General features: G+C 41.4%; 2 protein-coding genes across 2 annotated transcripts; both read right to left on the reverse strand.

The window, feature by feature from the left end:
- Positions 1–153,872: 153,872 nt before the first annotated feature.
- Positions 153,873–388,270, reverse strand: LOC135519548 (low-density lipoprotein receptor-related protein 1B-like). Its single transcript, XM_064944782.1, has 88 exons — positions 388,210–388,270; positions 387,270–387,432; positions 373,504–373,726; positions 364,908–365,097; positions 364,514–364,657; positions 362,976–363,212; positions 361,965–362,145; positions 353,734–353,953; positions 353,310–353,499; positions 338,318–338,440; positions 337,969–338,109; positions 337,291–337,416; positions 335,364–335,480; positions 330,606–330,686; positions 330,064–330,216; positions 328,265–328,276; positions 325,369–325,551; positions 319,598–319,798; positions 317,681–317,926; positions 313,292–313,489; positions 312,106–312,310; positions 310,288–310,452; positions 303,605–303,849; positions 295,020–295,151; positions 294,534–294,761; positions 293,564–293,738; positions 293,094–293,188; positions 290,900–291,049; positions 272,762–272,902; positions 272,447–272,572; positions 271,902–272,033; positions 267,588–267,722; positions 267,253–267,382; positions 266,482–266,608; positions 266,144–266,295; positions 265,724–265,848; positions 261,552–261,926; positions 254,762–254,951; positions 252,808–253,012; positions 248,196–248,388; positions 242,761–242,886; positions 241,724–241,852; positions 239,465–239,584; positions 238,172–238,285; positions 237,721–237,896; positions 236,231–236,327; positions 233,561–233,680; positions 232,709–232,837; positions 228,625–228,747; positions 228,259–228,399; positions 224,234–224,421; positions 222,612–222,795; positions 222,277–222,362; positions 216,463–216,585; positions 202,087–202,268; positions 199,728–199,927; positions 199,302–199,490; positions 198,984–199,132; positions 198,602–198,695; positions 198,100–198,216; positions 197,333–197,452; positions 196,044–196,163; positions 186,835–186,951; positions 183,303–183,409; positions 182,160–182,292; positions 181,026–181,132; positions 180,213–180,345; positions 179,438–179,560; positions 179,039–179,161; positions 178,601–178,741; positions 178,183–178,317; positions 177,674–177,793; positions 176,480–176,721; positions 175,413–175,636; positions 173,435–173,541; positions 172,580–172,696; positions 172,087–172,260; positions 170,976–171,101; positions 170,461–170,625; positions 168,531–168,692; positions 167,052–167,226; positions 166,673–166,777; positions 164,980–165,093; positions 163,940–164,016; positions 159,203–159,293; positions 158,808–158,958; positions 157,843–157,917; positions 153,873–155,208 (listed from the first exon to the last, which is right to left on the reverse strand). The coding sequence occupies exons 1-88, from the start codon at positions 388,268–388,270 to the stop codon at positions 155,068–155,070; spliced, it is 13,128 nt and encodes a 4,375-aa protein (XP_064800854.1). The 3' UTR covers positions 153,873–155,067.
- Positions 388,271–391,839: 3,569 nt separating this feature from the next.
- LOC135519549 (low-density lipoprotein receptor-related protein 1B-like) lies at positions 391,840–474,729 on the reverse strand. The gene is made up of 6 exons (XM_064944783.1): positions 474,636–474,729; positions 471,173–471,295; positions 426,893–427,030; positions 392,748–392,867; positions 392,055–392,183; positions 391,840–391,886 (listed from the first exon to the last, which is right to left on the reverse strand). Exons 1-6 carry the CDS (start codon positions 474,727–474,729, stop codon positions 391,840–391,842), a joined length of 651 nt encoding a protein of 216 aa, XP_064800855.1.
- Positions 474,730–576,716: the final 101,987 nt, after the last annotated feature.

Raw genomic sequence — 576,716 nt, forward strand, 5'->3', positions numbered from 1 at the left:
TGCTTCACTGTGGGGATAGGGTTCTCGGGGTGATGAGAGGTGTTGGGTTTGCACCAGCCATAGCTTTTTCCTTGATAGCCAAAAAGCTAAATTTTAGTCTCATCTAACCAGAGTACCTTCTTCCATATGTTTGGTGTGTCTCCCACATGCCTTTTGGCGAACACCAAACATGTTTGCTTATTTTTTTCTTTGAGCAATGGCTTTTTTCTGGCTACTCTTCAGTAAAGCCCAGCTCTGTTGAGTGTACGGCTTAAAGTGGTCCCATGAACAGATACTCCAATCTGGAGGCGGCAGGGTAGCCTAGTGGTTAGAGTGTTGAACTTGTAACTGGAAGGTTGCAAGTTTCAACCCTCGAGTTAACAAGGTACAAATCTGTCGTTCTGCCCCTGAACATGCAGTTAACCCACTGTTCCTAGGCCGTCATTGAAAATAAGAATTTGTTCTTAACTGACTTGCCTAGTTAAATAAAGGTTAAAAAAAATCTCCGCTTTGCAGCTCCTTCAGGGTTATTGTTGCCTCTCTGATTAATGCCCTCCTTGCCTGGTCCGTGAGTTTTGGTGGGTGGCCCTCTCTTGGCAGGTTTGTTGTGGTGCCATATTCATTCCATGTTTTAATAATGGATTCAATGGTGCTCTGTGGGATGTTCAAAGTTTCAGATATTTTTTATAACCCAACCCTGATCTGTACTTCTCCACAACCCTGTCCCTGACCTGTTTGGAGAGCTCCTTGGTCTTTGTGGTGTCGCTTGCTTGGTGGTGCCCCTTGCTTAGTGGTGTTGCAGGCTCTGGGGCCTTTCAGAACAGGTGTATATATACTGAGATCATGTAACAGATCATGTGACACTTAGATTGCACACAGGTGGACTTTATTTAACTAATTATATGACTTCTGAAGGTAATTGGTTGCACCAGATCTTATTTGGGGTTTCATAGCAAAGTGCCTGAATACATATGCACCTTTCAGTTTTTATTTTTTTTATTTTTTTCACTTCACCAATTTGGACAATTTTGTGTATGTCCATTACATGAAATCCCCCCAAATCAATTTAAGTTACAGGTTGTAATGCAACAATATAGGAAAAACTCCAAGAGGGATGAATACTTTTGCAAGGCACTGTATATACAGTACCAGTCAAAGGTTTGGACACACCTACTCATTACAGTTATTTCCTTTATTTTTACTATTTTATTCATTGTAGAATGATAGTAAAGACATCAAACTATGAAATAACACATATGGAATCATCTAGTAACCAAAAAAATGTTAAACAAATCAAAATATATTTTATATTTGCGATTCTTCAAAGTAGCCACCCCTTTGCTTTGATGACACCATTGCAACTGCCTGATGTTACTGCTGTTCCTAAAACCATTGATATATGTTAGCATACTGTAATCACACAGAGAGAGAGAGAGGGTGTGTGTGTGTGTGTGTGTGTGTGTGTGTGTGTGTGTGTGTGTGTGTGTGTGTGTGTGTGTGTGTGTGTGTGTGTGTGTGTGTGTGTGTGTGTGTGTGTGTGTGTGTGTGTGTGTGTTGGTTGGGCAATTGTGTACAAGCCTACATCGCCCGATTGCGACCCATAGCAATCTTCGATAGTCGATCGCTATGGGCTGGCGGGTCTTGAGAGTTGAGAGTTACTTGTGACTTGTAAAACAATGACTTGGTCCGACCTCTGGTATCAATACACCCAGTCGCTACAAAGATACAGGCTCCTTCCTAACTCAGTTGCCGGAGAAGAAGCAAACCACTCAGGGATTTCAGCATGAGGCCAAAGGCTACTTTAAAACAGTTACAGAGTTTAATGGCTGTGATAGGAGAAAACTAAGCATGGATGTCACATGTGCTCGCTCTCCGGCCTCTAGGTCACTAGGCTGCTTGTTATGGTGCACACCTGTCAACATCAGGTGTGTGCACCTGCACGTCATCATACTCACCTGGACTCCATCACTTCCCTGATTACCTTCCCTATATATGTCACTCCCTTTGGTTCCTTCCCTAGGCGTCATTGTTTCTGTTTCAGTTTCATGTCTGTGTGCTGTTAGTGTTTCGTGTTTTGCATTATGTTCTGTTTATTTTATTAATATACTCACTCCCTGAACCTGCTTCCCGACTCTCAGCGCATATTGTTACAGAATGACGCCTCACCTAAGGGAAGCATCAGGGAGTGTTTTTTTGTTTTTTGTTTTGTTGGGAATGATGACGGGTCCGAGAGCCACTACAGGCTTTTATGCCTCAGACAGATCACCAAGCTCCCCTGCCTCCGCCGATTCGTCAAGCTCTCATGCCTCATCCAGATTGCCAGGCTCCCCTGCTACAGCCGGCTCATCAGGCTTTCATGCCTTCTCCTGATCGCCAGGCTCCCCCTGCTTCCACTGGCTCGTCAGGCTCTCATGCCTCAGCCGGATTGCCAGGCTCCCCTGCCTCAGCTGGACTATCAGGTTCCTGCACATCAGCAGAGCTGACCAGTCCGCTCCTGATCCCCAGGATCATCCCTTTGGTTGGCGTCCTGTGGCTGGAGCCCGAACGCCCCGGGGAGGGGGTACTGTCATGTATGCTCTCTCCGGCGCTCTTGATCGCCCTGCTCCCGTGCCTCAGCTGGACTGACAGGTTGCCCGCGCCTCAGCAGAGGTAATCGGCCTGCTCCTGATTCCCGGGATCATCATTTTGGTTTGCATCCTGCGCGTAGAGGAGGGGGTACTATCATGTGTGCTCTCTCTCCGGCCTCTAGGTCACCAGGCTGCTCGTTATGGCGCACAACTGTCATCAGACTCACCTGGACTCCATCACTGATTAACTTCCCAATATATGTCACTCCCTTTGGTTCCTTCCGCAGGCGTTATTGTTTCAGCTTCATGTCTGTGTGCTGTTAGTGTTTCTTGTTTTGCATTATGTTCCGTTTATTTATTAAAATGCTCACTCCCTGAACCTGCTTCCCGACTCTCAGCGCATATCGTTACAATGGATCAACAACATTGTAGTTACTTCACAATACTAACCTAAATGGCAGAGTGAAAAGAAGAAAGCCTGTACAGAATAAAAATAAAACAAAACATACATGTTTGCAAAGAGGAGCAAAAGTAAAACTGCAAAAAATGTGGCAAACAAATTAACTTTGTCCTGACTACAAAGAGTTATTTTGGGGGGGAAACACAACACTTTATATTTTCAAGCATGGTGGTGGATGTATCATGTTATCGGTATGCTTGTCATTGGCAAAGACTAGGGACATTTTTGTGATAAAAAGAAACAGAATAGAGCTAAGCACAGGCAAAATCCTAGAGGAAAACTTGGTTCAGTCTGCTTTCCAACAGACACTGGGAGACAAATTCACCGTTCAGTAGGACAATAACCTAAAACAGAAATATACACTGGAGTTGCTTCCCAAGATGACATTGAATGTTCCTAAGTGGCCTAGTTACAGTTTTGACTTAAATTGGCTTGATAATTTATGGCAAGACTTGAAAATGGCTGTCTAGCGATGATCAACAATCAACTTGACAGAGCATGAAGAATTTTTAAAAGAATAATGTGCAAATATTGTACAATCCAGGTGTGCAAAGATGTTAGACATACCCATATCCACATCGCTGCCAAAGGTGATTATAACATGTATTGACTCAGGAGTGTGAATACTTATGTAAGATGGATATTTCTGTATTTCATTTTCGGTTAACTTGCAAAATTGTTAAAAATTATATTTTTTATATAATTATATAATAGTTTGTCATTATGGGGTATTGTGTGTAGATGGGTGAAGAAAAAAATGATTAAATCCATAACACAACAAATGGTGGAATAAGTCAAGGGGCATGAATACTTTCTGAAGGCACTTTCTGAAGGTATAGGCTAACAAGTCCAACAACACAAGAAAAACAAGATTATTCCAGGATCTTCCAGTTTTTGTTGGCATGTATTTGATATGAAGTAATAATGTTGGGAAATTTGCGGTGGCTTACGAGACAATACAGCACTAGAAAAACTATCCCAGTGTAATGGCCGTCGAAAGGATGAGACCAAGGAGCAGCGTTCTTTGAGTTCCACATAATCTATTAACGAAGTGAAACTTTAGAAAAGACAAAACAATAAAGAATACAACGACCAAACAGCTTCGTTGTGCAAACTACCTGCACACAAACAAAGAACAAGATCCCACACAGGGAAAAGGGCTGCGGAAGTATGATCCCCAATCAGAGACAACGATAGACAGCTGCCTCTGATTGGGAACCACACTCGGCCAGAAACAAAGAAATAAAGAACATAGAATGCCCACACAAATCACACCCTGACCAAACCAAATAGAGACATAAAAAGGCTCTCTAAGGTCAGGGTGTGACACCCAGGGTCTTCTACCAGTTATCCTCTTTCAGAGAACAGTATGTTCCTAAGAATGGGCAGTGGATCAGTGAATCGCAATTGAGCACTAAACAAAATATTGATGGACATTTACTGTGATTACAAGGATCCTTTATCAGTTTAATCAGAAGATGGCCTGCTGCAATAATAACACTTTTTATAGTTCTGCTGCTTGATGGACAGGCAGCAAAATATAGACCTGGCTGCCGATAACTGTGTGTGTGTGTGTGTGTCACTGTATGTGTGTGTATCCCAATAAAATATAAGCTTGACCTCTTATCACAGAGGGCAATATTGAATTAAAGTGGATCTTCTGTTCACTAGCCATTATTGCTTCAGGCTCAGGCTGTAAAGGCCACAGTGCTAGTTCATCATGGACTCTATCTCTGTGAAGTTATTTCTACAGTATAAAGTATGACCACCACCAGTAGCAAAACACATAGGCTATAATATTGCTGCGGATCAGATAATGAGAATTTGCCTATTAGTATGTTAACTGATTTTTCCCTGGGTTGAATATTTTTTGTTCAACATAATGTTGCTTTTGTTTATTTAATAGTGATTGTTACATGAATATACCTTACATTACATTATTTGTTGAACCATCAACTGAAAAAACAAGATTTGGTATCCATGGAATACAGTTCTAAGCTCATGAGGCATTTATACATTATGTTCTTTAAGAATCAATGGCTATATATTATTAATTCACAAGTCCAAAACTGGATGTATCAATCCCAGATTGCCCCTTTAAACTCCATTCCTACAAATGTAGGATCTTAATATGATCATTCTTTTGTTGCTGAGAAATTTCCCGCACAGCAAAATTTCAGACTTGATTTGCCCTAAATGAAAAATGCATCGACCCCTACAAAAATGTTGATTATTCATAACCCACATAAATAATTGACATATCCTGTTGCTGCAGGATTATTTTTCTGCTGTAGCAAATTGGCTCAAATTAAGATCCTACATCTGTACATCCCTTCAGTAACTACATGACTTCAGTATCTTCTCGGATGGTAGATAGGTCCAGGTGGAACAACCTATGTCGAGACTCTGAGGCTGCATCAATATGTTTATCCTTCAAATATCGAATTTCAAACTACTTTGCCCTATTTTGTCCATAGAGATACTTGGAGCATGTGGATCCCAGGGACCTTCAGTGCTCTGACCATTTATGAGTGTGACTGTGACCTCCATCCTTTTACTGTGGATATTGACGGCCAAGATCAGTCCGAAAGCAAAGCCAGGATAATTACTCCTCCAGCTTTCACCATTTCTCATATCTGCCTACTGAAATTATGCTGCACCTCCCGTGAGCTTGAAACTGAATTCATAATGATTAGAGTCAAGAGGCAGCCAGTGTCTCATTCTCCCAGAAATCATCTTGGTGTGACTATGTTCAGGTATGGAATCTGAAAGGATATTTACTTTCCGTTGTTGAGGTTGGCTTTTTTTTTTAAACTATCTAACTAATACTTTTTTAGTCCTCATCAAATATGTATTTATGCCCCACCCTGTGTGTGTGTGTGTTGTGATTATCAAAGTTCTGAATCTTCCTCCTTGTAGCAGTGTATTTCTGAGTGATGTCTTTCCCAATGGAGACCCCAGGGGGAAATTGTAGTGCAGACTTCCCTGTTTAGGACATATAGTGTGTCTTGTCTTTTCTAATAAGGAACAATTTTTTCTTGATGAGTGAAAACATTCTCTAGCACTCAGAAGTCATATCATTATCCATCTGCTTGCTTTCCACTAGACCCAATTTATTACACATGTAGTTATTTCTGGAGCCGCACTCCCATTATCCATTTGTGTTCTATGATGATGTCAGCAGCAGTTCAGGCGCCTAATTGTTTTCATATAACACAATAACACAACACATCACCACACATTCCTGAGAGAAACCCAGGCATACCAAATGGATACAATCATGCCTATTGTTCAAGAAGACAACAATCTAGCCCTCCTAATCTCTAAAGTATTTGATTACCCTGGTCTTATTTTGCTCAGGAGTAAACACATTTATCTTTCTCTGCTATATTAGCTTTCTGTCTTCAAGGTATTGGACATCAAGGCCATTTCGGTTCCAGTACTTCCCCTCTGGAAGTATATTCTGTAAACACTGAATATTACCCAGAATAAGTCAAAACCTTCTTATATGATTGGATGCTATTGAAAGAAATAGGGACATTAGTAAATATTGAATTGACATGACACACAGAGCAGCAAAATGAAAGAACATCACTGGCTTGAAATTCTTTGGATGAGTTCAGAGTTGTTTAAAATTTTCAATTTGAGTTGGAATTCCCTATTGATTTCCTGTAAGAACTCACCTTTTCTGAGACTTCAGGAGGGAGGAGAGGAAACAGTATTGATGCTGCCGCTCCTCAATGAAGCGCAGAATGAGGAGTGGAGGAGTGAGGGAGTCGGGCGAGCACATATAGACACTGATGGAGAGCAGAACCAGCTCATGATAGCTTATCAAAGTGGGAGATTCCTGCCGGCCAAGAATGATCTGGGGAATTATATTTTTCCTTAGGGATTTCTTCCCAGAGAAACTGTTATGTTGGGATCCAGCCTCCTAATCCCACCTACAGTATATAAACGAATGACCTTTTGACACGTGTCTGTCAGAGGGAAATAACAGCGACTGCATGGCAGGCCTACTGATAGTATTCAGCTCAGGGAATAAAGTGGAACAGCCATGTTGTGTCCCCATTGAGGTTTCATCTGTACATGTGAGGATGTTGTGTATCGTAACTAGCTGATCTCTGTGTGCACACTATATATGAATTCACTTTGTTCTGACAAGACATATAGAAACTCCCATCTCGTACACAGTGTGGTTCTAAAAGATCATTACTCATTCACTTAATTCTGTCACATACAGTTCCTTCAGAAAGTATTCATGTCCCTTGAATTATTCAACATTTTGTTGAATACCTGGCTTGTACAATATTTACATATTATTATTTTAAGAAATCTTCAAGCTCAGTCAAGTTGGTTGTTGATCATTGCTCGACAGTCTTTTTCAAGTCTTGCCATAGATCTTAAGGCAATTTTAAGTCGAAACTAACTAGGCCACTCAGGAACATGTAATGTTGTCTTGGTAAGCAACTCCAGTGTATATTTGGCCTTGCGTTTTAGGTTATTGTCCTGCTGATTTGTCTCCCAGTGTCTGTTGGAAAGCAGACAGCCAAGTTTTCGTCTAGGATTTTGCCTGTGTTTTGCTATATTCTATTTATTTTGATCCTAAAACAACTCCCTAGTCCTTAACAATTACAAGCATACACACAACATGATGCATCCACCACCATGCTTGAAAATATGAAGAGAGTTACTCAGTGATGTGTTGTTGGATTTGCCCCAAACACAATGTTTTGTATTAAGGACAAAGTCATTTTTTTGTCCATATTTTTTCTAATTTTACTTTAATGCCTTATTGCCAGCAGGATTCATGTTTTGGAAGAGTTGTATTCTGTACAGGCTTCCTTCTTTTCACTCTGTCATCTAGGTTAGTATTGTGGAGTAACTACAATGTTGTTGTTCCATACCCTACTCAGTTTTCTCCTATCACATCCTCCCTGCTGTTTTAAAGTCACCATTGGCCTCATGTTGAAATCCCTGAGTGGTTTCCTTCCTCTCTGGGTTAGGAAGGATGCCTGTGTCTTTGTAGTGACTGGGTGTATTGACACACCATCCAAAGTGTAGTGAATAACTTCACCATGCTCAAAGGGATGTTCAATGTTTGCTTTTTTTAACCCATCAAACAATATGTGCCCTTCTCTGCGAGGCATTGGAAACCCTCCCTGGTCTTAATGGTTGAATCTGTGTTTGAAATTCACTGCTCAACTGAGGAACCTTACAGATAATTGTATGTGTGGGGTAAACACTACTATTGCACACAGAGTGTGTCCATTTAACTTATGTGACTTGTTAAGTATATTTTTACTCCTGAACTTAATTAGGCTTTCCATAACAAAGTTTTTGAATACTTATTGACTCAAGACATTTCAGGTTTTCATTTTTTATTAATTAGAAAACAATTATAAGAATCATGCTTCCACTTTGACATTATTGGGTTTTATGTGTAGGCCAGTGACACATGATCTCAATTGAATCCATTTCAAATTCAGGCTGTAACACAACAAAATGTGGAAAAAGTCAAGGGGTGTGAATACTTTCTGAAGGCACTGTATATAACCCAAAGGACCAAGAAGACATATTAAAAATGTGCTGTCATTACAGAGGTTGTTTAGTGTGAAGTTAGCAGGAGGATGTTGGTTTTAAGTGATGGAGCATCACCCTCAACACCCTCAGTGCTAAACACTTAGCTGTGATTAATTGGTGGTAGAAAACTTTACCTCAGAAAGGTACCATAAGGCTTCCATGCAGACATCTGCTACAATATATAATGTTGTTTCAGATCCCTGTTACCTATAAGCACTCAGAATGACAGAATCCTCCAATGCCTATTGTGGCCTGTGAATTACAAATCAGGGACTGTCCTCTCCTGTCATTCAGTAATATAATAGTAGTAATATAATAATAATTAAATAATAATAATAATAATTCAGGCCCATTAAATATTGAGGGACAGCATTGAGTAGATTTAGGGGCAAAAGTATTTTCACTTAGTCATGCAATGATGTCACCGGGAGACTAAGTGATAATTTGACTTAAGTGGAAGTTAGTGTTCACCCCTGATAGTCCTCCTGGTGCAAGTTGCAGATTTCTATGACTGGGCTGTGTGATGAATATCTGAGATGTGCTCTCTCTACACTGCTTTTAGGAGTTGGTGCAATTAATATCCATTTGAAATTATTCTCTCCCTTCCTCCAATGTACCCATTACCTTTCTCCCAACTACATAATGTGCCAAGGGTTCACTTCAAAACCTATAAGCATAATGTGGTTTGAAGATCTTACAATTTTTTACTGCTGAAAAAACAGTTGTCAATTCGGTATTGGACTGACTACTGTGAACTTTGTGTCCTTAAATTCTTAATCACAGTAATTACGTGAAATTAGATGGGGATCTTAAAATATGCATGCAGCACTTAACTATGCCTTTGCCTTTCTCCCCTATCAATCACACACATAGCTACTTAGTGGATGCTGAGTAGCATTAATATTGTCTTGTAAAGGCTTTTTCCTTATATTCCTCTTATTACCTAAATCATTTCAGTGTCTCACTGAGCTGCCTGACGAGAGTGCTCCGAAACAGTTGTTGCAGTGACGTTCTATTGAAATGGATAATTGCATAGTTGGGTCTCATGTTTTACTATGCGATACAATGATTACCTACACAAACTGACCATCTCATATAGACAGAAGTGTGCTATATTGGCAGACCAATCCAAACTCATCTCTCAAGCATGTCCAGCCCACTCATTATCTCAGCCAATCATGGGTAGCGGGAAGGTTCCTGTCTTTTTCTGTGGCTGAAACCAACTAGGCTGGAAATTAATCATTTTATTCATATTTACAGATGGCATACACGTTTGTTATTAAGGCACATGAAAGTTCATATGTTCGAGAAGGCATTTCTGCAACAACAACAAAAAGATTTTGATTAAAAAAAACATTTACGTTCAAAAGGCTCTGTGAAGTAGTGAGTCTCGACATATGCCTAATTTCCTGAAATGGGTCACATATGTTGTCTTATGTATGTATGCGTATAGCAGATTGAGCACCATTAATGTAGGGATTGTCCCTTTTTGAAAGGATGTGTATCTCAATATGGTATGAGGTTTCAAAATAATGTTATTAGTGCTATAATCAAAGGACAATGAAAGCCATCTAACTCCTCTATTGCCAGTGATGCTGCTTGGTGCCAATGGTTCAGTATGCTGTCCCTCCTGCAAGGCATAGGCCCAGTGCTCTATTCACATGAATGGTAGGGTGGATGGCCATCTGACACTTTTGGCTCTAACACCCTGCCCAAATGGCACCCTATTCCATATAGTGCACTACTTTTGGCCAGGGCTTGTCGGTGCCCACTATGTAGGGAATAGGGTACCATTTGGGATGTAGCCACAGTCTCCTCTGCATTACCCAGTGCAACTCTCCTGACATGGAGCCACAATGGAGAGATCTGTTAATAGTGCTGTCCTCGTATTGTAATGCCATCTGCTCCTCGCCATGCTGTCCAGGGAACACCATCAATTTGACCGTGCAGATTGAATTTTCACGCTTTCTCTTGTCCTGTTCTTCAGCCCACTCTCTTCAGCCCCACTGACTCTCACTACTGTGAAGCTGTGGGGAGAACAGGACTTGAGATCCCACCATAGTGGGCAGATTATTTCCAGTGAGACTGGTACGTTTTGATGCATATTGCTTGTTTTTTTGGATTCATATGCCATGAATGTAGTATTGGTATGATTGCACAGTATGTGCTGGAATTATTAGAAGCATGTCACTGATTCCACCCTTTCTTGTCCCCTCAGCTCCAACATTGACAATCCTGTCATAATTATATTTGTGCAACCGGAAGCTGAATTGCAAGGCATTTACATTTTAGTAATTTAGCAGACGCTCTTATCCTGAGCGACTTACAGTTAGTGCATTCATCTTAAGACAGCTAGGTGGGACAACCACATATCACAGTCATAGTAAGTACATTTTTACTCAATAAAGTAGCTATCAGCAGTCAGAGCTGGTAAGGGGGAAAAGAGTCAAGTGCGAGTGTTAGTTCATGAAAGCCTTTCTTTGGGGATGGGGGGGGGGGTAATTTAAGATACTCTTTGCTTTGAAGAGGTAGGGCTTCAGATGTTTTCGGGGGATATTCAGGGGTGGGGGGGCCACGAGACCAGAGGTGGTAGAATGGAGTACTTGGGCTGTATGGTTTGAGCAGAGCCTGAAGGTAGGGAGGGGCAATACTTTCTTTCCTCTGTTGGCCTTCCATTGGGTTACATCATGCATTATAAATGTTTGATGAATACACTGCATTTTGTCTAACGATGGAACGTGCAATGCAAGGTCATTCCAAGCACATTAATGCAATATTTCTTAAGATTAATGCCTGTGTATAAGCTCTAATATGGGTCACTAAATGGGTATTATTGTACTGAACGAACCAAAGCTCTACTTTTGTTATAGAATACAAAGCAATAGATTGTTTTCCACACACAAGCCTAATCCAAAAAACATCATTTCTCACCAAGAACGAGAAACAATGTGCTTAAACAGCTCTGGATAAGAGCGTCTGCTAAATGACTTAAATGTAAATGTAAATGTAAACACACACACTTATATTGCATGCACTGCTTGCTACAGTTATTAAATTACATTTTGAATGAATTTCAAAGTTCTTGTTCATCACCTTACATGTAAAAATACATATCTCATTACTTAATTACTGTGTAAGTACACAGTTACAGTAGCCAATATCTAGATTGCAACCAAACATAACAGGCATAGAAATAGAATAGGAGTTTCCAAATTCTCTTGGTTGAAAATCTGTATTTTTCTTAGATATCTTAGGTTTAGGTGTATGGGTGTCTCTCTGCGACTGGATGACTGGCCTCCCTAATTCCTAATTTAGATGAGCAGGAAGAGGAGCTGCTGCCTGCCTGGAGGAATGAATCTGAACAGCAATGAAACTAAAGCCCAGACTGTCAGATGTGCTGTATCTCAGACAGACTAGTGAGGGATGACAGATTCATTTTCACCACTGGCTGAGTCCTAAATGGCACCTTATTCCCTATATGGAATAGGGCGCCTTTTGGTACATATCTTACATCTCTCTGGGAAATGGCCCAAGACGTTTTGGAAATGGGTTGATCTAGGGTTTTGACTTCCTGGAAAATGGACAGATGGATATCTAAACTCTTGAGATTGAGTATTATGATTTATGATTGATTATAATGTAACAGGATCATGAAATGTCTCAGAACAGCGTAATTGAGCTCACAATGTTTACATTTGAAACTCAAATGAGACATATCACGGGTCATTCTATTTCTATGATCAGCTCAGTTTCTTTGTGCTTGTATTAGGGTTATGGTTATAGGCCTATCAATAATTTGTATTGCAACCTCAATAGTTCTCTCAAAGTACTTTTATCTTTATTCTCTCTGAATCAACAACAGTTTTTACTTCTAAGCTTACTGTTAATGTCTCAACTGTAAAAGCACCTCCAATTGCTTTCAATAGCTACATTTTCCTGTTCTGCATTTTGACGTCAACTCATTACCTCAGAACAATGACAAAGCATGAGTCATGAGTTGTGCAAATTGTATGATGTGATTCTGTGTTCTCTATCTCCGCATAATTATATATAACACTGCATGAGAAAAGTGTCTCTTGATTGTGAACATTAATCATACCGTCTCATGGGGTCTCTCTCTCTCTGTGTGTGTGCGTGTGTGTGCATGTGTGTGTGCGTGCGTGTGTAGGGATGGGTGGGTTGGTTGGTTCTTCAATCCTTGTGGGAACCTAAAATCCCCAAAGGTCCCCACAAGGATAGTAAAGCAAGGAAAATTCTCCCCCGTGAGGACATTTCTCACGTCCTCATGAGGTCAAAGGCTATATGAAGCTTCGGGGTAAGGTTTCGGGTTACATTTAGGGTTAGGGTTACAACTATGGTTAGGGTAAGGGGTTAGTGGTTAGGGGTTAGGGTTACGGGTTAAGGTTAGGGTTTTGGTAAAGGTGAGGGTTAGGGTTAGATTTAATGTTAGAGGTTGTGGAAAATATGATTTTGAATCTCCCCACAAGGGTAGAAGAAAGTAAGACGTGTGTATACGTGTGCATGTGTACTTGTGTGTATCGGGAATGTCTGTGTGTATGGGGAGGGAGATATTGAGAGTGGGGGCAATGGACTGTGTCATTTTAATGCACCATTTCAGCTTGAGCTCAGACCTCCTGCTAACCATATCAATTGCTTATTCACTGTCTGCCATGCTGTTGTGATGAGTCATGTCAGGTTGCAGGCAGAGAGAGGCAGGAGGAAGAGCCAGGTTGACTCTCATTCAGATGGAGGCCTCCACTTGAGTTGAACACAGTCCAGAAGGTCTTTAACTGGAAGGTGGTGGCACAGCAGGTGGCTTTGTACTATTTAACCATCATTCTTCACATTATGGCCTTTCGTTGACCTTTCCTGTGTTGCATCAGTTGGATGTTTGTCAGTTGTAATCTCTAGTGTTGTCTAGCTGATTGTCTGGCTGATTGATAGGATGATAGAATTGATAGGATGAGGAGGGAGGTATGCTATCATCCCTCCTCCCTATTACACCTATAGGAGTGATTTTTACCACATAATGAAAGCTACTCCTGTAGGAATGGGACTTTAAAAATTAAACCAGACAATGCCAAAAAAATAAAAATGAAAAAATAAAAATGAATAACATTCAGGCTTTGCCAATTTACACATTACACTATTTTACAATAGTTATAGTCATAGTTACAAACTCTTTATAGCACCAACTTCAGGAGTACACTATATATGCAAAGTATGTTGACACCCCATCAAATTAGTGGATTTGGTTATTTAAGCCACACTCGTTGCTGACAGGTGTATAAATCGAGCACACATCCATGCAATCTCCATAGACAAACATTGGCAGTAGAATGACCTTACTGAAGAGCTCAGTGGCTATCAACGTAGCACTGTCATAGGATGCCACCATTCCAACAAGTTATTTAGTCAAATTTCTGCCCTGCTAGAGCAGCCCTGTTCAACTGTAAGGGCTGTTATTAATGAAATATAAACATTTAGGAGCAAGGATGCCTCAGCCACAAAGTGGTAGGCCACAGTGGTGGAAAAAGTACCCAATTACAATACTTGAGTTAAAGTAAAGATACTTCAATAGAAAATGACTCAATTAAAAGTGAAAGTCACCCAGTAAAATACTACTTCAATAAAAGTCTAAAAGTATTTAATTTGAAATATACTTAAGTATCAAGAGTAAATGTAATTACTAAAATATACTTAAGTATTAAAATAAAAAGTATAAATCATTTAAATATCCTTATTAGGCAGATGGATAGTCAGGGGCACACTCCAACACTCAGACATTGACAAATGACAGTTTGGAGAAGGCCCTTTCCTTGTTTCAGCATGACAATTCCCCCTACCGCGAGTCCCCGATAACGCTGGCAATCAGGATCGACAACTGCCTTAGAGAACGCGTGAGACAGTATCTTTGTGACACCACTCCATTATCCGGGTTTCCTGAGCACCCCAAGCCCCCCGAACCCAGCATTGAGGAGCCCATGCAGCTGGGACGCACACATCTGAGTCCACAGGAGCGTGTCAGGTGCATGCACGAAGGCTGCTACCTCTATTGCGGCGGTCTCGGCCATCTTTGAGCTACATGCCCAGAGCTGACGGGAAACGCCAGGGCTTGCCAGGACAAGGGGAGACCCTGACGAGCTGTGTAGTTACCCCACGGCTACTCTATCACCATCTGTCACTACCCGCAACCCTACACTGAGACAACCGTCAGCACCAGATTCAAGCCTTCGTGGACTCCGGTGCCACAGAAAATCTCATTAATCAAGACTTCGCCAGAGAATTACAAATACGCAAGGATATGTTGAATATGTCTCTAACGAGGAGAGGGACTCTGAGACCATCATCCCCAGCTCCCGCATTGTGGCCCCTGTTATATGGAGTATTGAGACCAAGGTACGACAAGACCAGACCCGAGAGCCTGACCCTGGCAGGGGTCCCACTGAAATTCTGGTGGCCCAACATGATTGAGATTGTGAGATCCTTTGTTGCGGCCTGTTCCACCTGTGCCCAAAGCAAGTCCTCACGACAGCGACCGGTTGGATTGCTCCAACCTCTGCCCATCCCCAGCCGCCCGGGTCCCACATGTCCGTACACTTTATCATAAGGTTACCTCCATCCCAAGGACTTACCACTATCCTGGTGGCCATTGATCTGTTCTCCAAGGCAGCCCATTTCATTGCCTTACCCAAGTTGTCCTTGGCGAAGGAGACCGCTGATATCATGATTACCCATGCCTTTTGACTACACAGGTTTCCCCAGGATATTGTCTCAGATCATGGGCCCCAGTTCATCACATGGTATTTTATGCCCTTCTGCTTCCTGTTGGGGGCATCGGTGAGTCTCTCCTTTGTGTTCCAACCACAGTCTTATGGGCAAACCAGTAACCGCTGTTTCATCTTTACTAGCCGCTCCTCAGAAGGGCTAGCAACTGAAGCAAGTACCTCGTCTGGGAGGAGTATGCTCGTAACACACTGCCGAACTCATCCACTGGACTGTTGCCGTTTGAGTGTCAGTCCCCCCCTATTTCCTGAACAAGAGGCGGGGGTGCCATCAGCCGAGGCATTCATGCAACGATGTCACCGCACCTGGATCAGAGTAAGATCGTCCTTGCTCCGCTCCTCTGCCCGACACCAACACCAGGCAAACCGCCACCGAAGGCCTCTTTGGCTCCTCCGACCAGGTCAACGGGTGTGACTCTCCCTTAAAGGTGGTCTCGTAGAAGCTCGCTCCACGCTACATAGGACCATTTAAGATCCTGAGTCGCATCAACCCGGTCACCTATCGTCTCCAGCTTCCCAGGTCTATGAGGGTCTGTCCATCCCTCCATGTCTCCCATCTCAAGATGGTAAGGACCAGTTCCGCCCCCCCTCTGCCCCCTCGACTTGTGGATGGCCGCCTAGCCTACACTGTCCGGCATCTGTTGGAGGCTCGTCAAGTCCGAGGCACCCTGCAGTACCTGGTGGACTGGGAGGTCTATGGTCCCGAGGAGCGGGCGTGGGTGCTTGCCCAGGACATTCTGGATCCGGGACTTGTTCGGGACTTCAACCAACTACGTTTGGTCGCCCTGGCTCAGGTGGCTGTAGCCTCTCCTAGAAGGGGGTACTGTCATGGTTCAACCTGCCACCAGAGGGCGAGAGAGACCGCCCTTGAGACATTAGTGACACTCAGGTGTGTCCTATTACTCATTTTGATTCCCTGTTAAAGGATGTGTGTTTTCTGGTTTCCTTTGCAGAAGCTTGAATTGTTTGCCGTGTGCGTGTTTCCTGAGTGAGTTTTTGAGACATAGTGTTTGTTGTTTTTTCCAGTGTACTGTGATGCTGCGTCTACTGTTTATCAGTAAAGTATTTGTCTATTCTTAACCACTGATTCCTTGTCTTGTCTCTTCTCTGCACCTGGGTCCAACCTCACCATGTCACAAAAGGTTTGGGGAAGGCCCTTTCCAGTTTCAGCATGACAATGTCCCCAGTGCACAAAGCGAGGTCCATACAGAAATGGTTTGTCGAGATTGGTGTGGAAGAACTTGACTGGCCTGCACAGAGCCCTGACCTCAAGCCCATTGAACACCTTTGGGATGAATTGGAACACTGACTGTGAGCCAGGCCTAATCGCTCTAAATCAGTGCCCGACTTCACTAAAGCTCTAATGGCTGAATGAAAGCAAGAACCCGAAGAAATGTTCCAACATCTCGTGGAAAGAGTTCCCAGAAGAGTGGAGGCTGTTATAGCAGCAAAGGGGGGACCAATTCCATATTAATGCCCATGATTTTGGAATGAGACGTTCGATGAGCAGGTGCCTACATACTTTTTTGTCATGTAGTGTACTTTGAGAGAGCATTACAGAGCTACTGTAGGGATTACGTCTTCTGTTTTGTACTTGGAACTCCTAATTTACCTCAATTATGATGCTAATGAGGTTAATAAGGTTGAAACTTTGAGGCACATTAGACCAATCATGTACCCCTAATTTTCTAATGAAATTAAACTAATCAGATCCTCCAAAGCTGACTTCTTGCTGTTTGACTGCCTGAGTTCATTGATTAATAAAGTATAGACTTTATATCTCACAAGACCAAGTGCATCTCAATTAGAGGTATTTGATAGCACGCTGTGCAAAGATTGTGTGACTGCGGGCGTGTATGTGTTTGAAGGTTACCAAATTCAACCACTGTTATCAACTAAGATCATCACATTGTTTTGTTAGACATTATTTTATCTTCAACATTGGCGAACATCCATGGCAACATAATAACATTTCCAGTTTCCTAGGTAACAACAGGTGTTGTATTACTGCACAGTTTATTCACAGTACAAATATGCCCAACCTCCACATAACAAATATAATAAAAATATTAGAAACGCTTCATTTTACAGCATCAGTATTCTGCCACATACTGTATCAAAGAGATTACACACTGTTACCTGCATTCTAATTAGCTGCAAGAGAGGCTGCAGCCACTGCAGCAAATCCTGAATCAGAATTGGACATATCTGAGGTCAAAAAATCTGTCAGGGAGGAATTGCTTGTTGGTGAGGTACATAGACAAAGAGCACTGAGTGACAGACAACAGAGGACAAGATAACAAGACCATAAAGATAACCAAAACGATAGATATAGGGTTGTGGAATTCACTTATTTGAACATAAATGATGTCAAGAAATGCAGAGTGGAGGATTTTAGTTATGATGAGTCTGTTTTCTGTAAACTGCAAGGTTGACCAACATCAGTTCAAGTTATGATCGGTCAAAGGGTACCTTGTACTTGGTTGGATTTTTAACACATGGATCACAAGCTACGATATGAAGATATCTATAATGTGTAATACCTGCAGTTGAAGTCGGAAGTTAACATACACCTTAGCCAAATACATTTAAACTTAGTTTTTCACAATTCCTGACATTTAATCTTAGCAAAAATTCCCTGTCTTGGGTCAATTAGGATCACAACTTTATTTTAAGAATGTGAAATGTCAGAATAATAGTAAAGAGAAGGATTTATTTAAACTTTTCTTTCTTTCATCACATTCCCAGGGGGTCAAAAGTTTACATACACTCAATTAGTATTTGGTAGCATTGCCTTTAAATTGTTTAACTTGGGTCAAACGGTTCGAGGAGCCTTTCACAAGCTTCCCCAATAAATGTTGGCCCATTCCCCCTAACAGAGCTGGTGTAACTGAGTCAGGTTTGTAGGCCTCCTTGCTCGCCATGCTTTTTCAGTTCTGCCCACAAATGTTCTATAGGTTTGAGGTCAGGGCTTTGTGATGGCCACTCCAATACCTTGACTTTGTTGTCCTTAAGCCATTTTGCCACAACTTTGGAAGTATGCTTGGGGTCATTGTCCATTTGGAAGACCCATTTGCAACCAAGCATTAACTTGGTCGCAAATTCAATATATCCACATCATTTTCCTTTCCTCATGATGCCATCTATTTTGTGAAGTGCACCAGTCCCTCCTGCAGCAAAGCACCCCCACAACATGATGCTGCCACCCCCGTGCTTCACGGTTGGGATGGTGTTCTTCGGCTTGAAAGCCTCCCCCTTTTTCCTCCAAACATAACGATGGTTATTATGGCCAAGCAGTTCTATTTTTGTTTCATCAGACGAGAGGACATTTCTCCAAAAAGTATGATCTTTGTCCCCATGTGCAGTTGCAAACCATAGTCTGGCTTTTTAATGGTGGTTTTGGAGCAGTGGCTTCTTCCTTGCTGAGCGGCCTATCAGGTCATGTCGATATAGGACTCGTTTTACTGTGGATATAGATACTTTTGTACCTATTTCCTCCAGCATCTTCACAAGGTCCTTTGCTGTTGTTCTGGGATTGATTTGCACTTTTCGCACCAAAGTACGTTCATCTCTAGGAGACAGAACACGTCTCCTTCCTGAGCGGTATAACAGCTGCGTGGTCCCATGGTGTTTATACTAGCGTGCTATTGTTTGCACAGATGAACGTGGTACCTTCAGGTGTTTGGAAATTGCTCCCAAGGATGAACCAGACTTGTTGAGGTCTACAATTATTTTTCTGAGGTCTTGGCTGATTTCTTTTGATTTTCCAATGATGTCACTCAAAGAGGCACTGAGTTTGAAGGTAAGCCTTGAAATACAACCACAGGTACACCTCCAATTGACTCAAATGATGTTAATTAGCCTATCAGAAGCTTCTAAAGCCATGTAATAATTTTCTGGAATTTTCCAAGCTGTTTAAAGGCACAGTCAACCTAGTGTATTTAAACTTCTGACCCACTGGAATTGTGATACAGTGAATTATAAGTGAAATAATCTGTCTGTAAACAATTGTTGGAAAAATGACTTGTGTCATGCACAAAGTAGATGTCCTAACCGACTTGCCAAACTATAGTTTGTGAACCAGAAATGTGTGGAGTGGTTGAGAAATGAGTTTTAATGACTCCAACCTAAGTGTATATACATTTCCAACTTCAACTGTACATACCAGCTTTGGCTACTCACACTTATGGAGAAGAGTCTTAGGGGAAGACTCTTCTTGATGGCCTGTCAATGTGTGAAGAAGAAATATGTGATTGGAAGCAGAGGTTCCCCACCTCTAGTGATGTGTATTGAGAGAAACTGCTCTAGGGTAGGAGGCCAAAGAACATGAATTATCTTCATTCGCTCAGTTGCATTTAACCTGACTTCCCACTCATCCACTCCAATGGCTCAGTAATACCGGACAGCAGGTTTGTGTCAAAGACTCAGCTTTGTAACACAAAACTGCTTTTACTGCTCTGGTACCTCCAATGGAGGAGGAGCAGATACAGAGAGAGAGAGAGAGGTACAGGAATGGAACTTAAGGATTTTGCTTACTGGCCCAGCTAGCTCTGACAGCCTCAGAAATAGACAATCACCGATGTTTCTCGAACGTCAAATGGTCAAATGTAAAGTGTTTAAGGTTACATTTAGACATTAACTCCAAATTATTAAGACTAGGGTTAAGGTTTGGCATGAACTCCGAAATCCTAAGGTTTTAACTGAATGGTTATGGTAAGGTTTAAGGTTTGGGAGAGGCTTAAAACAACTTTCTATCACTGGATTTGAATATGTAACCTTTGGCTTACACCCATGCGCCACACCCGTCCACAATGCAGTTGCAAAACCGAAATCTACTTGTAGGTAACAGCGCTCACTGTTGCCCCCAATGGCTGCTTTCCACATCATTTCCTGATGTCCTCAGACATGGATGGACGTTGAATACTTACTTGTATCACATGTGACATGTCTGGTCAGCCAAGCTAGTAAACTGCAATGTTAACTAGCCCGGGTCCAAAATTTGTGCCAATTTGTGCCAATTTCAATAGCCAGCGGCTAGTTGGGCACATTTTCTACTAGCCCGGGATGAAATGTACTAGCATGGGAGCTACCTTTATTTCCATCCATGGGTGTACACACACACACACACACACACACACACACACACACACACCAACGAAGAGCGAGGTGTCAAATCTTTAGTAAAGAATATGCCATTCTGCTGACTAATGACTGATTCAGTGTCTCTCATGCCCGCTGGCAGGAAGAGGTGTCAACGTGCTGTCTGTGATACCTGTCTGGGAAGAAAAGTATTTTAGCTACTGGCGCTGGTATGTTTGCATCCAAGAGGATTATACCCCGTGTAGTGGTGCACAGCACATCCCACTGAGTAAGTATATCATTATATCGATGAAAGCGAGTTGACTGCGTCTGCATCTTCTTTGTTGAATGTTGCATGTTCGAATAAGAGCCATGTGTGTCCATATTATTCACCCTGTGGGGAACTTGGAAAAGCTCATCACCATTGATTATCCAATTTGACAGCCAAAATAATTTGAGAAACTGTCGCTTTGCTTTTAATGTAATTATAACCTTTAATTGTAAACTGAGTGTACAAAACATGCTCTTTCTATGACGTAAAATAACCAGGTGAATCCAGGTGAAAGCTATGATCCCTTATTGATTTCATCTGTTCAATCCACTTCAAATCAGTGAAGATGAAGGGGAGGAGACAGGTTGAAAGAAGGATTTTTATGCCTTTAGACATTTGAGACATGGTGTATGTGTACCATTCAGCGGGTGAATGGGCAAGACTAAAGACTTAAGTGCCTTCGAACTGGGTATGGTCGTATGTGCTAGACACACCGATTTTGTGTGTCAAGAACTGCAACACCGCTGGGTTTTTCACACTCAACAGTTTCCTGTGTGTATCAAGAATGGTCCACCACCCAAAGGACATCCAGCCAATAGCCAACATTTGTGGGAAACATTGGATTCAACATGGGCCAGCATCCCTGTGGAACACTTTCGACACCTTGTAGAGTCCATGCCCCAACGAATTGAGTCTGTACGGAGGGAAAAACCGGGTGAAACTCAATATTATGACGATGTTCCTAATGTTTTATACACTCAGTGTTATTCATGATCTGCTTCATTCATACTTATGAGGTAAACATATAGTATGTTTATGTATCATTCTCTGTGTGTGCTGAATGCAGTTATGAGGACCTACCCTAGAGGTATTTCAGTTCTATTGTAATACAATCAACAGTAGCCTATCAAACTAATTCACCTTTTCTGTTAATGTTGCAGATTGTGTTAATGAAATTAGCATAATTCAACATATAGTCGTGGCAGTGGATCTCGTGGCTTTTAAAAAATATATAATAATTTGGTTGGAAATATTGCTATTCTTCAGGAGATTTGGCCTGTACAGGAAGGAAGTTTGGGAGGGCAATGTAGCGTTGCATCCGTTACTGGGTTGAGGGACAGACACTCAGACCTTTTTCATTTTCATGTCACTAACTCTGAAAGCTTGGCATTGAAAAGCCAACTGACATTTACTCCTGAGGTGCTGACCTGTTTCACCCTCTACAACCACTGTGATGATTATTATTATTTGACCCTGCTGGTCATCTATGAACATTTGAACATCTTGGCCATGTACTGTTATAACCTCAACCCGGCACAGCCAGAAGAGGACTGGCCACCCCTCTCTAGGTTTCTTCCTAGGTTCATGCCTGTGTAGGGAGCTTTTCCTAGCCACCGTGATTCAACATCTGCATTGCTTGCTGTTTGGAGTTTCAGGCTGGGTTTCTATATAGCACTTTGTGATGCCGGCTGATGTAAAGAGGGCTTTATAATGAAATGTGATTGATTGATTGGATAGTCTATGTAATTCACCTCTGGTACCTTGTAGGAGTCCATTTGATGTACAGATGTAGGATCTTCATTTGATCACCCTGTTGCAGGAGAACTTTCCGGCATTTAAAGAAATGTCAAACTTGTAGTGTAATTTGAGGTTCTGAAGTCTGTAATTTCCACTTTAAAATTTCAGATTTCGTTTTCCCTTCCGAAAAATGTATCAACCCTTACAAAAATTTCCATTAATTGTAATCCACATAATAATTAAAATTTCCTGTTGCTGCTGGATTATTATCCTGCTGTAGCAATCTGGCTCAAATTAAGATTCTACATCTGTACAGTAGTCCATATGTACCTTAGGTTCAGTGACTCTATGCAATATGACTACCAACTCAAATGTTTCTATTATGAGCCCAGCATATTCCTCTGTTGTATATGCATGATTCAGGTGTCATACCATCTATGGTTTAGAGGTTTAAAACCCTTCTCTATATCATAAAATAAAGTTACAGCAAGTAGCTTGACATCAGTTAGGTATCGCAATGTAACTAAACACTGCTTATACCCAATTACCTGTTGGTTTACATAATAAGGATTTATTTATCTGTTTTGCTCTCTGTCTTCTGTTATTCACTTTGCTTCAATATAATCTCTCATCAATCTCTCAATCTCTCATCCATCCAGAGTGAATGGTTGTGTTGTGAGGCAGAGGGCTTTGGAAATCAGCCTTTTTAGTGGAAGACTCTCCCCGTTTGGAGCAGGGCTCATATACTTCCTGAGGCTGCTGCCATCTGCTTATGGGGAGCACAGAAACAGACGCACCAACAATGAGGTTTTTCAAAACAGTGTGTGTGTGTGTGTGTGTGTGTGTAAAGCTTGGGAGGTGCGTGTTCGGCTAACTTTGCCCAAGGTTGACACTTCCAATATAGTATAAACAACTTGCTGACATCTTGCATTACTCATATGCATTACTCATATGTATATACTGTATTCTATACTATTCTACCATATCTTAGTCCGTTCCGCTCTGACATTGCTCGTCCATATGTATATAGTCTTAATTCATTCCTACTTAGATTTGTGTGTATTGGGTATACGTTGTGTCATTTGTTATATATTACTTGTTAGATATTACTGCACTGTCGAAACTAGAAGCATGAGCATTTTGCTATACACACGATAATATCTGCTAATCACGTGTATATGACCAATAAAATTTGATTTGTAGTACATCCACTATGCTTGACTCGTTATAAGTGGCTCGTTGTCCGCATCTTAACTACCTCAATCAGTGTATACTGTATATTTGTTCCCAGTGTAATTGACAGCCAAGCATGAATACCAATATCCTCTGACCTACAAACAAATAATGATTTGCAGAATAGTCAAGGTTTTGCCTCTCTCATGTGAAAATGTATTTATAAATGACACTTTAATGCATTGCATGAATATTAAACTGTCCCCAGACGATGGCAAAGGAACAATTGCATTATGGAAAACCTCACAATATATTTAAATACCTATTGAAACACAATCAGATCACTGACATTGGCATATTCATGACATTATTTGGTTTCAGTAAACTATACATAACTGGAAAACAGAGTTGTATTTTGAGAGAGGGGACAGGGTGCACTAAAATCTCTATATATCTATTTAGGATTGATGTCAGCAGGGACATATCAACGGATCATTAAGCAATATGCTGAGTGTGATGGATGGTTTTGGGGTGTTGCATAATAGATTTTTTTTTATGTTGTAAATTGCATTAGATAATAAAACTGGAAGCTATTACAATGCAAATGTAGTTGTTTTTGCCTCAAAATACAGTGCCTTCAGAAAGTATTCATACCCCTTAACTTATTTCACATTTTGTTGTGTTACAGCCTGAATTCAACATTTCTCACCCATCAACACATAATACCCCATAATGAAAAAGTGAAAACATTGTTCCACACCTGGATTATGCTAAATATGGATTATGCTACATTTGTCCAATATTCTTTTCACCTCTGTCAAATTGGTTATTCATCATTGCTAGACAACAATTTTCATGTGTTTCTGTAGATTTTCAAGTAGATTTAAGTAAAAACTGTAACTCGGCCATTCAGGAACATTTACTGTCTTCTTGGTAAGCAAATCGAGCGTAGATTTGGCCTTGTGTTTTAGGTTATTGTCCTGCTGAAAGGTGAATTAATCTCCCAGTGTCTGGTGGAAAGCAGATTGAACCAGGTTTTCCTCTAGGATTTTGCCTGTGCTTAGCTCCATTCCGTTTATTTTTTATCCTGAAAAACTCCCCCGTCCTAAACGATTACAAACATACCGATAACAAGATGCAGCCACCACTATGCTTGTGAAGTGAAACAAAAAGTGAATTGCTTTGCCACTTTTTTTTGTTGCAATATACCTTTAGTGCCTCGTTGCAAACAAGATGCATGTTTTGGAAAACTTGTATTTGTGTTAGGCTTCCTTCTTTTCACTCCGTCAATTAGGTTATTGTTGTGGAGTAACTACAATGTTGTTTTTCCTATCACATCCATCAAACTCTGTAATTGTTTTTAAGTCACCATTATCCTCATAGTGAAATCCCTAAGTGGATTCCTTCCTCTTCTGCAACTGAGTAAGGAAGGACGCCTGTATGTTTGTAGTGACTGTGTATTGACACACCATCCAAAGTGTAATTAATAACTTCACCATGCTCAAAGGGATATTAAATATCTGCTTTTAAAATCTTTACCCATCTAACAATAGGTGCCCTTCTTTTTGAGGCATTGGAAACCCTCCCTAGTCTTTGTGGTTGAATCTGTGTTTGAAATTCACTGCTTGACTGACTGACCTTACAGATAATTGTATGTGTAGGTGCAGATACAATCATGTTAAACACTATTACTGAACACAGAGGGAGTCTATGCATCTTATTATGTCAAGATTATTTTTTATTCCTGAACTTATTTAGGGTTGCCATAACAAAGGGGTTGAATACTTATTGACTAAAGACATTTCAGCTTTGAATTATTAATTAATTTGTAAATATTTCTAAAAACTTAATTCCACTTTGACATTATGAGGTATTGTGTCTAGGCCAGTGAAAAAACAAATTCAGGCTATAACAACGAAATGTGATAAAAGTCAAGGGGTGTGAATACTTTCTGAAGGCACTACACTACCCCTTCACTATACAGACAGTGTTTGTGTGCAGTATTTGTAGTTCAACAAAAACTTGTGCGGTGTCTCACACACACACACACACACACACACACACACACACACACACACACACACACACACACACACACACACACACACACACACACACACACACACTTGCGCTGTTGAGAACAGAATACAGCTCTTTAAATGCACTAGGATCAACAACAAACTTTAACAAGAAAATGAACAGAATGTACAACAAACCATTTTGTTACTATAAAATTTAAGGGAGGCTTATCTTACACAATTTCCCAAAACATTAACTATTTTGAACCTAAAAGGTTTTGTCCCACCTGTCATACCCCTCTGTTTGGTATAGCTATCTGGGGGAATCATCTAAAAAGGAGCAAAGAAAATATTCTGAGAAAACACGGTGGTTGGCAACCATAAAATGGAACCCTAGGTCTTGTATGTCATCAGAACAATTTTCATTTTCTGTCCAAGCCAGAGCTTCCTCCTGGTTTACAGTAATATTTCACAGAAAAATAACAAAGGATCCCAAAGGATCACACGGGTCACTATGGCGGAATTTGTCATAGTTCACAAACATCTTTTCTCCAAAACTAAGACGAATATAAAACAAAGAAAGGTAGCAATAACACCAAGATGTGTGACTGTAATAACTGAATTACAACATAATGAGCCCAACTGGATAGACACACACTCCATTCATCCAACCATTTTACTGGATATTTCCTCTTTTTCTCCTCTCTATACTTTATATTGTTTCATAATTATTTTTTTATCTAGAGGATCTATCAGAACTGGTGGAACCTGGTTGGGGGTGTAGATGATGTAAAGGGTGATTTATCATTTTCTCTCAGCTGGAGAGAGACCATCTGTTTTTCTCCTGCATGGTGCATTGAAATCACTGAATATTCATACTTTTTCCCCTGAATCCCCACAGAATTCTGCTTGAACTCTGGTCTTAGATAGGACATACAGGGCAAATAGGATATGATAAATTACTTATTAGTTAGTAAGAAACATGGGGTTTCTAGTTATTTATGTGGTTAAAATTGGGCCACTAAAGTAATGTGTCACAATGTTGGCCTTTCCATCACACTAAATACAAAGTAAAAAGGCAACTACAAAGTAAACTTCAAATGTATAAAATTCCTTTACTTGTATGGGTTTTTGTAAGTATAAGCACCGTATAACTAAGCATGTCTGATGAAAGGCATATGGAAAGGAGGATACCTAGTTAGTTGCACAACATGAGACAGGAGAGCAGAGTACCCACCTTTATCTCTTTATCCCAGTCCACAGGCTGATCTCCTCTTGCCTCTTCTCTCCCAGCCAATAATACAGTTGATTGATGACCAGGGGTTGAGGAGGTCAAGGTAAGGAGAGCTCTTTAGTCAATGGCAATATTTTCCATGTATGTAGATTGATTTCTAATTCTAGCACATTAGGTCTCCATGGGTTCAACTCAGAGTAACGTTTTACTGCTGATAAGTGCCAATGCCTGATGTATGTGTAATGCTTGTAACGGCAAATTGCCATTTGAGTCATTACGTTACTGTACCTAAAGGTTTTATTGACCAGCAGCACAAAACCCTGCCAGGGAGAGAGGATATATGCTTTTGTACAGTAATGACTGCTTGTTAAAATGGATTCTATTTGCAATGACACAGCTCTATACACATTAGATTATACCAAATATTTTGGTGAAGGAAAGAACAATTCTGTAAGCCTCAGGTTTGTTTTCATATTATTACATTAAGGAGTCATTGTGCATATCTAAACGACATTATGTTTGCAGGAGCTGACAACTCCCCCATGACACGGAACTAGTCAATGGGCTTAAAAGCTAATTAAACGGCTGGCTTTCATACAGTATTTGTGCCAACTTTATTTTCTTAACTTTTCTTTTTTACCTTTTCTTTTCTTTTTTGAAATATGGCTTCGACCCCTGTTTTCATACAAACACACATAAGAAATGTAAAAATTGCAGGAAAGGAGCTTTAAAACAGAAAAAAAATGAATTGCAGGAAATTAGATTTAAAACATTTCTCTCCGCCAACAAGAGGAGGGTGAACAGTTTGCGATCACATGGGTTGTGAGGAGGGGGTTTGTTATTATGCCGATAAATGACAATATCATCCGGACCTTTGCCACCTGAAAATTTGTGTGACCAGACCTCAAATAGTAGTGGAGTACCCCTGCTATATTCAGTATATTAAATGTTTACTACACTGACTTTTACTGTTTCCCTCAAATAACTATTTGGCAGGTTAAGATTAATTAAGAAATGTTCAAGGTCAAGGGGACTTTTAATCAAATGGCAAAATGGCTTTGAAAATTACAGTCGAAGTATAGCAAGTCTCATAATCACAAGTGTCGATAGTATCACAATATGTTCAATCAGGCTTAATTATATGCCCAGACTACTTGAACACATTATCAACTATATTTTCACATTATTATTTTACATAATTTACATCAAGACTTTAGTAACAGTTCAAAAATGGTTAATACACCACTCCAAAGTGCTTGTAACAACCATTACTACAGTAACCAACAACATCAAGATCCAGTTCCACATCACACAACACCAGGTACACAGAGAGCTGGAATTTCAAAGTACTGTCCACTCAGATACAGCTAAAATCTCAGGTGTTTAGCTATGCAACCACTTTACCTCTCTGAGCATGTCTAGTTTATAAAGCAAGCCTGGCTTTATCATAAGAAATTGAATATGACTTGTGAAATAGCAGCACCAAATGGCCTTAAGCCTCACCATGATAAAGTGTCTATGCTCTCAGAACCCCACTGTTCTGTTGAGGCTCTCTCCATTTGCCTGCTAATAGCCCACAGAAACATGAAGCCGGCAGAGAAAGTTCAGGGATAATTTGTTGCTCTCTTATCAGAGGTGCAAAGATGTGCCGGAGACAGTTCTGTTGACGCAGCAGCATGGCCAGTGCTTGGCCCACTCATAATCATCTCTAATTTGAAAATGGCTGAGTCATAGGCTAGGTGACAGAGAGTGATGTTAGGAAGACACACTCATGGAAGTACCAAGTCTTTTATAAAGTAAACATGAAGTAGCAAACTGGAAAACATTCAAACCTTGATATCGAGGCAAACCTTAGTACCTGATATGAAGCAAAGAATGATGTGTATTTGCTACTCCTGTATAGAAAAATCAAAGAAAGGCTATTTATTTAACTTAACAACGCAACATTATCGGCGAAGCCACAAAACAAAGGATGACACATGCTGGCTATTATTCCCCTGCCTCTGAGTAATTTTCAATTAACTTACTTTATTAAGTTAACCAGCGTTGTCAAGGTGGTGTGGGGGTTTTCTGTTAGATTTTTTTTTGTCATTTCATTTTAAAACAAAATCTATTGTAGCAACCTGTTTTACCCTTACTTGAGTTGTGAGATAAAGACTAAAAGCTGGATTGGGGGCTGTGCTTTGGCATAGTGGGTGGGGTTATATCCTTCCTGTTTGGCCCTGTCCGGGGGTGTCCTCGGGTGGGGCCACAGTGTCTCCTGACCCCTCCTGTCTCAGCCTTCAGTATTTATGCTGCAGTAGTTTATGTGTCTGGGGGCTGGGGTCAGTTTGTTATATCTGGAGTACTTCTCCTGTCCAATTCGGTGTCCTGTGTGAATCTAAGTGTGCGTTCTCTAATTCTCTCCTTCTCTCTCTCGGAGGACCTGAGCCCTAGGACCATGCCCCAGGACTACCTGACATGATGACTCCTTGCTGTCCCCAGTCCACCTGGCCTTGCTGCTGCTCCAGTTTCAACTGAACCGCGGCCCTAGGACCATGCCCCAGGACTACTTGACATGATGACTCCTTGCTGTCCCCAGTCCACCTGGCCGTGCTGCTGCTCCAGTTTCAACTGTTCTGCCTTATTATTATTCGACCATGCTGGTCATTTATGAACATTTGAACATCTTGGCCATGTTCTGTTATAATCTCTACCCGGCACAGCCAGAAGAGGACTGGCCACCCCACATAGCCTGGTTCCTCTCTAGGTTTCTTCCTAGGTTTTGGCTTTTCTAGGGAGTTTTTCCTAGCCACCGTGCTTCTACACCTGCATTGCTTGCTGTTTGGGGTTTTAGGCTGGGTTTCTGTACAGCACTTTGAGATATCAGCTGATGTACGAAGGGCTATATAAATAAATTTGATTTGATTTGATTAAACACAAACGACACACCTCTATATACATCAGTGGTGATCAGTGCCGTTTAAGATGAGGGAGGATCATTATTTTTTTATGAGCATGCCCTTATTTCTATTACAGCATATTGGATGACTGTCATTCATATTCCATTCACCCAGCTCAAAGTAACATTGATAGGTTTAGGCTAACTATTTTCTTTCTCTTTGAGTCAAGTACTCGCCACATTATATACACTACAGTGCTAGCTTGCCGTAGCTTATGGTTTCAGGACTAGATTCATTCTCTGATCTTCTGATTGGGTGTACAACATGTCAGGTCATGCTAAAAGAGCTCTGATAGGCTGGAGGACATCCTACGGAAGTTGTCATAATTACTGTGTAAGTCTATGGAAGGGGGTGAGAACATTGAGCCTCCTAGGTTTTGTATTGAAGTCAATGTACCCAGGAGCTAGCTGTCCTCCAGCTACACCATGGTGCTAACCTGCCATAGTGCTGCTGAGGCTACTGTAGACCGTCATTGCAAAACAGTGTGTTTAAATCAATTATTTGGTGACGTGAATATATTTAGTATAGTTTTATTTAAAAAGGATACTTTAATGTTTCACTATTTTTATTTGATTAAATTCTCTGAGAAAGATGGTCCTCCCCTTCTTCCTCTGAGGAGCCTCCACTGATATATGTCTTGTGTTTTTCTTAAATCATTGACACCCTGACAAGACGTGTATTTATACAGTATATCTTGTTTTATACTGTATTATAATGAGATGTTTGTGACATAGCCTGTAACACATGTCAATAAAAGTGAACTGCCTTAAAGTGCTATATAGTAAATGTCATATTATCTTAAATACTACACATTACTCTGTGAAATTGAGGCTGTAAATGTGCCTTCGTGCTATTGTGCCTTTCGATGTTATGCTCTAGACATACAAAATCTGAGCACAGTTCAATCAAAAAACAACACTATCCTGCTTGATTATTTGTGTTCTCTTACAGAAGGATTCCATGCACTGTAAAAAGTACAATGACACTTGTTTATTTGAAGTGCTTTTTCTGATTGGTATGATCCAAAATTACACCTTGGTTCATTCAACCTATTTTATTAAATTTGTCTGAAATCAAATAACGAATTTGACAGATCAATGTGATTTAGTTTCATTGAATGGAAGATTCTAAATAGCTTTCAGGACCTCATGCGCATTCACATCAGAAGAGTTGCGAGGCGTGGCCTATTGGGGTGTAACTTTAAGTTTGTTATTTTTTCCCACCTTTGACAGTGTTTGTCATTGGTTCCGTTCTTTTTTTAATGATTACATGTTCACTGCCAGCACTGTATCTTAAATGGTATATACATAAGTACTATGATACTACAGAGCCTTGAAAGTTTTCTATTGATGAGATGGTCACCATTAGGTTACAATATTGTTGTTAATGAGAAAGTCATATGTAACGAAAGTGTCTGGAGTCATTATGTTATGGAACCAACTTAATATCTTGATTAACAGGAACTTGATTTTATTGCTTGTAATCTAATTAAATAATATAGGATAGGTAATTCCAAAGTGAAAAATCTACTTGGTACAACATGAAATAATTTGCCTTCAGAAATTATTCACACCCCTTGACCTTTTCCACATTTGTTGTGTTCCAAAGTTGGATTCAAATGGATTTAAAAAAAAGGTAATAGATCAACACAAAATAATCTGTAATGTCAAAGTAGAATAAAAAATTCAAACATTAATTTTTTTTATGGAAAATGAAACACTAATGTACCTTGATTAGATATGTATTCAATCATCTGAATCAATACATGTTAGTCACCTTTGTCAGTGATTACAGCTGTGAGTCTTTCTGGGTAGTCTCTAAGAGCTTTGCATACTTGGATTGAACAATATTTGCACATTATTCTTTAAAAAATTCTTAAAGCTCTGTCAAGTTGGTTATTGATCCTTGTTAGGCAGCCATTTTCAAGTCTTGCCATAGATTATCAAGCCAATTTAAGTCAAAACTGTAACTAGGCCACTCAGGAACATTCAATGCCATCTTGGTAAGCAACTCCATTGTATATTTGGCCTTCTGTTTTAGATAATTGTCTTGCTGAAAGGTAAATTTGTCTCCCAGTGCATGTTTGAAAGCAGACTGAACCAAGTTTTCCTTTAAGATTTTGCCTGTGCTCCCTTGTCCTTGTCGATGACAACATGATGACAACATAACATGATGCGGTCACCACAATGCTTGAAAATATGAAGAGTGGTACTCAGTGATGTGCTTTGTTGGATTTGCCCCTAACATAACACTTTGTATTCAGGACAAAGAGAAAATGTCTTTGCCATATGTTTTGCAGTATTACTTTAGTGCCTTATTGCATACAGGATTTCAGGTTTTGGACTATTTGTATTTTGTACAAGCCTACTTATTTTCAGTCTTTCATTTAGGTTAGTATTGTGGAGTAACTACAATGTTGTTGATCCATCCTCAGTTATCTCCTATCACAGCCTTTAAACTCTGAAACTGTTTTAAAATCTCCATTATCCTCATAGTGAAATCCCTAAGAGGATTCCTTCCTCTTCTGCAACTGAGTTAGGAAGGACACCTGTATCTTTGTAGTGACTGGGTGTATTGATACACCATCCAAACTGTAAATAATAACTGCGCCATGCTCAACGGGATATTCAATGTCTGCTTTTCACCCATCTAACAATAGGTGCCATTCTTTGCGAACCATTTGAAAACCTCCCTGGTCTTTGTGGTAGAATCTATGCTTGAAATTCACTGTTGTAATGAGGGACCTTGCCTATAAATTGTGTGTGGTGTACAGAGATGGAGTAGTCATTCAAAAATTATGTTAAACACTATTATTGCACACAGAGTGAGTCTATGCAATATATTATCTGACCTGTTAAACACATTTTTACTGCTGAACATATTTAGGCTTGTCATAACAAAGGGGTTGAATACTTATTGACTCAAGACATCTCAGCCTTTTCATTTTTTATTGATTTGTAAACATTTCTAAAAACATAATTCCACTTTGACATTATGGGGTATTGTGTGTAGATCAGTGACACAAATTCTTAATTTAATCAATTTTAAATTCAGGCTTTAACACATCAAAATGTGTAAAAAGTCAAGGGGTGTGAATACTTTAAAGGTACTGTATACATTAGTTTGGATTTATGTAATTTATTAAGTGTCACCAAAGGGGAAAAGTAAGTTGAGTGTTAAAAGGAATAGGTTGCAACTTGAAATATAGGTTTGTTAATAATCAAATACAACAGTTGGTAATGAATCATAGTCCTGTGTGGCTCAGTTGGGGACCCTGATGCTTGCAATGCCAGAGTTATGGGTTTGGTTCCCACAGGGGAACAGTGCAATAATGTATGCACTCTACTGTTAGTTGCTCTGTATACGAGTGACTGCTAAATGACTACAATGTTAACAAATGTAATTTAAAAAAATTGAAATCTAATTAAATTGTAATCAGTTCACAGAATTGTTTTAGGTTGAGCCAAAGAGTCTTTAATTTTTTTAGTGTGTGCAGACTGTGAGGGGAAGATACCAGGTTGCATGGAACATGGCCTTGGAGGAAGTGTAATTTGTTCTCTTCCATTATGATTTATCCATTGAAAGCTGAAGAGTTCATGTCGAGGAAAAAAAACACACAGTATTCTTGAATTACTGTGTGGAAAGATTGAAAACTATAAGTTAATTCAGCTTTTCCACAAGTCGTGTACCCCAATTCACACAATAAGAGTCATTGAATTTAAAACAGATGATGCCAGTCGACTTCTTTAGGACCATACAGGTGTTGTCTCTGTTCACTGTTGTAATTTGAGACCTTGCCTATAAATTGTGTGTGGTGTACAGAAATGGAGTAGTCATTCAAAAATTATGTTAAACACTATTATTGCATATTTATTTTTGCCTTGGTAGCTACTCAGTTCTTCTTTAGCGTTGTCTGAAATGCTCCGAAACACAGTTCATCACTCATACAGTAGAGGAGATTTTAGAGTTATTGGATTCATTTTTTCGACAGGTAGACAAGTCAGATAAAACATATACTGTATGTCAAGGTAGTAATATTTCACTCCAATGGATAGTTCACCCAATAGCTTCGTTCATCACTACAATGGATTACACAGCTTCGTAAATGACTTTGTTCAACTTCAGGTTCAAGAGGTGATAGCAATATCCTAAACAGGTGTTCATTTTTTAAATAATCATTTCAGAGATACAACAACATCCTCCTGCTATCTGTCACCTGTCGTTCAGTATTGGGTCCAATATTGTGAGGAATGATTTATAGGTTCCTCCCGGTTTCATTTTTCAGAATGTGTATTTTTGGTTATCCTGTGGCACACGAAGATGAAGTGGCCTGTTTGATAAATGGCAGATGCAATATACAAGCTGTCCGGGTGGTTTTAGGAATCTAATGCTGCCTCTGATAATGCCCCCAACATCTCTTATAGTAACCCAAGATTTTAATAGCATTTGTCTTTGTGTCAGAACCAACTGGTGGTCTTATTTATATATACAAAAAAGAGGGATTCTATGTGGACTGTCAGAGGAGAAAAACGATCACACCAGGAGCCATAGTGATGATGACGTCAGACCATGTTCCATGATCAATTTATATATATATTTGCATCCACAACTCTAAATTGTACGGTGTGTAGTCATTTTTGTAGTACTAAAGGTTGCTCGGGATTGACAACGAATATGTAGGGAGGACCAGCAAACGAGAGCATGCAGGTCACAGTGGTGGGTAGTATATAGGGCTTTGGTGGCAAAACGGATGGCACTGTGATAGACTGCATCCAATTTGCTGAGTAGAGTGTTGGGGGCTATTTTGTAAATGACATCACTGAAGTCAAGGATCGGTAGGATAGTCAGTTTTACAAGGGTATGTTTGGCAACATGAGTGAAGGAGGCTTTGTTGCGGAATTGGAAGCCGATTCTAGATTTAACTTTGGATTGGAGATGCTTAATGTGAGTCTGGAAGGAGAGTTTACAGTCTAGCCAGACACCTAGGTATTTATAGTTGTCCACACATTCTAAGTCAGAACCGTCCAGAGTAGTGATGCTAGTTTCTGGGATAATGGTGTTGATGTGAGCCATGACCAGCCTTTCAAAGCACTTCATGGCTACAGACATGAGTGCTACGGGTTGGCAGTCATTTAGGCAGGTTACCTTAGTGTTCTTGGGCATAGGGACTATGGTGGTCTGCTTGAAACATGTTGATATTACAGACTCAGACAAGGAGAGGGTAAAAATGTCAGTGAAGACACTTGCCTGTCGGTCAGTGCATGCTCGGAGTACACGTCCTGGTAATCCGTCTGGCCCTGCGGCCTTGTGAATGTTGACCTATTTAAAGGTCTTACTCACATAGGCTTCGGAGAGCGTGATCACACAGTCGTCCAGAACAGCTGATGCTATCATGCATGCCTCAGCCTTACTTGCCTCGAAGCAAGCATAGAAGTAATTTAGCTTGTCTGGTATGCTCGTGTCACTGGGCAGCTCTCGGCTTTGCTTCCCTTTGTTGTCTGTAATAGTTTGCAAGCCCTGCCACATCCGACAAGCGTCGGAGCTGGTGTAGTATGATTCGAACTTTGTCCTGTATTGACGCTTTGCATGTTTGATGGCTTGTTGGAGGGAATAGCAGGATTTCTTATCAGCTTCCAGGTTAAAGTCCCGCTCCTTGAAAGCAGCAGCTCTACCATTTAGCTCAGTGCGGATGTTGCCTGTAATCTAAGGCTTGCACTTATTGATGAAGCCAGTGACTGATGTGGTGTACTCCTTAATGCCATCGGAAGAATCATGGAACATATTCCAATTTGTGCTAGCAAAACAGTTTCTGTAGCCTACCATCTGCTTCATCTGACCACTTTTTTATTGACCAAGTCACTGATGCTCCCTGCTTTCATTTTTGCTTGGAAGCAGGAATCAGGAGGATAGAATTATGGTCAGATTTGCCAAATGGAGGGTGAGGGAGAGTTTTATACGAGTCTCTGTGTGTGGAGTAAAGGTGGTCTAGAGTTTTTTCCCTCTGGTTGCACATTTAACATGCTGGTAGAAATGAGGTAAAACAGATTTAAGTTTCCCTGCATCAAAGTCCCCAGCCACTAGGAGCGCCGCCTCTGGATGAGTGTTTTCCTGTTTGCTTATGGCTGTATACAGCTCATTGAGTCCGGTCTTTGTGACTGCATTGGTTTGTGATGGTAAATAGACAGCTACAGAGTATATAGACGAAAACTCTCTAGGTAGATAGTGTGGTCTACAGCTTATCATGATATTGTGAACTGTTGTTTACAAATATACATAGACCGCCACCTCTTGTCTTACTAGAGGCTGCTGTTCTATCCTGCCGATACAGTGTTTAACCCGCCAGCTGTATGTTATTCATGTAGTCGTTCAGCCACAACTCGTGAAAGACAAGATATTACAGTTTGTCCCTTTGGTAGGATATACGTGCTTGTAGTTTGTCCACTTTATTAGCCAGCGATTGTACATTGGCTAATAGTACCGATGGCAAAGGCAGATTAGTCACTCGTCACCGAATCCTCACAAGGCACCCCGATCTCTTTCAGTGATACCTCTGTCTCCTTCTCCTATAAATGACAAGGATGAGGGCCTCTTCTGGTGTCAGGAGTAAATCCTTCTCGTCCAACTCTAGCTAAAGGTGAGTAATCTCTGTTCTGATGTCCAGAAGCTCTTTTCGGTAATAAGAGACGGTAGCAGCAACATTATGTAGAAAATAAGTTACAAGCAATGCATAAAAAATAGCACGGTTGGCTAAAAGCCCATAAAATGGCAGCCATCCCATCCAGCACCATCATCTCATCTCCATCACTCCCAACAAACACAAGTAAAAACGCTTACCTTAATGTATCAGCCTATACACCTAAATATTTGAGATCTGACATACTGTATTGCATGGAAACAAGACTATGTTTCAGTCTGATCAACTGTAGACTACTAACAGCAGTTGCATAGTCTAGCCTTCTGGCTACGGTCAACAACCGTTAACATTGTGTATTTGTAAGAAAATGTGAATTGGAGGAAATTTGGTTAATATTTTCAACTTGCCTAGGTTACCTAGACTTTTTCAATCCACAATTATTAACTGTAATTAAATCAACACAGTAGCTGTTATAGTTTGTGAGCTATTGTTATCTTATGGTATTATTGTAAATAAGAATTTGTTCTTAACTGACTTGCCTAGTTAAAAATGAAATATTGTAAATTAACTCATGCTCCAAATGCATTTGTAGATAACAGCAATGGAAGAGGGAGAAAGGATTTTCTGCTCCAGCTGTCAGAAAAGAGAGTAGGTGTACTAGTTAGATAGGGCAGGTTGTGGGATGACATTATGAAAATATTTTCCAGTTTTAGTCCCTAGAGAAGAAAACTATGAAGACAGACAGAGAGATAGTCAGGCTGTCTAATTGTAATAAAATGAAGCCTGTTTCTTTGTGATGTCTGTGAAAGCCTGTCTGCAGTTGAGAGGTCCCAGTGAATGTCCCAAGACACTGCTTGCTCATCCTTGTATGCAATGGGTTGTATGTGCACTTATGTTAGCAATGTTTACAACAATACAGTTAAAAGTCGCACACTGTAGGCTACAAACGTATTACAACTGTAGCAGGCCAATCCTTCTGCTGGAGGTATGCTGGGTGTGCAGGCTTCTGTATCAACCCACCATTAACACACCTGACTCAACTTTTCAACTTATCAAAACAAATGAGTTGATAATAATGTGTATTATTGCTGGGCTGGAATAGAAGTCTGCTCACCCAGTTAGATCAGGGCAAGGTTGACCACCTCTGGTATGGACTTTTTTGTTTACCCGTAATTATGCTTTAGTAATTATAGCCTTCAATCAATGTTGATTAATTTAAGTGAAGCGCTTAAACTTGTTGTAATTGTTAACTTAAAAACATTACTCAAGGTGAACTAGTGTCAATGTTCATTCATCACAGAGCACAATTCTGCAATAAAGAGGTGTGAAGGGGATCTGTCTCTAATTTGTCTGTTTCTGTGTTGCTTTCTCAAAATGACATCACATATGTCTAGTTGTGAGCTCTATAATCATTTTTATTTGATTGTCACCGTTACAAATCCCTTTTGGCCCGACAGTCTAGGGGAGATGGTAACGAGACCCGTAACATAACTCATGCAATTTATAATAGTGACAAAGTAAAAGTGAGAACGAAATAACCACGACTACTGAAATCTACCGTCAAACTCAGGGTTTATTAGTAAACACACGGTAATGGGGGAGCAGGAAAAGGGGCAGAGCTGGTACCAAGGAAAGAAACGATAAGCATCCAAAAACACCCCTAAGCTAGACTAGCCTATTTTAACAACAGCTAACTAACTAACCAAAAATACAGTGGGTGGTCCGCCCAGTTCTAACTAGGGTATTTAACAAAGTTTACCTACGGGTAGTGTATGCCCATGGGCGACTTGTCTTGGTTCCCCCTTTTCCCACCAGCAAACAAACACCATAACCAAAAACAATACTCACAGGTGAGGACAAAGTGATATGGAGGTGCTCAAATTAAAGATAGCTCAATACATAAGAGATAGAGATATAGTAGGAGAGGGTGAAAAAGAGCGCTCTACAGACATATGGCATTTACAGAGAGATTGAGCTCTAGAGCAAACTGACAGGGTTTTTAAACCAAGGGAAAGGAACTGTGATTGGGTAGGAAACAGGAGGAGGTGTGTCTTCTGATTGATGATTGATTGGTGACTGATTGGAGAGTGATGATTTTCACCTGTGAGGGGAGAAGGAGAGAAGAGAACACAGGATACATACACACACACCCACAGGATACCTGTATCCGTAACAGTGACCGTCTCAGGATATCAGCCATGTGAACCCATTTTGCAGCTTATCATAATAGCATGCATCACCAATTCAGCCATAGGCCTACAGTATGATAGTATAACTGGCCTAATGGGCATGTACAATCAACGTGCCCTTGTCATTGTACATCTGAAGCAGAGAATAGCTAAACTCACACAACATTTGCATATAGATGAGCTAGCTAGCTATATGTTCTCATTTTAAAATTATACATATGGATAATGGATATGAGGCTAACCACAAGACAGATTTTCTACATTATTTTTCTGACATAAAATTGTTTAGTGCAAATCCAACCCTTGCATTCTAGGTACAGTACTGCACATAAAATAAGGAGCAATTTGTGGACTAATTAAAATGTCAAAAAGGGTATGTAATATGTCAAAAAGGGTATGTAATGTGTCCTGGGGAGCGTTGTAATTGTACCTCATTTATTTGCTGAGAATGATTTTCAAATACAGAGACAAAATCATAAGGTCAATGGCATGGAGGAGGATTGCAGAGATGTTGTTTTTGATGGTGGGTAAAGAGAGATTTGCACAACAATGTTTGCAAGTCAAAGCCACAATTTCCTTTACCCAAAGTACCCATTCATGTGCATGTACTGTAGGCCTCTGTATTTTACAGGAAGAGTGGTACGGTATGATCATCAATGTCACGACACAAGTATAATGAAAGAGCCATAAGCTATAATATATGAGAATCATAATGTTAAAATACCAAAATCCAATTGGTAGCATATTATGTGGAAAATGTAGGCTTAGTGTGGGGCGGCAGGTTGCCTAGAGCGTTGAACTAGTAACAAGTTCGAATCCCCGAACTGACAAGGTACAAATCTGTCGTTCTGCCCCTGAACAGGCAGTTAACCCATTGTTCCTAGGCCGTCATTGAAAATAAGAATTTGTTCTTAACTGACTTGCCTCGTAAAATAAAGGTAAATAAAAAGAAGTGTATAACTTAAAATGTTATAATACATGTTACTGAAGATTTCTATCATTTGGTGGACAAATGTCACGACTTAATTTACTCAACACATTCACAAATGGTGACTTTTATCACAGTTCTGAAGTTCAGGTTGCTTGAGGCTCATAGCTAGCTAGCAGCACAAGCAAACATTGTTGTGCAAATCTCTCTAAACCCACCATCAACAACAATTTCTGCAATCCTCCTCCATGCCATTGACCTTATGATTTGTATCTGTATTCTTGCAAAGCTATAGAATTGGAAAACCAGACACAGCGATGATTGGCTTTCCTCTATCTCTTTTGGCTGTGCTTGCCCGGAACTAATGACAGGCGGAACTATGTTTTATGAACAGAGGATTTTCAAGCAAACATCTGCTCCTCAACTGATTGGTTAACGGTAGCGGTGGCCGTGTACAAATTGCATAAAGAAGAGCAGAGCTGCACATTTTCTATCGCTCAGCTAGCAGGGTTCGCACTAATCACCATCCCACAATCCCCTGTGCATTGCTTAGCATGCTCCCGTTGAAAATGAATGGGGGCGGAACTTCATCTGCCGAATTCGGAAGTGATGGAAAACTTATGTTAGGCCTACAGTTGCAAACCTGCATAAAGCAAGCTTAGTGCTGTAAGTTGTATTGTCCAATCATGTTGCTTTCTCTGTCTGTGTATAGGAAACGCCCCTAGTCCTTCTTTAAAATATAATTAATATGAACAAGTACAAGGTTGCTGCAGTTTGAGAGGGTTTTCAACCTCTCCAAGGCCAGGAATGTTTCCAGGAGTTTTTGAAAACTATGTGACGTGGCCCATAGCCCATATTAAACTTTTTATTTTTTATATTTTTTTAACAATAGATCAATCATGGTCATATCGTATAATATTCAGAGTTTTAACTGGTTAGGTTACCAGATCAGGAAAAACTACAGGGTCCAGATTTTATTCGCCACACCACTCTGGGACCTGTGGGGCAACCTCTGCTGGACCAAAGTTAAACTGTCAACTTCAAAGGGCCAGGTGTTGAGGGGCCTATACACTCCTGCTCTTCAGAGGGGTGCTGTTTTTGTCCCTTGTATGCTTCTGTGAGATTGATGCGCTGCCGCTGCACACATTCTACTATTTGTTTAAAATAAAGTGGTAAATATGTTTTACACCTCTCAAACCATTTATTTATATTTCTATATGGCTGCACTGTCAATCCATAGTGCTCCTTTACTGCGAAACATAATGAAATGTTACTCAGGCAGTGCATAATGAAATGTTACATAGGCAGTGCATAATGAAATGTTACATAGGCAGTGCATAATGAAATGTGATATTGGTAGAAAGCTTAAATTATTGTTAATCTAACTGCACTGTCCAATTTACAGTAGCTATTACAGTGAAATAATACCATGCTATTGTTTGAGGAGAGTGCACAGTTTTGAACATGAAAAGTTATTAATAAACAAATTAAGCACATTTGGGCAGTCTTGGTACAAATTTTTAACAGAAATGCAGTGGTTCATTGGGTCACACTTAAAGGGTGCACATACACTGCTGCCATCTAGTGCCAATATCTAAATTGCACCTGGGCTGGAATAATACATTATGGTCTTTCTCTTGCATTTCAAAGATGATTGTACAAAAAAATACATTTTTTTTTCTTTGTATTATCTTTTACCAGATCGAATGTGTTATATTCTTCTACATTCCTTTCACATTTCCACACACTTCAAAGTGTTTCCTTTTAAATGGTACCAAGAACATGCATATCTTTGCTTCAGGGCCTGAGCTACAGACAGTTAGATTAGGGTATGTCATTTTAGGCGAAAATTGATCTGATCCTTAAGAGGAAATGTAAAAAAACAAATGCATTGTAAGTATAGGGAGCATTACTTTTTCACGAGCAATCAGAGTTTGAAACCTGGCCTCAGAGTATTTTGTATTATTCTGACACTCCATTTAATATGATATGTTACATTGCGTATGGTATGTATTAATTTGTGGATGTCCATAATCCATTTCATGTGATATGTTACGAATGACAATTAATATGATATGAATTTGCAAAATGTACAAAATGTTACGATTTTTGCAAAACGTATCATATGTTACAAATACCAATTTGTTATGGCTAACATTGGCTAAGTGGCTAATGCTAACATTAGATAGCTGGCTAACGTTAGCTAGGCGAGGGGTTAAGGTTAGGGTTAAGGTTAGGAGTTAACGGTTCAGGTTAAAGGGGTTAGGGTTAGGGGAGGGTTTAGTGGGGAGGGGGAAAGGATTAAGGTTAGGGTTATGGAAAGGGTTAGCAAACATGGTAAGTATTTGCAAAGTAGCTAAAAAGTAGTAAGAAGTTGAAAAGTTGCTAATTAGCTAAAGTTGTCCGTGATGAGATTCAAACATGCAACCTTTAGGTAGACATTCACATTATACACCCACTCATCCACCCTCCTTCTGTCTTATGTAACCATACCTAACATAGCATATAGTAATGTTTACTATGTTATGAATAGTCTATGAGACCAGGCTGGAGTTTACCCACCTATTTCTTTTTTTACACTACATCACTGGCTACCTGCAGGCCTATTTGAAGTTCATGGTAATACACATTGCAGCCTCGTCTAGTAAGTTAACCATGTGTTAAGGTGGCCAACCCGTTTTTCCCAGGACAGTTTCAGCCCCATTCCAGGTGACCTGACTTTTCAGGCTACTAGAAAGGTCAAATTATTTGTCCCATAAAAATAATTTGGCACGTGCACTCAAGACAGCAGGGGTTCCCAAACTCAGGCCTGGGGCCCCCTCTGGGTGCACATTTGGGCTTTTGCCTTAGCACTACACAGTTGATTCAAATAACCAACTCAAATAACCAAATAACCAACTTTGATTATTTGAATCAGCTGTGCAGTGCTAGGGCAAAAACCAAAACGTGCACCCAGGGGGCAGGACCGACTTTGGGAAACCCTTCAATACAGGGACCCCCGAATGTCATGGTATAATTTGCACTCTGGGCGCACATCTCGTTCAAATTATCAATATTTAAAGACACCCCAAAGTTTATCTTTTGATGCCTTTAGCGCCCCCTGGCTACCCCATAATTTGCAATCTGTTTCTAAGCATACTAAACACTGAGTGGATAAAACATTAGGAACACCTGCTCTTTCCATGACTTAGACTGACCAGGAGAATCCAGGTGAAAAGGAATATAGTAGCATGTGCCAAGATCACCTGTTTGAGTGTGTCAAGAACTGCAATGCTGATGGGTTTTTCATGGTCAACAGTTTCCCGTTTGTGTCAAGAATCGTCCACCACCCAAATGACGTCAAGCCAACTTGACACAATTGTGGGAAGCATTGGAGTCAACATGGGTCAGCATCCCTGTTTGAACATGTTCGACACCTTGTAGAGTCCATGCTCCGATGATTTGAGGCTGTTCTGAGGGCAAAACTGAGTGCAACTCAATATCAGGAAGGTGTTCCTAATGTTTTGTGCACTCTGTGTATAGTTAATGTGATTATGGACAGGTATTATATAGTGTATAAAGTCATATTGTATTTGAATGCAATCCATTAACTGCCTCAGCAGCCCTTTAATGAGGTTCTCTGTTTATCATTGTGTGTTCCTGCAACTTATTAAACTGTAACACAAGCATTTGGAATCAAGCACAGTAAAATCAATTGGGGCGAAAATACATCTTTGCAGCTTTTAACAAATGCAACTAGTTTCCTATCAAGAACATCAGGAGTAAACTGTATATGATTACCCATAAACCTAGCTGAATTCCATGCTTATTCACATTCAAATTAATCTTGCAGAGAACTCTTTCTTATTAACTCATTTACTTCCTGGTGATGTGAGGCCAAAACTCCATCCCACCAAAACAGGCAAAAAATGTAGGCACCCTTTTCATCATTTTCGCACTTTCATAGTGTCATTCCAACCTCATAAAGGGCCTTTAAGCACTACATACAGTTGAAGTCGGAAGTTTACATGCACCTTAGCCAAATACATTTAAACTCAATTTTTTCACAATTCCTGACATTTAATCCTACTAAAAATTCCCTGTTTTAAATTGCTTCCAAGGATGAACCAGACTTGGAGGTCTTGACTGATTTCTTTTGATTTTCCCATGATGTCAAGCAAAGAGGCACTGAGTTTGAAGGTAGGCCTTGAAATACATCCACAGGTACACCTCCAATTGACTCAAATGATGTCAAGTAGCCTATCAGAAGCTTCTAAAAGCCATGACATAATTTTCTGGAATTTTCCAAGCTGTTTAAAGGCACAGTCAACTTAGTGTATGTAAACTTCTGACCCACTGGAGTTCTGACACAGTGAATTATATGTTAAATAATCTGTCTGTAAACAATTGTCAGAAAAATGACTTGTGTCATGCACAAAGTAGATGTTCTAACTGACTTGCCAACTATAGTTTGTTAACAAGATATTTGTGGAGTGGTTGAAAAACTAGTTTTAATGACTCCAGCCTAAGTGTATGTAAACTTCCGACTTCAACTGAAGATGCTGTTTAATTTGGATCATGAGAACATTGTCTTCAGCGTTGAACTTTTCCCCTCCCATTAGATATGTTCTGATGTGCTAATTACAGTAAGCAATAATACATGAGAGGCCATGTGTTATCAGAGCTGCTAACGCTCCCACACCTCTTTTTTTCTGATTATGTGTGTTAACTTTTCAACTGTGCCTCAAAAAAAAAAAAGCTAATTCACAAGCATTGTAGGATAATAATGTATATTCAGCATTTTTTTTAAAACCATTGTAATTCAATGTTCCCCAGCTAGCATGCTCTTAATTTCATTCCCAAATAGTCGCAAAGACACTTAAAACCAAGTTGGTAAGTTTGAGTGTATATTCAACTTGAAAAGAATCCTGATTACACCTGACCTGTGATTTTTTTATTTTATTTTTTTACTCCATCCTGGTCATGGGCCTAAACCATGTCAAAATACGAAGAATTGCAGGAAATGAGCTTTGAAACCTATTCGGTGAGAGGGGGTTGCTATGGAGGCTCTTTCCCCCTTGCTAGCTAGCCGACTACAAAGCGAACACAATCACATCATGACTTAAGTTGGAAAGACAGCAAACGAGGGGCATTTCGTTTCGTTTAACCTGTTTTTCTATTGACATTTCTTTGTAAATATCCATAAAAATGATGCTGGTTCATATTTATGATTGACTGAGAAAGCTGCATGTCTGTCTCATCCCAAATCCCAACATGTTCATTATTATGGGACACAGTATTTCAGAGATAATGTCTAGATGCTTTTTGCAGTGGAGATCAAGTTTAGAAATTGCATGGCTGGGCAGATGAGACAGTGGATCTGTAAAAGTAGTAGTAGTAGTAGTAGTAGTAGTAGTAGTAGTGTGTTGCAGGTAATGACATAAATGATGACTATACTGCCCATGTGTACGTTGTCTAGTATATAATGGAGAGGATAGACTATCAATGGGAATTCCAAACCACCCTTTGTATAATTAAGCAGTAAGTCCCGACGGGGTGTGGTATATGACCAATATACCACGGCTAAGGTCTGTACTTACGCATGACGCAGTGCGGAGTGTCTGGACACAACCCTTAGCCGTGATGCATTGGCCATATATAACAAACCCTCGAGGTGCCTTATGGCTATTTTAAATTATTTTCCAACCTAATTAGAACAGTAAATTAAATGTTTTGTCGAACCCGTGGTATATGGTCTGATATACCACGGCTGTCAGCCAATCAGCATTCAGGGCTCATACCACCCAGTTTATAATGGGGGATATCTTACTATTATTGGATAATTCATTCTAAAGCATTTGAAGGTCAGCAGAGAGAAAAAGAGAAGATTCTAAACATTGCAGCGTTGTCTTTTTAAAAATCCCAATATAACATACTGTAACCAAACCTCCCTGTGTTAGCCATTTGAGTGATGCAGTCTGCACCTTCTGAAATACATTAACATTGGATTCTGCGAGAGCACCAAGTAGAAACAAAACAAAGGTTTTCCACGGGGGGGACGTGTTGATTTATGACTGGGTTTAGAATGCAGCCCCCTGAGTTAAACCATGGTAGGAGAGAAGAATAAATCTAACACTGATCGTGGTCAACCCCTAGCCTGAAATATAACAGTCCGTTTGGCCCCCGAACTCACCTCTGTTGGCCTTGAACCACTTCTAGTAGTAAATCGTTAGCTCTCTGCCTAAAGGGGAGGTAACGTGTGGGCATGGCTAGCTGAGCATGTACACCGTACACTCTCACCTGACGTGCTTCAACACTGTGTCGTCATCTCCATAGTGAAGCCGCATCCAGTTATTTATTTAAGAGAACTCCTACAAACACCTTTCCTACAGTACATATAGCAATGTATAGGAAGGTCCTATAAAAGGTTTGCTTTGCTCCTTTTCAGTTCGGGCGCAATGTTGAACATGCACGAATAAAGCTACACTTGAGATTCAGAACCCTGTAATGACTGTGCCCTCTGAGACCTTTGGAGTTTTAGGTTCCGTTGCATATTAAGCATACAGTAGGTTTACACTGCTGTAGCTATAGACTTGCTCTGAAATGATCCAGCCTGTTAGTAGGATTCTCACAGTATGGACTGTTGTCAATGACAACCTAATGTAATGTCAAGTTGCTTTGTGTCAATGTGATTAATCATGATTCACATGCCACTGTTGTTTATCAAATAATTTCCCCACTGAGAGATGGCCCAAGGTCCAAATACAACAGCCTTTGACATTCCCCTTTGACCTCCAACATTCAAAAGATATAATTTACTCATGACCCATTTGCTTTGACGCTTCTTCACCATGGTGATGCAACTGTCACCATGAAACAGCCCATAATTGATTGTATTAACAGAGATATCAGCATGACTTTGAAGTAATTTTCTAATTGGCATTTCCTTTTGAAATGGATGCTACAAATGTGGCTTAACTATGATAAATGAAATTCTCACCTTAGATTCTGCTGCAGTCGTTTCATCTTTTAGACTAATAGCAATATCTGTGTTTATCTCCTAACCTCACTCTACTTGAAAGGCCAGTGCTGGTGCTTTCATGTTATGCCCCCTCTGACTTTTATATCATGTTCCAATATGATATTATTACGCATATTTAGCCAGAGTTTTCATATGGATTTTGCCAGGTGTGGGTGGGAGTGTATGTCTGACCATAAGTGATGGGTAATAAGTGCAACAGGTCATTTATTTCAAAAGTTTAGGACCCTTGAGATATGTGTGTGTGTGTGTTCGTGTGTGTGCGTATGAATGTGTGCGAATGTGTGTGTGTGTGTGAGGGGGTGGTTGTGGAACGGGACTTGAACAGTGATTAAGATGGGCAGCGTGTGTGTGTGTGTGTGTATGTGTGTGTGTGGTTGTAGAACGGGACTTGAAGAGTGATTAAGATGGGCAGTGTGTGTGTGTGTGTGTGTGTGATCTAAATCCCATTTAAAAGGCATGATGAGTTATCTCCAGGCTTGTTTACAACAGAAAGGCAGAAGGATAACTTGCTCCAGCTTTATCTAACTGAATGTCAGAGATGGCCTTAAGCATTATTCCCACACATAAAGATTTTCTCATCAAGACCCTGTCAAGGACAAAATACTATCTGCGTTGTGGGATCAGACCTAAAAAGCTAATCTGGAAAGTTTTCCTTGTCTATTATAATGTGTGAGTAATACAAGAGGTTGTATAACAATTAGATATAACGTAAAAAAAATTATACAAAAAAATGCCGTAGGATTTCATAAATCATATTGTGTAAGATCGTTAATGCACCATATACTTTTTGAATCATAGCCACGGATGTCAAATTTGTACATTGTTAGGAAATAGATACAGCTGCAGTAAGGACTATTTATTAAACGATTTACAAATAATTTTGTTTAATGTATTGTACTTTCACGTTTGATGCCAATGAATGACAAAATTCAACTTGTATTGGCTTCTTTCTGGTTGGTTATGTTTGAATCAGTATGATGTGATGCTAAAGCGATCTGCGTTTCCATGCTCCTCTGTTTAAGACATAGTTTATATTTTTAAAGGCCCAGTCTTCGTACCAGTGTTGCTAATCATGCTTGTGTATTTATTCTGTAAATTACCATCCCATTCAGGATATACATAAAAATGACTAACATCCTGAAAGAGCCCCCCAAGGAGAGAATGGAGGCCTGATTATGGAGTCCTCAGCAGCTAAAAGGGCTTCTGTGTTGTAATATTCCCAAGGAGAAGGAACCCAGGAGCTCAACAGAGAGTCAGCCCCATTATATTCATGAGGTTACAAGGACAGGCAGTGGGCATGGATTCCGGGCAGCTTTTTAATGAGAATCCTTTCTCTGAGAGATGCTGTATCGTAGCACCAGGGCTCTTAGCAGAGCAAAGACCATTCACAGTGCAAACAATATCAGATTTTGAAAAGAAAAGGTTGTTTTGATGTCACATTATGCAATTATTTGGCGGTATAATTACACTTTAAATTACCTTTGTAGCTTCCATAATGTGAGTCATCAATAAAGTAAAGATTCTATACTGTTAAGCCTCCATTGCAATATACAGTAACATAAGATACAATACAAGGAAAAACATTCACTTTCAGTGTTGTATTTTCACTATCAGTGTCTATCTCCATTCTCAGAAATGTTAAATGCACATATGCATGAACATATCAGGTATAGCACAAAAATGGATTGATGTTGAAACTTGATGGAGTCTTTATCATAGCCGACAGAGAAGAAGATGGGAAACGTTGATATCTGCAATATGAAGGAATCACTGTCTCTTCCAGTAGGCACGTCCTCAGTCAGGGATCTAAAATGGAATATGGAAGCAATTTCACACACACTTGTTGCTTGTCATCCATTTAATTGTGAAAATCATAAAACCTTTTCCTTTTTTGCGATATAGATACGTAATTTATGTCTTGTCAGGGTGGGGATTACTGGGATCCATGACTTCACATAATGTACAAAATATTGATGTCTCTCTCATCACAGGTCCTTACCATAAGAAACAAGTTGATCGTTCACAGGCATGGCACCATGTTTGAAAGTCAATATGTTTAACATTTGCACAACTAGGAGGACATTTCCAGTCTTGTACAATTATTGGTATTTAAGTGAACAAAAAAACTGTAACAACTGTAACACAGAGAGATCAGGAGCAAGCATTTTTCTGGGCTCCTCTCCCTCTTATTAGTGAGAGTTGGCTGGCTACAGCTGTTGCTGGTGAGAGAGCGAGCAGAGGGTCTGCCAGCCCGTTGCAGTAGAGTGAAAACAAAAATAAATTGGGGAGGTTGGTGATAGCAGCACAGCATGAGGTGCAATGTTTATGGAATATTTTCTGACACCACTCTCCATTTTATTTTGAGTTCTTCTTTCTCTCAGCTTCAATACTTTTAGGACAAACAGTGTACATTTGTGCCTTACATGGGGCAAAGTGGGTCAAAGGAAAACTATATATTGAAAACTTTTCCCTGGCTTGTGTACATTATTAGCGGTATGGTGATCCATTGTAAACCTGATAAATTAGCTTCAGATCCATTATATACTTCAACTGTGATTAGAAGGATGAATTATGAGTCGAATTTGTGGCAGTCAAAATAACATAAAAAACATTACTGGTCTAGTGCTCATCAGTCACCAATTAGTGCTCCCAATACGTTATCTGTACTGTAGGTGGTGTTATCTGTACATTGGACTATTTAATTGTTGGCGTAGTCTGCAGATCAGTCATTACACTATAACCTAAAGCCATGTGGATGTGCACCTGTTTGGGGAGTTGAGTTTCTTGCTGACGGAGACTATTTTCCAGGCCGGCTACGCTAAGGGTTCAAAGGCCATCCTGTCCCCTGACTTGACTTGCATGGATTAAGCAGACTCCTGCTCTTTGACTGTCTCCTCATCAACAGAATATGCTGTGTTTGCACTTGCACATAGTGTAGTAACTAATATGCACTACTACAGCAACAAATAAATGTCACAAGAGCCCAAGCCCCACACAGTAACATTTTGCAAGTGGTTAAATGTCTACTGGTTAAATGTCTGCTTAAATGTCTGCTTAGCCTATGTGGATACACACATTTGGTATATCCCTTGCCTCCCTCCCTCTCTTACTATCATATAATATATACAACTTTAAATCCATACTGGAGTAACTTCTGAACTGTAAAATATAATAGGACAAATATGAGGAACCAGCATGAAACCATTATTTGCTGGCATGCAGTGCATAGGTGTTTGGCAGTGACCCTGTATACTAGTGTTCCTGTTGTTGAACAGTAGCTGGACCCTTAAGGAACCCTAAATTGGTTCCCCTTGGTGAATGTATCATCCATTGATTTAATTTGATTCCAGGCTTTTGCCCCCTGGTCCAATCTAAAGTCATGCTCCATGGAGTGGTATTGTGAGGCAGTTAGCGTGCTGAGGTGGTTGGTAAGTAGGAGAGGCTAGGAGAGTAGGAGGGCCGTAGGTGGAAAGAAGTGCTCTTCTGAGTGCACCTAAGATAAATAAGAAAGTGTATGTAATTACTCCTATGTGTGCTGTTGTATAAGTGTGATTTCTAAAATAAAATCCATTTCACAGAATGTTGGCCAATGATGCTACTTTACAATCCAAGCAGCACACTCAACACTTATACCATTCTCCATTAAGCTTAAATTATATTTTTTATAACAACAAGACACCTACAGATGATGACATGATCAATTAAGATACTAATACTAGACATACAGTTTATCTTTGTTGACGTTTGTAAACACCAATTGATGACACTAAGAATTCTGAAACATATATTTTTTGACATCACAGCACACCAGCGAGCGGCACCTCATGCACTTCATGGCAATGTTTCATTTCAAGCAGGAAGCAGCAACATGTTCACAAAGTTTGCCCTCAGAGAATGATAAATTGAAGTAATGCATGTGTGAACCAGAATCTCCAGGGTAGGTACCTGGATGGGAGTGTGGATACAACCTCTCTAACCCTTCTCTCCTGGGGGAGGGCTAGGGAGGCTGGGATGGTACCGTAGGCTTGGCTAGGCCTTTGGGAGGACATTACCGCCCACCTACCAATCCCCACGAGCCTTACCGCTCTGTGTCATTACCACCGCTTGGGCCTCAGAGTAATATGTTTGTGTTTGGTTTCAACCATGTGTCTTTCTCTGCTGTGGAGCTCAGCGAGGCTCTTTATGCAGGGGTGCAGTTTTCACTATCAATTGATTGAACCAGTCAGTTCAAGAGTATGTGTACTGTACAGCACTGCAGCTAGCTAGGTACTGACTCTGCTTACACAGTCTAAGAGGTTGCCTATGTGGGCAGGTTTATCTCCTAAAATTTCTCACCAGTGTCGCATAATTTGCTGTACATTAGTACTTTAAATGAAATGGAAAATAAACATACAGCACACAACACAACATCAGGAAAAAGGTTACTAAGTCCTTCATTTAGGCAGCAGGGATTTCCTTCCATACAATGGGGTTTAAATCAAAGCCTTGTTATTGAGGTGCATTGATTCACTGCCATCATAATCTCACCTCGCCAGAAAGCGGAAAGCTCAGCTCCCATTACAATACATTTACAGGCATTTGTTTGCCTAACGCTCAGTCTTCTGGGTATTTGGATGGATAAACATTGAGCGGATCATATATAAATACACTAAAAGTATGTGGACAAATTCAAATTAGTGGATTTGGTTATTTCATCCACACCCGTTGCTGACAGGTGTATAAAATCGAGTACACAGCCATGCAATATCCATAGACAAACATTGGTTACATTTATGCCCTGGTAGAGTAAGTAGGTGCTGTTATAGTGAAGTAGAAACGTCTAGGAGCAACAACGGCTCAGCCGCAAAGTGGTAGGCCACACAAGCTCCGAGAACGGGACCGCCGAGTACTGAAGCGTGCAGCGCGTCTGTCCTCGGTTGCAACACTCACTACCGAGTTCTAAACTGCTTCTGGAAGCAACGTCAGCACAAGAACCGCTCATCAGGAGCTTCATGAAATGGGTTTCCATGGCCCATGCAGCCGCACACAAGCCTAAGATTACCATACGCAAAGCCAAGAGCTTTACACCACTGGACTCTGGAGCAGTGGAAACGCATTCTCTGGAGTGATTAATCACGTATCACCATCTGGCAGTCCAACGGACGAATCTGGGTTTGGCAGATGCCAGGAGAACACTACCTGCCCCATTGCATAATGCCAACTGTAAAGTTTTGTGGAGGAGGAATAATGGTCTGGAGTTGTTTTTCATGGTTCAGGCTCGACCCTTAGTTCCAGTGAAGGGAAATCTACAGCAGACAATGACATTCTAGACAATTGGGCTATATGGAATCTCATCAGCCTTTGAACAGGGTATGGTAGTAGGTGCCAGGCGCACCGGTTTGAGTGTGTCAAGAACTGAAACACTTCTGGGTTTTTCACACTCAACAGTTTCCTGTGTGTATCAAGAATGGTCCACCACCCAAAGGACATCACGCCAACTTGAGAACTGTGGGAAACATTGGAGTCAATGAAGAATGCTTTCGACACCTTGTAGTCCAAGCCCTGACAAATTGTCGCTGTTCAGAGGGCAAAAAGGGTCCCAACTCCCCTCTTCTTACACATCCATACAAAAGGCATTGTGATCTCTATCAGCCTCAGTGAATGGGATTCCCCTGGGTGAAATATGTACCTCTGTCACATGGTGTCATCCTTTACCTCACTACGCCCCCTTCCCCCTCCTCTCCTCCTCTTCCCTCATCCCCTGGTTTGTCACATCATATCTGTCTCAACATGATAAGACACTAGATTAACTTCCATCATCCTGACCTCACTGTGATTTTGGTGTTGTCCAGGGCAGCACATTGGGGGTTAACTGCAGCGGTAGAGCAGCAGCGAGCGGCGAGCCAGCGTTGGTTATCTCCACTTCTCTTCTGCATGGTGATGCGATGCAGCCTGAATGCATAGAGACAACAGGCCTAGCTCCATTACCCCCACTGTCACATTGTGTTTTATGTATCACCCTCGAAGTGAGCCCAGGCTCCTTGTTTGGCTAACAGACATGTAGGATTATACACTCACTGAAGAAGGACAAATAGACCAGACAGATCCGTTATGCTTGGTTATCAGGGGGTTCAATCCTGTCAAAACATTGCCCCGCTAGAGGATAATAGCAGTATAGACACTGCTAGCAATAGTTTGCAATAGCCTAATTCTTTAAATTACAATACAAATAGCCAGAACTGCATCTCAGGTTATTACATTGAGATTAGTAGTCTAAGTCAATGTTTGTATATAGTGTTCCTTATCTTGTTCAAATGCAGATTCCCCTCTCTGATTAGGATAGTCCCTCTGGGTGGGGAGGCTTTTTCTCTCTCAAATCCAATTAGTTATCTTCAATTAGAGCTTTTGTAGCCACTTAGTACAGGGACATAGACCTTAGGGCCTAATGGTATCTATTGTATTACTGTAAGTACCTTAATATGATTAATCACATCATTCATATTTGACCCTATTTAATTTACTACTTAAGTTATAAATCCACATTATGACATTGAAAGTACTTGGAGGTCATTATCTGAACTAGTATCATATCTAGACTAAGCTGTATTCTAGGTTAAATAAAGACAAATAAGGGCTGCTAGACAAGGGACATTTTCAGCCTTCATCGAAATGTCATCTAAGTTTTCAGCGTTTTGTCTACAAGCAGTTAAAGCGATACAAATTGGCATTGAAATACTAAGACTGCCTGGAGATAGTACCACACTGTTGCTGTCTGAGATTGACCCACACACCTCAATGATTTAGGTTGGAAGCATCTAACTGCAGCTGCAAGAGAAAACCCCTGAATGGAAGTGTGAGTATTACCATGTGTTCAATACAGTCATCTAGAATGCAGACAGAGTTGTTCAGAACATCACCTGTGGGAGAGGAGAGATCGGTTTGTTGGACTGTTGATTCATCTGGCTTTTCATTGTATTCCCTAATTTATTAAGGTTAGAATTCAATGACAACTGAATTGTTGGTATGTTTCCACATTGAGGGGATAATGTGAGAATGCACAATGTGTTGTGATTGAATTCCAGTCTAGTCTAAACTGACAGTGTTAACTGTTGTTCCTCATGGCACAGAGAGCTCCTGCTATTCTGTAGAGTATTTTCAAAGTAGCATATCCCTGTTCAAAACTACCCCTGTGTGGAGCAGTGAGAGAAATGGTTACTGTCACCCATTTTCAGAAACACCAGTCAAAGATCTGGGGAGGACAGTGTGGTTTTTTACTGGACACAGGGGAGGGCTGTGTGGTTTTTTACTGGACACAGGGGAGGGCTGTGTGTTTTTTTACTGGACACAGGGGAGGGTTATGTGTTTTTTTACTGGACACAGGGGAGGGCTGTGTGGTTATTTACTGGACACAGGGGAGGGCTGTGTGGTTTTTTACTGGACACAGGGGAGGGCTGTGTGGTTATTTACTGGACACAGGGGAGGGCTGTGTGTTTTTTTACTGGACACAGGGGAGGGCTGTGTGGTTTTACTGGACACAGGGGAGGGCTGTGTGGTTATTTACTGGACACAGGGGAGGGCTGTGTGGTTTTTTACTGGACACAGGGGAGGGCTGTGTGGTTATTTACTAGACACAGGGGAGGGCTGTGTGGTTTTTTACTGGACACTGGGGAGGGCTGTGTGTTTTTTTACTGGACACAGGGGAGGGCTGCGTGTTTTTTTACTGGACACAGGGGAGGGCTGTGTGGTTTTTTACTGGACACAGGGGAGGGCTGTGTGTTTTTTTACTGGACACAGGGGAGGGCTGTGTGGTTTTTTACTGGACACAGGGGAGGGCTGTGTGGTTATTTACTTCGGAGGGCTGTGTGGTTTTTACTGGACAGGGGAGGGCTGTGTGGTTTTTTACTGGACACAGGGGAGGGCTGTATGTTTTTTACTGGACACAGGGGAGGGCTGTGTGGTTTTTTACTGGACACAGGGGAGGGCTGTGTGGTTATTTACTGGACACAGGGGAGGGCTGTGTGTTTTTTTACTGGACACAGGGGAGGGCTGTGTGGTTTTTTACTGGACACAGGGGAGGGCTGTGTGTTTTTTTACTGGACACAGGGGAGGGCTGTGTGGTTTTTTACTGGACACAGCGGAGGGCTGTGTGGTTTTTTACTGGACACAGGGGAGGGCTGTGTGGTTTTTTACTGGACACAGGGGAGGGCTGTGTGGTTTTTACTGGACACAGGGGAGGGCTGTGTTTTTTTGCCTGGTTTACATTTGCTATTTTTCAGGTTTTACTATAACATTTCTTCCATCAGAGCCAAATGTCCGTATCTGATTGCATGTGCCTCCTCTTTATCAAGGTGTTTTGGTGCTTTCCTTATGGACTACGCCTTTCTATGTGCTAATTTTTACTATACCACAGGTTGGTATAATCTACCAGTCCAACTGTCTATCCTGCCCTCTATCCACCATTCATAGTGACAATAGTGGTAGGTGGATTGTTTGTCCAGATCTGCATTAGTCTAACTAGCAATCATACCATACATAAAAACATTCAAAGCTGCATACATTTTTTATATGAATCGACAAGAACAAATAGGAATAGTTGATAGGCAGTGGAGAGGCCAGGTGCATCATTGCTCATGAAAGAACAATGCGGCAGGTAGCCTAGTGGTTAGAGCGTTGGACTAATAACCGAAAGGTTGCAAGATTGAATCCCCGAGCTGACATTCTGCCCTGAACAAGGCAGTTAACCTGGTGTTCCTAGGCTGTCATTGAAAATAAGAATTTGTTCTTAACGTACTTGTCTAGTTAAATATATGGCAAAAAAAAGGCATGAGACCGACAGCTCAAAAAGCTCTATTGATCTTGTTTAGGGACAATACAATTATCCTACCTAGACAAGCCTACGACACCATAATGCAATGAATAGTTGCTTTATTGTTTTCAAGTGAGTACAACATTCTAGCCTACTCTAGGCTGCAGTGAAAATGTCCTTTGAATAATGGCACAAAACCCCTGCGATTTGAATGTTTCATTTGATTTGGATCAGTTGTGGGTCTACGCTCAACAGTTTATAACGTCTAGAAATGCACAGTAGCAGGCCAGTCTGGCTTTATTTTTACTTCTGACACTGAATTCGCTGTCTGTTGCAGATCATCATTCACCTAAGTCGTCCTATAATAATGTGGTCACATATGCTCCCGGCAGGTCCAGTTATTCAGGAAAGTTTAACACATGCTTTGCCTCCTCTCCAATACAAGCGGCTATTCCTCATGCACCTAGAACCTAATGCTTCAATATAGCCTAAATATTTATCATTTTACTTTTGAAATGTATTAGCCTTATATGTGGTATAAACACAACCAGTCACAACGTTTTAATCTGATTAGGCTACTTCAAAAGTCTTCTGTAGGCATGCACAAGTTCATCCAAAATATATTTCCAGCATCCTCAAAATGGCTTGACATTAACCAGGTTTCCATCCAAACATTTTATGCGAGTAAAGTAGTATATGTCGTGATGTGACTACCTTTAATGCGATGATAGCTATTCATTGAATAATTACATACCACGTTCAATTAATACGCCATTCAATTAATCATATAACAATTAAGTAGTAATCTGGGGCACCACGGAAAAAAGTTACAGTTTCCCGATTTAACTCAAGAATATCAGAATATCTCAATATACTATCAGTCATCCATCAATTATTTGCTCCTATTTCAATCTCATTCTGAACGTCGTAATATCCTATAAATCTGCACGAAACCTCGTCTCCATGATGAATCAGCTCACACAAATTGGCTTAATTATTTATTTACTAACTAATGAAATAAACACACAGAAATACAGAAATACACACACAGTATAGTATTGAATATTAACATAATGCAATGAAAAGTCCCTAGTGGTCTAACCCGATATGACAGCTGGTTACACAAGAAAAGGGGCGGGGGAATGAAAGTGGAGAAGGAGACAAAGGAATTCAACTATTGTACATACAGTTGAATAATACGCTCATCGTAAATATGGATATTTAGCACCCCAACAACCGCTCATTCGGATTTAGAAATGCAATGTACATATTTATGTTTGAATGTCTTTGTTGTCTCACTCTTTTGAAATCTCCCGATCAGTCTGTGACGAATAGTTCGACAGAAAGTATGGTTGTGTAAGTCTCTGGTTGTCCACCAGAGGTCACCATGACCTTAGTCTAGTTGTATTAGGTTTCCTTTGTTCTGGAAGTGTCTGTTAGAATGGATACATCAGACGTACCAATGGTTGTTTGATAGCGAAATGTTCTTCCCCTCTCGTCTTTGTTCGACAGCATCTTTCAAAAGGGTACACACGGCCAACATCCTCTTCACTGCTAACGTTGAGACTGGAGTTTTGCGGGTACTATTATGCGGGTACTATAATGAAGCTGCAAGTTGAGGACTTGTGAGGCGTCTGTTTCTCAAACTAGACACTCTAATGTACTTGTCTTCTTGCTCAGTTGTGCACCAGGGCCTCCCACTCCTCTTTCCATTCTGGTTAGAGGCAGTTTGCGCTGTTCTGTGAAGGGAATAGTACACAGTGTTGTACAAGATCTTCAGTTTCTTGACAATTTCTCGCATGGAATAGCCTTCATTTCTCAGAACAAGAATAGACTGACAAGTTTCAGAAGGAAGTTATTTGTTTCTGTCCCTTTTGAGCCTGTAATCGAACCCACAGTATTGATGCTCAATACTCAACTAGTCTAAAGAAGCCCAGTTTTATTGCTTCTTTAATCAGCAGAACAGTTTTCAGGTGTGCTAACATGATTGCAAAAGGGTTTTCTAATGATCAATTAACCTTTTAAAATTATAAACTTGGATTAGCTAACACAACGTGCCATTGGAATACAGGAGTGATGGTTGCTGATAATGAGCCTCTGTACACCTATGTAGATATTCTTTAAAAAATCTGCCATTTCCAGCTACAATAGTCATTTACAACATTAACCTCTCTCCGCACGGAACCCACTAGCGGGCTGAAATTCCACAACATACGGTGATCGCTACATAAATAGTCATATTAAACATTCATGAAAATACAAGTGTCTCACATGTATCGAAAGCCTAGAATCTTGCTAATCCAACTGCGTTGTCAGATTTAAAAAAGGATTTACTGCGAAAGAATACGATGCGATTATCTGAGCATAGAGCCCCATAAAAAATTTAACCAGCACAGGCGTAACAATCACAAACTGCATTAAAATAAATTGTTTTCCTTTGACGATCTTTGTCTGTTTGCAATTCCAATGCTCATTGTTACACAATGAATGATCTTTTGTTTGATAAAATCCGTTTTTATAGCCTAACACAAAACATTTTGTGAACCGCTTGTGTCGTGAATTCCGTCTCATTCCATTTTCGAACAAATTCCAGGTAATTCACCCCACAGAACATGACTTTTCCAGTCATGTTTGGTTTCACTGCAATCAACAGGTTTGTTTGTAACACAATCAAACCTGATGGGCCATTTTGCGGGACATATTGACTGAAAGAAACCGTTTTGAAGACAACAAGTCATGACATCATTGTGCACCAATGATTTGCCCGCTGTTTCGTTGATTGACTGTCTTTTAACCCAATGACCACTGATCGTCTTGAAATCTAGCTGGGTCAATAGCCAATGAGCTGAGCTAAACGGCAATACGCCATGTTTATGTGTTGCAAGACCAACCCATGTAGTAAGCTCAGGCGTAAAGTGAGTCATTCGCTATTGATGTTTCATACCGGAAGGAGAAGCACATATTACACACTGCATTGTTTGGTAAACGCGCAGATTCAGCTGTTTGTATATCAACCATTATGGCAACTAAGTCAGGGAAAGCTAAATCTAAGTCTAGATTTACAGATGTACACACAATTTTAGAATAAATTGATTGGGAAGGTGAGACAGAGATTGTTGTAGGACGCTTCATTTAGCGATTATGGAGGAATATTTTTTGAACGGGACAGGACATCGTTTTGGACTGGTAAGTTCTTATCATGCTCATGCCCTTGTTTGAAATTAATAATATAAAATATTATTTGTGATTTTTTTTTTACATTTTAGAAGCAATGTATAAACATGTAATGTCATGAAATGTGAGATGCGTGTGTCTGCCACCCCACCCCAACCCACATGAAATAGCCTATTTGAGGCTGTTGAGGAGAGGGCAGGACCACATCAATGGCCAAAGTGTAATGGAGACAGTAGATACAGCTGGTCTGTTGTAATATAATAAAGACAGTAGATCTAGCTGGTCTGTCATAATATAATAGAGACATATCTAGCTGAAATGTCATAATATCAAAGAGACAGTAGATCTAGCAGGTAATAATAATAAAATAATATATTCAACCTAATATATTCAACCTTCAACTCTCTTTATATATCTGTTTATTATACCTGTTGATACAGGGCTCATATGTGAAACTATTCTAACTGAACATTTTCTGTCACAGTGACACTGACTCCGAATGGGAGTCTTATCCGGTGTCCTGTGTGAATTTAAGTATGCTCTCTCTAATTCTCTCTTTCTCTCTCTCGGAGGACCTGAGCCCTAGGACCATGCGTCAGGACTACCTGGCATGATGACTCCTTGCTGTCCCCAGTCCACCTGGTCTTGCCGCTGTTCCAGTTTCAACTGTTCTGCCTGCGGCTATGGAACCCTAAACTGTTCATTTTTACTCGAGGTGCTGTCCTGTTGCACCATCTACAACCACTGTGATCTCCACCCGGCACAGCCAGAAGAGGACTGGCCACCCCTCATAGCCTGCTTCCTCTCTAGGTTTCTTCCTAGGTTTTTGCCTTTCTAGGGAGTTTTTCCTAGCCACCGTGCTTCTACACCTGCATTGCTTGCTGTTTGGGGTTTCAGGCTGGGGCTATATAAATTGATTTGATAGAGGACTGAGGGTCTTCCAAATAATTAAAGTTTGTAAATAGTTACCCATGTTATTTTGTAAATATATATATATATATATATATATATATATTTATATTTTTCATATATTTTTTCATATATTTTTTTCTCCATTTTTTGGGGGCGTGTGTTAGAATACCATTTTGGGATTTTGTATATGGTTATTTGTTTCAAAATGTATACCTTTACCAATTTGGCCACTTGGGTACATTTGGGCTACTTGTGTGGGACACCTGGGTGACTTCATGATAAATGTCATGTAGCCCACTCATTTTGGAAGTTATCATTCTGAAACTTTGCACAAGTACTGTTGCCCTCTTATATGTTTCAGGCATGTTGCCCTCTTATATGTCCCCTTCATCCTATCTGAATGTTTGTTTTACCTTGTTCATTTTAAAGATGATGATACAAAAATAAAAATCTTGTGTTTTTTTTCATTGTCTTATCTAAACCAGATCTATTGTGTTATATTCTCCTACATTCAATTCACATGTACAAACTTCAGAGCGGAAATTGCACAAAGTAGGGGGGAGCTGTAAGAGGTTATTAACAATGTCTACACTGTACTACTGATCAATTTGATGTTATTTTAATAGACAAAAAAATATGTGCTTTTCTTTAAAAAACAAGGACATTTCTAAGTGACCCAAAACTACTGAACGGTAGTGTACGTCTGTTAAAAAATCCCACTACACCATGGGGAAGCATGCAGTTTATTAGGCTACAGATTAAATTAATTATGATGAACTTCACAGGGTGCTGAAGGTGCACGGTGATGAACTTGATGCTCCTTTCAAATGTATAGAGGGTGTTTTTCTGGTGTCATGGTGATGGATGCCTGGCTGACGTTTGACAAATAAAAATATCATTTTGTCCATAATCTCATCATCTCATCATGCCAGTACCAGAGTGGGCACTACCTACGCAACATTTTGTGACAAAACCATCAGTACGCCTAGATCTGAAAATACGATGGAAATCCATTTCAATGTTTTATTCGGAACATGGAAATTTAACCTCAAAAAGTAGTTTTAATGTGCAATGCATATTTACACACAAACTTTTATCTGCAACAAGTCAATTTTATGGAAACACAACTCCGATGGAGAAATTCTCTAGGGTTTCCCTTAGCTTGTAATTTCCGGCATTTGGAAAATAGAACAATTTTAAGCCAATAAATACAATTGTCGCAGGCCAAATTCTCCAGGAGAAGCTGTCTATCATAGCCTACACCCCAATGTCGCATGTGAGCCTGCTGCTGAAGAGAGAGAGAGAGAGAGAGCAACAGAGGAGCCTTGGACTAGGCCACTGTTGATTGAGAAGATGAAGGCCTTTTTCATTTCAGTAAAAAATAAAGTTAAAGGATAAAGAATATGCCTGTAGCGAAAAGAGTACGTTTTAATATTGTAGTGGACTAAGATTAGAAGAATGCAGGCTACTGTTCAACTCCCTATTCAGGTAGGATGCAATTTATGAACTTACATTTGTTTATAATAATTTGTTTTATCATTACTATTAGTGTATATTATTGTTATTATTTTAAGCCTATTTATTAATCAAAACCAGTTTTATTTAAATATGCAAAACCTGTTTTAATTCTGTTCAGACATTTTCATTGGCTAAATCATTTTAATTGTGTGCTCAGTATTTAGTTGATAGGTTATAAGTAGGTCTGTTGTAAAATGAATATAATTAGCCTATTTCTGTCATTTGTTGTGTATGGTAGGCACTTGCTTTTGTTGGTAATTGCTGCAATAGCAATATAGTCTGTTCAAAACTTCTGTGTTTTATTTCATTCTGTTGAGACATTTTCTTTGGCCAAATTAAGTTTGACTCTACTAAGCCTTTTCCTAGCTCATTTGTGAGAATCAGTTATAGCCTTCAGTCCTAGTTTTGATTCACCTGCCTGTTTGCCTACCTGTGTATGACCATTGCCTGCCTGTGACCATGATTTCTGCCTTCTGTGAAGGCTTAATAAACACCTGCCGTGCTCTGTGCATTAATCTACACCTTTTTCTCCCTGAGTATTCATTAGTTGTACTGACAAAGTCAATCAATCATTCAATCCAAACTGTGCAGAGGCAATTTGATGAATGGAAATAGACATATGTTACAAAAGACCAAAACGTTTAATGACATTCAGAGATTGTCAAACCAAGATTTCGATACTGGGTAAGCCTACAAGGTAGAGAGGATGTGTTTTCTGTTTGTCGAGATTGACATAGTCTATTCATTGTGATGTTGAAAACAGAAACCATGTCGGTATGTTTTGTTTATTGGTTGTGTGGTGCATTGCCACTGAAACCTGTTGGTGGAAAATTCATTGCATATATTTGATATAATTGTAAATATGGCATCAAAATGTTGAGTATCAGATTCCCCTAGCTGATGATTGTCTGCAACCAGCTCTGATCGTGAAGTAATGAATCAGGCAGGGAGAGTAAACTCGTCTGTGGTGGTCGGGGAACCCTCAACCTTCTGGCCCGTAGCCCTGCGTGGCATCGACTGTGCCATAAAATCAAAGTAGATATCCACATTTATAAACACAGGTATTGTTATTTGTTGTCTTAACCATTATGTTGAGTTCATTCTGTGAGGAGGGAGGGTGTTCAATTGTTTTATAGTACAAGGGGATGGTCATCCCCATACAAGTTGGACCAGCATTCTTTCTCTAAGCAGGAGTAAAAACAAATAGCAGAGTGAAAGGATTCCAATCCACAATCCAGCCCTGGAAGAGACACTCTCGCCAGCTTTGATACTTTGAGGCAGAAGACATGTTGGTGTACCAGTTTGTATGTCAGCACATAGATATTATGCACTAAGCCTTGGGAAATCCTTCAGTAAAAATCTATCAGTATTTTCAGCTGCTGAAATCTTTTCACATGGGTGTTGTCCATGTTTTGACAATACATTCCTATTAATAGATCAATGAAATTAGAAGAAAACTCAACAAATATTATATTGTGTAAAGCAAAATGAGAAAACACAAGACAATACACCTCAAAGATTGCTTCTGGCAGCAGGGAACGTCATGGTTTGTGAGCATGAGATGAGAGGGGAAAGCAGTGGGGTATCTTTCCTGTCATCTCAGCATGCCACCAGAAGTTAACCAGGCCATTCCTACAAAGCTCATGTCACCAAAGAGATGAATTGGCTCTGCTGTCCTCGGAGTATTACTGATTGGCTCTCAAAAAACAGAAGCCTTTATTTATCTCATTGGCTCAGGTGCCGCCTTTGGTGATTTCAAAGGCTGAGACCTCTGAAGTCCAACTTAACAACTGACAGCCTTTTCACAAGTGCACTTTATCTTTTGTCCCTTTGGTGTGCTTGCCCCTGCGCACTGATAGATGACCGTTGTATAAAAAAAGAATACAAAATATATGTTGTGAATCTCCATAATTCATGTCTGCACTATATATATATATAATATCCCCAGCTGGTACGCTCATATAGTTCTCCCCTTTAACCCATTCCATATTTTTAAATTAATAATGTGTTAGAGAAACTATATTTTATATCTTTTAAATGTACAAATGGGTAAATCTGAGATCTGAGTGACCTACAATTTTGAAGTGCATGCACTCCTGCAGAGCTGTTACAGTATGCTGTATATAAATAGAAATGACCTCTGCACTAAGGACCATTAAGCAGTGTTTATTAGTCATGTGCTGTATTATGGATAAATACTCTTCAAAGACTATAATATCATTCAAACTCTTAGTAGAAATCTCATTAGATTAATGTCAAATGAAATTATACAATTTGCTAGTAGCCTACTGTATATAATTTTCGCACACCTTTTTTTTGCCCTGAAAGTGAATTGTCCAATTATACATGTCATCTGTAATGAAATTTGTGTAACATTTTATTTACTACTTATGGCTGAAATTTACATTTGCTAGATGAATGATTTTTTTTCTTCATAAGAACAAAAGGCATGATCACACTGAAACTTTTTATCATTGCGTCCACGCTATATTAAACATCTTTCTCTACAAGCTAGTCAATACGTTCAAGTGGATGCCTGTTGGTTCCTTGGATTGCAGGTATTAAGGAAAGATCGCCTAAATTACAAATAGATTACATGAATTATCTTGTTCAGTGAGTGTCTAGAGTTAAACTAATGCATACAGAAAAAGGCACTTTCTTCAGGAATCCTTCAAAAACCATCACTGTGAGAAGGGCATGTCCTTGTTGTCCATAACTTATTCACAGGGCACACGACCGCCAGAGGCCAAGATTATTTCAACCAATGGTGACTGGTAGGACAGATCATGACACGTTTAGATAAACCTCTCCAACAAGACCTCTCTCACTAGGCACAGACGTCAATTCAATGTCTATTCTACGTTGGTTCAACATCATTTCAAGGTTTATGTACACGTACGCTACGATCCCAATACACAGGCCTCTATTGTCCGTAGAATTTGTAAGGAAACAGCTGGAGGCAGGGCTTTCTCCTATAGAGCTCATCTCCCCAGTACTGTAGGTCCTATGATTGAATGTGGTCTGGCGCAGAGGTGCGAAGGTGAATGGCAAGGCACTGGAGTGACGAACCGCCCTGGCTGTCTCTGCCTGGCCAGCTACCCTCTCTACATCGGGATTCTCTGCCTCTGACCCTATTACGGGAGCTGGTCTACTAGTGGTCTTTCATGCCATCCCTAGGAGGGTGCGTCACTGGAGTTGATTGAGTCACTGATGTGATGTTTCTGTCCAGTTTTGCTCCCCCTCGGGCTCGTGCGGTGGAGGAGATCTTAATGGGCTATACTCAGCCTTGTCTCAGGGTAGTAAGTTGGTGGTCTGTTGATATCCCTCTAGTGGTGTGGTGGCTGTGCTTTGGAAAAGTGGATGGGGTTAGATCCTGCCTGGTTGGTCCTGTCTGGAGGTATTGTTAGACGGGGACACAGTGTCCCCCGGCACCCCTGTCTCAGCCTTCAGCATCTATGCTGCAATAGTCTATATGCCGGTCTGTTACACATTTTGTTATGTTACAGTCTTATTCTTATATTGATGAAATAGTTTTTTTTCTTCATCAATCTATACACAATAACCCATAAATAAAAAGCAAAAACAGGTTTTTGAAATGTTTGCAAATTTATATAAAAAACAACAACTGAAATATCATATTTACATAATTATTCAGACCCTTTACTCAGTAATTTGTTGAAGCACCTTTGGTAGAGACTACAGCCTCAAGTCTCAACTACAAGCTTGGCACACCTGTATTTGGGGAGTTTCTCCCATTCTTCTCTGTAGATCCTCACAAGCTCTGTCGGGTTGCATGGGGAGCGTTGCTGCAAAGCTATTTTCAGGTCTCTCCAGAGATGTTCGATCGGGTTCAAGTTCGGGCTTTTGCTGGGCCACTCAAGGACATTCAGAGACTTGTCCCGAAGCCACTCCTGTGTTGTCTTGGCTGTGTGCTTAGGGTAGTTGTCCTATTGGAAGGTGAACCTTTGCCCTAATCTGAGGTTCTGAGCGCTCTGGAGCAGGTTTTCATCAAGGATCTCTGTACTTTGTTGCGTTCATCTTTCACTCGATCCTGTCTAGTCTGCCAGTCCCTGCCGCTGAAAAACATCCCCACGGCATGATGCCACCACCATGCTTCTATAGAGATGGTGCCATGTTTCCTCCAGAAGTGACGCTTGGCATTCAGGTCAAAGAGGTCAATCATGATTTCATCAGACCAGAGAATCTTGTTTCTCATGGTCGGAGAGTCGTTCAGGTGCCTTTTGACAAACTCCAAGCAGGCTGTAATCTGCCTTTTACTGAGGAGCGGGTCCCGTCTGACCACTCCACCATAAAGGCCTGATTGTTGGAGTGCTGAAGAGATGATTGTCTTTCTGGAACGTTATCCTATCTCCACAGAGGAACTCTGGAGCTCTGTCAGAGTGACTATCGGGTTCTTGGCCACCTCCGTAGGCCAAGGCCCTTTTCCTCCGATTGCTCAGTTTGGCCAGGCGGCCAGCTCTAGGAAGAGTCTCAGGGGTTTCAAACTTCTTCCATTTAAGAATGATGGAGGCTACTGTGTCCTTGGGGACCTTCAGTGCTGCAGACAGTTTTTGGTACTCTTCCCCAGATCTGTGCCTTGACACAATCCTGTCTCGGAGCTCAACAGACAATTCCACCGACCTCATGGCTTGGTTTTTGCTTTGACATGCAGTGTCAACAGTGGGACCTTATTTAGACTGGTGTGTGCATTTCCAAATCATGTCTAATCAGTTGAATTAACCACAGGTGGCCTCCAATTGTAGAAACATCTCAAGGATGTTTAATGGAAACAGGATGCACTTGAGCTCAATTTTGAGTCTCATAGCAAAGGGTCTGAATAATTACGTAAGGTATTTTATTTTATTTTTTATAAATTTGCAAAAACTTCTACAAACCTGTTATCTCTTTGTCATTATGGTGTATTGTGTTTAGAATGATGATAATTGTATTTATTTATCCAATTTTAAACAAGGCTGTAACGTAACAAAATGTGCAAAAAGGGAAGGGAACTGAATACTTCCCGAATACTTCCCAAATACTTCCTGTTTTATTTGGTGTCCTGTATGAATTTAAGTATGCTCCCTCAAATTCTCTCCTCCCTCCCCTCCCAGAAGACCTTAGCCCTAGGACCACACCTCAGGACTACATGGCCTGGCTGTCCCCACCTGGTCACGCTGCTGCTCCAGTTTCAACTGTTCTGCCTGCGGCTATGGAACCCTGATCTGTTCACCGGACATGCTACCTTGTCCAGGACCTGCTGTTTTCTCCTCTCCCCTGTTCTCCCTCTCCCTTTCTCCACCTTTTCTACATCTGCATTGCTTGCCGTTTGGGGTTTTAGGCTGGGTTTCCGAATAAGCACTTTGTGACATCTGGTGATGTAAAAAGGGCTTTTTTAAATCAATTTGATTGATTGATTTCATTGAAATGACGTTGAAACGACATTGATTCAACCAGTGTGTACCCAGTTGGATTGTCTTCTGTTGTGGAATATTGTAGGGGTATTTGCTGCTGACATTACATTAACACACACTCGTCTGTAGTTTAGATAATTACATATAGATACATAGAGACTTTTTATAAACTCATACATTTATACAACATTAATGACAGACCATGGATGCATCTTATTGCATATCAAAAATCACGCCGATCACACCAGAGACACAGGTGTTCAATATCAAAGATGAAAAACATTGACAGTTTGTTATCTCCGATCACTTCTAACTTGCATCTCAAAGACTAAATCTGATCCAATCTTTGATTCCACAATGTCAGTTATTTTAAATTGACACCTGGTCATCATTGATAGTCAATGTGCTGAGGCCTAAACAGTTGCAATCACCCTGGACTCTCAGGGAAGCATGTCACCGCTAATGTGTTGCATTTGATTTTCTCTGTTTACTCATCTCATTTGAAAACAAACTCCGATTGTCAACAAACAGGTGCCGTAGTATTTTGTTGTGAGGTTTGGCGGGTGTTTGTACACAAAAGCAGGAGAACATGTGCACATCCAGGTACTTTTTGCAGGTGCTGGAGTTCTAGGTGAATGAATGAATAATGAAAAGGAAAGCGCAGCACAATGCTGCTCATAATCCCAGGTGATTTTATTTGAACAACATTTGTAGACACCACATGGTTTTTAGTGTTCTCTCTTTGCTTTCCATAGCAACATATTTTGCCTCTTTAATGTCCACAGTGAGTATTAAAGTTGATGCATTTCAGCCAACTGTCTAAGAGGTGTTTTAAGACTGTTCGAAGATTATTATTTTTTTTATTGATATTTGTTTTGGAGTTCACAAAGGATGATATTTGATTCAAAATCGTTCACATTCTCAAAATCCTACATATTGTCTCTGAAGGATAATGGTGCAAGAGGCTGATGTTTTACGGGCTCCTAACCAACTGTGCTATTTAAAAAAACATCTGCATTGCTTGTAACTAATTTTGTACATAATGTTGGTGCTACCTTCTCTTATGACCAAAAAGAGCTTCTGGACATCAAACAGTGATTACTCACCTCGAACTGGGCAAATATTCTTTATTTTTTTGAGTCCGACGCGAAGGATATACTGCTTTGTTGAGAGAAGGCCGAGAAATGTACAGTACATTATATGAAAATGCTCACAAACAACTTGCTTTAAAGAATGTATTTTTAAAAAGTTTATATGTATTCTTATCAAAGTTTGAGTTTAACATGAATAGTTTTATGTGTTTGGGAAATCCGTAAAAGAAAAGTTGTAATGACTGTAGAACGCTCCCTCCAAACCTAATCATGACAAGCATACTCTACATTTCTGACAGTTTTACAATAGTTCTGAATTTGAAATGACAGTTGTAAATTAGCCATGTCTTAATCACTTGACATGTCTAATCTAATCTCAGGCTATGATGACTGTTCCCCTCTGGATTGGAGTTCTAATCTTTTGTAATTACAGCAGATAGCAGGGTCTGCTATTGAGTTCCTCTCTAACCAGCTTGTCAGGCAGATGAGGAAGCAATAAATCAAATGTGTTCTCATGCAGATTCCTGTGTCAAGAGTTAGTCCACCGTGACTGTCTGAGCCCACTGTCGCCATCCCAGCAAAACACGCAACCTGGCCCAAACCTCCATGCTGCTCACTGGAATATCCCAACAAGCCACAACACAATATGGGTGCTTGATTGTGAGATGATTTAATATTAAGGGAGATGATAGATCTTACTTTGCCTTCTCTATCAGTCATTAAGATGTTTGAATCTCTAGCTGTTAGAAAGATACGGGGAAATTGCTATCATGGGAAGCAGAAGATATTCAGTAAGTAATGTTTTCCCTGCCTGAGGCCACGGCTCGGCTCCGAGTGTCGACCTCCACATTGTGAATGTCATGATCTGCAGGGCAGGAGCGAGATAACAGCATACTTTAAATTGAAATGTCAACCCTTGCCATCAGAGCTAGACAATAACCATAATGGAAACTTTGTAACTACAGCTATTAAATGTTCATTAAGTGCCAGAAGCCTGTTGAAATCCCCCAGCTCACAGAGGAAGAGCTCTGATAAGAGCCTCTCTTTTACGGTCCATTATTAATGATTAAGCCTCTGGATGAGACTCATCATCTTCACCATCTGACCAAGATCCTCCTCGACAAGAGAGATGGAGAAACATACAGAGGACATGGGTTCAACTCCAGATTTTTGGAGATATAATTACAAACTGCTGTCTTGGTATTACTGAAATGCTATTTATGTGAAGATTGCACCATCAGTGTTTAGTACGCCATGAATTCTGCATGCTTTCCATGCTTGCTCTTGTGATTAAATCTTACTTTAAAAAAATAATTAACCTTTATTTAACTAGGCAAGACAGTTAAGAACAAATTCTTATTTACATTGACGGCCTACCAAAAGGCAAAAGGCCTCCTGCGGAGACGGGGGTTTAAAAATAATATATATATATATACAGTTGGAGTCAGAAGTTTACATACACTTAGGTTGGAGTCATTAAAACTCATTTTTCAACCACTCCACAAATATCTTGTTATCAAACTATAGTTTTGGCAGGTCGGTTAGGACATCTACTTTGTGCATGACACAAGTCATTCTTCCAACAATTGTTTACAGACAGATTATTTCACTTATAATTCACTGTATCACAATTCCAGTGGGTCAGGCACTTCTGATAGGGTAATTGATATCATTTGAGTCAATTGAAGGTGTACCTGTGGATGTATTTCAAACTCAGGGCCTCTTTGCTTGACATCATGGGAAAATCAAAAGAAATCAGCCAAGACCATTTTTTTTGTAGACCACCACAAGTCTGGTTCATCCTTGGGAGCAATTTCCAAACACCTAAAGGTACCACGTTCATCTGTACAAACAATAGTACAGAAGTATAAACAGCATGGGACATTGCAGCCATCATATCGCTCAGGAAGGAGACGCGTTCTGTCTCCTAGAGTTGAACGTACTTTGGTGCGAAAAGTACAAATCAATCCCAGAACAACAGCAAAGGACCTTGTGAAGATGCTGGAGGAAACAGGTTCAAAAGTATCTATATCCACAGTAAAACAGGTCCTATATTGACATAACCTGAATGGCCGCTCAGCAAAGATGAAGCCACTGTTCCAAAACCGGCATAAAAAAGCCAGACTACGATTTGCAACTGCACATGGGGACAAAGATCATACTTTTTGGAGAAATGTCCTCTGGTCTGATGAAACAAAAATAGAACTGTTTAGCTATAATGACCATCTTTATGTTTGGAGGAAAAAGGTGGAAGCTTGCAAGTCGAAGAACACCATCCCAACCGTGAAGCACAGTGGTGGCAGCATCATGTTGTGGGGTGCTTTGCTGCAGGAGGGACTGGTGCACTTCACAAAATAGATGACAAGGAGGCCTACAAACCTGACTCAGTTACACCAGCTCTGTCTGGAGGAATGAGCCAAAATTCACCCAACTTATTGTGGGAAGCTTGTGGAAGGCTACCCAAAACATTTTACCCAAGTTAAACAACTTAAAGGCAATGCTACCAATACTAATTGAGTGTATGTAAACTTCTGACCCACTGGGAATGTGATGAAAAAAATAAAAGCTGAAATAAATCATTCTCTCTACTATTATTCTGACATTTCACAATCTGAAAATAAAGTGGTGATCCTAACTGACCTAAAACAGGGATTTTTACTAGGATTAAATGTCAGGTTTTGTGAAAAACTGAGTTTAAATGTATTTGGCTAAGATGTATGTAAACTTCTGACTTCAACTCTATATCTAAATATAGGACAACACACACATCACGACAAGAGAGACAACATAACACTACATAAAGAGAGACCTAAGACAACAACATAGCAAGGCAGCACATGACAACACAGCATGGTAGCAACACAACATGACAAAAGCTTGGTAGCAACACAATATGGCAGCAGCACAAAACATAGTACAAACATTATTGGGCACAGACAACAGTACAAAGGGCAAATAGGTAGATACAACAATACATCATGCAAAGCAGCTACAGCTGTCAATGATTGATTCTTTGAATGAAGATATTGAGATAAAACTGTCCAGTTTGAGTGTTTGTTGCAGCTCGTTCCAGTCGCTATCTGCAGCGACCTGAAAAGATGAGCGACCCAGGGATGTGTGTGCTTTGGGGACCTTTAACAGAGTGTGACTGGCAGAATGGGTGTTCGATATGGAGGATGATACTTAATGATACTGTATGGTAAAACTCAGACTTGTGTAAATCATTAATTGACATAATTGGGAGACATACTGTAAGTGTGCAGATCCCAAGTCAGAATACATTCCTAGTAGCGTTAATTATTGTAAAGTTCCAGTAGTTTCCCTGAGAGATAAACCTGACTCGTTGTCATTCACATCAGGGGGAGAATTGGAGATTGCCCTCTACCCCTTTGTTACTGCGATCAGCTGTGTCAGAATGGAAGAAATCCTGCAGGAGCCAGCTAGTATTTTTCCAACCAGCAATCTCACAGAAAGCTCTATACATTTACAATAAAAGGGTGACAGAAAGGGTGACACTGCTCTCATTTGGAGTGGAGTGGTTTATAGGGAGAAACTAGCGGTTGTCATTGGTTGCCTTGTTTCATATTCTGTCTTGGTCCACCCAATTTCCTAAATGCCTCTGTAGAGTTTATGCAAAGAATAGTGGATATATGCTCTGGTTGTTGTAAAATGCTGACTTACTTTGTAGCTGATGGCGTCATGGTGCCACTTCAACATTGGATCAACATTTCATCATGTTTCAAGAAACAGAGTCAGATTTGAATTAGGATATGTGTCCGGAATAATAAGCTTAGTGGTGAAACTGAGACTTTAACCAGTTTAACAGTAGATTGCACTGGATGTCTTGAAAAGACAGTGACAGTTACAACCCAGCAGCCATTTTGCCTTCTGTTGGATCAGGTTGATTTAATCTCTGACTGCTGCTTGATTTTGTCTGACTGTTTCCTCAGGCAAAATGTAAGCAAATGTAAACATTTAAGTGAATTGAAAGTTATGTGGGATGTCTAAATTCAGTTTAGTGAGACAGAACCCACAACAGTTTACTTTTCTGATTCATGCCCAATTTATCATCCTACACAGACCTGTTGCCTTCAGTGTCATTCGGTTTGACAGTCAGTCAAATGCAATTTTCCCATTCATTTCAGTTTTACATTAATATGACTCACTGTTGCCCTGGCAACAAAGGAATAGGCCCTACCCATGATGCTATTTAAATTCAGAGATTTCATCAGGCTAACCAATCAATCAAAACCCCTCAGGAAGAGTGCAACATTGAAAGGTATTATTTTACCTGACCTTGAGGATAATTATAATCTACTTTTCTTTGTTTTCTAGATGACATTACACAGCTCATAAATATGATTTAGTATTAACATGCACCATGTGTTAATTATCATAGGCACATCACAGGATGTTCTGAAATTATTTAGATCACCTTTGATTTCAAAGTGAGGACAACAAAATATAACTACTACTCATCTAAGAACTGCCTGTCAGGCAATCATTTCAATTACTTAGTCTAACACTCTAGGTAGTGTCCCCTTTTAGGGGCGGAGTCTAGGAATATCCAATCACAGAACATCTGTCATAGACAGATAGGTGTAGCGGCTAATAGTGGACCACTCTCTATAAGGGGCCGTAGTCTGATCCCATCTTCACTTCTTTCATCTTCCTCACAGATTCGATTAAGATCAAACAGGTCCCCAGTCCACCTGGCCGTGCTGCTGCTCCAGTTTCAACTGTTTTGCCTTATTATTATTCGACCATGCTGGTCATTTATGAACATTTGAACATCTTGGCCATGTTCTGTTATAATCTCCACCCGGCACAGCCCAAAGAGGACTGGCCACCCCACATATGCTCTCTCTAATTCTCTTTCTTTCTCTCTCTCGGAAGACCTGAGCCCTAGGACCATGCCCCAGGACTACCTGACATGATGACTCCTTGCTGTCCCCAGTCCACCTGGCCGTGCTGCTGCTCCAGTTTCAACTGTTCTGCCTTATTATTATTCGACCATGCTGGTCATTTATGAACATTTGAACATCTTGGCTATGTTCTGTTATAATCTCCACCCTGCACAGCCGGAAGAGGACTGGCCACCCCACATATGCTCTCTCTAATTCTCTTTCTTTCTCTCTCTCGGAGGACCTGAGCCCTAGGACCATGCCCCAGGACTACCTGACATGATGACTCCTTGCTGTCCCCAGTCCACCTTGCCGTGCAACTGCTCCAGTTTCAACTGTTCTGTTTCTTATGGGGCCGACCATGCTGGTCATTTATGAACATTTGAACATCTTGGCCATGTTCTGTTATAATCTCCACCCGGCACAGCCGGAAGAGGACTTTGGCCACCCCACATATGCTCTCTGCTAATGGGATATTATTTATTTATATTTATTTATATGACTCCTTGCTGTCCCCAGTCCACCTGGCCGTGCTGCTGCTCCAGTTTCAACTGTTCTGCCTTATTATTATTCGACCATGCTGGTCATTTATGAACATTTGAACATCTTGGCCATGTTCTGTTATAATCTATACCCGGCACAGCCAGAAGAGGACTGGCCACCCCACATAGCCTGGTTCCTCTCTAGGTTTCTTCCTAGGTTTTGGCCTTTCTAGGGAGTTTTTCCTAACCACCGTGCTTCTACACCTGCATTGCTTGCTGTTTGGGGCTTTAGGCTGGGTTTCTGTACAGCACTTTGAGATATCAGCTAATGTACGAAGGGCTATATAAATACATTTGATTTGATTTGATTTGATTTGAAATTAAAATCAAATCAAATTTATTTATAAAGCCCTTCTTACATCAGCTGATATCTCAAAGTGCTGTACAGAAACGCAGCCTAAAACCCCAAACAGCAAGTAATGCAGGTGTAGAAGCATGGTGGCTCGGAACAACTCCCTAGAAAGGCCGGAGAGGAAACAGGCTATGAGGGCTGGCCAGTCCTCTACTGGCTGTGCCGGATCCTCTACTCTCCTCAGCTATCGACTTGGACTTCTGCTTTCCTGCTTACCTGTGGGCTGTCAATGACTCCACTTTCAAGCATAGGTCAGCAGCTTCTTGTTGAGAGAATTGAGCTCCCTACAAAAGCTATTTCTCAGTCTCTGGCTCAGCTAGCGCCACACAGCTAGCTCTCGCCGTACCAGCCCCCTTTGCTCCCTGCTTGGTGCTGCTTATTCCCTCCAGGGTGGAAGAAAGAAACTACTTGTTGTGTGTATGTACTGACATGTACTGTATGTGTAACTGATAGATGCACACACACACACACACACACACACACACACACACACACACACACACACACACACACACACACACACACACACACACACACACACACACACACACACACACACACACACACTACATGTTAATCTTTTTAAATGTAATGTCTTTTTCATTTGTGTTGGACCCCAGTAAAACTAGCTGTCGCCATTGGCGTTGGCTATTGGGGATCCTAATAAATCAAATCAAAAATCAAATCACAAGGAAAGACGCTTTTGAGATTTGTTTAACCTCTTACACTTATGGTGGCGCTATTTCATTTTTGGAAGAAAAACGTTCCCGTTTTAAAAAAGATATTTTGTCACAAAAAGATGCTCGACTATGCATATAATTGCTACTGTTCGAAAGAAAACACTCTGACGTGTCCAGAAATACAAATATCTTCTCTGTGCGTGCCCTTTAACGTGAGCTTCAGGCAAAACCAAGATGACTTGGCATCCAGGAAATGACAAGGATTTTTGAGGCTCTGTCTTTCATGATCTCCTTATATGGCTGTGAACGCAAGAGGAATGAGTCTGCCCTTTCTGTCGTTTCCCCAAGGTGTCTGCAGCATTGTGACGTATTTGTAGGCAGATCGTTGGAAGATTGACCATAAGAGACCACATTTACCACGTGTCCGCCCGGTGTCCTGCGCCGAAATTGGTGCGCAAAAGTCACCTGCCAGTATTTTTCCATGGGGCACAGAGAGAGAAGCAAGCTTCCACGAACTGCATGTCAATGAAGAGATATGTGAAAAAACACCTTGAGGATTGATTCCAAACAACGTTTGCCATGTTTCGGTCGATATTATGTAGTTAATCCGGAAAAAGTTTCACGTTGTAGGTGACTGCATTTTCGGTTCGTTTCGGTAGCCAGGCGCAATGTAGAAAACGGAACGATTTCTCCTACACACAGACGCTTTCAGGAAACACTGCGCATTTGGTATGTGGCTGGGAGTCTCCTCATTGAAAACATCAGAAGCTCTTCAAAGGTAAATGAATTTATTTATTTGGTTATCTGGCTTTTGTGAAAATGTTGCGTGCTACATGCTACACAAAATGCTATGCTAGCTTTGCATACTCTTACACAAATTAGTCAATTTCTATGGTTCAAAAGCATATTTTGAAAATCTGAGATGACAGTGTTGTTAAGAAAAGGCTAAGCTTGAGAGCAAACGCATTATTTTAATTTTATTTGCGATTTTCAGAAATCGTTAACGTTGCGTTATGCTAATGAGCCTGAGGCTTAGTCACAATCCCGGATCCGGGATGGGGAGTTTCAAGAGGTTAAACACACTAAGTCAGTGGTATTCAAAGTCCAGGGGAACTGCAATGGGGTCACCAAAATGTTTTTAAAAAATGTGAACAAAATGTAAGAGTACAGATTATTGTATGGGACAATATACAAATGTTTTTCAGAAAGATAAGTTGAAAATACAATTTATTGAGAAAATGTATTCATTGGTTTATTTTCATTTTTATAAGAGATACAGAAAATGTAATGAATTGAAAGTTACTTGTTGATGTAAAAATGAAAAATTACCGACCTTAAGGTTGTGTCATTAGATTTGGGGTGGGGCGGGGTCGCGAGAAATACAAAAAAAAATGGGTTCCCCTCTGAATTATTTTTTAATTCCACTTCTCTAAGTTAACCGAGCTAGCTAAAAAAGAGTGCATATTCTCTTCAGCTAGCAGTGCGCTTGCTATAGCTAGGCTACTAACCCTCAAAATGAATGCTAGCTAGATAAATGTGGGGACTAGCTGGCTACACAGCTAAGCATTGGCAAAACACACGACTAGAACTAGCTCCTTGGCTAACTCTCTCTACTTACACGGTAGGATTTCTCTCTCACCCACCAGAGCCCTCGCTATCTTACCAGAGCGCTCGCTAGCTGGTCTTAAGGGCCCTCTAGCCTGTAGAGCAACTTCACCTTGTGGTGCTCTCCGGCTTACTGCTTGCCATTTACGACAGGCCCATGGCTATCGCTTCCCCTTGCCAGGTGACCCATGCCAGGCACCCGAGCCCCATGTCTGCCCCTGCGGCTCTCGCATCTCAGAGAAAGATTCCCATCCTCTCTGCTTTGCCTGTTTGGGACAAGAGCATGTTCGAGAGGCAGTCAATTACCCTGAGTCTTGTCTGCCCTGCAGCACACTGTCTAGGGTTAGCCTGAGAACAAAAAGACATCTCCTGCTTTCCATAATCCCCCACCGGTGGAGCCCCCTCATGTTAACTATCTTAACACCTAACATAGTGCACCCATTCGGTCAGAGCACTTAACGTGTCCACCTTACTTACAGCTTATCAAGCTGAGCTGCTGAAAGACATGGCAAGTCAATGCACAGCTGACCCTGCTATGTGGGAGGAAAACTGTCATCAAAGATCTCAACCTCAATGCCTCTCCGGATGCCATACTGAGTTGTGGCAGTACCATGTGCCTTGCGGTAGTAGGAGAAAGGGCCTTTTGGCTGGACTCGGCCAGCCTTACAGTCAGGGAAGAATCTGGACTCTTGGATGTCCTTATTACCATCAGTGGGTTGTGTGGGCCATCTGTCACTGCCATCCATCAGAAATGCAATTTGTGGTCCTCCCGAGTGTCGCAGTGGTCTAAGGCACTGCATCGCAGTGCTATAAGCATCGCTACAGACCCGGGTACGATCCCAGGCTGTGTCACAGCCCGTCGTGACCTGGAGACTCATGATGCTCTCTGCGCTTTTAATGGACCTCTGAGACTATCACAGTGCAGGTGCATTTATACGGAGACTTGATTACACACAGGTGGATTGTATTTATCATCATTAGTCATTTAGGTCAACATTGGATCATTCAGAGATCCTCACTGAACTTCTGGAGAGAGTTTGCTGCACTGAAAGTAAAGGGGCTGAATAATTTTGCACGGCCAATTTTTCAGTTTTTGATTTGTTAAAAAAGTTTGAAATATCCAATAAATGTCGTTCCACTTCATGATTGTGTCCCACTTGTTGTTGATTGTTCACAAAAAATACAGTTTTATATCTTTATGTTTGAAGCCTGAAATGTGGCAAAAGGTCGCAAAGTTCAAGGGGGCCGAATACTTTCGCAAGGCACTGTATGTCAATCTACTATCCCCCATAGTATAAAAGTCGACCTATTATATTCTGTGTGAGAAATAAACAAACATAGTCTGGGAAATTTTGGGATGCAATAGATCCCAAATGAATACAACCACTAGCATAAAAAAACTGTTTTAAGCAATGTGGCTAAAGCAACAGATAAGAACATTTCACTTAAAATGTTGATAAACTATAAGGCTATTTCTTCACAGTATAAGCTCGATTGTTCCATCAGCGGGAAAACATAATTATCAAAAGTGACCGCAAATGTGATTATGCATGGATGCTTTTTTTTATAAAGGTGCATTATTATGGTGAAAATGATCTTCCACAAACTTGAAACTCATGTGCTGCTTATGTATGCCAGTTAGCCTCTAAACCCCTTGGAAAGTGGATGAATGCTTCATTTTTTGGGCCACTTTAGTTGTGATAGAAACCTTATCAAAACATATAGGCCTATGGGCTAGGCTATGTGCGACTATGATTTGAAAAAGTCACACAAAAGGCAGTTTCTTATACTGGGCATCATTAACAAGTGATAATTTATAATTCACAAGTGATAGGCTAATATTGTCATCCATCAGACTATTCTTGATTTAATCTTGTCTTTGCATATATTAAATAATATATGTGTGAAATGTGTTTTGATTTAGAATGGACCATTATCATGCACCGGTCTCGAAACAGCACTTAAATAGCGAATGGAGGATGCTTTTCCAGTGGTTAATTTTCATGTCGGCCAGGTAGGCTATACTTCTGTTGTAAAGATAATTAATGTGCATAATAATAGGAAAGTGGAGAAATAAATATAGTAGACCTAGCCTATAGAAAGCTGATGGGAACCTCCTGTTTTTGGTAGAGGCCATCACTCTGTTTTCTCGGCAATTGCATAGTGTCGTGTCTTTGGCTATGCCGGATTAAGTGATATGCTATTCTATAAAATAATTTCTCCGTAATTACTATTACCTGATTGAGCTAATCATGTAAAGGTAATTATGTAAAGGCACCACAAAATCATATTTATAGAGCTGTTATCTTCCGAATAAACTCTTAAAGACCTAGTAATGTTTTACATCAATAGCAGTCAATAATAATCGTCATCTTAATTCAGACTCATCTGAAAGTTGTAAATTCTTGGTTATCTGCACGAACCCTGGCTAACAATTTGAATCAGCAATACAAAATTGGGTTTAATTATGTATTTACTAAATACCTAACTAATCACACAGAATTACACTTACACATAATTAAATCATAACTTGATTACAAATTACGTCATAAAGGAAAACGTCCCTAGGGGTGGAACAGATATGACAGCTTGTTACACAAAGAAAAGGGCTGGGTTTGAGTGAAAGAGCGGGGAAGACTGAGGGACAAAGGGAGAAGCTGTGCTGTCGTAAATACAGTATCCTATGCATTCTAAATTACCGCCCATTTGGAAAAGGAAATGCAATAAATATTTACTCTGAGCTGCACTTCGGTAGGTTGGTGGTAGATGGAAGGCCGTGTTGCCAAACCGAGTCCTTTGAAGAACGTCTCTGGTTGTCAATTGAATACGTTGTAGTAACGTTGATGGGTGAAAGACGGGATACTCTGTCTGTTCCTTCCTGACCCTCATTGCATCTGCTGTTGCTAACTCAACGGCTAGGAGGTATCACTTCTGTAGTGAATAAGAGTTCAAAATTCATACCATTCGCAACCAAAGCTCACGCTGATGTTGGCTTCATTCTGTAGTTATTATCTGAACCATTCTGACATAGGACTATCGTCCTACAACCTCGGAACAGGAAGTTATATTGTCGTTAAGGGCTTATATAGGAAGGGAGGGGAGGGTGTGTTTGAAAACTTCTATAGCCCATGTCCCTTCACAGGGGCGGGCCACTGCTTGAGCAGAGCCATATCGTATGAAAACCCAAATCTCACATTTTTGAAGCTAAAATCACATTTCATCCCATCACGAATAATTTCATATTCAAACATTTAGATAGAACATCAATTCCATGTGAATCCGATAACTCTGATGTGTTGACTTTCCACTTTGTCATCTTATCATTGATGAGAATGTTTCAGATGACAACCAAACTGACATAATATTCATTAAGTACCACCGCATATGTTCAATTGTTCGGATTACCAGAATATAGTTCCCTCACCTCACCTACATTTCCCCTCACCTACTGATGTTCCCAGATTCTCTATGTTAACCAAGGGTTTTGCAAATGGAGAAAAAGGGGTAAAAGTTAAAAAATATTTTTAAAACGTGAATTCGTTGGACGGAGGATGAAGTTTGACTTCTGTATACGCCACAGACCAGGGCCCCTTGGAGCCTCTTTTGGTCCTGCACTAAAACTCCTAGTGGGGGTGTTTGGAAGGGCACAAACAATCCTTAGCTGCAATGTCAGTTAAATTCCCGCCCATCAAGCCCCCTGGTGGCCTGAAGGACCAGAAAGTCTAGGAGTCACTCCCTAGCCTATGAGAAAGGCAGCGCACACAGCACTCAGTGGTCCCTGCCTTACCCTCTCTCCAGTTCGAAGAAGACATCTTTCCCCACCCGTTGATACAGAATAATTTCTCTATGTCAGTTCTACCTATCCAATATACAGCAGCTCATATTTTTGACCATGCTACACAGAGGTAAGGCTGGGAGAAGCCCTCACGCTCATAGCTCTCCCCCCGAATACCTTATTCCAGCCTGAAGACATGTTCAATCTCCCTTGGCAGAGGACGGCAGAACATCAGTTGCCCTTGAAGCACTACCTCTCATAAAACTTTTCCAGGCATCCCGCCTTAGGCTCAGAGCACGTCATTACATTTTAATAGACAACTCCTCACTTCGCCACTACAGGACATTCTTGCCTCAGGCATTTGAGAGTCTCAGCACCTGCCGCGCATGCGCAGTCTCCCCATGAATGGTATACTTGGTTGCTTCGGGAACATAGGCTTCAGCCCGAGACCCTAACGGGCTCCTGTGTTTTTGGTTCTTGGGGACTTTCAGCAACGCGAAAGGCTCCATTGCTAAAGGATTTGCACTGCCTCTCTTATTACAGTGGTTCTCCTCGGGGACCCCCAGACGGTTCACAATTTTGCTTTAGCCCTTAACTAGCTCACTTGATCATCTAATCAAGGGCTAGATATTTATTTGACAAGTTGAATTAGGTGGACTAGCTCCAAAATAGTTCAACTTCTGCAGTGTATCCTTAGGTGGTTTAGGTGCTTCCTTCCCTCCTTCAAGGAGGCTATATGGGCACTCCAAGAATGTGACCCAGAGGAACTTGGCTGTCTGGGTCGTCTGGAGGGCCTGTCCATAGCTTCAGGTTTACTTGGCTGTTTCATTTGGGGTGCTTGGAGAAGTGGGCAAATCAAAAGTAATGTGTCACATGCTTCATAAACACTGCCTAGCGAAATTTAAAAAAATGTGTTCCACACAAGTAGATTCCCAAGATTATGGGTCCTGTCTGTCTCTCTGCTACAATTTTCTGCTACAAGTTAGCCGACACCCTGGCAGCTACCGTTACACAGGGATCGGTGACCCAAACAAATGGAGAGATCTTCCATTTTTGTATTGCAACAGATCTACCTCTGAAAGTTGTGCAGACTATTCAGAGAGCGAGAGCCCCTGTCACATGTTCACTATATGGCAATAAATTGCGTGTGTTTGGTACAGTGAGGAAACGGACCCTGATCTGTTGTTTTCTGCATGGCGCCCAAAGCCGTTCCATGTATTTGAACTACAGTACAATACATGGACAGCTAGTCCCATCCTGGGATTTGTCTACTATGCTTGAGGCCTTTTCACAACCACTGTTCGAGCCACTGCAAAACATGGGAATAAGATCTCTAATATAAAACCACTTTACTACTCCACGGAGGAAGAGCCTCTCTACCATTTGTGTCCAGTGCGTGAATTGTGCATCTATAGTTGAAGTCGAAAGTTCAACATTTATGTTGGAGTCATTAAAACTCGTTTTTCAACCATTCCACAAATGTCTTGTTAACAAACTATAGATTTGGCAAGTCGGTTAGGACATCTACTTTGTGCATGACACAAGTCATTTTTCCAACAATTGTTTACAGGCAGATAATTTCACTTATAATTCACTGTATCACAATTTCAGTCGGTCAAAGGTTAACATAAACAAAGTTGACTGTACCTTTTAACAGCTTGGAAAATTCCAGAAAATGATGTCATGGCTTTAGACGCTCCTGATAGGCTAATTGAAATAATTTGAGTCAATTGGTGTACCTGTGGATGTATTTCATAGCCTACTTTCAAACTCAGTGCCTCTTTGCTTGACATCATGGTAAAATCAAAAGAAATCAGCCAAGACCTCTGAATTTGTTTTTGTAGACCTCCACAAGTCTGGTTCATCCTTGGGAGCAAGTTCCAAATGTCTGAAGGTACCAGGTTCATCTGTACGAACAATAGTATGCAAGTATAAACACCATGGGACCACGCAGCCATCGTACCGCTCAGGAATGAGACGCGTTCTGTCTCCTTGAGATGAATGTACTTTGGTGCAAATCAATCGTAGAATAACAGCAAAGGAACTTGTGATGCTGGAGGAAACAGGTACAAAAGTATCTATATCCACAGTAAAACAAGTCCTATATTGACATAACCTGAAAGGCCCCTCGGTAAGGAAGAAGCCACTGCTCCAAAACCGTCATAAAAAAGCCAGACTACGGTTTGCAACTGCAAATGGGGCCAAAAAAGGGGGAGGTTTGCAAGCCGAAGAACACCATCCCAACCGTGAAGCACAGGGTGGCAGTATCACGTTGTGGGGGTGCTTTTCTGCAGGAGGGACTGGTGCACTTCACAAAATTGATGGCTTCATGAGGAGGGAAAATTATGTGGATTTATTGAAGCAACATCTCAAGACATCCGTCAGGAAGTTAAAGCATGGTCGCAAATGGGTCTTCCAAATGGACAATGACCCCAAGCACACTTCCAAAGTTGTGGCAAAATGGCTTAAGGACAACAAAGTCAAGGTATTAGAGTGAACATCACAAAGCCCTGACCTTAATCCTATAGAACACAGAACTGAAAAAGCGTGTGCGAGCAAGGAGGCCTACAAACCTAACTCAGGTAAACCAGCTCTGTCAGGAGGAATAGGCCAAACTTCACCCAACTTATTGTGGGATGCTTGTAGATTGCTACCCGGAACGTTTGACCCAAGTTAAACAATTTAAAGGCAATGCTACCAAATACTAATAAATAAATCATTCTCTCTACTATTATTCTGACATTTCACATTCTTAAAATAAAGTTGTGATCCTAACTGACCTAAGACAGGGCATTTTTACTAGGATTAAATGTCAGGAATTGTGAAAAACTGAGTTTAAATGTATTTTGCTAAGGTGTCTGTAAACTTCCAACGTAAACTGTAGATGGACAGGATGAAAGCCCTACTAGATGGATCAGATCTTGGTCTTTTGTGCACCTACCCACACAGGGAGGCCCTTTCCCGCCAGCGTTTGTCCTAATGGATAGTGGAGGCTGTTATAATGGCATATCAGAGCAATGGTTTAACGTCTCCGACGTGCTTAAGGGCTCACTCCACCAGAGGTATGACTACATCCTGGACTTTTTTCAAGGCATCTCTGTTCAAGAGATTTGTACTGCGGCATATTTGGGTATCCCTCTTCATGAGGGTCTACCGACAATGTCACTGTGCCCTTGTTAGCGCATATGGTGCTTAGAGTTGGGGCTTCTGAGGGTTTATTCTGTCTAGACTTGACTTCTTAGAGTATATGAGCACTACAGGTGTTGGCTACTTTATAATTGAAATAGAACAATGATGGCAAACTTTGGCTCTGGTAGGGACAGCTCAGGGCTTCATGCCCTCTTCTATCCCTCTTCTCTGTTTCCAGTTGAGGTTTTGGATTTGGGTAAGGGAAAAGGTTGGGGGGAATTGTACAAACATTGTGGTTATGGTTGTTGTAATGAGCTTTGTTTAACAGGTGCGGGCAGAGAAGATTACAGAAAGGTCAGGTCCTTTCACAGTTACAGTGCCTTCAAAAAATATTCATGCCCCTAGACCTTTTATACATTTTGTTTTGTTACAGCCTGCATTTTTGTCACTGGCCTACAGATAATACCCCATAATGTCAAAGTGGAATTATGTTTTTCAAAAAATTATATTTAATTCTTAAATTAAAAGCTGAAATGTCTTGATTCAAAAAGTATTCAAAACCCCTTGGTAATGGCAAGCCTACATACATTCAGGAGTAAAAATGTGCTTATAAGTCATGGACTCACTCTGTATGTCACAATAGTTAACAATTATTTTTGAATGACTACCTCATCTCTGTACCCTACACTTACAGATAATTGTAAGGTCCCTCAGCCGAGCTGTGAATTTCAAACAGATTCAACCACAAAGAAAAGGGAGGTGTTCCAATGCCTCACAAATAAGAGCAACTATTGGTATATTTAGGTAAAAATTAAAAAGCAGACATTGAATATCCCTTTGAGCAAGGTGAAGTTATTACACTTTGGATGGAGTATCAATACACCCAGTCACTACAAAAATACAGGAATCCTTCCTAACTCAGTTGCCAGAAAGGAAGGAAACCGTTCAGGGATTTCACCATGAGTCACCAATAGTGACTTTTAAACAGTTACAATGGCTGTGATAGGAGAAGACTGAGGATGGATCAACAACATTGTAGTTACTCCACAATACTAATCCAATTGACAGAGTGAAAAGACGGAAAAATGTACATAATACAAATATTCCAAAACATGCATCCTGTCTGCAACAAGGCACTAAATTAATACTGCAAATTCACTTTTTGACCCGTATTGAAATGGTTGTTTGGGGGCAAATCCAATCCAATACAACACATTACTGAGTACCACTCTCCATATTTCCAAGCATGGTGGTGGCAGCATCATGTTATTGGTATGCTTTCAATCTTTAAGGATGAGAGTTTTCCAGGATAAAAAAAAAGAGAATCCAGCAAAATCCTAAAGGAAAACCTGGTTCAGTCTGCTTTCTACCAGACACTGGGAGATTAATTCACTTTTCAGCAAAACAACCTAAACACAAGACCAAATCTACACTGGAGTTGCTTACCAAGAAGGCAGTACATGTTCCTGAGTGACCTAGTTACAGTTTTGACTTAAATATGCTTGATAATCTATGGCAAGTCTTGAAAATGGGTGTCTAGCAGGGATTATCAAACAATTTGACAGAGCTTGAAGGATTTTAAAAATAATATTGGGCAAATATTGTAAAATCCAGGTGTGCTAAGCTCTTTGAGACTTACTCAGAAAGACACACAGTTGTAGTTGCTGCCAAAGGTGTTTCTAACAGGTATTGACTCAGGTATGTGAATACTTATGTAAATTAGATATTTCTGTGTTTCTTGTTCAGTACATTTGCTAACATTTCTAAAAACATGTTTTCACTTTGTGAAGATAGGTGACATTATTTAAATGGTTTTATCCATTTTGAATTCAGGCTGTGACAACAAAATGTGAAATAAGTCAAGCAATATGAATAATTTCTGAAGGCACTGTAATGATTGGTTGAGGTTTTCAAAAGGCCTTCCAGGTAAGTATATGTTTTTAAAGCCATTCTTATTTTTTAAAGTTCATTGCAGGAAAGTATACATGATTAAATGGCAAGCATGTCTTTAAAAAGCCATTCCGGGTAGGTATATGGTAAGTGTAACTGTTTTTATAAAGATTTGTTAGGAGTTAAGAAAGGGTGTGTTCATTTCCATTTAAAATGTGCTAATAACAGCCTCAGGCATACTGCTCCTCCATAAATAGCATATGGGCAAGTAAAGTGTCAATCTCCAGCGCATAAAAAACATATGGTTAAAATGTCATTTTTCAGTACATTTAAATTAATGTGAATGGTTAAAAACGGTGGCCTGCAGTGCAGTGTCTCAGGGGCCATAACAAGTGAGTTTAAAAGTTGTAAATGGTTTTAGAATGATTTGGGGGTGAAACCCATGTGTTAAAATCTGTATCAGCAGAATTAATAGTGGATCAAATCTGGTTAAAGTACAACATACATCAAATTTTAAATGATTGAAATAGCCGTTAGTCATAAAACTGTCAATATTTAAGAAGCACAGAAGGGGGCGGGGGGGCTGGCCAGGTTCTGAATGACTGGCAGTTTGACATAAGACTTCCCCGCGTTACACCAGTCTGGTGTCACATGCTCAAAGAGTGGCCAGATGTAGCTCTGGTACACTGGATGGCTGTTCCTGGGGAGCCTCCTCCTTTTCCTCTGCAGTGTATCCTTAGGTGGTTTAGGTGCTTCCTTCCCTCCTTCAAGGAGGCTATATGGGCACTCCAAGAATGTGACCCAGAGGAACTTGGCTGTCTGGGTCGTCTGGAGGGCCTGTCCATAGCTTCAGGTTCACTTGGCTGTTTCATTTGGGGTGCTTGGAGAAGTGGGCAAATCAAAAGTAATGTGTCACATGCTTCATAAACAGATGTAGACAAACAGTGCAATGCTTACTTATGTGCCCTTCCCAACAACGCAGAGAGAAAAAATAGAAAAATAGATGCACTGGATTTTCAGGGGATTTAGTGTCACCCGACACAGATTGGCCCAGTTCTAGATCACTGTTGTGTTCTCTAGCTTTTTTCCAGCTTGGGCAAAGTTCTTGGAGGCCCAATAACAGAGATTGTCTGCGAACTGGGATACTTGTCCCTCTCTTGGATAGAGGTAATAAATATCACATATGTACTACTCCTGCCTCTGGGGAGAACCTGCATGATGTGGCTTCTCCCACCCTCTCCCGCTAATTTAAAACACTGTTTTAAAGCCATATCTTATCGAATGCCTTCTCGATGTCGAAAAATACTGCTTTTGTTGAATCCCCTTTGTACATCGTCGGCCTGGTGTACTCTGAGGGCTTCTGTGTGGTCGAAGTGCCTCTGGAGTTGGTCGGCCAAGACTCTTTCCAACAGCTTCATCAAGTTGATCAGTAGGCTGATGGGCCTATAGTTGACTGGCTGGTGAGGGTCCCCGTACCTGGCTTGGGGATCATTGTGATAGACTTTCAATGGTGTCCTTTCCTGGTGCCTTGATTTTCAGTTTCTTGATGTGTTCCTGCAGCTCTGTGACGGTGACGGAAGTGATGACTGGGTGACTGGTGTCAAGAGTGGGGCTGATGGGTAGAGATACCAACCTGACGGTTAACAGTGGTCTTCCACTTAGGGTTAATTAAACAAGGTGTCATGTCAGGACTGGAATGGACGTTTTTAAGATGATCTTTAACTATTTGATGCATACAAATACAGAGGTGTGACCATTCTACAGTGGTCCCTGCAGCATACGCTCAAAGCTGTGTGATCAGAACACTTCATTAGAATGTCTAGTTACGATTGACACAACAGTTAGCATTTGAGATGGCCACAGTGTTTTCACTGAAAGATTTTGCCAAACAGTCTTTAGAATGTTAGGTCCTCAATGTGAGCAGTACATTTTATTTTACTTTTATTTTTTATTTTTTATATTTTATGCAATGTTCAGACATTCACATTGTCATCCAAATTGGAAAATGTAGACTATATTATTCCAAGCACTAACTGAGGAAAGAGGGAGCTAACACAAGCATTCATATTTGCCAACTCTCTGTCACGCCCTGGTCGAAGTATATTGTGTTTGTCAGCATTTATTTGGTCAGGCCAGGGTGTGACATGGGTTTTTTGTGGTGTGTTTTGTCTTGGGGGTGTATAGCATAGTCTATGGCTGCCTGAGGCAGTTCTCAATCAGAGTCAGGTGATTATTGTTGTCTCTGATTGGGAACCATATTTAGGCAGCCATACTCTTTGAGTATTTTGTGGGTGATTGTTCCTCTCTCTGTGTTTGTTGTCACCAGATAGGCTGTATAGGTTTTCACGTTCCGTTTGTTGTTTTTGTATATTTTAGTTATTTCATGTCTAGTTCATTTTCATTAAAGAACATGAGTAACCACCACGCTGCATTTTGGTCCGCTTCTCCTTCAACAAACGAACGCCCTTACACTCTCGGCTGATAGGAACTTTAACATAAATGAGCTAAAAGCAATGACTGTTTACAAGTCATCACATCATGGGTGAAATAATTGAGTAAAACACTTTATAAAAGTCTAAAGTAAACCGACGGTGGGTAGAATTTGTGTGCACGGACATATTGTTTTTCCACGTCAACCAAAGAAAAGGTGACAAGATGAGTTGTCTGTTTGTAGTATGCATGTTGAAGAGGGTGTGTTGTTTACCATCATTCACTTCCAGAGGTTTTCTCTAAAGACGATTTGTTGTGTCTGACATACATTTACGTGACACCCAGAATGCATTGTATGATGTCAACAAACATGGCACCACAGATAGATGGCTATTAGCTTAGCATTATCTCATCATAATCAGTACAACCTAAAAAAAGTAGTTTACACACATCATAGTTGTCCATTACAATCATGCAAGAATCAGAATGCATGATTTGTCACCAGTACTTGAAAATGTGAATAACAGTAAACAAATTGTTACCACACAAACCATTTTCAGAAAATGATTTATTGATACATGTGGAGCGTGCCGGCAGTCAATCACATAACCTATGACACTCACTCGGAGCAATTCAATGTTATGGTTTATGTATGTAGCTAGTGGGCTAAGCTGTAGCATTAGCATTACCTTTCAAAAGGAGACAACTCACAACCTCTCCACTGTCCATACAGCAACCATGTCAGCCAAAGGGAAGGTGGACCACCTGACGGGAGAGAAAAATATCAAACCAGATTTTGTGCTTGATTATAACCTCAAAATGGGGGCAGTGGATACGGCGGACATGATAAACAGCTTTGTGGAACACGCTGGGAAAACTACCAAGTGGTATAGGAAGATATTTTTTCCATCTGATCAACACTGCTGTCCTCAATGGCCATTGTTCACTGCCAGCTAACAGGTGAGATGATTATTGTAATTGGACATAGAGTTAACATACAAATCACATACAGTTCCATTATGCAATTATAATGACAATATCTCACCCCCTCCCCACTCCCTTATCCTCCCCACAGAGGAGATGATTACTTACCAAAAGTACAGCGAGAACCTCATGAGAGAACCCCATAGAGAACCCCTTTTCTGTCTGAAGTCCCTCAAACTGCTGCTCAAGGCAGTCGCACACAGAGGCACTGCAAAGTCTGCCAGTCCGGCACCAGGAAGAAGGAAGCAGAGGCTGACAAAGTACATGTGTTTAGCTTGTGACACACCCCTGTGTTGCACAATGCTTTGGGGAGTAGTGTACTCTCAGCACTATTGAGCACATCTGGAGCAATTATTGACTGATGGACTGACTGACTTGACAGGTGCCCTGCCATGATACCATGTATTTTTTTCTCTAGTTAACTAGTTTTGGTTGTTGTTGTTCAACTACTACTTCAATAAAATAGACAGCAATTACATATAGGCATATGTCTTTTCTTGTAGTTTTTTCCTCCAGCAAAACTGTAAAGGAGTGTACATTCAAACAGTATGTTGCTAGCATACTAAAACTGGCCTAAATCGTCGCCTAGAAAGATGTGCAGTCCAAGTTATGATGTCGGCAAATAATGTTAAATTCTGTTTGTGTGTGTGTGGTTTCTGAAAGCATAGAATGAAGAGGAATTATTAGTAATTTGAATACAATATCATGATATAGCAATAAAACAATATTACAATGAACATAACAACACTGCTATAAAAGTTACACTGACAATTGAATGATATTCATTAGCAACAGTAAGAAACAGTAACTGAAGAGCTCCACAAGTGGGCAGCGCAGAAGTGATGGGACGTTCGGGCTCTTTTTTCTGACTCTAATCTTTGTCTCATTCAGTCCAAAAAACAAATATTTCGTCTAATTTTGTTCATTTGAGACAGTAATGTCCAGAAAACGCAGGACCCCCTACCGGTGAACAATGAACTGAAAACTCAAAATAGTCATGATTCTACAAACATCTCGTTCACAATAAGGGGCTTATTGGAGCTGTCATTTGTGCCCAAGACATGTAAAAGCCTGCAGCTGTACTCTGGACGTAAACTGGGGCCAATCCACCACTGCTCTCACCTACCCAGTGTCCATCTGTACGCTCTCTGCAGCAATGATGTAATCCAGAAAGGGTATGGTGGCTCAATAGAATTTGCACTTTCCTGATTTTACAAAAAGCCAGGAGACGTTGGAGAACCTGTCGGACATGGAGCATGTGTTCTTGGATGGAGCAGGAGAAGATGAGGATGTCATCGAGGTAGACAAAGACTAACCGGTTCAACATGTTGCAGAGAACATCATTAACCAGAGCCCTGTACACAGCAGGGGCGTTGGTGAGACCAGCTACTCGTAGTGACCGCTGGCCGTGTTGAAGGCAGTTTTCCACTCGTTCCCTTCCCATATCTGCACCAGGTACTAGGCGTTCCATAGGTCCAGCTTGAAGAACATGGTGGCCCCCTGGAGCGGCTCGAAGACTGAGCAGATGAGGTAGCAGGTAGCGGTTCTTCACCGTGATGTTGTTGAGACCTCGATAGTCGATGCATGGGCACAGGGTTTTGTCCTTCTCCATAAAGAAGAACCCTGCGCCGGCATGGGAGGCAAAAGGACGGATGAACCCAGCCGCTAGGGAGTCCTCAATGTAGGTCTCCATAGCCTTGGTCCGGAGAAAATGAGAGTACAGTCGTCCCCCAGGAGGAAAGGTTCCTTGGAGAAGATCAATCACACAGTCATATGGTTGATGTGGTGGCAGCAAAGTGGCACGGGCCTTACTGAACACCTCATGAAGGTGCTGGTACTCCACGGGAATGGTGGAGAGGTCCGGGGCAGCTTCTGAGCTCCCAGGAAAATGTCCCGGGTCAGGCTGTGCTGATTTTGTGGCAATGGTCATGGCAGAACGGGCTCCAGCCCATGATGGCACCGGCAGACCAGTCAATGAGGGGAATGTTTCGCTGGAGCCAGGAGATTCCCAATACCACAGGAACCTGAGGAGACTTAATGAGCAGGAACTGTATCGTCTCGCTGTGGTTCCCTGACACACGTAGGTTGATGGGGGCAGTATTGTGGGTGACCTGGCCAATAGAGTGCCCGTCCAGTGCACTAACGTCCATGGGAATAAAGAGGGGCTGAGTGGGGATATCCAGCTCGTAAGCCAGGGTAGCGTCCATAAAGCTTTCATCAGACCCAGAGGCAATGAGTACCCGGAGAATGTTTGACTGGTTCCCCCATAGCAACATGGCATGCAAAGGAATGTGAGTAAGGTGAGAGGAAAAGTTATCCATATGGCACACCAGGGTACTCGCTCCTACCAGTGTGCCTGGTCTTTTAGTGGACAGGTGGAGACAAAATGACCAGTAGTCCTGCAATACATTAACTCTTAGTGTGAAGCTTGTATAGCCGTTCAGCTGGAGACAGCCTAGCTCTGCCTAGTTGCATGGGCCATCTTCGGATGCTCTCATGGGAACTCGGGTAGCCTCTGGGTTCTCTCTGCAACTGAGCCGTCGGGGACTTGCTGGGATTAAGGAGCATTGGAAGAGAAAAGCCGGACAGGATCCGAAATCTCTTATCGTAGCGCTCGTGAGGAGGTAAGCGGGGTTCTCGGGACACTGGGGAGTCGGCGCTGCTATTAGCCGAGTTACTGAGGGGCTGGGAGGTTATTGTCGTGGTAGGCTGCCTAACAGACAAGCCGTGGAATTGCTCCAGCAATGTGTTCAACACATGGTAATGACGTTCGACCAAGGTCTGGAAACCTTCCATAAGACCGCGAAGCAACTTCTCATGCCTTACAATGGTGGCTACTTGGGAGGAGATGGCTTTGTGGAGCTGATCCAAGACTGCTGGGTCAGTCATGGCCAGTTCGTACTATCACGTTTCAGGTATGAAACAGATGTGGACAGCGTCGAAGAAACAAAAGTTTATTTCTCAAACAGGGGCAGGCAAACAACACGTCAAAGGCAGGCAGGGGTCAATAATCCAGGGAGGGAGCAAAGGGTCCAGAACGGCAGGCAGTCTCAGAGTCAGGGCAGGCAGGGGTCAATAATCCAGTAAGGTGGGGTAAGGTACAAAACGGCAGGCAGGCTCTGGGCAGGCAGAATGATCAAAACTGGGAAGGACTAGAAAACAGGAGCAAAGAAACAGGCTGGATCAGGGGAACAAAGGCTGGTAGGTTTCAGAAACAAAACAAACTGGCAACAGACAAACAGAAAACACAGGTATAAATACACAGGGGATAACTGGCAACACCTGGAGGGGGTGGAGACAATCACAGAGACAGGTGAAACAGATCAGGGTGTGACAACTATGAAGATAGGAGTTGACTACGGCCTTTATATAGGAAGTGGAGTGGTCCAATTATAGCCGTTGCTCCTGTCTGTCTACAACAGATGTGTGATTGGATCTTCCTAGACACCACCCCTAAAATGGGACACTACCCATACTGAGAGACCTCACTCATAATATCATAGAACCGGGGTTACATTAGGTGACCTTAAATAATATCATAGAACCGAGGTTACATTAGGTGACCTTAAAATGTTGGAATATCAGCTTTGATGTACAGTACCAGTCAAAAGTTTGGACACACCTATTCATTCAAGGATTTTTCTTTATTTCCAGTATTTTCTACATTGTAGAATTATAATGAAGACATCAAAACAATGAAATAACACATATGAAATCATGTAGTAACAAAAAGTGTATTTTTCAAAATATATTTTAGATTAAAAGCATCCCCCAAACCATCACACCACCACCATGCTTGACAGTTGGTATAAGATTCTTACTGTGGAATGTGGTGTTTGATTTTCGCCAGGCAAAATGGGACCCATGTCATCCAAAAAGTTATACTTTTGACTACATAGATCATTCTTCCAAGAGTCTTGGTGATCACCCAGGTGCATCCAGGTGCATTTTTGGCAAACTTGAGTCAACTTTTTGGATGAGATGGTTTCCATTATGTCTGCCAAAAACCTAACACTGTATTCATCAGTAAGAACCTCATACCAACGGTCAAGCGTTGTGGTGGTAGTGTGATGGTTCAGTATCAAACATATCGAAAAGTAGAGAAGATTAGAGAGGAGGCAATACTTTTTCATAGGACTGTATAGAGTATCTTACTCTATGTTTCAATCTTGATTAAATGATTTGTTTTTTTACAGAAAAAAATGCACTTTAGACAATATTGCAAGAGGGCAACGGTGAGCAGTTAAGGTGTAATTCCCTATTGTATTGGTTGATCATGTTTTGTTACTGAAATTTAGAGAGTGGATATTGAATCATCTGCTGCATGTTTTTTTTAGGTGAGTATAGGCCTATCATGTGTTGAATAGTACAATTACAGATTCTGTTGGATTCTATTGTTATGTTGTAGTCTACAATTCCAAATCAGGCTTAGGAGTTCTGATGGTTTTTATGTATAGAACCTTGATTGTGTAGGATTGTGCCCCTGCCTGTCAAAACACAATAGATGACAGATAGACAGCCATTACATGTAACTTTTATGTTGCCTTGGTAGGAACTATAGAATATAGTCTGTATGATTATTTGATGATGGAGTACACTGTGTAACTCTTCACGAGAACATCTAATCATCCCCTACCGCTACAGTGTGTTGCTTTTAGCTTCAGAGATTTTACACATGCCTGCCCTATTCCCTATATGGTGCACTACTTTTGACCAAGGCCCATAGAGCTTTGGTCAGAAGTAGGTTACTACAATACAGTATGTAGGGAAAAGGGCACAATTTGAGACACAGACCATGTTTCACACATAATCATAGGTAAGACAGGCTGGATACTGATGTGTTCATTCTCAATCTAATTACTTTAATTCACTCAGAAGACAAGGTTATTGATTTCATGGTTAGGCCCAGTGAGTAGGCATATTGATCAAGTCAAGGACATTTCTCCCCAAAACACAATTTCATGGTGGTTAGTGAATAGATTATGTTCCGGCAGCACGTTTTTCTCAACTGAGGCAAACCAATGCTTTCAGATAATTATCTTCGATGTCAATGAGCTAAGAAATTACAGCATTATATTAATGAGAGGGAGAGAGAGAATGATAGGAGATAATACTAGAGGGATATAGCTTCTGGATGCTGTTAAGTTAGGAAATACAACATTGGTTATCCTACATCTCAATAGTCGCCTACCGTATCCAGGTCCTGGTATATATGTTGTTACTGTACCATACATTTCAGAATTCCACAATGTTTTGAATTACCAATGCATCTCCCTCCATTAGTGCTATACAATAACCATAATTATGTCATTGTTGCTACTCAAAGCAATGACTCCAATTCTAACCATTTTACAGCTTCTTCTTCCTGCATCATCGGTTCATGACAGTTCTGTAGAGATACACTATATACAATAGCTTGACAAAATATTCACCCCCTTGGCATTTTTCCTATTTTGTTGCCTTACAACCTGGAATTACGATGTATTTTTAGGGGGTTTGTATTATTTGATTTACACAGCATGCCCTACCACTTTGAATATGCAACATTTTTTTATTGTGAAACAAACAAGAAATAAGACAAAGAAACTGAAAACTTGAGCATGCATAACTATTCACCCCACCAAAGTCAATACTATGTACAGCCACCTTTTGCAGCAATTACAGCTGCAAGTCTCTTGGGGTATGTCTCTATAAGCTTGGCACATCTAGCCACTGGGATTTTTGCCCATTCTTCAAGGCAAAACTGCTCCAGCTCCTTCAAGTTGGATGGGTTCCGCTGGTGTACAGCAATCTTTAAGTCATACCACAGATTCTCAATTGGATTGAAGTCTGGGCATTGACTAGGCCATTCCAAGACATTTAAATGTTTCCCCTTAAACCACTCAAGTGTTTATTTAGCCGTGTTCTTGGGGCCATTGTCCTGCTGGAAGGCGAACCTCTGTCCCAATCTCAAATCTCTGGAAGACTGAAACAGGTTTCCCTCAAGACTTTCCCTGTATCTAGAGCCATCCATCGTTCCTTCAATTCTGACCAGTTTCCTAGTCCCTGCCAATGAAAAACATCCCCACAGCATGATGCTGCCACCACCATGCTTCACTGTGGGGATGATGTTCTCGGGGTGATGAGAGGTGTTGGGTTTGCGCCAGACAGTGTTTTCCTTGATGGCCAAAAAGCTCAATTTTAGTCTCATCTGACCAGAGGACCTTCTTTCATATGTTTGAGGTGTCTCCCACATGCCTTTTGCGAACACCAAACCTGTTTTCTTATTTTTCTCTGGACAATCTTCTGTAAAGCCCAGCTCTGTGGAGTGTATGGCTTGAAGTGGTCCTATGGACAGATACTCCAATCTCCGCTGTGGAGCTTTGCAGCTCCTTCAGGATTATCTTTGGTCTCTTTGTTGCCCTCTCTTGGCAGGTTTATTGTGGTTCCATATTCTTTCAATTTTTTAATAATGGATTTAATGGTGCTCGGCGGGATGTTCAAAGTAAAAAAAAAGAAAATGATAACCCAACCCTGATCTGTACTTCTCCACAATTTTGACCCTGACCTGTTTGGAGAGCCCCTTGGTCTTCATAGCGCTGCTTGTTTGGTGTTGCCCCTTACTTATTGGTGTTGCAGACTCTGGGGCCTATCAGAACAGGTGTATATATACTGAGATCATGTGACACTTAAATAAAATCCACCTGTGTGCAATCCAACTAATTATGTGACCTCTAAAGGTAATTTGTTGCGCCAGATCTTATTTAGGGGCTTCATAGCAAAGGGAGTGAATACATATGCACGCACCACTTTTCCATTTTGTATTTTCTTTATTTTTTTCTTTACCAGTTTGGACTATTTTGCGTATGTCCATTACATGAAATCCAAATGAAAATGTATTTAAATTACAGGTTGTAATGCAACAAAATAGGAAAAACACCAAGGGAGGTGAATACTTTTGCAAGGCTCTTTATACAAAGTATGTGGACACCCATCAAATTAGTAAATTTGGCTATTTCAGCCACACCAATTGCTTACAGGTGTATTAAATTGAGCACACAGCCATGCAATATCCATAGACAAACATTGGCAGTAGAATGCCTTACTGAAGAGCTCAGTGACTCAACGTGGCACTGTCATAGGATGCCACATTTGCAACAAGTCAGTTCATCAAATTTCTGCCCTGCTAGAGCTGCAACGGTCAAATGTCAGTGCTGATATTGTGAAGTGAAAATATCTAGGAGCCACAAAGTGGTAGGCCACACAAGCTCACAGAACAGGATTGGCGAGTGCTGAAGTGCTAGCGCATAAAATTCACCATTGGACTCTGGAGAAGTGGAAATCCGTTCTTTGGAGTGATGAATTACGCTTCACCATCTGGCAGTCCGACGGACGAATCTGGATTTGGCGGATGCCAGGAGAACGCTACCTGCCCCCATGCATAGTGCCTACTGTAAAAATTTAGTGGAGTAGGAATAATGGTCTGGAGCTGTTTTTCATGATACAGGCTAGACCCCTTACTTCCAGTGAAGGGAAATCTTAACGCTACAGCATACAATGACAATCTAGACGATTCTGTGCTTCCAACTTTGTGGCAACAGTTTGGGGAAGGTAATTTCCTGTTTCAGCATGATAATGCCCCCGTGCACGAAGTCAGGTCCATACATAAATGGTTTGTCAAGATCGGTGTTGAAGAACTTAACTGGCCATACATAAATGGTTTGTCAAGATCAGTGTGGAAGAACTTAACTGGCCTGCACAGAGCCCTGAACTCAACCCCATCAAACACCTTGAGATCCGGGCTCTTCTCTGGCCATGGCAGAACACTGACATTCCTGTCTTGCAGGAAATCATGCACCGAACGAGCAGTATGGCTGGTGGCACTGTCATGCTGGAAGGTCATGTCAGGATGAGCCTGCAGGAAGGGTACCACATGAGGGAGGAGGATGTCTTCCCTGTAACGCACAGTGTTGAGATTGCCTTGCAATGACAACTAGTTCAGTCCGATGATGCTGTGACACACCACCCCAGACAATGACGGACCCTCTACCTCCAAATCGTTCAGAGTACAGGCTCATTCCTTTGACAATAAACGCGAATCCGACCATCACCCCTGCTGAGACAAAACCATGACACCTCAGTGAAGAGCACTTTTTGCCAGGCCTGTCTGGTCCAGCGACGGTGGGTTTGTGCCAATAGGCGACGTTGTTGCCGGTGATGTCTGGTGAGGACCTGCCTTACAACAGGCCTAAAAGCCCTCAGTCCAGCCTCTCTCAGCCTATTGCGGACAGTCTGAGCACTGATGGAGGGATTGTGCGTTCCTGATGTAACTTGGGCAGTTGTTATTGCCATCCTATACCTGACCCGCAGGTGTGATGTTCGGATATACCGATCCTGTATTGTTACACGTGGTCTGTCACTGCGAGGACGATCAGCTGTCCGTCCTGTCTCCCTATAACGCTCTCTTTGGCGTCTCACAGTATGGACATTGCAATTTATTGCCCTGGCCACATCTGTAGTCCTCATTACTCCTTACAGCATGCCTAAGGCATGTTCACGCAGGGACTCTGGGCATCTTTCTTTTGGTGTTTTTCAGTCAGTAGAAATGCCTCTTTATAGTGCCCTAAGGTTTCATAACTGTGACATTAATTGCCTAAAGTCTGTAAGCTGTTAGGTGCATGTTCATTATTGTTTATGATTCATTGAACAAGCATGGGAAACAGTGTTTAAACCCTTTACAATGAAGATATGTGAAGTTATTTAGATTTCTACAAATTTTCTTTGAAAGCCAGGGTCCTGAAAAAGGGATGTTTATACTCCCAGTTTCTAAAACTACATCCAGAATATGCTGCTGTGCAAATCAAAAACACTTCTGGAAGCACAGCACAGAAAATAATTATCTGCAATGATTTCAACAATTACAGTGCCTTCAGAAAGTATTCACGCCAGTTCACTTTTTCCACATTTTGTTGTGTTACAGCCTAAATTTAAAATTGATTAAATTAAAATGTTGTGTCACTGGCCTACGCACAATACCCCATAATAAAAAATGAAAAGCTGAAATGTCTTGAGTAAATAAGTATTCAACCCCTTTGTTATTGCAAGCCTAAATATGTTCAGGAGTAAAAAAGTAACTTAAGTTTTGTGGACTCATTCTGTGTGCAATAAGTGTTTTTATGTGATTGTTGAATGACTACCTCACCTCTACCCCACTTATACACTTCAACCACAAAGACCAGGGAGGTGTTCCAATTCCTTGCGAAGAAGGGCACCTATTGGTAGATGGGTAAAGAATTTTAAAAAGCAGGCACTGAATATCCCTTTGAGCATGGTGACATTGTTAATTACACTTTGGATCGTGTATCATTACCCCCAGTCACAAAGAGAGCAAGTAAACCATTCAGGGTTTAATAGCTGTGATAGGAGAAAGCTGTGGATAGAACAACAACATTGTAGACATTCCACAATATTAACCTAATTGACAGAGTGAAAGGAAGGAAGCCTTTATAGAATAAAATATTCCAAAGCATGCATCCTGTTTGCAACTTTTTGTCCTGAATACAATGTGTTATGTTTGGGGACAAATACAATACAACAATCTCCATATTTTCAAGCAAAGTGGTGGCTGCATCATGTTATGGGTATGCTTGTAATTGTTAAGGGAGTTTCAGGATTAAAAAAAATGAACAGACTGGAGCTAAGCACAGGCAAAGTCCTAGGAAAACCTGGTTCGGTCTGCTTTCCACCAGACACTGGGAAATGAATTTACCTTTCAGCAGGACAATAACCTAAAACACATGGCCAAATATACACTGGAGTTGCTTATCTAGTTACATTTTTGACTTAAAGTGGAACTGACAGCATTTTAACAACATTAAATATTATACAAATCTGTCATATACACCCCCAGGATGAATGTGACTATAAGGACACAAGGCGAGACCCAGATGCAGACACAGGAGGCAGATGGTTAGAGTCCAAGATGTTTATTAACAATCCAAAAGTGTGAGGCAAGAGAATAGTCGTGGACAGGCAAAAGATCAAACCCAGTTCAGACTTCCAGAGGTACAGAATGGGAGACAGGCTCGAGGTCAGGGCAGGCAGAATGGTCAGGCAGGCAGGAATGGAGTCTAGAAAAACAGGCAACGGTCAAAACCAGGAGGACTAGTAAAAGAGAATAGAAAAGCAGGGGCACGGGAAAAACATGCTGGTTGACTTGAACATACAAGATGAACTTGCACAGGGAGACAGGAAACACAGGGATAAATACATCAGGGAAAATAGCGACACCTGGAGGGGGGGAGACAATCACAAGGACAGGTGAAACAGATCAGGGCGTGACAGTGACACCTTTGTTTCAGACAAAAAAAGCATTTAGATATGGTCATTTTCACATTTTCATACATTCATAGAATTTTGGGGAATTATGTAGAGAAAGGCATTTGTGAAAATCCTATAGCAATTGTTACAAACCGGCTCATAGCCGTAACAAAGAGAAAGACAACCCGGAGATAGAGAAACAACAAACATTTTTTTTATTTTTTTATTTTTGTAAATATTTTTAACCCCTTTTCTCCCCAATTTTGTGGTATCCAATTATTAGTAGTTACTATCTTGTCTCATCGCTACAACTCCCATACGGGCTCGGGAGAGACGAAGGTCGAAAGCCATGCGTCCTCCGAAACACAACACAACCCAACCAAGCTGCACTGCTTCTTAACACAGCGCGCATCCAACCCGGAAGCCAGCCGCACCAATGTGTTGGAGGAAACACCGTGCACCTGGCGACCTGGTTAGCGTGCACTGCGCCCAGCCCGCCACAGGAGTCACTAGTGCACGATGAGACAAGGATATCCCTACCGGCCAAACCCTCCCTAACCCGGACGACGCTAGCCAATTGTGCGTCGCCCCACGGACCTCCCTTTCGCAGACGGCTACGACAGAGCCTGGGCGCGAACCCAGAGTCTCTGGTGGCACAGCTAGCATTGCGATGCAGTGCCCCAGTGGATGGATGCGGGTGTTGAGGGTGTTGAGAGGCACCAAAACAAATTACCCCAAAAAGCCCCAAAATGCCACAACCAAAACCAACAGAGTGGAGAGAGTCTCCTCAAAGTATGGGTGAAAGATGTATTTATTCCCCGAGCCCAGGTGTGTCCCATTTCGACCAGGTGTGTCCCATTTCACTGACCACCCTCCTAGTTCAGTCCACCGACATCCTAGTAAGGAAAACAAGAGCAAAGATTAAGAATTTGGCAAACAGAGTGGGAGGGTCGTCACACAATATATAGTGGCAAAGCAGCCGTACGTTTGGACAATTAATAGACACTGCAGCAAATAAAACCTAATACAAACATCTGTCTTGTCCAGGACCAGAGTCTACACAGACCGGTGCGCCATAGCCAATCAGAGCTACAGTAGCAGTAGGTGCCCTTCTATATGCAAATAAGCCATTTGCCACACAGGTTTGCCATCATTCACTTTGAACTGGATTGTGTGTTTACAGGCAGTAGCAACCGCGCTTCTTTACATCATTAGAAAACATTCGCCGAAAGCCACAAAATACACCTGAATGGATTTCTTACAGTTCTCTTACATGTGGGAACATTAGAGTCCTATTGATTTAAAAAAAACATGAAAAGGTGAGCTCTCTCCCCCTCAGTTGTCTATGCACATCATCAACAACAAGATCAACAACTAACGTTAGCCAGAGCAAGATGATCTAATATCTAATGAGGGAACAGTAGATAAACCCTCTCAAACTTTTTCAACTGTAGTTGGCTGCTAAAATTGCACTGATCAATGATGGGGAATAGTAGCCTTCTCGCCCTTCTGCATTTTGATAACTGAATGGGAACTTGCCTGCCTGCCCACCCATTTGATCGATGCCAAATAGACTTGATTGACGACTAAGAGATATACTAACTGTGGATAACAGTCGTTCAAGTTCAGCATAGCTAGTTAGCAAATGGATTCACATATCTTGTTAGCTAACTAATGGCACCTGTATCTCTAGCTGTAGCCACAACAAAAACAATATGGTGGGAAGTAGTCGGCCACTCGTCCAATGATAACATCCTCCCAGCAGCTAGCTAGCTTTCTAACATTAGGCTCTGTGTTTCTAGCTTGGTAAATAAACAGCTACGTAAATAGATAAGCTAGCCTACTAGCCACTTTTTGATTGACTTGTGATAATTGCACTTGCTAGTTTGATTGTATTGACATTCCCAGCTTTAGTTACATTTATCAGTTTTTGTCCAAATTCTTGAGTAATTGAAACTGAAAGAGTGCATCCCGAATGGAGGACGCAAACAATCTACCAGGTCAGCTGTGATTTACAACCTGATACCAATATTTGTTGGATTACCAAGATCATTTATTGCTGTATTATTTTAATCATGCAACTGCATCCATCTATTTTGCCAACAATGCCATACTCTATGTCATATAATTTTAAGTAAGATAAAACATATTTTAAAAACTCTTATAATGTAGATTTTGTAGCACAAACTGGGAATTCAATATTTTTGACTGATATTATGATTGTCTGTTTGTTTCATATCTGCAAAGTAGTTCAAATGCTGTCAGTTCCACTTTAAATTGGCTTGAACATCTATGACAGTACTTGAATATTGGCTGTCTAGCGATAATCAACAACCAACCTTTTAAAGGATTTTTAAAAGAATATTGTGCAAATATTGTACAACCCAGGTATGCAAAGATCTTAGAGACTTACCCAGAAAGACTCCCAGCTATAGTCGTTGCCAAAGGTGATTCTAACATGTATTGACTCAAGGGGGTGAATACTTACAGTTGAAGTCAGAAGTTTACATAAACTTAGGTTGGAGTCATTAAAACTCATTTTTCAACCACTCCAACCAATATCTTGTTAACAAACTATAGTTTTGGCAAGTCGGTTAGGACATCTACTTTGTGAATGACACAAGTCATTTTTCCAGCAATCTGTTTACAGACAGATTATTTCACTTATAATTTACTGTATCGATTGTGCCTTTATACAGTTTGGAAAATTTCAGGAAATTATGTCATGGCTTTAGAAGCTTCTGTCTCCTAGAGATGAACGTTCTGTCTCCTAGAGATGAACGTACTTTGGTGCGAAAAGTGCAAATCAATCCCAGAACAACAGCAAAGGAGCTTGTGAAGATGCTGGAGGAAACAGGTACAAAAGTATCTATATCCATAGTAAAAACGAGTCCTATATTGACCTGACCTGAAAGGCCGCTCAGCACGGAAGAAGCCATTGCTCCAAAACCTCCATAAAGAAACCAGACTACAATTTGCAACTGCACATTGGGCCAAAGATCATACTTTTTGGAGAAATGTCCTCTGTTTTGATGAAACAAACCTAGAACTGTTTGGCCATAATGACCATCGTTATGTTTGGAGGAAAAGGGGGGAAACTTGCAAGCCGAAGAACACCATCCCAATCGTGAAGCACGGGGGTGGCAGTATCATCTTGTGGGGGTGCTTTGCTGCAAGAGGGTGCACTCACAAACTAGATGGCATTATGAGGAAAGGAAAATTATGTGGATATATTGAAGCAACATCTCAAGACATCAGTCAGGAAGTTAATGCTTGGTCGCAAATGGGTCTTCCAAATGGACAATGACCCCAAGCATACTTCCGAAGTTGTGGCAAAATGGCTTTGGGACAACAAAGTCAAGGAATTTGAGTGGCCATCACAAAGCCCTGACCTCAATCCTATAGAAAATGTGTGGGCAGAATTGAAAAAGCGTGTGCAAGCAAGGAGGCCTACAAACCTGACTCAGTTACACCAGCTCTGTCAGGAGGAATGGGACAACATTCACCCAACTTATTGTGGGAAACTTGTGGAAGGCTACCCTAAATGTTTGACCCAAGTTAAACAATTTAAAGACAATGCTACCAAATACTAATTGAGAGTATGTAAACTTCGGAACCACTGGGAATGTGATGAAAGAAATCATTCTCTCTACTATTATTCTGACATAACACGTTCTTAGAACAAAGTGGTGATCCTAACTGACCTAAGACAGGGAATTTTTACTAGGATTATATGTCAGGAATTGTGAAAAACTGAGTTTAAATGTATTTGGTTTAGGTGTATGTAAACTTCTGACTTCAACTGTATGTAAATGACATATTTCTGTATTTAATTTTGTATACATTTGCAACAATTTCTAAATAATGTTTTTCTTTTGTCATCATTGGGTATTGTGTGTAGATGGTTGAGAGGAAAAAAAATATTGAATCCATATTGAATACAGGCTGTAACACAACAAAATGTGGAATAAGTCAAGGGGTATGAATTCTTTCTGAAAGCACTGTAAATCCTGTCCGAGATTCTACAACAATTGCATTCTGGCATGTAACAATGCGCACCTTACTGTCATTACACTGTACCTGTCTATTTCACTGCTATTCAAATACAAAGGTGGTAGGAGGGACTTTAATTGTAAAATGGAACCCCACAATATATCCATAGTCCCTACTGGTGACAAAGAACATGCACATTTCTGGATTGGATAGACCACAGATACATTTAACCTACCTTGTCGTACTTTACCTGACACAAAGATTTCCTTGCTGTGAAGTGGAGACATAAGCAGTAATGATTATACATTGTTTGGTTTTAAATGGGGCCCTTATCCTACTGGCAGACTCTGAGAGTTCTTGATTTTGGAGGAAGATGATTGATTTTCCATCTTTTCTAATGCCTGCCAAAATGCCCTACCCATCGCTAAAGATAGTAGAGGGAAATAAAGAGGCACTCACATTGAGAGATAACAGAGTGCTGCTCTGATTGCCCCAGCAGATAGTGGCAGGTGACTTCCTTGTGCATGTTGAACCATACACACAGTCAGCCATGCATAGATATTAGGTCATTGATGAGCAGAAAAGAAAACAGAAAAAATAATGAGGGAAATGTTAATCAAAGTGTATTCACATAAAAGCAAATGTTTATACATTCTGACAACTATCAGAATATAAATATGATAATCATAATATACGTATGAATAAGACTATCAAGTGGGTACTTAGTATTTCTCAGTGTTTCTTGAATCATTTCTATTTTCTAACTGTTCTTTTACACCGAGGCACAACGCTAGGACCTAAATTTGCATGATTCAAGGAGTGACAATTTAATTTGCATAAATTTAATGAGCTTTTCTGAAAAATGTGGACACCTGCAGAAAAAAGCTGACATTGTTCAAAGGCTTTTTTACAACTCACAATAATGGCCTTGGCTTCCAGACAAAGCCCAGTTACACAGCTAATCAGTGGATTTGACATCTCTGTCACTGGGAGGTTGTTTTCTTTGGAGGGAAAATGTGCATGGGAGATGAGATTTCAACACTGCTAAATGGATGACATAGACAGTTAGTCTGATACAGGGATGAAGACTTGTTTTGGAGGAGAAGTGGTGCACATTGCACTATAGGGCGGCTGTGCTGTGTTGCTGGTTGCTGCGGTACTACGCCAGCCTCAGTCTGTGGTATGTTGATGAAAGCGGTTCAATTGTCAGCAGCCAAATGGGCAAACTAATTACCAGTGCAGGCTGATTTCCTGGTTCAAGCTCTCCACAGGAGTGCTTCTGCCCAAGCACAGGGGGTGATTGTTAACCTAAGAAAAGGCTGCATGTTCTGGGTACATACACCAGAGACTGGCAAAATGAATAGAATAGGGTAGGAGGGAATTGAAGTAACTGTATCTTGGTGGTTGGTTGCGTGGCTGCATGAATTCCAATGTGAAGAAAACTGTCCCGATATGGCATTGACAGACAGTAAAATAACTGACAGTAAAATAAGGATGTTTTAAATCTTCTCTCTCTTCAACCTTTTAATGTAGATCTATGTTACAGGGGACAACACCAGTCAGATCTACTGTCTTCTTGTTTTTGGCTGTTACGGGTTTCTTGAGTTGAAGGAGAGGCGGACCAAAATGCAGCGTGGTTTCTATTCATGGTTCTTTAATAAAGAAAACTATACATGAATAGACTAACAAAACAATAAACACTAGAAAACCTAAACAGCCCTATCTGGTGCAAACACATAGACAGGAACAATCACCCACAAACACACAGTGAAACCCAGGCTACCAAAGTATGATTCTCAATCAGAGACAACTAATGACACCTGCCTCTAATTGAGAACCATACTAGGCCGAAACATAGAAATACCCAAATCATAGAAAAACAAACATAGACTGCCCACCCCAACTCACGCCCTGACCATACTAAATAATGACAAAACAAAGGAAATAAAGGTCAGAACGTGACATTGGCAGATAAGACAAACATCTAGTTGTTTCATTGTGAGGTCTCTTCTTTCATTTAGAAGTTGTTCTTTGTGAGGATATATTTCACATGTTTGATAGCTTATTTACTAATTTATGTGTAACTTCACTTGGCAGCTTTAGTTATAATTAGTTATAATTTTTGCATATGATTCAGCCCCTTAATATTCCAGTTGTTGAGCTCTGATGAACAGGTACGCTAACCATTGCAATGCAAAATATCTCTTTTGGTTGAGCTTTAACTTTATTGATGAGCCAACCATGTCTCAGGGTCAGGGGGTTGGAGGTTGTTGATTGTATCGCACCAAAGGCGTCATCCTGTCGTAAATTGACTGAGATCGAGATCTAACATGTCTTTGACCTGGATCTCTCCGTCTGACCCCCTTTCCCCTCCCCCTACAAACCCGACAAGCAGATGGGGAACATTGATGAAGGGATTTATCCAGAGGAGGCTGGAGGACATGTTATCTTTAGCCATGCCATCAGCTCCATTAGCCCCCATGCTGTCTGGGAGATAAAAAATAACAGTGGCCTGGCGTGCCGCCTCAAGTTATTGCTCAGAGAAAGAGATGAACAGCACATCAAAGTCTTCAATAATTCATTTCTTCCTGTAGATGTGTTGGTGTAAACAGCCCTTTGATTGAGTCTCAAGTGCTGTTATGTTTGAATGTTGTACTGTCCTTTTTTGTCACATTTGTCATACACTTCCACCAATACCATTACCATTACAAGCCATATTTCTTATATTGATTGTCTTACTTCTATATAGCTTCCATTTTCTTTCAACCCCATTGTGCTAACAGTGTTTCTCATTCACCTGCAGTATTCCTTTGGACAGAATTCAGTAGTCCACTTCTAAGTTGTCCTCTTATGCCTTTATAGGTTAACTAAGGGGAAAAAAATGTTTTTGCCTAGTATCGAAAGTAGAAGTGTGACATTGGCAGTCGGTCACACAACAGTGGGTTGTGAATGCATCACGTCCATGGTCTGGCCATGGGTGTCAACCACATCTGAGTGTCCAGAGAGCAGGTCCCTTGGTTGGGCAGAGGGGTTCAATTCTGTTTGGTCTCACCTCACAAGCTCCCAGCAGCAATGGTAACATGGACTGACTGGCCAGCTCCCCACTGTTACCAGGAACACAGTGCAGAGAGGAATCTCTTTCCATTTTAACAATACTTTATATTCCACAGTTGTCTCGTCTTACCTTGTGTTTGTCTACTGTACTGAACACTCATCATTAGTTAGAATCCTAACAGGACTGCAATGCCTATGAAAATGAGAGTAGTGAACCATACTGCCCGTTGAACCACCTTAACCCTAAACGCATTTAACACGTGTAGGACGAGAGAGAAAAAGAGAAAGCTCCTTACACACATTCTGTGCTAATAACTATGTAGTTGCAACTTATATTTCAATGTTGACATGGATCCAAATTTCATGTTCAAGTGTATTACCTTATTAAGAGGATTGAGGTCAATTATTAATTGATTTGCGAATTGCTCTTTAATTACAATTCAATTCTTGAATTTGAACTGGCCACACTCCACGGGAAGCAGAATTTGAATTGAATTAGAATTAAAGGAAGTATAATTTAATTAAATCAAATGTAATTTAATTAAAATGGCTTATTCTACACATCACCATATACATTTTTATTTTGACATCATACATGGTTACCAATAGGTTGAAACATTTCATTTTTATAACTCCCTCACCTAAAACAATTTTAAGTAATTACAGTGGTCTGGAAATATTCTAACTAAGATCATGTTGTGGGTTATCTACAATAATTAATAATTCCCGTAACGTTTTTAAATATGAGAAGAAGAAAAAAAATCCCAGAATGCATTTGATCAATCACTGTAGTATGGAAGCGGACAATCTAACATCTCATAACAAAGAAAAATACTGTTTGAGTTATAATCAAAGTAAGATTTGAAATGGTGTGTGTTGTATTCTTTGCATTAATAAGTGGCATATCCTTTAAATAAAATATTTCTCAAACGAATGAGACTTTCATGACTCAGTTGAATCGGTTTAAATCGTTTAGACTTAAATTCTACTTCCTTTAATTCAACTTCAATTCAAATTCTGCTTCCAGTGGGGTGTGGCCAATCCAAATTCATAGTTTGAATTTAATTACATTCAGAAATTCCGAATTGACCCCAACCCTGCTTATTACAGAGATTATGATTAGACAGTCTGGCCTGAGGGAAAATGTTCTGTGTCTACTGTAACATATTCATGAGGAGGAATATCCTTTTGGGTACGACATAGCTTATTAGCATGCTTGAGACTGTTGTGAAACCATAATGTATGCACAAGATGACAGGGGAGGACTGTGCCTCTGTAAGTTGGATATATCATTGAGGTTATGTACAAAGCCCGTTTGTTTGAGATTAATCATCTGCCTTTTCCCATGTATTAGCCAAGTACACACCTACAGAACAGTAAGTCATGGATGGTGTTAGAAAATACTGATGATGGTTTCCACTGTGATTATTTTAATGAGAGTGAATGCTTTAGCTGAATGTGTTTTCATCATATTATTGTAGTCAGTGTGTGATTATTCTCCCATAGGTCCCCTGTTCTGTTCTCCAGCTGGGCTGTAGAATCCTCAGCATCATCCTCCCCACAGAGACGCATCAAACTGAATGAGCCCTGATTAAAAAGCCTGCTTGAAACTTCACTGAATATTTTCAAGTGTTTAACCTGGGAGGAAGATAATAAATTGTCCAACCTTTCCTTTCCTCTGCTGTAATTGTTCACACCAGGGGGAAATGACTTTAGGTAATGGTAACATAGGACACAAACCAAGGGGCCCATTCAACCAAAACTAGTCACCACGTTTCTGGGTATAAATAAATAATTTCCTCTAGGACTACTACTCTTTATAATATCAAAGCATGTTTTTAATTTGAGAATATATGTGTGTTAGTTTCATCTAGTTAATACACTCACCTATCACTACAAGTATGGAAGCTTTATAATGACATCTGAGGCAGATGAAAAATAGCCTACCAACACTTGTTAATCAACACCTGACAGAGCATAGCATATATCCCCTTATAAAAGTCAGTGAAAGTGAGTGAGAGGTTAATTGACAGATGGACAGCGCACCTCCTATAATTCCCCCTTTCCCTCCCTCTCTACCTCACTCTCTCCCTCTCCTCTAAGCATCATCCCCCCATCCTTACATGGTTCTCCCAGTGCTACAGTTCTCTCTCTTGGCAACAGGTGAGTAGAGGCAACCTGAGCAACTGATTACACAAGCAGCAGCATGTACTGTAATTTCCATGTTTTTATGAGTGAGGCCAGCAGAGAATAAAGCAGATGAAAGCCTTCCAGCTGGATCCTGTCACATGTGAGAGAACGGTTAATATAGTCTGAATGCACACACTAACAAGTGGTGAATAAACACTGAAACTCAAAGCATGGAGGAACTCTACTGTATTTCAATGAGTACGTTTACAGTTTTGGGCGACCCAACCAATTTCAATGTAAGCTATAGATCTGTCGGTCTAAGAAGCTGCACATCTGTTCTATGTGTGCTATTTATATGCTTCCCGTTCTTAAGTTTAGTTTTTGCGTCTCTTATTTTCGGTTTTGTTTCAAACAGCTGAAAATACAATATTTTTGCTCATGGAAAAAAAAAATTCACACCGGTTTAGATGGTACAAGGAGTACAGTTATGGACTGGACACAATAATGCGATTATTGTGGATAGTCAAATTAACATGATAACATAGTTTGATTCAAAATGTTTACATGCTTTGCAAGAAGAACATTTTCCCTAATAATCCTTTTTACATGGACACATCTGAAATCAGAACTCTGATAATGTAGAAAATCACCAATCAAAATAAACGTTCTACCACACCGACCATGTTAGTTTTGGGAAGCATATTTGATTCTGAGTTCAGACATATAACGTTTGCATGTGAAAACTACTTATAAGACTCATACATTGTTGTTCCGAACTCACTTCACTCACACTAAATAGGGAGGCTCACTTGGCTGGTGCTGACCCATGTGCAGATCAAATACACTGCTGGAACGCCGATTAAGGTGTTACATGTCCTAATAATTCGAAAGACTGCTCAGGAAACCAGGTGTTTAATCGGTGTATGCTTACTTAGATTTTGATCTTACAGGCATTTAGATAAGCAGAGTAAGGTGTTTACATGAATATTGCCATAATCAGTTCAATATGATATTATTACACAATGACTGCTTGTTTTGTCACATAAACTGAAATTCGGGGAACTATTCACATTTTTGCAACCAGGAAATGGCAGAGCATCTTCTGCATTTTGCACCTTGAAACTGATTACGGCAGTAGGCTGAGTATGGAAACAGTCATGTAAAGTTTTCAAGTACAAATGTTAAATGTCCAAACTCAGAATCAAATAGGCTTCGCAAAAATACGATTGTCACTGTGGTAGAACGTTTATTTTCAATGGTGATTTACCATCAGGTAGCCTGATTTCAGATGTGTCCATGTAAACAGGATTATTAGGGAAATTGTTCTTCTTGAAAAGCATGTCATATAGTCCGTATTAACCGTATTAATCGGACTATTCACAATAATTGTATTATTGTGTGCATGTAACCGTGCTCAATGAGTTGTTGTATGCCATAATTCACACACGTAAGGTATAATTTACAGAACCTACTGTGTACATGTCAGTATATTCTTATTTGTTCTAGTCCTTATGATAAATTACACAAACAACCTTTTCAGTCCCATCTGAATTGGTGTCTTACTGAGTCTGAGAGATTACATACTGTATACAATTCAGTGCCTTTTGCCTTATTCTCATTCGACAAGATCCTTCCAATAAACAACAACAGTGGAGGAGCTTTAAGGTCTTTGAATACGGAGAAAAACATAAAATCAAGATGAAGATATTTTGGCATGAGGCACTGTCTTGTTAGTGCATCTGAAAAGTTGTTTTGTGTCAGTAATAGATCTGAAGCAACCTGTTTTCTGGAGAGGGGAGAAACTCAAACCACCTTTCTCTTTTCAACCCCATCAATAGGTTTTCTATTTGTAAGAGTTTTGTGGGCTGCACTTAGAGATACAATGTGTGTAGGCCTACTCAAGATGAGGAGAGTATGACAAGGAGTGCTTGGTAATTTCAGGTTTACTTTGACCATACCTCTATTTCCAGTTTGTCTATATTTTAAGCACACTTTTCACCATATCTATTCATAAAAATAAGGCTTTGAATTTGTACTAACTTCTACCCTTTAAAACTTGTTTACTAAACTGTGATTCATTTAGCATGTCTCTCTTGGTCCATATTAATGTATCATTGCACTCAAGCACATTTACATACGGCCTGGAGTTAGACAGCCTCTATACACAAAATAACTGCAGTGAGATTCAGGGTTGTCAATGTGTCGCGCATAATCTAAATGAGGTTAGGTTGGTTTTCAAAGGGTTATGGCACCACTCTTCTTGCTGTATATAACATGTATACTAAAACTACTCTCAAAGTACTTCAAATATAGACACAATTAGTTCTGTTGTGACTAGGGTTGCAAAGGGAGGGAATATATGGAATTTTATCAGTACCTTTTTGGGTAATTCAGATTATCACAGGTGTCTATAATTATCTCTTTCCCTCTATGTGGACCTTTGATCACACTCTGATAAGGTTGATCAATTCAAACAATAATGTTATCGAAGAGAAATTTCATGGAGTTTAAACACTGTCTTCTGCCACTTCAACTAGGTAGTGTTACTATAATGTGGTCTGATGAAACACAGGACCTAATATGTTTCCAACTGTTCCAAGATTCAATATTCTATAACTGCCACACAACTACAGTTGGTAGTTTGCTTTCAGTACAGCAGCATACTCTTACAGAACTCAAACAGAGATTCCTTTGTCATAACCTGGGAAGCGAATACCCTTGCCTTCATATTAAGAACAATCCGTTCAAAGTACCTTAAATAGCACCATTATTGAAGTCCCATTCTTTGTAGGTTTATATTTAGGATAATGTTTGACAGCTTTGTCATTCTATTTTTATTTGAACATCGTCTAATAAGACGCTTTGTATGTATAAATGAAGCCATTAAATTCCAAGAAATCTACATGCATCCTGACTAATTGGTGGCAATTTCCTACCTACAGAGCATAAAAAGATGGTGAAGACATTTGTTATTACATGAACACATATAGCAGTTATGTCACGGATAGCTAGGAGTGGTGGGTGTGGAGTCAGGCACAGAGAGCAATGCTTCCAATGCATATGTTTATTAGCTGGGTCGAGCCAACAAACAGGCAAAAATACCAATAAACAGGTATGTCCCCAACTCCAGGGAAAATAACAGACAGCAAAATGTAAACACAACAATCTCACCACTGATAGTGTAGTGAGAATAAGCCCGCACAAAAGCAGGCGGGACATTGAAGTTTAAATAAGCCAATAATTAACAACAAATAAGTAACAGGTGAAACAATCAAGACAAAACTAACAGAAAAGAAAAAGGAATCTTATTTATATAAATCTTATTTTTTTTAAATATTTTCAGTGGTATTGTTAACAAACACGCCCCCATAAAGAAAATGAGAATTAAAAACAGGTTCAGCCCCTGGTTCGACAGTGATCTTGCAGTTACTCCACCTCAAGAATTGCATTTGGCAAAAGGCTTGGCACACGCATACTCAGGCTGACTGGCTATCGTTCAGGCAAATGAGAAATAAGTGCACACAGGCTATCCGGAAGGCCAAAGATAGTTACTTTAAGGAGCAACTCTCTCTCTGTGGGTCTAACCCCAAGAAGTTCTGGAAAATGGTTAAAGACCTAGAGAATAAACCCTCCTCCTCATAGCTGTCCATGTCCCTTCATTGGGGTGGCAGTGTAGTCTAGTTCAAACCCCCGAGCTGATAAGGTACAAATCTGTCGTTCTGCCCTTGAACAGGCAGTTAACCCATTGTTCCCAGGCAGTCATTGAAAATAAGAATGTGTTCTTAACTGACTTGCCTGGTTAAATAAAGGTAAAATAAAAAAAATGTTTATGATGTGGTGGTTACTGACAAGAAGCACATGGCGTCTTTAATCACCACTTCATTAAGTCAGGATTCATATTTGACTCAGCCATGCCTCCTTGCCTGTCCAACATTGCCTCATCTCACCTCCCTTCTAATGTGACTATCCCCAATGTTTCTCCCTCTTTTTCCCCTGCCCCTCTACAAAGTTTCTCCCTGCAGGCAGTCACCAAGTCTGAGGTATTGAAGGAGCTCCTTAAACCTGACCCCAAAAAAACATCTGGGTCAGATGGTATAGACCCTTTCTTCTGTAAGGTTGCTGCCCCTATCATCGCCAAGCATATCTCCAACCTTTTTAACTTGTCTCTCCTTTCTGGGGAGGTTCCCATTGCTTGGTTGGCAGCCATGGTTCGTCCTTTATTTAAAGGCGGAGATCAAACTGATACTGACTGTTATAGGCCTATTTCTTTTTTGCCCTGTTTATCAAAACTTGTCGATAAATCAACTGACTGGCTTTCTTGATGTCTATAATACACTCCCGGGCATGCAATCTGGTCTCCGCTCAGGTTATGGATTTGTCACTACAATCTTAAAGATCCTCAATGATATCACCATTGCCCTTGATTCTAAGCAATATTGTGCTGCTATTTTTTATTGACTTGACCAAAGCTTTTGATATGGTAGACTATTCCATTCTTGTGGGTCAGCTAAGGAGTATTGATGTCTCTGAGGGGTCTTTGGCCTGGTTTGCTAACTACCTCGCTCAAAGAGTGCAGTGTATAAAGCCAGAACATCTGCTGTCTCAGTCACTGCCTGTCACCAAGGGAGTACCCCAAGGCTCAATCCTAGGCCCCACGCTCTTCTCAATTTACATCAACAACATAGCTTAGGCAGTTTGAAGCTCTTTCATCCATTTATATGCAGATTATACAGTTTTATACTCTGCTGGCCCCTCCCCGGATTTTGGGTTAAATGCTCTACAACAAAGCTTTCTTAGTGTAAAGCAAGCTTTCTCTTTTCTCTAACCTTGTTCTGAACACCTCCAAAACAAAGATCATGCGGTTTGGTAAGAAGAATGACCCTCTTCCCACAGGTGTTATTACTACCTCTGGGGGTTTAGAGCTTGAGGTGGTCACCTTATACGAGTACTTGGGAGTACGGCTAGATGGTGCACTGTCCTTCTCTTAGAACATATCAAAGCTGCAGGCTAAAGTAAAATCTAGACGTTGTTTCCTCTCACGTAATCACTCCTCTTTCACCCCATCTGCCAAACTAACCCTGATTCAGATGACCATATGCTAGATCACGGAGACATCATTTATAGATCGGCAGGTAAGGGTGCTCTCGAGCGGCTAGATGTTCTTTGCCATTCGGCCATCAGATTTGCCACCAATGCTCCTTAAAGGACACATTACTGCACTCTATACTCCTCTGTAAACTGGTTATCTCTGTATATGTATGGGCCGGCAGGGTAGCCTAGTGGTAAGAGCATTGGACTAGTAACCGGAAGGTTGCAAGTTCAAACCCTTGAGCTGACAAGGTACAAATCAGTTAACCCACTGTTCCTAGGCCGTCATTGAAAATAAGAATTCGTTCTTAATTAACTGACTTGCCTAGTAAAATATAAACATTTAAAAAATACTCATCACAAGACCCACTGGTTATTGCTTATTTATAAAGCCCTCTTAGACTTCACTCCCCCCTATCTAAGATATCTACTGCAGCCCTCATCCTCCACATACAACACCTGTTCTGCCAGTCACATTCTGTTAAAGGTCCCCAAAGCACACACATCCCTGGGTCGCTCCTCTTTTCAGTTTGCCGCAGCTTTGTGTGATGTAGTCTTGCTTTGTGCTGTTGTCTGTGCCCAATAATGTTTGTACCATGTTTTGTGTTTCTACCATGTTGTTGTTATGCTGTGATGCTACCATGCTGTGTTGTCATGTGCTGCTGCCTTGTTATGTTGTTGTCTTAGGTCTCTCTTTATGTTGTGTTGTCTCTTTTATTGTGATGTGTGTATTGTGCTATATTTATTTGGTATTTTTTATCCCAGGCCCACGTCCCCACAGGAGGCCTTTTGGTATGCCGTCATTGTAAATAAGAATTTGTTCTTAACTGACTTTTGCCTAGTTAAATAAAATAAATATAGAATGTGTGGCTTTCCAGATTTGGTCCAATCAATTCAATTTACTACAGGTCGACTAAAATCAAGTTGTAGACTTATCTCAAGGATGATGCAATGGAAACAGGATGCACCTGAGCTCAATTTTGAGTCTCATAGCAAAGGGTCTGAATTCTTATCTAAATAAGGTATTTTTTATTATTTGTATTAAATTAGCTAACCTTTCTAAAAAAACAATTTTGTTTCTTTGTCATTATGGGGTATTGTGTTTAGATTGATGAGGAAAACAATTCATTTATAACATTTTAGAATAAGTGGAACATAAGTGTAACGGTTTTCTTCTGGGGAAAGAGAGGCGGACCAAAATGCAGCGTGGTTAGTTTTGTTCATCTTTAATAAAGATGTAAATACAACAATCTACAAAACAAGAAACGTGAAAAAACCGAAACAGTCCTATCTGGTGCCACAAACACAGGAACAATCACCCACAAAACCCAACAGGCTACCTAAATATGGTTCCCAATCAGAGACAATGACTAACACCTGCTTCTGATTGAGAACCATATCAGGCCAAACATAGATATAGACAAACCAGACACACAACAGAATGCCCACCCAGCTCACGTCCAGACCAACACTAAAACAAGGAAAACACACACGAACGATGGTCAGAACGTGACAGTACACCCCCCCCCCCCAAGGTGCGGACTCCGAACGCACAACCTAAACCTATAGGGGAGGGTCTGGGTGGGCATCTGTCCGCGGTGGCGGCTCCGGCGCTGGACGTGGACCCCACTCCATAATTGTCTTAGTCCACCTCCTTAGCGTCCCTTGAGCGGCGACCCTCGCCGCTAACTTTGGCCTAGGAACCCTAACAACGGGCCCCACTGAACTGAGGGGCAGCTCCGGACTGAGGGGCAGCTTGGGACTGAGGGGAAGCTCGGGCAGGTTGATGGATCTAGCAGATCCTGACTGGCTGGCGGTTCTGGCAGATCCTGGCTGACTGGCGGTTCCGGCAGATCCTGGCTGACTGGCGGTTCCGGCAGATCCTGGCTGACTGGCGGCTCCTGGCAGACTGGCGGATCCTGGCTGACTGACAGTTCTGGCAGATCCTGGCTGACTGACAGTTCTGGCAGATCCTGGCTGACTGGCGGATCCTGGCTGAATGGCGGATCTAACTGATCCTGGCAGACTGGCGGCTCTGGCAAATCCTGGCTGACTGGCGGCACTGGCGGCTCCTGGCTGACTGGCGGCTCCTTGCAGACTGGCGGCACTGGGCAGACGGGTGGCTCAGGCGGCGCCGGGCAGACTGGCGACTCTGATGGCGCTGGGCAGACGGGTAGCTGAGGCGGCGCTGGGCAGACTGGCGACACTGGCGGCTCCTGGCTGACTGGCGGCACTGGCGGCTCCGGGCAGACTGGCGGCACTGGCGGCTCCGGGCAGACTGGCGGCACTGGCGGCTCCGGGCAGACTGGCGGCACTGGCGGCTCCGGGCAGACTGGCGGCACTGGCGGCTCCGGGCAGACTGGCGGCTCCGGGCAGACTGGCGGCTCCGGGCAGACTGGCGGCTCCGGGCAGACTGGCGGCTCCGGGCAGACTGGCGGCTCCGGGCAGACTGGCGGCTCCGGGCAGACTGGCGGCGCTGGCGGCTCCGGGCAGACTGGCGGCGCTGGCGGCGCCGGGCAGACTGGCGGTGCTGGGCAGACTGGCGGCACTGGCGGCGCTGGGCAGACTGGCGGCACTGGCGGCGCTGGGCAGACGGGCAGCTCAGGCGGCGCTGGGCAGACGGGCAGCTCAGGCGGCGCTGGGCAGACGGGCAGCTCAGGCGGCGCTGGGCAGACGGGCAGCTCAGGCGGCGCTGGGCAGACGGGCGACTGATGGCGCTGGACAGACGGGAAGCTCCGGTAACGCTGGAGAGGAAGGCTCTGGCAGCGCTGGAATGAGGGGCTCTGGCGCCTCTGGAATGAGGGGCTCTGGTGCCTCTGGAATGAGGGGCTCTGGTGCCTCTGGAATGAGGGGCTCTGGCGCCTCTGGAATGAGGGGCAGAAACTCTGGTAGCGCCAGACAGGCGGGTGCACCTGTGTTGATGGGACGGAGAGACAGCCTGGGGCGAATGCCTTGCATACTACGCCAAATCAACTGCTCTCTTTCTTCACACTCCCCCAATTCTATTAACACCTCCTCAAGTAACTCCTCATCTCCCATCCGTTCACTCTCCTCCATTCTGTCCAATAACTCCTCAACCCTCTCAGACTCAGCTTCGATAACATCCATGGCTCCTTACGGTAAACAGGGGGAGTTGGCTCAGGTCTGGCTCCTGACTCTGCCACACTCTCCCTGTGCCGCCCCCCAAGAAATGTTTGGGGCTGCCTCTCGGGCTTCCAGCCGCTCTGCCGTGCTAGCTCCTCATAATGCCGCCTCTCTGCTTTCGCTGCCTCCAGCTCGGCTTTGGGGCGGCAATATTCCCCTGGCTCTGCCCAGGGTCCTTTCCCGTCAAGGATCTCCTCCCAAGTCCATTTCTCCAAATAGTGCAGCCTCTCCCACTGCTGCTGCTGCTGCTGCCTCTGTTGCTTCTCCTGCTGCTGATTTTGCTGCTGCTGCTGCTGTTGCTCCTGCTGCACCTGTCGCTTCACCTGCTGCTGCTGTTGCTGCTGCCTCTGTTTACCACGCCGCTTGGTCCTTGGTTGGTGGGTGATTCTGTAACGGTTTTCTTCTGGGGAAAGAGAGGCGGACCAAAATGCAGCGTGGTTAGTTTTGTCCATCTTTAATAAAGATGAAAATACAACCATCTACAAAACAAGAACCGTGAAAAAACCGAAACAGTCCTATTTGGTGCCACAAACACAAAGACAGGAACAATCACCCACAAAACGCAACACAAAACAGGCTACCTAAATATGGTTCCCAATCAGAGACAATGACTAACACCTGCCTCTGATTGAGATCCATATCAGGCCAAACATAGAAATAGACAAACCAGACACACAACATAGAATGCCCACCCAGCTCACGTCCTGACCAACACTAAAACAAGGAAAACACACACGAAGGATGGTCAGAACGTGACAATAAGGCTGTAACATAACAAAATATGGAAAAAGTGAACAAAATGTGGAAAAAGTGAACGGTTCTGAATATTTTCTGAATGCACAGTATACTTCCTTTCATTTTTTATACTGGTACTGGGGACCTTTAGATGAGTCTTGTGATGCTTGTGTGCATGCTATTGCGGGTGTAGAAAAATGCTTGTGTTCCTAGCTCCAACAGTGAAGTAGTATCTAACAGTTCAGTAGGATCTAAAAACGATTCACAACAATACACACCAATCTAAAAGTAAAAGAATGGAATTAAGAAAGAAAGAAATATTAGCTCGAGCAATGTCGGAGGTGGCATTGACTAAAATACAGTTGAATAGAATACAGTGTATACTTATGAGATGAGTAAAGCAGTATGTAAACATGATTTAAACATTATTAATGTGACTAGTCTTCCATTATTAAAGTGGCCAGTGACTCCAAGTCTATGTAGGGCAGCAGCCTCTAAGGTGCAGGCTTGCTTAACCAGGTGGAAGCTGGCTAGTGATGACTATTTAACAGTCTGATGGCCTTAAGATAGAAGCAAATTTTCAGTCTCTCGGTCTAAGCTTTGATGCACCTTTAATGACCTCGCCTTCTGGATGATAGCGGGGTGAATAGACATTGGCTCAGGTGGTTGATGTCCTTGATGATTTTTTTTGCCTTCCTGTGACATCAGATGCTGTAGGTGTCCTGGAGGGCAGGTAGTTTGCCCCCTGGGGATGCTTTGGGCAGACCACACCACCCTCTGGAGAGCCCTGAGGTTGCGGGCGGTGCAGTTGCCATTCCAGGTGGCGATTCAGCCCGACCATCCTAGAGCAAAAAGGAGAACACCATCGTGTTCATGAGTCTCATCTTTCAAAAGGGTGGTAATATTAATATTTGTAGGCCAAACCATCTGGACGCTAGAGACGTTTTGGTGAGAAATCCGATTTAAGGGATGTCTCATGGTCTGACAAACATGGTTCTAGCTCTGGCACCTTTCGGCGGATGCGGTTCATTGAGATGCAGCCCATGGAAAATATCAGTTATCTCTATCTTAAAGTGATTTTGATGGGGATTTGTTTATTATGTTAAATAGATTTCTGCAGGGCTGCAAAAATTGTAGGCTATGGGTTTTTCAAGTATAAATGACCAAAATTACCACAGATTGCCATAGACTACCTATTAATTTCCAAAATTACAGAAGATTATGGTAACTTTGTAAATTACCGGTAGCTTTGGAACCATAGCTGTGACTAAGTTGTTGCATGGCCATAAAAAGAAGACACAACATTTTTTAAATAACTTTTACTCCACTTTTAAAAACATACATTTTCAGCAAGCATATAGTGACAGTTCGTTGATGCTTTACTACAGTAGGCTCCCTGCACATGGAAATGAAGAAAAGTATATACATGTATTTTGTGTTCCTAAATGGCACCCATTTGTCAGTCAACAGGGGACACTTAAGATACTGTACTTTTTTTGGGGGGGGGGATTTGACCCCCTTTTTCTCCCCAATTTCGTGGTATCCAATTGTTAGTAGCTACTATCTTGTCTCATCGCTACAACTCCCGTACGGGCTCGGGAGAGACGAAGGTCATGTGTCCTCCGAAACACAACCCAACCAAGCCACAGTGCTTCTTATCACAGCACGCATCCAACCCGGAAGCCAGCCGCAACAATGTGTCAGAGGAAACACCGTGCACCTGGCGACCTTGGTTAGATCTCACTGCACCCGGCCTACCACAGGAGTCGCTGGTGCGCGATGAGACAAGGACACCCCTACCGGCCAAACAAACCCTCCCTAACCCAGACGACGCTAGGCCAATTGTGCGTTGCCCCAGAGTCTCTGGTGGCACAGCTTGCGCTGCAGTACAGCGCCCTTCACCACTGCGCCACCCGGGAGGCCGATACTGTACCTTTTGAGTGAATTAAAATATATCCATTTCCACTCTATTGTCAACTCTTGAGAAAAATGAATAACAGTGCATTCTTACAAAAGTATTGTCCTTTTCCGAGGTTGTCATTTAATGTATACCATTATAGAAGTATGCATGTATTTAGTCTATACAATTTAACCAAATGATAGTTATACTGTACAGTATATTATGTATATTACATTTCTGTAAATTTGTTTTAGCTGTGTCAGTATCAATTAATATGTACGAATGTGTATTTTTCTTATTTTTTAACAAATTAAACATTTGAGAGTTTAACATCTAGCGCACTATCTGTAAAAATTGTATCACTTAAAAAAAGATCCTGCCACATATTTGATTTAACATGAACTGAAGTCCTCAACCATCCTCTTAATTAGCAGCATTATGGACAGGGCATGTTGAGCCAACTCACAAGAAGTGTGATTAGCAGTAGGACTTGATATTCCGTGGATGGGCTCACCTCGGGTTCAAGATGAAACAGACTCTGATTGGACTAAATTAAACCTCCCACCCCTGAGAGTGTTTCCCAGGGCAGTAATTTGGAACATTTTCAAATGGGCCTCAGATGCCTTGAGTTAATTAAAAATTAACCAGAAATGATTAATCGACATCCTTTATCAGAGTTACATTAACAGACTTTTATTAGCTTGACTAACAAATGGGCATTTGCTATCAAATTACTGTGGTCAGAAAGTGGCATCAATCAAAAAGCAGTATGTAGTTTACTTGAACTTCTCTTTGTTCAAGGTTGACATTGTGGTTTGTACATGACTGCAGCATGTTGAGGCATAGCCTATCACCTTACATTTATCACGTTTCAGGAGAAGACTAAGATTCAGAAAGTGTCGAAGTAACAAAAGTTTATTACTAGAACAGGGTGCAGACAAAATGACAGGTCAAGGGCATGCAGAGGTCAGTTATTCAAATCAGAGTCCATAAAGTACAGAACGGCAGGCAGGCAGTCTCGGGGTCAGGGCAGGCAGAAGTCAATAACCCAGGGTGGTGTGACAAGGTACAGAACGGCAAGGAGTCTCTGGGTCAGGGCAGGCAGAAAGGTCCAAATTGGGAAAACTAGAAAACAGGATGAACAAAACGAACTGGCAACAGACAAACAGAGAACACAGGTAAAAATACATTGGTGATAATTGGGAAGATGGGCGACACCTGGATGGGGGTGGAGACAAGCACAAGGCAGGTGAAACACATCAGGGTGTGACATATTTTGCCAAAAGCATATTGTCAATGGATCCTTTTTATACAAAAAAAATCTTCAATTTTTGGGGTTACATTTGAAATTATTGAACACTTTTCCTTCACATGCTGACAGAAACCAACTTATCAGGTCAGTAATGTATTTCATATTTTCATTTAGAGAAGCCAATTGGACAGTGTTTCACAACACAAGCAGCAAATTAAGACAATGATTGATTCACTCCCTTGGTGCTTCTAACAAGGATCTGTGCTATCTGGGATATTTGGATGTCCCTACCCAATTGAATTTGACATTTAAAATGGTTAACGTAGGGGTTAAGGTTAAGGTTAGGTAAGGGTTATGGTTAAAGTCAGGGTTAGGATAAGGGTTAGGGTTACGGTTAGGGTTTAGGGTAGTGATGTCGCAAGGATCCCGGATAATACTAACCTTAAGTCCTAATTTCTATGTCACTGTTATTCAAAAACTTTAATTGTGCGGCTGTATACACTAATTGAAATGATTTCAGAGGATACACATCAATGCCTACAGTTGCCTTAGCCTGGGTTGCTATCTTACTCACTAAGCAAATTAATGAACTGCATTGTCAAACCTTATTTAGGGAGCTTTATTCTCTGTTGCAGTTAAGTTCTTAAGTGGCCTAGCTACTCCTATGCATTCGAAAGGTTTATACAGGAACTTTAAGTAACACTTTAAAACCTGCAGGTATTTTGCATGATGGGGTTGTTATGGCATTGTAATACTGGTCATAAGCATTTTAACCCCATTTAATGTCGAATTATCATCTCAAAATAATTCTGACAAATTACCAGCCATTTTAAATCAGTTTAAATGTTGGTTCCTTAGAGAGACATAACACATTATAACCCTTATTATAATGCTTGTAAAGAGTTATAAAGCATTATACCTGTAATATTTAAGTATTAGAGAAGATTTATTTGAAAGTACTGTTAAAGTACATAAGCCACCAACAAGGTTTTGTCTCCTGTAATAGCCTAAATCTTCAAAATACGATCAGAAAAACATTTCATACCCGTCAATATTTCCATCCAAAGCCCATCTGGTGATCTTTCTGCTTCTCTTTCCAGTTGTTCCTGGCGACACACGCTGGGCTCCTTCAATCAACACCGGTCCTATTAATCCCTGTATGGCAGCAGGGTTAATGTGATGATGGTTACGAGCATGTCCCACTAATGACTGAGACTAAAGAGCTGCAGGAACGCCTGCCTGGTGGCCCCAATATAGAGTGAAACTCCCAAAAGGAGACGTCTGTCGGATGTATTTCTGCCTCCCTCTCCATGACACTGTGATTCTGTCAGTCACACAGCAACAACATCTGGAACGCTGAGTTTAATAGGCCACCATCAGTCCCATCTCATTTGGGTTACTAATCAAACAATTGAATTAAAAACTATGATGAATAAGTATTCAAAGACAGAAACGTAGTTAAAAAGCAACGCTAGAATTCAATATGGATTTGATTATTTGTCACTTTGTTGATAAAAGTGAGGCAATTGTGGTGGACTAACTCACAAATCAACACAAGTGACTGCTTCCTAAATACTGTATAAAGGAAATGAAACAACTGAAACACCCAGGGTAAGTAGTTCAGTGTTCCTCATCCTGTCTGTCCTTCCTGATCCTCCCATCCCTCTGAGGCCAACTTGGACCTGGGGCCCTAGGAGCTCTTCCAGAGGCCTGCTGATTCATGCGCCCCCTTTTTTAACTTTTTTATCTAGTTTTAGCCGTTCAAGGCCTGGAGTGTTTAAAAATAATAATAATTTGCTCTCTAGCAACTTGGGAAGGCTTGCTGTTATCATGAATTGCCCTGGAACAGTGATCAGATTCCACCCGTCATCTGCCATTGTTCAGAGTAGCGTATTTTGACGTAGACATAATTTCATAGGCAGAGGAGAGTGAGAGGAGAGTGAGCCTACCACTGGACAGAGTATCTTGGGATAGATGTTTCATAATGGTAGGTCAGTGCTACAGGGAAAGTTCATAAACTTCAGTTGTACTGGTACAGTAATTACATTACCTGTCTCATAGAAGCACCTGTTCTTTTCATCTAAGGACTACACCATTTACTAAATATTCATTATTAATTCCAATTTACATAAATGTTACCAAGTTTCAGATTCCAGGTGCTTTACATGCAAAGAGAGAAGTCATCTCTTTTCTGCCTTTTGGTGAAGATCAGGTGTAGTATATGTTCTTATCAACAAAAAAAACTAAAAAGAGGTAGAGAAGGCACTGAACTGCTTTAATAACTTGTAGTAATTTCAAGGTCATATCAGAGTAAGATCCCTGTGGAAGGATGGTACCATCCGATAATATTGAGTGCACACAATCACATGCAGCCTTTGCCCTGATTAAATTATCCCCCAGTCAGCATGTTCAGTACATGGGCCCGGATGGCTTCGTCAAATAAATTAAATCATTAAGTAGCAGGGGTCCTATAGATGTGGCCTTTTGCAAATTATGCTGCACACGCTGTTCAGAGAAAAGGTTTCCAGCTGTGCAACTTTATATGAATAACTCTGGAAATTCAGCCTCTGCTTAATTTAGCAGAACCACCCCACCTCCTTCATTTCGTTGTGCATGTGGGTTGTAAATGTAATTATAAAAATGCAATTTTCACCACTTCTTCACTTGATTATATCAACTTGTTGAGATTTTTCCATCTGAATTAATCAATAAATAAATACATACATTGGGTACCCTCTGTATTGTTACTCAGAACAACATAACAACTCATCGTTACAGGCTTTCTTAAATTACACAGTAATTCATATTTATTAGGTCTGTTGTTTTCTGTTGTGTGTCTGCACGAACCAGAACTGTTTTCGGTCGTTTCTCTTTGTTTTTTTTTGTTATTTCCGTGTTCATTTTAATAAATATGGACACATACCACGCTGCACCTTGGTCCTCACCTTCTTCCACCAACATCGGCCATTACACTGGGAGACAAATTCAGCAGGACAATAACCTAAAACATAAGGCCATAATGGTACTGGAGTTGCTTATCAAGACGACATTGAATGTTCATGAGTTGACTAGTCACAGTTTTGTCTTAAATCGGCTTGAAAATCTATGGCAATACTTGAAAATGGCTGTCTAGCAATGATCAACAACCACTTGACAGACGTTGAAAAATAAAAAAAATAATGATATATATATATATTATAAATATTTGATAAACTCTTTACCCAGATAGACTCACAGCTGTAATCCCTGTCAAAGGTCATTCTATTGACTCAGAGGTGTGAATACTTATGTAAATTAGATATTTCAATATTTCATTGTCAAATAATTTTCCAGAACTTTCTAAAATTGTGTTTTCACTTTGCCATTATGGGATATTGTGTGTAGATGGGTGAGATCTATTTATTTCTTTAATCAATTTTGAATTCAGGCTGTAACACAAAAAAAATGTGAAATAAGTCAAGCGGTATGACTATTTTCTGAAGGCAATGTGCATCTCATTATGCCCTACATGACTCCATATATAAAACAGGGAATTGACATTACCGTCTTTAACAAACCACAGTTTATGTAAACAATTCAGTATAAAAACCTCTATAATTTCAACGCAATACATGGGCCTACCGTCTATGACTACCCACTGTATACATTAACAATTTGTGTCAAAAAAACACAAGCATTTCAATTCAATACATGCCTACACAATATGGCACTCTCTATGGCTAAATTATCAAATTCCCAATCATTAAATGTAATCACCTTTTACGATAGTGAAATATAAATATAAATACGATAATACATCTAGTGAAACAGTTTAGGAGATAGTTTCATTGGACTTCCCAGGTCTTCCCCTCAGGTGATAGTACAAACAGCAGAATCCCACACTGCTGCCCCTGCTCAGGTCCATGCTGTCCAGACCAACTGATGAGCCTGACTTTGCCCTGAGTGAGAGAGGGAGAGAGAGTCCCTATAGACCCTTTAGCCTCTGTTTTGAAGTCTTGGTGATCTAAATGAGGATGTCAAGCCTGGGTCCTGCTTTCATCTGTACAAAGCTATGCTGGCTCAATGAAAGTACTCTGCAGTGATTAGCCACTGACTGGTTTTCTCCAAACACAGTGTGGTTTCACATGAGATGGTTGTTGAGGTAGATTGCCCGTTTGGTTGATTGCATTTAGCTAAATACAATTGGTGGTATTTCAAGTAATGCTTGTGGTATTGTTTGTTGTGTGAGAAATTACATTTATTGTAGATGATACAAATGTATTTTAACATCTGACAACTTGCAATCTTACTTATGGCAAATGTTTCTATTACTAAAAGCAACATTTTCAGTTGCTTTCATATCTTTACTGAAGGGTCTTCACCTCTGCAAATCTTTTTTCCATATCTGTTGTTGCTGAAACAATTTCCATTCTGCTGTTGTGATTGCTAGACTTCCTCTCTCACGTCACCATTTAATACCAATCTCAAAAGCATCTCTTCCCTCTATTGCTCCACCTCTGCTGACAAAAAAAGGGGTTTACACTCAAACATGTTTTCTCTTTCTAATGTTTCCTTGAACTCCTTGAGCCACAATGTCTCTCTTGAATGTGTATTGCTTTTACGGTGCATTTACACTGATACATACAGTACATTGTATTTGCCAACAACAAAACACCAAATCTACATATTTGCTCTAAGTATTATTTACCATTCAGGGCACCATAATGTATGACATACTCCTAAGGTAAGGCTTAAACAGGTGTGCTGGCGCCTGGAAATTTGATTTCGCTGCATTGCCTGCTGGGATGTCTTGTTCCCTGTCCTCCTTGTTAGCGGTCTATGCTCATCACTACTAAGCTTCTAGATGGTGATAGTGGAGCTCGCTCAGCTTCACACATCCGTTTTCACATTCTACACACACATACATGCAGGCCCACACAGACACACACACATACACAAACACACACAGGGTGTTAGGTTCTGATTGACTTGTCAAGACCTAGGTGTGATCATGGGCTAAGAGGGCAGGTGTTAACCTAATCTGGTAGAGGAGAGGAACTGGGTCACAAAACCAGACAAATCCAGGGGCAAGGAGGACCCATTGTCCTTCTAACCTCAGGTGTTTCATTGCATAATTTAATATCAGAAAGGCCAATATGTTAGAGTATTTTACTGTGATCTATTTTGTAAAGAGTAAATTGCACACAATTCAACAATACCATAATATGGTGAAGAGTGTAGGACTATTACGTTGATTATAATTGTTTGTTCATTAACCTTTTCATTCATAATGTGCACACACTGTTATTCAACTATGTCCATACATTGAGTTAAATGTTGCAATTATCAGTGTTGTAGTACTCTAGACCGGTCTCGGTCTTGAGTCCAGTCTCGAGACCTTCCATTCAGTCAGAGCATAAAACTGCTTCTTGAGGCCAAATATATAAACTCCTTTCTTAAAACATGAATATCTTAACTATCTTATAGACATATAGACAAAACCAATTCACCTTGGTGATGTGCAGACTGGTTTTATATTATTCTTAACGATTTCGCACAAACCAGAAAAAAATGCAACAATATGTTTGTGAAACTATATATTCACAGTATTATGAATGAATTGTGGTTTATTTGTTAGCATTTCGCAGTGTGATTGATTTGACTAATTGCATTAGTACTGTACTAGGTTAGAGGTGCGCTATTTGATAGATTCCCCCGCTCCCTCTACCCCGGGCTTCCAGTGGGGAGAACTGAGGTCAACCTACCCCCGCCTCCCTCCCCATCTCGTTCTTCTGAGTGGGAGGCCTTCCCAGGCAGTAGCCTGCCTAGCTCACAAACTAGAATCAGGGCACTCACTACCACTAGGCTAATTGACCCACAGTCCCACACGGTGACATGATATCATTGACGTGACTTGCAAATGAGCAATAGAAATCCGATCGCACAAATGTCACCATTCAAAAAAACTTGTGCCGCCCCCGGCAAGATGCCGCCTGGGGTGGCTGCCCATGTCACGTATACCTTAATCAGCCACTGGGTACATATCAAAGTAGTGTAGTGGAGGTATATGATTTATCAATTATGTAGTACAATAGAGAAATCATGCACAAAGTAGCCTACACATTCGCAAAGGCCATGAAATACACTGCTCAAAAAAATAAAGGGAACATTAAAATAACACATCCTAGATCTGAATTAATGGAATATTCTTATTAAATACTTTTTCTTTACATAGTTGAATGTGCTGACAACAAAATCACACAAATATTATCAATGGAAATAAAATGTATCAACCCATGGAGGTCTGGATTTGGAGTCACACTCAAAATTAAAGTGGAAAACCACACTACAGGCTGATCCAACTTTGATGTAATGTCCTTAAAACAAGTCAAAATGACTTAGTGTGTGGCCAGTAGTGTGTGTGGCCTCCATGTGCCTGTATGACCTTCCTACAACGCCTGGGCATGCTCCTGATGAGGTGGTGGATGGTCCCCTGAGGGATCTCCTCCCAGACCTGGACTAAAGCATCCGCCAACTCCTGGACAGTCTGTGGTGCAACGTGGCGTTGGTGGATGGAGCGAGACATGATGTCCCAGATGTGCTCAATTGGATTCAGGTCTGGGGAACGGGCGGGCCAGTCCATAGCATCAATGCCTTCGTCTTGCAGGAACTGCTGACACACTCCAGCCGCATGAGGTCTAGCATTGTCTTGCATTAGGAGGAAGCCATGGCCAACCGCACCAGCATATGGTCTCACAAGGGGTCTGAGGATCTCATCTCGGTACCTATTGGCAGTCAGGCTACCTCTGGCGAGCACATGGAGGACTGTGCGGGACCCAAATAAATGCTACCCCACACCATGACTGCCCACTGCCAAACCGGTCATGCTGGAGGATGTTGCAGGCAGCAGAACGTTCTCCACTGCGTCTCCAGACTCTGTCACGTCTGTCAGATGTGCTCAGTGTGAACCTGCTTTCATCTGTGAAGAGCACAGGGCGCCAGTGGCGAATTTGCCAATCTTGGTGTTCTCTGGCAAATGCCAAATGTCCTGCACAGTGTTGTGCTGTAAGCACAAGCCCCACCTGTGGACGTCGGGCCCTCATACCACCCTCATGGAGTCTGGTCACTTTGCAGGGCTCTAGCAGTGCTCCTAGCAGTGCTCCTCCTGCTCCTCCTTGCAGAAAGGCAGAGGTAAGGGTCCTGCTGCTGGGTTGTTGCCCTCCTACGGCCTCCTCCACGTCTCCTGATGTACTGGCCTGTCTCCTGGTAGTGCCTCCATGCTCTGGACACTACGCTGACAGACACAGCAAACCTTCTTGCCACAGCTCGCATTGATGTGCCACCCTGGATGAGCTGCACTACGTGAGCCACTTGTGTGGGTTGTAGACTCCGTCTCATGCTACCACTAGAGTGAAAGCACCGCCAGCATTCAAAAGTGACCAAGACATCAGCCAGGAAGCATAGGAACTGAGAAGTGGTCTGTGGTCACCACCTACAGAACCACTCCTTTATTGGGGGTGTCTTGCTAATTGCCTATAATTTCCACCTGTTGTCTATAGATGCACTATTGTAAAGTGGCTGTTCCACTGATGTCAGAAGGTGAATTCACCAATTTGTAAGTCGCTCTGGATAAGAGCGTCTGCTAAATGACTTAAATGTAATGTAAATGTATTCCATTTGCACAACAGCATGTGAAATGTATTGTCAATCTGAGTTGCTTCCTAAGTGAACAGTTTGATTTCACAGAAGTGTGATTGACTTGGAGTCACATTGTGTTCTTTAAGTGTTCCCTTTATTTTTTTGAGCAGTGTATATTCACATGCGCACCGCACACATAGCTTAGGTTCAGCGGAATATCATCTGAAAGGCAGCAAGTGTGCAGCTCTCAACTGGTTTCGGTATGGAGCAGCTCACAGAAGAATGACATCGGTAGCCAGTAGGATAGGAAAAACGTTTCAATTTATGATATCTACCAGTAAATGCTAACTAAGGCAACAATGGTTATGCAAACCAGGTATTGAAAGGTTTAGTCCAAAGTGATGCGCAAACGTCATCATGCAATGTTTGCATTAGGGGCATAGATATGGATGGACCTGGGTAGACACAGGCCCACCCACTGGGGAGCGAGTCCCTGACAGGCCCACCCAATCAGATTGATGTGGTAGCTCGATAGCTAACTAGCTAGCTGCTAGGAGGATGTCATGCCATTGGAGGAATGGGTGAGTGACTGACTTTTTCCCCTCATATTGTTTTTTTGGTGTCTATACAAAGCTAGAGATGCAGATGTCATTCGGTTAGCTAGAAAGAACTTGAATGACTGTTGTCCAGTTAGCATATCTCTTGCATTCGCAAATTCAGTCTGGCTATCTACTCTGATTTCAGAGCACTCTCATCTGAGTGTGCCAGAGTGCAGAGTAACTGAATACCCGCTGAATATGACCAGTGTCAGTAAATGTAGGCAAAAATAGTAATAGTTAGTCAAGAACACGACAGATAACATGTATATAGCCTAACCAGCTCTGCTACAGTGAGTGAAATGGTCAGAGTTCGGTGTTCTCTCATTTATGTCTGGAAGAAGTGAGCGTGGGTGTTCACTTCTAGCCAGTGAGCGTGGGTGCTTGGTTGGCACAAGAATGCATTGGCAGTCAAGGTGCAGAAGGACAAGGAGGCTACAAATCCCCATTGTTTATCAGTGAAGTTTTCATCTTGCTTTGATTAGCATTTGTTGTTGATCTTGTTTTTGTTGATGTGCATAACTGAGGGAGAGAGCAGGGTGGTAGGTAGCCTAGTGGTTAGAGCATTGGACTTGTAACTGAAAGATCGCAAGATCAAAACCCTGAGCTGACAAGGTAAAAATGTGTTGTTCTGCCCCTGAACAAGGCAGTTAACCCACTGTTCCTAGACCATCATTGAAAATAAGAATTTGTTCATAACTGACTTGCCTAGTAAAATTTAAAAAAGAGCCTTCCTTTTCATAGCTGTTTGAGCAATAGGACTGTAAAGTTCCCAAATGTAAGAGGACTCCCGTGGTGTTTACATATTTGCAGAAATCCATTCAGGTGTATTTTGTGACTTTTGGCGAATACATTCTAATGATCTAAAGTCGCATTGTTGCAACTGCCTGTAAACACACAGTCCAGTTCCAAGTGAATGATGGCAGTGTTGCAAATCATTTTGGGGCATAAAGGAATACTGTAGCTCTGATGGCTATAGCGCACTGGTCTGTGTAAACTCCGGTCCTGGACAAGACAGATGTTTTTATTCTGTTTTTTTCCTGCAGTGTCTATTAATTGTGCAAGCGCTCGGCCACATTCCCACTGTATATTACTATAAAAATAAATCTTCACTATTCTGAATGTCTAAAGATTACATAAATACTGGACGTTTTGAACTCTTATTGTGATTTGATAAAATGACAATCACTGTTTTTAATTGGACTCACATTTTTCTGGTCTCGTTCTTGACTCAGTCTTGCCCCCTCTAGTTTTGGTCTTGACTCAGACTCGATTTGCTCCGGTCTTGGTCTTGATTCGGTCTCGCTATAGGTGGTCTCGAACACATCACTGGTAATTATCATGCAATGCCAATCATCATATGCTGTAATGCAATGGAAGCGCAAGCTTCCATGAGGTAAAATCAATGTAATGATTAGTCCCAAATTAATATGAATGTGATTAATGTTGTAGATTATGTACAATAGTACCACCCTAAAAACTCAAACAGTTTAGCAGCATACTCTGTACTCTGTGGAACATATTAAAACAAAATCCTGTTGTGGGAAGTTGAATGTGCAGCAGTAGCTCATTGCTATGCAGATATTCACACATTCTCTCCCAGCAACATTGCTAATTGGTTTCATGTTGATTTAAGTGCTTCCAGCCAAAGGCTATGCGACTATGAGGGATTTAAAGATGAATGTAGATGAGTATAGTAGCACAGGGTAGTAGGAGCTACCTCTCCTTCTCTGACAGGTAGTAGAGGCCAACTGAGTATCACAAGGCACCCAAGGAGACGAAAGTGGCACCTTATCGGAAAACACTACTTGGCCAACAATTGTCTGACAATCAGATTGGAGGCGACAGAACAACCACAACATAAATAATCAATGTTTACACAATTGTCTGTTTTCACAGGGGTGGATTTTGCAATAGCTTGTTTTCATATCTCTTACAGGCACTCAGGACTACCTGCACTATCATTCATGAATATCTTTGTAAAACCAAATGGGGATGCACAGAAAAGCTTGGGAGTTAAAAGTTTGCATAGAATTCATGTTCCTTTTCTGGGTAGAATAATCTTTGTTAAATATTAAAAAACATCTTTCATTCAGAAGATTGGTTAGCAATGTAAAGAATTCAAACCAACTTTGAAAGAACACGTGTTTTCAAATAGTGTTTTCAAAGAGCAACAGAAAATGGCTCTGTAATAATGTTATGGATTTTTTTAATGTACTGTACGTGTGGCAGAGTCTGGGTAGAGCCATGAACCACAATTTAAACAGGGGCACATCTAGAGGCTCAGGATGTAAGGTTTAGGTCCACAATAAAGACTTGATTAGAAATGTCTCTGATTAGCATACAGTACATCACAGTGATATACATTACCATCGTATGCACAATGCATAAAAAGGTTCAGAAGTCAGATAAAATACTTCTTAAATACTCTTAAATCTGAGCACAGCAATGTACCATGTACCATATCTAGTGCTTTCAAAGATGCAGTAGTTTAAACTGTTCATAGTTTTTGTTAGTTACATGATTTGCATTTCAGATAATACTGTATATAGTATTTATAGTATTAGTATTTTGACAAGGTAAAAATACCTTGTTATAATATATAGTATTTTGACAGGGTAAATATCTGTCGTTCTGCCTCTGAACAAGGCAAGTAACCCACTGCTCCAGCCCATCATTGAAAATAAGAATTTTTCTTAACTGACTTTCCTAGTTAAATAAAGGTACTTTAAAAATAAGTATTTATCAAGGCTTAAGATTTCCTGATAGTCTCTCTTTCATAGAGCAATAAAACATTTGACCTCTGATGTTTTGCCTTTGATTATTTTTATTTTTTGCACGTTGTCAGAGTAAAACCTTTGTATTTCTACTGTAAAAGTATGAACTGTAATTCACTTCTATTTTTGTTCTTTCTCCAAAACAGTAGAACTGTACTGAATGAAATTTGCAGTGACTGTATCTTGTGAAAATCAGTTGTGTATGCTCATACTATTCAGAAATTGTATATTTTCTTCCATTACTCTTTATTTCCATCCCTGTAGTGCATGGCCTAGTTATATGTTGTATACCATTTCTCAAGTGACTCTCCAGGCTTTATAATCTTATCAGACATTTCCATGAGGCCCATGCTATCTGTCATTGAATAAAAAGTAGCCTTGAAATAGCATCTGTAGGTATTTTGGGCCTGGGAGCATACAAAACAAGTAGCATCATGACACATAGTCCAATAAACCTATCTTCCCATTGTCAAGGCATTGTGATTGACAGAGCCATCCCTCAAAAGGTGCACATACTCAAGACCTAATAGGCTATAGAAGAATCAGCCTACTGTTGGACTGAATCCCCTGGGACAGGTGTTTCATGATGTGTTACTAATCAAGTGATCTCTGAACCTATTGAAGAACCTTTTGAAATAGACAAATCCCAGCCCAGGTGGAATGAAGGATTCAAACAGTAAAATAATGACTCTCTGCTACATGGTGGGTATATATAGGATGATATGAGGAAAAATCAAATTTTTCCTTCAACACCACTCACTTACTTTCTCAATACATAATTTGTCTAAAAAAAAGTTGGAAGCCATGAGTTTCATTGTAAATGCAATTATATTAGCGCTTTTTACCACTGCCACACTGTGGGTCTGTATTATTAAGCCCAGTCGTTTTTTATTGATGTATTAAGGGAAGGGAGAGGGAAGTGTCTAAATCAACGCCTTTCCTTTTTTAGGTGTAAAATTGGACTCTCCACTCTAATCGAGGGCCAGATTGATCTGATGAGAGCAATTCCATTATTTTGGTTATTCCATTTTTGATAAAGGATGATGTTATTGCCTGGTCGGTCTGTGCAATCTGAAAGCTATAATGGGTTTTTCTGAATACCCATAGAATATTTGATTGCACTTTATTTGAAGGGGGTACACCTGGCAACCAATAATAATATAAGGACTAATACTATACAAAGCAGATTACATGAATGTGTCATGACACTTCTTACAACTGAGTGTTTTGCTAACATCCATAACAACATTTGCAACACATTTATTCAACATCAGTGGAGAGATTTGTCAAAATATAAGTGTATTTCTATTACAGTACAGCGTTTTAAAGAGTAAGATATATATATAATATTGTGTTGTTTTGACTGCAATCATATACAAAGCGAAAAGTTAAATTACAACACAAGATTGGCACCGTCATAGGATGCCACCTTTCCAACAAGTCAGTTCTTCAAATTTATGCCCTGCTAGAGCTGCCCAGGTCAACTGCAAGTGGTGTTATTGTGAAGTGGAAATGGCTATGAACAACAACGGCTCAGCCCGCGAAGTGTTAGGCCACACAAGCTCACAGAACAGGACTGTCGAGTGCTGAAGCGCGTAGCTCGTAAAAATGGTTTGTCCTCGGTTGCAACACTCACTACCGAGTTCCAAACTGCCTCTAGAAGCAACGTCAGCACAGCTGTTCGTTGGGAGGTTCATGAAATGGGATTCCATGGCTGAGCAGTCGCACACAAGCTTAAGATCACTATGCGCAATGCCAAGAATCGAATGGAACATTGTAAGCTCGCCGCCATTGGACTCTGGAGCAGTGGAAACGTGTTCTCTGGAGTGATGAATCATGCTTCACCATCTGGCAGTCCGACATACGAATCTGGGTTTGGGAGAAGCCAGGATGCATAGTACCAACTGTAAAGTTTGGTGGGGGAGGAATAAAGTTCTGGGGCTGTTATTCATAGTTCGGGCTAGGCCCGTTAATTCCAGTGAAGGGAAATCTTAATGCTACAGCATACAATGACATTCCAGACGATTCTGTGCTTCCAATTTTGTGGCAACAGTTTGGGGAAGGCTCTTTCCTGTTTCAGCATGACATTGCCCACGTGCACAGTGAGAGGTCCATAAAGAAATGGTTTGTCGAGATCGGTGTGGAAGAAGTTGACTGGCCTGCACAGAGCCCTGACCTCAACTCCATCGAACGCCTTTGAGATTAATTGGAATGCCGACTGCGAGCCAGGCCTAATCTCCAGCAATGTTACAACATCTAGTAGAAAACTTGCCCAGAAGAGTGGCGAATGTTATGAACAACAAACAATCTCTGACAAAGACATGGAGGGAAACAGAGGGTTAAATACATAACAGGTAATTTATGGGATTGAAACCAGCTGTGTCGGAAGACAAGACAAAATCAATGGAAAAAGAAAAATGGATCAATGACTAGAAGACCAGTGACGTCGACCGCCGAGCACCGCCCGAACAAGGAAAGGCATCGACATCGGCAGAAGTCGTGACAGCTGGAGCTAGGAACACAAGCATTTCGCTACACCCGCAGTAACATCTGCTAAATATGTGACCAATACAATTTGATTTGGTATATATATACAGTATATTTGCCATAAACAGCTTACAAGTTGATTTAACAACTTTAGAGAGCAAATCAAGGCGATCATTACACTTTTACTTAATTCATGGTAATTATTTGAATTGCTGAGTGCTTTTATAATTGCAAAACTACTGCTTGCAAATGATTTACAGACACACTTTGATCACTGCAATTAAAGCTGCTAGTTCTGACACTTATCACATATTTACTTCATCTGTTGTTTGATGAGTGAAACTGCTGTAATGCTGATTGTTTAATGCAATTATTTGCCATGGCCGAAAGCTCTCTCTTGAGTCTGCGCTGCAGCCTCGCTGCGTTTGTGAATGGAATAATATGTGTCTAAACACTTCTACAATAATGTGGATGCTAGAAGTATTTAGAAACATATATAAATATTATACTTTGACTACGTTAATACACAAGGGAATTTGTCCCAATACTTTTGGTCGCCTAAAATGGGGGAACTATGTACAAAAAGTGCTGTCATTTCTAAATGGTTCACCTGATATGCCCTCAAATGAAAGCCAAAGTCTGCCCTTTAACCTCATAGTCATTTAAAAAAATTTTTTATTTAACTAAGCAAGTCAGATAAGAACAAATTCTTATTTACAATGACTGCCCACCCCGGCCAAACCCTAACCCGGATGCCGCTGGGCCAATTGTGAGCCGCCTTATGGGACTCCCAATCACGGCCAGTTGTGATACAGCCTGGAATCAAACCAGGGTCTGTAGTGACACCTCTAGCACTGAGATGCAGTGCCTTAGACCGCTGCGCCACTCGGGAGCATTGTATCATTTCAAATCCAAAGTGTTGGAGTACAGAGCTAAAACAGGAAAAACATTTGTTACTGTCCCAATCATTTTGGAGCTCAATCAGATTGACATCCGCATAGCGTTATTGTGGCGGTGTCGGAGGTAGAACTGCTTTAGAGCTGTCAAATCCACAAGCAGCTTGTTGCGTTACCTTATCGTGGACACTACCATTGGTGACACTCAACTATAATCTGACAAATACTATGCACCCACGTTACAAGTTCAAACACTCGAATTAGACTGATAGGCATAAACGCTCCATCCAAATGAACACGAAAACATGCGTTAGCCTAACATCAATGGTTTGGTATTTGAGAGTCATTATTTCTAACATGGATAGAGCCTACACTTTCTATTGTCGTTTTGAACTTCTAATGCAGTAGGGATAATAAGGAAGGGAGTGGTTTGTGACACACAAGAGCAGCCACACTCACCTATATGTTAGCTCATACATCAGTTACACCTCTAACACCGCCAAAAGATCAGCTATGTGAATGTCGGGCAGCGCTAGTTAAAACTGGTTAACGCTCGATCTGATTGAATCCAGGCTTACATTTAAAACGTTTGCATACAAATTAAAAGTATGTATTTCCAAGTTCTAGATTCAATGGATTTCCGTGGAAGTTACGATTGAAGTCAATAACTGGATGGCACTGAATTCCCAGGTAGACTGTTCAAATAAATTAAATATAGACATCATCTGAGATCCGCTTTAGCCCTTCATGTTCTCAAGCCTTCCAATAGATACATTGTATAATGTATTACACCACCATAATGTCACATTTTTCTCAGTCATAATCTTGATTGACATTATGTATAGCTATAGTTTGGTTCAGGCTCACTGTTACTCATTTTACACTATATTCAGATGTCATGTTATGAATAAAAACCAGCCAACTGCAATATTAAATAAATGACAGACATCCTTTGATGTCATCATTACTGGGGCTTTTATCTCTTGAAAGATGTGTCGGAGTAAATTGCCATCATTTTTCTAACTCTTCTAATATGAGTCGGGATGTGTAACTAGTGATCCTCAAAGGGTGCTGGGATAGGATGAGATTGATCTATTTTACCTATAATTATATTTTCAGAGTTATTGGCAGATAACATTATGATCCGACTGATTCACTTCAGTGTCTTCAGTTTGGTCTGCTCCATATCGCCTATTATCACCACCCATGCATGCGTACTCTGTGCTTCGTCCTCTGAGCTCTGTCCTTGATGGATAAGTTAGCCTCAGACTCCCATCTCCCAGTTCAAGGTGGGCACACCTCACTATTACCAAAGGATTTTGGGATAGCTCAGAAATAATCAACTGGGTTCACTGATTACATGTGATATATGGGTTATTTGGAAAATTACCTTGTTGTATGTCAGAGGGCCTTTTTTATGATTATTCCTTTTGACACAAATTACTTTTTGATTTGCTTGATTTGCTCATTTGGGTAGATCCATCCTGTTCACATGGCCTGGGAACCTCTATTGAGGAGTTTTACTCTCTGACACAATCTTGAAGACACGGCTTTCCACTTTCACCACTTATCTTCCTATTAGTTAAAAAATCTGTACTCACTCTGTAACCAAACCGCTTTCTAGTCTAGTACAGAGCTAATTAACCGTTCTCCATAGATTCATTTAGGCAGACCTCTGGTGTTGAAATACCATGAGAAAAATCTGGCTTCAGCATATCTGTCCGGTGAGTTTTGATTGGACGTCTTCAACAAACTATTAAAATAAATACTTTTCTCCATACACACTAAGCAGGTGACTCTCTAGCCCACACAGTTTTATGCCAAACTTGTATCATGGTCAGTTAAGCTCCGTAGGAGTGTTTTTAGGGATAGTGCAGCCATGCATGCAGAGAGAGCAGGAACATTGACTGCCAGAGAGATGGTAAAAGGGAAGGATGCTGCTAAATGTGCTTATTGGCCTATCTATAGAGAGTATTATGTAATACACTCACCTCACGGTTTAGTGCCTCTACATCTCAGCTTCCTAATTCCCCTGATCAAACTAGTGCATATTTTATAACCTGTCATCTCCATGACTTCATACTGTATATAGAAGTGGCATCATGATTTGGCTATATTTATAATGAAACATACAAAGTGAAACCCTCCATTATTCCTCACCTACATTACAGAGAAAATATGCTAGATATGCATTAATCAGTTTAAGGGAATCAGTTTAATGGAATCTAAACCCTTGTTTCGTTCCCACACTTAGGCACGCCCACATGCCCACATCCCTTATTTTGACCCAGAGGAAATTAGGAGATGTGTGAGCTGAGCTTTATCCTGAAGATGGGATTGTCTCAGTCACCATTCATGATGCAACAATATGTCATTAACAGGATTAGTTTGAATGAACCATAGCAAAGATGTCCTACTGAGAGAGGATTTAACGTCTTAGATGCAATACCGCCCATCAGTGAGATACGGTGATTATTGTGTTGCTTTGTGGAATGCTTTTTGGCCATGTTTAAGGAAGTTGTCATATAAAACAGTAGGATATACTGTAAAAGTAAACACAGGGTATAGATCAATGTTCAATGTTAAGACCCATCAATTCATTCCGTCAAAATGTTTGGTTTAAAAAAAAAATGTATGTATTTGGCACATTTGACAATGTTTTTTCTTGCTCTTCTCACAGACTTTATATACGTTGTCATTTCCAGACTTTATATTCTTTCAAATAGTTTTTTTCAGACTTCATCATGCCCTAGTTTCACCCGAGTTCCAGTTGGGTCAAAATGAACCTTCTCTTTATTTGTTTGGAGGAAAGAACATCAGGGTATACTAAATGTATTGACTTTCCAGTTTGGGTTTAGGTGTCAATGACCTGCACTGGTCACGACGGAATTAATTGTATGTCAATAGGCCTGACTGTCGCTCTGGCTTCATGTACATTAGGGCAAAATTAGCATAACATTAACAAACACTGTGCAAGGTCAGATGAACATGGAATAGATCAAACAATTATGGTGGGTAACAATCAATTACTCATAAAATGGGATGTGATTAAATGTATGAGGGTATTCACACTCACAGGCCTGTGTCAGCAGTTATATATGCCTACAATGTTACATTATGTGATTAAAATACAATCTACTAGACAGGCAAATCTGCTGCGGCTATAGATGCAGTATTTCCAGGCGTGGTGATTATGGCGCTTTACAGCGAGTGGGAAATTAGAGGTAAAAGGCTTTTGTTTGATTTATTTATGTCCCCGCAGCATTTTATGTTTCATATTTCACAGCGAAATAAAAGCGGGGTTAGATGTGGGTCCAATCCCTTGATGCTTCCAACCAAAATGAGACAGTAAAAGGAAAAGTAGCATACTGAAAATGTCCAAACGCAAAACTTAAATATTTAAAAGACGGATCCATCCTGTTTTTTGATTCTCTCAAGGCGTATAAGAAAGAGGAAGAACATCTGAGAGTCCATATGGTACACACAGTGAGATGTTATGCTTGTGTCACTTTCCCAAATGAGGAGAAAAATTGTTTTTGCCAGCCACATTCCTTAGTTGATTCTACTGCCACAATTCTCATCATCTGTTTAAGTCTCTGATATGGTCCCATGGGTGGTCTCATGGTATTGATACAGGGCCTTAAAATGAGTGGAAGTCAGCCATAATGGTGTGTGTGTGGGGGGGGGGGGGCATCATTAGTTTCAATAAAAGTATTGGATGCATGTCAATCTGGTGGTGTGTCAATCCGCTGTGTTTAAGGGGGTGGTAAATTAGCTTTCATCCTGATTGATTACAGAGCAGAGGGCTGGGCTCAGCAGGAAATCCTCTCTAGGAAAATGTAATTTTCTCCCAACAGGATGTGTTAGGATCACTAAATGCACTACACCCCATCACCATACATTTCACCCAACATATGCATTTGTTATGGTGGCCCTAAGGGACAAAGTAGCTAGGATCACTAAAGGTGGAACATAGTCAACAGATGTGTTAAGATCACTGAAAGCACAATCCCCCATCACACCTTCAGATCAGTGTCTCTCTCACCATACCTGGCTCAATCATGCTAGACTAATAGACTGATCCACAGGTTATATAGCTCAGAGGCTAATGTGTACAATGTGAAAGAATACACTGTACAGCAAAGATCCCATGATTTGACATCAGCTGTAACGTTTCCTAATATATGCATTTAAATAACAGGCACCAAGAACAATACCTGAAGACAAGCCATATCTATCTTCAATTGTCCTTTCTCTCAGTTTGCTTCTCATCTCAACCTGTATTTTATAACTCTCTGTGACAGCATCATAGTTTGCTTCTGTGGACAGTGGGTTCCATGACCCTCTGTACCTATTCGTTTTTCTTCCTGGACACAATAAATGGGTTGTGAAAGAGAAGATGACAGCTGAGGCACTGAGTGTTGTGGCAAGCTTTTAGCCTCTCTCTGCCCAGACCAGAGCCCCACAGTCTAGGAGTGCTTTATGACCTACCTTTCTCTCCTCCCCCTCCTCCCTCTCTGCAGGTCCTTCCACTCCTTGCTCTCAGAACAATTTTGCTGCTTGAAAGTGGAGAGAGAGAGAGAGAAATTCTGCAGTGGAGTGACTGGCACATATTGCAGAGGTTCCTGATTACTGAGCAAGGACATAGAAAGCCTCAGGCTGGAGTATAATGTTCCTTTGAACATCCAGGAACAAGAAAACAAATGTTTTTGGTGTACTTTCTGATATTAGACTATATTAGACTAAATGATCGATATACTATATGTGGACAATAAACCATTGGGTACATCTGATCATCATGTCATGATGACCATGGACAGCATGTACAAATGTTAAGATTCTGTCTCTTATTGAGTAAATCAATATGCAATTGCTTGTAAATCAACACAAAGACAGGAAGGATACATATTATAACAGCTGTATTCAAGTTCATTTCAAGACAACATTTCCTGAAATAATTTTTATTCTCGGTAAGGTTTGATAAATCTTTGTTAGAGATATCATACCTTTCTTTATGTCTAATAAACTGTATGTTTCAACAGGGCTGAGAGCAATGCCACAGGATTCCAAGTAAAGCAAGTATTCTTCATTCAACAGTCTAATTTAGACCAAAAAGTATTGATATTTTGATCCGTGGTTATATTAGCCCTTAAATAATGGATGTGAAAGGCCATGTTCCATTTTTAAAAACTCCAAAGAATTAGTAGTGCATATATGTATCAATCTGATGTCACTTCTTTTCCAATCCGACATTGTATCAATGTAGCACTAAAAACAACATAAGGTAGAACAAAAACACATGATAAATAAAAATAAGAAGAACACAATTAAGTAAGAAGCTGTATACAGGGTCAGTTCCAATACCATATCTACAATGTGCAGGGATACTGGAGTGTGTAGAGTCCTTTGAGTGTGCATAGATAATAAAATAAAATAATATACAAGGGTCAACTCAGATAGTTTGTGTAGCCATTCTGTTAGCTATTTAGCAGTATTATGGCTAGGGGATAGAAGCTGTTTAGGAGCCTGTTGGTTGTCATCATCAGGGTGAAGACAGCTTGCCTGTCGAAATGTTGGCTCTTAGAGTGTGCTGCTCTCCTTTATTTCAAAGTTTTCCACTTCGCTAGCCAGCACATCGCCTAGGTGTGCGTTTCTTTTTCCTCTAGGTGCCTGTTGGTGTCAGACTTCCGCTTGCCGTGCAGAAGCAGAGAGAACAGTCTATGACTTGGGTAGCTGGAGTCTTTAATGATTTTCCAGGCCTAGCTTTCACACCGCCTGATATAGAGGTCTTGAATGACAGGGAGCTCGGCCCCAGTGATGTACTGGGTTGTCTGCACCACCCTCTGTAGCGCCATGTGATCAATGGTGGTGCTGTTGCCATACAAAGCAGTGATGCAGCCAGTCAAGATGTTTTTAATGGTGCAGCTGTAGAATTTTTTGAGGATTTGAGGGCCCATGCCAAACCTTTTCAACTTCCTGAGGGGAAAGAGATGCGCAGTCTGTGAGCGAGTGAGTGGAACATTTTAAGTCCTTAGTGATCTCGACCCGCTCCATTGCAGCTCCATCAATGTGGATGAGGGTGTGCTCGCCCCACCATTTCCTGTAGTCCACAATCAACTCCTTCATCTTACTGACGTTGAGGGAGAGGTTGCTGTCCTGGCACCACACTGCCAGGTCACTGACTTCCTCCCTGTAGGCTGGTTCATCGTCGCAGGTAATCAATTGATGATGGTGTTGAAGTCGTGCGCGGCCATGCAGCTGTGTGTGAACAGGGAGTACAGGAGGGGACTAAGCACACACCCCTGCGTTGCCCCCGTATTGAGGGTCAGCGTGGAGGAGGTGGTGCTGCCTACCCTCACCACCTGGGGTTGGCCCGTCAGGAAGTTCAGGATCCAATTGCAGAAGGGAGGTGATGAGCTTTGAAGGAACAATGGTGTTGAATGCTGAGCTGTAGAAAATGAACAGCACTCTCACATAGGTATTCCTCTTATCTAGGTGAGTGAGGGCAGTGTGGAGTGCGATTGAGATTGTGTTGTCTATGTATGGAGTTTTCTAGGGTGTTTGGGATGATGGAGTTACAGATGTGAGTTCTACAGGGCGGTAGTCATTGTGGCATGAAGCCTTAGAGTTCTTGGGAACAGAAATTATGGTAGTCATCGTAAAACATGTGGGGATTACAGACTGGGACAAGGAGAGGTTGAAAATGATTGCAAATATGCCAACTGATCTGCACATGCTCTGAGAATACGCCCTGGAATACCGTCCAGCCGCACGGCCTTGCGAGTGTTTAATCAGTTCAAGACGTTACTCACTTTTGGCCTCGGAAAGCGTGATCACCAAGTCCTCTTGGTTGGTGGGGGCCCTCACGTTTTCATGCAGAAAATGCATTCAATTAATCTGGAAAAGAGGCATCGTTGGGCAGATCACTTCTGGGTCTTCCTTTGTAATCCGTAATGGACTGTAAGCCCCTGCACTATAGATATAATCTAATTTATACTGCTGGACTGCACACAGCTAGCTGCATTTTAATGAACTAAGCCGAAATGTTTATAAACCTACCTAGCTATGGTAGCTAAATATCTGTCAGGTGTAAAGCAAGCAGGATCGTGGCATCTGTCAGAAACAATGCATGTAAGCTGGCTATCTCATGTTAGCTAGATCACATTAGCTAGCGCTAGCTAATGCCTATAGATGTTTCATGGAAGTGAAGCCCACTTTCTTAATTAAGCAATAGACTAGATACTTCTACAATCATGCCTTTTACCCCAAAAATCATGTATACATATAAAAGAGACAATTACATTCGGGCCGATAATTGTGTTTTTATTCTAGTACTTCAGGCCGAGGAGTAATAGCTACAGTACTTGTTTGTAGAACTGGTTTCTTCTCCAGATGATGTCTCCAGTCAGCTCCAGAGTCTTCTCCTGGTGCAACATCAAATGCAAAGTCCTGGCCTCCGACACTTGAGGAGGCGTTGCTTACGAGTGCATGTGCTTCACACATTTCGTAGGGAGAATAAATTTTATTTTTGGGGCATTGCCATCTACAAGGGGTGGGTATTCTATTTTATATTGGAAAATGTCACTTGCAAGATGGGCTTTAAGTACTTCTAGTGGATCCTCTCACTCACATACACCACTGCTTGAAGATAATAACCCATATTAACACAGCATGTGTTGTCCCCTACGCATGTGTGTTGTTTTACACAGGCATCAGAGTGCCCATGTCAAACGGGGATAATAGGTTGGTTTATATGATGTTTTCAGGGATATATTGACAAAGTTTTAAACAACAGTCCACATCAGATATTTGACCCATGAGAGTATGAATAAGCAATGTAATTCAATCCATTAACCAGGACGCAGGCAGCTAGCAATTCAGTTAATGTTCTCTTTCACACGAGAGCTTGCCAACAGTTCACAAGCCCAAACTATAGAAGAAATAAAATCAGTGGTAAGGACAAACCCTTTTCATCCAATCGAGCCTCAGACACATTGGCCAAATCACAGTCACAGTCACATAACCATTTACCAGCTGCATCCCCTAAAACAATGCCGCCAGCTACATACAACTCAGCAATTAGATAATGACACACACGTGAAGGGATGTTTTAAATCAATTAGCTGTGCTTTGACATCCGAGCATGAATCTGTTGCGGTAGGTGGTATTGTGGGATGAGATGCATTTGTGCCTATTGAATATCCATAAATAGGGATATGCACCGTGTATTTTTACATCAGTATTCATTATAAAGGTATAGGCAAAAAGGAAACATGCACCTGACAGGATGGACCTGAAGAGATCCATAAGAATTAAAATATACTTCCTCTGTCCATCAAAGGTTTGACCCCTCACATCCTTGTTGGCCAAGCAGGTGCCTTGATGTTCAGAGCGTCAGTAATACACAACATGGATGGGAAAGAGTCTACAGAAACCTCACTTATCATTTCTTCGACATCTGCTGCCGCAGCAGGTCACTGCCTCAATTGGAGCTGGGAGCTGGCAGGAGCCTCCATGTCTGACAGAAGATTTAGACCAACAGTGTGATTATAGCTGCAGCCAGCGACCAGCGTGCCAGTGGTGGCAAGGCCATACAGAGCCATTTACTGCAGACTTTCTCTATCACCCAGATGCTGCAGCAGCAGAGGGAGGAATCCACATGTCCTCCCAGTCTCTCGTTTTTACAGGGAGAAATGCCATTCAACAAGCCCCTAGAGGGCCTGGACGATGGACCAACAACACTGTAAATGGCAGATTCAGATTAGCATGGAGAAGTAGAGAGATAATACTGAGCTTGGGTGGAACTGCTGTGGAGTACAAAGAGCTGTTGGATTGTGGTATGGATGGAGGATTATGTTAACAGAGAACACAAGCGAACCTGTCTGTCTGGCAAGCAGTACACAGGCTGTGTATGTACCATGACTAATGGTGCATGGAAATGGCCAGTGCATGACTGATGAGTCAGATGTGTCCACAGATTCCATTGCAAGCACATTCAGTGCCCCTCCAACCATGCATGCATGAGCACATCTGAACAAACAAGTTCCATCAACCTCTCTCACCTCTCCCTGGGTGGCTATCAGATGGAATATTGTTGACAAGGGCAAGATTTTCATTGGGCTGGGGACTCATTTGGTTAGAATTTATTGACCGGAACTGTTACCCACTCTGCTCAGGATCAGAATAACAAGGCTAGAGACAGCCTTTGTGTGGTGATCAAGGAAAGGGACTGAGGGACAAACATATCTAATGAAAGAAGGACCACTGATAAAAATGAGTCCTGGAGGATTCACTTATCAAGCGTTGCAGGGCCCAGCCTTTATCCTGCTGGATTACCATTCAGTCTCTCACATCTGCTCTGTCACTTCAGTAAAGGTATGTGCTAGAACTGCACCAAATAGCAACCATTAACTCCTTGAGCCAGATTCTGCATGTCAATGTGATATGTTACAACTAAAGTTTTAATCAAAGGAGATATGTCTATACAGGGAAGAAGACATTTAATTCATTAGATAGCCTACATATGTCTTATGGCTTTTTCATGTGTAGTGCATTACAGCTCTTTCTAGGGACAGGGCCCAGGCTTTACAAAGTGCTTATAATAAAACAGATTGATGAACCTTGTCAATGCTGTAATTTGTTACCCATGATTTCCAGGTCAGTTTAAAACCCCTCTGACAATAGCCAGATATAAGACTGGAGCTGAATAGCAAATAATTCTCACCCATGGTTTCCATTAAGTATGATAAAACGCAATCCACATTGGATTATAAAATAAGTGCCGATGGCCATGTGTCAGGAAGCAGTTTGAATACTTAGAGTGTTAATGAAGACTGACCATATAGTTCCCATAATTTCCTATTTAATTATCATCTTGTCCATATCTATCCTATCCATCTCATCATTTCACTGGGACAATGTCACAAAATCAGGAGAAAGGTGCTTGACAAGTGTCACGTCCTGACCTCAGTTCCTTTTTTATGTCTCTATTTTGCTTTGGTCTGTGCGTAAGTTGGGGAGGGCATTCTATGTTTTGTACTTCTATGTGTTTGGCCTGGTATGGTTCCCAATCAGAGGCAGCTGGCAATCGTTGTCTCTGATTGAGAACCATGCTTAGGTAGCCTGTTCCCACCTGTGTTGTGGGTAGTTGTTTTCTGTCTCTGTGTCCTGCACCAGACAGAACTGTTTCGTGTTGGTCTATTTTTGTAATTTTGTCTTAGTGTTCTGAGTTAAAATAAATATTAACATGGACACTTACCACGCTGCGTTTTGGTCTGATCTTGACTACTCTTCATCAGACAACAAGGGACAGAAAGCAACAAACAACCTAGTTTCATCCATGACATCTATTGGCACTGATTTTCACTTCAATAGACCAATGCACTATAATATTATTCTACATACATTACATGGGAGGTTGCCATATGGCCAAAAGAAAAGTCATCAAAAAACATTTATTTTAAAATATAAGTAAAAAACATATAGTTACAATTAGGGCTGTGGCAGTCGGTGATTGTCAAGCAAATAACTGTAGGTCTCACGGTAATTAACCATTAATTAATTAATTAACGTAAATACATTTAGCATCAAATCAAATCAAATCAAATCAAATTTATTTATATAGCCCTTCGTACATCAGCTGATATCTCAAAGTGCTGTACAGAAACCCAGCCTAAAACCCCAAACAGCAAGCAATGCAGGTGTAGAAGCACGGTGGCTAGGAAAAACTCCCTAGAAAAGCCAAAACCTAGGAAGAAACCTAGAGAGGAACCAGGCTATGTGGGGTGGCCAGTCCTCTTCTGGCTGTGCCGGGTAGAGATTATAACAGAACATGGCCAAGATGTTCAAATGTTCATAAATGACCAGCATGGTCGAATAATAATAAGGCAGAACAGTTGAAACTGGAGCAGCAGCACGGCCAGGTGGACTGGGGACAGCAAGGAGTCATCATGTCAAGTAGTCCTGGGGCATGGTCCTAGGGCTCAGGTCAGTTGAAACTGGAGCAGCAGCACGGCCAGGTGGACTGGGGACAGCAAGGAGTCATCATGTCAGGTAGTCCTGGGGCATGGTCCTAGGGCTCAGGTCCTCCGAGAGAGAGAAGGAGAGAATTAGAGAACGCACACTTAGATTCACACAGGACACCGAATTGGACAGGAGAAGTACTCCAGATATAACAAACTGACCCCAGCCCCCGACACATAAACTACTGCAGCATAAATACTGAAGGCTGAGACAGGAGGGGTCAGGAGACACTGTGGCCCCACCCGAGGACACCCCCGGACAGGGCCAAACAGGAAGGATATAACCCCACCCACTATGCCAAAGCACAGCCCCCACACCACTGGAGGGATATCTTCAACCACCAACTTACCATCCTGAGACAAAGCTGAGTATAGCCCGCAAAGATCTCCGCCACGGCACAACCCAAGGGGGGCGCCAACCCAGACAGGATGACCACATCAGTGAATCAACCCACTCAGGTGACGCACCCCCTCAGGGACGGCATGAGAGAGCCCCAGCAAGCCAGTGACTCAGCCCCTGTAATAGGGTTAGAGGCAGAGAATCCCAGTGGAAAGAGGGGAACCGGCCAGGCAGAGACAGCAAGGGTGGTTCGTTGCTCCAGAGCCTTTCCGTTCACCTTCCCACTCCTGGGCCAGACTACACTCAATCATATGACCCACTGAAGAGATGAGTCTTCAGTAAAGACTTAAAGGTTGAGACCGAGTTTGCGTCTCTGACATGGGTAGGCAGACCGTTCCATAAAAATGGAGCTCTATAGGAGAAAGCCCTGCCTCCAGCTGTTTGCTTAGCTTCCACCTGGCTTCCACACATAGCCAACAAAGCCATTTTAAAAAGTTTAATAAATCCATGTAATATAGCCCACACTTTCACAATAAATCCATTATTTATTTTAGACAGGTCTAAAGAAGCATGATATGAAGAAAATGTATTCTATTTCAGAAGAAAAGAATAGCATACTCTGAGTTGTCTTTATGTAGGTTCTGATGTGGCTGTGCCAAATGGCTGTGGGCTACACTAATTCATTTAGCAGACAACATTTGCTTATATTTCCGTGGCATTATTTTATAGTATGAAGAATACAATTGAACATAGCTGAATAAAATATAAATATTTTCTCCAAACAATTTGATGGAGTGTGTTCTTGCTATTCTGTGTTGAGCAGTTAACAAAGAAATTGATTCTTCAAAGTAGCCACCCTTTGCCTTGATGACAGCTTTGCACACTCTTGGCATTCTCTCAACCAGCTTCACCTGGAATGATTTTTCAGTAGTCTTGAAGGAGTTGCCACATATGCTGAGCGCTTGTTGGCTGCTTTTCCTTCACTTTGTGGTCCAACTCATCCCAAACCATCTCAATTGGGCTGAGGTCGGGTGATTGTGGAGTCCAGGTCTTCTGATGCAGCACTCCATCACACTCCTCCTTGGTCAAATAGCCCTTTCCACTGGTCTAATGTCCATTGCTCGTGTTTCTTGGCACAAGCAAGTCTCTTCTTCTTATTGGTGTCCTTAAAGAGTGGTTTCTTTGCAGCAATTCGACCATGAAGGCCTGATTCACACAGTCTCATCTGAGCAGGTGATGTTGAGATGCGTCTGTTACTTGAGCTCTGTGAAGCATTTATTTGGGCTGTAATTTATTTGGGCTGGTAATTGTATTGAACTTGTTTTCTGCGGCAGAGGTAACTCTGGGTCATCCTTCCTGTTGCGGTCCTCATGAGAGCCAGTTTCAACATAGCGCTTAATGGTTTTTGCGACTGCACTAGAAGAAATGTTCAAAGTTCTTGAACTTATACGCATTGACCGACCATCAGGTTTTGAAGTAATGATCGACTGTCATTTCTCTGTGCTTATTTGAGCTCTTCTTGCCATAATGTGGACGAATACCCATACTAACATACTGTTTTCCTAATGTTTTGTACACTCAGTGTAAGTACATGTCAATTGTATGTAGATGAAGTGGGTTACTTTACACGACACCCATTGAGAAGGAAGACAACTGTTGAATGTTTCGTTACAAACGGTTGAATATTCAGCAACAAACTGTCAAAACATGTCTGTATTTTGAAAATGTGTGTGAGGATTTATGCGACCTATTCATGATGTTAGCGGCAAAGGATGTCAGAACTCCGAAGGTTTGTGCTAGCTTACTACTGTGTGTGCTTGTTTATGCTGGAAGGGCTGGCTGGAACCGGAAGGGTGTCACCTTGAAGTCTGAGGGCACATCCCCTTCATTATCGGCGCTTCGTGCTGACACATTAAAGCAGCTATTCTAGACTCTCAATTCAGTGACGTAGAGAGGCTGGTGTTAGCAAGACTAGTAATGGAATACTTTGACACCTTTTGCATGCTTTTTATATTAAGCCCAAAATATATATATATATTCTATATATATATGTGATGGGATGTATAGACATTATGGACGGTATATGAATAGAATATGTAGTATATCTGTCAAATATATAGGATAGAATAGTATATGTACAGCAATAGTTGAATAGGATGGCCTTGACTAGAATACAGTATTATACATATGAAATGAGTAAAACAGTATGTAAACATTATTAAAGTGAACAGTGTTCCATTATTAAAGTGACCAGCATTCCATGTCTATGTACATAGGGCAGGGTTGAGTAACCAGGTGGTAACCAGGTGGTAGTGACTAACTTCAGGGCAGGGTACTGGGTGGAGGCCGGCTTGTGATGGCTATTTAACAGTCTGATAGCCTCCTGAGTGGCGCAGCGATCTAAGACACTGCATCTCAGTGTTGAGGCGTCACTACAGACACCCTGGTTCCAATCCAGTCTGTATCACAACCAGCTGTGATTGGGAGTCCCATAGGGCGGCGCACAATTGGCCCAGTGTCGTCCGGGTTTGGCCGGTGAAGTCTGTGAGGGTCTTAGGGGCAAAGCTTAATTTCTTCAGCCTCCTGAGGTTGAAGAGGCGCTGTTGAGCCTTCTTCATCACTCTGCGTGGGAGGACCATTTTAGATTGTCAGTGATGTGTACGCTGAGGAACTTGAAGCTTTTCACGTTCATCAACATCAACGGGCCCGAGGTGGAGGAGGCATGCTCCCTCTGCGGTCTCCTGAAGTCCACGATCAGCTCCAACATTTTGTTGACGTTGAGGGAGAAATTACTTTCCTGGCGTCACTCCGCCAGGGCCCTTCCGTCTCTGCAGGCTGTCTCGTCCTTGTTGGTAATCAGGCCTACCAATGTTGTGTCGTCTGTAAACTTCATAATTGAGTTGGAGACATACGTGGCCCGCAGTCATGGTACAGTAGGGGACTGAGCACGCTCCCTTGTGGGGGCCCCTGTGTTGAGGGTCAGCGTAGTGGAAGTGTTGTTTCCTACCTTCACCACCTGGGGGGTAGCCCATCAGGACATCCAGGACCCAGGGCTCCGAGCTTAATGATGAGCTTGGAGGGTACTATGGTGTTGAAGGTTGAGCTGTAGTCAATGAACAGCATTCTTACATAGGTATTCCTCTTGTCCAGATGGGATAGGGCAGTTTGCAGTGCGATGACGATTGCATCATCTGTGGACGTATTAGGGCATCCTAGGCCTATGTTGTTGTATAGGTGGAGTTATGGGCAATTTTCATATATTAACTTTTATTCCTCTGAGCACACGTGGAAGTGCATAAAAATCGTTTTCATTTCTGTATCAAACCGTTTAGAAAAGGTTTATCACAACTTCACCCATTATTTATAGAAAACCCATTTGCATTCAATGTATAGTTCAACATGAATAACATATTGCTACAGTTCCGTCAAGTTGCAACATCATGGTTATTATACACATGGGTTCATGCTTCCGATAGGGAGATGCCTATTCTATCCCAGGCCTAAAACCTTTCCCTATGAAGAGATGAGCAGCCTTCAGTGAGACTGATGGAGACAGGCTGTGCTGTGCTTGCCTACAATATGCGTATGCAGGGCCTGTTGTTTATAATGTGAATAAGACTCCTGCTCTTATTGATTCTGTCCAGGAGATGACTCCTCTGGGTTTATTTGATGTTTATGCAGGAGTATGAGGATGCTTGCTAAATGGAAAAGAGACAACAAATCGATATCCAAGGTGAGGGGAGGGGGATACGATCCTGTGAGCTCTGGGTTTGTTGTTGTGTTTTTCTCTCTTTCCTTTGATGCACTCTATAGGCCAACCGAGTGGGACGGTGAGATATTTCTCCTCAGATGTATTTCCACTGCACGAGTACATCATACTCCTGCTGAGTTTGGTATAATTGTAGACAGTAGACCTTTGTTCATACAGCATCTCTGTGTTTCTTTCAGTAACACAGGAGATAGGCCTACAAATCACTTCAGAGGCCGTGTTCCAAGCGGTGTTAAACTACTCTCCTCTATTCTCATCACAAATCCGATAGAGAGTAGCCAGACATGGGGGGGACAATCCACTGTCCAAGTAAATAACTCTAAGTAGCACTACTTCTCATCAACTCTATTTCCTCCTCAAGGGGTGTTCAATTCCACAATGAGGATTAGACACGAATGAGATATAGTGAAGGTAATTGCTCATCAGAATGAGCTAGATAAGATGGCTAGACTCACAGTAGTATAATCAGTTTGGTTTCATCAAACACCCAGCTGCATAAATCAATGGATCACTCAGACACACTCATCACCATCACACCATTCATAAGGATATCACCATTCACCCTCAAGGTCACAAACACAGACACACAAACACACAACTGTTTTGACAGTTTGTTGCTGAACATTCAATAGTTTGTAACTAAACATTCAACAGTCTTCTTTATAAAGAAGTGCATTGGAGATATTGTGCCCACTGTGACTATTAAAACCTCCCTTAACCAGAAACCGTGGATAGATCGCGCCTGAACGCCTGAACCCCCACATTCAACCATGGAAAGATGACTGGGAATATGGCCAAATATAAACGGTGTAGTTATTCCCTCCGCAAGGCAATCAAACAAGTGAAATGTCGGTATAGGGACAAAGTGGAGACGCAATTCAATGGCTCAGTATGTGGCAGGGTCTACAGGCAATTACGGACTACAAAAAGAAAACCAGCCACATCCCATATCAAATCAAATCAAATCAAATTTATTTATATAGCCCTTCGTACATCAGCTGATATCTCAAAGTGCTGTACAGAAACCCAGCCTAAAACCCCAAACAGCAAGCAATGCAGGTGTAGAAGCACGGTGGCTAGGAAAAACTCCCTAGAAAAGCCAAAACCTAGGAAGAAACCTAGAGAGGAACCAGGCTATGTGGGGTGGCCAGTCCTCTTCTGGCTGTGCCGGGTAGAGATTATAACAGAACATGGCCAAGATGTTCAAATGTTCATAAATGACCAGCATGGTCGAATAATAATAAGGCAGAACAGTTGAAACTGGAGCAGCAGCACGGCCAGGTGGACTGGGGACAGCAAGGAGTCATCATGTCAAGTAGTCCTGGGGCATGGTCCTAGGGCTCAGGTCAGTTGAAACTGGAGCAGCAGCACGGCCAGGCCATACACTGACGTCTTGCTTCCAGACAAACTAAACACCTTTGAGAATGATACAGTGCCACCGATGTGGCCCGCTACCAAGGACTGCATGCCCCCCTCCTCCTTCTTTGTGGCCAACGTAAGACATTTAAACGTGTTAACCCTCACAAGGCTGCTGGCCTAGACGGCATCCCTAGCCGCGTCCTCAGAGCATGCGCAGACCAGCTGGCTGGTGGGTTTACGGGCATATTCAATCGCTCCCTATCCCAGTATGCTGTCCCCATATGCTTCAAGATGGCCACCATTGTTCCTGTGCCTAAGAAGGCAAAGACAACTGAACTAAATGACTATCGTACCCGTAGCACTCACTTCTGTCATCATGAAGTGCTTTTAGAGACTAGTTAAGGATCATATAACCTCCACATTACCTGCCACCCTAGACCCACTTCAGTTTGCATACCGCCCAAACAGGTCCACAGACAATGCAATCGCCATCACATTACACACTACTCTATCCCATCTGGACAAGACTACAGCTCAGCATTCAACACCATTCAACTGAGTACAGCTCAGCATTCAACAACCTCTCACTCAATGTCAACAAAACAAAGGAGATGATCGTATCCACATCGATGGGACAGTAGTGGAGAAGGTGGACAGTTAAGTTCCTCTGCGAACACATTACGGACAAACTGAAATGGTCCACCCACACAGACATTGTGGTGAAGAAGGCGCAACAGCGCTTCTTCAACCTCAGGAGGCTGAAGAAATTTGACTTGTCACCGAAAACACTCAGACTTTTACAGATGCACATTTGAGAGCATCCTGTCAGCTACATACAATTGACATGTACTTACTCTGAGTGTACAAAACATTAGGAACACCTACTCTTTCCATGGCATAGACTGACCAGATGAATCCAGGTGAAAGCTATGATCCCTTACTGATGTAACTTGTTAAAATCCACGTCAATCAGTGTAGATGAAGGCGAGGAAACAGGTTAAAGAATGATTTTTAAGCCTTGAGACTTGGATTGTGTACGTGTGCCGTTCAGAAGGTGAATGGGCAAGACAAACATTTTGAGTGCCTTTGAATGGGGTGTGGTAGTAGGTGCCAAGTGCACCAGTTTGAGTGTGTCAAGAACTGCAGCGCTGTTGGATTTTCACACTCAACAGTTTCCAGTGTGTATCCAGAGCGGTCCACCACCGAAAGGACATCCTGCCAGCTTGACACAACTGTGCGAAGCATTGGAGTCAACATGGGCCAGCTTCCCTGTGGAACGCTTTCGACATCTTGCAGAGTCCATGCCCTGACAAACTGAGGCTGTTCGGAGGGGAAAAGGGGGTGCAATTCAATATTAAGAAGATGTTCCTAATGTTTTATACACTCAGTTTACATCTGCAATGTCAGAAATATAGTAATGTTTTAACAGTTTATTGTTTTTGTAGTAAAACACTTACAAACCATTTTCTTTCCTCTCACAGTAGGTAACTGTAATGCAACCCACTTCACCAACATTCAATATTCAACTTAATCCTCAAGGTTAACGCAACATTTTGCCATGTTTGACAGTTTGGTAGCTAAACATTCAACAGTTGGTTTCTCAAAGTGTGACATGAACACCTCATCACCAATATGCAATTAGCAGATAATCACATCTTCAAGGGCAAAAATATACTACATGTATTAATAAAAAGTATTGACAGTTCTCTAAAGCATTCAACTGTTGTCAACACACACTCTCAGTGCATCTAATTTAAACCACATCACAAACATACTGTTGACAGGTATCACTACATGGCTCTTGGAATAAATTAACTCATAAGACTACATCCTTGATGTGGCTAATTCAATTAAAATAAATGCAGTCCTAATGACAGCAGTGAGTACTGTTACATGCACACAGTAAAACAATTATTGTGGATAGTCAGATTAATATAATAGTTTAAAACGTTTACATGCTTTGCAAGAACAACAAGTTCCCTAATAATCCTGTTTACATGGACACATCTGAAGTCTGGTTACCTTACTAATGTCACATACACTGGATAGATGCAGTGAAATGTGTTGTTTTACCAGGTCAGCCACGGTAGTACTGCACCCCCAGAGCAAATTAGGGTTAAATGCCTTGCTCAAGAACACATTGACAGACTTTTCACCTTAACAGAGAATGTATTCAAACCAGCAACCTTTCAGTTACTGGCCACACGCTCTAACTGCTAGGCTACCAGGGACTGAAGTAAATGCAGAATATCGCCAATCAAAATGAAAAATGTTCCACCAAAGTGACCACGTTATTTTTGCGAAGCCTATGTGATTCTGAGTTTGGACATATAAAGTCTGTATATGGGGCGGCAGGTGGCCTAGTGGTAAGAGCATTGTGCCAGTAACAGAAATGTTGCCACAGTAGATCGAATCCCCGAGCTGACAAGGTAAAAATCGTTCTGCCCCTGAACAAGGCAGTTAACCCACTGTTCCTAGGCCGTCGCTGTAAATAAGAATTTCTCTTAACTGGCTTGCCTAGTTAAAGGTTAAATAAAAATATATATTATATTGAAAACTATTTCTAAAATGCATACTTTCAGTTTTTCCGAACTCACTTCACTCGCGCATAACGTGGAGGCTTGTGCTACTGGTGCTGGCACATTCCAGATCAAATACACAGCTGGAATACCGATTAAGCTGTTTACGTGTCCTAATAATTTCAAAGATTGCTTAGAAAAGCAGGTGTTTAAATAGATTTTTTTTATCTTACACCGATTAAGGTTAGCAGAGTAGTGTTTACATGATTATTGCCATACCCGGCCTACTGCCACAATCAGTTTAATATATAATTACCAATGTGCATGTAAACATACTCAGTGAGACTCAAAACCTGGTACGAATTTGAGATCATATCAGAGCTACACCACATCAAATAGCAGCACTTTCGCCTCCCAAATAGCAGCACTTCAGCTGCTCAGATTTATGTTGATAGCAGAGGAGGAAAATACCAGTGGATGGAGCAGGGAGCAGCACTCTGGACAAAGTGCAATCAGTCAGTCTGTCCTCCCTCGTTGTACGGTTGTCATGGTGACAGAGCAGGTGAAACACTGAGGGGTGCAGATGATCGGCCATTGTGTTCTAAAACTCTCATGGACTGAACTTCCATTTGGTGTGCTGTGTGGTGGGCGTTGTTGGCGTGTTCATCGTCGGAGGTAATTAATGCACTTGGCCTTCATACACACACTTCAAACAAGCACACACACCGATACGCACACTGGTAACACAGTAATCCTCCTGTCCTCTTAGCCTGTTCCATACAACAGATAAGATGTGTCAGCTGTTGACTGACGTGTTAGGTCAGGGACCATACAAACCCTGGAAATATGACAGCTATACCACTTAAAGCTAGAACCCTTAGTCACTAATCCATTTTTGGACTTATAAATGAATGATATATACCCATTGATTCTTGAAAAATATAACTTATAAATGCCTTATAAATCAGAACCCAAAATATAAGCTTTTTTAAAGCCAATATTTGTAAACAACGTAAATGTAATTTAAACACTGCCTCGAACACCACAATTTCTATGTCATCAACTGTTAGTCCTTGCATCCATAACTCTGTCTGTGAACTTGAGAGTAGTTACATTTCTCCAAAACAGAGGCGGGATGCCTGCTTTGTTATTGTTTCAACTGCGGATTATAGCTTTAAATCCCTTCATGTGAGGTATTGTTCCAACAGGTGTCTTGCTGGAAAAAATGCCACATGCTCATATCATCACTCGCATGGGGTAACATTTTATGTGAATTAACTTGCGATGTAGCATCATGTTGAAGTCTGATGTTAGCGCCATTATCAAGCAAAGATCTAAAAAAACAAAATATTTATTTTGAAATGGAAATAAGCCCCCTTTATTTTATATTGATTTACATTTATATAAAAGTACTTACATTTAATACATTTCTTCAAAATACAAGCAGCCAAACATACAAATAAAATACAAAATTATAAAATGTGTTATATCTATCGTCTTTCCCTTTCTGAAAGTAACAGAAAGTATTTTTATAATTCTCTAAAGTCACATTGTAGCCGTAAAGTTGTGTTAAATCCTTTTCCGTGTTTAAATCCTTATGCCGTAACGTAGATACAGATACTTTTTTGGAACAAGAGACCTAAAAAAATATGGACGTCTATATCTGTGACTATTCTCAGAACATTCATGTTGAGCTTCAATCATCTCTGTGATCCAAACAGAACTGCGTAGATGGAGTACACATTTCAGACACCTCAGTAAAATATCTTCCATTTGAAGCAGAGCAAATATATGTTTGAAATTATTACATGAACGTGATGCTATAACACTGTAGAATACTGAATTAGATGGTCAACGGAAAAGGACTATCTTAAAACTAACCTGTGTATTCATCATGGCTGAAACAAATGATACAAACACAAAGACAGAAAACAAGCTTCACTACTCAGGTATGAAGCCATGAAATGATAACATGTTATTGCGAAGATAAACAGCTTTTGTTCCGAGAAAAGTAATGACAGTGGAAACCATAGCAATCATAACTTGACCAACCTCGAACTACTATTGTTTTTAAAAGATGAGATATTTGTTCAGAAAAGAAAAATTGAGACCTGCGTTAGTACTGTATACTGCACCAGAATAACAATTTGTTGGTTCCACTTTAACAAGAGAGAGACATGTACAGGTACAGAAATAAGTATTGTATCGATCTTAACGTTTCTTTACAACAGAAGAGTTCCGGTGTTAATAAGGTATTTTGTAAATCAGCAGCTTTACTTCAGTGTCTTACAGTATATACTATATAGTGCTGTATAACAATTGTTCGAGAAACATAAAGCAAACAACAGAAACTAAACAAATTGAAATAAAAGTGTTCAGCACACAAATGAGGAGGTAATGCTGATGCTAAAAACCAACAAACCTAACCATGAGGACCGGAGCCTGATAGGAAATAGAAAATTCTTATTTTCCTCTTGTTTTTATACATTTGTACACTGTCTTATAAAAGGAGTAGAAAGTGTAAAGTCAGGCTATGCGGCAGTTTCGCGAATTGTCCCCTCTAGTTTCTTTGGGAGTAGCTCTCTCCTCTCGTCTATATTGATGACCGGTTTCCGACAGTTCTGTCCGTCAAGGTAGATCTTTGCATACACTGGGTTGGAGTAGTTCATGGGCTGCATTAAGGGAGTAAAAATGCTGTTATATATATGACAAAGACACATCAGCACAGCTGTCAACAATGCATAAGAAAATACCCTATGTAATTTGGTGCCCCGAATGAAGATGCCCTTAAACATCAGTGCTTTGTTTTCTCTTGATACAGAGGCAACACACAACTTTTTTATGTTAAAGTTAATCAAGAAGGGTAAAGATAAACGTATCAGCTAAAAGTTATTGCAAGGTAGCAGGAAAGAAAGAAGATAGCTCATGCACATTAGTCAAAGATACGGTATTAAACATGCATGTTTACTCCTTATATAATCTCAGCAAAAAAGAAATGTCTCTTTTTCAGGACCCTGTCTTTCAAAGATAATACGTAAAAATCCAAATAACTTCACAGACCTTCATTGTAAAGGGTTTAAACACTGTTTTCCATACTTGTTCAACAAACCATAAACAATTACTGAACATGCATCTGTGGAACGGTCGTTAAGACACTAACAGCTTACAGATGGTAGGCAATTGAGGTCACAGTTATGAAAACTTAGGACACTAAAGAGGCCTTTCAACTGATTGAAAAACACCAAAGGAAAGATGCCCAGGGTCCCTGCTCATTTGCGTGAACGTGACTTAGGCATGCTGCAAGGAGGAATGAGGACTGCAGATGTGGCCAGGGCAATAAATTGCAATGTCTGTACTGTGAGACGCCTAAGACAGTGCTACAGGGAGACAGGACTGACAGCTGATCGTCCTCACAGTGGCAGACCACATGTAACAACACCTGCACAGGATGGGTACATCCAATCATCACACACGCGGGACAGGTACAGGATGGCCACAACAACTGCCTGAGTTACAACAGGAATGCACAATCCCTCCATCAGTGCTCAGTCTGTCCGCAATAGGCTGAGAGAAGCTGGACTGAGGGCTTATAGGCCTGTTGTAAGGAAGGTCCTCACCAGACATCACCCGCAACAACGTCACCTATGGGGACAAACCCACTGTCGCTGTCATGGTCTGGGGCGGTGTGTTACAACATCGTCGGACTGTGCTTGTTGTCATTGTAGGCAATCTCAACACTATGCGTTACAGGGAAGACATCCTCCTCCCTCATGTGGTACCCTTCCTGCAGGCTCATCCTGACATGACCCTCCAGCATGACAATGCCACCAGTCTTACTGCTCGTTCTGTGCATGATTTCCTGCAAGACGGGAATGTCAGTGTTCTGCCACGGCCAGCGAAGAGCCCAGATCTCAATTCCATTGAGCATGTCTGGAACCTGTTGGATCGGAGGGTGAGAGCTAGGGCCATTTCCCTCAGAAATGTCCAGGAACTTGCAGGTGCCTAGGTGGAAGTGTGGGGTAACATCTCACAGCAAGAACTGGCAAATCTGGTGCAGTCCATGAGGAGGAGATGCACTGCAGTACTTAATGCAGCTGGTGGCCACACCAGATACTGACCGTTACTTTTGATTTTGACCCCCCCTTTGTTCATGGATGCATTATTCCATTTCTGTTTGTCACATGTCTGTGGAACTTGTTCAGGTCTCAGTTGTTGAATCTTGTTAGGTTCATACAAATATTTACACGTGTTAAGCTGGCTGAAAATAAACACAGTTGACAGTGAGATGACGTTTCTTTTTTGCTGAGTTTACATATCAAATTAGCAAGACTGAGCTTTTCCAATGGGATGTTAGTTCCCAAATCGGCGGTAGCATATATTCCGAAGTCTCTTTTACTAGTGCAACAATACTTTCCCTTAAAGTATTAAATACTTCAAGATGAATTGAATCATACCTAAATCACTAAAATGCACTACAACTGCCTGCAGGCTTCCTGCAAAAAGGAGATTTACTAATGTTCTCACATCTTTTCCTTTTTTTCTCCCCAATTTCGTGGTATCCAATTGGTAGTTACAGTATTGTCCCATCGCTGCAACTCCCGTACAGACCCGGGAGAGGTAAAGGTCGAGAGCCGTGCATCCTCCGAAACACAACCCAGCCAAGCTGCACTGCTTCTTGACACAATGCCCGCTTAACCCTGAAGCCAGCCGCACCCATGTGTCAGAGGAAACAACGTACACCTAGCGATCGTGTCAGCGTGCATTGCAGCCAGCCCACCACAGAAGTAAGCTAGAGCGCGATGGGACAAGAACATCCCTGCCGGCCAAACCCTCCCCTAACCCAGACGACACTGGGTCAATTGCGCGCCACCCATGGGTCTCCCGGTCACGGCTGGCTGCGACAGAACCTGGACTCGAACCAGGATCTCTAGTGGCACAGCTAGCACTGCAGTGCAGTGCCTTAGACCACTGCGCCACTCGGGAGGCACATCTGTTCCTTTTATAGTGAATGGCAAGACATTATGGCTCCCTCTGTATGAGATGGTGATGGTTCTCAACTGGTTTTGCCTTGACACCCAAATTGAACCAGGTTGTTTCAGTAGCGATCCAATATTTCTGTTGTTGTTGCCATAATGCAATCTGGAGAACTATTTTTAATGCAATAGTGATAGTAAATGTAACAATTATATGACAAGGGAACAACAGTCCCACCTTTTTCATTGTCAATAATTTCAATTTGCCCATATTCCTGACACACCAGTTGAGAATCGCTGGTCTAAACTAAAGGGAAGGATGGGAGAATTCACCTGTCCAGGTATCACCTCCTTGGGCACAGTATGTATGCCCAGGGTGCGAGGGTCACTGGACTTCACACACCAGCCCTGCAACACACAAGTTCTGCCGTGTTCACCATGCCACAAGGCCAAGCTGTTGTCAACCAACAAACGCTGTGTATATGAATAAAATCCAACTGAAAATCCATGATATATCAACATCAGTGAGGAACTAAAAATTATGTGATGACTAGAAAATGAGATCATCGATTGTCAATCCATTTTTGGTTTTGGAACTTGCAAAAACCATTGCAACTTTCACCTACAGCATCCACTGATAGAGGAGTGAGCTAGATGTGATTCAGTCTGCCTCTACCTTTCTAATGAAAAGGGATCCAGGTGGGACTGACAATAGCAGATGTCAAAGTTGGCATGGCGAGAACTAAACGCATTAAGCTTGAAGTGGTAGCAGGCAAGTTAGCTAACAAGATAGATCAGTAAAGCTGTTATGATTTATTTGATATTCATAGTGTTAGTGCAGTGCTGAGACCTAAGAAGAAAGTGAATCAACAGCAGATAAAATGTTCACTTGGTACAGAGCACCTTAATAATGTTTCTCTCCACATACCTGAGGTTTATGCTCCATCTGCCAATATAACTACACATCTATTTTAAAACAAACCGTGGATAGACAGTCTGGTATGCCACAAGAGGAGCTTCTTAAGCCTCATTTTGCTATCACACTACTGATTACATGACTAGGATACCAAAAATGGATAGATACCAAAAATGCATACTGATGTATTAACAGATGAGACTACAATGTTATGTCTCTGTAAATTATATTATCCCAATGAAATATTGAAACATGAACAACAGTTTTCCTCAGCAATCCACACTTACAATATTCTACTAATCTGAGTGTTTTTGCATTCACACAACATGTTATTACACGCAAAATTAATGGCTGATTTTGTACATAGTCTGACAATACAAACCTTATGAGGGTCCAGTGTAAAGTTTGGTCGCAGAAGGCTGCCAGCATCTGCATGGTTGTCGTGGTCGACCTCATACATGTTGTAGGAAGGGTTTCCTATCTCCACGTTTATCCCTCCATTCGTCATGGGCTGCCTAGTCACCCGCTTCCCCCTGGGAGAAGGAGGACAACCAGAACTCATTATCAGGAGATAATATATGGTATGTTGTACCTGAGATCACCAACCACACCACAATTGAAATTGAATTGAATACTTAATTGTCCTATATGGAAATCTGTCTGGCAACAATACAGGCATTCCTGGCATACACATAAAAACCAAATTACAAGACATTCAACACATATCACAGGACATAACAGCCAACATGGTTACTTATTAGGCTTAACCTATTGTACCTCTGCCTTCGTTTACAGATGAAAATGCCTGCCACCACTGTTGTGATCAAGATCACCAGCAGGACCAGAGGCACGATGATGGCTATGCTCCCTGAAACAGAGAAAAGATAAAGGATGGAATTGCATTAAAATGTAGGCTTACTGTTACTGTTACCACAAGTAGGGATGCACGATATATCGGTAAGCATATCGGAATCAGACGATATTAGCTAAAAATTCCAACATTGGCATCAGCCCGTTGTCTAGTTTAATGCCAATGTCCAAAACCGATGTCAAAGCTGATGTGCATACCTATATAACGTAGGTAGATGACGGAATGACGCCACGAAAAATACAGCGCTACATGTGCAACACAGCATTCCTAACCTGGCCCACAAAGTCTGCTGTGTGGATCTATCCTGAAGTTTCAAAGGAAGATAACAAAAAGGCCATATGCAACGTTTGTGCTGCTATTATTTCCTGAGGAGAGGAGAAAGTGAAATCTTTCAATACCAAAAACCTAATTACTAATTTGAAAGTGCATCGCCCCCAGACGTTCAGCGACTACCTAGAACAAAAGCAGAAAAAAACTAAGCGCACACTTCCAACAACTAAACAAGTTCAAGTCGAGCAGTCATTTGAAAGAGTATTTCAGCGAGACAACTCAAAGGCAAAATCCATTAACGCCAAGATAATGGAATTCATTGCCCTTGACAGTCAACCATTCTCTGACGTGGATGATGTTGGCGTTCGCCGACTGGTCGAGCACCTCGAGCCACTGTACATACTACCAAGTAGGCGTTATTTTTCAGATGTTTCCCTACCAGAGTTACACAGTATTGCTGAAACGCACATCCATGAGCTACTTGCTACAGTAATAGCGTCACTGACATTTAGACCAGCGATGTCAGCCCCATGAGCATGCTGAGTCTGACAGCACAGTGGGTCGACGAGGATTTCCTACTGGAAAGCCGTATTGCTCAAGAATGTGCTGGTTCTCATACCGCTGCTGCCATTTCAATGGCATTTGAGATGATTGAAACATGAACACAATCCTAGCTCCATTCGGACAACTGACTCGAGAAATAAGCTTACCAACAGAGTCTGCGGCAGACGTGATACCCTCTGTCATGGCATTGAAACGCTTGCTCAACAAAACTGCCGACACAGACCGTGGTGTTAAAACTTGCAAAAGCACTCTACTTGAGGCTGTGAACAAGCGATTTGGTGGCATTCTCACTGAGCCTCTTTACTGTGTCGCCACCATGCTCGATGCTAGATACAAGGACCGCTACTTCGATGCAGACAAGAAACAGGGTTTATGTGAAATGTCACAGACACAGCTGGACAAGATGGAACCGGACACAGTGACAGTGCACGCCGAGGACAGACAGAGCTGTAACTTCACTGCTTGACATGTATGATGAAATCCTGGATGAGAATGAAACGACTGAACAATGAAACAGCACAGCAAGTAAGTGAAATAAATAGGTTTTGATTATGTTTTACTGGTAATGTGGACGTTATGTAAATGCCCAAAAAATAACTTTTCGGTCAGTGTGTGTGTGTGCGTGTGTGTGTTTCAACTATTTAACTGTACTAGAATTCTTAAAAGGCCGCTACAATTCTAAATATCAGTTAATAAGTATCAGGTTTTTTTGGCAAGGAAAATATCAGGTAAAGGCCAAAAATGTCATGTCGGTACATCCCTAATCCCAAGATATGTTTCCATTAAATTGTCCAGTGATTCTTTGTCGACATTTTGAAAGTTTGCATAGAAAATAAATGCGACAATTGCCTGCTGCGGTGTTCCATTTAACTAACTTGTGTCGATAAAAACAGTTGGACGTAATGACATCACACCTAGATAAAAATGAAGCGGTTACAGTGTTTCCATTACCCATTTAGGCAAAATGCGCATTAATAAAATTGCCGACAGCCTGTATGCCCTTCCACCTATCTGCTTCATGTCTCAGGGAGCTCGACAAAGCCAGCATGGCCAGAATGCAATAATTGACTTATTCTAATCATTTTCATGTGCCAACGTATCACCACGTTTCATGCTATGATGAATCTTGTACTCCTGTCGATAATTGGATGGTGAAACTTGCATCCAGCCAACCAGAAAAGCAAGGTGAAGCAATTCAGATATTATTGAAAGTTCAGGAAAAGGAGGACCGAGCACGCCCCCTTTCTCATTGACAGGACTATAGTGGAGCAGGTTGAGAGCATCAAGTTCCTTGGTGTCCACATCACCAACAAACTATCATGGTTAAGGCGATACAGAGGCTAGTGCGTACAGCTCAGTACATCACTGGGGCCAAGCTTCTTGCCATCCAGGACCTCTATACCAGGCTGTGTCAGTGGAAGGCCCTAAGAATTGCCAAAGACTCCAGTCACTCTTTCATAGACTGTTCTCTCTGCTACAACACAGCAAGAGGTACCGGAGTGCCAAGTCTAGGTCCAAAATGCAACTTAACAGCTTCTAACCCCAAGCCATAAGACTGCTGAAAAGCTCATCAAATGGCAACCCAGACTATTTGCATCGACGCCCCCTTTTTTTACGCGGCTGCTGTTCGCTGTATATTATCTATGCATAGTCATTTTACCCCTACTGTATATATTACCTCGACTAACCTGTACCCCGCACATATTAACTCGACTAACCTGTACCCCGGCACATTGACTCGGTACCGGTACCGGCTGTATATAGCCTCGTTATTGTTATTTTATTGTAACTTTTTTTTTTACTTTAGTTTATTTAGTAAATCATTTCTTAACTCTTTATTTTCTTAAAACTGCATTGTTGATTAGGGCTTGTAAGTAAGCATTTCACGGTAAGGTCTACTACACCTGTACTACACCTGTATTCACACCTGTGACAAATAAAATTTGATTTGAAGTCAGGACAATCTGTGTCCTGCAAAGATTTTTTTTTTGTAGTTGAAAAAAATGTATTTTGAAAGCAGTAGGGCATTTAGAATGAAATGTGGAGTTGAGCTGTATAGCAGGGATACTGTATATAATGACGAGATGGTCTCGTCTCCACCCAAAAATGGTAGTTGTTCCATTGTTGGGAAGGCAAGCGGTCTGCAATTGTTGCAACCCTTATTACTAGCCTGTTCAACCTATCTTTCGTATCGCCTGAGGTCCCCAAAGATTGGAAAGCTGCCGCGGTCATCCCCCTCTTCAAAGGGGGAGACACTCTAGACAAAAACTGTTACAGACCTTTATCTATTCTACCCTGCCTTTCTAAGGTCTTCAAAAGCCAAGTTAACAAACAGATCACCGATCATTTCGAATCCCACCGTACTTTCTCCTCTATGCAATCTGGTTTCTGGTCATGGGTGCACCTCAGCCATGCTCAAGGTCCTAAACAAGATCAAAACCGCCATCAATAAAAGACAATACTGTACAGCCGTATTCATCGACCTGGCCAAGGCTTTAGACTCTGTCAATCACCACATTCTTATCAGCAGACTCAACAGCCTTGGATTCTCAAATGACTGCCTCGCCTGGTTGACCAACTACTTCTCAGACAGAGATCAGTGTGTCAAATCGGAGGGCCTGTTGTCTGGACCTCTGGCAGTCTCTAGGGGGGTGCGACAGGGTTTGATATTTGGGCCGACTCTTTTCTCTGTATACATCAATGATGTCGCTCTTGCTGCTGGTGATTCTCTGATCCACCTCTACGCAGACAACACAATTCTGTATACTTCTGGCCCTTCTTTGGACATTGTGTTAACTAACCTCCAGACAAGCTTCAATGCCATACAACTCTCCTTCCGTGGCCTCCAACTGCTCTTAAATGCAAGTAAAACTAAATGGATGCTCTTCAACCGATCGCTGCCCGCACCTGCTCACACGTCTAGCATCACTACTCTGGACAGTTCTGACTTGGACATCTACAAATACCTAGGTGTCTGGTTACTGATCCGTAACTTCGGCGATGTCATAATAGCCTCCAACACTCGACTCAGCAAATTGGATGCAGTCTATCACAGTGCCATCCGTTTTGTCACCAAAGCCCAATATACTATACACCACTGCAACCTGAATGCTCTCGTTGGCTGGCCCTCGCTTCATATTCGTCGCCAAACCCACTGGCTTTAGGTCATCTATGAGTCTTAGCTAGGTAAAGCCTCGCCTTAGCTCACTGGTCACCATAGCAGCACCCACCCGTAGCACGTGCTCCAGCAGGTATATTTCACTGGTCATCCCCAAAGCCAATTCCTACTTTGTCCTCCTTTCCTTCCAGTTCTCTGCTGCCAATAACTGGAACGAATTGCAAAAATCACTGAAGCTGGAGACTCATATCTCCCTCACAAACTTTAAGCATCAGCTGTCAGAGCAGCTTACAGATCATTGCACCTGTACATAGCCCACCTGTAAAAAGCCCATCCAACTACCACATCCCCATATTGTAATATTTTTTTTGCTCCTTTGCACCCCAGTATCTCACTGCTTTGCTTTATATTGGCTAGATCACAGTTGTAAATGACAACTTGTTCTCAACTGGCCTACCTGGATAAATAAAGGTGAAAATTAAAAAAAATAAAATCTGTCTGCTTATTGGTCTGCTTATCGGTGTATTTCCGCTTGGACAGATTTTGATGGGAGTGGACCATCTCACTTAGCCTCTTGCTCTCAGTTTATAGTTAGGCACACGTGTTGACAATCCACCTAACGATAGCCATCCTCTGGTTAGTCTTTTGGTTATTTATGACACTGGGTCAGTAATGTGACTCCTGAACTCACTTCCACTGGTGTTGTCCGATCTGCTGCTTTTTGGGGCGGGCCTTTCACACTGTGTCCCTGCCCAATTGGCTGAGCACCTGGAACAGACCAATCAGAGATGAGAAAATCAACCATAGTCCTCAGCGCTCTCTACCTTAATCCCCACATAGAAAGATCACTATAGGAACAAAGGAGACAATAAACCATGGATAAAAATATTACAGATTTAGTCCAGTAGATTAGATACAAAGAACACAGAAGACATCTACATTTAGTGAGGAGTAGATAACATACTGATTAACATGATAAATATTCAGCAAAAAACTATGAGAAAACAAGGAGTCATCTGGTTTGCTGTTTGGATGGTATCCAATGGGAGTGATGAATGACCCTAGTTAAAGGAGATGATTTCCAATTTGACATGATTGACGCTGATGTGTCTGTAAAGCATGAGTGATCTGACGGCTGCAACTGGATGGTGACGGAAGGTATGAAATTATACTAAATTACATGCACTCCATGAATCAGGAATAAGAATGAGAATAGCATCACACACATACAAACAATGAATCATTCCCCCATAGAAAGAATGTCACAGCATGGACAATCCTGAATTTTAAAGGGAAAAAGATCAAATACAATGTTGTTAGGGGAAATACTAGGTAAAATGGTTTGTTATCTAATCTACAACACAACCATTGACATGCTGTTGAATGTACTTATTTCACAACTAAATACTATGCAACTCAATGTTAAAGGTCCACATTTTCTTGTCTCCAAATTCACATTGCAAAATTAGTCATCATACATGCAGGTCATAACAGGTCCCCTATATTCACATGTCACGTCACATCATCACTTTAATGTTACTCGAAGGGCATGTCAGCTCGGGCTGAATGAGATGTGGATGGTTAGCAGTGAGTTAAAGAGGGAGTAGGTACTGTATTATAGTGGGAAAAGTGTTATATAGACCATCACACTGGCTGAAATGGAACTGAATGACGAGAGGGCGGGGTGGTGAGACCTCTGGAACAGCCACAGGAAGTGAGGAAGGGACCTACTTGCAGCGTGGTTTGTTAAGGGCAGTGATAGTGCACATCCCCTCATTCTGACAGAAGTAATCACATGGGTTGGCCAGCTCATCACAACGTTGGTTCTTGAACCCTGACGTGCAGCTGTAAAACAGTGTGGTGGTGTGATTTTGATAAAAATGACCAACCCTTCAGCATGGCAACAAACAAAATACGACAGATTTGTTCCAAAATATTTTAATAGATTCGTCCCTTGGTAAACTTTCATGTTTCTATCATTCATGCAAAAAATGTTTTACTAAAACTAAACGAGAAACGTTATGGTTAGCTAAACTAAAGACAACCACATCCATTGAGGCAAAAAATATGTTTTTTCAGTTTTTTCAATTCACACTATGCTTATTTACAGTATTTCTAAAAAATGAACAGAACATTTTTAATACAGAAAAATAAACAGAAATAAGCAAATGCAGATTATTTATGACCATGTTGATCTTGATAAACAGTCTGTGCCCTGTGAATTCATCAAAACGATTATTAAGCCCACTTTATGTTTATATACACTGATTATATTTACTTGCGATACACATTGATGACTTTTGAAAATCCCTTAGACCTTTAAGACAGTTATCTGAAAATTACCATCTCAATGAGGATTCTTCTGCCTGTGGAGTTTCTTGGGTGGCTTGGATAAGATATTAATTTACTCTGTTATAGTTTAAGGTCAAACATTATGATTTCTTGACACAGACGTATCCATCATCTAACCTAATCTCTATGCCTCGCAGCCAATGAATAAACCACATTATCAAGATCTGTTAACCTCGTGGAAAATGAGATGGGATCATTTGCATAGAAATTGATTCTATCCCTTGAATCTTGCCAGTCATGGCCACAAATTTCATTTTAACTACAATGGACAATGGGGGCAGTAAAATAGATCGTTCAAGCAACAAGGTTTCCCTTTTCAGAGGGATTTCCAATCATCTCCGTGGGGAGGTCTTTAACATTGAACCACACCTGATTATAACAGAGCTGAAATTAATCTTTGTGGATCACCAGAACTGCAGAGTATCCATTCTCTTGGATGATTCCCACAGGTCTCTGGAGCCAACCTATTGTCCTCTACCAATCATTGCCACGGAGTTTCTGCTGCTCATTACTTGTATAACCCACTCCTTATCATTGAAGATCAAAATAGTGTATACGCTTTCTCCTGAAGCCTACCACAGAGTGGAGACACAATTACAAATGAACAGTGTGATACGTTCTGAACAGTAACGTTTCAGTAGTTTAAGTTTGTGGTTACTTTCTGTAGCTGTACCCCATGCAGAGCTTCCTTTCTTCTACACTGCCATAGAGGGTTAGCTTTTTAAAGATCTATACCCACATCAAAGCCCCTCATGTAGAGGCAGGTGTGACTCATTATCTTATTGAGCCATATCATCCTGTCTCTTGCTGTGACATGGCCTGCACCCACTGGTGTCAAACACTCTCTCTACTTAGGATCTTAGCCCTGTAAAAAAATAAAGAAAACTCCCCTACTCCACCACCACCTTCAAAAATCAATAATTTGAATAAAAGCCCAAGGAGATGTGGTTCCACTTCAGGCCGCACTGTTTGGCATAACTGAATGGCAATGAAGATTAAAGTAAGAATAGAGAAGACTTTCCTAGGCTATTGTTATTCCAGGCTATTGCTAGTAGGTAGTTACTGTACTTACTGACAGAAGGGCAGATTGGTGTCAGGGTCCAGGTGACAGGTACCTCCGTTGTAACAGTAGCCGTCACATAGCTGACAGCTGGGTGCCATCCTGCCATTAGTACAGCTGAAGGAAAACAGTGGAAAGCTGCTGTCACGGAGTGGCCCACAATTTCTGTCTTTTCTTTCATTGTTTGAGTTTGCAAGACTACTGATTGATAACCTATTTTCTGTATAAACGGTATTGAAAAATGTGAAGCTGTGGAATGTTAATGCATTATAACCATAGAAAATACAATACATGGAAGACTTTCAACTACAGTACATCAAGTATGAGCTCTAAGGAGTTAATTAACCCAACATAGAATATAAAGTAATGTTGTGAGATGCTAACAACTTACTTGCAGACCACATCTCCTGTGTCATCGTTGACGAGGCAAGGTGCTCCATGGCACCTCAGGCACTTGTCCACCTCACACTTGTTGCCCTCGTATTTGGCTGGACACACGCACTCTACATGGCCACTACTGGACAATGTACAGGCCTTGGAGTTTACACAGTAGTGGTGGCAGATGTCTGTCAGAGGAGAGAGAGACCAGAAAAAGAGATAGAGGAGAGAGAGGTGCATTTCATATTAAGGAAAGGGGAGCATAGTTTTAGTTGATTTGATAACATTTTTACAGGCCTTTAATGAGAATTAATTATCTGTATCAAATGGCATCTCGTTCATAGATGAAAACGTATCACCCCTTGGGCAAGTTACAGTAGAAACTCAGTAATGGCGTCAGTTGAAATTGTTTTCCCCACAATTTATAATGACAAAGCCAACATAAAGGAGGGAAATATTTTATCAGTGCAGCACAGAAACCCCCAAAGGTTGTTTAGAGTGGCATTTAGAATTACTCTCTCGCCCCCACATGGTATTTGTAGCTATGAAATGCCCTTTCTGGAATAAACCCCCCCAAAAACAATTCATTGTTTGATTTAGTATTTATTGTTGTCATTGGAACCTTAAATATGCAAAACTAAAAAGATATCAGATTTCTAGAGAGTGTGACTGAATATAAATGGTCAGCTATTGTTGTTTATTCATGTTCTTTAGTGATCTTGGGGAATGCTACAGGGTAGGTTGATACGGATTGTGTTAAGGTCAGATGCTGCCTACACACTGACACTGACTCAACTCCAGCCACTTTAATAATGGGAATTGATGGGAAATGTTGTAAATATATCACTAGCCACTTTAAACAATGCTACCTTATATAATGTTACTTACCCTACATTATTCATCTCATATGCATACGTATATACTGTACTCTATATCATCGACTGCATCCTTATGTAATACATGTATCACTAGCCACTTTAACTATGCCACTTTGTTTACATACTCATCTCATATGTATATACTGTACTCGATACCATCTACTGTATCTTGCCTATGCTGCTCTGTATCATCACTCATTCATATATCCTTATGTACATATTCCTTATCCCCTTACACTGTGTATAAGACAGTAGATTAGGAATTGTTAGTTAGATTACTTGTTGGTTATTACTGCATTGTCGGAACTAGAAGCACAAGCATTTCGCTACACTCGCATTAACATCTGCTAACCATGTGTATGTGACAAATAAAATTTGATTTGATTTGATGTTTATGTGTAGTTTGTTGCTATTGCTGGTGGATTGGCCTATGGTCGGAAATACATGACATGATTTTAAGCAGGGGCCTGTGGTCCTCGTAACAAATCAGTGGCTCTCAATGGGACTTGAAATATATATTTGGGACCAACCAAAAAATATATTTGACCTCAGGCACCCTCAAGGGACATTAGGCACCCCCAAGAGTCCATACGTAATTGGATTCCTTTACTCACGGTAAAGACAGCGGTCTCCAGTATACTCTGCCATGCAGCGGCACACCGGCTGGTTCCCTAGGCTGACATCACAGGTACCACCATTCAGACAGTAGTAATCACACACCCGCTTCTCACAGAACGGACCTGTAAACCCTACAGGGCACCGACATGTTGGCTTCCCTGGAGGGATGGACGGAGGAGAGGATTGAGAGTTTGGCTAACAATTCCGTTTACATTGTTTATTACAAAGATACTATAACTCAAGTGTTGAGGATGTGTGTGTTTGTTCCCAAAGTTGACTATCAAGTATCTGAAAAACCCAAGATAAAAGGTCCTTAATAACACAAGGTCCCTGGAGGTCAGAGAGAAATATTTCCAGTCCTTTAATTGATTACAGTGGGTGCCTCCAGCGAGACCTGTTCTCTTCCATCACCAAACTGGGGTTCTTGAGGAAAGACATTAACAATAAGCTCTCCAAAGCTCTGCTTCCATCGCTCATTTTGAACAATGCTCCCCAAGCCTGGGGATGTGTGCTCAACACAGCGAAACCTCTTACTTTATGAAAAAACTCTCAGTCTTCTAGCATGGATGAACAGCACACAGAATAGTCAGTGACTGTATGCCCAGCAGCGGAACAAATGTCCCATCACTTTGTTTCACTCCTCTCCGACTGCATTGGCCATAAATGAGGGTACCATTCGTCATACAATACAGATCATATAATACTGACTGGGCTGGTGAACCAAACAAGATTGAGAAACCCTGCCTCCAACTCTCCAACTCATTTAAAATCCTGCTGTGATACTCACTTCGTTTCAATCACATATTTGTCTCTTAAAAACAGAATGTTATTACATATCACTGACACATATCAGGCATCTGTCTAGCTCATTAGCCAAATGCTGCTGTCATAATACAAAGGCTGACAGCTTGAAGTCAATTGACTGAGGACACCAACATGTTCTCAACATATTATTCCCAAACTATCAAATTCCCCCTGGGCAGGATGACACATTTATTACGAGAAGAGATGAGAAAATATATGTTTTAAGGGCAAACATTTCACTTCCCAGACTAAACGATTCAAATCAAAAGTTGTAGGCCAGTCTCTGAATACCTTATCTACCCCCAGTAATGATAGGAGCATTAAAACTACTCTGACTGTTCAATTACAGTTTTTATGCATGTGTTAGCATTCAACACTCAGCTACTATATTTAGCACACTCTCTAAAATTGACTTTTATCATTTTCAAGGTTTACAAAACCATGAAGCGATTTCACATTTTCACGAATCTTCAAAAATAATTGTAACAGTCAGGAAAACCACAGCAATCCAAATGTATCTATCTCTATGGGTAATTGCTCTTGTGAGTCCACACAGTCCATCATTTCTAAGAGACTGATATGTTGTGAGTAATTGCCCTCTTGCATGCATTATGTAATCGATGGACTGGTTTTTAGCAGGGAGACGTGAAGTAAAACTCAAGTGCTCTGCACTATTTTAGTTTAACGATGTTAGTCAGTGGCAAACTAACAATGAGACAAATTGTCAAATGTGTGTATAAATACATGTAACGACGAAAGACAAAGCTGGAAAACAAAGTTTATTTTTGTCCTCTGAAGAGGGGAGAAGAACAGGCCAATGATAATAAATATATGAATAATAATAACAATAATATGAGACATGATCGGTTCAGTTATTAACACGTCTTGTCTCTATTATGCTTCATACTTATTCTACCTATATCAATCAATCAATGTTGTAAGACTGTTCGTAGCACAAGCGCCTTTAGATACTGACCAGTCACAACAACCCAGAGAGTTCTTAACGACTTAACTACTTTTGAGTAAAGACCTGTGGGCACATAACGCCTTATGTCAATCCTGCTCTGATCAATCCATACATTTTTATACCAATCAATATATGGATTTTAACAGCAGACTCACCCAGGGGTGAGCCCATGCAGGTGCCTCCGTTGAAGCAGTAGTCGGTGCAGTGGTTGACCTCACAGCGTTCTCCAGAGAAGTCAGGCCAGCAGTAGCAGCGCCAGTCCCCCTTCTCATTGGCCAGGCAACGCCCGCCGTTCTCACACGGTGGCCGGCACAGCTCGCCTACAATACAACACCAATGCACAGCATGTTCATTATGCTGAACTTGTGGACAGGTTTTCTGAAGTACCTTCTAAACTATGAATCATCATCAGTGTCATTTAGCTGGACCAGGAGAAAGAGCATGATACAGGACAAGCATGTCATCTTATGTTATTATTTCAAAACATGCACTTCCACATTCAAGTCTTATTTTGAAGTACACAAAATGCTGAGCGATTCAGAGAGATTTGACTTCATTCATTTGCATTGGCCATGTGCCATCTCAGCTGGATTGTCTACTGTAGCAGTTTTAGAGGTGATATTACGTTGGCAGGCAGTAAGTGAAGTTTAGGCAGGGGTCTTGAATATACCTGAGATGTTGACATCACTGCAGGAGCCGTTGATCAGTACCTTCCCTTCTGGACAAGTGCAGGTGGCACCCATTGGGTTCAGCAGACACATGAAGTCACAGTTCATTCTCAGGCATGGGTTGACCACTGCAACAAGACAAGAGGCAAACGGTAGCCGAAGCTTCAATACAACCGTCAAACAAAACACATTCATGTCTTTACTATTCTTCGATTAAACATTTTTAAAATTGTATATTTGACAACATAGAGAGGGAAGAGGCTAAACCTTATGAATTAGTTCATACTATCCACAAATGTATTGCTATTCAAAATCAACAAGAGACATGATCCACATTCCACTCAATGCCTAGTCCTAGAGGATTACTATGCCCTGTTAGCAAACACTACTTCGATATGCACAAAATCAGCAGTATGCTGCCATTTTGCTACAATAAGTCAATTGAAGTGTTTGGGTATTCAATGAAACAGAAAAAAAAAACAATTACACAGATTTGTTGTGTTCGGGTTACAGGAATCATTGTAAATCAAAGCAAGCGAAAGAAGAGGGTGTCCGTGTGTTTCGCTGAAGACTACAAACCAACACTCATGGTCTTTCTGTTCTGCAAGATGTGCAGTAAATGTAAAAGAGTAGGCTACATGGCTGGACTAATGAGTCTTTGGAGAACGGTTCAGCTGCCCTTTACTGAAGAAAACCCCAAGCCAAGACGAATATGTCCGACGCTCCATAAACATTAACAATACACATAAGTAAATAGCAACCAAGTAGAGAAGCAGAGAACGTGAAATATATTGGTCCTATCATGGGAAATGAGATGACTCTCATGTCCCACACTTGAGAAAATTAAAAACTAGCTCAAGACCACGATACGCTCTTCTATTCAGGAGTAAGACCCACATAACCATCTAGAATATCAATGCTACATTGTCGTCTTGTTTGTTACTGTAATATCATGTTTGTTACACTGGCATCTACACTAGAAGTCCGTTCAGCTGCTATTATCAATATCCACATTACTCAACCCTGATCATTTCCCTATATTACCCATGACCCTCATTAGCACGTGTATTCATTAAAATACCCACTGAAAATCAGTAGACTTGATTTATTTACCATCTTGCTGTTTGTATCGGTGGGAGATCATGACATTGGTCGTTTTCTCGAGACCCAAGTGGAGAAACTCCACAGGCTGTTTTCCATACTTGTGAACTTTGAAGACCTCGTGTTTTAGCCCAGTCCCGTAGATGTAGTCTTCAAATATGTCAATTCTGTATGGCTGGGATATTCCTGGAAACACAGCCGTGGAAACAGAATAAAGGCAGGGTGGAAAGAAGCATATGACCATGAACACTGTGTTGTAGTTTTAATGAGGGTTTGTAAATCCCAGGACAGTACTAGTAGTCAGTAGGAAACCTGATCTGTGTGTAGTACTATACTACACCGATTGTTTAACAGCTTGCAATAGCCACACACACGCACACACACAAACACTATTATTGTAGCAATCTTTTGATAAAATGTAGAGGAAATTAAACAAATGATCACATCAGTAGCTAGTATGTGCTTGGATAGTCAATCTTTGTTTTGTTCTCAGTGGTGGTGTTACCGTGTCTGTCCCTGATTGCCACCAGAGGGTCCGACCCATCCAATCTCACACTGCCTATCTCGGAGAGCTCAGGATCAGCCCAGTACAAACGTTGGTTAAAGTAATCGATGGCCAGACCTGGGGAGGATGAGAGGAAGAGATTTATTTTGCTTATGAATTGTGTAAAGATCAATATGGACGCCTTCATTCCAACAGCCCTCAGGTTCTAAACAGCGTTAGGCTGTGGATAGACTGCATAAATAGACAGTTATTTTATTTATCTCCGTAAGGTATCTCACTTTCTACGCATTTGTCAGAAAGTCATTAACGTTGAATCATACTACAGGACATATACAGTATACCAGTATATTTGTATTTTCTTTTGATGACAGTCTTTTGGTGTTATGCCCTACATTTCCCTTTTTATAAAATGATTTTCTATCATGTGTTTGACTGGATAAATGACCCAAGTTGTCATGGCGATTAAATGGGTGTGTGTTTTTCCACAGATGATAAATTCCCTCTACCTTGGCAGAGACAGTGCATGGGTCCCTTGCATTAAAGGAGGCCAAACCATCTTTTAAAAAGTAGATCAGCACTAAGTGTCTCCCCCAGGACCATCACAACAGGTTTGGTGTGTCAGACACATTCATTTACTTTTTTTCCATGGCCTTATTTTCAAACATATCTATCCTCTAGTCTACAACTAGCCTGGTCCCAGATCGGTTTGTACTGCCTTGCCAACTCCTATGTTCGTTGCCATTGCCAAGACTGCACAAACAGATCTGGGTCTAGGCTAGTCTACAACATCCCACCTCAATGAAAAGATAAGTATGGTCTTGCAGATTAATATGATAGTGTCCTGTAGATAGATACCTGTTGGTCTCCTGAGGTTCTTCTCCATGAGGATCCTACGCATGGACCCATCCATAGCCGACTCCTCAATATGAGAATGATCACCTATTACTGTCCAGTACATCATCCTGTAGAAGATACAAAGATAAGCATTTCCTGTTAGATGTCCATAACATAGTTTTTCTTAATTTTTACTATTCTCTAAATTGTAGAATAATAGTGAAGGCATCAAAACTATGAAATAACACATATGGAATAATGTAGTAACCCAAAAAGTGTTAAACAAATCCAAATATATTTTATATTTCAGATTTTTCAAAGTAGCCACCCTTTGCCTTGATGACAGCTTTGCACTCTCCTAACCAGCTTCACCTGGAATGCTTTTCCAACAGTCCTAAAAAAGTTCTCACATATGCTGAGCCCTTGTTGGCTGCTTTTCTATCACTCTGCGGTCCAACTCATCCCGAACCATCTCAATTGGGTTACTACATGATTCCATATGTGTTATTTCATAGTTTTGATGTCTTCACTATTATTCTACAACACCAAAAAGAATAAAAATAAAGAAAAGCCCTTGAATGAGAAGGCGTGTCCAAACATTTGACTGGTACTGTACATATTTAATTGATGAATCAGAGACATATTATATTTGTGTGGCCGTGATTGAGCGCTGCCTGGAAAATGCCCTCCATTCACCTTTAATGGTACTAAAAATGCCCTCCCTCATTTGCTGTAAAATTTGGAGATGTTGAACTAGGCCATGATAATTCCTAAAAGAAAGCGCAATTATGACATTTCTGTTTGGGCAGAATGCTGCAGTGACTTTTCCAAACTAAAAATGCATGCTGCCTAGTAAGTGCCAAACACTGGCTGCACATTCTGGAAGATTGATTGTCCTTTAGAACAATTTAAGAGCTACAGCCCACAATTCCATGCAAAAGACACGATGTTCAATATTTTGTTTATCAATACATGATTGTGTCTCTATCTTCTGCCTTGGTATAGGCTCTGAAATTAAATAGGTTAGGCTATGATGTTACGCTCCTAATCGCACAGCAATACTGGAGCCAACCCATACTGTCACATAGGATTATGTCTACTGTCAAGGCTACCGGTCTATTTACTTTCCAGCATGCTTGGCTATTGAATGAGCGATTGATAAATGGTGGCCTACTATTTGTTGTGTAGTGGGAATAATTTAAACCAATTATGTCAGAAAAGGAGAGAGACATGTCCTGCAATGTGATTATGAATTAGGCCTATTTAATAAAAGTGAAATAAAATATATTAGACAACATGCTGCTATGCAATCTCCATAGCAATGGCAAATGCATCTGTTTAATCATTAAGCCTATATTTTTTTATTATAATTCCTGTGCATCAAACACCTCCCATTTCCCCCACCGAACAATAAGCATATTTGCTTGCAATACAGTTGATCAACCTTCTAGAAGTTGTGCATACACATTGTCAGTGTTGGGGAAGCTACTCTTTACTAAAGTTACTTTTAAAAAGCATCTCACTACATCCAAACTACTATGTGAAAAAATATTATATCTAAATCTGAAATGTCATAGACTACAAATTGCAAGAACAGATCATTCTGGAGTCAAATGTTAACAGAATGTGCAATTTAGCCTGTTAAACACAACTATTTTTCAAGTGAAAATTAGGTGGGTCTGCTGCTGGAAAAGAAAGAAAATTCTTGCCAATTTTTGCAGGATAAAAAGCACCTTTGATAATGAGGCCCCTGGTCTTCATGGATAACGGGATTAAACACATCCCTGTCTATACTTAAAGAATCCCTGGAATCCTTGTCTATACTTAAAGCTTGAAAAAATCAGTCAGAAAACAAATCTTGGATACAATCTTGGATGAATCTTTAAAAATTGCACTGCTGTCTTCCTCCGGCAGAGTACCAAAATAATGACAAAGCAAAAAAGTATAAAGTGAAAACATAATGATGAAATTTGACATGGTCTGAAAAGAATGCCCTTACCCTCGGGCTGGGTTGACAGCAATGGCGTACGGCTCTCCTGCAATGTCAGTTATCAGACGGGTGCAATTTGGCCCTCTGAGCTGGCCCACATTTATAGAGTATCTGAGCTTAGTCCAGTGGGCTGTGTAATAGCTGAACCAGTGCATCCGAGAGTGGTCTGTCCAATAGATATTTCCTGTAATCCAGTCAGCAGACACATCCCTTGGTCTACGGAAGTCTGAACACTGCAAGGAAAATGAGAGCTTGTAAACATGAAATCGTGAAAATGACGAAGACTTCCAAGGTATTTGTATTACACATGGCAAATGAATTTGAAACTTCTAACATTCAGATGTGAAGAATTTTCTTAAAACTGTTGTCATTGGTTTATTTAGATGTACTCACTATTCTGACCACTATCAAACGTGATACAGGTATGTCTAATGCAATACTTGATTCTAGTAAAGGTTTAGTAGTCTATGCTAAATGTGCAAGAAGTCTTACGTGTGATCCCATAATACTTTATGCCATATTCCCAATGTGACAACAATGACTCAAACTTTAGAACAATGTACATCATGGTTTTAGAATAAGAGTATCTTCAAATGACATTGAAAGATGTGTGTAATTTATTTAAAAACATTGTGCTCGCTTTCTCCGACTTTGTCAGTAGGCATATCTACATCCGAGACATTCATTACATCCGAGACATTCCTTACTTTAGGTCAAACAATAACTGGAAAAAGCGTGGCACCTTGCTAATGTTCTGTTCTCTTGCTCACACACATTAATAAGATATGTGACTGTATGAGTTATACATTTAATCTTCAAGCGCTCACTGCTGTGTTCAAGCTCTCATTGCTATAATCATTCTATAATTCATTGTCCTCAAATGCAATAACCAAGACATAATGTAGCTTCAATGGCTTTAGAAAAGAAAGAATCATGCATATCTTGTAATGGGCTACTTAATACTGTAGATACCCTGTCAATATCAGCATATGGATATTTAATGTACAAGTCGTACTTCCAATAACACATTAAAAAAGTAAAGTAGACTTTCCAACCACACCTTTGGAGATACTTACTATGTTTCCGACATTAGTTTTACTTTGACTCTTGTCTAGGATTTCTTTGTAAAAAAGTCCACCAGGGTTAAACTGTGTAGCCCAGATAAACTTTTGTTGGTGTAACAGAGCATCCATCCCAATAATGCGGGCATTGTCCTCGATGCGAGTGAGGAATTTGTGTCCATGGCTCTGGTTAAATGGATACACAAAACTTCGGATTTCAGTGTCATTAGCTATGTAGAGCACTCGATCTTCTGGTCCTGCCCGTTGTTGAGTTATTAATATGCAAAGAAAATGAAAAGTGGCTCAATTCCATTTGGGGTTTTAAACAACAATTTTACAGCATAATTCCATTTACAGAAGCAAAGTATCCTCTAATATATGTAATCAAGTCATCATTCATATATAAACATTATGGGGTAGTTTCCTGGACACAGATTAAGCCTAGTCCTGGACTAAAGGCAAGTCCAATAGAGAATCTCCATTGAAAGTGCTTTTTATTCCAGAACTAGGCTTAATCTGTGTCCAGGAAACCGACATGTTCCTTTATTATCAGGATAATAATACATAATCACATAGCAACAAGACCAGTCATTTATTATTACTACTACCCATGGTGCCAATCAGTAGGAATAGTGGGATAGATGAATATGTATCACAACGCAGTGTATCACAGTGGGGTATACACCCGTAACATTAACACTTTAGTAGAAAGTTGTGGAATAGCTTTTTGTGAATATTGGCAATCATTATTAATCCATTATTAATATAATCCTTATTGGTCACATCAGAAACAGATGCAGACTCAGTTATTATACTCCTTAAATGTTTAAATGGCTGGTTTTGTATACATTCAGTGTTACTTAAACAATCCTGCCATCTTGATGTAAAGTTCTTCCTAATAAAATACCAAAAATACCAAATCTATATTTACAAGAGTGCTAAGGGTACAGTACTGTATGGGAGTACAGTGTTACCTTAATAGCTATTGAATAAAACTATTCAATTCAAATAAAGGGTATACAATATTCAATAAAATGTTACATTTTATAGAAATACATACTATACTTAGTTTATACTAAAGTTTTAATTAATTTAGCAACAAATAACATCTCTATTGAAACAATCATAGTATAAGATACACATCAAGGTCTTTGATAGTTCAATTGTCTTCAGTTAGCACATACAGTACAGTAATAAAATGGTCCATACCTTTTACTATACAGTTTCCATTGATTTCCTTAAAATTCCTGTCACAAGTACACTTGTAGGATCCTTTAGTGTTTGTACAATAGTGAGCACACATGTCAAACCCAAGACACTCATTGATTTCTGAGGAGAAAAAAGAAACATCAGTCAGTTACCAAGCTGCCATACCTCTCAAATAAGAAATGGTTGATATAGTCCCAACCTATCGATGTGCGGATATCTATTGTATATTCTAGTTGGGTAAAAACAATATATACATTTGAAGATTGGTGGCATATGGTAGAGAAATGAACATTCAATTATCTGGCAACAGCACTGGTGGACATTCCTGCAGTCAGCTACTATTAACACTATAAACACCTACTTGGAAAGCCATGTTATGTATATTGTTCATCATCCACAGCTGCATTATGTACATGATATCTAACCACATTAGTTACATTTTATAATTCCATTATTACATTAAACATTCTGTCCAATTGAACAGTGAGGAGAAAGAGGTCATACGGTACCTTCACACTGGCCAGTCTTTAGATTTCTCCTAAAGCCAGATTTACAATGACATATTGAACTTGTGTTTGTCTGATTGCAAATTGCATCCTCCCCACATGGGTTCGACTTCTTTCCACATACGTCTCCATGGGAAACTACAATTGAAAACAACACTTTGATTGCACATGAAAACACATTCCTAAACATTGTACATGCTTGCAAAAGTTGCTTCATTGATGTGTGGAAGCCAAGAGAACAATTTTCACCGGACAGAAACACACACAGCAAATATGTTACTACCATAAATATTCTGACATCATTTAACCCTTGGATCTAGCAGAAGAGCCCTAGATTATCTCACACATTCAGTTCCTTCCTAGTGACATTTATTACTTCCATCTAAACAGCAGGATATGGATCTGTGTGACACACACGCACAGGCCTTGCAGTCCTGCTCGTCCGAGCCCCCGTCCCCACAGTCATTGAAGAGGTCACACTGCAGCTGGGCTGGGATGCAGCGCTGGGAACTGCAGGTGAACTCTGCCTTCCCACACGGCCTGGGTCGGCCAGACACCACCTCTGTTTTGGGACACACACAGGACCCAAACACACATCGGATAGAAAGACCGCATCGGCAACAGAGAATAAATTAATTTGCATGAAAGCACGGTTGGTGTTTTGAGATAGCTTTATAAAAATGGTAGTAGCCAAGATTCGAAGAATGATGTGGCTTTGAGTTTCTAGGGATATTAAAGGAACTTGACTAATACACCGTTTTTAATGCAATTAGGAATAAAGTTAGATTGGAAAATCAACCTCCTTAGTTCAACATGCTTGATGAAGAAAAATGTAATGTTTGAACTGGTATAAACGCACCACATTCCTTCTCGTCCGAGTTATCCCCACAGTCATCCACCTTGTTACACACTTGGTCAGGGCGCAGACACACACGGTCATTTCTACATCGGTGTGGCCGTGTAGGAGGACAAGGAAGTTTGGCTGGAGGGGAGAAGAAACACACAAGTATTCCAGACAGTCAAATACACATTAGTTAATTCAACACAGTCCACTCTACTCCATTCAACAAATTCCATTCTAGTCCATTCATCAGAGTTTAATCAACTCCTTCACAAAAAAGACATTCATTTTCTTTAAGAAACTCACCATTTCAAACATGAATATTACCTTACATGAAATATGTAAGTTATAGCTAATAAAATATCCATCAAACACCTTTGAGAAAACATCTAAGTGAGAGACGTTATTTCAACCCACCACACATCTCTGTGTCCTCGTCTGAGTTGTCTCCACAGTCGTCCTTGCCATCACACACCCATGCGTGGAGCTTGCACAAGGTGTTGTTGCAAATGAACTCATCGGGACGGCAGAAGAAGATGCCTGCAATTACAGACTGAAGGTGAGCAGCACTGCCCGTGGGCTTTCTTTCTTTCACAAGGTCGTCTTTTCCATTTCCTTCAAAACTTCATATTCAACAGCATTGTGCTAGCAGTATAGTGTCTGAATGAAAGAATGTTCTTGTTAGAGAAATGACCTTTGCTTGACCAAAATAGGACTATTGTGTTGTACACCTTTCACAACAAACACATGGCTAGAGCGGTGGTTGCTACGCTACTAGCCATGTGTGAGTTCGAACCCCCCACTGATCGTGACATTCATTGCACTGTGAAAACTAGGCGGGCTGCAATTGATTCTACCTAAGCTAAGAAGGAAGAACATATAATGTGTGTACCATATTGGCAGGCATGTGTTCTGTGTTAGTGTGTTCCAGTGAATATGCTCAACTCTGTCCCCATTTGCAATTTAATATTTGTTACATTTCTTATACAGGTAACATGTCTTGCTAGAACATTCAGTGGCTGCATATGTTTCAGCTTGTGCCTTCCACATTGTGTGTGTGTGTGTGTGTGTGTCTCTACTGTAGTAGGACATGTTGCCTGTGTATTAAGAAAATTAAGATGGACCTGTATAGAAAACCAATAGTTTTCTAGCACACTGGCATGTTTAGTGAGTATGTCCAGCCCTGTTGTACCTTGACTGCAGTTCTCCTCGTCGCTATGGTCCACACAGTCAAAGATGTCGTCACAGCGCCATCTCCGTGGGATACAGTGGGCATGGTTCAGACACAGGAACTCGTCTTCCTTGCACTCCTTCACGCAGCCCGCCTGGCAACACATAACAGCATTATTAGATTATTGACATTAGATGTCAAACACAGACGAGACCTTATACTAGACACCAAAATATGTAGGGACCATCATTACAAATAGGTATATATAATCTTTGCCGTATTAAAGGTCCAATGCAGTAATTTGTATCTCAATATCAACTAATTTGTGATTAACAATTAAGTACCTTACTGTGATTGTTTTCAATTAAAATAGTTAAAAAGAAACAAAAATGTATTCTTAGCAAAGAGCAATTTCTCAAGCAAGAATTTTGCTATGACTGTCTGGGAGTGGTCTGAGTGGGGAAGGGAAAATTGAAACGAGCTCTTATTGGCAGATAGAGCGTTCTAAACCTTTCTTATTGGTCTATTAACTAATGTACCGCCTGCTGATGTCACCATCCAGGCCAAAACTCTATCCCACTAAAACAGGATGAACTTTCAGTTGGCCTTTTCGTAATGGTCTTACACTAAAAGGGCATTATAATTATTTTCACAATTTCACAGCATTATTCCAACCTCATAGTGTGGAAATATATATATTACACAAGAAACTCACTTTTTTTTACTGCACTGGGCATTACTTACTGTAACATTTTTTGTAAATAAACAAAAAGTGTGCAGTAAGTAAGTACAGATTGATTGATATAGATGAGTACCAAGCAGAGTCACACTCACCTCATCTGACCCATCCAGACAGTTGTCCTGTCCATCACATCTCAAACTGGCCGACACACACCCTCCACTGGCACACACATACTCATTTAAGGAGCAGGCGGGGAGCACTGGAAATACAAAGATCAGAGACGTAGAGCTTTATGAGTGTACGTACACACTCTACCAAATAATAATACAACAGCCATCATTCACAGCATAAGTGGGGCTGGTTTGTACCTGCTCTGTACACTCATAAAGAACGTTGCATGCTCCATGTTAGCCTAGTGTAAGTGCTAAAAAACCCAGCTACAACCCTTTCTTTCCAAACCAGCAGTGCTGGACATTGGACAGATACTAGGTCTAAATATGATGTCTTCCCTCAGGCAGGGCATGCTGTGTGCTGCCTGCTGCTGAATTAAGTGGTCTGAAACACACCCACACAATCATCACCACTGGGGCTCTGGATGAGGTTACACTGGCTAGCTACTGTACTGTAGTGGCTGCACTTCAGTAGAATACAAGGCATTTTCTGTTGGAATGGGAATGAGCCAATATCAATCCACTTACTTTCGGTAAAACACATGGCGTACTGATGCAGTAGCTACCTGGGGTGGCAGGTAGCCTAGTGGTTAGAGTGTTGGGCCAGTAACCGAAAGATTGATGGATCGAATCCCCAAGCTGACAAGGTAAAAATCAGTCATTCTGCCCCTGAACAAGGCAGTTAACCCACTGTTCCTAGGCCATCATTGTAAATAAGAATTTGCTCTTAACTGACTTGCCTAGTTAAAGAAAGGTCAAATAAAAATAAATAAATACAAAATGTATTAATTGGTTACAGAATTGGAATAGTATTTCATTACATGTCACATAGAAAGTAGCCTTGGCATTTCTCCTGCTAGTACCTTGTCACTATCGTAAAGGGTCAAGCAACCCCCTCCACACCAACATTTCCTCATCTTACTCTACACCTCATTAAAAAGTCCAGAAAAACAATCTTTGTTCTGTTTTTTTAACCAAATAATATAAACTACAACACTCCATGTTACAGGAGCTCTGCAGTGATTCTCAGCTTTTAAACAACTACTTCAATTTCACATTAAGCGAGTTTTGGAGAAACGTTCCCTTTCGACCTCTAGTCTTTCTCGTATACTGTACCTGTTCCCTGGCAGTTTCTCTCGTCCTCTCCTGTCTTGCAGTCCTCCTGGCCATCACAGAGCCACTTGAGGGAGATGCAGAGGTTATTGAGACACTGAAACTGGTCCTCGGCACACCGAGCCTCACAGCCCTTCTATAGAGAGATATACAGAACCAGAAGCTGACATTTACATAAGGCTCATAAGAACACCACAGATGTTCTTATTCTTATACAGTAGGAACATCAGGTAATACTTTATTTGAAGGGTACCAGTAACACAGTACATAAGGACTTCATAGCACATTCATTACCCATACATAACACATTCATAGACTATGTTAACTCTTTACAGCGAGTGTTCATTGCCAGTTTATTAGGTTTCTGGTAAGAAATGCGGGGGGAGGCAAGAAAAGTAGTTGTTTACAAGAGAAACCATGCATCGCTGACAAATGTTTACTTACTCTGTGAACTAAATATACAGTTTGACCCAGAAAGACATCATTGGGACCACACACACAAGAATGGATTAACAGAGGTTGCACATAGAGGGGGTTATTCATACTATATACTGTAATTGCTGTGGAGGTATTTAACAGAGCAATAAATTAAAAGGCATAATAAATGGGTAATTCCATGCCTTTCACATTGAATTAGCCATACCACAATGGAGATATGAATATTTTCTAAGGATCGTCTCATTTTTCATGAATAGCTCACACGTGAAAAAAAATTCACATTCTGCAAAACAGGTCCACAACTCCTATGCAAGGCTAGTTAAAGCAGTATTTTGAGTTAGTGAACCAGTTTGCATAATTATTTATACATTTGCATAAGAGCAGAAACATAAAATGTCTCTCTATTAGGACATTGTCAGCCTTAGTAGGCAATTCTCTCATGCGTTCCAATAAATTTAATATTTAACCATTTGGATTTCATAATGCTATTAAATCATCAAGCCCGTTCAATAATCATGCCTTTCAGAAAAAACTAAAACATACATTGATGTTTAGCCCTCAAAAATAAAGAAATAAACATGGGGGTAGGGTCAATTCACTCAAATCAGATTATTCAAGAATGGACAGACACGAGGTTGTGATTCACAGTTTACAGGCTATAACATGCTATTTAAAGGCTGCTGTTAAATGACAACAGGGATCACCGACCTCGTCTGAATTATCATGGCAATCATAGTCTCCATCGCAGCGGAATCGAGCCGAGATGCAGTCCCCGTTAGCACAGGCAAAGTCCTTGTGGTTACAGGTCAATGGCTCTGAGTCAAGGGGAGAACAAGGACATTACCACACTTGAAATAGAAATGAAGTAGGAGCCGCAATAGAAATGAAGTAGGAGTTGGCCCCAAAAAACGATACGCTCTACCACCTACCAATAATTAGAATTGTTAAATGTTACCTGGATCTCTATCATTTTTTACAAGGCTCTAGCACTCCCTAGCAAGTGATGTTTTTTTATAGACTATTTATAGTAATAGACTAGGTTATATACACTTTTATACATATACAATGGTCTTGGAAAAGCAACCAACCTCTAAGAAAACACACACATGGGTCTTTATAAGATGTGTCATAAGAGAAGAGAATCCCCTAGACCCCTTTTACAGGAGATATCTCTTTAGCATTGCATGCTAATCATCTGGCAGTAGGCCTACTGTATAAACCATCTGGTGGCTTGTCAGACGTTTGTTGGACTTGATAGTTGGCATGCCAGTGGCTTTCAAGATGTTAATACATTCATAGCTATAGTGACAGCTTAGGGAGACAGTATACTCCTGAGACCTACTATCTGGCAACCTCCACTCTGCACATTAAGGTACACTGTATGTCTAGGTCTCTGAGGACAACATTATGCCATATTTAAGCAGCATCAAATTCCAGTGCTGGGGTTTTTCCCCTTATCCCCTTGTTATCGTGGACTGTTAACTGACTGTAGGGAGTGAAGGTAGTTGTGTTTATGAGCTGATCTGTTATCATGGACTGTTAACAGACTATAGGGAGTGTTATGAGCTGCAGTTAGAGGAAAGGTCCCAGCAGAGCCTGCAGTCTGCAGCAGATTGTGATTTGCAGCCTCTCTCTCTCTGCTGTCTGCTAGCCTAGCTGGCACACCTGCTTAATTCTTTACCATCCAACACTCGACTGGACTTTATTTGCATTTTAAGTGACATCAATAGGTAAGGGGAATAAGCATATAATAAATCAAATGAACGATGCATACTCAGCATAAAATGCAAATACACACATGGATGCTTGTGTGCACGCACACGTACATAGTGCAGAGATGAGATATGGACTAACTGGGTTAACAAAGACCTTTCATAAGTAAACATAAACTTTATTCCAGCAGTTGGTGATGAATATGTAAACAAAAAAAAGTGAGCTTGGGAAAATTACAGAGGAGAGACGGTATCAAAGCGGAGGATTCTCTGGAGCGCTGACTTTCTTTCAGATCCAAAGAGGTTGGAGCGGGAACATGCTCAGAGGGCAGAGCCAAGTTATAAACAGCTAGGTACAGCGCTCCACTGAGCTGCCAGCTGCTTAACTTTGATTGTGGGAACACTTTACAAAGTTTAGCAGAGGAATGGTACAGTATACAAAGACACAAAGCAAGAGGGAAAAACAGTAACACAGTTCATCCTTAAACAGTCCCAAAATACCAATGGAGCTGCGCAGGTGCATACGCAGAGTAAATACACATGACTTCTCCATGACTTTTAACCATATTTCCATGACCAACAATTGGTGGCGTCTCTATGTACGTATACAAAAATAAGCGCAATGTGGTATCGACACTGGTAGGTCAACTCTCAGTCTGGAGAGCTACTGGGTGTGCAGGCTTTTGATCAAGCCCTGGTCAAACACAGAGCCAGTTAATCATGGTCCGGTTGAGCAGCTCATTTCTAAAATGTGGTTTGTTACATGACGAATGGAATAAAGGCCTGCACACTCATTAGCTCTCCTGGATGACGGTTGACCACCCTTGATGTACTGTATAACATTGTAACCAAATACGTGTTATGCCTTTTGAAATAATTAGCAAATTTTTTAACTTGAATATCCGAAACATACAATATACTTGCAGTGAAGCCGCTCAACAACTACACCAATAATTAGCTCACTATCAAAGATCAAATGGCTTTGATAGACTACAAATCTCTTCATTCAGCTAAAGCGAGCCCACAAATCGTCTTCAGGAAATGTACCGTTTCTAGTTTAGCCATATTTATCTTAGCTAGCTACCTTAGAAGAGTTTACTTTTCACGCTGACTAGAATCTATTGAGTTGCAATGTCCCATACATTGGATGCCTAAATCAACTGGAAGTATCTACAAAACCAATGTTGAAGACACATAATCCAAAAGAAAGGCTATATCAAAAAAATTATCCTAAAATTACTGTTTGCGATTCACAAATTGATTCACCACGTTTGAACTGATTCCCCACTAATACAATGACAAAGTGAATCGTTTGTTTCATCCAAAATATTTGTTTAAATTAATCATATGAATAATTTAAAAAAGGCTTATACAGTTGAAGTTGGAAGTTTACATACACTTAGGTTGGAGTCATTAAAACTTGTTTTTCAACCACTCCACAAATTTCTTGTTAACAGACTATAGTTTTGGCAAGTCGGTTAGGACATCTACTTTGTGCATGACACAAGTCATTTTCCCAACAATTGTTTACAGACAGATTATTTCACTTATAATTCACTGTATTACAATTCCAGTGGGTCAGAAGTTTACATACACTAATTTGACTGTGCCTTTAAACAGCTTGTAAAATTCCAGAAAATGATGTCATGGCTTTAGAAGCTTCTGATAGGCTAATTGACATCATTTGAGTCAATTGGAGGTGTACCTGTGGATGCATTTCAAGGCCTACCTTCAAACTCGGTGCCTCTTTGCTTGACATCATGGGAAAATCTAAGTCTGGTTCATCCTTGGGAGCAATTTCCAAACGCCTGAAGGTACCACGTTCATCGGTACAAACAATGGTACGCAATAGTAACTGACCTAAAACAGGGCATTTGTACTAGGATTAAATGTCAGGAATTGTGAAAATCTGAGTTTAAATGTATTTGGCTAAGGCGTATGTAAACTTCCGACTTCAATTGTATGTATGGCCTTATTCGCGAGTGTCTATGGAGAAAGTTTTTTGGGACGTAACAAAAACATGAATACATGCTAACAATAGCTAGTTAACTAGAGGGTACAAGATATGTTTTGAATTGGCTACCTAGTTATTAGTCTGTTCTCTATCATATTTGATAGGCTAGGCCTACTTGCTGCTGCAATGTCCAACTGTCTCTCTGTCCTTTAGCAACGGCCCACTTGTCTTGCACACATGCAGGTGACGCACGCAAACAGAACCGCGCAAGAGTGTCATTCAGATCCTGGCTGATTGATAAAACTTTTTTATTTATAACTGTGGCTAAATAAATTACAATAACAGAAATTATAAAAGGAATTTTCATAAAATCCCTCAAATTTGGTAAAATTGATCATTTTCCCAAAACTTTTCCAGGCCTGGAAAATACTATTTGAAAATACTATACTACTTTTCCATGATTTTCATGACCGTACAAACCCCAGTTGGCCTGTACGACGTCAAGAGCATATTTAAGTTGCTAAAAGCTAGGAGGGAGCTAAGAAAGTAGAGCAGCAGACATAGGTGTACTCACTGCAGTTCTGCTCATCTGAGTTGTCTCCACAGTCGTTCTGGCTGTCACACCTCCAGTGGTCCGGGATGCAGTTGTTATTCTCACATCGGAATTCATGAGGTCCGCAGGTCTTTTCATCTTTTTTACATCAGGAAACAAACAAACAGACAGATGCAAATGTCTTCAAAGAGCATGAATATTAATGGTGGAGCTATCATATTTCTATGTGTAATCATCATTTCCTCAGGGTTTCCTCATAGTGCAAGGCTGACACCAAGTTCAAAACATCCCTCGTACTCGAGAGACACTAACACAGTGTAAGATGAAATACCTGACTGTGCTGCCAATGGCTTAGATCTCCTAACAGAATCTATGACAACAACTTTGCAATATTAAACACCTTTTCTTAAGACCCCACAAAATATTTGCAATTTTTTTGTTGATAAAATGATGTCTTCCTAAGATTGGTGATAGAGTTAGTGTTACCTCCCTTCCCTGTGAGACTAAGGCAAAAACTAAAATATGTGTCACATCCTGACCTTAGTTATCTTTGTTTTCTTTATTGCTTTGGTTAGGTCAGTCTGTGACGAGGGTGGAATGTGTGTTTCTGTATTGTCTAGGGTTTTTGTGCATCTAGGTGGTTTTGGTATGTCTAGGTTAATGTAGGTCTATGGTGGCCTGAATTGGTTCACAATCAGAGGCAGCTGTTTATCATTGTCTCTGATTGGGGTTCCTATTTAGGTTGCCATTTTCCAGTTTGGTTTTGTGGGTTATTGTCTATGTGTAGTTGCATGTCAGCACTCTTGTGTTACATAGCTTCACATTCGTTTTGTTATTTTGTTTAGTGATCTTAGTTTAATAAAGAAGAATGTATTCATATCACGCTGCGCCTTGGTCTCCTCGTTATGACGAAAGGTAATTTTTGATTATGTCATCCAATAGCTCACTGACCTGATGATGAAAATAATCATGGCCTCTAATCCTTCAAGCTGCATACCCTATTCCAACTAAACTACTGAAAGAGCTGCTTCCTGTGCTTGGCCCTCCTATGTTGAACATAATAAACGGCTCTCTATCTACCGGATGTGTACCAAACTCACTCAAAGTGGCAGTAATAAAGCCTCTCTTGAAAAACCAAACCTTGACCCAGAAATATTAAAAAACTATCAGCCTATATTGAATCCTCCATTCCTCTCAAAAATGTAGAAAAAGCTGTTGCGCAGCAACTCACTGAAGACAAACAATGTATATGAAATGCTTCAGTCTGGTTTTAGATCCCATCATAGCACTGAGACTGCACTTGTGAAGGTGGTAAATGACCTTTTAATGGCGTCAGACCGAGGCTCTGCATCTGTCCTCGTGCTCTTAGACCTTAGTGCTGCTTTTGATACCATCGATCAGCACATTCTTTTGGAGAGATTGGAAACCCAAATTGGTCTACACGGACAAGTTCTGGCCTGGTTTAGATCTTATCTGTCGGAAAGATATCAGTTTGTCTCTGTGAATGTTTTGTCCTCTGACAAATCAACTCTCAATTTCAGTGTTCCTCAAGGTTCTGTTTTAGGACCATTATTGTTTTCACTATATATTTTACCTCTTGGGGATGTCATTCGAAAACAAAATGTTAACTTTCACTGCTATGCAGATGACACACATCTGTACATTTCAATGAAGCCCCAAAATTGCCCTTTTTTCCATATACGTAACATTGCAAAAACCAGAAACTTTCTGTCCAAAAATGATGCAGAAAAATACATTTGTTACTTCTAGGTTAGACTACTGCAATGCTCTACTTTCCGGCTACCCGGATAGATCACTAAATAAACTTCGGTTAGTGTTAAATACAGCTGCGAGAATCCTGACTAGAACCAAAATATTTGACCATATTACTCCAGTGCTAGCCTCCCTACACTGGCATCCTGTTAAGGCAAGGGCTGATTTCAAGGTTTTACTGCTAACCTGCAAAGCATTACATGGGCTTGCTCCTACCTATCTTTCTGATTTGGTCCTGCCGTACATACCTACACGTACGCTACGGTCACAAGACGCAGGCCTCCTAATTGTCCCTAGAATTTCTAAGCAAACAGCTGGAGGCAAGGCCTTCTCCTATAGAGCTCCATTTTTATGGAATGGTCTACCTACCCATGTGAGAGACGCAGACTCGGTCTCAACCTTTAAGTCTTTACTGAAGACTCATCTCTTCAGTGGATCATATGACTTGAGTTTAGCCTGGCCCAGGAGTGTGAAGGTGAACGAAAAGGCTCTGGAGCAACGAACCACCCTTGCTGTCTCTGCCTGGCCGGTTGCCCTCTCTCCACTAGGATTCTCTGCCTCTAACCCTATTACAGGGGCTGAGTCACTGGCTTACTGGTGCTATTTCATGCGGTCCCTAGGAGGGGTGCGTCACCTGAATGGGTTGAGTCACTGACGTGATCTTCCTGTCTGGGTTGGCGCCCTCCCTTGGGTTGTGCCATGGCGGAGATCTTTGTGGGCTATACTCTGCCTTGTTTCAGGATGGTAAGTTGGTGGTTGAAGATATCCCTCTAGTGGTGTGGGGGCTGTGCTTTGGCAAAGTGGGTGGGGTTATATCCTTCCTGTTTGGCCCTGTCCGGGGGTATCATCAGATGGGGCCACAGTGTCTCCCCCTCCTGTCTCAGCCTCGAGTATTTATGCTGCAGTAGTTTGTGTCGGGGGCTAGGGTCAGTTTGTTATCTGGAGTACTTCTCCTGTCTTATCTGGTGTCCTGTGTGAATTTAAGTATGCTCGCTCTAATTCTCTCTTTCTTTCTCTCTCTCGGAAGACCTGGGCCCTAGGAACATGCCTCAGGACTACCTAGGAACGAGAAGCGAGGCGAGGTGCCATCTCTGTCGGAAGGGTATAATACCTGGCATTATGACTCCTTGCTGTCCCCAGTACACCTGGCCATGCTGCTGCTCCAGTTTCAACTGTTCTGCCTGCGGCTATGGAACCCTGACCTGTTCACCGGCCGTGCTACCTGTCCCAGACCTGCTGTTTTCAATTTTCTAGAGACAGCAGGAGCGGTAGAGATACTCTGAATGATCGGCTATGAAAAGCCAACTGACATTTACTCCTGAGGTGCTGACTTGTTGCACCCTCGACAACTACTGTGATTATTATTATTTGACCATGCTGGTCATTTATGAACATTTGAACATCTTGGCCATGTTCTGTTAAAATCTCCACCTGGCACAGCCAGAAGAGAACTGGCCACCCCTCATAGCCTGGTTCCTCTCTAGGTTTCTTCCTAGGTTTTGGCCTTTCTAGTGAGTTTTTCCTAGCCACCGTGCTTCTACACCTGCATTGCTTGCTGTTTGGGGTTTTAGGCTGGGTTTCTGTACAGCACTTTGAGATATCAGCTGATGTAAGAAGGGCTATATAAATGCATTTGATTTGATCTTAATTGCCTACATTTTTTGCTATGTTATAAATATACATTTAATGTATTCATCTCAAAAGTTTGATACAGAGTGTTCTGTTTCCTAAAACCAGGAGACAAAAAAACCTTTCAAACTTATATGTATATAAAAAAATATGTACATCTAAATTCCACGTAATGGCTTTCAAAGTCACAGCCAAGTCTCTTTTTTAACTACATTTATACATAAGTAGTTAGGGAAAATGACCAGAGTATAACAGTACTCACGTAGAGGGTTAGGTATCAGAAGGAGATGGTGACAGGTGTGGCAGGATGCTGTCAGTCTTTATATGATATACAGCACGAGTCAAAAGTTTGGACACACCTACTCATTCAGGGGTTTTTCTTTATTTTATTTTTTACTATTTTCCACATTGTAGAACAATAGTGAATACATCAAAAGTATAAAATAACACATATGGAATCATGCAGCAACCAAAAAAGTGTTAACCAAATCAAAATATACTTTGTATTTGAGATTCTTCAAAGTAGCCACCCTTTGCCTTGATCACAGTTTTGCACACTCTTGGCACTCTCAACCAGCTTCATGTGGTAGTCGCCTGGAATGCATTACAATTAACAGGTGTTCTTTGTTAAAGGATAATTTGTGTAATTTCCTTCACAGGAAAAGAAGACCAAGAGTTACCTTTGTTGCAGAGGATAAGTTCATTAGAGTTACCAGTCTCCGAAATTGCAGCCCAAATTTATTTAGAATTCAAGGCACACTTAACCAGCATGGATACCACAGTATTTTGCATTGATACGCCATCCAATCTGGTTTGCGCTTAGTGAGGCTATTATTGCAGAGGATAAGTTCATTAGAGTTACCAGTCTCCGAAATTGCAGCCCAAATTTATTTAGAATTCAAGGCACACTTAACCAGCATGGATACCACAGTATTTTGCATTGATACGCCATCCCATCTGGTTTGCGCTTAGTGAGGCTATTATTTGTTTTCAACAGAACAATGACCAAACACACCTCCAGGCTGTGTAAGGGCTATTTGACCAAGAAGGAGAGTGATGGAGTGCTGCATCAGATGACCTGGCCTCCACAATCACCCAATGTCAACCCAATTGAGATGGTTTGGGATGAGTTGAACCACAGACTGAAGGAAATGCAGCCAACAAGTGCTCAGCATATGTGGAACCTCCTTCAAAAGTGTTGGAAAAGCATTCCAGGTGAAGCTGGTGGAGAGAATGTCATCAAGGCAAAGGGTGGCTACTTTTAAGAATCTCAAATATAGAATATATTTTGATTTGTTTCACACTTTTTTGGTTACTATGTGATTCCATATAGTATGTGTTATTTCATAGTTTTGATGTCTTCACTATTATTCTACAATGTAGGAAATAGTAAAAAGAAAGAAACACCCTGGAATGAGTAGGTGTGTCCAAACTTTTGACTGGTACTGTATATATTGTATTATTATTATTTTAGTGTCATACTCAAATTGGTGCCCAGCCCACATTATAAGAAACAATTTCTTAGTTGCTGTTCCAATGTGACAACAGGGGCAGGAGGGGGGAGCGCACACACACACACACACACACACACACACACACACACACGAAGGAAACCTCATTAGGAACCAGCCACGAACAAGATATAAAATAAATACTGACACAGCACTATAGATGATATATAAGAATATCTACTTTATATCTTACTTAGCTCATTAGAGCTTCACTTTTAAAATCAGATGTCAGTTCAAATATATCATCATCTTTGAAAATGTATGACTATTTTGAGTAGTATACCTATTTTTTATTTACTTTTGAGCACTTTTTCAACTTTGGCACAGGATCGATTTGTGTCTGAGTGTACTGAAATATCTTGTAAAAAATGCCACTCAGAAGCATAGATAACAATCACAGGGAAATCAATGTAAGGAGGGAGCTGCAGGGAAGTGACATGCCATTATAAAACATCCTGATGATAGCTTTTTCAGATGTCACTCAAATGAATTTCTGTTGAGATTGGCATGCTGATAACACCCACCACACACGCCAGGCTTTCACGGCTAACGGATGAATTAAAAGACAATAAATACAATTGTAGCTGGCCAAATTGTCTGGGGCTACATATCATACATCCTGATTTCGTGCTACAGCATCATTCTCTCACTCCTTGGCCTTATGCGCCTGATACTGAGGAGAGAGAGAGAGCGAGAGAGAGAGAGAGAGAGCGAGAGAGCGAGGGTGTGAGAGAGAGAGAAGCCTTGGGATACTGTTGATAGCGAAGATGGAGGCCTATTTCATTGAAGTAAAATGAAAGTTAGAAAGTATGCCTATAGTGAAACGCCCACCAGGAGAATGTCCTCCACATGGACAAGTTTTTAATATTGTAGCGGACGTAAATGGGAAGAATGTTGGCGCGTCCAAATGCAGGCTACTGTGCAACTCGCTATTCAGGTTGGAGGCAACTTTGGAACTGTTTTTTTTTATTTTTCTCGTATTTATAATAATTTTATCATAATTATTACTGTATATCATTGTTATTACTGTAGGCATATTTATTAATCCAAACCAGTTCTTTAAATATGCTAAACGTGTTTTGGTTTATTCTGTTGAGACATTTTCGGCGGCTAAATTAAGTTTGATCTCTCTCTTTAATAGTGTGCTCCATATTTAGTGTAAGATATAAGTAGGTTAAATCAAATCAAAGTTGATTTGTCACATGCGCCGAATACAACAGGTTTCAAAGATGATGATGTTACAGTGAAATGCTTACTTACAGGCTCTAACCAATGGTGCGGGAAAAAAAGGTATGTGTGTGTGTGTGTGTAGGTAAGTAAAGAAATAAAACAGTAAAAATACATTTGAAAAAAAAGAGTAGCAAAGCTATATACAGACACCGGTTAGTCAGGCTTATTGAGGTAGTATGTACTTGTAGGTATCGTTAAAGTGACTATGCATATATGATGAAGAGAGTAGCAGAAGCGTAAAAAAGGGGTTGGGGGGGCACACAATGCAAATTGTCCGGGTAACCATTTGGTTACCTGTTCAGGAGTCTTATGGCTTGGGGTTAAAAACTGTTGAGAAGCCTTTTTGTTCTAGACTTGGCACTCCGGTACTGCTTGCCATGCGGTAGTAGAGAGAACAGTCTATGACTGGGGTGGCTGGGGTATTTGACAATTTTTAGGGCCTTCCTCTAACACTGCCTGATATAGAGGTCCTGGATCGCAGGCAGCTTTGGCCCAGTGATGTACTGGGTCGTACGCACTACCCTCTGAAGTGCCTTGCGGTCAGAGGCCGAGCAATTGCCGTACCAGGCAGTGATGCAACCAGTCAGGATGCTCTCGATGTTGCAGCTGTAGAACCTTTTGAGGATCTCAGGACCCATGCCAAATCTTTTTAGTTTCCTGAGGGGGAATAGACTTTGTCGTGCCCTCTTCACGACTGTCTTGGTGTGTTTGGACCATTCTAGTTTGTTGTTGATGTGGACATCAAGGAATTTGAAGCTCTCAACCTGCTCCACTACAGCCCCATCGATGAGAATAGGGCCGTGCTCGGTGTTCCTTTTCCTGTAGTCCACAATCATCTCCTTAGTCTTGGTTACGTTGAGGGATAGGTTGTTATGTTGGCACCACCCGGCCAGGTCTCTGACCTCCTCCCTATAGGCTGTCTCGTCGTTGTCGGTGATCAGGCCTACCACTGTTGTGTCGTCAGCAAACTTAATTATGGTGTTGGAGTTGTGCCTGGCCATGCAGTCGTGGGTGAACAGGGAGTACAGGAGGGGACTGAGCACGCACCCCTGGGAAGCTCCAGTGTTGAGGATCAGCGTGACGGATGTGTTGCTACCTACCCTTACCACCTGGGGGCGGCCTGTCAGGCAGATTAGGCCTGTTGTAAAATACTGTACATATCATTAGCCTATTGCTGTATATTTGTTGGGTATGGTAGGCACCAACCTTTTCTTAGTTATTGCTGCAATACAGCCTGTTCAAAACGTTTGTTCTCAAGTGTTTTGTTTCATTCTGAGCCATTTTCTTTGACCAAATTAAGTTCCAACTGTATTGTCGTTTTAGCCGCAATATAATATCCTACTCATATTTTCTCTATAAATAATGGCTTAACTTACTTTTGATATTAGCCTAATTAAAGTTTAGAAACTTTTGTGGTTTGGTGTGGTGTAGTTATTAGCCCATTATACTGCAGGCCTATGGTACGAAGGTGCTCCAACTGACTTCGACAGATAAACTTGAAGTGATGCTTGTCTTCATAAAAAATATTCTTATTGAAAATGAATGAATAAACCTCCTCCTGTAAGCCTATATCTGTATAGCAGAGGCAGTAGGCTAGCCTATCTGACAAGGATAATGAAATATACGTTGGTGTAGTAGCATGTCGTTGACCATATAGGCCTCTCTCTCTCTCTGGGACTATGCCTAAGCTTCTCTTCAATTATATATATATATATATTTTATATTAATATCATACAGTGGATGCCTAAGCCAACAGTATAGACCTATGCATGCAATGCCCTGATGCATTTAGTGCTCAATTCGCCGACAGCTGAACCATGAGGTGGACAATTATTCTTTTAGGAAAGCAAAAACCAATAAAACAATAGGCTATAAAGTTTTCTAATGCTACACATCGAAACACAAGTAGCAGTGTTTTTGTAATTTGTTCTAGGCTATTTTTAAGGACACGTAAATGTCCCTCATTTTTTGATAGCACTGGCTGCATGGGTGAATGCCCTAATGGGTTATGCACCCAATGCATATGGATGACCGGTACATTTCTTAAAATGCCCGATAAATTAAAGTCTTCCCGGTCATTTGACCTGACGGAAACCCTGACACACACACACACTCGATCAAAACCATTGAAGTTATTTTGTCTCAGATTGTCTAATTGAGTCAATTGGTTGAGCCAATTAACAAACAGGTAAAGAGAACTAGTAATGGAAGAATAAGATTTAAAAACATCTCTAGGACAATGGTTTAGGAGTATGATTTCACTATCCTAATTACCCTCCATATCGCACTCAATTGTTTACTGAACAGCATTTAGGAAACGTTCATTAAAATGTTACAACTTCTAAAAGAGATCTATTTAGTTAGCGGCAATTATTAGCTTTTAGCTTGTTTTGAACATCAGAAGAGTTAGTATCAAACAAAACAACCAATACTTTGAGTGAAGAAACAATTGATCTTGAGCTGATCGATTTTCCCAAAGATTATGGCAGCCTATCTATCCACTCAAATAACCATTGGACTGAGATGAAGATGAAAACAGCCTTAAAAGACAGAACACTTTCTAACACTGCACAAAGGCCCAAGAAGGAAATTCATGTGGAACCTTTATCTCTTTCTTCTAGATGTGAGCAGAGCTAAAAATCATTGAAAGCCTAATCCAGAGGAAGAAGTTGACTTAAAAGTAGAACAACTCAGCTCAGTGACTTCCTAGCTTCACAGTTTCAAGTCATGACCGGTGGGAAAGATAGTTGCATGAGGTTGGAAAGTATCTCTACCACTAAAAATACCCTGAAAATAATATTCTAAACTATTTGTGGGGGTCAAAACACTAAAGAAGAAGGGACCATATAATGCGCTAACTATCCAATGTGATGTCTGCTGTTTTGGTGCCATACACACTACTGAAAAGTCTGACATCCAGTGCTGATAAACTACCAGTCTTTATGGCTGCTTCAACTCAATCAGTAGAGAGCAGATTAGAATGAACCCATGCGTACAATTAATTCATTTCCTAATCACAATTTCAACCAAGGAGCAATAAAACTATAGGACTGGTTTGATTTATGATTTTAACGCTCCCCCACTCACCACAATTAGCCTCGTCTGACCCGTCTGTGCAGTCCGGGTCCTCATCACACACCCACAGCTTGGAGATGCAGTGCATGGAGGCCCTGCACTGGAACTGATCTGGGGAACAGGTGCTCTCCGCTGTGGAGAGGAGGGGGTCCAGGTTTACACCAGGCCAAATCAAATCAAATTTTATATAACTGCTGTAGACTTTACCGTGAAATGCTTGTGGGGAAGGGAGAGCAATAGGGGATGGGAGAGTGATAGAGAGAGAGATAAGGGGGAGAGAGAGATAGGGAGATGGAGAGAGGACAGACGTAAGGAGTAAGAGGTGAGCAAACAGCCCAAAAGCCTTGAACACATGGATTAATAACTATAATTTAGAGGCAGGAACATGCTGTGTTAATAACATGTATTACTATACCTTACAGATGGAATCATCAGCCTCTGATTTAGAAATAACTGACTTGCAAACAGGTTAACACAATAAACAGATCAACCCAAATATCTGCAGTCTAGAAACACCCAAGTCAGTTTAAAACTCAGATAACCATCCATGTCAATGGTTTCCATGTGTTTGATGCCATTCCATTCTCACTGTTCCAGACATTATCATGAGCTGTGCTACCCTTCGCAGCCTCCTGTGATTGGCACAGTGTTCCTGATAAGATCTACTACATTTACATCTACAGTCTGATTAAGAGTGAGAATGCCTATGAGTCCTACAGTGTATTGCGATGGCTGAAGTAATTATACAGCTCTCCTTAATAAAAGCTTTTAAAAAAAATTGGGGGCTGATTTTCACTCCATAGTGACTCTCACTCCATCTTGAAATCACAGGCAAGCAAAACAAATGTAGCAACCCACAGACATTTTGTCAGAGGTATAACCTTACTGCTGATAGCTAGAGTTACCATTAAATAATATAAATACCTATCTCTGTTCTCTCTTTCACTTTCTAATTCAATCATAGCTAATCCTCTCACACAGGGAAAGGGCTAAACAAGCATGCCTTTGGAATACCTAATCACTATCTGACTCCCTATTATTTAAGGCAGCACATAAGGGTAGGCTGTCTGAGCTTCGCTATAAATTCACCGGTAAGGACCTTTAGGATTATATGTCTCAAACTGTCAGATACCACCTTTACACCTTCACAAAATAATTTCTCATTCTTGTTGAACTGCTGGCAAAAAAAAGAAAAAAAAAAAGAAAATAATCCCATAGAAGTAGTCTAGTTTAAATTAAAAAGTAATCCTCAAGATTCCTAAAACAATCCCTCTGCTAGTAATTTAGAAGGTTCTTCTTACGACAGTCTGTCTCATCCTCTCCGTCTCCACAGTCGTCCTGTCCATTGCAGCGGAGGTTTAGAGGGATACACTTCTGTTTCCGGGTGCATTTGAACTGCCCTGACAGACATATGTACGTCTCTGAAAGATAAAATAGAGGAGAAGAGGTATAACCAAGCGTCCACTTAGGATGAAAATCATCCATCAACGAAAACATGTAGGACAAAAGGCTGCATCACCTTAATATAAAGTGAAGTTGTTGGCTTAGCAAAGAACCTAATAAAAAAAGAACAATGCTTTGAAATCAAAGCACATCTACACATGGGCTTGTTATTGTGACATAAATCCATACTTGTTCTTTTTTTGTATTGCCGCAACATGTCTTGAAAAGGTATCAATCGGTAAGAAAGGTATGAAGCTGCTGGCTAACGTATTGTTTGATTTTCCATTTGAACATCAACAGGTTCAGTGTGAAAGTCAGTAACAACTACAGTCTTCTTTAATGGACATGTTATTGTGGCCAGATACCAGACGTATGTTTTTGTGTTGAAGCAAGATGTATTGAAAGGCATCATTAAAGGTATAAAGCTGCTTGAAGACATATTGTTTATCTGCTATTCCCCCCCCGAACATCAACGGATAACAGACATCTACAGATAGACTCAGTGTGAAGGACAGTAACAACAATAGAAATATTATTCCTAGAACTGGGAATCCCCTTAGACCATGGCAATTTGACTTCACCAATCTACGTGAATGGGGATGCATGTTCCAGTCTTCCTCCTTACCACAGTTAGCCTCATCTGAGTTGTCTCCACAGTCGTTCTCACCATCACAGATGAAGGGAGGAAGAGCACAGAGGCCAGTGCCACACTGGAACCGACCAGGCTGACATTTGAATTCAGCTGCATGAAAATTAGCAATGTTATCTCAGAGAATGCAAAGCCAGCCAATTAAAGTACTGGTACGCTGAACATTATGTATGCTCACGTATTATGATAAGCTACACATTCGTAATAAAACATATACTTAATGACAATGTAAAACAGTTCTTGCATTTCTGAAAATCATGTGTAAACATGCATTTAATACACGTTCTAAAGTTCACTTCAAAACGCAGAATATTATTTCAAATATTCTCAGGTCACAGTAAAAGATGACAGCAAAAATGTTTAATAATAAAAAAAAGTAGTTTCCAAGGCTGACTGATTGACTTTGGCCTATCATACCAGGATCCCCAGTAAGTCCAGTAATGCATAGTTTGTATAAATTGGAAAACATGGTACTCACGACAGTCAGCAGGCTCGTCTGAGCCATCACCACAGTCATCCACAGTGTCACACTTCCACCAGAAAGGAATACACTCGTCGGTCCCGCAGCGAAACTACAGAACACACAAATTAATCAGACAGAATTCTAACTCAACACAAAAAATGGATTCTAGCTTTCCATTCGAGTTGTTCAAAGCATAACAAAGCAACACTACTATTTTCATGGGACTTAAGCTATAGAAGGAAGGCAGGAAAGAAGAGAGAGTGTGATATAAACAAAGAGAAAAAGCATGAAACAACAGATCTGCCTTAGGGAAAACCCAGAATATAATAACAAACTGGAAAAGAGTTAACATATTATCTACAAGTGCCGAGGAGAGTGTGAGGGACTAGGCACTGACCTGACTTGCAGTGCAGTTGGAGAGGCAGGTTTTATTATCAGCGGCGAGGTAGAAATTAGTTGGACAAGCACACTTGTGTTCCCCGCTGGGGGAGAGGAGACACAAGTGGCTACATCCTCCATTGGCCACCTGACACTGGTGCTTGGGCACTGCAGAGGGAGGAGGGAAGGGGGGGGCAACACCAAAAGTACAACATCATTAAACTGAACAGTAGCCACATTCTTAATATCATACCCTATATAATTACATCCTATATAATAATAGCATAACCATGGGCTGGCAGATGAGGGGACTGCTTGGCTGGGTGGGTTACTCTACCTTCAGGTTGGCGTAGTGAATGGTAAATCTTAACAGACTTGATGGCTTGCCAGGAGTTAAGCAGCTCTATCCCCTGGGCCCCAGTTGTTTTATGTGCCCTTCGGAGTGATTTGGATTTCCCATCCGTCCAGTAGACAAAGTCCTCAAACAGTGTCAGACCCATCACACCTTGGATGTGGTCGTAGGACACTGGGAAGAGACACAATACAGGCAAAAGAGAATCGCCATTAGTGGATGAGCATGCAGCATGACAGCAGATCTGTCAACAAATGATCAGCAGTGTGTTGTAACCAGACCTGTGTTTAAACATATTAGTTTTCTTTCAAATACTTTCAATACTTCAAATACTTCCATTATTCTCCAATTTGTTTTGAGGAGGTGAGGAGAGAGGATGCAAGGAAATGTACCCATTGTATTCTGCCTCACCTTTGTGTCTCTGGGAGCCCTCCATGTTGGCAAACAGAATATGGTTGTCGTCAGCCCAGTACAGCCTCTTGTTGGTGTAATCTATAGTGAGGGCAGTTGGGCTGTAGATCTCCTTGTCGATGATAACGACCTGCCCACGGCCATCCATGCCCACACGACCAATATAAGGGGACTCACAGCAGTCCACCCAAAACACATACCTACACAGGGAGGAATGTGGCGAGGTCTTAGATGTCACTAACAGAACATTTTAAAAACAGTAGGTTAAATGTTACCAAAAGTTAGTTGCATTAGGACCTAGGATCAAGGGAGACACTCAAGTTTTATAATACTAAATCTCTTGACACATTGATGAAAATAGTCATGGCCTCTAAACCTTCAAGCTGCATACTGGACCCTATTCCAACTAAACTACTGAAAGAGCTGCTTCCTGTGATTGGTCCTCCTATGCTGGACATAATAAACGGCTTCCTATCCACCGGATGTGTACCAAACTCACTCAAAGTGTCAGTAATAAAGCCTCTCTTGAAAAAGCCAAACCTTGACCCAGAAAATATAAAAAACTATCGGCCTATATTGAATCTCCCATTCCTCTCAATTGTTTTGGGGAAAAAGCTGCAACTCACTGCCTTCCTAAAGACAAACAATGTATACGAAACACTTCAGTCTGGTTTTAGACTGAGACTGCACTTGTGAAGGTGTAAATGGCATCAGACCAAGGCTCTGCATATGTTCTCATGCTCTTAGACCTTAGTGCTGCTTTTGATACCATCGATCACCACATTCTTTGAGAGATTGGAAACACAAATTGGTCTGCACCGACAAGTTATGGCCTGGTTTAGATCTTATCTGTGTGAAAGATATCAGTTTGTTTCTGTGGATGGTTTGTCCTCTGACAAATCAACTGTTAATGTCAGTGTTCCTCAAGGCTCCGTTTTAGGACCACTATTGTTTTCACTATATATTTTACCTCTTGGTGATGTCATTCGGAAACATGATGTTAACTTTCACTGCCATGCGGACGACACACACCTGTACATTTCGATGAAACATGGTGAAGCTCCAAAATTGCCCTCCCTGGAAGCCTGTGTTTCAGACATAAGAAGTGGATGGCGGCAAATGTTCTACTTTTAAACTCGGACAAAACAGAGATGCTAGTTCTAGGTCCCAAGAAACAAAGAGATATTCTGTTGAATCTAACAATTAATCTTGATTGTTGTACAGTCATCTCAAATAAAACTGTGAAGGACCTCGGCATTACCCTGATCTCTCTTTTGACAAACATATCAAGACTGTTTCAAGGACAGCTTTTTTCCATCTACGTAACATTGCAAAAATCAGAAACTTTCTGTCCAAAAATGATGGAGAAAAATGTATCCATGTTTTTGTCACTACTGCAATGCTCTACTTTCCGGCTACCCAGATAAAGCACTAAATAAACTTCAGTTAGTGCTAAACATGGCTGCTAGAATCTTGACTAGAACCCCCCAAAATTATCATATTACTCCAGAGCTAGCCTCTCTACACTGGCTTCCTGTTAAGGCTTGGGCTGATTTCAAGGTTTACTGCTAACCTACAAAGCATTACATGGGCTTGCTCCTACTTATCTTTCCGATTTGGTCCTGCCGTACATACCTACATGTACGATACGGTCACAAGGCGCAGGCCTCCTTACTGTCCCTAGAATTTCTAAGCAAACAGCTGGAGGTAGAGCTTTCTCCTATAGAGCTCCATTTTTATGGAATAGTCTACTTATCCATGTGAGAGACGCAGACTCGGTCTCGACCTTTAAGTCTTTATTGAAGACTCATCTCTTCAGTGGGCCCTATGATTGAGTGTAGTCTGGTCCAGGAGTGTGAAGGTGAATGGAAAGGTACTGGAGCAACGAACCGCCCTTGCTGTCTCTGCCTGACCGGTTCCCATCTCTTCACTGGGATTTTCTGCCTCAAACCCTATTACAGGGCTGAGTCACTGGCTTACTGGTGCACTTCCATGCCGTCCCTAGGAGGGGTGCGTCACTTGAGTGGGTTGAGTCACTGACGTGATCTCCCTGTCTGGGTTGCCCCCCCCCCCCGGCCTTGTCTCAGGGTGGTAAGTTGGTGGTTGAAGATATCCCTCTAGTGGTGTGGGGGCTGTGCTTTGGCAAAGTGGGTGGGATTATCGTCAGACGGGGCCACAGTGTCTCCCGAACCCTCCACTATTTATGTTGCAATAGTCTCTCTCGCTCGCTCTCTGTCTCTCTCGCTCTCTCTCTCTCCTGTTCTGCCTGCGGCTGTACCCTGACTGTGGATCCAGGGCCAGGTCAGTGGGGTTAGGGTAAGAGGTCAGAGGATAGAGGTCAAAGTGTCTGATAGAGTACCCTGACTGTGGATCCAGGGCCAGGTCAGTGGGGTTCCTGATACCAGTGCTGACCAGGACAGAGGGGTACAGGCCGTTAGCTTTAGACACCTCCAGGCTCTTCCTCTCGATGTCACACCAGTACAGGTTCTTCCCTATCCAGTCCAGGGCCAGCGCACTGGGGACGGCTGTACGATGGACTATCTGGTGAAAAGGAGAGGGGGGTATAAACAACTAGCAGAGACAATGACAACAACAAACTAAACACTCATTATATGATTAATGCCTGAAACAAGTGAAAAAACTAATCTTAATGATGGTAGAATCCTACAGTAACTCAGTCAATGTCTCTCATTTCAGGCAGCTTTTGAATTAGCAAACCAGTTGTTTTGAATAAACAATGATAGTGCCAGCTGGCACATGAAACTGGTACTTTGAAACACTATTTAAAACCCAAGAACACCCATGCAATCTGCCATTAAAGGACATGATGCACTTTGAGGTCTGCTTTATCATCATTTACAAGAGAAATATAGCCTTGCCAAGGCGACTAGTCTGTACCCTAAGCAGTAATTTAGACTAAACTGGAGCTTTAAATAGTCTCCAAAATGTAACAGATTTCGTTTTCCATCAGAAAAAGGCGCTCCGAAGAAGGTAAAAAGACAGAGGGAGAAAGTGGTTAATATTCAACACATTAAGTAGAGCCTGTGATATTCTGCTAGCCCCTCTATTCTTGTTGCATTGATTTAAAAGGTCATCAACTGTCAAAATAATGTTTTTCATGAAATTGGATGATATTTAAATGAAACCAGATCAAAGGATGATGACCAAAGTCTGAAAAATGAATGTTACTTCTACATTGATAAAGTTTGATCATAAAGTTAGTCGTCCCCTCCCCATGTCAAACACTTTGATTTATGATTAAGGGAACAAGGTAACATAACTTTAACTCTCATTTTAATACACCAATGGCAACAAGATATTCTCTAACCTGATTTAATTAAGTTCCGCCTTGTAACCAACACCGGTGAAGGAGTGTTTGCAGAGAGGGCGTGGTTTATATAGCTATTCTACTGGTGCCAATATTTGACTGTAGGGTGTCAGCAAATATAATGAAAAGTTTACCTCATTCATCTATGGCAAAGATACTTATACGGTATGTTTCCCCTTTCATATGTGTCTGGTGTTAGCTAGTTACTGGCTAGCTAGGTCTTCAGCCAGCATAGAACAAAAGGGGGTGAAGGGTCGTTCAAAACTCAGACACATTTGTCAAGTCAACACATCCGTCAGTGCTGCTGTGAGCCGGATTACAAGAGACATGCCAAACAGGAGATTTATATATAACAAAATCAATTTTTGATGCAATTCTATTATAAAGACAGTTGTGGCTTTACCAACTTGAACCAGCCCTGAAATTTGAGCAGTGAGGTTAATTTCTCACCACCTTGTCTCAGCTTGTTCCAGGTTGAAGGAAATCCCAGCATGACATTGTGCATATGTAAAGAATTTGTTGTGAACCTTCCATCCAACAGAATAATCAAGGAATACCTAGGATAGGATAAAGTAATCCTTCTCACCCCCCCCTTAAATGATTTAGATGCACTATTGTAAAGTGGCTGTTCCACTGATGTCAGAAGGTGAATTCACCAATTTGTAAGTCGCTCTGGATAAGAGCGTCTGCTAAATGACTTAAATGTAAATGTAAATAATCACTATATTCTAGGACATTATTCAGGAGTGTGCAACATTTCAATGTTAGATAGACATAGATTAACCCATGTTGTAGTTTATCATGCAGATTTGTCAGGACATCGTAATTTATGAAGCTCATTCTGAAATACAGACGTAATTTCTGACCCAGGGGATTGCACTGTGTGCAAGTCTTAAAATTTAGACCCCAATTATTTGAATTAGGTGTTAGCAAAACCTGTAAACTCCTGCGTATAAGAAAACTGTGGCTGTCATGACTACATTTGCTCTCATGTACTGAACAAGATTCTGAATGTTGAAGGTTAATCTCCTTGAGTTGCCCCTCAAGTGGGAATTACTTATTTTGTACAATTTTGTACAAAGGACTCATGCACAGATACAGAACCCCCCCCCCCCAAAATAAATTAAAAAAATAAAATGTTTTAACATATATTCAAAAAGTGTTGACATGTTTATTGTTGTGAGGCTTGGACATCTGGTAACTGCAGATCATCTATCCAATGCCTTGCAAAGGGCGCGGAATGCATCAATACATGTACAATGCTGTATTCATTTTATTTACTTTATACAGTGCATTCGGAAACTTCACTTCTCCCACATTTTGCTACGTTACAGCCTTACTCTAAAATGGATTCAATTACATTTTCCCTCATCAATCCACACACAATACCCCATAATGACAAAGCAAAAACAGTTTAGAAATTTTAGCAAATTAATGCAACATTTTTAACAGAAATATCTAATTTACATAAGTATACAGATCCTTTGCTATGAGACTCGAAATTCATCCTTGAGATGTGTCTACAACTTCATTGGAGTCTAGCTGTGGTAAATTGATTGGACATGATTGGACATGAAAAGGCACACACCTGTCTATATAAGGTCATACAGTTGACAGAGCATTCCAGAGCCAAAACCAAGCCATGAGGTTGAAGGAATTGTCTATAGAGCTCTGAGATAGGACTGTGTCAAGGCACAGACATGGGGAAGAGTACCAAAAAATATCTGCAGCATTGAAGGTCCCTAAGGACACAGTGGCCTCCATCATTCTTAAATGGAACTTTGGAACCACCAAGACTAAGGACTATCAGACCATGAGAAACACATCTGGAGGAAACCAGGCACCGCTCAACATCTGGCAAATACCATCCCTACGGTCAAACATGGTGATGGCAGCATCATGCTGTGGGGATGTTTTTCAGCGGCAGGAAATGGGAAACTAGTCAGGATCGAGGGAAAGTTGAACTCAGCAAAGTAAAGAGACATCCTTGATGAAAACCTGCTCCAGAGCGCACAGGACCTCAGAATGGGGCAAAGGTTCACCTTCCAACAGGACAACAACCCTAAGCACATGGCCAAGACCATGCAGGAGTGGCTTCGGGAAAAGTCTCTGAATGTCCTTGAGCGATCAAACATCTCTGAAGAGACCTAAAAATAACTGTGCAGCGACAATCCCCATCCAACCTGACAGAGCTTGAGAGGATCTAAAGAGAAGAATAGGAGTAACTGTTTTGCTTTGTCATTATGGGCTATTGTGTGTAGATTGATGAGGGGATAAAACTATTTAATCAATTTAAAAAAGGCTGTATGTAACGTAACAAAATGTGGAAAAAGTGAAGGGGTCTGGATACTTTCTGAATGCACTGTATATAAAAACATACATACATACACATATAAAAACATACATACACACACATATATATATATATATATACATACATATATATATACATATATATACCTATATACATATATACATATATACATATATATACATATATACATATATATACATATACATATACATATATATACATATACATATACATATATATACATATACATATACATATATATAAATATACATATATACATATATATATATACATACATATATATATATACATACATATATACATACATATATACATACATATATATACATACATATATATATACATACACACACACACACACACACACACACACACACACACACACACATATATATATATCATTGATGCAATTTCAATGTTGTTTGAGTAACTTTGTGTGTCACCAAATTAGCTTGAGATGATTTTACTGCAACATTGGTCACTGCATCCAAGTTGCTTGACAGAGGCATTTCAAAGAGCTGTCAGTCAAGGCGAGCTCATGAATATAAGCTCCCCGCCCACTCAGTCTGTCTTTTCAAACTTCCTGGTAGTTAGAGATGAGAGAAAAAGTACTTTTCAGAATGACTGTTCAGGACGTTTAACAGACTGCTTCGTGTGAAAATGAAGGTTAACTCATGTGAAATGTCAAGAAAACGCACTAATCTGATGAATCCACACAACATATTTGATCACCTTTAATCCTGGAAACACTTTACCTCCCCGCCCTGTGCAACTGGGTACTGGACTTCCTGACGGGCCGCCCCCAGGTGGTGAGGGTAGGCAACAACATCTCCACCCCGCTGATCCTCAACACTGGGGCCCCACAAGGGTGCGTTCTGAGCCCTCTCCTGTACTCTCTGTTCACCCGCGGCAACGCACGCCTCCAACTCAATCATCAAGTTTGCGGACGACACAACAGTGGTAGGCTTGATTACCAACAACGACGAGACGGCCTACAGGGAGGAGGTGAGGGCCCTCGGAGTGTGGTGTCAGGACAATAACCTCACACTCAAAGTCAACAAAACTAAGGAGATGATTGTGGACTTCAGGAAACAGCAGAGGGAACACCCCCCTATCCACATCAACGGAACAGTAGTGGAGAGGGTAGTAAGTTTTAAGTTCCTCGGCATACACATCACAGACAAACTGAATTGGTCCACTCACACAGACAGCATCGTGAAGAAGGCGCAGCAGCGCCTCTTCAACCTCAGGAGGCTGAAGAAATTCGGCTTGTCACCAAAAGCACTCACAAACTTCTACAGATGCACAATCGAGAGCATCCTGGCGGGCTGTATCACCGCCTGGTACGGCAACTGCTCCGCCCACAACTGTAAGGCTCTCCAGTGGGTAGTGAGGTCTGCACAACGTATCACCGGGGGCAAACTACCTGCCCTCCAGGACACCTACACCACCCGATGTTACAGGAAGGCCATAAAGATCATCAAGGACAACAACCACCCGAGCCACTGCCTGTTCACCCCGCTATCATCCAGAAGGCGAGGTCAGTACAGGTGCATCAAAGCTGGGACCGAGAGACTGAAAAACAGCTTCTATCTCAAGGCCATCAGACTGTTAAACAGCAACCACTAACATTGAGTGGCTGCTGCCAACACACTGACTCAACTCCAGCCACTTCAATAATGGGAATTGATGGGAAAGGATGTAAAATATATCACTAGCCACTTTAAACAATGCTACCTAATATGTTTACATACCCTACATTATTCATCTCATATGTATACGTATATACTGTACTCTATCATCTACTGCATCCTTATGTAATACATGTATCACTAGCCAATTTAACTATGCCACTTTGTTTACATACTCATCTCATATGTATATACTGTACTCAATACCATCTACTGTATCTTGCCTATGCTGCTCTGCACCATCACTCATTCATATCTTTATGTACATATTCTTTATCCCCTTACACTGTGTATAAGAAATTAGTTTTGGAATTGTTAGTTAGATTACTTGTTGGTTATTACTGCATTGTCAGAACTGGAAGCACAAGCATTTCGCTACACTCGCATTAACATCTGCTAACCATGTGTATGTGACAAATAAAATTTGATTTGATTTGAGAAAGTGTTGTTTGTGCTTGTTTACCATTTTGAAAGTACACCACAACATGGATGCCTCTGATGGTTCTTTAATGGCATAGAATTGCCTTCATGTGAAACACCCTTTCTCCTCTGAATGGTCTTCAGAGAGAGGTTTCTCAGTATTTCAACCACCCACAGATGAATCAATTCACACCTGCTGACTACAGACAATGAGCATAGAACTATAATCACCATCAAGATAAAAGATGTAAAGTATTTCAAACATAACTGAGCCAACATAATGGTGTTCTCTGTCTTACATTTAGGTGGGCTGGCTCCATTATTATGTGGATCTCACTGGAGGCGCTGCCTTTGGCTCTGACATGTATTCTGACTACAAATCACCTCGTGCCTCCGATTACCTTTAATTATGCTTTAACATCCTGTTGGAACAGAGTCAACGACCACAGGAGCACACGCTGGAGGCTTGCTAAGGGCTTGGAAAGGTAGGTAAGATCTTGGAAAGGTAGGCTTGGAAAGGTAGGTACCTTGGAAAGGTAGGTAAGATCTAGGATGTTCTGTCAGCACAATGTAATTAAAAACAAAAACATGTTTTAAGTGAGAAGTAGGCATTGGTCTGACGCCGAGAAAAGAAAGGAAATGGCCAGAGCAATGTTTAAAACAAGACAGAGAAAGTTGGTTGTTTAACCTAACAGAAAGGTCAGAACAAATATTACAACAAATATTATGGTTAAACTCAAATATACTAATTGATAAAAAAAAAAACAATATTCCAAAACAATGTTTTTTTAAATTAATTAGTATGTTTGAGTTTAACCATATTTGTTGTAATATTTTTTCTGTCTTTTCTGGTAGGTTAAACTACTAACTTCCTCTGTCTTGTTTTAAAAAGTCATATTTTGGAGATGATTTCATTTTCAAATAACCCGAAAAACGGTAGAGTCTTTGTATAGTCTTGAACACGAGGTGAGATATTCTTACCAATCTGCTAGAGAACCAGTTTGGATAGATTTGTTTTTATTGTGATAAGACACTCAAATGGTCAGACTTTTACAGATCAGTTTATCAAAATATTGTATTTTCATGGAATTATTTAAAAACACTATTCACATGTATGACAGATGCATATTTTGCATATATTTACAGATAAAATGACACTTAAAATCAAAACGACACAAGATATAAAAAAAAGCCTCTAAAAGTCTGACTATAAGACCTATGAACCTGTGTGTGGAATAATGTGAATGTACGTCCTTGGAAGACTGAGAAAAATTAATTGGTGCTTTGAGTGTCATTTTGAGAAAATGGCCGATAAAGATAGGCTAATGCAATTAAAATGTACTTTCCATAAATATGACCATGTATGTCACCTTAATTCAACTCTTATTCCTATATCACTTCTAAACTGACAAACGTAAAATATACCTTTTACAAATCCATTTGTACATTTAATACATTTGTTTCAAGCAATAAAGCATATGCTTTGAATACTGGTCTGTTGGGCAAATATACAGTTTTGAGCAAATTCTCATATCACTTTGCTCACCTTGTCACTTACAAGGATTTTGTATGGCTGTTGAAATGTACAGAGCATTAATCAGTTATGCCTGCCCCATATGTAAGGCCATTCATTTGCATTCTGGGATCCTCCGTGCTGCATTCTTTTGAGAAGGTTATCAGTTGACATCCTATGATATAGAAGTACCATTTTCTGTGCAACTTCTCTATTCAGAAAAGTATGGCCTCCATAGTTTTTGTGACTGGGTGGATCTTCACCATTTTCTAGGGTTCGCTGGTACCAGCACCAAGATGATGAGCATCTACCACGAATAGGGATTTTGTCTGTTGACATGGAATGGACAAGACCAGCCCAGATAGCATTCTTCATGCCCTCTCCATCACCCTGGTAATAAAGAATCTAACCCCTGTAATAGTTTTGTAGACTCTTACACTTTTGTGCAGTGAGTTTCCCTACAACTCTCCCACCGAGGTGTTTCTCTGAACTAAGTTTACGAAGCGCTGTTCCCATCCTCTTGTGGGCATTATTGATGCATTCTAGTTTCCCTATCTCAATGCCTGTGTAGGGATCTAATTTGACATCTGTCTTGTATGCAGTACTGTCACCATCTGAGAGAATCTGGATGTTACGAACGTGGTGGCGACTGACTGATCTGGCCCACATGCGTTTAGCTGCTTCCTGCTCCATTGCTTTGCTCGAACCTGAGACATTTTGAGCACAGTCATCTGCATGTGAATCCTTCCATTCCCTGAACTCCTCACTAATTCCACTTTTCCTTTTCATCACACATGCATGGCAGTATGAAGACAACACCTCATAGTCTATCACTAGACCTGTTACAATGTCTATGCACACACCTATCCTGTAGTTGAAAGTGAATCCTCTCTTGTGTCAAGTGCCATCAAAGGAAACATGAATGTCTATGATGGCATTCTCATCCTCCTTCAGCAAATCTGCTATGTCTGGGTCTATATCTGCATATGCTCTTCTAATTAACTTTGTAGCACTCTCCATTGACTGTGGCCCTCTCTGAGTCTCTGCAACTAAAGTATTCATTATGACATCTGTCGACATTAGTCATAACTGCATTACTAAATGTCAGCATGTTACCCTATGTAAATATTAGCATATCAATATGTATTTTCTTAATGTGAATTTCTCAGTAATCACTGTAGGCTACAGCCATATGACACTGTAGGCCTATGCGATGTCTCATTGTATAGTTATGTTTTCCTATTACTCTGTTTATTCACGTTGAATACGTTTGCTGGAGCAAGGAAATCTGTACACAGCAAGTCACCTGACAATAATGTGCTACTCTCGCCTTTTATTTACCTGTCACTCTCCTGTTATGTCTCCGATATGAGCTGAGATGCAAGGAAGAAATCCCTAGAACTTTGCTTATTTTCTTAAGTACAGCATAACCAAGTCCAAGTTCGTGGGCTAGAAGAACCATCCTCACATTTATGTCAAATGCCACATCTCCCCTTGAGCATTCCTGCAGCCTGGAGGAAGTGTAAACACTCCTCCTAAATGCATCACAATCACCTTCACAGTGTGCACATTCTATCATGACAGAATTACACAATCCCTGGTTGGTGGGGTCTATAGTGATTTTCAGTCCAGTGTGTAGAAACGTAGGGCAAATTAAATCATGTACAAGTTGGTTTATTTGTGACATGTGGAATAAAAGCCACTGTTGGCTGGCTGGCTAGTTGATCGCTGCTAGCTGTCATCTTTGTCTAAACAAATTTCTGTCTCGACTTGCTGCTGCCGGCTACCTCCTTTTCCTCATCTACCTGTACTGCCACTGCCTGTGTATAGTACACATCACAATTTGGTTGTAATCCAGCGAGGTTGGAAACATTATCTAGATCTTCTATGAGGCTGTGGAGGGATCCAAATTGTGGATTTAAAAGAAAACATGAATCATCAGCGTACCATGACGCCTTTCTTTTTAAGCCCTGGGATTTCTAGCCCCTTAATATTATTGTTGGATTTGATTTTAATAGCTAACATAACGATGGCCATAATAAATAGATATGCCGATAGTGGACAACCTTGTTTTACTTCTCTTAACAGTTTAATACTTTCTGAGAAGTAGCCATTATTTACTACTTTACACCTGGGGTAAGGATACACAACTTTAACCCATTGAATCAGAGATTCCCCAACATGTAAATATTCCAGGCATTCATATATCAATTCATATACCAGTCATACTTATTCAAAAGCCTTTTCAAAGTCAGCTATGAAAACCAGGTCTGGTTTCCCAGATTTGTCATAGTGTTCTATTGTTTCCAGTACTTGTCCTTATTTTATCTCCAATGTATTGTTCATGTAAAAAAACCTGTCTGATTAGGATGAATAATATCCGACAATACCTGTTTACTACTATGCGCTATGCATTTTGCATCACAACACTGAAGTGTAAAGGGCCTCAATTTTTTTTTAATGGGCTAGATCTTTATATTTACTACTTGTGTCCTGTTTCAGTAATAATGAAATCAGACCTTGTTGATGATCTGATAATCTACAATTATTATAGGAGTGGTTAAAACATGCTAATACCGGTCCTCTGAGTACATTAAACAACAGTTTGATGTACCTTAACTGGTATGCCATCAAGCCCTGGAGTTTCCCCCGACTTACAGCTTTAATTGCATCAAGAAATTCATCCCCAAAATTATTTTTGGTAGAATTTCTATGTTGAATATTAAAAAGGAATTTGATGCACTTTTCCCTATAGTCCATACAGTTTGCTATATTTTTACAATATAATAATCTTTCTTAAATAAGTTCCTCCATTTCTTTTAGTTTTTCCTCTAACATATTCTATGCCTCTATTGTACAGTTTTTATTGCTATCCACTGTACTGTTGGTCCCTCTATTTCCTTTGTTAATATGAATTATTTTGACCTAAATTGCTTTTGTTTTAAAAGATCAGTATTGAATTGCATAGCACATTTAAAAGTGTCCAACACAATAAGGGGATCTGCTGTAAAAACGGTATATTATATTGGAAAAAGCTATAAATGATTTTGTCCTGGTTAAAATTAAGCTGTCAGCCAATAGGCTTCGATTAAATGTACAAATCTGTTTATGGTCCAATAACTTATTTAAAATAATCCATCTACCTTGCAGATCTGTTTGTACAATTTGCTAATTTGGATCAAAATGATTGTTAATTAATGTCATCACCCCTTTTGAGTTTCTTTAACCATGGAAGAAGTATATTTTGCCCACCTCAAACCTTATTCCACAAAACCTGATCTAAAATTGTACAATTACAACTTGCTATACTTATTTCACCATTTACCATAATGAGATACAAGTGTCAATTCTATTTATCATAAAATATGTTTGTAAACGTACCATAACAAATTACCATACTGATTGAGTGTCCATATACTGTAGCGGTACCATAGTATTTGCATTGCTACTGAGTAAACCTCCAATTGTTCTCCACTATTCCAGCCGATAAAACCTCCCTCCATCCAAAGTTGGATTGTCTGGCAGACCATCCCTGTCCACCTCTATCTTAGGGCCTTTGGGATATTGGGACCCATCCTTTATTGGGACCCATCCCACACAACAGAAGCAGATAAACTGACAAAAGCATTTCCAACACCCTCACCTCAATTGTAAACAGTTATTTTAAAAATCTATACAGTACCAGTCAAGTTTGGACACACCTACTCATTCAAGGGTTTTTCTTTATGTTTTGCTATTTTCTACATTGCAGAATAATAGTGAAGACATCAAAACTATGAAATTACACAAATGGAATCATGTAGTAACAAAAAAAGTGTTAAACAAATCAAAGTAGCCACCTTGATGACAGGTTTGCACACTCTTGGCATTCTCTCAACCAGCTTCATGAGGTAGTCACCTGGAAGACATATAAATTAAAAGGTGTGCCTCGTTAAAAGTTAATTTGTGGAATTTCTTTCCTTCTTAATGCGTTTCATCCAATCAGTGTTGTTGTGACAAGATAGGGGTGGTATACAGAAGATAGCCCTATTTGGTAAAAGGCCAAGTCCATATTATGGCAAGAACAGCTCAAATAAGCAAAGAGAAACAACAGTCCATCATTACTTTAAGACATGGAGGTCAGTCAATGAGGAAAATTTCAAAAACTTGAAAGTTTCTTCAAGTGCAGTTGCAAAAACCATCAAGCGCTATGATGAAACTGGCTCTCATGAGGACTACCACAGGAAAGGAAGACTCAGAGTTACCTCTGCTGCAGAGGATAAGTTCATTACAGTTACCAGCCTCAGAAATTGAAGCCCAAATAAATGCTTCACAGAGTTCAAATAAGGGACATCTCAAAATCAACTGTTCAGAGGAGACTGCGTGAATCAGCCCTCCATTGTCATGGTTCCACCGGTCACCAGAGGGCAGAAGAGACATGAACAAAACTCAGGTGTGTCCTATTTACTCATTATGATTTCCCTGTTAAAAGAGGTGTGTTTTCTGTTGTCCTTTGCAGGAGCTTGAATTTTTTACCGTGTGTGGTCATTTCCTGAGTGAGTTTTCGAGATTTAGTGTTTGTTGTTTTTTAAGTGTACTGTGATCCTGCGAGTAAAGTATTATGTTTATCCTTAACCACTGACTCCTCGTCTGGTCTCTTCTCTGATCCAGGGTCCACCTCACCATGTCACATTCATGGTCGATTAGCTGCAAAGTAACCACTCCTAAAGGACACCAATAAGAAGAGACTTGCTTGGACATTGGACCGGTGGAAATCTGTCCTTTGGTCTGATGAATACAAATTTGAGATTTTTGGTTTCAGCCACCGTGTCTTTGTGAGACACAGAGTAGGTGGATGGATGATATCTGAATGTGTGGTTCCCACCCTGAAGCACGGAGGAGGAGTTGTGATGGTGTGGGGGTGCTTCACTGGTGACACTGTGATTTACTTAGAATTCAAGTCAGACTTAAACAGCAGGGCTACCACAGCATTCTGCAGCGATACGCCATCCCATCAATGTTGTAAATGACTATTGTAGCTGGAAACGGCAGATTTAAAAAGAAAAATGAAATATCTACATAGGCGTACAGAGGCCCATTATCAGCAGCCATCACTCCTGTGTTCCAATGGCATGATGTTAGCTAATCCAAGTTTATCATTTTAAAAGGCTAATTGATCATTAGAAAACTAGCCTTCTTTAGACTAGGTAAGTATCTGGAGCATTGGCATTTGAGGGTTCGATTACAAGCTCAAAATGGCCAGAAACAAAGAGCTTTCTATTCTTGTTCTGCGAAATGAAGCCTATTCCATGCGAGAAATTGCCAAGAAACTAAAGATCTCGTACAATGCTGTGTACTACTCTCTTCACAGAACAGCGCAAACTGGCTCTAACCAGAATAGAAAGAGTGGGAGGCCCCGGTGCACAACTGAGCCAGAGGACAAGTACATTAGAGTATCTAGTTTGAGAAACAGACACCTCACAAGTCCTCAACAGGCAGCTTCATTAAATAGTACCTGCAAAACACCAGTCTCAACGATAAGAGGTGACTCCGGGATGCTCTTATGTCCAGTGCCTGTGTTCTTTTGCCCTTCTTAATCTTTTCTTTTTATTGGCCAGTCTGAGATATGGCTTTATCTTTGCAACTCTGCCTAGAAGGCCAGCATCCCGGAGTCGCCTCTTCACTGTTGACATTTAGACTGGTGTTTTGCGGGTACTATTTAATGAAGCTGCCAGCTATTGGGCTCTGAATGGTGCAGTGGTCTACGGCACTGCATCTCAGTGCAAGAGGCGTCACTGCAGTCCCTGGTTTGAATTCAGGCAGCATCACATCCTGCCGTGATTGGGAGTCCCATAGGGCGGAGCACAATTGGCCCAGCATCGTCTGGGTTTGGCATTGTAATTAGGATATGTTCTTAACTGACTTGCCTGACTTAATGGGATGACATAATCAAAAACGACCTCACTCTTATTTAAGTCTCTGACAAACTTTTGACTGGTACTGTATATAGAACAAAACATCTTGCATATCTTAATTTATTTCCACAATTAACAAATAATATGTGTAATAATGGAGGCAGTTCATACGAAGTATTGTTACCTATAACTAGGATAATTACCTATTTGGCAAGCAATTATTATTTTGGCAAACAATTATTGGGATTCATCCTGTATTGTCCCTATCATTACCCCATAGCAACAGATGTACCTACTTCTTAATTAAGATGTTAGGTTAGGGTTAGTTATAACATTACCTATAACCCAGGGGTATATTTATAACATAATTGTCTAAATTGCATTGTCAAACAATGCCAAAGAAAAAACATGAATATACGTAGAAAAACCGTCAACCTTTCCTGTGAGTCTAAATATGGTACTGCTATATCTAAAAAAAAAAAAAAAAAATCACAATTTTCCATGCCTGAAAAGAGAAGAAACATATGCTCTTCATTTAACGGGGATTAACTTGACTTGTAGTACATAAGCACAAATCCCCAGCTTTGCCTTCTCCCTGTCTTTGCCATAAAATAAGTCATATTGTTAGGCTATTGCTAGACTATCAACCACATTAGTCACTGTTCTCTTAATTAACCCCCATGTTAAAACTACAGATCTATCGCAAACCCTTTAGCTGTGGCAGGCTGGCATGGTGGTGTTGACAGTGTGGAAAACAAGGACTACTGGGTCAGTATCCAAAATGGCACCCTTTTGACCAGAGCCCTATCAGTCCTGGTCAAAAGCAGTGTACTACATAGGGAACAAGAGTATCATTTGGGACACAGACTGGGTGTAATTGAGCTGAATGAGCCCTCCTGCCCCCCACACACTAATTCTAATGAGTTGAGAGAACGGGGAGCGACGGGGCAGCCACCAGGTGTTCCTGTGACGTCTGCGTGTTCTGGGCTCCAATCCCATGACCTGAACGGACCTCCATGATTAAGCCAGAGAAAAGCTGTTATGTTACAAACCTGTTGCGTTCAGCTAATTGTTGTATTGTTAATAGGCATTGATTACAGTGTTCCCTCACTGTTTACTGTCTCAATGAATGATACAAGTCCATTATGATGTCTGCCTATAAACAGGATGAAATTAATCAATTATCAACTGGGAGCAATGACATTTACAACCTCTAAATCCATTGAATGATGCATCCCAAATGACACTCTATTCCTTTTATCGTGCAGTACTTTTGACCAGGGCCCATCATTTTGACCAGTGTACTATATAAGGTATAGGGTACCATTGGGACACAACTGAAGAGTAATCTAAGTTCATTCACACCGCAGTGTGCACTGCAGGATGATCCTCATCGACATAAAAGAAGCCAGCTGGGCATGAGAGGATGGTGAGAGGGAAATGGGGCATGGGGCATGGGGCATGGGAGCAAGCTCTCAGGGGTAAAATGGCATAAGGTAGGTAGCATATGGTAGGGGCATTCAGGGGCATTGACGAACCCCCTAGCAGCAGTACCTTAAGGTCACTCCCATTAAGTCTCATTCTGTTGATCCTCCGTCCACTGGGTCTGGAAGAGTCTATCCAGTAGATGAACTCCTTCTTGTAGTCAAAGTCTATGTGGATGATATTGTTCAGGCCCTGTAGATACAAGAGAGAAATTATTAGATTCAATTGACATTTATTGTCCTAAAAAAGGAAAATCTTAATGCAGTTCAGACATTACATATACAAGCCACATAGAAACATATGCAGGAAACAAACAGTAAATAGTCAGACATGAACAATTCCCCCATGAACCAAATCTACATATACAAGAAGCTACATGAAATTGTACATAAAGGGTAAATGCTACCTGAAGCACTCTTTTCACAAGTTAAATAGATTTATGAATTGTAATTGAGTGTAATTCAGAATATAAGCAAGAAAGCAGAAGAAAGAGTAAGTAAAAGCTGTGATTAAGTGGTACGTCATCATGAAATTGCTTCAGTAATGCAAAGAACAGTAAGAAAGTAGAGTGCATTCGGAAAGTATTCAGATGCCTTGATTTTTTCCCACATGTTGTTATGTTATTCTAAAATGATTAAATAAATAAAAACCTCAATGTACACAACTAGCCATAATGGCAAGCGAAAACAGTCTTTTAAAACGTTTTTGCAAATGTATAATTAAAAAAACAGAAATACTTTATTAACATAAATATTCAGACCCTTTGCTATGAGACTCGAAATTGAGCTCAGATGCATCCTGTTTCCATTTATCATCTTTGAGATGTTTCGGCAACTTGATTGGAGTACACCTGTGATAAATTCAATTGATTGGACATAATTTTGAAGGGCACACACCAGTCTAAATAAGCTCCCACAGTTGACAGTGCATATCAGTGCAAAAACTAAGCCATGAGGTTGAAGGAATTGTTCTAGAACTCTGAGACAGGATTGTGTCGAGGCACAGATCTGGGAAAGAGTACCAAAACATTTCTGCAGCATTGAAGGTCCCCAAGAACACAGTGGCCTCCATCATTCTTAAATGAAAGAAGTTAGGAGCAAGAAGTTGAGCAATCGGCGGGGGAAGGGACTTGGTTAGGGAGGTGACCAGGAACCTGATGGTCACTGTGACAGAGCTCCTGAGTTCTTCTGTGGAGATGGGAGAACCTACCAGAAGGACAACCATCTCTGCAGCACTCCACCAATCAGGTGTTTATGGTAGAGTGGCCAGACGGATGCCACTCCTCAGGAAAAAGCACATGACAGACCACTTGGAGTTTGCCAAAAGGCACCTAAAGGACTCTCAGACCATAAGAAACAAGATTCTCTGCTCTGATGAAACCAAGATTGAACATTTTGGCCTGAATGCCAAGCGTCACGTCTGGAGGAAACATGGCACCATCCCTACGGTGAAGCATGGTGGTGGCAGCATCATGCTGTGGGGATGTTTTTCAGCGGCAGGGACTGGGAGACTAGTCAGGGTCGAGGGAAAGATGAACAGAGCAAAGTACAGAGAGACCCTTGATTAAAACCTGCTCCAGAGCGCTCAGACTGGGGCGAAAGTTCACCTTCCAACAGGACAACGACACGAAGCACACAGCCAAGACAACGCAGTAGTGGCTTTGGGACAAGTCTCTGAATGTCCTTAAGTGGCCCAACCAGAGCCCGGATTTGAACCCAATCGAACATCTCTGGAGAGACCAGAAAATAGCTGAGCAGCAACGCTCCCCATCCAACCCAACAGAGCTTGAGAGAATCTGCAAAGAAGAATGGGAGAAACTCCCCAAATAGAGATGTGCCAATCTTGTAGCGTCATACCCAAGATGACTCAAGGCTATAATTGCTGCCAAAGGTGCTTCAACAAAGTACTGAGTTAAGGGTCTAAATACTTACAATATGTGATATTTCAGTAAAAAAAAACAATTATGCATTTACACAATTTTCTAAAAACCTGTTTTTGCTTTGTCATTATAGTTTTTTTGTGTGTAGATTGAGGGGTAAAAAACAATTTAATCTATTTTAGAATAAGGCTGTAACATAACAAAATGTGGAAAAAGTCAAAGGGTGTGAATACTTTCCCGAAAGCATTATATGTATACTGTAAGTGAGGGCATATTCTTCAGTGAGACACTGGAAGTGGATGATTCACAAACGTAAGTAATCCATACATACAGGCCGGTCAACACATTTAGATTTAGCTAGGGTTTCAAGCAGCAAAGCTGGTTGACACCCTACTGTATTTGTTGATGTTCATTATTCCGGTTCTCCAAAGATTTGGTGAAATATACAAATTGCTGTGAGATGGCATAGGAGGGTGCAAATTGGCATGATGGTAAAGGCCCATGAATCACACGCTCTCATGCAATGGCATGCCCCATTTGACCTAGAGTCAAATAGGTACATAGGTCTCTCTACTCATAAGGAACACATTTGCCTCAAAGACGGCATTTAGAATTTTGTGGGGGAAAAAAACACTTAAAACGTTACTCTGCTGGCACCGAGTGACTGATCTGCACAAAACTTCATATACAGCATATTTGGCCCAAGGTCTCTCAATGCAATATTTTACAAGCTAGCATCTCACACAACATGGTCTCTACTCTATCAATAAACATTCACCTGGTTGTGGTCTGGCACATAAATGCATATAAATCACACACAAGATATTCATATTGTAACAACTTGATACACATGTTCCAAAACAATGTCAAGACTAAACCAATGCAAGGACATTGTGATCAACCACACAGTGGCGCTATAATGGGCACATGTTTATATTTCTTGATCTGTTTGACTGGGAGTAATGAAATATGACACACACGCTTGGGGATAGGAGTCTAGCTAACCTGTAGAATATAGTTCAGTTGGGTCACACGGTGACACTGTTGGACAGGAAAATGAGCAAAGAAAATAAATGCTGAAATATTTACTTCACAACAAACAAGATTAAAATACAAAACAATGAAACTAAGTAAACAACTAAAAAGCACCGCAAGGAAAAGCAATGCTAAAAATGTGTTTTAAGATCTCTTTAAAATATGTCCACAGTTAAGGCCCTCTTCAGATTCTCTGACAGGCTATTCCAGAGGCTGGGGGCATAACATCTAAAGACTGCCTCTCCATGCCTCTTGTTCCTAGGCTTTGGGATAGTTAAGAGGGCAGTGCCAGATGACCTGAGGGACCTACTGGTTAAATAACTTAAAAGCATTTCTGACATGTATTGGGGTGCACAATCGTGTATTGATTTAAAAAACAAAATAATCTAAACATGAATTCTAAAACTCACAGGCAGCCAGTGCAGAGACTTTAAAACCTGTGTACTGTGTGCTCTCCATCTGATCTTGGTCAGTATCCGTGCTGCAGCATTCTGTATGTTTTGCAGTTGACCAATAGCCTTCTTGGGTAGACCAGACAGGAGAGCATTACAGTAGTCAAGCCTGCTTGTAATAAAAGCATGCATGAGTCTCCTGTGAAATGCAGTGACTGCCTTCAGCTATTTTCTTAACCCAGTGAAAACTGAAGCACTACCAAGAGAAGCCCTATCCTATCAAAGACATAAGAGTGAGGTACATCTCTTGCTGTCATGTTCAGAAGACCCCCTGTTAGTCAGATAGGAAACACTCCCTTAACAATTGCACCTCCTCTGCTGGGCTGCACGGCAGGTGCCATGATAAGGTGTCGGAGAATCTGACAGGCTGTACCAGACATCTTCATCAGATCATCAACACCCTCAAAGACAGCCTGCGCCAGTATCCTTAGGGACCTCTCTAGGTTGAGCCCTCTCTTTCCTCTCTCTCTCTCAGACAGAGCAGCTCTTAAGGCCAAACAGCTCAGTGGAGGAAAGGACTGCATATGGGTGGACTCAATCTCTTACATTTAATAATACAAAAGGGGAGAAAGACAGAGGTCCAAAGTAGGCCTATCATCAGGCATAATAACATATATTTTAGGCCTAATTGTATGAAAAGTATGGATATGGTAAGATGACTCAACTGCATTTGTAGTGTGATTAAGTCCAGATACATTCCATCTGATGAAAAGGGTTAATAACTGTAACATGCTGATTGGATCATCATCTCAGATTTACATAAAATCATTAGTGGCATGACTTAAATTGAACATGTAATGGTTTGATACACTGACACGAGGTCAGTGGAGTGTCAGCCAGACGGTAATGCAGCAGCGCTACTTAGTAGAGATGGTCATATGCAGATCTCCCCACTTCAGCTTCCATTAATGCTAACATAGTGATTAAAGTGAATGATTGCTGCTGAGGCTAGCCAGGCCACTCAACAGAGTCAGGAGGAAGAGATGATTCTCAATAGGCCCCTATAGAATTCCCCCAGGTTAAACTCTATTCTCAGAGTGTGTGATTCATAAAATGAACCTGGGATTCAAGTGGCTAACATGACAGTGGTGATGAGGCCTAACCGTGATTGAAATAGATTCTCCGTAGGGACCTCACTAACACTATTTCCCACTGTCAATCAACACGAGCAGGTCGACTCCCCCACAGGGAGGGCGAGTGAAGAATCACATTGAAATTGGAAGGTTGACAAGCTGGAGAATGACAAAATGATGTAATGTAATGCCTAAACGTAGATGGTACACAGGGTATATACTGTAATACAGAGCTCTCTCTGTAAGAAGCAAGCAGCTGTGGCTTTTCTGACACAACAGCACAAATATCATCTCCTCTTCATAACAAGGTCAGGCTAGGCAACCTAGACCCCACGTATATCCCTGCTAAAAATGCTTCTGATATTTCCTATGAAATAGGAATGAGAAGTACTGTAGTCATAGTGAACATTTTGCTGTAAGAAAGTCCATTATCTCTCCAAATAACTATACCTGTATCTAAGTAACCTGGAGCACTTTGAAATTAATATAAATAAAATACAAACAAGATACCGTACATGATTCAATTGGCTTAGGCAGTGACCCATGAAAAGGTGTCAGTATTTTGTACAAAGACATTAAATGCAATATACCATACATTTATCAGTGTCCATCTTAGTAAATTAGCAGATTCTTTCATCAAGAGCAGTTAGAGTTAAGTGCTACTCGCTCAAGGGCACATCGGCAGATTATTCACCTAGTTGACTCTGGGATTTGAACCAGCGACCTTTCAGTTACTGGCCCAACTCTCTTTACCGCTAGGCTACCTGCTAGGCAATGATATACAAAAAAGTGTCAGTACTTAGTACAAAGAAGACACTAAATAGACTACATTTAACTGATTTACATAATGACTCACTTTGCAGGCAGAGAGTATTAATAGGGCTAAATGAGGGTGTTTTCAACGGGCCAGTATTGTGGGCCACTTGTTATAACAGATGTGTCACTATACAGATCTTAATTGTTGCACCATTAAGGTTTCACGGTTCCATTTCATGATCCGGTTTTAATCTCTCTCTCTCTCTCTCTCTCTCTCTCCCCCTCTCTCTCATTAACAGTCAAAGTCAGCAGATGAATCAGAGACATGTGAAACACAAGACAAGGTCAACTATGAATGCACTAATTGTAAGTTTCTCTGGATAAAAGCATCTGCTAAATGACTCAAATGTAAAATCTTAACTAAATGCAACATGGTAGGGTAGTAGCAAGGTAATCTTACTGACAGGGATAAATATATGCAAACCAGATACGGTTACAGATCTAATTGTGTGCACTTGATCTTCCGGTTTCTGTCATTTTACCCTGAGACGGTCTTATCTTTCCAAAACAGAGTAACAGACAGACTGAGATCCGTATGCATATTTTGGCATCAGTTTAAAACAAATATTTTCACTTGTGTAGATATATGTTTTCTATAATATCTTGTAGATATATGGTTTCCTCTTACCTGTTTCAAAATGGTGTAGTTTGATCCATCCACACTCAGTTTCCTGATTTCATGATGATCTGCTAGTATGAGAAACGGTTCCTCCACTGAAAGGAAGAGAACAAACAAATGTCCTTTAGAATAAGGTAAACAAAAACAAAAAACACTGGGATCCAATGTGTCACTGGAACCATTCCATCAGACTGCAGTACAGTACTGGTATTCTACAGTACTACGCTTGGCATTTCTGAAAATAGCTAAACATCCTTTAGAACAGCTCTTGTGAAATACTGTACATCACTAGAGAACCATTCTGACGGACAGCAGGTTAATTACCAAGACGTGAATATCCTTACCTGAGAGAGCCTTGCAGGTGTTGGGGCTGCGCTCCAGGGCTTCGTAGCCGTCCACACACAGACACTTGAAGGATCCATAGGTGTTGATGCAACGCTGGCTGCAGGGCAGGCTGGAGGAACATTCATCAACGTCCACACACGTTTTCCCGTCATCCTTCAGCCGGAATCCAGGCCAACATTTGCACTGATCATCACACAAACAGAGAAGTAATGGAGCATATTTTAGTCTAGACAAATTTAACAAATTGTAGTCTATTTACTCAAGATATTGCAGCAGCTGGTTGATACAGTAAATGCTTTGCAGAGACAGAGGGACATTCAGCTCCAAATTGAAATTGTAACAACACTCACTTAAATCTAACTTCTCAATTTGCCAGTACATCTACTCACAAAACAACACAAGACCAATAAAAAACACTGGCATCAGTATGATGACATACATGTCATGGCAGAAGAACAATACAAAATAAATGAAAACTGCTGCCATTCAGCAAATCCAGCCCAAAATAACTGTATCAGCTGTTACTGGCCACTGCTTAAATTCCTCTCTGATCTACAGTTCTAACCTTCCAGGCCTTTCTGCTGATATATCTGTTCAGGCCAGATGGATGAGTTAGGGGTCTCAGTTGATGTGCTCTCTGGTCATCCAGCTCTGTTATGCTTCAGTCTCTAGACAGCCAGGTCAGGGAACACTTTTTTACTCTATCCTTGTTGGTCACTTTGTAATGCAGAGAGCAGGGGGCAAGGAGGGGGCAAGAGGGGGGCAAGGAGGGGGCAAGGGGAGAACCCAGAGTGAGGGTCAGAGTGTGTTATTCTGACATCTCTGATGGCTGTGGGGTCACCTCGGAGCGACAACCGTGCCCTGGATCCAGGCCAGACAGCAGAATAGCACAGTCACCCCTCAGAACACTCAGCAGAACTGTCCTCTCTGGCTGTGGCTCAAATGGCACCATATTCCCTAGCTAGGGCCCATTGGACTTTGGTAAAAAAGTAGTACACTAGGGAATAGGGTGTCATTTGAGACACCGCCTTTCTCTTTGACCAGCAAACAAACATGCTCCTGGACAGCTGGCACGGAAGCCTTCCCAAAACCATTTACTCATATTTCATCACTTGTATACATAGCATAGGTGTGTATACAATATCATGACAGGATCCTACCGTACTGTGTGTATAACCTTACTCTGTGATGGATTGACTGTGCTTGCTTGACTGTGTTTGTGTGTTTTTAGCTTGTGTGGGTAAGCCTAATATAGTCTCAGGCACAACATAATCAATCATTTAAATCATGAAATTAAGGAGATAATAATGTTGGCACTTTACCAGTGCTGTGTTACAGTCTTCCGCATACAAAATATTTCAGAAACAATACCGTTTCCTTGATTAAACTCAGGTTCTGTACTTATTTAAAACGTTTCTATTGTTTTGGCTACATTATTATTGGTAATACCTGCAAACCCTCCAGCGTGTTACAGCTGTCCACCTATCAATCTGTCTCTGACAGAACTGAGGATTGGATATCTAGAGCTTATAAAACCTGAGGAAAGGAAAACTAACCTTGATTAGGATTCTGAGTATACTGGCCCGAGCGTGTATCAAGGCCCGATCGTGATGATTCCTACCTTGTATCCAACAGGAAGTTCCTGACAGTTCTGTGTACAGCCACTGACTCTGCGATTCAGACACTCGTTCACGTTGCAGTTCTTCTCATCGGACCTGTCTCCACAGTCGTCTTTCTTGTCACACAGACTCCCTTCAGAGATGCAGCGTCCATTGGAACACATGAAGAATGAACCGTTGCACAGACTCCCTGGAAGGTAATTTAGAACTCAATGGCGAAGCAAAAAGTATTTCCGATAGTTATTTTTTATACTCCATTTTGGTAAATCAGATTAACTTTATTCAAGATGAATGCTATTTGGAAAGTTTTACTCGTACAGTCTTCATATCTTTGGTTTCTATCCTCTATTAGTTAGACTGCTGACAGTAATGGATAGATTGGTACTGTAGAGAGAACCAAACAGCAGCAGACAGTACCTGTATCTAAGCAAACAGCAGTAGACTATACCAGCTGCAGCCAGAAAGTACTAACAGCAGTAGACTGTACCAGCTGCAGCCAGAAAGTACTAACAGCAGTAGACTATACCAGCTGCAGCCAGAAAGTACTAACAGCAGTAGACTATACCAGCTGCAGCCAGAAAGTACTAACAGCAGTAGACTATACCAGCTGCAGCCAGAAAGTACTAACAGCAGTAGACTATACCAGCTGCAGCCAGAAAGTACTAACAGCAGTAGACTATACCAGCTGCAGCCAGAAAGTACTAACAGCAGTAGACTATACCAGCTACAGCCAGAAAGTACTAACAGCAGTAGACTGTACCAGCTGCAGCCAGAAAGTACTAACAGCAGTAGACTATACCAGCTGCAGCCAGAAAGTACTAACAGCAGTAGACTATACCAGCTGCAGCCAGAAAGTACTAACAGCAGTAGACTGTACCAGCTGCAGCCAGAAAGTACTACCAGCAGTAGACTATACCAGCTGCAGCCAGAAAGTACTAACAGCAGTAGACTATACCAGCTGCAGCCAGAAAGTACTAACAGCAGTAGACTGTACCAGCTGCAGCCAGAAAGTACTAACAGCAGTAGACTGTACCAGCTGCAGCCAGAAAGTACTAACAGCAGTAGACTATACCAGCTGCAGCCAGAAAGTACTAACAGCAGTAGACTGTACCAGCTGCAGCCAGAAAGTACTAACAGCAGTAGACTATACCAGCTGCAGCCAGAAAGTACTAACAGCAGTAGACTATACCAGCTGCAGCCAGAAAGTACTAACAGCAGTAGACTGTACCAGCTGCAGCCAGAAAGTACTAACAGCAGTAGACTATACCAGCTGCAGCCAGAAAGTACTAACAGCAGTAGACTGTACCAGCTGCAGTCAGAAAGTACTAACAGCAGTAGACTGTACCAGCTGCAGCCAGAAAGTACTAACAGCAGTAGACTGTACCAGCTGCAGCCAGAAAGTACTAACAGCAGTAGACTGTACCAGCTGCAGCCAGAAAGTACTAACAGCAGTAGACTGTACCAGCTGCAGCCAGAAAGTACTAACAGCAGTAGACTGTACCAGCTGCAGCCAGAAAGTACTAACAGCGGTAGACTATACCAGCTGCAGCCAGAAAGTACTAACAGCGGTAGACTATACAAGCTGCAGCCAGAAAGTACTAACAGCAGTAGACTGTACCAGCTGCAGCCAGAAAGTACTAACAGCAGTAGACTGTACCAGCTGCAGCCAGAAAGTACTAACAGCAGTAGACTATACCAGCTGCAGCCAGAAAGTACTAACAGCAGTAGACTGTACCAGCTGCAGCCAGAAAGTACTAACAGCAGTAGACTGTACCATCTGCAGCCAGAAAGTACTAACAGCAGTAGACTGTACCATCTGCAGCCAGAAAGCTAACAGCAGTAGACTGTACCATCTGCAGCCAGAAAGTACTAACAGCAGTAGACTGTACCAGCTGCAGCCAGAAAGTACTAACAGCAGTAGACTGTACCAGCTGCAGCCAGAAAGTACTAACAGCAGTAGACTGTACCAGCTGCAGCCAGAAAGTACTAACAGCAGTAGACTATACCAGCTGCAGCCAGAAAGTACTAACAGCAGTAGACTATACCAGCTGCAGCCAGAAAGACTAGACTGTACCAGCTGCAGCCAGAAAGTACTAACAGCAGTAGACTGTACCAGCTGCAGCCAGAAAGTACTAACAGCAGTAGACTGTACCAGCTGCAGCCAGAAAGTACTAACAGCAGTAGACTGTACCAGCTGCAGCCAGAAAGTACTAACAGCGGTAGACTATACCAGCTGCAGCCAGAAAGTACTAACAGCGGTAGACTATACAAGCTGCAGCCAGAAAGTACTAACAGCAGTAGACTGTACCAGCTGCAGCCAGAAAGTACTAACAGCAGTAGACTGTACCAGCTGCAGCCAGAAAGTACTAACAGCAGTAGACTATACCAGCTGCAGCCAGAAAGTACTAACAGCAGTAGACTGTACCAGCTGCAGCCAGAAAGTACTAACAGCAGTAGACTGTACCATCTGCAGCCAGAAAGTACTAACAGCAGTAGACTGTACCATCTGCAGCCAGAAAGTACTAACAGCAGTAGACTGTACCAGCTACAGCCAGAAAGTACTAACAGCAGTAGACTGTACCAGCTGCAGCCAGAAAGTACTAACAGCAGTAGACTGTACCAGCTGCAGCCAGAAAGTACTAACAGCAGTAGACTATACCAGCTGCAGCCAGAAAGTACTAACAGCAGTAGACTATACCAGCTGCAGCCAGAAAGTACTAACAGCAGTAGACTGTACCAGCTGCAGCCAGAAAGTACTAACAGCAGTAGACTATACCAGCTGCAGCCAGAAAGTACTAACAGCAGTAGACTGTACCAGCTGCAGTCAGAAAGTACTAACAGCAGTAGACTGTACCAGCTGCAGCCAGAAAGTACTAACAGCAGTAGACTGTACCAGCTGCAGCCAGAAAGTACTAACAGCAGTAGACTGTACCAGCTGCAGCCAGAAAGTACTAACAGCAGTAGACTGTACCAGCTGCAGCCAGAAAGTACTAACAGCAGTAGACTGTACCAGCTGCAGCCAGAAAGTACTAACAGCGGTAGACTATACCAGCTGCAGCCAGAAAGTACTAACAGCGGTAGACTATACAAGCTGCAGCCAGAAAGTACTAACAGCAGTAGACTGTACCAGCTGCAGCCAGAAAGTACTAACAGCAGTAGACTGTACCAGCTGCAGCCAGAAAGTACTAACAGCAGTAGACTATACCAGCTGCAGCCAGAAAGTACTAACAGCAGTAGACTGTACCAGCTGCAGCCAGAAAGTACTAACAGCAGTAGACTGTACCATCTGCAGCCAGAAAGTACTAACAGCAGTAGACTGTACCATCTGCAGCCAGAAAGTACTAACAGCAGTAGACTGTACCAGCTACAGCCAGAAAGTACTAACAGCAGTAGACTGTACCAGCTGCAGCCAGAAAGTACTAACAGCAGTAGACTATACCAGCTGCAGCCAGAAAGTACTAACAGCAGTAGACTGTACCAGCTACAGCCAGAAAGTACTACCAGCAGTAGACTGTACCAGCTGCAGCCAGAAAGTACTAACAGCAGTAGACTGTACCAGCTGGAGCCAGAAAGTACTAACAGCAGTAGACTGTACCAGCTGCAGCCAGAAAGTACTAACAGCAGTAGACTATACCAGCTGCAGCCAGAAAGTACTAACAGCAGTAGACTATACCAGCTGCAGCCAGAAAGTACTAACAGCAGTAGACTATACCAGCTGCAGCCAGAAAGTACTAACAGCAGTAGACTGTACCAGCTGCAGCCAGAAAGTACTAACAGCAGTAGACTGTACCAGCTGCAGCCAGAAAGTACTACCAGCAGTAGACTATACCAGCTGCAGCCAGAAAGTACTAACAGCAGTAGACTGTACCAGCTGCAGCCAGAAAGTACTAACAGCAGTAGACTGTACCAGCTGCAGCCAGAAAGTACTACCAGCAGTAGACTATACCAGCTGCAGCCAGAAAGTACTACCAACAGTAGACTATACCAGCTGCAGCCAGAAAGTACTACCAACAGTAGACTACATTACCTGCAGCCAGGCATTTGAGGTTCAGGGGCAGCTCGTCAGATCCGTCAGGACAGTCCGGGTAGGCGTCACACTCCCACTGAGCACTCAGCAGGCAGCGGCCGTCCCCACAGCGAAACTCCTCAGGTCCACAGGACCGGTACTCTGCAGTGACAGAGATACAAAGAGAGCGCTGCAGCCTCACTAACTGACACTCACACAGGCCAACACATCATCGCAGTTCCGAGTTACTGTAAAGGCATTCTACTTCCAACTAATTTTCTGTTACAGTAAGGTCTTAATGAGTTTTAACTCTGTTATAATGTAATACAATGTTATTACTCAGTTATTACTCTGTGGTAATGAAGAGAAAGCAACAAATCTACTTGCCACATTCAAGTGACTCGTCAGATCCATCCCCACAGTCATCGTCATGATCACAGACAAAACGCAGGGGGATGCAGGCTTTGTTGTGGCAACGGAAGGAGTTGTCATCACATGTGTTGTTGGGTGCTGGGGGTGGGGTGAGAAACAATGTTGAAGGGTTACATTATGAGTCAACATCACTCTAGAGATGTGGGATCACAATGCATATGCTCAACAATATGGAGTCAGCACTGCAGGGAGTGGGGTGGAGGTGGAGGAGGTATTTTCTTATTACTTTCATTTTTATTACTGGTGAACTCTAAAAAAACAAAAACACATTAAACATTTTGTTAACCTTTTTTGTCCACTATTTAGTGACTGACATTGTATGTTTGCACATGCAAAAGAAGGAAAACAAGACGCCAGAGGAACGCCAGGTAGTGACATCACACTGACCTCTCACACTCTCTCTAGTGAATAATGTGGAAATCCTAGTTAGTAAAACATACTAACACAGAGTAGTAAAGCTAACTAAAATAGTTATTCCATTGATTCTGATATGGGGAATTGAATTTGAATGGTTTGTCAAATCCATTAAAGATAAGTCCAACTGAAAAATGTTCTCCTGTCTCCTTATCGTCTCCTGGTTAGCCTATTGTTTGCAAAGGTTGTTACATTGTAACTACAAATTAATTTAAAAAAATGTCACTTCACTTTACATTAAAGCTGCAATATGTAACTTTTTGGGCAACCACACCAAATGCACATAGAAATGTGAGTTACATATCTGTCATTCTCATTGAAAGCAAGTCTAAAATATGTGCGCAATTTCTATGCTTCCCGGTCTTTACTTTCACTTTTGCATCTTTTACTTTCGGTTTAGTACACCAGCTTCAAACAGAGATTGTAACAATAGAAATAAACTCTTTGAAAATGACCAGCAGTTAATGACATGGTGTGCCTTGTTACAATTGTTTGTTTTAATTGTATTTTATTTCACCTTTATTTAACCAGGTAGGCCAGTTGAGAACAAGTTCTCATTTACAACTGCGACCTGGCCAAGATAAAGCAAAGCAGTGCGACAAAAACAACAACACAGAGTTACACATAAACAAACGTATGGTCAATAACACAAAAGAAAAGAAAAATAGAAAGATCTATGTACAGTGTGTGCAAATGTAGAAGAGTAGGCAGGTAAGGCAATAAATAGGCCATTGAGGCGAAAATAATTACAATTTAGCATTAATACTGGAGTGATAGATATGCAGATGATGATGTGCAAGTAGAGATACTGGGGTGCAAAAAATAGTAAAAGGGTAAGTAATAATATGGGTGTGCTATTTACAGATTGGCTGTGTACAGGTACAGTGATCGGTAAGCTGCTCTGACAGCTGATGCAGAAAGTTAGAGAGGGAGATATAAGACTCCAGCTTCAGAGATTTTTGCAATTCGTTCCAGTCATTGGCAGCAGAGAACTGGAAGGAAAGGCGGGCAAATTAAGTATTGGCTTTGGGGATGACCAGTGCAATATAAAGTTGAAGTCGGAAGTTTACATACACCTTAGCCAAATACATTTAAACTCAGTTTTTCACAATTCCTGATATCTAATCCTAGTAAAAATTCCCTGTCTTAGGTCAGTTAGGATCACCACTTTATTTTAAGAATGTGAAATGTCAGAATAATAGTAGAGAGAATGATTTATTTCAGATTTGATTTCTTTCATCACATTCTCAGTGGGTCAGAAGTTTACATACACTCAATTAGTATTTGGTAGCATTGCCTTTAAATTGTTTAACTTGGGTCAAACATTTTGGGCAGCCTTCCACATGCTTTCCACAATAAATTGGCTGAATTTTGGCCAATTCCTCCTGACAGAGCTGGTGTAACTGAGTCATGTTTGTAGGCGTCCTTGCTCGCACACGCTTTTTCAGTTCTGCCCACAAATGTTCTATAGGATTGAGGTCAGGGCTTTGCGATGGCCACTCTAATACGTTGACTTTGTTGTCCTTAAGCCATTTTTCCACAACTTTGGAAGTATGCTTGCAAGCCTCCCCTTTTTTCCTCCAAACATAACAATGGTCATTATGGCCAAACAGTTCTATTTTTGTTTCATCAGACCAGAGGACATTTCTCCAAAAAGTACAATCTTTGTGACCATGTGCAGTTGCAAATCGTAGTCTGGCTTTTTTATGGCGGTTTTGGAGCGGTGGTTTATTCCTTGCTGAGTGGCCTTTCAGGTTATGTCAATATAGGCTCATTTTACTGTGGATATGGATAATTTTGTACCTGTTTCCTCCAGCATCTTCACAAGGTCCTTTGCTGTTGTTCTGGGATTGATTTGCACTTTTCACACCAAAGTACGTTCATCTCTAGGAGACAGAACGCATCTCCTTTCTGAGCGGTATGACGGCTGCGTGGTCCAATGGCATTTATATTTGCGTACTATTGTTTGTACCGATGAACGTGGTACCTTCAGGCATTTGGAAATTGCTCCCAAGGATGAACCAGACTTGTGGAGGTCTACAATTTTATTTCTGAGGTCTTGGCTGATTTTGTTTGATTTTCCCATGATGTCAAGCAAAGAGGCAGTGAGTTTGAAGGTAGGCCTTGAAACACATCCACAGGTACACCTCCAATTGACTCAAATTATGTCAATTAGCCTATCAGAAGCTTCTAAAGCCATGGCATCATTTTCTGGAATTTTCCAAGCTGTTTAAAGGCACAGTCAACTTAGTGTATGTACACTTCTGACCCACTGGAATTGTGATACAGTGAATTATAAGTGAAATAATCTATAAACAATTGTTGAAAAAATTACTTGTGTCCTGCACAAAGTAGATGTCCTAATCGACTTGCCAAAACTATAGTTTGTTAACAAGAAATTTGTTGAGTGGTTGAAAAACGAGTTTTAATGACTCCAACCTAAGTGTATGTAAACTTCCGACTTCAACTGTACCTGCTGGAGCGCGTGCTACGGGTGGGTGTTGCTATGGTGACCAGTGAGCTGAGATAAGGTGGGGAATTACCTAGCAAAGACTTATAGATGACCTGGAGCCAGTGGGTTTGGCGACGGATATGTAGTGAGGGCCAGCCAACGAGAGCATATAGGTTGCAGTGGTGGGTAGTATATGGGGCTTTGGTGATAAAGCGGATGGCACTGTGATAGACCACATCCAGTTTGCTGAGTGTTGGGGGCTATTTTGTAAATGACATCACCGAAGTAAAAGATCGATAGGACAGTCAGTTTTACGAGGGTATGTTTGGCGGCATGAGTAAAGGCGGCTTTTTTGCGAAATAGGAAGCCGATTCTAGATTTAATTTTGGATTGGAGATGCTTAATGTGAGTCTGGAAGGAGAGTTTACAGTCTAACCAGACACCTAGGTATTTGTAGTTGTCCACATATTCCAGGTCAGAACCGTCCAGAGCAGTGATGCTAGTCGGGTGGGAGGGTGTGGGCAGCAATTGGTTGAAGAGCATGCATTTAGTTTTACTAGCATTTAAAAGCAGTTGGAGGCCATGGAAGGAGTGTTGTATGGTGTTGAAGCTCGTTTGGAGGTTTGTTATCACAGTGTCCAAAGAAGGTCCAGATGTATACAAAATGGTGTTACCAGGTCCTAGCCTATTTATTAATCCTGATATTACATGTGGATTTGATGGTATTGGCACCTTGTAGTTACATTTAACAAGGACAGATTTTGGGTTGAGTTATTAACATGGTATTCGCACGTGACTTTGAAATGTGTTATTACAAAACATTACTTACATAGTGGAACAAGTATATATGTAATGACATCAGTAATTAAACATGTGGAAAAACCTTCAGCAAGTGGATGTGTAATTACACATTCCTTGTTCCAATTGTGTAATAACTGATTGTGCTACAACCTTATTAACATGTAATTACACACAATTACCCATTTAACTACTATGCTTTTACTACAGTTATTACTGTGTAGCTATAGTACATAGTAATAGGGAAAACAATGTCAAGTGTTACCCAATCAACATTGACATGGAGTGATCTTTTGTTGTCATCGAACAGATAGTTAAGATAGTGTTGTCTGTAGCTCTATCTAAAATTAATATGGGGGGCCATTGCAAACTTACCACATCCAGCTGCAGCCAGTTCGTCACTGCCATCAGGACAGTCTCTCTCCCCGTCACAGAGCCAGTGTTTGGGGACACAGGCATAGGACCCAGGGCAGCTGAATAACCCTGGAGCACACGTCACCAAACCTGAGGGGGCAAATAGGGGGAAAGAGGGGAAAGGTCAAGGAAACTGCATAATGTACTAAGCTGAACTATATCCTAAGACAACGGTGAGTTAAAAAAGTAGAATGGATATATTATAATATCCATTCCCTTCTTGCCACTTACATTCAAGCATAGGCCTATATCGTATAAGATCTGTTACGTTTTATGTGGCCTCAGAGACAATACAAAGCAATTAATGAAAATCCTCATTCTGTGAAAATAAACTGAAGTACATTTGCTCAATAATGCTTGTCTGGTTAAAATGTACTTTCTTTCTTTCGATTGCAATAGTGTAGGGAAAGGTTTAGGGCTATTTCATTAATATTGCCTTGACATTTCTATTACAATCCAATTATACCACTGTTCCCAGCAAACATTTTCTATTTATTGTTGTATGATTATTTCTGTTTATGGAGAAATTAATTATTGTAACATCTCATTTATGCTGTGAAATTGCTCTGCCTCTTGGCCATAATGATGAAAAATCAATTTTCCCTCACCACATCGTCAAAGTATTTTTAATCTCTTTAATTTCATTTCTGTGCATAATTTCAATAGCCTAGTCTAAAACTCAAAGGTCTACAACTGGTCTCAAAATAATGTTCTACAATGTTGCAATCAGGTTGTCAGACTGGTCTCAAACCGCATGTTTGAGATACATGTTGCCTTCACACAAAGTATTGCCACATGACCGTGGGTACTTACCACAGATCTGCACACTCTCATCCAGTCCGTCCTCACAGTCGTTCTCTCCATCACACAGCCACTGCTTGGCGATGCACTTGTTCTTAGAGCAGGCAAACTGGTTCCACAGGCAAGAGGAGTCTAGGGGAGAAACAGCACATTCCCAACACCATAAATCTAAACACTTAAGTGAAAGAAAAAAAAAGACAAAAACAACACACTGTAGTAGAAGTCGCCTAGTTCTTTTCAATCAAAGCACACTTTTCTCATTTGCCCCTTAGCCTTTCTATTTTCAGAGAGGGTTATTGGCCTTGGAGCCAATTAGAAGACGTTGTGCTTTCTCTTCTTCAGTTTTTAGTATAAAACATCTGTAGGGGTTTTAAGGAGAGCCGACTGGTTACAAATGTGAAAAGAAAAAACCCCATTTACATTTATGTTTTTATTTTCTAAATGAAATGGCTGGAGGTTTGCATAATGCAAAAATGTGAAGAATAACAAATATTGCCAAAAGGGTCTATGATTTGAGAATGTACTCCCTACTGAAATAATGACATTTTAGTAATTTATCCAGAACAAAATCGTAACAAGTGTGTAACAAATTCGTAACATACAAATTGCACACAAATTCTTTGAAAAGACAAGTAGTTGAATATTGCGATGTATTTGGAAATACACTTGGAAAGTATTGGCATGTATTTGAAAATACTAAAATACATAGAAAAATACAATTATTTCAATACTCCATGCATTTGAACCTAGGTCCGTTCGGTCCTAGAGGTATATTAAATAATGTATTGTGAAATAAGTTGCTGATTTGCCACATTATTTGAAAATAAGTATATATGCATGTCATGAACCCAAGTCTGGTGTCTATTCATAGATCATATATGCTTTTCCAATCAAGGTCACACTGATTTACATGCTGTAAATCAAAAATAAGTCTTATACTGTTGAACAGGATAATCACAGATGGAGATACAGATAGGAACAAATATCTTCATATCGGGGCATTTAAAGAACCACCCTCCTTGGGGGCCTACATCCAGTGCCTCCGTCTCTCCCAGTCTCGCAAAGGTCCATTCAATTTAGAAGAGATGCTAATATTTCATATCTTAGGCTTCCATGGTATTTCACTGTACTGGGAAAGCTCATCAGTAGTTTTACAATGATAAGTATTTCATCTAATCAGTTGTGAGATTTTGGATTACCAGTGAAAATTACATTTTCTTCAAACTGTTTTCCTTTACTGTAATTTATCTATATCATTGGCTTTTTATATGGTAATTAACTTAGCGAAATTGGAATATCTTCTATTTGCCCTGGGAACGCCAAATCTAAACATCGAACAGACTGAATGCCATTCAGACAGCAGCATCATTCTGCTCAGCTTTGAAAGGAGCTACGGTACATTTTTGATTCTCGATACCAAATAAATTCAAACAATAATGAAGCACTTAACTAAATGAATGGGACCATGTTCTTCGCTCCTTTGATGGTACACAGAATCAGATGAAATGGTATCCTATAAGTCACCCAGTTAACATGTAATTCATTAAATACGATTACCAATCCCTATTCTTCCCTTGATTTAGACAATTTACTGTCATTTATTTCACTTCAACAAACAAGCATGATCTTACTCTTCAAGACAGTTAACACATATGACAGTGTTATTTGTGTGGGCCATTGTATCAAAATGAATGAATTCCTCAGTAGTTCAGTGCATTTATTAATCTGAAGCCTAACTCTGACAGAGGTGAGTTGAGCATATGTATTAACACCTCAGTGGCACTCAAACGCTCTTGGAAGATCCTTTTTCTTCACTTTGATGACAGAAGCAATGACATGTTTGGTGTACATGAATAAGTCATTGGTTTGATAGCATATTTACCCAGACCATGACTCAGTTATGCTCCAGCTATCTAATTGGAAAGTCCTTTACCTTGTCATGGTAAGTTATTCATTCATTAAAGATGATCATGGAGGTGGGCTAGAAGTGTTCTTGTCTTCCCTGGTGAGAGTTGGTCAAAAGGGTTCCATGTGGAAAGGAACATTCCATGTTATCCTTTCAGATATCAGTCACTTTTCAGTGAACGCACATGTTTCCATCTCTGATAACAACTCCTAACGACTGATGGCTAATGAATTAATAGTTACACACAAAAGGTAGACTATGCTAATTCAAAGCCAGGAAAGAAAAACACACTGTGTCCTTTTTAAGTGGCTATATTTGAATATCGAGGCTGGAGATAAACTCTCTACAACACCCAGTAGGTTAGCAGACAGTAGGGTAGCAGCTTGGAAATGCAATTAAACACACAATGAGGATGCACAATAGAATGTGTCGAAGAGACATGGCTCTGTGACGTACTGTACAATTAACTCTAATCATTACTGATTTGTCATGACTAACACTGGATTTGTGGCTTCCTGTGGTTGTCTAGAAGTCACTCAGACAAGCACAATAATAAATGGTCTCTTTGTAGTGGAATGTAATGTCGCTGCCCACATGGTCTTATAAACATAGCAAGCCCTTACTAAACTAAACTTCATCGGCCAAGTCAGCACAGTCTTTCTGTCCATATTAATACACTGGATTTGTGGCTTCAATAGCTGTCTTTAAGTCATTCAGACAAGCTGTCTTAGAAACTCTTTGTAATGTAATGGACCATCAACATAGCAAAGCCTTACCACACTGAAATTCATCTGCCCCATCCTCACAGTCCTTCTGTCCATCACACAGCCACACACTGGAGATACAGTTACCGCTTGGGCAGGCGAAATGGCCCTCTTCACATTTCTGCCCATGGGAAACTAGGGCAGACAACAATGGAAGGGAATAGTCATCTGGGTGTTAGCGGTGATTCAGTGGTGATTCAGTAATGATTCAGGTCATTATCTTTTCCCTAAGCTCTCTGCGAATCCCTAATTCTGTCTCGCCTAATCACTTCAGGAAATCATATTTATGTTTTATGATTTTCTCTAACTCTTCTCTAATTGAAGCGGACTTCCTCAATCTGTCTTCACCAAGCAGAGAGCATGGAGAGAGGAGGAGAGATGAGAAGAGAGGAGAGGACACGAGATGAGAGAGGTGATGAGAGGAGACGTGACGAGAGGAGAGAAGAGGAGAGATGAGAAGAGAGGACCAAGTGAGAGAGCATGGAGAGAGGAGGAGAGATGAGAAGAGAGGAGAGGACACACGAGAGGTGAGAGAGGTGATGAGAGAGAGGACGATGACGAGAGGAGAGAAGAGGAGAGATGAGGAAGAGAGGAGAGGACACGAGACGAGAGAGGTGATGAGAGGAGACGTGACGAGAGGAGAGAGGAGGAGAGATGAGAAGAGAGGACACGAGACGAGAGAGGTGATGAGAGGAGACGTGACGAGAGGAGAGAGGAGGAGAGATGAGAAGAGAGGAGAGGACACGAGACGAGAGAGGTGATGAGAGGAGACGTGACGAGAGGAGAGAGGAGGAGAGATGAGAAGAGAGGAGAGGACACGAGACGAGAGAGAGGTGATGAGAGGAGACGTGACGAGAGGAGAGAGGAGGAGAGATGAGAAGAGAGGAGAGGACACGAGATGAGAAAGAGAGGAGAGGACGAGAGAGGTGATGAGAGATGAGAAGAGAGGAGAGGACAGACGTGATGAGAGGAGACGTGAGAGGAGGAGAGGAGGAGAGATGAGAAGAGAGGTGATGAGGACGAGAGGAGAGAGGAGGAGAGATAAGAAGAGAGGAGAGGAGACGAGAGAGGTGATGAGAGGAGAGAGAGAGGAGAGAGGAGGAGAGAGATGAGAAGAGAGGAGAGGACACGAGACGAGAGAGGTGATGAGAGGAGACGTGACGAGAGGGAGAGGAGGAGAGATGAGAAGAGAGAGGACACGAGACGAGAGAGGTGATGAGAGGAGACGTGAGGGAGAGAGGAGGAGAGAGAAGAGAGGAGAGGACGAGATGAGAGAGGTGATGAGAAGAGAGGAGAGGACACGAGACGAGAGAGGTGATGAGAGGAGACGTGACGAGAGGAGGAGGAGGAGAGATGAGAAGAGAGGAGAGGACACGAGACGAGAGGTGATGAGAGGAGGTGAGAGAGAGGAGGACGAGAGAAGAGAGAGGGAGAGAGGTGATGGAGAGATGAGAAGAGAGGAGAGGACACGAGACGAGAGAGGTGATGAGAGGAGACGTGACGAGAGGAGAGAAGAGGAGAGACTCACCCTGGCAGTTGGTCTCATCTGCGTAATCTCCACAGTCGTTGGCTCCATCACAGATCCAGGAGGGGTGGATACACAGTGAGGTGGAGTTACAGCTAATGAAGACTCTCTCTTTTACCCCCAGTTTGTAGAAGTCAGAGCAGTCTGTGTGGTCTACACAAAAACATTAGCTAGCTAAACATTAGCTACTACAAATCCGCAAACAGTCGCTAACACTTTGGATGGATAAGGTATAAACAGGTAAAGTCAAGTTAACACTGTACATTAAGTTGCTCTTTTACCTGTGTAATAAGACTGTAAATATAGTCTGGATTATGCTGGATGACTGAACCCAAGTGATCCATCAATGGTGATAGCAGGCTACCGTGTTTGCAAACTAACACTTTTTTGGATCATCACACACCACACCTTGACAAGGTTTAACTTACTGCAGTTCTTTTCATCTGAGGCATCAGCACAGTCAATGACCTGGTTACACCAGGCTGAGCCGGTGATACAGCTCCCATCTTGGCAGGATGATTCAGACGACACGCACGTGACATCTGAGAGGATAGTGGGAAAGGGAAATTAACACTTCAAAAAGGCCCGATGCTAAATCATCAGGGAGGTAGAGAGCACTTAATAGTGTGAACCAGGTAGATGGCTCAATAGTGTTTATCATCAGGTTCAGGGAGAATATCTAGGATAGGGAGGATGTCAGGGGTATATATATATATGTGTGTGTGTGTGTGTGTGTGTGTGTGTGTGTGTGTGTGTGTGTGTGTGTGTGTGTGTGTGTGTGTGTGTGTGTGTGTGTGTGTGTGTGCGTGCGAGAGAGAGTGTGCGCACGAATGAGTTCAAAGCAAAAAAAAAAAAACACGAGTCATCTAAAAACATGATAATTTCAGGATTTATTTATGATCATTTTGTTTATGGGAAAGCCATTCATGGTCTGTTATTATGAGCCTTACTAATTAACCACTGCGCATTAGATACTAAGACATTATCTTTGATAGATCTAGTGAAGAGAAGGGGTTTTCTTGCTCAATTTACTTTGGTCTATTCATTTAGATGCATATAATTACATGTTTTAACAGGGGTATTGTTGATTATTTACCATTAATAATTGAACCGACTGCATGCGTTGAGACACATTACAGCTAGATGTGCCTGATTTCACAGTCCTGGAAAGCTTCATCCATCTTTAGAGAACTGCTGCCTCACAGACTCGCTTAATTGTCTTGTTTCAGGTTTAAAGAACATTAAGTACCTGCTAAACAGTGCTAGGTTTGTTTTCCTCTGGGCCAACTGCTGAATCACAGCCCCAGAAACAAAAAAAAACAAAAATAGCAAACATAATAGCTAATTGGATTTTGAATACCACTTGATTTGAATAGCAATTATAAATATTGGAGATTAGGGGCCATCTTTGCATGATTACTTATCATTTTGTAGAAAATGATGACGAAAATGACAACACGAAGAGTGAGCCACTTTAATGATAATTTTCTGAACATGTTGTGCCTAACATCCTCCCCTTCTGTCTCTAAGGAGTGGTATGTATGTGGTATGTGGTATCCTTGGTATGTGATGTTGGGGCTCATTAAAGAGATGGGCTTAGCCCAGTGTGGAGCCTGCAGTGCTGCACACACACACACACACCCACCCACGTAAGCAGAGAGGGACCTGCCTTCTGAGGTATCAGGCTTGACTGGGAGATTAAGCAGTCTATCCATACTCACTGTTACAGAAGGCCTCGTCTGAGTTATCCCCACAGTCATCGACCCCATCGCAAAAACGACTGTTGGCCACACAGCGCTGGTTGTAGCATGCCCTGAAGCCTCTCCTACAAATCCTGTTGTCTGGCGAAATGACAAAACAAAATATGTTCACTTTGAAAGGAAATGCTAATGGTAGTCCTTGGGCTACTGTCACTTTCTTCACATGACGTCCTCTAGACTACAACTGGCAGAGTCCCACACTGTATGTGCTCTAGCCAATTCTTCTACACTCTTAGAAAAAAAGAGGGTCTATCTAGAACCTATAATGGTTCTTCTGCTGTCCCCATAGGATAACCCTTTAAAGAACCCTTTTTGGTTCCAGGTAGAATCATTTTGTTTCCAGGTAGAATACATTTGGGTTCCATGTAGGAACCTTTCCACTGCCGGTTCAAAATGCACCCAAAATAGTTCTCCCTGGAACCAAAACATTTTTGCCTATGAGGACAGACGAAGAACCCTTTTGGAACCCTTTTTTCTAGCTGTAATTGGCTAGCAAGCAAGCAAGGGATAAGAACGGTCAGCCAGTATAGCAATAGAACATTTAGAACGAACGACTGGGTCGCGTCCATAGATACAGAACAGAAAGACTCAATGACTGGGTCACGTCACCGGCAACCGAACCGATGGAACGAACGACCAGTCAACTTGGGTAGCAACCCTAGATTTGTGTTGGGACTATATCTTGTGGAAGGATGAAATTGTATGAATAAATTAATCAAAATAAAAAACAATTCTAAGAGTGTATGGTTGTCATAACAACAACCATAAATCATAACGACAACCATTTTATTTGTCACATGCGCCGAATACAACAGCTGTAGACCTTACCGTGAAATGCTTACTTACAAGCCCTTAACCAACAATGCAGTTCAAGAAATAGAGTTAAGAAAACATTTACTAAATAAGCTAAAGTAAAATATTGAATAAAAACACAATAAAATTACATAACAATAATGAGGCTATATGCAGGGGGACCGGTACGGAGTCAATGGTTGGTGGTACAGGTTAGTCGAGGTCATTTGTACATGTACTGTAGGTCGAGGTAAAGTGGCTATTCATAGATAATAAACAGCGAGTAGGGGGTGGGGGGGTCAATGTAAATAGTTTGGTTGGTCATTTGATTAACTGTTCAGCAGTCTTATAGCTTGGGGGTAGAAGCTGTTAAGGAACCTTTTGGACCGAGACTTGACGCTCCGGTAACACTTGTCGTGTGGTAGCAGAGAGAAGAGTCTATGACTTGGGTCATGGATTGTAGGAAGCTCTGCCCCAGGGATGCATTGGGCCGTACATAGCTATGATCCATCTGTAGCGCCTTAAGGGCGGATGCCGAGCAGTTGCCATACCAGGCAGTGATGCAACCGTTCAGGATGCCCTCGATGGTGCAGCTGTATAACATTTTGAGGATCTGGGGACCCATGCCAAGTCTCCTGAGGAGGAAAACCTGTTCACCGGACGTGCTGCCTGTCCCAGACCTATTATTTAACCATGCTGGTCATTTATGAACATTTGAACATCTTGGCCATGTTATGTTATAATCTCCACCCGGCACAGCCAGAACAGGACTGGCCACCCCACATTGCCTGGTTCCTCTCTAGGTTTCGGCCTTTCTAGGGAGTTTTTCCTAGCCAACGTGCTTCAACACCTGCATTGCTTGCTGTTTGGGGTTTTAGGCTGGGTTTCTGTACAGCACTTTGAGATATCAGCTGATGTACGAAGGGCTATATAAATACATTTGATTTGAAAAGGTGTTGTTCTGCCCTCTTCACAACTGTCTTGGTGTGTTTGGACCATGATAGCTCCTTAGTGATGTTGACACCGAGGAACTTGAAACTCTCGACCCACTCCACTACAGCCCCATCGATGTTAATGAGCGCCTGTTCGGCTCTCCTTTTCCTGTAGTCCAAGATCATCTCCTTTGTCTTGCTCGCTTTGAGGGAGAGGTTGTTGTCCTGGCACCACACTGCCAGGTCTCTGACCTCCTCCCTATAGGCTGTCTCATCGGTGTCAGTGGTCAGGCCATGTTGTAGCCAACCCTGCTATTGTTGTCATGCCATATGGATGGTTACAGCACATAGTATTTGACCAGGCTATCTTGTTAGCATGTAGTTAAGTGATAATGCACGAGAAGCCTGTGTTTGGAGGATATATTGGCACAGGTTTTGCTAGGCCTAAGACAAAGTCGAGGGCATATTACAATATATAGTAAGATCAATTGCTTACCACAATATTGCATTTTCTCATCTGACTTGTCTTTGCAGTGAGCTACTCCATCACACGTGAACTGATAGTTGATGCACTCGCCGTTTCCGCATTCAAACTCTGTGTGGATGTTGCAGGAGGAATTCTCTGCTGTAAAAGTAGATAACTTGTTTAATTAGCTTAGTCAAGTCAAATGTTGATTTATTCTCTCACCATAATGGTTTTAGCTGTGGTCTCAAAGTTTTCAGAAGCTGCACTAAGCTTAGCTGTAAAAGTACAAATATGACATTGATGTCAAAAGTACATACACTGTACACTGAGTATACAAAACATGACAGACTGACCAGGTGAATCCAGGTGAAAGCTATGATCCCTTATTGATGCCACTTGTTAAATCCACATCAATCAGCGTAGAGGAAGGGGAGGAGATAGGTTAAATAAGGATTTCTAAGCTTGGAGACAATTGAGGCATGGATTGTGTATGTGTGCCATTCAGAGGGTGAATGGGGAAGACAAAATATTTATGTGCTTTTGAACGGGGTATGGTAGTAGGTTCCAGGCCCACCGGTTTTTGTCAAGAACTGCAACTCTGCAATTTCCCATGTGTACTCAGAATGGTCCACCACCCAAAGGAGATCCAGTCAACTTGACACAACTGTGGGAAGCATTGGAGTCAACATGGGCCAGCATCCCTGTGGAACACTTTCGCCATCTTTTAGACTACATGCCCCGACAAATTGAGGCTGTTCTGAGGGCAAAGGTGTGGGGCGGTGCAACTCAATATTAGGAAGGTGTTCCTAATGTTTGATATAGTCAGTGTATATTCTCCACCTAACGTAAGTTATTCAGTTGTTAAAGTAGTACAACTGCCTAAAACGGCATGTCCTTGCCAGTGAATAAAAGTGTATAGACAATAACTAAAGAGGGAACATTTCTCTCAGAATTTTTTTTTTTGTCAATCTGAAAATCTAGAGCAATGAACTACATTATATTTGTTGTGAGAATTGCAAGGTTATTGAATGTATGACTGTTTAAAAAGGCAAAACGTCATGGCTTACAAATGCATTTGTTGTCATCTAATAAGACACGTGCTCCCCGACAACTACAGTTGACTCTTCCATCTGGGGTCAACAGACACAGGTCACCACAGCCACCGTTATTGACTCTACATGGGGACAGCTCACCTGCAAAACACACAGCCAACCAGAGATATTATAGACATAACAAGAGACCAACAACAGATGCTATAGACATAACAGAAGACAAAAAGACAAAGTGAGGTTGTAATTATTACAGTATATTGTAACGTCAAAGCCATTCCGAATGTTGAATATCAACTGTTTATAGGAACCTTTAATAATGCTGAGAGACCAATAAACTAAACGTCACCAGTTTATTAAGGGCTAAATCTCAAATAGCATAGAGTTTATTTCAACGCCAACGGTCACAACCCCCAGCTCCCACCAGCCCACCATAAAAGATGCATTAGCTCAGTCAGTGTGACAGGAACAAGCAGGTATGGTCTCATCCTCCCTGATAAAGAAAGAGCAAGGGATGCAGAGAGAAGGGAAACGATAAAGTGCCAGCATCACAAGCGCTCACCGGAGAGATACATGACAAATGAACCATAGCTTTCCTTCCCTTTCCTCAAACCCATTCACGCATCAATGTCTGTGTAAGGGATGTGTTTGTGTGTGTGTGTGTGTGTGTGTGTGTGTGTGTGTGTGTGTGTGTGTGTGTGTGTGTGTGTGTGTGTGTGTGTGTGTGTGTGTGTGTGTGTGTGTGTGTGTGTGTGTGTGATGACTCAGCAAGCCCCTGGAAGTGCTCCTAGAGCCCCCAGGTTCAGGTTGGAGTCATCTGATTACAGAGGGACAAGAAAGACAGACAGACAGGAAGACTAATGAAGATAAGGAGACATTGGAAGAATTTCAATTGCATACACCTTGCGTCCTCTCTCCTCACCTCCTTCTCAAAACCATTGGATGAGAAAGCCAGGGGTCCCTCCCCCAGAATGGTTTTTGAGTAGGAGGCAAGGAGAGAGGATGCGAGGAGTATGCGATTGAGATTCTACCATTTAATTCACATTTCACAACCAGGAAGTGAAAACTATGGTGAGAACAACAGGGGTCAGTTGGTACATGTGAGAGTGTGACAGTAGCAATCGTGTAGGAACAATCCACGCAGGGATCCCATACATGTACAACAAATGTATGCATTAACTGTACTGTAAGTCACTTTGGATAAAAGTATCTGCTAAGTGGCATTTGAAATAAAGAGCAGTATTCTTTCCTTTAACGTTGCAAGGTGTTACTCATCCCTTTGGCAAGACGAAGAGGTCAGAGGGTGATGTCTGCGATCATTTGTGATTATGAAAAAAATGAGAAGGAAAAGTCCCTCTCAGCATCCTCACAAAGGGAGTCAAGCCGTTGGGACGCCCTTAAGTCCTTTTCCCAATGTCCTAGTTCTTACATATGCAACACTTCAGAGCCCTCCTCTTCATCTCAAGGATATGTTTTTATTCATTAAGTTGCCAGGTTTAGTTTCTTCCCAGCTAAATAAGACCATCGTAATTTAAAAGGAGCCCTGGTAGATAAATACACTGCTGTGACTTGTTTAAGTGGAGAACTATAGCAAAGAGAAGACACCCAAACTAAATTAATCAGACAAATGCAAGCAAATCTATCGAGTCCACATATATATCAATGACAGCTAAAAACCACCAACAAACATTGTTCACACTAATAGATATATTCTTATCTCCCACATGTCCTATTATTCAGCAATTACAGTGCCTTCGGAAAGTATTCAGACCCGATGACTTCTTCCACATTTTATTACATTACAGCCTTATTCTAAAATGGATTAAATAAAACAAATCCTCAGCAATCTACACACAATACCCTATAATGGCAAAGCGAAAACAGCTTTTTAGAAATTTTAGCTAATGTATATAAAAAAGAAAAAACGTATTTACATAAGTATTCGGCCCCTTTGCTATGAGACTCGAAATTGAGCTCCGGTTCATCCTGTTTCCATTGATCATCCTTGAGATGTTTCTACAAATTGATTGGAGTTCACCTGTGGAAAGTTCAATTGATTGGACATGATTTGGAAAGGCACACACCTGTCTATATAATGATCATCCTTGAGATGTTTCTACAAATTGATTGGAGTTCACCTGTGGAAAGTTCAATTGATTGGACATGATTTGGAAAGGCACAAACCTGTCTATATATGATCATCCTTGAGATGTTTCTCAATTGATTGGAGTTCAGTGCATGATTGGACAAAGCACAAACCTGTCTATATAAGGTCAGTTGACAGTGCATGTCAAAGCAAAAACCAAGCCATGAGGTCAAAGGAATTGTCCAGAGAGGACCGAGACAGTATTGTGTCAAGGCACAGATCTTGGGAAGGTTACAAAAACATTTCGGGAGCATTGAAGGTCCCCAAGAACACACTTGCCTCCATCATTCTTAAATGGAAGAAGTTTGGACCCACCAAGACTCTTCCAAGAGCTGGTCGCTCAGCCAAACTGAGCAATCAGGGGAGAAGGGCCTTGGTCAGGTAGGTGACCCAGAACCTGATGGTCACTCTGACAGAACTCCATAGTTCCTCTGTAGAGATGGGAGAACTTTCCAGAAGGACAACCATCTCTGTAGCACTACACCAATCAGACCTTTATGGTAGAGTGGCCAGACGGAAGCCACTCCTCAGTAAAAGTCACATGACAGCCCTCTTGGAGTTTGCCAAAATGCACCTAAAGACACTCAGACCATGAGAAACAAGATTCTCTGGTCTGACAAAACCAAGATTGAACTTTGGAGGAGCGTCTGGAGGAAACCTGGCACCAGTGGCGGTCAGTGCTGTTTCAGATGAGGGAGGACGATTATTTTTCAAGAAGATGGCCTTATTTATTTTACAGCATATTGGATGACTGTCATTCACATTCTATTCACCCAGATAAATGTAACAGCGATAGGTTTAGGTTGCTACGTAATACTCAAATTTTCCATATACCCATCATGAGGTTGCTATAACCTAGCCTATGAAGGAAAGTTTACAATGTAGGTGCACACAGGTCAAGAGACAAATTTGATGTGACAGACAGTGACACATGGACAGACAGACATTCAATAGCGCCTTGCACACTCTTGCCTGCATTTAGCTGATAGTGGGTTTAATCATTAGTTGCAAACAAGATATATCGTACAAATTGAGGTATGTCTATCCCCGTTTTTTTACATTTGCTTCCGTTTAAGAAATGTTTTTTAACAAAATCAATAGAATGAATAGACCTGTAAAGACAGTTCACAGTTTCATAGCAGCCACGTTGTATTCCTTCTCGCATCTCCATTATGCACTCCCCACCTTTGACCTCTTCCCTTGCTTGTGGACTTCAATGCACAACATATCAGCTGTATGTGACCAGGCGAAAAAACCTTTCTAAACCAAACCGCTACACACAGCCTACATCGTTGTCACCATATTATCTAAAGTAACATCATAGTCAGCATAGCTAATAGTATTAACGGGTTAGTAAACACGCTACTATCATGCAGTAACGTTGCAGTGTACGCAGTTACTCCGGCGGGCCCCGGTGGCAATAAATTAGTAAAACCAAAAGCTTACCTTGACATGGAAGAGTTTCAGTGTTCGATAGCCATAGTCAGCTAGCTAATATAGCATCCCTCTATTTGAGCAGGGTGTTTCAGTAGGCTAAACTAGCTAGCTGCATTTGCTAGCTAAGTAAGTGAAATGGAAAAAAAATAATATGACAAAATCTCTCTCTTTCTCTCTTGCTTCTCCTTCATTTAGGAAGAAATTAATTTGCTCAAAACGGTTAAACTTTTTTCTTTCTCTCTCTTTGAGTCAACTACTCACCATGTTTTGCACTGTAGTGCTAGCTAGCTATAGATTATTCTTTCAGTACTAGATCCATTCTCTGATCATTTGATTGGGTGGACAACATGTCAGCTCATGCTGCAAGAGCTCTGATAGGTTGGAGAACTTCCGGAGGATGTCCTCCAACCTTTCATAATTACTTTGCAAGTCTATGGAAAGGGCCTCCCGAGTGGCGCAGTGGTCTAAAGCACTGCATCGCAGTGCTAGCTGTGCCACTAGAGAACCTGGTTTGAATACAGTACACTTTTGCAGCCATCCACGACTGGGAGACCAATGGGGAGGTGCACTATTGGCCCAACATTGTCCGGGTTAGGGCAGGGTTTGGCTGGCAGGGATTTTCCTGTCCCATTGCACACTAGCGACTCCAGTGGTGGGCCGGGCGCAATGCACACTGACACGGTCGCTAAGTGTACGGTGCTTCCTCCAACACATTGGTACAGCTGGCTTCCAGGTTAAGCGGGTGTTGTGTCAAAAAGCAGTGTGGCTTGGCTGGGTTGTGTTTCGGAGGATGCACGGCTCTCGACCTTCGCCTCTCCTGAGTCTGTACGGCAGTTTCAGAGATGGGACAGGACTGTAACTATCAATTGGATACGGACGGAAGCTAGCTGTCCTCTGGCTACACCATGATGCTACCCTACTGTGCTGTTGAGGATACTGACCTTCTTTGCAAAATAGTGTGTTTTAATAAATTATTTGGTGACGTGATTATATTTAGTATAGTTTTATCTAAAAAGGATAACTTTTAAATGTTTTAAAATTTATAAAATTGTGAAACTCACTGAGGATGGTCCTCCTCTGAGGACGAGCCTCCACTTCCTCACACCATCACTACGTTGAGGAATGGTGGTGGCAGCATCATGCTGTGGGGATGTTTTTCAGTGGCAGGGACTAGGAGACGAGTCAGGATCGAGGCAAAGATGAACAGAGAAAAGTCGAGAGAGAACCTTGATGAAAACCTGCTCCAGAGCACTCAGGACCTCAGACTGGACAAAGGTTCACCTTCCAACAGGACAACAACCCTAAGCACACAGCCAAGACAAAACAGGATTGGCTTCGGGACAAGTTTCTGAAGGTTCTTGAACCCAATCTAACATATCTGGAGAGACCTGAAAATAGCTGTGCAGCAACACTCCCCATCCAACTGACAGAGATTGAGAGGATATACAGAGAAGAATGGGAGAAACTCCCCAAATACAGGTATGCCAAGCTTGTAGCGTCATACCCATGAAGACTCGATGCCAAAGGTGCTTCAACCAAGGACTGACTAAAGGGTCTGAATACTAATCTAAATGTGCGATTTCAGTTTTATATTTTTTTTAATCAACTACCAAAAATTTCTAAAAACCTGTTTTTGCTTTGTCATTAAGGGATATTGTGTGTAGATTGGTGAGAAAAAAACCAATTGAATTTTAAAATAGGCTGTAACGTAACAAAATGCAAAAAAAGTCAAGGGTTCTGAACACTTTCCAAAGGCACTGTATATACGTGTATGCAGAGCACAGGCTTTCACACACTCACACAAACAAATAAAACATTCACAAACAGTCTCTTTCTCTTTGAGAGAAGTCATTCCAGGGAGAATACTCACAGCTGTTGGTGTCGTTTGCTACAGCAATGATTCCCATGGGCTGGTGGGGGATGTCTGATCGCAGTACCTTTGTTTCTCCACCTGTGTACTTGTTGGATCTCAGCACGGCCCTGCGAGCCCAGTCTGACCAAAAGATAAACTCCCCATAAATAGCCAGGCCAAAGAACGTTCCTGGTCCTGACTTCACAATGACCTGTAAGTTACAAAGCAGTTACATCAGTTAAAGCATTCAGAACTTGGCAGCCATCAAATGCTATGCTATATGTCTACAGTGCCAATATAAAGCCATAGCTAAACCCTCTACCTCCTTGTAGTCTACTTCAACACATTATATGATTTTCAAAGACTTCATATCTGTTACTTCTAAACATCAAATGCTTTTGTTTGATTTTGTTTGAAAAACAGATTGCACTAGGAAATTAATCACTGCATCATCAACCCCTGTACAGAAAAGCACACACACACCCCTCCCTGAGGTTAGTGCTTAACCCAGATGTTGGCATAGTAAATGACAGTCTCGTGGAGAGGGAGGCAGCATACATCAGACAGACGGCTCCCTTCGGGAGTCTCACTCTGCTTTCCTACAGCTCTGTAGTCTCAGCCATTAGTGGGACACGATTGTAACCATCACATTAGCCCTGCTACCATACAGGGATTAATAGGACAGGTGTTGATTAAAGGAGCCCAACGTGTTACAGGGAAAACAACTGGCCATCAGGAGAGTGAGAGAGAAACGACCGAGAAGGATTTTGATAGAACTTATTGACAATAAATTAAATTAGAGAGGACGCTAGTTTTGTACACAAGGTCTAAATACTACTGTGTTCCAAATCTCTTAGAATCTAATTAAAGTACAGTACCAGTCAAAAGTTGAAACACCTACTCATTCAAGGGTTTTTCTTTATTTTTTTACTATTTTCTACATTGTAGAATAATAGTGAAGATGTCAAAACTATGAAATAACAGGCCTCCCGGGTGGGGCAGTGGTCTTGGGCACTGCATCGCAGGGCTAGCTGTGCCACCAGAGACTCTGGGTTCACGCCCAGGCCCTGTTGCAGCCCAGCCGCACCGCACAATTGGCCTAGCGTGCATTCTCTCAACCAGCTTCATGAAGTAGTCATCTGGAATGCATTTCAATGAACATGTGTGCTTTGTTAAAAGTACATTTGTGGAATTTCTTTCCTTCTTAATACGTTTGAGACAATCAGTTGTGACCAAATCCATATTATGGAAAGATCACCTAAGCAAAGAGAAATGACAGTCCATCATTACTTTAAGACATGAAGATCAGTCAATACGGAACATTTTCATCAAGTGTTATTGCAAAAACCATCAAGCGCTATGATGAAACTGGCTCTCATGAAGACCGACACAGGAAAGGAATTACCTCTGGTGCAGAGGATAAGTTCATTAGAGTTAATTGCACCTCAGATTGCAGCCCAAATAAATGCATCACAGAGTTCAAGTAACAGACACATCTCAAAATAAACTGTTCAAAGGAAACAACGTGAGTCAGGCCTTCATGGTCGAATTGAAGCAAAGAAACCACTACTAAAGGACACGAATTAGAAGAAGAGACTTGCGCCAAAAAACACGAGACGCCCGGTGTCACGCCCTGACCTTAGAGAGCCTTTTTATTTCTCTATTTGGATAGGTCAGGGTGTGCTTAGGCTGGGCATTCTAGTTTTTCGTTTTCTATGTTGGCCTGGCATGGCTCCCAATCAGAGGCAGCTGTCCCACCTGTTAGGCAGCCTTTTCCCACCTGTTGTTTGTGGGATCTTGTTTTTGTGTAGCTGCCTGTGAGCAGCATAGAACGTCACGTTTAGTTTTTCTTCTGTTTTGTTTGGTGAATTTCTTATTTATTAAACATGTGGAATTCTACGCACGCTGCGCCTTGGTCCAATCATTCAAAAGATCGTGACACATGGACATTAGACTGTGGAAATCTGTCCTATGGTCTGATGAGACAAATCTGAGATTTTTGTTTCCAACCGCTGTGTCTTTGTGAGACACAAAGACACAGTAGGTGAACGAATGATTTCTGCATGTGTGGTTCCCACCATGATGCATGGTGGAGGAGTTGTGATGGTGTGGGGGGTGCATTGCTGGTAACATGGTCTGTGATGTATTTAGAATTCAAGGCACACTTTAGCAGTATGACAACAGCAGTTTGCCCTTAGTGGGACTATCATTTGTTTTTCAAAAGGACGATGACCGAGCACACCGCCAGGCTGTGTAAGGGCTATTTGATTAAGGAGAGTAATGGAGTGCTGCATCAGATGATCGGGCCTCCACAATCACCCAACCTCAACCCAATTGAGATGGTTTGGGATGAGTTGAATCACAGAGTGAAGGAAAAGCAGCAAAACACGTGCTCAGCATATGTAGGAACTCCTTCAAAACTGCTGGAAAATCTGGAATCTGTTTGAGGGAATGCCAATAGTGTGCAAACTGTCATCAAGGCAAAGGGTGGCTGCTTTAAAATATATTTTGATTTGTTTAACATTTTTTTGGTTACTACATGATTCCATATGTGTTATTTCATAGTTTTGATGTCTTCACATTATTATACAATGTAGAAAATAGTAAAAAAAACACTTGAATGACTAGTTGTGTCCAAACTTTTGACGGGTACTGTATATGTATGTTCTGAGTATATTGAACATAACAGCATAAGTACTATATTACTTGCAAACTCATATATCTAAGCTCTCAATAATGTTTATAAGTATGTCAATTTATATGAAACGTCAAACAATTTAGTAATGTCTGATTAAATTCATGTTTGGGGGGGCAGGTAGCCTAGTGGTTAGAGCATTGGGCCAGTAACCAAAAGGTTGCTGGATTGAATCCCCAGGCTGCCAAGGTAAACATCTGTCATTCTGCCCATGAACAAGGCAGTTAGCCCACTGTTATCCAGTACGCCGTCATTGCAAATAAGAATTTCTTCTTAACTGACTTGCCTAATTAAAAAAAGGTTACATTTTAAATTGAAACATCACATTCTTCAAAAGCAATTCAATTCAGAAAATTGTCATTATTTTGGGATTTGGGATGGTCATAAATCTTGAAAATCATATTCAGTGATCATATAGCCACATGCTTACCACCCTTGACTACCAGTTCTTAATTAGTATTCAGTCTCTTCACACCTCAAAGGTTGTCTTTTCACTGCCTGAATGTGTTAACATCTTATCCCCATCACATACTCAAGCGGGCTCTCTAGGCTTTCGTCAGCATGGGTAATGACACAACAACTCCACTTAAAATGCCACAGTGGAGTGTGGAGGGCAAGTGGGCCTTTAGAGCTCACTGCTGTACTCTGTGTTCATCTCATGTCTGTCAGAGCAGAAGGGGGGAAAGGGGTGTCACACAGTCGCAGTGTTAGGCTGTCAGGCTGTAATGACACTCCCAGATGCCTGGGCTGGAGGAGCCATACAGTACAACTCTGCACCACCCTGCCCCCATACCGCCCCGCATTGCCTCCACACCATCACACATAATGGCAGGAAGCTCTCCCTCTCCCTCCCTCCCACCACTGCTCTGTTGATAATCCGTTAGCTCTGCTTAATTTGCACATTCTAATTGGGACAGTGACGGGCACTCCCCCACAGGGCTCTTCTGTGTGAGCTTTCATTAGCAGGAGAAAGACTGCAGGCGGGGAACGCGGGAACCCAAAGGATGTGACTTTTGTGATGCACAACCCTGCTTTTGCAAACATATGGGTAACAAATTGAGATGGGTCAAGGTCCTCAGTCACATAGATCGTGTCAAGCACACATTTAAACCGTCGGCAAAGAGGAGAGCCAAATTATAATGTAATCCCTTACATGCTGGGGATACATATCCTGGATGTTCACCACTATGAATATATATTATGCATGGCACCTCTCACGGATAAATTTAGACCGACCCTCTTTCTGAGCTCCTTTACTTTTGAAGGGAAATGACTTCTATAATTAAGTAAACGATTCACTCTGTCTTTTGAGATATAATATATGAAAAGAATGCTGAGAGATATTACAGAAGCTGTCCATTTGTATTATGGCTAAAATGCCATCAGGCTCAACAGGAATGGGAGATAATGTAACGGGTATAAAATTAGTCCCATCTCAGTTTAAGGGGACATAATACTTTGACATTTCAGCAGAGAATCATTGCCTTTGTGTCTACCATGTTTCAAATATAATTTCCCTCCTCCATAGAAAGCTACGGCCCATGACAACGTCCGAACACATGTTGGTTCAACAAGAAGTAATTGCCTTTTTGAACTGCCTATACTTTTGGTCCTTAGTGAGATTCAATCAATACGTCTAAATTCTGTGGTCTTTTCTACAGACCAAGTCAAACAAGCTGCAGCAAGTCATGCATGATAAGAGGGGACATTCATTAGAATGTGTTAATAAAATGCCACGATGTCATTCATTGTATGACTTAAGTTCAGCACTTACGGCTGCTTTCCAGGACACAGATTAAACCTAGTCCTGGACTAAAAAGCATGCTTAATCTCCATTAAAAGTGCATTGTAATCCAGCCCATGGTGTAACATAGTGTAACTGTGATAGCATTAAGAGCGGCATACATATGGAATCCTCATGTTGGTCATACTCACATATCTGTGTGAGCCGTCGTAATCACACCTCTCTATCGTCCCCAGACTTCCATCAGAGAAGTAAATCTTCTCAGCTTTGTGGTCGATGGTGAGTCCGTTAGGAGTGAGAATGTCTGTGCTGACGATCACCTTCATGTTGTTTCCAGCCAGGGTGGACCTCATAATACTGGGACGCTGCTCGTTCCAGTTAGTCCAGAACATCAGGCTGAAATAATCATAAACCTACTATTACCTACTGAAATAATCAAAAACCTACTATTAACTAGATGGACATTTGAGAAACCACCTCAAAGAAGTCAGTTGACTGAGAACCCGGAAAGATGGATAGTAAAAGTATGTTTTTTTTCTTCTATTACTAGTCTTTTATCTCAAGTCTAAAAGCAATTTCCACCTTCACTGCAAACAGATGTAACCCAGATCCGATATCTCTTTATGCACATTTTCCCTCAGACATATTTACACCCCCTCAGTGAGGAGGACAAAACAAATGTTCTCTGAAATTGAATCAGGGGAGTGTATGATGGCTTAAATAGGACTGCAATTGTAACTTGTCAAGCTCCTTGCCTTTCTTTGTAGGGTAAAATAAACACTAATCACTGTAAGAATTATTCATAGGCAGCCGTTCTATATTGCCTGTTGCTCTATCTGGTTGTGTCACTCCTGTTATCTAGTGATCCCATAACTCACGATGGCCTGCATGACCTGTCATCTGCTCCTTAGTTTGTGTTGGCTGTGTTAGCATCGCCTTGCAGGAGCTACTGCAGCTCCCGTCTCTGATAAGGCGCTGCCTCAGTTTCAGTTTTGCTACTAAATAAATGCTAGACAGAATGTGTATTTACATTTCTTTGAGCTGACTACTAAGAATATTACAAATTACAATGTGTGGGAGTGTAAATAAATGGAATATCTATCTGAAGTAGGTTTTGATAAATAAAAGGAATCTGTGAATTGTATTGCAGTGTACAACAGTTATAGATACGATACTGAGCACTGAAAGTAGAGGGCTTATATCCTCATTCAAACTACAAGAGATTGTTTCAAAGTTAAACAATCAATACTTTTGAAGTTCTTAGCAAAGGTTGAACTTGGAGATAGGCCTCGATATGGTTATCCTGGATCCTCCCTACAGTAGAATATGTTTACAACATTGAAAGTCTGTATTGATTCATAAGGGCTAGTAAGAATATGTCAGAGAGTGCTAATTTATTATAGCAGATGAAATTCAAATTAGCAGCATTCTGGAGTTTGTTTGAAAACTTACCAAATTAAGAACTAAACGCATACACACTAAGATCAAGAGTTTAATTAGTTAGTGAACTCTGGGTCAGCATTCCGCGATAACCTTCTTGACGTTTAATTACCGTAGATTGAGACGTGCTTTTATTTCTTAATGGATATAACAGGAACATTTGTTAGTTATTGTGAAAGCACTGCCGGCAGTATTTCTTGAAATGGGAGTGTGTCAAACCAATTAGATGTCTCTCCTTCACTACACCGTTGAGATACAGTCTTCTCTAAAGAACTGAATACATACTGTATGGGTCATGTACAATTATACTGATTGCTCTAACAAAAAGTCCACTGAGGTCTGTTTAAGAAATTAACTTTGTTAGATGGAATTGTCTTAAGACAGCAATACATTTCTCTATGTCCAAGGAGGCATGTCTTGTGTTGTAATGCACCCAATATGATTGTGAGCTTATATATCTGTTGAGCAAAGGCATACAACCATAGCCTCAGGCATAGAAGGACATACTGCATCTGAAGTAGTAGCTACGGAACTACAGTTGGGTGGTATACAAATTCAGATATAATTTAGCAACAAACTATTAAAAAGACCAGCCTGGTCCCAGATGTGGTTGTGCTGTCTTGCCAACTCCTATGTTGTGACAATGACCATGGCAGTTGGCAAGACCAGGTTATTGGGAAACTGAGTAGAACCAGAACCACATACTTTTGGCACTCATTCAGGGCGAGGACATGGGGGTGGTCGTCTTCAGAGAGTGTGACCACAGCCTCTCTGCTAAAGGAACCGGGCCGACTTTGGTCCACGCTGTGCCTGGTGATGCTGGAGGTGGTTGAGCTGGTCCAGTACAGAGTGTCCCAGGCACGGTGGTACGCCAACCCCTCCACTGAACCCACATCTGGGGGGACACAGACATGAGCGTCACCATGATCATCCAACCATCCAGCCTCCACTAATTCATTGTAAATTCTAACATGTAATGGACTTGGCATTAATCAACTGGTAATACATGAAGTACATTTGACTCTACTGATAAAGTTGGACAGAACTGAAGCCACTTCAGGGTGAACAAAGCCAATGATTTGTTTTGATGAAATGTTGACTTGCACATACCATCATGCTTCTTTCATTTGCAGTGTTTCCCTACTCTGGTCCTCGAGTACCCCCAACAGCACACAATTTTGTTGCAGCCTCGGACAAGCACACCTGATCAACCCTTAATGAGTTGAATCATGTGAGTTTGTCTGGGGCTACAACAAAAATGTGTGTTGTTGGGGGTACTTAAGGACTGAAGTTGGAAAACACTGGTGTAGGGAATTACAGCCACAAAGTTGAATTCATTGTAACTCCTGCACACACGCAATATAAACTCTGCACATTGTGTAATATAATGACAAATCCACCAATGTCACATTCACCTGTTCATTGGAAATACTTAAACCTGCAATGTGTAACTTTTTGGCCGACCCAACCAGATTCACATCGAAATGGAGTTATAGATCTGTAATTTGCAATGAAAGCAAGTCTAAGACACTGTACATCTGTTCTATGTGCGCTATTTCAATGCTCCCTTTAAGTTTTGTTTTTGCGTCTTTAACTTGAGTTTTTTTACACAAGCTTCAAACAGCTGAAAATACAATATTTTTGGTTCCTGAAAATATATTTCACAGCAGTTTAGATGGTACAATTATTCTCTAAGTGCTTGTTTTGTCACATAAACTGAAATTAGGCGAACTATTCGAATTTTAGCAACCAGGAACCGGCTGATCGATTTCTGCATATTGCACCTTTAAATGGAATATACGAGGCATTAATCAACCCGTAATACACGCAGTGCATCTGATGCCACTGGCACAGCTGATAGACATTGACATGTCCAAACAAACATAATTCCAGGAAAATACAAAGTAAACTGAAATCCATATATCCATGCAGGGCATTGGGAAGTCTGCCAAAAACCGATGTTATTCATACATCAACTGAAAAAATATTGAGTTGACATATTCCAGGTGTCTCATTCATTGATTTAATTTCTACTGTTATCTTAGTGAGCAGGGATATTTGAATGGCAATTCAATAGTGACCAAAAATACCAAATTAAATCAAATAGATACAGCTAACTGTATGCGCTTGGCATGAAAATAGGGTTGCGTCAGAGTACTAGGACATTTTTGTCCTAACAGGACAAAGCACACATTTCTGTCCTTGCTTTGCACTAAAACATCTGGCATTTTTACTGAACCATTGGTAAGGTGCTTGGATAAAACATGAACACCTTAATTCTATCCTATAACTCCAACTCAATGGCACATGTACTCTACAATCTCCTCTGGATGGAGTGCTTAATTGGTCTTAATGGTGAACATATGATCAATTCTGGAGATACGGGCTGAATCCAGTGCTTTCTAGAAGCCATAAACCACACATACAGAATACTCAAGGCACTATCTGAGTCAGCTCGATTGCTAATTAATTGTTTGCAATAAAAGGCGACTGACAGCTTGGTTTTCTGGAAATCGTTGGGAATGGCCAGGGAGTAATTAATGGAGGACGTGGAGTTTCATTAAGGAAATATGAATGATTAACATCTTCACCCTTCTTCAATGACAGGGTAAGCAGTACAACTTTGTGGAGAAGAAGGAGAGAAGGGGGAGAAGAGGGATAGGAGACAGAGGTAGAGAAGACAGTAAAGGAGATGGAGAGGGTGGAGAGGATGGAGAGTCTGAATTTGATAATTGTTTAGACGAATAACCAGAGTCCTGAATCCAACCAACAATGATGACCAGTGAGTAAAAAAAATATAGCTAAGTTAAAATAAACGCAATGGATGTTTTAGTGCTAAATTAATCACGCCAACTCTACACCTGAACAGGCTAGGCATGGATAGAGGACAACCAATTACACAAAGAGGTGCAGAGAAGGATATCAAACACATAGACCAACTTGACATTTGCCAGCCACATAACTTTCTTTATTCAGCACTTCTTTTAAAAATGACAATAGCTCCTCTTGGTCAAAGCCAAAATAAAAAATCTCTCTTCAGTCACTCTGTCTGTCTGTCTGTCTGTCTGTCTGTCTGTCTGTCTGTCTGTCTGTCTGTCTGTCTGTCTGTCTGTCTGTCTGTCTGTCTGTCTGTCTGTCTGTCTGTCTTTTGCCAACACTAGAACATGGTGGGGACATGGATCAGTGGACTCCCACTGTTCTCCCAGAATATGAGGGGTGAGTGAGTGACTTGAGCTCCCATCTCAGAGGAGACTTTAGAGAGAGGCAGAAGATGCTAAGCGTGCAGAACAGAGGCTTTCCCTGCTCATCTGCCTCCACTCAGCCTTATCTAGCCTAGATTGAGTGGGTTAGAGAGGGAGAGAGACAATGGCTCTGCTGCCTCTTCTCCTGCCATCTAGAATGATTGACTGACTGGCAGGCTAAAAAAAGGTCCATGTGTTATGAATTGCATTATTTCGCATTCTATATGAATTTATTTATTCAAGCCAAATAAAGATATTTTGAATTTATCTGTGGAAGATGCCATTTTCACAAGCCCCCATGTGTCCTATAAATGCACTTAATCCCCAAATATAATCCCCAAAACATAAATACCCTAAATACTCAGGTTTATTTTATGCAGCCGCTGTTTCTTGCAATACTGCTAACCTTAGCCAGCTAATCCTGTAGTGAAAGCTGCAAATGCTGCTCTGCTGGCCAGAGTGGTCAATATACCTTGTATCACTCTCTGTGGCCACTTATTTATATTTTGGTTTAAATGTGGTGAAAATGAGAGCAGGGTAATTTTCTCTATCAATAGTAAGACCTAAAAAACATCCCCCATTGTAACCATCTTATTTGACAGTTAAATGGGACCCATTTAGGACAAGAAGAATAGAGGTGGCCATTACAATACTCTATACTTGATGGAGTATGCATTGAAGCCACACAATACATCAAGGGCACGGCCACTTTATTCTCCATAAATGGCTTTTCACAAATGGCTGCTGAGATGCAAGCTGCAGACCCTGATTTCACATCATACAGTAGGACCTTCATTTCACATCCTTGACTTAGAACCCTGCCCAGCAAACAAGGAACATTCCCAGAATGTTCTAGATAGTGTTTTATGTAACATTAGAATGATAACATCCCAAAAACATTCAAAAAATGTTTTTAATAACACATTTTTTTTATGTTTGAAATTAAATATCCTTGGAATGTTCTCCTAAAATTCCCCAAAATGCACAACATCTGCAAAAACCACCAAAGAACATTCCCCAAAAGTTCTCATTAGATTTCCAGGTAATGCAATTACACAATGTACAGTTGCAGCAATGTTTTCCCAGCAAACCACATTTTGTTCTGTGCAAGTTCCCAGAACATTCGTTAGGTTGTGGCAAATGTTTTCAGAACACAAAAACTGTCCAGTCGTGCTGATGATTATACGTTTGCATAAAACATTTGCCTATTATTGCAAGAATGTCCCCACAACACATTTTATCTGTTCTTTAGCGGTTCACAGAATGCTTCATTAGGTTGTGGGAACAATCTGGTGGGAACATTGTGGGTACAAAACACAAAAAACTGTCCAGTTGTGCGGATGATTATACAATGTTTCTTTAAGGGTGCAAAAAACATTCACCTGACGTTACAAGAACATTCCCAAAACAAAACATGTTATGTTCTTTAAAAGTTCCTAAAACATTTAATTATGGGGATATAACAGGAGATAGGTTCCCAAAACACTAAAACTTTCCAGTTGTGCTGACATTCAAATAACGTGCACAAAACACTCCTTTGATGTTGCAAGAATGTTGACAGAACAGCCTTTGAGTTCTTTAAAGGTTCCCAAAACATTAGATTAGGTTGTGGTAACAGTGTGGGTACATTACAAGAGATGTCTGGGATGTTGGAAGACTATTCTTGTGATATTCATGAAAGTTGCACAGAACATTCACACAATGTCCAAATAAGCCAGTTTTTATGATGTTCATAGCACATTTGTTTTAGGTTTAACATAATATTCCATTGACATACACACAATATACAGTACATTTGACCTTGTCTTGAAAGTCCTCAGAACATTTAAAGAATTTGGATTTTAGGACTGACTACAAAGTGATAGAGACACACATGGCATTTACATTTAATTCATAGGACATTTGAACAGAATTTAAAATCATACACAAACATCCATATGTTTAACACTTTATTTATCCATATTTTGTTGTGTTACAGCCTGAATTCAAAATGGAATTATTTTCTCACCCATCTACACACAACACCTCATAATGACAAGTGACAAACATGTTTAGACATTTTTGCACTTTTATTGTAAATGGAATACAGAAATCTAATTTACATAAGTTTCACACCCCTGAGTCAATACTATGTAGAACTACCTTCAGCAGTGATTACAGTCTTTCTGGTTAAGTCTCTTAAGAGCATTCCACACCTGGATTTGCAACATTTGCCAAATATTATTTTCAAAATTTTAAACCATTTTAAACCACTTTCAGGCCTTGCCATAGATTTTCAAGTAGATTTGGCCTTGTGTTGTAGGTTTTGTCCTCCCGAAAGGTGAATTATTATCCCATTGTCTGGTGGAAAGCAGACTGAACCAGGTTTTTCCTCCAGGATTTTGCCTGTGTTTAGCTCCATTACGTTTATTTTTTATCCTGAAACACTCCCCAGTCCTTAACAATTACAAGCATGCCCATAACATGATGCAGCCACCACTATGCTTGAAAATATGGAGAGTGGTACTCAGTAATGAGTTGTATTGGATCTTCTTTATTTATGTTTACCCATCTACCATTAGGTGACATTCTTTGTGAGTCATTGGAAAACCTCGCTAGTCTTTGTGGATTCATCTGTGTTTCAAATCCACTGCTCGACTGAGGGACCTAATTGTATGTGTGGGGTACACCAATGAGGTAGTCATTCAAAATTCATGCAGCTTACTATGTGACATGTTAAGTACATTTTTACTCCTGAACTTATTTATAGGCTCAAGACATTTCAGCTTTTAACTTAATTAATTTGTAAACATTTTGAAAAACATACTTCCACTTTGACATTATGGGGTATTGTGTGTAGGCCACTGACAAAACATCTCAATTTAATGTATTTAAAATTCAGGCTGTAACACAACATGTGGAAAGTCAAGAGGTGTAAATACTTTCTGAAGGCACTGTAGCCATGGCAGTATGGTCAATCAGGAATGCCATGATTCCTTCTTTGCCTTCATAGACATTAGTAACCCTGGGAAATACTGGTAACTGGGTTATTCACCATCACTTCACCCATCCTCTTCAGATGCTGCGTACTTCCACTATCCAAAACTATGAGTTCTGATCTAGGATCACTTTTGCTTTTCAGATAATAAAAATAAGACTGGGAGGGACTATATCAAGCATCCTAAAGTAGGAATTATATCGGGTGCGTTTTTGAAGTTTAACAGTCAATTTATACACAATGTTTTATTTTTTTACAGTTAGCCTGAATTCTGCATTTCCGACTGGATTTATAAATCTGGACAAACAAAAGACTTCTCTGTTAGTAGATTATACCTGAGCCTCAATTTCACAGTTGTTTAAAAATAAAAAATAAATCTTCAGCTTTGCAGCCAGATCATTAAACCTCTGCACAACCAGTGGATATATGTGGTATTGTTGGGGGTTTTCTCAGTCTAATTATGATCAATCAGGAAATTTTTAGCCAGGACTCCGGTACACAGCCGGGAGCGCTACAGTACAGTAGGTGACGGTAATGCAACATAACGTTGGATGCCAACCGGAGAAAAATCCACAGGAAAAGAGGTGACAACGGTAGCCAGCTAGCTAGGGCAACGGTGGACAGTGTCCTTTTCTCCTGCCTGTCAGGCACTGTTCTCCAGGCATTAGTGGGTGCTAGCTAGTTAGTTAACTAGGACTCCAGTAAACAGCAAATGGGAAAGGTAGCTAGCTAGAACAATGGTACTGTACTTCGCCACTGAAAAGCTCAGATAATACTTTTTTTGCCCTTTTGACCCACATTTTAATTGCATAGACAATCAGGGAAAAAATGTAGTGTATCAAAAGACTCACAAGCATGAAGATGGCGTGCTCGATGGGGGCGTTTATACACTAACCAATGGGATGCTCGAGGAGGGGCGTTCATGCAGGAACCAATGGGATGCTCGAGGGGGGTTCCTGCAGACATGCAGGAACACCCCGAATTGTGGGCCCGAAATCACAGACTACTGGCATGACTGGACACTGTTTGTGCCATGAGAACATTTGCCGTGATATAATGAATGTTCTGGGAACTATTACAGACCCAATTTTGGTTTGCTGGGTGCATTACAACAAGATCAATATTTTGAGGGAAAAAAATGAATGTACTTCAAACTCATACAAATATGTGTTCTGTAAGGCATAAACGTATATGCACACTTGTAAATAAACAGACATGCATTAAATTTAAAATATAAAATATCAATCCAAAACTATAAAAACAAAACAGCACTCACTTTCAGCTATGACAGATCGTCCTGTCCAGTCGTCATTAATCATCTGGATATTCCCAAAATGGATGTCGCTGAAGAAGATGCGATTGGTCCCTCCACCGGTTTTCTGGCGGTAATCAAAGGTCAGCGCTATGATATTCTTGAAGTAGGCGGGCCTCTCGAAGGGCTGGACGGGTGAGTTAAGGTCGCTCTCGTCTGAGAGGTGGATGCTCTTCAGTAGGGTTCTCTCAGAATAGAGCAGGTAGCCCTCGTAGCGCTCACAGGCGAAGCCATCTTCTGCCAGGTGGCCATGGGCACAGGAACAAGTCCTACGTCCGCTACCCAGGTGAAAGCAGAGCTGCTGACAGCCTCCGTTGCTCCTGGCACATGGATTGGTACCTATTGTGGCAGAGACAAACACTGTGTTCAAGACTTATTCTACATCCGTTTACTTTCCACTTAGTTTCACGGCTATGAAGTTATCATTGTTATGATCATTTTTACTGTAGTGCCAAAATTAGAAGTGCTAGTGTGATATATATATATATATATATATATATATACACACAATGCTCAAAAAAATAAAGGGAACACTTAAACAACACAATGTCACTCCAAGTCAATCACACTGCTGTGAAATCAAACTGTCCACTGAGGAAGCAACACTGATTGACAATAAATTTCACATGCTGTTGTGCAAATGGAATAGACAACAGGTGGAAATGATAGGCAATTAGCAAGACACCCCCAATAAAGGAGTGATTCTGCAGGTGGTGACCGCTCAAACGGTCAGAAACAGACTCCATGAGGGTGTTATGAGGGCCCAACGTCCACAGGTGGGGCTTGTGCTTACAGACCAACACCGTACAGGACGTTTGGCATTTGCCAGAGAACACCAAGATTGGCAAATTTGCCACTGGCGCCCTGTGCTCTTCACAGATGAAAGCAGGTTCACACTGAGCACATGTGACAGACGTGACAGAGTCTGGAGACGCCGTGGAGAACGTGCTGCTGCTCAATTAGATTCAGGTCTGGGGAACGGGCGGGCCAGTCCATAGCATCAATGCCTTCCTCTTGCAGGAACTGCTGACACACTCCAGCCACATGAGGTCTAGCATTGTCTTGCATTAGGAGGAACCCAGGGCCAACCGCACCAGCATATGGTCTCACAAGGGGTCTGAGGATCTCATCTTGGTACCTCATGGCAGTCAGGCTACCTCTGGCGAGCACATGGAGGGCTGTGCGGCCCCCCAAAGAAATGCCACCCCACACCATGACAGACCCACCGCCAAACCGGTCATGCTGGAGGATGTTGCAGGCAGCAGAATGTTCTCCACGGCGTCTCCAGACTCTGTCACATGTGCTCAGTGTGAACTTGCTTTCATTTGTGAAGAGCACAGGGCGCCAGTGGCAAATTTGCCAATCTTGGTGTTCTCTGGCAAATGCCAAATGTCCTGCATGGTGTTGGACTGTAAGCACAACCCCCACCTGTGGACATCGGGCCCTCATACCACCCTCATGGAGTCTGTTTCTGACCGTTTGAGCAGACACATTCACATTTGTGGCCTGCTGGAGGTCATTTTGCAGGGCTCTAGCAGTGCTCCTCTTGCTCCTCCTTGCACAAAGGCGGAGGTAAGGGTCCTGCTGCTGGGTTGTTGCCCTCCTACGGCCTCCTCCACGTCTCCGGATGTACTGGCCTGTCTCCTGGTAGCGCCTCCATGCTCTGGACACTACGCTGACAGATACAGCAAACCTTCTTGCCACAGCTCGCATTGATGTGCCATCCTGGATGAGCTGCACTACCTGAGCCACTTGTGTGGGTTGTAGACTCCGTCTCATGCTACCACTAGAGTGAAAGCACCACCAGCTTTCAAAAGTGACCAACACATCAGCCAGCAAGCATAGGAACTGAGATGTGGTCTGTGGTCACCACCTGCAGAACCACTCCTTTATTGGGGGTGTCTTGCTAAATACCTATAATTTCCACCTGTTGTCTATTCCATTTGCACAACAGCATGTGACATGTATTGTCAATTAGTGTTGCTTCCTCAGTGGACAGTTTGATTTCACAGAAGTGTGATTGACTTGGAGTTACATTGTGTTGTTTAAGTGTTCCCTTTATTTTTTTGAGCAGTGTATTTTATAAATTGTAGAAAAAGTGAACACATCAAAACTATGAAATAAAACAAATGGAATCATGTAGAAACCAAAAAAGTGTTAAACAAATTAAAATATATTTTATATTTGAGATTCTTCAAATAGCCACCCTTTGCCTTGACAACAGCTTTGCACACTCTTGGCATTCTCTAAACCAGCTTCATTTTATTTATTTATTTATTTTACTAGGCAAGTCAGTTAAGAACAAATTCTTATTTTCAATGACGGCCTAGGAACAGTGGGTTAACTGCCTGTTCAGGGGCAGAACGACAGATTTGTACCTTGTCAGCTTGGGGATTTGAACTTGCAACCTTTCGGTTACTAGTCCAACGCTCTAACCACTAGGCTACCCTGCCGCCTCATGAGGTAGTCACCTGGAATGCATTTCAATGAACAGGTATGCCTTGTTAAAAGTACATTTGTGGAATTTCTTTCTTCTTAACACACTTGAGATAAAAAAATTGTGTCGTGACAAGGTATGGGTGGTATACAGAAGAGCCCCATTTGGTAAGAGCCCCATTGCCCCATTTGGTAAAAAAACAAGTCCATATTATGGCAAGAACAGCTCAAATAAGAAAAGAGAAATGACAGTCCATCATTACTTTAAAACATGAAGGTCAGTCAATAGGGAAAATTTTAAGAACTTTGAAAGTTTCTTCAAGTGCAGTCGCAAAAACCATCAAACGCTATGATGAAACAGGCTCTCATGAGGACTGCCACAGGAAAGCAAGACCTAGAGTTACCTCTGCTGTAGAGGATAAGTTGATTAGAGTTACCAGCCTCAGAAATTGCAGGTCAAATAAATGCTTCACAGAGTTCCAGTAACAGACACATCTCAACATCAACTGTTCAGAGGAGGCTTTGCGAATCAGGCCTTCGTGGTGAAATTGCTGCAAAGAAACCAGCATTTATTTAACTAGTCAAGTCAGTTAAGAACAAATGACTGCCTTACCCGGTCAAACTCGGACAACGCCCTATGGGACTCCCAATCACAGCTGGATGTGATGCAGCCTGGATTTGAACCAGGGTGACACCTCTTGCACTAGGATGCAGTGCCTTAGACCGCTGCACCACTCAGGAGCCCTAAGAAGAGACTTGCTTGGGCCAAGAAACACGAGCAATGGACATTAGACCAGTGGAAATCTGTCCTTTGGTCTGATGAGTCCAAATGGAGATTTTTGGTTCCAACCACAGTATCTTTGTGAGACGTGGTATGGGTGAACAGATGATCTCCGCATGTGTATTTCCCACCGAAAAGCATGGAGGAGGTGGTGTTATGGTGTGGAGGTGCTTTGCTGGTGACACTGTCAGTGATTTATTTTGAATTCAAGGCACACTTAACCAGCATGGCTACCACAGCATTCTGCATCGATATGCCATCCCATCTGGTTGGGCTTAGTGGGATTATCATTTTTTTTCAACCAGACAATGACCCAAAACACACCTCCAGGCTGTGTAAGGGCTATTTTACCAAGAAGTAGAGTGATAGAGTGCTGCATCAGATGTCACCCAACCTTAACACAATTGAGATGGTTTGAGATGAGTCTGACCGCAGAGTGAAGGAAAAGCAGACAACAAGTGCTCAGCATATGTGGGAACTCCTTCAAGACTGTTGGAAAAGCATTCCAGGTGAAGCTGGTTGAGAGAATGCCAAGAGTGTGCAAATCTGTCATCAAGGCAAATGGCTATTTGAAGTATCTCAAAACAATATCTTTGGATTTGTTTTTCGTTACTATATGGTTCTATGTGTTATTTCATAGTTTTGATGTCTTCACTATTATTCTACATTGTAGAAAATAGTAAACATAAAGAAAAACCCTTGAATGAGTAGGTGTTCGAAAACGTTTGAACGGTAGTGTTGTCACTTGTGTATAATACTATACATGCGCTGTCTGTAACTGCAGTTTTGTATTTCCCTTGTGCTAGATGGCTCCCAATTGATTTTGACCAATACATACTGTAGATTAGGAAATGAAACAATGCTGCTGCTGATGGTGATTGGTGAGAATCAAAAAGGAGCATTAAGTTGAAACCTTAACCTTTCTCCCGGCCTCTATTGAAGACTGTCACATCCTTCAGGTTGACCCCGAGACCACTTCTCATGGTGACTGCCTCACTGGCTTCACTTTTGAAGCCTCGCCGGATAGAACCGTTGGAGTGAGCTCTGAGGACAGAGAGAGAGAGAGAGAAAAGTTTTAAAAAGTAATCAAGGACACGTTCTTCTTAATTATTTTATGATTCTTAAAAGTACTTATCGATGGCACTTTATCATACAGAAATGTCATTGATAATGACATTGAGGTATGCTCGTACATTTACATAAATATGGTGCCCCTCATGTAAAAAATTCTCCGCTGAGGTTCTCCACACTGAGACCTCTGGGATGAAGGGTTAATACCAGGTTAGATGATCAGACTTTACAGCCCAATCTGTGTGCATATAAGGAAATATTAAATTACCTGTCAGACCAGTAGATGTAAGCTCCGAACACGGCCACGGAAAAGAGGTCTACGTTGGCCGCTGACAGTACAATCTCCCTGCTCTCACCCGTCTCAAGGTTGATCCTCTCTATCTTGTCGGTGCGGGCGTCACACCAGTATAATCTATTTTCCTGGAAAGTAATTTTAAAATGCACATCACCAAATTATCCCCCTATCCTCTTATGGGATACACTGGGTACATTATATCCACACAAAGAAGGATGAGGTTAGGATGCGGGTATGAAACTACTTTAGGATGAGGTGGATGGATCAGAGCTAATAGGACATGTATGATCAGGAGGTGTCTGGTACTGTACCTCATAGTCTATGGAGATCCCATTGGGCCAGGCAATGCCAGAGTTGACCAGGGTGACCTGATCGGAGCCATCTAGACGGGCTCGACCTATGCAGGGGCTCTGGCCCCATTCTGTCCAAAACAGATACCTGAGACAGATAGATAGAGAGTGGGTGATAGATAGAGGGAGAGAGCGAGAGGGTGGGGAGAGAGAGAAATAGAGAGGGCAGAGTGGCAAACCCAGAAACATTATTAACATCCAACTGGTTGGACAATTGGAACAGATCTGAAAGGACAAATTGTGTGATCTAATGTGATACCAAAGTTATCAGAGGCTGTGCAAGTGAAATCATATATTGTTATAATTTAGTTCCCCACAAAGCTCTTCTTACAGTAGGCATTTCACACCGTGTCAACACCAGATCATGAAAGTTTAGTGGCAAACTTAAAATGAATCCTACTGCACTACACAAAACAAACATCAATGCAGGGGACATGTTCCTACTGGTAAGCCTAATGACATCAGTTGGCATTCATCTGCTCCATGATCTATTTTCAGACCAGAAACAGCAGTATGACCCAATGATTATTATCCAGCAACATCTTGATTTTTTTTTCTGGAGGTGGTCAAGGCTGTCTGACTCATTTCACTCCCTGCTGGTCAAAAACATTTCCATTTCCTCTGCCCATTTTCAACTTTATCTCTTCTTAGTGACTGTCTGTCTGTTACCCATTCATCTTTCACACACACACACACCCACACACCCACACACACACACACACACACACACACCCTTTCTGTGGATGAACTGCGATGGCTCTAGGTTGGTCAAGTCCCTCGGAGATGACTACTGAACGGTAGGCACCACTAACACGGGCAATCTCTATGAGGTTGAAACCATGGTCTGTCCAGTAAAGGTTACCTGTGGGAGGAACATAAAGATACTGGTATTAGAGTTGCATAAAGAACAGTTGTATAAAGGACAGTGTTACAATAGTTTTCATGAATACCGTTATTTATACAAGTTAGTCACATCGAGATAAAATCTCAGGAAATGTTTGATGGCCCACTTAGGGCCGCTTAAAGTAAGAAGACATTTTGTACATTTTACAGAAGACGATACTGACCAGCGATCCAGTCCACTGCGATGCCCTCTACCCTGCTGATGCCCGTGGTAATGATGTCCTCCCTCCAGGTCTGATCCCTCTTGGCTCTGGAGATTGTGTTCAGGCCCATGTCTGTCCAGTACACTGTGTCATTACCTGTGGAATGGTAAGAAACAAAGTAAGAAAAATAACTGAACTGCACACTTGTGGTATTCTACAGTATATTATTTGGTGCATAGACTGCAAACTTTTGGTATTATTTAGTAGTCATGCTTAGACTTGAGCTCGTCAGAAATAATTTTCACCTCAATTCCAAGTGTGTGGACCTGATCTTTTTGTACTATTGTTGAAAATGTAGGCACATAACATAGCCTCCCTATTAATGTTAGTGTTTTTTATGGAAGTAAGCTTATTATTATTACAACTACATGCTCCATTTCACAAAATGGGGATGTAAATTATGATTATTGTTCACATATCCATTCAGACCTTATTTCCTTGTTGAAATGCAACATCGGGACATGAAAAGGCTATTGTATACCAGGTTTTATTGGAAAACAAATTGCATATGTAAAACATCGCATCTAAAATGTTATGATCCTTTCTGATTATAACTCTATTTCATATACGACAGGATGAAATACAAAGTCATTCATTTCCGAGTCCAGTCTTAGAGCCTTAAGTACATTTCGTTATTTGCCTGTCAGTTCAGTGGGCCCAGGTTGTTGGGAGGATAGGCAGCGTTATGTGTTTATTTGCACCCTCCTGTTTATACAGAATTCACACTCCGTTAACACATATCTTACATGTGACAGGATCCAGCTGGAAGGCTTTCATCTTTTTTACGCACCAATGACCTGCTTCATAATGATATGCAAATTGTATGTGTGAGCTGTCCACCGCTGCTGTTGCTGGTTGACTCTGTGCTTAGCTGGGTGTTTGTTTGCATGGTCACCTGTATAACAGCAGCAAAGGGGAGGGCAACGAAGACCTTATGCACACAAAAGCCTACGTTTCTAGCTTTAGACTAGTTTCCTAATTTCCTAAAATGCAAGCTGTCGCACATCAAGATTACCATTGACATTCAGGGTCTCTGAGACATTTCTGACATCCACTGCCTTTGAGCTTTCCGTACTGTGAGAACTGCTACCTTGCAACACTTATTTTCTGCCAAACCTTCATCCCACTGGACACACCACGTCATTTCAACGTGGATAATTGGGTAATATTTGGTTGAGACGTTGATCAATGAGGTTACAACCGATATTCACCCACTCAAAAAGAAAGCCAAAAGTTAGTTGAATTTCCAATGTGTATCACCAGGCTTTCAACCAAATTCCAATGGAAAAACAATGTCAGATTTCTGGTTTAGTTGTCACCCAAATGTCTATCACTGCACTTTCTAGACAACCATTTCAAAGCCCAGCAAAAAGTTCTAATGGGACTATGTCAGATACTGTATGTTGTTTATTTATACAACAGATTAATGTGTCCTCCATGTGCTTCATGTAATAGCACAACCACATGATCTGGATTGCAGTTGAGATTACATTAAAAGTACATGGTTCAAGTGATCAATGCGATTATTATTACATAGTTTGTGAAGACCTCCACAGACCTGCGACGACCTACGCATGCTATCTTGAACATGCACGCTTTATATAACTACATAAACATACATTTATAGTTACAGTAACCTCAAAATGTGGCCATGTTACTCATTTGAAGTTTGAATGTTATATTAGTTTGGAAGATGGCCTTAACTTTAGGCTATTTACTGTATTACAAAAGTAATATTGAATTGTGTTTGGTTGACAACAACCAAATATCAACATTTAAGGAGATGTATTTAATGTGTAGACAGTTCCATCTGAGCCATTGGCTTAATTACATTTTTTAATTTATTTTTGGGGTTGAGTTGGAGATGTGAATCCCATTATCATTTGTATACTTGTCAACAAGTTAATAGGCTACTCATTGTACTTCAAAATTGATATTAAAAATTGTGTTTGGTTGAAAACGCAACCAAATATCAACATTTGCAAGAGATTTATATTCTGCTTGGATAGTGCCATCTGTGCCACTGACTTAACCTGACTTTAATTTCATTTGGATTACAAATGAATAATTGATATGTTGGATTCACGTCTCCATCGCAACCAGAAATCTAAGTTGACAACCAAAAACAATATCACGAAATATAGTTACATTTGAGATTAATCAGAGCTTGAAACCCTTGGCCTATTGTATTGTCTATTTTTAGTTGAATTTTGGGTTGAATTATAATAATAGCTGTTGATGACTTTGCAAATACTATTTAGGCCTAAATAACATCATTGATGATGCGTATATGAGTGATAAAGTATGGCCACATTTCATTTGCTCTGGTAAAATTACTTTGATAGCAACAGTGAATCTACAGTATTTTGTTTTTAAGTGGAGCTCTCCCAACAATCATTCTCATGACAGCACATTAGTAATATTTAGTGACAAATATAGCTAACCAGGGTTTGGTTAAAATCCTGGATGGGAGAACAAAGAGTAGCTGTATATAGATACATTTTTTCTTCTATATATCGTTGAAGATCTGACATTGTTTCAGAGGTACAAATTCAACATATTTTAAACAAAGTTTGTCTACGTTGAAATGTGGTTAGCATTATGACATCCTCTGGTTAAAATTTTACCCTCAAAACAAAAGTTTACAATACTTTTTCCAAATCAAATATATTTGGTGTCCACATCACCAACAACCTATCATGGTCCACACACACTAGGATAGTCGTGAAGAGGGCACGACATAGCCTATTCCCCCTCAGGAGACTGAAAAGATTTGGCTATGGGTCCTCAGATCCTCAAAAAAAGTTCTACAGCTGCACCATCGAGAGCACTGGTTGCATCACTGCCTTGTATGGAAACCGCTTGGCCTCCGACCGCAAGGCACTATAGAGGGTAATGCGTACGGCCCAGTACATCACAAGTTTCCTGCCATCCAGGACCTCTATACCAGGTACCAGGCGGTCAGAGGAAGGCCCTAAAAATTGTCAAAGACTCCAGTCACCCTAGTCATAGACTGCACAGAAAGGGATACTGCCAAGTCTATGTCCAAAAGGCTTCTTAACAGCTTCTACCCCCAAACCATAAGACTCCTCAACAGCTAATCAAATGGCTGCCCAGACCCCTCTTTTACACTGCTGCTACTCTCTGTTTATTATCTATGCAGTGTCACTAACTCTACCAACAAGTATATATTACCTCAACTAACCGGTACCCCCTGTACATAGCCTCATTATTGTTATTTAACTGCTGCTGTTTAATTATTTGTTACTTTTGTTACTTAAGGGCTTGTAAGTAAGCATTTTACTGTAAGGTACTACACCTGTTGTATTCGGCGCATGTGACAAATACAATTTGATTTGTTTTCCATGTCACAATCCGTTGACAAATTGCATTGAAACAACGTTGATTCAACCAGTTTGTGACCAGTGGGATCCTATTCTATCAAATGTGGGCAGGTAACAGCTTTCCCCTCCACTCTTATCTCTAAATCATGAGCTATTTTTGTAAACAAAGGTTTTATGCAACACTTACAATGCTACTGTGCGTACATGTGCTAGATAAAGCTTCTCTTTCCCAGTAGGCCTATATGGGAGTTGTCATCAATGAGCGTTGTGGCAACATATACAGTATATGAAGCATAACTAGCCCTTAGTTTATTAATTTGACAGTGCATGTTCAAGCACTTGTCAGTGTAATAAATCCACCATATTTAGAACATGAATTATGCAAGAGAAAACCCATTATATGACAAATGCCAGCACAAGCCATTGGGTTAATCCATTACCATTTCCTTGTTACCTTCATTTGATACAATATCTGGGGAATTGCTTTGTGTCAGGCCTGGTTCAGGGGCATGTGGAGAAACGGTTGGTGTTTCTCATGAGTCTCTATTAACATGGACTTATTACTCTTTCATCTGTGCAGCCCTCAACAGCACCACTAACCATTATTCGACAGGGTTAGAGAGAATACTACAATAAAGGTTTTTCTCTCTCCCATTTTTTTGCGTCTCTCTCTATCCCTCTCTATTTCTCCCTTTCTCTCGCCATTTTTCTCTTGATTACAAACTGCCATTTGGAGTAAGTTTTATGTATGATGCGGAAGATGTCATGCAGGAAACAATATAAAGGGGTCATAAAATCAATGAACTGTAGGTTTAACTGTTGACTGAGGGGATGTAGTTAATGACCGTGTCCCCACTCTTATTTATTATGATCTGAGATCAGCAGTCCTACTCTGAGACGCTTTGTGAATATGGGCCCTGGTGGTACCTACCTGCATGAAAGTCCACCCCCACAGCGAACAGGGTCCCAGTAATGGGCATCAGAGCCTCCATGTTGTCATTGGGGTCCAAGGCGATCCCTCTGATCCCCTCATGGATGGAGTACATCAGAAATGACTCAATGCCTACAGAGTAGGAGAGAAATTATCCCATTACTGTAACATACTGTTAGTCTCTTGTGAATGACCTAACATAAATGTTAATGGAGTGCACACAATGTGGTTCTAGATTCCAAGATTAACATAGTGTAAATAAATATGCATAGAGTACATTTTTCACAGTCAAAGTATGTTTTTGTATGATTACAGAGGTATCTATAGTACTTATTTGGAAACAGTGAATTCATGTCACAGACCTTGTGGTTACTCTGATGCTAGGGGGTTTGAACTGCTCAATGCATTTCTTGCATGGTCACTTAGGTTGTGTGTCCTAAACTGCCCATAGAGCCAATAGGGCTCTGGTCAAATGTACTGCACTATATTAGGATGAGGGTGCTATTTGGAATGCACATTTAGTTAGAGCAGACTTGCAGTCTTACCCTCACAGGACATGCGGTCGGTGCGAAGGCTGTAGCCCACAGTACAGGAGCAGCTGCGGGTGTTCTCTGACGTGGGGAAGCAGAGCTGGGAGCAGCCTCCATTGTTCACCTGACACGGGTTCCTTCCTGGAAAGGCCATGGTGAATTGTGTATTAATAAGGATATAGGACACCATTGTTAGCTTCATGGACATCTTTACTCAGATAAAATCTGAAATGTTATTCAGAGCACTATAGGTACTGTAGTACATCATGTTGTCACATTTCTGGAATTGATAAGTGCATAAATAAATGTGTGTGTACGTGTGTTCCTTACCTCTCTGTCCCTCCCTGTCGTAGACCTTCATGTGAACCACTCCGCTAGTCTTATTCCTCAGAACCACAGGATTTCGTCCGTCTCTCTTGTTCACCGTCCCCAGATGGGCTGAATCATCATCGGCCCACCACAGTTTGTTACCTGAAACAAGGAAATGTCCTTAGAAACCCCATTATCACCATTTCTGTCTGAATTGTTATGTTATTTAACCCTTATTCATTCAAGAAGTCCCATTGAGGTCAACATACCTCTTTTACAAGGGAGACCTACATATATTGCATGAATGAAAACTGGAATATATGAATTCTGACAATGCAATAGGCTACTAATGATGCAACGTTTGATGTAGTGAAATCCTCAAATGAAAAATAAACCAATAGCGTTGTTGACCCAAAATACTCTATCCTGAGCCTCTACTACACACAGGTACGTGTTTGTTGATTTCCATGTTTGAGTGGACCTACTGCACTGTTGTAGACTGTAGAGTACCTGCCTGGTGTTGTGCTTCTGAGCAGAAGAAGTGGTTAAGGAGAGGAGACTTGTATCATGAGTTTGGAGAGTGATGTGTCCATGTTTGCAGTGTGTGTGTGTGTGTTTTGTGTGTGTGTGTGTGTGTGTGTGTGTGTTAAAGGAGGTGGGCTTGTGGTAATGACTGGAGCGGAATCAGTGGAATGGCACCAAATACATTAAATCAAATTTTATTTGTCACATGCGCCGAACACAACAGAAGTGGACCTTACAGTGAAATGCGTACTTACAAGCCCATAACCAACAATGCAGTTTTAAGAAAATAAAATTTGAAATAATTAAAAAGCAGCAGTAAATAGCAATAGCGGGGCTATATACAGGGGGAACCGGTACAGAGTCAATTTGCGGGGGCACCGGTGTCGAGGTAATTGAGGTAATATGTACATATAGGTAGAGTTAAAGGGACAATGCATAGATGCAAATAGCCTGGGTAGCCATTTGATTATCTGTTCAGGAGTCGTATGGCTTGGAGGTAGAAGCTGTTTAGAAGCCTCTTGGACCTAGACTAGGCACTCCGGTACCGCTTGCCGGGCAGTAGCAGAGAGAATAGTCTATGACTAGGCTGGCTGGAGTCTGACCATTTTTAGGGCCTTCCTCTGACACTGCCTGGTATAGAGGTCCTGGATGGCAGGAAGCTTGGCCCCAGTTATGTACTTGGCCGTACGCACTACACTCTGTAGTGCCTTGCGGTTGGAGGCCAAGCAGTTGCCATACCAGGCAGTGATGCAACCCGTCAGGATGCTCTCGATGGTGCAGCTGTAAAACCTTTTGAGGATCTGAGGTCCCATAGCCAAATCTTTTCAGTCTCCTGAGGGAGAATAGGTTTTGTCGTGCCCTCTTCACGACTGTCTTGGTGTGCTTGCTCCACTACAGCTCTGTCGATGAGAATGGGGGCGTGCTCGGTCCTCTTTTTCCTGTAGTCCACAATCATCTCCTTTGTTTTGATCATGTTGAGGGAGAGGTTGTTGTCCTTGCACCACACGGTCAGGTCTCTGACCTCCTCCCTATAGGCTGTCTCATCGTTGTCGGTGATCAGGCCTACCACTGTTGTGTCATCAGCAAACCTAAAGATGGTGTTGGAGTCGTGCATGGTCGTGCAGTCATGAGTGAACAGGGAGTACAGGAGGGGCTGAGAACGCACCCCACGGGGCCCCCATGTTGAGGATTTGCATGGCAGATGTGCTGTTACCTACCCTTACCACCTGGGGGTGGCCCGTCAGGAAGTCCAGGATCCAGTAGCAGAGGGAGGTGTTTAATCCCAGGGTCCTTAATATGAGCTTCGAGGGTACTATGGTGTTGAACTCTGAGCTGTAGTCAATGAATAGCATTCTCACATAGGTGTTCCTTTTGTCCTGGTGTGAAAGGGCATTGTGGAGTGCAATAGATATTGCATTATCTGTGGATCTGTTGGTGTGGTATGCAAATTGAAGTGGGTCTAGGGTTTCTGGGATAATGGTGTTGATGTGAGCCATGACCAGCCTTTCAAAGCATTTCATGGTTACAGACGTGAGTGTTACAGGTCGGTAGCATTTAGACAGTTTACCTTAGTGTTATTGGGCACAGGCACTATGGTGGTCTGCATAAAACATGTTGGTATTACAGAATCGGACAGGGAGAGGAGGAAAATGTCATTGAAGATACTTGCCAGTTGGTCAGCGCATGCTCGGAGTACACGTCCTGGTAATCCGTCTGGCCCTGCGGCCTTGTGAATGTTGACCTGTTTAAAGGTCTTACTCACAGCGGCTCACATCTTTCTCACATCGGCAGAGTATGATCACACAGTCACCCGGATCATGGTTTGCCATTCCATTTGCTCCGTTCCGGCTATTATTACGAGCCGTTCTCCCCTCAGCATCCTCCTGCGGTGTGTATGCATCCCATTTAGGAGTGGAGCTATCCCAGCCCCCCCCCCCCGGTTCAATCCAGTGAGGCTCTCTATTGGCTTCAGACTGGACTAGAGCAATTGCCTTGCCTCAGACGTGACAAGGCTTTTCCATTCAAAAACCCAGCGGAGTGCAATGAACCTTACTGAACAGGTGCAACCAAGCTCACCTAACACTGAACTGCTGAGAAGTCCTCAGAGGTGTACCCAGAATAAAAGTTGGCCAATTCACCCAATCTGAATAGTGATCTATGAACAAAATGTGTTCTGAAGTTAGCAGAGGGACTATACTTTTATATTTATTAGAAGTGCCATTATCAACAAAGATTCAGTACATCTTTCTCAACACGTGTATGATAATTGAAGTGTTGATAATTCAATGAGGGAGTGATTATGCACAGATGAGGTATTACCATCTTTCAGTCGCAGACAGTGGATGTGAAGCAACAGAAAAATGACTTTCAAAGATATACAGTACTAGTCTGGTTAAGTGTGCCTTGAATTCTAAATAAATCACAGTGTCACCAGCAAAGCACCCCCACATAATCATACCTCCCCCTACATGCTTCACGGTGGGAAACACACATGCGGAGATCATAGGTTCACCTACTCTACATCTCACAAAGACACGGTGGTTGGAACCAAATATCTCAAATTTGGACTATTCGGACGAAAGGACAGATTTCCAATGGTCTAGTGTCCATTGCTCGTATTTCTTGGCCCAAGCAAGTCTTCTTCTTATTGGTATCCTTCAGCAGTGGTTCCTTTGCAGAAATTTGACCATGAAGGCCTGATTCACACAGTCTCCTGTGTCTGTTATTGGAACTCTGTGAAGCATTTATTTGGGCTGCAATCTGAGGCTGGTAACTCTAATAAACTTATCCTCTGCAGCAGAGGTAACTCTGAGTCTTCCATTCCTGTGGCGGTCCTCATGAGAGCCAGTTTCATCATAGCACTTGATGGTTTTTGCGACTGCATTTGAAACTTTCAATGTTCTTGAAATGTTCTGCATTGACTGACCTTCATGTCTTAAAGTAATGGTAGACTGTCGTTTCTCTTTGCTTATTTGAGCTGTTTTTGCCATTATATGGACTTGGTCTTTTACCAAATAGGGCTAACTTCTGTATACCAACCTTATCTTGTCACAACACAACTGATTGTCTCAAACGCATTAAGGAAAGAAATTTCACAAATTAACTTTTAACAAGGCACATCTGTTAATTGAAATACACTCCAGGTGACTACCTAATGAAGCTGGTTGAAAGAATGCCAAGAGGGTGCAAAGCTGTCAAGGCAAAGGGTGGCTACTTTGAAGAATATATATTTTTGGTTAACACTTTTTTGGTTACTATATGATTCCATATGTTTTATTTCATAGTTTTGATGTCTTCACTAGTATTCTACAATGGAGAAAATAGTAAAAGTAAAGAAAAACCCTTGAATGAGTAGGTGTTCTAAAATTTTGACTGGTACCGTTTCTTTTATTCACAGTTATTTCTTATTATTGTGTATATTTATATTAAACTGCAGAGCTGTGACAATTGATTGTCTGCTTTAAAGCTATTGATGTTATTGTTTGTGTTTATTGCTCAGTTCTGCAAATGAAATATCCTAACCATCATAACCATTGTCAGCAGGGAAACTGCTAAATTACGATTATTACGATTATTGTAAAGCAGTTTGGCCTTCAAATTGAGGAAGATTGTTTTTTAAACGTGTCTTTCTTTTTATCAGATTTTGTGTTTACCCTTCATCATATCTGACCACAGACTATAATGAAGTACGATGTAACTTATTTACAATCACTTTCAAATTATAGCTTAAGTCTCAGTTGTTGTAAAGGAGAGATGGAAGGAACCCACTACAGTTCAGTGAAATAGCTTTGGGATGAAAGTCAACATTAAAAGGAAAGTAAAACTAATTTTCTGGAATCAGCCAAATTGCTTTGAGTGATACTGACAGCCTACATGCTGCTTCCCAAACAGGTGACCCTCCGGATCAGCTAGTCCAGATTAGCTGTGCTTTCTGCATTCATTTGTTGCTACTGGGGTCAGTGGGTAGTGGTGATTGCTTGGTTGTTGCTAATCATATTTTATTTAAACCTCAACCACTGGGTTTGATTCCAGGCAAGTGGAGGCTGATAGATGGATCACCCACACTGTCTAAACATCTAACCTAACCTCACCTAACACACATACAGGCACACATACACACACACACACACACACACACACACAACTTTTAAACACAGGCCCTCAGATCTCCGTTTAGCACAGCAAAAAACAGTAACACACAGCACCAGGAGTTGAATGGATCAACCTGGTGTCACACACACTGCTTTCATTAACTCCATTCACAACTGTCCTTGGCAATCATCAGGATGCATCAGTGATTGTGCAAAAAAAATCTAATTGTTAACATTTTGGGGGAATTGCCATTTGTTGTGAATAAGCTCGTCAAATCATCTGATAGCTACATCGACAACTATAATAATTTTGCTGCCAATTCTGAAACTTTTAGTTTCGAGTCTCAACATGCTGTTTTAATACTTCAACTGAACATTCTCATAATGGCGTTTGTCATGCAGCAGCAGGAATCAAATAGCAGTTAGTGTCCATTTCACATGACAGTGATAACAAGCCAGCAGTGGGCTAAACTAAACTATAGATAATCTATCAGTATGCAGGGCACTCTTGGGCAAACCTCTCATTGATGGTAATACACATGCACACCAACACACACACTCACAGTCCCATACTGTGTGTGTGTGTGTGTGTGTGTGTGTGTGTGTGTGTGTGTGTGTGTGTGTGTGTGTGTGTGTGTGTGTGTGTGTGTGTGTGTGTGTGTGAGGGGGGCAATAGATCCAGGTCAGCCGCCTGTTAGATCTCAATCTCTCTTAATTGACACAGGCTGACGGTTGCGAACAAGCCTAACCACTACAAATACAGCATTTCATTGATTAACCCAAGGCAGACCAAAGGCTTCAGCTACAGGAAGGGAGTGTTGTTTAATCAGCGTTCAATAACTTTGATTCACTAATGGAGCAGAGAAAATGGAAAGCAGTTTTCACATACACTACCGGTCAAAAGTTTTAGAACACCTGCTCATTCATGGGTTTTTCTTCATTTTTTATATTGTATAAAAATATTGAAAAAATCAAAACTATGAAATAACACTTATGGAATCACGTAGTAACCAAAAAGTGTTAAACAAATCAAAAATATATTTGACACCCTTTGATGACTTGATGACAGCTATGCACACCCTTGGCATTCTCTCAACCAGCTTCACCTGGAATGCTTTTCAAACAGTCCTGAAGGAGTTCCAACACATACTGAGCACTTGTTGGCAGCTTTTCCTTCACTCTGCATTTAGACTTATCCCAAACCATCTCAATTTGGTTGAGGTCAAGGGATTGTGGAGGCCAGGTCATCTAATGCAGCATTCTATCACTCTCCTTCTTGGTCAAATAGCCTTTACACAGCCTGGAGTTGTGTTTTAGGTCATTGTCCTGTTGAAAAAAAAATGATATCCCATCTGGTTTGGGCTTAATGGGACTGGCATATCACTGAAGAATGCTATGGTAGCCATGCTGGTTAAATGTGCCTGTGTCGTCTGTAGTGCCGTAGTGCTGTCTGTAGTGTCGTCTCACAAAGACACGGTGGCTGGAACCAGTTACCTCAAATTTGGACTCCAGACCAACGGACAAATCTCCATCGGTCTAATGTCCATTGCTCATGTTTCTTGGCCCAAGCAAGTCTCTTTTTCTTATTGGTGTCCTTTAGTTGTGGTTTCGTTGCAGCAATTCAACCATGAAGGCCTGATTCAAGCAGTCTACTCGAAACAGTTGATGTTGAGATGGGTCTGTTACTTGAACTCTGTGAAGCATTTATTTGGGCTGCAATATCTGAGGCTGGTAACACGAATGAACTTATCCTTTGCAGCAGAGGTAACTCTGGGTCTTCCATTCCTGTGGCGGTACTCATGAGAGCCAGATTCATCATAGCGCTTGACAGTTTTTGCAACTGTACAAGAAGAAACTTCAAATTTATTTGTCACAAACACATGGTTAGTAGATATTAATAAATGCTTGTGCTTCTAGTTCCAACCATGCAGCAATATCTAACAAGTAATATAACCTAACAATTTCACAACAACTACCTTATGAACAGAAGTGTAAAGGAATGAATATGAATATGTACATAAAAATATATGAATGAGTGATGCCCGAACGGCATAGGCAAGATGCAGTAGATGGTATAGAGTACAGTATATACTTATGAGATGAGTAATGTAGGGTATGAAAACATTATATGAAGTGGCTTTGTTTAAAGTGGCTAGTGATACATTTAATTACATCAAGATGGCAAGATGCAGCCTCCTGATGGTATAGCGTACAGTATATACATATGAGATGAGTAACGTAGGGTATGTAAACATTATATTAAGTGGCTAGTGACAAATAGATTACATCCATTTTTCCATTATTAAAGTGGCTAGAGTTAAGTCAGTATGTTGGCAGCAGCCACTCAATGTTAGTGATGGCTGTTAACAGTCTGATGGCCTTGAGATAGAAGCTGTTTTTCAGTCTCTCGGTCCCTGCTTTGATGCACCTGTACTGACCTCACCTTTTGGATGATAGCGGGGTGAACAGGCAGTGGCTCGGGTGGTTGTTGTCCTTGATGATCTTTTTGGCCTTCCTATGACATCGGGTGGTGTAGGTGTCCTGGACGGCAGGTTTGCACCCGGTGATGCACTACCCTCTGGAGAGCCTTACGGTTTTGGGTGGAGCAGCTGCCGTGCCAGGCAGTGATACAGCCCAACAGGATGCTCTCGATTGTGCATCTGTAGAAGCTTGTGACTGTTTTTGGTGACATGACTAATTTCTTCAGCCTCCTGAGGTTGAAGAGGCTGGGCTGTGCCTTCTTCACCACCACGTCTGTGTGGGTGGACCATTTCAGTTTGTCTGTGATGTGTACGCCGAGGAACTTAAAACTTTCCACCCTCTCCACTACTGTCCAGTCAATGTAGATAGGGGGCTGCTTTGTTTTGTTGACATTGAGTGTGAGGTTATTTTCCTGACACCCCACTCCGAGGGCCCTCACCTCCTCCCTGTAGGCCGTCTCGTCGTTGTTGGTAATCAAGCCTACCACTGTAGTGTCGTTTGCAAACTTGATGATTGAGTTGGAGGCGTGCATGACCACGCAGTCGTGGGTGAACAGGGAGTACAGGAGAGGGCTGAGAACGCACCCTTGTGGGGACCCAGTGTTGAGGATCAGCGGGGTGGAGATGTTACCTACCCTCACAACCTGGGGGCGGCCAGTCAGGAAGTCCAGGACCCAGTTGCACAGGGCGACTGGGAGTTTGGAGGGTTTGACGAGTTTGGAGGGTACTATGGTGTTAAATGCTGAGCTGTAATTGATGAACAGCATTCTTACATAGGTATTCCTCTTGTCCAGATGGGTTAGGGCAGTGTGCAGTGTGATTGCTTCGTCTGTGGACCTATTGGGGCGGTAAGAAAATTGGAGTGGGTCTAGTGTGTCAGGTAGGGTGGAAGTGATATGGTCCTTGACTAGTCTCTCAAAGCACTTCATGATGACGGAAGTGAGTGCTACAGGGAGGTAGTCATTTAGCTCAGTTACCTTAGCTTTCTTGGGAACAGGAACAATGGTGGCCCACTTGAAGCATGTGGGAACAGCAGACTGGGATAGGGATTGATTGAATATGTCTGTAAACACACCTGCCAGCTGGTCTGTGCATGCTCTGAGGACACGGCCGGGGATGCCGTCTGGGCCTGCAGCGTTGCGAGGGTTAACACGTTTAAATGTTTTACTCACGCTGGCTACTCACGAAGGTTCTTGAAATGTTCCACATTGACAGACCTTCATGTCTTAAAGTAATGATGGACTGTCATTTCTTTTTGCATATTTGAGCTGTTCTTGCCATAATATGGACTTAGTCTTTCAACAAATAGGGATATCTTCAAAAAATTCACATTTCTTATATTTATAATTAAATGTTTTATATTAAAATGTATATGATAATGACCTTCATGGGTGTGGATTACATTTGCATGCTCCTACATACAGTTGCTAGTGAAAGTTTACACACCCCTTGCACAGTCTTCACATTTTGCTGCCTTAACCTCTTACATCTATGGGGGCGCTATTTCATTTTTGGATGAAAAACGTTCCCGTTTTAAACAAGATATTTTGTCACAAAAAGATGCTCGACTATGCATATAATTGATAGCTTTCGAAAGAAAACACTCTGACGTGTCCAAAACTACCAAGATATTCTCTGTGCGTGCCCTAGAACGTGAGCTTCAGGCAAAACCAAGATGAGATGGCATCCAGGAAATGAACAGGATTTTTGAGGCTCTGTTTTCCATTGTCTCCTTATATGGCTGTGAATGCGAGAGGAATGAGCCTGCCCTTTCTGTCGTTTCCCCAAGGTGTCTGCAGCATTGTGACGTATTTGTAGGCAGATCATTGGAAGATTGACCATAAGAGACCACATTTACCAGGTGTCCGCCCGGTGTCCTGCGCCGAAATTGGTGCGCAAAAGTCACCTGCCAGTATTTTTCCTTGGGATACAGAGAGGAAAGCAAGCTTCCACGAACTGCATATCAATGAAGAGATATGTGAAAAAACACCTTGAGGATTGATTCCAAACAACGTTTGCCATGTTTCGGTCGATATTATGTAGTTAATCCGGAAAAAGTTTGACGTTGTAGGTGACTGAATTTTCGGTTCGTTTCGGTAGCCAGACGCAATGTAGAAAACGGAACGATTTCTCCTACACACAGACGCTTTCAGGAAAAACTGCGCATTTGTTATGTAACTGAGAGTCTCCTCATTGAAAACATCAGAAGCTCTTCAAAGGTAAATGATTTTATTTATTTGGTTATCTGGTTTTTGTGAAAATGTTGCGTGCTAAATGCTACTCAAAATGCTATGCTAGCTTTGCATACTCTTACAAAAATTAGTCAATTTCTATGGTTCAAAAGCATATTTTGAAAATCTGAGATGACAGTGTTGTTAAGAAAAGGCTAAGCTTGAGAGCAGACGCATTATGTTCATTTTATTTTGCGATTTTCAGAAATTGTTAACGTTGCGTTATGCTAATGAGCCTGAGGCTTTAGTCACAATCCCGGATCCGGGATGGGGAGTTTCAAGAAGTTAAAATTAAATTTAAAAACGGATTAAATTGGAAATTGTATCTACACAACTTAACTATTTTTCTAAGTGAAAGAAAATTATGGAACATTTTCCAAATTATTACCTTTTTTAAACATGATTGTGCACATTACTATATGTCTTCACACCCCAGAGTTAACACTTGTTGGACACACCTTGGCAGCTATTATTTTGAATAAGATTATTGTAACCTTGTGCAACTCTAACGGCAACATATCCATTGTTTTTATCAAATTTACACAAGCTCGGTAAATTTGGTTCGGAATCATTGATGGACAACAACATTAAATGATTGTCACTGGTTTTCAGGCAGATTTAGGTCAGGACTGACACTACTAGACCATTCAGGAACACTCAACACCTCTTGGAAAGCTATTCTGGTGTGTCTTTGGCATTAGAATGTGTAATTGTTCCATTGAAAAATAAAACTCAATTACAGGGTTAGGTTTTCAGAAGACCATTGCAGGTTTTCTCTAACGTTTTACCTCCCCTTAGTTCCATTCATATTTATTTTTATCCTAATATACTCCCCAGTCTCTGCCGGTAACAAGCATACCCATAACATGATGCTGCCACCATATTACTCATCTTATTCAAAATTCACATTTGTAATGGCTGCCAATGGTGCTTCCACTAAGTAATAACTATGGCAGGGCCACCAGAAAACTCACTTTTCTACTCACTTTTGATTTAGTTTAATAAAATATATTGAAGTGTTAAAAATAGGGGCAAAGTGCATGTTTTGACCAATCAGATTAATGGAATACACTGGTCGCATTGGCAGGTCACAACTATAGAGAATGAGCGAGAGAGCAACCATATAAACTTCCCATTAGGGTGTCTGTGAGAGCATGGGCAGTGCCACAGAGGAAATCTCTATTTAGAAGTAATCGATTGGCTGATCCCTCCTGATGACCCACTTGGACATGACTCCAACAGGGTCATCAGGAGGGATCAGCCAATGAAGTTGGAAATCCCACCTAGTTGACTATATACTATATGAGACCTCTATCATTTTCTATGGGCACAATGTCAAATAAAATGTTTTGTCACATGCACTGAATACAACAGGTGTTACCGTGAAATGCGTACTTACGAGCCCCTAACTGTCACGCCATTGGCTTAGTTATCTTTGTTTTCTTTATTATTTTGGTTAGGCCAGGGTGTGACATGGGTGATTTATTGTGTTCATCTTGTCTAGGGTTTATTAGATTAATGGGGTTGTGTTCAGTTTAGTTGTCCAGCTAAGTCTATGGTTGCCTAGAGTGGTTCTCAATCAGAGGCAGGTGTTTATCGTTGTCTCTGATTGGGAACCATATTTAGGCAGCCATATTCTTTGGGTACTTTGTGGGTGATTGTTTCCTGTCTTTGTGTTTACTGCACCGGATAGGGCTGTTTCGGTTTTCACGGTTCTTGTTTTGTAGTTGTGTTCATGTTTGTGTTTTCCTATTAGAACCATGAACTATAACCACGCTGCGTTTTGGTCTGCCTCTCCTTCCCAGGAAGAAAACCGTGACACTAACCAACAATGCAGTTTAAAAGAATACAGATAAGAAAAATAAATAAAACAGTAATAACAATAACGAGACTATATACAGGAGGGTACCAATACAGAGTCAATGTGCGGGGGCACCGGTTAGTTGAGGTAATATGCACATTTAGGTAGAGTTAAAGTGACTATGCATAGATGATAACAACAGAGTAGCAGCGGAGTAAAAGAAGGGGAGGGGGGGAAATGCAATAGTCTGGGTAGCCATTGGATTAGCTTTTCAGGAGTCTTGTGGCTTGGGGGTAGAAGCTGTTTAGAAGCCTCTTGGACCTAGACTTGGCAGTCCATTACCGCTTGCCATGCGGTAGCAGAGAGAGCAATCTATGACTGGGGTGGCTGGAGTCTGACCATATTTAGGGCCTTCCTCTGACAGCCTGGTATAGAGGTCCTGGATGGCAGGAAGCTTGCCCCCAGTGACGTATTGGGCAGTTCGTAGTACCCTCTGTAGTGCCTTGCGGTTGGAGGCTGAGCGGTTGCCATACCAGGCAGTGATGCAACCAGTCAGGATGCTCTCGATGGTGCAGAGAACCCATGCCAAATATTTTCAGTCTCCTGGAGGGGGAATAGGTTTTGTTGTGCCCTCTTCATGACTGTCTTGGTGTGCTTGAACCATGTTAGTTTGTTGGTGATGTGGACATAAAGGAACTTGAAGCTCTCAACCTGCTCCACTGCAGACCCATCGATGAGAATGGGGTTGTGCTCAGTCCTCTTTTTCCTATAGTCCACAATCATCTCCTTTGTCTTGATCACGTTGAGTGAGAGTGTATTGTCCTGGCACCACACGGTCAGGTCTCTGACCTCCTCCCTACAGGCTGTCTCATCGTTGTCGGTGATCAGACCTACCACTGTTGTGTAATTAGCAAACTTAATGATGGTGTTGGAGTTGTGCCTGGCCGTGCAGTCATGAGTGAACAGGGAGTACAGGGGGCTCAGCATGGCAGATGTGTTGCTATCTACCCTTACCAGATGGGGGCGGCCCGTCAGGAAGTCCAGGATCCAGTTGCAGAGGGAGGTGTTTAGTCCCAGGGTTCTTAACTTATTGATGAGCTTTGAGGGTACTATGGTGTTGAATGCTGAGCTGTAGTCAATGAATAGCATTCTCACATAGGTATTCCTTTTGTACAGGTGGGAAAGGGCAGTGTGGAGTGCAATAGAGAATGCATCATCTGTGGATCTGTTGGAGCGGTATGTAAATTGGTGTGGGTCTAGGATTTCTGGGATAATGGTGTTGATGTGAGCCATGACCAGTCTTTCAAAGCACTTCATGGCTACAGACGTGAGTGCTTGGGGTCGGTATTCATTTAGGCAGGTTACCTTAGTGTTCTAGGGCACAGGCACTATGGTGGTCTGCTTAAAAATTACAGACGCGGACAGGGAGAGATTGAAAATGTCAGTGAAGATACTTGCTAGTTGGTCAGCGCATACTCGCAGTACACGTCCTGGTAATCAGTCTGGCCCTGCAGCCTTTTGAATGTTCACCTGTTTAAAGGTCTTACTCACATCGGCTGTGGAGATCGTGATCACACAGTCTCCCGGAACAGCTGGTGCTCTCATGTATGTTTCAGTGTTATTTACCTCGACGCAAGCATAGAAGTAGTTTAGCTCGTCTGGTAGGCTCGTGTCACTGGGCAGCTCTCAGCTGAAGGTGAAGGTGCGCTGAAGGTGCGCTCTACCACTTTCCTCTGGTATTTATTTAGCAACCGTGATAACACATCACTCTAGACACAAGCAACAACCCATACATAAATGTAGCCACCTAAACATTAGTGATCTGACATACTGTACTGCATGGAAATGTGACTATTTTTCAGTCTGATCAACTGTAGGCTACTAACAGCAGCTGCTCCGTCTATCCCTATGTGTAGGGTAACGAAGCGGTAACGTTTTGCATTTATAGCCCATTTGTTTTTGAGAAAATGTGAATGGGATCCAATTTGCTTTATATTCCAACTTAGACTTTTTAAATCTAAAATCATAAACTGAAATTAATCAATAAACACAATAGCTGACAGACTGAGTTAATTTTTAATTAGGCCAAGAGATGCATTGGGCAGGACAACACAACGCAAACCAGCATAAAGCAAGCTCAGCCCTGTGAGTTTCATTGTCCAATCATGTTGCTTTCTCTGTGTATAGGAAACCCCTTAGTTATTTTTTCACATATAATTCATATGAACAAGTACAAGGTTGCTGCATGTGAACTGATTAGAAAAACTCTGGTCCCATCATAACCCATATTAAATGTTTTTACAACACAATACTCACGTCATACCATATAAGGTCCAGTTTTTTACTTGTCAGGTTACCAGATCAGGAAAAATGATGGGTCCCAGAATTCCACCACGCCACTCTGGGACCACCTCTGAACTATGTGGTGTGAAGACACATAATACGTAAACAAGACATATTGGTTGATTTATTAGTATTAATTTGTTAACATTTCCACGATTTTTCTTTCACTTTAGAAATATGGAGTAGCTTCTGTACGTCAGTAGGAAAAAAAATTGAATTTAATATATTTTTTTAACATTTAATTTTAAGGCAACAAAATATAAAGACTCTCTCCAACATCCTCTTCAATGGCGTACAAGGCACTAGAAGCTGACTGGTTTAAATGTTAATAATGCTAAATATTAGACATTTCTAATATAATTATTGATATGAAACATTTTCATTTGATATAATTTTTTTAAATGATCAATATAAAAATGTGTTTCTCCATTGAATCCTATGGGGAATTATTGATATTTGTTCTTTATTTTAATTTGATATTTTTACCCCTTTTTCTCCCCAGTTTTGTGATAACCAATTGGTAGTTACAGTCTTGTCCCATCGCTGCAAGTCCCGTATGGACTCGGGAGAGGCGAAGGTCGAGAGCCGTGCGTCCTCCAAAACACCACCCCGCCAAGCCACACTGCGTCTTTGACACACTTCTCATTTAACTCAGAAGCAGCCGCATCAATGCGTCAGAAGAAACAATGTACACCTGGCAACAGTGTCAGCGTGCACTGCACCCGGCACCTGCCACATGAGTTGCTAGAGTGCGACGGGACAAGGACAACCCCGGCCGGCCAAACCCAACGTAACCCGGGCGACGCTGGGCCAATTGTGCACCGCAGCATGGGCGACACAGCATGGGATTGAACCAGGATCTGTAGTGACGCAGCTAGCACTGCAATGTAGTGCCTTAGACCGCTGCGCCACACAGAAGGACGATTATAAAGAAATTGGGATATTTTAACATTTTGGATCTATAAAAATAATTAAATGATTGATATAAAACAATTATATGAATATACGGCTTTCCATACTGAGACACACAAGCCCATAACACTAGCAAGCAAATAAAACTAACAGTATATAATAAGCAATTTCCCTTCGGGAACAGATGGTGTACAGTATATAATCAGGAACATATGAAAAAGCAAACAATTTTACTAAACCTGATGGATACAACAGCGTCAATTTTATTATAGATCACAACAGATTATTCTACATTCAATAAATGTGGGTCCTTTCCAAGAGGAAACTGGGTATGGATTTTTAAATGAAAGCTTTGGAGTTGAGAGTTGGCTGGAGAATAAAACCAATCTCAATCATTCATTCCACACCATGGACTACAGCTGAAGAGCAGACATCTGCCATTCACCTGTAAAGATGATTCACTGGGGGAAAAAGTCGATACGCTTTTCACTAGGAAATGTCATTAACAGATCATATTTGGACACAATGTAATTTTCTTGAAAGAACATCACAGCCTTTCTTCAATTATCTAGCTGTAAATAACCTATATTGTACGTAATGGATGCAAAAACATTCTTAGCAGGATATGTTTATAGTTTCCAGCTAAAATCTCACCTAAGTACTGAACATTATTTCAATATCAAAGCAAATTTCCATTAGGCTTACATAGCTATAAAAAGACATACACCTTAAATAATAGTTACTCTTTATTTTATTATCATGGGTTGGATGTCTTCATATGACACTACTGTGTTTGATGTTGACTGTGTCGGTTGTGTCTATTTGATTTGTTAGTTATTTTGGGTTGAGTTGGAATTTGAACAAAATCGTCCAGGAAAATATATTTAAACAAAATATTTGCAATTCCATGGTCATGGGTGATATTTTGAAAAGTCCCACAGCTAATGTGTAAGGTATTCTTCATGCATCGACATTTGTATTGGCATTGCAAAACATTAGTCTGACCTGTTTGGCCACTCTTCTCATTATTAAGCTCCTAAATATCATACCTTGACATTTTTATGATAATTGGAAATATAAACTAAGAGTAATGAACTAAGAGTTATGAACTAAAAGTTCTGAACAGAGGGTAGTGACAGTTTTACAAACATGTTTCACACACACACTCTTTCCTAAAGCCCCTAGAAATAGCACTTGACCTTTTGGGGACTAACAAAATGTCCCCAGTTGATTACATTTTTATTTGTTTACTATTATGCTAGGTACAGCTCCGCCTTATCTCAGCTCACTGGTCACGATAACAACATCCACACGTAGCACGCGCTCCAGCAGGTATATCTCCCTGGTCATCCCCAAAGTCAACACCTCCTTTGGCCGCCTTTCCTTCCAGTTCTCTGCTGCCTGTAATGACTGGAACGAATTGCAAAAATCGCTGAAGCTGGAGACTTATATTTCCCTCACTAACTTTAAACATCAGCTATCTGAACAACTGCTCATTATCACTCCAGTGTTAATTTGCTAAATTGTTGTTTTGCACACACTGTATATAGACTTTCTTTTTTCTCTCTATTGTGTTGACTGTACGCTTGATTATTCCATGTGTAACACTGTGTTGTTGTTCGTGTCGCACTGCTTTGCTTTATCTTGGCCAGGTCGCAATTGTAAATGAGAACTTGAAAAAAAAGAAGAAAAAAAATAAAAATAAATAAATAAATAAATACAAATTATTCTGGAGACTTCTGGTCCCCACAATTATAGTTAAACACGTCCACACACGCCCTTTCCAATATAAATACTTGTAAGTATAACACCTCCGCACAATTATTCTCCATCTTTGGCAGAATATAAATATGCCACGCAAAGCAATTAAAATAATTTCCACAATACAACCAAACTTTCATTAAGTATGATAAATGGCTTGTTGTGAACACATCATTCCACTGTTCTACTGTAACCTTCTACTGCTTTCAAACTGTCGTCTTGCATTCCGGCTCACATTTTGTGGAATGCGATAAAGTCACCATTTCTACAGCAAGACCATTTTTACTTTACTGTGCTTCCACCATAAAGTAAAACAAAAAAAATGGTCTTAAGTTGCAAACTTAAGTGTTCAATGTACTGTATATGAAGTAAATCAAAATCAAATCCAACTTTATTGGTCACTTTCACCGAATACAACACGTGTAGACCTTACAGTGAAATGCTTACTTACAAGCCCTTAACCAACAGTGCAGTTCAAGAAGAGTTAAGAAAAAATTTACCAAATAAACTAAAGTTAAAAAAGAAAGAAAAAGTAACACAATAAAATAACAATAGCGAGGCTATATACGGGAGGTACTGGTACCAAGTCAGTGTGCAGGGGTACAAGTTGAGGTAATTTATACATGTAGGTAGGGGTGAAGATAAATGCATTGTCACATTCGTTCCAACTTCAATACCTCCGGACTCTAAGCCGACACTATAAAGTTGTGAACTTCAATTGTTGTTTCCTTATTTTCTGACCGTGTAAATAGTATGTTTAAACTTGCAGCGAGGGAGAGGCACGCTTGTTCGTTTGCTGAGAAATGCGGAAGGCCTGCATTATGATCACTAAATACAGTGCATCAAAGGAGAATGAATCTTCCTTTGACAATGCTTCTGACCGTCAACACCAAGTTAAAACAGCAACCTTCTGCCACTGCTTCTCATTACCACTCCTGGCAAACAGACATGTGTCTTTTTTACAGCAAGAGGTTTCCTCCCAATTGTCCAGATTGTAACTGTTAGGACATGTAGACGTGTAGATATTGGAAATGTGTATCCTGACTCCAAAATGGTGTAGTGAGAGTAATGCAATTATGAAGCCAGATGCTGTGTGCTGAATTAAATGTCTTATGAGACACTGTGGTCTTCCTTCTCCTTTTCCATGTGGTCTTAAATCAATCACATTAACAACCTCTACTTTGATGTTTGGAATGTATGTCCTTTTCATCCTCTGAGGCCAAACGTTACATTCCTCTTTGTTTTAAGTCCTACCATGTGGCTGACTAGTAGCCAGTGGAGGAAAAATAATGGAGAATAATAACTTTATAGTTCCACAGTATTTCTATTCCCACTATGCATTTATTGAAAAAGTTTCATTCACAGATCCCAAACTCCTTGCAAACGTTTCACCTTAGACTCGACAGTGACCTACATAGGCCTTTTCATTAAAGTGTGACCAAGCTTTAGAAACAGTTCAGTCATGCGTGAGTCTTTGTATTATGTATGGTGCAATGGCACAACAAAACAAATAGTATGAGAAAGAAATGCCTTCTTATTGAAAAGAAGCACCCTGTCGCAGTAATAACGTCCAACATATTAGATCCAGCACTGATACAAAGCAACAACACTCCACTATGGGCATCCACATCCATTTTCATTACAAAAGAAAATCTATCATCAATCAACATGCAGCTCCAGCCAGTGGTTTAATTATCTAATGCCCAGACAATTTCACACAGAGTGAAGCAGAACTGTCACAGTCATACCACAACACTGGTTAAATGGCTTTATCCAGGAGCCACTTAACTAGCAACATGTACAGACCTAGGCCCTAAGCCTCCCCACTTTCTCCCTTAATCCATGACAGGGATCTGATTCACTGGCTGACATGCTCCACTATTCCAGCCTGATGAAGACCTTTAGGTCCAAACGTTTCACAATACAACAGAGGGAAGATTCATCTACTCTTTATGTCAATAAAAATTTTTACCCACGTTGTGGGTACACTACATTTTACACTAGCCACAACTCACCCATAACAGCCAGGGCAGAGGCTTTGGTTAGCTCCCTCTTCATGCTCTCCAGCACCTCCAGACCACTACCGTCCACATTGCACCTGTTGATTGTGCCATTACCAGAGCTGATCCAGTACAGCTTGTTGGCTGTGTAGTCTAGAGAGAGACCTGGGGGAGAAGAATGAAAGGGGGCTAGTGACTATATGATGCATTATCTTTTTACAGTCAGATCTTTGTGTCAGATATGGTAAAGCACACAAGTGGGAAACACTGGTTGCAATAGCATCATCACATGTCAAATATTTAATGACTTGGTCTACATGATGGCAATCAGTAAAATGTACATACGCAAGATGCATCTGGTATTAGAGGGACTATGGTTGTTTGAATGTACAGTTTGTATAATATGTGTCTGTCAGGGTGAGTGTGAGATTGTTGCAATCTTTCTTGCAGCCTGGGATGTGACTTCATATGTAAAAGTATGGATGTAGCACTATGTGCGTATCTATAGGAGTGAGTATAAGTGTGAGCGTGCACATTTGTCTGTGTTTGCGAGTGTGTGCGTGCGTGCCTGCTTGTGTGTGTGTGTGCATGGGCCATGGGTGCATGTGTGCGCACGTGTGTTTGTGTGAGTGCCTGCGTGTGTGTGTGCATGTGTCATGTGTCATGTGTGCATGTGTGTGAGGTTGTTGGAAGGATTCGTCGCAGCCTGCCTGTGATATCTCTATGACCTCCATTTGACATTATAAATCATTTGACCAGAGAGTGGCTCCTTCCTTTTTAAATCCATTCTCTAGCAGACATGATGAGATTTGACAGAATGGCACTATTGATGGTGGCAACTGGGGGCTACTTCAATTGTGTTTGTGGACAGCTCTGTCTCCCATGGTGTGTGTTTGTGGACAGCTCTGTCTCCCATGGTGTGTGTTTGTGGACAGCTCTGTCTCCCATGGTGTGTGTTTGTGGACAGCTCTGTCTCCCATGGTGTGTGTTTGTGGACAGCTCTGTCTCCCATGGTGTGTGCTTGTGGACAGCTCTGTCTCCCATGGTGTGTGTTTGTGGACAGCTCTGTCTCCCATGGTGTGTGTTTGTGGACAGCTCTGTCTCCCATGGTGTGTGTTTGTGGACAGCTAGGTGTCTCCCATGGTGTGTGTTTGTGGACAGCTCTGTCTCCCATGGTGTGTGTTTGTGGACAGCTCTGTCTCCCATGGTGTGTGCTTGTGGACAGCTCTGTCTCCCATGGTGTGTGTTTGTGGACAGCTCTGTCTCCCATGGTGTGTGTTTGTGGACAGCTCTGTCTCCCATGGTGTGTGTTTGTGGACAGCTAGGTGTCTCCCATGGTGTGTGTTTGTGGACAGCTCTGTCTCCCATGGTGTGTGTTTGTGGACAGCTCTGTCTCCCATGGTGTGTGTTTGTGGACAGCTCTGTCTCCCATGGTGTGTGTTTGTGGACAGCTCTGTCTCCCATGGTGTGTGCTTGTGGACAGCTCTGTCTCCCATGGTGTGTGTTTTGTGTGCGTGTCTGCGTGCGTGCGCCTGTATTCTCATTCACAACACATCATTAATTTACCAGGTCCGGCCCATCATCAATGAAGTCATGTGATGTATATTGCACGCGGGCAATTTATATTTTAGACAGGGCATACCAAGACTACCCGACAGACACAGTGAAGACAACGGTACTGTGTTTATCTGAGAAAGTGAAGACTTGACCTTGCAGGTCTGTTTGTGCTGTAAGAACATGCTGCTTGAGGCGTGAACCTGCAGATGAACAATTGTGCACTGAAGCTTGTATCATCTGAGTATATGGTAGAGGTTCAGGTTGAACAACTGTGTATGGCAGCAGAAGAGGTTTTCAGTTAGGTCAAGTGTACCAAATGATTTCAACACCTACCATTTGGAAAGATGCTATCTTTGTATCTTTGGAAATACACAAAACAATTCACCTAGTGCTCATTATGAGGAGACATTATCTGAATGGTGTACATTTTAGGACATCCCTACACCCTATGACATACAAAGTAGCCCTGGCCTCCTCATAGGGATGTCCTAAAATGTACACCATACAGTGGACAGGGTATATACTGCCAGCATGTTGTTGGACTGCTCCTCTGAATCTGTCCCATGATATAGAATGTTGGAATCATAGAGTGTTGGAACAGGCAGTAGTGTTTCCGCAGTGTGAACAAACAGAGCTATAATGTTCAACTGACCGACTGGTTCCCGTTGGTTCTGGTGAAGGACCTTGCTGTTGCTCCCATCCATGTTGGCTATGTTTATTGTGTTGCCATCTGTCCAGTAGATTTTCCTAATGTGAAAGAATATAAATTACACAGACATTGCACATTACATTTTTACAGTTCTACTTTACAATAAGTTCCTAGTTCTTAATGAATTTGTTCAATTTAGTTGTAGTTCGTGAGAGCTGCTCACTTTATTAATGTTGATACTGTGCAACTAAATTGCATACAATCTATATATTTACACTGAATAATGCTACAAATTCTATGAACAATTTTTATTTTCATGAGAGAACCATGGGAATGGTGTCATGTGTCATGTCTACCGTGGAAGGTTTTTGTTTTTGTTCAAACAAAATTAAGATTTCCTAATAACTTGTTGATGTTGAGTCCCGGAAGATAATGATGAAGTACACAGATGCTGTGGTATTTAATCTACTTACCCCTTGGCGGGGTGCACGACAAGGCACCTTGGTTTATCAATCCCATGAATGACAGAAGTCTTCAGGGACCCATCCAGGCGGGCGACATTGATTTGTGACTCGTCATTCTCTGAGCTGAGCCAGTATAAGTTCCTAGACAGCCAATCTAAAGCCAGCCCACGGCAGTTTAGTATATCTGAGGGGAAAACAAAGAGAGGGAGGCTGTCAATCCAGCATCCAACAATGTGTTTTACATGGAGTAACAGGGGTCATGAGTTAGACAGATTCATCTGCAGACCTTGGGACAGCAAACAGTACGAAAAAACATTGGTATAAAACATTATTTGAAAAATACAGCGATAGTGAACATTATCTTAGAATGTGTAAAAAAGCTTATGCCGGCAGGTTTTTGTTCTGTTCTTTATCAGGGGTAATGAATTAAATCTTTGGCACAAATATCAAGAACGGAAATTAGGATGAGAGAGAAGACACTTCCTGAAAAACAGCAATTGTCTTTTGTGCTTTGACAACGTGCTTTCATGCGACACAATTTGTCAAAACAGAGCTTCCAATCAAAAGCCTTTCAGACACAATGAAACAAACAATAATTACAGAAGTTAGTTCCGGATGTGTCTTTCATCCCTTTGCAATGCCAATCAGAAAATGTAATGTAAATCACGTTAATTAAATGAGTGGCAGACACTGGCACTACGTTATTGACAGGCCTATAAAGTATTGTAGCCGGAGTTTCTGCACACCACAAGACTGTGTTAGCCAATGGAGTTAAAGCCTGGGAATTAACTTAGGAGAGCTTACACAAGTCATCATGACTCATCCATCTCAGTTACATTATCATCTCTCCAAGTTACACACTTAGAAAGAACAGAGAGTGTGTGCGTCCCAAGTGGCACCATATTCCCTACATAGTGCACTACTTTTGACAAGAGTCATATCATCCCTGGTCAAAATCTGGGATTGAGCCAGTAACTACCTCCAGAGATGACAGTCTCCAGCCAGGTGCCGTTGATGAAGGCCCGTTTGATGGTCTGCGTTTTCACATCCGCCCAGTAGATCCTCTCCTCCTGGGCATCGTAATCCACAACGGTGACGTCATCGATGTCTGGGACGGTAAGTGCTGTCATGACGTTCATGTAAGGGTTGTCAATATCCACCCCACGGATCTCTGACCGCCTGACGTACAGGAGGAATCTTTTCAACACTATGGAAAAATAGAGAAATATCAATGGCTACCACTGATTTGTGAAGTGGTTGACCTTTTAAGTCAAATATGGTTATGGGTGTAACATATGATATGCAAGTGCCAACAAAATAATGAATATGCTAAACAAATTGTTCTGGCATTCTTTATGGTTCTTTGTTATGCGACTGTGCACAATCTCCCACTCTTTTGTGACTTTGATAATGAAAAGGATAGATACAGGTGTGTTAAAAGATTGAAGACGGCCGTCCCACTCACCGAAGCAAGATTGTTTGTTTGGGGACAGCTTCATGAGGTGTGGACAGGTGCAGGACGCAGTACGGTTGTAATTGATGAGACACATGTGTGAGCACGGGCCACACCCATCATTCTCTTCACATGGGTTAGACGCTGAAGGAGTGCGCGAGAGTCAGGAATAGAGAAAGAGAGAGAAAATTGTCAGCAGAAAGAATGAAAAAGGAGAAACACTTGGCCTATGACAATTATTATTTATTTTACCTTTATTTAACTTGGCAAGTCAGTTAAGAAAAATAATCTTATTTTTAATGACAGCCTAGGAATGAACTGCCTTGTTCAGGGGCAGAATGACAGATTTTGTTTACCTTGTCAGCTCAGGGATTTGATCTTGCAACCTTTCGGTTACTAGTCCAACACTCTAACCACTAGGCTACCTGCCACCACAAATACATGAATGTGCACTTAAAGCTTTCACCACATATATGATTCAACAGGAAAGCTCACATTTCTGTCAGTTGAAACAAAAAGCCTCCCAAGAGTCACATTTTTGTGGGAATCCTTTGTAGGAAGTCCACTCTATATATTGCAGAGGATGTGGTAGTGCTGAAGTACAAGAACAAGATAGGCTTTTGGGCACATGATCAAAATGTTTGCTGACAGGGTAAACAGTAAAAGGCACCAAAGCTTATAAAAACAGAAAATACAGGTGCTTAGTTCTGTAGTTTTCAGCAGACCAATATGATTAAAGGTCTATTCTGGAACGTTAACACCTATCGAAAAAGAGAGCAGGAGCAGGAAATAAAGGAACAGCTGCAACAACCTGGGTGTAATGTTTTTCGATGACCAGTTGGTCACATGTACTGCTCAACCATATCACGGACTCCCTCAGTTACAGTTGTTCTGACCAGATGGCACTCCACCTTATCCACACATACCACTACCCAACTCTACATCCACCTTGGCTCTCTTGAGTCAATATTGCTTTCAAGTGGTTTAAACCACTGGCATACATTTGGAGAAATGGGCAGGGTAGGCTGGACATCTTTAAAGCAGTTGCATTTGTAACGGATGCTGACCCAGCAAACCTAATTATACAAACTAAAGAGTAATCAAGAAATGGTAAAATAACTCCCTATTCCTGGTAAGGCTTGGCTGACAGACAGGCCTCTTGGAACACATTTGTCTGACTCCAAAGGAGTTCATGACCTCATCTCTCTCTCCCTCTCTATTGCTAAGGTTTAACCCCACAGTGATCCAGCAGTATATAAGCAGCATACGAACAGACACTAGAATTTCTCCTTTGTCAACACCAAGTCACTTCAGATAAATAAATGCACAGGTTTTTAGATTGAACAGTTATTTCCCTTTGGTACATTTTCATACAAGATACAAAGATCCATTTTTGCAGTGATTTACCCAAAACAAGCTTGACAAACTCATTTCCAAACTCATTTCCTGCACTATGTCTCGCTGAATCCATTATACATTCACATGGTTTAGTAGGGAAAATGACTCTGTCTGCGTGAGTTGAAAACATACCCGACAACACGAGTCATGATAGGAAATAAAAGCCTGAATACAGTTCAGCAGTCAGCTGAATTATAGCCATAAGAAATTACAATAACAGGGGAAAGACTGTTCATTTCTAGACTGGCAGACATCTCATAAATAAATAACCCCCATGCTTTGCCGACACGGAGAACAGAGAAAGGCTGGTGCCCAAAGAGTGATATCTTTCAATCAAAACCATAAAGTCTACTGGGTATAATACGTAATGTCCAGTCCTGTGTGGCTCAATTGGTCGAGCCTGGTGCTTTCCACGCCATGGTTGTGGATTTGATTCCCAAGGAGGACCCTCACAAAAAAGTACAAACATGTATGCACTCACTACTGTACCAAGCTCTGGGTAAGTCTGATAAATGACTAAAATGTCATGTAAGCTGGGGCACTTCACTGTTATAAAATGTATCTAAACTCTCAGGAGGTGCTAGAATATTCAAAAAAGGTCGCAGGTAGTCATGGTAACTGTTACAGTAAAATATGTGAAGTGTATTATGTTGTTGTTTAAAGTCTCTGTTTTGAAAGCTACATTTTCCTTTTAATGCGACTGAATAGATATTCAGCAGCAAATAGCGGTGTATTTTCAAAATCTGATTATTAATTCAACGTGTTTGTGTTTATCTAACGCAGGGAGTAGTGGCTCTGTCAAGCCCTGGGTGTTATATTCACGTTGTATTATCATCAACACTCCTCTTTGTCTTTCTCTGCCACTCACAAGCAAATGAGACAAGGGGGCTATGCAGGAAAGCCACATACTTACCTTGTAAATGTCCGGTGCCCGTTATCTGAATACAAAATATTCATTATAGCTTCCAATAGTATCACCCCGCTTGTATTTGAAGCAGCTGGTTACTTCCATGCAGTGATTCAATGCACTATGCATGCTGATCAGATGAATTCCTTCCTATTCTCAGCAAGCATAGTGCAAAGCTGTGGAGATACATTCAGAGGTCCTTTTGTTTAATAACATTTTAGGCACAGTCAGTAGATTTGACTGCATTATAATGCAGCCATGAATACAGAATACTTTATATAAAATCATCATAACTCAAATACTGATACTTACAACACTGTATTGTGTCTTTGTAAATATAATATAAGTACGATGGTTATATCTTGAGACATCATTGTACAAATGTTTTGATACTATTCATTTAATTTCCAATATGATCATATGAGCCTGCTGCGGATCACCAGTGCTGGGAGGGGAGAGCGTTCTGTTTGATGTGTTATTGCAGCTATAACTAACCAATTACAGTTCCTCACTGTGAGGCCTTGGGACCAGCATTCCCCTTAACTAATCATTGGCACCTCCTCCCCGTTTTCAAACCTCATGTTACCCATCCCCCCCTCCCCCGCCACACATAATGTATTTACAACCAGACTGTTGACGCCCCCAGACAAGCTCCCGTTTTGGCACCCACCAAACACCCCCAGAGACAAGTACTGTAGCCCCCACAGCTCTCCAGTAGTCTCCCTCAATTTTTCACTACCTCCCTCCCTCCCGCAGTCTCTCTCCAAATCTGCAGGGCCAAGCAGAGACCACCAGTATCTCCAGGCTTTGGGACTGGCTGGCTGGATTGGATATTACCCAAGTTTCGCCCACTGGGCTCTTTAAAATGGGATTAGGCATACTTACTGGCTTCTGCAGTTCAATTTCCTCACACTTATCTATGCAGAACAGTCACGAGCAGGCAGATACAGAGGACGAAACAGCCAAATTAACTCCTACCACATTGGCATCATTTTGAGAATGCTAAATAGATGCAAACCAGATTACTAGAGTACTAATGCCCATTCATGGACAGCGGCTTACATTCATAGAAAGCTAAAAGGGGAGATATTTTTAACTCAGCTGTGAAGATATCATTTTTAAGGGTGTGAAAACAAACCACACCCTAAAGACAACACCGGCATCCAAGATATTATGATTTCTTTGACTAGCAGCTCTGTTTACAGATCCATTTTCGCAAATCCTTCTAGAAACAAAGAGCAATGAATGAACACCCAATCAATGCTATAATCTAAGCCTGGAAATATACAGTGAGCTGCAAAAGTATTAGAACAGTCACACATGTGTTGTTGTTTTGGCTCTGTAATCCAGCACTTTGGATTTGATACGAGGTGAAAGTGCGTATTGAGGAATAAACACAAATCTACTGAAAATACACTATATAGGCCTCCTGAGTGGCGCAGCAGTCTAAGGCACTGCATCGCAGTGGTTGACGCGTCCCTGCAGACCCGGGTTCGATCCCAGGCTGTCACAACTGGCCTCTCATAGAGCGGCGCACAATTGGCCCAGTGTAGCCCTGAATAGGGGAGGGTTTGGCTGGTGGGGCTTTACTTCACTCATCACGCTCTGGCGACTCCTTCAAATGAGTAGATTCAGCTATTTCAGTCACACCCGTTGCTGACAGGTGTATAAAATTGAGCACACAACCATGCAATCTCCATAGACAAACAGTAACAGCAGAATGGCCTTACTGATGAGCTCAGTGACTTTCAACGTAGCACCATCATAGGATACAAGGCAGTTCGTCAAATATCTGCCCTGCTAGAGCTGCCCCGGTCAACTATAGGTGCTGTTATTCTGAAGTGGAAATGTCTAGGAACAACAACGGCTCAGCCGCAAAGTGGTAGGCGTCACAGGATGGGGCTGCTGAAGCGCATAGAAATTGTCTATCCTCGGTTGCAACACTCACTACTGAGTTCCAAACTGCCTCTGGAAGCAACGTCAGCACAATACATGTTCGTCGGGAGCTTCATGAAATGGGTTTCCATGGCCGCGCAGCCGCACACAAGCCTAAGATCACCATGCGCAATGTCAAGTGTTGGCTGGAGTGGTGTAAAGCTCGCAGCCATTGGACTCCGGAGCAGTGGAAACATTCTCTGGGGTGACGAATCACACTTCACCATCTGGCAGACTACGGAAGAATTTGGGTATGGCGGATGCCAAAAGTTTAGTGGAGGAGGAATAATTGTCTGGGGCTGTTTGGGCTAGGACCCTTAATTCTAGTGAAGTGAAATCTTAATGCTACAGCACACAATAACATTCTAGATAATTCTGTGCTTCCAACTTGGCAACAGTTTGGGGAAGGCCGTGTTTCAGCATGACAATGCCCCTGTGCACAAAACAAGGTCCATACAGAAATGGTTTGTTGAGATCGTTGTGGAAGAACTTGACTGGCCTGCACAGAACCATGACGTCAACCCCATCGAACAGCTTTGGGATGAATTGGAACGCCGACTGCGAGCCAGGCCTAATTGTCCAACATCAATGCCTGACCTCTCTAATGCGCTTGTGGTTAAATGAAAGCAAGTCCCTGCAGGAATGTTCTAACATCTAGTGGAAAGCCTTCCCAGAAGAGTGTAGGCTTTTATAGCAGCAAAGGGGAGACCAACTCCATATTAATTCCCATGATTTTGGAATGAGATGTTCAACGAGCAGGTGTCCACATATTTTGCGTCATGTAGTGTATCAGTAAATTGATGAGCCAAACGGATTAAGAACTTAAATTGGGGGCCAACTGGTAAGCCTATTTTACTTTCCATACACCTTAATCTGCATAATTTATTTAATGTGTGCCTTTAATTTGACTTCCAATGGGCATATACAGAGAAAGGCTATCATCGGTGTTGACAGGATTAATTGTAGCCCGCTCTCATTCTGCAGTTCCTTTCATTAATTCTGGTTCAATTCCTTTTAAAAACGTCTTGACACTGTAGCATGAACCAATTAGCCTAATTTGGGCGGAGAGAGAAAACACATTCTGAGGTACCATTAATGCAATCTAATTCTCTGCATGACCACCTTTTTCAATCATTCAGCCCCTTTCTTATTGTATGCATGCTGAGAAGCCCCATGATTGGCAGGCCCAATGAGGGCAGAGAAGCAGCTAAAATGAATACCATTATACTCTCTCTCTCTTCTTCTCTATATGCAACAGGGGATTCACCTTTTCAGAAATGCTTCTTAGTCAATACACTCATTGAAAAAAGTGTTCCAAAAGCGTTCTTTGGCTGTCCTCATAGAAGAACCCTTTTTGGTTCCAGGTAGAACTGTTTTGGGTTCCAGGTAGAATCGTTTTGGGTTCCAGGTAGAACCCTCTGTGAAAAAGGGTTGCATTTTGCACATGCTTCGTAAGCAACAGGTGTAGACTAACATTGATATATTTCGTTACAGCCCCTTCCCAACAACCAAAGGTGAAAGAAAACAGAGAGACAATAGAAAAGTAAAACACGTAATAATAAATAAACAATGAGTAACCATAACTTGTCTATATGTCTATGTGCAGAGGTACGAGGTAATTGAGGTAGAGATTTACAGTGCCTTGCGAAAGTATTTGGCCCCCTTGAACTTTGCGACCTTTTGCCACATTTCAGGCTTCAAACAAAGATATAAAACTGTATTTTTTTGTGAAGAATCAACAACAAGTGGGACACAATCATGAGGTGGAACGACATTTATTGGATATTTCAAACTTTTTTAACAAATCAAAAACTGAAAAATTGGGCGTGCAAAATTATTCAGCCCCCTTAAGTTAATACTTTGTAGCGCCACCTTTTGCTACGATTACAGCTGTAAGTCGCTTGGGGTATGTCTCTATCAGTTTTGCACATCGAGAGACTGAAATTTTTTCCCATTCCTCCTTGCAAAACAGCTCGAGCTCAGTGAGGTTGGATGGAGAGCATTTGTGAACAGCAGTTTTCAGTTCTTTCCACAGATTCTCGATTGGATTCAGGTCTGGACTTTGACTTGGCCATTCTAACACCTGGATATGTTTATTTTTGAACCATTCCATTGCAGATTTTGCTTTATGTTTTGGATCATTGTCTTGTTGGAAGACAAATCTCCGTCCCAGTCTCAGGTCTTTTGCAGACTCCATCAGGTTCTCTTCCAGAATGGTCCTGTATTTGGTTCCATCCATCTTCCCATCAATTTTAACCATCTTCCCTGTCCCTGCTGAAGAAAATCAGGCCCAAACCATGATGCTGCCACCACCATGTTTGACAGTGGGTATGGTGTGTTCAGGGTGATGAGCTGTGTTGCTTTTACGCCAAACATAACGTTTTGCATTGTTGCCAAAAAGTTCCATTTTGGTTTCATCTGACCAGAGCACCTTCTTCCACATGTTTGGTGTGTCTCCCAGGTGGCTTGTGGCAAACTTTAAACAACACTTTTTATGGATATCTTTAAGAAATGGCTTTCTTCTTGCCACTCTTCCATAAAGGCCAGATTTGTGCAATATATGACTGATTGTTGTCCTATGGACAGAGTCTCCCACCTCAGCTGTAGATCTCTGCAGTTCATCCAGAGTGATCATGGGACTCTTGGCTGCATCTCTGATCAGTCTTCTCCTTGTATGAGCTGAAAGTTTAGAGGGACGGCCAGGTCTTGGTAGATTTGCAGTGGTCTGATACTCCTTCCATTTCAATATTATCGCTTGCACAGTGCTCCTTGGGATGTTTAAAGCTTGGGAAATCTTTTTGTATCCAAATCCGGCTTTAAACTTCTTCACAATAGTATCTCGGACCTGCCTGGTGTGTTCCTTGTTCTTCATGATGCTCTCTGCGCTTTTAACGGACCTCTGAGACTATCACAGTGCAGGTGCATTTATACGGAGACTTGATTACACACAGGTGGATTGTATTTATCATCATTAGTCATTTAGGTCAACATTGGATCATTCAGAGATCCTCACTGAACTTCTGGAGAGAGTTTGCTGCACTGAAAGTAAAGGGGCTGAAAAATTTTGCACGCCCAATTTTTCAGTTTTTGATTTGTTAAAAAAGTTTGAAATATCCAATAAATGTCGTTCCACTTCATGATTGTGTCCCACTTGTTGTTGATTCTTCACAAAAAAATACAGTTTTATATCTTTGTGTTTGAAGCCTGAAATGTGGCAAAAGGTCGCAAAGTTCAAGGGGGCCGAATACTTTCGCAAGGCACTGTCCATATACACTGTACATATGGAAAAAAGTGACAAATTATAAACAGTAGCAGAAGCATATGCATATGTGATGAGTCCAAAAGTTAGCACAAAAAGAGTCAATGCAGATTGTTTAATAGTTAACTATTTAGCAGTCTTATGGCTTGGGGGTAGAAGCTGTTCAGGGACCTGTTGGTTCCAGACTTGGTGCAGCGGTAAGGCAAGCCATGCAGTAGCAGAGAGAACAGTCTATGACTTGGGTGGCTGGAGTCCTTGAAAATGTTTAGTGATGTACTGTGTACAGTGATGTACTGGGCCGCACACACTACCCTCAGTAGCGCCTTGCGGTCGAATGCCAAGCAGCTGCAATACCAAACATCGATGCAGCCAGTTAAGATGTTCTCAACGTTTCAGCTGTAAACTTCTTAAGGATCTGAGGGCCCATGCCAAATCTTTTCAGCCTGCTGAGGGGGAGAGGTGTTGTCGTGCCCTCTTCTCTACTGTGTTGGTGTGTGTGGACCATGATAGATCCTTAGTGATGTGGACACGAGGAACCTGAAGCTCTCAACCCGCTCCACTACAGCCCCATTAATGACGATGGGAGAGTGCTCTGCCCTCCTTTTCCTGTAGTCCACGATTAGTTTCTTTGTCTTGCTGACTTTGATGGAGAGGATGTTGTCACTGACCTGCCCTCTACAGCTGTCTCATCGTCGTCGGTGTTCAGGCCATACACAGTCGTGTCGTTGGCAAACTTAATGATGGTGTTTGGAGTCGTGTGTGGCTACGAAGTCGTGGATGAAGATGGAGTAGAGGTGGGGACTAAATAGACACTTTTTTCTAAGAGTTTATGTATAGGCATTATGACTAGCATCAGTTAAAATAGAAAATAATAGGCCAAATCTGATGCATTATTATGCAACCAGTTTTCAGTATACAACAGGGAAGTTAGGGAACTAGTTAATATGGAAAATCTCCGTTAGGCATGCTTTTTAGTTCAGGACTAAAAATCTGTGTGCTAAAAACCACCCCATAGACTACAGTGACAACACTCATGGGAATAGTTGATGTGCATTACCAAAGGTTACAGTTGCTTGACTACAGGTCTAGGCTGTTTACCTTGTGGCTGTCTGCTAGGGTGGAAGATCTGCAGGTCAAAGGGCTGAGCGCTGGTCTTCTGGATCACTGTGACGTTACGGCCCGTCCACTTGTTGGCTCTGGCCAGAGTGTTGGTCCTCCAGTCTGTCCAGTAGACACTTCCCCCAAACAGGGACACGGCGAAGGGGTGTGACAGGTACTCATGTCCCCTCAGGATCTCTATGATCCCACTGCCATCGTACAGTGCAGAGTAGATGGCATCAGAGCTGTGAAAGGGAGAAGATAGGTGAAGGTACAGTAACCAGCCAGAATAGATAACATACAACTCAGATGTAATGGCATGAGAGCTGTTAGAGGAGAAAACATGATAAGGAGGAAATTTGCGTGAAACTGAAAGGGCGAACCACTGCTTTTAATCAGGGCAAGGTGACTGGTAACATGACCGAATACAAACAGTGCAGCTATTCCCTCCGCAAGGCTATCAAACAAGCTAAGCGTCAGTATAGAGACAAAGTAGAATCTCAATTTAACGGCTCAGACACAAGAGGTATGTGGCAGGGTCTACAGTCAATCACGGATTACAAAAAGAAAACCAGCCCCGTCACGGACCAGGATGTCTTGCTCCCAGGCAGACTAAATCACTTTTTTGCCCGCTTTGAGGACAATACAGTGCCACTGACACGGCCTGCAACGAAAACATGCGGTCTTTCCTTCACTGCAGGCGAGGTGAGTAAAACATTTAAACGTGTTAACCCTCGCAAGGCTGCAGGCCCAGACGGCATCCCCAGCCGTCTGGGCCTGCAGCCTTGCGAGGTTTAATCCCTATACCAGTCTGCTGTTCCCACATGCTTCAAGAGGGCCACCATTGTTCCTGTTCCCAAGAAAGCTAAGGTAACTGAGCTAAACGACTACCGCCATGTAGCACTCACTTCCGTCATCATGAAGTGCTTTGAGAGACTAGTCAAGGACCATATCACCTCCACCCTACCTGACACACTAGACCCACTACAATTTGCTTACCGCCCAAATAGGTCCACAGACGACGCAATCTCAACCACACTGCACACTTCCCTAACCCATCTGGACAAGAGGAATACCTATGTGAGAATGCTGTTCATCGACTACAGCTCGGCATTTAACACCATAGTACCCTCTAAGCTCGTCATCAAGCTCGAGACCCTGGGTCTCGACCCCGCCCTGTGCAACTGGGTACTGGACTTCCTGACGGGCCGCCCCCAGGTGGTGAGGGTAGGCAACAACATCTCCACCCCGCTGATCCTCATCACTGGGGCCCCACAGGGGTGCGTTCTGAGCCCTCTCCTGTACTCCCTGTTCACCCACGACTGCGCGGCCACGCACGCCTCCAACTCAATCATCAAGTTTGCGGACGACACAACAGTGGTAGGCTTGATTACCAATAACAACGAGACGGCCTACGAGGGAGGAGGTGAGGGCCCTCGGAGTGTGGTGTCAGGACAATAACCTCACACTCAAAGTCAACAAAACTAAGGAGATGATTGTGGACTTCAGGAAACAGCAGAGGGAACACCCCCCTATCCACATCAACGGAACAGTAGTGGAGAGGGTAGTAAGTTTTAAGTTCCTCGGCATACACATCACAGACAAACTGAATTGGTCCACTCACACAGACAGCATCGTGAAGAAGGCGCAGCAGCGCCTCTTCAACCTCAGGAGGCTGAAGAAATTCGGCTTGTCACCAAAAGCACTCACAAACTTCTACAGATGCACAATCGAGAGCATCCTGGCGGGCTGTATCACCGCCTGGTACGGCAACTGCTCCGACCACAACCGTAAGGCTCTCCAGAGGGTAGTGAGGTCTGCACAACGCATCACCGGGGGCAAACTACCTGCCCTCCAGGACACCTACACCACCCGATGTTACAGGAAGGCCATAAAGATCATCAAGGACAACACCCACCCGAGCCACTGCCTGTTCACCCCGCTATCATCCAGAAGGCGAGGTCAGTACAGGTGCATCAAAGCTGGGACCGAGAGACTGAAAAACAGCTTCTATCTCAAGGCCATCAGACTGTTAAACAGCAACCACTAACATTGAGTGGCTGCTGCCAACACACTGACTCAACTCCAGCCACTTTAATAATGGGAATTGATGGGAAATGATGTAAAATATATCACTAGCCACTTTAAACAATGCTACCTAATATCATGTTTACATACCCTACATTATTCATCTCATATGTATACGTATATACTGTACTCTATATCATCTACTGCATCCTTATGTAATACATGTATCACTAGCCACTTTAACTATGCCACTTTGTTTACATAGTCAACTCATATGTATATACTGTACTCGATACCATCTACTGTATCTTGCCTATGCTGCTCTGCACCATCACTCATTCATATCTTTATGTACATATTCTTTATCCCCTTACACGGTGTATAAGAAATTAGTTTTGGAATTGTTAGTTAGATTACTTGTTGGTTATTACTGCATTGTCGGAACTAGAAGCACAAGCATTTCGCTACACTCGCATTAACATCTGCTAACCATGTGTATGTGACAAATAAAATTTGATTTGATTAGATTGTCTCTTTCCAGTATAAAGACAGAGATACAGTATATGCATACTAGCCAGGTAGAGTAACTATGGAAGTACAATACATTGCAGCGTAGATGGCATTAGAGCTGTTATATGGTGGTATGAATATCATCATGAGGCTGCCTGGCTCTATACAATAAAAATACTAGTCAGGTATTTGTATTTATTATGGATCTTCCTGCCAATGCAGCAACTACTCTTCCTGGGGTCCAGCAACATTAAGGCAGTTATGCAGTTTTAAAAACATTACATTCACAAATTTCACAACACACTGTGTGCCCTCAGGCCCCTACCCCACCACTACCACATATCTACAATACAAATCCATGTGTATGTGTGTGTATAGTGCATATGTTATTGTGTGTGTATGAAAGTATCTGTGCCTAAATGTATGTATGTGTTGCTTCACAGTCCCCGCTGTACCATAAGGTGTATTTTTTTATATGTTTTTTATTAAATTTCACTGCCTGCAATCAATTACTTGATGTGGAATAGAGTTCCATGTATTCATGGCTCTATGTAGTACTATGCGCCTCCCATAGTGTGTTCTTGTGGCATGTCTTGTGGGGTATACATGGGTGTCCGAGATGTGCACCAGTAGTTCAAACATACAGCTCAATGCATTCAACATGTCAATACTTCTCATAAATACAAGTAGTGATGAAGTCAATCTCTCCTCCACTTTGAGCCAGGAGAGATTGGCATGCATATTATTAATATTAGTTCTCTGTGAACATTCAAGGGCCAGCCGTGCTGCCCTGTTCTGAGCCAATTGCAATTTTCCTAAGTCCCTTCTTGTGGCACCTGACCACGACGACTGAACAGTAGTCCAGGTGTGACAAAACTAGAGCCTGTAGGACCTGCTTTGTTGATATTGCTGTTAAGAAGGAAGAGTAGTGCTTTATTATGAACAGACTTCTCTCCATCTTTGCTACTGTTGTATCAATATGTTTTGACCATGACACTTTCTCAATTCCCACATTATTTGTTACAAGAGTTAGTTGAGGTTTAGGGTTTAGTGAATGATTTGTCCCAAATACAACGCTAGTTAGGGATAGGCGGGACGCAAATGTCTCAACTGGCCAATTGCCAGGGAAAATGCAGAGAGACAGATTCAAATAAAATACTATAAAATTCAAACTTTCATTAAATCACACATGTAAGATACTCAATTAAAGCTACACTCGTTGCGAATCCAGCCAACATGTCAGATTTTAAAAATGCTTTTCGGCGAAAGCATAAGAAGCTATTATCTGATAGCCTGCACCATCTGCACCAGCAATAAACAAAGGAGTTAGCATATTTCAACCCTGCAGGCGCTACACAAAACGCTGAAATAAAATATAAAACATGCTTTACCTTTGACGAGCTTCTTTTGTTGGCACTTCAATATGTCCCATAAACATCACAATTGGTCCTTTTGTTTGATTAATTCAATCCATATATATCCAAAATGTCAATTTATAAAGCACGTTTGATCCAGAAAAACAACATCTTACAAAAAATGCAACGTCACTACAAAATATTTCAAAAGTTGCCTATAAACTTTGCCAAAATATTTCAAACTACTTTTGTAATACAACATTAGGTATTTTAAAACGTTAATAATCGATCAAATTGTAGACGGGGCAATCTGTGTTCAATAAAGGAATGAAAACAAACCAGCGCCACTTTTCACGTCTTGCGCAACAAAAAAGTGTACCCAGTTCCGAGTTGGCCTACTTCTTCATTGCACAAAGGAATAACCTCAACCAAATTCCAAAGACTGGTGACATCCAGTGGAAGCAGTAGGAACTGAAAACAGGTTCCTAAGAAATATCTCTTGGCAATAACATCTCAGGGAACAGAGAGAGGCTAAAAAATATATAATTCTGAACAGTTAGTCCTCAGGTTTTGCCTGCTACATAAGTTCTGTTATACTCACAGACATGATTCAAACAGTTTTAGAAACTTCAGAGTGTTTTCTATCAAAATCTATGAATTATATGCATATCTTATATTCTTGGCATGAGTAGCAGGAAGTTGAAATTGGGCACGCTATTTATCCAAAAGTGAAAATGCTGCCCCCTAGCCCCAAGAGGTTTTAAGTTTTAGAAATATAATTACTTGCCACCCACTCTGAAACTAACTGCAGCTCTTTGTTAAGTGCTGCAGTCATTTCAGTCGCTGTAGTAGCTAACGTGTATGTTGATGAGTCATCCGCATATAAACAGTAGAGACACTGGCTTTAGTCAAAGCCAGTGGCATGTCGTTAGTAAAGATTGAAAAAAGTAAGGGGCTGAGACAGCTACCCTGGGGAATTCCTGATTCTATCTGGATTATGTTAGAGAGGCTTCCATTAAAGAACACCCTCCGTGTTCTTTAGACAGGTAACTTTTTATCCAGAATATAGCATGGGGTAATAAGCCATTACACATATGTTTTTCCAGCAGCAGAGTATGATCGATAATGTCAAAAGGCTCACTGAGGTCTAACAAAACAGCCCCCTCCAATCTTTCTATCATCAATTTCTCTCAGCCAATAATCAGTCATTTGTGTAAGTGCTGTGCTTGTTGAATGTCCTCCCATATAAGCATGCTGAAAGTCCGTTGTCAATTTTCTTTTACTGTAAAATAGCAATGTATCTGGTCAAACACCATTTTTCCCTAAAGTTTACTAAGGGTTGGTACAGGCTGATTGGTCGGCTATTTGCTGCCAGTAAAGGGGGCTTTACTATTCTTAGGTAGCAAAATTACTTACTATACACTATATTAGGCCCAGTCTTTGGGAACTTTGGTTTTCCTAGATATGGCTACTATATTCTGATCACTACATCTGATGGATCTAGATACTGCTTTCAAGAAAATGTCTGCAGAATTAGTAAAGATGTGATTAATATATGTTCATGATTTCATTCCTGTGCTACCCTGGTAGGTTGACTGATAACCTGAACCAGATTTCAGGCACTGGTGGCTTTTTCTTGAGTGGGCAGCTTGAAAGGCAGTCAATATTTAAATCATCCAGAAAATATACCTCCCTGTTGATATCACATACATTATCAAGCATTTCACACGTTATCCATATACTGACTGTTAGCACACAGTAGTCTATAGCAGCTATCCACAAGAATGGGCTTTAGGTGAGACAGATGAACCTGTAGCCATATTACTTCAACAGTATTTAACATGAGATCCTCTAAGTTTTACAGGAATGTGGTTCTGACTATAAAATGCAACACCTCCACCATTGGCATTTCTTTATTTTCTGTAAATGTTATAACCTTGTATTGCTACCACTGTATCAAAGGTATCATCTAAGTGAGTTTCAGAGAGACAGAATATGAATGTCATCTGTTACTAGAAAATTATTGATTTCATGAACCTTGTTTCTTAAACTACATATGTTTAACTTGGGCAATTTTGAGCACTTTTCTTCTGGGATGCATACTTGTTTTCATCGCTTTACTGAGAAGCTTAGCAGAAGTAGATATGCTCATGTTATGTATGTTAGTGCAGGGTGAGCTGCACACAGTGGACTTCCTACTAGGGCACAGCACCTCAGTGCTAACAGTATAAATCTGGTTCATAGGCACATGATTACTGCATACAATAGCTGTAGGAGTTGTCATGTAAGCCTAAATACATCACAGCTGCTTATTTACTTGGTACATGAACAGAATTCTCCACAATTTAAAACACAGTTCCAAACACCACTATTATAAGATGAAATAGCGAGGATGGCGTTTTATCAAGGATGTCATCAGGTGTGTTTGTCAGTAATATGTTTTGAAAATGCTGTAGAATGTAGATCTTGAAAGCGTATTGTCATAATAGAAGGGGAGGTTTACATGTGATGTATTCTCAACACATCTTCCTGTGGTTACAGCACATTTAGATAAATTGGCCTTCTGTTCGCTGTAACTGAACTACCATTTACAATCAACCAACCTGCCCCTATAGGAGATGAGGCAAAGTAGATAACATGCCGTTCATACTTATGACATATGCGCATCCAAATAGGTATCATTGCAACCTAATTAATGTTTAAGAAAGTACGAATCTGTTCTTAATTTACCTGTAAAGGTTATAAGCGAATAAAGGTTACATAAAACATTGTTTTGTGTGAGGGACCTACCGAGCATCCGTCCACACTATTCTCTTCTCCAGATGATCCAGAGTTAGTCCGTTGGGCCAGGCTCCCATCTCCATGTCCTTGAACACTATGTGTCGTCCTCCTCCGCTCATTGAAGCAGCCTCGATACGGGGGAAGGTAGCATCCCAGTCTGTCCAGAACAGGATTCTAAAGACATTGAATCAATCAAGAAAAGGAGTGTATAAAGATCTTTTTACATATACAAATTGCTCTACAGTAACAGCACTAGACCACGGAGAGCAAGCAGAAAACCCAAGACAATAAAACCCATTCTGATGATCCACAGAAAACTGAGACATGGTCTACTTATGCAAGGACATTAATTAAATAGGACTTGAAGAAAAACCCTCCATGGAAGAAAGAAATGAATGATTAAGATAATTTGAAAACGGACAGAACGAGACGGCATAAACTAGCCTAGATACTCAAACCATGTTTTGAATACAAAAGCAAACATGGAAGATTGCATTTATTATTCCTATGGAAAAACAAGGCTAAAGGCATTAATCAATTTAGTAATGATTTTCAGTGTCAATTCTACAGCCCTTTTTCATTGGTTTGTCAATGTGACATCACTGCAAACTAGAATAATTTCATTCAGTGTGTATAGCCGTAAGTGGGATTCGTAAACACACACATTGGCAGCAGTCTGTGGATCCTAGAACAGCACCAAACAGACCAGTGTTCCACAGCATCTGTGACATTGGCTGGAACAGGAAGCCATCTGGTTTTTATGACCTTCTACAGCTCAATGAAAGCCTGTAAATGAGCACTGGTGATTACTTTGACCATCAGCAGAGTCATGTCTCCCAAACACGGCTACTATCCTGCTTTTGCCCACCAAACCCGGCAAGAGACCCGACCCTGTAGGAATGCAGGCTTAAATTAGGCGCTGACGACAATGAAACATCCTTGTACAGCTCAATAGCCTTATTCATTGGATCAGGCCCCTTAGATCAATGGCTTACTCTTTTGAGTGGATTCAAGTAATTACGTTAGAATTATTGCTCTGGTGAGGAACTTTGCCTGTAGGCACCGAAATCATCCATTAATCCTAATGTGTTCTCCTCTGAAACACAGTCATCCCTCCAATATATGCAGTGCAGGAAAGAATATACGATCAGACTATACATTTCTTATAAGACTACTTAGTAGATTTTTTTATGAATGTCTGGAAGTAGTTTTAAAACAAAATAAACCAAATACATTTTACAATCAAATAAAAGTAATTCATCACCATGTATAAATTAAAGAACTAGGCTTAACACACTATAATAAAAAACACAATTTTGGTCTTTTTCATCCAACTTTGTGCCTGTGAGATTGTTCGGAGATGAATTGAAGGCTTGAAGCAATGTATTAAAGAGAAAAAGTAAGAGTGGTAAAGTGCATGAATCAGGGAAGAGGAAAAGATGAGCCATATCACTTGTCAGCACTAGAATTGAGTCCACAGTATTATTATCGATGTATTCTATATTTGTATCCTTAATGGACCCTAACATAGCAGACATCATCACACATCAAGGGAGAAGGAAGTAGAAGAAAATGAAGGATGTTGTTTTTCTTATTATGAGTGTGTACAGTATGTGAGTCAGACCTGCATTCAAATAGTATTTGTTTCTTTAAAATAGTTTAGCTGTGCTTTGTTGAGCATATCTGGCACAACAGAAACAATTGAATAATCCCCAAAGTGTAAACCCTGCCCATTTGGCACTCCAGGTAGGCTGAATCAAACACTCAACGAATTTGAAAGAAAAAAAAGACTATTTCAACCCAGGTCTGTTGTGAGTAGGCACGCACCCTTGTCCTGGGTCCAGAGCGATGGCCCGTGGATGCTCCATCCCTCCAGCTATCAGTGTGGTCCTCATCTCTCCATTCAGCCTGGCCACCTCGATCTGGTCCAGGTTACTGTCGATCCAGTACAGGTTACCTGCTATCCAGTCCACTGCCAACCCCTCTGGAGTGGCCAGCCCATGCTGCACAACCACCTCAATCCCTGTCACACCTGATGGAATACGAACCACAGGACCATCATCACCCCTACACCACCCGATTAGAGCACCACCCTTTAGCACCATGATCACCACCACACCCCCCATTAGACCAGGTGAGACAGACCAAACCACAGCACCATGGTCATCAATACACACACTAGGTGAGAGAAGAGTAGAGAAGGGATGTATTCAACTCAGCCTGATCATTTTCCCCCTATTGAGAGGATGTGTTTGTTGGTCTGCCAACAAAATTACATTTTCTGGGGAGAAAACCCTAGCTAGAGAAACTCTTGAGGAAGATAACATTGACATAAAAGAAGATTGTTTCCTACAGTGTTCCATTAAAAATAAAAGATTTTCCCAGTATGTCTATAATCCAGCTGTTTACAATTATCCTCGGCTGCTGGAGCCTTTGTGGAAGGATGACAAAAGGGAGAAATAGGTGCAGCAGCGGGACACATTCTATGGCCCCACGGAGAAAATGAGAGAAAGAGAGAAAAAGTCCAATTGCAGCAGACGCACAGAATATAAGCAGCACAAAACACCAACCTAATGAAAAGTTCTAACTCATCAAAGGATTCAGAGATGCACTATGACAGTGGGAAGACGACTGAGGGGCATAGAGTATACCCACAGTAATGCTTGGCATTACCCTGCTGAAATAACTCTTCAATGGAGGGACAGTATCAGCTCACAGTTTCAGAGAGGTGATAAGTAGAACTAAATTGAAAACCTTATTGAACTAAACTGTATAATTGAAAGGCCTTCCAGTTGAAGATTGGGAGGGAAGAAAGCCATGTTTATCCTCCTCTGCCAATAGATCCCAGCATTTAGATAGAATGTTTAGCCTAGCCAAGGTACTTAAAGAGCCTGAAAGCATCAGTACATCACAGCCTTTAGGATCTATTGTGTAGCTTACACCTACGTACCTTCAGATTTTGAAAGCACCATAGATCACACCATTTAGAGCTAACTTATAGGACCCTACATACCTCCAGAGCCTGAGAGGCGTCCTCTGTAGATCTTATCCTCTACAACATCTGTCCAGTAAAGCAGGCTGCGATTAAAGTGGAAGTCAAGAGCAATGGTGTTCCGGAGCCCTGGCACCAGCAAGCTGTAGTCCCGCTTGTGAAGGTCTATCCGTCTTATCTCATGCCGGATAGAGAAGATGATGAAAGCCTCAAAGGGATCTGGCCAAAGGAAAGACAAAGGGAGGAAAGGAAGAGGAACAAGTTAAAACGGAGGCAACGGATGCCACAACAAAACCAACATGAGCGGCAGAAGCCGGGGAAGTGATTTGAAACGGTGCCATTAACGGAGCAAACAAACAGGTGGGCATGACTGCACACACACAAACACACAGGCACCTGTGCATCCATGCACACACTGGATCATGCACTTTCATGACTGGGCACTGGCACTAGTCTGTGTTATGCACAGAGCAGAAACCCCATCGTCACTATGGAGACACATACATTATGAACACAATGAGAAAGACTGGATACTGTAGGGAGTAGGGATGTTAGCTACTTGCTGATGATAAGTCACTCATTCTTTATTATTCAGTTATACCTGAAAATCTCTGTACAAAAGCTAGAGCCTTGCATGCATGAAATGTCACCACAGACTCAATAGCACATTTGTCAAAATTAAATGAGGTTGATTCTCAGTTTTCTATTGTGCGCAGAACATTTATTTGATTTGACTATTTAAAATACACAAAGAAGCTACACCAGGCAACCAATACATTTACCAAAATTGACAAGGATTATATACATAAAAACTCAGACTTGTTTCCATTGTTGTCCTCTATTGGTAGGCATGTGACTGCAGGGCAAAAAAAACAAGTGACATGGGCCTTCTGTTGATTCCAGGCTGTATCACAATCGGCCGTGATCGGGAGTCCCATAGGGAGTCACACAATTGGCCCAGCGTCGTTGGGGTTAGGGTTTGGCCGGGGTAAGCCATGAATGTAAATACGAATTTGTTCTTAACTGACTTGCCTAGTTAAATAAATAAAAATTAAATACACAATGTCTACATATGTAGTTATACAATGTACAAAACATTAAGAACACCTGTCTCCTCTGCTTCATCTACACTGACTGAAGTGGATTTAACAAGTGATAATAGCTTTCACCTGGATTCACCTAGTCAGTCTATGTCATGGAAAGAGCAGGTGTCCTTAATGTTTTGTACACTCACTAACACATTACTCCACCAGAGTAGAGTAGCTTTGCACATGGCTAGGAGGCTATCTCAACATGAACCAAGCCTTGCAGGAGTGTTTTAACCGAAGAAGTTTTTATCTCAGCCGGGAGTTTGTTACGCTCTACCAATATATAAATGCATCACTCTCGAATCGACATGGCACAAAATCTACGGCACTGCCTCTCAGTAGTAAGATAGTTCTGTAGATACTGGGGGATTGTACCATATATGGTTTTATGGGCCAATCCCAGCTTCAGCTGAATGACCCTTTTATCAACTTATAGCCACTGTGGTTCACTGAACTGAGAAGGGCCAACATTAGCCTGAGGGCTAAGATTCAGAATGACCTTGCCATTTTACTCTGAGCTGTCTGTAGCTTGTTCTTGATGAACTTACTGTACCAGGTAGTGCATGCATATTCAAAGTGAGGCTGCACTAATGCTGCGCCAAGTGTTCAAGGTCCCTATTTATGTAAGAAACAATGAAATGTTAATGTGTTTCTTCGGTAAATTGCCCGTTCTTTCCCTATTTTAACATACAATTAGCACTGCAACTGCCATCCATCTCTGAGGGAAATGGAGAGGCGAGCAGTAAAAAACGAGCTTCATCAATCTGAATATGACACATCAAGGCTGCGTGTTCTGCCATGTTCTCCTCGTTTACGAGCAGCAACACAGGAGCAAAAAACGGCCAAAACATCAATCCAATCACACACATTACAACATAAGTAGACCGTTTGCTCTGATTATGTAAAGCTGAGTTGATCAATGAATTGACTGTATGTAATTTCACAGGGCTTACAGTGCCGTGGAAAATCATTTTCACCTTTTTGATTTCCCCTATTTTTGCCTCTTTTTTTACACTGAAAGTTATCAGATCTTCAACCAAAATATTAGATAAATGGAACCTGAGTGAAAAATAAATAAATAATTATAAACAAAGAAATGCAACACCCAATGCCTGTGTGGGAAAAAGTAATTGCCCCCTTACACTCAATAACCAGTTGTGCCACCTTTAGCTGCAATGATTGCAACCAAACGCTTCATGTAGATGTTGATCAGTCTCTCACATCGCTGTGAAGGCATTTCGGCCCACTCTTGCATGCAGAACAGCTTTAACTCAGCTAAATTTGTGGGTTTCAAAGCATGAACTGCTTGTTTCAGGTTCTGCCACAACATCTCAAATCAGGTTTAGGTTTGACTAGGCCATTCCAAAGCTTTAGAGCCATTCTGATGTAGACTTGCTTGTGTGTTTTGGATCATTGTCTTGCTGCATAACCGAGGTACGCTTCAGCTGACAGACGGATGGTCTGACATTATCTGGTAGAATTCTCTGATACAGAGCAGAATTCATGGTTCCTTCAATCATTACAAGTCATCCAGGTCCTGAGGCAGCAAAGCATCCCCAAACTATCACACTACCGACACCATGCTTGACTGTTGGTACTTCTAGCATATTCCTCCACAGCGATGTGAGAGAGTGATCAACACCTACAGCCAGCGTTTGGTTGTACATTGCATCTATAGGTGGCACAACCAGTTAACGAGCGTAAGGGAACAATTAATTTTCACACAGGGGCATAGTTACACACGGCGGGGTGTGGCTTAATGTGACCACGCTCCCGAGTAGAGTACAGCAGTTGGGTACTCCCATTACTCCCATGTAATTAGCCTAACTTTGCCATCATCCTAAGCAAACTACTGACACTTTTGTTGTTTCATGAAATGTTTTCAGTACTTGGCGGGCAAAACAATGAATGATTTGCATGATACTTATTCTGCCACAAATTTCCTACCCTAACAATGACAATAAAGTTAGTAAATCTGTTGCAATATACTTATGTCACTGCTTGTTCACCCTTAGCTTTTTTGCTGGTTAGCTGACTTGACTACCTAGAAAAGTTCATCTCAACCCAATTTGTTAATTTTAGATATGTCACGTGCGGTTTAACTACTTCCAGTCGTTGCCTTCCCTTGAACGGTCTAGGTATTTTAAAAAGCTCATTCTTGTTGGCTTGCCTACAGTATATGTCCTTTCAATTTGCAAAGCAGTCTATGATATCTTCACCTACTTGGTGGAATCTCCAGGTTTGCATAAATATCCAAATGCAGAAGAATATTATAGTCTTATTTGGATGGACACAGCCCACCAGTCCTTACTACAAGCTAACTAGCAAGCTTTATGCAAAGCCCACTAGTCCTTACTACAAGCTAACTAGCAAGCTTTATGCAAAGCCCACTAGTCCTTACTACAAGCTAACTAGCAAGCTTTATGCAAAACGATTTACCGATGATGATGTGCTTGAACACACAAATGCATTGAGTAACCAGAGCCCATCCAACATCATTTCCATCATCATCACGGCGTCATAGCATGAAACAATGAGGTTCGTCTAACATGGTCCTTGGGCATTTGATTAAACTTAATTTGGTGGTCTTTTCTCCTACTATTGTTCAAACAATACAGTACGTAACAGCTTTTTGGCTAATTAAAAGCAGTGTTAGTTTGCCAATTAAAGAAACTAAAGTCTGTTGGAATTGGCTCTTTGGCTGATAATTGTGACGTACATTCATTTGACATTCTCTGTTCATGCGAACATTTTCATGTTTAGAATGAAACTGTTTTTAGGTATGATGTAGTTTATTAAAACGACATAGAAGTATGTTAAAATGACCAACCAAGCATATTCAAAAATTTTAACAAATAAAAATGTAAAAAAGAATACAGCCGTTGTTGGGTAATGCGTAAAGTAGACAATTTAACATGGGAGTAATGGGCGTAAACTATGACTGTACCCTACTCAAGGTTGTGGTCACGTTAAGACATGCCACGCCATGTGTATCTATTGGGTGTTGCATAACTTTGCTTATTAAATAAATGAAATAAATATCAACATTGTGTCATTTGTTCACTCAGAAAGTGCAACTAAAAGTTCTTTGCTGTTTTTGTGTGTGAAAAACAACACGATCATAGTAATATTTTACCTAATCGGAACTACTGTAAGACATCTAATTTATCAAATGTTATATTTCAAAACGTATTCCAATTCACTTTGATCAAAACCTCACTAGCATATTAGAAGACATGAAGCAGCACATGAGTCTACACTTACACAATCAACATACTTCCTGACACACACACACAACCCTACACACACTTTGTCACCTCACCTGTGCTGTGGCAGCTGTCCCCATCGGGGCCCAGCCTCCAGCCTGGGTAGCAGGAGCACTTGACGGTGGTCTTGTACTGCTCACACATCTGGCTGCACTTCAGATGCCTACTGCAGTAGTCCACCGCCTCACACGTCCTGTTGTTAGGGTCCAGTTGGAGCCCTGCAGGGCAGGAGCAGACCACCCCTGTCCCTGGTACCACTGTGCATTGATGGCTACAGCCACCCTTGGCCACCAAACACTTATCTAGGAGCAGAGAGTAGAGAGAGGGCACAGGAAGTAAGAGCCAACTCTGATCTGGGAGTAGAGTGAGAGAGGACAGGACGTAAGTACCAAACACTAATATGAAAACAGAGAAAGAGGTCAGGGACTAAGAGCCTTAATAGCCTACTATAGAGGATGAGATTGGAGACTAGAGAGAATGAGAGAGGGACAGGGAACTAAGAATCTTAATATTAGAGATTGAGATGGTTTTCAGCATCAGATCGTCATCCACAGGGTCTAAAAGGAGGTTAGAGAAATAATAGACCATAGTATGTTGGGCCATATGCTGTACAGTAAAAAAAAATGCTGAATTAAAAAGGGTTGTTTTTGAGAACTAGCTGGCACAAGAATAACACTACCACTTTTTGCTCTAAGCTAGAGATTGCTAGTCGAGCATGATGTTGGGAAATATCTGCTGCATATACAACGCAAGGAAAAGCTATTACACAATGAAAGAGGCTCCGCAGTTCAGTTGGTCCGCAACGGTTTGACCTGAGGGATGATGCCTTTATTACTGTCAAGGCTTCAACACATCATGAAATCTGAAAGTTGTGCACTATTCCTTTCACAAAACTGATATGGAGACGGAGAAAAAAAGAATGACTTTTCTTTCTTTGTGCAGTCTGTAATCGAATGATTTTCTCTGAAACAGCTCGGTATCTGATTATTGTGGGGTGCTAGACAGGTCCAGAAGATGAAAAGGCAATTTGGTGCAACAATCACACTACAGGTCCAAAGTCTCCTTTTTAGCTAGCCATTATTAAGATGATCTTATTGGCACAGACCAGAAAGGGTTGAAATTTCTCTGCGGGGGTCTCCTAGCTGCAGAGGAGGATAGAGGAGAGCTGTGCCCCCATAGGTTACAGCTGGAGGAATGACTCCTGCTGAGTTAGCTCAAATCAATCAGGCCCCTTAAGGTCTCCCTGTATGACCTAATTGGCCATGAACCAGGCAGCGCAGTGTGGGCCTTTTCTCAAAGGTTGTGTCCCAAATGGCACCCTCTTCCCTATACCCTTTTTCATAAACCATTTTCCCCATAGGACTATGTTCAAAAGTAGTGCACTATGTAGGGAATAGTGTGCCATTTGGGATTAAGATAAGTGATAACACACACTCTGATCTACGGTGTCTAACTATGGTCCCCCATGAGGTTTCTGCTAGCAACTCGAAATGAACCGATACGTTTAGGTTGTTCAGTCAAATAGATTAGATGTGTACTATTCACATGAGATTCACAGATTTTCCCTCAGATGGGCCTTGGGCAAACAGATATGGGTTGGTAATCATTGGAGAAATCTGGTAGCTATTCTTTATGTTCGGTCCCCTTGATGACTGAATCAAAATCAACAGCATGTTGACGCGTCATCGTGCTGCTCTCAAGGCTATGGGAATTGAAATATATAGTACCACTCCTTAGGGACAGACAGCGTTTGACACATCTGACTCTGGGCTCTTGTTATATGAGACGGGAAATTAAAGCTCACACAGCTTATACTGTATATTCTGTCTGAGGTGTGTGTCCCAGTAGAAAAATAATCTCTAAACATATTTCTTCCACTTAAACACATGAAATGATTCATCACAACTCACACACTAATTAGTCTCGACGATCTCAAGAAATATGATGTACTACAGATAATAGTTCTTTCCTACCACAGAAAGGCCCTTCATCAGACAGGTCTGCACAGTCCGTCTTGCCGTTGCAGATCTTTTCTGGTGGGAGGCAAGTGGAAGTGTCATTGGAACAGGGGTATTTTGGAGGCTTACAGACAGCTGCCTCACAGGACTCCTCATCAGAACGATCCTCACAGTCGATATCTCCATCACACACCCAGCTCTTGGTGATGCACTTTCCTGTTGGTGTGACACACATATACAGACATTTATGGAAACACACACACACACAATTCATTATCACAACCAGACACAGAAAATATTCCTCAAAGACTATATCAATCATCAGCTGTCCCTACAGTAGAGTAGAACCTCTGAAATATAACCTTAAGACATTTAACTAAATGCTGAGTAACCAGTCAGCATTACCACACAGTGAACTTCAAGCATCTGTAATAAATTTGGTGAATAATCTAAGGCTGGGCGATATGGCTAAAATATAATTTAAAAAATAATAATAATGTTTAACTTTTATTTAACTAGGCAAGTCAGTTAAGAACAAATTCTTATTTACAATGACATCCTCCCCCGTCAAACCCGGACGACGATGGGCCAATTGTGCACCGCCCTATGGGCCTCCCAATCACAGCCGGATGTGATACAGCCTGGATTCAAACCAGGGACTGTACTGACACCTCTTGCACTGAGATGCAGTGCCTTAGACCACTGCGCCACTCGGGAGCCCTAAATATCACAATATTTTTGATGATATGGCGGTATGAGGTTTTTGAATAATAAGTTCACATGCTTTATGAGTAGTGTATGACCCTGGGGTGGCAATAAATGCATGTGTTTTTAATGGAGCTTTGTCCATTCTGATTGTTTTATACTGTTCAATGAAACTTTAACCGAAAGTTGGAATATAGTGGGGACTTTGAATACAGTGTTGTTTGACATGACAATGAATAGAAAAAGCCAATGAAGGGTTTTTGTGACAGGGCAGGAATTAGTCATTGTTTCACATTGGATCCTAATTAATGTCATATTCAATGTTTCCTCTTACTGTAGCTTTGATGTACTGTACAAATAGTAAAATATTCATCCTTTGCCAACTCCTCTCTGATTTAGAATATACCATTGCAGAAACAAAAAGCTGATCTAGGCCTACACCAGCACTGGAAGCAGGCTCTATTAGCTATCTAGCTCCATTTGCTCTGACTAGTACAACTAGCGTTAAGCATTAGCGGCTAACACAATTTATTTTAGCCACAACTTGCAAAGAAAATATAAACTAGCTGTTTGCAGACAGTATAAGATACACAAACTAATAGTTTGCTTATAGAATGCTTGTGGGTGTATAGTAGGAAGCAAAGTGGAAAGCAGCATCATTGTCACCAAAATCTGCAGCATTGCCCATGCAGACCGTCAGACTGCTAGTGGTTGATTTGACTTGCTGTAGCACACAGACTGCCCTGCTTGAGTGACAGGGGGAGGGTTTGGTGTGTGTGAAAAGAGAGAGGGAGAGAGACGACTCAAGTAGCAAACTGAGTAAACTATAAAAACTGATATTATTACACACAAGGGAGTGGCATAATGCATTTAACAAACAAAAAACATTGAAATACCATTATACAAGGTAAAGGAAAAACCCAAACCGGTCCTTGGATCAATACCGGTATGTTGTAAAAGACAGTTTATCACCCAGCCCTAGAATAATCCCTCAGTCAAGTTGAAGAAAAACTCTAAATATAAAAACAGGCCAAAAAGTTACTTTATGCATAACATGATCCATATTTTAATCTGTTCCATACAACGGGGTCCTTGCAGTCTACAAAGACTAAGATCAATACAGTATATTGAATCATGACTTTAGATTAGAATATACTACACTGAACAAAAATATAAACTCAACTTAAAGGTACCATGTTTCATGAGCTGAAATAAAAGATCCCAGAAATGTTGCATACTCACAAAAAGCATATTTCTCTCAAATGTTTTGCAACAAATTTGTTTAGATCCCTGTTAGTGAGGATTTCTCCTTTGCCAAGATCATCTATCCACCTGATAGGTGTGGCATATCAAGAAGCTGATTAAACAGCATGATCATTACACAGGTGCACCTTGTGCTGGGGGACAATAAAAGGCCACTAAAATGTGCTGTTTCGTCACACAACACAACAGATATCTCAAGTTGAGGGAGCATGCAATTGGCATGCTGACAGCTGGAATGTCCACCAGAGCTGTTGCCAGAGAATTGAACGTTAATTTCTCTACCATAAGCCGCCTCCAATGTTGTTTTAGAGAATTTGGCAGTACGTCCAACCGGCCTCACAACCGCAGACCACGTGTATGGCTTTGTGTGGGCGAGCGGTTAGCTGATATCAACGTTGTGAAGAGAGTGCCCCATTGTGGTAGTGGGGTTATGGTATGGGCTGGAATAAGCTACAGACAACAAACACGAATGCCTTTTATCAATGGCAATTTTAATGCAGTAAAATGCCATGACGAGATCCATGTCTGTATTCCCAGTCATGTGAAATCCATAGATTAGAGCCTAATTAATTGATATAAATTGACTGATTTCCTTATATGAACTGTAACTCAGTAAAAGCAATGAAATTGTTGGATGTGTCATGATGTTGGCATGAGGGTTATGACCCCCATAAATACCTTTCCCCTTGTTCCTCTCTCTACTCTACCAATGTGACTATTGAAAATCACTTTGTTAACATTGAGAGAGAGTCTGGTGACATCAAAAGATGGGAACGGAACCATATTTCGGTAACCCAACCAGCTGAAAATATGCATTGGTACTAAATTAATATGATGCCAGATCAGTTGGCGTCTGAGACATTATTACTGATGATAGGACGACATAAACTGTATCTTGGAAAGTCTACACATTTTAGTTATCAGATTCACATGGAATTGTTGCGCAATGTAAATGTTTAAATATGAAACTATTCATGAAAAGATTAAATGTAATTTTATCTTCCAAATTAGAGAATTGGGTTTTCATGAGTGAACTATGCTTAACTCAGTGGCCCTGCCCATGTGAACAGACATTGGTTATAAACTATGAAACACGCCCTTCTCTCCCCTCCTATATAAGCCCCTTGACGAAAATGTAACTTTCTGTTCCAAAGAAGTTAGGGCGACGGTCCTACGTTAAAAGGGCTCAGATAATAACCTGTTTCAAGGACGTGTGGACTTGAGGTCCCCACGTTGAAAGGACAAAGACCACCTACAGAACTAATCCAACCTTAGAGAACCTAACGAAATTAGCATCAAATTTCAATGTGAAGGTGACGACCTACACGCCGGAAGGATGAATTTCGACTATACCAGTCAGAATATAGCTTGAGCATATAGCATGGCAACTTGGTATGAACTTTGAACTCTTATTCACTAAAGAAGTGATACCTCCTAACCGTCGCGTTAGCGCAGCAACTGTAGACATGGGCTAGGAGAGGACGGACAGAGTATTTGTTCTACCACAAGATGACGGTACTACCAAGTATTCATTCTACCATCAGGCATTCTTCAAAGGACAACGCGGCCTCCCATCTATGACCAACAGATCGAAGCGTAGCTTAGAGTAAATATTTATTGTATTTTCCTTTTTCAAATGGGCGGTAATTTAGAATAATAATAATAATGTACTGTATTTACGATAGCATAGCTTCTCCCCATGTTACTCAGTCTTCCCGCTCTTTCACTCAAACCCAACCCCCTTTCCTTTGTGTAACCAGCCGTCATGTCGGCACGGTCCACCAGGGATGTTTTCTTTATAACATAATTTGTAATCAATGTATGATCCATTCTGTGTAATTATAATTCTGTGTGATTAGTTAGGTATTGAGTAAATAAATAATTAAACCTAATTTTGTATTGCTGATTCAACTTGTTAGCCAAGGTTCATAAAGATAACCAAGAATTTACAACTTTCAGATGAGACTAAATAAGGTGATGATTAAATATTGACTGCTACTGATGTAAAAGATTACCAGGTCTTGAAGAGTTTATTCAGAAGATAACAGCTCTATAAACATTATTTCGTGGTGCCCAGTTAAATATTTTCCTGAGTAGCTTAATGAGGTAATATTAATTAATTACAGATAAATTATTTTATAGAATAGCATGTCATATCACTTAATCCGACATAGCCAAAGACACGACATATGTTGCATTTATATTTTCATTCAGTATACATTGCATGAGGTAATGTCAAAAATCTTCTTCATTGTGTGAGTGCATCAACAGAAAGGCGCAGCCACAGTTGTGAGTGAAAAGCTTTACTTCATGTGAAAATCCACAGCTCGATCATTACAGCCTCCTGATACCTGCTACCAGGGGTAATCTTAAATTACCCTTACTCGCCATTTTGAATTACAAAGAGGCAGTGAATGCAGGTGGAACCACTGCAGGGGGTAGAATCAGCCACACACAGATAATCGAGAACTTGGTTCTATCTGCAAAAAGATCATTCTGAGAAAATTGCTTTAAAATTCCGAACCCTCATATGATTGAATGGTGTCAGCAATTTTTATATTGTATTCTTTTGAACTTAACAACATGAACCACCAGTGTATTTAGAGTACAATACACTGTACAAAACATTAGGAATACCTTCCTAATATTGAGTTGCACCCCACCCCCCCTTTTCCCTAAGAACAGCCTCAATTCGTCGGCGCATGAACTCTACAAGGTGTCGAAAGCGTTCCGCAGGGATGCTGGCCCATGTTGACTCCAATGCTTCCCACAGTTGTGTCAAGTTGGCTGGATGTCCTTAATGTTTTCTATATTTAATGTATAGGTAGAGAAGATTTAACAGAACAAGGCTATGTCAATAATACTGTACTTTATTATTTATATTTTTATAAAACTTTTTCTTTACTACATTCCTAAAGAAAATAATACACTTTTTAGTCCATACATTTTCACTGACAGCCAAAAGTACCCCTAACATTTTGAATGCTTAGCAGGACAAGAAAATTGTCTAATTCACACACTTATCAAGCGGGTCATCTCATACTGCCTCTGATCTGGCGAACTCACTAAACACATGCTTCGTTTGTAAATTGTCTTGAGTGTTGGAGTGGGCCCCTGGCTATCCGTAAATTTTAAAAAACAAAAAATGGTGCTGTCTGGTTTGCTTAATATTTGGAATTTGAAACGATTTATACTTTTACATTTACTTTTGATATTTAAGTATATTTAAAACCAAATACTTTCAGACTTTTCCTCAAGTAGTATTTTACTGGGTGACCTTCACTTCTACTCGAGTCATTTTCTATTAAGGTATCTTTATTTTAACTCTGGTACGACAGTTGGGTACTTTTTCCACCACTGCAAAAATGCAGATAAAACCAAGCTCTCGATATGCCAGAATGTATCATTGTTAATGCAGCTATGCCTGTGACTGTGTGAAGCCTGGATTACAGAGCATCCCAATTTAGAGGCCCAATTTTAAAGCTACATCACATGGAGAATTGATTCGCTGTTGCACATTCCGGGAGAAAAGAGATGCTATTATAAAATCTATGCTATACCCATGACATACTACATGGAGAGTTAGAGAATGTAGAGTTTATATGTGTTTTAAACATGTTTCCAATTTTGCCATTTGATGTTGATCAACTACAGACATTTAACGTTGCTCCTAGTTTAGCATTAATGTAATGGTCAAAGATAAAATATTCCGTCTGTCCATATTGTGCTGTTAGACAAACAGTGTAGCTAACAAGTTTTGTTTCTGGGTTCCAGTTACTGACAGAGTAGTCTCTTAGCTACAGCATATCATACAGTACCTGTGTCTTTGCAGGTGAACTTGGCCTTGGGGTCGCACATCCTCTTGGTGCCCTCACAGGACATCTCGTCAGTCCCATCCTCACAGTCTTTGTCTCCATCACACCTCCAGCGCTCTGGGATACACGTCCCATCTGCTGTACAGTGGAACTCATCCCTGGTGCACTCTATCACAGGAGGCAATGCTGCAAGGGAAAATATACATCCAGTACAAGTCAAAAATTTGGACACACCTACTCATTCAAGGGTTTTTCTTTATTTGTACTATTTTCTAAATTGTAGAATAATAGTAAAGACGTCAAAACTATAAAATAAGACATATGGCATCATGTAGAAACCAAAAAACGTGTTAAACAAATTAAAATATATTTTATATTTGAGATTCTTCAAAGCAGCAACCCTTTGCCTTGACAGCTTTGCACACTCTTGGCATTCTCTCAACAAGTCACATGGAATGCATTTCAATTAACAGGTGTGCCTTGTTAAAAGTTAATTTGTGGAATTTATTTCCTTCTTAATAAGGAAAAGACAGTTGTGTTGTGACAAGGAAGGAGTCTTCACTATTATTCAACAATGTAGAATGTATTTTGGGGGGTTTGTATCATTTGATTTACACAACATGCCTACCACTTTGAATATGCAAAATATTTTTTATTGTGAAACAAACAAGAAATAAGACCAAAAAAAACGAAAACTTGAGCGTGCATAACTATTCACCCCCCAAAGTCAATACATTGTAGAGCCACCTTTTGCAGCAATTCCAGCTGCAAGTCTCTTGGGGTATGTCTCTATAAGCTTGGCACATCTAGCCACTGGGATTTTTGCCCATTCTTCAAGGCAAAACTGCTCCAGCTCCATCAAGTTGGATGGGTTCAGCTGGTATACAGCAATCTTTAAGTCATACCACAGATTCTCAATTGGATTGAGGTCTGGGCTTTGACTAGGCCATTCCAAGACATTTAAATGTTTCCCCTTTAACCACTCGAGTGTTGCTTTAGGAGTATGCTTGGGGTCATTGTCCTGCTGGAAGGTGAACCTCTGTCCCAGTCTCAAATCTCTGGAAAACTGAAGCAGGTTTACCTCAAGAATTTCCCTGTATTTAACGTCATCCATCATTCCTTCAATTCTGACCGGTTTCCCAGTCCCTGCCAATGAAAAACATCCCCACAGCATGATGCTACAACCACGCTTTTCTGTGGGGACTGATGTTCTAGAGGGTGATGAGAGGTGTTGGGTTTGCATCAGACATAGCATTTACCTTGATGGCCAAAAAGCTACATTTTAGTCTCATCTAACCAGAAAACCTTTATTCCATATGTTTGGGGAGTCTCCCACATGCCGTTTGGCAAACACCAAACGTGTTTGCTGATTTTTTTCTTTAAGCAATGGCTTCTTTCTGGCCACTCTTCCGTAAAGCCCAGCTCTGTGGAGTGTATGGCTTAAAGTGGTCCTATGGACAGATACTCCAATCTCCGCTGTGGAGCTTTGCATCTCCTTCAGGGTCATCTTTGGTCTCTTTGTTGCCTCTGATTAATGCCCCCCTTGCCTGGTCCATGAGTTTTGGTGGGCGGCCCTCTCTTGGCAGGTTTGTTGTGGTGCCATATTCTTTCAGGTTTTTAATAATGGATTGAAATGGTGCTCCGTGGGATGTTCAAAGATTCAGATATTCTTTTTATAACCCAATCCTGATCTGTACTTCTCCACAACTTTGTCCCTGACCAGTTTGAAGAGCTCAGTGGTCTTCATGGTGCCTCTTGTTTGGTAGTGCCCCTTGCTTAGTTGTGTTGCATACTCTGAGACTTTTCAGAATATATATATATATATATTTATTGAGATTAGAGGTCGACTGATTAATCGGAATGACTGATTAATCGGAATGGCCGATTAATTAGGGCCGATTTCAAGTTTTCATAACAATCGGAAATCGGTATTTTTGGGCGGCGATTTGCCGATTTTTTTTTAATACCTTTATTTAACAAGGCAAGTCAGTTCAGAACACATTCTTATTTTCAATGACTGCCTAGCAATGATGGGTTAACTGCCTCGTTCAGGGCAGAACGACAGATTTTCACCTTGTCAGCTCGGGAGACCCAATCTTGCAACCTTACAGACCTGCCTCTCTCTCGTTGCACTCCACAAGGAGACTGCCTGTTACGCAAATGCAGTAAGCCAGGGTAAGTTGCTAGCTAGCATTAAACTTATCTTATAAAAAACAATCAATCATAATCACTATTTAACTACACATGCTAGATAATATCTAGTAATATCATCAACTATGTCCTGCGTTGCATATAATCTGACTGAGCATACAAGTATCTAAGTATCTGACTGAGCGGTGGTAGGCAGAAGCATGCACGTAAACATTCATTCAAACAGCACTTTCGTGCGTTTTGCCAGCAGCTCTTCGTTGTGCGTCAAGCATTGCGCTGTTTATGACCTCAAGCCTATCAACTCCCGAGATGAGGCTGGTGTAACCGATGTGAAATGGCTAGCTAGTAAGCGTTTCAAACGTCACTCGCTCTGAGCCTTCTCATAGTTGTTCCCCTTGCTCTGCATGGTTAACAATGCTTCGAGGGTGGCTGTTGTTGTGTTGCTGGTTTGAGCCCAGGGAGGAGCGAGGAGAGGGACGGAAGCTATACTGTTACACTGGAAATACTAAAGTGCCTGTAAGAACATCTAATAGTCAAATACAAATGGTATAGAGGGAAATAGTCCTATAATTCCTATAATAACTACAACCTAAAACTTCTTACCTGGGAATATTGAAGACTCATGTTAAAAGGAACCACCAGCATTCATATGTTCTCGTGTTCTGAGCAAGGAACTGAAGCGTTAGCTAACTTACATATTGCACTTTTACTTTCTTCTCCAACACTCTGTTTTTGCATTATATAAAACAAATTGAACATGCTTCATTATTTACTTGAGCCTAAATTGATTTTATTTATGTATTATATTAAGTTAAAATAAGTGTTCATTCAGTATTGTTGTACATGTCATTATTACAAATAAAAATATATATATTTTTTAAAAATCCTCCGATTAATCGGTATCTGCTTTTTTTGGTCCTCCAAAAATCGGTATCGGCGTTGAAAAATCATAATCGGTCGACCTCTACTTGATCATGTGGCCCTTAAATAAAGTCCACCTGTGTGCAATCTAACTAATTATGTGACTTCTGAAGGTAATTGGTTGTACCAGATCTTATTTAGGGGCTTCATAGCAAAGGGGGTGAATACATATGCACGTACCACTTTTCCATTTTTTTTAATCAAGTAATTTTTTAAATTTCACTTCACCAATTTGGACTATTTTGTGTATGTTCAATACCCCCAAAAAACAATATAGGAAGAACACCAAGGTTGATGAATACTTTTACAAGGCACTGTAAATAGAATCCTTATGTAACAGCGGAAATTTGTTTGTTTTTTGACAATATTGGGTTATATATATTCTTTTAAATTACATTTTGAATCATGCTAAGTAGTCACAAGACCGACTGTATATAACCTAACCACTTCCACTTTGCCAATAATTTATTTTTCATTTCCAGGATTTTTTCTGGATCAAAATGGGGCTTAGGTGGTGGCTGTGGCTGGGGGCATATGGCAGTAGGTGTGGCCATTGGTGCGATTTTAAAGCTATTTTCCTGCAATTCTACACATTTTGCCATGGCTTACGCTATGCTTACAAAATCAATGACCAAAATACTCCTGAATGCATAATGTTTTGAATTTTAGATTCTCCCTGACTGTCTAGCCTTTATTTTGGTAATTATGAGTTCTCAAAGAGGACCATATTTAAAAATATAAAGGTCCATTACCTTTTCTACATGCTTTATATCTAGTTTTTTTTTTTTCTTCTTTTTGGACATGGGTGGGCTGCCTAACAAAACAGTTAGGCAGCCCACCCAAGACTTTTCTATGCAAAAAACGCTGACTTCCAAAAAGAAAACACGTTTAATGCTTGGATGTCAGAGATCAGGAGGATTTCCATAACAGTCAGAGCCTGCTGAGCCAGAGCTGTTACCCCTGGGGTGGCCCACAACACAGCAACACTACACTGTGTTAGAGTAGAGAGGAAAAGGCTGGAGCTGGGGCTCAGGCTTGACATCAGGACACGGTTTGATGAATAGCTTCCTCATTCTAGTGACAGGCTAGTGAGCTGTGAGTATTCCAGCCGGCCGGGCCCAGCTCAGCCTTCTGGGGTAATTATAACAGATTAAAATATTCTTGATGGTTGTACTCTTGTGAAGAGTAGATGAGATTAGATCAGCCGAGCGAGAGCCGAGTGAGGAGGATGAAGACTTAAGGACATTAGACCAGGCCAATTAATAGTTACTTTGAACTCATCATTATCTTAAAAAAAATATATTTCTACTGATTTAAATGGCAATTGAATAATTGATAGTTACAATCATTGATACATGTGTAGTAATGAGGAGTCGTAAGCATGACTTGAAACATCTACCTCATGCTGAGATAGATAACGTGATACTTAGTGCAAAATGTATTTGACAAAATGAGGGATGGAGCTATCATTTAGAGTAGAATTTTCATTATGGATTCATGGTAGTAGTAGCAGCATGCTTTATCTTAACTGTTGGCACATAATCGTGTAATTGCTAACAAAAAGTGCTACAATACAGGTATTACAAATAACAGCATTGTTTCTCTCACCAGCTCCATCTCGTCCACAAGTAGTGTTCTCGTCGCTGAAGTCCCCACAGTCGTTGTCCCCATCGCAGGCCCAGTGGTCTGGGATACACCTCCCACTGGAGCACTGGAACTGGGTGTTGGAGCAGGAGTGGACACAACCAACCTCGTCACTACCATCTCCACAGTCATCATCTAGGGATACAGAAGAAAAAGAGTAAGTGTGACTGACTAGGTTTGACTCCTGCATATCATTAAACTGTGTTAGCATGCTAAGCTAAAGCCTATGCATTAGCTTGGGGAGGTAACATAAGTCTTCACTTACAGGCAAGGTTAAAGTACTCAGCGCATGGGTGTGGTTTTCCAAACCACTTTAGTTACATAAGGAGACAGTGGTTGATTTCAAAGTTGTGGGTTATATGAGGTTCATGAAATGTACAGTAGCTCAGTGTTTCTCAACTTCTGTCCTTGAGTATTCTGACGTCAAAGTTGCTCATCTTTATTGAAGCTCTGTACAATCATACCAGATTCTCAAGGATGGTCGTTGAGGGAGAAACTGCTATAGGTTTTCAGTAGAAACGTACCTGAATCACAATGCCACTTGACACTGATGCATCTCCCATTGGAACAGCTGAACTGGGTGAGGGGCTCACAGGTCGGGAATGCTGTAGACACAAAGGCAGAGAGACAATCAACTATAGTTATCTAAACCTCAAACCCATAGGGCCACATTCATTCTGAAAATACATTGTCTGAAACTCATTACAAACACTCCATTCCAAATCGAACTGTATTTATCACATGCGCCGAATATAACTGTTGGAGACTTCGTAGTGACATGCTTGCTTACGAACCTTGCCTAACGATGCAGAGTTAAAAAATAATAATTAAAAATTAAATACAAAAGTATGGAGCTCTATTCAGGGAGTACCAGTATCAGATCAATTCAGAGGTACAAGGTATTTGAGGTAGATATGTACATGAAGGCAGGGTAAAGTGACTAGGCATCCGAATAGATAATAATAAGAGTAAAATAAAGAACAGAGTAGCAGCAGCAAATGAAGAGTGTAAAAGTGTGTGTATGTACAGTATGTGTATATTATGAATCCCCATTAGCTGCTGCCTCTGTTTGTGTTGCTTCACAGTCCCCGCTGTTCCATAAGGTGTATTTTTATCTGTTATTTAAATCTGATTCTAATGCTTGCATCAGTTACCTGATGTGGAATAGAGTTCCATGTAGTCATGGCTCTATGTAGTACTGTGCGCCTCCCATAGTCTGTTCTGGACTTGGGGACTGTGAAGAGACCCATGTCTTGTGTGGTATGCATGGGTGTCTAAGCTGTGTGCTAGTTGTTTAAACAGACAGCTCGGTGTCTGTGTGTATGTGTGTTGTGTCGGTATGTGTATGTGTGAGGGTTTTGTGTGGGAGTGAGAGTAGTGTGTGTGAGTGAGTGAGTGAGTATATGGAGTGTATATAAAGTCTAGTGAGTGTGCGTAGGGTCAGTGCAAGATTGAGTCAGTGCAGATAGTTTGGGTACCATTAATTGACTATTTAGCAGTCTGGCTATTTAGCAGTCTTATGGCTTCGAGGTAGAAGCCGTCTCGGATCCTATTGGTCCGAGAGCCTATGCTCCCGTACAGTTCGCCGGACGGTAGCAGAGTGAACAGTCTATGGCTTGGGTGGCTGGATTGTTTAGCAATTTTTCAGGCCTATGACGCCTACTGATATAGTGGTCCTGGATGGCGAACAGCCCAGTGATGTACTGGGCTGTTCGCACCACCCTCTGTAGCACTTTGCGGTCACGGGTGGTGCAATTGCCATACCAAGTGGTGATGCAGCCAGTCAAGATGCTCTCGAAGGTGCAGTTGTAGAACTTTGAGGATCTGAGGACCCATGACAAGTCTTTTCAGTAATGCCGTGCCCTCTTCACGACTTTGCGGGTGTGTGTGGACCATGTTAAGTCCTTAGTGATGTGGACTCCAAGGAACTTGAACCTCTTGACCCGCTCCACAACAGCCCCGTCAATGTGGATGGGGGCATGCACTCCCCTCTTTCTTCTATAGTCCTTATCCTATAGTCCACGACGTTGAGGGATAAGTTGTTGTCCTGGCACCATACTGCTAAGTCTTTGACCTCCTCCCTGTAGGCTGATTCATCGCCGTTGGTGATCAGGCCTACCACCGTTGTGTAGTCAGCAAACTTGATGGTGTTGGAGTCATGAGCGGCCACGCAGTCGTGGGTGAACAAGGAGTACAGGCGGGGACTAAGCACACACCCCCGATGGGCCCCTGTGTTGAAGGTCAGCGTGGCAGAGGTGTTGTTGCCTACCCTTACCACATGGGGCCGGCCCGTCAGGAAGTCCAGGATCTAGTTGCAGAGGGAGGGGTTCAGAACCCTAGTCCTCACTACTCATCTTTTTGACTATATGTGTATTGCAGGCCGAAATAAATTACCTGCAGCAAGTTAAGAGCTACCGCAACGCTGAATGTTATGATAAACACATGAAAATTCATGGAAATATGCCTAACGAATATGCTAATACTGGATGCAATTGTGGCTGTTGTAAATGGCACCCTTAATTTGCATGCATCTTTTGGACAGGGCATTATGTATACTGTATGTGCGAGTGATGCTTGTTTTCAGGTATAAAAGCTAATTTAGGACTCAATTGATCATAACTCATATTTAAGTGTGATCAATGAGACCTGCAAAAAAATACAGATTCAGGTTAACACGAAACATCTAATTAAATCGGAGACAGAAAGAACATGATTCATCCCCAGATGTTTTGGGTTAATACAAAATAATGTAGAGAAATAATGCCTCTGTGTTAGAAACGCTGCTTTAATCAATAAAAGAGAGTGGCAGCTGCGTCAGTACAACAACACAGACAGTTTTCCCATTGGGAGTTTAGCGTAGCTCACCGCTCGGTGGAAAAACACACCACCTAAACACACCAGCTAGTGCTGCTTTGACAGACAGGGTCTCTGCTAGCTAACTGCTGAAAACCAATTAACACCATGGTAATTAAACAACATCTGCTCCTTACTTCTTCCAGTGTGGTCAAGGAGATACCATAGCTGACTTTCTCTAACTGCTGTTGATGGTGCTGGTGGCTAAATATTCCACCGCCTCAGAGTGCCAATGTGAATCTGCGCATATGGATGTGTCATACCCCTAAATACTTGTGATCTGCATTTGTATTCCCGTCACATTCAACCTATTTAAATTTCTGGTTATACCATTTTTGAGATATTTCTATTACAGGGCAGGAGCTTTATTAAACTCAGAGACTTAATTGTAATTGATTCTTTGGAATCCCTATTGCTACAGACACCTAGGGTGTTAGTAAGGACACAGTGAATGTTCACCACATATATATATACACAAAAGTATGTCTAAACCCCTTTAAATGAGTGTATTAGGCTATTTCAGCCACACCCATTGCTTACAGGTGTATAAAATTGAGCGCACAGCAACGCAATCTCCATAGGCAAACATTAGCAGTAGAATGGCCTTAAAGTGCTCAGTGACTTTAAACTTGGCACTGTCATAGGGATGCCACCTTTCCAACAAGTCAGTTTGGCAAATGTCTACCCTGATAGAGCAGTAAGTGCAGTAAGTGCTGTTATTGTGAAGTGGAAACGTCTAGGAGCAACAACAGCTCAATCGCGACGTGATGCTTCAGGTTTTAAAAACCCACCGTCGCTGCAGTGGAGAAAATTGAGCTTCCAGAGACTCTGTGGGAACTCCTACAGCGCAGTAATGCCTGAGGAATCTCAGACAACACTATGAGAGAGAATATGTTTTGCAGCGCAGCTTGATTATGACTGAATGAAGTCGAGCATGAACTTTAATTACAGCTTACACCCTGGCTGTTTGTGACTGTGTATTGAAGCAGCTTTAGTAAGCACACAAAGGAGTCAGAGACGATACAACACTATGCAGGGCCATGCACTGATCATCAGAGATTGCCATGTGCCATCTTTACCACAAACAGTGAAGGGGCAGGAGGTTTTAAAACCCTTTTAAAGGTTTTTTTCCCCGTTTTTTTCCGATCTGTAAGTAATTAAACTATTTCCACCTCATATCACTAAATATGTAACTTAGAGCCCGGAAAGCTCCCTCTGCATGAAAGTCACACAAAAGTATAGTTATGAGATCAGACTAGTGTACCAGAAAGATAACAAGTTACAGTATAGCCAGTTGAAATCAGGTACTATAAAAAGAAATATGAAAACAAAATAAACTGTTGGGTCATAAAATTGGCAAGCACTACAACTTACTTTGGTATAAGATTTGATACACTGTGTAATTCTGCCACACTAAAATGTATTTTTTTTAAAACGCTATAAGTGTTATTTCGCAGCATCATTCTAACTCCCCTTAATCTGTGAGTAAGAAGTGAATGTTCAGCTCCTGGCCCTGAGGACTCAGGCTATTTAATAATGTAACTGCTAAAACTCACATGAATGAAACAAGCAATGTACGAGAGACAACAAAGTATTCAAGGAACTAGTAAATTAAGAAATAGCTCTAAGGGAGATTTTTGTAGGAAAATTAGTTTTAGGGAAAACAGCTTGAAAACAGTGTCAGATAGATAGCAAGGACATCACAATAAATATATTCTTATTTCTCCAAATAATAAGCACACTGGTACACTCATGCAACCCCTTCACAACTAAGGCTATGCCAATTAGAAGGTAACCCAATAGCCTGCTCATTAATCATATTCAATAACCTTTGTTTGTTCAATTAGCTAATTTCAGAAATTAGCTAAGAACAAGCCTTTTTACTCCTTAAAAAGAGGAAAGCACTATATTTTAATAGAAATATAACCAAACGGCTGCTGTGCACTAGACAAGAACACACACTAAGAGTTCAAACAGCCAAGCTAGCATTCTGTTGTCTCACCAGGCATATTTTGAAATACTTTTAAGGCTTCTCTGGTGTAGTTGGGTCACTAAAAGACTAGCTGTCTTTTCCACTGAACCATTTCCTCTGAGCTACACCTCACAGCGGTATGTCCTTTTCTTTTCTCTCAAGGTTGGGGATGAGGTCAATAGAATCTTCAGATCTGATAGTGTCATCGTAAAAGTGGTCACATCTTCTTTGAAAGCCTCTCTTGGCGTTTAAAAACTCAGCACTGTCCTTCCTTTCCAAAAACAAACAGCAGAGAGTGTTTGTTCTGATTTGGTCTACTAGATCGTTTTAGTGTGAATAATCTTACAGGGCTGAAACCTAACTTGAGATACTCACCCTTAACGATCATACATAATCAAAAACTGAGTTTATCGCCAGGATTCAGGGCCATATAATGCAGACTGAGAGTCTGACTCACCACAGGAGGAAGTCTCATCGGACATGTCCCCGCAGTCGTCGTCTCGGTCGCAGCGCCAGGCCTGGGGGATACAGCGTCCGTTCCGACAGGAGAACTGGTTGGGCTGACAGGCCTGGGCTGAGAAAGAGGAAGGCATGGAAGACAGCAGAGCATTTGTAATTCAATCACATGGGTGTTAAGTTAAAGCCAGACATGTTCAGCCCCCTATTGATCATTCAATCATATGGCATCTCAATGTCAGGCCTGTGGAGCTTAAGTTGATCTCTCCATGACAGATATATCACATATATCAAGTCTGCAGTAAACGAGCAGAGCCCTTAAACTAACCTTTCAGTCACATACAGTGACACATTTTGTTGTTTTGGCTCTGTACTCCAGCACTTTGGATTTGAAATTATACAATGACTATGATGTTAAAGTGCTAACTGTCAGTTTTAATTTGAGGGTATTTTCATCCCTATCGGGTGAACCATTTAGAAATTACAGCATTTTCTATACATAGTTCCCCCATTTTTGGAGACCAAAAGTATTGGGACAAACTCCCTTATACACTACATGACCAACATGATCAAACATATGTGGACACCTGCTCATAGAACATCTCATTCCAAAATCATGGGCATTAATATGGAGTTGGTCCCCCTCTTTGCTGCTATAAAAGCCTCCACTCTTTTGGGAAGGCTTTCCACTAGATGTTGGAACATTGCTGCAGGGACTTGCTTCCATTCAGCCACAATAGCATTAATGAGATCGGGCACTGATGTTGGGCAATTAGGCCTGGCTCGCAGTCTGCGTTCCAATTCATCCCAAAGATATTAAATGGGGTTGAAGTCAGGGCTCTTTGCAGGCCAGTCAAGTTCTTCCAAACCGATCTCGACAAACCATTTCTGTGTGGACCTCAACCTCATTTAACAGGAAAGGACCTTCCCCAAACTTGCCACAAAGTTGGAAGCACAGAATCGTCTCGATGCTGTAGCGTAAAGATTCCCCTTCACTGGAACTAAGGGTCCAAGCCCAAACCATGAAAAACCACCAAACTTATCCACCAAACTTTACAGTTGGCACTATGCTTTGGGGCAGGTAGCGTTCTCCTGGCATCCGCCAAACCCAGATTCTTCCGTAGGCTGCCAGATGATGAAGTGTGAAGCTGCCTCTGATTGGGAACTACACTCGGCCAAAACAAAGAAATATAAAACAGACTTTCCCACCCGAGTCACACCCTGACATAACAAAACATAGAGGATAATAAGGATCTTTAAGGTCACGGCGTGACACTGTCCCAATACTTTTGGAGGTCACTGTATACTCAATGTCTGTGAACAGAGACAGACATGCAACGACAGCACAGCACTAGGACAGCACTCGGGCAGTGTTCTCTTGGTGGTGCTGTGTGTGTAACATGCATGTCATTCTGATGACAAGGCAACATTTATCACCCATTGATTGATCCTGGAAGGCTCACAACTTTTAAGAGGCAAGGCTGGCAACTTGGCTGTTAGGTGTGAAGGGAAAAAAGCCACCATGGTATGGACAGACGTAAGTGATTCTGACAATAACTCAATAGCAGGAAAAGTTACCTTTTGAGAGTGCTAAACGTCTCTGATTCTGAGCTTTCACATGAGATTGATCACACTTTCATGTGGCTGCTGGCTTGTATAGTGTCGCAAGACATTACTAGGAATGTTTGACTACCCTGCTATTTGATGCTTTGATGTGCAGAAACCTTCCTGCGGAGGAATTTGAAGTTGCTAGGGGGTAGAGGTTTGCATTCTTTAACTATACATAGTCCACTTGACTAAGTGAAGTGTACCACATCAATTTATTATCATAGCTTAGAAAATGCCAGTGACATACAGTATACTACATAACACAATGCAATTGCCGGACTGCAGATCTGAGGAAAAAGCTGAGGTATTGTATCAGTTACCTGAACATGTGGTGTTGGACTCATCCTCATTGTTCCCACAGTCATTTGTTCCGTCACACAGCCATCTCTTAGGGATGCAGCGATTATTGAGGCACTTGAACTGGTCTATGGGACAACTGTGGTTGGCTGAAATACACAGACACTCATATCATCTTAGCACCATATTCATTTGTGGGATGAAATTTGCCTGGTAAAGGACTTACAAACCTGACATTTATCGTTTCTGACTTGAAGAGTTCAGTACAAATGACAGACAGCAATGCGAAGCAGGAATTTGGGTCAGAATGTCTCAAATCTTGTTAGAAGGCATGCAGACATTCCAGCAGGGCAGATAATAGATTTTGCAAATCTGATCATTCTGGCAGAAGATTACATTATAGTATATTTCATAGTGAGAAATGAGTCAGCATCCAAGCGTCTAACATGGTGTTTATCTTATTGATTCAATCAACAGCCAATTCTCTTCTGAGGAAAATAGATGGGGAAGAAAGGAGAGGAGTGGGCAATATTCACCAGCTTTGAATCATACAGTATCAATGACGTTTAGCGAGATAAAAGTTGATAGCAAGAAAGGACCAACTTATGCAACGCTGCATGGTAAGTGGTGTGTGTGAATGTTTGTGTGTGTATGTGTGCGTGTGTGTGTGGGACAGAGACAACAGACAGATAAATACACACAGCAGTTATGGGGGTCCTCGTCACTTCCATCCAGACAGTCATCATCTCCATCACACTTCCATGATGCACGGATACAGCGATGGTTACGACACTGAAACTCATCGCGCTTACAGAGCTGTGGCTCCACCCCCCCTGATGACACTTGATTAACAGACATAACAGAGAAAAGGACTTTAATAACAGAAACAGACTTGAGCCAAATTAAACCACAGTGGAATTAATTCCATTGAAAAGTCAAGCATACAAAATAATCACAAAATATTTGTGAGAGAAAACCATGTTCATTTCTTAGCTTGTCTACAGTGCAATTGTACTACTCTGGCTAATTCACTTCATGGTTCTACTGTACCTAAGCAGGTGACATTGTTCTTCTCCAGGAGCTGGTTGTCAGCACAGGCACACACTCGGCCCCCTGGGATAGAGAGGCAGAGGGTACCGCATCCCCCATAATTCACTCTGCATGCATTGTCACCTGGAATTACAGAGTAGTAACATTATTTACAGGAAATCATATTCTTCTAAAGCATTATTATTGTATTTTGTCATGTTTCTCTTTTGCTGTTCCGTCTGTCGTCGTCTCTCTCTCTATGAACAACGGAACAACAAGGTCAATGTGAACTGTGAAGAAACACACATAAAATATATCCTTAATACAAAAGCCATTTCCTGTTTGAGAAGGACGTGCCAGGTGGGTGCCACATCATCTATAACCACACGTCAAATGAATTATTGGGGACATTGTGGAGAGGAGCCATTTGACATTTTTATTCTTTCAGGAAAATAATTTGTCTTTTAGGACAAAGCCAACCGTTCTCAAGAGAGAAGAAACTGTCTTTGTGTGAAGAAACTGTCACTTATAAAGTTGAGGCATGGAGTCCATTGTTGGTTTTGTTTAGTGTAAGGTCCAAAGGCAATGCCTGAGCCAATGAGATAAAGGTTTCTGTTTTGTGAGAGCCAATCAGTAATACTCAGAGGACAGCAGGGACAATTAATCTCTTTGGTGACATGAGTTTTGGAGGAATGGCCAGCGAAATTCTTCTTTCCCCCATGCTGAGAATTAGAACTCATACTGCCAGCTGTATTCGCCATCACTCTTTCTCTGCATCACATCCTTGGCATACCACACTCCTACACCACTCTAACAAACTGTATTAAGAGGACTGGCCACCCCAGAAGAGGACTTGCCACCCCACATAGCCTGGTTCCTCTCTAGGTTTCTTCCTAGGTTTTGGCCTTTCTAGAGAGTTTTTCCTAGCCACTGTGCTTCTACACCTGCATTGCTTGCTGTTCGGGGTTTTAGGCTGGGTTTCTGTACAGCACTTTGTGACATCAGCTGATGTATGAAGGGCTATATAAATACGTTTGATTTGATATTATTTTGATGTGAAACAATAGAAATTATTACACAAATGAAAAACCCACAAGCAGTGAATAATCTCAAAATGCCCCTTATCTTAATCCATTGATTACCAAGTAGATAATTAGTGTTGGTTCTTTCTCTGTTTCTGAAAGGAGATGACAGTAATCACGCTTCCCCTTGCTCCACGTGTACAGTCGGGAACACTAAACAGTGATTCACAGACGCTTCGGCAGGATAACAAGGGTTCTACCTGCTGTGAGCAGGGCTGGCCCGCCTATTAGCCAGGCGGCAGATTGGCAAGGGCGGCATTTTCCGAGCTCAACTGACCAAGACGCACCTCCAACAACACATAAAACCTCACATAACTTTTCCCAAAAACAATTACAATTTCTCTCACCCAGTGGTACAGAATATAGGCTATTTAGGTGAGCGCTGATGCCGCCCCGTGATAAAGAGTGCCCACTTTGTCAAAGGCACAAAATATTTCACTTGTCCAGTGCACCAGGGTGCTGTTGGAGACACCGCTGCGGCGCACTACCAACGTTGCGTAAGAAAATATATGTAACAGCAATCATGTAGACTATAGCTTATGGTAGAAAGAGTATGTGCCATTTTCTGTAGCCTAATTTATGAAATTGTCACATTTTACATCATACACGTTTCGCCGATCAAATAGCGCCTAACGTAAACCGCGCCCAATCAAATAAATAAGGAGCTTCGATGTGAATATGACACCATATCCTAAAAACAGGACCGGTCAAAGTTAAATGGACAATATGAAATGGAAAATCAGGTGACTCTCAAGTGCTGTCCAGGAGTTTCACCCCGTGGGCTAAATTGTCATGATAATCAGGGATTTCAAATCAAATGTATTTATAGATCCATTTTTACATCAGCAGATGTCACAAAGTGGTTATACAGAAAGCCAGCCTAAAACCCCAAACAGCAAGCAATGGTTTCAAGTTTGTATCCGTAAATTGATCATAGTGAAAAATAATATACTTATGCATTTCCCGCTGTGTAAACACATTGATTCTCATTGCAAATAAGTTTCGGATATATCCTGATAAAGTTGGACATAAATTGGAGATTTAAAAAAAGTTGGGTAGTTGATATTCAGAGCTTAACCTGTTAACCAAAATCATTAGTCACAGGAATCAGGACTAACAACGCCAATGCAACTGATGTTTTACAAACGGTAGGCCTACCACATGGGTGGGCATTCATAAAATTCAATTTCGGGCTGTCACTGTAGACCAGGGTTGCCCAAACTCAGTTCTAGTCGACAGTTTTTTTGCTTGATGATGAGTTTGTGAAACCCTACTGTAGGAAGGGTAAACACAGACTAATGGCGACGTCTAGCAGTAAACACAGACGAACGGCGACGTCCAGCAGACATCTTTTTTTCTCTTCATTTTATTGGTGCAGTCCGGACAGGACTTGATTTCCGGACCAAATCTGAACCAATCACAAATGTATTTTATAATCTTAACCAATGCCATTTAGTAAAATTATCATGTGGTTTTCATTATTGGACTCCTGTATTTTTTAAATAGATATTGATGTAGACAGACATTGTAAACAGACATTGTAAAAAATAAAGGTTAAAACAAATAAAATAAATAAACATTCAAAGATGATTGAAAACCAGGAAGTGAATGTTAGCAAAACCGAAACTCCTTAATCACACATTTTCACTACTAATTGTGGGTAAAATGGGAAATTACAACTCTGTAAAATGTTGTTGACCTCTAAAACATCATTTTGGAATGATACAATTATGAAAATGTTATTATTTTATCATTTTAGGAAATATGCTCAATGCAATTTAGTCAAAGCTAGCTATTATGAACAAATGGATAAATATTGTTATGTGATTTTTTTTCCGTGCAAATAGGACACATATTTTCATATTCGTATCAGTATTTACTGTCTGCCTGTTATCTTTAATATGTTTCATATCATTATTCAGTACAAGTCATTTTACAGGCATTATATGTAAGGGATAATCAACGTCAATCAAGAGGCTATGCGTTCTATGGAAAATAATGAACGACGTAGAAGGTGTGTGCGCTAGCGGAGTGGGACTAACCTACCATGGAGGAACGTTGTTTTCGAGAATGCATAGAGACCCGAGTTGATTATCCCTATACCATGGCTATAATTTAACACATTTGCCACTGGAAATGTGTTCATTTGCAAGTAGAAATGTTCAACATCCACTGAAGTAGCGAGCAAGATTACTAAATAGCTACCGTTGTTGCCTTGGTAACCAAACAAACAGACTTGCCAGTTTGGCTAACTAAACCATCAGTCCTAGCTTGCTATTTGGAAAATTTTGGTTACCAGTCCAACGCTCTAACCACTAGGCTACCCTGCCGCAGTAAAAATAAATGTTTAGTCACCCTTGGTATACGGTCTGTTAAACCATGGCTGTAAAACAATCAGAATTGTGGGCTCAAACAACCCAGTTTATAAGAAATATAAGTGATCCGGGTCAACACAACAACATCAATGTAACAGTATAACTTTAGACCGTCCCCTCACCCATACCCATACCTACTACTTCAAGGTCTCAGAGCAAGTGACGTCACCGATTGGAACGCTATTTAACGCGCACCGCTAACTAAGCAAGCCGTTTCACATCCGTTACATATGTTAAGGCTAAATATAAATATTTTTCTGAAAGATCCGAAATGTCTTGAGTCAGTAAGTCACCCCTTTGTTATGGCAAGCCTAAATAAATTCAGGAGTAAAAATTAGCTTAAAACCTTGTCACATGTGAGTTCCAAATTATCTCTAACAGTCGCCCATTACGAGTGTGATGTCACAATGCATTCACTGTTCCAAAATGTGATTGTTACATAACAGAACAGTTAACCCACACTGCCTGCTAATTATCTATAGGCTATGTTTCAACTTGTCAATTTCAAATTATTTTCTAAAAAGTTTTATTTTCAAAAAACAGTTTCGCCTCATAAATTCACATAGAATTAGCCCATTTTACTGTTGCGGACAATGTAAGTTTAAGGCGTTACTCTCATTGCTTTAACTACTATTGATAACTTTGGACATGTGTGTGTTACTATCAAAGTAAGTGCCTTATTACTTTATCATTATAATTGTCTGTTTATGTGACTTGTTAGAAGGAAACTAGACGTATGTCTCACATCACTAATTCACAGGAACGGCATTTGAACGTAAACATTTGTTTATCAAAACATGTTTTTTGACAGAAATGCCTTCTTGAACATGTGAACATTCATATGCCTTAATAACAAACTTGTATTTCATCCACAAATACAAATAAAATGGTTAAATTACAAGCCTAGTTGTTTTTTATTGCTAGTTAAAGCATACTGTTAGTTAGCTAGCAAACGTTAGCTTACTCGCTCACTAGCTAACGTTACGTGTAATATCTGTGTAGTAATATTATTCGAATCAGAATCCATTTGCATTGCTAGTTATAGCCTAATGTTAGCTAGATAACATTGAACATAGTTTGTTCGCTTAAGCTACCTGCAAATTCATGTACAACTATGACAATATTTGTGTTGGTAGTAGTATGAGTTGGGATCATGCCGGGTCATTGTTTAGCTAGCTACATGTCTAAATAAAAGACTCCACTTCGGCCGTAATATTACATGACCCATCAAATTAGCCAGGTGTGTCTGGGGGTGATTACGGCCATCTATTGTGTTTCATGAACATGTGTACATATCTAGACAATAGTGACCCATCCACTTAGCAAGATGTGGCTGGGGGTGGGGGTGGGGGGGGGGGGGGGGGGGTTATAGCGTTTCCTTCACATGATCCATCAATTTAGACAAGTGTCTCGGGTAAGTGTCACCTAATACTGATAAAATTTGATAAAACACACATTCTGTTTTCTATATTGCAACAGTGCTACGCAAGTAACCACAACCATTGACAGAAAAAGTATTCAGACCCCTTGAAATTTTCCACATTTTGTTACAGCCATATTCTAAAATGGATGAAATAAAAACAAATCCTCAACAATCTACACACAATACCCTATCATGACAAAGCTCAAACAGGTTTTTCAGAAATTTTTGCAAATGTATAAAAATAAAAATATATTTTTTTATTTACATAGATATTTAGACCCTTTGCAATGAGACTCTAAATTGAGCTCAGGTGCATTCTGTTTCCATTGATCATCCATTGATCAGATGTTTCAACAACTTGATTGGAGTCCACCTACAGTAAATTCAATTGATTGGAGATGATTTGGAAAGACACACACCTGTTTATATTAGGTCCCTCAGTTGACAGTGCACGTCAGAGCAAAAACCAAGCGATGAGGCCGAAGGAATTGTCCGTAGATGCACAGATCTGGGGACGGATACCAACACATTTTTGCAGCATCGAAGGTCCTCAAGAATACAGTGGCCTCCATCATTCTTAAATGGAAGAAGTTTGGAACCACCAAGACTTTTGCTAGAGCTGGACGCCTGGCCAAACTGAGCAATCAGGGGAGAAGGGCCTTGGTCAGGGAGGTGACCAAGAACATGATGGTCACTCTGACAGAGCTCCAGTGTTCCTCTATGAATATGGGAGAACCTTCCAGAAGGACAATCATCTCTGCAGAACTCCACCAATCAGGCCTTTGTGGTAGATTGGCCAGACGGGAGCCACTCCTCAGTGTAAGGCACATGACAGCCCAGTTGAAGTTTGCCAAAAGGCATCTAAAACCTCTCAGACCATGAGAAACAAGATTCTCTGCTCTGATGAAACCAAGATTGAAATCTTTCTCTGAATACCAAGCGTCACGTCTGGAGGAAACCTGGCACCATCCCTAAGGGGAAGCATGGAGGTGGCAGCATTATGCTCTGGGAATGTTTTTCAGCAACAGGGACTGGGAGACTAGTCAGGATTAAGGCAAATATGAACGGAGCAAAGTACTGAGAGATCCTTGACGAAAACACGCTCCAGACTGGGGCGAATGTTCACCTTCCAAAAGGACAAGAACACAAAACACACAGCCAAGACAAAACAGGAATGGCTCCGGGACAAGTTTCTGAATGTCCTTGAGTGGCCTAGCCAGAGCCCGGACTTGAACCCGATCGAACATCTCTGGAGAGACCAGAAAATAGCTGTGCAGCAACGCTCCCCATAAAACCTGAAATAGTTTAAGAGGATTTTCAGAGAAGAAGAGATACTCAAAAACAAAAACAGAATTCCACAAGAGCATCCACCGGAAACGACAAGAATACACAGAACACTAGGGCTGGGTGCTAACATACAAACACAGAGCACAGAACTGAGGGAAACTAAGGGTTTAAATACAATCAGGGAAAACGAGGCACAGGTGCAAATAATAATGGGGAACAAGGGAAAAAACATAAGGTCAAAAAGCACAATGGGGGCATCTAGTGACCAAAACCCGGAACAACCCTGGCCAAATCCTGACAGAATCCCCCCTAGGAACGGCTCCTGACGTTCCTACCAGCTCTCTCAGGGTGGAGGGCCCTGAACTGACGAATGAGGTCAGGGTCCAGGATGTCTTTGGCAGGAACCCAGGAGCGCTCCTCGGGACCGTAGCCTTCCCAGTCCACCAGATACTGCCAGGACCGCTGCACCCGGCGGGAATCCAGTATCCGATGGACGGTATAAGCCGGCTGGCCTCCAATGACACGAGGCGGAGGGGAGGTCTGTCTGCCGGGACAAGGGGAAAAAACAACAGGTTTTAACAATGAAAGGTGAAATGTGGGATTAATCTTAAGGGATCTGGGTAAGTGTAGGCAATAAGAAACTGGGTTAACTCTCCTGGCAACCTTGAAGGGACCGATGTATTTTTGAGACAGCTTGCGAGACTCCACCCGTAGAGGTAAGTCTCTTGTGGAGAGCCAGACTCTCTGGCCGGGCGCAGGGTAGGCCCGGGACGGCGACGTCTGTTGGCTTGTTGTTGGTACCTCTGTGAGGAACGCATAAGATTAAGACGGGTCTTCCTCCACATAAGCCGACAGCGTCTGACGAACTTCAAGGCTGAAGGCACTCTGACTTCTGCCTCCTGGTCCGGGAACAATGGAGGAGCATAGCCAAACTGACACTCGTGCGGGGACATACCAGTGGAGGAGGAGCGCAAGGTGTTGTGCGCGTATTCGGCCCAAACAATAAAGGATGACCATGTGGACGGGTTGTCACGAGTCATACATCGGAGGGTGGTTTCCAGCTCTTGATTCATCCTCTCTGTTTGGCCGTTGGACTCCGGATGGTACCCTGAAGATAGACTGGCAGAAGCCCCCATGAGTTGGCAGAAGGCCTTCCAAAACCTTGAGGCGAACTGGGGACCTCTGTCAGAAACCATATCTTGAGGAATGCCGAAGACTCGGAACACATGATTAATTACCAACTCAGCCGTTTCCTTGGCAGAAGGTAACTTAGTCAGAGGGACGAACCTGGCCGCCTTTGAAAACCTGTCGATTATGACTAGGATAGTAGTATTGCCATAGGATGGAGGAAGTCCAGTAATAAAGTCCAATGAGATATGGGACCAGGGTCTGTGGGGAACAGGTAAAGGGTGAAGGAGTCCTTGAGGGCGGAGGTGAGAAGATTTGCCCTGGCAGCACACGGGACAGGCATTGACGAAAGTGGCAACGTCTTCTCTTATGGTAGGCCACCAGAACTTACGCTGGATGAACTCCAAGGTGCGACCTACGCCCGGATGACAGGTGAGGCGAGAGGAGTGCCCCCACAGAAGGACCTGAGTCCTCACTGCCTTGGGGACAAACAACCAATTGGCAGGACCTCCTTTCGGGTCCGGTTCGCTAGCTTGAGCACGTCTCACGGTATCCTCAACTTGCCACGAGATCGGAGCCACAATCTTAGCAGCAGGAAGGACAGGCATGTCCGTGTCATCTCGAATGGCAGGAGCGTAGACTCGGGACAGGGCATCCGGTTTGAGATTCTTCGACCCGGGCCGATAGGTGACGATAAACTGGAATCGATTGAAGAAAAGGGACCATCTAGCTTGTCTAGAGTTCAACCGCTTCGCCTGCTGGATATACTCCAGATTTTTGTGGTCCGTAAGCACTTGAAACGGGTGAGAAGCCCCCTCGAGCCAGTGTCTCCATTCCTTCAATGCCATCTTAACCGCTAGGAGTTCACGATCCCCCACATCGTAGTTCCTCTCAGTCGGGGTAAGCCGGTGTGAGAAGAAAGCGCACGGATGAAGCTTCTTGTCTTCACCCCTCTGAGACAGGACAGCTCCAACACCAACCTCTGATGCGTCTATCTCCACCACAAATGGTTCATCCATAGTCGATAGTATCAGGATGGGAGCAGAGAGAACGCGCTGCTTGAGTCCTTGGAAGGCCGTCTCAGCTTCTCTTCCCCACAAAAACCTTGCATTGCCACCCTTGGTTAAAGCTGAGAGAGGGGCTGCCACCAAGCTGAAGTTCTTGATGAACTTGCGGTAAAAGTTTGTGAAGCCCAGGAAACGCTGAACTTCCTTAACGGATTTGGGGGTGGGCCAATCCGCTACCGCCCCTACCTTCCTGGGGTCCATTTGGACTCGACCGGGTTCCACTACAAATCCCAGGAATTGTACTCGGGATGAATGGAATTCACATTTTTCCGGCTTAACGTACAGATGGCTGTCCAGGAGGCGTTTGAGTACTTGTCTGACATGCTTAGTGTGTTCTTGAAGGGAGCTCGAAAAGATGAGGATGTCATCCAAGTAAACGAACACAAATATGTTAAGCATATCCCTAAGCACATCGTTTATGAGCGCTTGGAACACCGTTGGGGCGTTGGTCAGGCCGAAGGGCATCACCAAGTATTCATAGTGACCAGTAGGCGTGTTGAAAGCGGTCTTCCACTCGTCACCAGGTCTGATCCGCACAAGATGGTATGCGTTCCGCAGGTCAAGCTTAGTGAAAACAACTGCTTCCTGGAGCATCTCGAAGGCTGTGGCCATAAGGGGTAGCGGGTAACGGTTACGGACGGTTATGGCATTGAGTCCCCGGTAGTCGATGCAAGGACGTAATCCACCGTCTTTCTTGGCCACAAAGAAAAACCCTGCTCCCGCCGGGAGGTGGATGGACGCATGAGGCCTGCTTCCAGAGCGTCCTTGATGTAGGTATCCATAGCAGCTCGTTCGGGTGGAGATAGGGAAAAGATCCGACCCCTGGGGGGCAAGTCCCCGGAAACAGGTCGATGGGGCAATCGTAAGGTCTATGGGGTGGTAGCATGGTGGCCCTCTGTTTGCTAAACACCAGTTTGAGGTCATGGTAACACTCGGGAACTCGGGTCAGGTCGATGGATTCTAAAGACTCGGGAGTAGAACTCGGGGAATTCTGGAAAATACAAGTAGCTTGGCACGTAGGACCCCACTGCTTGATAGTGCCCACAGACCAGTCGATGTGAGGGTTATGGCTGTGAAGCCAGGGGTATCCAAGGACGAGAGGGAACTCGGAACAGGAGATCAAATGAAAGTTCATCAATTCCTGGTGTTGTGAAACTGAAAGTCGCAAGGAGGTAGTGACATGAGTGACAAGTCCAGATCCCAAAGGGCTTCCATCCAACGTAGTGACCCTCATGGGTTCACTTAGAGGTTCAGAGGGAACGCCATTCTCCTTCGCCCAGACACCATCCATGAAGTTACCTGCGGCTCCAGAGTCTACCAAGGCTTGAAGGTGAAGCTTGTGGTTGTCCCAGGAGAGGGTGACTGGAATGAGCAGACGGGAGTTGGACGGATGGGAGGAGGTTATGTTTCCCGTTACAGTTCCCCCGGTCTGTACGGGACAGAGCGTTTCCCTGGAGCCCGGGACACGTGGAACGGAAATGGCCCGGTTTGCCGCAATATAGACAGCGTCGCTCCCTCATCCGGCGGTCTCTCTCAGCCTGGGAGATGCGTCCAATCTGCATGGGTTCCGATGGAGCCAGCGAGGATAAAGGTGGGGACTCGGAGCTGGGACTGATAGGGGCTAGAGGTCTACGGTTGAGTTCTCTCTCTCTCAGACGCTGGTCAATGCGTGAGGCCAACTTGATCAGGGACTCGAGATTGTCCGGTGGTTCCCGAGTGGCCAGTTCATCTTGGATAGTGTCGGAAAGGCCTTTCAGAAAGCACACCGTGAGCGCCTCGTTGTTCCAGCCAGTTGCTGCTGCCACCGTGCGGAACTGGATGGCATAGTCCGTCACGCTGCGCCAACCTTGGTGGAGAGTCAGGAGCTGTTTGGCTGAGTCAGAACCACTGCTTGGGCCTTGAAACACTCGTTTGAATTCCTCAGCAAAGGCAGAGTAGCTGGCACAGCAGGAACTATGGGCATCCCACACAGCAGTAGCCCAGGCCAGGGCTTTTTCCGACAGCAGGGTGATGATATAAGCGATCTTAGACCGGTCGGTGGGAAACGACGAGGGTTGTAGCTCAAAGGAGAGAGAACATTGGGTGAGAAACCCTTTACAAGCACTTGGATCACCTGAGAACCGTTGGGGAGGTGGAAGACGAGGTTCAGCCAGGGGGTTAACTGCCATGGGTACGTGAATCTGAGGTACTGGGACGGGAACTGTTGCCGGGGTAAGACGATCAGATATTTGCTTAATGGAAGTCAGCATCTCCGACAGAAGATGAGAATGTCTAGCCATTAAGGCCTCTTGCTGAACCAGGGCGGCTTCGTGGCGTTGGACAGTCTCCTGGTGGTGGGACAGCATGGCAAAAAGGTCCTGGGAACTGGCTGCCTCTGGGTTCATTTTTGGCTCTGTGTTTCTGTCAGGACCCGGTTACGAACCTGGGTCTCCGGAGTGAGAAACAGTCACTTAACCAACTGAGCCACGAATAGTCAGCAGAACCCAGAAGATGAGGCAGACACAGCAGTACTTAAGACGGTGTATTTAATAAAGTAAAAAAGGAGAAGTCCTTCAATACAAAATGGCAAATCCAAAAGGTGGTAGGTATAGCACAAAAAAGCCTCAAGAGATACTCAAAAACAAAAACAGAATTCCACAAGAGCATCCACCGGAAACGACAAGAATACACAGAACACTAGGGCTGGGTGCTAACATACAAACACAGAGCACAGAACTGAGGGAAACTAAGGGTTTAAATACAATCAGGGAAAACGAGGCACAGGTGCAAATAATAATGGGGAACAAGGGAAAAAACATAAGGTCAAAAAGCACAATGGGGGCATCTAGTGACCAAAACCCGGGACAACCCTGGCCAAATCCTGACAGAAACTCCCCAAATACAGGGGTGCCAAGCTTGTAGCGTCATAACCAAGAAGACTCTAGGCTGTAATCTCTGCCAAAGGTGGTTCAACAAAGTACTGAGTAAAGGGTGTGAATACTTACAGTTGAAGTCGGAAGTTTACATACACCTTAGCCAAATACATTTAAACTCAGGTTTTCACAATTCCTGACATTTAATCCTAGTAAAAATTCACTGTCTTAGGTCAGTTAGGATCACCACTTTATTTTAAGAATGTGAAATGTCAGATTAAAAGAAGAGAGAATTATTTATTTATTTCATCACATTCCCAGTGGGTCAGAAGTTTACATACACTCAATTAGTATTTGGTAGCATTGCCTTTAAATTGTTTAACTTGGGTCAAACGTTTCAGGTAGCCTTCCACAAGCTTCTGACAATAAGTTGGGTGAATTTTGGCCCATTCCTGCTGACAGAGCTGGTGTAACTGAGTCAGGTTTGTAAGCCTCCTTGCTCACACACGCTTTTTCAGATCTGCCCAGAAATGTTCTATGGGATTGAGGTCAAGGCTTTGTGATGGTCACTCCAATACCTTGACTTTGTTGTCCTTAAGCCATTTTGCCACAACTTTGGAAGTATGCTTGGGGTCATTGTCCATTTGGAAGATCCATTTGCAACCAAGCTTTAACTTCCTGACTGATGTCTTGAGATGTTGCTTCCATATATCCACATAATTTTCCATCCACATAATTTTCCTTCCTCATGATGTTGTCTATTTTGGGTCCTGTGTGGCTCAGTCGGTAGAGCATGGCGCTTGCAACGCCAAGCGTCGTGGGTTCGATTCCCGCTGGGGCCACCCATATGTAAAAGTAGTGGCCCCAGCCGACTTGTAAGTCGCTTTGGACAAAAGCGTCTGCTAAATGGGATATATTTTATATTTTATATTTTTTATTTTGTGAAGTGCACCAGTCCCTCCTGCAGAAAAGAACATGATGCTGCCACCCCCGTGCTTTACAGTTGGGATGGTGTTCTTTGGCTTGCAAGCCACCCCCTTTTTCCTCCAACCATAACGATGGTCATTATGGCCAAACAGTTACATTTTTGTTTCATCAGACCAGAGGACATTTCTCCAGAAAGTATGATCTTTGTCCCCATGTGCAGTTGCAAACCGTAGTCTGGCTTTTTAACGGTGGTTTTGGAGCAATGGCTTCTTCCTTGCTGAGCGGCTTTTCAGGTTATGTCAATATAGGACTCATTTTACTGTGAATATAGATACTTTTGTACCGGTTTCCTCCAGCACCTTCACAAGGTCCTTTGCTGTTGTTCTGGGATTGATTTGCACTTTTCGCACCAAAGTACTTTCCTCTCTAGGAGACAGAACGCGTCTCTTTCCTGGGTGGTATGACGGCTGCGTGGTCCCATGGTGTTTATACTTGCGTACTACTGTTTGTGCAGATGAACGTGGTACCTTCAGGCGTTTGGAAATTGCTGCCAAGGATGAACCAGACTTCTGGAGGTCTACAATTCTTTTTCTGAGGTCTTGGCTGATTTCTTTAGATTTTTTGGTGTGTTTGGACCATATTAATTTGTTGTTGATGTGGACATCAAGGAATTTGAAGCTCTCAACCTGCTCCACTACAGTCCCGTCGATAAGAATGGGGACGTGCTCGGTGCTCCTTTTCCTGTAGTCCACAATCATCTCCTTAGTCTTGGTTACGTTGAGGGATAGGTTGTTATTCTGGCACCACCCAGACAGGTTTCTGACCTCCTCCCTATAGGCTGTCTCGTCATTGTCGGTGATCGACGGTGGGGGTGCTTTGCACACTTAACTAGCATGGCTACCACAGCATTCAGCAGTAATACGTCAGCCCATCTGGTTTGCGCTTAGTGGGACTATCATTTGTTCAACAGGAGATTGACCCAAAACACACCTCCAGGCTGTGTAAGGGCTATTTGACCAAGGAGAGTGATGGAGAGCTGCATCAGATGACCGGGCCTCCACAATCACCCGACCTGGGCCAACAAGTGCTCAGATTATGTGGTAACTCCTTCAATTTTGTTGGAAAAGCATTCCCCATGAAGCTGGTTGAGAGAATTCCTAGAGTGTGCAAAGGTGTCATCAAGGCAAAGGGTGGGTACTTTGAAGAATCTCTAAAATAAAATATATTTTTGACTTGTTGAACACTTTTTGGGTTACTACATGATTTCAAATGTGTTATTTAATAGCTTTACTGTCTTCACTATTATTCTACAATGTAGAAAATAGTAAAAATGGAGAAAAACCCTTGAATGAGTAGGTGTGACTGGTACTGTATGTAATTGAGCATAATGTATTTTCTGTTTTATTCACGTTTTCAAGTACTGGTGACAAATCATGAATTCCGATTCTTGCATTAATTGTAATGGACACATGATGTGTGTAAAATAATTATATGTTATTAATTACACTCCGGGTGGTGTATCAATACACCCAGTCACTACAAAGATACAGACGTCCTTCCTAACTCAGTTGCCGGAGAGGAAGGAAACCGCTCAGGAATTTCACCATGAGGCCAATTGTGACTTTAAAACAGTTAAAGAGTTTAATGGCTGTGATAAGAGAAAACTTAGGGTGGATCAACTTAGGATGGATCAAGGACATTGTAGTTACTTCACAATAATAACCTAATTGACAGTGAAATGTAGAAAACAGCATTTCAAAAGTTGCTACTTTAGTCCGAATCGAGGCAGTCGGTCAGATATTGTATGATGTGTGTAAAATATTTTTGGGAAGGTTGTACTGATTATGATGACCTAATGCTTTGCTACACCCTCTTAAGCCTTAGCCCCACTCAACTCTTTAAGGATTCACATGTGAGGCCATGTAGTTAACACACACCATATAAAATAAAATAAAATATTTTTCTTTTGTCTCATTCACAGGATACAGAAGGTGTACGATGCATTCGGAAAATATTCAGACCTCTTGACTTCTTCACATTTTGTTAGGTTACAGTCTTATTCTAACATTGATTAAATAGTTTTTCTTCCTCATCAATCTACACATAATACTCCATAATGACAAAGCAAAAACAGGTTTTTAGAATTTAGAAAAAAATAAGAACTGAAATATTTGATTTACATACAGTTGAAGTTGGAAGTTTACATACACTGAGCTCTGTCAGAGTGACCATCGGGTTCTTGGTCACCTCCCTGACCAAGCCCCTTCTCCCCTGATTACTCAGTTTGGCCCGGGTGGCCAGCTCTAGGAAGAGTCTTGGTGGTCCAGAACTTCTTCCATTTAATAATGATGGAGGCCACTGTGTTCTTGGGGACCTTCGATGCTGCAGAAATGTTTTGGTACCCTTCCCCAGATCTGAGCCTCGACACAATCCTGTCTCTGAGCTCTACGGACAATTCCTTCGACCTCATGGGTTGGTTTTTGCTCTGACATGCACTGTCAACTGTGGGACCTTATACAGACAGGTGTGTGCCTTTCCAAATCATGTCCAATGAATTCAATGTACCACAGGTGGACTCCAATCAAGTTATAGAAACATCTCTAGGATGATCAATGGAGGGGAATGCACTGTACATTTAAGATGCCATAGTACTGTAGATAGATGGTAAGACTTTCATTGAATGTTACATACAGTATATAAGCATTCATAACTTGTTGCATAAAGCTACACATCTGGGCTACCCATAGACTACATAGTGATAGTAGGGGAGGTTTTGTTGTAGGAACAGGTATACAAGATCCATAGGCTCCATTCTCTGAAGGTAATCTTTATTTATTGGGGATGGTAGAAGGGGAAGTAAAAGCAGACAAACCTTGCTGACTCTGACCATCGTACACACGCAGGCCAAAGAGAGGAGGCCTCTCGCTTCTCAGTAGAGTAACGTCCCCAGAGGTAAGATCCAGCTGGAAAACAGATGCGTTCATGTACTCCGTCCAGAAGATGGAGTTCCGGTAGTGAGAAATTCCAAACGGGTGGTTCAACTGTTTGCCGTTGTACACAACCTGGATGAGAAATCAGACACCAGTTATCAAAGAACACAACCTGTACACCAGTACTCAAAGACCTGAGATAGTAGAGGTAAGGCAATCCACAGAAATGGCAGAGATAAATATGGCAATTTTAGAAGACTATAATGGTGACATCCCAGCAGGCAAAGCTGGTTGAAATGACATCATTATCTGTCTGTAATGACATAATTTCAACCAGTTTTGCCCCTGGAATCCAGCTCCACTCACCTGTCTGCCAGTGCCATTGAGGTGAATCTTCTCTATGTGATCGTAGTAGGCATCACACCAGTACATGGTGCTGGTCCCATGGTCCAATGTGAGGCCGTTGGGCCACAGCATGTTAGACGTGACAAATATCCGTCTGTTAGAGCCATCCATCCACGCTTTTTCTATTCTTCCTATGCTGTCATTGACTTCATCTTCCTCCCAATCCGTCCAGTACATCCAACTGAAATACACAAACAAAATACATTTCTTACAATTGAGTGAATATAAAAACTAACAATGAACCATACCAATCGGGGACTAAATCTGTTTTGCAAACATACAGCGCCTTGAGAAAGTATTCATACCCCTTAATTAACTTATTCCATACTTTGTTGTGGTACAGCCTCAATTTAAAAACAAATATTTACAGTTGAAGTCGGAAGTTTACATACAAGTTTACATACACATACACTTAGATCTGTATGTAAACTTCCAACTTCAACTGTATTTATTTCACCTTTATTTAACCAGGTAGTCTAGTTGAGAACAAGTTCTCATTTACAACTGCGACCTGGCCAAGATAAAGCAAAGCAGTGAGACACAAACAACAACACAGAGTTACACATGGAATAAACAAACATGTAGTCAACAATACTGAACAAAAAATCTATATACAGTGTGTGCAAATGAGGTAGGATAAGGGAGGTAAGGCAATAAATAGGCCATAATGGCAAAATAATTACAATATAGCAATTAAACACTGGAGAGATAGATGTGCAGGTGGAGATACTGGGGTGCAAAGGAGCAAAATAAATAAAATAAATAACAGTATGGGGGATGAGGTAGTTGGATGGGCTATATGCAGATGGGCTATGTACAGGTGCAGTGATCTGTGAGCTTCTCTGACAGCTGGTGCTTAAAGTTAGTGAGGGAGATATGAGTCTACAGCTTCAGTGATTTTTGTAGTTCGTTCCAGTCATTGGCAGCAGAGAACTGGAAGGAAAGGCATCCAAAGGAGGAATTGGCTTTGGGGGGTGACCAGTGAGATATACCTGCTGGAGCGCGTGCTACGGGTAGGTGCTGCTATCGTGACCAGTGAGCTGAGATAAGGCGGGGTTTACCTAACAAAGACTTGTAGATGACCTGGAGCAAGTGGGTTTGGCGACGAATATGAAGTGAGGGCCAGCCAACGAGTGCATACAGGTCGCAGTGGTGGGTAGTATATGGGGCTTTGGTGACAAACGGATAGAATCCAACTGTTCCAACTGTTAGAATCACATTTGGCAGCGGTTACAGCTGTGAGTCTTTCTGGGTAAGTCTCTAAGAACTTTGACACACTATTCTTTTTTAAATTATTCAAGCTCTGTCAAGTTGGTTGTTGATCATTGCAAGACAGCCATTTTCAAGTCTTGCCATAGATGTTCAAGATGATTTAAGTCAAAACTGTTACGAAGCCACTCAGGAACATTCAACGTCATCTTGGTAAGCAACTCCAGTGTATATTTGGCCTAGTGTTTTAGGTTACTGTCAGCTGAACAATTAATTTGTCTCCCAGTTTCTGTTGGAAAGTAGACTGAACCAGGTTTTCCTCTAGGATTTTTCCTGTGCTTAGCTCTATTCCGTTTCTTTTTATCCCAAAAAACTCCCTAGTCCTTGTCTGATGACAAGCATACCCATAGCATGATGCAGCCATAACTATGCTTGAAAATATCAAGAGTGGTACTCAATGATGTGTTGTGTTGGATTTGCCCCAAACATAACACTTTGTACTCAGGACATAAAGTACAACTCGTTGCCAAGTTTTTTGCAGTTTTACTTTAGTGCCTTTTGTTCAAACAGGGTGTTTGTTTCGGGAATATATTTATTCAGTACATGCTTCATTCTTTTCACTCTGTCATTTAGGTTAGTATTGTGGCGTAACTACAATGGTGTTGATCCATCCTCAGTGTTTTCTGCTATCACAGCCATTAAACTCTGTAACTGTTTTAAACTCACCAATGGCCTCGTGGTGAAACAGAGTTAGGAAGGAACACCTGTATCTTTGTAGTGACTGGGTGTGTAACACCATCAAAAGTGTAATTAATAACTTAACCATGTTCAAAATGGGATTTTCAATGTATATAAACCTCCCTGGTCTTTGTGGTTGAATATGCTTGAATTCACTGCTCGACTGGGGTACCATACTGTTATGACGTTGGCCTGGGGGGTAGGTTTATGACAGTCATAAATACCTCTTCCCCCCTTTTTCCTCTCTCTACCCTACTGAGGTTACAGTAAAACCTTTGGTTAACATAGAGATTCTGGGAACATCAGAAGGGGGGGGGGAGTGAACTATATTCCGGTAATGCGTCCAATTGAACATATGCGGTGGTACTTAATGAATATGATGTCAGTTCGGTTGTCATCTGAGACATTCTCATCAATGATAAGATGACAAACTCTACAGTGGAAAGTCTACACATCAGAGTTATCGGATTCACATGGAATTGTTGTTCAATTTAAATGTTTGAATATGAAATTATTCGTGATGGGATGAAATGTGCTTTTAGCTTCTAAAATGTGAGATTTGGGTTTCACAAGACCGGGCTCTGCTCAATCAGTGGCACACCCCTGTGAAGGGACATGGGCTATAAAACTTTTCAAACACGCCCTCCTCTCCCTTCCTATATAAGCCCTTGACAACAATATAACTTCCTGTTCCGAGGATATAGGACAACGGTCCTATGTCAGAATGGTTCAGATAATAACTACAGAACGAAGCCAACATCAGCGTGAGCTTTGGTTGCGAATGGTATGAACTTTGAACTCTTATTCACTACAGAAGTGATACCTCCTAGCCATTGAGTGAGCAACAGCAGAAGCAAACAAGGGTTAGGAAGGAACAGACAGAGTATCCCGTCTATCACCCAATGACGTTACTACAACGTATCCTATTGACAACCAGAGACATTTTTCAAAGGACTCGGTTGGGCAACACGGCATTCCATCTACCACCAACCTACCGAAGCGCAGCTCAGAGTAAATATTTATTGCATTTTCCTTTTCCAAATGGGCGGTAATTTAGAATGCATAAGATACTGTATTTATGATAGCACAGCTTCTTCCCTTTGTTTCTCAGTCTTCCCGCTCTTTCACTCAAACCCAGCCCTTTTCTTTTGTGTAACAAGCTGTCATATCTGTTCCGCCCGCTAGGGACGTTTTCCTTTATGACGTAATTTGTAATCAAGTTATGATTTAATTATGTGTATGTGTAATTCTGTGTGATTAGTTAGGTATTTAGTAAATAAATAATTCAACCCAATTTTGTATCGCTGATTCAACTTATGAGCCAGGGTTCGTGCAGATAACCAAGAATTTACAACTTTCAGATGAGACTGAACTAAGATGACGATTAATATTGACTGCTATTGATGCAAAATATTACTAGGTCTTTAAGAGTTTATTCGGGAAGATAACAGCTCTATAAATATTATTTTGTTGTGCCCTACTCTCTAGTTAATTACATTTATAGCATGTCATATCACTTAATCCGGCATAGCCAAAGACACGACAATACATATAATTGTATGTGTGGGGTACAGAGATGAGGTAGATATTAAAAAATCATGTTAAACACTATTATTGCACACAGAGTGAATCCATGCAATATATTAACATAACATGCAACTTATTAACATAACAAAGTGGTTGAATACCTATAAACGCAAGACATTTCAGTTTTTCAGTTTTTCTTAATTTGTAAAAAGTTCTGAAAATAAAATTCCCCTTTGACATTATGGGATATTGAGTGCAGGCCAGTGACGACACAAAATCTCAAATTCAGGCTATAACACAACAACATTTGGAAAAACTCAAGGGTTGGGAATACTTTCTGAAAGCACTGGACATACAAAATTGAAGACACACCACATAAACATTGATCCAAACATACACAATTCACCATACACCACTTAATCTTTGAGTCCATCTTCATACCCATATCAGAAACCAGGTCCTGCTTTGCATCATTATCTTTTCAGGGGTTTACTCAGCTATTCCCAATGGTCGTGTGATATTTGAAAAGCTGTTAGGTCAATGATTTGACATGATCTAGTGGTCTCTAGTAACCATGCTTAAGGGATTTGTATCCTCTGAGTGTTACTGCTGGGCTGCACAGCCTTTTCTGTCTCATCAATGATGGAGTTGCCTGCTACATGTGCGGTACATAAAACAGAATGTGATAGAGGGCGAATCAAGCTCTCTCTGTCACTGCAAGTCATCTCCATGACCCAATGAATAATTCAACACACACACCACATCATTCCCTCCTTGGCTAAAGCTCTGTAAAGCAATATCCAAAGCAAAAGTGTGTGTGTTTGTGCTTGTGTGCATGTTCAAGAGTGTGCGCACACGCGCAAGAGAAACATTGGTAGGGAGAGAAAAATAAAGAAAAATACAGTAAGTGATTGAGACAGTAAGTCGGCAAAGTTAATCCCTATCATGTTAACACAGACTGGAGTTGACATGCAGAGAGGGAAATATAGCTCGGAAGAACAGAGGAGGATCTGAAAAACCACACATTTCACCTGAGGAGACAATATCTGGTTCTGCTGAATGACGGGCCAATGGTCACTGACAAACCCAAACCACAATTTAATAAAGATGTGCCAACCCGTCACTGAGAAGCTCAGTGGTTAAAGCGATTATTCCTCCGCTATGATAACAAAATAAATTAAGGAGGAATCATGTTATTGCAATAATGTAATGTGTGGTCGATGAGAACTGTGTGAGCTTGTTATCTGTGTCAGCCAATTGTGACACAATAAAACCTGTAGCTTATGTCCTGTTGAAACTGCTTCCGGCTGCTCACATCATGTGCACCTGTTGCTGAGGTGAGAGATAAGAGGGAAAGGAGCCTTGGCCCGGAATCAAAATTACTGACTGCCCAGAATCAGCCCAATACATTGTGCCGTTTTTGACTACCGGAATTCAGTTGACTTTGCCGGCATCCTACCAGAATACCCCCAGAAGCGGCCCGATGCAAATTTAAATCAATGTATACAAAATGTTCATTGTATTTTTTGATCACAGACACTTTTTGAAAATATAGAAAAATAAATAATGAAATGTTAATTATATAAAGCAGTCAGGGTAATCATCTGCCAGAGAGTAGCCGCAATCGAGAGTAGCCCCAATTGGGCCAGATAACTACCACCGGAATTGGCCCGAGCCCCAAGTAATACATTTGGTCCAGATAAGTCACACCAGATTCAGCCTGAGGACAAGTACATTAGAGTGTCTAGTTTCAGAAACAGAAACGTCAACAGTGATGAGGCGACTCAGGGATGCTGGCCTTCTAGGCAGAGTTGCAAAGAGAAAACCATATTTCAGACTGGCCAATAAAAAGAAAAAAGAAAAGATTAAGATGGGCAAATGAACACGGACACTGGACAGAGGAACTCTGCCTTGAAGACCTATATCCCGGAGTCACCTCTTCACTGTTGACGTTGAGACTGGTGTTTTGTGGGTACTATTTAATGAAGCTGCCAGTTGAGGACTTGTGAGGCATCTGTTTCTCAAACTAGACACTCTAATGTACTTGTCCTCTTGCTCAGTTGTGCCACTCAGGAGTGGCCTCCCACTCCTCTTTCTGTTCTGGTTAGTTAGTTTGTGCTGTTCTGTGAAGAGTACAAAGTGTATGAGATCTTCAGTTTCTTGGCAATTTCTCGCATTGAATAGCCTTAATTTCTCAGAATAAGAATATACTGACAAGTTTCAGAATAAAGTGCTTTGTTTCTGGCCTTTTTGAGACTGTAATCAAACCCACAAATGCTGATGCTCCAGATACCCAACTCGTCTAAAATTAGGCCACTTTTATTGCATCTTTAATCAGAACAACAGTTCTAATGATCAATTAGCCTTTTAAAATGATAAACTTGGATTAGCTAACACAACGTGCCATTGGAACACAGGAGTGATGGTTGCTGATAATGGGCCTCTGTACGCCTATGTAGATATTCCATAAAAAATCTGCCGTTTCCAGCTACAATAGTCATTTACAACATTAACAATGTCTATACTCTATGTCTGATCAATTTGATGTTATTTTACTGGATAAAAAATGTGCTTTTCTTTCAAAAACAAGGACATTTCTAAGTGACACCCAAACATTTGAACAGTAGTGTATATGCCCCCCAAAAATGGTATCATTTTGTTGATAGCTTACATTTTCGTTGGCTAAATGAAGTTTGAAATATCTTTTACATTTTGTGCTATATTTAGTTAGAGATTGGTTAAAAATAGGCCTGTTGAAAAATAAATAGCATTAGTCTATTGCTGTCATTTGTTGGGTTCTGTTAAGCCCTTTTCTTCTCAAAATAAGTACATATCGTGTTTGCCGCAATATAACCATGAAAAGGAAAAACAAAAATGCGAGGTGCAAAACTTAATTTAATGCGGTAAGATAATAACCTGTTTGTATTTTCTCTATAAACAATGACTTGACTTTTGCCTACTTTTGATATTACCCTAATAAAGTTCACAAATGTTTGTGAAAGTTTGCTGTGGCATGGCTATTATTTGGCTTATAAAGGCCTATAAAGGCAGTGAGCACCAGAGTTCCAAATTACTCCCGACAGTTGAACTTTAGGTAAGGAAGAATGTTTGAGGCCAACCAGTTACTACTTTAATCTAATAATATGCTGCTTATCTTTATATAAAAAATATTCTGATGGAAAATTAACAAATTAGTCTCCTTCTATATGCCTATATCTGTATAGCAGTAGCAGCCTATCTGACAAGTAGCCTACAAAGAAATACATGTCAGTGTCGGGAACATGGCGCTCTATCTTTCTCTCGGTTGCTCTAGTGCTAGGCCTTCTAGCTTCTCTTCCTATATATTTACATTTTAAATATTAATATCATACAGTGGTCCTGTCACGATCGTCGTATGGAGGGGAACAAAGCGCAGCGTGGTGTGAATACATTCTTCTTTATTAAATGAAGAACACGTCAACAAAAACAACCAAACGAATAAGACGAACGTGACCGCTATATAAACAATGTGCAACATAACATAGACAATAACCCACGAAACACCCAAAGAAGATGGCTGCCTAAATATGGTTCCCAATCAGAGACAACGATAAACACCTGCCTCTAATTGAGAACCAATCGAGGCAACCATAGACCTACATAAACGCCTAGATGGAAACAACCCCATAAATCTACAAAACCCCTAGACAGTAAAACAACACCCGAGATGAGACAAAAACACACATATCACCCATGTCACACCTTGACCTAACCAAAATAATAAAGAAAATAAAGAATACTAAGGTCAGGGAGTGACAGGTCCACCTAGGCCTATAGGCCTACAGTATGCATGCAATGCCCTGAGGCATTTAGTGCTCAAATCTCTGACAGCTGAACCAGTGAGGTGGACAATTATTGTTTTAGGGAAGTAAAAACAATTGAAACAATAGACTATAAAGTTTTGAATATGCTACACATCGAAACACAACAAATATTTGTTTTGTTATTTGTTATAGGCAGTTTTTAAGGACATGTAACTGTGGATCATTTGGCCAATATCACTTGATTATTGAGGGAGTTGGCAGCGCCCGGTCGGGGTTTCATTCTCTTTCTACTCTCGGATCTGAACGGGTCTCTCAGGTCCGAACCAGCACGGGTCTGTTTGGGTCTTTCTTTCAGAACGAGTCTGATTCTCTTCGAGTACATTCTGAACAGGTCAAAAATAAAAGAATTTATGCATATTGGGTCAGGTAAGAAAGCCACGTATCCATTTCAGAACGGTCCAACTTTTTTGACCAGTGAAGACATCTAATGTGCAGTAGCTAGCTATTTCTGAGAAGGAAATAGCATGTCAAGGCCACCTAACTAAAACCATTTTAAAGGTGAACTTCAATGGGGTAACGGCAGAGTTGGGATGTCCCAAGGATCCCGGATAGCATGCACCCTCCCAGAATGGGTCCAGATAGACCCTGTGCTTTATGTGCTTTTCTACTGTAACACCCAAAGACACTTATATCCCTGACCCTTTTCTCATGCGTTGGTTTCGTTGTTTAAAACCAGCATCACATAGGCTTAATGAGCTGTGCATATTCTCTTTTCTGCAAACAATCCCTGAATAGATATGTGAAAACACAACTCATACTTTCAACCATATTGTTCTTTGACATCAGGGCATTTGTGAAACTGTTGTTTTTTTATACAGGTGTTGTATGATTTGGCCCTGTCTTCAGTGAGCTCACCTGTTGAGGGGATCCACTACAATGGCTCGGGGGTGAGACATGTCCCCCTCCAGAAGAGTCTTCCTGGTTTGAGAGGCCCTCTCCAGTCTGGCCACACTGATAGTCTTCCTGTAGCCATCATTGGTCCAGTAGAGGTTATTACCAATCCAGTCCACAGAGATCCCCTCAACATTGTCCAGGTCTGCAAGGTGATGGACACCAATGTTATTGTTATCTGCCCCTGACATGACGTTCTTTTTTTTCTCAACTGTAAACGGATCCTTTAGAAAGTCTATTAACTGATGCATACAGACAGTGCAACGCTGTTATCATTTTGATGACTAATACCATTCACAGAGATGTATAGCTAAGAAAAATCAATCAAAGTGTTCCTTTAGTCAAGTAGACAGGAGTAAAGATGCTTCATATAAAGCAGGGATGGGAAACTTTGATCGGGGTGGGGTCCACAAAAAATCAGAACTCATGATGGGCCGCTGTGGCTTGCGGGTCTGCGTAACCACATCCATACCCACACATGCAGTCAGATTCAGGCCCTAGCCTTTTGGGGGCCCTAGGTACAATATTTTTGGGGGTGGGGCACCTTGCAAACCCCCCTATTGACAGCGGAGAGTTTTAGAGTTCCTTTCCTGCGATTCTACACATTTTGCCATAGGGTGGAGAGAAATGTTTAGATAGCTGGCTAAACTAACTTACCTATATAAAACATGTTAGCTGACATGGGCTAATTGAGTGACTGTCACTGACGGAAGGAAGCAAAAGGGGGATACCTAGTCAGTTGTACAACTGAATGCATTCAACTGAAATGTGTCTCCTGCATTTAACCCAATCCCTCTGATTCAGAGAGGTGCGGGGGGCTGCCATAATCGACATCCACATAACAAGAAAAAAACTGCTGATGCACAACTACATTTCGAAATTGCACCTTGTGTATTAAATTATTCCTAATTGATCCTTGGGCCCACAAAAGTGTGGCCCATCCCTGATATAAAGTATAATCAAAAATAAACCCACCATCTTTGAGTACCGTTTCCCGGCTGTTCCCATCTATTTTCTGCCGGCCTATGAGGAAACTGGTGGTGTCAGCGAAGTAGATTTGTCCTGACTCTGTGTGGTAGTCGATGGCTCTGGGGTTGACCAGGTCCTCGATCGGGACCATGTGCTCATCACTCGACTTCACATTCATGTCCAGGCCTCGGATGACCCCAGGCCGACCTTTACCATAGAACAGGAAGAGGTCGTTTTTGGGTTCTAGAATGCAAAAAAGAGAAGGGTTCTTTACTCTTTACTCTACTTATTGTCAGTTAATTGGTGTAATTCTTCAATGCTACTTATCTCAGAATTAAAGCCTCTAACATTCCACGTTGTCCTAATCTGAGACGGCCAGGCTCATCTATTCTCCTTGATGGGAGAAGTAATCAGTGCTAATGACTGTGTCACCTTCAATCACATTTATGTTGCAAACTGGCTAAAGAACACTGGCTAAAGAACACGGAGAAAGCAGTAGTCTTGTGAGCCATAATCAGTGTTTTTGCGCGAGCTAGCTTGGCCTGAAATAACTATATGAAAGTCAGGCGAGAGACTAAAAAGCGAATGTTAATTTCTAATGCACAGACATGAACATTATCTCATTTGAAAGGCAAAACTGAGGTAGCTCCACCCAGCACCAGTCACTCTGGGGGTTCTGGGTGGGACCCTAGGGAACCTCCAGGGCTACAAAGAAAGAACCAGACCTTTCCTCACTCTGCCTCTACCCAGGAGACCATACTGCCGTGTGTAAGACAGACCACACATGCATCACTTCAATTTATCATCCTGTGAGGGAGAGTCAGGCTACCCCAAGAGACAATTAAGCATTGTATGAGACCCAGATCACAAACCCCATGACTGGCTGCGATGCGGTATGAAGAAGCACAACCATTTAGCACTGAATCTCATTAGGCTAAGGGAAGAGAGAGCCGGTGTCATCAGAATATCTAGCAAAGAGGTATAAATCAAATGTGTCACGGAGGGAGAACGCGGCAAGGCGCTCCGCTACGCCCGATCGAAATACGGTGGACCTCTGATTGTGTGATCAATTTGATCTTCTGCTTTTATTGTCAACTACAAAATGTCCATGGATTGATCATCAAGCTAACAAATGCAGACGATCTTAAAACTCCATTATGGCCATAATGAATCACGACTACTGACAGGTCAATAGTGGGACATCATTTTCAAATGGGCAAGTCTCAACCAGCGTTTGTCTTCATCACTGTCTATCTGACTATCTGAGGCAGTGCGATATACATGGTCCATGTAGAAGAGATCCTCACTCGTGTCAACAGAAAGACCTATACAGTATGCATGACACACATCCTGATATATCTGAGATACGGTATGTGGACAGAAACACTGATGGCAATACAAAATAGGTGTTAAAGTGATAGGACACACTTTTTTAGTTTGAGGGAACAAAATTTCATCCTTCGTACCTTGTTTTTATACAGTGCTTTCAGGAATATAGGCTATGTTAATATCACAATGGGATGAGGGACAGATGTGACACTGACTTTTGCAGTATTGTCCGTCGCTCCCCATACTGAAGCCTGTCCGACATCGACAGGTCCTGGACTTGTAGCTACCGCTCAGCAGACAGATGTGGGAGCATCCACCTGGCTTTCCATACAGGTCCGTCTCACATGCGTGACTCCTAACTAGAGGATGGGAGGAGTAGGGAAGTCCATTAGCGACTCATCAAATATAACTGCAACACGATGATCTGACCGTACATTAAGTGAAGCAGAAAACTCTCAGATTCACAAAACATTTGTCACATGTAGGCTACAGATACATTTGACACCAGCAAATTTGATGCAGAAATCACTGAGCTTGTGCGTCACAAGCACTGCACATTTGACACCAGCAAGCAAGCACATTTAGTACCCTGACAAACATGTCCTTTACCTTTTGGCTGAGTGAGTCTGTGGTAAACACGTATTGCTCCTCTGGAACTCCCCAGGCTGGTTAGTGTCCTGGGTTCTGTGGTGTTAAACCGATGGATCTTGAAGATGTCCATGGTATTCCCAATGGAGGGGTCGGAATGAGTGGCATACAGGTAGTTCTCAAAGACAGCTAATCCATGGATGTAGGACACCTGAAACAGAGAAGAACAAGAAATTGACATGCAACATAAAAAAAGATGAAACCCCGCAAAATAAAAACTTGTATTACACAAAACAACTCTGTGAGCTCCAGGATCTAAGACATGAGAGAACATGTGTGTGTGTTTGTGTATTCCCCAACCTACACAGGGTCATGAAGTGGGCATAACCCTCTGGGAGCATAATATTAGTGATAATAATAATAATAGGGTGGGTGCTTAAACACTGAGTGTTCAAAACATTACGAACACCTTCCTAATATTGAGTTGCACTCCCCACTTTTGCCCTCAGAACAGCCTAAATTAGTCAGGTCATGTATTATACAAGGTGTTGAAAGCGTTCCACAGGGATGCTGGCCCATGTTGACTTACAATGCTTCCCACAATTGTGTCAAGTTGGATGGATGTCCTTTTGGTGGTGGACCGGTATTGATACACACAGGAAACTGTTGATCTTGAAAAACCCAGCAGCACTGCAGTTCTGGCACCTACTACCATACCCTGTTCTAAGGCACTTAAAAATGTTGTCATGCCCACTAACCCTCTGAATAGCACATATACACAATCAAGGGCTAGGCCCCTTTCTTCTCCATTTACGCCTGAATGACGTGCCCAAAGTAAACTGCCTGTAGTCAGGATATTTTTTTATTTAACTAGGCAAGTCAGTTAAAAACAAATTCTTATTTTCAATGACAGTGGGTTAACTGCCTTGTTCAGGGGTAGAACAACAGATTTCTACAAGGCCAGTTTAGGGATTCGATCTTGCAACCTTCTGGTTACTAGTCCAAAGCTCTACCCACTAGGCTACCTGCTGCCCCAATTACATATAATTGGTACCATTGGAAAGAAAACTATTTGAAGTTTGTAGAAATTGTAAAATAGTGTAGGAGAATATAACACAATAGATATGGTAGGAGAAAATCCAAAGAAAAACCAAACAGATTTTTTTTGAGAGATCATCCTCTTAGAAATAAAAGAGTAAGGTCATATTGAAAATTAGCTCCCTGAATGCAATTCCTATGACTTCCACAGGGTGTCAGTAATCTATGCTCAAGGTTTCAGGCTTGTGACTTCAAAAACGAATAAGAAATATCAGTTTTAGCAGAAGGACACAGTCTTTGTAATTCGTATTTATGCGCGCCATGAAGACAGTACGCACCTGCTAAAATCAGTTTCCTATTGAACATACTTCTTTCCATAAGAAATATTATAGTTTGATTACATTTTAGGGTATCTGAGGAGTAAGTAGACACTTATTTTGACTTGTTGAAACAAAGTTTAGGGGTAGATTTTTGGATTCCTTTCTCTGCATGATGAACAAGTGGGTTACTCAAATAGATAGCGCCAACTAAACTGACTTTTTGGGATATAAAAAAGGATTTTTTCTAACAAAACGACACTATATGTTATAGCTGGGACCTTTTGGATGACAAGGCAGAGGAAGATTTTCAAAAAGTAAGTGAATATTTAATTGTTATTCGTGAATGTATGAAATCTATGCCAGTGAAAAAAATATGTTGATGTGGGCTGTTTTTGCTGTAATGTTTTCGCTGTAATAGCTCCTGTAAATCGGACAGTGAAGTTAGATTAACAAGAATTTAAGCTTTCAGATAATATAAGACACGCACATAAATGTTTAAAATCCATGGTATTTATGAATATTTATTTGAACTGCGCGCCCTCCAGTTTCACCAGAGGTCCCGCTAGCGCTTGAAGACGATTTAACAAGTGACATCAAGAAGGGATCCTAGCTTTCACCTAGATTCACCTGATCAATCTATGTCATGGAAAGAGGTTAATGTTCTTAATGTTTTGTACACTCAGTGTATGTGTCGAATTTCACACATATAGAGTGCCTTTGGAAAGTATTCAGACCCCTTGACCTTTTCAAAAAAATTTTTTTACATTACAGCCTTATTCTAAAATTGATTAAATACTTTTTGGGATGACAAAGCGGGAAAAAACAGTCTTTTAGAAAATATAAATGAATAAAAAATAAAAAACAGAAAAACCTTATTTACATAAGTATTCAGACCCTTTGCTATGACACTCGAAATTGAGCTAAGCTGCATCCTGCTTCCATTGATCATGCTTGAGATGTTTCTACAACTTGATTGGAGTCCACCTGTGGTAAATTCAATTGATTGGACATGATTTGGAATGGCACACACCTGTCTATATAAGGTCCCTCAGTTGACAGTGCATGTCAGAGCAAAAACCATGCCCTGAGGTCTAAGGAATTGCCTGTAGAGCTCTGAGACATGATTGTGTCAAGACACAGATCTTGGGAAGGGTACAAAAACATTAAGGCAGCATCGAAGGTCCCCAAGAACACAGTGGCCTCCATCATTCTTCAATCGAAGAAGTTTGGAACACACAAAGACTATTCCTAGAGCTGTCTACCCGGCCAAACTAAGCAATCGGGGGAGAAGGGAGTTGACCAAGAACCCAATGGTCAATCTGGAACCCAATGGTCAAGCTCTAGAGTTCCTCTGAGGAGAAGGGAGAACCTTCCAGAAGGACAACCATCTCTGCAGCACTCCACAAATCAGTCCTTTATGGTGGAGTGGCCAGACGGAAGCCAGTAAAAAAAGTAAAAGGCACATGATGGCCCACATGGAATTTATCAAAAGGCACCTAAAGACTCTCAGACCATGGGAAAAGAGATGAAAGCAAGATTGAACTCTTTGGCCTGAATGCCAAGTGCCACGTCTGGAGGAAACCAGGCACTATCACTACGGTGAAGCATCATGCTGTGGGGATGTTCTTCAGCGGCAGGGACTGGGAGACTAGTCAGGATCGAGGCACAGATGAACGGAGGAAAGTACAGAGAGATGCTTGATGAAAACCTGCTCCAGACTGGGGCGAAGGTTCACCTTCCAACAGGACAACTACCCAAAGCACACAGCCAAGAGAACACATTAGTGGATTCGGGACGAGTCTCTGAATGTCCTTGAATGGCCCAGCCAGAGCCCGGACTTGATCCCGATTGAACATCTCTGGAGAGACCTGAAAATAGCTGTCCAGCGTCACTCCCCAACAAACCTGACAAAGCTTGAAAGGATCTGCAGAGAAAAATGGGAGAAACTCCCCAAATACAGGTGTGCCAAGCTTGTAGCGTCATACCCAAGAAGATTCGCTGTTGTATTCACTGCTAGAGGCGCTTCAACAATGTAATGAGTAAAGGGTATGAATACTTGTGTATTTCTATTTTAATACATTTGCAAACATTTCTAAAAAAAGGTTTTTGCTTTGTCATTATGGGGTGTGTGGGTTGACGAGGGGAAAAAAACAATTGAATCAATTTTAGAACAAGTCTGTGAGGTAACAAAATATGGAAAAAGTCAAACTGTTGGAATACTTTCCCGAAAGCACTGTACAACATCAAATCCTATAAAATTTTATTGGTCACATACACATGGTAAGCAGATGTTAATACGAGTGTAACGAAATGCTTATGCTTCTAGTTCCGACAGTGCAGTAATATCGAACAAGTAATCTAACACATTCACAACGACTACCTTATACACACAAATGTAAAGGGACGAATGAAAAGAACTTTCCACCTTCTCCACTATGGTCCCGTCGATGTGGATGGAGGGGTGCTCCTTCTGCTGTTTCCTGAAGCCCGGGGGGCCCTCACCTCCTCCCTGTAGGCCGTCTCGTCGTTGTTGGTAATCAAGCCTACCACTATAGTGTTGTCTGCAAACTTGATGATTGAGATGGAGGCGTGTATGGTCACGCAGTCGTGGCTGAACAGGGAGTACAGGAGAGGGCTGAGAAAGCACCCTTGTGGGGCCCCAGTGTTGAGGATCAGCGGGGTGGAGATGTTGTTTCCTAACTTCAACACCAGGGGCGGCCCGTCAGAAAGTCCATGACACAATTGCACAGGGCGGGGTCAAGACCCAAGGTTTCGAACTTAATGACAAGTTTGGAGGGTACTGTGGTATTAAATGCTGAGCTGTATCAATGAACAGCATTCTTACATAGGTATTCCTCTTGTCCAGATAGGATAGGGCAGTGTGCAGTGTGATGGCGGTTGGGTCATCTGTGGACCTATTCGGGTGGTAAGCAAATTCGAGTGGGTCTATGGTATCAGGTAAGGTGCAGGTGATATGATCCTTGACTGGTCTCTCAAAGCACTTCATGATGACAGAAGTGAATGCTACGGGGCGATAGTCATTTAGTTCAGTTACCTTAACTTTCTTGGGAACAGGAACAATGGTGGCCATCTTGAAGCATTTGGGGAAAGCATACTGGGATAGGGACTGATTGAATATGTCCGTAAACACTCTAGCCAGCTGGTCTGCGCATGCTCTGTGGACGCAGCTAGGGATGCCGTCTGGGTCGGCAGCCTTGCGAGGGTTAACACGTTTAAATGTTTTACTCACGTTGGCCATGGTGAAGGAAAGCTCACAGGCTTTGGTAGCTGGCCATGTCAGGCACTGTATTGTTCTCAAAGCGAGAAAAGTAGTTGTTTAATTTGTCTGGGAGCAAGACGTCGATGTCCCCGACAAGGCTGGTTTTCTTTTTGTAATGCGTGATTGAATGTAGACCCTGCCACATACGTCTCGTGTTTGAGCCTTTGAATTGAGAATCTACTTTGTCTCTATACTGACGCTTTGCTTGTTTGATTGCCTTGCGGAGGGAATAACTACACTGTTTGTATTGTGGTCATGTTCCCAGGCACGAATGCTGCCATCAATCCACGGTTTCTAGTTAGGGAAGGTTTTAATACAACATCTCTGATGCACTTGCTAATAAACTTGCACACCGACTCTGCGTATACGTCAATGTTATTGCTTGAGGCTACCCGGAACATATCCCAGTCCATGTGATCGAAGAAATCTTGAAGAGTGGAATCAGATTGGTCAGACCAGCGTTGGATAGACCTGAGCACGGGCATTTCCTGTTTTAGTTTCTGCCTATAGGATGGGAGCAACAAAATGGAGTCATGGTCCGATTTGCCAAAGGGAGGGTGGGGGAGGGCTTCGTATGTATCGGGGAAGTTAGAGTAGCAGTGGTCCAGAATGCTACCAGCTCGAGTCGCACATTTGATATGCTGATAGAATTTAGGACGCTTTGTTCTCAGATTAGCTTTGTTAAAATCCCCATCTACAATAAATGCAGCCTCAGGATATATGGTTTCCAGTTTACATAGAGTCCAGTGAAGTTCTTTCAGGGCTGTCAAGGTATCTGCTTGGCGGGGATATACACGGCTGTGAATATAATCGAAGAGAAATCTCTTGGGAGACAATGCGGTCGGCATGTAAGGTATTTTAAGTCAGGTGAACAAAAGGACTTGAGTTCCTATATGTTGTTATGATTACACCATGAGTCGTTAATCATAAGGCATACACCCCTGCCCTCCTTCTTACTAGAGAGATGTTTGTTTCTGTTAGTGCAATGCATGAAGAAACCGGGTGGCTGTACCGACTGACAACATATCTCGAGTGAGTCTTGTTTCGGTGAAACAGAGAATGTTACAATCTCTGACGTCTCTCTGGAAGACCACTCGTGCCCTGATTTCGTCCACCTTGATATCTAGAGATTGGACATTGGCGAGTAATAGGCTCGGAAGCGTGGATAGTGTGCTCGCCTTCTAAGTCTGACCAGTAGGCCGCTCCGTCTGCCTCTCCTGCGACGACCGAGTTGTTTTGGGTCGGCCTCTGGGATTAGATCCCATGTCCAGGGTGGAGGTCTGAACAAAGGGTCCGCTTCGGGAATGTCGTATTCCTGGTCGTAATGTTGTGAACTTGACGTTGCTTTTATATCCAATAGTTCTTTCCGCCTGTATGTAATAACACTTGAGATTTTCTTGGCTAACAATGTAAGAAATTATACATAAAAATACATTACTATACATTACTGCATAGTTTACTAAGGACCTGAAGCTAGGCGACCATCTCTGTGGGTGCCATCTTGCTTGTCATATTCGTCCTCTACAAGTGTGTTTTAATACGTATTGGAAATTTGTGTTTTTGCATATCGCAACTCCCGTGAGACACCATCAGAAATGGAGTGTGGGGTCACAGCCAGGATCTGCTATCATCAATGACAACCCTTAGGGTTAGGAGGGTTAAATTAGGGTTAAATGCCTTTCTCCAGAGGACAGACAGAGCACAGACAGATTTTTCACCTTGTCGCCTTGCCCTCCACGCTACACTTACTATGTCCAAACCCTCCATGTGCGCACACACACACACGCACACGCATGCACACATGCACACACACACACACACACACACACACACACACACACACACACACACACACACACACACACACACACACACACACACACACACACACACACACACACACACACACACACACACACACACACACACACACACACACACACACACACAGGCACACACACACACAGGACAGGGTTGGGTGAGTAGTGTTCACAGGAAGTGAGTCTAAACCCACTGGGCCTCACTTCAACCCTGGGACGGAAAAACATGTGGCACAAGAAAAACAACAACCAGGAAACTAGTGAACCATCATGTTTTTAGGAACACAGTTTGCTTCTAATATTAATATCAGCCAGTCAATTTCAAGGCTGTGTAATTTTTGGAATTCACAAAGTTTTTGGTAATACTAATGATATTCACTAAGTTTATGGTTTATATTTAGGATAATGTTTTTTTTCTTCATTATTTCAAACATTTTACATGTGAAGGCCACAAGCAGGACCAGAGATAATTACAGACATCTGCGATCATCTGAAATACCCAAAAGGGCCACTAGATGTCTTGTGATAGATAACATAACATCCTTCAAAATTCTGGTAGTCTTTTGGTAAACTTTGAAAGTTTCCAGTAATATACCCTCCATTTGCAACCCTATTTATGACTCAACCTGCATATTGTATTTTATTTTTTTTATTGGGTTGAACCCTGGGGTGTATGAGCTGAAATGTAAATGGAATAAAAAGAAAATGGATTTAGACACAAGACTACATCTTCTGCCAGTAGAAAAAGTTAAATATGCCTTTCATTTGTCATGGAGATGATATGCAGAGGTCTGCTGAGGCCACACATTTACGAACAGAAAGAGGCATCATTATCCTAAGAACACCTGCACACACAATAAGGTGTATTTCATATGCCTTGGCCTCCTTCTTTCCCTCCATCATTATAGCCTACAATATGAGTCTCCCTCACACTACAGCAGGTCACTTTCAAGGAGCCTCCTTTTGAATAATAATATTCCCTAATTAGACCTATCCTTCTCCAAAGTGTAGTACTGTAAGAAGGACTAAGGACTAAGGATAATTTGTAAGCGACCTCATCTCACATCCTCTAACTCATCCACACTAATGAATATCCACCAACACAACGATAGCTTATGCAGTATCCCAGTGAAATCCATATTCAACCCATATCAAACCTTTTGTCTGCAACCCAAATGGCACCCTATCCTTATAGGCATAAGCATTACTTTTGACCAGGGCCTATAGGGTTCTGGTCAAAAGTAGTGCACTGCTGTATATAGGGAATATGGTGCCATTTGGGATGCATACCTTGTCTCTACTCTACAGTAACTATCACACCCTGATCTGTTTCACCTATCCTTGTGCTTGTCTCCACCCCCCCCAGGTGTCGCTCATCATCCCTGGTGTATTTATACCTGTGTTTTCTGTCTCTCTGTGCCAGTTTGTCTAGTTTGCCAAGTAAACCAGCATCTCCTAACTCCTATTTTTCCCAATCTCTGTTTTTCATAGTCCTCGTGGTTTTGACCCTTGTCTGTCCTGACACTGAATCTGCCTGCCTGACCATTCTTCCTGCCCTGACCTTGAGCCTGCCTAATGCCTTATTCTGTGTTGACTCGTACCTGGTTACTGAACCCCTGCCTGTCCTGACCTCGAGACTGTTTAATGCCTTGTACTCTTTGGACTCTGACCTGGTTTATGAACGGTCGCCTGTACCCGACCTGCCTAGTGCCTACCCCTTGTGTTATAATAAATATCAGACCTGAACCATCAGCCTGCTGTGTCTCGCCTTGTGCCCTTATAGCAACATGGGCAAGATAAAAAAAAAATCATACAGCAGCTAGAAGAAAGGAATAATCAGTTGCCCTGAAATGCCCTCCCAACTAAGTCTCGTTTTAGAAAGATGTTACTGTAGTTGTCTGTATTAAGGAAGGTTTAATATCAGTTTTGTGTTAGTATGTAATGCTTTCAGGACTTGAACCCACATGCTTGGTTTGGTAGCACCATTCTTTTAACCACTGAGCCACAAATTGGACAAACAAATTTCAGATTGTTTCCTCACATTATCCATATAAACATCCACAGACTAATATATATGGTATGTAAGCTGTAAACTCAAGAAGACAATCATCAGAAGCAGAGCTCAGCTCAGCAACAACAGAATGAAGCTTGATACTCACTTGACTCTGCTGGATGACTGCATGCCTGTTCTTCCCATTGTAATCCACTACTTCAATGTAATCCAAGTAGGAGTCTGCCCAGTACACCAGCTTCTTGACCAAGTCTAGGGCCACGGCTGTGGGTTGCTCTGTCTTGTAATCCACCAGTCTGGTTCGGTTGGTGCCGTCCATGTGGCACCGCTCCACCTTGGCTACGTTCCCATAGTCAGTGAAGAACAGCATCCTGTATGGAGATGATATAGACATTTGTATAAATATGCCACTTAGCAGATGCTTATATTTAAATTGACTTACAGTAGAGAGAGTGAATACAAAGTTGGCATAGTAGGGGTATGTGATGCCTGCAGGACTTGAACCCGTAACCTTTGCGTTGCTAGTGACACACTCTAACCAATTGAACACAGGTTCCAGGAAGAGAAATAACAGTAAATATATGCTTAACATAAGCACATTAGATAGCCCTTTAGTGTAAATCATTGTTGAGGATTTCTGAATATTGTATTCTGCCTTTTCCTGTCAATAAATTCCCTGGTTTTCCTGAAATCCCGGACGGAAGATTCCCAGAAACAGGAGGGAATTATTGAAAGTTCCCAGAATTTTGCAACTCTCGTCGTGCTTATATCCACCAACACAACGATAGCTTATGGTTATTCATGCCTCGTGCCTTATTCATTCATTTGTATTATTCAGGAATATCCACACAACTTTCTGTAACCATTACTGCACAATTACTGCATTTTAACTACCAAGGACAGTTATAAATGAACTCGAGTGACTGTACAGAGCCTGCAGGTATACAAATTGAAGGAGATGACATTAATAAAAATGTATACGGTACTGAAAACAGATACTTCAAGGAGAATTGTGACAAAACCCATTGCTCAAGGTCTAATTGCAGGCATAGTATGAAAAGAAAGTTAGTCCATTGAATCTTATCATTGTAAGTCTTATCAATTAAACTATTCATTTCCTGATTCTATCTACATGTACCGAAAAGGAAATGGTGTATCAGGGCCAGCATGGCATTGTAGTGTTGTATGGCTGTCTAAACATACCTCCCACGAATACCCACTGTTAAGCAGTCTATAGCCAGTTCGTTCAAGGAATCACCTCTTATAAAGTATCTAATTGGAAATGCTTTTGCTTCAAACCAACCATTCAATGTGTAGTGCCATATACCTAATAAAAGGAAGACAAAATGTATTCACAAATCTGTTTTTTTTAAGACGGAAAGAAAGTGGCAATACAAACTCCAGACGCGGGGCACTGGGAGTCTCAGTTTATTCTCCTTTCTTTACATGAGCAGTATTGCAAATAAAGTAATTGATAAGTAATTTCCCCCAAATTCCCAGGTTTTCCAGAAATCCCGGTTGGAAGATTCCCAGAATCAGGTCGGAATATGCAGGAAACTCAGAACCCTCCAATCAGGATTTTTAGAAAACCAGGGAATTTTGAGAAAGTTACCGGAATTTTGCAACCTCTAAATTGATGTGGAAGTATCAGGGCTGCCATGCTCATGGTTTCATTGTGGCTCTCTGAGGCATACAGCACCAGGCCAGAGTGGACGATAACAAGAGAGAGAGAGACAGTCAGGGAGCTGAGGGGAGCTGGAGCCAGAGAGACCACTTAATCCATACAAGTCAAGTCAAGAGAGATATAGTGGTGACCTTTGAACCCCGAGATACATGCTGGGATGAAAAATAGCCTCCTTCAGCGAGAAAAACAACTCCCTGAACAGGTGAGCCTCTACGTGGCATACCAATGATGGGTTTCTGGGATTAGGATTGTTACTGATACAGTACAATTAGGAATTCAGGAGACACAACAAGGTTTGTAATTTACGTTGAAACAAACAGTATAAAAATAATCCTCTGTCATGATGGTCTTTACAAGTCTTATCTGAAATCTATTTTCTTTCCCATTTGTAAACGTATTTTGTGAACATTTACAATAGTTTTTTAGAACCACAAGAAGCAGGTTTCTCTTAAAAACATCTTAGGTTCATGCAGTGGGGTGACATTTAGGTTGAACCATGACCTCCATCAAACAGACAATGACTACCGGCTCATTATATACATAATATATCAAGGTATGGTTGCTTTTATATTTTTATCCATGGATTGTTAAATAACCATGAAAGATGCTGTAGATATAGGTACTGAATAGAGAAGCTGAATCTACATTCACTTTGTGATTTCAGTGACAATTAGATTGAAAAGATTGAAAAGTCCTACTGCTCTCCACATCTCCAAATCGGAAGTGGTTACATCCAATCATCCAATTCCTCACCTACTCAATCCTAACTTGGAGGCCTGCACTGCAGAGAACATACAACAACAGATAATATGAGGAGAGAGCCCACTTGGTTTCATATTGTTGAGGATGTATTTATCTAAAGGGTTTAGAGTGGTTTAAAGTACGTACAGTGCCTTCGGAAAGTATTCAGCCCCCTTGACTTTTTCCACATTTTGTTACGTTACAGACTTATTCGAAAATAAATAAATACATGCAAATCTCCATCAATCTACACACAATACAGGTTACACGCAAAGCAAAAACAGGTTTTCATATTTTTTGGGGAAAAAAAGGAAATATCACATTTACATAAGCATTCAGACCTTTTACTCAGTACTTTGTTGAGACACCTTTGGCAGTGATTACAGCCTTGAGTCTTCTTGGGTATGTATAATACTATGATACTACAAGCTTGGCACCCTTGTATTTGGGGAGTTTCTCCCATTCTTCTCTGCAGATCCTCTCAAGCTTTGTCAGGTTGGTTGGGGAGTGTCGCTGCAAAGCTATTTTCAGGTCTCTCCAGAGATGTTCGATTGGGTTCAAGTCCGGGCTTTGGCTGGACCACTCAAATATATTCAGAGTCTTGTCCCGAAGCCACTCCTGCATTGTCTTGGCTGTGTGCTTAGGGTCGTTGTCCTGTTGGAAGGGGAACCTTCGCCCCAGTCTGAGGTACTGATTGCTCTGGACCAGGTTTTCATCAAGGATCTCTGTACTTCGCTCCATTAATCTTTCCCTAGATCCTGACTAGTCTCCCAGTCCCTGCCTCTGAAAAATATCCCCACAGCATGATGCTGCCACAAACAAGTTTCACCGTAGGGATGGTGCCAGGTCTCCTCCAGACGCCTGGCATTCAGGTAAAGAATTCAATCTTGGTTCTCAAGGTCTGAGAGTCCTTTAGGTGCCTTTTGGCAAACTCCAAGCGGGCTGTCATGTGCCTTTTACTGGGGAGTGGCTTCCGTCTGGCCACTCTACCATAAAAGCCTAATTGGTGGAGGGCTGCAGAGATGGTTGTCCTTCTGGAAGTTTTTTTTTATCTCAACAGAAGAACTCTGGAGCTCTATCAGAGTGACCTTTGGGTTCTTGGTCACCTCCCTGACCAAAGCCCTTATACACTGATTGCTCAGGTGGGCCAATATAGATACTGTAGTCCGGGTGGCCATTTGATTAGTTGTTCACCAGTCTTATGGCTTGGGGTTAGAAGCTGTTAAGGAGCCTTTAAGTCCTAGAATTGGTGCTTCGGTACCACCTGCTGTGCGGTAGCAGAGTGAACAGTCTATGATTTGGGTGACGAGTCTTTGACAATTTTTTGGGCCTACCTCTGACACTCCCAAAGATATAGGTCCTGGATGTCAGGAAGCTTTGCCCCAGTGATGTACTGGGCCGTACGCACCACCCTCTGTAGCGCCTTACGGTCAGATGACAAGCAGTTGTCATACCAGGCGGTGATGCAACCTGTTAGGATGCTCTCGATGGTGCAGCTGTATAACCTTTGAGGATCAGGGGACCCATGCCAAATCTCCTGAGGGAGAAAAGGTGTTGTCGTGCCCTCTTCACAACTGTCTTGGCGTGTTTGGACCATGGTAGTTTGTTGGTGATGTGGAAACCAAGGAACTTGAAACTCTCGACCCGCTACACTTCAGTCCCGTTGATGTTAATAGGGGCCTGTTCGGCTCTCCTTTTCCTATAGTCCACGATCAGCTCCTTTGTCTTGCTAAAATTAAGGGAGAGGTTGTTGTCCTGGCATCACACTGCCAGGTCTCTGACTTCCTCCCTCTAGGCTATATCATCATTGTCGGTGATCAGGCCTACCACTGTTGTGTCGTCAGCAAATGTTATTTAATTTAATTTATTTGTATTTATTTATTTATCCTTTATTTAACTAGGCAAGTCAGTTAAGAAGAAATTCTTATTTACAATGAAGGACTAACCTGGCCAAACCCTCACCCGGATGACGCTGGGACAATTAATGATGGTGTTGGAGTTGTGCTTGGCCATGCACCTGAGCTCAATTTCTAGTCATAGCAAACGGTCTGAATCAAATCAAATCAAATCAAATCAAATTTATTTATATAGCCCTTCGTACATCAGCTGATATCTCAAAGTGCTGTACAGAAATACTTATGAATACTTATGTAAATAAGGTATTTCTGTTTTTTGTATTTTTAATAAATGTCATTTTTTGTATTTAATTCATTTTAAAATAAGACTGTAACGTAACAAAATGTAGAAAAAGGGAAGGGATGTGAATAATTTCTGAATGCACTGTATGTTCCACAATCAAATTGAAAAGGAACTCAAGGCCTCACTATACTAATAAACATAATTATTTTTTTGTTTTTTCTTTAGCCTATTAAAACCCATTCTAGCCTAGTGGTTAGAGTGTTGGACTAGTAACCAAAAGGTTTCAAGTTCATATCCCCGAGCTGACAAGGTACAAATCTGTCATTCTGCCCCTGAACAGGCAGTTAACCCACTGTTCCTAGGCCATCATTGAAAATAAGAATTTGTTCTTAACTGACTTGCCTAGTTAAATAAAGAAAAAAGAAAATGATGATGGAAAAATATTCCCCCTCAGTCAGTATTAATTGTTTGGGAAGTTAGAGTGTAACTAAAACTACCACAGTCAAGATTGAACAAAGTTCACTCTCAATTCCTTTTCAGAGATCCTTTTAACAGTGGGAAGGCTAGACCATATCCACCAAACCTTCCCAGAAGCAAAAAGTAAAAGAATAACATTCCTTTCCATGAAATAAATAAAATAATCTAAACAGCAAAATAAAATGGAGGGTGGTGTCAGAACATATTCTGTAAACATTGCACCTCATGCTGTGCTGCTATCAGCTATCATCAAACTCCCCAATTTATTTTTGTTTCCACACCACTGCCCAGGGCTGACAGACCCTCTGCTCTCTCCTTCACCAGAAACATCTGTAGCCATGTCTCACCAATTAAAGAGAGAGGAGCCCAGAAAAATGCTTGCTCCTGATAACCAATCACACCCAGCTCCCTGCTCCCCCGACGGTCTTGCACACACACTCTCCTCCTACACCATCATCCCTCAAAACACATGCTATGTCAACAGAAAAATCCTGACTTCCGTGAGTGCATGCATGTACAGTTGAAGTCGGAAGTTTACATACACCTTAGCCAAATATATTTAAACTCAGTTTTTCACAATTCCTGACATTTAATCCTTGTGAAAATTCCCTGTCTTTATTTTAAGAATGTGAAACATCAGAATACTAGTAGAGAGAATGATTGATTTCAGCTTTTATTTATTTCATCACATTCCCAGTGGGTCAGAAGTTTACATACACTCAATTAGTATTTGTTAGCATTGCTTTTAAATTGTTTAACTTGGGTCAAATGTTTCAGATAGCCTTCCACAAGCTTCCCACAATAAGTTGGGTACATTTTGGCCCATTCCACCTGACAGAGCTGGTGTAACTGAGTCAGGTTTGCAGGCCTCCTTGCTCGCACTCGAATTTCCAGTTCTGCCCACACATTTTCTATAGGATTGAGGTCAGGGCTTTGTGATGGCCACTCCAATACCTGGATTTGTTGTCCAAACATAACGATGTTCATTATGGCCAAACAGTTTTATTTGTTTCATCAGATCAGAGGACATTTCTCCAAAAAATACAATCTTTCTCCCCATGTGCAGTTGCAAACCATAGTCTGGGTTTTTTATGTCGGTTTTGGAGCAGTGGCTTCTTCCTTGCTGAGTCGCCTTTCAGATTATGTCGATATAGGACTCGTTTTACTGTGGATATAGATACTTTTGTACCGGTTTCCTCCAGCATCTTGACAAGGTCCTTTGCTGTTGTTCTGGGATTGATTTGCACTTTTCACACCAAAGTACTTTCATCTCTAGGAGACAGAACGCGTCACCTTCCTGAGCTATATGACGGCTGCATGGTCCCATGGTGTTTATACTTGCGTGCTATTGTTTGTACAGATGAACGTGGAACCGTCAGGCCTTTTGGAAATTGCTCCCAAGGATGAACCAGACTTGTGGAGGTATACCATTTTTTGTCTGAGGTTTTGGCTGATTTCTTTAGATTATCCCATGACGTCAAGCAAAGAGGCACTGAGTTTGAAGGTAGGCCTTGAAATACATCCACAGGTACACCACCAATTGGCTCAAATGATGTCAATTAGCCTATCGGAAGCTTCTAAAGCCATGACATAATTTTCTGAAATGTTCCAAGCTGTTTAAAGGCACAGTCAACTTAGTGTATGCAAACTTATAAGTTAAATAATCTGTCTGTAAACAATTGTTGGAAAAACTACTTGTGTCATGCATAAAGTAGATGTCCTAACCGACTTGCCAAAACTATAGTTTGTTAACAGGAAATTTGTGGAGTGGTTGAAAAGCGAGTTTTAATGACTCCAACCAAAGTGTATGTAAACTTCTGACTTCAACTGTATGTGTACAGTGCCTTTATAAAGGTTTCATTAATCTTGACTTTTTCCACATTTTGTTGTGTTACAGCCTGAATGTTTTATTTAGATTTTTTGTTACTGGCCTATACACAAAACACCTAATGTCAAATTAGTTAAGAATTAAAACCTGAAATGTCTTGAGTCAGAAAGTATTCAAACCCTATGTTATGGCAAGCCTAAATAAGTAAACATTTGCTTAACAAGTCACATAATAAGTTGCATGGACGCAATAATAGTGTTTAACATGATTTTTGAATGACTACCTAATTTCTATGTCCCACACATACAATTATGTGGAGTTGTGCATTTCAAACATGGACTCATCCACAATTGGGCACCTATTGGTAAATGGCTAAAAAATTCGACATTGAATATCCTTTGAGCATGGTGAAGTTATTAATTACCCTTTGGACGGTGTATCAATACACCCAGTATTACAGCGATACAGGCGTCCTTCTGAACTCAGTTGCCGGAGAGGAAGAGATTCCACCATAAGGTCAATGGTGACTTTAAAACAGTTACAGAGTTTAATGGCTGTGATAGGAGAAAACTGATTATTGATCAACAGCATTGTAGTTACTCCACAATACTTACTTAAATTACAGCGTGAAAAGAAGCAAGCCTGTATGGAATAACAATATTCCAAAACATGCACCAAAGTAAATCTGCAAACAAACGTGCCAAATAAATGTAGTTCATGTCCTGAATATAAAGCGTTGTATTTGGGGCAAATCCAACACCAACCATCACTGAGTACCACTCTTCATTTTGAAGCATGGTGGTGGCTGCATCATGTTATGGGTATGTTTGTCATAGGCAAGGACTGTCATGACTTCCGCCGATGTTGGCTCTCTTGCCCGTTCAGGCGGTGCTCGGCGGTCATCGTCACCGTCCTACTAGCCACTACCGATCCCTTTTCGTGTATCTGTTGGTTTTGTCTGGTTGGTTTCACCTGTGTGTTGTTTAGTTAATTAGTGTCTGTATATAATGTAGGTTGTCCCGCCCTTGTTTTGTGCGGGATTGTTTATTTTGTCATCTATGTCTGTCGGTGTTCTTGTGTTTCTTATTTCTCCGGTTCGTCTGTTATCCTGTGTTGGATAATTTCACCCAGTGTGTATTTGGGTTGACCGTGTTTATTTGTTCACCGGAGAAATAAACTTTCATATCGCTATCTGCTCTCTGCGCCTGATTCCACCCACCTTGATTAGACGTGACAAGGACTAAGTAGTTTTTCAGGATAAAATAAACAAAATAGAGCTAAGCACAGGCAAAATCCTAGAGGAAACCTGGTTCAGTCTGCTTTCCAACAGACACAGGGAAACCAATTCAACTTCCAGCAGAACAATATCCTAAAACACAAGGCCAAATATACACTGGAGATGCTTACCAAGACAAATGTCCCTGAGTGGCCTAGTTACAGTTTTGACTTAAATCTATGCCAACATTTCAAAATGGCTTTCTAGCAATGATCAACAACCAACTCAACAGAGCTTCAAGCATTTTAATAATGTGCAAATATTGTACAATCCAGGTATACAAAACTCTTAGAGACTTACCCAGAAAGACTCACGGCTGTAATCACTGCCAAAGGTGATTCTAACAAGCATTGACTCAGGTGTGTGAATACTTATGTAAATGAGACATTTCTGTATGTCATTTTCTATAAATTTGCTCAAATGTCTAATGACATTTTTCATTATGGGGTAGTGTGTGTAGACGGGTCAAAGAAAAAAAATCTACTTAATCCATTTTGAATTCAGGTTGTAACAACAAAATGTGGAAAACGTTAAGGGGTATGTTTGCATACCTTCTGAAAGCATTGCATATTTGTGACTAACGTTCTCACAACTATTGATTGCCATGTCAAGTAAACAGGCATGTTTGTCTTAGGAAGTAATTGCATTATAATTTCATGACGTTAAAAGGGAATGTTTGTCATTCTCCATGCAATCACAGTCACTTCAACACACTGCATAGATTCACAGTGAATCATAACAGACAACATTGCTATAGCAAAACAACACAGAGCCATTTCTTCTGAAGTTTTGAGTGTTAATGTCACATGCACAAGTACAGTGAAATGCCTTTCTTGCCAACTCAAAACCCAACAATGCAGTAATTAATGTAATACAAAAAAACAACATAAGTTAGAACAAGAACACATAAAAATAAGAAAAACACAATAATGTAAGTAAGCATACTATATACAGGGTCAGTTCCAGTACCATATTTACAATGTCCAAGGATACTGGAGTGATAGAGGTAGACATGTTTAGGGGTAAGATGACTATGCATCAGGATATAATATGAAGTAGGACTGGGCGATATATAAAATGTATTTGATTATAAAAAAAGTATGATTTAGCGCAATGTTCCAAATGCAAGAATCAAGGTTTTTCTTTTTTGCTCTTTTTGGTCTGTCTCCTTTGCCCCTTCTGTGCTGTGAGCACTGGGCACCTTCCCACTTGCACACAGACACCATGCCCCTCCCCCTGCCACTCACAACAAATACAAAGATAAGTTCTTCCTCTAACAACAAGCAGTTTAAACTCTCTGTTTGCATTTGAGGGTTGGTAAATCAGAATCGGTCATATGGACACTGAAATGCTTAGAGACCTTATTTTACTGTAATAGACGAGAACTTAACATTTCTAACGTTACCCTTTTTATGTCTCAACTTCAAAATGTAGAACAGAGCAGACTACACTGAACAAAAATATAAACGCAATATATAGTGTTTCATGAGCTGAAATAAAAGATCCCAGAAATGTTCCATATTCATGTAAAGCGTATCTCTTTCAAATGTTGTGCACAAATTTGCTTATATCCCTGTTAGTAAGCATTTCTCATTTGCCAAAATATTCCATCCACCTGACAGGTGTGGCATATCAAGAGCTGATTAAACAGCATGATCATTACACAGGTGCACCTTGCGCTGGGGACAATAAAATGCCACTCTAAAATGTCACACAACACAATGCCACAGATGTCTCAAGTTTTGAAGGGAGCGTGCAAATGGCATGCTGACTGCAGGAATGTCCACCAGAGCTGTTGCCATATAATTTAATGTTAATTTATCTACCATAACCTGCCTCCAACGTTGTTTTAGAGAATTTGGCAGTATGTCCAACAGGCTTCACAACTGCAGACCACGTGTAACCACGCCAGCCCAGGACCTTCACATCTGGCTTCTTCACCTGCGGGATCGTCTGAGAGGGGAGAGGGAGGGTTCTGAGGAGTATTTCTGTCTGTAATAAAGCTTTTTTGTGGGGGGAAAACTAATTCTTATTGGCTGGGCCTGGTTCTCCAATGGGTAGACCTGGCTTCCAAGTGGGTGGGCCTATGCCCTCCCAGGCTCACCCATGGTTGCGCCCCTGCCCAGTCATGTGAAATCCATAGATTAGGGCCTAATTTATTTATTCAATTGACTGATTTCCTTATATGAACTGTAACTAAGTAAAATCTTTGAAACTGTTGCATGTTGCATTTATATTTTTGTTCAGTATAAAAAGGAGAGTATCAATGAACATGTTGTGGAAAATTAATGCTCAGTGTCTGTTACTGCTAGCTGTCTAGTCTGTTTTTATAAATATACAATGAGTATAAAAAGACACATTTATATAAGGAATTGGCGACACGTTCTCAGTCTGAGAAATAAGCTACTTCTTATCCTGGTAGGCCACTTCATTTCAATATCTAAACAAAGTGAACAGGGTATGTTGTTCAAACAGTTGGAGACTGACAGGAAGGTCTATTTATAACAGTTTGTTCAACTGTTCTACCTTGTTAACACGCAAATAAATCCAAGTTGGCTAGACTTGAAATATAAAGATTACCAGGCTACTCATTACTTGGCCTTGTCTCGGGGTAGTAAGTTAGTGGCCTGTTTATCCCTTTAGTGGTGTGAGGTTTGTGCTTTGCCAAAGTGGGTGAAGTTATATCCTGCCTGGTTGTCCCTGTCTGGGAGTAACTTTGGATGGGGCCACAGTGTCCCCCGACCCCCCCGTCTCAGTCTCCTGTATCTATGCTGCAATAGTCTACATGCCGGAGGGCTAGGGTCAGTATGTTATATCTGGTGTAATTATCCTGTCTTATCTGGTGTCCTGTGTGATCTTAGATATGATCCCACTAATTCTCCCATCTCTCTTGCTCTCTCCACTCTTAGAGGACCTGAGCACTCGGACCATGCCTCAGGACTACCTGGCCTGTTGACTCCTGGCTGTCCCCTTCCCTAGTCCACCTGGTCGTGCTGCTGACCCAGTTTCTGTTGTTCTTCTGCTGTTTTGTCCTCTAAATGCTTTGCCATGAAAAGCCAACTGACATTAACTCCCGAGGTGCTGACCTCCTGCACCCTCTACAACCACTGTGATTATTATTAGACTCTGCTGGTATTCTATGAACATTTTAACATCTTGAAGAACTATCTGGCCTTAATGGCCATGTACTCTTATAATCTCCACCCGGCACAGCCAGAAGAGGACTGGCCACCCCTCAGAGCCTGGTACCTCTCCAGGTATCTTCCTATGCTCCTGACTTTCTAGGGAGTTTTTCCTAGCCACCGTGCCTCTACATCTGCATTGCTTTCTTTCCAGGGTTTTAGGCTCGGTTTTCGTATAAGCACTTTGTGACAACTGCTGTTGTAAAACGGGCTCTATAAATACATTTGATTGATTGATTGAATAGCACATGGGCTTGTCCTTGAGAGAAAGTTTATGAGACCTGTGTTAATTTTTAAAATGTAACCTTAATTTAACTAGGCAAGTCAGTTAAGAACAAATTCTTATTTACAATGATGGACTAGGAACAGTGAGTTAACTGCCTTGTTCAGGGGCAGAACGACAGATTTTTACCCTGTCAGCTCAGGGATTCAATCTACTAGCAACCTTTTGGTTACTGGCCCAACGCTCTAACCACTAGGCTACCTGCCGCTACAAGAAAGCTAGTGCCTGCTACAAGAAGTTGGTTATTATTAGTGGATGTGCTTTGTGCATGGTTTTGGTAAAATTAGTAACAAAAGTTGCATTTTCATAGACAGACTTGAAAGTGATTATTGCAGTGATATTTTTTTTTAAGCACGTTAAACTGTTTTATAAAATAATTCAATTATGTTGTGGAAGGTTTTGATTTAGCCTAGGTATAATTTTACATGCCCCTCATTAGATTATTCCTGACTATTTCAAATGCAGTTTATTGACCTTTAACTGTGGAACAAAGCTTATTTAGAGAAAACGTAAAAAACACTCTACATATATATCGTGAATCGTAAAAAAAAAAAAAAAAATAGAGATATGATTTTTATGCCATGATGCCCAGCCCTAATATGAAGGAAACGTTTTGGGGAATGAAGTGGGGGAACACATTGCGAGAATGTGAGAAATCAATCTAACATCCGTGTATCAATAAACATTTCACTTCACAGGAATCATTTTGCTGTGCAGAGTAGACACTGCATTATTTAGAGATAGAGGAGCTATACTGAGAACCAGAGGCATGCATCTGAAGTTAGATTGAATAATCTGGACACTGAGGTTAGCTGTGGGAAAGAACTGTAAATGTTTTATCCATCAAATTAGTTCAGAGTACATATTAGCTTTAAGAGGACAGGTATAATCGAGGCTCGTATATAACCGCCAAGTAACACACGTTGAGATGAGAAACTCCGGTGCTCTCATTCTGATATTGTTTGCACTGTGAATGGTCTTTGCTCTGCTAAGAGCCCTGGTGCTACGATACAGCATCTCTCAGAGAAAGGCTTCTCATTAAAAAGCTGCTCTGAATGCATGCCCATTGCCTGTTCTTATAACCTCATGAATATAATGGGGCTGACTCTCTCTGTTGAGCTCCTGGGTTCCTTCTCCCTGGGAATATTACAACAGAACAGAAGCCCTTTTAGCTGCTGATGACTCCATAATCAGGCCTCCATTCTCTCCTTGGAGGACTCTTTTGTATTGCCTCACTTTTCACTTGTTCTCTCCCTCCTCCATACATTTCAGGATTTACAGTTTGAAGCAAGAGTTTCAGAGAGCCATTTTGTCTCACCATACAGTGGCTTGGGTACTTTGCTGTGGTGACAGAAACACAAATTGGGAGTTTTATACTGGGGGATGTGAGGGGAAATCAGTGAATACTAATATCAATCAAATATATTTATAAAGCCTATTTAACATCAGCCGATGTCACAAAGTCTTATACAGAAACCCAGCCTAACCCAGCAGAAGCATGGTGGCTAGGAAAAACTCCCTAGAAAGGCAGGAACCTAGGAAGAAACCTAGAGAGGAACCAGGCTCTGAGGGGTGGCCAGTCCTCTTCTGGCTGTGCCGGGTGGAGATTATAACAGTACATGGCCAAGATGTTCAAACTATCATAGATGACCAGCAGGGTCAAATAATAATAATCACAGTGGTTGTAGAGGGTGCAACAGGTCAGCACCTAAGGAGTAAATGTCACTTGGCGTTTCATAGCCGAGCATTCAGAGTTAGAGACAGCAAATGCTGTAGAGAGAGAGAGTCGAAAACAGCAGGTCCGGGACAAGGTAACCAAGGTAGTGACAGTGGGAGCTGTCTGGAGCACTGCCTCCCCAGCAAATTATGCTAGACATGCTCTGAAAGTAAAGCAAATATCTGCAATCATGCATATTGTTATATGGTACGGTAGGCTACAGGTTTTAAAGACTTAACATTTAGAGAAAGGCTTTTATTCAATCAATTGAACACACTGTAGTGGGTTTCTGGAATGCTTTTTCAGAAGTGCCAGTTTTGAAGTGTTTACCCCCCCAATCTGTGATGTGTTACAGTGGAAAACAAACACACTTCTAGAAGTGCTATCTGGAAAACAACACTATATGCAGTTGATTGAATAACATCCAACTTGTTTCTATGTCATTTAAAATGGACACTCAAAAATGCATACGATGGGTATGTGACAAGATCAGTGACAATAGATGGATCCAATGGAAGTCAGGGATACTATAGGTTGCTCTTATAATTGTCAGTCAAAGTCAAAGAAAGTGTACAAAGCTAACTCACCCCATAAGTGGATCCACAGCGATTCCTTTAGGATTGGTCAGATCTAAATCTATAATGGTGACGCAGGTGTCCCCAACACGGTTGCAAACAAATATCCTGTCGCTTACACGGTCCACAAAGTAAAAGTTTCCAGTGAGCCAATCGATGGTCATATGCTCTACATCTATGGAGAAAAACAAAGAATGTCATTAAATTCTTGCCATTTAAACCTTTCTTTGATCAAATGTATTTGTATCAAATTACATGTTGTGAGGATAAACTTGTTAATCTTCCATTATGTTAGATCATATTTTCTCATTTACATTCATTTTATTTACTAAAGGTAAAGACACATAACTGAATGTAAGGTACTATATGTGTAGTAAGTTTGGAATCTGACATTGATGGAATACTGAGTGTGAGCAGCATTCCTTAACTTCTTGAATAAACAGGATATAATAGCTAGGTTGTCTTAAACACATGTGCCTAAAGCATTCCAAACCTAATTGCACTACAATGACCCTGAAGTAGAAAGTGACCATGGGAAGTTCATTGGGTAAGCATTTCCTACACTCTTAAAGGTGCCATCTAGAACCTAAAATAAATCCTCGGCTGTCCCCATAGGAGAACCATTTGAAGAACCATTTTTGATTCTAGGTAGAACCCCTTTCTACAGAGGGTTCTACATGGAACCTAAAAGGGTTCTATCTAGAACCAAAAAGGGTTCTCCTATGGGGACAGCCAAAGAACCCTTTTGGAACCCTTTTTTCTAAGTGTACATTGTGAAAGTTAGAGGGAAACATAGAGACATAGAGGGAGGCAGAGGTAGGGAAAGAGTGAGACAGGGAGTGTTTTAAGGCTTTCTGAAGGGGCATGTCTGAGTGTGCTTGATAAATCAATAGTTGCTAAGCATTGTAAGCGAGAGAATTTCCTTGACAACTTGACACAATGCAAGACGTACTTTGTAAACTTTGTACTGTTTTGATATCCTTTTCCATTGTAAATCCATTCAGATTCTTCATCTTAGCACAGCGAAGCCTTCCAGTGGAATCTGAGGATAGAAGCCAACACACTTCCTCTTCCTGGTAATAGTAATCCAATGAAAGGGATCCATATTTATCCAACAGTCTCAAAGTCTGTAGATTAGATCCGTTTAGTCTTGTGGTTGCTATGTGATCTGACCTTACAATCAGCAGAGCTGGAGGACTGTCGCCAGGGTCTGGAACACAAGAAGAAGAAATAGTGGGGGAAAAATCACCCCAGGAGGACTCCGATGTGGACAATATATTTAAAAAAACTGGATTTTCTTCAGTTCATTTCTGTAATTTATAACTGAACAGAACAATATCCATAAGGAACGAGCAACACATCAAAGCTACATCAGATTTAATGTTCTCTTCAGCTGTTATCTCTTCCTGACTGCTAAGCTAACACAACCCATGTCTGAGGCTTAATTGACCGTGTACTTTCTCTGCTACTGAGCTCACCCCAAAAAGCCCTGCTTTATCCCGATCCCCCACACAAGTTCAAGTCAGGGCTGGCTCTCCTAATATGGGCAATAAATCAGTGTTTCCACTGTGAAAAACACTTATCTTTACCCTGATCCCTCAAAGCCAATCTTTAGGAGCTGCCTATAACTCCATGAGATACCATTGTAGCATGGAGGGTGCTTTGGTTTTCTCATAGAATCACATTTTCTGCATCCCAAATGGCACTCTATTTCCTATGTAATGCAATACATTTGACCAGGGCCCATAGGGGAATAGGGTGCCATTTGAGGTGCCAGTCAAGCTCTCTGACAAAGACATTGTTCTCTTGAATGCAAAACTGTGGTCTTCATTCAACAAAATATGAACTCTACGTTTCTCTACTGTACTGTACAACATGTGTCAAACAAGTCCTGCATGAAAAACATCGTCCTCCACCATTAACATAATTTCTAAAACTGCAATTACCTAAGAGAGTTGGAGAGAAACAGTAATATGGTTTTGATTCATGATAATGTAATCAGGTCAAGGGAAAATGTCACAGAATGTTGGTACTGGTGGTTTTTGGAGAGTGCAAGGGAAAAGTATTGTATTATATGTCATGACGTCGGCCTGTGGGTAAGGTTTATGACCCCCCCATAAATCATAAATACCTTTCTCCCTTCTCTACAGAGGGACTCTTGAATAGCCTTTGCGAAACAGAGATACTGAGGAACATCAGAAGGTGGGGGGAAATTAACCATATTTTGGTAATCCAACCAGTTGAACATATGCGTTGGTACTTAATGAATATGATGTCAGTTCGTTGTCATCTGAGACATTCTCATCAATGATAGGATGACATAAAAGGTACAGTGGAAAGTCTACACATTATAGTTATCAGATTCACATGGAATTGTTGTGCAATTTAAATGTTTGAATATGAAATTATTTGGGAGGGGATGAAATGTGATTTTAGCTTCTAAAATGTGAGAATTGTGCCTGACTCAGTGGCCCGCCCACGTGACGAAACATCGGTTATAAACTATGAAACACCCCCTCCTCTCCCTTCCTATATAAAGCCTTGATGACAATATAAAACTTTCTGTTCCGGGTACATTAGGATGACGATCCGATGCCTGAAGGGTTCAGATAATAACTACAGAGCGAAGCCAACCTCAGCATGAGCTTTGGTTGCGATTGATATGGACTTTGAACTCTTATTCGCTACAGAAGTGATACCTCCTAGCCATTGAGTTAGCAACAGCAGCTGCAAACGTGAGCTAGGAAAGAACAGACAGAGTATCCCGTCTACCAAACAACGACATTACTACAACATATTCAATTTACCACCAGAGACATTCTTCCGAGGACAGGAAGATCTCTGTTGGCCAACATGACCAGCATCTACAACCAACCTACCAAAGCGCAGCTCAGAGTAAATATTTATTGCATTTTCCTTTTCCAAATGGGCGGTAATTTAGAATGCATAAGATTCTGTATTTACTATAGAGTAGCTGCCTACGGCCCAATAGAGACATCGCTTCTCCCTTTGTTCTTCAGTCTTCCCGCTCTTTCACTCAAACCCAGCCCCCTTTTCTAACCAGCTGTCATATCTGTTCCGTCCGCTAGGGACGTTTTCCTTTATGACATAATTTGTAATCAAGGTATGAATCATTCTGTGTATATGTAATTCTGTGTGATTAGTTAGGTATTTAGTAAATAAATAATTGAACCCAATTTTGTATTGCTGATTCAACTTGTTAGCCAGGGTTCGTGAATATAACCAAGAATTTACAACTTTCAGATGAGACTGAAATAAGGTGACGATTAATATTGACTGCTATTGATAAAAAATATTACTAGGTCTTTAAGAGTTTATTCGGAAGATAACAGCTCTATGAATATTATTTTGTGATGCCCCGACTTTCTAGTTAATTACATTTACCTGATTAGCTCAATCAGGTAATATTAATTACAAAGAAAGGATTTTATAGAATAGCATGTCATATCACTTAATCTGGCATAGCCAAAGACACAACATATATAATCATAACCTTTTAACATCCTCATGAAAAATTATTGATTCAAATGTGGAAGAAGAAAACATTTGTTTCTGCTGTATATTTAAAACAAACTATAATTAGATATTAATGCAGAGATCATCTAGATTCAGCCGCAGGCCATTTTTTTCTTGAGTGGATGTTTGGGGGCCAGAACATAATTACAAATTGACTGCAAATTGACCAAAAGAAGGCCAAACAGATATATTTGACTAAAACATAATCATTTCAAACCTTGCTTACATTTGTATACGATCAAGTCTCTATTATGCATGGGAATACTTGGGAAAATATTTCCAAAATTAAAATCACTTGGAGCTGATTTCCTGGTGTTTTTAGTTTTTATATTTTTAAATATACATATTTATTTTCTACTCAGAAAACTTGGGGGGCCAACCAAAACTCGCGGGCCACCAATTGGGGAACCCTGCATTAATGTGTGTTTTATCCTCTACCATTTCACCATCTCATGGCCTCTGAGAGAATATGCTCCTGACATTTATATTCATGAGCTTTTACAACTAACGGTAACCCCATAGTTAACCCTGTACTGCAATCTTTTTCCGCTAAATTAATATTAATGTGTGTGAGCATTGGGTTCAGTTAAGTTTATGGGTAATCATATTCAGTTTATTCCTGGTAGGAAACCAGTCACATTGATTAAAAGCTGCAACAGTGTGACTCTCCCCAGCTAGGTGTGCTGCTTTGCTTCAGGCTACTTTCACACAGTAGAGTATGTATCATCATCACATCCTAAAAATGTATCATACATTACCATGGCCAATACAGAAAAACCGTATATGGCACAAGGCTAAATGTTTGTCTGTGTAGACTGGAACACTACTGCATATTGTATTATACCAAACAAATGAAGTGAGTTATTTTTTCAGCTATCGGACCATAACGTAAATCAAGGCAATGCCAGGTATTGTCTCACCATAAAACACTCCCTGGGTGTTGAGATGGCTCCCAGTTAAAACCTTGAGATCATTAATTCCCTCATTATCCTAACCTGACCATATCTACTACTGCATTCCTTTCCCTGGTGGAAGATAGATGTGGTCAGTGGTGGAACAAATTCATCTTTCCTATACTGAAGCTACCCAACACTGAAAAACAAGGTTAAGAGGAATTAGGCCTATTCCTATACCCAAGCCCACAGGATGGTTGAACATAGAAAATTGTACCTTCTATCTTCTAAGTTATTAATAGAAATAAAGACTATATGGCATATATGCAGATGATGATGTTTTATAATACAGTGTTGTTATTCTCACCTTGTTTGGCTGTGCAGGACGTTCTGTCATTCTGTAAGATGTATCCCTCTGTACAGCTGCATCTATATGACCCGTAGGTGTTCAAGCAGGTTTGGCTACATGCTCCGTACACAGCACATTCATCATGATCTGGGGAGAGAGGGGGAGCCATTTGTAACAAATTAGGTTTTCTCAAACATGACCCAAATACATAAAGCATACTTAATGTGGCACTCACTGTATCACCTTAGAAATGATTACCACACAACCAAGTGTTGGAAAGTCATTGGATCCTGTAGTGTGAATAATATCATGGTGCTTTACTGTAGTGAACTGTTATGCATTTACTGTACTATATTATACTGTACTGTATGTTGTGAAGCATAGTTACTGCACATAATTTGAACCATACCTTGGATACATAACTGAATCTAAAACCCACCAGAGATCCCTCTAACCCCTGACCTCTGATAGAAGTCTCATGTCACAGTATGTCCCAACAGCTGTCAGACTGGACTGGGCTGCTACTGACGGGGTCAGGGGAGAACAACCCTGCCTCCAGACAGATGGTCCTAATTTCCTACAGGCCTCCTGCCTATTCAGTTAATTTGAGAAGTTTGGCCTAGGGTGAAGGAGAGAGGAGAGGAGATAGAGAGAGGGGAAAAGGAGATAAAGGAGAGATGCAACTCGCCCGACAGCATTAACGATGCTTACCTCTGCAGCTTGTCCCATCCTCACCGACCTCAAAGCCGTCAGCGCAGAAACAGAAGGTTCCGTTTCTCGTCATGACGCAGCCATAGCGGCAACGCAGCTCATGGCAAGCTGACAGCAGCTCTGTGGAGAGAGAGAGCAGAGAGAGAGAGAGAGAGAGAGAGAGAGAGGAGGGAACACATGTAAATTGCTTTTTGATTTTCTTCTTGCTCCTCAAAGCCCTTCTTTTCTCATCAGTGGAGGAGTTTGACAGTCCTGAGCTCACGGCAGGGATCATTAGGTGTTGCGCAACAGTGCAGTCAGTATCTGGGAAATGCCACACAGAAATACAAAATGTGTGGGAAGACAGCCTCTCATGTAGCTGCTAACTCAACATTTAAATGACAGAAGTAGATGTGCTCTCTACAGAGACTCAGAATCGTAGAAACATTATGGAAATTACTAGAGGATAAAAAAACGGCTCCCTGTACAGTACTTTCCATTTGCAGACTTAAATCGGCATACTGTGCTGCACACAATCAGGCTAAAGTATTATTGAAGTATTTTTCTGCACAGAACTGGTCTAACGTATTATTGAAGCAGAGTACCCTAAGTTCATTTTAGTTGTCAAGGATGACAGTGGATGACAGTCAATCATTTTTTTTGTAAAAGCAATTTTTAAAGCATTACAGAAACTTTCTTAGCCTCCATATCTCGTAAAGACTCTAATACATAACACAATGAAACATTCAAAGCAAGCAAAAAATTAAAGACACTGAATCTTTCTCATGAAGACTCAAAATGATGGGAGTGAACGCCTGCCTATTTTTCAAGCCTGTCGCAAAATACAACACTGCCTCTTTAAGACAAAAAAAATCTCTTTACTGAACTCGGTTTTCAAAGATGTCGGTTTTCAAAAATGCACAAGTTTTGTGCTCTTGTAGGAAGCAATCACGCTCCCATGACTGACTACAAATTATCTTTAACTGGGCTAATAACTCACTAACTAGCAAAGGATATGAACAAATATACAAATGTGCAAACGTCGCGACATGTCGCTCTCACTTTCAATCTCAAAACAAGCACATCTACACACAATAGCTCATGCTGTAAAAACAGTCCAGTTCAAAGTGAATGACACGTATCGATAAATGCAATGGTCTATTTGCATATAGGTCTACTGTAGCTCTGATTGGTTATAGGGCACTGGTCTGTGTAGAGTACGGCCTGAGTCGTGCCTGTCAATGCAATAGAATCCTACTCCGATGCATTCTGCTTACAACAAAATCTCTTACATATTCATTTTGTTTCAGTATGTTGCATTGGAAGTCACTAATATTGTGTTGATTCAATCTCAATTCCCACAGTAAAGGGAAACATTGATAGTGTTAACTAATGGGGAAACTCTACAAAGTTGAGTGAAGTTCAATGTCGTGTTTCTCTGCGCACACTAGTCTATCGCAAGCAAAGCATTCTAAAATGACTTTGTGGAACACATTAGTGTTTCATTTTGAAACACTTGTCTACATGGAATATAAAATGAATGATAGCAGTTCTGAGAGGGCCAACTTCTTATGTCCCTAGCTAGCGTTCCTTCTATTGTTCTGATGTTCTTTGTGTAACACCATTCTCTGTACAGACCGGAACAAAAGACACATCAATTTAAGACTTGATAGATGTTCAATGGAATAAGTGACAGATAGAAAATAATAAGCTTAAAAAACAGGGAAAGTTTTAATTGCTGAAAAGATAGATTTGCTATCGCCGAGCATTAATTACTGTCAAATAGAAACCCGTAGGATAAAGGCTGTTCAGGCTACTCATTGATTTGACTTGTTTTCTTCTATTTCCAACAACAGAGCATTTAAAACAATCTGGGAACGTCTCGGCAGAACCAAGCAAACTCCTGACAACATATACTTAGACATCAAGACATCAGTGAGCTCAGCCAATAATCAAAGTCTCAGAACATCACTATCTGTGTGGAGGATATTGGTGTTGTGTTTAGGAATTAAAATGCATCAATTCTGAGGAAGATGACAGTTTTAAAAGCGTAGGAATTTATAGAGGTGTCTTTCCTGTTAGCTTGCTGACACATGAAGATGTATTGGTCGGGTGGTGAGATGGCAGGTGCAATAGACAAGCTGTCTGTGTGGCTGTTGGAAACCAGTACATTAACTGGTAATGATAAAGAGATCTGTTGGATTATTTAATTCTGAAGGCATCTTTGAAATCATCCTGTATGACTGCCAATGCAATACAATACTGTACACGAAATATAAACACAGCAAAACACACACACACACATTCAAACAAGTATGCACACACAGCACACAAATGCATGCACGCAAGCGCACACGCGCGCGCACACACACACACACACACACACACACACACACACACACACACACACACACACACACACACACACACACACACACACACACACACACACACACACACACACACACACACACGGTAAGGTAATTAACTGTCTAAATAAATAATATTTTACTGGCAAGAGCTGTATGATACACAGACAATATAATTTTGGTAACAACTGAAAGACATACTTTATTGAAATAGCTCAAATGCACCATTTTGTCTATGTATTTTGTGGCGCGTACTCTCTAAATGCCCCCCTCTCCTATTGTCTACTTTGATCCTTTCATCTAGTAAGACTCGGTAAGACTTTATCTTTCATGACATGATAACTGGCATGCTTTCCTGTTCTGTGGGAAGAGAACATGCAAAACGACTAGACGCTGGGCCTAAAGATATCCAAACCAAAGATAATCTGCATATCTAATAGCAGACAAAGCTAGGTAGAAACTGATGCCTGCCTTCTTCTCTGTGGCTAAAGAAACAGCAAAACCATGGGTAACACCTTATTTAGAATTGTGATACTAGCATTCATAAAGCCTTTAGTCATAATGCCCTACATATAGTTTTATATATTCTGATTGTGTCAGTCTCCTCTAATCACCTCTAGAGATGTTTAATGTCTAACTGGAAGTTTGTTCACTAAGTACCAGGTAAAATCTTTTGAAAATAGAGCATGTTTCTCAATGCCACTTATGCATCAGGGACAAACTACTGTAGAAGAGCGGATACAGAGATACAAAGCGTATAGATAGACTATGTAGTTGGCCAACTCAAAAGACATGCTTTCAGGTGTTATCTTGGAGAACATTTTGAGAAATTGTATAAGGTGTCAACACCCTCTCTTATTAAGCAGACTATGAGAGAGCTAACAGCTTTAGATACAGTGGCTTGCGAAAGTATTCACCCCTTAAGGCATTTTTCCTATTTTGTTGCCTTACAACCTGGAATTAAAATAGATTTTTAGGGGGTTTGTATCATTTGATTTACACAACATGCCTACCACTTTGAATATGCAAAATATTTTTTATTGTGAGCATAGTCAGCTTAGGCTGCTACATGATAATCAGCTTGCGTTGCTAGGGTTAGCTACCTAGCTTGCCAGCCTAGCTAGCTCTAGTTCAATGGAAACCGATGCAAACCTGCTGGCTACGTGGCTAGCTAGAACAGTGGTGACAGTTAGGTCCCTATGAGATTCAGTGCTTTAATAAGTGTCATTGTGCAAAAATCTTAGTCGACCAAGAGCTGTCTGTTCCTTCGACCAATCGATTTTAAAACGTGTATTTTTCCATATATTGACACATTCTATGTGCTTTAATCAAATCAACTATATTCACTGAGCTTGTCTGATGCTTTAAGCATACTGCTTGATTAAATAAAGAATTACTAGAGGGAGTCCGACCAGCAAATGATTTGATTGTGCCGGACCGGGCTCAGAATTGCTGTACTGTGTTAAAAAAAGACAGTGAGTGACTGTGTGACTAGCACCCATTGTGTCTCTCTCCTACCTGCTGCAGCGACCACCACAGAACATCAAAGTGTTTATCGCGTTGTCCGTGTTGCTGATACTGCAACATAATTAAAGACATTTTAGGATAGGATAAGTTACAATATGTGGATGAGGTAGTCAGGTGTGCTATTTACAGATGTAAAGGTACAGTGATCGGTAAGCTGCTCTGACAACTGGTGCTTAAAGTTAGACAGGGAGATATAAGACTCCAGCTTCAGTGATTTTTGCAATTCATTTCAGTCATTGGCAGCAGAGGACTGGAAGAAAAGGCAGCCAAAGGAAGTGTTGGTTTTGGGAAAGACCAGGGAAATATACCTTCTGGAGCGCGTGCTACAGGTGGGTGTTGCTTTGGTGACCAGTGAGCTGAGATAAGGCGGGGCTTTTCCTAGCATAGACTTATAGATGACCTGGAGTCAGTGGGTTTGGCGACAAATATGTAGTGAGGGCCAGCCAATGAGAGCATACAGGTCGCAGTGGTGGGTAGTATATGGGGCTTTGGTAACAAAATGGATGGCACTGTGATAGACTACATCCAGTTTGCTGAGTAGAGTGTTGGAGGCTATTTTGTAAATGACATCGCCGAAGTCAAGGATCGGTAGAATAGTCAGTTTTACGAGGGTATATTTGGGAGCATGAGTGAAGGAGGCTTTGTTGCGAAATAGGAAGCCGATTCTAGATTTAATTTTGGATTGGAGATGCTTAATGTGAGTTTGGAAGGAGAGTTTACAGTCTAACCAGACACCTAGGTATTTTTAGTTGTCCACATATTCTAAGTCAGAACCGTCCAGAGTAGTGATGCTAGAGGGGCGGGAGGGTGTGGGCAGCAATTGGTTGAAGAGCATTCATTTAGTTTTACTAGCATTTAAAAACAGTTGGAGGCCTTGGAAGGAGTGTTACATGGCATTAAACCTCGTGTGGAGGTTTGTTAGCACAGTGTCCAAGGAAGGGCCAGTTGTATACAGAATGGTGTCATCTGCGTAGAGGTGGATCAGAGAATCACCAGCAGCAAGAGTGACATCATTGATATATACAGAGAAAAGCGTTGGGCAGAGAATTGAACCCTGTGGCACCCCTATAGAGACTGCCAGAAGTCCGGCTAACAGGCCCTTCGATTTGACACACTGAACTCTATCTGAGAAGTAGTTGGTGAATCAGGCAAGGCAGTCATTTGAGAAGCCAAGGCTATTGAGTCTGCTTATAAGAACAGAGTCGATGCACAGTACTGTCTTGTAGGCTGGCTGATGTCTGAGTTAACAGTGATGACCGCTATCAGTGGTTAACTGACTACTAGCTAGTAGCTAGTTAGCGGGCTAGCTGCTAATGGGGGATCCGGTTCTAAAGTGTAAAAAATAGCAGATGCGTACCACATTGGGTGAGGCGGGTTGCAGGAGAGTATTTCTGTCCGTAGATGGAAATTGTTATATATATATATATATATATATATATATATATATATATATATATAAAAATATATATACATGGGACGGGACAAGAAACAGACGACCAACTGCTATGCCATCTTAGTTTCATGGTTGAATGGTTGAATTTCTGCAAGAAACCACTGCTAAAGGACACCAATAATAAGAAGAGACTTGCTTGGGCCAAGAAACACAAGCAATGGACAGACTGGTGGAAATTTGTCCTTTGGTCCAAATTTGAGATTTTTGGTTCCAACGGCTGTCTTTGTAAGATGCAGAGTAGGTCAACGGATGATCTCTGCATGTGTCGTTCCCACTGCAAAGCATGGAGGAGGAGGTGTGATGGTGTGGGGGTGCTTTGCTGGTGACAGTGTCAGTGATTTATTTAAAATTCAAGGCACACTTAACCAGAATGGCTACCACAACAAAATGCAGCGATACGCCATCCCATTTGGTGTGCGCTTAGTGGGACTATCATTATTTTTAAACAGGACAACGACCCAACACATCTTCAGGCTGTGTAAGGGCTATTTGACCAAGAAAGAGAGTGTTGGAGTGCTGCGTCAGATGACCTGGCCTCCACAATCACCCACCCTAAACCCAATTGAGATGTTTTGGGATGAGTTGGACCGCAAAGTGAAGGAAACGCAGGCAACTTTTGCATATGTGGGAACTCCTTTGGGACTGTTAGAAAAGCATTCCAGGTGAAGCTGGTTGAGAGAATGCCAAGAGTGGGCAAAGCTGTTATCAAGACAAAGGGTGGCTAATTTGATGAATCTAAAATAAAATATATTTAGATTTGTTTAACACGTTTTTGTTACTACATGATGACACGTGCTATTTCATAGTTTTGATGTCGTCACTATTATTCTACAATGTAGAAAATAGTAAAAATAAGAAAAAACCCTTGAATGAGTAGGTACTCAAACTTTTGACTGTTACTGTAGCCTATGTGCAGCACTGAAGTTAAATTTTTCTAATGAGTTATTGTTTTCTTGTGCAAACCGCGAGCAACACCTGTCACACACAGACATTTCTCTCAAAACACAGGGATGTCCATTTGCATGGTGCTTGTATTATCAGAGGAGTCTTACAAAAAACAGTAGGTTATTCTTACTGGAATTGTTACTCTCCTGCCATGTAAAGATTACTGACATGGCAGATTCGGACGGGACTAAAATTACAGATGTGGTGTTTTGTACTCATGCACATAATTACATTACCCAACCTCCCCCAGTAAAACTAATCCCGTCCGAATAGGCCACAACAGGGCCTGACTTATAGCATATCATAATCACATCAATAAATTGGCTATAACAAACTCTGAACACTGTAACACATGTGACAGCAAAGTGAGATTGTGACAAATAAACTCGAAACTGAGTAATGTTTACTGGTTTCTCAGGAGGTAAAGGGAAAGTCTGATGTGTGTAATAAATTTAACTAATTGTGGAAAATACTGGACATCAAGAAAAAGAAAGTAAGGAGCAAGCTATGCATGCATATTATGCGTGCATATTAATTTTTCTGACCGTTTAGAACAATGTAAACAACACTAAATAAATGAGTCTGTTGTAAAGTTTTTTTGTTAAGCCTTTATTACAGCAAAGACTAAAAACATTTGCATTCAATCATGATTGCAGTTTCCGAAATGGAACGGTTTATCTTTTGTTTAAGCTAATTTTTATTTTAAAACTAAAATGCTTGATTGCATTTCAAATCATGAATGACTCGTATGCTGTATGATGACATGAACCAATGAATGATTGATTGATACAGTAGCCTATATAAGTATTTAAATACAGGCCTAATTCAGTGACGGTATTAAGACTAACCAGGATGCACTCTTAGGCCTACAGCTCAACGGTGGTTAAAGAAGGCAGCGGTACTAAGCCTGATAATGATAATGGCATTACTTATGATCATAATAATAATAACAATAAGAATGAAATCAAGAAAAAGGAGCGTTATTATTATTATTATAGTAAATATAATTTTTGGGACTATTTGAAACAGTGGAAACAACACAAAGTAAATGATAAATAATAGCAGAGAGGCAGTTCCAACAAGTGTAAAGCCTTTATTACAGCCATGACAAGATTAGAAACAGTTGAATTTGTGAAATTGTTTACTTGACATGTTGTTGTGGGAGTGCTCACGGAATCAGTAGGCTATTAAACAAACACTCAAACAGGCAACAGAAGCAGGATCTGTCTTATTTCTGTAGATATAGTGATGATTTATAAAGCCAGGCACAATTAACAATTAGGCTATTGATTGTAGTCCTAATTAAGTTGGGGTTTCTTCTCTCCTCACATTTCTTCTACAATAAGGCAAGGGCTGTTTTCTCATCTCCTCAATCTGCTGCTGCCTCTGGCATTGTTCTCAACACCAATATGCTGGTTAACTTTGCTATTATGCACATAGCAACATGGTCTAGGAAAAAGGTGCCAATTCAACAGCTCACTGATGTCTTTCTGAACCTTGGACTGCGACCACTATCCAACGCTGGAGAAAGTGTATTTCTTATAAAATAATCTAATTTGTATTTGTTTTTCACCATTGCTCTTATAGCACGTATTTGACTGATGGACTGTGCCATCCCCATGGCCTCCATAATGGATCAGTCCACTCAGACAGGTGCGAATCAGACAGGTGTCTTGTACACCATGATATTATACATCAATTCGTTTTTTTTTGCTACTGCTCAACAAAATAAATCTTGGTCGACCAACAGCCTATCGGCCAAACAATCGACCACTCTACTTAATGGGGTCAGCCCTAGCAGAAATAACAAATAAAATACTGCTTGATGAGCTAGCTAAGTTGGACAGCTCTGCCATTTACCATTTTTCATGCTCAGATGCATGACAACACATTGTATCGAATTCAAGAAGACATGCAGAACGGACTGCCTCTCTGGGATTGTACATTTATGATAGCTCGTGACCGAGGATGAAAAACCTGGTGACCACTAGGTGTCCTCGTATACCCATATTTAGATCAAATGCACTTGATTTTTCATCAGTACTTTTTGTGAATGACAAGCCCATTCAATCTATTTTCTATAATAATTTGTATTCATGACGTAGGGGCTTATGTACTTAAGATAATGTGTCTTCATTAATGGTTTGTGAGCTTGGTTGCATCCCCCATCTTAAAGTGTAAGAAGGCAATTGATATCACAAATTATGCTGTACTTTGATTTATCCTGGATTGCTATTTCTCATTTAGTTAGCCCCACCTCACCCCAGAAATGCAAATCAGTTGTCAAATCAGTTAACAGAGAACATACATAGGTGTATAGATGTCTAACAGATGAATTTGTTCTCTAAAATGTCCCAGATATGTTAATACACAAAGTATATGCAATAGTGACATTTTACACCATAGCAGTAAGCTAGTGGACTCTGGTCTCCCAAGTGGCGCAGTGTTCTAAGGCACTGCTTCTCAGTGCAAGAGGCATCACTACAGTCCCTGGTTTAAATCCAGGCTGTATCACATCCGGCCGTGATTGAGATTCCCATAGGGCGGTGCACAATTTTCCCAGCATCGTCCGGGTTTGACTGGGGTAGGCCGTCTATGTAAATAAGAATTTGCTCTCAACTGATTTCCTAGTTAAATTAAGGTTACATTTTTAAACAAGTAGCCTACTGTAGCCTACTGTTGAAATCAATTTGATCTGTGGGGATACGATGACACCTTGTATGGTTAATTTCTCCCTAACCATTATTTTTATCTCCCCCTTGCTGTTCACTGTTTGTTCTGATTTGGTAGGTCCCTGAAAACTGTCCCCACTTCTTTGCTGTGCAGGAACTATGAGCAAAATGTCAGAGAAATTGTAAACTAATATGCAATGTATTGAGAAATATTGTCGTATGCTTTTTTTATGCGATAGCAAGATAATGGAGATGATGACACATCTAGCTAGCTACTTTACAGCTTCCACATGCTCGCTCATAGCTATGTGAATGTATGTGTACTGACTGTTATTAACTACAGCTAATAAAATATCATGGCATGAAAGCTGCAACTGTGTATGGGCAAGCATTTTTGCGTCCCAATGGACAGTACATTCTGGTTGTAATGTTGACAACACCAGAGACGGTCTTCCATCTTTGACAACACTGGTACTGCCAAGCATCCAAAGCTAGCTAGCATCCTCTTTGATAACTGGTATACCTTGATAGCTAATTTAGCTAGCTTATCAAAAGGTATTTTCTTTGCTATTTCTGCACGATGGCACTTATTAGGACCTTGAATTAGAGGGCTGCATTCTCGTGGGATGCCCGTGGGACCTGCGTCCTGACAGAAATCATTGTGGCGTAGTCAGCATTTTTTCATGCTGCGGTTGGGAGCGGGCATTCAAACTCAGACAGACAGCTTTTGTTGTCCTGCAGATTATTTGGAAACATCATCTTTCTGATTTGTATGCATTACCTTAAGCCTACCTATTTTAATAAAAGTGCATCTTTGTCACATTATTCAAACACTCAGAATTCACTGCTTCAAGTTAAGTAGCCTACCCCTCTCTCTATTGGGCATGGGAGCAGTGATACCTGTTATAGTTCAAATTTGTAGCCCAATGACCATTCAAAGACTGCCCAAAAGACCTGAAAACTAGCCCAAATTGTTGTTGTTTTTTTACAGTAAGGAGTTACCTTATACAATAAAAATGTTTTCCATAATGTTATCAAGCCAATTAAGAAGGAATATCGACGTAACTTGTAACTATAGTATGAACTGAATATGCTTGTCAACATCAGCCAGACTTAAAAAAAAACCTGTAACCTAATCTGACTGACGGTTACTGTCAATCTTATGCGTTCTAACAACTGATCCACAATTGCAATTGAGCTTAGATGACTTCCAATTTAATTAACTAAACATGGCAATTAATAATTGCATAATAACACAAGGTTACAACCACAATACACTGAAGTTATATGCTATTTATTAAATATGTTTGCCAGCTATATTTATTGGATAAAATGGTAGACTACAAGGGCAACTTGATGGCCAACAGATGCAAATGTATAATACTCTCAGTGGCGACCTGTCATTCAGGGCCTCTGCTCCACATGTTTTGAGCCCCACCTGTTTAGCTAAAAAAATAAAAAAACATACATAATGTTGCCTGTTTTGCATGTTATTTTGGCATCAATGTGTGTCACATATCAATTTGCAAACAATGTAAAAAGAAATCTTAATAATTGAGTTAATAAAGCCGCATAAGTCGTGGCAAATGACATAATTAGTCATGCTATCCCATGTTATGACTACCCCCCATGTCTTTGAACATAGGACCAGTAACAATACCCGGATAATGTTACATGGTGATGAAAGTGGAGACGATTTTGGGGTTGTATAATTCTTTGGATAATCAAAGACAGTGGATTTTAAAAGGTAACATACAGTGCCTTGCGAAAGTATTCGGCCCCCTTGAACTTTGCGACCTTTTGCCACATTTCAGGCTTCAAACATAAAGATATAAAACTGTATTTTTTTGTGAAGAATCAACAACAAGTGGGACACAATCATGAAGTGGAACGACATTTATTGGATATTTCAAACTTTTTTAACAAATCAAAAACTGAAAAATTGGGCGTGCAAAATTATTCAGCCGCTTTACTTTCTAGTGCAGCAAACTCTCTCCAGAAGTTCAGTGAGGATCTCTGAATGATCCAATGTTGACCTAAATGACTAATGATGATAAATACAATCCACCTGTGTGTAATCAATTATTACAATTGGCAGTATATATGGGAGAGAGCACGAATGATGTTTACACATAGTCCAACTTTGTATCACACCGCATTTAAAAAATCGCTAAAGGGTGTACTTTGGGGGTTCTGTGTTGATACAGTATGTTGTGAATTTGTTATTGGCGTAAAAAAACTCATATGCCAGACATCACCACTTTAGTAAACTATTTGGTTTGTTATTCTAATTCGTTACAAAAAATTGACAGGCAGTGTTGTTGTTTTAATTACTAGTCTCCTGGGGCATTTTGGTAAATATGCAATTTGATTTTCTTCACATGCCTGCCTCTAAAAGGGAAAACGACATGTTGGTAATAGTTGACAGTTACTCCAAATGGATTGAAGTTTTTCCCACCTCGAGTAATATGTTTATTGTTTTCCCCACCTCTAGTTTTATATGAAGAAGTGTATTGCTGTTGTTGTGTTGTTTGTTTGTTGTTGTCTTGCTTCCATAACACATCTCATCAAATCTGCTGTACGGCCGGGATGTCTCCCTAAGGATTAGGACCCTGTAACTTCACAGTGAGATCGCCAAGATGATAGGGTAGTATAAGCCAATTAGGAAAAAACATTTTAAACTATGTATTCTTCTTCTCTTCGACATTTGTTTCAGAAATGTGTATTAAGAATATTGCTAGAAGTAATAAGTTGTCATACAGTGAATTATTTGTATGGATTTCCTGAATCAGAAATACCCTAAACATACTGTTGTTCTGCTCTATCCTCTCTCAAGGTTATGGCGAAGGTGACCAAAGATGGTATCTAGATGCATGAAAGGGATCATTTGACCAAGAACAGTGTGAACCTCAACCCCCCCCAACCGGCTGAAGCAAAGGCGAAAATGGTGTTCAGTATGGTCCTGCATCACTTATACCGTGAGACCTGAGTCCGAGCCAGCAACCTGTGCACAGAATCCAGCCAAAGCTATCAACTGCATTTTCTCTCATGCCTTTTCTCTCAGGAGTGGGACATGAGTCCACTTAGAGTGAGCATGGAGAGAGATCCCATTAAAACTTATTTCATGCTGCTGGTGTACTGGTAGGAAAATGGACAAGACATAATGGACTGTAAAGGACAGTGGCGGCTCAGGTGAGAGACATTATCAAGGACCATCCACTTTGAACATGTGCCAATGAGAGGACGAACTGAAACACTATCTGAAGAAGAACATGAAGACACCAGAAGGATGAGTGCCGAGAGGGAGGGAGTGGTCAACTGTGCCCATAATTGATTTATGCTTATCCAAAATTGTTTTTTTGTGGTATCATCTTGATTGTGGAGGCCTGCAAACTGCAACATTTATAGTAATTTAGACTAAGAATACATTTTGATACCAATCTGTCATTACCCCAACTGATAGTTAATGTGCATTTTAATCGTGTTGATATGTGCTAAGTTGAGGGTCTTGAATTTGAGTGATAGACTCAACGTGGAGCACTGAAGACTGGCATTCCAAATGTGGGTTGTATAACATTGCGAGTAGGGGTTTTGTTTTGCCATGTTATCATAATTCTAATGTTAAAGCGCATCAATACATATGGCTTTTTGGATGATACAGTACAATTGACTTGAGCTTAGTATTGACTTGTTTTAGTATTTTTATAACTATGAATATGGACTAGCAGTAGTGGCTAACATGTTATGGGATAGATAGAATGATTTATGTGAAAATGTATTTGTAGCCGGAGATTAAATACATAAAGGGCATGTGTTTGAGACATCATTTTTGCATAAGAGTGTGCCAAATGATAGGTGACCATTGCTGTACATTCATACCCCTGGGTGAGGGTAACTTGACTATGGTAGTGGTACATCTGAAAGAGCTCAGCTGTGGTCTCGCAAATGAAAACCAACCAGTCAATGATTGGAATCCATTTGGATGGGTTCAGTCATTGTTTGGTGTTATGGGAGCTACAATATTTCATTGGTTGATTTATGGCTTAGTTATCTTTTTTTGCAATAATGCTTAATATAACTTGGGTTTGGTGATGGCGTATGTACAATGGTTCCCCCTTTAAAAGTTGTGAAATACTGTGGCACATCTTGCTTGCTGTCGCAGCATTCTGTGGCACACTCAGTCACATTTTCTGTTACTGCAAGTTATTGCTAGTTTGACCACTAGAGGGAATCTTTGAGAAGCATTTGATAGTATTCTGCATTGGCAATACCAGAGAATTTAAAACCTTTTTTGGAATAACATAGTATATATGATTGATTTTAAGAAATTTGGCTTAATTCATTTGATTATTATTCTAAATTGTTTGCCTTCATTAGACAACTTTGTTCCAATATTTCTGCAAATCAGTGATACACCTAGCTCAAGTTGAGGAGGGGGGATTCACACCTAGCTCGGCTATTAGACAATTCTTTAGTAAAGGTTGAATAGTCTATTGTTCAGCTAATAGCCAATCCTGCTATGCTTGTGAAAAACTAATAATCATACTTTTTCCCTTTCCCACATTAAAGATTCCAATTGATAAAGTGTTTTTAGCCACAATCGGCCCCAACCCCAATGAATACATTTGGGCACAGTCGATAGCATGCTGGACACCGGGCTAGAATGTTGAGGGTTTGAAACCTGCTCCCTGCTTGCTATAATTAATGGGTTTGATACACCTGGTATTGGATATGGCTGAAAAAAGTTGATAAATAGCGTTTTTCGTAAATTAACTTTATGACAGCCATCTTTGCTGAAGTCACCAGGGACAGGTGGCCTGCCTCGAATTCATCATTGGAACCACTCGATATGATTGGTCATATAAAAACCTTAGGACCCAAATGCATAATGAGTGCTCTATCTCCTCCTTGTGGTGGTCTGGAGCAATGAAGCCATGATGCTGGGTACCTCTAAGTCCCGTGGTGTAAGCTTGCAATCTTTAAAGGAGGAACCACTGTACTGATGTTTAATGAATATGTCCTTGCCCCCTTCTGAGAACTAATTGCACTATGTGAAGGTTTGAAACTCAATGAAAACAGAAGTAATTACCATGGTAATGTACTAAGTGTAAGACAGTCTTCAATTCTCCCTCATGTTAATGTTTTTTGTGAAAATGCTTGTAAGTACTTTTCTATTAGGTTGGGACTTAGTCTCAAAAGGGAGGAAATGCCATGGAAAATTACATAATGACTCATGCTAACCCCTGTTTAACTGCTTCAAGAATAGTCTCTTGTTATATGCTAGTGTTTTTTCTAAAACTGAACTGTGAACTGTGACAAAAAAACAGTTATATGGTTGTCTTAATCTGCACATTAAAACCAATCGCATTCTACACAATGTTCCGCCACTGTTGTACTTTTCTATGAAAGCAGATACCTGACTATGTTTGTTAAGCTTTCAACTCTGAACCATTCTTGGTAATAATTGATTGCTTCATTTTTGCATATCTTAAGTTGATGTTTGAAGAATCTACAATCTCTATATTCTTTATAAATTCCCCCACACATACAAACATGGTCTCTTTTCTGCTATCTTGAGTAAGGCAGCTCCAAAATGCAGGTGTTTCAGCCTATATCCGTGCTTTTTATGGTGGTGGGGCAGCCAACAGAGAATAGAGCGTAGGGGTTGGTAAGATTCTCTAATTGCTGCGTGATTGACTCAGTGTTCTGTCACTCATGGGGACACTAAGTCACAACAAAATCTATGGGGAGATCTCGAAGATTCGAGCCCCTTGGGTGCTGCCATACAGTGCATTCTGAAAGTATTCAGACGCTTTCCCCTTTTCCACATTTTGTTATGTTACAGCCTTATTCTAACATGGATTAAATACAAATGTTTCCTCATCAATCTACACACAATACCCCATAATGACAAAGTGAAAACAGGTTTTTAGACATTTTGCAGAAGTATTAAAATTTAAAAACAAAAATAACAAAACAACTCGAAACTCGGAACTGGGAAATCTCAGACTTTAGTGAGTTCAAGACAACCGGGAACGCCAAAGAAAACTAGCTCTGATTGGTAAAAGCACATTTTGAATGGTCATCCAACTCAGAATTCCAAGTCAGGAAATCAGCCTCTTTCTAGAGCTCCGACTTGAAGATCACTGACGTCATGAATCAACTTTGTTTTTTTCCCCGAGTTCCCAGTTGTCTTGAAAGCACCATAAATCCAGAGAATGCCAGACTTTGATGACAACGTTTGCTGACACAATTTTCCCACAAGAAGGATCGCCGCACCACTTTCCTTTTCAAGTGAGCAGAGCACAACAAGGTGAGTCCAAAACGGTCTTGTATGCTGCTGCATAAATAATGTAATATGCCAGGGAGATATCTATACCGTAGAAAAGAAAGAAAGTAATATTAAATGTATGGCGTGTAGTAAGCTGTTAGTAGCCCATGTGCCTCACCCTAAAAATGTGGTCCCTTTCCCACTCATAACTTAGCCTACTGTTCTGACTTGGTGATGCACATTTAGCCTAAAGCCTGTTTTAGAGAAATTGAATCATTGAATATTGTAAGAGCTTTCATTGTCTGCATATATCCCAGCTTAATTTATCCTACAGTTCTGATTTGGTGTATAGGGAGAATATTGTAAGAATGACCCATATTCTGAATTGTGTCACTGTAAATTTCAAAAGTGCTGAACAAATAGTTATTTTGACGACGTCCATCCTAGCTCGCTCATTAATGTCTTAATCAAAATTACTGATTGCATCTTATCCACTCGTCATTCACGTATGCCATAGTTTGTACATCTCAATTGTCAGTAGAAACCACATTTGTTTAAACAAGTCAGCCATCTTAGTGATGTTTTTTAAAAAGGCAGTAAATGAGGCTGAATTAACTGTTTAGCTGCCAGACAAGGCTCCGCTGATAGCCAGGTGTAGCGGTGGTAAGGATTCAGTCCATGATGCTGAAAGGAAAGCTCTGCTGTTGGGACAGCTTTTTGTAGGCCCTAACAGTTTGTGGGCACTGTTTGTCACCGTTATAGTGCAACTCATGCATTGTTTAGTGTTGTGTTGGGTTGTGTAGTGGCTTTACAGGCATGCATCTAAAAATATATATATTTATGTTTGCCCCACCAAGATTTACATGCTAAAATCGCAACTGATTATTCTCCACATTTAATGTCAGTTTCATTGAGGATTTTCCCCATAACAGAAGCATGTGATGGAGTTACATAACTTCAATTTCAAATTTCCACTCATGCATAATGACAAGTTAAATAGCGTACCTACAACTGGTAAAAGGTTGTCACGACATGCGTGTGCTGCTCTGTCTCCTCTCACTCACGTGAATCAGCCAATAGTGGACTAAGCTGCCTGCTGCAGTGCTCTCTCAACACACACACACCCCTCCGGCCCTCCCCACCACTCACTCACTCAGCAACAGCCTGCCTCACTGCCTGATAGTCAGAAGCAGGTCACAGTGAAATTTATATATTTTTGAGAGCGGGAGAAATGCCATGGCGGCCACAGCGCAATTTAGAAGTAGCCCAAAAATACGCAACCCACGACCAATACATTTACCCCGAAACATAGTTTTCAAAGTAGCCCAATTTACGGGGAAAACCGCAAACAACCCTGCATGAGAGATAAAGTGTGCTCACCTTGCGAAGGAAAGGTGTGAAAAATACTATGAGAAACAGGACATACACTTTGAATGACCTAAATGATAAATCCCATATTGGTCTTTCACAGTCATTTCTTTTCAGGTTTTTGCTCTCATACTTTTTTTTATATATAGAAAAACAACAACATTGGTAGTTTTAAGTCCATAACAATGCTTAAACCACACCAGGACACCACTTTTGAGGTTTAGATTTTTAGATTTTTTTTGTGTAGTTACCCTTTAATTGGTAACAGGAACCTGGCACTGTTGTTTGGTTAGTGGTGTTTCTGTAGCCTAGCACATTCAATGGAATTACATTTTAAAAATGGCCTACGGATTGATGCAAATATTCATAATATAATTCTGCCAGGTAGGCAGAGGCTACTTTGTAGACAGTTAAAATTTACCAGAATACCTCCAGTACAATACTTTGATACATATCATGGGAGTTCAATGCTCACTGATAAATGAGTGGGTATAAGGCATATACAGGTACCTGCATATACCCTCCATTACGTAAATGGGTGTGCCTAGTAGCCTATATGTTTGGTCTCAATGAAATAGAGTAGGCTGCCTATATGGGTGGAGAGTCACGTGCCAGTTATCTTTACAAGGAAATTAAAACTTCTTGACACACCCTATCCCGTTAGCGGGATCATTGTTATCAACACCCGCTGAATTGCAGCGCGCCATATTCAAATTAATAAACATATTTAATTTTCATGAAATCACAAGTGCAATATTTTGAAACACAGCTTAGCCTTTTGTTAATCATCCTGTCGTCTCAGATTTTGAAATTATTCTTTACAGCGAAAGCAATCCAAGCATTTGTGTAAGTTTATAGATAGCCTAGCATAGCATTATGTACACTTAGCATCAGGAAGCTTGATCACGAAAATCAGAAAAGCAATCAAATTAACCGTTTACCTTTGATGATCTTCGGATGTTTTCACTCATGAGACTCCCAGTTATACAGCAAATGTTCCTTTTGTTCCATAAATATTATTTTTATACCCAACATACCGACGTTTGTTTCTCGTGTTATGTTCCGAAATCCACAGGAAAGAGCGGTCACGACAACGCAGACGGAATTTGGAATTCCAATTCATAATGTCCACAGAAACATGTCAAACGTTTTTTATAATCATTCCTCAGTATATATTCGATAATATATCAACCGAGTGTGTAGCTTTTTCCATAACAGCGGGAGGAACAATGGCCGGTTTACTCAATTGCTCACCAACTCACTCTGAGAGCCCCCACCTCTCCACTTACGCAATGTGATCCTTCACACTCATTTTTCAAAATAAAAGCCTGAAACTATGTCCAAAGACTGTTGACACCGTAGGGAAGCCACAGAAAAATTAATCTGGTTGATATCCCTTTAAATGGAGGACAGGCCTGCATAGGAACACAGAGGTTTCAAAATAAGAGGCACTTCCTGATTGGATTATCCTCAGGCTTTCGCCTGCAATATCAGTTCTGTGATACTCAAAGACAATATTTTTACAGTTTTGGTAACTTTAGAGTGTCTTCTATCCTAATCTGTTATTATTATTAATTATATGCATATTCTAGTATCTGGTCGTGAGAAATAGGCCGTTTACTTTGGGAACGTTATTTTTCCAAACATAAAAATAGTGCCCCCTAGCTTCAAGAGGTTAACACCTTGAGGAAGCGATAGGAAAAGTAATCTGGTTGATATCCCTTTAAATGAAGCGACGGCAGGCTATGGAACATGGAGCTTTCAAAATAGAAGCCATTTCCTGGTTTGATTTTCCTCAGGATTTTGCCTGCAATATCAGTTCTGTTATACTCACAGACAATATTTGGAAAGTTTTGGAAACTTCAGAGTGTTTTCTATCATAATCTGACAATTATATGCATATTTTAGTTTCTTGGCTTGAGAAATAGGCAGTTTCAAATGGGTACGTTTTTCATCCAAAAACTCAAAATACTGCCCCCTACACTCAACAAGTTAACTGGAATATGATTAGACTATAGTTTAATACACTGTCTGCAAATACATTTTGATAATGGAGATAAGTGTAGGGCGCTCAACCGACATGAGTCGTGCATAGGCTACCATTGTGAGCGAGCGTTGAGCCTTTCCATTTTCAATAAATATTGATTGCCCATTTATTTGTCTCTGCCTACAAATCGGACTCCTAAAAGGTAGACTATATCCTATATACAAAACGTAGCTCAAGAGAAAGTGCAAGTGTCCACACTCATCATTCTCGCTGCTTCAAGTTCAGTAGCCATACATGCGATATCAGGTGCACGTGTGGTCTCAATTAAATAGAGTGTGCAGCCTGCAGGGGCGGAGAAGCACGTGGCATTTATCATTCCAAGGAAATGTACTTCCTAAATATGATTAGGCTATAATTTACTACATTGCCTTACTACATTGCCTATAAATATCGATCACCCATATTTGTCTCCATCAGAAAATCGTCCCACTCCTAAAAGGTAGGCTATAAAACGTAGCTCAAGAGAAAGTGCAACTCTGCTCTCTTCAAACTACTTTTAGCCTATTGGCTGATATGGCCCAGTAATACAGATAACCTAATATAATGGGCCACCTGAGAATCTCTGGTCATTTAACCTATTTCTTCGGTTATTTTTGCACATTTTGATATTGCCTATAGGGTGCAAAATTGCTGGGACCATGGCAGGCAAGTGAGCTGGGCCACATATCTAAAATAACATTGCAACTGAGTTAGTTCTTGCGGTAGTGGGTGGGAATTGGACAGAAAGCCAGTGGTTGCAGACCTATTCCTTGAACGTCATATGAACCTCACTGTCACCACTGGTCCACCAAGATATAATGGCGCCGGAGGGGATGGCTGCCGTTTTACGGGCTTCTAAACAACTGTGCTATTTTGTTTGTTTTTTTGTATTGTTTGTAACTTATTTTGTGAATAAAGTTGCTGCTTAAGTCTCTTATGACCGAAAAGAGCTTCTGGACATCAGAACAGAGATTACTTACCTCGAACTGGATGAAGATTTTTCTTTAATTAGTTTGGCGCGAAGGATATACTGCTTTCCAGGCCCAAATCCCCTTCATTCGTGTGAAGAAAAGGCGGAGATACAGAAGGAGAAGGTCGGGGTGCCTTGTGAAGATTCAGAGGCAAGTGAGTAAATTGCCACTGCCATCGGTTCAATTGGCCAACATGCACTAACTGGAAAACAAACTCGATGATCTACGCTCGAGACTATCCTACCAACGGGACATTAAAAGCGGTAATATCTTATGTTTCACTGAGTCGTTTTTTTAAAAGGTGTTTGTGACCAACAAATATGATTAGGGTCTAATCCACAGATTAGGGTCTAATCAATTTATTTCAAATGACTGATTTCCTTATAATATAATAAATTATAAATCAGTAAAATCTTTGAAATTGTTGCATGTTGCATTTATATTTTTGTTCAGTGTATATATCTGTATTTTAGTGTTCGAGAAAGGTCTCTCTTGATCAAAACATCTGCCCCCACTGCTGTGAATGTCTCACTGCTCTCGCTTGGCTTCCTGAGCTCGTTAGGAATTCACCTTTCATCTCATATTAATCTTGTCCATATGACAAATCGAAAGTGTGTTTTGTTTCAAATCTATTAATTATTTTCGATTAATGTCTATAAATCGATCTCTGAATGTACTATTATGATGAAACCACTCTCTACTGCTGCGCTAAGTTGTAAGGATTGCAGGCATGCCGTTTGTCAGTGGCTGTGATGTATTGTTCAGCCAGGAGTTGATAGACAGTCGGAAGATCAAATGAAATGGTAGGAGGGTCATCCCAGCTTCAAGTGGTTTCAGATTTCCCATTCTGCGTCACACAGGCTCAAAAAAATATACTACAGTGTCAGTGGGAACCAGGACAGTTGCTCAATGCAAGCCATTTTGATCTATGGTGTCCACAGATCGATTTGTAAGTGAAAATGTTGGTCGGAACCTGTACCAGAACCATGCAAGTTCCCTAAACATCTAAGAGGTATTAAAATGTAGGGTAACCATGGAAACAAGATTCATTGGTCAAATGTGTAATTCATCACATACAAATCTATATTGGAGATACAGTATTTAACTCATGTTATCATGGTTATCAGTGTGCATCATATTGACTATCCTGCAGGTAAAATCAATTCAATGTTAATTCAAATGAACATTATCATCTTATACGGTATATCTAATGTTGCACAAACATTTGGTTTCTATGGAATAGTTAGAGAGAGTGAGGGTACATACAGTAATAAAATCCAGATCTCAAAATGGTAACTCAAAATCCTCTGAATTATATTTATCTATGCACAGATATAGCCATCATTCACCTGAAAACACAGTGACTGAGCTAACCTGGCTTTGAGTTAACCCCACAGGAGGCTACACAGATGGCCAGGCATGGCCTGCATAGTGATCACTGTGGCACTGGTTCCTGTGCCAACACAAACATGGCTGGCATTGCTTCACCACAAAGCTGCAAAAGGGGTAGACCTAACACCCCCCACCCCCGACCAGTCTCATGGGACCTGCGTGGCCTTTGTCTCCAGGAAGGCAGGCCCTTTACCCAGCCCCTCTGTTCCTTTACCCAGCCTCCCATTAGCTCTCAAGGTCTCCAATTAATGTATGACCAAATTAAGATGCTGACCCAACACAGAAACCAGGGCCGTTTCCAGCTTGGAGATGCTTTAATAAGCACGGCATGGCATTCGATCTCCCCTGTTCTCGTATTAAAACACTAACCCATCCTGCTCTCTAATTACTGTGGGTGTCCTCTAAGTGGGTAGGCAGAGTAAGAGGGTCAAACATTCAAATGGACCAAAAGTTGGAGTACATTTTCTCCCCTGGTATGGGTATGGCCAGACAAGATTTTGATAACACACTCTGCAATTGTCTGTAGAAGAAAATAACTACACTTGCTTAAAGTGATCTAAAAATGATCAAGTTATTCAACTACACACTAGGAAATTGTATAAAGAAGAGAAGAACAATGTGTTTTATTGAAGCAATCTAAAAATGTATTCAAGTTATTCAAGTCACTTCAAGTGTGTCAGCTTTGATGTGACATAGAACTGTGCAGACCCAGACTGTGTAAATAGTTATAAAATTGAGCCATACATGAACATGTTAGTTTGAAGACATGTAATCCCACAGCTCAGGAACAATGTTCAATTTTAATATTAAATGTTGCTATTCCCTCAAAACACAATTTGTCGAGAGTAATGATATGACTGACAATTTCTCACCAGACTGCGAATCAACAAAGTGAGATGCATCAAATATTGATTGTGAAAGCCTGTCATTGTTGATATGGTGTGTGTGTGTGTGTGTGTGTGTGTGTGTGTGTGTGTGTGTGCATGTGTGTGTGCGCCTGGCAGGCAGCTAAACAAGCAAAACACAAAACAATATTCAAGAGTAAAACTTGTGTAACAACCAAACCTGTCAATGAGTTGGGACTTAAAATTTGGTATCTTGTGAGCTATGAGTTTACAGTGTGAATACAAATCCACATCTACAGTCAAATAAACATTATTGGCCTTATTCCTTTATCATATGCCTTCAAATGTGTTATTGCATCAAATCTACACTAACACGAAGCAGTATATTGAATATCTATAGTAAGTAAGTAAGCATCTGATTATTTTATAACCGTGTAATTGACGATTATGGATAAAGACTCTCTTGAAAATAAAATAACCAAATAGCTGATATAAGGAGAGACGAGAGGAGGTGCAATTTTAAAACTTTGACTGAAGACTGGATGCCGGAGCATTGAGTCTGTTTCCACGGTAACATCTAGCACAGATTCAACCGCAAAGACCAGGGAGGTATTTCAATGCTTCGCAAAGAAGGGCACCAATTGGTAGATTAAAAAAGCAGATGCTGAATATCCCTTTGAGCATGGTGAAGTTATTAATTATGCTTTTGAGGTGTATCAATACTCCCAGACACTACAACGATACAGGTGTCCTTCTTAACTCAGTTGCCGGAGAGGAAGGAAACTGCTCAGGGATTTCACAATGAGGCCAATTGTCACGGTTTTCTATAGGTAAAAGAGAGTCGAACCAAAATGTGGCGTGTCTATTGCAATCCATGTTTAATAAAACTGAAGTAAACACAAATCAATATGAAAAAACAATAAACAATACACGAAAACCGAAACAGCCAACTGGTGCAAACTAGCACACGACAGACCTAAGGACAAAAGGACAGGAAAAGGAACAATCACCCACAAAACCCAACACCAAACAGGCTACCTAAATATGGTTCCCAATCAGAGACAATGACTAACACCTGCCTCTGATTGAGAACCATATCAGGCCAAACACAGAAACAGACAAACCAGACACACAACATAGAATGCCCACTCAGATCACACATATAAACATACAAAGCAAACTATGGTCAGGGTGTGACACCAATGGTGATTTTAAAACAGTTACAGAGTTAATGGTTGTGATATAAGAAAACTGAGGATGAATCAACAACATTGTAGCTACTCCACAATATTAACCTAAATGGCAGAGTGAAAAGAAGGAACCCTGTACAGAATAGTTTTTTTCCCAAAACATGCATCATGTTTGCAACAAGGTGCTTAAGTAAAACTGCAAAAAATGTGGCAAAGAAATTTACTTTTTGTCCTGAATACAATGTGTTATGTTTGGGGCAAATCCAACAAAACACATCACTGAGTACCACTCTTGATATTTTCAAGCATTGTGGTGGCTGCATCATGTTATGGGTATGGTTGTCATCGACAAGGACGAGGGACTTTTTAGGATAAAAAAAACGGACTACAGCACAGGCAAATCCTAGAAGAAAACCTGGTTCAGTATGCTTTCCAATAGACACTGAGAGATTAATTAATCTTTCGGGAAGTCAATAACCTATAACAAGGCCAAATCTGCAATGGAGTTGCTTACTAAGATGACACTGAATGTTCCTGTGCAATGATCAACAATCAACTTGACAGAGCTTGAATAATGGGCAAATACTGTACACTCCTAGTGTACAAAGCTCTTAGAGAACTGCCTAATACTTCTCACAGCTGTAATTGCTGGCAATGGTGTTGTTTATACAAAGTATTGACTCAGGTGTGTTAATACTTATGAAAATTAGATATTTCTGTATTTTCAATACAATTGAACTATTGTGTGTAGATGGGTGAGAAAAAAACATATATTTAATCAATTTCGAACTCAGTCTGTAACAGAACAAAATGTGGAATAAGTCAAGGGATATGATTACTTTCTGAAGGCACTGTATTTTCTATCATTTATCATACAATTATTTATTATGGGTTCCAGAGCTGACCAAGAAGATTTAACAGCTGAGGTAAAAAAAACATCATGCAACCCTTGACTTGGAATGCTTTAGACAGATCAAAATCATTACTTCCCATCAATACGTTTAACTGAATGGAATAACTGAATTTCATTACTTACGACATGTCGATTACCTACATGGACCACTCCTCTACTGAAAATTAGTGTAATATAAAGTGCAATCAAAATAAAATAAACCCTTGGTGACAACCCCAATCATTGTCTTACAAAATAGTCATATGACCTGTAATTCTATGAATGAAACAAGCCAACACTTTACCATAAAGTCATAGTAAGAGTATAAAACTGAGTTTATTTTGTAAGCAATTTGCCCCTTTTTCTATAAGTATATTAAATTTCATTAGACAACTATGAATTCAATAAATATGCTAATAGTTGCTTCTATAAGGATGGTTGGTTGGCAATATTCTATTTTTTAAGTTGCAAAGGAAGGAGGGAGGAAATTAGTTGTACTGTATTCATGGCTAGTCATTTGAGTAACGGGGACATTGTCTCTTTTCACAGCCTCCCTCACCCCGGAGGACACTGTTTGTTTGTTTGTTTGAATTGTTAGTAATGAAAAGTTAATCAAGTGAGATAATTGAAATGCTGTTGAAAGGCAGAGAGAGGGAGGGGAGAAGACTTGTGTGACATGGTTTTTCATTACACTGTAACGGGGGGATTTATCTATTAATAAATGTATCGTTTCTATAAAATAATGGAGGGAGAGAAAAAGGTATGTTATTTGTATCACTTACAGCCTCTAGGCCCACTTATTTGGTGTCTACACAAGATGATGAAAGGAGTTTTATACCTATAGAAGAGTTGAACTGAAACACAATATATGCAGTTTCCGTGTTGTGAAGAGTCTCCAAAGTGAGAGTGGCTCTCATAATTTAGACAATCTGTATAAGACTAGGCTTGGGCAGTATACCGTATATATTGTAAATCGGGGTATTTGGAAATAACCATGGGATGGTCAATACCTACAGTAAAGTTTTGCAATACGCAGATTGCGTCCTTAATTTCACCTGTCACATTATTTTACATTATGAACCTTACAGTAGTTCTCCATAACAGTTGAGCCAGTCACGTGTTCGTTTGTAAAAAGCACAACGGGAGAAAGCGGGAGCAGGTGAGTCCAGCTATGTATTGACAGTGGTCACGTTTTATATTGAAAGTCAACTGTGTTTTTTTGCTTCGATAGAATGATCAGTGATGTGCAACTATAGTTTTCCTTCACAGAAAATACATGATTGCAACACATTTGGCAGAAAATATCTTAATTTCCATCAGATGACAACAGAAGTGCAACGCCATGAGTAAATGAGTTTGCAATGAATGTTTGCATAAACATATTTGTATATTTCTAATGTTAATCATAGAAAGAATGTAGCCAACTACATTTCCTAATATTTTGCCTAAAGTTAATATTTCATTTTACTGGAGAAAAGTAGGCTGGCTACACCAAGAAAAGTACTGGAGAAAAGTAGCTACACATCAGTCAGAGCGCTGTCTGCTGATAGAATGCTTGTTTGTTAATTCTCATCCAAGTGCAACTGAAGCACAAAATGAGTCTGATACCAATCAGAAATTACAAGAAGCATTTTAGACCTTGTTTACAAAATGCAGCAAGATATTTCTAATGTGTTTTATTTTGCAATTAATAAGGTGACGGTCATCATCTACTGCAGTGTTCGCTTTCTGACATGTTTGAGAAGTCAAACACCTTTTGGATTATTTATCTGTACAGCTGCCACCACTTGATTTCCATGCGTTTTTTCTCCTCTCCGTTCTCAGCCTGTCTGCTCCTCCCCTCTCATCTCAGAGCAGAGCATTCAGGCCTGTTGCCCTTGCAACTCCAGACTCCACACAGACAGATCGTGTACACATGCTGATTCAGAGCCCGTACGGTTCTTCCTTTAGACAAGTATGTGTCAAAACTTTGTTAATTTGCACAACGTCTCTCATTCACATTCGCTTGTAAATGTCCCAACTCACCAAAAATGACATTAGGTAGCTCCTACCAATATATGTATAACTTTTTGAGCTGGATTGCCTGTCTATGCAAATTGTTTATTTAGCTTGCAGCCAATGGAAGTTCGCTATTACTTGTCCTAACTTTATTAGCATTCTGTTACTAGACGCCCAATGAGCTTGTTTGTGTTTCTTTGACGCCCCTTTGTGTACTAAGACGGTAATACTGTATATCCTGGGATGAGAGAAGAAGGGTATGACGATATGAACATCTGGATACTGCCCAAAGACAAAAGACTAAAACTTCAGGATAGGGGAATGTTATGAAATGTATTAGAAAGCAACTGAACATTTCAACATTTATCTAACAAGGCTGAGCAGTGCAGACAGACAGACAGATTTTGACAGATGGCAGTTTGACATGAGAAATCAGCAGCGTAGTGTTTCTTTTAGGATAAAAGTACAGTTTACCCCCACACTCCAGAGAGAGGTCCATATTCTGTGGATCAAACAGAGATGCGCCTGTCAAAACAGTGCAGTGTTTAAGGCCTCAGGCAGCTCCACCTCATCACTGTAATGTTTTAAGACATCTGGAGTCTTATTATTGCAGTTGTATTTCTGTAACAAGAGACCATTCAGGATGTTTCCATAAATGTGACTGGTTCAGGAGAACATTAGACGTCCAATGAAATCTGTTCAGGTTCAGTGGTAATTATTAGTGCTCTCATCAGTCTGTATGGTATGCCTCTCTCATTTGCTTTGTACAGTACTACAAGCTTACTGTACCTTAACATCACAATTATTTACATTTCTTCAGAACCAATAATGTCTGCATAGTTTCCTCGAGCCATAGACTGTATAAAGAAGCCTCGAACGCACAGCAAAGTAGATACAGTTAGATTTCAATACTTTTAAAACCTTGACTTGAGAGAGACTCAACGAATACAGCAAAGAGCTGCTGTTTTTATGAGTAAGTTCATGTTTAATTTGTTATTCAGCACTGTAAACACTTTGTTCAACACTTGTATAATCCATAAAATGCACGTTCTCTCTACTTCCACTCATGCTACAAACAGCACTGCCAATGCAATGAATGAGTATAGCAAAGTGTTCCGATAGGCTTGCGTAGTTATTATTAGCGGCTTGTGACTTGTTTAAAATCGAGGAATATTTCACTTTCTCTGGTCATAGGAGTAACAACATTAATTGGTGCATGAGGCAGAAAAAATGCAGCGCAACTTGAGTTTCGCCATGAAAACAAATCAAATGTATTTTATAACGCTCTTTGCACATCAGCAGATGTCACAAATTGCTTATACAGAAACCCAGCCTAAAACCCCATCAGCTGGAAGGCTGTCAAATAAAATTTTATATGTCACACGCGCCGAACACAACAAGTGTAGACTTACTTACGAGCCCTTTCCAAACAATTCTGTAAGGAAATTAACAAAAACATTTTTTTTTAAGTAACACAATAAAATAACTATATTGAGGCTATATACAATGAGTACCAGTACATGTAGGTAGAGGTTGAACAGTCTGTAGCACCAAGTCTGCATAGCCAATTAATTAACTGTTCAGTAGTCTTATGGTTTTGGGGTAGAAGCTGTTCAGGAGCCATTTGGTCCCAGATTTGATTCTACGGTACCGCTTGCAGTGCGGTAGCAGAGAGAGCAGACTGTGACTTGGGTGGCTGGAGTCTTTGATTTTTAGGGCCTTCCTCTGACACCAAAAATCCTGGATGACAGGCAGCACAGCCCCAGTGATGTACTGGGTGTACACACTAGCATCTTGCGGTCGGATGTCGAGCAGTTGCCATACCAACCTTCTACATCTGCGTTGTTTGGGGTTTTAGGCTGGGTTTCTGTATAAGCAGTTTGTGACATCTGTTGATGTAAAAGGGGCTTTATAAATACATTTAGTGACATTGAGGGAGAGGTTGCCAGGTCTGACCTCCTCCCTGTAGGCTCTCTCATCGTTGTTGAGGATCAGACCTAGTACCTTAATGATGGTGTTGGAGTAGTGTGTGGCCACGCAGTCATGGGGAGTACAGGAGGGGGCTAAGCACTCACCCCTGAGGGGCCCCCGTGTTGAGGGTCAGCGTGGCGGATGTGTTGTTGCTTATCCTCACCACCTGGGGTCAGCCCATCAGAAAGTCCTGTATCCATTTGCAGGGGGAGGTGTTAAATCCCAGGGTCTTTAACTTAGTAATTGTTGTAGTCAATGAACAGCACTCTCACGTAGGTGTTTCTTTTGTCCAGTGGGGAAAGGGCAGTGTGGAGTGCAATACACATTGCCTAATTTGTGGATCTGTTGGTGTGGTATGGGAATTGGAGTGGGTACAGGGTGTCTGGCATGATGGTGTTGATGTGAGCCATGACCAGCTTTTCAAAGCATTTCATGGCGACAGATGTGAGTGCTAAAAAAGTTATTTGGACACGTTATCTTTGTGTTCCTGGGACAGAGACTACGGTGGTCTGCTTGAAACATGTGGGTATTACAGACTGGGTCAGGGAGGTTGAAAATGTCATAGAAAACACTTGCTTGATGTTCAACGCATGTGTCACGGTTTTCTGTAGGTGAAAGAGAGTCAGACCAAAATGTGGCGTGGCCATTGCGATCCATGTTTAATGAAACTGAAGAAACTCGAATCAATACAAAAAACAATAAACGAAACGAAAACTGAAACAGCCTAATACTGGTGCAAACTAACACACAACAGACATAAGGACAGGAAAAGGAACAAAAGCACAAAAGGACAATCACCCAACAAAACCCAACACCAAACAGGCTACCTAAAAATGGTTCCAAATCAGAGACAATGACTAACACCTGCCTCTGATTGAGAACCATATCAGGCCAAACACAGAAACAGACAAACTAGACACACAACATAGAATGCCCACTCAGATCACACCCTGACCAAACAAAACATATAAACATACTAAGCAAACTATGGTCAGGGTGTGACAGTACCCCCCCCTCCCCAAGGTGCGGACTCCGGCCGCAAAACCTGAACCTATTGGGGAGGGTCTGGGTGGGCATCTGTCTGCGGTGGCGGCTCTGGTGCTGGACGTGGCCCCCACTTCACCAAAGTCTTTGTCCGCCACCTTGTCCGCTTCCTTGGCCTCGTAACTACGGCGACCCTACTATATCACCCCACTGGACTGAGGGGCAGCTCGGGACAGAGGGGCAGCTTGGGACAGAGGGGCAGCTCGGGACAGAGGGGCAGCTCGGGACAGAGGGGCTCTTCAGACTCCGGCAGCAGCACCGGACAGGCGGGAGACTCCGGCAGCACAGGAGAGGAGGAAGGCTCTGGCAGATCCTGGCTGGCTGGCGGTTCTGGCAGATCCTGGCTGACTGGCGGATCTGGAAGAGTCTGGCTGACTGGCGGTTCTGGCAGATCCTGGCTGACTAGCGGATCTGGAAGAGTCTGGCTGACTGGCGGATGTGGAAGTCTGGCTGACTGGCTGACTGGCGGATCCTGGCTGACCGGCGGATCCTGGCTGACCGGCGGATCTGGAAGATCCTGGCTGACTGGCGGATCTGGAAGAGTCTGGCTGACTGGAGTATCCTGGCAGACTGACGGCTCTGTCTGCTCCATGCTGACTGGCAGCTCTGGCTGCTCCATGCTGACTGGCGGCTCTGGCTGCTCCATGCTGACTGACGGCTCTGGCTGCTCCATGCAGACTGGCAGCTCTGGCGGCTTCTTGCAGACTGGCTGCTCTGGCGGCTTCTTGCAGACTGGCTGCTCTGGCGGCTTCTTGCAGACTAGCTGCTCTGGCGGCTTCTTGCAGACTGGCAGCTCTGGCGGCTTCTTGCAGACTGGCAGCTCTGGCTGCTCCATGCAGACTGGCAGCTCTGGCAGCTCCTTGCAGACTGGCAGCTCCTTGCAGACTGGCAGCTCCTTGCAGACTGGCAGCTCTGGCTGCTCCATGCAGACTGGCAGCTCTGGTAGCTCCATGCAGACTGGCCGCTCTGGCTGCTCCATGCAGACTGGCAGCTCTGGCTGCTCCATACAGACTGGCAGCTCTGGCTGCTCCATGCAGACTGGCAGCTCTGGCTGCGCTGAACAGGCAGGAGACTCCAGCAGCGCTGTAGAGGAGGAAGCTCTGGCAGCGCTAAACAGGCGGGAGACTCCGGCAGTGCAGGAGAGGAGGATGGCTCTGGCAGCGCTGGAGAGGCGAGGCGCACTGTAGGCCTGATGCGTGGTGCTAGCACTGGTGGCCGAGGACACGCACAGGAAGCCTGGTGCGGGGAGCTGCCACCGGAGGGCCGGTGCGTGGAGGTGGTACTGGGTAGACCGGACCGTGCAGGCGCACTGGAGCTCTTGAGCACCGAGCCTGCCCAACCTTACCTGGTTGAATACTCCCGGTCGCTCTGCCAGTGCGGCGGAATAGCCCGCACTGGGCTATGCAGGCGAACCGGGGACAGACAAACTAGACACACAACATAGAATGCCCACTCAGATCACACCCTGACCAAACAAAACATATAAACATATAAAGCAAACTATGGTCAGGGTGTGACAGCATGCTCTGAGTACGCGTCTTGGTAATCAACATGGTCCTGCGGCCTTGTGAATTTTAACCTGTTTAAAGGTCTTACTCTCATCGGCTACAGAGAGCTTGATCACAGTCATCCAGAACAGCTGGTGCTCTCATGCATGGTTCAGCGTTGCTTGCCTCAACGCAAGCATAGAAGGCATTTAGTTTGTCTGGTAGGCTCGCCTCACTGGGCAGCTCATTGCTGGGTTTCCCTTTGTTATTTTAAGGTCTCTCCGGAGATGTTCGAATGGGTTCAAGTCCAGGCTCTGGCTGGGCCACTCAAGGACATTCAGAGACTTGTCCTGAAGCCACTCCTGCATGGTCTTAGCTGTGTGCTTAGGGTCGTTGTCCTAAGCACATATTGCAAGGTGAACCTTCGCTCCAGTCTGAGGTCCTGAGTGCTCTGGAGCAGGTTTTCATCAAGGATCTCTCGGTACTTTGCTCCATTAACCTTTCCCTCGATCCTGACTAGTCTTCCTGTCCCTGATGCTGAAAAACATCCCCACAGCATGATGCTGCCGCCACCATGCTTCACCGTAAGGATGGTGCAAGGTTTCCTCCAGATGTGACACTTGGCATTCAGGCCAAAGAGTTCAATCTTGGTGGCCACTGACTAGTTAAAACTTTACATCTTAACAAGTATCTCTTTTAGAAGGCCAATATCACATTACATAATTTCACAAATAGTTTAATCTTTACTCATTAATTTTATACAACAACTAGATGTAAATCTGATCACTGTGAAGTATACACACACAGAGGTACAGTTATATAGTTCTCCTGTCCTTCCCTGATTTCACAGAATAAAACAACTTTGACAGGAATGTTCTTTAATTACCTACGGACCATTCCCACATTCTCAAAAATAAAAATATTGTTCAGTTCACCCATTTTGTGGATTAGGAGTTTAGGCGAGAGAAGCTCTTTGTTCTGAGACTCTCTCCCTCTCTACTGCATGGCAGTTTCTACCTGGTATTTATGACCTGAGGTAATAAAACCTGGGTTAGGAGAGAGAGAGGGGGAGGGCACAATCTACACCCAGAAAGGGCCACGTCATGACACCCTGGAACGGGTAGCAACATAGAAAGTAGCTGGCTTGATAAAAACGATGTTCATTTCCTCTGTTCTCTTTGCTCGCAATGTCATTTGTTTTTAGATAAACAGCTTGTTTTTGAATGGTAACTGTGTTAAGGCTGGGGTTTGGGATGGGATGAGGAGTACTGGAAAGGTGTGACTTTCAGCTTACAATAAATAGGCCATAAGTATACAGCAGATCGCTGATTGTCCTCAATTTGATTATGCTATAACAACATACTGTAGCACCATGACCAGGATCTCTATTCATTTAAGTGAGAAGATTAGGGCTTTCAGGAGTAACGGAAAATCTAGTACAGACAACAATGTTTTTTTTATTATTTATTAGTATATTTGAGTTTATTTACAATATTTGTTGTATTCTTTGCTTTGTCTTTTCTGGTGGATTAAACTGAAATTGGAACCATTTTTCTATGGCTTGTTTAAAAAATAACAATATTTTGGAGACAATTTTTTCTCTCCAAATTACCTAAAGTGAGTGAGAAAAAGGCCATTTTTGAATATGGGGTGAGACGTTCTTACTAATTTGTAAATAAAGCCAATTTGTTATTTAGAATGATTTATTTCTGTTTTTAGAGGGAGAGAAACCAAAAGCCCACTGTCGCCTCATGGGTCTCCCAGTCGCAGCCGGCCCTGGTATCGAGCCAGCATCTGTAGGAATTTAGCTTGCACTGTGATGCAGTGTGTTAGACCGCTGCGCCACTCGGGAGGCCCCATTCACACATTTTTTTATGCTGATCAATTGCCTTGCACAAAGTATTAAAATACAGAGAGGTGTTGGCAAGAGTCTTTTTTCCTGCTAAGAGCCCGTAATAGCCCACAAATTATCTCTAAATCCCGCAGCATAATCTCAAAACTTTTAGATGAGCAACCACTGTAAGTGGGTGAAGTATGCTGTGGTGATATTATGGTTACAGTATGTTTATACTGTATGTGCAGTATATGAGTACAGTTGCCAGTTTGCTCTATGTCCCCGCCACTGCACCTGTAGACTTCAGGGAGGTTAGTTACCTCAAGCTACTTTACAGACCGTACTAAGCAAACAGAGCCAGGTGGCTCAGTGGAAAAAGTTCATCATGGCATGCAGTCCTGTGAGAAGGAGTTCCAGCGTGCACTGCCCCGAGTGGAGTATGTGATTAAAAATAAACACGTTTTCTGAAGGTGAGAGAGAAGGGTTTAGTGCTTTTCCATATGGGTACCTTGGTATTATGCCCTCCTGGGATTTAGCCATGTATATTCATAAGAGAAGAAAGGGAGGAGGTGGTAGCAGGAAAAGTTGTCATAGACCCAGCTGGTTCTCTCTCTAACTTCTCTTAGTGACCTCAATTCCTCCTCCGTTTGTTCTACCTCCTATCAAGCCTGCTCTGCTCTCAGTGCTCTCTATGTGCATAATGGTGAAGTAGAACATATGTGTCCCAACCTGAGCTGAGACCAACAGGTCACTGTCACTCCCACTCCAGCCCAATGAGATGCATTTGTAATATTCCATCCCATGGAATCACTAAAAAGGCCACAAATCAGATATACTTCCAGTCAATCCCTGCAGGGTGCCAGATATGAGTAACTTGAGGAGGAGTATGCCAGTTAAAACAAGAGCCAGTACAACTGTTACAATTATTGATAGATTTTTTTGTTCGTAAAAAATATTAACAGGGCTTCAAACAACTTCTTAGTGAATGGATTAGGTAAATGCTGGTTGACAGGACGTGGCTAGAATGCACTATTGCATTAAGGCCTGCATGGAGTTTAGATCTCACAGGCCAATGACAGCCCTGTAGCTGTCTATAGGCTATATACAGTACAGCAGTTAAACTACACACTCAACAAATACTGTATGAAATCACTTTGGGAGGTAATAGTCATTCAAAATCATACATTTTAAGAGGGTTTAAGAAAACAAATACACTTACGCAGTTGCTCTATTACAATGTCAACCACTTTGAGATCAATATTAATGCAATTCCTTTCCTTTGTCTTACTCTCCGCCAACACACCAAGCCAATGCATCAGACTGAGCAGAACATTGTATTGAACAGAACAGCAAATGAAATGTCCAGTGGAATCCCAGTGAATGGGATGCGTTTTGACTGTTTTCAGCATTTCCTCGAATCAAAAGCCAAGATCATTACCTTGAATCGACACACAGTGTGACTTGTATGTCTTCCAGGTCAAAAAAGGTCACAGTATTGTCCGTACCGGCCAAGCTGACTGCAGCTAACGAGTACTTAATCAGCACTGCCCGGTGGGTGGGCTTTGTCAGTATCCCATTAAGCCAGGTGTCTATAGCAGCTTGGTGTTGCGGCTTTAGAATGTTGTGAGCAACAACAACCTGTGTACAACACAACACTTGGTGCTAGTGACCTGCTGGTCCCAGCCAATCACCGGCTCTGTTACTGACAACCTACCTGGGTGATAGGAAGTAACCTTGGCACGCTCACAGTGTTTGACTAGAGAGGGCAAATTATAAAAGAGAGACATACATATTGGTGAAAGACATACTGCTGTCTAAAAATAACTATACCACATGCTTCACTAATACCAGTCTTGTTGATGTGGTCCATTCAGTGTTCATGGACGTGAATGAGATACAACCAGCTCTTACCTCTACAGTGAACTCCTTCATCGAAGCCATCCTCACAGTCTATGGCTCCGTTGCAGAGCTTGTTGAAGTGAATGCACTTCCTCGTCCCTATGCACTGTATGTGATTCAGGGGACATCTCACCACCACGTCCCCCGCACCTGGAACAGAGAAGACAGTCACTGTTAGCAAGCCCTGTATGGTATGATATGTCATAATTGTCTATGTTCATTAGTAATGGGTGAAAAATCCTATACTGTACAGTTACATATCGCAATCAAATTTTGGGATATTTTACTCTTTTTTTTCACTGTAGCATTAGCTAGAGCTAGTCGGCGCTACCTGCACAAAAACTCTGGTATTTTTCATCCTATAGCTTGTTATCCTAGCTATAAATAGTGAGCTTGTTCTCCTAGCTATAAAAAGTCATTTCCATGACTGATGAAAACTCGTTTTCTGATGCTCTCTCCTGTCTCTCCGCAGCAGGCATAGTGAGCAAGATGTTTGCAACATCAAATCACAATAAAATTGCAGTATCAAATCGCAATACATATAAAATCGTGACAATCGTGGTACGTCTTGCATCGTGATGTCACTGGCAATTCCCAGCTCTAATGTTCATTACCTAATTATAGGTGTTAGATTGTAAGGAACACCCAAAGGTGATTAACTGAATTGCCATATTGTGCATTTGATAATAAACCCTCAGAATGCACAGTTGAAACCTTGAGCTATGAGCAGACAATCAACAATAAATTACACAACACTAATCACTATACCTAATTACTCATAAAAGCATTTATTTTTATGATCATTGTTTGGAGACATTTTGTTTTCATACTCTATAATCTTTTCCCACAGCGCTGTTCCTCTACAGAAAACATGATTACCATTCACAGAAGCACATCAGAGTAAAATATATAGAAGGCATATGCAAATTCTGTTTACACTTGACGGCATTGTTCTTTATACACAACAGATGTTCAGTGAGCTACAATGGGAAAGCCACGCTCCTGAACCACACACGGAAACCTATAACAGTGTGTAACCACGGGCGTGAGAGCACACACACACACACACACACACACACACACACACACACACACACACACACACACACACACACACACACACACACACACACAGAGCAGAGAGGAAACAGCTGTTTAAGGATTCATGAGGCATATAGGTGACCCTCATCTGCGTGGCAGCAGCCCACCAGAGTACATAAAATACATCTGACCCAAGCAGCCAGCATTGTAAATGTGTCACATTGCACCTTAACTGCATTGGTATCAATTACCATAACGTCAACACTAGCCACTTAACAAGGAGATTTATTGTTACACGAGGCAGGATCTCTTACCGATCCCCAGAGTTCCTCCATGTAGCTCTATACGAACTCATATCCAACCAAGAGCACTTGAACCATCCTCGCTGAGCCATTACTTCTTAACAGCTTTCATTTATACTTCATAAGGCAGGATGATGCCACAATTAAGGTGGCCATTACAAAATGGTCTGTCATTCCCAAGAGATTTAAAGAATAGATTTGTTGGTGCAATAGAAGTGAAACCATGATGATTCCCTGTAACCATGCCAAGGTCTCTACTCTCAGGCCTGCATTATTACATGTAATGCATATGAGATCTTTTTAAGTCTCTTATATCTTAGACACCTCACCCCAGCCCTAAGGATATGCAAGATTTAGGCAAAGTCAAATATAAGTGACCCTTTCAACATGAGCAAAATGGCAGCCAAATCAACTGGGCTCTTTTCACATTGTTCCTCTGAGACCTGAGTGATAAATCCTATTTGTTTCGGAATGAAGCCAACATTGCACACAATAGGTTGCACTCTTCGCCCTAGTATTATTATACTAGGACAGGAGTCACCTAACGCTTCAACCAACATGAGAAAAAGAGGTGCAGCAAAATCACAACATTTGAAGAGGAAAAGGTGTGACCACGTCCAGTATATTCACTTGAAAAATGCTTTTCAAAGTAAATACCATACAGGGAAAATCAACGCTCGCTGCTCATCCACAGAGCCATTTTCTTAATGCATCCAAATAATTTACAAACACATTATATTGTTACTGCATCCACAGAATCTATTTACGGTAGTTAACAAAAGAATGTTTAGGTCTCTGACAACATGTCCCAATTCTCTTGCTGCGTGTGCACTGATCTAATGCAATGAGAGAAAGGCATGAATATTCATTGATTCTGATCCACCATACAGGAACACACAGATGGTCTCTCTACAGTTGAGAGAGGATGACAATCACTCTACTTAGCCCAGCGCAAAACTACCAACCACATTCTGCTCATTATGGTGCTGTAGGGTCCGTGGAAAAGTTAACAAAACTTATATTTCAACACATCAGACAGCCAGGGACTATACAGTTTAGATAATTAGGTATGGCATGTCTTCAGTGGGTAGATAGATTCCAAATGCAGGGAACTGTAGCTCCGGTAACTGATGTCTTTGTTTACCAAGTTGTGATATTTAATCTCTCCAAATACTGTAGATCAGAGTGGCACATATCCAGCCTCACAATAATTGATTAATAAATGAATCAGGTCCAGACAAGGGGGAAGATGTTTAGAGTTGGGGGTGCTGGGGGGGAGGGATAGTGGAATACAGTTGAGCAGACATGTTTTTAGGATTTCCACAAAACAATGTCATGCAATTCGATGTCATTTACATGATGGAAGACATGGGCAGAATATTTTTTTTATACCACACAACTGGCAAAATGCAGGTAGGGTGACCACATTTAAAATACCAAAATGCTGGACAAGAGGATGATTTTGCGGGACATTAGTGGGACAGTGTAGCCTACATTTAAAAAAAAAATCTTCCCCCAACACACACACACAAATCTCCCTACCGCTCATGGTGTAGTGCACATTTTGTAGGTGCCGGAGAGGAATGACGTCATTATTTCTCAACGTTTGTATTGACATACAGTATGTAGACTAGTGAATATCATTATAGAATATGCATAGAATGCATCCTCCAATTGCAATGTCTGCCTATCCCCACACATATTGTCTCAAGAATTGTTTAGATTTTTAGTAGTCGTTGAAAATAGGCCATGGCATTATTATTCAATTGTGAATGACGATTCTTTGAGCGTTACCAGTGAAATGTCCAAGTGTAATGGCATTCGTCTGTTGAAGGAGAAGCGGACCAAAATGCAGTGTGGTGGTTACTCATGTTCTTTAATGAAAATGAACGAGACATGAAATAACTTGACATACAAAACAACAAACGGAACGTGAAAACCTATACAGCCTATTTTTTTTATAAAAAATAATTTATTATCTTCAATACCATTCATTCTTTACAACTCATAATTTACATACATACTCAAAAAATTGTATTTTAATTAAACTAATTAAACTAAACATAAACCCCAAACAAAACCTCAGGGGAGCATCTTCCCTCCCCGTCACCCTACAAAACACCTTTCCCTATCTCCCCGTCCCTAATCTATCCTCTTACAAATCTAAATGACACCCAGCCCTAAACCCCCCTTCTACCTCTCCTGAGCAGCATGCTGCCCCCACTTCCTCTCCTTCCTCTTCATCCTCCCCCTCAAATGTCCTTCCACCCTCCTCACTATCCCTTCCACCCCCCAATCTCTCCCTGTCTTCACCACGTTCTGCCTTGCTTCCCACAGCCCCCGTTTAAAGAGACTCATGAGAAGCCAGAGCAGAAACCTGTCCCTATCCGTCCCTCTCGCTCTCCCTACACCCCTCTCTAACCTGGCCCACGTCAATACAAAATCCCCCTTTACCAAACCTAACAACACCCGTGCCCTAGCCCATACTACTCCGGCAAAGGCACAGTCCCAAAAGACATGGCGCACAGTCTCCTCCCTGCCACAAGAGGATCTTGGACAGGTGGGGGATTGCACCAAACTATACCGGTACAAGATGGAACGTACCGGAAAACACTTATGAAGGCTCAACCAATTCAGGTCCTTGAGCCTGTTGTCCAGACCCCGCGCCTGCACTCCCTCCCAGACCACTTCTGAGATGCCCACTACAGGCGCCGGACTCCCTGCCTTTCTGACCTCCTCGTACAGGTGCCTATGATCTAAACCTACTTGGGCAACTTCAACCTCAGGGTGCGCACGCAGCCACTTGGCCGCATGACCAAAGTTCCACGGCAGCTGTTCCGCCCAAGGACCCGTGTTAGACCACACCATTATGCTTCTCGCCTGATACGAGAAAAATACCCGCAGGAGGTAACCGGACGGGTGTATCACTGGCTGAGCAAGCTCCGTTAACAAGAAAGAATCAAAAATTGTGTCCAGCTTGAGGGGGAAATGTGGTACCCCCCTACCTCCCTCCCCGATGGGACAGATCATGCGTGCCCTGGCGACGCACTCGCACCTGCCACTCCACATAAACTGAAACACAAGCCTCACTAGAGGCCTCCTCAGACAAGCTGGCAATGGGTAGATGTATGCCAAATACAAAAGAGACGGCAACACATCCACCTTTAGGACCAGGACTTTGCCCATAAAAGACAAATACCTAGCTTTCCACATTGCTAGCTTCCTCTGTACCGCTGCGATACGCATGTTCCAGTTTAGTGTCGCTGAGCCGGAGGTCTCAAAATGGACCCCGAGAATCCTCAGGGCCCCCTCACAGAGAGATAACCCCCCAGGCACATCCGTTCTACCGCGCCATCTTCCGAAAAACTTGACGGAAGACTTTGCATGGTTCAGAACTGCTCCCGACGCGCGGGTGAAATCCACAAAGATGGCAAGGGACCTTGTCAGGCACGAGTCCTTGCACAACAGCAAGGAAGTGTCGACAGCGTACTGTGTCATCTTAACACGCAGCCCACCACTTCCAGGGATCAGCAAACCTTCCACCCCTGTGTCTGCCCTAATGGCAGCCCCCAGAGGCTCCATGCACAGAACGAAGAGGAGAGCCGAGAGTGGGCACCCCTGCCTGACCCCAGACGAGAGGTCAAAAACGTCACCCAAGTGACTATTTACACTAACTCGGCACCCCGCTCCGACATATAATGTATGAATCCATCCTATAAACTTCTCCCCAAATCCTAATCGACCTAACACTCTGAATAAAAAGGATCTATTCACGCGATCGAAGGCTTTCGCCTGATCTAGCGCTGCTACCATAAAAGGCAGTCCTCTATCTTCAACCCAAGCGATGGAGTCCCTGATTAACTGTAGGTTCCATCTAATAGAGCGGCCCTCTACCCCGCACGTCTGATCCTCATGAACAACGTAGGGAAGGGCTGTGCGCAACCGGTCTGCTAAAACCTTTGCAAGTAGCTTGTAATCTACACACAGCATGGTCAACGGCCGCCAGTTGCCAAGTTCTGTTACTTCCCCCTTCTTATATAAAAGTGACAGCACACCAACAGCCATTGATCCCCCGGGACCCCCGTCTCAAGTATGGCCTTCAAGACTTCGAGGACCACTGGTCCAAGTATACCCCAAAACTTGAGATAAAACTCAGCCGGCAGCCCATCCATCCCAGGCACCTTCCCTTTTCCCATCCTCCTAAGAGCGCTCTCAACCTCTTCTAGTGAGATCTGGGCCTCCATCACTTCTCTAATGTCCTCCGGCAACCGCCTGGACAAGTGTTCTAAAAACACATTTCCATGCTCTACATCTATTTCCCTTTCCTTAAATAAACCTTGGAAATGATCAGTTGTCACCCTGACCATATCCTCTGGTTCTCTAACTATACTACCATTTTCTTCCCTAACACCATGCATTACCTTCCTACTCTGTCTTGCCCTAACCAACTTAAAGAACATAGCAGAACAAGTCTCATTATGTTCTAGAAAGCCACTATGCGCACGCTCCAGGAAAGCTCGAGCCTTCCGCTCCTGCAACTCCCTGAGCTGCGCCTTTAGAGTTGCGGATCTCCCATCCCCCGCTCCTGCTCCCCCCCAGCCGCAGACGCATATGACCTTTGACGGGCCGGGCACCCCCGCCACAGGTGTGCTGACGAGCCACACCCATGGCACGTCTTAGGCTTGTCACAATCCCTCGCCTCGTGATCCTCAGATGCACAAAATCTGCATTTTCTTGTACTGCACGAGGCGAATATGTGACCGTAGGCCATACAACGCCTGCAAAATGGGGGCTGACGTGCATAAAACAACGTCCCCCTGTCAGCCCCTAGGGAGAACATAGCAGGAGGATGGAGGTAGCCACCATGTCCCTTTGGGTCCTCTCTGAGGAGGGCCTGGAAGCCTCTCCTCCCATTCCAAAACCCAAGGGAGTCTTTGAGGTGCCTTGCTGAGGAGACGTTAACCATGTATCTCCCCAGAAAAGCCCTCACCTCTTCGTCCTTAACGTAAGGGTTGTAAATGTTGACAGTTACAACCCTAAAGTTATTCTTCGCCAGGCTTGTTATTTCGTAGTGGCACATCGGCCTCTCACCTCCCACTGCTCTTGCCCTTCTCAGGATATCATCTTGTTTTTCCTCTGTATATAGTGCCACGTCGTATGCTCCCTCCAACGAGTTGCCTTGGAAACCAAACACGTCCTTCACCGTCAGCTTTAGAATCCCCATCAATATTATCCTTCCAAAAGATTCCCATCCTAAAGGCTCCAACTCCTTCTCCTTCCAAGCAAAACGAAGCGTTTGCCAGCCCAATCCCAGGGACCGACCGTGTTGATGTATTTAGCACCATCTCCGCAAGGAGAATGGCGCTCGTTCTCTTCTCTTCCAAAACAAGTAAAAAGAAAAACCAAAGTGACCGAGCCTATCTGGTGAAACTACACAGAGACAGGAACAATCACCCACGAAATACTCAAAGAATATGGCTGCCTAAATATGGTATCCAATCAGAGACAACGATAATCACCTGACACTGATTGAGAACCGCCTCATGCAGCCATAGACTATGCTATACACCCCCAAGACAAAATACACCACAAAAACCCATGTCACACCTTGGCCTGACCAAATAAATGAAGACAAACATAATATACTTCGACCAGGGCGTGACACCAAGCTGCAGCCAATAATTTTTACTCAATTAGTTTCATGGGAATATGCATTTACAGTAGATCTTCTTGAATTACTGTTTTGTGAGAAAATTAGAGTAGATGGTTCACAAACTATATAGCCTTCCTGTATTTTGTTTCAATCAAAGAACATTCTGCCTAGGGACGCGCTGTTGAGTTTTGGCCAATGAGATGTTTTTTTTACTATTCAGCTACCATCCTAAAATCGTATAGGTAAAGGGGGATACCTAGTCAGCTGCACAACTTAAATGTGTCTTCCGCATTTAATAAAGGAATGTTTTGGTTTTCCTGACCTGGACCCCATGTACAGTATAATAATAGCCCATTATGGGCTGTTTGTAGGACAATATACCTTTACCCAACACCTCTCTGTATTTTGATACTTTGTGGGTGGGGGCTCCGGAGTGGATGGGGGCTCCCGCAGTGCAAAATGCATTTTTAATTTAGAATCCTCTATATGTAATTATTGGCGGAGAGTCACGTCATGTTTTTTCATATACTGTAGGCCTACCGTAGGCGACATGAGTATCACTAGTGTTGAGTAATGTGGTGTAGGTGTTATTTAAAAAAAATTGCATAATGAAGTTGGAAGCAATAGTATTTGAAGCAAAAGCCTACAACTATTTTAGCACCGTTTCATGCTGCTCTGAGACAAGCATGGGGACTGGTTTTGATAAATCAATGAAATTTTTATTTTCACTGAATCTCTGTTTGGGTATTAGTTAGACTATAATTTGAAAATTAGAGTGTTGAAATGTTATGCTGTTAATGTAGCCTTTATTTAACTAGGCAAGTCAGTTAAGGAAAAATACTTATTTACAAGGACACCCCACTCCTTCCTTCCCTGTTGGTGAATTGAACCCCGTTCTCCCGCAGGACACTGGATTCTTTAGCTAAATAGACCAGTACTGTACTCCCGACCATCACGTTGGACAGTGACATATTTTCCATTCCATCCTAATGGAAACCCAGAGGGTTTTTCATTTTCCTTGGAATAAAAACGCCATAATATTAATCAAATTAAGTACCAGTCAAAGATTTGGACACACCTACTCATTCCAGGGTTTTACTTTATTTTTGCTATTTTCTACATTGAAGAATAGAAGTGAAGACATCACAAGTATGAAATAACACATATGGAATCAGTTAACCTCTTGAAACTCCCCATCCCGGATCCGGGATTGTGACTAAGCCTCAGGCTCATTAGCATAACGCAACGTTAACGATTTCTGAAAATCGCAAATAAAATTAAAATAATGCGTTTGCTCTCAAGCTTAGCCTTTTCTTAACAACACTGTCATCTCAGATTTTCAAAATATGCTTTTGAACCATAGAAATTGACTAATTTGTGTAAGAGTATGCAAAGCTAGCATAGCATTTTGTGTAGCATGTAGCACGCAACATTTTCACAAAAGCCAGATAACCAAATAAATAAAATAATTTACCTTTGAAGAGCTTCTGATGTTTTCAATGAGGAGACTCCCAGCCACATACCAAATGCGCAGTGTTTCCTGAAAGCGTCTGTGTGTAGGAGAAATCGTTCCGTTTTCTACATTGCGCCTGGCTACCGAAACGAACCGAAAATGCAGTCACCTACAACGTGAAACTTTTTCCGGATTAACTACATAATATCGACCGAAACATGGCAAACGTTGTTTGGAATCAATCCTCAAGGTGTTTTTTCACATATCTCTTCATTGACATGCAGTTCGTGGAAGCTTGCTTCTCTCTCTGTGCCCCATGGAAAAATACTGGCAGGTGACTTTTGCGCACCAATTTCGGCGCAGGACACCGGGCGGACACGTGGTAAATGTGGTCTCTTATGGTCAATCTTCCAACGATCTGCCTACAAATACGTCACAATGCTGCAGACACCTTGGGGAAACGACAGAAAGGGCAGACTCATTCCTCTTGCGTTCACAGCCATATAAGGAGATCATGAAAGACAGAGCCTCAAAAATCCTTGTCATTTCCTGGATGCCAAGTCATCTTGGTTTTGCCTGAAGCTCACGTTAAAGGGCACGCACAGAGAAGATATTTGTATTTCTGGACACGTCAGAGTGTTTTCTTTCGAACAGTAGCAATTATATGCATAGTCGAGCATCTTTTTGTGACAAAATATCTTGTTTAAAACGGGAACGTTTTTCTTCCAAAAATGAAATAGCGCCACCATAAGTGTAAGAGGTTAAGAACAAATTCTTATTTACAAAGACATCCTACTCCTTCCTCCCCGTTGGGGAATTGAACTCCGATCTCGCGTGTGCTTGCAAATCTTTAGTACAGCCATTATTGAAGGCTACCAAATGCTTCTCAAAGATGCCCTCTGGTGGTCAAACTAGCACTAACTAGCATTAATGGTACCAGTGGTTCACACTTAAATAACGTGCCATAGATTTCTGCGGCACCATGCAAGCTGCACCGCAATTCGCTGCAACTTTTAAAGAAGGAACCAATGTAGCCTGTTTTGCTGCTTCTTAACTCAATACCGTTTTGAAAGTCTCCTTTCTTAATGGTTTTACATTCCTTGAGACCAACCAGAAATGTTTTGTTGGCCAAATGTTCTTAGATTTTGTGGTCTCTCGTTTCTGCATCACCAAATTTTGTACAGGAAAAAGAGTAGGCTAGGTGTGTTTCAATTGTTTGTTCAGTACGGACGCACTCTGTAAGTTCTCACAATGGTGCTTGTTCAGTAAAGTTTAGATAAAAGCTGAATTAATGTCTTGGAAGATCACAATGATTAATTATTATTCTATACTTAACAAAAATATAAGCGTACAGTTTAAAACATTTTTTTTACTGAGTTACAGTTCATACAAGGAAATCAGTCAATTGAAATAAATGCATTAGGCCCTAATCTATGGATTTTACATGACTGCAAATACAGATATGCATCTGTTGGTCACAGATACCTTAAAAAACTCTGTTCACAACATTGACATAAGCAAGCTGCTCACCCACACGACGCCATGCACGTGGTCGGTGGTTGTTAGGCCGGTTGGACCTACTGCCAAATATTTTAAAACAATGTTGGAGGTGGCTTATCATAGAGAAATGAGCATTCAGTTATCTGGCAACAGCTTTGGTGGATATTCCTTCAGTCAGCATGCCAATTGCATGCTCCTTCAAAACTTGAAACATCTGTGGCATTGTGTTGTATGAGAAAACTGCACATTTTAGATTAGCCCGCTATTGTCCCCTGCACAAGATGCACTTGTGTAATGATCATGCTGTTTAATCAGAATCTTGATATGCCACACCTGTCAGGTGGATGGATTATCTTGGCAAAGGAGAAATGTTTACTAACAGGGAGGTAAACAAATGTGTGCACAACATTTGAGAGAAATACGCTTTTTGTGCATATGGACATCTTTTATTTATATTCATATATTTTTTCAATACAGAAGACATAATATAAATACAATATAATAGCATAATATAACGTTACTGTTATAACAATGACACCAAATAGCCTAGTGGTTCGAGCCAGTAACCGAAAGGTTGCTGGATCGAATCCCAACCTGACAAGTAAAAAATCTGACGTTCTGAGCAAAGACAGTTAAAGAAGTGGATGTTTTTAACTGCCTTGACAGCTCGGGAAGCGCTGAAGACATGGATGCCGATTATGGCAGCTCCCCGCACCTCTCTGAGTCAGAGGGGTTGGAACTTGTTGGGGATAGGGGGCAGTATTTTCACTTTGGATGAATTGCATGCCCATAGTGAACTGCATCCTACTTTGTCCTAGATAGCTAATATATGCATATTATTATTACTATTGGATAGAAAACACTCTGAAGTTTCTAAAACTGTTTGAATTATGTCTGTGAGTATAACAGAACTCATAGGGCAGGCAATCTTCCAAACAGGAAGTGAAATTCTGAATGCGGGTCTAATTTTAAGTCATCGCCTCTTCACTTCCAAACAAGATATGGATCTGTTCGCACTTCCTACGCCTTCCACTAGATGTCCTCACTCAGTAGAACGTGGAATGGAGCCTCTGGTGTGAACTTTGACCGAATGGGAGGGGAATGAGTCACTGTACTGGCAGAATGCAATTTCCCTGTTGCGCATTTGTCTGTTGATATCACCATCGTTCCATTTGGCTGCAGATGAAAACGTATGCTCCGGTTGAAAGGTTATTGGATATATATGAAAATAACATCCTGAAGATTGATTCTCTACTTAGTTTGACCAGTTTATTCGAACAGGAAAATATATTTTTGAAGTTTTCGTCCGAGTTCGCCTGGACCAGCGTCAGCTTTTGGGCACGTGAGCTGAAAGTGGTAGCAAATGCAGCTAATTGGACACTAGTAATGGACATTATGGAACAAAACAACAATTTATTGTGGAACTAGGACTCCTTGCACTGCCTTCTGATGAAGATATTCAAAGGTAAGTGAATATTTATAGTGTTTTTTGTAGCTTCTGTTGATGCCAAAATGGCGGCTATTTCTTTGGGTTCTGAGCGCCGTTCTCAGATTATTCTTTTTCCGTTGCATAAAGAATACGTTTATCTTTAATTCTGTGAATAACACTTGCGTCTTTTATCAATGTTTATTGTGAGTATTTCTGCAAAATCACCAGATGTTTTGGAATCAAAACATTACTGCACGTAACGCGCCAATGCAAACTGAGATTTTTTAATTATATATATATATATATATATATATATATATATATATGCACATTATCGAACAAAACACACAATACATGTTTAACATGATGTCCTATGAGTGTCATCTGATGGAGAAAAGGTAAGTGATTCATTTTATCTATACTTTTGCTTTTGTTTCTGTGAAATATCGCTGTGTGTGTTTTTGATATTGGTGGTCATCTAACATAAATATATGTTGTGTTTTCTCTGTAAAACATTTTAAAAATCAGACACGACGGGTAGATTAACAAGATGTTTATCTTTCATTTGCTGTATTGGACTTGTTAATGTGTGAAAGTTAAATATTTCTAAAGAATATTTTTTTCAGCTGAATGGGAGGGGGTGTTCCCTTTAGGGTACTCCTTGTGCACCCCTAGCCCCAACAGGTTGTGACAAGGGGGCAGTATTTTCATTTTTGGAGAAAAAAACGTTCCCGTAATAAACGGGATATTTTGTCAGGACAAGATGCTAGAATATGCATATAATTGACAGCGTAGGATAGAAAACACTCTAAAGTTTTCAAAACTGTAAAAATATTGTCTGTGAGTATAACAGAACTGATGTTGCAGGCGAAAGCCTGAGAAAAATCCAATCCGGAAGTGCCTCATGTTTTGAAAGCTCTGCGTTCCAATGTGTCACTATTGAGCAGTGAATGGGCTATCAACTCTTTCTCCGTATTCCAAAAGTTTTCTACAGCATTGTGACGTAGTTTTACGCATTTATGTTGAAGTGGTCACCTGATGCTTCCAGAGAGATTCTCGCGTAAAATACAGAGGGAGCCATTAATCCAATCGGTCCTACTGAAAAACTAATTGTCCCGATGGATATATTATCGAATAGATATTTGAAAAACACCTTGAGGATTGATTATAAACAACGTTTGCCATGTTTCTGCCGATATTATGGAGCTAATTTTGAACATTTTTCTAACATGCATTGACTGAGGGGTGTGAATACCAGTGGAGGCTCCTCAGAGGAGGAAGGGGAGCATCATCCTCTTCAGTGAATTTCATAAAAATGTAACTTCTTATGGCTGGGAGCAGTATTGAGTAGCTTGGATGAATAAGGTGCCCAGAGTAAACTGCCTGCTCCTCAGGCCCAGAAGCTAATATATGCATATCATTAGTAGATTTGGATGGAAAACATTCTGAAGTTTCTAAAACTGCTTGAATGATGTCTGTGAGTATAACAGAGCTCATATGTCAGGCAAAAACCTGAGAGAAAAATCCAACCAGGAAGTGGGAAATCTGAGGTTTGTAGTTTTTCAAGTCATTGCCTATCAAATATACAGTGTCTATGGGATCATATTGCACTTCCTAAGGCTTCCACTAGATGTCAACAGTCTTCAGAAGCTTGTTTGAGGCTTCTACTGTGAAGGAGCGGGGAATGAGAGCTGATTGAGTCAAGTGTCTGGCAGAGTGCCATGAGCTCATTCAAGCGCGCTCCCGTGAGAGGTAGCTGCGTTCCATTGCATTTCTAAAGACAAAGGAATCCCACAGTTTCATCAGCTCTTTTGGTGGCTGGTCTCAGAGGATCCCGCAAGTGAAGAAACTGGATGTGAAGGTCCTGGGCTGGCACGCTTACACGTGGTCTACCGTTGTGAGGCCGGTTGGACTGACAAATTCTCTAAACTGATGTTGGAGGAGGCTTATGGTAGAGAAATTAACATTAAATGATCTGGCAACAGCTCTGGTGGACATTCCTGCAGTTATCATGCCAATTACATGCGCCCTCAAAACATATTTTGCATTGAGTTGTATGACTAAACTGTACATTTTAGAGTGGCCTTTTATTGTCCCAAGTACAAGGTGCACCTGTGTAATGATCATGTTGTTTAATAATTTTCTTGATATGATATTCTCTTGGTAAAGGAGAAATGCTCACTAACAGGTATGTAAACACATTTGTGCACAACATTTGAGAGAAATAAGCATTTCTAGGATCTTTTATTTCACCTTATGAAACATGTGACCAACACTATATTTTTTGTGTTTATATTTTTTGTTCAGTACAGTTTAATAACCATCAAGGGTCATAACCCAACCTGTTTGTTGCCTTGAAGAAAAAAAGTAATATCCTCCTTAGTTACAGAGGGTGCAGTGAGAGAGACTACTGCTGCACAAAAAGCTCAGGATATCAAATGTTTTCCTATGATCAAGGAGCTAAGTAGGTCCATTCTATTCAAAACCGCCGAAATTCATCAGCTTTTTTTTATTCGTCCTTTCCATTAAATTAGAATAAATTCAATGTCATTATCTGGTGTCAGTCCACTCACAGCCAAAATAAATCTTCAATCTGTGCTATCCACATAGTATTTTTTATTAACCACCATGTTACATTCTTCAGAGAAGTAAATGTAGAGAAATCCGCTGGGACTGGGCAATCTATTTGGTATTTTTAACGTGCCATGAAAAGTCTTTCAGTGGCTATGTTTATTATGATTATTGCTTTAATCAGAGCTCCACCACGGTATGCCAAATGATAAATTCTTGGAAAACAATAATTGATAATATATTAGTAGGGATGCTCACTGAACTCCTCTGTTTTAGGTTTGTAACGCTCATACCTTGTGATTGCATGTGTGCCAATGGATTCCTTGTCCAGCCATATTGATTATCAAGGTATCATACATATGTTCTCCTTGGCCCATATTGTGTATTTTAACTCTGACTTTTAAAAAAACACCAGATCCAACAGCACAAGTTAGACTTGTAGATTCAAATAATTGAATCCTAACTTTTTATTTAACCTTTATTTAACTAGGCAAGTCAGTTAAGAACAAATTCTAATTCACAATGAAGGCCTACACTCGCCAAACTTGGACGACACCGGGCCAATTGTGCACCACCCTATGGGACTCCCAATCACGGTGTCTGTGGTGATGCCTCAACCACTGAGATACAGTGCCTTAGACTGCTGCGCCACTCAGGAGCCCCAACTTGAGACAGACATATGCCAATGTAAGACATTCCTGCATAACGCCACACCAACTATCCTGCTAGCTATTATCTGAGAACTAAGCAGCTGGTCCTGGTCCATTCCTGGAAGGGAGACCAGTGGTGTTGCTGCTGGAAGAGGTGTTAGATGGGGCATTAGAGGGAAAACATCCTTCTGGTGAAAGCAGACACCAATGCCCCAGGCCAGGGCAGTGTTTAGGCACTACCCTGCAAAGGGTACAATCCTGTGGATGAGATGGTAAACCAAGGTCCTGACACGGAGTGGTCATTAATTGCCCATGACACTTGTAGTGAGAGGAGGAATGACAAGCCCAGTGTCCCGGATGAATTCTAAACCAAGTCGCCTTACCATGGCCACCTAATCAGCCACCTCTTTTCTCCACTGCAACTCCCTAAGCTGATGATGTGAATGGTAATATTCTCTTTGCAAACCTACAAGGTAAAACAAAGGTCCCAAACTTAAGATGCTAGTTTGTGTAGGGTGTGTGTCTGAACAATGAGACATGAATGAGAGAGTGCAGTGTCCCTTAGGGAATAGTCAGCTCCTCACTTCACTACTAATTCACAGCGCTATCACTGTTGTCAATCTTTTTGAGACCCTGCTGAGTTATTTAAAGCTAGAAGAGTGTTTGAGCTACATTATGTCATGTTGGGTCTCTGACAGTGGAGGAATGTCTGAGTAGCACATTGGATGGGAATAAATGTCATGAGCAATATTTATAAGGTCCGTCTGAAAATTGCCAATTCATTTGTTTGACGAACAGAGCTAGGGAAACAATGGAAGTGGGTGTATTCAAGTTTGGAAAAAAGCCATCAAGCTCACGAAAATATATAGGAGAACACTACTCCAAGAGTAGGAGTAAGCTGAACTTACAACTTTAACCCCAATAGCATAAACAACAACAATATACAACAACAATAGCATATGATAAAGCAAAAACAAGTTAGTAGATTTTTTTGCAAATGTAGAATTTTTCAAAAACAGAAATACCTTATTTGCATAAGAATTCAGAACCAGAACCTTTGCTATGAGACTCGAAATTGAGCTCAGGTGCTGTTTCCATTTATCATCCTTGAGATGTTTCTACAACTTGATTGGAGTCCACCTGTGGTAAATTCAATTGATTTTTACATGATTTGAAAAGGCAAACACTTGTCTATATATGGTCCCAAAGTGGGCAGTGCATGTCAGAGCACAACCCAAGCCATGAGGTTGAAGGAATTGTCTGTGGAGCTCCGAGACAGGATTGTGTCGAGGCAAAGATCTGTGGAAGGGCACTGGCCTCCATCATTCTTAAATGGAAGAAGTTTTGAACCACCAAGACTCTTCCTAGAGCTGGCCGCCTGGCTAAATTGAGAAATCGTGGGAGAAGGGCCTTGGCCAGGGAGGTGACAAAGAACCTAATGGACACTCTGACAGAGCTCCAGAGATTCTCTGTGGAGATGGGAGAACCTTCCAGAAAGACAACCATTTCTGCAGCACTCCAACTTCATGATGGTGATGGAGTAGTGTTTGCCCATGCATTCGTGGGTGAACAGGTGTAAAGGAGGGACTAAGCACACACCCCTGAGGGGCCCCAGTGTTGAGGATCAGCGTGGTAGATGTGTTGTTGCCTACCCTTAACACCTGGTGGTGGCATGTCAGAAATTTCAGGATCCAGTTGCAGAGGGAGGTGTTTAGTCCCACGGTCCTTAGCTTAGTGATGATTTTCGTGGGAACTATGGTGTTGAATGCTGAATTATAGCCAATGAACAGCATTTTCACAAAGGCGTTCCTTTTGTCCAGGTGGGAAAGGGCAGTGTGTAGTGCATTTGAGATTGCGTCATCCTTGGATCTGTTGCGGCGGTATGCAAATTGGAGTGAGTCTAGGGTTTCTGGCATGATGGTGTTGATGTGAGCCATGACCAGCCTTTCAAAGCACTTCATGGCTACCGACGTGAATGCTACGGGGCGGTAATCATTCAGGCAGGTTACCTTCCCTTTCTTGGGCACAGGACCTATAATGGTCTGTTTGAAACATGTAGGTATTACAGACTCGGCCAGGGAGAGATTCAAAATTGTCTGTGAAGACACATGACAGTTGGTTCGCGCATGCTTTGAGTACACGTCCTCGTAATCCGTCTGCCCCTTCAGCTTTGTGAATGTTGACCTGTTTAATGGTCTTGCTCACATCGGCTACGGAGAGCGTGATCACACAGTCGTCTGGAACAGCTGGTGCTATCATGCATGCTTCAGTGTTGCTTGCCTCAAATTGAGCTTTTAGCTCATCTGGTAGGCTCGCGTCACTGGGCAGCTCGCGGCTGGTTTTCACTTTGAGGTCCATAATAGTTTTCAAGCCCTGCCACATCTGACGAACGTCAGAGCCAGTGTATTAGGATTCACTCTTACACCTGTATTGACACTGCCTGTTAAATGGTTCGTTGAGGGCATAGCAGAATTTATTATAAGCGTCCGGATTAGTGTGCCGCTCCTTGAAAGCGGCAGCTCTAGCCTTTAGCTCGGTGCGGATTTTGCCTGTAATCTACGGCTTCTGGTTGGGAAATGTACGTACGGTCACTGTGGGGACGACATCATCAATGCACTTATTGATGAAGCCGGTGACTGAGGTGGTATACTCCTCAATGCCATTGGATGAATCCTGGGAACATATTGCAGTCTGTGCTTGAAAAACAGTCCTGTAGCACAGCATCCGACCACTTCCATATTGACTGTCACTGGTACATCCTGCTTTAGTTTTTGCTTGTAAGCAGGAATCAGGAGAATTTAATTAGGGTCAGATTTGCCAAATAGAAGGCGAAGGAGAGCTTCGTATGCATCTCTGTGTGTGGAGTAAAGGTGGTCTAGAGTTTTTTTCCTCTGGTTGTACAGAAATTAGGTAAAAAGGATTTAAGCTTGCCTGGATTAAAGTCCCTGGCCACAATGAGTGCCACTTCTGGATGAGCATTTTCTTGTTTGCTTATGGCTTTATACAGCTCGTTTAGTGCTGTCTTAGTGCCAGCATCGGTTTGTGGTGTTAAATAGACAGTCATGAATAAAATAGATGTGAACTCTCTTGGTAGATAGTGTGGTCTACAGACTATCATGAGGTATTTTACTGTACCTCAGGCGAGCAATACCTTGAGACTTCTTTAATATTAGACATGCACACCAGCAGTTATTGACCACTAGACACCCTCATCTTGCTAGACGTAGCTGCTCTGTCCTACCGAAACATGGAGAAGCCAGCCAGAAACATAAGATAACACAGTTTCTAATGTCCCGTTGGTAGGATAGTCTTAATCGTAGATCGCCCAGTTTGTTTTCCAAAGATTGCACTTCGGCCATTAATACAGAGAGTAGTTGTGGTTTACTCACTCGCCAACGAATTCTCACAAGGCACCCAGACCTCCGCCCTCTGTATTTCCATCTTTTCTTCACGCGGATGGTGAGGATTTGGGCCTGGTCTCCGGGAAGCATTATATGCTTCACGTCAGGCTCATTAAAGAAAAAATCTTTGTCCAGTTCGATGTGAGTAATTGGTGTTCTGATGTCCAGAAGCTCTTTTTAGTCACAAGAGATGGTCGCAGCAACATTATGTACAAAATACAACAATGCAAAAAAACTAACAAAATTTCACAGTTGGTTAGGAGCCCTTAAAACGGCAGCCATCCCCTCCGGCGCCATTACATATATTACGTAAGGCTGTAAGAGTAACAAAATATTCAAAAGTCAAAGGGTCTGAATACTTTCTGAATGCACTGTATATTGGTATGGGTGTTGTTAGGCCTGTGACAATATCCTCAACACTGGCTTCGAGGGCATTATCACTTTTATTAAATGGTTTACCAACATATTCAAATAATGATTTACATATTTTCATTAAAAACTTTATTTTGGGGTCTCCAGAGTGGTGCAGTGGTCTAAGACACTGCATCGCTGTGCTACTGGTTCGAGTCCAGGCTCTGTCGCAGCCGGACGGGATGTCCTTTCCCGTTGGTGTGGCTGGCCTCTGGGTTAAGTGGGCATTGTGTCAAGAAGCAGTGAGGTTTGGTTGGGTTGTGTTTCGGAGGACGCAAGGCTCTCAACCTTCGCCTTGTCGGGAGTACGGAAGTTGCAGCGATGAGACAAGACTGTAACTACCAATTGGGGAGAAAAAGGGTTAAAAATCTAACATTGAAAATAACTTTATTTTGATCAATTTCATCCTTCCACAAGATATAGTCCCGACACAAATCTTGGGTTGCAACCGGAGCCAGTCGGTCGTTCGTTCTGCCGGTTCTGTTGCCAGACACAACCAGTCTTTTTGTTCTGTTCCGACGGACGCGACCCAGTCGAAATGACTTAAATGTAATGTAATGTAATGTAATGTTCATTCTAAATGTTTCATTGATATACTGGCTGGCAACTTTCTTATCCCTTGCTTGCTAGCTAGCCAACTATGGCTAACAGTGCAGCCAGAATAACAAATCAAAATAGCTGCATTTATATTTGTTTAAGCTGTTTTCTAGTGACATTTATGAGCTAATGATGCGCAATTTCACCTGGCATAGAAAATGTGCTTTCTCGTCAGGATTTTGTTCTTCAAGAGCTAATCAACAACACGGCTAACACAATCACATCATACTGTGGCGGGAAAGACTGCAAACTAGCTGCACTTAATTTGGTTTTACCGGTTTTCTATTGATAATTTTTGTAAACAGTACTAGTCAAAAGTTTGGACACCTACTCAATCAAGGGTTTTTCTTTTTCTTTATTTTTACTATTTAATACTTTGTAAAATAGTGAAGACATCAAAACTATGAAATAACACATATGGAATCATGTAGTAACCCAAAAGGTGTTAAACAAAGAAAAATATATTTTGTATTTGAGATTATTCAAAGTCGACACCGTTTGCCTTGATGACAGTTTTAAACACTCTTCACCTGGAATGCTTTTCCAACAGTCTTGAAGGAGTTGTCTTCACTCTGCGGTCCAACTCATCCCAAACCATCTCAATTTGGTTCAGGTCAGGAGATTGTGGATGCCAGATCATCTGATGCAGCACTCCATCACGCTCCTTGGTTGAATATCGCTTACACAGCCTGGAGATGTGTTGGGTCATTGTCCTGCTGAAAAACAAATTCTAGTCCCACTAAGTGCAAACCAGATGGGATCGCGTATTGCTGCAGAATGATGTGGTAGCCATGCTGGTTAAGTGTGTCTTGAATTCTAAATAAATCACTGACAGTGTCACCAGCAAAGCACCCTTACACCATCACACCTCCTCCTCCATGCTTCATGGTGGGAACCACACATGTGGAGATCATCCGTTCACCTAGTCTGTGTCTACTCTGTGTCTCACAAAGACACAGCAGTTGGAACCAAAAATCTATAATTTGGACTCATCAGACCAAAGGACAGATTTCTACCGGTCTAATATCCATTGCTCGTGTTTCTTGGCCCAAGCAAGTCTCTTCTTACTATTGGTGTGCTTGAGTAGTGGTTTCTTTGCAGCAATTCGACCATGAAGGCCTGATTCACGCAGTCTCCTCTGAACATTTGTTGAGATGTTTCGGTAACCTGAACTCTGTGAAGCATTTTTTTGGGCTGCAATTTCTGAGTCTTGTAACTCTAATGAATGTATCCTCTGCAGCAGAGGTATCTCAGGGTCTTCCTTTCCTTTGGCAGTCCTCATGAGAGACAGTTTCATCATAGCGCTTAATGGTTTTTGCAACTGCAGCTGAAGAGACTTTCAAAGTTTGACTGACCTTAATGTCTTAAAGTAATGATGGACTGTCATTTCTCTTTGCCTATTTGCATTTTTCTTGCCATAATGGATATGGTATTCTACCAAATAGGGCTATCTTCTGTATACAAACCCTACCTTGTCATATCAACTGGCTCAAACGCATAAGAAGGAAAGAAATTCTGCAAATGTAACAAGGCACACCTGTTAATTGAAATGCATTCCAGGTGACTACCTCATGACCTGGTTGAGAGAATGCCAAGAGTGTGCAAAGCTGTCATGAAGGCAAAGGGTGTCTACTTTGAAAAATCTCAAATATATTTTTGATGTTTAACACTTCTTTGTTTAATACATGATTCCATATGTGTAATTTTATAGTTTTGATGTCTTCACTATTATGCTACAATGTAGAAAATAGTGAAAATAAAGAAAACCCTGGAATGAGTAGGTGTGTCCAAACTTTTTACTGGTACTGTATATCCATAAAAATGATGCGGATTCATGATTCCGACTGGCCGAGAAAAGCTGCATACCTGTCTGTCTCATCCCGACTCCCGAAACATTCATTAATATCGGACAGTTAGAGATTACATTTGAATATTGAAACAATTTTGCAAATGTCAGAGAGACAGACAGCAAGGTTTAAACAGATCTCCGCTGCTGAAAACGAAATGTTAGTCTAAAAGAAACGTGAGCTAAAGTCTACGTGCTTTTATAGTGGAGAGGAAGTTTATAAATTGAATGGCTGGGTTAACAAGACAGTGGATTGTGCAGTCAAATGGAACAGAGTAAATAGGCATTTAATGTCACAGATTTAGCCGGTGGTAAATTGTGGAATAGACACCGGCTGGAATGTGGTTTTAACCAATCAGCATTCCGGATTAGACCCACTCATTGTATACAAACACGATACTCAGTACCAAAACCATACTCAATACCAAAATTATACCACAGAAAAAAAAGATAGAATATTAGCTGAAGTCACAGAATATCCACTAGGCTTTATTTTTTAAACATTAAACAATGTGTGTATTACTGGTAGAACTATTCTTTATTCAATTTCTTGCAACAACAAAAAGCACCATATTAAATAAATAACTGAAAAATATCTTTAATTTTCCTTACGCAAAACCATATCTGAGACTCAGAGCAGACAAATTATTTTACAATTATCTAAACTGTTTTATGATGTAATTGATACATGTTCTCATCTATGGCCCTAATATTGGATCAGTTTACATTTATTAGATCTAAGATTCATTATTCATTACAGCTAAGTAATGTAATGCATAAAATGAATAGTTTAGTTCCAAAACAACATAAAAACACTTTGAAGCTCATTTCTGAAGTTCTCAGAGTGCATTTCTTCTCCCAGGGTGCAATGTTACACCCAGGGCTGCTGGCTACTTCTAGCATGCCCAGACAAACGGGAAGTTGTCTTAATCTATTGCTGTCATAGGGAAGTTATGAGCACATTTCACATTACTTTTGGATGGTAATCATATTATAATGATCACATGAATGTCATGTTGTATACTCTGCTCAAAAAATAAAGGGAACACTTAAACAACACAATGTAACTCTAAGTCAATCACACTTCTGTGAAATAAAACTGTCCACTGAAGAAGCAACACTGATTGACAATACATTTCACATGCTGTTGTGCAAATGGAATAGACAACAACAGGTGGAAACTATAGGCAATTAGCAAGACACCCCCAATAAAGGAGTGGTTCTGCAGGTGGGGACCACAGACCACTTCTCAGTTCCTATGCTTGCTGGCTGATGTTTTGGTCACTTTTGAATGCTGGCGGTGCTTTCACTCTAGTGGAAGCATGAGAGTGGCTCAGGTAGTGCAGCTCATCCAGGATGGCACATCAATGCGAGCTGTGGCAAGAAGGTTTGCTGTGTCTGTCAGCGTAGTGTCCAGAGCATGGAGGCGCTACCAGGAGACAGGCCAGTACATCAGGAGACGTGGAGGAGGCCGTAGGAGGGCAACAACCCAGCAGCAGGACCGCTACCTCCGCCTTTGTGCAAGGAGGAGCAGGAGGAGCACTGCCGGAGCCCTGCAAAATGACCTCCAGCAGGCCACAAATGTGCATGTGTCTGCTCAAACGGTCAGAAACAGACTCCATGAGGGTGTTATGAGGGCCCGACGTCCACAGGTGGGGGTTGTGCTTACAGCCCAACACCATGCAGGACGTTTTTCATTTGCCAGAGAACACCAAGATTGGCAAATTCGCCACTGGTGCCCTGTGCTCTTCAAAGATGAAAGCAGGTTCACACTGAGCACATGTGACAGACGTGACAGAGTCTGGAGATGCCGTGGAGAACGTTCTGCTGCCTGCAACATCCTCCAGCATGACCGGTTTGGTGGTGAGTCAGTCATGGTGTGGGGTGGCATTTCTTTGGGGGCCCGCACAGCCCTCCATGTGCTCGCCAGAGGTAGCCTGACTGCCTTTAGGTACCGAGATGAGATCCTCAAACCCCTTGTGAGACCATATGCTGGTGCGGTTGACCCTGGGTTCCTCCTAATGCAAGACAATGCTAGACCTCATGTGGCTGGAGTGTGTCAGCACTTCCTGCAAGAGGAAGGCATTGATGCTATAGACTGGCCCACCCGTTCCCCAGACCTGAATCCAATTGAGCACATCTGGGACATCATGTCTTGCTCCATCCACCAACACCACGTTGCACCACAGACTGTCCAGGAGTTGGCAGATGCTGCTTTAGTCCAGCTCTGGGAGGAGATCCCTCATCCGCCACCTCATCAGGAGCATGCCCAGGCGTTGTAGGGAGGTCATACAGGCACGTGAAGGCCACACACACTACTGAGCCTCATTTTTACTTGTTTTAAGGACATTACATCAAAGTTGGATCAGCCTGTATTGTGGTTTTCCACTTTAATTTTGAGTGTGACTCCAAATCTAGACCTCCATGGGTTGATAAATTTGATTTCCATAGTTTTGTGTGATTTTGTTGTCAGCACATTCAACTATGTAAAGAAAAAAAGTATTTAATAAGAATATTTCATTCATTCAGATCTAGGATGTGTTATTTTAATGTTCCCTTTATTGTTTTGAGCAGTGTATATGTTCATGTCACTGTCACTCAAAAATAATTCAAATTTAGTTGCTAGTAGAATAACATTAAAATGCAAATGTCATGTGTAAAATACTTTTTATGTTGTTTTGGAACTAAACCTCCCTTGCACTGCACTGCACTGCATTGTAACACCTTTTGTTTAGTTGTTTCTGTGGGGTGGCCCTCATCATCTAATCTAGGTTAGATTACTCGTTGGTTATTACTGCATTGTCGGAACTAGAAGCACAAGAATTTCGCTACACTCACATTAACATCTGCTAACCATGTGTATGTGGCAAATCAAATCTGCTCTGTAAGAAAAGTATTGCAATAGTTTTCGTTAGAAGAAGCCATGCATTCTGCATTTTCTCTCTTTTATATGTTTCTCAAAAGTGTCTTGCACTGTGTCAGCTGCATGCATAAGCGCAAGTAGGCTGGCTAGTTTACTACTGCCCCCTTGAGAAGATTCAGACAATTTGTTTAGACAGACTCGATCCTCTCAATCCGTCTGACGTAAGACTCACTTGACAGAAGTACCGAAAGTAACAAAAATTCTAGTATCAAACTGATTTCATGTTCTAGTATTGAAAAAGTACAAAAGTTTCAGTATATCGTGTATCACTACTCTCTTCTCAAGTAACCTTTTCTCCCCCAGTGAACTTCAGGTCATTGACATTTTAAATGCTACTCTCAGCCAGGAGGTTCTGCTCTGTATTTTCCTGACCTTGTGACAGCAGAGACAAATTGTTCAGATGACATATAAGAGCCGAGGGTCCATTTCATGGTTTCATGGCTACCCATGCACCTACAGTAGACACTGCACATCCCAATATCATTTCATTTTCTCTACCTGACACAGGCAGGCAGTGGCAGGTTTCTCCATAGCGATAACTGGACCACCAATGTCTGATTCACACCATAGGTGTTCGCTTGGATATTTTCTTTTCAATGTGGTCCTATGGTGTGAATCAGGCACTTGTGTGTTTGGGCAGAATATGTGGGTATACAGAGTTGTAGCCTGCCCTGTCCTCACTTTGGAGATCTGAATGGTAACTACATCTCATTAGTTGTTGTTTGTTTGGTTGTTCTTTGTGTTTAGTCTCTTTGTGAATGTCCCCTTCTTCTCCCACACTGTGCTCCTGGTTTAAGGGCAGAAGACCGTTCAGTGTGGGTGGGCCAGTGATTCACTTTAACTGACTTCTCTGAAAAATATAATATTTGCCATAAACAGTACTAGTCAAAAGTTGACACACCTACTGATTCAACGGTTTTTATTTATTCTTTTACTATTTTCTATATTGTAAAATAATAGTGAAGACATCAAAACTATGAAATAACACACATGGAATCATGTAGCAACCAAAAAAGTGTTCAACAAATCAAACTATATTTTATATTTAAGATTCTTCAAAGTAGCCACCCTTTGCCTTGATGACAGCTTTGCACACTCTTAGCATTCTCTCAACCAGCTTCATGAGGTAGTCACCTGGAATGCATTTCAATTAACAGGTGTGCCTTGTTACATTTGTGGAATTTCTTTCCTTCTTAATGCATTTGAGACAATCAGTTGTGCTGTGACAAGGTAGGGGTGGTATACAGAAGATAGCGTTATTTGGTAAAAGACCATAAAGACCATATTATGGAATTAACAGCTCAAATAAGAGAAACAACAGTCCATCATTACTTTAAGACAAGAAGGTCAGTCAATGCAGAAAATTTAAACTCTTCAAGTGCAGTCACAAAAAACATTAAGAGCTATGATGAAACTGGCTCTCATAAGGACCGCCGCAGGAAAGGAAGATCCAGAGTTACCTCTGCTGCAGAGGATAAGTTCATTGGAGTTACCAGCCTCAGATATTGCAGCCCAAATAAATGCTTCACAGAGTTCAAGTAACAAACACATCTCATCAACTGTTCAGAGGAGATTGCATGAATCAGGCCTTCATGGTCGAATTGCTGCAAAGAAACCACTACTAAAGGACACCAATAATAAGAAGATACTTTTTTGGGCCAAGAAACACGAGCAATGGATATTAGACCGGTTGAAATCTGACCTTTGGTCTCATGAGTCCAAATTTGAGATGTTTGGTGTCTTTGTGAGACGCAGATTAGGTGAACGGATGATCTCGGCATGTGTGGTTCCCACCGTGAAGCATGGATGAGGAGGTGTGATGGTGGGGGTGCTTTCCTGGTGACACAATCAGTGATTTATTTAGAATTCAAGGCACACTTAACCAGCATTGCTACCACAGTATTCTGCAGCAATACGCCATCCCATATGATTTGCGCTTAGTGGGGCTATCATTTGTTTTTCAACAGGACAATGACCCAAAACACACCTCCAGGCTGTATAAGGGCTATTTGACCAAGGAGTGTGATGGAGTGCTGCATCAGATGACCTGGCCTCTACAATCACCCGACCTCAACCCATTTGAGATGGTTTGGGATGAGTTGGACTGCAGAGTGAAGGAAAAGCAGCCAATGAGTGCTGAGCATATGTAGGAACTCCTTCAAGACTGATGGAAAATCATTCCTCATGAAGCTGGTTGAGAGAATGCCAAGAGTGTGCAAAGCTGTCATCAAGGCAATGGGCAGCTACTTTGAAGATCCTCAAATATAATATATATTTTGATTTGTGAAACACTTTTTGGGTTCCTACATGATTCCATATGTGTTATTTCAAAGCTTTGATGTGTTCACTTTTATTATTCAATGTATTATTAAATAGTAAAAATAAAGAAAAACCCTTGAATGAGTAGGTGTGTCCAAACTTTTGATTGGTACTGTATATTGTACTGTGAAAGTTTGGGTTTGGATCAGGACTAATCAGTTTGTATTCTCTCTGAGAGACAGTGGCATTCACATTGTTGACCTTGTGAATTTATCTTTTAATGTCAACAAAATGAGCGGCAGGCCTTTTTGTCCATTTGTCATCTCCTCGAGTCTCTTCAACATTACTATAAATGTAGAGATGATTTGTTTTCCATTCGATGTAAACAGATATCTAGGATTCATTGTATCTATATAATAATTATCACGTGTTTATAGTTTGAGCATAGTTTGACTATCCAAATAGTGTGAACTAATATGTTTCTGAAACAGCCAAGCCCACAGAGCACTCTTGTGATGTGACCACACATCCATTGTAAATCACATAGAGAATTGAATTATGCACATTTGTGAGAGAGAGGAGAGTATTGTCATCAACATGCAATGAAATAGAGTCTATTACTTCAGTGGACAAACATTATACTCAACTTGCGTGTGTTAATATATCAAATTCAAAACCACTCACTGTACAATAAAATAACCATACATCAGCCTCCAGCAGTGACGACTGTGGCTGGGGCCAATTCACAACAACTTGCGATTTAGAAAACAAAATGGACAAAAAACCATAGCACAGTAACCAGAAAAAAGCCAAATAAATGTAATGTGAGAAATAGTAGCATAATTCCTTGTTTAGGGATCTTTTCTAGCTAGACTATCATTATACAAATGCATACATCTGATTGTTTAGGGGGGAGGCACTTCAAATGAATAATACATTATTGTTCAAATGGCAACAACCAATCTTGTTTTTTGAATACATTGTGTAGTATTTGTTTCATGCCCACCGGGCCATTATATGGAGAGGGAGGATTACAGAATGTGCAGTCTATCAATGTTCCTTTAATCAATACTATTGGCACAATCATGTACTATACTGTAGTTGTGTGGCTTATAAACAGAACACATGTAAGCCACTGTCATGACGTTGCCCTCTTTGGGAACAGAAAGCCCCATCCCCCTCTCCCTGTCTCTTACACCCAGGCTGCTGTGGTCAGAGAGAGGTCGTAAATTCCTGGAGGAGATTATCTCCTCATGGCCACAGCATAGAGAGAGAGTATAGTTTTCATAGAAGAGAACAAAGGAATTTCTTCCACCTCACAGAACTTGAGGTCCGAACAACATTTATGTTCCGGAGATGGTATAAAAGATCGGTGAAGAATCCACCTACGAATTTTGTGAAACTCATGGGATACAATACCATTACGCTGTTTATATAATAGCCTCAGATATGAGGTTTACATCTAATTGTTGTATAAGATGAATGAGTGAGAATGATACTGTTTGTAAAATTGTGTAATGTGATTTTGGACTGTTTAATGAAGGAAACTCCAATTCCCTTTTGAGTTTAACTGAATCAGAGGACTGCCCATGAGCACAGTTAGGACCTGGTGTCATGAGACAGCTTTTTCTGCTCTCCCAATTAAAAACCCACCTTTAGAATTTCTCAAGAGACCATGTTGCTCTCAATTATGAGAGGACAAAGGTTGTAGACCAGCTTACCTCGATAACGAGAGGGCCAAGGTTTGAGACCAGACTGCTGAATCTTTTAACCACCCTGCGTGGTTAAACTCTTAGACTATCGATACCGACAGAATAAGAACAAGTGTTTGATATTAATTACTAGTCTGCAGCTAGGAGTTCGGTATCATTGAACGCGAAGACTGACAACCGGCGAAACATCTATTCTATAACGACATGAATGAATGTCACTCTGAACTATCCATTCTAAGAGAGCAAGACAGGATGGACAAACTCTCCAACAGAAACAAACTTTTCAACAGAGACCCTGACGACCCACTGAGCGTAAATATTTATATTGATTGCAATTGTTCCAGAATGAGTGAGGAATAGCATTTCAATTGTTATAATTCTCAACTCTGTGGTGACTTCTCAACTGACCCCCACTCCCCTTTTGTCTAACAAGCTGCCATGCCGGTTTAGCCCACTAGGGCACATTCCCCTATCATTTCTTGTAACCATATTTAGTTTGTTTGTATGTGTGTGCACTTCTGTGATTGTTTAGTTAGTTAATAAATAAGTAAATGATTTAAGACAAGTGATGTATGGATGACTCATAGTTAAGACAGGGTTCGTGCAGGTAACCAACAATTTACGACGTTTGGAATGAAACTGTCGTGAGGTAAAGAAGAGTTTATTAATCAGAAGACTATTGATCAGATAATAAAATATCTGAAAAGATATGTTAGGAAAAATTATAACTTTTGTAATCTGAATATTTTCCTTGGTGCCCCGACTTCCTAGTTAATTACAGTTACATGATTAATCAGTTTAATTGCATAATAATAATTACAGAGAATCTTTGATAAAAGCGAATTCTTCAGTTAATGATAGTAAAGACACGACACCGCCAAATTGTAACTCAATGAGCAATCAAGTAAATAGGATGCAGTCTATCACAGTGCAATCCGTTTTTTCACCAAAGCCCCATATACTACCCACCATTGCGACCTGTACGCTCTCGTTGGCTGGCCCTCGCTTTATACTCGTCGCCAAACCCACTGGCTCCATGTCATCTACAAGACCCTGCTAGGTAAAGTCCCCCCTTATCTCAGCTCGCTGGTCACCATAGCATCTCTCACCTGTAGCACACGCTCCAGCAGGTATATCACTCTAGTCACCCCCAAAACCAATTCTTTCTTTGGCCACCTCTCCTTCCAGTTCTCTGCTGACAATGACTGGAACGAACTACAAAAATCTCTGAAACTGGAAACACTTATCTCCCTCACTAGCTTTAAGCACCAACTGTCAGAGCAGCTCACAGATTACTGCACCTGTACATAGCCCACCTATATTTTAGCCCAACAACTACCTCTTTCCCTACTGTATTTAATTTATTTATTTATTTTGCTCCTTTGCACCCCATTATTGTTATTTCTACTTTGCACATTCTTCCATTGCAAATCTACCATTCCAGTGTTTTAATTGCTATATTGTATTTACTTTGCCACCATGGCCTTTTTTTGCCTTTACCTCCCTTTCCTCACCTCATTTGCTCACATCGTATATAGACTTGTTTATACTATATTATTGACTGTATGTTTGTTTTACTCCATGTGTAACTCTGTGTCGTTGTATGTGTCGAACTGCTTTGCTTTATCCTGGCCAGGTCGCAATTGTAAATGAGAACTTGTTCTCAACTTGCCTACCTGGTTAAATAAAGGTGAAATAAAAAAATAAAAAAATAAATAAAAAGTAAATGTATATTGCAGCCCTGTTTGGGGTGGGGTATACATTTTAATATAAACAGTAGGCTACAGTTGAACACAATAACAGCTGGCTACAATCCAGCTTCCTGTAAGATAATTATCTGATTCTGACCAATGTTTTTATGTTGCCTATAATGAATGGTGTAGTAGTGGCCCTACTTACATAATATAACTGTGCTTACAATAATGAAAAACAAACCAGAATGGGAATTATTGATTTATGCTTATTACAATTTATTCAAAAGCCCAGAAGCTCAAAATGCATTTAACCATATTGTATTACTGAATAGAATATTCTTACAGGGTATCATTTCATTCTCTTGGTGACTTTTTAGGTGGCATAGCCCTTATGTGTCGTCTGTGTTTGTTCTGACTCAAAGCACACTGGTGCGCTGCAACACTAACTCCTCTGTCGAAACTGCAGGGGGCTAATGTAGGCTTTAGTACTTTGATGTCACCCCATGGTTCCATGACAGCCACCCTGACAGGTTATAAAATATGTTCCTTTTTAAGGGCTCCAGGTAACAAGCTAGAGATGTTGTCCTTTATAATATAAATAGAGGGAGAAAGAAAAAAGAAAAAGAGTAACTGTCGAAGCAGATGTTGGGAGAGAGGAGCCAAGGAGATGCAATACAAAACAGTACTATCCTACGTTAGCCATGGATGAAACACAATGTGAACTGGAGTGACAGTGGGAATAGGACACAAACCCTTTTAAATGCTGTAAACATAACCTGCCAAGTTGCTGAGCTAGCTGCAATGCAGCATGGTAAAAAAAAACATTCTGAGCAAAGGCTATTTCAAGGGCAGATATGTCACCTCTAGAGGCCACCATGAACACACACGCACACCGGCACGCACACACACACACACACACACACACACACACACACACACACACACACACACACACACACACACACACACACACACACACACACACACACACACACCGACACACCGACACACCGACACACACCGACACACACACACACACACACACACACACACACACACACACACACACACACACACACACACACACTGTTTTGAAAACCTCATCGTTGGTGCGTCTGTTTCTGTGCTCCCCATAAGCAGATGGCAGCAGCCTCAGGAAGTATATGAGCCCTGCTCCAAACGGGGAGAGACTGCCACTAAATTAAAAGGCTGATTTCCAAAGCCCTCTGCCTCACAACACAACCCTCTCCTCTGGATGGGAAATTATGAGTTTAGATCATAAACGAACAGGATGCACATGACAGGCTAAAGACAAGACACTGTGAACAGCATTGTGAACATTATGAACAGCACTCGGATGCTAATGAGGTGTAAATGACTTTGGGCTCTGTTGATCTGTATCACACAGGCATCCTGGTGTAGGGACAACAATCTAAACACCAGATCCATTTACTTACTGCTTAACCAATGACACTCCAATCACACACAAACTAATGAAGTGACAGAGCTGTCAGAATATGAACTGGAACAGCTTTAAAACCTGAGACACGTCTCCCTCCTCACCTCATTGAAGGGAAACGTAAGGTGAAAAAGCAGCTTAAGCATGCACATTACAAGGACATATGTATACTCATTTAAAACAGCATATCCTTGAAAAGTGCTATCCAGTTTCACTACAGATCGAGACTGTACGTGTTAGAATACAGAACACAAAAGAGCTGATGAGTAGACTATGTCTGTGTCCCAAATGACACCATATTCCCTATGGGACCTTGTCAAAAGTAATGCACTACATAGGGAATAGGGTGCCATTTGGGACACGGGCTATGTGTTTCAGATTTTCCAATGAGTCAACAGGGGCTTTGTGTCTAGGCTGCAGGACAGCCAGGGGAGGTAAACATTACATAATGCAGAGGTCCTGGTCTGTCCTTCAGCTCAATAACAAGGTGCTATGCTACATTACCCCCTAAACCTCTGTCCTACTGCTGCCAACTTTCTCAGGGAATGGACACATTTACAATATATTTATTTCAATGTGGCCAGAGACAGAAAAAAACACCCTGATACATTATACAGTAGGCCTAGACTGCTACAACAACTTCACCTGGCACTCCACTATTTCCATTTAAAACGTTGTAATTCTAAGCCCATGCCTGAATGTTCTTGAACCTGAAACTGAGGCTACTTCCATCATCAGAGATGATTATTTCTAGTTCAACAGTGTTGTATGCAATTATAAGTACATCCACAAAATACAATTATTACTACAAAGTAAAGTTAAGATAATTTGACAGAAATGTGGCCAGGGCCATTTGTTCTGAGTGGACTGCAGCACAAATGAACCAAAAGTCAATTATTACAAGTCATGACCTATTCAAAAGTACCATAGTGCATTAAGCAAACTGCAATCATCTCGTAATGGCAGACCTATCCTTTTGCTACCACAATGGATTTCTATTATTTTTCAGAGGATACTTATGTAAAGATAAAATCCAGACAGTTTACACTGTACAGGTTGTAGCTGTGATATCCCTCTCCCCCTGAAAGCTTTGTACTGCACTAACTTTGACCAGGACCCATATGGCTCTACTCAAAAGTATTGAACTATATAGGGAATAGGGTGCAATTTGGGATGCACCCTAAGTCATCAAACACAAACTCAGCAGTCATCCATGACCACGTTTAAGGCAGCTACTGACCCTTTTCATGCTCATCTGATCTTCTGGGCATGAAAATTCCATCAGATAATTCACTACAGACTGACTACTTCTCTATCTCTCAACATCAAAACAACAAATCTGTCTGTCGCGGTGGCACCAGGACAAGTCGAAGAAGTGATTGAAAGTGAAATGAATTGCTGTGTGCTGTATTTCAGTTCATACATTACACAACAGGCCTACTATATCCAATGGCAGTACCGTTTGTAAACCCACGGCTTAGGCCTTTTTATTCCATTAAGAGGGAGCGTTTTATGCAAAATAGTGTTCAATTAGAGGACACTGGAAGACATTATAACTGCACTCCCACTTATTAATAATCTCTTCATATATGCAGTAAACAATGCATATCATTTCAGATAGACAGATGTCGCACTCTGATATACCTACAGTACGTGTCTGCTAATTTATGCTAATATGATTAAGCTACTGTAGGCCTATTTCTACCGCTAGTCATCATATAAATTATGCACTGGAATGGTTTTAGAACTGAAGATATTCTACTTATTAATATCCTCTTCATATACGAAGTAAACTACAACTGGTATCATTCCAGACACCAGAAAGAACAATATATGGTATCTGTCCTAAATGATCTAATGTGATTCAATTAAGCTACTGTATGTATACCAGTAGCAAGGGAAAATGACTGCACCGTCTCTTTGAAGCCACGGAGTTCAAGGCTGAGCAAGGTACTGCAGGGAATTGTTTGCTGAAAACAAGATCCCTACAGTATGTCCTACCCTACCTCTTTCAGGTAAGAAATTCAAACTTATAGCCTCTGTCTCTTGTGCAATTTGCAAGTACTTGTGCTCCGCTGGCCTTTCCTTAAAAAACGTTCCTAAGCTCTTGGTGTCCCATGTAGGAAAGGCTAGACTAGAATAGCTTGCTGGACATTTTTATTACTTTTTTAGCTGAATGTTAAATAAAGCAGCTATCACGCTTCAGGTAAGACCCAAATGCAGACTGTGCTGAAGTAACAATGTTTATTACAGCAACAGGGCAGGCAAACAACAGGTCAAGGAGGGCAATCCAGAGTAGTGGGAGAATCCAGAGTAGTAGGACAAAGGTACAGGACGGCAGGCAGGCTCAGGGTCAGGTCCGGCAGAGGTCGGTAATCCCGAGTAGTGGGGCAAAGGTACAGGACGTCAGGCAGCCTCAGGTTCAGGAATATCAATAGACAGGAACAGAGGGAAACCCGGGAAAGAGGGAAAACCGCTGGTAGGCTTGACGAAACAAAACAAACTGGAAACAGACAAACAGATAACACAGGTATAAGTACCCAGGGGAGAATGGGGGAAATGACACCTGGAGGGGGGTGGAGACAAGGACAAGGACAGGTGTAACAGATTAGGGCGTGACAGCAGCCAATAGAACTCACGGGTAGTTTGAAAGAAGAGTGAACGTGCGACGGCAGTAGGCTATAGCAGTTATTTATTCAGACCCATAACCATTCAATCTTTGTGAAGAGAAGTGAAAGCCTTCTGCATATAACTCAAGTCCTATATTAGTCAAGGATGTCATTAGAATGATTAAAATAAGTACAACAAAACATAATTAATTTAACTGTTGAGGGTGAGGAAGGAATGATGCAACAATTGTAACGGCGTTCTTCTTTTGTTGAAGGAGAGTCGGACCGAAATGCAGCGTGTAAGTTACTCATGTTTATTAGGAAGACAAACGAACGAACTATACACGAATAACTAAATAAATACAAAAACAACAAACAGAACGTGAAACCTATTACAGCCTGACTGGTGCAAACTACACAGAGACATGAACAATCACCCACGAAATGCAAAGCGAAATCAGGCTACCTAAATACGGTTCCCAATCAGCGACAACGAGAATCACCTGACTCTGATTGAGAACCGCCTCAGGCAGCCAACCTATTAAACACACACACACCCCTAATCAACTACAATCCCAAACACTACAAACCCCAATACGAAAAAACAATACATAATAACCCCATGTCACACCCTGGTCTGACTAACTAATAAACTAAAACACAAAATACTAAGACCAAGGCGTGACAGAACCCCCCCTAAGGTGCGGACTCCCGAACGCACCTCAAAACCATAGGGAGGGTCCGGGTGGGCGTCTGTCCATGGTGGTGGTTCCGGCTCCGGACGTGGACCCCACTTCATAAATGACATTGTTCCTCCCCTTCGCGTCCATGGATAATCCACCCTAACCGCCGACCATGGCCGAATAGTCCTCACCCAGAACCCTACATAACAGAGGAGCAGCTCGTGACTGAGGGGCAGCTCGGGACTGAAGCAGCTCGGGACTGAGGGACAGCTCGGGACTGATGGGCAGCTCGGGACTGATGGGCAGCTCGGGACTGAGGGGCAGCTCGGGACTGAGGGGCAGCTCGGGACTGAGGGGCAGCTCGGGACTGAGGGGCAGCTCGGCACTGAGAGGCAGCCCAGTACTGAGAAAAAGCCCAGTACTGAGATGAAGCCCAGCCAGGAAGTTGAATCCGGCAGAACCTGGCTGACTGGCGGATCCTGGCTGACTGGCAGATCCTGGCCGACTGGCGGATCCTGGCTGACTGGCGGATCCTGGCCGACTGGCGGATCCTGGCTGACTAGCAGATCTGGCAGACCCTGGCTGACTGGCGGATCCTGGCTGACAGGCAGATCTGGCAGATCCTGGCTGACTGGAGGATCCTGGCTGACTAGCAGATCTGGCAGATCCTGGCTGACTGGCGGATCCTGGCTGACTGGCAGATCCTGGCTGACTAGCAGATCTGGAAGAGTCTGGTTGACTGGCAGATCTGGAAGGGTCTGGTTGACTGGCAGATCTGGAAGAGTCTGGTTGACTGGCAGATCTGGAAGAGTCTGGCTGACTGGCAGATCTGGAAGAGTCTGGCTGACTGGCAGATCTGGAAGAGTCTGGTTGACTGGCAGATCTGGAAGAGTCTGGTTGACTGGCAGATCTGGAAGAGTCTGGTTGACTGGCAGATCTGGAAGAGTCTGGCTGAATGGAAGAGTCTGGCTGACTGGAAGAGTCTGGCTGACTGGCAGATCTGGAAGAGTCTGGCTGACTGGCAGATCTGGCTGCTCCATGCAGACTAGCTGCTCCATGCAGACTAGCAGCTCAGGCTGCTCTATGCAAACTGACAGCTCTGGCTGCTCAATGTAGACTGGCAGCTTAGGCTGCTCTATACAGACAGGAGGCTCCGGCAGCGCTGTAGAGGAGGAAGGCTCTAGAACCGCTGAACAGACGGGAGACTCCGACAGCGCAGGAGAGGGAGAAAGCGCTGGCTGCGCTGAACAGGCGAGGCGCACTGTAGGCCTGATGCGTGGTGCTGGCACTGGTGGTATTTGGCCGAGGACACGCACAGGAAGCCTAGTGCGGAGAGCTGCTACTGGAGGGCTGGGGTGTGGAGGTGGTTCTGGATAGACCGGACCGTGCAGGCGCACTGGAGCTCTTGAGCACCGAGCCTGCCCAACCTTACCTGGTTGAATACTCTCGGTTGCCCTGCCAGTGCTGTGAGGAGAAATAGCCCGCACTGGGCTATGTAGGCGAACCGGAGACACAGAGCGCAAGGCTGGTGCCATGTAAACCGGCCCAAGGTGACGCACTGGAGACCAGATGCGTAGAGCCGGCTTCATGGCATTTGGCTCGACGCTCAATCTAGCCCGGCCGATACGCGGAGCTGAAATATACCGCACCGGGCTATGCACCCGCACTGGGGACACCGTGCGCACCACTGCATAACACGGTGCCTGCCCGGTCTCTCTAGCCCTCCGGTACGCACAGGGAGATTGCGCAGGTCTCCTACCTGACGCAGCCATACTCCCTGATAGCCCCCCCCCCAAAAAATGTTGGGGCTGCTTTTCGGGCTTCCTTGCCAACCGTGTTCCCTCGTATCGTCGGCTCCAATCTCCGGCTGCCTCTGCTCTCCTTAGTGCCTCCACCTGTTGCCATGGGAGGCGATTTCTTCCGGCCAATATCTCCTCCCAAGTGTAGCAACCTTTACCATCCAGCACGTCTTCCCATGTCCATTCTTCGAATAATTCCTCCTCCCTTTGCTGCTCCAGCTGTCGCTGCCTGTTAACACGCTGCTCCTGTTTGCGCTGCTCCTGTCTGTTGACACGCTGCTCGGTCCGAGTGTGGTGGGTGATTCTGTAACGGCGTTCTTCTTTTGTTGAAGGAGAGTCGGACCGAAATGCAGCGTGTAAGTTACTCATTTTTATTAGGAAGACAAACGAACGAACTATACACGAATAACTAAATAAATGCAAAAACAACAAACAGAACGTGAAACCTATTACAGCCTGACTGGTGCAAACTACACAGAGACAGGAACAATCACCCACAAAATGCAAAGCGAAATCAGGCTACCTAAATACGGTTCCCAATCAGCGACAACGAGAATCACCTGACTCTGATTGAGAACCGCCTCAGGCAGCCAACCTATTAAACACACACACACCCCTAATCAACTACAATCCCAAACACTACAAACCCCAATACGAAAAAACAATACATAATAACCCCATGTCACACCCTGGTCTGACTAACTAATAAACTAAAACACAAAATACTAAGACCAAGGCATGACAACAATAGAGAGAAAGAGGAGGTAGTCTAAAAACATTACAGGAAATATTATTACAGTTGAAGTCAGAAGTTTACATACACTTATGTTGGAGTCATTAAATTTATTTATAACTCGTTTTTCAACCACTCCACAAATTTCTTGTTAACAAAAAAATAGTTTTGGAAAGTCTATTAGGACATCTACTTTGTGCATGGCACAAGTCATTTTTCCAACAATTGTTTACAGACAGATTATTTAACTTATAATTCACTGTGTCACAATTCCAGTGGGTCAGAAGTTTACATACATTAAGTTGACTGTGCCTTTAAACGGCCTGGAAAATTCCAGAAAATGATGTCATGGCTTTAGAAGCATCTGATAGGCTAATTGACATAATTTGAGTCAATTGGCAGTGTACCTGTGGTTTTCTTTCAAGGCCTACCTTCAAACTCAGTGCCTCTTTGCTTGACATCATGGGGAAATTAAAAGAAATCAGCCAATTGGAGACTTCCACAAGTCTGGTTCATCCTTGGCAGCAATTTCCACATTTCTGAAGGTACCACGTTCATCTGTTCAAACAATAGCACGCAAGTATAAATACCATGGGACCTTGCACCCGTCATACCGCTCAGGAAGGAGACGTGTTCTGTCTCCTAGAGATGAATGTACATTGGTGCAAGAAGTGCAAATCAATACCAGAAAACAGCAAAGGATCTTTGATAGGATGGCGCCGACAGAGATGGTAACCTCGCTTCGAGGTTCTTAGAAAACTTTGCAGTATTTAGTTTTTTGATGTATTATTTCTTACACTGTTAACCCAGGAAATCGTAAGTCTTATTACATACAGCCGGGAAGAACTGTTGGATATAAGAGCAAGGTCAACTTACCAACAATACGACCAGGAATAATATTTTCCCTAAGCGGATTCTCTGTTTGGACCATCACCCAAGACAACGGATCGGATCCCAGTAGGTGACCCAAAACAACTGCGTCGCAGAAGGGGCAGACGGCGCGGTCTTCTAGTCAGGCTCCGTAGACGGGCACATTGCTCACCGCTCCCGAGTATACTACTCGCCAATGTAAAGTCTCTTGACAACAAGGTAGATGAAATTCAAGCAAGGGTTGCCTTCTCTGTTTCACGGAAACATGGCTCACTCAGGATACGTTATCAGAGTCGGTACAGCCACCTGGTTTCTTAACGCATCACACCGACAGAAACAAACATCTCTCTGGTAAGAAGAAGGGCGGGTGTGTATGCCTTATGATTAACGAGTCGTGGTGTGATCATAACACCATACAGGAACTCAAGTCCTTTTGTTCACCTGACTTAGAATTTCTTACAATCAAATGCCGATCGCATTATCTACCAAGAGAATCCTCCTTGATTATAATCTCATCCGTGTATATCCCCCCAAGTAGACACCTCGATGGCCCTGAAATAACTTCATTGGACTCTATGTAAACTAGAAACCACATATCCCGATGCTGCATTTTTAGTAGCTGGGGATTTTAACAAGGCTAATCCTAAAACAAGGCTCCCTAAATTTTATCAGCATATTGAATGCGCAACCCAAGCTGGCAAAATTCGGGATCATTGGTACTCTAACCTCCATGACGCATACAAAGCCCTCCTTTCGGAAAATCTGACCATGACTCCATTTTGTTGCTCCCAGCCTATAGACAGAAACTAAAACAGGTAATGCCTGTGCTAAGGTCAGTTCAACGCTGGCCCGGTCAATCTGATTCCACGCTTCAAGATTTCTTCGATCACATGGACTGGGATATTGTTCCGGATAGCCTCAGACAACAACATTGATGTGTACGGTGATTTGGCGAGCGAGTTTATTAGCAAGTGCATCGATGATGTTGTACGCACGGTGACTATTAAAACATTCCCCAACAAGAAACCTTAGATTGATGGCAACATTCGCACAAAACTAAAAGTGCGAAAAACTACTTTTATTCATGGCAAGGCGACCGGAAACATGACCGAATACAAACAGTGTAGCTATTCCCTCCACAAGGCAATCAAACAAGCTAAGCGTCAGTATAGAGACAAAGTAGAGTCACAATTCAATTGCTCAGACACGAAACATATGTGGCAGGATCTACAGTCAATCATGGATTACAAAAAGAAAACCAGCCCCATCGTGGACACCGGCGTCTTGCTACCAGACAAACTAAACAACTTCTTTGCTCGCTTTGAGGACAATACAGTGCCACTGACACGGCCCGCTACCTAAACCTGCGGGCTCTCCTTCACCGCAGCCAACATGAGTAAAACATTTAAACGTCTTAACCCTTGCAAGGCTGCCGGCCCAGACAGCATCCCTAGCTGTGTCCTCAGAGTATGCACAGACCAGCTGTCTGTGTTTACAGACATATTCAATCAATCCCTATCCCAGTCTGCTGTTCACACGTGATTCAAGAGGGCCTCCATTGTTCCTGTTCCCAAGAAAGCTAAGGTAACTGAGCTAAAGGACTATCGCCCCGAAGCACTCACTCCGTCATCATAAAGTGCTTTGAGAGACTAGTCAAGAATCATATCACCTCCAACCTACCTAATACCCTTGACCCACTCCAATTTGCTTTTCGCCACAATAGGTCCACAGATGACGCAATCGCAATCACACTGCACACTGCCCTAACCCATCTGGACAAGAGGAATACCTATGTAAGAATGCTGTTCATCGATTACAGCTCAGCATTTAACACCATAGTACCCTCCAAACTCATCATTAAGCTCGAGACCCTGGGTCTCGACCCCGCCCTGTGCTACTGGTTGTTGGACTTTCTGACAGGCCGCCCCCAGGTGGTGAAGGTAGGAAACAACATCTCCACCCCGCTGATCCTCTACACTGGGGCCCCACAAGGTTGCGTTCTCAGCCCTCTCCTGTACTCCTGTTCACCCACGACTGCGTGGCCATGCACGCCTCCAACTCAATCGTCAAGTTTGCAGACAACACTACAGCGGTAGGCTTGATTACCAATAACAATGAGACAGCCTACAGGGAGGAGGTGAGGGCCATTGGAGTGTGGTGTCAGGAGAATAATCTCACACTCAATGTAAACAAATCAAAGGAGATGATCATGGACTTCAGGAAACAGCAGAGGGAGCACCCCCCTGTCCACATCGATGGGACAGTAGTGGAGAAGGTGGAAAGTTTTAAATTCCTCGGCGTACACACCACGGACAAACTGAAATGGTCCATCCACACAGACAGCGTGGTGAAGAAGGCGCAACAGTGCCTCTTCAACCTCAGGAGACTGAAGAAATTTGGCTTGTCACCAAAAACACTCACAAACTTTTACAGATGCACAATCGAGAGCATCCTGTCGGGCTGTATCACCGCCTGGTACGGTAACTGCTCCTCCGCCCACAACCGTAAGGCTCTGGCAGTGGTAGTGAGGTCTGCATAACGCATCACCAGGGGCAAACTACCTGCCCTCCAGGACACCTACACCACCCGATGTCACAGGAAGGCCAAAAAGATCATCAAGGACAACAACCACCCAAGCCACTGCCTGTTCACCCCGCTATCATCCAGAAGGCGAGGTCAGTACAGGTGCATCAAAGCTGGGACAGAGAGACTGAAAAACAGCTTCTATCTCAAGGCCATCAGACTGTTAAACAACCATCACTAACATTGAGTGGCTGCTGCCAACATATTGACTCAAATCTCCAGCCACTTTAATAATAAAAAATTGGATATAACAAATGTATCACTCGTCACTTTAAACAATGCCACATTATATAATGTTTACATACCCTACATTACTCATCTCATATGTATATACTGCACTCTACCCCATCTACTGCATCTTGCCTATGCCATTCGGCCACAGCTCATCCATATATTTATATATACATATTATTCATTTCTTTACACTTGTGTGTATAAGGTAGTTGTTTTGAAATTGTTAGATTACTTGTTAGATATTACTGCATGGTTGGAACTAGAAGCACAAGCATTTCGCTACACTCACATTAACATCTGCTAACCATGTGTATATGACCAGTACAATTTTATTTGATTTGATTTGTGAAGATGCTGGATGAAATAGGTACAAAAGTATCTATATCCACAGTAAAACAAGTCCTATATTGACATAACCTGATAGGCCGCTCAGCAAGGAAGAAGCCACTGCTCCAAAACCGCCATAAAAAAATCCAGACTACAATTTGCAAATGCACATGGGGACAAAGATTGTACTTTTTGGAGAAATGTCCTCTGGTCTGATGATGATCATCGTTATGTTTTGAGGAAAAAGGGGAAGACTTGCAAGCCAAAGAACACCATTCCAAACGTGAAGCACGGGGGTGGCAGCATCATGTTGTGGGGGTGCTTTCCTGCAGGAGGGCCTGGTGCACTTCAAAATAGTTGTCCTCATGAGGAGGGAAAATTATGTGAATATATTGAAGCAACTTCTCAAGACATCAGTCAGGAAGTTAAAGCTTGGCCGCAAATGGGTCTTCCAAATGGACAACGACCCCAAGCATACTTCCAATGCTGTGGCAAAATGGCTTAAGGATAACAAAGTAAAGGTATTGGAGTGACCATCACAAAGCCCTGGCTTCAATCCTAGAGAATATTTGTGGGCAGAACTGAGAAAGTCTGTGCGAACAAGGAGGCCTACAAACCTGACTCAGTTACACCAGCTCTGTCAGGAGGAATGGGCCAACATTCACCCAACTTATTGTGGGAAGCTTGTGGAAGGCTACCCCGAAACGTTTGACCCAAATTAAACAATTTAAAGGAAATGCTACCAAATACTAATTGAGTGTATGTAAACGTCTGACCCACTGGGAATGTGATGAAAGAAATACAAGCTGAAATAGATAATTCTCTCTACTATTATTCTGACATTTCACATTCTTAAAATTAAGTGGTTGTAAAGGATCTCGTCCTCCACTGAGGAGGAGGAGGTTCGAGAAGGATCGGAGGACCAAAACGCAGCGTAGTAAGTGTTCATAATGTTTATTTTAAAACATAAACTGAACACTACGAAATACAAAACAATAAACGTGAAATGAACGAAACAGTCCCGTGTGGCGACAAACACTGACACGAAAGACAAACACCCACAACCCAAAACTGAAACCCAGGCTACCTAAGTATGATTCTCAATCAGGGACAACAATTGACAGCTGCCTCTGATTGAGAAACATACTAGGCCGAACTCAAAAACCAACATAGAAAAACAAACAGACTGCCCACCCAACTCACGCCCTGATCATACTAAAACAAAGATATAATAACAGAACTATGGTCAGAACGTGACAGTGGTGACCGTAACTGACCTAAGACAGGGAATTTTTACTAGAATTGAATGTTAGGAATTGTGAAAAACTGAGTTTAAATGTATTTGGCAAAGGTGTATGTAAACTTCCAACTTCAACTGCATTTGTCAGCGTACTAATTATACAAATAGGCCCTAACACATTTGAAAATTGTAATCAAATTCGCTAGCATGTACTTGTAACATTGTAGGGAGCATGCGCTTTACATAAATTGCATGATCTCTTATGCGATATCATGGTTTGAATGATCCGTAAATCTTTAAATCCAGTCTACATAAAACAGTATAATACAAAACAGTACAGTAATACAGTTCACACTCAAAACGATTAGCCTACTGGATCTACTGTACAGTAGTTTCATTTATTTACCCAAAAGAGCATATAGCTAGCTACCTCTATAGGTTGTTATGTGTTTCTGTTGTGTGTAACGCGCAATAGCTTATATCATATATAATCAGTACAATCATTCGGGCTTTTTTGGTCTTGGGCTCATTAAATATCGTTAATGTTGTGCTTATAAAATGTATTTAATCAGGCTCAGGTAGCATCATGTTTGAATGTTCATGCTGATCAAAGCTCTAATCAAATCCAGACATGTTTCTGCTTTATAATGCTTTTGAATGACCCGGTTCTGGCAGGAAATACCGGGTAACCCAGAAGAAAAGTGATTTATTTTCGGGATGGAACTTTTGTAAATCACAGGGAAAATATTCAACCCTAATCTACACTGATTGAAGTGTATTTAACAAGTGGCATCAATAAGGGATAATAGCTTTCAACCTGGATCCACTTGGTCAGTCTATGTCATGGAAATAGCAGGTGTTCATAATGTTTTGTACACTCAGTGTGTGCAGTCATTAACCAGTAGTCAGCATATACACGCTTATGTGGTTCTAGAACAGTAGCCCTAGCCACCACAGAAGGATGTTTCTCCCAAACACTGTTTTATTTGAACCCTTTATTACCTCTGTTGAGACTGTCTGCTTAGCTCTGAGATCTTCGGAATGGCCACTTTACAATTCACTGGCGTTCAGCCATCTCAGGAGAGTGTCCTGTTGCCCAGTTTCCCCGGTGTAGAATGGTAACGGTAGTGAGCGTCAGCTGTCTGGTCCCTGCAGGGTAAGCCATGCCATGGCTGGGCATCTAAACCAGTGGCCTACTACAGTCTCAGGGTAATGGAATGCAAGGCTGCTCTCCCATGTGGTGATGACACTCCGCTGAGGCAGAGCCTGGGACTAGCAAATGGTACCATGACATGACCATGGCCTGGAAGATGCAGGGGGGGACACAACTACTGCATGGAGAGTGCAACTGGGAAAACTCAGGTCCCAAGAAACACATCTTGAAACATATCATAAAACACAGACCCTCATCTTTGGTTGGATAAGAAACAGCCATCAATTATACTCCATTCAACACAAAGCACTAATAAAGTATTGCATGGTGCCTAAACTAATAACACAAAATATCTCCTTACAAAGGCTGTACTTTGTCTAAGAGACCACACACACACACACCACACCGAATGTCTGTCTGCCATTCATCTGCCGTTAGGTATTAGAACCAGAGCACTAGGTTATTGGAGCCACAGTGCTGGTAGCCTATAAACAAGGTTTAATTTCACTGTGCTTCTCTTTGCGGGGCTCAAAGCTGATCTAATTCCCTTTTTCTATCAATACATAATCCATGATAATAACCTGCGACAAATTCCCATGATGAATATTCAGGGTTTCTCTCCACAGGCTTAGTAAATAAAATGGAGCCAACACGGTTAATCTAAATGATAATGGGATACCTGGTGAGGGGAGACTTGGCCCACTGCAACCTTGGATATACGCTACGTTTTAGGACAATATCGTACCATCTTCTCACAAATGGGAGTTCAATGGGAAAGGTTTTCGCTATCAATATATAAGATTGTGGAGGGAATTGTAATCTTGGCTTCAGTGATTTCTTAGCTGGTCACATTTGATAATATCATGAAATGAGCACTAGTATAATTTTAAAGATCTAAAATTGATATTAGGATGATGCAATACGCATTTCAAAATTTACAGAAATAATAAAGAATATGTTCAGTTAGAGGAAGGACAAAGCATGGAATAAGAAATCACAGAATGTGAAATAATATGGTTACCTTGTAGGCGGGAATTAACTGTATAGTGAATGGGTGAATGAGTGCATAAATTGATGAGTAAATTATTGGATTTACATATTTCTGGATTGAAGTGTTTGGTGAATGGGTGCATGGATGAACGTGTGAATTAGAAACTTACATCTGTCCGAGGTTTCGTCCGAGGCGTCTGGACAGTCAGGCTCCCCATCACAGAGCCAGCCCTCGGGGATGCAAGTCACCTCATCATAGCAGTGAAACTCCCCTACATCACACAGTATGGGCTCTGGATGGAGGAGAGAGAATGGAGAGAGGAGATAGAGATGTCATGGATGGGATGGATGGTTTGCATGTTTCAATCAAAACATGTACCTGTAGTAGTCAACTGGCATGAATGCCTAAAGTTTGCAGTGACTGTGTATTTACCTTGAGGCGGTTATAATATATTTTGGAATGAAATGAGTTGAAGGAATGAATGAGTTGATCATATGTGTGATAATTGCATTATTCATGTTATGCAGATGTATATGTAACTATGGATATTGTCTTCTTTACCCAATGCCCCTCTCTGTGGATCAATACAGTTTGTTCAATTCAATCACTGTCACAATAAGTAGACAATTGTTGTGACTAAGCCATTTCCTGGGTATGCTTATCCATACAAACTCTTCTCTCTGTAGACACACACTTGTTTAAATTTGACAGATACAAAAGACCACTACTTTGTGCTGGTGATGACTTTATATTATGTAGATCACAAGGTTCTGTAGTTAATTTTTTCTAACACTGTCTGCAGTACAGAGCTCTTTCATAGTGTATCATTAGGACACGACGAGACAATTATCAATGACAGACACACAAGTGGTGTTGGCACTGTATGTGACTCAACCTTTTTCTCTCGACAAAGACGTAACATCCTTCACCTTTTGTCAAGCCAATACAAAACAGTCTCTACAAGTCTTGTTTCTTATCTGTCAACTCCCTTACGTTTTGTACTTTTTACTTCACCAAAGTGAAAGCCTGGTCAACTAAAAAGTCATCCCAACCTTCCAATAGCAGGGCATCTGTCAGCATGTTGACATGTTTCCCTGCCGGAAGCTGTCAGCCACTGTGTGATCTTTCAACAGAATGACACATGCTCTGCTAAAGATTTGACACCACCTTGTTGCACACAACTAGCTCCTGTCCTCCTCCTCTCCATCTTGAAGAGAACCAATCATTTATTTCAAAGTTTTAATCCTCAAACACTCAGGCATACAAGCATCCTCTCTCTCTCTCATACACACTGTATTCCGAACGCTATTATGGAATGTGTGCGTGTGTGTACATGAGTGGCAGCACATGAGTGGTGGTGATAATTCAATGCACCACTGCACTATGCCCTATAGTGCCCTCAAGCAAATTCAGTACCGGCGGAGGAATATGAAAAGGTCAACCATCTAATCCCCCCCCTTTTTTCTTCAATCTAATTCCACCGCTGCTATCTATCTGAAATCCTCCCCAGTTTGATTCAAGGTCTTTTTTTTAAACATTGAAAGCTTTTATGTTTGAAAAGGTGATTATTTTAAAGATGGAGCATGTTGATGATATTGCAAACTGAGTTCTTCTTGACTCAAATTCATGTAGGTAGGGAAAAAAATAGTCTATTGAAGATTATGATTACGAATAAATTGCATTGGAATATTGCAAGATCTAGATCTTTATATACAAAGACGAATGTTAAGAGAGCTATTCTTATTGGGGTGGCAGGTAGTCTAGTGATTAGAGTATTGTGCCAGTAACCAAAAGGTTCCTGGATCAAATCCCCAGGCTGAGAAGTTAAAAATCTGTTGTTCTACCCCTGAACAATGCACTGTTCCATGGTAGGCTGTCATTGTTAGTAATCATTTGTTCTTAACTGATTTGCCTAGTTAACTATATATATATGTATATTTTTTTTTAAATCCCAGTGAGTATGATAAAACAAAATGTTAATAAAATACATTTATAATAGTATGCGTGTGTGTGTGTGTGTGTGTGTGTGTGTGTGTGTGTGTGTGTGTGTGTGTGTGTCAATGACTGTTTGTTGTGTAAATGCATTTTAAAATGCTAACAAGGTGTTGTCTCACATTATAAAATGTGAGATAAGCTTATAAAATGAGTAATATTACCAGGTACAGTAGATAGATGGGAGAAAACCCATGTAGTGTACTTAGCTCGTTATTGTGCAATGGTTTCTGTTACCAGAGGCTCATTAAAAGTGTCCCCTCAAGGGTGACAGTATTGCATAGCTAGCTCATTGTCATGGCTTTGGTTCATTTTACAGGAGCGAGGAAATGGGGTAATGTTTCACAGCTGGTACAAATTTTTGCCATTTCCAGCCATTTCTCAACACACGCAAAGTATGAATTGTTTGCTTCAAATGTTATTAACTATTGCTAACCTATGACTATGCTATCACTAATAACTTCAAACATTATGCTATCATGAAAAATAACAAATGCCAGTATTGGGGGGGAGGGTTACATAATTTGGTAAACGCAAAGTTTTATGCTAATAAGGATTTTTTTTTAACAAGTGTGAGAATTATTGGCAATTGATATGTCAAATGTGTAATAGTATTACCTTTCAAGCGTGATCATCACTGTTCATTAAGAATTTAGGCCTATTGTTTGAAGGTGTAAATGGTTCGTGCCAGATTAAGGCATGTCTTTCTTTCTTTAGTAAAATGTATGAGCTTGTTCAATGTGAGCTCCAGCATAGTGGTTACACATCAGGTAATGATATTCCACAAAATACAGGTGAATAGTATATGTGTGATGACAGCTGCTTTTACAAAGATTATTGTCTTGTACATGCACTTTTGTCAATACAAAAAAATTGCTTAATCGGTACTCTGTGACTTGCTATAAAATCCTTGCATTTTTGAGTGGGAAAACTTTTGGTATGTAGAATGAGTAAACAAAAAGGGTTATCGACCTTTACTGACAACATAAGAGTATAGGGGTATACGGTATCAATAAGATAGGTAAGGGTTATAAGGTATCAACAAGAGAGCTAAGGGTTATAAGGTATCAATAAGAGAGCTAAGGGTTATAAGGTATCAATAAGAGAGCTAAGGGTTATAAGGTATCAATAAGATAAGTAAGTGTTATAAGGTATCAATAAGATAGGTAAGGGTTATAAGGTATCAACAAGAGAGTTAAGGGTTATAATGTATCAATAAGAGAGCTAAGGGTTATAAGGTATCAATAAGAGCGTTAGGGGTTATAGGGTATCAATAAGAGAGCTAAGGGTTATAAGGTATCAATAAGAGAGCTAAGGGTTATAAGGTATCAACAAGAGAGTTAAGGGTTATAAGGTATCAATAAGAGAGCTAAGGGTTATAAGGTATCAACAAGAGAGTTAAGGGTTATAAGGTATCAATAAGAGAGCTAAGGGTTATAAGGTATCAACAAGAGAGTTAAGGGTTATAAGGTATCAATAAGAGAGCTAAGGGTTATAAGGTATCAATAAGAGAGCTAAGGGTTATACGATATCAGTAAGAGAGCTAAGGGCTATAAGATATCAATAGCTTGGGTGTATGGGGATGGACCAGTGTGCCTGATGTTTTTCTTCTCAGAAGTCTCTATGGATGTGTCTAGTACCTTTGAAGCTGAAATGATTCCCATTGAAGGCAGGGAGAGAGCTGGTGGTGACTGAGAGGGAACTGATAGAGGCTGGTGGTGACTGAGAGGCCATTTACTCTCCCGGTAGGCAGCAGGAGCTATGAAAGAGAGAGAGGGCCTCTGGACCTCAGAGCAGCCAGAGTTTCCATTGATGTGTCTACCTGCTTTCATGCTGGCCTGCCTGCCTGCCTTGAAAGGTAAAGGGCCACATTTGAGTCATTTGGATGACCTCTCATGTCAATTTATCTCCCCTCTCAGATTCAATAGCCTTTACTACTTGTCTGTCAATGTTTGCTGCCACTGCAGTTTTGCAGCCCCAATCGTTTCAGAATGAAATAGAAAGGGAAAATATTATATTTGAGGGGGGGGGGACACTGTGTCGTCGATCCCCAGTAAAATAAATAGGACTACAACTGCATTTGCATTAAAAAGAAACATACAGACTTCTAACACCAACACAGACATTGTATCACTAAACATTATGGTTATTTGAAGATAATTTTTTGAGTGGCGGATGGATAAACAGCACAACAAAATGGCAGCGTTGCAGGCTTTGGTCGGTCGGCGAGTGAGGTTGAAAAACATGGATATTACCATAACAGTGGTAAACGATTAGTGGAGCCTGGTCGGGCACATTATCACAAGCTTCATTCCTGACACCCTTTTTCCGTTACAACAGGCAGAACACCACTGCTCATTAAAGACATTGAGCCCTTTGAAATACGGCAGATTTCAGAGAGCAGAACAGAATGTATCATTTTGGAGACAAGAGAGAAAAAGGAAAAATGGCTTTCAGAATGGCTTAGAACTGGAAGACCATGCAGGCTACAGAGAATAAATAACAGACTATTTATTTTCCAAGTTAAATTATATCTAGGTTCAGTAGGATGATTCATCTCTAGATACAGTACTGTACATTCACCATATAGACACATAACTGTGCTTCATGAATTATAATCCTACCAGTATTCATTCCAGAGCTGACTTTGGTGCTGTATCGCAAACCAATAAGATGACAATTACGGTGAAATTCCTATCCAATTTAATTAAATCTCGAAACGCAATAAAGGCCCACCACATGTAAAAAGGCTGAGAAACTGCTTGACATGTGAACAGCCAAAAATTGGCTGGTCAAGAACAGGTCCTCTAATACAACACACATCACTTGACCCTCATTGCCCTTATTATACTGTCATTCAGTGTTCCCTCCCTGCATCCTTCCTGCATCTTTACCGAACATGGACAAATCTCCACCATAATATATCCCTACGCAGGGACTAAAGATACTGTACAGACAATGAAATAGACCTCTGCAACATCACACTGCTGGAGAGATTGGTTAATTAAACTGCATTATTGAAAACCTTATATTTTTAAGATTTATATTTGTCTTTGCTCAGTGTTATTACACTTTGCAGGTCAATTTGCTCCTAGGACATAACCACTCCACAATGTACCCCTACACATTGTGTGTAGCTGTGGAAATGACATTACAATGAATACTCTACTGGCAAATGGCACTGAAGGCCATTTGAGGACAAAAGTAACTAAACACACACACACACTATATGCAACAACATAACTGTACTGAACGTCAGCGCCGACTCCTCTTCCTGGCCAGCTATGGGTCATATACATTACAGATCAGAGGAGAGGGCTCGTTGTCAAACTGAACAGGTTGTTCAGAATATAACCACATCACAGCATGGACGTGTTCAAGCCCTATCCTAATCTTCATATCGTGTCTGCCATGAATCCCAATGCAGAGCCAAGGCCATGCATCTCAATTCTGCTGCCCGTTGCTACCACTTTAATGAATCTTTATCACAAGCTTATCTGTCACGTTGACACCCGCCATGTGGTATTTAGAACCCAAATGCCATCCACGTCGACTCTGATCAGGAATATGAAGACGTGAAGGCACCATTACTTTGCTCTTTGTAATAAATGACTTTAGAATGTCAGTCATCTCTCTGGCTTCCACCCGGAACTATGTGAATGTCATCAGCATTGAAACAAGAATTTGTCCATTTCCCTCTGTCCAGGAAATCATGTATATAAGGGTATTTAAAGTGACTGCATGGCATAGCCAACTCCAGTTAGTATACTGGTTCGGGTGAGATAAAATAATGACGTACAAAGGAGAGAAGGAAATGACAAATTACAAATTCCATCAAGCTCTCTTAGCCGGAGGCCAGTCAGACTCTGCCAGGAGGCCTTCCCCCCCATGGCAACATGGAGCAGCAGCATCTCTGCATCCTAATGGAACTTGGCCAGAAATCAATGGGAAAGGACAACAGGGCCTTCATTAGACACAGCCTGACCTTCAATGCTGAGAAGGGTCACTCTTCTTTTTTCTGTAACAGCAGGGCCATGTCAGACATTATCACAGGGAACAACCAGTAGAAAAAGTTTCAGAACAGAATGACTGCTGGAATAGCCTCCTTGCTCCTTGGTGTAATTCCACAGAGTAAACATTGAATGATTCATGAGAATTATTTTAAGCCATGTGGTCCTTTGCTGCCCTTTCGGCTCCACATGCAGGACAAAGCATTTAGCACAATGCGCCTCACAGCGGAAGTACAGTATCTCATGGGTTATTGAATCATAGCAGTAGTAATTGTTATTTGGCAAGTGAAAGATCAACGGCAGTATTATCTGGCAAACACTTAACATTGGCGGGGTAAAAACGACATTTAGCAAATGTTCCTTCAGGTTGAGCTCCCTGAACAAGATTCAAGTCTCTGTAACAGATCACTGTCCCCCAACACTTAAGATGCAATGAAAGCCTCTATAAGCCAGGTCACCGCTCCCAATTCATTCATAACAATTCTTTATATGCAACACAACACATAATACATTCAAAGTACCTATTCTGTATAGAGGTAGGCAGCAGCACAGCCAAAATGTGTATGCATGACAATGTGCAGTTACTCACATACAGTACATGTGGTGGTCAATAATCATATGGCTCTATTCCAATCACTGTGTCTTATCAGAGACCTCCATTTTACCTGGGTCCTGTAGAGGATTTATGTTCCTAACTACGTCACGATGACCAATCAGAGAGAGTCATGGGTGATTAAGGACACCAGATCTTTTTCAAGCCGGAGGGTGAACTGCCAGTCAAGGTTCTATTGGGGCTCATCTTGTTATAATGGGGCGGGGGGTTGGTGGTGTCTGTGTGTGTCAGGGTCCTGGGCTCTGTATACTAGATTAAAAGCATCCATCGTCTGTGTTGTAGAGTGAGAGCTGTTACTATGAATGATGGGATGGATCACCTCTGCCGTGGTCTGCACAGAGCTATCCATTACCCATCAACTCCACTTTGCTAGGCAACATGTCTCTGTGTAGGTGACAAAGGAAACATAAGGGTTAAGCCACTCATATATAGTGCATAGATGGAGAAGGATATAAGATCGTGAAGAAACTGAGCTACCTTTGAAAACCATGTATCTTATATTCAAGATGTATGAATATTGTGGTAAGGTTACACTGTCAAACTGAAATACTACACTCTACCACACAGTAAATAAACAGTCAATCAAAATAGGGGAGTTAATTTGTTTAAAGTATATGTTTATGACCGGGAAGTGCATCAAATAGTCATTGATGCCCTGTGAGTAATGTCTATAACACTACATTTATATTGTATTCTGCAAATGCATATGGTGCGTTCAAAGCGCAAGAAGATATACAGATGTAGAATCTTAATTTAATCTCCCTGTTTCAGGAGAACTGTCCTGCAATGTAGGAAATGCAAAACATGTCGTGTATTTGAGGTTTAAAAAGTCTTTCCACATTGAAATTTCACATTTGATTTCCCCTTAGTAAAAAATGTATCAACCCCTACAAAAATGTCCATTCATTATAATCCACATTTCCTGTTGTAGCAAACTGGCTCAAATTAAGATCCTACATCTGTACATAGCACCTATATGGATGTGAAGATGTCTAGATGACAAACTGTACAGCAGAGGAGAGGTAGATTGTTACTCTTATTACTGAGGAGGGTATAACAGCAAGCTGAAACCAAGTGGATTTCTCATGTTCACAGGATTGACAGAATAGAAAAGGTTTTTTTGAGACATTCCTGATCCAATAGAAATAAGTACAAAACTAAAACATATATATTTGATTGATTGATCAGTCAGTTTAGTTGCTGATTGGATTTCTATAGATATGCATTTTGGGCTGATACCCAAAAGAGAAACAGCAGCCAGGAAATCAGTCAGCAAACAAATATAAAACATCTTCCTACTAAACCCCTTCCTTCTCACCAATGTGATATAGCTGTGTATCGTTGCTGCTGGCTGGCTACAGTATCACCACAGATACCTCTGATTAAGATATATTTGCTCCACAAAAGTGAAAGTAAAGTTTCCAGTTTTTCCCTCGATGAGCAGAGCCCAGGCTCACAGCTGGAAGGCAGCTTTAGCAGATTTGATTAGTTTAATTTCATTAGAAAACAGGGAGCACGTCTCCTCCGTTTCTAAAAACATAACCCTGTCCTATTACACTTCAGATTCAGCCTCATAATTGTGGTAAATTGAGATTTGAACATAACATTGAAAAAATACAGCCACCAGCGGATTTAATATATAACCGCTAGATGAGAAGAGAAGCAGCCTGCTTTGTTTGATATTTAATAATAATAATAATATGCCATTTAGCAGACACTTTCACTTAAAGTCATGTGTGCATACATTTTATGTATGGGTGGCAAACCCACAACCCTGGAGTAGTAAGTACCATGCTCTTCCAACTGAGCCACACAGTACCATGTGTGGGAGGAGATGATCATGGGTGAATACAAAGTGCCAATTCATTGTTACATCTGCATTTCAAATTGCTTAGTTACTTACAAAAGATCACGCAGCTTGTGGTTTTATACCTTGCATTCTGAAAACTGTTGATAAATAAATAAATAAATCCTATGTACCCTGTAAATCCTATTACAGAGAAGGGTAGGCTAAGGCTCGGCGGGATGCTAATCTGGTCAAAGACAACCCTGCTGTGGTTTCACTGTTTAATTGGGAGTTTGGACTCATTATTAGGAAAGCTAGTTGCTGATTGAAATACATAGTCTTTGATTAATCAATACACTACTGAGATACTAGAAAAAACAGAAGATCACATTGTCCTCAGGGACCAGCACTGAGTAGCTTGAGAGTTTACAATCAACGAGTCATTATTTAAGACTTCCACAGTATTATACCTTGATGCAATATACAAATAAAAATCAGGAAACTTCTACATCCAACAGGTTTAGCAGCTATGACTCTAAACATGGACACATCAATATTTCTTACTCTTCTTATACTTAGCCAAATGTTGTGTTGCTATGCCACTGTTTGTCTATGCCATTTGTGGAAAAGTGCTATACAAAGCCTATGTAATTGCTAATAGAAGGTTAAAGACAGGGCATTCATCAAGATATGTGTTTAAAGCTGGAGAACCTTGACTCTGTAAAGGTCTTGGCAAAGGCTTTATATTGAAGCAGAGCTATCTCACTATGCTATACTACTGTAATTATAGCTCAAAACCTAGCCATTACATAAACTGTAATATTGTGTTTGTGTGCTTGTGTGTGTGCGTGCGTGCATGCATTCATAACCATGCGTGTGTGTATGTGTGTGTGCAGCCTCTGCACCAGCCTCTACCCTCCAGCTAAAGTCAGATAAGGAAATGATAGGCAAAACTTGAGACTTGTTAAACAAGACTGATACAGTACAAAATGATTTTTCTGAGCCTGAAGCTAAACTCATTTGGCTCCATTTGCACTTCCTGTAAAATTTTCTGGGTTTTTCTGTTTAAAAAGCTTTGAAAAGACCAGGAAGAGGGTCCTATTAGCCCTGCAGATGCAAACCAGGGGATGAGATTTGGGTTTTAGATGAGATGTGGGTAAGGAGGCCTGATACAGATGTTCGATTGTAATATGACCCAATCCTGCAGCAGGGGGCAGCTGGAAGCGGTGTTTGTAGGCTATACAATGCAGTACCGTACCTAGGGGGCTATGGTTTGGGGAAGGCCATCGTTGTGGACATGACAGGTAAGCTTGCATGGATGAAATCATGCAGGCTATGACTTTTGAGATACAGTAGCTAAATAAGCTATTTTACTCACTGTTTAAGAATGATTAATAGTCAGAATAGTGGTGTTTCACTGTGAAGCTACAGTGGTTCATCCTTTTAAAGTTGCAGCGTACTGCAGGAAAGCTTGCATGGTGCCGCAGAATTCTATGGCACATTATTTAAGTATCAGCCATTGTAACCATTAAAGCTAGTTATTACTAGTTTGACCACCAGAGGGAAACTTTGAGAAGCATTTGATAGCCTTCAATAGTGGCTGTACTAGAGAATTTAAAACCTTGTTTTGTAAGAACATAGTATAAGGGACTGATTTTAAGAAATGTTGCTTAATTAATTTGCTTAATATTATGGTGTTTCTATCCAAGAAAAACGAAAAACCCTCAGGGAATGGAAAATATGGAGCTGTACTGTAACGCGATTTGTCTTCCTCTGACGAGGAGTATGAAGGATCGGACCAATATGCAGCATGGTACGTGTCCATGTTGAGATTTATTAACACTGAACACAAAAAAACAAAATAACAAGGCGAACGAATGAAAACTAAACAGTTCTGTCTGGTGAAGACACAGAGACAGAAATCACCCACAACTAAAATGGGGAAAACAGGCTACCTAAGTATCATTCTCAATCAGAGACAACAAACGACACCTGCCTCTGATGGAGAACCATACCAGGCCAAACACATAAATACTACATATAAAAAAGAACATAGACTACCCACCCCAACTCACACCCTGACCAAACTAACACAAAGACATAATAAAGGAACTAAGGTCAGAACGTGACATGTAAAATGTGACATAACATTCCCACACCCTAATTGTAGAATTGTAAATGAATAATAAATAAATGAATAAACATCTCAGTCCCCATGCTTGTCTCAGAGCAGCACGGAATGGTGCTAAAATAGTTCACCACAGCGGGTAGGCTATTCCTTCACATCCTATTGCTTCAAACTTTAATATGCTCTTTAAATAAATAAGACCTGGCACAGGTATCGAACCTGCATCTGTGCATCATTTTTAACTGCAATGCAGTAGCTTAGACCGTTGTGCCAATCAGCAGGACCCATCCACAATGTATCAAAATACAGAGAGGTGTTGGTAAAGGTATATTGTCCTGCAACCAGCCCAAAATGGACTATTATCATACTGTACATGGGGACCAGGTCAGGATAACCAAAACATTTCTTTATTAAAGAAAATCAGAAAGAATGTTGGTACTTATTTATTTTGATCCAAAGCCATGAATGAGTGAGTCACAGCTTTATGAAGGTGCCGGGCTATATGACTGTGCCATTAACTTAATAATATATAACAATATTTTGGAGGTTATTTCATTTTTTAAACTAAAGTGAGCGATTGTAATCTGAAAAGACCAAAATAATATTTGTAAAGGCCAAAACATTTATTTCCCTTTTTAGAGGGAGAGAAACGCTGGGCCAATTGTGTACCGCCCTATGGGACTCCCAATCACGGTCGGATGTGATACATAATAATAATAATAATAATACTTTTTGTTGTATTATTTGTTTAGTCTTTTCTAGTCGGTTAAACTGAAATTGCAACCAATCACGGCCGGTTGTGATACAGCCAACCAAACTAAGAAATACATTTGACAATAGAATTATCTCCCTACCCTCCTTGTAGGCAAGTCTATTGTCCAGCTACCTGCAAATAGCCATAACGGCGGTGTATAACATGACCCGTATCCCCTGCCCTTGTGCCTTGAAACTTGCGCACCCACCACTATTTCAGTGGATACAGGTGGAGAACTGCAAGGCAATCTCATTGTGCGCCACTTCGGAGCCATTACCAAATATATATTGTCATGCTAATAACAGGGTTAATAATATATCTATGAGAATATCCAAGGGGCATTTATATAATTCTAAATTAATAATAATAATAATAATCACTTTGTTTAAAAAATAACACTATTTTGGGGATGATTTTTTATTAAAATAATGTAAAATGAGCGAGAAAAATACCATTCTTGAACAGGGGGTGAGACATTGTTACTAATTTGTAAATAAAGCCAGTTTGTTATTTAGAATGATTTATATATGTTTTTAGGGGGAGAGAAACCAAAAACCTACAGTCATCTCATGGGCCTCCCAGTTGAGGCTGGCACAGGTATTGAACCAGCATCTGTAGCAACACAGTGTTTTAGACCACTGTGCTACTCAGGAGCTGTACAATGTGAATGGTCGGTAGTAGGCTACAGTACTACTGAAAGAGCAAAATAAGTTTCTCTTAGAATAAAAACCTTAGTGTAACAATATTTTTAGTAAGTAATACTGAAGTTGTGTACAATTATCAGTTTCTATTTAGGTTTATGTCGCCCGTTCATTGTCAGTTAGACACAGTAGATCCTTCGGGACCCAAAAGCATAATCAGTGCTCTAACTCCCCCTTGCGCTGGTCTGGAACAATGAAGTAGTGATGCAGGGTACCGTACTAAACCACAAATTACCTCTAAATCCCGCAGCATAATTGCAAAACTTTTAGTGGAGCGGCCACTATAATATTGCATTAGAGCTGCTGTTTAACGAGTAGACTTGCATTGTGATTAATTCATACAAAATCACACCTGTGCATATTATTAAATGACACAGATGTTCAAGATAACATGGTTTTATATTCTTGGATAACTAATTTGCACACTCTTGGCATTCTCTCAACCAGCTTCATGAGGTAGTCACCTGGAATGCATTTCAATTAACAGGTGTGCCTGATTGAATTTGTTGAATTTCTTTCCTTCTTAATGCGTTTGAGACAATCAGTTGTGCTGTGACAAGGTAGGGGTGGTACACAGAAGATAGCTCTATTTGGAAAAAGACCATGTTTTCTCAAACGCATTAAGAAGGAAAGAAATTCAACAAGGCACACCTGTTAATTGAAATGCATTCCAGGTGACTACCTGATGAAGCTGGTTGAGAGAATGCCAAGAGTGTGCAAAACTGTCATCAAGGCAAAGGGTGGCTACTTTAAAGAATATATATTTTTGGTTAATACTTTTTTTGGTTACTACATGATTCCATATGGATTATTTCATAGTTTATGTCTTCACTATTATTATACAAAGTTAAAAATAGTAAAAATAAAGAAAAACCCTTGAATGGGTAGGTAGGTGTGTCCAAACCTTTGACTGGTACTCTATATGGGAAAATATTCAGACCGCTTTACTTTTTCCACATCTTGTTACGTTGCAGTCTTATTCTAAAATGTACTAAATAAAACAAAATTCCTGAGCAATCTACACACAATACCACATAATGACAAATCGAAAACAGGTTTTTAGACATTTTTGCAAATATATTAAACATCAAAAAACAGAAATACCTTATTTACATAAGTATTCAGACCCTTTGGTATGAGACTCGAAATTGATCTTCTGTCTATCCTTTTTCTATTGATCATCCTTGACATGTTTCTACAACCTGATTGGAGTCCACCTGTGGTAAATTCAATTGATTGGACATGATTTGGAAAGGCACACACGTCTATATAAGGTCCCACAGTTGACAATGCATGTCAGAGCAAAAACCAAGCCATGAGGTGGAAGGAATTGACCGTAGAGCTCAGAGACTGGATTGTGTCGGGGCACAGATCTGGGGAAGGGAACCAAAACATTTCTGCATCATTGAAGGTCCCAAAGAATACAGTGGCCTCCATCATTCTTAAATGGAAAAAGTTTGGAACCGCCAAGAGTTTTCCTAGAGCTGGCTGCCTGGCCAAACTGAGCAATCAGGAGAGAAGAGCCTTGGTCAGGGAGGAGTCCAAGAACCCGATGGTCACTCTGACAGTGCTCTAGAGATCCTCTGTGGAGATGGGAGATCCTTGATGAAAACCTTCTCCAGAGCACTCAGTACCTCAGACTGGAGTGAAGGTTCACCTTCCAACAGGACAACAACCCTAAGCACACAGCCAAGACAACAAAGGAGTGGCTCTGGGACAAGTCTCTAAATGTCCTTGAGTGGCCCTGCCAGAGCCCATATTTGAACCCGAACAAACATCTATGGAGAGACCTGGAAATAGCTATTGCAGCAAAGCTCCCCATCCAACCTGACAGAGCTTGAAAGGATCTGTCGAGAAGAATGGGAGAAACTCCCCAAATACAGGTATGCCAAACTTGTAGCGACATACCCAAGAAGACTCGAGGCTGTAATCGCTGCCAAAAGTGATTTTAAAAAGTATGGCGTAAACGGTCTGCATACTCACTCTCTAAATGTAATATTTCCATTTTTTATTTTGTATAAATTATCAAACATTTCTAAAAAACTGTTTTTGCTGTCATTATATGGGTTATTGTGTTAAGATTGATGAGGGGAAAAAATATTGAATATATTTTAGAATAAGCATGTAACCTAACAAAATTTAGAAAAAGAGGTCTGCATACGATCCGAAGGCCCTCTCTATTTATAAAATATAGTGCAAGTTCAACTAACCTTTTTTTAGAGGAAAATAATTAGCTATACTTGGGCTTGACTAGTTAATATACTATCACCTTTATGAAGCCTATGAACAAAAAATAGGGTCTAGATCATATGTGCTCGATCATAACATACTGTAGCTATACTGAAATAGAAACTTTACATGTATGTAAATGTATATAATATCATTTTCAGTCAATTCAGTAGGTCTTAATTGCTGGGAACTATCAATGTACTGTATTATTTAACAAACAATTTAATTGCACATTATTTAATTTATTTCACAGTAAAGTCTACACCTGTTGTATTCAGCGTATTTGACCATTTTTTATTTTATTTGACTTCACCATATGCTGTGTGTGGTCCTTTTTGGAGTGTAATTATACCAAGTTAAGAGCTGAGAAATATGAGAAATATGAGGAAATAAGACAGAAGTGTGTGGCACACCAAGCAGACAACAAAGCATCCATTTATTAGCTGAAATCAAACCAAATTGTATTTGTTACATGCGCCGAATACAGCTGGTGTAGACATTACCGTGAAAAGCTTGCTCACAAGCCCTTCCCAACGATGCAGACTTTAAAATAGTAACACGAGGAATCAAATAAAATATACAATAATGGAGCTATATGCAGGGACTACAAGGTCCAGATCAATTTGCAGAGGTACGAGGTAGATACAGTGCATTCGGAAAGTATTCAGACCCCTTGACTTTTTCTACATTTTGTTACAATACAGCCTTATTCGAAAATGTAATAAATATTTTGTTTTCCCTCATCAATCTACAAACAATACCCCATAATGACAAATAAAAAAGTTTTTTTTGACATTTTTGTACATTTATTAAAAATAATAAACCCCAAAAAAATCACATTTACAGAAGTATTCAGACCCTTTGTTGAAGTACCTTTGGCAGAGATTACAGCCTTGAGTCTTCTTGGGTACAGCCATACAAGATTGGCACACCTGTATTTGGGGAGTTTCTCTCATTAGTCTCTGCAGATCCTCTCAAGCTCTGTCGGGTTGGATGGGGAGCGTCGCTGCACAGCTATTTTTAGGTCTCTCAAGAGATGTGCTAAGCTGTGTGCTTAGGGTCGTTGTCCTGTTTGAATGTGAACCTTCGTCCCAGTCTGAGGTCCTGAGCGCTCTGGAGCAGGTTTTCATCAAGGATATCTCTGTACCTGCTCTGTTAATCTTTCCCTCGATCCTGACTAGTCTCCCAGTCCATGACACTAAAAACATCCCAACATCATGATGCTGCCACCACCATGCTTCACCGTAGGGATGGTGCCAGGTTTCCCCCAGACATGACGCTTGGCATGTGCAGGAAGAGTCTTGGAGATTCTAAACTTTTTCCAGTTAAGAATGATGGAAGCCACTTTCTTCTTGGAGACCTTCAATGCTGCAGAAATGTGTTGGTACCATTCCCCAGATCTGTGCCTCAACACAATCCTGTCTACGGACAATTCCTTCGACTTCATGGCTTGGTTTTTGCTCAGACATGCACTGTCAACTGTGGGACCTTATATAGACAGGTGTGTGCTTTTCCAAATCATGTACGATCAATTGAATTCACCACAAGTGGACTCTAATCAAGTTGTAGAAACATCAAGGATGATCAATGGAAACAGGATGCACCTCATAGCAAAGGTTCTGAATACTTATGTAAATAATGTATTTCGTTTATATGTTTAATAAATTTTCAAAAATAAAAAAAAAACATGTTTTCACTTTGTCATTATGTGGTATTGAGTGTAGGTTGATGAATAAAATAAACAATACATTTTAGAATAAGGCTGTAACGTAACAAAATGTGGAAAAGTCAGGTGGCAGGGTAAAGTTACGAGGCATCCAGATAGATAAAAATAAGAGTAATACGGTGCTGCCGTGCCTTTTTCACCACTGTGAGGGTGTGTGTGGACCATGTTAAGTCCTTAGTGATTTGGACGCCAAGTAACTTAGTGATATGGACGCCAAGGAACTCTCAACCCGCTCCTCAGCAACCCCGTTGATGGGGATGGGTGCGTGATCTCCCTCTTTCCCCTATAGTCCACGGTCAGCTCCTTGGTCTTATTAACATTGAGGGAGAGGTTGTCGACCTTTCTCTGACTTCCTCCCTGTAGGCTGACTTATCGGCATCGGTGATCAAGCCTACCACCATTGTGTCATCAGCAAACTTGATGATGGTGTTGGAGTCGTGTGTCCTTGCATTCGTGGGTGAACAGGGAGTACAGTTGGAGACTAAGCACACCCCTGGGGGGCCCCTATGTTGAGGGTGAGAGTGGCGGAGGTGTAGTTGCCTACCTTCACCACCTGGCGCCTGACCGTCAGGCAGTCCTGGATCCACTTGCAGAGGGAGGGGTTCAGTCCCAGGGTCCCAAGCTTGGTGATGAGCTTGGAGGGGACTATGGTATTGAACGCTGAGCTGTAGTCTTTGAACAGCGTTCACACATAGTTATTTCCCTCTTGTCCAGGTAGGAGAGGGAAGTGTGAAGTACAATTGAGATTTCGTCATTTGTCGATCCTGTTGGGGCGGTATGGGAATTGGAGTGGGTCTAGGGTGTCTGGATGATGGTGTTGATATGTATCATGACCAGTCTTTCAAAGCACTTCATAATTACATATGTGTTTGTTACAGAGCGAAAGTCATTTAGGCAGGTAACCTTGGAACTCTTGGGAACAGGGACAATGGTGGTCATCTTGAAACATGTTGGGATTACAGACTGGGACAAGGAGAGATTGAAAATGTCTGTGAAGATTATTGCCTGCTGGTCTGTGCATGCTTTGAGAATGCACTCTGGTATTCCTTCTGGCCAGGTGGCCTTGTGATTGTTAACCTGTTTAAACGTTTTGCTGACATCGACCACAGAGAGTGAGATCACACAGACATCCGAAAAAACAGGGGCTTTCATGCAAGGAACAGTGTTATATTCCTTGAAGCGAGCATAAAAGGCATTTAGCTCGTTTGGGAGTTCTGCATCAATAGGTAACTCATGTCTGGGTTTCCCTTTGTTGTAATCCGTTATCCTCTGCAAGCCCTGCCACATATGACGAGCGTAGAATCTGGTGTAATAGGATTCCATCTTCCTCCTATATTGTCCTTTTGCACATTTGATGTCTTATCAGAGGTCACAGTGGGCTTTCTTGTACACGTCCATGTCGGTGTCCTTGTAATCGGTAGCTCAAGTTTTTAGCCCAGCATAGATATTGCCTGTAATAGATGGTTTTTGGCTTGGATACATTCTTATAGTCACTGTGTGGATGACATCATCTATGCACTTATTGATGAAACCCGTGATTGTTATGGTAAACTCCTCAAAGCTATGGATGAATCCAAGAACACATCCCAGTCTGTACTAGCAAAACAGTCTTGTAGCGTCGCGTCTGCTTCATCCGGCCACTTCCGTGTTGAGTGCATCACATTTTAAACAATTCAAAGCCAAAGAAAGAGTTAACCATTTTTCTTCTGAGCTGTGTGAGCACATTCAGAAATTAGGCCTGGGCCAAAGCAAGGAAAAAGGACTATGTAATGAACTGGCAGTCTTTCAATTGAGAAACCAAGCTATATTTTAAACTATATCTCTGACTCTGCTGGTGATCCTTAAACATTTTGGAAGACAGTAAATGTAAGGAAGCGTACAAATTTCTCTTCTTCCCTGTCTAAGCAAGTTCTGTCTGACGCTGGCATCATAACCGAGAAGAATGGAATAAGTGATGCTTTTAATCATCATTTTATCTTGGCAGGGTTTTTATTTGAGAGAAACTGTGGTTTAATTGACCCTGGTCAATCAATTGACTGCTATTTCCGCTGCCAGCCTCTAGCTGACTCGACGGTTAACCCGTGAACGTCTAGTGAATATCTGTGATGTGCTTGATGCCTGGCGTAAGATTGGTGTAAAAAAATCCACTGAGGCTGATATGCTTGATCCATTTTTGCTGCAGGTCTCTGCCTCCCTGATTGCGGAATCATTAAACCATATTTTTAACCTGACACTTATATGTCATACTATCCCCAAGGTTTGGAAAGCAGCCCATGTACTCTCCCTCAAAAAGGTGGTGACCCTTGTGACCTAAATAATTAATCGTCGTATTTCTAAACTTTCTTGCCTAGCTAGCTAAGATATTTTTTTATCTTTGACATGTATTCTAAATGTACATGAGTTGGATTTTAGACCAGGTCATAGCACTATCTCCACTGCATCCCTAGTTATGAATGATGTGGTCAACTGTATGTATAAATTACAACATTGTGCTGCCCTTTTCATTGACCTGTCAAAGGCTTGAAATACTGTTGATCACTCACTGCTAATTCAGAGGTATTCTTCAATGTAATTGGTTTAAAAATTACTTGACCGAATGAGTTCTATGTGGATCTACTGATGTTAAATCAGGTTTCCTGGATTTTACGAAAGGTGTCCCGCAGGGGTCGATTCTGGGTCCTATACTTTTAACTGTTTACATCAACAATAATAATATTGTATGCCGATGATACTGTTGTGTATGCAATAGCCCCCACGGTTGACCAGGCTCTATCTGAACTACAGTCGGCCTTCATTGCACTCTAGAAATACTTTATTGATCTGAAATTAGTATTGATTGCAGTTTAAACTAAGTATATGTTGTTCTCTAGAGCGCTTAAAAATAACTCTGATTTAAGCATATGTACTTTGGATGGTGTCCATATTGGCCGTGTCCCTGCATACAAATATCTGGGTATCTGGATAGATGAAACGCTGTCTTTTAAAAAGCATATTGAGGAGTTAGTAAAGAAGCTGAGAATAAAGATTGGCTTCTTCTATAGAAATAGATCCTGCCTCTCGCTAAATAGTAGAAGGCAGATTATTCAGTAGACATTCCTATCGGTTCTAGACTATGGTGTCATCATCTATATGATTGCAGCTGCTAGTTCATTAAATCCGTTAGATGCAGTGTGCATAGCACACTACAATTTTTAACGGGTGACAATTTTAGTACTTATCACTGCATTCTCTACCAGAAAGTTGGTTTGCCCTCATTGATGTCAAAGGTTGATAGATTGCTATGTTTTCATTTATAAAGCCCTTTTTACTAAAAGTCCCACTTTACCTAATATCTTTACTAAACTTTAGACATACGAGTTAGCAAACCCGGTTTTGGCCTCTACGGAGTTAGGCAAATCAGCTTTTAGTTATCTTCCACCTTATTTGTGGAACAATCTTCAAAATGTTCTTAAAATTTGATGTTTTGTTGCCTCTAGGGCAATTCGGACGGCTGATTGAGGACCTTAGTTCTGATTTGTTTTTTTATGACCATGTTTTTCCTTCTAATTGCATTTTGTATTTATAATGAGGTGTCATTTATATTTTCTGTAATTTATATAATTCAGGGCTCATCTGTAAAAAGAGACCTTGGTCTCAGTATAACTCCCTGATAAAATAAACACTATTTCTTTTTTTAAATCACTGGTACTTCCTAATTGAGCTTCTATTTGTAAACAGGAAGGAGGAAAAGGGATCAGATTTGCCGAAGGGAAGACGAGGGAGGACCTTGTATGCATTTCTGTGGGTATGAATAAAAGTGGTCAAGAGTTTTAGTACTGCAAGACCCTAGTAGTGCAAGAGACATGTTGGTAGAAGTGAGGTAGGACGGTTTTACGTTTCCCTGCGTTAATGTCTCCACCCACCAGAAATGCTGTCTCTATGTGAACGGTTTCTTGTTTGAATATGGCCCCATGCAGTTTGAGTGCCAGAGTGGTGTTGGCTTGTGGAGGGATGTAGACAGCCGTGATAATACCATGAGGTATTCAAGATTTCCTTCACACTTGAAGCAGCACACCAGTTCTTATTTATGATAAAATGCACTTAATCTCCTTTCAACTTCTTCGAAGTCGCCGTCCGATCCTGCCGCTGCATGGAGAATCCACAGAGTACTTTCTGTATGACATATAATGTTGCAGCTTTTCAAGTCTCTCTGATAGGAGACTTTCGAACAAAGCTCATCCATCTTATTCTCGACTGATTGGACATTTGCCAATATAACGGAGGGGACCGCCGTTTATCTCTTTGCCTCAATTTCACCAGGCCTCCACGTCATTTCCTGCGTCTACACGTTTTGGTAGCCCATAGAACAAAGGAATAGGGTCTGATATGAACAGTGCAACAGCTGAGTTGGAGTTGAAGTCATATTTGAAGTCAAATTCGAGGTTAGTAACAGTCGATGTGATGTCCATAAGTGTTTGGCAGTTATATGTGATAATAGTTTGAACTAATTGTACATAAAAAGTAAAGATAAACACAATAAAAGTCACTATATAGTAAAGTTGGGTTGGAACTCGTAAGATGTCGCCCCTCTCCGTCGGCGCCATGTATGCCTCTTACAAAGATGGACAAACAGATTCCCTCCTTCCCTGTTTGTTTTCTTATATAGACAAAGGTTAGCCAAACACTGGCTTAATGGAGACAAACACACAGGCACACACACAGGCAGTGGCGGATTTAGGTATAAGCGACATGGGCAGCCGCCCAGAGCGGCATCTTGCTGGGGGCAGCACGGGTCGCCCGCACAAAAAAATCAGAATGGTGACATTTGTGCGATCGGTGTTCTATCGCTCATTTGAACCTTCACGACAATGATATCATGTCACCGTGTGGGACTGTTGGTCAATTAACTTTGTCGGAGTGGGCGCCCTGATTCTAGGGGGTGTTCGCCCAGAGAGCCATACAAGCTAGAACCGCCACTGCACACAGGCACACACACACACACACGCATGCACACACAGGACATCAGCACACTCAAACACCGAGACTACAGCCTATCACTCAGGTCTTGGGAGTCTGCTGCACTGGATCCTCTCAGCACAAGGCAACCTGAACAACATTGACCCTGGACATACTGTATGTTGATGGCTATAGACTATGTTCGGAAGATGTACAGTATAACCATACATGCGTTATTGTCATTTAAACACTTGTTCACCAAGACCGTTCCTAATTTTCAAGCTGTGTTTTGGTTTATCATTGCTTAGCTGTTTTGAAACTAGACCTATTGGATGGCTTTTTCTTCAGCAGCAAACTCACTACATTCATATTAAATGCAACAATTCAAAGTTCCTGCTTGATGTTTTGAGAATTACATACAGTGTCATAAAAAAAGTATTTGCCCCCTTTCTGATTATCTCAATTTTTAATGCTGAATGTTATCAGATCTTCCACAAGGTTTGCCGGCAGACTCGACAGCCTTGGTTTCTCAAATGATTGCCTCGCCTGGTTCACCAACTACTTCTCTGATAGAGTTCAGTGTGTCAAATCGGACGGTCCGCTGTCCGGACTTCTGGCAGTCTATGGGGGTGCCACAGGGTTCAATTCTTGGACCGACTCTCTTCTCTGTATACATCAATGATGTCACTCTTGCTGCTCGTGAGTCTCTGATCCACCTCTACGCAGACGACACCATTCTGTATACTTCTGGCCCTTCTTTGGACACTGTGTTAACAACCCTCCAGGCAAGCTTCAAAGCCATACAACTCTCCTTCCATGGCCTCCAATTGCTCTTAAATACAAGTAAAACTAAATGCATGCTCTTCAACCGATCGCTGCCTGCACCTGCTCGCCTGTCCAGCATCACTACTCTGGACGGCTCTGACTTAGAATACATGGACAACTACAAATACCTAGGTGTCTGGTTAGACTGTAAATTATCCTTACAGATCCACATCAAACATCTCCAATCCAAAGTTAAATCTAGAATTGGCTTCCTATTTCGCAAGAAAGCATCCTTCACTCATGCTGCGAAACATACCCTTGTAAAACTGACCATCCTACCAATCCTCGACTTTGGCGATGTCATTTACAAAATAGCCTCCAAACACCCTACTCAAGAAATTGGATGCAGTCTATCACAGTGCAATCCGTTTTGTCACCAAAGCCCCATATACTACCCACCATTGCGACCTGTACGCTCTCGTTGGCTGGCCCTCGCTTCATATTTGTCGCCAAACCCACTGGCTCCATGTCATCTACAAGACCCTGCTAGGTAAAGTCCCCCCTTATCTCAGCTCACTGGTCACCATAGCATCACCCACCTGTAGCACACACTCCAGCAGGTATATCTCTTTGGTCACCCCCAAAACCAATTCTTTCTTTGGCCGCCTCTCCTTCCAGTTCTCTGCTGCCAATCACTGGAACAAACTACAAAAATCTCTGAAACTGGAAACACTTATCTCCCTCACTAGCTTTAAGCACCAACTCTCAGAGCAGCTCATAGATTACTGCACCTGTACATAGCCCACCTATAATTTAGCCCAAACAACTACCTCTTTCACCTACTGTATTTAATTTATTTATTTTATTTTGCTACTTTGCACCCCATTATTTTTATTTCTACTTTGCACATTCTTCCACTGCAAATCTACCATTCCAGTGTTTTACTTGCTATATTGTATTTACTTTGCCACCATGGCCTTTTTTTGCTTTTACCTCCCTTATCTCACCTCATTTGCTCACATCGTATATAGACTTGTTTATACTGTATAATTGACTGTATGTTTGTTTTACTCCATGTGTAACTCTGTGTCATTGTGTGTCGAACTGCTTTGCTTTATCTTGGCCAGGTCGCAATTGTAAATGGGAACTTGTTCTCAACTTGCCTACCTGGTTAAATAAAGGTTAAATAAATAAAATAAAAGGTTTTGGTTGAAGATCTTATAACATTCCGTACCAAAAATATGCAAAAATAGAACAAATTAGAAAGGGGGCAAATACTTGTTCATAGCACTATAGTTCCACTTGTTTTCAAAAGGCCTCATTGATGACACATTAAATGGTTTTGCAATACTAGTGAATTCACTTTTAGTAACGCCACTCTGATCTAAGTCAAATTAATTGATATTCAACATATTACCTTCTGAAGTTGCCTGGGGAAGAAAACATAAGGACCTCCACACATTTCTAAAATAAACTCCCAGGTTGTCATAGCAACAAAGTGCAAAGATTTTTGGTGCTAAAAATTGGCTGCCGTCAATATGCCCAACCTCTCTACCATGTGGACAACATTTCAGACGTAGAAGATTAATCAGCTGCCATGCTATAATTACAGCAACAATGCCTTCTACACAAAATAATATGTTTAGACAGAGAGTCAAATGTATGGCCATGGAAAAATTAATTGCATTGCTATTATTTATATGACTGACAGGTTTACAAATCCGACACAACAAGTAACAGACATGCTGTACCTGCGGTACTTATGGTCATATTATTTTTGAGTCAACAACTGGTCCATTAGTTTCACAGCTAACTTCAAATAATACTAATTGCTGTTTTGAAATTGGATGATAAGAGTAGGCTACTTTTGTCTGCCGAGTTTGTGTTATGTCTGTCTGTCTCCTCCCCTCCTCTGGGTGAGTGGTTAGAACCCAACCCACCGGTCACGCTGAATTCTCTGAGAGACAAATGGGTAGCCATCTCCGCTCTTTAAAAACCGACTAAAGGGCTTTCAAGCTTTCAAACCTGACAGGTAAAAGAGAGGCATTATACCCCCCCACCCCACACCCGTTAGCTGATTCATCTGAATAACAGCCAGAAAACTATAATGGCACTTTGATTTGAAGATTTTAGAACAGGGTTGGTTGTGTGAGGGATTTTTTTGAAAAGGCTCCCTTAATCACCACTTTCTCCTTTAAGTGGTGTCAGCAAAGGCCAGAACAACAGAATTGAGGGCTGAAAGTGCTTGTTTGAAGGAGCTTTACCCCTGGTTTGTTAGACTGTAGAAATGTAACAGTGTTAATGATGCTTTTTGGCATTATCTCTGGGCATCCATTTAATTTTGATTGCCTCTGACAAATTCTCTGCCACTGTAAATCTGTCTAATGAGCTGAACAGTCAATCTCTAATACAGGAAATATTGCCAGACAATACCACAGCTACTGTGTGTCATAATAACCTTGAAGGATAATGAAATACTATTTGTTAAAATGAGCTCAGTGCCATTATCTGTGAAAACTATGCTGTACATTGGTGTATCTTTTCAGGCCAAATACATTTTAAGTCTTCTTTACTTTGGAGTCAGCTTTATCAAAACCAAGGGCTAAGGGCTGTTTCACAGAAAAAGTACAACATTTCCATTAGCTATTGTAGAGGGCTGGATGGATAAGGGCTGCCAATTTGTGATGCTATTCCTCCCAGACCCAAGGAGACGCCAACACAGAGCCTAGAACAGTGGGGTGTTGCAGGGAGACATAAAAAGATCATTCAAAATTCTAGTTCTTCTTCAAATGGATCCCACGTAAGTTGGAGTGCTGCAGTGGCTGGAGATACTGCACACTCCATGTGGGTGACATAAATAAGACTAACATGATGAGGTAAGATATTGAGATCTATTGATTTAAGTCAAGATATAATATGGAAATTACTACCTAGTACAGCAGTTCCCAAACTAGGGGTCGCCTGATATGAAAATGGGGTCATGGAGAATTTTCAAAATCCTGAAGAAAAATATATATACTTGTGTTCTTGTATATATTTTTCTTTGGGATTTTGAAAATTCTCCAGGAGGCGAAGGTCGAGAGCCATGCGTCCTCTGAAACACGACCCTGCCAGGCTGCACTGCTTCTTGACACACTGCTCGCTTAACCCAGAAGCCAGGCATACCAATGTGTTGGAGAACACAGTCCAGCTGGCGACCGAAGTCAGCTTGCAGGCTCCCGGCCCGCCACAAGGAGTCGCTAGAGCAGGATGGGACAAGGAAATCGCGACCAGGCTAAACCCTCCCCTAACGCTGGGCCAATTGTGCACCGCCTCGTGAGTCTCCGGGTTTCTGACTGAACGACTCAAAAACTCCCCAGTTTATGCTCACCAAATAGACGTTAGATGTGAGGGCCGAGATGCCCATGCATTGACTTTTGTTCGCTATATATGTCGGGGGATCCTATTCATGAGGATATATGGTTCTATCTCACGATCCCTGAGCATGAAACGTCACAGGGGATGTTCAGTACGCTGCGTGGCTATATTGACGAAAAACTGATTGCATGGGATCGAATGGTGAGCTTTTGCACAGACGGGGCTCCATCTATGGTGGAACGGAGGACGGGCCTTTGCACTCTAGTTATGAATGTGTCTCCTTCTGCCATATGGACTCATTGTATGATACACCGAGAGAAATTGGTGGCAAAAGAACTGAGCACAGAACTGAGATATACTGCAGCAGGTAACTTTGATTGTAAACTATATCAACCCACATCCACTGCACGCAAGCCTGTTCGCAAAACTATGTGGAGATATGGGATCAGAGCATGACAATGTTCTATTTCACATGAGGCTTGGTGGTTATCCAGGGAGACTGTTTTTTCGCATCGAGAGAGGAACTGTTGTCATTCACAATGGATATAAAAAAACAGACTTGGTTAACTTTCTGTGTAATGAAAAGAAAATGTGTCTCCTTGCCTGTGTAACAAGTCGGTCTTATGCAGAAAAAATTGAAATGGTGTTTTTTTAAACATTTGATAAAAGTAGAGACAGAGCTACAAAATGGTATAACATACACAGCAGTTGAGGAACAATGGGAAAGTAATTCTGCGTTGAAAGTTGATAAACCTGTTGTAATGGCGATTCCCTATGAAAAGCCACTGGCACAGAAGAGAGCTGTCCATAACCATTCCACAAGACTCAGCTTTCCCAAACGTTACTTTTTTCCCATTTTCCGCGCATATAAAATATAAATAGCTCCAATACACATATTCCTATAAAAAAGATGCAGAGAGATGGATTCTATAAGCTGTATCTGTGATATGGTAAGAACTGTATGCCCTCTCCTCACCTGTACCAACCCTTCCTGGTCACCTTTGCTGCCTACACACACATGTGATCAGTGACCCATGACCCCAACCTATAGTGTCCTCTAGTGTACGAAACAAGTTAAAATAACCCTTGACAGACAACATAATATTATACACAACACATAAAAAGGCCAAAACGGCTCCTCCACATAGCGGGCCCTAATTGTTCTCGAACTTATGCAAGAAACAATTATACAAATGCAAAAAAAGGGCCATCTTGGAGGGATGACCTTCAGAGCCAGAAGTTGCTAGCACTTATCCCCAGCTCAGCCTAACAAGGTACATTCTATAGTAGCTTGACCGGTCGTTCAAGGCAGCTTTCTGTAGCACCCAGTATGTCATTCCTGCATGTGTCTCATGTAGATGAGGTGGGCAGCCAATCTGTCCTGGGTTGTCACCTCCTTCTCCTAAGGGAATGCCAGAGATCCACACCAAATCGGGTCCCAGCGGTATGGGGTCAATCTCCAACAGTACATTTTTTATTTAAGCTTTATTTAACTAGGCAAGTCAGTTACGAACAATTCTTATTTACAATGACGGCCTACCCCGGCCAAACCTTAACGATACTGGGACAATTGTGCACTGCCCTATGGGACTCCCACTCCCGGACGGTTGTGATACAGCCTGGAATTAAACCAGGGTCTTAGACCGCTGCGCCACTCGGGAGCCCAAACGTACGGCAAGTCATCAGCAAGATCGATGGCCTGTGGAGCATTGCTGTCAATCAGCAACTCCACGCCGGCCCCAACATGACCCTGCTGTACAAAGTCAGAAAGACCCTGTTTCACACAGTCCACAATTTGAGTATTTTTTTAAATGATCTCCATATCTGTCAATTCCATAAATGTTATGTAAACATTTTATCAGAGCAGTTGTTCTGGAAGAGAACGTTGTTCTCCACATCCTTTACAATCCATCTTCATCTCACGCACCCCTCTCACCAGAATGTATATTCAATGATATGACGCCACTCTTTGCCTTTGCACCAATGCGAAGATAATACAGAGGGCAATACTCTGTTCTAATGTTCATAAATGAAGCATCAACGTATTAGATAGAATTTCTCTAAGAAACACTAACTCCAATTCCTGTGCCACAACACTACAATTTACCAAACAGTGTTTAACTTGCACTGTGCATCACACTTACCAACGTTCTTTGGTAAGCAATGGCGCGGGAGATTAAGCTCGTTGTTTCTTCTGGAAATGTTTGCCACAATCTTTGTCCGTTGTCATAGGCATAGCACGAGTCATTCCAATAATCCGACATGCTACATGCAAAGATCCATTTTTCCAATTTCCATTGAGAATTCTTACTTTTGTAGTGGCGATTCCCTATGAAAAGCCACTGGCACAGGAGTGAGCTGTTCATGGCAAGTCCACAAGAATCAGCTTTCCCAAACTTTACTATTTTTGGGTGAAGTTCCCATTTACTGTGCATATAAAATATAAATAGCTCCAATACACATATTCCTATACAAAAGGTGCAGAGAGATGTATTCCATAAGCTGTATCTGTGATATGGTAAGAACTGTATGCCCCCCCCCTCCCCTGTGCCAACCATTCCTGGTCACCTGTGCTACCTATATACGCACGTAACCAGTGACCCCTGACCTAAACATATAGTTTACAAAACAAGTTAAAACACTCCTTGACAGACAACATGTGACTTTTATTTAACTAGGTAAGTTAGTTAAGAACAAATTCTTATTTGCTCTCCACTTTCTGGAAATCATTTATTTTACCTTTATTTAACTAGGCAAGGTACATCCATGATATATACGGGTAAGATAGTCTAGCTAGCTACATTTTCAGATATTTGTGTTTCTAATTTTGACAGAAAGTCGTTTTCATTTCAAGTTAAAGTGTACTGTTAACTAGCTAGCTAACGTTAGCTGGCTGACTCGCTAGCTAATGTTACGTTTATGATCTTATTATTCGTATCTCAGAGCCATTTGCGACCCATTTCGGGAAACTAGGCATATATCGCAAGTCACAACTTCACAGGACAGCTGTTTGAACATGTGAACTTTCATGTGCCTTAATAACAGAATGTTATGCCATCTGTAAATATGAATAAAATGGTTAAATTCAGAGCCTAGTTGGTTAAGCCACAGAACAAGCCAGCAACCTTTCTGCTAGCCATGATTGGCTGAGATAATGAGTAGGCTGGACATGCCGAAAGATGAGTTTCAACACTGGTTGAATATGAACAGTCTTTTCCGTTTGGTTTGTAGCTAGCTACAGCTTGTTTGGCTGGGTTGTTTTATCAAGTCACTCCGGTTCACCCTGACCGTGTGCAGAAAGTAGTCCATCACAACTTTTTCTCACTGATCTTTGTCAATAGCGCCTGCTAAACTCTAGGCAGCAATGTTGTTGAGAGCAGTAGCAACACTTTCAAAAAAGCCATGGCAGCAAGCATTATCTACACAGCAAGGAAGCATGATACATGGCAGACTAATCCGAACTCATCTCTCGGCATGTCCAGCCTCTCTATTATCTCAGCCAATCAAGGCTAGCGAGAAGGTTCCTAGCTTTGTCCGTGGCCAACTAGGCTCCAACTAGGCTCCAACTAGGCTCCAACTAGGCTTGTAATTTAACTATTGTATTCATACTTACAGATGGTATACAAGTTTGTTATTATGTTCACATGTTCCAGAGGGCATTTCGGCCCAAAAAACATATATACATGTATATATATTTATTTTAACATTCATATGCCTCTCCTGTGAAGTAGTGATGTGCAACAAACGCCTAGCTTCTTGAAACAGGTCACATTTGGTCAACTGAATGGACTGAATGCAAACATGCAGGGGAAATACAAAAACATTCTACAGCATCCGCACACAAGCCTAAGATAACCATGTCCAATTCCCAGCATCGGCTGGAGTGGTGTAAAGCGTCCCGCCTTTGGACTCTGGAGCATTAGAAACACGTTCTCTGGAGTGATGAATCATGCTCCACCATCTGGCAGTCCGACGGACAAATCTGGGTTTAGCCAGGTGAACGCTAGGTGAGGGTGAACGCTATGCTCGGTGAACGCTAACGCGATGCCAGGTGAACGCTACCTGCCCAAATGCATAGTGCCAACTGTAAAGTTTGATAGAGGACGAATAATGGTCCGGGTCTGTTTTTTTATGGTTCCGGCTAGGCCTTAGTTCCAGTGAAGGGAAATCTTCATGCGATTGCATGCATTGACATTCTAGACGATTCTGAGCTTCCAACTTTGTGGCAACAGTTTGGGAAGGCCCTTTCCTGTTTAAACATGATAATGCCCCTATTCACAAATCGAGGTTTATACAGAAATGGTTTGTTGAGATTATTGTGGAAGAACTTGACTGGCCCGCACAGAGCCCTGACCTCAACCCCATCGAACACCTTTGGGATGAATTGGAATGCCAACTGCGAGCCAGGCTTAATCGCCCAACATCAGTGTCCGACCTCACTAATACTCTTGTGGCTGAATGGAAGCTAGTCCCTGCAGCAATGTTCCAACATCCAGTGGAAAACCTTCCAAGAAGAGTTGAGGCTGTTCCATCAGCAAAGGGGGGACAAACTCCATTTTAATGCCCATGATTTTGGAATGAGATGTTCAACAAGCAGATGTTCACATACACATTGGCCATGCAGTGTATGTGATGGTTTGAGAAGTTTTTTCAATTGAATTTTCAGATATCAAAATGGGGTTGTGGTTCAAAAAAGATTGGGAGCCCCTGACCTTGTACCTTCTACTTATTCTAATCAATCGTGAGCCTATGATTGAATTTAGTAGCACAGTCTGGCAAAGTCACCATTCAGTCTGGTTTAAATGACTATTGGGTTGGGTCGGTCTGGTTTAACCAGGCTATATAACTATGGGGCTGGGTCAGTCTGGTTTGACCTAGCTATATTAGGCAGGGTAGACTAGTGGTTAGAGCGTTGGACTAGTAACCGGAAGGTTGCGAGTTCAAACCCCCGAGCTGACAAGGTACAGGTCTGTCCCTGAACAGGCAGTTAACCCACTGTTCCCAGGCTGTCATTGAAAATACAAATTTGTTCTTAACTGACTTGCCTGGTTAAATAAAGGTAAAAAAAAAAATATGGACTGTGGAGCTGGGTCAGTCTGGTTTAACCAAGCCATATGACTATAGCCCTGGGAGGCTGCTGTGCTGGCTTGACAGAGATCAGCTGAGTTGTGGAGTGGAACTCTATAAACAGATGACCTCATCCGTGTACTGCAGCCTACCTTAAAAGCATTCAACAAATCTTCACCACTAGCAGTAATATGTACCCACACCCATCCTGCCACATAAATGTAAACATAACACCATATTAAAAATAAGTTTTTCCCACTCTAACTCCGACCAAATGGCTGCTGCATGCATAGTCTGTACAGGAAACAGGTGTGGTACAGACAGAGAGACTCAACATATGATCTCATTCACCGTCTTCTTGTAAGAACACCTTGTAAGGATTCTAAAACTGGACAAGCCACAACCAAAACCCAAATGAACACCAGTTTACTCAGAAATATTCTCTACTGCTGCAGGTAAATGTCTGTATATCGCACAACAGATCATATGACCTTTAACATTGAGGATTATGTTCAGCCAACCATTCGAGGTGTGATCACTGATCTTCTGCTAGTACCCATCGCTCTTTAAGCCTACCACTGTGGTATGCCTATTGTTCCATATCTAGTTACAGATCCTTTCATGTGAGTGTAGTCTCACCCAACGTGATCTTATTGCCTGCAACAATATAAAAAAGTGACAGCGAGAGAGAGGGCCTTGATACCTGATTGGATTTGTCACCCCGTACACATGACCACGGGCAGAAATATGCTGTAGTAATTTCACACTAACGTGTGGCCCGTGTTATGGCACTTTGTTACTTTGGTGAGATAGGGGAGATTTGTAGTGCCAGTGAAGCAAGCCAATCTGTCTGCTCACTATGGCAGGGCCAAAGCTGTCCCCATTTTCTCCTGCTTGGTTCCACTGCCTGCTGTGTGGCCTCAGATGATGAATGCTCTCCTTAACAGACAGAACAGAGCCTGTTGTTATTGATGTTCTCAATTAATAACCTTACCCCAGCCCAGACCACTGCAGAACCCATACCTGGACCATATACAGATCACTCACACTACTGCTGCAGCATCCCAGGCGGCTAACCATTTTTGGTTACCAGAACATTGATTTCCGGTAGAAAATGGGATCACTTTCCTCTAACCTCTTTTCAGATATCTGATATTTTGAGATGAACTCCAGGAGCTTGTACATTTAGTATACTAAATGTATTGTGAAATTTGACTACAAATGATCATATTATCTTAATTTTCTTCAACATCTTTCAACATTTGCTCACTGCTGAATACGAACCACACCAAAACATTGTCCTGTTCTGTTCTGTGATTCGATTTGGAAGGAATGACATTAGGCAGGGAAACAGGAACTATTAGATATTAGGCAGCCCCTAAAGGATGGACCACGATACAGTATCTATCAATAATACAAGCATTATTGATGAAAAGAGCACTATATCCAGCCTCGACTACATCATGTAAAACCTGTCAATCAAAACAAAATCTGTGTGATTTAAATATCACTTCACTGAATGACCCCTATCCGATTACCGCTATTCTGATAAGATTTTCATCCTCTTCTGCTTCAAAATGTTTTCCCCTTTTTGCAGCGTGTTCTCAACACCTGCCCTCCTGTGTTAAGCTAGGGAGAGCCGGCGGGGACCACAGGCAGTCCAAGTGTCACTCCCCAATGGGCAAAGTGCTGTCTGAAGGTGATAGACTCCTGTGGCCACAAGCCAGCGTGACTCACTGGGCCTCATGGATGTCCTCAGCAACAACACCAGGTTACTCTCTCTCCAAATTGCATGTGCCTACCTGCCTTCCTGTCTCCATGCCTGCATGTGTGCTTGTCTGCCTGTGTGCTTGCATGCCTACCTGCCTTCCTGTCTGTCTGTGTGCCTGCCTTCCTGTATCCCTGTCTGCCCCACAAGCAAGGTGACTCCTACCCAGCCCACTATCCCCTCTTGGAAACGGTTTTCCACCTGGAGCCTCAAAAACATGTTGGCTCTATTTGTTCAAGACTGGCCATAACAGGCCATATTACCCAAAGTACAACATGTCACACCTACTAAATGACCTTTGTTTACCCTCTTTGAATGATAAAGGTCTGCAGGACTGTGAAAAAAATATAATGTTTACAGACATCATGCAACCCACGTTTTATCTCAATGAATTCAACTTTAGGATTTTCAACAGCCGAATTCACGACTTTACACTCCAGGAACTGCTGTGAGGATGATCAAACTGTTCATATTGATTAGGAGAGGTTTTATGAAATGCTTGTCACACCATTTATTGAATTCCTGTGCCTATCTTTCTAAAGAGGAAAATCATTTAAGATAAAATGTGATAAAAATCTATGGGGAGTTTAGCTATAATTTGATAATTGAGTGAGATCAAATCAAAGTTTGTTGGTTGCATACATAGATGTGCAGGTGTTATAGCAGGTGCAGCGAAATGCTTATGTTACTAGCTCCAACAATGCAGTAGAATGTCTAGCAAATACAATGCAAATGCACAAATAATGACCAAATGACGTGCAGCTTATAAAGGCTTCATAAAGCCTTCATAAACAGTACATGAACGTGTCACAAATCATCTATAACCGTATGTCATGCTCTATAACATATTCATAAATGTGTGACATAACCTCCAATGTAAAATGTGACATAACCCACTATGTAAAATATGACATAAACCTGTGCTTTATAAAGGCTGGCATAAGCACTGCTTAATAAAATCATTACCGCTTTACAAATCATATAAATTGAGGCTTCACAAAGAATTTATAACCTTTGCATGAATCTTGGTAGAGCATTGCAATGCCAGGATAGCAGATTCGATTGCCAGGACCACCCATACTTGAAAATGTATGCACGCATGACTGTAAGTCGCTTTGGATAAAAGTGTCTGCTAAATTGTATATATTATATTACTCTTTCACACTTTTTTAATGAAAACAAAAAACAAAAATAAAAATGATTTTCTGTGTTCACAACCATGCTTAAACCACATCACGGGATGGCTTTTGAGAACTGGGAAAATCAAAGAAACTCAAAGAAATCAAAGATTTTGTTGTGAAGTTGCCCTGGGCCTGCACTGTTATTTGGTTAGCAGTTTCTCTGTAGCGCAATAAGTGCACATTTGATGAGTTTTCAAATCAAATGCCACTTGATGTGCCACTGGACAAAGAAACATTTGTAAGTTAAACTTTATTTATTGTCATTTTAATTAATTTGTAGAAGTTAAGTGTTGAGTTACATTACATAGATAACGTTATTTCAAATAATTTCAGCAATTGCTAGCTAACTAACATAAGAAAGGTAGCTAGCTAGCAGGCTCAGCTAATAAAAAAAAACCTAGATCCCCCTAGTCAAGTGATTAGATTTGTAAATGAAAGAGGAACTTAATGTTGGCCAAGTTTGATGCGTTGGTCCACCAGACCTTCCATGGAATTTTCAGGGATCAAGATTAGGTGCAACGTGACTAACATGACTTGACTTTAGAGCGTGTGTCATCCTTCAGCACAACATGTCATCCTTTATAAAGCACATGTTTATATCATATTCAGCCTAATGGGTTAAGTCACATTTGACATTGGTGATTATGTCACACAGTTATGCCACATTTATTAACCCTTTATAAAGCATGACATATTGTTATAGATGCTTTGTAACAAAATGGTGTAGTGCTTATGAAGGCACTATGAAGGCTTTATGAAGCCTTTATAAGCTGAACATAATTTAAAGCAGGACCAAAAAATCTAAACAAGTCATGTCCAAAAGAGTCCAATTAACAATCCAAAGTACTGTAGGCACAAATGTAGGATCTTCATTTGAGCCATTTTGCTACAGCAGGAAAGTAATGTTGCATTAACAGGACATTATTATAACTAATTTACATTTTTGTAAAGGTTGATAAAACATTTTTGTAAGGGAAAATCTAGTCTGAAATTTCAAAATTAAAATTAAAAACTTCAGAAGCCTTTTATACCTCAAATACACTACAAGTTTTATATTTTCTGCATAGCAGGAAAGTTCTCCAGCAACAGGGTGATCAAATTAAGATCCTACATCTATATATTAGAGTGAGCAGTGTCAGAACCCAGAATATAAATAGATGGTATATCTAAATAGTAACTACAGTGCATTCGGAAAGTATTCAGACCTCTTGACCTTTTGCACCTTTTGTTACATTACAGCCTTATTCTAAATGCATTAAATTGTTTTTTCCCCCCTTTCAATCTATACACAATACCACAAAATAACAAAGCAAAAACAGTTTTTTTTTCAAATGTATAAAAATTGTCTTGGCTGTGTGCTAGGGGTCATTGTCCTGTTGGAAGGTGAACCTTCGCCCCAGTCTGAGGTACTAAGCGCTCTGGAGCATTTTTCTATCAAGGATCTCTGTACTTTTCTCCGTTCATCTTTCCCTCGATCCTGACTAGTCTCCCAGTCCCTGGCGCTGAAAAACAGCCCCACAGCATGATGCTGCCACCACCATGCTTCACTGTAGGGATGGTCCCATGTTTCCTCCAGAAGTGACACTTGGCTTTCAGGTCAAATCTTGTTTCTCATGGTCTGAAAGTCCTTTAGGTGCCTTTTGGCAAACTCCAAGCAGGTTGTCATGTGCCTTTTACTGAGGAGTGGCTTCCATCTGGCCACTCTACCATAAAGGCCTGATTGGTAGAGTAATGCAGAGATGGTTGTCCTTCTGGAAGGTTATCCCATCTCCACAGAGGAACTCTAGAGCTCTGTCAAAGTGACCATCGGTTTCTTGGTAGCCTCCCAGACCAAGGCCCTTCTCCCCCGATTGCTCATTGCTGCTGGGCGGCCAGCTCTAGGAAGAGTCTTGGTGGTTCCATCATTTACGAATGGTGGAGGACACTGTGTTCTTGGGGACCTTGAATAGTGCAGAAATGCTTTAGTACCCTTCCCCGAATCTGTGCCTCGAACCAATCCTGCCTCTGAGCTCTACGGAGAATTCCTTCGACCTCCTGGATTGGTTTTTGACTTTCACAGTCAACTGTGGGACCTTATATAAACAGGTGTGTGCCTTTCTAAATCATGTCCAATCGATTGAATTTACCACAGGTAGACTCCAATCAAGATGCAGAAATATCTCAAGGATGATCAATGAAACCAGGATGCACCTGAGCTCAATTTCGAGTCACATTTTAAATTGTAATACATTAGCAGAAAATTATATATATATACTGTTTTCACTTTGTCATTATAAGAGAGATAACAGAGATTAGCAGCAGCGATTCGAAGTGTGTGTGTGTGGGGGGGAGGGCAATGCAAACAGTCTCGGTAGCCATTTGATTAGCTGTTCAGGAGTCTTATGGCTTGGGGGTAGCAGCTTTTTAAAAGCCTCTTGGACCTAGACTTGGCGCTTCGGGTACCACTTGCCATGCGGTAGTAGAGAGAACAGTCCATGACTAGGGTGGCTGTAGTCTTTGACAATTTTTGGGCCTTCCTCTGACACCGCCTGATATAGAGGTCCTGAATGGCAGGAAGCTTTGCCCCGGTGATGTACTGGGCCGTATGCATTACCCTCTGTAGTGCCTTGCGGTTGGAGGCTGAGCAGTTGCCATACCAGGGCATGATGCAACCGTCAGGATGCTCTCGATGGTGCCGCTGTAGGATCTGAGGACCCATGTCAAATCTTTTAAGTCTCCTGAGGGGGAATACGTTTTGTCGTGCCCTCTTCACGACTGTTTTGGTGTGTTTGGACCATGTTAGTTTGTTGGTGATGTGGATGCCAAGGAACTTGAAGCTCTCAACCTGCTCCACTACAGCCCTGTCGATGAGAATGGGGGCGTGCTTGGTCCTCCTTTTCTTGTAGTCCACAATCATCGTCTTTGTCTTGATCGCATTGAGGAAGAGGTTGTTGTCCTTGCACCACACGGTCAGGTCTCTGACCTCCTCCCTATAGACTGTGTAATTCATTTTAGAATAAGGTTATAATGTAACAAAGTGTCAAGGGGTCTGAATACTTTCTGAATGCACTGTCATTTGGAAATGTATGTACAGTAGTAGGTATATTAGGATGAGCTATGTTTACAGTATTACAGTATATACATACACAGAAAGTAATTAAAATGAGTCTCAAGGTGCAGGGCAGAGTAATGGGCAATCAATAATTTTGCCTGCGCTACAGTGAGCTATATCAGTCTGCTAATAAGGGACTATTAAAGGCACAGTGCATATTGTTTTTGTTATTATTATTATTATTTTTATTAATATTTGTTTTCATTACCATTTTTTCAGGGGGTGCTGCAGCACCCTCAGCACCCCTACTTCCTGCGGCTATGCCCCCAGATACACAATAATACATCCCTGCTTCCTCATAAATATGACAGTAACATCCCACTTCTGCCTCCCCTCTGCTCCATTTGGCCTTTCACAGAACATACATCTTGCAGAGTCTAAATGTGCTGTATGGGGACTGACTAGATGAAAGAAAAGCCCTCCACTGTTAACAGAGAACATGTAGCTTCAAGGGTAAATAGGCTGTGAGCATTCTCAGAGGGATGGATGGGGAATGGAACAGAATGGAATGGAATGATAGGGCTCTAGAATGAACGGATTCTGTGTTTGCCTCTTAATTATTTTGTAACTGTGCATCCTGTGAGGATCCTTAACGCACCTAAAAATAACAAAGTGGGAAACTTGAGCGTATTTGTATTGGCATCTCACAGAATAATTTGTTGTGATGTTTTTACAAAAGGGCCAAAAGTTCATCCATCCTCGTCTACAGTAGGGTTTCCCCTCCTCTATGGGTGCATGTTTCGTTTTTTGCCTTAGCACTAGACAGCTGATTCAAACAATTAAAGCTTGATGATGAGTTGGTCATTTGAATCATCTGTGTACTGCTAGGGGGAAAAATACAAATTCACCTGGGGCAGCCCCAGGACCGAGTTTGGGAAACCCTGTTCTACAGTACAAAAAGTGACTCATACCAACAATTTACTGTTGCGTAAATTATGGTTTCGTTTAAAGTGTTGTTTGGTTGGTTGGAGTATTATCAAAGAAATGACACAATCCATTGCAGCTTTACCCAAGTCATCCTCCTTTACGTCTCAGAGAAAGAGAGACATTTTTAATGGATGTAATGAAGTGAGTGATGTCACTCCACTCCATTGGCCCCTGGAATGGCGCCAAAGGAGATGGCTGCCGTTTTATGTTCCCATAACCAATTGTGCTATTGTGTATGTTTTTTGATGTTATTTGTAACTTATTTTGTCCATAATATTTGTGCGACCGAGTCTTATGACCGAAAAGAGCTTCTAGATATCAGGACCGAGATTACTCACCCAGTACTGGAGGAATACATTTTCTTCAATGAGTCAACGGGAAGGATTTACTTCAGACACCCGACATGGCCATCATCCCTGTCATTCGCAGGAGAAAGCAACGGAGGTATTGGGGACAAAGGCCCAGATGCCTTGTAAGGATCTGTTGCCGAGAGGGTAATCTACCTTTACCATCGGTCCTATTAGCCAATGTACATTTAATCGATAATAAAATAGACAGACAAACTACGATCGCGGTAAACCTAACAACAGGACATTAAAAACTGTAATATCTTATGTTTCACTGAGTCGTGGCTGAATGACGACATGAATAACATACAGCTGGCAGGTTTTAAGCTTTTCGGCAGGATAGAACAGCGGCTTCTGGTAAGACAAGAGGTGGCAGTCTATGAATATTTGTAAACAACAGCTGGTGCACGAAATCTAACGAAGTCTTGAGGTTTTGCACACCTGAGGTCTGGTATCTCATGATAAGCTGTAGACCACACTATTTACCAAGAGAGTTTTCACCTGTATGTTTCATAGCTGTCTATATACCACCACAAACCGATGCTGGCACGAGATGAACTCAATGAGCTGTATACGACCATAAGCAAACAAGAAAACGCTCATCCAGGAGGTGGTGCTCCTACTGGCCGGGGACTTTAATGCAGGGAAACTCAAATCCATTTACCTCATTTCTACCAGCATGTTAATTGTGCAACCAGAAGGAAAAAACTTTATACAATTTTTACTCCACAAACAGAGACACGTACAAAGCTCTCAATTTGACAAATCTGACCATAATTTTATCCTCCTGATTCCTGCTTACAAGCAAAAACTAAAGCAGGAAGCTCAGTGACTCGGTCAATAAAAAGTGTTCAGATGAAGCAGATGCTAAACTACAGGACTGTATTTTGCTAGCACAGACTGGAATACGTTCTGGGATTCTTCTGATGGCATTGAGGAGTACACCACATCAGTTCAGTCACTGGCTTCATCAATAAGTGCATCAATGATGTCGTTCCCACAGTGACCGTATGTACATACCCCAACCAGAAGCCATGGGTTACAGGCAACATCCACATTGAGCTAAAGGGTTGAGCTGCCACTTATAAGAAATCACGTTCCGACAAACCATCAAACAGGCAAGGCATCAATACAGGACTAAGATTTAATCATACTACATCGGCTCCGATGCACGTCGGACGTGGCAGGGCTTGCAAACTATTACAGACTGCAAAAGAAGCAGAGCCGCGAGCTGCCCAGTGACACTAGCCTACCAGATGAGCTAAATTACTTCTATGCTCGCTTGGAGGCAAGTAACACTGAAGCATGCATGAGAACATCAGCTGTTCCAGATGACTGTGTGATCACGCTCTCCGTAGCCGATGTGAGTAAGACCTTTAAACATTAAACAAATATTCACAGACGGATTACCAGGACTTATACTCCGAGCATAACATTCACTGACATTTTCAGCCTGTCCCTGTCTGAGTCTGTAAAACCAACATGTTTCAAGCAGACCACCATAGTCCCTGTGCCCTAGAACACTAAGGTAACCTGCCTAAATGACTACCGACCGGCAGCACTCACAGCCGTAGCCATGAAGTGCTTTGAAAGGCTGGTCATGGCTCACATCAACACCATTATCCCAGAAACCCTAGACCCACTCCAATTTGCATACTGCCCCAACAGATCCACAGATGATGCAATCTCTATTGCACTCAACGCTTCCCTTTCCCACCTGGAAAAAAGGAACGCCTATGTGAGAACGCCATTAATTGACTACAGCTCAACGTTCAACACCATAGTGCCCTCAAAGCTCATCACTAAGCTAAGGACCATGGGACTAAACACCTCCCTCTGCAACTGGATCCTGGACTTCCGGACGTGATGCCCCCAGGTGGTAAGGGTAGGTAAAAACACATCCGCCATGCTGATCCTCAACACGGGGGCCCCTCAGGGGTGCGTGCTCAGTCCCCTGCTGTACTCCTTGTTCACTCATGACTGCATGGCCAGTCACAACTACAACACCATTATCAAGTTTGCCGATGACACAACAGTGGTAGGCCTGATCACCAACAACGATGAGCCAGCCTATAGGGAGGATGTCGGAGACCTGACCGTGTGGTGCCAGGACAACAACTCCCTCAACGTGATCAAGACAAAGGAGATGATTGTGGACTACAGGAAAAGGGAGGACCGAGCACACCCCCATTCTCATTGACCGGGCTGCAGTAGAGAAGGTTGAGCTTCACGTTCCTTGGTGTTCACATCACCAACAAACTAGAATTGTCCAAACACACCAAGATAGTTGTGATGATGGCACAACAAAGTCTATTCCCCTTCAGGAGACTGAAAAGATTTAGCATGGGTCCTAAGATCCTCAAAAGGTTCTACAGCTACACCATTGAGAGCTAACTGAATGCTTGCATCACAGCCTGGTATGGCAACTGCTTGGCCTCCGACCACAAGTCACTACAGAGGGTAGTGAGTACGGCCCAGTACATCACTGGGGCCAAGCTTCCTGCCATCCAGTACCTCTATATCAGGCGATGTCAGAGGAAGGCCCTGCTAAAGACTCGAGCTTCCCTAGTCATGGACTGTTCTCTCTGCTACCGCATGGCAAACGGTACCGGAGCGCCATGTCTAGGTCCAACAGCTACTACCCCCAAGCCATAAGACTCCTGAACATCTAATCAAAGGGCTACCCAGACCGCTATTTTATACTGCTGCTACTCTCTGTTTATTATCTATGCATAGTCACTTTAACTCTACCTACATGTATATATTACCTCAAATACCTCAACTAACCGGTGCCCCTGCACATTGACTCTGTACCAGTATCCCCTGTACATAGCCTCACTGTTGTTATTTTGTTGCTGCTGTTTAATTATGTGTTACTTTACTTTTCAATTTTTTACTTAAAACTTTTTTTTCTTAAAACATCTTTAAGCGTTGTTAAGGGCTTGTAAGTAACCATTTCACTGTAAGGTGAAATTGAACCTGTTGTGTTCGGCGCATGTGACAAATAACATCATTGTCCTGCTGGAAGGTGAACCTCCTATGGACAGATACTCCAATCTCCGCTGTGGAGCTTTGCAGATCCTTCAGGGATATCTTTGGTCTCTTTGTTGCCTCTCTGATTAATGCCCCCCTTGCCTGGTCGGTGAGTTTTAGTGGGCGGCCCTCTTGGCAGGTTTGTCGTGGTGTCATATTCTTTCCGTTTTTTTAAGAAATTGATTTTAATGGTTTTTATTAAATGGTTCTCCGTGGGATGTTCAACGTTTCTGATATTTTTTTATAACCTAACCCTGATTTGTACTTCTCCACAACTTTGTCCCTGACCTGTTTGGAGAGCTCCTTGGGCTTCATGGTGCCGCTTGCTTGATGGTGCCCCTTGTTTAACGGTGTTGCAGACGCTGGAGTCTTTCAGAACAGGTGTGTATATACTGAGATCATGTGACAGATCATGTGACACTTAGATTGCACACAGGTGGACCTTACTTAACTAATTATGTGACTTCTTAAGGTAATTGGTTGCACCAGATCTTATTTAGAGGCTTCATAGCAAAGGGGGTGAATACATATGCACGCACCAATTTTCCGTTTTTAATTTTTTTGAATTTTTTGAAACAAGTTAATTTTTTTTCATTTCACGTTACCAATTTGGACTATTTTGTGTATGTCCATTACATGAAATCCAAATAAAAAGACATTTTAATTACAGGTTGTAAAGCAACAAAATAGGAAAAACGCCAAGGGGGATGAATACTTTTGCAAAGCACTGTAGCTAACGTTAGCTGGCTGGCTGGTTAGCTAACGTTAAATGACGTGTGTACAACACCCGTTGAATATGGCCGGTGTCAGTAAACATCTGCAATAAAACATTCAAAGGCGATTTTCTCCGTTTGCAAGTTGATCACATTTACATTTACATTACATTTAAGTCATTTGGCAGACGCTCTTATCCAGAGCGACTTACAAATTGGTGAATTCACCTTATGACATCCAGTGGAACAGCCACTTTACAATAGTGCATCAAAATCATTTAAGGGGGGGGGGGGTGAGAAGGATTACTTTATCCTATCCTAGGTATTCCTTAAAGAGGTGGGGTTTCAGGTGTCTCCGGATCAACTTTCAAAGTATAATTACTTTCCCAGTGTTCCTCAAATGCAATGCATGATATACCATTTTGTAGCTCTGAATCTCTAATTTTATCTAATGTAAAAAACATAATTTCACATTTTGCTATATAAGACCGAAGCTCAGTAGTGAGTCACATATGTGGCTATTCCCTATAAATGTTTTAATCTGGATAATATTCGGAAGAATAAGTCATATTGTAAACATATGGACTATCCAAACCTAGGTTAGAACAAGGCCAGTTTTCAAAAAGTGTCTTAGAGTAGAAGTGCTGATCTAGGACCAAGTCCCACACTGTCTATATAATCTTATATAAAGCCAAGATTAAGAGAAGGGAGTAGCTTCAAATACTCCTCCTTTTCTAACCATTCCTCTCTACTAGTGTCCTCAATCTGGCGGCCACGCCCCTAATACCCCCCCATCTGGAACATTGAGACGCCTCGTTAGCAAGCTCCTATTGTCCTCTTAATTTCCATCAATTTATGTGTCATTCCACCAATTTGGTGCCTTTTGAGAAGTGTAACTTGGTTAAAAAAAAAATATTTGATTTCACCTAATTTTAACATTCAGTCAGAGCACATGTTCAACTTAATCAAAACACGTTTTTCCATCTCATGAGGTTACATAAAACAATTACTATAGTAAGTACCTATTAAGTGCCAAATAAAGTAACAGGGTTGCCCGTAACAGGGTTGACGATTTCTTCTTAAATCAGCCATGAATCCCCTTGTGACAAGGGGAATGGAAGCTTGTTGTGTGCAACAGGGAGTGGCAATTGATTGCAAGCTTCACTAAATGTTTGAATTGTTAAAACAATTGAACCCTGTCTATCTATGCATAACTGGGTTGATGTGTTATGATCGACTCACTCAGTTTTCCGACACAAAACACCAGCTCACCTGCTTTTACTCTGTTTGACTATTAGATGTCCAATGTTAAAAAGGAATAGTTTCACCGTATTACCAAGTTCAGTTCATGTAACAGGGTCGACCTTAAAATGCAGGACAGATGTAAATTAATCATTAATCACATTAAATCAATAATAATCTTTAGAAATTACTTTGTCAAAGCAACAAAGTAACTAGGGTGAAACATAGAGAAATGTTTGGATTTAAGTGCGTTAAAATTGTCCTAGAAGTGACACAGGGTTGAATTTTTGCTTTTTAGCAAGACTTTATTTCAATAAAGAATAAGATTTATTGAATTTTTCATGTGGTTTATATTAAACGGCACTTCATTTAACAGTCTTTTAAAATTGAATATTGGTTCACAATTTCTAGTAAAAATATTATTGGGAAAAAAGCACTCTTTTCGTGGAACTACCCTTATGATGACAACTAAGAGTTTTTCCATACTGCATTTAATTAGGCATAAAGTACATGATTTCTGATATAGTTTCTAAGGTGCTTATATTTGGTATTCCATCATTTGATAACAATATTGTAATTACACTGCAGTTTGATTGAAATGAGGCTGATTCATGTATGTGTCACTCCATCTACTTGTTAATGATGACAATACAAAGTGCATTACTATAGTGTTCATTGTGTTTCACTTGACAGTCATGTTTACATTCAGCACTATGCAAACAAGTGACAGACTACAAATGCCACCAACTGCAAAGAGAGGGGAGAATATAGGATTTTACAACTATAGCTAAATTCAAACGTCAAACAGGTAACAGTTTTGACGAGACCTTTAACAGCCTTAATTATCTTAGCATTTAATTGTCTTTTACTAAGTCAAACAAAGTGACAACATGCTCCGGAGGTCCCCTGGGAAGCAAATGTTGCTGATTAACATGTCCTGTAGAAATATAACACAGATAATGAACACTGTGTCACATACAAAATACAGAAACAACAGTCATTTCCTACTTCAATTAATGTTATCTTTTTAATTTCAACTATCCACCGGTGGGTGAACAAAAATTATTCATGTTTGGAGTTCAAACTATGGTAATTAGCCAGCGATGATTAGAATTACCTGAAGGTCATAAGAGCTCCAGAATGGGAACACTAAAGAACACAAAGAACTAATGCAATTAGTCATTAACAGTTCCACTGTTTATTCTACAATCATGAGAAGGCCATAAAAAAATAACTAGTAATGCTGCATAAGGTTAAAATCTCACCTTACAGGTATAGATAATTAGAAATAGGTGTATTCACTTTTGAGGACAAACTCAAGTACAAATACAAGTAAATACATTAAATATTTTATATGATGTGTTTCCTATTCAATAAAACTGCATGAATAAGGCTTGAAATGCTTACATGCTTTCTAAATATAGTATAATTAAATTATAAAACAGCAACCTATAAGATTTCACCTTCCTTATAACTGTAAAATACATTTTTGTATGTTTATTGTTAGGGAAAATATGCATATATTCTTAAGGTGTTTTATTGTTTAAAATGTATGAATTATTTTAGATTACTTTGATAAAGTTGGCTATAAATTGATCTCTGAATGTGTTAGAGTGATGAAACCACTCTCCCCTGACTGCGCTGCGTAAGGATTGCAGGCATGTGCTTTGGCAGTGGCTGTGACGTAGGGTTCAGCCAGGAGTTGATGGGCAGTCGGAAGAGCGAATGAAATGGTAGGAGGGACATCCTAGCTTCAAGTGGTGTCAGATTTCACATCCTACTCCACACAGACATCAGGGCTACCACTCAATGCAATCCATTTCTGTCTACGGTGTCCAAATATCGATTTATAAGCAAATCTGTCTGTCTGTCGGAACCGGTACCAGAACCACCCAAGTCCTCTAAACTGAGGACATTACATCAAAGAATGAAGGTGAAGTGATTCCATTGTGACTGAATCTTTTCTACACTACCTACCCAGCACTCATATCTACAGTAATATGTCATCTACCATCACAGATATCTTCCACACAATTCAACCTGAAGCATCAAAAACTCATCAGATCGGGGCAGGGCACAGATGTCACTGTGCACTCTCCTATTTCAAGTCTCAACCGCTTGCTACATAACCTACAAGTCTAGCAATGCTGCCTGAATCACACTCTGTGCCCTAATCTCTATACTATCATAGCTCTTAGAATACATGCCAAATGCAGTATATTGCTTCATTGTGGTATGCTAGTGTAGATAATGGAATAAAGCCCATGGTCTTTAAACTGGTCTCTCACAAGCTCGCTTCTCAAGACAATGCCACTTGGGATGGAATGCCAGTCTTTTAATTAATGTCTTATACGCTATGTTCCTCTTGAGCACATCCAATGTACAATGCTTGGAAAACCTTTCTTTCTTTGGTACTGGCAGTAAATGTATGGAAGGAAAGGGTTAGTCCTGTTTGAACCACAATTAAATGTTTCAATGAAATGTTTCTATTCTATGTCAGAAATGGATGTACAGGTTTTAATGTATAGAAGGCTCATAAGGTTAGGTTTTGTTCTCACACTTGACTAATGTGCTTCTAATTTGACTCCTAAATAATTGAATGGTGGTCCCTGTAGACACATTGGAAATACAGCCTGAATCCTAAAGCATTTTGGCATAACCCAGTGGAGTCTAAGGGACCAGGTAGAATGGAACAGAACAGCAATCGATTGCAGGCAGCCACAGAATTTTGAGATGGAAATGACAACAATACTTTGCCTTTGAGGCTTTGGACAGCCAGTGGTACAGGTTCCATTACTCCAAAATGTATGCGGACATTTCACTCTAGATTCTTTGATGAGGAAACATAGAAAAAGGCCAGATGGGAGACTGGTGGGAGTTACTATGCTGTGCAGGCAATTACACTGTGCCAACTAAATAGCCTACAGTATGAAATGATGCAACAATCAGAAGCAGCAAGGACAAGACAGAATTCCTGAAATTCTTTTCAGAATTCATCAGCCTGGTTAGTACATGATCAACTTAGCAATGACGTGAAACATGGGAAACCTAAGTGTTTTGTATCCTGCAAATCTGTCGCAATTATTCAACGATCATTGTTAGACTAGTATACTTATTTATCATCCTATTTTGCTAGTATTAGGATCTACAACCGACTGCGTTGTGCCAAAGGATATGGTAATCATGCAATGTGGCTTTTTGAGGTGCACAGTGAGGGAGACAATTAAGATGAAATCCCTTGGTTCCAATCAGTACCCTCTATATTTCTGAAAGTCACAACATGATTTGAAGCAACACAACATAGGCAGAGACACAAGCATACAAACCCAAGAAAACATACGCACTATACACACACGTACACATCAGTGGAGGCTGCTGAGGGGAGGATGGCTCATAATAATGTCTAGAACGGAGCAAATGGAATAGTATCAAACACATGGAAACCATGTGTTTGATGTATTTGATACCATTACCCTTATTCCACTTCAGCCATTACCAGGAGCCTGTCCTACCCAATTAAGGTGTCACCAACCTCCTGTGGAACACATGGATTTTGTGTTGTACATAAGTGCTAGTAGAGTAGGGTCCTGAGGGCACACGCTTAATATGTTGTGAAATCTGTTGTGAACGTATTGTAATGTTTAATTTTTTTTATAACTGCCTTAATTTTGCTTGACTCCAGGAAGAGTAACGGCTCCATTGGCAGCAGCTAATGGGGATCCATTATAAATACAAATACACATCTGATAGTATGAGCTTAATTTTTTTTTTATTGTGTAAGTGAAATGAAGTAAGTGGAATTATCATATTTCTCAGCAGCAAGTCACCCCAGGTGTTTTTGGAGTGCTGCACCAAAGAGAACGAGAAAGCATGTCTCTGTGCCTTCTGGTCGTGGCCTCAGGCTTTCCTTGCTGGGACTGGGAATTTGCTCTGGGCACCACTGTTTCATCCAGAGACTAATGCTATAGGCTTCCAGTTTCATCCTCACCTAACCTTGTTTCTAATCTCCTAATATACTTTTCACACAGGAACGAACAAACCCACATGCACCTACATATCTTCATTCCAATGTGATATTACTTTAGCGCTAGCAGAATATTTGTGGGAGTGTTTGGGTTGGTATAGTAGCTGAATCTGTCTCTGTATCTCTATTACTCTGACATATTTGCAGTTTCAAACCTCAATATGCAACTCTGAGGCCATATACTGTACCTAAACACAAGACAACAGGGAGTAGAGTATGAGCAGTTACTATAGCAGTGGTTTCGGGATTAGTTAGGGTATTTACCGTATATACACAGTGTACCAAACATCAGGAACACCTTCCGAAAGCTGACGCAGCACTCCATCACTTTCCTTCTTGGTCAAATAGCCCTTACAGAGCCTGAAGGTGTGTTTTGGATCATTGTCCTGTTAAAAAACAAATGATAGTCCCACTAAGCACAAACCAGATGGGATGGCGTATCACTGCAGAATCCTGTGGTAGCCATGCTGGTTTAGTGTGCCTTGAATTCTAAATAAATTGCCAACAGTGTCACCAGCAAGCACCTCCACACCATCACACCTCCTCCTCCATGCTTCATTGTGGGAACCACACATGCAGAAATCATCCGTTCACCGAAAATATCAAATTTGGACTCATCAGACCAAAGGAAAGATTTCAACCGGTCTAATGTTCATTGCGCATGTTTCTTGACCCAAGCAAGTATCTCATTCTTATTGTTGTCCTTTAGTAGTGATTGCTTTGCAGCAATTTGACCATGAAGGCCTGATTCAAGCAGTCTCCTTTGAAAAGTTGAAGTCGAGATGTGTCTGTTACTTGAACTCTGTGAAGCATTTATTTGGGCTGCAATCTGAGGTGCAGTTAACTCTAATGAACGTATCCTCTGCAGCAGAGGTAACTCTGTTGTGGTCCTCTTGAGAGCCAGTTTCATCATAGTGCTTGATGGTTTTTGCGACTGCGACAGTTCTTGAATATTGATTTTCTTGCCATAATATGAACTTGGTATTTTACCAAATATTTTACCCTATTTTACCAAATAGGGCTATCTTCTGTATACCTCCCTTACATTCTCACAGCTCAAATGCATTAAAAAGGAAAGAACTTCCACAAATCAACTTTTAACAAGGCACACCTGTTATGTGAAATGCATTCCAGGTGACTACCTCATGAAGCTGGTTGAGAGAATGTCAAGAGTGTGCAAAGCTGTCATCAAGGCAAAGGGTGGCGACTTTGAAGAATCTCAAATATAATATATTTTGATTTGTTTAACACCTTGTTGGTTACTACATGAGTCCATAGATGTTACTTCATAGTTGTGATGTCCTCATAGTAAAAATAAATAGTAAAAATAAAGAAAAACCCTTGAATGAGTGGGTGTGTCCAAACTTTTGACTGGAACTGTATATATAAACTTTCTCATCTCTCTAATAACCATGACACAATCAGCAAAATAATGATAGCTACAACATGTTCTGCTGTTAACACCCCACCAAATGGCATTAGGATTCTAGTCACCCCTGTGTGCCAGTCAGCCAGCCTACATCGAAAGTAAAACCCTAGATTCAAGTACCCGAGCCAAATATAAAAAATGTGCCTAACACTGGCAAGAGGTAAAATATCATTTCCTTACATTCTGAGCTTTAGCAAATGGAAATGTAACATATGGACATCATCCAAATCGCTTCACGGTGCTCCTCTCTCAATGTTATTTGGCACCGGAGAGTCAGTGACTTACAGCTATAGAGGTTATTCAGATGTATTGGGGGAAGAGAGATGGACCGGTTGCATTATCACCTGATATTACAGAGGCATACAGGAGGAGGAGTGTGGATGTCTGACTGGAAGGAAAAATCCACAGCATCAAATTGATGTTTCAGTCCCCAGACGACTTGCAGAGGGACAGATGGCATTACAATATGAGGACAGCACTATCAACAGATCCTTCTCCACTGTGTGTGTGTGTGTGTGTGTGTGTGTGTGTGTGTGTGTGTGTGTGTGTGTGTGTGTGTGTGTGTGTGTGTGTGTGTGTGTGTGTGTGTGTGTGTGTGTGTGTGTGTGGGAGCTTGACTGAGGAGGGTGTAGGATTGTTGGACATCAGAGCCAGGGTTGTCAGATGGCCGTCCCATCATGCATTGGGATGGGACCTGTGTGACACTGGCAGGTGGGACGGTAGCCACACTGGCACCTTGGCAGCACATCTTTCGACAAGTTTGCCGTTTATAGTTGGCGCGTTGGGCAGGCCATGTGTTGGCTTTTAAGGAAAGCTTCATTAATACTGGAAGTGTCACTAGAAAGAGGGGTTAAGGATGTTTCTACAAGAAAACCTATAAAATGCTGGCGATAATTGAGTTGGTAGACACTAAAAGCTATTGGTGAAGAACAAGCAGGGATGACATCAAATGAAGCTCCAACTTAGACCAAGAAAGACAAAAAAAAAAATATAGAAAGATGTTTAGATTTTTTCTCTTATCCTTCAGGCACTGATGTTGATCGGGAGCATCTGACACCCTGCTGCTAATTGCTATCACACTCGAAACTTCTAAAACAGAGCCTGACACTTTTGAACAGGACATGCAATCGAGCGTATTGCCTTTTCAAATATTCAAGAAATTAAGACAAAAACACTTAAGCCAGACTGTCACTGTTATTGTGCCTTTGATGAATAGGTATAGCTGACGGTTTCCGTGGAGAATTGCAAGGCCGCCTCCAGAGAGTGTCTTTCACCCTGGATTTTAGAGGTGGCTAATGTTGGACCCATGACACATTATGCAGTTAAAGAAGCTAATGGCTCATTAGCAGATAGAGAGAAGTCATGTTGATAAGAGTGTCAACTGCATCCATCCACACTCGCTCTGTGCTTTTAGAATGGTTTATGTACGCTTGATGTGGACATTCATCACATAACAAATCTCAGTAATCATTGTATCCTTTCTGTGGCTCCGTCTGGGAGTTGACAATTATACTCTTTCTCTGTGGATGTCAATGGTGACAGATGACAGCTTATGTATGGTCTGCCTGTCAGCTGATATAATGGTAGGAAAGTTAGCGGAAGGTTGTCACAAAGGAACACAAAATGCTATGCCAGAAGACCCTTTCACTCTGACTAAACTGAAATAGCTTTCGTAACCAAACCTAAAGATCACATCATCATGATGACATGAGAGGTCATCAAGCTTAAAGTAAAACACACACAAGCACACACACACACAAATCTTGCCGCAACTAAGTTTTCCAATGTTTGCAGTTTTCTTGTTAGGTAGACTCATTAGGGTCATGACGATGCTGTGTCCTTCTCTGACACAAATATTAAACAGGGCACATATCTTTATACTGTACAAACAGGGCCCACTGTACACAGTACTGTAGCGATGAGAAATACATGGCTGACTGTGATACAGTTCTGTAGATTGGCCAGAGGCTAAATTAGAGGCTACCAGGAGGAGAGCTTGGGTGAAAGGAACGTGACATACAGAGAGGCAGAGGAGAGCGAGCGACAGAGTGAGGGAGAGAGTGAATCAATGAGAGTGTGAGAAAGAGAGAGGGGAGAAGAGAGGAGGGAGACAGCAGCACAGCATGGAGTAGCCCCCCTACCGCTGCAATAGGTGACCTCTGGAACAGATCCAGGGCTGCTGCCCACCTCTGCCAGACTCAACACGGCCTCACCTTTCACATCACATATTCACAAAATAAATCCCACATCCACTCCGAGTGTAGCCAATTAAAAAGTTATGCATAATTCAGCAAGTCATGTGGCAGAATGATCAAATTGAGTAGGATTTTCAGTTAGTTCTTGGAAATTTCCTCAGGCAAGGAAACTTACAAAAATTATTTAAAAAACTGTAACCTGATTCTATTGTCCATCACCATCACCTAAAATCTCAATTTTATCCTTGCTTCCTTCTTTTACGGCACACATCATTGGACTTAATAGCCTTAATACTGATATGGAAAATGAAGATACATAACACTTGATATCAGATTTCTACAGGGCTAACTACCACACAATTAATGACACGAATGGCTAAATCTCAAGTCCCAAATGTGCAAGGCCAGCAAAAAGACAGTTTGTGTCTTGCGTTTGAAATGAAAGCTTACCTCGACAGGGAGGAAAGGAAAGCTATCCCTAACTATAAAAAATGTAGCCTAGGGGTGAAATCACATTACAGAGAAGCACCATAGACAGATTCCAGAATCCATTCTATTCTATTTTAAGAACAGGTAGAACATACAGTATCTCCTTCATTCTCTATGAAATGACTCTACGGCTCCTCTAATTAAAAGATAGAGGAAAAGAATAGTGGATTTAGAGCAGCGACAGCATAATTGCCGGCTGCCATTGGGGAGCCAGGCAGAGTGGAGGGTGGATGGAGTGAGGGAAGCTTGTCTTTAAAAGGCCAATCAGAAGTTGAAACAATAACAAAGTGACTACCCCACCGCTGTTTTGGTAAAAAGCTGGGGGATGGGCTAGGAGAAATGTAACTACTCTCAAATTCATATAAAGAGCTATGGAAGCAAGGACTAACCATCAATGATATCAAAAGTATAGTTTAATCCATGTTTTGTGGGTAGACAGTCTTTGTTTTTCATTTACAATGTTTACAAACATTTGAGTAAAACAAGATTATATTTTGGTTTCTGAAGAGGTGTGAAAGTTGATCTCAGCTCATTATTTATTTATACATTATATTCTTAAAGAATAAATAGGCATATCATTGATTTATTAGTCAAAAAATGTATGTAGCAACTGCAGATTGTCTCTTAATTTGTTACATTTTTACCTTCATTTAACTTGGCAAAGCCTGAGGGCTGTTGCATTAAGGAGAGGTATATCTATACGTCTATGCATAATACTTATATAACTTTGATACGTATATTGTATCAAAGTTTATGATGAGTATTTCGGTAAATTGATGTGGCTCTCTGCAAATTCGCCGGATGTTTTCGAGGCACATTCCTAAACATAACGCGCCAATGTAAACTGAGATTTTTGGATATAAATATGAACTTTATCAAACAAAACATACATGTATTGTGTAACATGAAGTCCTATGAGTGCCATCTGATGAAGATCATCAAAGTTAGTGATTCATTTGATCTATATTTCTGCTTTTTGTGACTCCTCTCTTTGGCTGGAAAATGGCTGTATGTGTTTTTGTGAGTAGGCTCTGACCTAACATAATTATATGGTGTGCTTTTGCTGTAAAGCCTTTTTGAAATCGGACACGATGGGTAGATTAATAAGAAGTTAAGCTTTAATTTGGTGTATTGCCCTTGTGAATGTATGAAAGTTAAATATTTCTCCATAGTTATAAAATCAATACACAGAAGTATATATGTTTAAACCTGCAAATTCATGTTAGCGGGCAATGTTAACTAGGGAAACTGTGTCACTTCTCTTGCATTCAGTGCAAGCAGAGTCAGGGAATATGCAGCAGTTTGGGCCGCTTGGCTCGTTGCGAACTGTGTGAAGACCATTTCTTCCTAACAAAGACAGTAATTCATTTGCCAGAATTTTGACATAACATTGAAGGTTGTGCAATGTAAGAGCAATATTTAGACTTCGGGTTGCCACCCGCTCGATAAAATACGGAACGGTTTCGTATTTCCCTGAAATAATAAATGTTTTGTTTTCAAAATTATATTTTCCAGATTTGACCATATTTTCCAGATTTGACCAAAGGCTCATTTTTCTGTGTGTGTATTATATTATAATTAAGTCTATGATTTCATATTTGATAGAGCAGTCTGACCGAGCGGTGGTAGGCAGCAGCAGGCTCGAAAGCATTCATTCAAACAGCACTTTACTGCATTTGCCAGCAGCTCTTAGCAATGCTTGAAGCACAGCTCTGTTTATGTCTTCAAGCCTATCAACTCCCAGGATTAGGCTGGCAATATAAGAACAGGCTGCCTATAAGAACATCCAATAGTCAAAGGTATATGAAATAGAAATGGTATAGAGAGAAATAGTTGACGCGTCATAATTCCTATAATAACTACAACCTAAAACTTCTTAACTGGGAATATTGAAGACTCGTGTTAAAAGGAACCACCAGCTTTCATACGTTCTCATGTTCTGAGCAAGGAATTTAAACGTTAGCATTTTTACATGACACAAATTGCACTTTTACTTTCTTCCCGAACACTGTGTTTTTGCAATATTTAAACCAAATTGAACATACTTCATTATTTATTTGAGACTAAATTGATTTTATTTATGTATTATATAAAGTAAAAATAAGTGTTAATTGTTAATCAGTAGTGTTGTAATTGTCATTATTACAAATACTATATATACAGTTGAAGTCAGAAGTTTACATACATCTTAGCCAAATACATTTAAACAATTTTTTTCAGAATTCTAGACATTTAATCTGAGTAAAAATGCCATGTCTTAGGTCAGTTTGGATCATCACTTCATATTAAGAATGTGAAATGTCAGAATAATAGTAGAGAGAGTTATTTATTTAAACTTTTATTTCTTTCATCACATTCCCAGTGGGTCAGAAGTTTACATACACTCAATTAGTATTTGGTAGCATTGCCTTTAAATTGTTTAACTTAGGTCAAATGTTTCAGATAGCCTTCCACAAGCTTCCCACAATAAGTTGGGTGAATTTTGGCCCATTCCTCCTGACAGAGCTGGTGTAACTGAGTCAGGTTTGTAGGCCTCCTTGCTCATACACGCTTTATCAGTTCTGCCCACAACTTTTCTATAGGATTGAGGTCAGCAAAGCACCTCCACAACATGATGCTGCCACACCCGTGCTTCACAGTTGGGATGGTGTTCTTCGGCTTACAAGCGTTCCCCTATTTCCTCCAAACATAACGATGGTCATTATGGCCAATCAGTTCTATTTTTGTTTCATCAGACCAGAGGTCATTTCTTCAAAAAGTACGATCTGTGTCCTGATGTGCAGCTGAATACCGTAGTCTGGCTTTTTTATGGTGGTTTTGAAGCAGTGGCTTCTTCCTTGCTGAGCGGCCTTTCAGGTTATGACGATAAAGGACTCGTTTTACTGTGGATATAGATACTTTTGTACCTGTTTCCTCCAGCATCTTCACAAGGTCCTTTGCTGTTGTTCTGGGATTGATTTGCACTTTTCACACCAAAGTACGTTCATCTCTAGGAGACAGAACACGTCTCCTTCCTGAGCGGTATGACGGCTCCGTAGTCCCATGGTGTTTATACTTGCCTACTATTGTTTGTAAAGATGAATGTGGTACCTTCAGGTGTTTGGAAATTACTCCCAAGGATGAACCAGACTTGTGGAGGTCTTGGCTGATTTCTTTAGATTTTCCCATGATGTCAAGCAAGGAGGCACTGAGTTTGAATGCAGGTCTTGAAATACATCCACAGGTACACCTCCAATTGACTCAAATGTTGTCAATTAGCCTATCAGAAGCTTCTAAAGCCAAGACATAATTTTCTGGAATTTTCCAAGCTGTTTAACTTCTTGGATATAGGGGGCACTATTTGAATTTTTGGATGAAAAACATTCCCGTTTTAAACAAGATATTTTGTCACAAAACGATTCTCGACTATGCATATAATTGACAGCTTTGGAAAGAAAACACTCTGACGTTTCCAAAACTGCAAAGATATTGTCTGTGAGTGCCACAGAACTGATGTTACAGAAAAAACCCAGATAAAAATACAATCAGGAAGTGCCGCATTTTTTGAAACCGCCTCATGGCAATGACTCCTTATATGGCTGTGGAGGAGCTAGGAGTCATCTTACCTTTTCCACGTTTTCCCCAAGGTGTCTGCAGCATTGTGACGTATTTGTAGGCATATCATTGGAAGATTGACCATAAGACACCACATCTACCTGGTGGTCGCTTGGTGTCCTCCGTCGCAATTATTGCGTAATCTCCAGCTGCAGTATTTTTCCGTTTGCCTCGGATGAGAAACTGACTGCCAGGAATGATTTTTCATCGAATAGAATTGTGAAAAACACCTTGAGGATTGATTCTAAACAACGTTTGCCATGTTTCTGTCGATATTATGGAGCTAATTTGGAAAAAAGTTTGGCGTTGTGTTGACTGCATTTTCAGGGTTTTTTCTTAGCCAAACGGGATGAACAAAACGGAGCTATTTCTCTTACACAAATAATCTTTTTGGAAAAAATGAACATTTGCGATCTAACTGAGAGACTCGTCATTGAAAACATCCGAAGTTCTTCAAAGGTAAATGATTTTATTTGAATGTTTTTCTTGTTTATGTGAAAATGTTGCCTGCTGAATGCTAGGCTTAATGCTATGCTAGGCTATCAATACTCTTACACAAATGCTTGTGTAGCTTTGGTTAAAGCATATTTTGAAAATCTGAGATGACAGTGTTGTTAACAAAAGGCTAAGCTTGTGTTTCAATATATTTATTTCATTTCATTTGCGATTTTCATGAATAGGAAACGTTGCATTATGGTAATGAGCTTGAGGCTATGATTACACTCCCGGATATGGGATTGCTCGACGCTAGAGTTTAAAGGCACAGTCAACTTAGTGTATGTAAACTTCTGACCCACTGGAATTGTGATACAGTGAATTATAAGTGAAATAATCTGTCTGTAAACAATTGTTGGAAAAATTACTTGTGTCATGCACAAAGTAAGTCCCAACCGACTTGCCAAAACTATAGTTTGTTAACAAGAAATTTATGGAGTGGTTGAAAAACGAGTTCTAATAACTCCAACCTAAGAGTATGTAATCTTCCGATTTCAACTGTAATTAAAGGGCCTATGCTATGGAATACAACAGATCTATTCTCTAATGAGCAGGGTTGCCCATGCTACACAACGTTCAAGAACAGCCGACTATGAAATCTCTCTTTTGGTAAATGTTGACTCTCTTCCCACTTTATTCCAACATGGAGTCGGGTAAAGTACGCTCTCTTACCGAGACAAAAGCTTTCTTTGAGAGACTGAATGAACAGAATGCTTATTTGAAGAAGAAGAAAAAAACAATGACAAAGCTAGGCCTTTTACCACTCTTCATCACGGAAAAAATTAAGAGTCCCATAAGGGAAGAATAGAGAACAAATGGTCCCAGAATAAAGAAGATATAACTTTAGACCAATGCAGTTATGGACTCATAGGGACACACAGAGAGAGAGAGCTAATGTAGTATAATGGAGTATAGTTCTGAGCCTTTAAAATGTCTAGTGTACTCTGACTGTCATTTTATTTTCATTATTGTTCAGTTCACAAGTCTACAGTACAATACCTTGTCTAAATGTCAAAATATCACAATGTCATAAAGTCACAGTCAATGGATTTCAATAGGTTATTTGCAATATACATAGAGATAGAACTTCTATGGCAAAACAGTACATATCCAAACTAAATATCAGAATCAAGAGGGGAATTCATTATAGTGAGAATGTAGGGAGCCAGGCTGATGTTTGCAAAGAGGAATGGTCATGAGTTGAGTCTTCCCCACAGTATCTTCTCCCACAAAACATATAAACATGTCTAAAGCCCATCTGGCAGACGAATGAGATTTGTTCCTAAGCAGCGTGGAATGGAATGGTAGGAGAGCAGATGGAATTGTAACAATGGGAATGTATGTTTATTTGTCAGTTGTACCTGCCTCCCTCTTTCCTCAAAGTCACTATCTATCTCACTTTGTGCCAAGCTAATGATGTCTGACAGAATGACAAGGCTTCTCCTCGGAGACTTCTCATAAATACAGACCAAGATATTGATCAACAGCTCTAAATAGCATTGCGGCCAACCAATGCATATGTTATTATATAGTTTTCACAAAACAAAACAGATGCACCACAATCTAATTTCTGAGCGCTTACCCTCCCACCGGAATTGAAACGTCTCTCAGCAGAGATTACACAAGTTTTGCAAAAAGATCAGGGAGAAAAACTCTCTACTGTGTGTGTGTGTGTGTGTGTGTGTGTGTGTGTGTGTGTGTGTGTGTGTGTGTGTGTGTGTGTGTGTGTGTGTGTGTGTGTGTGTGTGTGTGTGTGTGTGTGTGTGTGTGTGTGTGTGTGTGTGTGTGTATTCATGCATACGTGAGAGTGTGTGTAAGAGGATATTTCATGGCTTTAGAGAAAAAGACAAAGAAGACACTGCTGTTTAGACACAGTTTTAATTACCCAGCACATACTGGACTCAATGTTAGATGAGTGATCTTGAGTCCAGCTAGACAGAATTAAAAAATATATATATCAGGTCAATCTTTGCAAGCTTATGCCCTGATTATGACAATGATTGGAGAAATGTTATGTATTTTTTTATTTCAGCTTTATTTAACCAGGTAGGCTAGTTGAGAACAAGTTCTCATTTACAACTGCTACCTGGCCAAGATAAAGCAAAGCAGTGCAAGACAAACAACAGAGTTACACATGGAATAAGCAAGCGTACAGTCAATAACACAATAGAAAAAAAAGAAAGTCTGTATACAGTGTGTGCAAATGGCGTGAGGAGGTAGGCAATAAAAAGGCCATAGTAGCAGAGTAATTACAATTTAGAAAAATAACATTGGAGTGATAGATGAGCTAGTAGAAATACTGGTGTGCAAAAGAGCAGAAAAGTAAATAAAAACAATGGGGATGAGGTAGGTAGATTGGGTGGGCTATTTTCATATGTGCTATGTACTGCTGCAGTGATCGGTTAGCTGCTCAGTTAGCTGATGTTTAAAGTTAGTGAGGGAAATATGTCTCCAGCTTCAGCGATTTTTGCAATTCGTTCCAGTCATTGGCAGCAGAGAACTGGAAGGAAAGGCGGCCAAAGAGGTGTTGGCTTTGGGGATGACCAGTGAGATATACCTGCTGGAGCGCGTGCTACGGGTGGGTGTTGTTATCGTGAACAGTGAGCTGAGAGAAGGCAGGCTTTACCTAGCATAGACTTATAGATGACCAGGAGCCAGTGGGTCTGGAGACGAATATGTAGCGAGGGCCAGCCAACTAGAGCATACAGGTCGTAGTGGTGGGTGGTGTAAGGGGCTTTGGTGACAAAACGGATGGCACTGTGATAGACTGCATCCAGTTTGCTGAGTAGAATATTGGAAGCTCTTTTGTAAATTACATCGCCGAAGTCGAGGATCGATAGGATAGTCAGTTTTACGACGGTATGTTTGGCGCCGTGAGTGAAGGAGTCTTTGTTGTGAAATAGGAAGCCGATTCTAGATTTTATTTTGGATTGGAGATGTTTGATATGAGTCTGGAAGGAGAGTTTACAGTCTAGCCAGACACCTAGGTATTTGTAGTTGTCCACATATTCTAAGTCAAAACCGTCCAGAGTAGTGATGCTAGTCGGGCGGGCGGGTGCGGGCAGTGAACTGTTGAAGAGCATGCATTTGGTTTTACTAGCGTTTAAGAGCAGTTGGAGGCTATGGAAGGAGTGTTGTATGGCATTGAAGCTCATTTGGAGGTTAGTTAACACAGTGTCCAAAGAAGGGCCAGCTGTATACAAAATGGTGTCGTCTGTGTAGAGGTTGATCAGGGAATCACCCGCAGCAAGAGCGACATCGTTGATATATACAGAGAAAAGAGTCGGTCCGAGAATTTAACCCTGTGGTACCCCCATAGAAACTGCCAGAGGTCAAGACAACAGGCCCTCGATTTGACACACTGAAATCTGTCTGAGAGGTAGTTGCTTAACAAGGCGAGGCAGTCAATTGAGAAACCAAGGCTGTTGAGTCTGCCGATAAGAATACAGTGATTGACAGAGTCGAAAGCCTTGGCCAGGTCGATAAAAACGGCTGCACAGTACTGTATTTTATTGATGGCGGTTTGATATCGTTTAGTACCTTGAGTGTGGCTGAGGTGCACCCGTGACCAGATCATAAACCGGATTGCACAGCGGAGAAGGTACGGTTTGATTCGAAATAGTCTGTGATCTGTTTATAAAGACTTTAGAAAGGCAGGGCAGGATAGGTCTATAACAGTTTGGGTCTAGAGTGTCACCCCCTTTGAAGAGGGGGATGACCGCAGCAGCTTTCCATCTTTAGGGATCTCGGACGATACGAAAGAGAGGTTGAACAGACTGGTAATAGGGGTTGCAACAATGGCGGCAAATAATTTTAGAAAGAGAGGGTCCAGATTGTCTGGCCCAGCTTATTTGTACGGGTCCAGGTTTTGCAGCTCTTTCAGAACATCTGCTATCTGGATTTGGGTGAAAGTGAAGCTGGGGAAGCTTGGGCAAGTAGCTGCAGGGGGTGCGGAGCTGTTGGCCGGGCTTGGGTAGCCAGGAGGAAAGCATGGCCAGCCATGGAGAAATGCTTGTTGACATTCTCGATTATCGTGGATTTATCAGTGGTGACAGTGTTACCTAGCCTCAGTGCAGTGGGCAGCTGGGAGGAGGTGCTCTTATTCTCCGTGAACTTTAGTGTCCCGAAACTTTTTGAAGTTAGAGCTACAGGAATCAAATTCCTGTTTGAAAAAGCTAGTCTTTGCTTTCCTGACTGACTGCATGTATTGGTTCCTGACTTCCCTGAAAAGTTGCATATCGCGGGGACTATTCAAAGCTAGTGCAGTCTGCCACATGATGTTTTTGTGCTGGTCGAGGACAGTCGGGTCTGGAGTGAATCAAGGGCTATATCTATCATCCAGGCATCCTTACTGACGGGATGAGGTCAATACCCTTCCAGGATACCCGGGCCAGGTTGATTAGAAAGGCCTACTCATAGATGTGTTTCAGGGAGCATTTGACAGTGATGAGGGGTGGTAGTTTGACTGCAGACCCATAGCAGATGCAGGCTGAGGATGAGGCTGAGATCCAGATTGAAAACAGCAGAGGTGTATATGGAGGACATGTTGGTCAGGATAATATCTACGAGGGTGCCCGTGTTTAAGGATTTTGGTTTGTACCTGGTGGGTTCCTTGAAAATTTGTGTGAGATTGAGAGCATCTAGCTTAGATTGTAGGACTGCCGGGGTGTTAACCTGTTACATCTATGGGGGCGCTATTTCATTATTGGATAAAAAAACATGCCCGTTTTAAGCGCAATATTTTGTCACAAAAAGATGCTTGACTGTGCATATAATTGACAGTTTTGGAAAGAGGACACTCTGACGTTTCCAAAACTGCAAAGATATTGTCTGTGAGTGCCCCAGAACTGATGCTACAGGCGAAACCAAGATGAAACTTCAACCAGGAAATGAGCAGGATTTTTGAGGCTCTGTTTTTCATTGTCTCCTTATATGGCTGTGAATGCGCAAGGAATGAGCCTGCCCGATCTATCGTTTCCCCAAGGTGTCTGCAGCATTGTGACGTATTTGTAGGCATATCATTGGAAGATTGACCATAAGAGACTACATTTGCCAGGTGTCCGCCCGGTGTCCTCCGTCGAAATTGGTGCGTCATCTTCAACTGCACGTCTTTTTCCAATCGATTCACCGGAGAAAGTAGACTACCACAAACGATATATCAATGAAGAGATATGTGAAAAACACATTGAGGATTGATTCTAAACAGCGTTTGCCGTGTTTCAGTCGATATTATGGAGTTAATTTGGAAAACAGTTCGCCGTTTTGATGACTGAATTTTCGTTTTTTTTGGTACCCAAACGTGATGTACAAAACGGAGCGATTTCTCCTACACAAAGAATCTTTCAGGAAAAACTGAACATTTGCTATGTAACTGAGAGTCTCCTCATTGAAAACATCCAAAGTTCTTCAAAGGTAAATTATTTTATTTGAATCCTTTTCTGGTTTTTGTGCAAATGTTGCCCGCTAAATGCTACGCTAAATGCTACACTAGCTATCAATACTCTTACACAAATGCTTGTTTTGCTATGGTTCAAAAGCATATTTTGAAAATCTGAGATGACAGTGTTGTTAAGAAAAGGCTAAGCTTGAGAGCTAGCACATTCATTTCATTTCATTTGCGATTTTCATAAATAGTTAACATTACGTTATGCTAATGAGCTTGAGGCTATAACTGGATACAGGTTTTTACCATAGCCAAACGTGAACAAAACGGAGCAATTTGTCCTACACAAATAATATTTTTTTGAAAAACTGAACATTTGCTATCGAACTGAGAGTCTCCTCATTGAAAACATCTGAAGTTCTTCAAAGGTAAATGATTTTATTTGAATTATTTTCTTGTTTTTGTGAAAATGTTGCTGGCTGAATTCTAGGCTTATAGCTATGCTAGCTATCAATACTCTTACACAAATGCTTGTTTAGCTATGGTTGAAAAGCATATTTTGAAGATGGCAGTGTTGTTAACAAAAGTCTAAGCTTGAGAGCAAATATATTCATTTCATTTCATTTGCGATTTTCATGAATAGTTAACCTTGCGTTATGCTAATGAGCTTGAGGCTATAAATAGGATCCCGGATCCGGGATTGCTCGACGCAAGAAGATAAGCATTTCCCAGTTTATGTCACCTAACAGAACGAACTCTGAAGATAGATGGGGGGGCAATCAATTCACATATGGTGTCCAGGGCACAGCTGGGAGCTGAGGGGGTCTATTACAGGCAGCAACAGTGAGAGACTTATTTCTGGAGAGATTAATTTTTTAAATTAGAAGCTCGAACTGTTTGGGCATAGACCTGGAAAGTATGACAGAACTTTGCAGGCTATCTCTGGACTAGATTGCAACTCCTCCCCCTTTGGGAGTTCTATCTTGGCGGAAATTGTTGTAGTTGGGTATGGAAATCTCAGAATCTTTGGTGGCCTTCCTAAGCCAGGATTCAGACACGGCAAGGACATCAGTGTTAGCGGAGTGTGCTAAAGCAGTGAGTAAAACAAAGTTAGGGAGGAGGCTTCTGATGTTAACATGCATGAAACCAAGGCTTTTTCGGTTACAGAAGTCAACATATGAGAATGCCTGGGGACACGCAGGGCCTGGGTTAACCTCCTCATCACATGAGAAACAGAGGAGGATTAGGATGAGGATACGGCTAAAGGCTATCAATACTGGTCTTCTAGTACGTTGGGGACAGAGAATAAAACGAGCAGATTTCTGGGCGTGGTAGAATAGATTCCGGGCATAATGCACAGACAGGGGTATGGTGGGGTACGGGTACAGTGGAGGTAAACCCAGGCACTGAGTGATGATAAGAGAGGTTGCATCTCTGGACGTGCTAGTTATGCTGGATGAGGTCACCGCATGCGTGGGAGGTGGGGTCTAGGGTCTCCGCAGTAAACTAAAACAATGATAACTATCCTAAACAACAGTATACAAGGCATATTGACATTTGAGAGAGACATAAAGCGAGGCATAAAGCAATCACAGGTGTTGATTGGGAGAGCTAGCTAAAACAACAATGGGTTAGACAACAGCAGTTAATCAGCTAAGACAACAACAACAGGTAAAATGGCAATGAATGGGCAGAGAGGGTCGATTAACTACACACAGGGCCTGAGTTCAAGGATGAGGGGCCGACAGATAAACAAGAAAAAGCAGGCATCAGCTATGTAGCCAAGTGATCATAGGGTCCAATGAACTACAATAGATGGAACAGGGAAGCCGCGGGGTAGTCGTTACTATGCTAGCACGCAGGAGACACGGCGTTTAAAGTTAGCAGGCCGGGGTCTGTAATCTAGAGTCTAGAAATACAGTATATATAGGATAGAGAAAAAAAAACTACAAAAACAATATCAGGCCCATCTTTGGGTTTGGCTGTCGGTAGTCTTCCCGTTTGTGGAAGGTTTAGTATTTCAGAATTTTCCCAGACAAGCATTCCCATAGCAACCTTCAGCAGCGCTGGCATACATTTTTTACTGTATCTAAAAAACAATACCGCTTTGTTCTGAGTTTAGGAAAGCTGACCACATCACTGACAGAAGACGTGTATTACCTTCTGGAATTCAATACGTCAATACCTGAGGAAAGTCACTTCAAGGTGATTTCTGAGAGAATGGGACACTGGCTGCCTATTGACTCTGTTCATTATGAATTCAATTTCAAGCTCACAGGAGCTGCAGTATCATTTCAGAGGCAGATATGAGAAATGGTGGAAGCTGGAGGAGTAATAATCCTGGCTTTGCTTTCGGACTGTCTGGTCTTGCCCGTCAATATCCACAGTAAAAAAAGATAGAGGTCACAGTCACACTCATACAGGGTCAGAGCACTAAAGGCCCCTGGGATCCACATACTCAAAGTGTCTCCATGGACAAAATATCACCAAAATAGTTTTTAAAAGTTGAAAGTAATAAGCAATTTCACTCAAATTCCCATAGGTATTAGCATTTCAAACGGGGTCGAGAACAGTCTGATACTAGAATGTATTAAATAAATTGGCTCCTCTTGCACCTGTGGACATCAGGCATCTCAATGGACAGCTACCTAAGTTCTCAATTTATGCATGAAGTTTTAACTACCACTGTCAATCAAAAATGTCTCCCAAGACAACAAAGACTAAGCATTCTAATTATCCGATCAGTTCAACAGATCGTTCTTTGACAGCAGTATGAGAACCCCATGCTGTAGCTCGCCAGAAAAACCACCCTGAAACAATATGAAACAATAACTTTAGACAATAAAAGACATTGCAAGCCAATTTTCTAAGGGCTATTGTGTTTTGATCAGGTGAGTTTCCATTTTAGGAGTAATGAAAAAATGAAAAACCATTATGAGGTTCCATCTCATAACACTTAATCTTGAACATTGGAAGGCTTAATATACACTACATGACCAAAAGTATGTGGACATCTGCTTGTCGAACATCTCATTCCAAAACCATAGGCAGTAATATGGAGTTGGTCCCCCCTTTGCTGCTATAACAGACTCCACTCTTCTGGAAAGGCTTTCCACTAGATGTTGGAACATTGCTGCGGGGACTTGCCTCCATTCAGCCACAAGAGCATTATTGAGGTCAGGAACTGATCTTGGGTGATTAGGCCTGATTCGCAGTCAACGTTCCAATTCATCCCAAAGGTGTTCGATGGGGACGAGGTCAGGGCTCTGGGCAGGCCAGGTTCTTCCACACCGATCTTGACATAGTCATGCTGAAACAGTAAAGGGCCTTCCTTAAACTGTTGCCACAAATTTGGAAGCACAGAATCGTTTATAATGTTATTGTATGCTGTTCAGATTTCCCTTCACTGGAACTAAGGGGCATAGCTCGAACCATGAAAAACAGCCCCAGAATATTTTTCCTCCTCCACCAAACTTTACATTTGGCACTATGCATTGGGGCAGGCAGCGTTCTCCTGGCATCTGCCAAATCCAGATTCGTCCATCAGAATGTCAGATGGTGAAACATGAGAATGCATTTCCACTGCTCCAGAATCCAATGGAGTCAAGCTTTACACCACTCCAGCCGACGCTTGGCATTGCGCATGGTGATCTTAGGCTTGTGTGCGGCTGCTCGACCATGAAAACCCATTTCATGAAGCTCCCGACTAACAGTTATTGTGCTGACGTTGCTGTTTGGAAATCTGTTGTGAGTGCTACAGGCTTCAGTACTAGTCGGTCCCATTCTGTGAGCTTGTGTGGCCTACCACTTTGCGGCTGAGCCGTTGTTGCTCTTGGACGTTTCCACTTCATAATAACAGCACTTACAGACCGGGGCAGCTCTACCAGGTCAAATATTTTACGAACTAACTTGTTGGAAAGTTGCCATCCTATGCGTTTTCTCCCCAATTCCGTGGTATCCAATTGGTAGTTACAGTCTTGTCTCAACGCTGAAACTCCCGTACGGACTCGGGAGAGGCGAAGGTCGAGAACTGTGCATCCTCCGAAATACAACCCAACAAGCCGCACTGCTTCTTAACACAATGCCCACTTAACCCGGGGGCCAGCCGCACAAATGTGTTGGAGGAAACACTGTGCACCTGGCGACTGTGTCAGTGTGCACTGCGCCCGGCCCGCGACAGTCGCTAGTGCGCAATGGGACAAGGACATCCCTGCCGGTCAAACCCTCCCATAACCCAGACGACGCTGGGCCAATTGTGCGCCGCCCCATGGGTCTCCCGGTCACGGCCGGCCGCGACAGTGCCTGGACTCGAAACCAGAATCTCTAGTGGCACAGCTAGCACTGCGATGCAGTGACCACTGCGACATTTTTTGAGTGTTTGTCTGTCAGTGAAATAATTTCTTACAGTTTTGAAATGAATCACACTTCACTAAACCACAGTACATCAGACAGTAAAACATAATAAAGCAGAGAGAGAGAGAGCGAACGAGCATAGATAGAGTGAGACTGAGAGAGAGAAGGAACGAGCAGTGAGAGATACAAAGAGAGAGACAGACAGAGAGAAAAAGCGCAGAGACAGAGGGAGGAGAGAGAAACAGAGGGAGTGAACAAGCAGAGAGAGAGAGAATGAGCAGAGACAGAGAGAGAACGAGCAGAGAGACAGAGAGACAGAGACAGAGACAGAATTAGGAGAAAGAGAGAAACAGAGGGAGTGAACGAGCAGAGAGAGAGTGAACGAGCAGAGAGAGTGAACAAGCAGAGAGAGCGATACAACACTATGCACAATTCAAAACTGTCCTCATATCGAGGTTGCTGTGTGTTTTTTCTAGGATCTGTTTAAAAGGTTGCCAGGGTAGTTGGTACCACTGTATTGTAAAATACCAACCGTGGCAACAGCAACAGCTGCCTCCACAAAACTAAATGTTCCATGCAAAGGCACAGCTTTGACATTGGGGATTGCAGTGTTCCAGTGGTCCGCATTGATTTCACAATTCATCAGGAAAATATATCACCAGGAATCGCAGAGCGAGTGGCTCACAGAGGTCTTTGGCCATAATTCGCAGTGAACAGAAAACAAACATTAACGCAATTTCGCCCCCATTGTGATAAGAAAGGAGAGAGGCGATCTGTCAACAGATCCATAAAGTGTTATTACATTATGATAAAATAACACTGTTAACACAAAGGGACAGGGTCATCACTGTAAATATCCTGTCGCTATGTTCAAGGCCCTGGTTTAGTGGGTAACCTTTTACTCCCAATATACTGCACCAGCAAACAGACCTGACAGACTAAACCTGGGGTTCCGGGTAGGTTACAGCAGTTCATTGTTCCTGAAGGAGATTATAAATCAATGATAGTCTCCCATTACAGAAGCCCAGAGGGAAATCATGGGAGAAAGACAACATGAGCTATGTTGAATACTGTATTGCATATGTGAATTGGTTAGATTAGAGAAACAGTCCCGCATTATTAATATGTAGGAATAATCCCTAAACGCAATAGCTAAGCAAACATTGCGGTTCTATTGTTTCCAAAACTGTTGAGAGAGTCATGTTCCATTGTGTTGCCGGGTAGAGAAATTTTTACATTTCTTCACTTTCAAACAGTGATTACAATGTTCATCTCATGGCACATAAAGACAGGGGATGACATTCTGAGAGCACAAAAAATAAACACTGCTTGTTGTCAGATCACCGGGAATAGTCAGTGTAGCATGCTTTATGTGTCTGCACTGTTTAATTTCAGAAGCACATTAATCATCGTGGACACAAAAAAGCAGTTTGGAAGTAAATGCTGCTGAAAGCATACACAGTATTACTAAAGAATATATTGTATTTTGTCACTAGAGACTCTCTTTTTTGTTGTGCAAATGGCGCACAAACAGTGATGCTACCATATATCGACTACAGTACATAGCAAAAATGACAACCAAACAACCAACCAAAACAGTGATGTCCTGAGGTCTTTCCTGAGCTAATTAAATTACAGCTGAACCTCCCGCATTGATGCTGCTGACAACTGCAGGGTTAAATGACCTGAAAGTGGTGTGACACGAGCACAATGTAACCTGGGAAAGGTACTCCATCACTTTACGTGTGTCTAGAGATTAATGGCTGAAAATGTCACCGTGAATAAGGTCACACGCCAAGAGACCTTGGCTAAGAAGAGACTGAGATGTCTGAGGCTGTGGCTGAGAGCTCCAGTCGGTGTGAGCAGCAGCATGGTCCACTGAGGAATCAAATGGTCTTCTTCTGCATCCCAAATGGCAACCTATTGCCTTTACACTCTAACATGGAACATTAGACATGATTTGTGTCCATTCAGAGAGATGCTGCCTCTGCAATGAAACAACACGAGTAGACCAATATTACTGCACATAAGATTCGTTCCATATCATTTCAGAAAGCCTTGTCACCCACCACCTCAGATTGCTCTGAAATTGTTCATGTAGTTAGAAAACCGAAAAGATTGGCAGTCCTGAAATATTACATTTTATCTCAGATAAATTAAGGTAATTGACTGCATCCAAATAGGCAATTTTAATTTATAGGATTCAGATAATATTTAGTAAAAGAAGGGAAACGGATTTGCTTTCATGGAGGACTGGCTTGAATTGTGAGGATGACCACACAATATATTTTAATCATCATCCAAATCTATTGGTTTCTACCTAGTTGCAAATTAAATGTAGTAATCTATTTAATAAACATGAGACCAGCAAAATGGATAAAGGAGTGTGGCAAAATAGCAAGAATAGCAGCATCTTGTGGTTAAAACCTGGTACTTTCACACCACTTTATGGTAAATAATGCAAGCTATTGAATTACAATATTTTCTGAACAGGGGAAAAAAACATCACCACATTAACAGGGAATACATTACATAGTATGGGGAAGTAATACTCCAAGCCACCGCTTCATACTACTTGTCAAACACCATGTCAAACATAAGAGAATTCATGCAATCCGCCTTGAAACTTCCTATAGCGACTGGGAACAATGTGGCTTTCCGCCGAGTACACAGACTTTGATCTCAGAGCAACAAGACCAAGGGTCCCCGACCGATCATCGCAAAATTTGAACACTACCAACAAAAGGAACTGATCAAAAGCAGGGGAAGGGAGCTTAAAGGGACCAAATTCGGTCTCAATGACCAATTTCCAAGGGAGATAAATGAATGTCGTGAGAGACGGTATCCGGTACAAAGGCAACAAAGGGAGAAGGGTAAGCGTGCCTTTCTCATTGTGGACAAACTCTTTATAGATTGACAGCTATTCTTAGACAGCTCCATAACACCATGGCTGTACTAAATTCTACAGTAAAAATCTACAGTAACTTCATGTTACAAAAAAAAGTATGGGAATTGTAAAAATATCTGAACACTATGAAGTGGATATGAACACACACGTACTCAATTACATGCTTGCTTACACATACAGACTTATACATACGCACACCTGATCTCGCTCTCTTCTCTCACTCCCTCTTTCTCTCTTTTCTCTTCTCTTCTCTCCCTCTCTCTATTGTCGAGATTGCTTGTCTATCTTTTTTATGTATTTGTCTACAAGTTAATATATGTTTACAACAAGCAGAGGGAATATATCAGAATAGGTGCATTGGGGAATAATAACATATTGTACGGAATACATTTGTACTGTAGTGAAGCCGTCTCTTGAGTAATGCAAGGTCTCTTTCATGATCATGTGAAACGTCAATTGCTATGGAAATGCTGGGATGTGTTTTTCAATGATGTTAAAGGTAATTATGATATATAATAATAATTATGATGCAACTATGACGGTGATACGATATGGATTACAACTATCATCATGAATATTAAGGCTATATCCAGTACATGTTACACACATAGACACTCAACCATTATTTATTGGTTATTATTATTAACCATTATTTATTTGGACATCATACATTATAGTCTTACTCTTATACAGACATCGTACACACTCTCACTAAATTACATCCAACATCATACACATCAACCAACTCAATTTTACTACACACATAATATCTTGTCTAATTTTTCTAAAATCTGTGGCATTGGCTCACAAGCAAACAGGCAAGGGAATAAAACAAATATTGCTAGAACCTATTTCTTGAATTCTAAATATCAAACATTTGAAAGTTCTAATTTTGACCGTCATAATACCTCTGATGGCATTAACTTTACAAGCACTAATTACGGTCAATTTAGACTGAGAATAGTATCTAGTTATGGTAATGGGTGAAATAAGTATAGCCAGTTATAATTGTAATTTAGCAGTTTAGCAGATTATAAAAAAGATCAGTCTTTACATGGCTAAAAGAAAATGAATAGAACATATACTGTTTACAGGAAACTCACTCTACATCCTTAGATGAAGTTGCGTGGGAAAAGGAATGGGGTGGTGAAATAATTTTCTGTCATGGACAAAGGAACGCAAAAGGTGTGATGATATTAATTAACAAAAATGTTGATCTGAATGTGCAAATAGTCAGGAATGATTCGCAAGGAAGGTGGATCCTTTTGAACATGAAAGTGGACGAAAAAGAGATTTGGCTCATTAATCTATATGGTCCAAATCAGGATGATCCATACTTCTTCGAAAACATTTATACCAATTTATTGAACTTACAGGCAACAAATGATCTAATCATTATGGTAGGAGACTATCACTCTACAAACTATCATCACTGTGCCCTTAAGGAAATCACAAATATTATGGACACATTAGAAATAGTGGATATTTGGAGACTAAAAAACCCCAACCTGAGATATACATGGATATACATATTTAATCAAGCTCATCGTCTTGACTACTTTCTTGTCTCTTTCTCTCTTACATCAAAGGTTAAAAAAGTTTTAATAGGAGATCGGATCACCATCTAATTGGCATTCACGTAACTCTTATAGAGAGACTAATAAGGGAAATCCATGAACTAATAGTACAGGTAGATAGCAATAAAACGGTACTGCAGAGATACAAAATAAGTTAGAGGAAAAACAAAAAGAACTCGAGGAACTTATTCAAGAACAATCTAATGTAATATATTACAAAACTAAAGCAAACTGAATGGAATATAGAGAAAAATGCACAAAGTTCTTCCTGAATCGCCAATACAGGAATGCTAACAAAAATAATTTGCAGAATCTCGTTATTGAAGACAGAGTCACCTATGATTCTCCAAATTATATTTTAAAAGAGTAAGCTAATTATTTTAGGCAGATGTTCTCTTTTCCGCCTCATCCTCTCCCCCTGAATGAAGATTAAGGAATTATTTCCAAATAATATTAAGAAATGGAAAATTATCAAATGTAAAGAAAGATCAGTGCGAAGGCCAAATAACAGAGGAATAACTTTTTGAGGCTATTAAATAATTTTAGTCTGGAAAACCCCCAGGGCTTGATGACATACCGGTAGAGGTATATCAAGCCTTTCTATACAAAACGTGCCATTGTTAGATTGTTTTAACTACTCCTATAGAAATGGTAGTCTGTCAGGTACTCAGCAGGTACATCTATTTTCACTATTATTAAAACAAGACCCAGATGTTAAATATAAAAGTCCCAGACTTTCTAAAACACTGGACTCACCTTACACTCCAACGTTGTGAGTACTAGCGAAATGCATAGTACTCAGAATTAAAGGATTTTACCAGGTATTGTTAAACTTTGATCAGGCAGGTGTTTTACATAAACGATACATTAGAGATAATATACGACAACTACTAGAAATAATAAAACATCATGAAACATCTAAAAAGCCAGGCCTGGTATTTGTAGTGGATTGTGAAAAGGCATTTGATAAAGTAAGACTGGATTTTATTTATAAATGCCTGGAATTTTTCAATTTCGTTAATTCTCTTAGAAAATGGGTAAAAAAAACAATGTATAGCAACCCCAGGTGTAAAATAGTAAATAACGGCTACTTCCCAAAGAGTTTTGAATTGTCAAGCGGAGTTAAACAAGGGTGTCTGCTGTCACCATATCTATTTGTTATGGCCATCGAAATGCTAGATATTAAAATCAGATCGAATAACAACATTAGAGGATTAGAAATCCAAGGCTTAAAAACAAAGGTGTCCATGTATGCCGATGACTCAAGTTTTATAATACGTCCACAAGCTAGATCTCTGCAATGTCTCATTGCAAATGTAGATAACTTTTCTGTACTCTGGACTAAAACATTAATTATGATAAGAGTACAACATTACGTATTGGATCTTTAAAAAAATACAACTTTACATGACCCTGCAGTTTACCAATAAAATGGGCTGATGGTGAAGTAGAGATACCTGGTATTCATATCACAAAATATATAAATAAGCTCTCCACAATGAATTCCAATAGAAAACTTGTAAAAATAGACAAGATCCGGCAACAATGGAGAGGTAAATACCTGAAAAAATGCCCTGATTATCTCCTTAGTCATATCTCAGTTTACTCACTTACTTACGGCGCTGCCTACTCCTGATGATTTGTTTTTCAAATTATTTGAGCAAAAAATATTTTGCTTTATCTGGGAAACTAAACCAGACCAAATAAAGCATGCCTATCTATATAATGAATATGATTTGGGTGGGTTGAGATTATTAAATATAAAAGCACTAAAAACCTCAAAGCTTCACTTATTCAAAAGTTTTACTTGAACCCTAAACGGTTCTCAAATAGATTACTAAGAAAAGCTCATCCATTGTTAAAAAATGGTCTTTTTGCCTCTGTGCAGATTGCCATGTCTCATTTTCGATTAACTGGATGTGTGTTATGGATCATTGTCCTGTTGAAAAAAATTAATTAAAAAAATGATAGTCCCACTAAGCACGAACCAGATGGGATGGCGTATTGCTGCAGAATGCTGTGGTAGCCATGCTGGTTAAGTGTGCCTTGAATTCTAAATAAATCACTGACAGTGTCACCAGCAAAGCACCCCCACGCCATCACACCTCCTCCTCCATGCTTCATGGTGGGAACCACACATGCGGAGATCATCCATTCACCTACTCCGTGTCTCACAAAGACACAGCGGATGTAACCAAAAATCTCAAATTTGGACTCATCAGACCAAAGGACAGATTTCTACCGGTCTAATGTCCATTGCTCGTATTTCTTGGCCCAAGCAAGTATCTTTTTCTTATTAGTGTCCTTTAGTAGTGGTTTCAAAACAAATCAAATTGTATTTGCCACATGCACCAAATACAACAGGTAATACAACAGTAACACCTTACACTGAAACGCTTACTTACATGCCCTTATCCGACAATGCAGTTTTAAGAAAAATACCTAAAGAAATAAGAAATAAAGCTAACAAATAAATTACTTTGCAGCAATTCGATCATGATGGCCTGATTCATGGAGTCTCCTCTGAACAGTTAATGTTGAGATGTCTGCTCCTTCATAGATTTTCAATATCATACTCAGGCCGATTGACTGATGACTAACATCCATAAACATAACTAACATCCTTTAAAACAGCTGCAACAATATTCAACCAAACTTGCACTGTGGGGAAACAGGCACTGGAGAAAAATCACTTTTTCATAGAATTACATGAAATTACACAATTAAATTAACATTTGATTGATTTGAACATGTTGAAAATGAGAAAAACAAAAAAACATTGATTGTCATCGAAACATTTCCCTTACACAGGAGCAGTACAGTATTTATCGTAACATAGTGATGGTTAGGTTGAATTCCCACCTCAACAACCTGCAACAAATCAGCAATAGCAGACATCGACTAAACCATAGCATAATCATGTTTGGACGGAGGAAAATTGAATTCTCTGTCATTTATCTTGGCCTCAATAGCATTGATAACTGTTGCTCTTAAGCAGTAAATTGGCACAGTCAGAATGTAAACACACACTTTCACACTGAATGTGTTGGCTCAGTGTATCTGCTCACAGCATTGTCTGGTCGAGGACTGGTTTTCCTGTTTCATCAGGGGAGCTATTGGACCACATTACCAGATTATCAGTAAATCTGATCACAGTGGAGGTTCCTGCAGCCAACTCCGACTGCTACAGTGACCCAGCCAGGGCTCTCCAACAGCATGTCCCTGTGCCAAAAATATGATTTGACAGACTCACTAAGGAGAGCCAGGATTGGAGGCAATGTGTTGTCTTCCAGTCAATCAAACCGACAGTGATAATGCAATAGAACCCGGGCGGCTGTTTTTAAAAAAAAGGCGCCGCTGTCAGGTCTTACCTACAAATCTGACTATCCAAGGAGTCGCTGTTAGAGATAGCCATCACTTCACTACAATATAATACACCAGTGTAATGCTATTGTCAGAGGGCTATAGCTACATACAGTCAAGTACAAAGTTATTGACACCCTTGATAAAAAGACTGTATAAAATAAATAGTTCAAATACTGAGCTATATTGTGTGCAAAACAATATATATACTTTCTTTACTACTGCCATTGATAAGATAAATATATTTCATTTATTTGCTTTTTTATTTAATCTGCATTAACAATCTACTTTATTTTTTATTTTCTCATCTTAAGGAACTGTAATGTGGCCTTCCATGGCTTTTGTTTCACTAGGGTATAAAAGTTAGGTAACATGCATTTAATATCCCTTTGTCATCCATCACCATGGGAAAAGGCAATAGGCTCACAAAAGAAAAGAGAGTTTTCGACTTTCATAAATCAGGCAATGGGTACAAAATTAAATATACCACTTACCACTTTTGGGACAAAAATTAAGATCTTTAAACCACTGGAACAGTGGTAAACTTGTCTGGTATTGAATGCAAGTGTATCTAGTCCCCATGCACGGTGAGGGAGGTGGTTCGGGAGGCAAGGGCCAAAGTTGGAGAATTAGAGACCTTGGTCGCATCTTTAGGTCACCAAGTCTCCAAATCTACAATTAGATGCCTCCTCCATGCCAATAAGCTCTTTGGAAGGGTTGCCAGAAAAAAGCCTTTATTGAGAGCAAACAACAAATGTAAACGCCTGGAGTTTCAGATTGGAACCGGAGCTATGGTCAGATGACATGAAACAAGAACTATTTTGGGTTTGGCATCAAAAGATAGATGCATATCAAATCAAATGTTATTGGTCTCATGCACCGAGTACAACAGGTATACAGTGAAATGCTTACTTACAATCCCATTCCCAACAATGCAGAGTTAAAAAGTATGAGAAATATATGCTAAATAAAAAAGGAAATAGTAAAACATATTAAAGGAGTACCGAGTCAATGTGCAGGGGTATGAGGTAGTTGAGATAATACAGTATGTACAGTACATGTGGGTAGGGGTAAAAGTAACTAGGCAATCTGGACATACAGTTGAAGTCGGAAGTTTACATACACTTAGGTTGGAGTCATTAAAACTCATTTTTCAACCACTCCACACATTTCTTGTTAACAAACTATAGAGTTTTGGCAAGTCGTTTAGGACATCTACTTTGTGCATGACGCAAGTCATTTTTCCAACAATTGTTTACAGACAGATTATTTAACTTATAATTCACTGTATCACAATTCCAGTGGGTCAGAAGTTTAAATACACTGATTTGACTGCCTTTAAACAGTTTGGAAAATTCCAGAAAATTATGTCATAGCTTTAGAAGCTTCTGTTAGGCTAATTGACATCATTTGAGTCAATTGGAGGTGTACCTGTGGATGTATTTCAAGGCCTACCTTCAAACTCAGTGTCTCTTTGCTTGACATCATGGGAAAATCAAAAGAAATCAGCCAAGACCTCAGAAAAAAATTGTAGACCCCCACAATTCTGGTTCATCCTTGGGAGCAATTTCCAAACGCCTGAAGTTACCACGTTCATCTGTACAAACAATAGTACACAGGTATAAACACCATGGGACCACGCAGCCATCATACCGCTCAGAAAGGAGACATGTTCTGTATCCTAGAGATGAACATACTTTAGTGTGAAAAGTGTGCATCAATCACAGAACAACAGCAAAGGACCTTGTGAAGATGCTGGAGGAAACAAGTACAAAAGTATCTATATCCTCAGTAAACGGGTCCTATATCGACATAACCTGAAAGGCCCCTCAGCAAGGAAGAAGCCACTGCTCCAAAACCGCTATGAAAAAGCCAGACTACGGTTTGCAACTGTACATGGGGACAAAGATTGTGCTTTTTGGAGAAATTACCTCTGGTCTGATGAAACAAAAATAGAACTGTTTGGCCATAATGACCATTGTAATGTTTGGAGGAAAAAGGGGGAGGCTTGCAAGCCGAAGAACACCATCCTAACCGTGAAGAACGGGGGTGGCAGCATCATGTTGTCGGGGTGCTTTGCTGCAGGAGGGACTGGTGCACTTCATAAAATAGTGGCAAAATGGCTTAAAGACAACAAAGTCAAGGTATTGGAGTGGACATCACAAAGTCCTGATTTCAACCCTGCCAAACGTTTGTGGGAAGAACTGAAAAAGCGTGTGCGAGTAAGCAGGCCTACAAACCTGACCCAGTTACACCAGCTCTGTCAGGAGGAATGGGCCAAAATTCACCCACATTATTGTGGGAAGCTTGTGGAATGCTACCCTAAATGTTTGACCCAAGGTAAAGAATTTAAAGGCAATGCTACCAAATACTAATTGAGTGTATGTTAACTTCTGACCCACTGGGAATGTGATGAAAGAAATAAAAGCTGAAATAAATCATTCTCTCTACTATTATTCTTAAAATAAAGTTGTGATCCTAACTGACCTCAGACAGGGAATTTTTACTCGGGTTAAATGTCAGGAATTGTGAAAAACTGAGTTTAAATGTATTTAGTTAAGGTGTATGTAAACTTCGGACTTCAACTGTATAATAAACAGAGTTCAGCAGCGTATGTGAAGTGTGAATGTGTGTCTATGTGTGAGTGTGTATGTATGACGTCAATATGCATTTGTGTGTGTTTTGTGTGAGTGTTTTGTGTGTTCATACAATGGGTGAGCCTAATTCTGGAAGCTGATTGGTTCAAACCGCATTCCAGCCAGTGTCTATTCCACAAGTAAACACCCGCTAAAACTATGACGTTGAAATGCCTATTTACTCTGTTCCATCTCACTGCACAATCCACTGTCTCATCAGCCCAGCCAGACAATTTATAAACTTGATCTCCACTGTAAAAAGCATTGAGACATTATCTCCCTTTTCTTTTAGAATAGCAATAGCGGAGATTTGTATGAACCTTTCTGTCTGACATTTACAATGTTGTTTCAGTATTGAAATTCGATCTCCAGTGTCCCATAGTAATGAACGCGTAGGGGTCGGGAATCGGGATGAGATTGACTGGCAGTTTTTCTCAGCCAGTCGAAACCATGAATCAGCATATTTTTGTATGCATATTTAAATAGAAATGTCAATAGAAAACAGGTAAAACGAAATGAACTGCAGCTAGTTTAGTCTTTCCAGCTTCAGTTTGGAGTGATTGTGTTAGCTGTGTTCTTGGCTAGCTCCTCTCAACAACCTGATTCTCATCACATTATCTATGCCAGGCAAAATTGTGCATCATTAGCTTATTGTTATGGATGTATCCAAATAAATGCCAATAGAAAACAGCTTAAACAAATGCAGCAACTTTGTTGTTATTCTGGCAGCACTGTTCGATGTGACTGTAAGTTGGCTAGCAAGCAAACAAGGGATAAGAACATTGCCAGCCAGTACGGCAATAGAACACTTAGAACGAACGACCTGGTTGCGTACATACTGTAGATACAGAACAAAAATACCTAATGACTGGCTCGCATCTCTAGCAACTGGGACTATATCTTGTGAAAGGATGAAATAGTATGAATAGATAAATAAAGTTTTTAATGAAAAGATATTAATCATTATTTAAACATGTTGATAACCCGTTGTTCAAAAGGGACAATGCCCTCGAAGTCGGTGTTTGGAGGACATATTGTCAAGTTGAACAATACCCTTGTCAAAATATCCTCGTGTGTGCATGGTGTGTGTGTGTGTGTGTGTGTGTGTGTGTGTGTGTGTGTGTGTGTGTGTGTGTGTGTGTGTGTGTGTGTGTGTGTGTGTGTGTGAGTGTGTGTTGGAGTGTGTGTTGGAGTGTGTGTTGGAGTGTGTGTTGGATTGTCAGTGTAGTATATGTGAGTGTGTGGGTAGAGTCTAATGAGTGTGCATAGAGCCAGTGCAAGGGAGTCAGTGCAAAACAATTAAGATAAAGAAAAAAGTAATAAAGAGGGTCAATGTAAATTGTCTGGGTAGACACTTCATTAACTGTTCAACAGTCTTATGGTTTTGGGGTAGAAGCATTTCAGGAGACTTTTGGTCCCAGGCTTGTCGCTTCGGTACCGCTTGCCATGCAGTAGCAGAGAGAACAGTCTATGACTTGGGTGCCTGGAGTCTTCGACAATTTTTAGGGCCTTTTTAGTGCCATCGTCTGACACTGCCAAGTATAGAGGTCCTACACACTACCCTCTGTAGCACCTTGCAGTTAGATTACGAGCAATTACTATACCAAGCGGTGGTGCAGCCAGTCAAGATGCTCTTAATGGTGCAGCTGTATAACGTTTTGAGTATCTGAGGGCCCATGCGAAATCTTTTCTGCCTCCTGAGGGGAAATAGGTGTTGTCGTGCCCTCTTCTTGACTGTGTTGGTGTGTTTGGAACATGACAGGTCCTTCGTAATGTGAACACCAAGGAACTTGAAGCCCTCGACCCGCTCCACTACAGCCCTGTTGATGTAAATGCGGGCATGTTTGGCCCTCTGTTTCCTGTAGACCACGATAAACTCCTTTGTCTTGCCCACGTTGAGGGAGAGGTTGTTGTACTGGCCCCACACTGCCAGGTCTCTGACCTCCTTCCTACGGGCTGTGTTATTGTCATCGGTGATCAGGCCGACCACTTTCGTGTCATCAGTCATCTCTGAGAGGCCCCCGTGTTGAGGGTCAGTGTGGCGGATGTGTTGTTACCTAACCTCCACCTGGGGGTGGCCCGTCAGGAAGTCCAGGATCCAGTTGCAGGGGGGGGTGTTCAGTCCCAGGGTCCTTAGCTTAGAGGACACTATGGTGTGGAACGCTGAGCTGTAGTCATTTAACAGCATTCTCATGTAGGTGTTCCTTTTTCCTTTTGTTCATTTGGGAGAGTAAAGTGTGGAGTGCAATAGAGATTGTGTCATCTGTCGATCTGCTGGGGTATGCGAATTGGAGTGGATCCAGGGTTTCTGAGATTATGGTATTGATGTGAGCCATGACTAGCTTTTCAAAGCATTTCACAGCTACCCTGGTGAGGGTAGGTAACAACATCTCCACCTCGCTGATTCTCAACACTGGGGCTCCACAAGGGTGCGTTCTCAGCCCTCTCCTGTACTCCTTCACCCACGACTGCGTGGCCATGCACGTCTCCAACTCAATCATCAAGTTTGCAGACGCCACTACAGTGGTAGGCTTGATTACCAGGTGAGGGCCCTTGGAGTGTGGTGTCAGGAAAATAACCTTACACTCAACATCAACAAAACAAAGGAGATGATCGTGAACTTCAGTAAACAGCAGAGGGAGCACCCCCCTATCCACATCGACGGGACAGTAGTGGAGAGGGTAGAAAGTTTTAAGTTCCTCTGCGTACACATCACGGACAAACTGAAACGCTCCAACCTCTCCTTAATGTTAATATGCCTTGTCCATTGCTGTTCTGGTTAGTGTTTATTGGCTTATTTCACTGTAGAGCCTCTAGTCCTGCTCACCATACCTTATCCAACCTATTAGTTCCACCACCCACACATGCAATGACATCTCCTGGTTTCAATGATGTTTCTAGAGACAATATCTCTCTCTTCATCACTCAATACCTAGGTTTACCTCCACTGTATTCACATCCTACCATACCTTTGTCTGTACATTATACCTTGATGCTATTTTAATCGCCCCCAGAAACCTCCATTACTCTCTGTTCCAGACGTTCTAGACGACCAATTCTTATTGCTTTCAGCCGCACCCTTATTCTACTCCTCCTCTGTTCCTCTGGCGATGTAGAGGTGAATCCAGGCCCTACAGTGCCTTGCTCCACTCCTATTCCCCAGGCGCTCTCTTTTGACGACTTCTGTAACCACAATAGCCTTGGTTTCATGCATGTTAACTTTAGAAGCCTTCCCCTAAGTTTGTTCTATTCACTGCTTTAGCACACTCTGCCAACCCGGATGTTCTAGCTGTGTCTGAATCCTGGCTTCGGAAGAAAAATTCTGAAATTTTAATTCCAAACTACAACCTTTTCAGACAAGCTAGAACTGCCAAAGGGGGCGGTGTTGCAATCTACTGCAAAGATAGCCTGCAGAGTTCTGACCTACTATCCAGGTCTGTACCCAAACAATTTGAACTTCTACTTTTAAAAATCCACCTCTCTAAAAACAAGTCTCTCACCGTTGCAGTCTGCTATAGACCACCCTCTGCCCCCAGTTGTGCTCTGGACACCATATGTGAACTGATTGCCCCCCATCTATCTTCAGAGCTCGTGCTGCTAGGCGACCTAAACTGGAACATGCTTAACACCCCAGCCATCCTACAATCTAAACTTAATGCCCTCAATCTCACACAAATTATCAATGAACCTACCAGGTACCTCCCCAAAGCCTTAAACACGGGCACCCTCATAGATATCATCCTAACCAACTTGCCCTCTAAATACACCTCTGCTGTCTTCAACCAAGATCTCAGCGATCACTGCCTCATTGCCTGCATCCGTAATGGGTCAGCCGTCAAACGACCCCCACTCATCACTGTAAAACGCTCCCTGAAACACTTCAGCGAGCAGGCCTTTCTAATCGACCTGGCCGGGGTATCCTGGAAGGATATTGATCTCATCCCGTCAGTAGAGGATGCCTGGATATTTTTTTTAAATGCCTTCCTAACCATCTTAAATAAACGTGCCCCATTCAAGAAATTTAGAACCAGGAACAGATATAGCCCTTGGTTCTCCCCAGACCTGACTGCCCTTAACCAACACAAAAACATCCTACGGCGTTCTGCATTAGCATCGAACAGCCCCCGTGATATGCAGCTGTTCAGGGAAGCTAGAAACCATTATACACAGGCAGTTAGAAAAGCCAAGGCTCACTTTTTCAAGCAAAAATTTGCTTCCTGCAACACTAACTCAAAAAAGTTCTGGGACACTGTAAAGTCCATGGAGAATAAGAACACCTCCTCCCAGCTGCCCACTGCACTGAAGATAGGAAACACTGTCATCACTGATAAATCCACCATAATTGAGAATTTCAATAAGCATTTTTCTACGGCTGGCCATGCTTTCAACCTGGCTACTCCTACCCCGGTCAACAGCACTGCACCCCCCACAGCAACTCGCCCAAGCCTTCCCCATTTCTCCTTCTCCCAAATCCGTCCAGCTGATGTTCTGAAAGAGCTGCAAAACCTGGACCCCTACAAATCAGCCGGGCTAGACAATCTGGACCCTTTCTTTCTAAAATGATCTGCCGAAATTGTTGCCACCCCTATTACTAGTCTGTTCAACCTCTCTTTCGTGTCGTCTGAGATCCCCAAAGATTGGAAAGCAGCTGCGGTCATCCCCCTCTTCAAAGGGGGGTACGCTCTTGACCCAAACTGCTACAGACCTATATCTATCCTACCATGCCTTTCTAAGGTCTTCGAAAGCCAAGTCAACAAACAGATTACCGACCATTTCGAATCTCACCATACCTTCTCTGCTATGCAATCTGGTTTCAGAGCTGGTCATGGGTGAACCTCAGCCACAATCAAGGTCCTAAACGCTATCTTAACCGCCATCGATAAGAAACATTACTGTGCAGCCGTGTTCATTGATCTGGCCAAGGCTTTCAACTCTGTCAATCACCACATCCTCATCGGCAGACTCGACAGCCTTGGTTTCTCAAATGATTGACTCGCCTGGTTCACCAACTACTTCTCTGATAGAGTTCAGTGTGTCAAATCGGAGGGTCTGCTGTCCGGACCTCTGGCAGTCTCTATGGGGGTGCCACAGGGTTCAATTCTTGGACCGACTCTCTTCTCTGTATACATCAATGAGGTCTCTCTTGCTGCTGGTGAGTCTCTGATCCACCTCTAAGCAGACGACACCATTCTGTATACCTCTGGCCCTTCTTTGGACACTGTGTTAACAACCCTCCAGGCAAGCTTCAATGCCATACAACTCTCCTTCCGTGGCCTCCAATTGCTCTTAAATACAAGTAAAACTAAATGCATGCTCTTCAACCGATCGCTACCCGCACCTACCCACCTGTCCAACATCACTACTCTGGACGGCTCTGATTTAGAATATGTGGACAACTACAAATACTTAGGTGTCTGGTTAGACTGTAAACTCTCCTTCCAGACCCATATCAAATATCTCCAATCCAAAGTTAAATCTAGAAATGGCTTCCTATTTCGCAACAAAGCATCCTTCACTCATGCTGCCAAACATACCCTTGTAAAACTGACCATCCTACCAATCCTCGACTTTGGCGATGTCATTTACAAAATAGCCTCCAATACCCTACTCAACAAATTGGATGCAGTCTATCACAGTGCAATCCGTTTTGTCACCAAAGCCCCATATACTACCCACCATTGCGACCTGTACGCTCTCGTTGCCTGGCCCTCGCTTCATACTCGTCGCCAAACCCACTGGCTCCATGTCATCTACAAGACCCCGCTAGGTAAAGACCCCCTTATCTCAGCTCACTGGTCACCATAGCATCTCCCACCTGTAGCACACGCTCCAGCAGGTATATCTCTCGAGTCACCCCCAAAACCAATTCTTTCTTTGGCCGCCTCTCCTTCCAGTTCTCTGCTGCCAATGACTGGAACGAACTACAAAAAGCACTGAAACTGGAAACACGTATCTCCCTCACTAGCTTTAAGCACCAACTGTCAGAGGAGCTCACAGATTACTGCACCTGTACATAGCCCACCTATATATTAGCCCAAACAACTACCTCTTTCCCTACTGTATTTAATTAATTTATTTATTTTTCTCCTTTGCACCCCATTATTTTTATTTCTACTTTGCACATTCTTCCATTGCAAATCTACCATTCCAGTGTTTTACTTGCTATATTGTATTTACTTTGCCACCATGGCCTTTTTTTGGCTTTACCTCCCTTATCTCACCTCATTTGTTCACATCGTATATAGACTTGTTTATACTGTATTATTGACTGTATGTTTGTTTTGCTCCATGTGTAACTCTGTGTCGTTGTATGTGTCGAACTGCTTTGCTTTATCTTGGCCAGGTCGCAATTGTAAATGAGAACTTGTTCTCAACTTGCCTACCTGGTTAAATAAAGGTGAAATAAATAAAATAAATAAAATAAAACCACACAGACAGCGTGGTGAAAAAAGCGCAACAGCGCCTCTTCAACCTCAGGAGGCTGAAGAAATTTGGCTTGTCATCAAAAACACTCAAACTTTTACAGATGCACAATCGAGAGCATCCTGTCGGGCTGTATCACCGCCTGGTATGGCAACTGCTCCGCCCACAACCGTAAGGCTCTCCAGAGGGTAGTGAGGTCTGCACAACGCATCCCCGGGGGCAAACTACCTGCCCTCCAGGACACCCACATCACCCGATGTCACAGGAAGATCATCAAGGACAACAACCACCCAAGCCACTGCCTGTTCATCCCTCTATCATCCAGAAGGTGAGGTCAGTACAGGTGCATCAAAGCAGGGACAAAGAGACTGAAAAACAGCTTCTATCTCAAGGCCATCAGACTGTTAAACAGCAAACACTAACATTGAGTGGCTGCTGCCAACATACTGACTCAACTCCAGCCACTTTAGTAATGGAAAAATTTATGTAATAAATGTATCACTAGCCACTTTAAACAATGCCACTTCATATAATGTTTGCATACCCTACATTACTCATCTCATATGTATATACTGTACACTATACCATCTACTGCATCTTGCCATCTTGATGTAATGTATCACTAGCCACTTTAAACAATGCCACTTTTACATGTTTACATAACCAACATTACTCATCTCATATGTATATACAGTATACCATCCACTGCATCTTGCCTATGCCGTTCTATACCATCACTCATTCATGTATTTTTATGTACATATTCTTATTCATTCCTTTACACGTGTGTGTATAAGGTAATTGTTGTGAAATTGTTAGGTTAGATTACTCGTTGGATATTACTGCTTTGTCGGAACTAGAAGCACAAGCATTTCACTACACTCGCATTAACATCTGCTAACCATGTGTATGTGACAAATGAAATTTGATTTGATTTGAGTGCTACGGGTTGGGAGTCATTTACATAGGTTACCTTGGCATTGTTAGGCACAGGGACTATGATGGTTCATTTGAAACATGTAGGTATTACTGACTGGGTCAGTGAGAGGTTGAAAATGTCAGTGATGACACATGCCAGCTGTCCAGCAGACTCTTCTGAGTACGCGTCCTGGTAGTCCGTCTGGTCCTGCAGCCTTGTGAATGTTAACCTGTTTAAATGTCTTACTCACATTGGCTACAGAGAACGTGATTATACAGTTGTCTGGAACAACTGGTGCGCTCACACATGGTTCACTGTTGCTTGCCTCGAAGTGAGCATAGAAAGCATTTAGCTCAACTGGTAGGCTCGCGTCACTGGGCAGCTCTCGGCTGGGTTTGCCTTTGTAATTTGTGATAGTTTGCAAGCCCTGCCACATCTGGCGAGTGTCAGAGCCGGTGTAGTAAGATTCAATATTGATTCTGTTTTGACCCTCTGCCTGTTTGATGGTTTGTCGGAAGGCGTAGAGGGATTTCTTATAAGCGTCCAGATTAATATCCTGCTCATTGAAAGCAGCAGCTATAGCCTTTAGCTCGGTGCCGATCGTAATCCATGGCTTCTGGCTGGCATATGCAAGTATGTTCACTGCGGGGACAATGTTGTCGATGCACTTATTATTGATGCCGGTGACTGACGTGGGAAACTCCTCAATGCCATCAGATGAATCCCATAACATATTCCAGTCTGTGCTAGCGAAAAGTCCTGCAGCTTAGAGCGTATTTATCCCTGTATGTGCATCACTGGTACCTGTTTCAGTTTTTGCTTGTAAGCAGGAATCAGGAGGATAGAGTTATGTTCCAATTTAGAAATGGAGTACGGGGAAGAGCTTCGTATTTATCCCTGTGTGTGGAGTAAAGGTGATCTAGAGTTTTTATCCCTTTAGTTGTACAGGTGACATGCTGGTAGAAATGAGGTAAAACTGATTTCAGTTTTCCTGCATTAAAATCACCGGCCACTAGGAGCGCCGCCTCTGGATGAGTATTTTTTTTGTTTGCTTATGGCCTTGTACAGTTCATTGAGTGTGGTCTTAGTGCCAGCATCGGTTTGTGGTGATAAATAGACAGCTACAAAAAATATTGATGAAAACTGTGTTGGTAAATAGTATGGTCTACAGCTTATCATGAGGTACTCTAACTTAGGCGAGCAGAATGTTGAAACTTCCATAATATTAGAGATTGCACACAAGATGTTGTTAATAAAGACACACACCTCCCCCTGATCTTACCGGACTCTGCCGTTCTGTCCTGCCGATGCATAGAAAAACCAGCTGAGCTTGTACAGTTTATTCTCCAGCAATTGCACATTTGCCAACAGAGCAGAGGGTCGAGGCTATATATTAATTGGCCGCCATAGTCTCACCAGGGTGTCCATGCATCAGCCTCTATAGCGCTGTCTTCTTCTCCTTTGAGTGTCAGGGATTACGGCCTGGTCCAGGATAATCAATATGGCTTTAGCCTCTGACTCACTGAAGTAGAAGTCCGCGTCCAAGTTCGAGGTTAGTGATAGCTGTTCAGAAGCTCTTGTCGGTCATATGAAACGATGGCAGTAACATTATGTACAAAAAAAGTTAAGATAAGCCCTAAAAAATACACAAAATAGCACAATGGGTTAAGAGCCCGATAAACAGTCCTGCTGCCGCTATTCCAAAAAACAAATGTAAAAAATATGCTGAAAATAATCTGTATATGTAAAATGTGGTGGTGGTCTTTCAGTTTCCACTGGTCCTGGGGGCCCTTTTTAAGGTCAACGGCATCATGAATTTTATCCAGTACCAGGACATTTTAGCCTACAACCGGGCTGCCTCTGCCATGAAGCTGAATCTTGGCGACAAGTGGAAGATTTTCCAGCAAGACAATAACCAAGCACACACAGAAATCCAAAAATAATTGGTTAATTGACCACAAAAACAACATTTGCAATGGCCATCTGTCTCCAGACTTAAACCCAATTGAAAACCTGTGGTTTGAAGTAAAGAGGCCATTCCATAAGCGCAGACCAAAGTATTTATCAAGGATCTGGAAAAGATTCTGTATGGAGGAATGGTGTAAGAGCTCTCCTAATGTGTTCTCCAATCTCATAAAACATTTTAGATAAAGGCTCAGTTACGTTATCCTTGTAAGGGGAGGTTGCCGAAAACAGGGGTGAGTATTGAAAACAGGGATGCCAATCATTTTTTTTAGAATTTATTCGTATTACTTGTCCAACAAAATATTTTTTTCTAAACAATTTTACTAGTATAATATAATATTCTTTTTTTTAGCATAGAATATAGGTCAGTATTTGTATTATTCATTTTATACAGTATTTTTTGCTAGTCTTTATCAAGGCCGGGTGCCAATAATTCTGGACCTGATTGTATTATATGCACAGTTCTTAGTAGACTATGCCAGTCATCACTTTGTTATTTATTTATTTTTGTATTTTGCCCCCTTTTTCTCCCAATTCCGATCTTGTCTCATTGCTGCAACTCCCCAACGGGCTCTGGAAAGGCGAAGACGGAGTCATGCGTCCTCCAAATCATGACCTGCCTAATCACGCTCTTTAACACCAATCAGCTTAACCCTGAAGCCAGCTGGACCAATGTGTCGGAGGAAACACCACAAGGAGTTGCTAGGGCGCGATGAGCCAAGTAAAGCCCCCCCGACCAAACACTCCTCTAACCTGGACAACGCTGGGCCAATTGTGTGCCGTCCTATGGGACCCCTGGCCATGGCCGGTTGTGGCACAGCCCGGGAATGAACCCGGGTACGTAGTAATGCCTCTACAGCAGCACTGCAATACAGTTTCTTAGAACGCTGCGCCCCTCGGGAAGCCCTACCAGTCGTCACTTTACTGCAATACAATACACAAGTGTCTGCTATTGTCAGTGGGCTATAGCTGAACATATTACATGCACAGTTCTTAGCACAGTAAGCTACAGTATGTTATTGATAATAACCATAGAAAGATACACAGTAATTGCAAGACGTGGCTCTCAGGCAAGTCTCTCTCTAACAGTTCAACATGTAAAGTGTTGGTCCCATGTTTCATGAGGTGAAATATCCCCACATTTTTCCATACACACAAAAAGCTTATTTCTCTCAAATGTTGTACACAAATGTGTTTACATCCCTGTTAGTGAACATTTCTCCTCTACCAAGATAATCCATCCACCTGACCGTTTATCAAGAAGCTGATTAAACAGATGGATCATTACACAGGTGCCCCTTGTGCTGGGGATAATAAAAGGCCACTCTAAAATGCGCAGTTAAGTCGCACAACACAACACTACAGATGTCTCAAGTTTTGAGGGAGCATGCAATTGGCATGCTGACTGCAGGAATGTGCGCCAGAGCTGTTGCCGAAGAACGTAATTTCCATTTCTCTACCATAAGCCGCCTCCAACATCATTTGAAGAATTTGGCAGTACATCCAACCAGCCTCACAATCACAGACCACATGTAAATACTCCAGCCCAGGACCTCCACATCTGGCTTTATTTTAATTGACTGACTTCCTTATATGAACTGTAACTCAGTAAAATCGTTGAACTTTTTGCATTTTGCATTTATATTTTCATTCAGTATAGTTACTACTGTACCCTATACATGGCTACCTTATCCTTATTGTTGATTCACTTGTAATGTTCCTATTTCATATTCCATCTCCAGCTCCACAATTATTGTATAAAGTGAGTTCAGAAGATAAAGTCTGAGAGTAGATAGTGGAGTAGAGACAGTTTTGCCTGATGTTTTTGATTTCACTGCTGCGTATCTCTCTGCCATATTGTGCAGAACTAACGATTTTGTTCATGGAAGATACTGCAGTCTCCTGCTGTTCTGGACTGACTGAAATGCTCCACATTACTTTCTCAGAGATGCTCTCCTCAGGGAGATTTCAACCCTCTAGTTACCAATTTTACAACGTGATTCCAGCTATTCTACTATATTTCCCTCTAAATTAGTGGTGTTTCTTCCTTTGTGCGCCAAGATCACGACTGAAAGTGGATTCTGTCTGTTACAGGTGTCCCAAACGGTACTGCTGGGTGGACAGACATTCTGGGTTAAAAACAAATATACGTAACACACACCTACATATGTAAACACACCCACACTTGTAAACACACCCACATGATCAATATCAGAGTGGAAGAACTTGATTTTCATGCACAGAGCCCTGACCTCAACTCCATCAAACACCTTTGGGATGAATTGGAACGCTGACTGGGAGCCAGGCCTAATCGCCCAACATTAGTGGCCAACTTCACTAATGATCTTTTGGCTGAATGGAAGCAAGTCCCCGCAGCAATGTTCCAACATGTAGTGGAAAGCCTTCCCAGAAGAGTGGAGGCTGTACTGGCAGCGAAGGGGGGGACCAACTCCATATTCATGCCAATGATTTCGAATGAAATGTTCGACGAGCAGGTGTCTACATACTTTTGTTCAGGTAGTGTATAACTCACATTTCATGTGAATTTGGTCAGGTCGCCCAAAAAGTAGCATATTGCAGCTTTAATTAGGCTATACAACTAAACGGATGTAGAAAATTACTGTGTGCTGTAAAAAAAGGGGGGAAAAAGCAAACAGCTCAAACGAATCCAGATAGAGAGACAGAGAGTCTTCCTCATGCATTCTAATCTAGCCAGATAAAACCCAGTATAATATAAAAGGGCGAATATTCAATTTTCTCAGCAAAGGGAAATGATGGGTGTCTATGATCAGGCAGCAGAAGAGGTGCCAGGCAGGTGAAGGTTCTCTGAGCAGAAATACAACCAGCAATAAAAACGGAATATGAAATCCTTTATCTCCCCATAGGACACAGCCCCATTATATCCCATATTTTCTACTTAATTAAAAGAGCAGGAAGACAATGATTGGCAGCCAGTAGGTTATTTCCTTCCTGACAAGAATCTCTTCAGCCCAATAGAAATCTTTCCTATAACACGTTGTCAGCACACTGAGATGTAGTCTAGTCTAATTTGATGACTACCAGCAGCAGCTGCTCTCAGGTCTATGGCCACAAGAAGAGGAGATCATCTAGCAGACAACCGAAGATGTCTGATGGAGCACTTACATTATGTTTAAGTGCCTGTTCTGGAGGCACATGCCAAGGACATGCAGGATGAACATTGAAATGGTTGTTGCAGACTTGGATACTAGCTAAATCTACAGTAGGCCTATGCTTTACATTTACATCTAAAATATTCAGAGAGGAAATTTCCCGTATATTCTCACTAAAAATGTTATCTCAATGAAAACATATAGTAAGTGCGGCACAGTGAGAGGTATGGGCATGGGTGTGGCTGAAGGACTCCCAGTGCAGCAGCATAGACAGAGCCACCCAACTCAGCACAGGTGCGCTCATTTCAATGCCATGGACAGCGGCACTCAGTTCAGTACTGTGGAAGGCTGCACTACCTTCAGCACCAGGCCAACCGAAGACAGCGCAACAGCTCTGCTCACCCAACACACCTGTGCAGGATTACTAATCAGCACACCTTCAAGGAATTCCCTAATCAACTGACTGGCACAAGAGTGCAGGCTGGACCTCACTCAAGTGGAACAGCGACGAAGACACAGTGTGCCTACCCTCCCACTTCAACTGTTTCTCTCTACTTCCACAGACTCCTCAGAAGGAGCGTTACGGACTCTGCCAGTGAGACCATGCCGATGCAAGACATTGCAGGTGGCCACCATCTTTAACCACTCTCTTGCCTGACCAGCTTGTGGACTAGAGAGCCAAAGACACTAAAAGCATCTGAAACTCTTTTGTTGTGTGTTTACTCATTACCGCTTGTGTAGTCGGGCACACCACACCCTTCCAAACAGTAAGTATAAAAGCAGTTACCTTGCTGCTATAGAGGCTATTGCACTTACTGTAAGTGAACGTCTGAAGCATGGTGTAGATCCAGCATCCCCCATACATTTAGAGGCCAGACCTAGGCTATAGCTTATTTAAATTGAGTGCTGAGGTGCAGGGAGATCATGCACAAGTATGATACGAGTCCTTATGTGTACATGAAGTCTCTACAGCTGCATCCAATCAGTCAGAGAAGCATTTGAGTGGACTCTCTTGCACTCTAAAAATGTAAGGGTTCATCAAGTGTTCTTCTAAGAGCTTTGAAGTTCTTCAGAGAACCTTGGGGTTCTTGGCACTGAAAATTGCCCCAAAAGGTTCTTCCAAGAACCCCATAGGAGGTGAGGGTTCATCGAGGAACCTCCTTAGTTGGTGGGGGTTCTTGCAGGAACCTAACTGCCCAACGTTTGAATTTGAAAGAACAGCAGGCACTTAACTGGAAAATGTAAAGATCTCCTCAATTTAAGGTAAGGTTTGTCCCTTGTATGATCTATATTTAGCTACACTCGCATTCACATCAGCTAACCATGTGTATGTGTCAAATAAATATTGATTTGATATTGTTTTATGATGATCCATCTACCTTCTGATATTTGTGCAAATCTTTCTAAAACAGAAAATGGACACTTCAAAGGATATCAAGAGTTAAGAATATGTTGAAGGCTAGTTGTATTGGGTGCAGATGACTGAAGCGCTCACTTTTTTTCTGTATGTCTGCAGGTATACAGACGAGGAGGCATGCAAAGTTATGTCAATTGGTGTGTTATGCACAACACATTTACCATCCTCCTCCCTTACCTCTTCAATGAATATACCATAGGTTTCTACATTATGAACAAGGTACTGTATGTGTATGAAAACCATTATTAAAACATTTTTTTTACCACAAAAAAAAACAAAGTATGAAGATGCTTGTGCGCATGTTTTGTTATTCATATGTATAATAAACAAATATTGAATTCACAGACACCCTCCCTACACCTCTGCATTTAACAGAAAACCTGTTCAATCACAACGCACTGCAAAATCATTCTGGCTATGTACACGGAGAACATCAACACACCAGAGGATATACCCATTATACTTGGGGCTCTGCTGGGAGTTTACCTCATATTTAGATTTTTTAATTCTGCTGTGCCACTAAAATCCAAATAAACACTGACAACTCAAATATTCTGTTATTTTTATGTATATTAATGACGTGTGGGCTGGGGGGTAAACATCTACCCCAAAAGGTTGAGGAACAATTTAAAAGGGGTTCTTAAAAGGGTTATTTGAAGAACCCTTTAAAAGTGATCTTCGAAGAACTTATAGGATACTCCAGGAATCTTTCATTTTTAGAGTGTGGGTTAACTTATGATACTTAAATGAATGTGGAAATAGAACACACAGAACATACACCTGAAAGTGGAACAATTTACCCACTTAGTGCCTATATCTACAAAAACACATCATCACCGGACACAACTTGAACATTCCCCAAAACAATTTCAGAATGACACGATAAGGGGGACAAAAAAAGAACAAAACATTTTTGCTTAGCATTTATTGTAATTGATGTGGGCAGTGTGGCAGCTGAGTTTAACCATGGCTAGCTGAGTATGGTCTGGCTGAGTATGGTCTGGCTGAGTATGGTCTGGCTGAGTATGGTCTGGCTGAGTATGGTCTGGCTGAGTATGGCCTGGCTGAGTATGGTCTGGCTGAGTATGGGCTAGCTGAGTATGGTCTGGCTGAGTATGGTCTGGCTGAGTATGGTCTGGCTGAGTATGGGCTGGCTGAGTATGGGCTGACACAGGTTTATGAGCAACAAGCATCCAATCAATATGCATTGATCCAAGATGGTGTAGCAGTCAGACGTCTTTGTCCTGTCGTGTCCCTTGTATATATCGTTTTACATATTTTTCATCGCATATCCTTTCAAATATTTTGCAACTGGATGCAGTCTATGACAGTGCCATCCGTTTTGTCACCAAAGCCCCATTCACTACCCACCATTGCGACCTGTACGCTCTCGTTGGTTGGCCCTCGCTTCATACTCGTTGCCAAACCCACTGGCTATAGGTTATCTACAAGTCTCTGCTAGGTAAAGCCCCACCTTATCTCAGCTCACTGATCACCATAGCAGCACCCACTCATAGCACGCGCTCCAGCAGGTATATCTCACTGGTCACCCCCAAAGCCAATTCCTCCTTTGGTCGTCTTTCCTTCCACTTCTCTGCTGCCCATGACTGGAACGAATTGCAAAAATCTCTGAAGCTGGAGACTCACATCTACCTCACTAGCTTTAAGCACCAGCTGTCAGAGCAGCTTACAGATCACTGCACCTGTACATAGCCCATCTGTAAACAGCCCATCTATCTACCTACCTCATCCCCATGCTGGTGTCTATTTATTTATTTATTTTGCTCCTTTGCACCCCAGTATCTCTACCTGCACATTCATCTTCTGCCGATCTACCATTCCAGTGTTTAATTGCTATATTGTAATTACTTCGCCACCATGGCCTATTTATTTCCTTAAATTACCTCATTTGCACTCACTGTATATAGACTTTTTGTTTTCTTTTGTTCTACTGTATTATTGACTGTATGTATTGTTTATTCCATGTGTAACTCTGTGTTGTTGTATGTGTCGAATTGCTACACTTTATCTTGGCCAGGTTGCAGTTGCAAATGAGAACTTGTTCTCAACTAGCCTACCTGGTTAAATAAAGGTTAAATAAAACTAAAATAAATAAATCTGGATGCCTCCCTTTTTAATCACCACAGCTACCACAAGTCATTCAAATAAATACTCAAAATACTCAAAATGGTGACATGAAGTGTTGCCTTCAACAGCCGAGCTAGGCATCACACAACTCTAACAAAAGTATGTGCATTTGTATTTTCTATTTCAACATTCAATAAGCTTCTAAAATAATCTCATACTCTCTGCCTGTTTTAGTTCATCTGCCATCAATAACATATTTTGGTTCCTGTAATGGTTAGCATGCAGGGCATGTCCTGTGAGCTAATTAAAATGCATGGTTTAACAGTAGCTTTACAATTCAAAATACACACTGAACCATGCACTAATAGTCTTAGACTACAAGGAATATTACTTCCTGATACCATTCCTCTTGATCTGTACAATTCTTACCACTATCTACTGAAGTGTGAATAATAATAAGATGGGGGAAGAATCATTGTGCTCTTTAGCTTGACAGTTGCAAATCGTTTGCTGCTAGAATGATAGAGACTTATTCATGAGACTGTTCACACACCCCTACTCAACACGACTTTAACAAATAGCAGAGTCCCATTGTTCCCTTTCATGAACAATATACAATCGACTCAAATAAGGTATTGGAAATCATATCAAACATATTGGTTATGAAAGATCCATCATTCTTAGGATCCATTCTTGTCTTGTTTTTAATAAACTTTAGTTGGATCTGTGGACTCAGTGCCCATACTCATAACCCTTACCATTTTCACACACTTAAACCTCTATAGACCGTCTACTCATAGAAAGGCTACTCAACGGGTGGTCTGAGGGCCAAGAGCCACCCATGAATGACCTTCAATCACCCTTAAACTACTGTAATCATGAACATGGTGAAAATCTATCCAACTTTCCTGTATTTGTAGAAATGTATGTAAAATCAACGTTCCTCCTATATAATATGATTATACTGGCTACTTGTTTTAAGTACATAATGATTTAGCCAATTAGATACAGAATGTAGGGAAACAAGTAGCTTGCAAAATTCTGGTAACTTTCCCACTATGACATACTTTTCCAGAAAACCTGGTTGAAGGATTCTCGGAATCAGGAAGGAATAGGCAACAAATTCGGAATCCTCAAACCAGGATTTTGGGAAAACTTGGGATTTTGGGAAAGTTAGGGAATTTTGCTACTCTATACAAAAGTAATCATAATTGAATGTATTACAATAATAGTATCTATTAAGACACTGTATGTTGATCATTAAAGCTGCTCAAGGAGCGCTGTGCTGTGGCTGACCCGGTCTCCAACCCTGTGGGTTATGTGTGTGTCTCGCAGGGTTGGATTGAAAGTTAAAGAAAAACGTATGTGATCTGAAAAGGAAACAGACAATAGCGTATTCTTCTTATAACATAATGTGATTAGTCTATATATTATCTATCATACATATGTTGTTTTTGCTGTCCCCATTAACATTTAGTTAAACAACCAGGAATGCTTTAGAACGGAAACAGGGTATTCTGTTTGCTTCATTAAATGAATCCCTTAGCACCACCACCTCCCCCATCATAATGCTGATACTGTATACTCACTAAAAAGCCACTTACTGTCTAGCTGTAAATTACATGTGGATTAGCTGACCTATCTACATAACATAAGCTTTAAGTCCTACAATGGGGAGCATTACTTCCATGCCTGTGTTGTGTAAAAGCACATCAATTCAATGCTGCAAAGGGCAATGCCATTTTCATGTTCTCTTCCTACCAATATATAAAAGCAAGGCTGCAAGCTACTACGGCTTTGACTGCATCTCCTCTCCTGAGAAAGAAAGGAAAGAGGAAAAAGAAAATAAGGAGGATGAGCTTTGGAGCTCTAATCCGTGGCTGTGCTGTGCAGAAAGCCATTAGGTGACAGTAGAGCGGAGGATGGTCGGTAAGGGGCCTCACTATAATGAAGCACCTCATGTGTCCTCTGGGAAACACTAGCTACCGGGAGGAGACAACGCGATTGCATTGAGGCATATATACAAATTAAGGAGGTTATCTGCAGAAAGGTCCACTGGGGGGGGGGGCGAGAGACCATCCAAGGTGTTGGAATCTGTTGACAGTCATTTTAATCTGTGACAGACTGTCACTCCAAAATAAATCATACTTTCCCAAAGCTTCCCTGTCTGAAAATCCTGAACAATGCAGACTTGATGTGCTTGATACATCTGTCAGATTGACCGACCATCCCTGAGAAACTCATTACTACAGACCCTGAGAACAGCACGCAGACAGACAAATTCACAGAATATAAATTGAATGCAATTTCATTCACTCAAGAAAATATTGTTGATTTAACTGCAAAGGATTTGTTCAAGTATCACAAACTAACTGTGTGGTCAGATTCATATCAGATTGACATCTGCGAGAAAAGTCGTAAAGTGGCTATTCCAAAGGAACAGAGATTGAGTAGCCTAACTACAGTAGCAAGTGACATATATGTCACTCCTGCACAGGGGAATAGCCGTCAGTCATTGTTATAATGATGGCGTAGCGACACAAAGCATCCTAAAGGCAAAGCACTCCTGTATCTTTATCAAATTAATTGATAGCCATGAAGGAATGACCAACTTTTTCCAGAAGCTCAATGCACCAGTCGCATCAAATTATGGACTAGCCTAGTTAGAACAGCAATAGAACAGTACATAATCTAAATAGGCCAAAAAATCACTTTGAAGACCACAACAGTGAAATGATGGCGTACTCTCTCCATCACCCAGTTTTTCATTTCTTGTTCGGAAACATTACAGTGGGATGAATTGGGCACATCAACATACTGTAGTAGGGTGAGACAAATCCCTTAGAGAGGCTCCTAAGCTTTGAATGAAGCCCCAAATTCAAGCTCTTTCTGGAGATTTATGCTGTGAGGCTAGCTGCTTCATTGACTTAAGAGTAGGAGCATATTAGAATTCTCAAATTGGTCTTCACTTGGACATGTCCCTTAGAATTGTTCGGCCATGGAGGCTGGTTCTAGGTTGACACTTTGATGGTCAAAAATATTCAAACTACATTACTCATTCCCTATACAGAGGACCTGTGGAATATAGTAAATGGTATTATTTTATTGGCTTATACTTTATAGGCTACTTCTTATTTCAGCTACTGTATGATGTGGTCAATGAAATGCAGTCAGTGCTGCTTCTAGAATCATGTCACATACTATACTGGTCTGGACAGACGGGTTGTGCCCTGATCTGACCTCAAACGACTGACTGTCAGAGGGGCTGGCTTGCATGACGGCTGAGCTATCTAAAACGTCAGTACACTGGAGTCAGCATCTGATACCTACCATACGTACTGTAGGCAGCCACTGTGTCACTAATCTCATCGGGGTGATATTGCACTGCCTTGTCTATCTTACTTGAAATATGAGTCAGAGTGTGTCTTCAGTGAGTTGGTCAATCTTATGTTCAAAATCAAGTTCGCCATTTTCACAGTGTAAAATGTCAGTAGTGTAGTGTACTTGGTGGCATTGTTCTAAAGGACTGGTTTTAGATGCATAATCAGTATGAGTGGGTAGGGTTTGACCACATTAAGTTAATGGTCTAGGATCAGATGGCAATCTTTAAAGAGATGTATAGAGGGCTCTGAAGTTCTGAAAACTGCTCCCATCAATATACTATGGCAGAAGTTGAAGTATCACTGAATCAAGCATTCATATTCATAACACAGACAAGTCATGAATGTACAACACCGTACCAAGAAGCAATAAGCATTAATTGTTTGTAGTGAATTGTATGTTTTTGGATTACACAGAAGGGAATCTCTCAAAGCATCAGTGTATTATTATGAGTGTTTTTATTATCAGATAATTAGGACCGTTATGTCTTCCACAGTGCTGCTCACATCATGATGACTCTGCCACCTCAGTAGGACTGACATCTCTGTAACAATTTTTGTTGGTGGAAGAAGGAGTAGACCAAAGCGCAGCGTTGTACGTGTTCATGATGCCTTTAATAAACTGAACACTGAATACAAACAAACAAAAAAATAAAGGAAAACCGAAACAGTCCCATATGGTGAAAACACTGAAATGGAAAATAATCACCCACAACTCAAAATGGGAAAACAGGCTACCTAAGTATGGCTCTCAATCAGAGAAAACGACAGACAGCTGCCTCTGATTGAGAACCATACCAGGCCAAACACATAGAAAAAGAAAACCTAGACCTACAACATAGAATACCCACCCACATCACACCCTGACCAAACTAAAAATAGAAACATACAAAGCAATCTACGGTCAGGGCGTGACAGTCTCTCTCTCTCTCTCTCTTTCTCTCTCTAAATACTAATGAGAGCTTGGTGATTCTTCAGTGATGTGAACACAACAGGCACCACGTCAGTGAAGTGATAAGCCATCGGTTGATTACAAGAACACAGTCAGTTTGCTTCAGGTGATATCAGAACAATCAGGACAGATAATAATTTGTCAAACATCAAAAACTGTTTACTAAAAGCTCTAATGGTGGTTGAGGGTTGCACAATGCACATTAACATTGGAAAGCCTTTACACGAAACAGATCAAAACATGAGAAAGGCCCATTTTCATAGCTGCAGGACAGTGACTGAGTCACCACAACAAAAATATAATTTACGGAACGATCTGTTGCTGTGAACAATGTAATTGCCAATTAAGGTATAACATCAGCTCTGAGCAGAGTCATTGATTGTGAGGGTTTCCGTCAACTTGACAATAATTATTAATCAGCAGAAGAGGCGCTCGTCGTTCTCATCTCCTGACAAAATAAACTAATAAACAGATTATTTAATCTCCTCCATACTGAGAGCTTGTTCAGAGCTGCTATACAATCAGTGGTGGAGGAGGTGTCGTTTTTCCCCTCTCAGTTTGCTCCACCCCCTCACCTGTGATTGGATTACTTGCATCAGGCAGAGAATAATTATCTTTGAAAGGGACAGAAGAGAAAAAAGTGTGTGACCAGAGAGAGAGAGAGAGAGAGAGAAAAACAACATATATATCAAGTAATTGCGAGGGCACTAGAACAGTCTACGGCCCGCCTCACCCTACTAGAATCTGAAGTCAAATGTCTACTGTTTGCTGATGATCTGGTGCTTCTGTCCCCAACCAAGGAGGGCCTACAGCAGCACCTATGTCTTCTGTACAGACTTTGTCAGACCTGGGTCCTGACAGTAAATCACAGTAAGACAAAAATAATGGTGTTCCAAAAAAGGTCCAGTTGACAGGACCACAAATACAAATTCCACCTCGACACTGTTGCTCGAGAGCACTCAAAAAATGATACATATGATAGAGCTGTGAATGATCTGAGGGACAAGGCAAGGAGGGCCTTCTAAGCAATGAAAAGGAATATAACATTTTACATACCAATTAGGATCTGGCAAGAAATACTTGAATCAGTTATAGAACCCATTGCCCTTTATGGTTGTGAGGTATGAGATCTGCTCACCAACCAAGAATTCACAAAATGGGACAAACACCAAATTGAAACTATGCATGTAGAATTCTGCAAAAACACCCAATAATGCACGCAGAGCAGAATTAGGCCGATACCCGCTAATTATCAAAATCCAGAAAAGAGACATTAAATTCTACAACCACCTAAAAGGAAGTGATTCCCAAACCTTCCATTACAAAGCCATCACCTACAGAAAGATTAACCTGGAGGAGAGTACCCTAAGCAAGCTGGTCTCACAGAACCCCAGGACAGCAACACAATTAGACCCAACCAAATCATGAGAAAACTAAAATTATTTACAATACAACAGAGCAAATGAGACTGCTATTTGGCCCTAAACAGAGAGTACACAGTGGCAGAATACCTGACCACTGTGACTGACCCAAAATTAAGGAAATCTTTTACAATGTACAGACTCAGTGAGCATAGCCTTGCGATTGAGAAATGCTGCCGAAGGCAGACCTGGCTCTCAAGAGAAGTATGTGCACACTGCCCACAAAATGAGGTGGAAACTGAGCTGCACTCCCTAACCTCCTGCCTAATGTATGATCATATTAGAGACACATATTTCCCTCAGATTTGAAAACAAATCCAATTTTAATAAACTCCAATATCTATTGGGTGAAATACCACAGTGTGCAATCATAGCAGCAAGATGTGTGACCTGTTGCCACAAGAAAAGGGCAACCAGTGAAGAACAAACACCACTGTAAATACAACCCATATGTATGTTTATTTATTTTACATTTTTTTCTTAACTATTTGCACATCGTTGCAACACTGTATATAGACATAATATGGCATTTGAAGTGTCTTTATTATTTTGGAACTGTGAGTGTAATAATTACTGTTCACTTTTTATTGTTTATCTGCATCATGCCTTTGATTTTCTCCCCAGAAAGACAATAATTAACTTTGAAAGTGACAGCAGAGAAAAGAAAGTGTGTGACTAGAGAGAGACAGATATACAGTTGAAGTCGGAAGTTTACATACATCTTAGCCAAATATATTTAACCTCTGTTTTTCACAATTCCTGACATTTAATCTGAGTAAAAATTCCCTGTTTCAGGTCAGTTAGGATCACCACTTTATTTTAAGAATGTGAAATGTCAGTATAATACTAGAGAAAATGATTTATTACAGCTTTTATTTCTTTCATCACATTCCCAGTGGGTCAGAAGTTTACATACACTCAATTAGTGTTTGGTAGCATTGCCTTTAAATTGTTTAACTTGGGTCCAACGTTTCGGGTAGCCTTCCACAAGCTTCCCACAATAAGTTGGGTGAATTTTGTCCGAATCCTCCTGACAGAGCTGGTGTAACTGAGTCAGGTTTGTAGACCTCTTTGCTCGCACACGCCTTTTCAGTTCTGCCCACACATTTTCTATAGGATTGAGGTCAGGGCTTTGTGATGGCCACTCCAATACATTGACTTTGTTGTCCTTAAGCCATTTTGCCACAACTTTGGAAGTATGCTTGGGGTCACTGTCTATTTGGAAGACCCATTTGCGACCAAGCTTTAACTTCCTGACTGATCTCTTGAGATGTATCTTCAAGAAATCCACATTATTTTCCTTTCCTCATGATGCCATCTATTTTGTGAAATACACCAGTCCCTCCTGCAGCAAAGCACCCCCACAACATGATGCTTTCACCTTTGGCATTCACTGTTGGGATGGTGTTCCAAGGCTTGCATGCCTCCCCCCTTTTCCTCCAAACATAACAATGGTCATTATGGCCAAACAGCTCTACTTTTGTTTCATCAGACCAGAGGACATTTCTCCCAAAAGTGGCTTTTTTTATGCCGGTTTTGGAGCAGTGGCTTTTACCTTGCTGAGTGGCCGTTCAGGTTATGTCGATATAGGACTCGTTTACTGTGGATATTGATACTTTTGTACCTGTGTCCTCCAGCATCTTCACAAGGTCCTTTGCTGTTGTTCTGGGATTGATTTGCACTTTTCGCACCAAAGTATGTCCATTTCAAGGAGACAGAGCGCGTCTCCTTCCTGAGCGGTATGACGGCTGCGTGGTCCCATGGTGTTTATACTTGTGTACTATTATGTGTACAGATGAACGTGGTACCTTCAGATGTTTGGAAATTGCTCCCAAGGATGAACCAGACTTGTGGAAGTCTACCAGTGGTGGGCCGTCAGGGCCAGCAAGGCCTTCTCTGCTGGCCTAAACATCATCAGAATATATATATTTTTTTAAATATATTTTCCCACAAATATGTATTAAATTATTCCCCAGAGTAAGAGTTATACTCTTCATTTCATAGCTTTCCTCTTGGTTGCACTGCTTCCAGCCCCAGGTTGAGATTTGGACGGCTGGTCTTTATGTTAGATCTTTTATCCAATCATATTCAGCCATCATGTGTTGCCAGGGGTCTAAAAACTGCCCTCAGGCCTTCAGAATCAACAGTGCGGGCGCTTGTAGCTTAAAGTGAATGGAAATGAAAATTTAGTGTCAACCAATCAGCTTTAAAGTTGGCTATTGTACGCCTGCTGGCTGGCTCCAGTGTTACACAGGAGCCAGCTAGCAGGCGTAGTACGTGCACGTCTTTTGTTTGGATTACCAAAATGAGAGGCAGGTCCTATATGGGCAGGTCTATGCAGAACCTCAGAACTAGGAAACTGAATTTGATAAACAAATTAATTTGCGTACTACTAAGCTGTTTTTTCAACCCACAATGGCGGAAGGAGGAGAAGATATCGATTTGGTCGAGGATATAATTATAACGCCATTCTCAAGACAAACCTTTCAAGAAAAGTTAGACATTGTCAGGAGAGGTCGCCCGACGCCGACGCTACAAAGCCTGTCACAGGCGGGAAAGGGGTTCGTTTGCCACTTTCAAAGTTCCAACTACGAGCGCTATCAATGGCTCACAGGCTCCGAGAAGCGCTGCAAACTGTACTGCTGGGAATGCCTATTATTTGCAAATGATCGATTTGGTGTTTGGAGCCACACTGGCTTTACAAACTTGAGTTGTCTAACCAAGGCAGCAACGAGACACCAAAGTACGGCTGGGCACTTACAAGCAATGGTGCTTTTGAAAACTTTTGGGGACACCCGAGTGGATCTACAGCTCAATGAACAAGCGCGCAGGGCAACGGAGCTGCACAATGAAAAGGTATAGTGTATGTGTCTAAATGTATAGTGTCTAGAGCCATGGCATCATAATGATGGTAATAAGAGGTGGATTAATTTGGGTGGGACTGTGTAGGACCTCACTGAAGGCCCAGGCCCCAGGCCCACGGCACGCCACTGAAGTCTACACATTTATTCTGAGGTCTTGGCTGATTTCTTTTGATTTTCCCATGATGTCAAGCAAAGAGTCACTGAGATTGAAGGTAGGCCTTGAAATACATCCACAGCTACACCTCCAATTGAATCAGATTATGTCAATTAGTCTATCAGAAGCTTCTACAGCCATGACATCATTTTCTGGAATGTTCCTAGCGTTTAAAGGCCCAGTCAAATTAGTGTATGTAAACTTCTGACACACTGGAATTGTGATATAGTGAATTATAAGTGAAATAATCTGTCTGCAAACAATTGTTGAAAAAATGACTTGTGTCCAGGACAAAGTAGATGTCCTTACCGACTTGCCAAAACAATAGTTTGTTAACAAAAAATATGTGGAGTGGTTGAAAAACAAATTTTAATGATTCCAACCTAAGTGTATGTACACTTCCGACTTCAACTGTATTTAATAATTCATTTTGACAGTAACCCTCCCCGCAAAAAAATAGTTTATTTCCATATGTACTAGTAAGCTCAGTGTTTGTTTCTTGGGCTTCAGGAATGTGACTGAAAAAGTCCCTCGGGCTTTGCAAAATATAAAAATTAAACTGATTGAAAGTATAAGGGGATTTCGGTGAACACATGCTGTGGTCAAGGCTGCAACGCGCCAGTGCAGTGAGTGGAGCTCAGGAGTTCAAAATCGTGTATCAGACCGAGAGCCTAATGCTTCTTAAGTACATTAGTTCTTTATGAGTTTTAGTTTAGAAAACGATCTCTCCGCAGAATCGACAGTTACAGGGATGGTAAAAACAGTTTCATTGCCATAGCAACATCAGGGAAACTGTGCAGAAGGGAGTGTTGCTTCAAATACAGCAGTTCTGTAACCTATTCAATTGAGTGTCTCATTCTCCTTAATTGCCGGCCTCAACACGTTATGGAAAGAGATGAACTGTAAAGGAAGCTCTGGGGACAGGTCGTCTGGATTGTGGACAGTCAATAAATTGGCAGATGCAAGCAGAGTATCATCTTTAGCGAACAACAGTTCTTTATGAACTAAAGTGTTTTGCGATTTAGTTCATACAGGCGAACCGGAGTTTGAGTGTGGTTGTAATATCAACAGTCCTTTATCTCTGGTAGATCTTGGCATGTATCATTCAAGAGTAAGTTTAGATTGTGTGCAGTGCAATGGACATAATATGCACAATGTCTCAGGAAAGACTGTCTTGGTTGGCAATACTCATAGAAAAAAGTCGGTCAGCAACCTGGACCTACATGACGTGGCAAAAACATTTGCACACGAAAAAGGAGGACTTCAGGAGATCAGGGGAGTCTCTCAAGTTGGATTTAATTTGATTCAATTCAATGTACCTTGACTATTGCTGCCCATTTGTGTAGGCTATTAGCCAGACAAAACCAGCTAAGTTCAACAATAAATAGTGGCTGAATGTATACCCAAGCCAACTACTTTTTTCCCCATTGTTAGGCTATTTGTTGAGTCATTTTAGTAAACCTTGTATAAATAGCAGCTAAATTCGGTATCTACAGTGAATTCAAAAAGTATTCACACCTCATTACTTTTTCCACATTTTGTTGTGCCACAGTCTGAATTAAAAATGTATCAAATTGAGATTGTGTGTCATTGGCCTACACACAATACCATATCATGTCAAAGTGGAATTACGTAATTTTTTACAAAGTATCCAACCCCTTGTCTAAATAAGTTCAGGAGTAAATTGTTTATTAACAAGTCACATAATAAGTTGCATGGACAATTATTGTGTGCAATAATTGTGTTTCACATGATCTTTGAATGACTACCTCATCTCTGTACCTCACATACACAATTATCTGTAAGGTCCATTAGGGGTCGGGGACTATCTCGAAACCATGAGACAGTACATCCACTTGCAACACTTGGCTTGCAACCCACACCCATCCCAGCCATTCTGATGCAATAATAACCAACCACTGTCCCACTGTCTCAAAAAAGTTGCTGTAAGAAACAGTTTGGTTGTATTGTCTCAGAGTACTGACAGCAAGGGCCGTCTCAGACAAACATCCATTATCAGTCAGTGAGCTGTAGATACCTGTGACTGTGACAGTCTAGTCTGTGTGTCTGAGGCGAGAGCTTAATCTCTGCTCACTTTTACTGTGCACTGAGGCACAGCACGGACAAGCAAGGCAAAGCATGCAAAGGGCCTAAATGCACATCGCAATAAAAAGGCTGATTGCAAACCAACAGAAGAGAGGGACAGGAAACAAACTGAGAGCTCCTCTAACAGAAACACATACTCTAATCATATTAAGGTAAAACGAGGAACAAACACAACTAAATTAATACAGAAATTAACAAGACTGTCACTGCACCGTCGAAGCATGTAAGTAAGAGACCAGTAGCAAATTAACAACTTGCAAGGAAAAACATACCGATACAGATTGATGACAGGTGACCTTGTCAGATTTAGACATATAGTCAGACTAAACAACGGTTTAAAAGAGGATACCTAATTCGATAGACAACCCTAATTTTTCAACCCAACATGTCAGTGTACCCGTCAATTAACTTGCCACAGATTTAACTGATCCTATCATTCCTGAGAGGAGCGGGATGGACATGAATGACAATAATTCCCTCTTCCATCCTTCCCAAAGCCCTCTGAAGCCCTGGACAACAATGTACACAGCCAAAGACCCTCTACATGGGCAGCAGCTCAGACATCCACTTAAAGCTTCCAGCCTCTGCGAGTTTGTTTAATTGTGTGTGTGTGTGTGTGTGTGTGTGTGTGTGTGTGTGTGTGTGTGTGTGTGTGTGTGTGTGTGTGTGTGTGTGTGTGTGTGTGTGTGTGTGTGTGTGTGTGTGTGTGTGTGTGTGTGTGGATGCGTCAAGCATGGGTGCATTTGTGTGTTTAATGCCCATAGACAGTAGTGCCTATGCGTTCCCTATACATACTGTACTTTATTGAAATGCCTTGCACCTATCAAAATATTTTACTTCAATGGATCTCTCTCCTAGCAGTGACCATAGAAGACTAATATTTTAACTCAGAACCTCTTAGGTTATATATTCAGTGATTGCACAGTTTACCATTGTTGCTAAAGCATTCATATGATCAAGTCCATAAGGAAGATTACAGACAATTAAATTATGTAGATTATTTACAAAGCCATTTTTGTATTTTTCTTATCACCCTGATTAAATGAAGGGCAGGGTAGCATGGCATTATTATTACTAATTATATTTATATGGTGGCATCACCAAATGGCCCTGGGTGACTCTCTCTCTGCTGTTGCTGAATGAGGATTGTTGGGTGTTGGATGAATCCCCCGCCTGTTCTCATTTCTGGGCAACTGCTGCAAGCATCGACCCCTGAGCCCTCTGCTCTGCCTGTGTCCTGTGCCAGGTGGCAGCTGGGAGGGATAGAGTCTCTCCAGCCAGGCTTAGCAGCCCTGGTCCCTGCTCCACATTACAGCCTGGTCCCTGGGCCACAGATACAACAATGCTATGGCACAGGGGCATGACATGAGCATGACTGACCTACAGACCTGGATCTGTGTGTGTGTCTGGGTGTGTGTGTCTCTCTCTCTCTCTCTCTCTCTCTCTCTCTCTCTCTCTCTCTCTCTCTCTCTCTCTCTCTCTCTCTCTCTCTCTCTCTCTCTCCAGGTGTCTATCTCCAGTATGGTGCATCAGGAGGTTATCCCCATGGTAACATCCTCCAGGGCAACAACAACTCTAACCCCTCTGCTACCGCGGTGACCGTATGAGGCAGTTAAAGGAGAAGGCCTATGGTCAACTACACAAACTAGTTTAAGGTTAGAGAAAAGGGCAACCTGCAGTGGTATTTCCTAAAGGGTAAAGCTTCATGTTCAGTCTGAAATGTGTGGGAAAGAAGATGAGAGAGCAGCATTTCACTCAGCCTCAGTGAGACCTGGCTGGCTCCTATAAGGTATGATGAGCACACAGTCACTAGCAGGCCTGCTCCTTGGGGTGCTTCCTCTCTGTGATCGCCGTTTTACCCTGTCAAACTGATGGACAGAGGGAGAGTACAGACTTTAGCCCCCTGAATGAGACACTTTCCCCAGCCGCAGCCAAGAAGAACTCTCCCTCTCAGGCCAGAAGCTAGCTGAGACTACTGAAGCAACACATCACATTCAGACAGCCACTTCTTTTAAACCATTTTAGTCCTGATTGTCTTGTTGTTGTACAACAGATGATTATTACATGATCAGTACATGATTCTGTATGTCTTCCATGTTCTGTCTCTAGTCTCTACTGGCTGCTGTCATTCGGTTTGCTTTGTATGTATTTGTATATGCGTGTTGTTTTTGTGGAAGGCAACAGTCAATGTACAATGTGTTATGCAATTTGTTCTGTTAACATATACAGTGCAGTAAATATACTATTCTATCTCATCTACCATTCCATGACCTTTTCTTCAAATGAACTGATTCTGGTCATATTAGGGTTATTCCGTCACAGCTCTTTTCCTGCCCCCCGCTCCCTCTTTCCTGCCCTCCCCTTTCATCAGCATATTTGGCAATAAAACAGTTATTACTTTATCACATTAATAATTTAATTGTGCCTATTTTCCAAGTCTTCAGCCATCTCAGTAGCACTATCTGGCTTAGCCGGCAATTTGATACATGTCCTTAGAGACAGGCCCCTTTTCAGTAGGAAACACTCATTGATTCATTAATCACATAACCAATTCTGTAACATTTCAGAAATATTGAATATTAAACCCCTCACCGATGAATAATTGAGTCAAATGAGTAGAATCAACACAAACAGATCATACGGGTCAAACACAAAGGCTCCTCCTCCGGCAGACTCAAATCAATCCAGTCAAGTCAATTATCCAGTGGATGGCTGGAGTTCTTCCACCACGTCAGCCAATCTACAGCTAATTGAATTGTCATGTGTTAAGACCATGCAAGGTGATACTGAGTTATCACAATCAAAATCCAATGGCTACAGAACCGCAATAGGACACTGTTATCAAACATGCTTTTTCAAACTTCTGAGCCGAACTGAACCAAGCCAAGCTGAGCAGTACACTGCTGGCCGTATTTGCTGTAACTGCTGAAAAGAACAATGTGAAAATTCAATATCCAAACCAGAAAAACACTGTTCGGGTCGGCAGTCGGAACTATAGTGTGAAGAGTGATGGGAGAAACCACTGTAGATATTGGTCAGCTGATTCCCCTTATACTTGAACCCTCTTGAAACCAGGATGAAATAGAGCTTGTTGTCTCAGAGCAGTGAGTGCTGAAAGCTAGTCTGATTTATAGAGGAAGAGATGAGGTAGTGGTTGGTCTAGTACTACTGCCTGAGAAGTGATTCATACAAATCCTGTATGGTCAACTCTGTGTATTTTAGTTGGCATCATTCATCCCCATGTCTCATGTTTATTGAACTTTGCCCCTCAAGCTTTAAGTTGGCTAGAAAACTAGGGAGAAGCATACTAACAGCTTGACTGTTAGGAAAAGGTGCAGAGGTGAGATAATGGCTTTGTTTCGCAGATGTTGAGACCTCAACCACACAAGATACAGTGGCAAGAAAAAGTATATGAACCCTATGGAATTACCTGGACTTCTGCATAAATTGGTCATAAAATTTGATATGATCTTCATCTAAGACACAACAATAGACAAACACAGTATGCTTAAACTAATAACACATAAACAATTCTACATTTTCATGTCTTTATTGAACACACGGTGTAAACATTCACAGTGCAGAGTGGGAAAAGTATGTGAACCCTTGGTTTTAATAACTGGTTGACCCTCCTTTGGCAGCAATAACCTCAACCAAACATTTTCTGTAGTTGCGGATCAGACCTGCACAACGGTCAGCAGGAAATTTGGACCATTCTTCTTTACCAAACTGTTTCAGTTCAGCAATATTCTTGGGATGCCTGGTATGAATCGCTCTCTTGAGGTCATGCCACAGCATCTCTATCGGGTTGAGATCAGGACTCTGACTGGGCCACTCCAGAAGGCGTATTATCTTCTGTTGAAGCCATTCTGTTGTTGATTTACTTCTGTGTTTTTTGTAGTTATCCTGTTGCATCACCCAACTTCTGTTGTGCTTCAATTGGCTGACAGATAGCCTTACATTCTCCTGCAAAATGTCTTGATAAACTTGGGAATTAATTTTTCTGTCGATGATAGCAATCTGTCCAGGCACTGAGGCAGCAAAGCAGCTCCAAAGCATGATGCTCCCTTCACCATTCTTTA

Source organism: Oncorhynchus masou, chromosome 29, assembly GCF_036934945.1.
Source record: "Oncorhynchus masou masou isolate Uvic2021 chromosome 29, UVic_Omas_1.1, whole genome shotgun sequence".
NCBI lineage: Eukaryota > Metazoa > Chordata > Actinopteri > Salmoniformes > Salmonidae > Oncorhynchus > Oncorhynchus masou.

Coding starts and splice junctions, on each gene's coding strand:
- LOC135519548 (XM_064944782.1), bottom strand. CDS start 388,270: ATGAAGAATCTGAATGGATTTACAATGGAAAAGGATATCAAAACAGTA. Junction 353,954..361,964: donor GTAGTGGATCCCCTCAACAG/GTGAGCTCACTG, acceptor TGTGTATTTCAG/TTGGATGTACTGGACGGATT. Junction 172,697..173,434: donor GAACCTCAGGAGACCAACAG/GTATCTATCTAC, acceptor CATCCTCCCCAG/GTCTGGCCATCGATTACTTT.
- LOC135519549 (XM_064944783.1), bottom strand. CDS start 474,729: ATGGCCTCTCAGTCACCACCAGCCTCTATCAGTTCCCTCTCAGTCACC. Junction 471,296..474,635: donor GAATCATTTCAGCTTCAAAG/GTACTAGACACA, acceptor TCCTCCATCCAG/AGCCCATACTGTGTGATGTA. Junction 391,887..392,054: donor GTCCTGCACAGCCAAACAAG/GTGAGAATAACA, acceptor CTTGTTTTTCAG/TGTTGGGTAGCTTCAGTATA.